At 49.2% G+C, this 529,628-nt stretch overlaps 4 protein-coding genes and 5 non-coding genes across 15 annotated transcripts; 6 read left to right on the top strand and 3 right to left on the bottom strand.

Annotated features, from left to right (window-relative positions):
• The first annotated feature begins 7,562 nt into the window (after positions 1 to 7,562).
• On the top strand, positions 7,563 to 7,700 carry LOC119926341. Its single transcript, XR_005450227.1, has one exon. It is a non-coding gene; the product is annotated as a small nucleolar RNA SNORA7 (small nucleolar RNA).
• A 27,061-nt stretch (positions 7,701 to 34,761) lies between these two features.
• On the top strand, positions 34,762 to 34,899 carry LOC119926009. Its single transcript, XR_005449928.1, has one exon. It is a non-coding gene; the product is annotated as a small nucleolar RNA SNORA7 (small nucleolar RNA).
• Positions 34,900 to 51,655: 16,756 nt separating this feature from the next.
• LOC119925781 (prosaposin) lies at positions 51,656 to 93,237 on the top strand. Of its 3 annotated transcripts, none has more exons than XM_038744223.1 (15): positions 51,656 to 51,758; positions 71,642 to 71,775; positions 77,042 to 77,116; positions 77,602 to 77,724; positions 79,731 to 79,934; positions 81,328 to 81,471; positions 82,544 to 82,600; positions 85,339 to 85,344; positions 87,666 to 87,797; positions 89,063 to 89,158; positions 89,376 to 89,559; positions 89,718 to 89,890; positions 90,712 to 90,792; positions 91,143 to 91,250; positions 93,054 to 93,237. In XM_038744223.1, exons 1-15 carry the CDS (start codon positions 51,716 to 51,718, stop codon positions 93,087 to 93,089), a joined length of 1,596 nt encoding a protein of 531 aa, XP_038600151.1. In that variant the 5' UTR covers positions 51,656 to 51,715; the 3' UTR covers positions 93,090 to 93,237. The 3 variants fall into 3 exon arrangements, with proteins under 3 accessions (XP_038600151.1, XP_038600150.1, XP_038600153.1); XM_038744222.1 differs by having other exon boundaries at positions 85,336 to 85,344; XM_038744225.1 differs by lacking the exon at positions 85,339 to 85,344.
• Positions 93,238 to 94,762: 1,525 nt separating this feature from the next.
• Positions 94,763 to 519,906, bottom strand: CDH23 (cadherin related 23). Of its 5 annotated transcripts, XM_038744221.1 has the most exons (68): positions 519,756 to 519,906; positions 488,596 to 488,667; positions 476,057 to 476,134; positions 416,454 to 416,596; positions 414,214 to 414,261; positions 413,958 to 414,050; positions 348,573 to 348,767; positions 344,966 to 345,094; positions 332,359 to 332,437; positions 307,392 to 307,504; positions 305,756 to 305,944; positions 285,202 to 285,351; positions 282,899 to 283,057; positions 249,904 to 249,968; positions 247,685 to 247,922; positions 243,539 to 243,644; positions 241,701 to 241,828; positions 237,068 to 237,140; positions 233,908 to 234,024; positions 227,462 to 227,574; positions 223,563 to 223,670; positions 218,830 to 219,019; positions 216,107 to 216,252; positions 215,335 to 215,554; positions 213,958 to 214,110; positions 210,011 to 210,124; positions 208,026 to 208,174; positions 199,669 to 199,729; positions 198,620 to 198,768; positions 190,482 to 190,617; positions 188,523 to 188,911; positions 188,309 to 188,410; positions 183,636 to 183,788; positions 181,604 to 181,732; positions 180,252 to 180,380; positions 179,232 to 179,459; positions 139,744 to 139,965; positions 139,423 to 139,542; positions 138,690 to 138,870; positions 136,488 to 136,621; positions 134,613 to 134,822; positions 133,191 to 133,298; positions 132,198 to 132,300; positions 130,049 to 130,174; positions 128,368 to 128,571; positions 124,673 to 125,131; positions 123,703 to 123,819; positions 122,658 to 122,882; positions 121,581 to 121,750; positions 121,237 to 121,374; positions 120,342 to 120,461; positions 118,704 to 118,881; positions 117,442 to 117,653; positions 115,181 to 115,375; positions 112,229 to 112,342; positions 110,755 to 110,884; positions 109,193 to 109,450; positions 107,987 to 108,148; positions 106,193 to 106,449; positions 105,163 to 105,260; positions 104,885 to 105,005; positions 104,591 to 104,670; positions 104,207 to 104,247; positions 103,604 to 103,664; positions 99,104 to 99,233; positions 98,262 to 98,384; positions 98,019 to 98,123; positions 94,763 to 95,830 (listed from the first exon to the last, which is right to left on the bottom strand). In XM_038744221.1, exons 2-68 carry the CDS (start codon positions 488,660 to 488,662, stop codon positions 95,513 to 95,515), a joined length of 10,059 nt encoding a protein of 3,352 aa, XP_038600149.1. In that variant the 5' UTR covers positions 488,663 to 488,667; positions 519,756 to 519,906; the 3' UTR covers positions 94,763 to 95,512. The 5 variants fall into 5 exon arrangements, with proteins under 5 accessions (XP_038600149.1, XP_038600145.1, XP_038600147.1 ...); XM_038744217.1 differs by lacking the exons at positions 98,019 to 98,123; positions 124,673 to 125,131; positions 128,368 to 128,571; positions 130,049 to 130,174 and having other exon boundaries at positions 103,604 to 103,700; XM_038744218.1 differs by lacking the exons at positions 94,763 to 95,830; positions 98,019 to 98,123; positions 98,262 to 98,384; ... (34 more) ...; positions 188,523 to 188,911; positions 190,482 to 190,617 and having other exon boundaries at positions 198,680 to 198,768; positions 208,026 to 208,082.
• Positions 145,427 to 177,152, top strand: VSIR (V-set immunoregulatory receptor). Its single transcript, XM_038744226.1, has 8 exons — positions 145,427 to 145,457; positions 146,374 to 146,756; positions 164,868 to 165,311; positions 166,637 to 166,693; positions 171,909 to 172,016; positions 173,630 to 173,657; positions 174,294 to 174,481; positions 174,756 to 177,152. Exons 2-8 carry the CDS (start codon positions 146,675 to 146,677, stop codon positions 174,791 to 174,793), a joined length of 945 nt encoding a protein of 314 aa, XP_038600154.1. The 5' UTR covers positions 145,427 to 145,457; positions 146,374 to 146,674; the 3' UTR covers positions 174,794 to 177,152.
• C3H10orf105 (chromosome 3 C10orf105 homolog) lies at positions 200,941 to 206,472 on the top strand. The gene is made up of 2 exons (XM_038744227.1): positions 200,941 to 201,075; positions 205,496 to 206,472. The coding sequence occupies exon 2, from the start codon at positions 205,501 to 205,503 to the stop codon at positions 205,906 to 205,908; it is 408 nt and encodes a 135-aa protein (XP_038600155.1). The 5' UTR covers positions 200,941 to 201,075; positions 205,496 to 205,500; the 3' UTR covers positions 205,909 to 206,472.
• On the top strand, positions 273,742 to 273,879 carry LOC119926238. The gene has a single exon (XR_005450128.1). It is a non-coding gene; the product is annotated as a small nucleolar RNA SNORA7 (small nucleolar RNA).
• Positions 417,439 to 417,576, bottom strand: LOC119926155. The gene has a single exon (XR_005450057.1). It is a non-coding gene; the product is annotated as a small nucleolar RNA SNORA7 (small nucleolar RNA).
• A 1,718-nt stretch (positions 519,907 to 521,624) lies between the features above and the next one.
• Positions 521,625 to 521,757, bottom strand: LOC119926393. Its single transcript, XR_005450272.1, has one exon. It is a non-coding gene; the product is annotated as a small nucleolar RNA SNORA7 (small nucleolar RNA).
• Between the last annotated feature and the right edge of the window lie 7,871 nt (positions 521,758 to 529,628).

Genomic DNA, 529,628 nt, shown 5'->3' with positions numbered 1-529,628 from the left:
ATAGCACTGCCCCAAGCGCCTGGGAAAAGTACACTTCAGCAGTAAAGAGGGACAATCCGTGCCCACAACGAGTGCACAGTCTAGAGTGATAATCATTGGACACACACACACACACAGACACACACACACACGCCCTTTACAGGATCAAACGCACACATTCATTCATTCAGTCGTATTTATTGAACTCTTCCTGTGTGCGGAGCACTGTCCTAAGCGCCTGGGAAAGTACACTACAGCAATACAGAGCGACAATCCCTGCCCACAACGAGCTCACGGTCTAGAGGGATAATAATTGTGGGACAAAGACACACACACACACACACACACACACACACACACACACACACACACACACACACACACACACACACACCCTTTACAGGATCAAAGGCATGCGCACGCACACACCCTTTACAGGATCAAACACCCATATTCATTCATTTAATCGTATTTATTAAGCGCTACCAGTGTGCAGAGCACTGTACAAAGTACACAACAGAAATAAAGAATGACAATCCCTGCCCACAAGGAGCTCACAGTCTAGAGGGACAACAATTGTGGGGCACACACAGAGCTTTAAAGGATCAAAAGGGAAAAAGAGTAAAAGGTAAGAGAGACTCCTCCTCCTCCTCCTCCTCCTCCTCCTCTTCCTCCATCCTTCGTCCCCTGGCGGCCCCACACCGGCCCTGTGCAGCACAGCAGACTTTGCCTGTCTCTATATGTTGCCAACTTGTACTTCCCAAGCGCTTAGTACAGTGCTCTGCACACAGTAAGCACTCAATAAATACGATTGATTGATTGATTGATTGATTGCCAAGTTCCCGCGTTGGCCCCTGGGGGGCAGCCGTGAGGACCGGCGGTACAAGAGGCAGAGTCAGGATTAGAACCCGCGTCCTCTGACTCCCAAGCCCGCGCTCTTTCCACTAAGCCACGCTGCTTCTCTTATCTGCCGTGTGACCTCAGGCAAGTTGCTTAACTTCTCTGTGCCTCAGTTACCTCGCCTGTAAAATGGGGATTAAGACTGTGAGCCCCATGGGGGCCAACCTGATTACCTTGCATCTAACCCAGAGCTTAGAACAGTGCTTGGCACATCATAAGTGCTTAACAAATACCATTATTATTATCATTATTATTATTATTATTATTCTCTGGGCCTCAGTCACCTTATCTGGAAAATGGGAATTAAGACTGTGAGGACTACATGGGACATGGACCGTATCCAACCTGATTATTCATTCATTCATTCAATCATATTTATTGAGCGCTTACTGTGTGCAGAGCACTGTACTAAGCGCTTGGGAAGTACAAGTTTGCAACATATAGAGACGGTCCCTACCCAACAGCGGGCTCACAGTCTAGATTAATTGTATCTACCCCAGTGCTTAATGCAGTGCCAGGCACACGGTAAGTGCTTCACAAATACCATTAAAAAAACAAAAAGAGTTCTCAAGTCCCAACCTGTCCTCTGTCAGGGTTCCGGGTCTAATCTCGTCCAGCTGTACTCTCAAGAGCTTCCCTGACTCGTTGGCATTTCCCCCCTTCTGGCTCCTCAGTGCCAAAAAGATGAAGGGAAGCTTCCAGTGGAAGCCTGGGATCTTCTGGGCTCCCGGTTGGTTTGTTCTGATTATCCTTCTCCTCCAAGGGGTTAATGTGGGCCCTCTCATTTCAAAGGGGTAATGGACGGTCCCTATTTTCTCCGTGTTTTCTACCAATAATCACAGTAACAGTAATAATTCCTTATATTCAGGAGGTTTGTGTCCAGCATTAAAGCACTCTAGTCTTTCTAACCTGTGAACTTGTTATGGGCAGGGAACTCATCTGCTAATTCTGTTGTATTGAACTCTCCCAAGTGAAGCTGCGTGGCCTCCTGGAGAGAGCAGGGACCTGGAAATCAGAAGGACCTGGGTTTTAATCCCCCCTCCACCACTTGTCAGCTGTGTGACCTTGGGCAAGCCACTTCACTTCTCTGCGCTTCATCAGTTCCCTCATCTTTAAAATGGGGCTTAAGACTGTGAGCGCTATGTGGGACAGGGACTATGTCCTACCCAATTATCCTGTATCTACCTACCTCAGTGCTTAGAACACTGCCTGGCACATAGGAAATACTTTAACAAATACCACGATTATTATTATTATTATTATTATTATTAATTTTACAGTACTCTGCACATAGTAAGCACTCAGTGAATACTATTTAGGTGCAGCATGGCATAGTGGATAGAGCATGATCCTTGGAGTCAAAAGGTTGTGGGTTCTAATCCTAGCTCCACCACCCATCTGCTGTGTGGCCTTGGGTAAGCAATTACACTTCTCGGTGCCTCAGTTACCTCATCTGTAAAATGGGGATGAAGACTGTGAGCCCTATGTGGGACAGGGGCTGTGTTCAACCCGATTTGCTTGTCTCCACCCCAGTGCTTAGTACAGTGCCTGGCACAAAGTAAGCACTTAATGAATACCATAATTATTATGATTATTATTATTACCAATGATTGCTTGCTTGATTGATTGATTAGAAGACATTCATTCTCAGAGCAGAAAGGCATATAGGACTCAGTTGGATTAGATGGAGAACACCAAAAGGACTGACTTTTTAAAATGAAACAATTCCTGTGGTCGGAAGAAAGATAATAATAATAATAATGGCATTTGTTAAGAGCTTACTATGTGCCAAACACTGTTCTAAGTGCTGGAGATGATTTTATCTCTAGTTCACATACAGGAAAACAGACACAGAGAGAGGCAGGGTGTCAGGGGGTCAGGGGCAGACTTGCTTTATCCAACTCTAGGGATTTAGGAAGTCAATTGTCAGTTCTGGCAGACAGAAATTGAATTTTGGACTTTTTTGGACTTTGAGTAGTCTAAGAATGTCACTTTTAACAGTCAGAAGTCAGTGAAATGTAGAGGAAAAAACTTACTAGTATGCAAGAGACCTTGATTCTATTTTTGGTTCTGCCTCTGTCACGCTATGTAACCTTGGACTAGTCCCTTGACCTCTTTAAACCCAGGTTTCCAGTGGAAAAAGTAATCCCTTTTGCTTCCCAGTGTCACAATTACACTGGGAGAAGGGAGGAGCCCATGTTTCTTCATCATGTTTAAATGCTTTGAACCTCTGGAATAAAACTTCTGAGGTAGCCAAAGGATTATTAAGGTCCCTAGTTGAACCATAAAACACAAACTGAGTTGCCATTGAATAACGTTCCTTGGATGTTTTCCTACATATTTGAGTGTTGGTTGCTTTGGAGGGTCAAAAATAGCAGCCACTCTAGACCTCAAGATAGCTGATCTGAGTGCCTGGATTTCATCCCAGAGAATTTCTCATCTGTATTTCCGTGGTTCACAGAGCACCCCATCAAAGAAGTTCAGATCTATTTCTGCCGATTTTATAGTTGGAAAAACCGAGGCCTAGGTATGAGAGCAATTCTGCTGGACTCACAGAAGTTTATCTTCTCACTCAAACCTTTTCCTCTCCTACACTTTCCCATCACTGTAGACAATGTCACCATCCTCCTTGTCTCGCAGGTCTGTAACCTTGGCATGAGCTCATCTCTCACATTCAATCCACATTCTCATTCAGTCACCAAATTCTGTCCGCTCTACCTTCAAAACATTTCTAGAATTTGAAGCAAGGTGACCGAGTGGAAAGAGCCCGGGCTTGCCGCCGACCTCTCGTCCACGGCCTGCCTCTGTCCTGGAACACCCTCCCTCCTCATATCCAGCTGACAGTTACTCTCCCCTCCTTCAAAGCCTTACTGAAAACAGATCTCCTCCAAGAGGACTTCCCTAAGCCCTCTTTTCCTTTTCTTTGACCCCCTTTTGCATCACCCTGACTTGCTCCCTTTATTCAACCCCTCTCCCAGCCCTACAGCACATGTACATACCTGTAATTTATTTATTTATATTGATGTCTATCTTCCCCTGTAAACTCGCTGTAGGCAGGGAATGTGTCTGTTATACTGTTCCAAGTGCTTAGTACAGTGCTCTGCACACAGTAAGTGCTCAATAAATTTGAATGACTGACTGACTGGGAGTCAGAGGTCCTGTGTTCTAATCTCAACTCCACCACTTTTCATTCATTCAATCGTATTTATTGAGCGCTTACTGTGTGCAGAGCACTGTACTAAGCACTTGGGAAGTACAAGTTGGCAACATATAGAGACAGTCCCTACCCAACAGCAGGCTCACAGTCTAGAAGGGCTCACAGTCTAGAAGACTAGACTTCTAGAAGGGCTCACACTTGCCTGTTGTATGGCCTTGGGCAAGTCACTTAACTTCTCTGTGCCTCAGTTCCCACAGCTGCAAAATGGGTATTCAGTAACTGTTCTTCCTCTTACTTAAATTGTGAGCCCCATGTGGGACCTGATTAATTTTTATCTATCCCAGCACTTAGTACATTATTTGGCACATAGCAAACACTTCACAAATGGCACTGTTATTATTATTATTGTTGTTATTATTACCCTTTCCTCTTCATCGTATTTGTTACTATACTATACTGATCACTTATCGAAGGATTACCATGGCCTTGTGAGTAAAGCTCAGGCCTGCGAATCAGAAGGACCTGGGTTCTAATCCCAGCTCTGCCACTTGTCTGCTCTGTGAACTTGGGCAAGTCACTTCACTTCTCTGAGCCTTAGTTCCCTCATCTGTAAAGAGGGGATTAAGATGGAAGCCTTATGTTGGACAGGGACTGTGTCCAACCCAATTTGCTTGTATCCACCCCAGCGCTCAGCACATAGTAAGCCCTTAACAAAAGCCACAATTATCATTATTATCTCACCTTGACTACTGCTTCAACCTCCTTACTGACTTCTTGTCTCTCCCCTTCTCTGGTCCATAGTTCTGCTGCTGGAATTATTTTTCTAAAAAAAATTCAGCCTATGTCTCCTCACTCCTCAAAATCCTCCAATGGTTGCTCATCCCTCTGCACAACAAATAGAAATTCCTTACTGTCAGTTTTAAGGCACTGGACAGCTCTTCCCCTCCTATCTTATCTTCCTCCTCTCCCACTACAGTCCAGCCCACTCACTTGACTCCTCTAACCCCACAAGTCTCATTGTACCATGATCTCGTCTCTGTCGTCACCAACGCCTTGACAACATCCTCCTTCTGATGTGGAATTCCTTTTCTAACAGATCCTCACCTTCAAAGCCCTACTCAAGTTATATCCCCTCCAACAGGTCTTCCCTGATTACACCCTCATTTCTCCACTCTGTTCACCCTCCCCTCTGCATCACCTATGCATCTGGGTCTGAACACAGTAAGCGCTCAATAAATATGATTGAATGAATGAATGAACCTCTTAAACACCGTGATACTCTCCCCACTCCCAGCTCCATAGCAACTCTGTACATATCCATATGCTCTGCACATATCCACATGCTTTTCCATTTCCCCTATCTATAATTTATTTTTACATCTATCTCTCCCTCTAGACAGTAAATTCCTTGTGGGTAGGGATAGTGGGATAGTGTCTACCTACTCTATTGTATTATAGTCTCCTAAGCCTTTAGTACAGAGCTCTGCACACAGTAAGCACTGAATAAATACCATTGATTTATTGATTGATTAGTTCACCCACTGAGCCAGAACTTGAACATGCAGCCAGAAACCAAAGAGCGCCTCAGAACTGGTGCTTCTCTGCAGAGGTCACCTGGCCAAAAGCGCCAATTCTGTGCATCCAAAAAATGCCCCACATCTCTGTTTCCTCTTCCAGCTAGGCCTGAATCTGGCTTTGGGCTCTGAATGCCAGCGCCACATTTGGTTTTGAAGGTTAATGCCTGTTTTCCTGACAAAGTACCTGGGAGTTTCTGAAGTAAGAGAGGTGGTGGATGCCTCTCCCTTCCTGGGAAGAAGAAGAAAAGAAGGCAGCAAAGGATATCACTGTTCACACCCCCGCTCCACCTGGGTGTGCCCACACCCGAGGGTAGGCAGTGGAAGAGAAAGAATTGAAAAAATTGAATATGATCCTGACCGTATTGTATAAATCCATGTGGATTTTCCCAGATGGAGTTCAGAAGGGGACAGGATGCGGGGGAGGGTGTTTGTGTGTGTGTGGTGGGGGGGAGCAGACACGTGATTGAGGGGATATAACGTTCCTTGGGCACCAGTAAAGCAGGTAAGTATTCCCTGAAGCCAGGCTAGTCAAAAGTATTAGGAAAGGTGGTTCCATTTGCCAAGAATCAAGTCATAACTTGGTCCCCAGGAAGAATGCTAATTATCATTTACTTAGCTCTGAAAAGGAGAGGAAGTCAAAGTGCATAGTGCCAACTGTGTGGGGGGCAGGGACCCCGCCCAGAGGTTTCTGGCTATGAGTTGAACTCATTGTTTTTTTGTTTGTCTGTTTTTGTGGTATTTGTTAAGTGCTTCCTATGTGCCACACACTATACTAAGCATTGGTGTAGATACAAGGCAGGCACAGTCCATGTTCTAGATGTGGTTCCCAATCATAATCCCCATTTTACAGATGAGTAATTGAGGCCAGAGAAGTTAAGTGACTTGCCTGAGGTCACACAGCAGACAAGTGGCAGTGCTGGAATTAGAACCCAGTTCCTTCTGACTTCTAAGCTTGTACTATAATAATAATAATAATGATAATGGTATTTGTTAAGCGCTTACTATGTGCAAAGCACTGTTCTAATCGCTGGATTATCCATGCGCCTGAGTTGGGGGCAGGTGGACTTCAAAGAGCTAACAAGGTCTTTCTCCTCCCCACTCAGAAGCTCTCAAATCTGACTGAGATTTAGGGTGAGACCGGCTCAGAGGAAAGAAACAGTGGTTTCAACCCACAGCCAGAAACCTCCAGGGAGGCAGCCCCTTTCCCACCCAGAGCCCAGCCTGGCTGCCACCCCCTGTTTTTTTTTTTTCTAAAATGGCATTTGTTAAGCACTTACTGTGGATGAGGCATTGTACTAAGTGCTGGGGTAGATACAAGTTAGTCAGATTGGACATAGTCCCTGACCCACACGGGGCTCACAGTCTTAATCCCCATTTTACAGGTGGGCAACTGAGGCACAGAGAAGTGAAGTGATTTACCCCAATGAGAAAGCAGACAAATGATGAAGCTGGGATTACAGCCCAGCTTCCAGGCCCGTGCTCCATCCACTAGGCCACGCTGCTTGTTGCCTCCACACTTTCCATGAATGGTTGTCCCCTATGTTCCAGGGGAAAAATGGGAGTTGGAGGAGGAATGGGATGAAGCTGGGACTCATATCCTCCATTCCTGTCTGGTTCTCATCCTTCAGCTTCTCATCCTTCAGCACTGCCCTACTGTCACCACATCCTCAACAGCATTGATTGAGTGCCTTGGTGTCAAACACTGTGCTAAGCATCTACTGTGCAATACATTTTACTAGAGCATTCGCAGTGTGTAGAGATCTCTCCTAGCCATTGGGAACATACAATAGAGCTATAAGATGCCGGACACTGATCCTGTTCTCAAGGACTTTAATGGGGGAAACATGTGGACCTAGATTGCCAGGTGCACAATAGGCAAAGCAGTAAGAGTAGAGGTACTGGTAAAAATAAAAATAGGCAATTCAATAAACTTAACTACTGATCTCCCTCCCCTCTAAGGGTCGAACCTGGAGAGTTTCCAGTATTCTACCAGTCACAACTTTGGGAGGGAGAGTCAAGCAGAGGCATACCCATTCCATTCTTAGCTTGGGCAGTGGCTAGCAAGAGGAAGGCAATCTGCTACAAGTCAAAACTCATGACCTCTGACTCTAAAGCCTGTGCTCTTTCCACTGAGCCACGCTGCTTCTCTTGACACCTGACCACATGTTTTGTTCTGTCATCTGTCTCCCCCTTCTAGACTGTGAGCCCGTTGTTGGGTAGGGACCGTCTCTATATGTTGCCAACTTGTACTTCCCAAGCGCTTAGTACAGTGCTCTGCACACAGTAAGCACTCAATAAATACGATTGAGTGAATGAATGAATGAAAACTCACCTGTGCTGGGCAGCAGAGGCATGGGAGAAAGTCAAGGGCGGAGAATCAAGTTTACTGTGTCGAAGGAGGCAATAGTAAAGCACTTCCATATTTTTACCAAGAAAACTATAGATACACTACTGGAATGATTAGAGGTGGAGGTGGGCCTTTCTGGAAGAGATGTGTCCATGGTGTCCCTATGGTTCGGAGGCGACTCGACAGCATAAGATAAGCCAAAACAACACTGATCTCTCTCCCTTTCTACTGTCTTGCATTTCCTCTTGCCTTCAGGACACCTTTACTTGGATGTCCTGCTGCCACCTCAAACTGAAGATGTCAAAAACAGAACTCCTATCTTCCCATTCAAACCCTGTCCTTCCCCTGACTTTCTCATCCCAGTAGACAGCACCACTATCTTTCCTGTCCCACAAGCCCATAACCTTGGCATTATCCTTCACTACTCTCTATCGTTCAATCCACATATTCCACCTTTCACTGAATTCTGTCGCTTCAACCTCCACATAGCTAGAATCGGTCCTTTCCTCTCCATCTAAACTGCTACCACGTTAATCCAAGCACTTATCCTACCCAACCTTGATTACCATACCAGCCTCCTTGCTGACCTTCCTGCCTCCTGTCTCTCCTCACTCCAGTGGATAATTCACTCCGCTGCCGGGATCATTTTTCTACAAAAATGTTCAGTCCATGTTTCCCCACTCCTCAAGAACCTCCAGTGGTTGCCCATCCACCACTGCTTCAAACAGTGGCTTAAAAGCACTCAATCACCTTGTTCTCTCCTACCTTGCCTGGCTAATCTCCTACTACAATCCAGCCCTCACAATTTGCTGCTTAAGTGCCAACCTACTCACTGTACCTCAGTCTCATCTATCTTGCCACCAACATCTCACCCACATTCCTGCCTGTGGCCTGGAATGCCCTCCTTCTCTATATCTGACAGACAATTATTCTCCCCCGCTTTAAAACCTTATTGAAGTCACATCTTCTCCAAGAGGTCTTCCCTTTTCTTTTCTTTTTCTTACACTCCCTTTTGCTTTCTGTGTCACCCTGACTTGCTCCCTTTATTCATCCCCCTCTCCCAACCCCATAGCACTTATGTACATTATCCTTCTGTCACTCCCCACTCCAGTTCATACTTCACTCTGCTGCCCAGATCATTTTTCTACAAAAACGTTCAGAACATGTCACCCCTCTCCTCAAAAAACTCCAGTGGTTGCCCATCCACCTCTGCATCAAACAAAAACTCCTCACCATTGGCTTTAGAGCACTCCGCTACCTTGCCCCTCCTACCTCACCTCACTTCTCTCCTACAACACAGCCCACACACTTCGCTTCTCTAATGCTAACCTTCTCATTGTGCCTTGACCTCACCTGTCTTGCAGCTGACCTTAGCCCACATCCTGCTTCTGACCTGGAACGCCCTCCCTCCTCAAATCTGACGGACAATTACTCTCTCCCTGTTCAAAGCCCTATTGAAGGCACATCTCATCCAAGAGGCCTTTCCAGATTAAGTCCCACTTTTCCTCATCTCCCATTCCCTTCTGCGTCACCCTGACTTGCTCCCTTTGCTCTTCCCCCTCCCACCCCCATCATACTTATGTATACATCTGCTATTTCATTTATTTGTATTGATGTCTGTCTCCGCCACTCTAGACTGTAAGCCTGTTGGGGGCAGGGAATGTGACTGTTTACTGTTGTATTGTACTCTCTCAAGTGCTTAATACAGTGCTCTGCACATAGTAAGTGCTCAACAAATATGATTGAATGAATGAATAAATATGATTGAATGCACAAATAGCCATAATTTATTTTTTTTATATTAATGTTTGTCTCCCCCTCTAGACTATAAGCTTGCTGTAAGCAGGCAATATGTCCATTACGTTGTTATACTGTACTTTCCCAAGTGCTTAATATAAATTAATCAGGTTGGACATACTCCCTGTCCCACATAGATCTCATAGTCTTAGTACCTCTTTTACAGATGAGGTAATTGAGGCACAGAGAAGTGAAATGACTTGGCCAAGATCACCCAGCAGACAAGTGGAGGAGCTGGGATTAGAACCTATGTCCTGATTCCCAAGCCTGTGCTCTGCCCCCCACATTAGGCCACATATCTCACATACCCTATTTCTTAAGCACTAACTCAAGTAGTGTTTCTTCATGAACCCCTTTTCTTCCTCCTATCTAATTCATTTTAGCATGTTTTTCATCTCGAAGGCTGTATGTTCACTGTGGGCAGGGACTGTGTCTGTTTATTATCCTGGACTCTACCAAGTGCTTAGTACAGTGCTCTGCACACAGTAAATGTTCAATAAATATGATTGACTGACTGATTAAACTCCTTGAGGGCAGGGATTTCGTTGTACTCTCAAGTGCTTAGTACAATGCTCTGAACACAATAGGTGCTCAATAAATACTATTGATTGATAAACTGAGAGAATAGCAATGATGGTTAGGGTGGCTAATGGAGTAGCATGATCAGGAAAGTGAGAGTTAATCAGGGAATGTCTTCAGTATCTTTGTTTCTGTTATTTAATATTAATATTATTGAATATTTAATTCAATAGTCTGCAAATAATAGTCCTTCGACAAATCCTATTGTTATTGATGATAATGATGATGATGATGATAATGATAAGAAGGGGAAGGAGATCATGTCAGAGAGAAGATGTGGGCAGTGGTCACAGACAGGACAGTCATGATGGAGGTGCGCTAACAAATTATAATAATAATAATAGTAATGGCATTTATTAAGCACGTACTATGTGCAAAGCATAGCTCTAAGCGCTGGGGAGGTTACAAGGTGATCAGGTTGTCCCTCGTGGGGCTCACAATCTTAATCCCCATTTTACAGATGAGGTAACTGAGGCACAGAGCAGGAATTTGAACCCAGGACATCTGACTCCAAAGCCCATGCTCTTTCCACTGAGCCACACTGCTTCTCTGTCTCTAGTCTGTAAGGTGCAAAAAGTGCAAGCTGCGGTGTAGTGGGATAAAAGAGTGGATTGGCAAGAGGAAGACAGTCTACTCTTTGTTTCAGTCAATTAATCAATCAGTAGTATTTATTGAGCACTTACTGTGTGCAGAGAATGGTACTAAACACTTGGGAAAGTACAATACAATAGAGATGGTAGACGTGATTCCAGTCTACAGGGAGCTTACAGTCTACATCTGTTTCATGACTCTGCTGATTCTGTTGACTGTCTTTTGACTTCTGACCTGTCCAAACATGTCAATAAGTCAAGAAATTAATATCAGTTTCCAGGTGGGGGAACCCCATGTTTCCAGATTCCAGCTCTGTTTTTGCCAGTTCTTTCAGTCGATCAATTAATCATCTTTGTTGAGCACCTTCTGTGTACAGAGCAGTACCCTAAGTGCTTGGATGAATACAGTAGAGATGGAAAACACAATCCCTGCACGGAAGGAATTTGCAATCGAATGGGGGAGGATTTGCAATCTAATGGACACAAAGCAATGTATATGTAGGAAGATGATGGATATATGGACAGGTAAATTCACATGGCCTAGTGGATAGATTACTGGCCTGGGAGTCAGAAGAACCTGGATTCTAATCCTGGGTCCACCATTTACTTGGGCAAGTCACTTCACTTCTCTGGGCCTCAGTTATCTCATCTGTAAAATGGGGATTAAGACTGTGAGCTCCACGTGGGACGACTTGATTACCTTGTATCTACCCCAGTGCTTAGAACAGTGGCACATAGTAAGGGCTTAACAAATACCATAATTATTATAATTACTATTATTATTATTACCTGATTTGTGACCTTGGGAAAATCACTTAAGTTCTCTGTGCCTCAGTTCCCTCATCTGTAAAATGGAACTTTAAGCCCCATGTGGGATATGGACTGTGTCCAACCTGATTAGTTTGCGTCTACCCCAGTGCTTAGTACTACAGTACCTGGACCATAGTAAGCCTTTAGCAAATTCCATTAGAAAAAAGAGTATATAAATTGACGTGTCCAAAGTGCTATTGGTGGTTGGGAAAGTGCTGAGGTTGTAGTTGGGAGGAATACAAACTGAAAAAGAATGCTTCTGGAGGAGGTGTAATTTCAAGAAGACTTTGAAAATGGGAATGACTGTTTCCTGGTGGATTTGAAGTGGGAGGGAGTTTCAGATAAAAGAAGGGTGTGAGCCAGGGCCTGGAGGCTGGAGAGTTGAGGACAGTGCTCAGTGAGAAGATGAGTTTGAGTGGAACAGAGAGTGTGGGCTGTTTAGGTTGCAGAAAAGATGAGGGGGGTCACAGTTTGAGAGACAGATTTGGAAAACAGCTGCACATCAGTCAATCAGTTAATATTATTTATTGAGTGCTTACTCTGAGCAGAGCACTATACCAAGTGCTTGGGAGAGTTCAATAGAGTTAGAATTATTCAGTACAGTATTATATAGTAATATATACAGTAAAGAGTAGTCCAGTAGTAGTAGTAGAGTAGAAGTAGACAGGATTCCTGCCCTCAGAGAGTTTATAATGAAATGATAGTCAGAAAGCCAGTCAGTCAATTGCATTTATGGAGCACTTACTTTGTGCCCAGCACTGTAGTAATACAATGTAGAATATAATACAATGTAACAGACACATTCACGGCCTACAGTGAGCTTACAGTCTAATGGGGGAGAGCTCTAGCTGAAGACCAGGGAGCAGATGAGCTCCCTGAGGGATGAATGTAAAATGAGAAGAATAGAGGGCATCTGCAGTTAGGGGGTGAGAGGTCGGTTACTAGAGTCTTCCTAGTTAACTTGTCCCCCTACCCTCCTGCTAGGAAATGTCTCCTGAGAGAAGTGGCCAGTGGTCTTAAAGTAAATCAATGCCACTTCACCAAGCCAAGCTCAAGCACAGGCTGACAAAAAGTATTCCAAGGCAGACTGGTGAAATGTAAGAATGTATAAACTCCTGAGCAGGGCCATTCCTTGGGTTAAGAAATCTAGCCCAGGATTCTGTTTCCCCAAAGGGGCACTAGGATGCTTGAAGAAACTGTGCTAATAATAATGATTATTATTATGGTACTTGTTAAGTGCTTACTATGTGCCACAAGCTGTTCTAAGGGCTGGGGTAGATACAAGCAAATTGGGTTGGACCCAGTCCCTGTCCCGCATGGGGCTCACACTCTTAATCCACATTTTACAGATGAGGTAACTGAGGGCCTGAGAAGTGAAGTGACTTGCCGAAGGTCACACAGCGTATGGCAGAACTGAGATTGGAACCCACATCCTTCTCTGATCTGGTCTCCCTCCTGCTGGTCTCCCTCTTGCATTGCTCAAAGATGAAAGGCCATGGTGGAGGCCTGCAATGGCAGCTTTGCCCCAGGGTTCCACCTATTCATGCTCCCCGCTCTCCAGCTGGCAGATGCCCACCCTCCCCTTCCTGTGGCTGCGGATAAAAAACAGCATTGCACCCGCAGGCCGTAGTAGCTTCCTGGCAAGGGTGGTCAAGGCCGAGCTGGTCTTTGAGATGCCCCCACTGCTTCCATGCCCCCATCTTGGCAGCTTCAAGTGGCGGAGCTGCCGGAGGGGCAGCCCAAGAATGACTTCAGAAGGGAGGCAGGTTCCCTTGGCAACCCGGGCCTCAGGCTGTGCTGCAAAGAAGAGGAGAAAAAGGCATCTGAATCCAATTACGGGCTTGGAGACTTGGATACCTGTGTCTCAGTTCAAGCGGGTGAGGTGTCTGTAGCCTCACCCAGGACCCGCTGATGTATTTAGCAGACAGTTGCCATGAGAGAAACCCCTGTCCTGTTTGTGCCTGGGTGGCTTCTGCCAGAATCTTCTTCCTCCTGCTCCAGTTCAGCACATCACTGAGTTTCTGGCTCTCCGTCCTGGCGCAGCATCAGGCCTTTTCCCTTAAGGGTCGGCGGAGCCCTCCATGCCCCTTCTTTAGGGCTGGAGTGAACACTCCCAGGTCAAGACATCCTAGCGTGCTTGTTCCCCCCCCAACCCTACCCTTCAGGAGTTTGGGCAGCTCAACGCCAGCTCATCCCCTATCAGACTCCTGGAGGAAAAGGAAGTAATAATAATAATGTTGGTATTTATTAAGCATTTACTATGTGCTAAGCACTGTTCTAAGTGCTGGGGAAGATACAAGGTAATCAGGTTGTCCCACATAGGGCTTCCCCATTTTACAGATGGGGAAACTGAGGCACAGAGAAGTGAAGTGGCTTGCCCAAGGTCACACAGCAGACAAGTGGAGCAGCCGGAATTAGAACCCATGTCCTCCAACTCCCAAGCCTGTACTCCTGCCACTAAAGTATGCTGCTCCAAGACTTTGGCCCCTGTTCCAGCGCCTGTCCTCTCTCTCTCTCTTGCCTCCCTTCTTTGGGGCTATTTTGGGCTGAGCTTCCTGGTGCTCTCTGGGGTGCCTCTGGAGATATCTCTCTCTCTCTCTCTCTCTCTCTCTCTTTCTCTTTCTCGTTTCTACCTTGTATTCGGCTCAACTCAGTGTTCACAAGGAAAAGCCAGCCCTCGTGGTGCTGAGCTTTTCTCTTGCCAAAACCCTTTCTTGATCAACTTTCTGATTCCTCTGTGCCACAGAGGAGTCGTGTCCCATTTTACAGAAGGAAAAAACTGAGAAGTTAGTGACTTATCTAAACTTACATTGTGGTCCCCTCTAGACTGTAAGCTTGTATGGGTAGGGAATGGGTCTACTAACTCTGTTAACTAACTCTACTAACTCTGTTTTATTGTTGCTCCTAAGTGCTTAGTTCAGTGCTCTGCACACAGTAAGCACTCAATAAATATGACTGATTGATGGATTGATTGATTGCGAGAGTTAGAGTCAAGCAGTATCCTGTATTTTTTAAAATTTCTTACTTTTTTCTTACTTTTTTTGTTTTATGCCCTTTCTTTCTGGCCTGCTGTCTGGTTGTGGACAGGGATTGTGCCACTAATTCTGTTGTATTGTACTCTCCCAAGGGCTGTACTTCTCACGTAGTAAACACTCAATACATACCATTGATTGATTGTATATATAGCAGTTTGGGCTTATTTGTCTATTCTATTTGATCGTAAGCTCCTCAAGGGCAGAGGCTGTGTCTTTTACTTCTCTTACGTGTTTCCAAGGACTGAGTTCACAAAATGAGCTGAGTACATGGCTCTATGTATCGTAGACACCCAAGACAAACAGTAGATGCCCAGTGCACTGTTCCGAATACAATAGGTTACCAATACAGTGCTCTGTGCACAGTAGGCACTCAATAGTTGCTGATGTTAATGGCGGTGATGATGATGATGGTGATGATGTCTTTAAGTTAGTTTTGCAGCCCTCAAGGAAGAAAACTACTGACACAGATTTCCAGGAGCCTTGAACTCCTTTCACGCTTTTTCATTTCTTCATATCTAGCCCCTTAACTTCCATAAGTGACTGCCAGGCAGCCCATGAGGAGCCCTGAAGGCTGAGAAAGGAAGGAAATGCGGCCGGATGGAGTGTCTCCTGGTGAATTATAGTGGAAAAGCAGCCAACGGCCAAATTACAGACTGAGGTAGGCAAATGGTGATTGGGGGTGGGTAAAAATAACCTGTCCCAGACACGTTGACATGGGGCTCCTGAGCCCACCTAGATGGGGTAAGGGGAGTCCTTTTCCAATAGAGGGAAAGCTCTGACCTGGCCATCCCTGAGCCTCCCAGCAAAGCTTGAGGATTTGTTCTGGAAACTGACAGCACTCCTGAAGTTTCTGCTGCATCCATCTCAGGCTGAGGCTTTTTGGTTTGTGGTTCAGCTCCTTTGGCCCCTTGAGTATCTCAAACCTACTGTTGTCATAAACCACTCCCCAGATGTGCTTGGGACACTTGCTAGAAAAATGACAATGACATTTTGGGATCACTGACATATATACATGTAGCTGGCTAGATGGTATAGACCTCATAAACTGAAGAACTGCAAAGCAAAAACGTAATATGGCCGGGAGCTGCAGATGAAAAATCAATCCGTCAATGAAGTTTTTGCAAGGCACTGAACTAAGTCATTGGGAGAGTGTAATACAATGGAGTAGGGAAATATGATTCCTGCCCACAAGGATGTTGCAAGTTGGAAAAGAAATCCTTTAACCACAAAGTAAGCCAGGTCTTGTTGGGGAAAGGGGTCATGTTAGCATTAAGGTCATGGCAGGGCAAGAGACAGCCTGGACAGGGGCTAGGTGTGGGGCTGATAGGGGGTGTGGGGCTGCCACCCCTCTCCCTGGCCTTGGCCCATGTGGGCAGAGGACACTGCTGCTGCTGAAAAAACTGGAGCAACAGCCCCCTGCAGTCTGCCACCACTGCCACACCAGAATGACACATGATAAATCATTAGCCATACTGCAAGTGAAAAAGAACCACAAATTGGCCACCCTTTGTGTCGGCTGTAACTTGTAAATGAGAAACAAATTCCTGAATACTGTGAACAGTACTCTATTTTTAAAATTCTTGAGACTTTAAATCGTTACCTCCCTCCAATTTCTGAAGATGAGAGGGAGTAGAAGGTGGGAGGTGAAGGTGCGGGTAGAGAGAATGGATCTCCAAGAGCTGCGTAGGTCAGAACCATGGCATCCTCCTTGCCAACTGTTCCCGGTCCCTGAGGGCCATCCCTTACTGTTACCTGAAGGCTATTCTTTCCTGGTACTTGAGAGCCATCCCTTCCTGGTTCCTGAAGTCCATCTCTTCTGGGTCACTGAGGGCCAACCCTTTCTGTTAACTGAGGACCATCCCTTCATGGTACTCGAGGGTCATCTTTTCCTGGTACGTGATGGCCATCCATTCCTGGTTCCTGAAGGACCATTCTTTCACAGTACCTGAGGCCATCCATTCACAGTCCCTTAGGAGAATCTTTACTAGCCCCAGGGCCATCCCTTCCTTGTAGTTGAAGACCACCCCTTCCTGTACTGAGAGCCATCCCCTCCTGATACTCGAGAGCCCTACCTTCCTGATATTTGAGAGCCATCCATTCCTGAAGGGCATCTCTTCTGAGTCTCTGAGGACCATCCTTTCCTGGTACCTGAGTGCTATCCTTTCCCAGTTCCTGAGGGAGCAATGCAATTAGACTCATCTTCCTAGGAAGGGAACCTTCATTTTTCCTGGGACAGGTGATTGTGACAGTCCAAGCTGTTCCATACATAGAACAGGGGAAGTTTCTAGAATGGGGAAACTGCTCACTTCACAGTGGGAAAGTTCATTTGCACAGACTGTCAACCAATCACGTGGAACACATTCAATTATAGGGAGCATTTGGGCAACAGGGCAGTGGCTAGATAAAGGAAAAGAAACTTCATGAGTCACACACTGAGGGAAGTCTATGTCAAGTTTGCAATAGGGAAGAAAGCATGGAACTAGTGTTCCTTTAATGTAGAGCTAGTGGTCACTGAGAAGGCTGAGAGGAAGAGCCTGTAGCCCCCAAGCCCACAGAGGTGTTATTAAGGGACGTTTAGAAGTTTCAAGGTGGTGGTCATCTGGAGATGTTAGGAACTAGGAACACAGGAACCAGACAGGAAAAGGCTCCTTAGAAAGGGGGCCTTGGTTTTGCCTCCGACAGGTGATTGTGACAGTCCAAGCTGTTCTGTACGTAGAACAGGGGAAGTTTCCAGGAGTTCTAGAGTGGGGGCACTGCTCACTTTACAGAGGGAAAGTTCATTTGCATAGACAATGTACAATTACCATTATAGTTGAAATCCTTAAATAATGAAACGTTGGTTATCCGATAATAACCAACCTGACTTTCCCATCTCTGTTGACGGCACTACCATCCTTCCCGTCTCACAAGCCCGCAACCTTGGTGTCATCCTCGACTCCGCTCTCTCATTCACCCCTCACATCCAAGCCGTCACCAAAACCTGCCGGTCTCAGCTCCGCAACATTGCCAAGATCCGCCCTTTCCTCTCCATCCAAACCACTACCCTGCTAATTCAAGCTCTCATCCTATCCCGTCTGGACTACTGCACTAGCCTTCTCTCTGATCTCCCATCCTCGTGTCTCTCTCCACTTCAATCCATACTTCATGCTGCTGCCCGGATTATCTTTGTCCAGAAACGCTCTGGACATATTACTCCCCTCCTCAAAAACCTCCAATGGCTACCGATCAATCTGCGCATCAAGCAGAAACTCCTCACCCTGGGCTTCAAGGCTCTCCATCACCTCGCCCCCTCCTACCTCACCTCCCTTCTCTCCTTCTACAGCCCAGCCCGCACCCTCCGCTCCTCCACCACTAATCTCCTCACTGTACCTCGCTCTCGCCTGTCCCGCCATCGCCCCCCGGCCCACGTCATCCCCCGGGCCTGGAATGCCCTCCCTCTGCCCATCCGCCAAGCTAGCTCTCTTCCTCCCTTCAAGGCCCTGCTGAGAGCTCACCTCCTCCAGGAGGCCTTCCCAGACTGAGCCCCTTCTTTCCTCTCCCCCTCGTCCCCCTCTCCATCCTCCCGTCTTACCTCCTTCCCTTCCCCACAGCACCTGTATATATCTATATATGGTTGTACATATTTATTACTCTATTTATCTATTTATTTATTTATTTTACTTGTACATTTCTATCCTACTTATTTTATTTTGTTGGTATGTTTGGTTCTGTTCTCTGTCTCCCCCTTTTAGACTGTGAGCCCACTGTTGGGTAGGGACTGTCTCTATGTGATGCCAATTTGTACTTCCCAAGCGCTTAGTACAGTGCTCTGCACATAGTAAGCGCTCAATAAATACGATTGATTGATTGATTGATTGATAACCATAGAGGTGTCCGTGGGTCCCTGGGAATGGAAATTACTGTTTTTGGAGGTTTTCTATTGTAGGAGAAAGTGGGGCATCTAGCATCCTTGCAAATCTTAGCAGCCAGTCCTTAGGGTGCTGGTCTGGTTAGCCGAATCCCAGAAGCTTTCTCTGCCTTCTGGGAGTTTCAAATCTATGATTTGCAGGATGGTGGCCGCAAACTACTGGAGTCATCTTGAGGTAAACTGTCACAGATGCCAAGAAAATCCCTATCCCTAAAGAAATGTGGGCGTTAGGACTGCAGGGTTATCTCTATGCGTCCGACCCCAGAAAGTGCTCGTAAATGTCATAGTGATCTGCAGGTAGGTGGGAGGCACGCTTATTGCTACATATTAGCGGCAGGATTACCCTCTAAAATCGGCAGACAAAACCTGACTCAGGTTCTGGAGAGAGATGGAAGAAATGCCACTTGAAGCTCCAAATACAGTGCTTGGGGGTTGGCAGGAAACAGAATACTTTTTCTCTCTAGTGACTTGCATTCAGGGCACTGCCCAGAAACCAGGCCTTGCTTAGATAAGTGTCCTGGGAGCGTGGAAAGGAAAGATATTTCGCCCGGATTCCAGAAATTGGTCATGAGGAACTTGTGTTACAGCTGTCATGGTTACCTAGTCTGCCACTTGGTCATTATTTCCAAGGGATAATGGATGCCCCTGTAGGAAACTAAACTAGGTCCGGGTCCAGTCAGTCAGTCAGTCGTATTTATTGAGCGCTTATTGTGCATAGAGCACTGCACTAAGATTTTGGGAGAGTATCATATAATGATAAACAGGTGCATTCCCTGGCCACAATGAGCTTATAGACTAAAGGGGGAGACAGGCATTAATAGAAATAAAAAAATTACAGATATGTACATAAGTGCTGTGGGGATGGGCAGGGGGATGAATAAAGGGAGCAAGACATGGTGACACAGAAGGGAGTGGAAGAAGAAGAAAGGAGGGCTTAGTCAGGGAAAGATCCAGGTTTGGGTTGGTCAGCTCCCCCATGTCTTCTGTTTCTAAGACCTTCAATTACAGAAATTCAGAGCCAGACCTACCCTGGCCCTGCCCACCCTGGCCTGGCCCACCTTGGTCATTGCCCTGCTGCGTCCCATTAGCATAGTCACCCAGTGGTCCAGTCTAGAGCAGATCAAGTTGGGCCCCACCACTCCTGCTTTCCCTCCTGAGTGGATGCTGAGGGGACTTGGGTTGTTGATTTGGTCTCTGGTTGACTTTGAGAGCTTTTCTGAGAGCCTTCAACTGAGAGAACCAGCACTCCGGCCCCTTAGTTGGCCCCATTGGATCATCACTGGTGACATTACCTGAGAGTGGAGTCCTCCAGGCTTGAGCAGTGTAGTGTTAGTAGTTGTAAGATTTAGTAAATGCTTCCTGCGGGCAAGACCTGGTGTTAATTCATACACATGCCTCCATGATTTTGGTGTAACCAAGTTGGGAACACTCCACTCCTGCTCTCATTCATTCATTCATTCAACTGTATTTATTGAGCACTTACTGTGTTCAGGGCACTGTACTAAGCACTTGGGAGAGTACACTATAACAGTAATCAGACACGACTCATTCCCTGGTCACAGTGAGCTCAGAGTTTAGAGGGGGAGACAGACATTAATATAAATAAATAATTCATATACATGCTAATTCTTACACGTCTCCATGATCGTGGTGTAATCAGGTTAGGTCACACCTTTTCTATTCTCCTTCCTGAGTGGTGCCGAGTGGACTTTGGATATTGATTTGGTCCCCGGTTGACCTTGAGAGCTTTTCTGAGCGTCCCCACTGAGAAAGCCAGTGCTCTGGCCCTTTAATAGGGAGAAGCAGCGTGACCTACTGGAAAGACCATGGGCCTGGGAGTCAGAGGACATGGGTTCTAATTCTGGCTCCGCCACTAGTAAGCTGTGTGACTTTGGGCAAGTCACTTAACTCCTCTGTGCCTCAGTTAACTCATCTGTAAAATGGGGATTAGGACTGTGAGCCCCATGTGGGACTGTGTCTGATCCAATTACCTCATATCTACCCCAGCACTTAGAACAGTGCTTGACACATAGTAAGCACTTATAGAATACCACAATATTATTATTATTTTTACAGTTGGATCTGAACCGTTGACATTTCTGTGAGTAGAGTCCTCCGGGCTTTCAGCTTTTCTTATCTTGAGTGGGGTAGTGCTAATTCACACCCATGCCTTCATGGTCATGGTGTAATCTTGCAATTATATGTATGTCCTCATTTTAAGAGGCTTCTCCCAAGCAAACCTTCTAAGCATCCCTTACTCTCAATTCTCTTGCCTCCAAACCACTCCAGTGCTTTTTCCTGTGCATGGAACTCCCTACTTCTTCAAATCTGCCAAACTCATCCCTCCCCACCTAGAAAACCACCTTCTCCTCCTATTCTCTGCCTAATTCTGTTCATGTTACCCCATCAGCTTCCTGAGCCCTCACATGTATCTCTGCCTATTTATTTGTTCTTCATTTGATTGTTTCCCAATTTGATATTTTTTTTTTTACTGTTTTACCATTTCCTCTGCTATATTTGGCAAGTTGGGTCTGTTTGTCTTACCCATTAGAGTGTAAGCTCGAGAGCGGGGATCGTGTCTTTTATCATCATTCAATCATTCAGTGATATTTATTGAGTGTTTACTGTGTCCAACCACTGGACTAAGTGCTTGGGAAGGTACAACAGAATTAGCAAGCGTATTCCCTGCCTTATCGAGTTTACAGTCTAGAGGAGGACACATATTTTTTTTAATGGCATTTATTAAGAGCTTACTATGTGCAAAGCACTGTTCTGAGCGCTGGGGAGGATACAAGGTGATCAGGTTGTCCCATGGGGGGCTCACAGTCTTCATCCCCATTTTACAGATGAGGTAACTGAGGCACAGAGAAGTTAAGTGACTTGCCCAAAGTCACACAGCTGACAGTTGGCGGAGCTGGGATTTGAACCCATGACCTCTGACTCCAAAGCCCGTGCTCTTTCCACTGAGCCACGCTGCTTCTCAATTATTGAGTATAATTAATTGAGAATTAATTGAGAATTCAGATATTAATATGAATACATAATTTATAATATGTAATTTATAGATTTGTACATAAGAGCTGTGGGATTGGCAGGGGGCCAGGGGGGCAAATATAAAATGTCAAAAAGTCACAGATCTAAGTGAATAGATGACATGGAAGGGAGAGTGAGACCGGGAAAAGAAGGCTTATTTGGGGAAGGCCTCTTGGTGATGTCACTTTAATAGTGTTTTGAAGGTGGAGGAAGTGGTGGTTTGGTATATATGGAAGGGGAGAGAATTCCAGGCAGGGGGAAGATGTGGGAAAAGGGTCAGAGTTGAGATAGACAAGATCGGAGCACAGTGAGTAAGCTGGAGCTAGAGGAGCGGAGTATGCTAGGCTGTAGTAGGATAATAGGGAGGAGAGGTAGGATGGGGAGAGCTGATTTGCTTTAAAGTCCATGGTAAGGAGTTTTGGTTTGTTTCGGAGGTCGATGGGCAGCCATCTGAGATTCTTGAGGAATGAGTAGACATAGACTGAATGTTTTTGATGAAAAATGATCCGTGCAGCAGAAAGAAGTATGAACTGGAGTGGGGAGAGGCAGGAGACCTCTACTGAGGTAAATTCCCAAGTATCAGACTAGTTGGTATTCAGTCAGTGTTGATGATGATGAAGAGCTAAAAGCACTTTCCAACAGCTTTACAAGATAATAATAATAATAATAATAATATTGGTATTTGTTAAGCGCTTACTATGTGCCAAGCACTGTTCTAAGTGCTGGGGTAGATATAAGTTAATTGGGTTGTCACACGTGGGGCTCACAAACTTAATCCCCATTTTACAGATGAGGTAACTGAAGAACAGAGAAGTGAAGTGACTTGCCCAAAGTCACACAGCTGATAAGGTAAGCAGCCCACTGCATTTTTTGGACCAATGCATCCTCCTTCCCCCATTAAATTCAAAGATATTGACATCAGCGAGGCAGGCATGCTTTTCTGTTTGCTCAGCATGCACTGGTATTGCATTGGAGATGCAGAATGGCTGAGTGGATAGAGCTTGGGCCTGGGAGTCAAAAGGTCATGTGTTCCAATCCCAGCTCTGCCACATGTCTGCAGTATGACTTTGGGCAAGGCACTTCATTTCTCTGGGCCTCAGTTACCTCATCTGTAAAATGGGGATTAATAGTGTGAGCCCCATGTGGGACTGTGCCCTATCCAATTACCTCGTATCTATCCCAGCACTTAGAACAGTGCTTGACACATAGTAAGCACTTAAAAATACTGCAATTATTATTATTATTATTATTATTATTGTTGACCTCTATAACAGTGGAGTGATTGTTGGATGCTTATGTTCTCCTTCATCCTCAATACAGATGAAGGGAGGAGTCCAGGGCCACATAACACTGTCATCTCCACCGTTATTGGGAATCAGAAGCAAAGCTAGGACAGAATCCAGATCCCATTCCTGTAGACAGACCTGCTCCCTCTCATTGACCCAATGGTGCAAAAGGTTAAATTCTTTCTCCAGCAGGTCTTCACTGTGAGGAGCAAGTCACTTGCCACTGGTGGTATTTTTCTTCTGGGAGACTCAGTCAGAGACCATAAGTTCCTTCCCTAAGGAATTGTGTGGTCCCAGAGATTTCGACACAGGAACTTCGTGTTAGTACTTTACTCCTCATCAATCAGTGAATAAGTAGTATTTACTGTGTGCAGAGCACTATGCTAAACACGTGAGAGAGTACAACACAACAGAATTGGTAGACGTGATCCCTGCTGCCAAGGAGCTTACAGTCTACAGGGGTACTGGCGCTAAAACAAATTACTCTTGGTAGGGAAGGGGGGCTTACTTGAGTCAGCCTTGAGGCATTTGCCTGAAAGAGATCCTGACTGGGGAATCAGATTTAATTCCTCATGGTTGGGGCCTGAGGGGATGACAATGTTAAAGATATGTACATAAGTGCTGTGGGGTTGGGAGTGGGGCAAATATCAAATGTCCAAGTCACAGAAGTAAGTGCACAGAAAATCCAGAAGGGAGAGCGAGCTGGGGAAAAGAGAACTTATTTGGGGAAGGCATCTTTGAGATGTGACCTTAACAATATTTTGAAGGTGGAGAGAGTGGTGGTCTGGAAATGAACATGCAGGAGTTAGAGACCAACTGATGTTGATGCTTAGAGATCCCCACAGCATCCTAAATGCTGATCCTTCCCCTTTTGGAGAAACCTGGAACCAGCCCTTATTATTATTAATATAACATTATTATTAGTAGTAGTAATAATAATCTGTGGTATTTGTTAAGCACTTTACTGTGTGCCAGGCGCTGTACTAAGTGCTGGAGTGGATATACGCTAATCAGGTTGGACACAGTCCCTGTCCCACGTAGGGTTCGCAGTCTTAATCCCCACTTTACAGATGAGGAAACTGAAGTGCAGAGAAGTTAAGTGACTTGTCCAAGGTCACACTGCAGACAAGTGTCAGAGCCAGGATTAGTACCCACATCCTCTGACTCCCGGGCCTGTTGTAGCTGTTTCATCAGTGGAATCAATGGGTGTTTCATAAGATGGGAATGAGAAATGGAAAATAATTTCTGCTCCCATGCTAGAGTGTGTGACCCTATGGGGGTGTGTGAGAGAGACAGACAGACAGGGCGTGTCACAGAAGGGCGAATGAGCAAGACACTTATTTAGAGGTCCATGATGACTAAGGCTTCAATCACAGGCAACTGTCTTGGCTTTCTGAGAATTGGCTGCATTACCTCACTGATTTACTTCCCTTCTTCTCACATCTGGGTACCCTCGATGGGATCCTCTGCTCCTTGGGAAATGCGCCTCTGATAGGACCACCAGATGCCGGAGAGCTTTAAGGAGAAGACCGGCTGGCATCTGTGAGTTAGTGTGGGTGGCTTTATCCCCAGAAATAAAGATCTCCCTCGGGAGAAGGCTGCATGGGTGGCCACCCTGCCCTGGCACCCCTCCCTGGCATGACACTCAGAGCCCCTGGTTTGGTGAGGAAAGGAATTTCTGCAATGATCCCCTCCCTGGCTGTGGGTTGGTTCTCATCCATGAATGGGAACTCTAAGCTTTCCCAGGGTGTGGGCCCCCAGGATTTCAGTAAACTGAGTCCAGATTTGTCTAGATATTCTTTGCAAACAGTTCTTACAGGCATGGGATCCATACTCTATGTCACTCTCATCTGTCCCTTCTGTTTCGCCACCAACCCCTCAGCCCTGGAATTCCCTCTCCTTTCATATCTGACAGAACACCATTCTCCCACCTTTAAAGCTCTATTAAAATCATATCTCCTTCAAGAAGTCTTCCCTGACTAAACTCTTGTTTACTTACCCAATTTGCCCTCCCTCCCTCATCACCTATACATTTAGGTCTGTACCCCATAAGGAATTTAATATTCATTCATTTCACCCCAGCCCCACATCCCTTATGGGCATATGATAATAATGTCAACAATATTTGTGAAGCATCCCTTATGGGCATATGATAATAATACTAACAATATTTGTGAAGCACTTAGTATGTGCTAAGCACTGTACCAAGCACTGGGGTAGATTCAACATAGTCAGGTCCTACATGGGGTTCACAGTTCAAGTAGGACTGAGGTGTTGAAGCCCCATTTTGCAGGTGAGGGAACTGAGGCACAGAGAAGTTAACTTTATTCAATCAAATTTATTGAGTGCTTACTATGTGCAAAGCACTGTATTAAGCTCTTGGGAGAGTACAGTACAACAAAAACAGACATATTACTTGCCCACAACAAGCTTACAGTTTCGAGTGGTGGAAACAGACGTCAATACAAATAAACTACAGCTGTGTACATAAGTGCTGTGGGCCTGGGAGGGGGCGATGAATAAAGGGAGCAAGACATGGTGATGCAGAAGGGAGTGGGAGAAGAGGGAAGGGGGACCTTAGTCTGGGAAGACCTCTTGGAGAAAATGTGCCTTCAATAAGGCTTTGAAGGGGGGCAGAGTAATTGTCTGTCAGATTTGAAGAGGGAGGGCATTCCAGGCCAGAGGCAGGATGTGGGCTAGGGGTCTGTGGCCAGACAGGCAAGATCGAGGCACAGTGAGAAGATTAGCATTACAGTGACTTACCCAAGGTCACACAGCAGTTCCTTATGGGCAAGGAACACGTCTGCTAATTCTATTGTATTGTACTCTCCCAAGTACTTAGTACAGTGCTCTGCACATAGGAAGCTCTCAATAAATAATGATTGATTGATTGATTGGGATTAGAATGAGGTTACCTGACTCCCAGATCTGTGCTCTTTCCACTAGGCCATGCTGGTTCTGCATCGTTGCATCGCTACGTTCCTCTACTCTGCTGCTTCCCCTGTCTGTAATCAATCAATCAATGGTATTTATTGAACACAATGTGTGCAGACCACTGCATTAAGTGCTTGGGAGAGCCCAATATAATAGACATATCCTATTCAGGTTCAACATGTTCAACTTAATAGACATGTTCCACAACGTCTATCTCCCCCACTAGATGGTAAATTTCTTTCATTCAATCATATTTATGGGGCACTTACTGTGTGCAGAGCACTGTACTAAGCACTTGGGAGCGTACAATACAACAATAAACTGACACATTCCCTACCCACAACAAGATTACAGGGCAGGGATGTTTTTCTATCAACTCTGCTACATGGGTTCGAATCCCGGCTCCGCCACTTGTCAGCTGTGTGACTTTGGGCAAGTCACTTCACATCTCTGTGCCTCAGTTCCCTCATCTGTAAAATGGGGATTAAGACTGTGAGCCCCCCGTGGGACAACCTGATCACCGTGTAACCTCCCCAGCGCTTAGAACAGTGCTTTGCACATAGTAAGCACTTAATAAATGTCGTTATTATTATTATTACAGTAAGGGCTTTATAAATACCACTGATTGATTAGCAGGAGGGACTTTTAGGTCTGGAAGGGTAGCCTCTTCCTGGACTGAGTAATCAAGTATTAGCCTCTGCTGCTCTCCAGTGGACACTGGAAACAAACCTGGAAGTGTGAAAGCCAATTCGACCACATAGAGCGGAGGCATCCAACCTTCAGTAGCAGCAGACAAAGACGAGGTCTCTACTCTTAAGGTGCTTACTGAATAATGACGAGTAGGCACAAAGTTGATAAGCACACAATAAGAGTTGAAGTGCAATTAAATGGATAACATTCTCTTATATCTACCCCAAGTCCAAGTGCAGTGCTTAGCATCATCATCATCATCAATCGTATTTATTCAGCGCTTACTGTGTACCGAGCACTGTACTAAGCGCTTGGGAAGTACAAGTTGGCAACATATAGAGACGGTCCCTACCCAACAGTGGGCTCACAGTCTAGAAGAGGGAGACAGAACAAAACAAAACATATTAACAAAATAAAATAAATAGAATAGATATGTACAAGTAAAATAAATAAATAAATAGAGTAATAAATATGTACAAACATATATACATATATACAGGTGCTGTGGGGAAGGGAAGGAGGTAAGATGGGGGGGATGGAGAGGGGGCCGAGGGGAAGAGGAAGGAAGGGGCTCAGTCTGGGAAGACCTCCTGGAGGAGGTGAGCTCTCAGTAGGGCCTTGAAGGGAGGAAGAGAGCTAGCTTGGCGGATGGACAGAGGGAGGGCATTCCAGGCCAGGGGGATGATGTGGGCCGGGGGTCGATGGCGGGATAGGCAAGAACGAGGTACGGTGAGGAGATTAGCAGCAGAGGAGCGGAGGGTGCGGGGTGGGCTGGAGAAGGAGAGAAGGGAGGTGAGGTAGGAGGGGGCGAGGTGATGGACAGCCTTGAAGCCGAGGGTGAGGAGTTTCTGCCTGATGCGCAGATTGATTGGTAGCCACTGGAGATTTTTGAGGAGGGGAGTAATATGCCCAGAGCGTTTCTGGACAAAGATAATCCAGGCAGCAGCATGAAGTATGGATTGAAGTGGGGAGAGACACGAGGATGGGATATCAGAGAGAAGGCTGATGCAGTAGTCCAGACGGGGTAGGATGAGAGCTTGAATGAGCAGGGTAGCGGTATGGATGGAGAGGAAAGGGCGGATCTTGGCAATGCTGTGGAGCTGAGACCGGCAGGTTTTGGTGACGGCTTGGATGTGTGGGGTGAATGAGAGAGCGGAGTCGAGGATGACACTAAGTTTGCGGGCTTGTGAGACGGGAAGGATGGTAGTGCCGTCAACAGAGATGGGAAAGTCAGGGAGAGGGCAGGGTTTGGGAGGGAAGACAAGGAGTTCAGTCTTGGACATGTTGAGTTTTAGGTGGCGGGATTTTGTTTATTATTATGTTATTTAGCACATAATCGAGAAGCAGCGGGGCATGGTGGTTAGAGCAGGGCCTGAGAGTAAGAAGGTGATGGGTTCTAATCCCAGCTCCTCCACTTGTCTGCTGTGTGACCTTGGACAAGTCACTTCACTTCTCTGTGCTTCCGTTAACTCATCTGTAAAATGCGGATTGAGGCTGGGAGCCCCACGTGGGGTAGGGACTGCGTCCAACCCCATTTGCTTGTATCTACACCAGCGCTTAGTACAGTGATTGGCATATAGTAAGTGCTTAACAAATACCATTATTATTACTACTACTAATAATAGTAATAATAAGGAAAAACAGCATGGCCTAGTGGAGAAGCTTAGCCCTAGGAGTCAGAGAAACTGGATTCTAAGCTCTGCTTCTCCACGTGCCTGCTGTGTAACCTTGGGCAAGTCACTTACCTTCTCTGTGCCTCAGTTTCTTCATATGTAGAGAATTCAATACCTGTTTTTCCCTCCTACTTACACTGTGAGTACCATGTGGGACAGGGACTGTGTCTGCCCTTTTCCTCATCTCCCACTCCCTTCTGCATCTGACTTGCTCCCTTTGCTCTTCTCTCCCTCCCCGCCTCACAGCACTTATATATATATCCGTCATTTTATGTCTTTATGCTGATGACTGCTTATTTGTACTGATGTCTCTCTCCCCACCTCTAGACTGTGAGCTCATTGTGGGCAGGGATTGTCACTCTTTATTGCTGTATTGTACTTTCCCAAGTGCTTAGTACAGTGCTCTGCACATAGTAGCGCTCAATAAATGTGATTGAATGAATGAATGAATGAATCGTAAGCTCTTAGTAAATACTATTGAATGAATGAATGAAAGTGTTTAGTGGGTAGACTGAAGTGTAAAGATTTAGGGAATTAGGATGAGGAGATGAGAGATTAGTCAGGGAAGGCTCTCTGAAGGAGAGGTAATTTTGGTAAAGCTCTGCACATAGTAAGCGCTCAATAAATATGATTGATGATGATGATGATGGGAAGAGTGGTGGCCTGCCTGTGGGAGGGTGAAGAGTTCCAGGCGGGAGGGATGATTTGAGCAGGAGGCCTATGGTGAGGGAGATGAGGGTGAGGCATAGTGAATAGAGGAGCAAAGTGTGCAGGCTGGGTTGTAATGGGAAAGGGGCAAGGATAAGTAGGGGGAGAGAGTTGATTGAGTACTTTAAAGCAGAGGAGTTTCTGTCTGATGTGGAGATGGATGGGCAATCAATGGAGGTTTCTGAGGAGTAGGGAGCTGTTCAGAATAATGTTTTAGAAAGATGATGCAGGCAGCAGAGTGAAGTATGGACTGGACAGGAGAGAGGCTGGTGGCAGGGAGGTCAGCGAGGAGTCTGATGCAGTAGGCGACACGGGAGATGACAAGTGTTTGGACCAGCCTGGTGACAGTTCAGGTGAAGGGGCAGATTCTGCTGATGTTGTGAAGATGCTTCTCAATATTTATGGAAAGACCACAGCAATGTTCATTACTTTAACAACCAAATGGAACCTAGTCCCTGCCCTCAAGGGGTTAACATTTGCAGAAAGCCCAACACACAAACTGTACAACCCAGGGCCCATACAACCACTATAAATGCTGCACAACACCGGCAACATTGGGGTGGTCTCTTTCTACATGTAAAGTCTCAGATGTTGCTGTTTGAGGGAATATGCCATGGTCCAAAGTATAATGTTCTGAATGGATCATTAAACCTTTGTTAAGCCCCCCAGGTGTCTAGCACCTTCAGCATCAAGGCACCTGGAATCGTTCAATTAGGAGTTCTGGTCTCCTTTCATTTCCACTTCTGGAAACCTTCAGGATTGAAAGAGCTACCTCCCAAGCCAATTTTTTTTCCCTGTCCCATATAGAGTGCAGAGTCGTAATCTCCATTTTACAGATGAGGTAACTGAGGCACAGAGAAGTTAAGTGACTTGCCCAAGATCACACAGCAGACAAGTGGCGGAGCTGGGAGTAGGACCCAAGTCCTCTGAGTCCTAAACCCATGCTCTTTCCACCAGGCCAACCTGCTTCTCAAATTGTGCAAAGGCATTATAAAATCAAGACTTCACTCTGCCCACTAGATCTAGATATTACACAAGCTTTTCAAGATCAGGGGGTGTCTCAGCCCCACAGAGTCTATCTTGCCTTTCAGAAAATTAGAAGTGGTCTTAGGGTCAGAGAAGACTTCCTCTGTAGCAGTATGCATGCTTCAGTGGTTTGAGTTTCTGGATTCTTAGCAGGATTTCACTTCCCACTTCCTTGTTCACTTCCCTGCAAGTCCAGTGTTAGTTCCTCGATTTCTATTAGCTAGTTCTCTCTTTGTCCAGGAGCAGGGATGGCTCTGAGGAGAGGAAGCTGGGGACAAAGTCGCAAAAGGAGAAGCAGTATGTCTAGTGGGTAGAGCATGGGCCCAGGAGTCAGGAGGACCTGGGTACTAATCCTGACACCACCATATGTGTGCCGTGGGACCTTAGGTAAATTACTTAACTTCTCTGTGCCTCAGTTACCTCATCTAAAAAATGGGGTTAAAGACTGTGAGACCCATGTGGATTCACTCAATCATATTTATTGAGTGCTTACTGTGTGCAAAGCACTGTACTAAGCAGCATGGTTTAATGGAAAGAGCACGCGCTTGAGAGTCAGAGGATGTGGGTTCTAATTCCGGCTCCGCCACTTTTCTGCTGTGTGACCTCGGGTGAGTCGTTTCACTTCTCCGTGCCTCAGTTCCCTCATCTGGAAAATGGGGATTAAGATTGTGAGCCCCCACGTGGGACAATCTGATTACCTTGTATCTACCCCAGCGCTTAGGATAGTGCTTCGCACATAGCGCTTAGTAAATACCATCATTATTATTATTAATTTTAGTACAGTGCTTTGCACACAGTAAGCACTCAATAAATACGATTGAATGAATGAATGAATCAACTGTGAATTCCCGACCAGAACAAGCCCAGCCCCCTGCATATTCAACCTGAAGTCCTCATTGTGTTTCCGTGAACTCCTGGAGACAGAGGAAAGATAAGCCGGTAAACGGAGATGTAATAGACTGGAAGTTTTTACCAGTCAAACAGGATGCCCTAGGCACCCAAATCCTATGCTAGGCACTGGCATTCTTCCATGCCACATTTCTTGGAAACCCACCCTGCTTTGTGCAAATGATGTGATGATCTCTTTGGGAGCCAGCATGGTTGTCTGTTTTTTGTTTTTTTTTAATCTACAGAGTAGGTATCCGATTGGGAGCAAACCAGAAAATTAATCAATTAAACAGTGGCATTGAGTACTTATTGGGTGCCACTGTATTAAGCACAGGGCGAGCACAACAGAATTAGTAGATGCGGTCTCTTCCCTTAAGAAGTTTAGTAGTAGTAATAATATTTATTGAGCATTCACTTGGTGTGGTGCACTGTATTAGATGCTTGGGAAGTATAGAATACTGAAGTGGCAAGTTCCCAGCTCATAAGGAGCTTACATTCTAAGGAGGAAAATAAACATAACAATACTTGCAGTGAGAGGGCCAAAAATAAATAGATATTATAAACATTAGCGTCGAGACTGTGGGTCCCACATTGACCTTTTAACAAATTCCCGCACCCATAATGTCTGAGGCATCTTTGAAAACTTAGAACAGACAGTTTTCTTTTTAAATTGCTATGAATTAAAGGTCTGGCACAGGCACCTGCCTACATTTAATAATAATAATAATAATAACAATAATAATATTTTGTATGTTCCAAGCACTGTACTAAGCACTGGGGTAGATACAAGATAATCAGGTTAAGTCAGTCTAAGAGGGAGGGAGAACAGGTGTTGAATCTCCATTTTATATATGAGGAAAATCAAGCAGAGAAGTTAAATAACTTGCCCAGGGTCATTCAGCAGACAAGTGAAAGAATCTGGATTAGAACCCAAGTCCTTGGACTCCTAGGCCCTAGGTGCTTTCCACTAGGCCTTGTGGAACTAACTGATGAGGATGATGACAATGATGATGAAGTTGAAAGTAGGTGAATACCGAAGTGTGACATTAAAATGTGCATGTTTTGGAGAAACAAATGTGGGATGAAACAAAAAAAAGGTAGTTGTAACATTTCATTAATTCAATCTTATTTATTGAGCACTTACTGTGTGCAGGGAACTGTACTAAGCACTTGGGAAGTACAAGTCGGCAACATATGGAGATGGTCCCTACCCAACAACAGGCTCACAGTCTAGAAATAATGATGGTATTTATTAAGTGCTTACTATGTGCAAAACACTGTTCTAAGTGCTGGGGAGGATACAAGGTGATCAGGTTGTCCCATGCGGGGCTCACAGTCTTAATCCCCATTTTACAGATGAGGGAACCGATACACAGAGAAGTTAAGTGTCTTCCCCAAAGTCACACAGCTGACAATTGGCAGAGCTGGGATTTGAACCCATGACCTCTGACTCCCAAGTCCATGCTCTTTCCACTGAGCCACGCCCCTTCATGCTCTCATAATAATAATAATAGCTTTTGTTAAGCCCTTTCTATGTGCCAGGCACTGTACTAAACGCTGCTTAAAGGGACCATATCCCTCAGAGGTCTAAATGGGAGCAGAGGGTGGGACCTCTAGGGCTCTGAGGTTAAGGCCAAAAAAGGCAGGAAAGGAAAGTCTTTGGTCATAGCCGTTAGCTTTATCAGCTACTGCTGCTGTGGCTGCTGCTGCAATAGCAGAGCCCTGTGCTGGTTGATAGGGAACACACAGCTGAAATAAAAGGCACAGTCTCTACAAGGAGTGTGCCTGTTTATTATTGTATTATATGCTTCTAAGTGCTTAGTACGGTGCTCTTCATACAGTAAGCTCTCAACGAATACGACTGAATGAAGGCTGGCTATGTCAGGGAGGCAAGCGTATAAAATGGCAAGAAGTTAGTCAATCGTATTTATTGAGCATTTACTGTGTGCAGAGCATTGTACTAAGTGCTTAGGAGAGTACATGTCTGCTGCGTGACCTTGGGCAAGTCACTTAACTTTTTGGAGCCTCAGTTACCTCATCTGTAAAATGGGGATGATGACTGTGAGCCCCACGTGGGACAACCTGATCACCTTGTATCCCCCCAGCACTTAGAACAGTACTTTGCACATAGTAAGCACTTAACAAATACCATTATTATTATTATTATTATTACGATATAACAATAAACAAAGTTCCCCCTCCTCCCCATCCCCCCGCCTTACCTCCCTCCCCTCCCCGCAGCACCTGTATATATGTATATATGTTTGTACATATTTATTACTCTATTTTATTTGTACATATTTATTCTATTTATTTTATTTTGTTAATATGTTTTGTTTTGTTGACTGTCTCCTCCTTCTAGACTGTGAGCCTGCTGTTGGGTAGGGACCATCACTATAGGTTGCCAACTTGGACTTCCCAAGCGCTTAGTACAGTGCTCTGCACACAGTAAGCGCTCAATAAATATGATTGAATGACTGAATGAACAGACACTTTCTCTGCCCTCAATGAGCTTACAATCTAGAGGGGGATAGAGACACTGAGAAGCAGCGTAGCTTAGTGGATAGAGCATGGGCCTGGGAGTCAGAAGGACCTGGGTTCTAATTCTGGCTCCACCACATGTCTGCTGTGTGACCTTGGGCAAGTCACTTAAGTTCTCAGTTAAGTGCCTCAGTTATTTCATCTGTAAAAATTGAGGATTCAGAGTGTGAGCCCCTTGAGGGGCTGTGTCCAGTCTGATTGATTTGTATCTGTCCCAGAGCTTAGAACAGTGCTTGGCACATAGTAAGTGCTTAATGAGTACCATAATAATAATAATAATAGTTATTGTATAAATTACAGATATGTACATAAGTGCTGCAGGGCTGAGAGGAGGGATAAATAGCATGAGCAAGGCAGGATGATACAAAAGAGAGAGGGAGAAGAGGAAAGAAGTGAAAGAATAAGAGCATAATAATAATAATAATGGCATTTGTTAATCACTTACTAGGTGCAAAGCACTGTTTTAAGTGCTGGGGGGATACAAGGTGATCAGGTTGTCCCACGTGGGGCTCCCAGTCTTAATCCCCATTTTACAGGAGTAGTAACTGAGGCACAGAGAAGTTAAGTGACTTGCCCAAAGTCTCACAGCCGACAAGTGGCAGAGCTGGGATTAGAACCCATGACCTCGGACTCCCAAGCCCGGGCTCTTTCCACTGAGCCACGCTGCTTCTCAATGCAATAATAAAACCAAAATTGGGCAATTAAATAAATGATACTAAAGAGATAAGCACAAACCTGAGTATTAGGCATCTCTAGCAAGCAGAGACCTTTTAGGAAGGTTTTGAAAGTGGTAGGAGATGAGGTTTGGCCCATTTAGGGGAGAAGCAGTGTGGTCTGGTAGTTAGAGCATGGGGCTGGGAGTCAGAAGGATCTGGGTTTTAACCCCAGTTCTGCCTTCATGAGATTTCCCTGAGATTTCCCCAGGGCACAGCCCCCCAGAACAGTCAGTGCAGCTATGGGGCACTGACAGACAGTGACTGTGTTTGCTGTGTGACCTTGGGCAAGTCACTTAACTTTTTTAACTTTTCTGTGCTTGAGTTAGCTCCTCTGTAAAATGGAGGTTAAGACTGTGAGCCCCATGTGGGACGTGGACTATGTCCAACCTGATTCCCTTATATCTACCCCAGGGAACACTGCCTGGCACATAGTAAGTGGTTAACAAATACCGTAAAAAAGTGGTAGAGAAAGAGATATGACATGACAGGAAAATAAAGTAAGTGAAACAGCGAGATAAAGAGAGACCTCCCCCCTTCATATTCAACAGATCACCACTCTCCTCATTTTCAAAGCCCTACTAAAATCACCCCCTCTCAGGAACGCACCTGGAGAGTTCCCAGTACTCTACCAGTCTCGGCTATGGGAGGGAGAGTTAAGCAGAGGCATAACCATTCCATTCTTAGCTTGGACAGTGGCTAGTGAGTGGAAGGCAATCTGCTACTAGTCAAAACTCACATGCACTGCGCAGCAGCAGCACGGGAGAGAGTCAAGAGTGGAAACGCAAGTTGACTGTGTGGAAGAAGGCAATGGTAAATCGGTTCTGTAATTTTACCAAGAAAACTCTATGGAGACACTACCAGAGTGATTGCAGATGGAGGTAGGGTGTTCCGGGAGAGATGTGTCAATGGAGTCACTACGGGTCAGAAACGACTTGATAGCATAAGATGTGACTAAAATCAAGTCTCCTCCAAAAAGCCTTCCCTGACTAACCTCTCATTTCTCCATCCTGTTCGCTCTCCCATTGCATCACCTACACTTGAGCCTGAACCCTTTGAGCGCTTTGGAATTTACACCCATCATGAGATCCCCACTGCACTTACTGTGTATGTCTTTATACTTCGCCTCTTCTCCTAGCTGTAATTTATTTTAATGTCTGTCTCCTCTTCTAGACTGTGAGCTTCTTGTGGGCAGGGATCATATCTACCAACTGTATTTTACTCTCCCAAGCATTTAGTACAGTGCTCTGCACACAGTAAGTACTCAATAAATACCATAGATTGATTGACTGAAGAGACACAGAGAGAAAGACAAAAGACTCACTGAACACCCATCAACATGGAACAGCAGTAGAAAAAAAAAGCAAAGACAGAGGGGACTCCTCCCACTCCTCTGCCCAGTGCCTCTGTGGTTGCTTCTGCTTGTGGCTTAAACCTTCCCCAAACTGTTCTCTAGAAGTTTCTAGCATGTCCACTTTACATATAGTTCTGGCTCCATGAGACTCCCCCCAAGAAGCAGCTCCCCAAAACAGTCAGGACAGCTATGGCACTGATAAAGGCAGGGGAATGGAGGATTGCAGTAGCATTAGCTTTCTTCCAGTTATCTTCCAGTATACCCACTTCTCCTTTCTCAGGGCCATTGCCATTGCTGTGCCCACTTCTCCCATCTGAAGCAAGGCTTTAGGGTGTCCTGCTGACCATTTTTTGAGTGAAGCAGGGCAGGATTGGAGTGTGAAATGTTTGGCTGTTCCACCCAAACCAAGACATACGGTCACATTACTAACATTACATAATGGGAGTCCTTGTTTTGTGGACAGTTGGGAGCCAGTTAGAGGAATTGCATGTCAAGGAGGGAATGCAGTCATTGGAAAGTACCGTGAAAGAGCTGGGGGTGTCCAATGAATCAGCAGCATGAAGCAGGGAGTTCTGGGTGTTTGTGAATTAAGAGACTCTGGTCAGCCTGCTTTCGTGGGGTTTTGTGGAGGTTGCTGGGAAGGCTATGCAGTTAAGGCAACAATTAATCAATCAACCAATTATATTTATTCAGAGCACTGTACTAAGCACTTGGGAGGTTATAATTTGGTAGATGTATTCCCTGCCCAACACGAGCTCACGGCCTAGAAGGGGAAACAGATATTAATATAAATAAACTAAGGATAGGTACATAATTTCTGTGGGAGTGGTGGGGTGGAGGTGAATAAAAGGAGCAAATCAGGGCAATGCAGAAGGGAGTGGGAGAAAAGGAAATGAGAGCTTAGGTAGGAAGGCTTCTTGGAGGAGACGTGCCTTCATTAAGGCTTCAAAGGTAGGGAAAGAAATTGTCTTTCAGATATGAGGAGGGAGGGAGTCCCAAGCCAGTTGCAGATCGTGGGCGAGAGTAGGAGGAACAGTAAGTAGGTTGGTGTTAGAGGAGTAAAGCGTGCAGGTTGGGTTGTAGTAGGAGAGCAGTGAGGTAAAATAGGAAAGGATAGGAAAGGATAGGAAAGTAAAATAGGAACTCTCCTCCCTCCTCTCAAGTGCTACTCCGGCCACCTGTGCTTCTGACCCCATTCCCTCTCATCTTATGAAATCTCTCGCTCCATCCCTTCTCCCCTCCTTAACTACCATCTTCAACCGCTCACTCTCCACTGGTTCCTTCCCCTCTGCCTTCAAACATGCCCACGTCTCTCCCATCCTAAAAAAACCCTCTCTTGACCCCACCTCACCTTCTAGTTATCGTCCCATATCCCTCCTACCATTCCTTTCCAAACTCCTTGAACGAGTTGTCTACACGCGCTGCCTAGAATTCCTCAACAACAACTCTCTCCTCGACCCCCTCCAGTCTGGCTTCCGTCCCCTTCATTCCACGGAAACTGCCCTCTCAAAGGTCACCAATGACCTCCTGCTTGCCAAATCCAATGGCTCATATTCTGTCCTAATCCTCCTCGACCTCTCAGCTGCCTTTGACACTGTGGACCACCCCCTTCTCCTCAACACGCTATCTGACCTTGGCTTCACAGACTCCGTCCTCTCCTGGTTCTCCTCTTATCTCTCCAGTCGTTCTTTCTCAGTCTCTTTTGCAGGCTCCTCCTCCCCCTCCCATCCTCTTACTGTGGGGGTTCCCCAAGGTTCAGTGCTTGGTCCCCTTCTGTTCTCAATCTACACTCACTCCCTTGGTGACCTCATTCGCTCCCACGGCTTCAACTATCATCTCTACGCTGATGACACCCAGATCTACATCTCTGCCCCTGCTCTCTCCCCCTCCCTCCAGGCTCGCATCTCCTCCTGCCTTCAGGACATCTCCATCTGGATGTCCGCCCGCCACCTAAAGCTCAACATGTCGAAGACTGAGCTCCTTGTCTTCCCTCCCAAACCTTGTCCTCTCCCAGACTTTCCCATCTCTGTTGACGGCACTACCATCCTTCCCGTCTCACAAGCCCGCAACCCTGGTGTCATCCTCGACTCCGCTCTCTCATTCACCCCTCACATCCAAGCCGTCACCAAAACCTGCCGGTCTCAGCTCCGCAACATTGCCAAGATCCTCCCTTTCCTCTCCATCCAAACTGCTACCCTGCTCATTCAAGCTCTCATCCTATCCCGTCTGGACTACTGCACCAGCCTTCTCTCTGATCTCCCATCCTCGTGTCTCTCGCCACTTCACTCCATACTTCATGCTGCTGCCCAGATTATCTTTGTCCAGAAACGCTCTGGGCATATTACTCCCCTCCTCAAAAATCTCCAGTGGCTACCAATCAATCTGCGCATCAGGCAGAAACTCCTCACCCTGGGCTTCAAGGCTGTCCACCACCTCGCCCCCTCCTACCTCACCTCCCTTCTCTCCTTCTCCAGCCCAGCCCGCAACCTCCGCTCCTCCACCGCTAATCTCCTCACTGTACCTCGTTCTCGCCTGTCCCGCCGTCGACCCCCGGCCCACGTCATCCCCCGGGCCTGGAATGCCCTCCCTCTGCCCATCCGCCAAGCTAGCTCTCTTCCTCCCTTCAAGGCCCTGCTGAGAGCTCACCTCCTCCAGGAGGCCTTCCCAGACTGAGCCCCTTCTCTCCTCTCCCCCTCATCCCCCTCTCCATCCCCCCATCTTACTTCCTTCCCTTCCCCACAGCACCTGTATATATGTATATATGGTTGTACATATTTATTACTCTGTTTATTTATTTATTTTACTTGTACATTTCTATCCTACTTATTTTATTTTGTTGGTATGTTTGGTTCTGTTCTCTGTCTCCCCCTTTTAGACTGTGAGCCCACTGTTGGGTAGGGACTGTCTCTACGTGTTGCCAATTTGTACTTCCCAAGCGCTTAGTACAGTGCTCTGCACATAGTAAGTGCTCAATAAATACGATTGATTGATTGATTGATTGATTGAAAGGGTAAGGTGATTGAGTGCTTTAAAGCTGATGGTAAGGAGTTTCCGTTTGATGAGGAGGTGGATAGGCAACAACTGGAGGTTCTTGAGGAGTGGGGAAAAATAGTCTGAATGTTTTTATAGCATAATGATCTGGGTAACAATGAAGTGTGGACTGGAGTTGGGAGGGACAGGAGGCAGGAGATCAGCAAGGAGGCCGGTACAATAATCAAGGTGAATAGGATAAGTGCCTGGATTAATGTGATAGCAGTTTGGATGGAGACATGACATTCATTCATTCAATCATATTTATTGAGCGCTTACTGTGTGCAGAGCACAGTACTAAGCGCTTGGCATAATCATAGCATCTGGAATCATGGTCATGACCTGGCCCACGTGGGACAGGAAGTCAAAAGCTGAGACTGTCCCACCCATTCGAGAACATCTGGTCACTGTTTGCCCTTCGTGGTATTTGGTAAGTGCTTATTATGTGTCCAGCACTGTTCTAAGCATTGGGGTAGATTCAAGTTGATAAAGTCAGACACAGTCTCTGCCCCACATAGGGTTCACAGTCAAAGTAAGAGGATTGAATTCCCATTTTACAGATGAAGAAACTGAATCAAGAGAAGTTAAGTGACTTGCCCCAAGTCACACAGCAGACAAGTCACAGAGTTAGTATTAGAACACAGTTCCTTGGACTCCAACGCCTGTTCTCTTTCCACTAGGCTAAGCTGCGCCTCACTTTCCCACCGATCTCTTTCCCACTGATCTCCACCTATGTACAACAGTCACACTGATTTGTGGATATTTACCTCTGCCTTTTTTATGGTGTTTGTTAAGCGCTCATTGTGTGTCAAGCACTGTTCTAAGCACTGGGGTAGGTACAAAACAATCAAGTGGGACACAGTTTCTGTCCCACTTAGGGCTCCTAGTCTAAGTCAGAGGGAGGAGGATTTAATCCCCAATTTTGCAGATGAGGGAATTGAGGCACAGAGAAGTGAAATGACTTGCCCAAAGGTCACAAACAGACAAATGGCAGAGTGGGATCTGACTCCCACTCTGACTCCCAAGCCCATGCTCTTTCCATTAATAATAATAATAATAATGTCATTTATTAAGTGCTTACTATGTGCGAAACACTGTTCTAAGCACTGGGGAAGTTACAAGGTGATGAAGTTGTCCCACGGGGGCTCACAGTCTTTCTCCTCATTTTACAGATGAGGTAACTGAGGCACAGAGAAATTAAGTGACTTGCCCAAAGTCACACACCTGACAATTGGCAGAGCTGGGATTTGAACTCATGACCGCTGACTCCAAAGTCCATGCTCTTTCCACTGAGCCACACTACTTCTCATTAGGCCATGCTGCTTTGCCACTAAGGAATTGTGCTGTGTACTAGATGAAGGCATTACTGACAGGGAAGTTTATATGTGTATGTGTGAGAGAGAAAGTGTGAGAGAGAGAAAGAGAGAGAGAGAGAGTTTGAAAAGGCCAGTGCAGGGCTTTCTGTTCCCACCACACCTAGTTGGGTGCCCTTCTGGTCCTGCTTTAGGCTTTTGTTTCCATCTCACGATCCTCTTGAATTCTTCTCAAAAAGAGCCACAGGTCTCAGCTTTAGAGGCAACCTGTGTGGGGACATTTCATGTTCACCCAAAATAAAACAACCGTATTCACGACTTCTTTCAAAGGAAAAGCTAATTGCCTTTCCCATTTCTGAAGCTGTCAGCTTTCTCTTGCTTTCTTTGTTGAATATTTTTTGTTACTTGAAGGACTGAAGCGTGACAAGCAGTTTCCAGTGTGAATTTTAGAAGGTGGATTTTTTTCCTCCCAAGAAATTAAAAGAAGAAAAGAAAAGAAAAACAAAGCTTGCTGTAATTTGTTTATCAGCAGAGTTCCTTCAGAAGGTCAGAGATCAGACAAGACGAAAGGGCAAAGCCACTCCATTGTTGAAGCCAGGGGGTTGATGTGGGAGAGAGGCTTTGATTGTGCCAGAAATGACTCATTTTAAAAATTTCTGATTTTTCTGCAAACAATTCTGAAGTTATTTTTGTGTTTGGGGGCAACCAGCGTGACATCATGTGACACTTGCACAAGTTAAGAGGCTACAGCACCATGCTAATCTCAGCAAGATAGAACTGGGCGCTCCTGCTGAGTGGAAATTTCTTGAATCACATGACAGAAATGCATCTGGCTAGTAGTCAAAACTCCTCAAAGCCGTGCTTTTCAGTGATAGCTAGGGAATCTATCCAGCCATCATGGTATCCTTGGACTTATTGAGTGTTCTGGGAGAGCCATATTTAACTGTTGTTTTCCAGTCCAAACTAACCAGAATGGAGAAATGCAAGCCTGGGTAATCCTGGATTTGTTGAAACATCTGAGTAAATCTTGTTTACTGCTTCGGTGTAACCCTGACCTGTTTCAAATTGCTGGCTCATTGCACAACACTCTTGTATCTCAAAATCCTTGTTTGGGTTGGGATTTCAAGATAATAGCCCCAGGATCAATTCTTCCGACACCCTTTCTCCACCGGGAAGGGATGGGATGAAATTTGAACGAGTTCAGTCAATCAGTTAATGATATTACTGAGCACTTAATTGTGTGCAGAGTACTGTTCCAAGTGCTTGGGTGAGTACAATAGAGTTGGAAGATGGGATCCTTGCCCTCAAGGAGTTTACAATCTGTGTGCTCTGGGATTTGGGGAATGCACAGCCGAAATGAGAGACCTGGTCTCTGCCCTCAAGGAGCTTTCAAACTGATGGGGAGGCACCAGGGAATATGTTAGAGCAGGATTTACTGAGGATAAATTTACTGGGGGTGTTCCCTTTGTACACAGTAACACTTTCCTGTGAAGGTTTCTCTAGCTGAAAATGGAAGGCTGGAATGATGTGTGAGGCTGCAAAACCAGAAGATTTAAATGTTCCGCTCTGTTGAGTCTTGGTACTGTCATGTTAGGTTCACAACCAGGTCAAACACCTCTAATCTTTCAGGAAGAAAATTCTCCTCCTTCACTTAAACATATTAATTGTAGAATTTGTTAAGCGTTTACTAAGTGCCAATTTGCACTGTACCAAGTGCCCAGATAAGTACAACTTAAGTAGAAAGAATAAAGCCCTAATTCTACTTGAAATTCATAGTCTAAGAAGGAGGGAGAACAAATATTTAACCCCCATTTTCCAGATGTGAAAACTAACGCAGAGAGAAGTTGTGACCTGTCCAAAGTTGTAGAGCAGACAAGTGGTGGAGCCGGGATTAGAACCCAGGTCCCCTAACTCCTAGGCCCACACTCTTTCGTACTGTTTCCCACTAGGGATTGGCACAGGGAGGTTAGGGTGTGAGAGAGGACACGTAAGAGGGGATTAGGTTTTCAATTTCGTGTTGATCCTAGAGGGAGACGGGTGGTGTTCCTCCTCTGAAAAAAGTCTGTTGGAGATATTCCCTGACTCATTCTCCATCTCCGTGGTCACATTAGTCCATTAAACACTGCAAGGACTCATGAGTATATCTGTTTATTTATTCCATTCATTCATTGATGCATTTATTTTATTTATTGTTTACATTTGTTGTTGACACTTGTATGAATATTTTTACCCTTTTTCCTATTGTAAGTTTTCAATTTGTTTCTGGCTGTCTCCCCCATTATACTGAAATCCTCCGGAGGGAAGGGACTGTCTTCTATTTTTATTGTACGCTTCCAAGTGTCTAGTGAAGTGCTTAGTTCAGTGCTATGCACACAAGACATGCTCAATAAATATTGATGGTGATGATGAAGTTAGCAGAGCCAGATATCATAGTAAAGTCTTGGAAGAGAGGAGTCTCCCTGCTCCACCTAACTAAAACTAGGGGTCATTTCTGCCCTCTCCCAGTTTCTGGTCTTTAACTGGGGTATTTTAATCTCCCTTTCCTTTTTGGACAAATAGTGGGGGAGTAATTCAAATAGACAAATTAAAAACTGCTTTGGTAAGAAGAATCTGAGGAAGGCCAAGCCCCTCACATTTGCTTGGTCAAGTAATAATTATGGTAGTTACCATAATTATGGTATTTATCATAATTATGGTATTTATTAAGCCTTACTCTGTGCTCCCTCAATTTGCTGCTGGCTGGTAAAACATTCATTAGGTCTTTGGCCTTGGGCCTCCCAGGATTTAATGGCTTTGCTGTAGTAAGTGGAATCTCCAGGGATGGGGCTGCCAGGGGAAAAGGTTCTTGCACAATAATTGGTGTCCACTGCAATCCTCCAAGGAAAATATTGGTTTAAAAAATGCATTTATTGAGTGGCACTTTCTGCTCCCAGGAGGGGAGATGTCAGTTCTTAAAAGGAACTTAGGATTTGAGCAAGATCTATTGGAAGTTACAGAAGTGGTTCATTATGAACTGGCCCTGAACCCACAGGCTCTTTCAAAGAAACCACATTTTGTATTAACAGGATTAACTGAACACCTACTCTGTGCAGAGAATTGTTCTAGTAATTTGGGAAATTTACAAAAGAAGTACTCGATCCTTACCCTCAAGTTGTTTACTGTTTGATGGAGGAGTCAATATTGTATCAACCTCGGTGCTTAGTAAAGTGCTTGGCAAGTGGCACAAAGTAAGCACTTAACCACAATTATCTTATCGATGACCATTTTTTATGGTGTTTGTTAAATGCTTATGGGTGCCAGGCATTGTCCTAAGCCCTGGGGTAGATGCAAGATAATCAGGATGGACACAGTCTCTGTCCCACACAGAGCTCACAGGCTTAGTCCCCATTTTACAGATGAGGTAACGATGGCACAGAGAAGTTAAGTGACTTACCCAAGGTCACACAGCAGACAAGTGGTGGAACTGGGATTAGAACCCAGGACTGTGCTCTTTCCATTAGGCCACTCTGCTTTTTATAGTTAATATGAGAAAACAAATGACACAAGGGAGTAAATAAATAGATAAATAAATGAGTGAGGGAGTGGCTGGTGATGATATAATCTGAAAGGTGGGGTGATTAAACAGGTATTCCTTCTGGAGGAAGTGATTGTTTTTAAGAGGACCTGGTGGTAGATTCAGTTTTGATTCAAAATTAAAGAAACACTGAGAAAAAAACCCTCCTTTTTAATCCTGCATGGGGAAACTAAGTAATAATAATAATAATTAATAATACTTGTTAAGCGCTGCTGATCCTCTAGACTGTAAGCTCATTATGGGCAGGGAACATGTCTGCTAATTCTGTTTTATTGTACTCTCCCAAGTGCTTAGTACAGTGCTCTGCAAATAGTAAGTACTAAATAAATACTGTTCGTTGATTGGTTTCTACATGCCCAGCACTGTTCTCAGCACTGGGTTAGATACAAGGCAATCATGTCCAACACAGTCCCTGCCCTACACGGAGCTCACACTCTAAAAATGGGGATTGACTCCCCAATTTACAGGTGAGGAAACTGAGGCACAGGAAAGTTAAGTGACTTGCCAAGGTCACACAGCAGGCAGGTGGCAGAGCCGGGATTAGTACCCAGGTCCTCTAACTCCAAGGCCCTTGCTCTTTCCTTTAGGCCACGCTGTTCCTCCAGTGTTATGGAGGACAATGATTGTATCAGGCTGTAGCACAGTGACTCTTGGTATAATGCTGGACTGCCAATGAGTGCATGCTCCTCCTTGCAGGTCCCCCCGCCCCACCAGCATCATGGGAGTCAGAGGTCATGGGTTCTAATCCCGGCTCTGCCACTTGTCAGCTGTGTGACTTTGAGCAAGTCACTTAACTTCTCTGTGCCTGTTACCCCATCTGTAAAATGGGGATTAAGACTGTAAGCCGCACGTGGGACAACCTGATAACCTTGTATCTACCCCAGTGCTTAGAACAGTGCTTGGCGCATAGTAAGCACTTAACAAATACCATAATTATTATCATTATTATTATTATCACCCCCTCACCCAATTTAGCCCCCAACATTCCTTGCTAAAAAGGAGGGCAGTGTTCCCTAGATGAGAAAACTGGTGCAGAGAGTCTTAGTGAATCAAGAGCAGAAGTGAAACTAGAAGTCAGGCCGGTACTTCAATCCATCAATCAATCAATCAATCATATTTATTGAGCACTTATTGATGGGAGAGTACAATACAAGAGAGTCGGTACACGTGTTTGATCTACTTTGATCCACTGCCCTTGCCCTGGCCCTCCCTCTCATTTTCTTGATGTAAACTCCCATTCTGGAAGCCTATCTCTGCGGAAAGCTGTCATGTTTTTTGTCCAGCTTGGCTCTTGTCTCCATCATCACAGCTTCTCTAGGTCAAAGCTTCCCATCGTCTCCCAGCACTCCCAGATTGATTGAACCTGGCAGAAATCCAGAAACCCATGAGGGCTTTTGGTGGCAGAGCTTTGGGTAACATAATTAGATGCCCCAGTTGTGCCAGGAGGCTCCTGTTTTGCTGTAGTCTATTCCAGGCCACTGAGAAAAGTTCTGGAACCATCCCCGTCTCCTGCCCAAATAAAATCTGTTTTGAGGCCATTCTGGCTGCTGTAGGGCTAGTCCAACCAGCCAGACAAAATTTATCCTACCAATCCAGGGAACCTGGGACCGGCATACCTAACACTCATCTTCAATCAATCAATCATATTTATTTAGTGCTTACTGTGTGCAGAGCACTGTACTAAGAACTTGGGAGAGTAAAATACAACAGAATTGGTATCCACTTCCAGCTCAGCCACCTATGCAATAAAGTCTCCAGACTCCGATACTCAGACTATGGCATTTGGCACAATAATGTTTACTAAATGGATCACAAGTCCCAAATGCTTGAGGGATTTATGTAGTCCATTCTCTTGAAAATTCACACTCAACAGTACCCTATTTGAGGGGAAAATGATAGGGACATCCTAAATTTGAGACAGAGGTTAAGGATATAAGATCTGGTGATCCGTTGAGGTGGTTCGATGTGAATGATTGCATTTCCCCTCTCAGCTTTGCCAAACCACTGGCTTCTCCCTTTCAGAGACCACTGAAAAAAAATCACCTCCTCTTGAATCTCTATTTCCTTGTCAGTCATGCCATGATTTATTTATTTGTTTATGTCATTTATTTATATTCACTCGGGCTTAGATTCATCGATCTATGCCAACTGTCTCTCCTATAGATTGTAAGTGCCTTGAGGGCAAGGATCATATCTTTTAGTTCTTTTGTGTGCTTCCCAAACACTTAGCACAGTTCTTCTCCAAACAGGAATGCCATCAAGATTGTTATTCTGTCTTCTCAGGACAGAATAGCTTTGCTTCTTAAAGGAAAGTAGGAGATTGGAACTGGAACAGTGCCAAGCACTTAGTACTGTGCTAAGCGTTTAGTAAAGTGCTATGCACACAGTAAGTGCTCAATAAATATGACTGACTGAATGAATGAAAGGAAGTAAAGGGTCTGTAGGGAAGAGGAAAGTGAGGTGAAGCTTTGAGCTCATTATGGGCAGGGAATGTGTCTTCTAATACTGTTGTATTGTTCTCTCCCAAGCATTTAGTTCAGTGCCCTGCAGATAGCACTCAATAATTACCACGGATTGATTGATTGAAAGCATTGTAACAAGAAAAATAAACCTACTTGTTACTAAGAAGCCTCTCTCTAAGAAGGGGTCTGCTCCTCAGCGACCTCTCTTTTGATAAAAATAAGAGAAAGAGGAGGTTGCAGAAAAGATGAAAGATTGTTGAGGTCCTTCTGCTGAACCAGGTCTGTGAGGAAAGAGTTGTAGGAGGTGAAACTAGAATTAAAACTCTCACTTAAGATGACCCAATGGCTTTCTCCAATGGCTTTGTCTGTAGACTTGGAGGGAGACATCCTTTTCTGTAGCATATTTCGTGTGCGAGAAAAGTAGAAAAATGAGGTAGCAAAGAAGAAATTAATGGGAAACTTTAATGAAACTTTGAGTGCAAGCACCCAACCTCCTGAATAATGTTGGTATTGGTGTGTTAGTGTCCAACCCCCCTCGAGAGGCCAGTGTTTTCATGTGTCACTGCAATGCTGCAGAAAACCCTGGGTGGAAAAGACCAGGAGGACCAAACTGCTTGTTCTAGGCCCTGGGTTTCTGCCTAGTAACAGTTGGGCTGTTTATGCTTTTTCGTGTGTACTTCAGAAGAGCCCTATTTACATTTTCAGGGTGAAATGGTGCATTTACCATTTCCCCCAACCCAGCAGAGAGAAGGCCTTAGTATTCTGGCAACCCTGCTTGGATTATTTTAAACCCACTGTGGGCAAGGGAAGTGTCTACCAACTCTGTTGTATTGTTCTCTCCCAAGACCTTAACACAGTAATCTGCACGCAGTAAGCCCTCAATCAATACCATCGATTACTTTCAACCGCCCATGTTTTGTACAGGGACTTGTGGTTGATGACCATTTCATAGTTAACAGAAGAAAGCAAAATACTGGTTTAAAAAACCCACTAAGTAAACTGTACTTTGGAACACAGGCCTGGGAGTCAGGAGGACATGGGTTCTAATCCCAGCTCTACCACTTGTCTGCTGTGTGACCTTGGGCAAGACACTTCACTTCTCTGTGCCTCAGTTACCTCAGCTGTAAAATGGGGATTAAAACTGTGAGCTATTTGTAGGGCAGGAACTGTGCCCAACCTGATGAGCATGGTGTAGTGGATATAGCATGGGGCTGGGAGTCGGAAAGCCATGGATTCCAGTCCTGGCTCTGCCACTTGTCTGTTGAGTGACCTTGGGCAAGTCATTTCACTTCTCTGTGCCTCAATTTTCTTATCTGTAAAATAGGATTGAGACTGTGAGCCTCCCCATGGGACGGGGACTATGTCCAACCTGATTTGCTTCTCAGCTGTTGGTAGGCACGTTCCCTGCCCACGGGGAGCTTATTAGACCCCTTTGAGCAGAATCTGGCTGGTGGCAGTTGAGAACCAGTGAGATCCTCAAGTAAACTCGGCCTTTCCCAAACGTCCTAATCCTCTCGGCGTCTTGTGGGATTTAGTCCAAGGCACTTGGGCTTTCCAGACCTTTGTCTTCAGGTATTTAGGGACCCTGTTGCTATTCCCAAATAAGAATGCTCCCCCTCCATTTCCCCCGGGAAGGTGGAGTTTTGTACGTCAACAACCCTTTGGCCTTTGGCACCTGTTTATATGTATATATGTTTGTGCATATTTATTACTCTATTTATTTATGTATTTATTTATTTATTTTACTTGTACATATCTATTCTATTTATTTTATTTTGTTAGTATGTTTGGTTTTGTTCTCTGTCTCCCCCTTTTAGACTGTGAGCCCACTGTTGGGTAGGGACTGTCTCTATATGTTGCCAACTTGTACTGCCCAAGCACTTAGTACAGTGCTGTGCACACAGTAAGCGCTCAATAAATATGATTGATTGATTGATTGATTGATTTGCTTGTATCCACCCCAGCGCTTAGTACAGTGCCTGGCACACAGTAAGCACTTAACAAATACCATAATCATTGGTATTATCTACCTCCTTGCTTAAAATAGAGCATGACACATAGCACATAAGCACTTAACAAATACCTTTACTGTTATTACTTTCCTGCAAATCAGAGGATATGGGTTTTAATCCCGGCTCTGCCACTCGTCAGCTGTGTGACCTTGGGCAAGCCATTTAACTTTGCTGTGCTTCAGTTACCTCATCTGTAAAACGGGGAATAAGACTGTGAGCCCCACGTGGGACAACCTGATTACCTTGTACCTACCCCAACACTTAGAACAGTGCTTGGCACATAGTAAGTGCTTACCAAATACCATAATTATTATTAACAGCCTCTCACCTTTCCCTAGTACCCCTAGTCAGCCTGAAATCTGTCTATCCCTCCCACCTTCAAAATACGGCTTCCTCAACCGAACTTTCCCCTTCCTCTCCCTCTCTTGTCCTTTTTTCCCCTTCCTTCATCCCCTCTCTCTAACTTCACCTCCTCACTATTGGCTTCAAAGCTCTCCAACTCCTTGCCCCCTCCTACCTCACTTCCCTTCTCTCCTTCTCCAGCCCAGCCCAAACACTCTGCTCCTGTGCCACTAACCTCCTCACTGTGCCTCGATCTCGCCTGCCCCGCCGTCGACCCCCGGCCCACGTCCTACCTCTGGCCTGGAATGCCCTCCCTCCTCACATCCGCCAAACTAGCTCTCTCCCTTCCTTCAAAGCCCTACTGAAAGTTCACCTCCTCCAGGAGGCCCTCCCAGACTGAGACCCCCTTTTCCTCTGCTCCTCCACCCTCTGCCCTACCCCCTTCCCCACCCCACAGCACTTGGGTATATTTGTATGTATTTCTCCATTTTATTAATGTGTATATATCTATAATTATATTTATCTATTTTGATGGTATAGACACCTGTCTACTTGTTTTGTTTTATTGTCTGTCTCCCCCTTCTAGACTGTGAGTCCGTTGTTGGGTAGGGACTGTCTCCGTTGCTGAGTTGTACTTCCCAAGAGCTTAGTATAGTACTCTGCACACAGTAAGCACTCAATAAGAGCACAGGCTTTGGAGTCAGAGGTCATAGGCAGCATGGCTCAGTGGAAAGAGCACAGGCTTGGGAGTCAGAGGTCATGGGTTCAAATTCCGGCTCAGCCACTTGTCAGCTGTGTGACTTTGGGCAAGTCACTTCACTTCTCTGTGCCTCAGTTACCTCATCTGTAAAATGGGGATTAAGACTGTGAGTCCCCCATGGGACAACTTGATCACACTGTAACCTCCCTAGTGCTTAGAATAGTGCTTCATAAATAGTAAGTGCTTCATAAATGAGAAGCAGTATGGTGCAGTGGAAAGGGCACGGGCTTTGGAGTCAGAGGTCATGGAATCAAATCCCGACTCTGCCAATTGTCAGCTTTGTGACTTTGGGCAAGTCACTTCAATTCTCTGTGCCTCAGTTACCTCATCTGGGAAATGGGGATTAAGACTGTGGCCCCCCGTGGGACAACCTGATCACCTTGTAACCTCCCCAGTGCTTAGAACAGTGCTTGGCACATAGTAAGTGCTTAATAAATGAGAAGCAGCGTGGCTCAGTGGAAAGAGCACGGGCTTTGGAATCAGAGGCCATGGATTCAAATCTAGACTCCACCAATTGTCAGCTGTGTGACTTTGGGCAAGTCACTTCACTTCTCTATGCCTGTTACCTCAACTGTAAAATGGGGATTAAGACTGTGAGCCTCCCGTGGGACAACCTGATCACCTCGTAACCTCCCCAGTGCTTAGAACAGTGCTTTGCACATAGTAAGCACTTAATAAATGCTATTATTATTAATAAATGCCATCATTATTATTATTAATAATAAATATGAATGACTGAGCCCAGACTGAGCCCCCTTTCCTCTCCCCTCCCCCTCCCCCCAACCCTACATTCTTCCCCTCCCCATAGCACCTGTATAGATGTTTGTACAGATTTATTACTCTGCTTATTTTACTTGTACATATTTACTATTCTATTAATTTTGTTAATGATGTGCATCTAGCTTTACTTCTATTTATTCTGATGCCTTGACACCTGTCCACATGCTTTGTTTTGTCGTCCGTCTCCCCCTTCTAGCCTGGGAGCCTGCTGTTGGGTAGGGACCGTCTCTCTATGTGGCCAACCTGTCCTTCCCAAGCACTTATTTATTTTACTTGTACATATTTACTATTCTATTTTGTTAATGATGTGCATCTAGCTTTACTTCTATTTATTCCGACGCCTTAACACTGGTCCACATGTTTTGTTTTGTCGTCCATCTCCTCCTTCTAGACTGTGAGCCTGCTGTTGGGTAGGGACCATCTCCCTATGTGGCCAACTTGTCCTTCCCAAGCGCTTAGTACAGTGCTCTGCCCACAGTAAGTGCTCGATCAATACGATTGAATGATTGAATGACTGACTGACTGAATGACTGAATGACTGACTGACTAAATGAATGACTGACTGACTGACTGACTGAATGGATGACTGACTGACTGACTGAATGAATGGCTGAATAATAATAATAATAATAATAGTAATAATAATAATAATGGCATTTGTTAAGCGCTTACTATGACTGACTGACTGAATGACTGACTGAATGAATGAATGACTGGCTGACTGAATGACTGACTGATTGACTGATTGATTGACTGATTGACTGATTGACTGACTGGACTTTTAGACTGTGAGCCCACTGTTGGGTAGGGACTGTCTCTATATGTTGCCAATTTGTACTTCCCAAGCGCTTAGCACAGTGCTCTGCACATAGTAAGCGCTCAATAAATACGATTGATGATGATGATGATGATGATGACTGACTGACTGAATGAATGCCTGAATGGCTGACGGACAGAATGACTGATTGACTGACTGACTGACTGAATGAATGAATGGCTGACTGACAGAATGACTGATTGACTGACTGACTGGACTGAATGACTGACTGAATGACGATGACTGAATGACTGATTGATTGATTGGCTGATTGACCGACTGAATGACTGATTGAATGAATGAATGACTGATTAACTGACTGACTGAATGGACTGACTGACTGACAGAATGACTGATTGACTGACTGACTGGACTGAATGACTGACTGAATGACGATGAATGAATGACTGATTGATTGATTGGCTGATTGACCGACTGAATGACTGACTGAATGAATGAATGACTGACTGAATGGACTGACTGACAGAATGACTGATTGACTGACTGACTGGACTGAATGACTGGCTGAATGACGATGAATGAATGACTGATTGATTGATTGGCTGATTGACCGACTGAATGACTGACTGAATGAATGAATGACTGATTAACTGACTGACTGAATGGACTGACTGACTGACAGAATGACTGATTGACTGACTGACTGACTGGACTGAATGACGATGAATGAATGACTGATTGATTGATTGACTGATTGACCGACTGAATGACTGACTGAATGAATGAATGACTGATTAACTGACTGACTGAATGGACTGACAGAATGACTGATTGACTGACTGAATGGACTGAATGACTGATTGACTGACTGAATGGACTGAATGAATGACTGAATGACTGAATGAACCTCTCCCCCTCCCAGGCCCAGCTCCGTATTCTCCTCAGGTAGGCCGGCCGCGCAGGCGCCGTGGGCAGAGCTGAGTCAGGGTCAGGCGGGAGATGCGGGGGGAGCGGGGCGTCTATGCAATGGGGAAGGACGAGAGACGCCTGCGCAGTGTCGGGGCCCGGGGCGGGCCGCGTTTATAGCGGCGGCCGATCAGCTGACGCGCCGCATTGCAGGCGGCGGAGTCAGTGGGCGCCATGCGGGCTGTCGTGGTGCTGGTGTCCTGCCTTTTGGGCGCGGGTAAGCTGGGGCCGGCCGGCCGGACGGACGGCTTCGGCCTGTTGTTGCCCGCCCTTCTGTTCTCCTGCCTCCGGGAAGGCGGCCGAGGGGAGCAGCCGCCGCCCCGTCTTCCCTCACCCCGGACCCTTTGTTGATTTGGTGGGCGGCCGAGCGGCCCACGCGCATGCGCCGGGGACCCGGCCCCCTCCCCCCCCCCAGGGCCCGCGCTGAGGGAAGGGAGGCAGGAAGGGACGGACCGCCGAGCGGTCACCGGGGCTCGCTAGGAACCGTCAGGGGTTGTGGGTTCTAATCCCGCCCCCGACACTGGTCTGTCTGCTGTGCGACTGGGGGCAAGTCACTTCACTGCTCTGGGCCTCAGTTGCCCGGGAGTCAGGGGTCGTGGGTTCTAATCCCACCTCTGCCACTGGTCTGTCTGCTGTGTGACTTGGGGCAAGTCACTTCACTTCTCTGGGCCTCAGTTGCTCGGGAGGCAGGGGTCGTGGGTTCTAATCCCGCCCCCGCCACTGGTCTGCTGACTTGGGGAGAGTCACTTCTCTGGGCCTCAGCCGCTCGGAGTCAGGGGTCGTGGGTTCCAATCCCACCTCCTCCACTGGTCTGTCTGCCGTGTGACTGGGGGCAAATCACTTCACTTCTCTGGGCCTCAGTTGCTCGGGAGGCAGGGGTCGTGGGTTCTAATGCCGCCACTGGCCTGCTGTGTGATTTGGGGCAAGTCACTTCACTACTCTGGGCCTCAGTTGCTCTGGAAGCGGGGGTTGTGGGTTCTAATCCCGCCACTGGTCTGCTGTGTGACTTGGGGCAAGTCACTTATCTGGGCCTCAGTTGCTCGGAATCAGGGGTCGTGGGTTCTAATTCCACCTCCGCCACTGGCCTGTCTGCTGTGTGACTGGGGGCAAGTCACTTCGCTTCTCTGGGCCTCAGTTGCTCGGAGTCAGGGGTCGTCGGTTCTAATCCCGCCACTGGTCTGTCTGCTGTGTGATTTGGGGCAAGTCACTTCACTTCTCTGGGCCTCAATTGCTCGGGAGGCAGGGGTCGTGGGTTCTAATCCCGCCACTGGCCTGCTGTGGGACTTGGGGCAAGTCACTTCACTTCTCTGGGCCTCAGTTGCTCGGGAGGCAGGGGTCGTGGGTTCTAATCCCGCCACTGGCCTGCTGTGGGACTTGGGGCAAGTCACTTCACTTCTCTGGGCCTCAGTTGCTCGGAGTCGGGGGTCGTGGGTTCTAATCCCACCTCCACCACTGGTCTGTGCTGTGTGACTTGGGGCAAGTCACTTCTCTGGGCCTCAGTTGCTCGGAGTCAGGGGTCGTGGGTTCTAATCCCGCCCCCGCCACTGGTCTATCTGCTGTGTGACTAGGGGCAAGTCACTTCACTTCTCTGGGCCTCAGTTGCTCGGGAGGCAGGGGTCGTGGGTTCTAATCCCGCCACTGGCCTGCTGTGTGACTTGGGGCAAGTCACTTCACTTCTCTGGGCCTCAGTTGCTCAGGAGGCAGGGGTCGTGGATTCTGAGAAGAAGCGTGGCTCGGCTTTGGAGTCAGAGGTCATGGGTTCGAATCCTGCCTCCGCCACATGTCTGCTGTGTGACATTGGGCAAGTCACTTCACTTCTCTGAGCCTCAGTTACGTCCTCTGTAAAATGGTGATTAAGACTGTGAGCCCCGCGTGGGACAACCTGATCACCTTGTATCCCCCCAGTGCTTAGAACAGTGCTTTGCACATAGTAAGCGCTTAACAAATGCCATCATTATTATTATTATTCATTCCACCTTCGCCACTGGTCTGCTGTGTGACTTGGGGCAAGTCACTTCACTTCTCTGTGCTTTAGTTACCTCATCTGTAAATTGGGGATAAAGACTGTGAGCCCCAAGTGGGACAACCTGATTACCTTGTACCTACCCCAGCGCTTAGAACAGTGCTCTGCACATAGTAAGCGCTTAACAAATGCCATTATTATTATTATTATTAATCCTGCCTCCACCACTGGTCCGCTGTGTGACTTGGGGCAAGTCACTTCACGTCTCTGTGCTTCAGTTACCTCATCTGTAAATTGGGGATAAAGACTGTGAGCCCCAAGTGGGACAACCTGATTACCTTGTACCTACCCCAGCGCTTAGAACAGTGCTTGGCACATAGTAATAATAATGATGGCATTTGTTAAGTGCTTGCCATGTGCAAAGCACTGTTCTAAGCGCTGGGGGGATGCAAGGTGATCAGGTTGTCCCACGTGGGACTGTCTTAATCCCCATTTTACAGATGAGGTAACTGAGGCCCAGAGAAATTAAGTGACTTGCCCAAAGTCACACAGCTGAAAAGTGGCGGAGCTGGGATTAGAACCCATGACCTCTGACTCCCAAGCCCGTGATCTTTCCACTGAGCCACGAGCGCATAACAAATACCATAATTATTCACAGACTGAGCCCCCCTTTTCCTCTGCTCCTTCTTCCCTCCCCATCGCCCCCTCCCTCCCTCTGCCCTACCGCCTTCCCCTCCCCACAGCACTAGTGTATATTTGTACATATTTATTACTCTATTCACTTTATCAATGATGTGTAATAGCTATAATTCTTTTTATTCTGATAGTATTGACACCTGTCTACTTGTTTTGTTCTCTGTCTCCCCCTTCTAGACTGTGAGCCCCGTTGTTGGGTAGGGATTGTCTCTGTTGCCGAATTGCACTTTCCAAGCGCTTAGTCCAGTGCTCTGCACACAGTAAGTGCTCGAATACAATTGAATAAATGAATATAATCACCTCAGGCAAGTGACCTTCATAAGCCACCAGGATCCACTTCGCTTGGGTGGGCTTAATGTCTGCACCGAGCTGCCCCTCACCTTTTTTTTTTTTGGTCAACACTGCGCCACATGACCAGCTTGGGAAACCGGATAATGTCCGGAACCCCGGAGTTCTGCAAACCAAAGGTTCTGGTTTGGAGCCCGGCCTGGTCCTATGACTCCCCACTTCCTTAAGAGTCTCCTAGGAAAGGACAGTGCACTGCCCTTGGGAGAACTAAAACATGGTGATTCGGGCGCTTTCACTTCTAAGGCCTGGGCTGGTTCGAGATGATCGTGCTCAGCATCAACTCTTTCTTTTTCAAAATCTTAGCGCTGAATTGCAAGATTTGAGGGGTTTGGGCAATCACCATTTTCTCAGTTTGTGTTAAACACAGTACGTGACTCATCTCCTGGTACTCTATATGGAAAGCCATATATTTTTTTCTGCATTTTTGGTCCAAGTTGTGGTTGAAAAAGATCCCCTCATCCATAGGGATACAGTGTTAATGACATGAGTTATGAAAAGAACATATTTATTACTGTATTTTATTACTCGTGTATATAGCTGTAATTATATCTACTCTGATGATATCGACACCTGCCTACTTGTTTTGTTGTCTGTCTCCCCCATCTATATTGTGAACCTGTTGGGTCGGGACCGTTTCTATATGTTGCCGATTTGTAGTTCCCAAGCGCTTAGTACAGTGCTCTGCACACAGTAAGCGCTCAATAAGTACCACTGAATGAGTAAATAAGTGGAGATCAGTAAATGCTGTTAAGGAGCACCCTTGCATTAAGGGCCTGAATACCATGTCCTTGTGGATAGAGCACAGGCTTGGAAGTCAGAGGGACCTGAGTTCTAATTCTACCTTTGCCACATATGCCGTGTGACCTTGGGCAAATAGCTTCACTTATCTGTGCCTGTTATCTCATCTGTAAAATGGGGATTAAAGCTGTCCCCATGTGGGACAAGTGATTAGCTTGTATCTACCCCACCATACTAAGTGCTTAGTAAATGCCACAAAAAAAATTGCCTGAACTACCTGAGGATCATTTGGAAACACCACTAGGTTTTTAACTGCCATTTTAATGTTGAGCATGCTGCTTTTCTTTTCTTTCTTTCTTTCTTTTTTTTTTTTTTTTAAGTGATCCATTCCAGAGAGATTGGATGCTGGGAGCTTAGTAGAAGGAGCACAGGTTTGAGTCTGGAGGTCGGGATCTATTCTCCGCTCTGCCATGGGCCTGGCCTGTGACCATGGGCAAGTCACTTAACTTCTCCGGTCCTCAATTTCCTCACCTGTATAATGGAGGTGTAATATCTGCCTCTCCCTTCTTCACAGTGATGTGGTAAGGATAGAATGAGGTCATCGATATGAAAACACTTTGGAAAAATAAAAGTGCTGTACAAAACTCAAGGTGCTGTTATTATTAATAATAACATGAAGCAGTGGTGCTAAATACTTGAAAATTTTGGGCAAAATAATTGCTATCCTATGTCCAAGTCTGACCTCTGTGTAGCTTTGTGTAATATCCCTTCTCATTTCATGATTCATGCCATTAGCCCTGTATCCCTATGGATGAGGGGATCTTTTTCAATCACAACTGGGACCAAAAATATAGAAAAGTAAATGGTTTTCCATATAGTGTACTAGTGAATGAGTCAGTGGTGCCTGAGCTTTGTGTATATGCAGTCGGCTTTTCTTTGTCTCAGCAGGCAGAAGGTGCCTGGTGGATATATATATATATATATATATATATATATATATAAACATCAAATTTAATTTACTAAATATTCTTTCTACTTCTGTAAGCTCGTTTTGGGCAGGGACCATGTCTAACAACTCTGTTGCATTGTACCTTCAGAAGTGCACAGTATAGTGCTCTACACAAGTGCTCAAATACTGATGATGATGATAAAGCCATTTTTATATTCCTCGAAACTATGTATCGGCTCTGTTTTTTTGCAGTCACCTCAGAAGTCTTGAGAATTAACCAGCTCTAAGGAAAAATGTTTATAGATAATTGCAGCAAGGTGTTTAGGTAGGTGACAACCCAATGCTATCTACTAGTAGGTAAGGCAAAACTATCTTCAGTCAGAGAAAGGACATTTTCAACCCAAGTGATTTACATTGAGGAAGAAATATAGGGACTCATTTTCAATAAAATTAAAATTCCAATAAAATGATAGCAAGACCACCTAATTAAATAGCAACTAGATCTCCTAGGAAAAGGTTTTCTTACTCCGGCAGAGGTCTTCAACTTGTTTTATGCAGATCTTGAGGGCTAATGATCTACTCACCCTGTCCAAGAATGAGACTCCTCGTAAACTTATTAACTAGGCAGACTTAGTTGTAGGTCCTAGTTGTGTATCACTTTATATTAAGGTTCACAACATCTGGGGTGTGAGCATGCTGTTTTACCCTTTGTAGGACTAGGGTACTTGGTTTAGGGGTATGTGGTACATCCAACCCTAAATGCATAGCTATTTGAGGTGATGTCATCTTTAGATGGCAGAGAAACCAGAATTTAATGCTACGGATGTCACTTGTTTCTTGAGCGGTAATTTGCATTTGATTTTAGCACTCCCGAGACTTAACACAAAATGTATTTGCTAGGTTGCAGATTGATCTGGGGCAGCTGGAGTGGTGACTCCAGCGTGTGCTGAAGACTCCTCATGAGAGAAAGTGCCTGTGCAGGGCTGCCTGTTCCCTGAACAGTAAAATAGGGATTAAATACCTGTTCTCCCTTCTTCTTAGACTGTGAGCCCCATGTAGGACAGGGACCGTGCACGACCTAACTACTTTGTATCTGCCACAGCACTTAGAACAGTGCTTGACACACAGTAAGTGCTTAATAACTGCAATAATAATAATAGGCTGTCTATTTCAGTTAAGGTCTTTGGAGTGACCAGCTCTCCTTTGGTCAAGACTGATAGGTTCCAACCTTTCATGGCCCAGGGGTTTGTTTGTAAAATGCTATCCAGAGTTCCACTCAAAAGGATTCTGGGGGTTGGACCTCAGCTGATCCAGAGCAAATGTCTGTCTTTGGAACTGCTTCTTACATGCATTAGGATACAACTAGGCAGCCTTTTAGCATTTGGTAAGCTCTAAAGTCATTACGGACAGGGAACATGTCTACCAACTCTGTTTATATTGTACTCTCCCAAGTGCATAGTACAGCTCTCTGTACACAGTAAGCGCTCCATAAATAGCGTTTATTGATTGGTAGCATTCTAGGCCAATTGTGTTTTTCTTCAGGGCTGTCCTCTAGCTCTGCCTTAGGAAATTGGAGTGCTTAGCACACTCTAGAATTTGTAGAATCAGGCACTCTACTGAGAACTTACTGTGGGCAGAACCCTGTACTAAGTGCTTGGGGAGAGTACTATACAACAGAGTTGGTAGACGCGTTCCCTGTCTAAAATGAGCTTACAGTCTAAAGGGGGAGACAGGCATTTTTATAAGTAAAGGACATGTACCTAAGTGCTGTGGAGCTGAGGAAGGACTGAATAAAGGGTGCAAAGTCAAGTGCTAAGATGATGCCGAAGGGAGTGGGGTGCTAAGATGATGCCGAAGGGACTGGGAGACTAGGAAATCAGAAGTGAAGATGTTTCTTGAAACTTTTTCTTTTTTTTCCCCAGCTATTCTTTGTAAAATTAGAAATGTGCGTGAAACCTACATTATTCATTACTTCATTATTCTTAATTCCCCAGAGAAGAATCTGACTAGGTGTGCAGACTTTTCTGCCTAGGCAATTGAGAGCACCGAGTCCAGTCCAAACTCTCATTTTCTTTTGGAAGCTGTAAGCTTTCAGCCGAGATGAACTTTTGAAATCTTTTCACTCGGCTCTCCCCGCTTCCCCCTCTCTCTAACAGTTCCAGGAACTGAAACTTGTTTAGCTGGACTGGCTTTCCACAGAGTGAATTGCTTTGGGGCTAACTTTCAAGGGGGAAGTCCCCTGAAGCAGAGAGGGGCAGTGTTTGATATGACTCTTTCAAGCAATGTTTGATTTGGTAAACCAAAAAAGCATCATGGTTCCCTGCTGCCTTGTCCTGAAGAAGGTTCTCCTGTCTTGGAGCGAGGTGGGTGGAAACCAGGACCACGTAATCTGGAGCACTACATCCCCGGGGCTCTGGGTTTCCTTGGTGAGTAGGGAAAGGAGGAGGAAATGCTCCATCTGGGTGTCCCCTCCCTAGACTGGCATTGCTGGGCAAGAGCCACCCACTGGAGCAGAGCAGGAAGAAGCAAACTAACCAAGTTTTGGGGAACCCTGAGAAGATTTGATGGCCTAGAACCAGTGTGTCTCTGGTGGAACAGTGGGATGCTAAGACCATTCCCTCCCAGCAGTTTCCTACTGCTGAGGTGATGGGGTTGGATTTTACCATTGTCTTTTCCCTGTTGTCAGTTTCTCATCTTTTAGACTGCACCTCGATCTGTGTCAGGTATTATGTCTGAATCAAGACCATTCCCTCCCAGCAGTTTCCTACTGCTGAGGTGATGGGGTTGGATTTTACCATTGTCTTTTCCCTGTTGTCAGTTTCTCATCTTTTAGACTGCACCTCGATCTGTGTCAGGTATTATGTCTGAATCTTACTGTCCTCGTACTTCTCTCCGGTGTCTGGTATGGCCATTCCTACCAAGACTGTGAAACCCATTGTCAGGTAGGGATTGTCTCTGTCTCCTACCGTATTGTACTTTCCAAGCGCTTAGTACAGAACTCTGCATACAGTAAGTGCTCAATAAATATGATTGAATGAATATCAATCAATCAACAGTATTAATGGAACGCTTACTGTGTCGAGAACTTTATTAAGTGATTGGTAGACTTGCCTCCCCCTTCTAGACTGTGAGCCCACTGTTGGGTAGGGACCATCTAAATATGTGGCCAACTTGTACTTCCCAAGCGCTTAGTATAGTGCTCTGCAAACAGCACTCAATAAATACGATTGAATGAATGTACAATAGAGTTGGTAGACTATTGTACATATTTACTGTTCTATTTATTTTATTTTGTTAATATGTTTTGTTGTCTGTCTCCCCCTTCTAGACTGTGAGCCCGCTGTTGGGTAGGGAACATCCCTATACGTTGCCAACTTGTACTTCCCAAGTGCTTAGTACAGTGCTCTGCACACAGTAAGTGCTCAATAAATACAATTGAATGAATGACCTGATCCTTGCCCACAGGGAGTTTACAGTTTAGAAATGAGACTGTAATAGAAGAGTAGGAGAATAGAATAATTGTTATTTCCTCCCATGTGTCTAGTACAGCCCTTTGTGCGCAATAAGCACTCAAATACAATTGAATGAATAGAAGACCTTGCCCCCACGCAGTCGTGAACTGGCCGTAACATGATGGCTCTCCTACAACTAGGTAGTGAGGCTGAGTTGAAAGATCATTGGCCTGAGAGTCAGGAGGCCTGGGTCCTGTCACTGTCCCACCCTACTTTGTGACCTTTGACGAGTCATTTCATTTCTCTTTGCTTCAGCATGGTTTAGCGGATAGAGCACAAGCCTGGGAGTTGGAAGGACCTGGGTCTGCCACATGTCTGCTGTGTGATCTTGGGCAAGTCACTTGGCTTCTCTGTGCCTGTTACCTCACCTGTAAAATGGGGATAAGAGTGTACACCCCATGTGGGACAGGGATTGTGTCCAACCTGATTAACTTGTGTCTACCCCAGTATTTAGAACAGAGCTTGGCACATAGTAAGCTCTAAACAAGTACCATAATCGTAGTAATTATTATCATTATTATCTGTAAAAATAGGGATAAAAGTGCCCCCCAGAACTTATGTACCCATCCTGATACTCTGCTGCTTCTCCTATATATAATTTGAATGTTTTTCCCCACTAGATTGTAAGATCCTTAAGGGCAGAAATTGTCTACCCACTCTGTTGCATTTTACTCCTCCAAGTGCATAGTACAGTGTTTTGTGCACAGTAAATGCTCAATATATACCTTTTGGTTTTAGTAATCATGTGCAGTGATGGTGTTAGGCAGCAAAATAAGGGTGAATGTGAAGCAAAACAGAAGAAGCTTTATCTCGATCCCCTGTAGACTGTAAGCTTGTTTTGGGCACGCAATATCTACCAACTCTGATATATTGTTGTATTGAACTCTACCAAGTGCTTAGTACAGTACTCTACACATGGTAAGCACTCAAAAAATACAATTGATTGAACCCTGCAGCTTCTTGAGGTGAAATTGTACTCTGTTACCACAAAAAAGAAACTCTACAAAAATTTAGGATGACTAAAACCTTTTAAGGAATGGCTTCAACACTCTGGTTCCTTCTTGGTTTCTGTGCCAGGTGAAGTGGCATCATTCCAGGAAGTCGTTGTTGAAATCCATTTCTCACACACAAGGTAAATCTGGGTGTACTTTGTGTGAAATACTCCAAGCCTCAATCTTTCAGCAGTGGTTTTTACATATTACTCATGTATTGGACTTGATTTTTCCTGTGGTCTTGGAAACAACAGGTTTCTCAAGAACCATTTCAGTCCACAGATGTGACATTTACTTACTTGCTTATACCAATCCATAATGGTTTGGAAGGAGGTTGTGTGATACTGTGTTTAGTAGTTGATGTCCCTGTCAGTGGAGCTGGTTTATTTGAAACAATGGTAGTACAGGGAATTGGGGGAAGCAGCAAGGCTTAGTGGAAAAAGCGCAGACCTGGGAAAGGATCTGAGTTCTAATCCAGGCCCTGCCACTTGTCTGTGCTATGTGATCTTGGACAAGTCAATTTCTCTGTGCCTGTTGCCCCATCTGTAAAATGGGGTTTAAATCTCACTTCTTCCTACTTAAAGTGTGAGCCCCCTGTGGGATCGGGACTAATTTCAACATGATGATATTGTAATCTACCCCAGCACCTAGCACAGTGAATAGCACATAAGTGCTTAACAAGTAGCATTGTCCGATCATATCATGCTTCCATAATTGATTTGGCTTTACCCACTCATAAAGGAAGGACCCAGTATAATCAAGATTAGGTGGGATAAAATTATTTGGGTAACCAAAAGAAACTGGGCAATTTCTGAAGCAATTTTGGTTATCTTTTTTTTTTTAAATGGTATTTGTTAAGCTCTTATCTTAAAATGTGCTTACAATACACTGTATTGTATCTACTTGGGGTAGATAGACGATAATAAGATTGGGCAAAGTCCATGCCCCACGTGGGGCTCACAATGTTAATCCCCATTTTACAGATGAGGTAACAGAGCCCAGAGAAGTTGTGATTTAAGGTCACACAGCAGACAGGAGGCGGAGCTGGGATTAGAACCCAGGTCCTCTGACTCCCAGTCCCATGCTTTCCATTAGATCATGCTGTTTCTTTGCTGAATTTAGGACTTATTGTTTCTCCACGCAGTCCCAACTATCCAGAAAAGTTTTTTCTCCTGCCCCCAGTGTCCTCCCCCGACCTCTACCTTGCTTTTGGGTTCCCATGTGTTGTTCTTGCCCTTTTTCAGGAAGTACCACTCTGTTTTTGGAGGACAAGAAAACTAACCCAACAGACCAACCATCTTAAAGCTTTCTTCCTCGGGGGTGGGTGTTGGGCTGTAATGAGCAGGTTCATTATTTATTTTTATTTTTCGGAGGCCGGTAGTGCAACTCCCGCTTGAGCCTATTAAGTAATCCAGGCCAGCAGAGGAGTATTGCTGGGAAACCGGTTTGCCTCCTCTTCCTCTTGCTCTCCCTCCATCCTGTCATCACCCAAATCTGATAAGGTGTCTGCTACCCTGAGCCAGTTCTGTTTCTTCCTGGGATTGCCACTTACAACTTCCTGGTTTGTGAGAGAGAAGGCTTGATTTTTCTCTGTCCAGAGTTTTCATCAATCTGATAAAAATGGATGTCACCTGATGTTTTACAAAGGAGCTTTGTTCTTGCCACTAGAAAATTCCTTTTTTGGGAGAAATATGGGGCACTAGTGTCTGAGATAGGGAACTAGAGCAAATATTGGAATGCCACTTGTTTATGACTTTGGGCTGTGTAAGGTATAATCAGAATGAATAAAGGCATTTTTTGTGCTTTTTAAATGGTTTGTCTCTTCAACTCTTTTCATCTTTAATAAACTGACTTCTTCCCCTTTGTGGATTTTTTTTTCTTTAAGTTCTTGCAATAGGAAAGATATTCCCTACCCAAGCGCCAACAACCTCTTTCTGCTGTGAGATTGGTGCATGCCAGAGTGGGAATGAAGGAAATGGGGCTTTGCAAATGCCTGATTGGTGTTTCATTTCTAACAACTTCTCCCTTCCACTCCCATCCTCCATCCTAAACTACATTGGACTGATCCTGAGACTTAGGAAGATATTTTTGAAGGTTGGATAGGAGCTGTGGTCTTTAAAGTGAATCAGCTTGTTTGGGTTTGAAGCAGGGACTGAAGCATGCATTGCTTCTATGCCTTTGCAATGTTCTTCATAAAATTTTGCCAGAAAAAAGTTCTTTGTGCCCTGATCAATCAGTCAATAGTATTTATTGAGCACTTACTCTGTGCAGGAAACTGAGACCCAGAGAGGATGAGGGTCTTTCCTGAGATTACCCAGCAGGTTATTGAGGAGCTAGCCAGGACTGGAATCCAGATCCCCTGGCATCCAGCCTCATGCTTTGCACTTGAATCTGTGATCTTTGGACATTATTTATTATTATTATTATATTAAGCTCTTACTTCGTGCCACCGTCTAACACAGGGTCTGTAAACTCCCCCTAGACTCAGAAAAGTCTAGAAAGCCAGAAGGTCATGGGTCCTAATCCCAGCTCCACCACTTGACTATATGGCCTTGGGCAAGTCACTTCATGTCTCTGTGCCTGTTACCTCTTCTATAAAATGGGGATTGAGACTGTGAGCCCCACATGGGACATGGACTATGTCCACGCTGACTTGCTTGTATCCAACCCCATGCTTAGAACAGTGCCTGACATGTAATAAGCACTCAACAAATACCGTTATTATTATTATTATTATTAGCTCTTGTGGGTAGGGGACATGACTACCAACTCTGTTATACTATACTGTCCCAAGCACTTAATACAAGCCCTCAATAAATATTGATTGATACTTAGTAAGCATTTTGATAGACAAGTAGAATCAGAAATCTACAGTGACAGTTGTAGCTTGGGAAGACATAATGCCATTTCCAGATCTTAGGCCAATTTTAAGAAAATAAATGACCTGCCTTTGCCAAAGTTTAATCTGCTTTTAAAGAAACAACTTTCACGTGAGGTGTCATTTATAGAGTTTGTGGATAAGCAAAGTTTTTGCATTTCAGAGTCTGGTCAGGATGCCAAGTCCTTGTGACTGAAGTCCTTGTTTCAGGTGAAGTAGTGCTTGAAACATTTTACCAGGAGTGCCTTGTTTTCTGAGAACCATGTTCTCTCATTAATAAATTGTTATTGCTTGTTGAACTTGCTGATTTTTGGAAAGGGGGGGTGAACCTGACACCTTTCTTTGGGAGCCACCTTTCCTTTCCTTGGCCTATTAGCTAGAATTTGTTTGTGTTCGGATGTGTTTGCTGGGGGATGGTTTCAGAGTTCTTCATTGTAAAATGGTACTAGAGATGTGAGAATCCACTTGAAAGAAAATATGCTTGAGGAAGAAAAGAATGTACCTCACTTTTTTGCAGAATTTGGTTGCCTGGTCTGGATTTATTCAGGGGAGGAACCTTTGCTTTGCTTCCCCAAAGCTTGTGTGTAAACCTTTGTCAGTTCCCTGACTCGCAGTTAATCAATTCTAGAGTTCATGTGTATCTTGCATAACACTGTCTGTAGACCCATTCTTTTTTTAGCAGACTTTACAGGTTATTTCTGAAACATCCCACTTGTTGATTCAGTGTACCTGTAAAGACAGCCTAAGAGATCAGGCCTAATAGTGGGTCAGAGATTCTGCATCTTCACTTTGTAAACTCCCCAGCGCTTAGAACAGTGCTTTGCACATAGTAAGCGCTTAATAAATGCCATTATTATTATTATTATTATATTTTTTAAACTTGGCCCTGAGCTGGTGTAAAAGTAGGAGATGTTATTGAGGGAGTGAGGATCTAGGAATAATCAGATTTAATTCCTAAGAATATATCGGTGACTCTGAGCCAGATCCAAGATTTAGTTTTTTTTTTTGAAACCTTGTCATTTTAAGCTCAAAATTAAGCAAATAGTAATTTGTGTGTGTGTATCTATATATGTACATATATAGATACACGCACACATTTTCCCTTATGTATCTTTTCAGTTACAGAAATGTGCTAGAAAAATGTGTTGATTTGCTTCCAGCTGGGCAAGACCTGCTGATAAATTCTCCTATCTCTCTGACCATTCCTCCTTGGCCTCTCAACCCCTAAATATGGGAGTACCTCAAGGCTCAGTTCTGGGACACCTTATGTTCTAATTCTACACCCACCCCCTTGAAGAACTCATTCACTGCCCGTGGCTCCAACTACCATCTCTACACCGATGCTTTTCCAAGTTTTACTTTTTTCCAACTGTGACCTCTCTCCTCTTCAGTCTCACATTTCCTCCTGTCTTCAGGACATCTCTACTTGGATGTCCCATCCACAACTCAAGCTAAACATGTCCAGAACAGAACTCCACATCTTCCAGTCCAAACCTTGTCTTTCCCATGTTTTTCCCATCACTGTAGACGACACCATTATGATCCCTGTCTCAAACCTGTAACCTTGGCATTATCCTTGACTCATCTCTCTCATTCAATCTGTCACAAAGTCCTCTCAATTCTACTTTCACAACATCACTAAAAACCACCCTTTTCTCTCTAAACTGCTACTATGCTGATCCAAACCACTTATCCTCTTCCCACCTTGACTATTGCATTTTGAGAGCAAATCACTGGTTCTAGAAAACAGGGAATCTTGGTAGCTCTCACTCTGCCATGTTTAATGTTTCGTCTCCTCCTCCTTCTCTAGACTGTCAGCTCATCCCCTAGACTGTAAGCTTGTTGTGGGCAGGGAATATGTCTGTTTATTGTTATATTTTACTCCCCCAAGCACCAAGTACAGTGCTCGACACATTAAGCGCTTTATAAATATGATTGACTGACTTACCTCCTTGCCTTTTGTCTCTCCGCACTCTAGTCAATACTTCTCTCCAGTGCTTAGATAATTTTCTCCAAAAAAGTTCAGTCCATATTTTCTCAAAACCTACAGTCTTTACCCATCCACCTCCTCATCAAACAGAAACTCTTTACCATTGGCTTTAAAGCACTCAATCAGGTTGCCCCCATTCCTCTGTTACTTTGCTGGTTTCCTACTTACAACCCAGTCCAATCACTTCACTCCTCTAGCACCATCCTTCCTCCTCATATATGACAGATGTTCACTTTCCCCACCTTCAAAGCATTATTAAAATCACATCTTCAGGAGGCCTTCTGATTAAGCCCTCTATTTTCCTACTCCCTTTCCCTTCTATATCACTTATGCACCTTATGCTCTGTACCCTTTTACCACTTGATATTCACCTCACCCTCAGTCCCTCAGCACTTATGTACACACTTGTAATTTAATTATATTAATGTCTATATCCCCAGTAGACTCTAAGCTCCTTGTGGGCAGGGAATTCTGCCAATCATATTGTACTCTCCTAAGTGCTTAGTATAGTCCTCTGTGCACAATAAGAGCTCAAATACCAATGATTGATTGTCATATACATTAAATCTTAGATATAGCCAAGAGGCACAATATACTATAAATATGTTTAGAGTGTATTGTCTTTCCAGGGGAAATAGAAGTTTTCAATGGGAGTTAATATTAGTTTAAAATCAAATTCAGTGAACCTTGCCTTGAACATACAGTAACCCCTTAAAATATAATTGACCACTGCAGACTTATGCTTGCTCTGTTTCTCATAAAAGGGTTTTCTGGAGTGATCATAGGTGTGTAACTCAGTACAGATGAAAGTAAATCAAGCTGATAGTCTTTTTTAGTGACATGAAAGGAAATAATAACATGCAGAGCTGACCTGTTTTTCAACTAATTGATAGTCATAAGAATGATTTACAGTGTTTAATGTATTCAGATCTAGTGCTGCCAGTTGGAACACCCAACCCAGTTCACCTATATCGTGGGAGTAGCAGTCTTGCAGAGTCCAGCGTTAAGGAAAATCTCATTGTAGTACTCACCGCAGAGTTGATGCTACACACACAACTGTTTCTCCCAGCTCCATATTGACACGAAAGAGAATTCCGTGAGTCTGCTGACATATCATATCCAAAATGCGTACTGAAAATGTGTTGTGGTAGAACTCAGTGCAATAGGAAGCTCACAACTGGGGATATTTCTATGAAAGTGCTTGACTTCTAGTGTGACATCCTCAGGCAGATTCGGAGCAAGAAATATCATGCAATTATCATCCTGTTTCTTATCACTTGCCCTAAAAGATTCCAATCTGGTCTACTAACAAGTGGGAGCTACCAAACTTGTAACTGGGTGTCTTGAGTTTCTCTCAAAGTGGGCTGGGCTTGGTCTTGATGCTGTTTGTTGAGTAGCAGGAAGGTTTGGAGGAGTTTCAACTGGGTGATGATTGGGCTGGGCTGAAAGACACCCATGTTTGGGGAGCAGGGGAAAAATCTCATGAAGTCCTCCAGCCTCCTCCCCAAGCTCTTTTGGGTCTTCTGTCACCACTGTGACACAGATTTACCTTTTTCCTCCCCCGCTGCTCTTCCCAACCCTTGATGGGGACCATAGACCATTATGTATTTAAAGTGTTATGGTGACCCAGTAAATCCATTATTAATATCTGTGTTTCTCAGTTAGTGAAATGGGAACCATAACTTGCTGAATTGAGATGAACAAATATTCCATCCAACCTTGTGTTCCAGAACTGGAAGAAACTCTTCAAGATCAGTTCTGCCTCCAGACTGGATAACAAGCCCTATGGTTCCCAGACAATCTCTCGTCAGAGGATTGACTAGCTAGGACCAGTCCTTTCTTAGCTTTCCAGCTTAGATGAGATTCAGGATATTTCCCAAGTGCTTCTGCACACTGTAAGCGCTCAGTGAAGACCATTAATGATTTTAGGTCAGTGAAGTGTTTTTTAGGGCTTAACTGAGGAAGAATAAGTTCTCGCTGTCCAGGAGGTGTTACTAATGCTGTAAGTGAAAGAGCACTCAACCCCATCAGTATTGGTAACCAAATTAGTTTTTGTTCCCTCAGATATTGAAAATGAAGCTATGGTAAAATATATTTCCACTTCTCCTTTTTGTCACCTCAGTGGCTCTCACAAGGCAGGTGGGCGGTTGTGGTATTGGTTGCTCATTTTGCTTTGAAGGAGAACCCTTTATGTTTGGGTAGGTTAGCTTTCCTAAGTCTCTAAAATTAATCTCTGGTAAGAGCTCTTCCTAAATGGCAAAACATTACTGCCTTCAGAGCCCTCACCTAGGGCTGGCATTAGCTGTCAGGAGTCTCTTCACAGATACAGGTAGAGGTGGGGAAAAAATGGGGGAAAAAAGAGAGAGTTGAGTGCTCAAGGAGCATCCTAGTATGTGAAATGCTAGTCTATCAACCAATTGTGTTTATTGAGCCCTTACTGTATAGCGAGCATTGTACTAAGCTCTTGTGAAAGTATAATATACCAGAGTTGGTAGATGCATTTCCTGCCCATAATGAGCTTTCAGTCAAGAGATGTTGTGGAAACAAACCTGGGCTTGAATTCTCCCGTAATTCTAAGTACTCTTGCTCGGTAGTTGAAGGAATGAGAGCAGCTAGAGGAAAAGAGTGGGACAGTTGACAGGCATCTATGTATACCACAAGATTTGTAGAATGGGACTCCAGTCCTCTAAATGCAGAATGGAAAACATCATGAAAATTGACCTCTTAAAGAACAAAAAACAAAACCCAAAATGATACTTTTGGGTTTGGAATTGTGCTCCTATGCTGACTTTGCTTAGCAGGTTGGGAACAAATGGTGTGTACCTTGTCTGAACCTCTGTAGGTAGAGCAGGTCAATAAATAGTATTTGAGCACTTAACTGTTTGTTTGCAGAGCACAATACTAAGTAGTTGGGAGAGTTTAGTACGATAGTAGATATGATCCCTACCCCCAAGGAGCTTAGAATCTAGCTGGTGAAAGAGAACTGCCAAATGGAGTCTGAATAACTTCTGCAATTGTCATGTGAGCCCAGTTTTTGTGGATGTTCTGCTTATTGGGACACCTATGATTCATCATCATCTGTTCCCAAAAGGATTTTTTTTTAATTGTTCTTTTAAATTATTTTTTGTCAGGGAAAGTTGGGGCTGTGAGGCATTCAGATACCCGACACCCTTTGTTGACCTTTAAGAAACAGACACAAGTCACGTGTGTTACGAAAGTTATTGCAACTTAACTTCAAGATGTCATCCGGAACCACTTGCAGAAGACTGAAAAACTTAGAGCGTTTTTCTTCGGGTCGGGGAGAACCCATGAATCACCCCCACTTTGCTCCTTGTAGACTTGGTGTACCCCCTTTCAGGTCTCTAGGAATGCGGGTGCCATTTGGTGGCAGGGCCTGAGGTGAGAGAGAGGCTTTGGTGGAAGATAAAGTTAATGGAGAGAAGCAGATTGAGGGCTCTGTGTCAGGAGGAATCAGGCATTGCCAACTCTATACTTTTCATCTCTGAAGCACGGTGATGGTTTAAACCAAGACCGTACCAAGGCAGGGCCAGAAGTCCTGAAGGAGGTGGATCAGGAAATCCATTCCAGATTTGGTCGCACCCATAGCACACGTTTTCGTGCTTGTAACCTCATTCTTTGGGTAAGATCTGTATCCTCCCCCAGAAGGTCAGGTTGTAATATCTTGTGACTATAACATAACTGCGCATATTTGTGCCTGTTCTCTGCATAGGTTGAAGGGATCTAATCACAGGTAATCTGGACTGTTACATGATGAATGGCATGTTCTGACCTAGTGGACCTTCCCTCTCATCTGATTAGGAACTGAACTGAGAAATTCTGTGTCTGGGGAGCTGTGCTGGAGCTAGAGAAAGGGAAACTTTAAAAAATGAGAATGTGCCTGTTGCAAAAGGGCCTCCTTCCCTTCTGCTCCCCTTTCTGTAATGCTGGCACACCTACCTGCTTCTGATGGTAGGTGCTTTCACATGGGGGAAGAAGCTTAGCACATCCCTACTGAGAGCTCACGTCCTCCAGGAGGCCTTCCCAGACTGAACCTCCTCCTTCCTCTCCCCCTCCCCCATCCCCCCCGCCTTACCTCCTTCCCCTCCCCACAGTACCTGTATATATGTTTGTACGTATTTATTACTCTATTTTATTTGTACGTATTCTATTTTATTTTGTTAATATGTTTTGTTGTCTGTCTCCCCCTTCTAGACTGTGAGCCCACTGTTGGGTAGGGACCGTCTCTATATGTTGCCAACTTGTACTTCCCAAGCGCTTAGTACAGTGCTCTGCACACAGTAAGCACTCAATAAGTACGATTGAATGAATGAATCCCTGCCCCTCTTGTGGCCTCATGGCATGGATATCTGTGCCTCAGTTCCCTCATCTGTAAAATGGGGGTTAAGACTGTGAGCCCCATGTTGGACATGGACTGTGTCCATGCTTTATTTACTTGTATCTACCCCAGTGCTTAGTACAGTGTGGCACATAGTGCTTAACAAATACCACTATTATTATTATTCTTATATGTTGCATTGTGATGTAAACTATCCCTTCTTTTGGGACAAAATGACAGGAACTTGTTGACTTTTCTCTGGAAGTTACATTAGGTAATGAATTTGCAGTGGCTCATCCCATGCTCCTGCTTCTGGAGGGTAGGAGCCTTTTATTATCATTATTATTATTAACAATTATATTATTATATATTATATAATGTAATAATAATTGTCGTGGTATTTGTTGAGTGCATACTTATGTGCCAGACATTGTACTAAGCACTGGGGTGGATAGAAGCAAATCGGGTGGACACAGTCCCTGTCCCATATGGGGCTCACGGTCTCAGTCCCCATTTTACAGCTGAGGTAACTGAGGCCCAGAGAAATGAAGTGACTTGCCCAGGGTTACACAGCCGACAAGTGGCGGAGCCGTATTAGAACCCATGACCTTCTGACTCACAGGCCCATGCTCTATCCCCCATATCATGCTGCTTTTCTTAGAAGCAGTGACATCAGTTCGTTTTCCTAAGAGTGTTTTTGGATCTTCTCTCTGGGGACTTAAAGGGTTAGTAAGAGCCCTGCCTCAGTGGTGACTGCAGGGCCCAGTCTGAGCAGAATAAGGGGTTTGGTCTAAACATTTAATAAAAGTTTTATTGGCATCACAAGGCTGACATACAAAGGGATGCAGTGTCTCTACCTGGCCTAGGTAGGTTCTGTGGGATGAGTTACTCACCATTTAAATATTCTTGCTCCAAGCTGGAGCAGTAAGGTAAGACATAATAAAGAAGCATCAACTTTTTACTTGCTTCCTTCCCCTATCACTTGCCTAGTCACCTGAAGGCTTGAACTGGAATTGAAATATCTCCATCAAACAGGTGTCCAGCCTGTCCTTCACACTTAGGGGGTGTGGGGAAATTATACACTGGGCTCAGCCTGGTTTGTGGTTTTGATAATAATGATAAAAATAGTAATTATGGTATTTGCTAAGCGTTTACTCTGTGGCAGGCCCGGTTCTAAACGCTGGGGTTGATACAAGCAAATCAGGTTGGACACAGCCCCTGTTCCACATAGGGCTCACACTCATAATCTCCATTTTACAGATGAGGGAACTGAGGCCCAGAGAAGTGAAGTGACTTGCCCAAAGTCACGCAGACAAGTGGCAGAGCCAGGATTAGAACCCATGACCTTCGGACTCCCAGGCCCGCGGTCTATCCACTATGTCATACTGCCTCTTTTGTGGTGGTTGAGCTCTGTACAATCTGAGATTTGGATTGGTTTGGTGAGGCAGACTAGATTGTTGAAGTCCCAGGTCAGTTACAAAAAAGTAACTGGAGACAAGAGCCTTGAGTGGAAATCTTCAGTAGTACACATTCGCAGTGTGGAAATGCACAACAAATGGAAAAGCACTTGCTTGGTATAGTAAGGGAGGTGCTTTTAGCTGGGGAATGACCGTGGCTTGTCCCTTAGATGTAGAGTTGGGCGCTCTGGCTTGGTGGGAGAAATTGCGGGATCTTTGATGGTGTGGTTTTTCGCTTCAGTTTTAGCCACCTCCCTTTTCCGCCAAGAAGAATGTGCCAAGGGTTCTGGGGTTTGGTGCCAGAACTTGAAGACTGCATCTCAGTGTGGGGCCGTGAAACACTGCCAGCAGACCGTCTGGAACAAGCCAACCGTGGTGAGTGTGCGGTAACTTTGCCTGGGTTGCTTTGGGGTTACCCTAGCACCTTGTGGACTACTTCTCCACAAGGCTATTTAGCACTTCTTAGCTCTTGATGTAACCAAGAGAGTTAAACTGCTTCCCACCTTATGTACATCAAGTGAGTGTCCTGTTGCCATCTTGTACAAGTAAACTGACCAGTGGGAAGCAAATCTGGTGGTCATCTTCATCTGAGGGAAAACCTACCAAAAACCCAATGGACCAGGGCATTGTATAAGTTAGGATTTCTATCCAAACTGCTACCACATTAATCCAAGCACTTATCCTCTCCTACCTTCGATTACTGCATCAGTCTCTTAGCTGAACTCCCTGCCTCTTGTTTCTCTCCACTCCAGCTCATACTTCACTCTGCTGCCCAGATCATTTTTGTACAAAAACGTTCAGCTCTTGTTTCCCCACTCCTCAAGAATTCCAGTGGTTGTCCATCCACCTCCACATCAGACAGAACCTGTTTACTGTCGGCTTTAAAGCACTGTCACCTTGCTCCCTCCTACCTCACTTTGCTGCTTTCCTACTATAACCCAGTCCACACACTTTGCTCCTCTAATCCCAACCTACTTATTGTACCTCGATTTCATCTGTCTCGCTGCCAACCATTCGCCCACATCTTGCTTCTGACCTGGCATGCCGTCCCTCTTCATTTCTGACAGACTATCACTTTTGCCTCCCTCCCCGCCCCCCCTTCAGAGCCTTATTAAAAGCACATCTCCTCCATGAGGCCTTACCCAACTAAGCCCTCATTTTCTCTTCTCCCACTGCCTTCTCTGTCACCCTTTATTTACCCCTCCCTCCACCCCTCTGCCCTTATGTACATATTTGTGATTTATTTTATATTAATGTCTGTCTCCCCCTCTAGACTGTAAGGTTGTTGTTGACAGGGAATGTGTCTACCAACTCTGAATTCTCACAAGTGTTTAGTGCAGTGCTCTGCACACAGTAAGTGATCAATAAATACGATTGGGCAGGGAATGTATCCATCAACTGTATCCTAGTAGAGTGTTCTGTACACAATAAGCGCTCAATAAAATTCCATTGATTGATTTCAACTCAGCTCAACTCACCCTGACTCTTCTTTAGCCCAAGTCTGATGGAGAAGGACATTTAAGGATCCAGACCCATTCTGAAACCAGTAAAGACTGTGAGCTCATTGTGGGCAGGGAATGTGTCTGCTAACTGTTGTATTGTACTCTCCCAACTGCCTGGTACAGTGTTCTGCACATAGTAAGTGATTAATAAATACCATTGGTTGATCATAAAGATTCACTTATTGTGGGACCAGTTGGAAAAGGGTGGGGAATTCTCTGGGGTGGATGGGTATCATCATCATCACCAACAGTACCAGATTAGAAGCATGGGCCATGCAGCATGGCTTTGTGGATAGAGCACAGACCTGAGAGTCAGAAATTCATGGGTTCTAATCCTGCCAGGCTCCACCACTTGTCTGCTACGTGACCTTGGACGTCTCTTCACTTCTCTGGGCCTGTTACTTCATCTGTAAAATGGGAATTAAGACCATAAGCCCTGTGTGGGACAGGGACTGTGTCCAATCTGACTACCTTATATCTACACCAGTGCTTAGAACAGTGCTTGGCACATAGTAAGTGCTTAACCAGAGTTATTATTATAACAGAAGTAAAAGATAAGATTCCTGTCCTCAAGGAGTTAAGTCTAATGGGGAAATAAGTGAAGACAAATGATCTATTCTCACTTTTACCTGTCCTCTATTTGGCAAGCCCAAGTGAGTCAATTAGCAGGTAAATACCAAAGTGTGGAGGTGGCTGATAAAGAAGTATGATCAGGTAGTACCTCTTGGAGGAGGTGACACTAAGGAAGGCTTTTGAAGGAAGGGAAGGATCATGGTTTGGTGAATTGGAGAAGGGGAGGGAATTCCATGTAGGAGGAAAGGCTGAGCAGTGGGGTGGACAGGCAACTCCGCATCCAGGGACTCATCATTATAAATGGAGGGAGCAGTAGCAAAGCAATCCAATCCATCAATCAACTGTACTTACTGAGCACTTGGTGCAGAGCAAAGAGACCAAATGGTAGTGGCTCCAGGGGGAGAACAGTGGCTTCGATGTAGGGAATGTGTCTATTTATTGTCGTTGTACTCTCCCAAGTGCTTAGTACAATGCTGTGCACTTAGTAAGTTCTCAATAAATTCGATTGAATGAATTCCTTCTGCCGGTAATCCAGTAGCATCACCTGGATTTAAGGACCCAGCTGATCTCATTTACATTTTTTTTTTCCCCAGGAGTCAGAAAACTTGAGTTCTAATCCTGGCCCTGCCACTCATCTGCTTTTTGACTTTGGGCAAGTCACTTGACTTCTGTTGCCTCTGTTATCTGTAAAATGGGGACTCAAAACCTGTTCTCCCGCCTAATCAGATTGTGACCCCCATGTGGGACCCGATTATCTTGCATCTACCTCAGTGCTTATCATTATTATTATTAATAATAATAATGTATGTAAGTGCCTGCTATGTACCAGGCACTGTACTAAGTGCTGGGGTGGATCCAAGCAAATCAGGTTGGACATAGTCCCTGTTCCACATAGGGTTCACAGTCTTAATCCCCATTTTACAGATGAGATAACTGAGAGAAGTGAAATGACTTGCCGGAGGTCAGCCAGCAGGCAAGTGGCAGAGCTGGGATTAGAACCCATGAACCCAAGCACCTGTGTACTTGACACATAGTAAGTGCTTGTCAAATTCCACAATTATCATTGGAAAATGGCAAGCGAGGAACAACTAGGTGCACTCGGAAGAAGTGAAGAGCACGCACGGCGTTGTAGCAGGAGAAGAGGGGTGAGCGGGCGGCTCTGCAGCTGGTCCAAGTTTTTACTGCTTAGTGACCGAGCACATCTACTGAGACGCAGCCTGCACGGCCACTACATGTTGGAGTTAAGGCATCGCAGGCTATTGTGCCACAAGCCAGCTCTGTGAGCCTCACATAGTGCAGTAGATAGAATTGACTTCCTAACCTTGGCAGTCAACCTTTCCCCCCCATTTATGGAGGTAGCTTGCCAACTTAATGGTTCATTAAATGACTACACAGAAGAGGAGTTCTGTAGTGAGTGATTCAGAAACAAAGCTCTCCCAAGTCACATTCTCTTCTTACTCAATTCTGCTTTCTCTTTCAACACTCAGACTGGGTCAAATGAAGAACTGGGATCTGAGTCGGCTTTTCTTTCTTTCGCCTTCCTCCCCCAGCCAGGGCAAGTGGAAGGGGAACCCATTCTTGGCCCCTATTCCCAAGCAGCTCTTACTGTGAGGTGGAATAGGTGGGGATGGAAGTGGGGGAGATTCGCTATGTCCCTGAGCATGGTGACTTCCAATCATTTCTAGAAAAAGCCTCCAGGTCCACGTGGAAACAGTCGTCGGAGAGGGAGCTGGGATGGAGTTGGGTAGTCTCTCCACTTACCCCCTCTCTCTTCCCCAGCACAGTACAGCCATGCCCAAGCAGCCAGGCTTGTGTGGGGTCTCAGAGACTTGGGATTGAGGCCTGGTTGTTGGGAGTAGTGGGCTTCTGGGACCTGTAGCTCCATCAGCCCACCAGTACAACACAAGTACAAAAGCTACACTCGTGTACACAAAGGCCCTCTTCCTTCAGGGCAGGCCCAGGAAATGGAACTGAGGAAGAGAAAGTAATCATGCCATCGAGGTGAGGGCCGGCTTGGGGTGGTAGGGAATGAAATGGTAGTGTTAGTATATATAGATGATGATGGTATTTGTTAAGGGCTTACTATGTGCCAGACACTGTTCTAAGTGCTGGCGAAGATACAAGCTCATCGGGTTGGACACAGTCCATGTCCCACATGGGGCTCACAGCATTAATCCTCATTTTACAGATGAGGTGACTGAGGCACAGGGAAGTGACTTGCCCAACGTTACGCATCCGACAAGTAGCGGAACTGGGATTAGAATCCACGTCCTTCTGACTCCTAGACCTATGCTCTGTCCAGTAGGCCTTGCTGAGCACCTACTTGGTACAAGGCATTGGACTAGGCACTTTGGAAATACAGAATAAAGAAGTGACAAGTCTTCTACCTATAAGGACTTCTACACTGCTGGGGGAGACAGACATAAGATATTTACAAGCTGAGTTATCAAAATAAATAACTGAGTGTACAAGTGAATAAACCAATATAAACCCTTTCTTAGCATTTCATTTATACATTCATTTATTGAGCACTTTGTGCACAGCACTGTCCTAAGTACTTGATAAGGAGCAATACAACAATAAACAGTGACATTCCCTGCCCACAATGAGCTTACAGTCCAGAGATGGGGAGGTGGACATCAATACAAATAAAATTGCAGAATGTACAGAAGTGTACACATATACAGATAAGTACATAAGTGCTTTTTGAGGTGGGGGGGGGGAGAGCAAAAGCAGCAAATCAGGGTGATGCAGAAGGGAGTGGGAGATGAGGAAAAGTGGGACTTAGTCTGGGAAAGCCTCTTGGAAGAGGTGTGCCTTCAGTAAGGCTTTGAAGCAGCAGGCAGTAATCACCTGTCGGATTTGAAGAGGGAGAGTGTTCCAGGCCAGAGGCCGGACGTGGTCTAGAGGTCGGCGGTGAGACAGGTGAGATGGAGGCACAGTGAGAAGGTTAGCACTAGAAGAGCTAAGTGTGTGAGCTGGGTTGTAGATGGAGAGAAGCGAGGTTAGGTAGGAGTGGGCAAGGTGATGGAGTGCTTTAAAGCCAATGGTGAGGAGTTTTTGTTTGATACAGAGGTGGATAGGCCACCACTGGAGATTTTTGAGGAGAGTGGTGACATGACCTGAATGTTTTTGTAGAAAAATGATCTGGGCAGTAAAGTGACGTAAGGACTGGAGTGGGAAAGAGAGGAGGCTGGGTGGTTGGCAAGGAAGCTGATGCAGTAATCCAGGTGGGATAAGGTGAATGATTGTATTAATGTGGTAGCAGTTCAGATGGAGAGGAAAGGGTGGATTTCAGTGATGTTGTGAAGGTGGGACCAACAGGATTTGGTGGTGGATTGAATATGTGGGTTGAATGACAGAGAAGAGTCAAGGATAACGTCAAGGTTAAGGGCTTGTGAGACAGGAAGGATGGTGGTACCATCTGTAGTGATGGGAAAGTCAGGGGGAGGACAGGGTTTGAGTTGAAGTATGGCTTCCTAAGGACATGGAGGCTGCTAAATGTAAAAAGTGGGACTTGAGAGAGATTAGCCCTACACTAACATCTTGTTGTCTTTATCTTTCAGAAATCCCTCCCATGTGACTTGTGTAAGGAAGTTATTACAGTGGTTGGAGACCTCCTAAAAGATGGCCATACAGAGGTTAGTGTTTGTGTGTGTGTGTATACATGAGAGAGAGAGAGAGAGAGAGAGAGAGAGACACTGCCTTCCTGCCTGAAAGGATGTGATTGAGGATAGCCGCTTCTTTCATCCATGCCAACAATGAAGTGATTTTAGGGAAAGTCATAATTTATGCAACTCCTTTGCTGCTCTGGCCTGTGTCTCCTTTCTTTCAGTAACATAACGGGGACCAGTAAATAGGACTTTAGGCTTGTCTGAAGCCCCTAATTCTGCTACCTTCCAGAGTGACACTTAAATCTTCAGGGAGGCAAGACTTGCCAGGCCCATATCCTCCCTTTCCAGGTCGCAGGGCTTGGCAGAGATGTATCCCCTACGCTTCCCTACCCCTCCTTCCCCAATCCCCCTTCCACACTCCCCTTGCTAGCCTGTTACAAGCTAGAATTGGAATATTGCCCAGCTTCGATTGCCCTGGTGAACCTCATCCTATGTGAACTCTGCTGTCCTAGAATGATATCCGTGACTACCTGGAGAAGACCTGTGCATGGCTTCCAGACCCCAGATCGTCCGAGTGCAAGGAAATGGTGGACTCCTACCTACCAGTCATCCTGGATATGATCAAAGCGGAGGTGGTGAGTTAGTGGGGAAACTGAGGACTTGGGTCAGGAACGTGAATGGCTGACCCCCTTGGGGTACCCTCCTCAAACTGCTCTTGAACTGTGTGGAAGGCTGTGATTAGACCAGAGTCTGGACTCTGACCAAAAATATGCTGAAGTTGGCACACGTGAGTTTTTTTAATGGTATTTGTTGTATCAGACACTGTTCTAAGCACTGGGGCCAGGTACAAGTTAAGTGTCTTGTCCAGGGTCGTACAGCAAGCAGTCGGCAGAGCCGGGATTCGAACCCAGGTCCTCTGACTCCCAGCCCCGTGCCCTTTCACTAGGCCACACTGCTTCCCGTTGTATTTCTGTGTATTCTAGTAGTAGCAGTTCAGGCTAGTTCTAGCGTGATCTCACACAACTTCTAGCACAGCAGAAAGCACTTCTTCTTTGACATATTTGGTTTCAGAACTAAGATTCGTATGGGAAAGTTACGAGTAAAGCTCCTGGGGATAAAATGATTGGAACTAAAGAAAATGTGGATTAGGACAAGCCTTCACTACCTCCTGCCTTCTCAAATGAAGGTTCTTGCTAAAGACTGTGCTTCCTTTTGCCTCAGTGGCTGGCACCACAGATTACTTACATGGCTCGAAAGTTGTTCTCCTGACACTTAACCCTAAATATTAGTGGAGAGCCAGTTGCTGAGTAAAAGCAAAACTACGGATGGGAGGAAGGGTGAGTGACAGAGATGTGGAGGAGCAGATGTTTGAGGGCAGGATGGATAGTCAGGTGTGGAGGTTCCAGAGAGACCAGGGCAGATTTGGGCCCTCCTTGAATATTCATAATGATATAATACTCTGAATTTGTAGAGGGCTTTGATTTTTGTTTTTCTTTTTGCTTTTTTTCCAAGGTGATCTTTCTTGGCCTTTGCAGTGTCCTTCTGGGGTTGAAATGGTTATTCCCATTTTTCAGATGAAGAAACTGAAGCATAAAGTATTTAAGGGACTTATTGAAGTCAGGCAGCACGTAGCTGGTAGAGTCATGGCCTGGAGCCCAGTTCACCTGTACTCGGTCGATTGGACCGCGCTACCATGGCGTAGTGGATAGAGCTGGGGCCTGGGAGTTAGAAGGTCACGGGTTCTAATCCCTGCTCTGCCACTTGTCTGTTGTGTGACCTTGGGCAAGTCATTTTACTTCTCTGGGCCTCAATTACCTCACCTGTAAAATGGAGTTTGAGACTGTGAGCCCCACGTGGGACAGGGACTGTGTTCAACCCTATTTGCTTGTGTCCACCCGGCACTTACTACAGTGCCTGGCACATAGTAAGTGCTCAAGAAATACCATAGTTATTATTATTACGTGCTGGGTCAGGGTGTCAAACTTGCACTGGATTCCTCAGGCAAACTGCCCTGGAGTGGCCTGGCATGCCCAGAGACCTTTAGCCTCTTGGGAGTCTTTCCAGACTGGATGAAGCGTTCCCCACCACCTTTTATTATGGTATTTGTTAAGTGCTCTGTGCCAGGCACTGTACTAAGTGTTGGGGGGAAATGCAAGATAACCAGGTTGGACACAGTCCGTGCCCCACGTGGGGCTCAGTCTTAATCCCTATTTTAGAGATGAGGTAACTGAGACACAGAGAAGTGAACTGACTTGCCCAAGGTCACACAGCAGACACGTGGCAGAGCTGGGATTAGATCCCGGGTCCTTCTGACTCCTAGGCCAGTGCTCTAGCCACTGGGCGACACTGCTTCAGGGGTGGCTCAGGCCAGGATTTGGATTGAAATCAGACTGGCTTCCGAGGCCGGGGTGTGGGTTTAAGGACTATGGCAAGGGGCAATCCACACTTGTTGACTGCCGGTCATTCCGTAGTGGTGAGTACAGGAAACCACTTACAAAGCCTGGGGTGACGGTCCTTAACCAGTGGTCCTAGTGGCTCGTGACCAGTAGTGATTTTTACATGCCCCCTTCTGTGAAGAGATGCTTCCTTGAAGAGGAACCAGGGTAGCCACCTTAATTCAGTACTTTCTTCCCCCCCGCAGAGTCGACCTGGAGAGGTGTGCTCTGCTCTCAGCCTGTGTCAGTCCCTCCAGAAGCAGCTGGCCACCCAGGAGCAGCAGAAGCAGCTGGACTCGAACCAGATTTCCGAAGCGAACCTGCCCGAGATGGTGGCTCCATTCATGGCCAACGTGCCCCTCCTCCTCTACCCTCAGGACAAGTCTGAGCAGCCCCAGGAGGAAGCCAAGGTACGAGGGGGAACTGGTCTTTGTCGGGGAACTCGACAAGCAGCGTGGCTCAGTGGAAAGAGCACGGGCTTTGAAGTCAGAGGTCATGGGTTAGAATCCCGACTCTGCCACATGTCTGCTGTGTGACCTTGGGCAAGTCACTTCTCTGAGCCTCAGTTACGTCATCTGTGAAATGGGGATTGATTGTGAGTGACTGTGAGCCCCACGTGGGACAACTTGATCACCTTGTATCCCCCCCAGCGCTTAGAACAGTGCTTTGCACATAGTAAGCGCTTAACAAATGCCATCATCATTATTGTTGTTATTAATTCTTCCTGGGCCTGACTGATGGAAAGGCACGCAGGGCTTGAGCTGGGAGTCATCTCAGCCCAGACCCAGAAATGCGGGGGCAGGCTGCTCCTGTGCAGCTGGCAAGTAGCTCATGGGCATGGAAGCAGCCTTAAGGGGTAGCCGTGCCCCCACAGTGCTTTGTGCATGTTTCCCCTTCCCCTTTACCTGGAAAATTGGTTGCTTCCAAGTGAGGTAAGTGAGTAATTTGTACTTCCCAAGCGCTTAGTACAGTGCTCTGCACATAGTAAGCGCTCAATAAATACGATTGATGATGAGGAGTGGGCAGATGTGGGCTCCACACTCCTAGTGCTTGGCTTGGGCAGGGCTCTAGGAGACGGGAAGCCTTCAGGGTCACAATATAGGGAGTGTGTCTACCAACTCCCTTAAATTGACCTCTCCCAAATGCCTAGTACAGTGCTTTGCACATAGTAAGCACTCAGTAAATACGATTCATAAACACAAGCTTAGGAAGCAGGGTCTCCTAGTGGAAACACCATGGGCCGGAGAGTCAGTGAACCTGGGTCCTAATCCTGACTCTGCCCCTTGCCTGTTGCGTGAATTTGGGTGAGTCACTTAACTTCTCTAGGCCTCAATTTCCTCATCTGTAAAATGGGGAGTCAATACCCGTTCTCCCTCTCCCTTAGACTCTGAGCCTCAGGTGGGGCAGGGACTGTGCCTGACCTGATTATCCTGTATCTACTTCAGTATTTGAGACGTAGTAAGCATTTAACAATATCCCTATCATCGTTATGATTATTATCGTGGCTTACGACATAGTTCAGCCTTCCGAGAGGTGTTCAGCGTCTGTTTTTAGAGTAGTAGAGCTCGCAACGTGGGGTGGTGCTGCAGTAGATACCCGTTTGGAACCAGTCTTCTACTTTCTCCCCTTGGTCACGTGGCACAGTCCTGCTTCTGAGGTGAGGCCCATCGGCTTTAAACCTACTGGTCATTGTAGCGGGACTGGCTAGGCACTTGGGGAGGCAAGGCCCACTACCTATCAACAGGGCTGGGCTCTTTCTGTCCTGTCTCTAATACTCCAGTCTGTCCCCCTTCCTTTCTGCAGGCTGGTGGGGACGTGTGCAAAGACTGTATCCAGCTGGTGGCTGACGTCCAGGATGCCATGAAAACTAACTCCTCCTTCGTTGAATCTCTGGTTGCCCATGCCAAGGAGCAGTGTGACCGCCTTGGGCCTGGCATAGCTGACATGGTAATTGGTAATCCTGCCCTTAGCCGGCAGTCTGAGGGAACACTCTGTTAGAATAGGCCCGGGACCTTTGAAGGGAGCAGAGAGGCGGAAAATAGTGCTAATTTCCCCCTTTCCACCTACCCCACACCTTTCCTTACCCTCCTCCCCAGGGAAAACTGGCTTGTATGCCGTAGGATGGAGACCTCAATCCCATTTTACACAATTAAGTAATAGCTTTGAAGTTAGAACACTCCCATCTCTTTTTGCCTGCCTTTCCCTGCCTCCTCCCCATCCCCAATTCAAGGGGACCAAGGTAGATAGAAGAGTCAGCAAGGAACTTTTGAAAAAGAGGAAGCAATTCAGGGGAAGGGGTCCAGCCGTATGTGCCAGTTTCTTATTTTGAGTGCAAGGGTGGAAGGGGAGTGGCAGCGATTTTAGGAGAGATGAAGACTGAGAGTGGACAGGCTTCCAAGCATTGATATGCCAGGAAGCCTCCATTTGGGGGTCTTTTCAGCCTTGATTTGGAAACTCGGGTCTTGTCAGATCTGGGTTGAGTGGGCATGGAGGTATATTAGCTCAAGAAGCTGTGGGGTTGATCTCTCCATCTCTCCTGTGGAGTGGCCATGTGTGGCTCTAACAAGGGTGACTGGGAGAGAAATATTCCCAAAGTCCCAGGGACGCTGCTGGCCTGCAGAGCTGCATCAGTGGCTATTGAGGGACCAGCTTAGCTAAAAGACCCCAGGTTGGCCCACATACTAGGTCATCAGCCAGGCCAGTATTGCTCTTTATGGGTGAATGGGGACTGAAAGTCTGTGTGCAAATGGGCACTTGCAAATCTGCGACAATCCCACTTCCCAGTTACTGTAACAAGTCAGTTAGTTGTATTTATTGAGCGCTTACTGTGTGCGGAGCACTGTTCTAAGCGCTTGGGAGAATCTACGCAGTACAACAGACACATCCCCTGTCCACAACAAGGTTGCAGTCTAGAGGGGTCTATAGACTGTAGAACAAGAAATTGAGATTTCCCACCTGAACAGGGCCGTGCTCCTTTCTTGCCAGACTCACTAATGACTGTCGGCTTCTCTCTCCACAGTGCAAGAACTACATCAATCAGTACTCTGACTTGGTTGTCCAGATGGTATTGCACATGGTAAGTGGCAGGGGGAAACCCTTTCAGATTCTCTCTTTACTCCCTGAGGTTCGGTCTTCTTCCCAGAGGTTGTTTGTCTTCGGTGTCGGGAATGAATTGTAATGTCTCCGATTCCCCGAGACATTGAAAATTACTTTGCAGGGCACCATGCGATGGGCTTGAGTCCATTAACCAATTCTTGCCATAAGCCTTCCCACCTAAATTTGCTTTCTCCCAGCTTTCTGAGGTGTTGATGAAGCCCTGGGGTCTATAGGGCAGGATTTGACCAGCCTCTGGAAAGAAAAGGGGGGTGTGTGTATGGGCCTAGGTGATGTGACAGTTGAATTGCAGCTCTGGGACTCCTGCACGTGACTCGACTCCCATTCAGAAGGCGACGGTGGCTTGCTTGTGTATTGGCTTGGGGGTGTGGGAGGGTGGTGGGAATGACCTAACCTCGAATTGCTGGCTTTGTAGTCTAATTTGGCCCAGGACTCATTCCAACTCTCCCAGACTCCGTGTTCCAGCAGTGCGGTTTGTGTTGATAAGAACCTCAACGGGGCCAGTAGTGGAAGCAAGCGTGACCTAGTGGAAAGTGTCCAAGCCCGGGAGTCAGAGGACCTGGGTTCTAATCCTAGCTATGTCACTGGTCTGTTGTGTGATCTAGGGCCAGTCACCTAACTTCTTTTATGCCTCACTTTTCTCATCTGGGAATTAAATCATATTCCCTCCTATTTAAGACTCTGAGCCCCATGTGAGACAGAGACTGTCCAGCCTGATTATCTTGTGTCTACTCCAGCACTTAGAACAGTACTTATAATAATAATAATAGTAAGATTTATTAAGCGCTTACTATGTGCAGAGCACTGTTCAAAGCGTTGGGGAATTTACAAGGTGATCACCTTATCCCAAGTGGGGCTCACAGTCTTCATCCCCATTTTACAGATGAGGGAACTGAGGCCCAGAGAAGCTAAGTGACTTGCCCAAAGTCACACAGCTGACGAGTGGTGGAGCCGGGATTTGAACCCATGTCCTCTGACTCCAAAGCCCGTGCTCTTTCCACTGAGCCACGCTGCTTCTCTGTGTGTACTTGACTCACAGTAAGCATTTAAGAAGTACCGCCATAATTATTAATTACGTGGGTCACAGCAATGGGTGTCTCCCGTATCCTGTTTCAGAGGAGCCTGGTGGTAGTTGCCCTTCAGGGTCTCCAATCTCATGGTTCGAGATCCACTCCCTCCTCGCCTTCTGTGCATTAGTAAGAGGCTTAACACCAGTGTGACTTCCACACACTTTTCATCTCCCGCTCATGAAGGTGGGAGCCCGGCTGTGGGTATGTGGAAGAGGGACCTTGTCTTCCGTCTGGCTGTCCTCTCGTTCTTCTCTGCTGTTAATACACCGTGACAGGTGGAGGGCCAGACATCTTAGGGGGTTTGGAGGAGAGCCCAAAGAGGCTGTGGTGTTTGCAGAATCCCACCGCTCGGCAGTGAATTCATCCACTCAAACTTCCTGATACTAGTAGTAATCTCTCCCTTCTAGACTGTGAGACCGCTGGTGGGTAGGGACTGACTCTATATGTCGCCAACTTGTACTTCCCAAGCGCTTAGTACAGTGCTCTGCACACAGTAAGCGTTCAATAAATAAGATTGAATGAATGAAGGAGTAGGATTTATTAAATGTCAACCATCTGCAGAGCGCTGTACTAAGTGCTGGGAGAGAATACGCAGGGGGCGATTAAACTTGGTCCCTGTCCCTCGTGGGGCTCATGTTCTAAAAGTTTAAGGAGGGAGAAGGGATTGGAGACATTATCAGGACTGAGCTGTGTTAAAGTACAGCACAAATAGACAAAATAGATACTACTTAAAGTTTTGCCTTCTCCTCATCCCCTCTCCTTCCTCTGCCAATCAGTGAGTCATATTTGTGTGTGCAGGGCATTGTACTAAAAGCTTGGCAGTGTTCAATATAACGGAGCTGGCAGACACGTTCCCTGCCCACAGCATATTTACAGCAGGAGCAGTTGCTGTTGCAGTGAGCACTGTGCACTACAATTTACAACTGGATTTGAAGGGAGAAGCAGCATGGCTTAGTGAATAGAGCACGACCTTGGGAGTCAGAAGGACCTAGGTTCTAATCTCAGTAGCACCACTTGTCTGCTCTGTGACTTGGAACAAGTCACTTCACTTCTCTGTGCCTCAGTTCCCTCATCTGTAAAATGGGGGTTAAGACTGTGAGCCCCATGTGGGACGTGGACTGTGTCCATCCTGCTTTACTTGTATCTACCCCAGCGCTTAGTACAGTGTCTGGTACATAGTAAGCGCTTAACAATTACCACAATTATTATTCATTATTAAGATGTGGGTAGGACTTGTCATAGGGGTGGGGGTGCCCCAACTATAATGTAGCTTTTGGTGCTAAGGCCAGCAATGAAATTTCAACACATTTTTCCCTCCCCAACCTCCCCACCCCACAGTTAGAACGTAAGCTCCTTGTGAGCAGAGAAAGTATTTTTGTGTCTTGTGCTTAGTACAGTGCATTGCACCTTGTGGGTTCTTATTATATGCCATTGCTTTCAGATACCCTTGTTCTCATGGCAGTCCAAATTGGGAACCAGTGGGAGGTGTGTGGTGGGATTTTTTTTTTAACTTCTGTGTGACATCCATATATGTGGTTAACTGCTTGATTATTTTTCTGATTCTTAACTGCTGTGTCCTTTGCTTTCTCTTATTTCACCTCCGATTCCCTGTTTTTGTTCTCAACAGCAGGATCAGGTATGTGATGAGAAATTTGCCTGTGATGGTGCACTGCTTCTGTTTCTAGTCGGCTCCTCCCTCACCCACAACCCCCTTTTGACAAGAGCTGTAGTCTGTCCTGTGCTAATCTAGCGGTTATGGTGCGTCTGGCTCTGACAGATACAAGGAGGGACCGGAAGGGAAGGAAGTCCCGCTTTGGGACTTGTGGAGAGGCAAGGAGCTTCTGCTGGAGGTGGCTCCAGTCATCCTCCATGGGAGATCTGAGCTCAGGGGGTGGGAAAATGAAGCCAATCCAGTGCCTGTCCTGAAAGGGCAGTCCTCATCGAAAACCCCAAGTGACAGACGGACCCACTGGATGCCACTGCTGTTCCTTAAAAACGTAAAATGGAGACCTTGTGTCTGTCACGGTTGAAGTGAGAATGTTGCATGTCTCTAGTGCTGCTGTGTTGCTTGAAATGCTTCGCTGCATGAACAAGCCTAGTCTAACTAAGGAAGAAAGACCCCCCACCCCGCTGGAGCCAGGAGCTAGGAACCCTCTCTGAGATATGGTTTCTGCCTCCTGTGGTTGCTGGGAAGATCTAAAGGATGATGGAGACCATCCTTTAGAGACTATGGAACCAGTGACTTGCTTTGGCCCTTCTGTCCATGCCCCCTCAACATACCCCTGGGGTTGACTTCCAAGGATGTCTGGGTGGTTCTTCTGACAACTGCCACTTAGAAACTCTTGGACCCCCCTTCTATCATTACTAAAACAAGCAGTGGGCCACTGATTGTTAAGTGCCACTAGTCAATTGGCCTCTTGACCTGTGGTGGCAACTTTGAGTGACAGCCAGTCTTTTAGGGTAAATCCCCATCTGTTCATTGTAGGATTCACCATGGGAAGTGGGGCACAAACCTCCTGAGTCTCCCTTGCAGCTGTTATCCGAGAAGCTTGCTGTCCCTCCTGATTCTCCCCCTAATCCTCTCATTCTTGCAGGAGCTGTGTAAACTAGGCTTTGGGCAAAGGTGGTCGACTAGTTACTAAGTAGTCTCTAAAGTTTGTCTGTGTACATTTTGGGAATGTGGTTCCTCTCTAGCGATCCCGGACTCTTCTTCTGTCTCTTGTTCCCTTTGGCTGTTGGATGTGGTCTGTGGGGGAATTTATCCAAGATGAGGTAGTGGTGGGGAAATAACTCATTTCTTTAGGTGCCAGTTCACTAGCCGGCTGCCCTGTAGTGTCCTGATCTCAATCTTCCTCCAGCTGACCGAGTTGCCAACCAAACTCAGCCTGGTTCTCCTGGACTCCCGCAGAGCGGCATTAGAAGAGAGGCCTTAGCGGAACTTTGGAGCTGAAGTGGTTGCCCTGGCTTGGCTAGTCAGGCTGTGGTTGAGAGAGAACTTCTTCTTCTCCCTGCAGGCTCCAAATACCTGCCTGGGGGAGTTCCCTTGAGAGGTCCTTCCTTCCCTGAGAAGACTTCCTTCAGGCCAAACCATTGAATATCCTGCTAAATCCAACAGTTCCCTAGCAGTGAACTACTTAGGTAGCAGAGCAATTTAGACAGGAGGGTAGTTTCTAGAGTGGTCCCCCCTGAGCTGTTGGAATTTTTGATGGTGCCAGAAGGGGCATGAGAGGGGAAAACTGGGTCTCTTGGAGGAGGGGTGGGCAGAGGGGAGAGAGAATCCCCTCTTGCAGCGATTTGTATGTGTGTTTGTGTATGTTTTGGGAGGGGGGAAAACCTCCCTTCATAAAAGCCCACGTTTGGCAACATTTGGACTGTGGATGAAACCTCTTGCAACTTGAGGGAACTAGATGGGCAGCTCTGTGTAACAGGAAGGAGGGTGATTGCCTAAAACTAAACATTGAAACCCAAGTCCTGTCTCTCTCCAAAAAACACATCCCACCACTCTCCCTCTCGATCACCGACCAGTCCAGATTGGGGTCAATCTCCTGTGCCTCCTCTTCACTGGGACAGAGGAGGCAGCTGCTCAGACTGCTGTGTTTCCCTTCCGTGCTCTGAGCGGGCACCTCCTCGAAGGGCTGATGGCCGGTTTGTTTGATGATTAGTTTGATTACCCCTTGATGGGTTGGGCATTTAGTTTTGGTGGTCTGTGTTGGAGTGATTGCAGTCGCACAGTTCTAAAGTGGTTGTAGAAAATCACACAATCAAGGGCCCAGACCCTTGGGTTATAGGCTACAATTTGCCTCCCTGCATCTCCTGCTGGCAGGAACCTGGCTCCCACTCCTAGACACTCCCTTTTCCCACTTCTCCCTTAGGGGAGGTGGTGGTGGGCCCGGTCATGGGGGCTGGCATTGGGCTGGCAGGCTCCAGATGGTGACTGACGGGTGTGTTTCTCCTTAGCAACCCAAGGACATCTGTGGAATGGCTGGATTTTGCAGCTCCTCGCATCAGATGCCCCTCCAAGCTCTGACACCAGCCAAAGTGGCTGCAGTTGACGTGATCCCTGCACTGGAGCTGGTGGCCCCCATCACGGTAAGCTGAGATACCCGCTCCCTGTACTTGCGGAGGGAAAAGGGAGAGAGGAGGAGAGGAAAGCCTTTTTTCCTTCTGAACAGTGATGGCCCTGAGGAAAACTCCTCTCTCTGCACTTCCGACCCTCTGGCTGATTCCCGTCAAGGTGCCCAGAGGGCTCCCAGCTGCATTTCTCCAGCCGATCCCTGCGGCCAAATTCATCCAATCAAATTTATTGAGCACTTACTGTGTGCAGAGCAGTGTACTAAGAGCTTAGTACTGTACTAATCAGCGCAGGGAAAAGAGTGCCTGTAGTGGGCATGGCACTTGGGTTTGCCCTGACCAAAATCACAAGTAGCTTGGGAGGCCTGGTCCCAAGCTGGGGAACTTGTCCACTTAAATAGGTCCTATTGGGTACGGTTTGGCTTTAACTGGGGCTCAGTTAAAATGGGTCACTCTGGCTGTGACTAGAACGAGGAGTAGGGTCTGAGCTGCCAGGGAGCTGCGAGGCCCTCGTGGTACCCTGGAGGCTGCCTGGTTTGTCCTTGTTTTACATCCGTTGATCTCTGGAGCTTGGGTTCTGCCTTCCCGCGTGAATGTCCTACATTCCGGTGGCTCCTCCAAACTGAAATTTGATCTTCTGTCAGATCATGCAAACTGGGTGGCCTTCATTAAATCCTTACGTTGTTTAAGCTGTGGCAAGCTCTGACCCCATAACTTCCCCATGGCTGTCAGTTTGTGATGCCGTTTTTTTTAATATTTTTCCCTTCTGTGTAAAGCACCAGCGGGGTCTGAGTGCCGGCTGGGGTGGGGGCATGCTGTGGCTGCTTCTGCTGTGAGACTGGGAATCTCTGTGTTCTTGCTTCCTGGCTCACATCATGGCCACAGTACCTCTGGGGGCTTTGAAGGGGCCACTAGTCCTCATGCGATGGAGGAAATACCCAGGGGGCCAGGGACTGGAGTACTCAGGGACTCACTGTGGCCTAGTGGAAAGAGCGTGTGCTTTGGGAGTTCAAGCATCTGGGTTCTCATCCCAGCACCTCCACTTTCTGGTCACTTAACTTCTCTGGGCCTCACTCAGTTTCCTCATCTTTAAAATAGGGATTAAATCCTCCTTCTTCAATTTAGATTGTGGGCCCCATGAGGGCAAGGACTATGTCCGACTTAGTTATCCCAAGTTTACTTCAGCACTTAATGAAGTGCTTGGCACATAGTACCGTAATAATAACTTCCACAGAGGAACTCTGTGGCGGGAAGGTCACCGTGGCTCTCTGCTTTCTCCACAGAGCAAGGGGGCGCAGGTGAAAAGCGGCCCTACCTGCGAGTTGTGTGAGTATGTGATCAAAGAGATCACCAAGCTCCTGGAAGACAACAAGACGGAGGTAGGGAGGACTCTTATGACCCGCCACCATCCCCTCCACTCCATCGCCCCTCCACTCCATCGCCATGGGAACACCAGTGCTGCCTGTCCCAAGTCATGCCATAGAGCTCTGCTCCTCCTCCTTCCTTCCTGCACTCTTTGTCTTAAATTGTTTCGCTCTCTGTCCTCCAGGGACACCGGCCCATAACCCTCTATCCCCTCTCTGTGTGTGGCTGCAGGAGAACGTGATCCACGCGGTGGAGAAAGTCTGCTCCATTCTGCCCGCATCCATGGCGCAGGAGTGCCAAGACTTGGTGGAGGCCTACGGCAAGTCCATCGTGGAGCTGCTCCTGGAAGAGGCCAGCCCCCAAGTGGTGTGCAGCTTGCTCGGCCTGTGTGCCGGCCGCAGGCCCGCCCGGACAGGTGGGGACGAGGTGGCGCCCGGACCTGGGGGCTGGCTAGGGGGTGGGCTGCTTCAGAGACTTCGGGCTGAGGGGCCGAAGGGGCTGGCCGGCTCCCGGGAGGTGTGGGACCTGTGCATTCTGAAGGTCTCCAATGTTGTTTTAACCTGTCTCCCATAGTGCACTTGGCTGAACTCAAGGTTGGGAAGCCGAAGGTTGGTGGATTCTGTGATGTCTGCAAAAAACTGGTTGGCTATTTGGACCACAACCTGGAGCAGAACAAAACGAAGAAGGAGATCCTAGACGGGCTCGAGAAAGGCTGCAGCTTCCTGCCAGATCCTTACCAGAAGCAGGTACGCTGGAGGCCCAACTTGATTGTGGTATTTTTTGAGCACTTACTGGGTGCAGAACACTGTACAGGTGACTTGGGAGTGTACAATACAACACAGTCAGTAGACACATTTCTTGCCCACAATACCATCTTCTTTTCCTCCCCTCCCACCCCATCCTACCCTGCGACCCCTCCCATCTCCTCTTGTCACAGTGTCAGGTAAGGAAAATTGAGTCCTCTCTCAACCTGTGGCATCTGGGTCTCTGGAGCTGCTTTTCCTCAGCAGCTTTGGAGCCAACACCAGCTCCCTCCCTGAGATGGGACGATCCGGGCCAGACGCCCGAGTCTCGGGTTCCTGGTTAGACTTCATTGGGCAGCAGTGACTCAGGGAAGGACAGGCCTTAGGCATTCTTGGACCTGGGTTCTAAGCCCCGCACCTCCACTTGCTGGTCACTTAACTTCTCTGGGCCTCAGTTTCCTCATCTGTAAAATGCGGATTAAATCCTACTCCTTCCTATTTGGATTGTGAGCCCCAAGTGGGCAAAGACTATGTCTGTTGGGCCTAGTCTCTTGCGCCAGCCCTTTTTCCCTCCCCGTGGATGGTGGTGCCAGTGGCTTTCTGAAGTGCTCTGGGGAGGAGAGTTCTCCAGCCCTGTTCCCTGTGCAGGCAAAGCCAAGAGTGGCTCGGCACTACCTGAGTCTGCGCTGGGCACCTGCGGGACAGCGAGGGCCTGCAGGTTCTGGAGAACCCGACCCCGACACGCGAGACACTGAGCCGCCTGCCCACTGTAGTGCCAGACCTGTCCTCCCCCAGACCTAAATGTGTCCTTGTCCTGTTTCCAGTGCGATGAGTTTGTGGATGAGTATGAACCAGTGCTGATCGAAATCCTGGTCGAGATGATGGACCCCGACTTCGTGTGTCTGGTGAGTCCTGCAGGGTGGGGTCGGGCTCATGGCTGTGGCCACTGGCTCTGGGCATGCTAGTGGCTGTGGCTAGCTGGGCCCTACCTACCCTGGCCTAGGTGTTCTGAAATAGGCAATATTGGGCCAACCCTAGTAGTGTGTGAAGTATCACAAGGGTGAACGTCGGCCTGCCCCAATCTCACCTTCCAGGCTTCCCTCCCGCTGAAGTTTTTGGGGGGCCGCCAGTAAACCATCCTTCTGGGGAGCTCCCTGCTGGGGTGGAAGGGGAGCCTCGTCCCGGGAGGGAGGGAGCGGGGTTGCTGCCTGGTCCAGACTAATTGCTGCCTTCACTGCCCTCTCTCGCCACCCAGAAAATTGGAGCATGTCCCTCAGCTCACCGACCTCTCTTGGGAACAGAGGAGTGCGTCTGGGGCCCGAGCTACTGGTGCAAGAACATGGAGACGGCTGCCCAGTGCAATGTAAGTAGCCAGAGCTCCCCTCTTCCACTGCCCAGGGGACCTGCCAGGTCTAGCTTGCCCCCAGAGCCAGCTCCCAGGCACCAGCTGGAACTTACCCCGTGTTGGCGAAGGTGGTGGCACTTCCTCATCCAAAACCTCTGCTTCTGCTTTCATCCTGTTGTTTCCCCTTCCACTGTGGCAGGGAGGCCCTTGCCCAAGTCTCTCCATCTTGCACAAGGCAGTGGGGTGAAGATGCCCCCGCCGCCTTGCATGAGCCTCGTGATTCCGGAACAAACTACATCCTAGTTTTGATTTGGAGGGGTGAGCCTTAGGTCTCGGGGCCTCCAAGCCGGTCTCTGAGCCAGCTCTAGCAGCCCTGTTGTGCCTTTAGGAAGTGGGTGAGACCAGACTAGGTGCGAGGCTGGTGGTGACCATCTCCAGAGGCGGGCTTGGACTTGCCTGCCCTGGCTCCTTGCCACTCAAGAATCTTTACTTTGAAACTTGGTAAAAGGCCCAGTGCTCACAAAGTGGCACGTTGGGACAGACCAGAGGGCTTTATGCCAAGTCCTTGGGTGCCACCCCCAAACTGGGATCCCATTGGCCGGTCCCAGCTCGGTGGCGTCTGGGGCCTAGGCAGGTCCCGGGGGCTGTTTGCATCTACCATCTGCTCAACCGCGGGGCTCAGGCGAAGGGCAGAGGAGGCAGAGGGTCATGCAACCTTGCATCTCGTGCCAGGGCGGAGGCAGACAGGTGCCCTCCTGAACTGGGCAAACCTCCTCTTGCCTAACAGTTGCTTGCCTTAAACTTCCCTCCCTATTCCGGGCCGTGATGAAAGGCAGGGCTCGACCGCAGAGGAGGGCTTGAGAAGCAGCCGGGCCTTGTGGATAGAGCACAGGGCTGGTAGTCAGAAGGACCTGGGTTCTAATCCCAGCTCTGCCATTTGTCTGCTGTGTGGCTTGGGGCAATTCACTGAATTTATGCCTCATCTGTAAAATGGGAATTAGGACTTGGAACCCTGTGTGTCCAACCTGATTAATTTGTATCTACCCAGGGCTAAGTTCGGTGCCTGGCACATAATAATAATAATGGTATTTGTTAAGCGCTTACTATGTGCCAAGCACTATTCTAAGAGCTGATGGTAAGCGATTAAGTGCCATAAAAAAAAAATCATGGAATGATGTACCATGTGAAGGCTCCAGGGCACCCCCTTCACCCTCCTCAGTCCCTCCTCAAGTCCCCAGATTGTTTGCCAGTCCTAAGGGAAGTACTCACAGCCTGGCCAAGGAGATCCTGACTCCTTGTTCCAGACACACAAGGTGGAGATTGTTTCCTGGGGTGGGGAACAGAGTGTTTCCCTCAAACCATTGAACCCAGACCCCTTCTTTTTATTGCCCTTCTGGCCTTCAGGGGCATGGGGACGTCTCTGCGCCTCTGACTTGGCTGCGGAGAACAGGTGGGAAATAGCACCTGTAGCCGGCACTGGATGAGAGCAGGCAGCCCCAGTGTTACCCGGGCCCAGGGCTTGGCCTTAGCTGCCTCAGTACTGGGGGACTGCCTCATGGGGTTTCACCCTCGTCCCGTTTGGCAGACAAACTTTCTCAGCTAGTGGCTCCTAACTCTGATTTTTGCCAAGCCTCCTTCTCCCTGAGTCACTGGTGCAGTGTGGGAGTGTTTGTGGACAACTGGCCCACAGTGGCTTCCTGAGATTCGGTAACAGGGTCTGGGTGGGTATGGGGTTTGTTGGTGGGGGGTAGGTGGGTGAGTCTCCAGCATTATTCCCTCCCCCTCCCCTCCAAACCGTTTAAACATTCTCTTTTCTCCTAGGCCGTTGAACACTGCAAACGTCACGTTTGGAACTAGAAGAAAACCTGGGTTCCTCCTCTCCCCTGTCCACTCCCTTCCTTCCCCGAATCCTTGGAGAAAGTGCAACATCTTTTGTGAACTGGGGCTGGATCACCCTTCTCAATCTTAAGTTTTGTCTTTTTAAACAGATCTCCCCCCTGCTGTATCTTGATTTTGACTGTAGCGACGCCCTCAGCCTTGGGAAGTCTGGTCTGCCGTGCTGAGCCCGAACTACTTGGGAATGTGCTCCAGTGGCTTGTGCTCTAAGGCATTGTGCATTGGGACTGCTGACCCGGGGTGGGGGGGTGGCCAGGGGCTGCCGGTGGGGGGAAAGGGCTGAGTTCAGTGGAAACGCACAGAGGGGAGGACTGTGTCCCCCAGGAGCAGAGGAAACCGTTTGTCCCGCCTCGCCCTGTCTTCAGTTGGCCTTCCTGCTCTCCTCTCCACTCTGCTCCCCTCCCCTTTTCCTCCCGCTGCTTTAGTGGAAGGCAGAGAGCAGCACGGCAGCCCTGCACTAGCCAGAGTCCGAAGTAGGTGTGTTTGTGTGTGTCCCTCTCTCTCTCTCTCTCTCTGGGGGGGGGGAAACCCCACTGAATAACCGTTTCACCAGAGGCTGTTCCGAGCCCATCCCTGGGGCCCTGACAATCTCTACAACTACTGAGTTAGAGCTTTACCTAGGCCCTGGGGAGGTGCGGGGGCAAAATGGTGAGCTGGGGTAGAGGGGCAGACAGGGGTGGGGTTACAGCAGTGTGGGGAGAGCGCAGCAACCTCAGTGATTCTCCCCCCCGGCATGGGCTTGCAGAAATCATAATCCCCCTCGTCCCGCCTCCTTCCGCCACAGCCACGTGGTAGCTCTGGGCTGTAGCTGATGGGGCTGGGGCAGCCGCAACTCGTGGCTGGGCCCCCTCCCCCCCCACCCCCCCAACTTAATGGTTGCTCAGTCTCTGGGGCAGATGTGAGTCCTTGTGACTGAGCCACTTCGTGGCACTGGGTGCGTGTGGGTTGCTGAAGGCCCATCTGGTAGGTTTCCCCCAGGGCCAGGATCGCAGGTGGGGTCTCACCCCCTTTCCCCCTCCCACCTTGCCCGGCAATGGCTTCTGCTACACCTCAGTTTGGCAGGGAGGGAAACGTGCAGCCGCTCTTACACCGACTAAATGTTGACTGATTTTTTTTGGTTGTTTTTTGCACTAAAGCTTCTGTAATTAATAAAACTTCCTGAAACCAGGCCTGTTGCTGTTGGGGTTTCAGTGGCATTCTGGGGTGCGGGGGACAACTGGGCTCTTTCCTCAAGGGCGTGGGCTCGAGGCTCCGCCGCCTAAACCAGACACCTGGAGAGAGCTGAAGGTAGCCAGTGGCCCTGTCCTTCCACCCTTAGGAAAAGCGGGTGGGGAGGGCAGGGCCATGCGGGGGAAGCTGGGAGGAGCAGCAGTGCCAACCCTGCCCTGGCCAGGAAAAAGTAGAGAGAAGGTGGAGGAGTGGGCTGCAGAGCAGCTGCTTGGGGTTGGATGGATGGGGGAGTTTTCCTCTTTCGCTCTTTCACTCTCTTCTCTCCCCCACCCCCGGAGTCCCATGAAAAAGCATCATCTAATGAGTCGGATTTGTTTGTGGTCAGCCCACTTCTCCCCCATGCTCTGCCCCTCCCATTGCGGCACAGCCCCAGTTGATACACATACATACGCCACACGGGTCACTTAACCAAGTCCATAAAGTGTATTTCGGTTCCTCAGCTCTCCAGCAGACCGTTCCCAAAACTCTCAACAATGACTACGCAAAAGGAAAAAAGTGACACACACAAACACTCTACGTTCAAAACCCTGGGAACGTGGGTCTGTCGGCCCGTCGCTGGGTGGTCGGGCCCGAGGGGGGAAGCCAGTGCGATGGAGGGAGGGTCTGGTCTGGCGGGAGCACCCCCTCTCCCCCCCTCCCGGGTGGGAGCTGTTTCTGTGCGTCGATGCGGTGGAACTACACCGCCGGCTGGGGTGTGCAACAACGGGGAAGGAAAGGCAGCGGCGGGGGGGTGAGGAAGTCCACCTCCCCAGGGCCCAGGTGCCAGGGCTGCCCTGGCTAGCTCTCTCGGTCCCTGGGCCTGCTCGGCCCAAGCAGTTGGCTCCCTGAGAATCGATGGGGAGCAGGGGCAGGGGTGGGGCCCGGGCTCAGCCTTAGACGTGAACATTCTCCTCCTGTTTTTCTTAAAAAAATAACAAATCTCATGGATGGAAGGGTCGGGTGCTGGATGAGTGCCTGGTGGAGCGGAGTCTGGCGCAGCTGGTGCCAGGGCCCGGAAGGGCAGCGCCCGACCCTTCGGCCTCCACGTGAAGCCACTGACCGGGAGGGCGCCGGGCCCTGTGCCTTCGGACCCGGGGGGCTGCCCGGCGGCGGCGGCGGCGACTGTGTGCGGGCGGGCCCTCGCCTCCCCCGGGCCCCACCGGTGCCCCTTGTAGTCATAGCTCCGTGATCTCCAGCGGGCTCTCGGCGATGACCTCCCGCAGCTTGTGCAGCGGCGTGGACTTGGCTGACTCGGTGCGGGTGCCGCGCTCTCCGTAGGCCCCCGGGGCGTCGGCGCTCAGCGTCTCCAGCGAGCGGCCCAGGGCCTTCTGGTCATCCTCGGGGAGGCTGTTGAGGTCGGCGGCCAGCAAGGTGCCCGTGCTGCCGTGCACCACGTGGATGCCGTCCGGCCCCTTCAGCTCCACCGGCTGCTTGTGGCGGAAACGCAGGCTCCCGGGGCTGGGGCTGCACCGGCCCTCCTCGTCCTGCACCAACTGGAACGAAGCATCCAGACCTGCGGCGTGGCGGCGGCCAGGGTGGGGGCAAACCAACGCCGAGGGGCCGGGGACCCCCTGGCAAGACCGGCACAGCCCCTTCTCCTCTTGGAGACCCGCTGCCCACTCTCCATCCCAGAATCCCATCAACCCAAACCCAGTGTAAAGAAAGGAGACGGGCTGCTTTCCCACTTCCCATTCATTTGTATTATCTCCTCTTCTAGACCTTAAGCTTGTGAGCTGGGGATGTGACTACCGGCACCTGTATTGTACCCTCTCAAGCTCTGAATTCAGTAGTCTGCACATAAGTGCTCAATAAATACCATCGATGGACTCTCTCCGCCTGCATCCTTTCGGGCCCCAGGGGCACGACCACCTTTCAGTTTAATGCAGCCTGTATATATGTTTGTACATATTTATTACTCTATTTTATTTGTACATATCTATTCTATTTATTTTATTTTGTTAGTATGTTTGGTTTTGTTCTCTGTCTCCCCCTTTTAGACTGTGAGCCCACTGGTGGGTAGGGACTGTCTCTATATATTGCCAATTTGTACTTCCCAAGCGCTTAGTACAGTGCTCTGCACATAGTAAGCACTCAATTAATACGATTGATGATGATGATGATGATGCAGCCCTGATTTTACCATTCATTCAATTGTATTTACTGAGTGCTTACTGTGTGCAGAGCACTGTGCTAAGCACTTGGGAAGTACCTGCTCCCTTGAGCCTTTTCAGTCCTCCAGGCCCAGTTGATCCTGTGGGAAGCACTTAGCACGGTGCTGTGCACACAGCGCTCAATAAATACAACTGAGCAAATGAATGGGTCTGCGCTGGGGGAGAAGCTCCCCGGTCCCACCTTAGCCAGAGGTTGGAGGAGAAAGGAGAGGTCCAGTGGCACAATCCCCACTCTTCCCCCCCAAAATTTGAGAAGTGGCCTGGCTTAGTGGAAAGAGCATGGGCTTGGGAATCAGAGGTCATGTGTTCTAATCCCAGCTCAACCACTTGTCAGCTGTGTGACTTTGGGCAAGTCACAGCTTCTCTGGGCCTCAGTGACCTCATCTGTAAAATGGGGATTAATACTGTGAGCCCCACGTGGGATAACCTGATTACCTTGTATCTACCCCAGCACTTAGAACAGTGCTTGGCACATAGGCTGGTGTTGCGTAGGGACCGTCTCTATATGTTGCCAACTTGTACTTCCCAAGTGCTTAGTACAGTGCTCTGATCACAGTAAGCACTCAATAAATACAATTGAATGAATAGTAACCGCTTAACTAAAAAAAAAAAAATCGAGCCAAGTGGCCTGGACTGCTGGTGCTGCTATGTTTTGTTTTGTGGTCTGTCTCCCCCTTCCAGACTGTGAGCCCGTTGTTGGGTAGGGACTGTCTCTATATTCATTCATTTAATTGTATTTATTGAGCGCTTACTGTGTGCAGAGCACTGTACTAAGTGCTTGGGAAGTACAAGTTGGCACCATATAGAGACAGTCCCTACCCAACAACAGGCTCATAGGCTAGAACGGGGAGACGGAGAACAAAACAAAACATATTAACAAAATAAAAGAAATAGAATATGTACAAGTAAAATAGAGTAATAAATACGTACAAACATATATGCATATATACAGGTGCTGTGGGGAAAGGGAGGAGGTAAGGGTGGGGTGCCGAGCAGCGTGGCTCAGTGGAAAGAGCCCGGGCTTTGGAGTCAGAGATCATGGGTTCGAATTCTGGCTCCACCACAAGTCTGCTGTGTGACCTTGGGCAAGTCACTTAACTTCTCTGTGCCTCAGTTACCTCATCCGTAAAAATGGGGATTAAGACTGGTGAGCCCCACGTGGGACAACTTGATCACATTGTATCCCCCCCAGCGCTTAGAACAGTGCTTTGCACATAGTAAGCGCTTAACAAATGCCATCGTTATTATCATTATTACTTCACAAGCGCTTAGTACAGTGCACACAGTAAGCGCTCAATAAATACGACTGAATAAATGAGTGAATGCCCATTTCAGGTAAAAGGGCGGGAGCGAGCGCGGCGCGCACACAAACACAGCACAGCACCCCCTGGCGGCGGGGCACGGCACTACACCCCCTGGCGGCGGGGCGCGGCACTGCACCCCCAAGCGGCGGTGCGCGGCACAGCACCCCCTAGCGGCGGGGCACGGCACCCCCCCCCCCCCATGCTACCTCTGCGACCGAGGACCGGTTGGAGGTGGCTTTTTGCACCATTCGTTGGGCAAATAGCCTTTTGAGGCGCAAGTAGTCCTCCAGGACCACCTTCAGCAGCGTGCCCTGGGGGAGGGAGGCCGTCAGCCGGCACTGCCGCCCCCCGCGGGGGATGAAACCCCCCGGGCTTCTCGGGGGGGGGGGTGGTGTCTGGGCCCTGGCGTGGGTCCCGCGGGGGATGGGGGGTCGGGGGGCCTCCCTCACCTTGATGGGTCCCTCGCGGATGATGTGTCCCAGCTTGGCGATGTTGTCGTACTCCTGGATGGCGGCTTTCAGGTAGCGGTCCTCCTCGGGCTTGGCGGCCGACGGCTCCCGCCCGAACGTGCCCTGCGCCCCACGCACACGCTAGGCCCCGCTCCGCCCTCCTCCCCCTCCTCCTCCTCCCCCCTCCCTTCACCCCCCCCTCCCCGCCCCTCCCACCCCTCTCTTGCTCCTCCCCTCCCCTCCCAGGCCTCCCTTCCCCTCCCCTTCTCTCCGCCCTCCCGTCCCCCCAGGGCCCTCTCCCCCTCCCCCTCCCCTCCCCTCCTCCCCTTCCCTCCCCTTCCCCCTCCTGCCCCTTCTCTCTTCCCCTCACAACCATCTCCTTACACCCTTCCCCTCCCACCCCTCCCCTGCTCCTTCTCCCCTCCCCTGCTCCTTCTCCCCTCCCCTCCCCTCCCACCCCGCCCCTGCTCCTTCTTCCCTCCCCTCCCACCCCGCCCCTGCTCCTTCTTCCCTCCCCTCCCACCCCGCCCCTGCTCCTTCTTCCCTCCCCTCCCACCCCGCCCCTGCTCCTTCTTCCCTCCCCTCCCACCCCGCCTCTGCTCCTTCTTCCCTCCCCTCCCACCCGTCTCTTGCTCCTCCTGCTCCTTCTCCTCTCCCCTCCCACCCCTCTCCTGCTCCTCCCCTCCCCCCCTCCCCTGCTCCTTCTCCCCTCCCCTCCCACCCCTCTCTTGCTCCTCCCCTCCCCTCCCCTCCCCCCAGGGCCCTCTCCCCCCTCCCCTCCGTCCTCCGGGGGGTCGTTGGGGACGGTGGGGGTGGTGGGGGGCTGTTCGGGGGTGGCTCACATGCGTGCGTGCGGGGCAGTTCCAGAGGTCGGTGATGTCGCTGAGGCTGTCAGGGAGGCCGTCCTCCTGCTCCGCCTGCGCCGCCAGCTCCGCGTGCCGGCAGAACGGGTCCAGCCACACCGGGTTGGCCCTGAGGGACACCGGGCCCCGAGGGCCGGGGGCCAGACTGCCTCACCAAACCCCTGCCCCTGCCCCTGCCCCTCCTCCTCCTCCTCCTCCTCCCAGCCCCCTGCCTCCCTCTGTCACTCCTGCCCCTCTCACTGAGCCCCCTCCTTCCTCCCCCTCCCTATCAATCAATCAATCAATCAATCAATCGTATCTATTGAGCGCTTACTGTGTGCAGAGCACTGTACTAAGCGCTTGGGAAGTACAAGTTGGCAACATATAGAGACGGTCCCTACCCAACAGTGGGCTCACAGTCTATCCCCCCTGCCTTACCTCCTTCCCCTCCCCACAGCACCTGTATATATGTTTGTACATATTTATTACTCTTTTATTTGTACATGTGTATTCTAATTATTATTTTTTGTTATGTTTTGTTTTGTTCTCTGTCTCCCCCTTCTAGACTGTGAACCCACTGTTGGATAGGGACCGTCTCTATATGTTGCCAACTTGTACTTCCCAAGCACTTAGTACAGTGCTCTGCACACAGTAAGCGCTCAATAAATACGACTGACTGAATGAATGCTCTTCCCCTCCCTACCCCCTTCACCCTGTCAGCCCTACCTCTGCCCCTTTCCTGCCAACTCTACCGCTTGCTCGTTCACTCGTTCAGTCATATTTATTGAGCGATGACTGTGTGCAGAGCACTGTACTAAATGCTTGGGAAGTACGAGCGCAAGGGAAGTACAAGTACAAGCTGCTTCTCAAGCCCATGAGAAGCAGCGTGGCTCAGTGGGAAGAGCCTGGGCTTGGGAGTCAGAGGTCATGGGTTCAAATCCCAGCTCTGCCAATTGTCAGCTGTGTGACTTGGGGCAAGTCACTTCACTTCTCTGGGCCTCAGTTCCCTCATCTGGAAAATGGGGATTAAGACTGTGAGCCCCCCGTGGGACAACCTGATCACCTTGTATCCCCCAAGCACTTAGAACAGTGCTTTGCACGCAGTAAGCGCTTAATAAATGCCATCATCATCATTATTATTATTACAAATCAGCAACATATAGAAACGGTCCCTACCCAACAACAGGCTCACAGTCCATCCGTGGCATTTAGTAATAATACAAATAATATTGGGGTATTCATTAAGCACTTACTATGTGCCAGACACTGTATTAAGCGCTGGGGTGGATGCAAGCAAATCGGGTTGGACGCATTCCCTGTTCCATGTGGGCCTCATAGCCTCAATCCCCCTTTTACAGGTGAGGTAACCGAGCCATTCATTCATTCATTCAATCAATCAATCAATCAATCAATCATTCATTCAATCATTTATTCAATCATGTTTATTGAGTGCATACTATGTGCAGAGCACTGTACTAAGCACTTGGGAAGTACAAGTCGGCAACATATAGAGACGGTCCCTACTCAACAACAGGCTCACAGTCTAGAAGACACAAAGTGCCAAGTACTGAAGGCACGTCTCCTCCAAGAGGCCTTCCCAGACTAAGCCTCACTTTCCCTTATCTCTCACTCCCTTCTACCTCACCCTGACTCTCCCCCCTGTTTCCGCCCCATGGCACTTATGTGTATAAAATAAAATTTTTATCTGTAATTTTGTTTATATTGATGCCTGTTCACTTGTATTGATGTCTGTCTCCCCCCCTCTAGACTGTGAGCTTATTGTGGGTAGGGATAATCTCTATTGCTGTACTGTACTTTCCTGAGCACTTAGTACATCACTCTGCACACAGTAAGCACTCAAGAAATACAATTGAATAAATGAATGAATGAATGAACGCAGCCCTGCCTCCCTTTCCCGTACTACTCCTTCTTCCTGTCACTTTCAGTCCTTGGCCTCTGCTCAGGGGCCATGTCTCTTACTGTGTGCCAGACACTTCAAAGCCCTCCTGAGAGCTCACCTCCTCCACGAGGCCTTCCCAGACTGAGCCCCCTTTTTCCTCTCCTCCGCCCCATCCCCCCCACCCTACCTCCTTCCCCTCCCCATAGCACTTGTATATATGTTTGTACAGATTTATTACTCTATTTATTTTACTTGTACATATTTACTATTCTATTTATTTTCTTAATGATGTGCATATAGGTATAATTCTATTTTTTTCTGACGATTTTGACCCCTGTCTACATGTTTTGTTGTCCGTCTCCCCCTTCTAGACTGTGAGCCCATTGTTGGGTAGGGACTGTCTCTATATGTTGCCGACTTGTACTTCCCAAGCACTTAGTACAGTGCTCTGCACACAGTAAGCGCACAATAAATACTACTGACTGACTGAATGAATAGGCACTGTGGTAGATACAGGAGAATGGGTTGGACACAGTCCCCATCCACACATAAGGCTCATAGTCTTGATCCCGTTTTATAGATGGGGTAATTGTGGCACAGACAAGTTAGGTGACTTGCCCAGGGTCACACGGCACACAGGTGGCGGAGTGGGATTAGAGCTTGGGTCCTTCAAACTCCCAGGCCCATTCTCTATCCGCTTGTCCACCTACTAAATACTCAGTAAATTCCACTGATTGATTCAGCCTGCATAATCCTATCACCAAATCCTGTCTGTTCTTCCGTTTTCCTCTCCCCTCCCCATCCCCCCGCCCTACCTCCTTCCCCTCCCCACAGCACCTGCATATATGTTTGTACAGATTTATTATTCTATTTGTTTTACTTGTACATATTTACTATTCTATTTATTTTGTCAATGATGTGCATCTAGCTTTACTTCTGTTTATTCTAATGACTTTTTAAGGGTATTTGTTCAGCGCTTACTATGTGCAAAGCACTGTTCTAAGCACTGGGGGAGGTACAGGGTGATCAGGTTGTCCCACGGGAGGCTCACAGTCTTAATCCCCGTTTTACAGATGAGGGAACTGAGGCACAGAGAAGTTGTGACTTGCCCAAAGTCGCACAGCTGACAATTGGCGGAGCAGGGATTTGAACCCGTGACCTCTGACTCCAAAGCCCGTGCTCTTTCCACTGAGCCACGCTGCTTCTCTTGACACCTGACCACCTGTTTTGTTCTGTTGTCTGTCTCCCCCTTCTAGACTGTGAGCTCGTTGTTGGGTAAGGACCATCTCTATATTTTGCCAACTTGTACTTCCCAAGCGCTTAGTACAGTGCTCTGCACACAGTAAGTGCTCAATAAATACGATTGAATGAATGAATGAATGAATGAATAACACCTGTGAGCCCGTTGTTGGGTAGGGATTGTCTCTATTCATGGCTGAATTGTGCTTTCCAAGTGCTTAGGACAGTGCTCTGCACACAGTAAGCGCTCAATAAGTACGATTGAATGAGTGAATGAATTTCACCCCCTTCCACGCCTGCTTCTCCACCCTCACCTCCTAACTCAGAGGCAAGAGAAGGTCTTTCCTAGGAGCCCCTGACCGCCTGATGTGCCATGGGTCATAGGCCATGTTGGCCACAAGAGAGAGCCCCTACCCGCTGTAGTCTGGCCAAGGCTAAGGAGGCAGGGAGGTCCAGAGAGGCCAGAGGAGACCGGGGGTGGTCGAGGGAGGCCAGAGGAGGCTGGGAGAGGTCAAGGGAGGCCAGAGAAAGTTGAGAGAGGCCAGAGGAGGTTGAGGGAGCTCAAGGGAGGCCAGAGGAGGTCAAGAGAGGCCAGAGGAGGCTGGGGGAGGTCGAGAGAGGCCAGAAGAGGCTGGGGGAGATTGAGGGAGGCCAGAGGAGGCTGGGAGAGGTCGAGGGAGGCCAGAAAAGGTTGAGAGAGGCCAGAGGAGGTTGAGACAGGTCAAGGGAGGCCAGAGGAGGCTGGGGGAGGTCGAGAGAGGCCAGAAGAGGCTGGGGGAAGTTGAGAGAGGCCAGAGGAGGTCGGGGGGAGTCTAGAGAGGACTGAGGATACCAGGGGAGATTGAGGGAGGCCAGAGGAGGCTGGGAGAGGTCAAGGGAGGCCAGAGAAGGTTGAGAGAGGATAGAGGAGGTTAAGGGAGGTCAAGGAAGGCCAGAGGAGGTCAATAGAGCCAGAGGAGGCCGGGGGAGGTCAAAGGAGGCCAGAGGAGGTCAAGAGAGGCCAGAGGAGTCCAGAGGAGGTCAAAGGAGGCCAGAGGAGCTTGAGGGAGGTTGGGGGAGATCAAGTGAGGCAGGAGAAGCCTCCCCCTTCCCCAGCCATCAACTTGTAACCCCCCCAGGAAGCAAGGAAGTGTACAGATTTCCCATTGTGTCTTCTCACACAGGGCTGGGCCCCTAATCTTTACCTCTGCCGCCTGTCCCCTGTGCATCACATGCAGAGCTCAGTGAATATTAGTATTGGCAATTGATTGAATGAGGACAGTCTCTCCTCAGCCCCCTTCTTTCTTCCCACCCTGATCCCCCACCTCCATCGGCCTCTCAGGCTGAGCCCCACCCTTCCCCCTCGCCATGCCGCTGCTCACCCGTCGAAGGAGTACTTGTTGGTGTTGGGCATGTCCGTGATGTCCATGAAGCCACGGTTCCCTGCCGAGGAGTGGCACCCGCTGACCAGGGGTGTGTCTGTGTGGTTGTATGCACGCGTGCGCGCGCGTGCGTGCGTATGTGTGTGGAATGAAGGGAGTGGGACTCCGGGCAGAGGTGCCCTGGCAGTGCCCCTGCTCCCAGACTGGATCATCCTCTCCCTGCTTGTTGCCAGGCACAATTGTGCCACTTTCCCCCAACCACTGGAGTCTGATGGACCTGAACCCTGATTTCCCAGCCTTCCTTCCCCCTGCTGCCCCACCTCCAGACTCCCCCACCATGCTGCTTCCATCTCTCTCAGTGCTTAGAACAGTGCGTGGCACATACTAAGGGTTTAACAACAAGCATTATTATCTCTTACTCGCCCATCGTGCTGTCCCCCACCTCATGACCTTTTCATTGTGCTGCTCCATCTCCCACTCCCCCTGCCCTGCTGTCCTCTTCCTCTCCTGCCCACCCATCTCTGGCTCCCCTCACCCTGTTGCACCCATCTTCCACCCTGCAGTTGGCACCGACCTCCCCCGACCCCCAGTAGGAGCACTCACCTGTGGATCCTGCCACGATGGCTTTGAGTTTCCTCTTGTGTCTGAGGGAGAGGCCAAGGGGGAGTGGATGGGTAGGGGGTGGATGAGGAGAGCAGGAAGCCCCCTCTCCTTTCTCCAAGATTCCAAGCAGTGCCTCTGGGCACGCCCCCTCCCCTGCCCAGTCCTCACCCCCTGCCCCAGATCGTGCTCCCGTCCCTCGTCCCAACTTCTGCTCCTCCTTGACTCATGTCTTCACACCCCGTTGATGCCCTCACCCCTGCCCCAGTCTGCACCCGCTCCTCGGCCCTTCTGCCTATGCCCACTCCCTGACCATCCTGACCCAGGAGCCCGGAAGCCCGGAGCCATGGGGGCCCACGGGGTGCTGGGAGGGCCCAGGACACTCACACTGTCCGGTAGTACCAGTTCATGGCGATGAAGAGCACAGCTGTGAGGAGCAGGAGGAGGGCCAAGAGAATAATCGCCATCTGCAGGGCACGCACCACTCAGACCCCTGCCCTGGCCCCTCAGAGGACACCAGGGCCCAACACATACCCACTCTGCCCATCCCGGCTCGACTGTGGAGGAGGACGTGGGGACCAGGCTTCTAGGTGGGGCCGGGCCAGGCCAGACCAGGCCAAGAAGGTAGGGTTTTGGCTGGGCCAGGCCAGAAACTAGGGGTTGGGTGGGGGGCAGCCATGCCTGCAGAGCTGACAGGTCTTCAGGGGCCCGGGAGGAAGTGGCCGGCTGCACGTCCAGGACGTTGTAGTTCCGGAAGAGGTTCCGCAACTGCTCCTTGTTCTCGTCTATCATCCGGATCACCCTGCAGGGGAGCGGGAGGTCAGCGGGGGCCAGTAGGGGGTTCTTTGGGGGGCTTAGGGGGCCTCGTGGGCAGGTCTGGTGGGGCATACCCTGGGGGGAGCTGATTCCGGGGGCTCCCCCCCACCCCAAGGCATCCCCTCTCGGGCTCCGCAGCTCACCGCTCCACATCCAGAATCCTGTTGGTATCCCGGTTCACCACGTGGATCAGCAGCTCCGTCTGGGCGAAGTTTACACGGCCCTTCTTGTCCACGTGGAACTGGCCAGGTGGCATCGGAGGGTGGTGAGGCCCGGGGTGGAGGGGAGGGGGCCCAGCCAGCACCAGCCTCGTCCGGACCCTCACCCAGGCTTCTCATGCCCCACTCCCCCACCCCCTCTACCAGGGCACCCTCCTGGTTCTGCACATGCTTAGTCACTAGGGCAGGTAGGGCTGAGTCTTCTCTGGGAAGGGCCCAGCATCCCGGGACCTGGGTCCTCTCATCCCAAGAGGCCCCATTCAGTCAGGGCAAGGGGGTGGGAAGTACAGGGTATTTTTTAATGGTATTTGTTAATCTCTTAATATGTGCCAGACACTACTAAACCCTCAGGTAGATATAAGCTGATCAGGTTGGACAGAGTCCATGTAATGATGGTATTTGTTAAGCGCTTACTATGTGTCATAGTGCATGTACCAGGCACTGTTCTAAGCACTGGGGTAGATACAAGGTGATCAGCTTGGACGCAGTCCCTATTGCACATGGGGCTCACAGACTTAATCCCCATTTTACAGATGAAGTTACTGAGGACCAGAGAAGTGAAATGATTTGTCCCAGGTCACACAGCAGACAAGCGGAGGAGCTGGGATTAGAACCCTTGACCTCCTAACTCCCAAGCCCATGCTCTATCCCCTCCACCATGCAGCTTCTCATGTCCCACATGGGGCTCAGAGTCTTAATCCCCATTTTACAGGTGATGTAATTGAGGCACAGAGAAGTTAAGTGATTTGCCTCAGCTCACATAGCAGAACCCAGGTCCTTCTGACACCCAGACCCGTGCTCTATCCACTAGGCCACGCTGCTTCCCAGTTCTCCGCCCTCACCCACATCAGCCCTGGCCCTCCTCTCCTCGACTCTCCTGCCCTTACAGACTCCCCCTGGGTCCCCTCCCCACCACCGTTCTTCACCCCTCAGCCCCAGGCCCCAGATCTGACACCTGGACGTCATCGGTGTTGACGATGGCCCCGGTGATGTTGGACAGCAGACGGACAAACTCCTCCTGGAACTGGCGCACTCGGTCTGGGATCTCGTTGATGATGATCTTGACCCTCTGGTCCTCCCGCAGGATGTAGATGCCGATCACGGCCGTGTCGTTGTGTCCGGCCAGGTCCACCGCCAACACGTCCACCACAAAGTAGCCGGGCCCATAGGCGGTGAAAAGGTCGAAGGTCCGCAGGACCCCATCCAGGTGCCCTGGGTGGGGAGGGGGCTGCTGCTCAGGGCCGGCCGCCCTACCCCCCGGGAAAGGCTCGGGGTGCAGCAGGAGTTTCGGGTCGGTTGCCCTGGCCAGCCAGCAGATGCCCTTTAGTTCAGCTCCTCGCTGGGCAGAATGCTGCCTCCATCCCCCTCAAGCCCAGTCTCTGCCCACAGCTCTGCTGGTTGTCCAACATCTCTGTGGGGCTACAGGGGCAGGGGAAGACAAGCCCAGCTCCCTGCCCCATGCCAGCCCCTCGGATGCCCCTCCAAAAGAGAGAATGCCAGGGGCAGCAATCTGTACCACGGACAGGCCTTCTACTCCCTGTAAGCCACTGAACTCCATGGGAACTCTTCCGGAGGGCAGGAGAAGGAAGGGGAGGGGACAGGAGAGGTGGCAGGAAAGGGCAGGGAATTGCGGACAAGGAATGTGTCTGTTTATCATTGTATTGTACTCTCCCAATGGCTTAGTACAGTGCTCTGCACACAGTGAGCATAAGCACTCAATCAGTACGATTGAATGAATGAATGAATGGGAGGGAACGGGAGAGATGGCAGGGGAGGGGAGGGGAGGGATGAGAGGGGAAGGAGAGTAGAGGAGGGAGAGGAGGGTCTCCAGCCCTTTATGAGCTACTTACTCCGTAGGGGTAAGGCCAAGATCCCCAGGAAATGCTTTGGCAAGGAAGGGTACCCTGGCGGGGGCATTATTTTTCTATAGAAACCTTCAGGGCAAGTGATTCCCCTCCTCAAAATTCTCCAGTGGTTGCCCTTCCACCTCCATATCAAACAAAAACTCCTCACCATTGCCTTTAAAGCACTCCATCACCTTGCCCCCACCTACCTCACCTCCCTCCTCTCCTTCTACAACCCAATCCCCACACTTCATCCCTCTGGTGCAAACCTTCTCACTGCGCTGACCCCTGGCCCACGCCCTACATCTGACCTGGAATGCCCTCCCTCCTTAAATCCTCCAAACAATCACTCTCTCCTCTGAACCCAAAGCCTTACATCTCCTCCAAGAGGCCTTCCCAGACTAACCCCCACTTTTCCTCATCTCCCACTCCCTTCCTCAACACCCTGACTCGCTTCCTTTGCCTTGTTCCTCCTCTTCACCCCACAGCACTAATATATAGGTCTATAATTTTATCTACTTATATTGATGTCTGTGTACTTGAATTGATGTCTGTCTTCCCTGCCTCTAGACTGTGAGCTCGTTGGGGGCAGGGATTGTCTCTCTTTGTTACTTTATTGTATCTTCCCAAGCTCTTAGTACAGTGTTCTGCACACAGTAAACGCTCAATAAATATGACTGAATGAATTCCAGTAAAAGCAGGCAGACCCAGGTGGATTCGGAGGGGATTCTAGGGGGCCAGAGAGGGTCCAGGGCAGCATAGGCTGCTCTGGGGAAGACTCAGAGCCTCACTTGCCCCCTCCCCGTTACAGCGCGGCCAATGAGCCACTGCCAGGCATCAGCGGACAAGGGGAAGTGTGTGTGCCAAGGTGCCCAGGATCGCGGCCCCCCCGGTCTCCCTCCTACCCAAGGTGAAGACGTGGGCCACCTCGGCCGAGTCGTTGGAGTGCTGGCGGATGTAGCGGATGGCCAGGATGCTGTACAGCACCAGGCTGTTGTTGCCGACGTCGCCATCCAGGGCCAGAACCTGGACCAGTTCCGAGCCCACTTTGGCATCAGTGCTCACACCTGCCCGGGGTGGTGGAGTGAGGATCCATTAGGGGAGGACGAGGACGTCAAGAGCCTCTTTTCACCCCCAAACCCCACTCTCCCCAGCTCGGACCCGTCCCCCCAGGGAGCAGCGTGGCTTAGTGGAAAGAGAACGGGCTTGGGAGTCAGAGGTTGTGGGTTCTAATCCCGAATCCACCACTTGACAGCTGTGTGACTTTGGGTGAGTCACTTAACTTCTCTGGGCCTCAGTTACCTCATCTGTAAAATGGGGATTAAGACTGTGCGCCCCACGTGGGACAACCTGATTACTTTGTATCTACCCCAGCACTTAGAACAGTGCTTGGCTCATAGTAACGTGCTTAACAAATACCATCATTATTATTATCTTCTAGACCGTGAGCCTGTTGTTGGGCAGGGACCGTCTCTATAGGTTGCCGATTTGTACTTTCCAAGCTCTTAGTCCAGTGCTCTGCACACAGTAAGCGCTCAATAAATACAACGTGGCTCAGTGGAAGGAGCAGGGGGTCTGGAGTCAGAGGCCATGGGTTCAAATCCTGTCTTGGCCACTTGTCATCTGTGTGACTTTGGGCAAGTCAGTTAACTTTTCTGTGCCTCAGTTACCTCATCTGTAAAATGGGGATTAAGACTGTGAGCCCCCCTGTGGGACAACCTGATCACCTTGTAACCTCCCCAGCACTTAGAACAGTGCTTTGCACATATTAAGCGCTTAATAAATGCCATCATAATAATAAAATACGATTGAATGAATGAAAAGCACGGGTTTGGGAGTCAGAGGAGGTGGGTTCTAATCCCGACTCCGCCACTTGTCTTCTACGGGACCTTGGGCAAGCCACTTCACTTCTCTGTGACTCAGTGAGCTCATCTGTAAAATGGGGATGAAGACTGTGAGCCTCACGTGGGCCCACCTGATTACCTTGTGTCGACCCCAGTGCTAGAACAGTGCTCGGCACATAGTAAGGGCTTAATAAATACTATTGTTATTATTGTTATTTGTTGAGTCGTGGGCCCTTGCCCCATACCCCGGAGCCCACTCCTACTCACCGGCGGTATACTCGGCCTTGGTGAAGCGCGGGGGCTGGTCGTTGATGTCCTCCAGGGCTATGCGGACCTCCTGCAGGGTCAGGTCGGTGGTGGGGTCCAGCAGCAGGTGGGTCCGGGGTCCCCGGGGGGGCGTCCAGCTGCGGTTGCTCGAGGCCTTGACGATGATGGAGAAGAGGGGCTCCCGCTCCCGGTCCAAATCCCGCAACACCTTGAGCTGCCCCGCCCAGCTCAGATGGAAATTTTTCTCCCTGTTTCCGGCTGCCGTGGGGACCGGGGACATGATGAGGAGAGGTATGGGAGATAATAATAATGATGATGGTATTTGTTAAGCGCTTACTATGTGCCAAGCACTGTTCTAAGCACTGGGGTAGATACAAGGTCATCAGGTTGTCCCACGTGGGGCTCACAGTCTTAATCCCCATTAGACGGGCTTGGAAATCAGAAGGTCATAATAATAATAATAATATAATACTAATGGGATTTGTTAAGCGGTTACTACGTGCCAAGCACTGTTCTAAGCGCTGGGATAGATACAAGGTAATCAGGTTGTCCCAGGTGGGGCTCACAGTCTTAATCCCCATTTTATAGATGAGGTAACTGAGGCACAGAGAAGTTAAGTGGCTTGCCCGAGGTCACACAGCTGATAAGTGGGGGAGCCGGGTTTAGAACCCATGACCTCTGACTCCGCAGACCGGGCTCTTTCCACTTAGCCACGCTGCTCCTCTATGGGTTTTAATCCCGGCTCTGCTACTTGTCTGCTGTGTGGCCTTGGGCAAGTCACTTTGCTTCTCTGGGCCTCGGTTACCTCATCTGTAAAATGGGGATTTAGACCGTGAGCCCCACGAGGGACAGGAACTGTGTCTAATTTGGTTTGCTTGTATCCTCCCCAGCGTTTAGTACAGTGTCTGGCTCACAGTAAGCGCTTAACAAATACCAGAATTACTATTAATCCCCATTTTACAGATGAGGGAACTGAGGCAAAGAGAAGTTAAGCGGCTTGCCCAAGGTCACACAGCAGATAAGTGGCAGAGTCGGGATAGTGGGAAAGAGTCGGGCGTCAGGGTAAGAAGGGGTGGGGTCGTAATGAGAAAGGGGCTGGGGTGGTGGTGAGAAGGAGCAGGGGAATGGAGAGAAGGGATGGGTCACTGTGAGAAGGAGGTTGATGATGAGAAGCGGTAGGGTCATGATGAGAAGAGATGAGGTCACGGTGAGAAGGAATGGGGTTGTGGTGAGAAGGGTGGAGGGGTAATAATAATTATGGTATTTGTTAAGTGCTTACAATGTGCCAAGGACTGTTCTAAGTGCTGGATGGAGAGAAGGATGGGTCATAGTGAGAAGGGGCGGGGGATGGTGAAAAGGGGTGGGGTCATGGTGAGACGGTGTGAGGGGGTAGAGTGAGAAGGGGTGGGCGTGGCGGGCATGGAGAGATGGGTGTGTGAGGGGGATAGTGAGAAGGGGCGAGGGGGTCTCAGAGGGTCCCTGAGGCTGGAGGGGGACCCCGGGGGCTTCAGTGGGCTTTGGCCCGAGCATCCCACCCCAAGCCGATCCGACCACTCACTCACCTGCGATGAAATAGTAGACGATAGCATTGGGGCCCTCGTCGGCGTCCACGGCGCCCGTCACGTTGCCCACCACGGTGCCCGGCTGGGAATGCTCGGCCACGGACAGGAGCTGGTACTGGGGGCTGCCCCTCTGGGGACAGAGAGAGCCAGCCCATCCGGAGAGGGGAGGGGGCCGCTCTGGCTCACAGTCAGCCGCTCCCCTCCCCCGACAGACCCTCACCCCGACCTTGGGTTAAACCCCAAACGCCACCCCCATTACATCAGGCTTAGAACAGTGCTTGGCACATAGTAAGTGCTTAACAAAATGCCATAATTATTACTGAGGCTCCTTGTGGGCAGAAAAAATGTGTTTACCAACTCTGTTGCATTGTACTCTCCCAAGCACTTAGAACAGTGCTCTTGAAATGCTTGTATCCACCCCAGCGCTTAGTAAAGTGTCTGGCACATTGTAAGCACTTAGCAAATACCAAAATAATATTGATAATACATAGTAAATGCTCAATAAATACTATTATTGATGGAATAAGTGTTTCTTAACCCTTTTCCTGTGCATTGTGGACTTGACGACATGACATTTAGCGGGTGGGTTGCAGCTCCCACCTCCTCCTGCTGGAAAGAAGCCCAGCTTTCGCCCAGGTAACTGACCCCAGGGTCCGGCTTCCAGGTCCAGCTTCCTCAGTTCCACCCAGCTCCCACCACCCTTCCCTCCTCCATACCCTCCTCCGCTCCCCACCCCCGAAATATAAGTCCCCTATGGGCTGTGGCTGGCCACCAGGTGCTGGCCATCAGGGATCACTGCTCCTCGGCCTCCTGGGAGAGTTGCAAGCAGCAGAAAGGAAGGCAGGGGAAGAGATGGGAGGGATCTAGAGAGAGAAGTTAAGCGACTTGCCCCAGGTCACGCAAGGGTACAAAACTGCTCAGTGGCTGGAGCTGCCTGTTTGTGCCGCTGACTTTCAATCAATCAATCAGTGGTATTTATTGAGCACTTACTCTGGGCAGAGCACAGTACTAAGCAATTGGGAGAGTATAATGTAATAGAATTAGTGGACATGTTCCTTGCCCATAGTGAGTATACAGTCTAGAGACACTTTCAACTGAGAGTACTGTGTGTGTGTGTGGGGGGGGGGGGTGTGCATGTGGGTGTGGGATAGTGACGAGGCAGAGAAAGGAGAAGAGTGTAGGGGCCATCTTAAATTCAAAGTCAACTTGGCTTCTAATCAATTTAGACTTTACAGCAACTGCTTTATTTCCTTTAGACTCAACTGCCTGGTTTCTTTTAGTGCCCGGGAGTATTCCCAAGGGTAGGGGGCAAAAAACATGAAGAATTGCAGGAGTGTCTCTCTCCTGGGTGGGTGGTGAGATCTGAACAGCTGGCATGACTCGGGGTGGAGAGCCCCTCCCCACTCCCCCGACTCCTCTGCCACCTGACCCAGCCCACTCCTTCCCGACCGACAGTAGCTGATGGGGGCCTCACCGGGGGTCTCAGGAACACTGGCTCGTTGTCATCAATGTCATCCAGAGCTACCTGCAGGGGCTGCATTGTCTCATAGGGGACCGGCTGGCCCAGGTCATTAGCCACCAGAATCAGCTGGCAGAGAAGCAGAGGTGAGAATGAAGGACCAGGATCACCAGGCTGAGCTGAGGGCCGATGATGAGGCCTGGGGCTTGGTGTATGGGGCAGATAGAAGAACTAAAGGACATTATCGTCCTTGCCCTCAAGGAGCTTAAAGTCTAATGGGGAGAGAAGACATAATCTATCAGTAGTTTATTGACTATTTATGTGTGCAGAAAACTATCCTAACCACTTAGGAAGGTACAATAGCGCTAGAAGACACAACACCTGCCCACAAATAGCTTAAAATATAATGGGGGAGACACACAATATCATTTCTAGAGAAAAGGAAGAAAAGAATGTAAAGATGGACATGTAAATGAGTAAGTGCTTGAAGTGTATACAGGTGTTACAGGTGGCTGAGGATTTGACTGGGGGAGAAGAAAAATTAATCAGGGGAGGTCTCCTGGAAGAGATGGAATTTCAGGAGGGCTCTGCAGATGGGAAGAGCAGTTATCTACCAGATGTGAAGGGGGAGGGATTTTGATGGGAGAATAGTGAGAGCCATGGGAGGAAAACAGGAGAGTAGAGAATGAGGCACTGAGTGTTTAACTAGAGAGGGATGAAGAGTGAGAGCTGGGGTGTAGTGGGAGAAGAGAGTGGGTAAGTAAGAGGGAAAGAGCTGTTTGAATGCTTCAAAGCTGGTGGTGCAGTTTGGCTTGATGCAGCGAGGACTGGGTAACTGGAAAGCAGAGTGAAGTAGGGACTGGAGAGGAAAGTGTATGGAGGCAGAAAGGCCACTGAGGAAGTTGATACAGTCATCTAACTGGGATTGGATGAGTGCATGGATCAGGGTGGTGGCATTTTGCATGGAGGAGAAGGGGTGGACCTGGGAAATGTGCAGAAAAAAACTGATTAAGGGACAGACTGAATGTCAGAGTTGAAAAAGAACAAGGAGTCAAGGATAATAACTAGGTCATGAGTTATTTTACCGTTTATTGTGATGGGGAAGTTGGGCAGAGGAGAAGATTTGTGAGGGAAGATGGGTTCAATTTTAAGCATATTGAGTTTAAGAGGCTGTTGGGACATCGCTGTGGAGATTTCGTGGAAGACAAAATGTGAGCTTGCAGAGCAGGAGAGAGGCCAGGACTAACGCGGTAGATTTGGGAGTCAACCACAGAGAGGTGGGATTTGGAACTGTGAGAGCTGATGAGCTCCTTGAAGGGGAGGGAATCCAGAACCAGCCATAGCAGTGACAGGGAAAGGTCTACATTATAAACACAAGGGGATCGGTTCATCCGTAATAAGTCGGTAAACAGACATACCTACACATGAGTGCAGAGGTGACTGATGAGATGGAAGGGGTGGGACTTAATCAGAGAAGGCCTCCTGGAAGAGGCATTTTTGAAGGAGGCCAAAGGCCCTACTACAGCCTTCACAGAGGCGGCTGCCAGCTGCCCGGCTCCAAGGACCAGCCAAAGGAGGAATTGAGTTGAGAAGAAGGAAAGTCCAGATTGGGTCTAGGGGATGGGCTGTGTCTCTTTGTGTTTCTCTGTTCCACCCTCTGACCTGCAGCCCTTCCTGGATCCAGCTGTGGCCTACTCCTCCACCCTCTCCCACATTCAGCTCAGGTCCTCACTGAGAAACAGGGTGGCCTAATGGATAGAGCATGGATCTGGGAGTCAGAAGGTTCTGGGTTCTAGTGTCGACTAAACCACTTGTCTGCTGTGTGACCTTGGGAAAAGTCATTTCACTTCTCTGGGCCTCAGTTACCTCATCTGTAAAATGGGGGTTAAGACTGTGAGCCCCATGTGGGGCAGGGACTGTGTCCAACCTGATTACCTTGTAACTACCCCAGTACTTATGACAGTGCTTGGCACATTGTAAGCACTTAACAAATACTATAATTATTATTATTATTATAAAGAACCTCAGTTACACACACCCCTGCTCTCCTCCCTTTCTTGCACCGCCCCTTCCCCTTGGTTCTGCCCCCAAAACCTCAGCCCTCACCCTCGATCCTCAGCTCTTGGTATCCCACCCTCCATCCCTACCCATTACCCTTGATTTCTGCCCACCCCTTCTGCCCACCTTCCTTTCTTCTTTCTTCTTACAGTATTCATTGAGTGCTTTCTGGGCTCCAGGCACCATAATAAACTCTGGGGTAGTTGCAAGCTAATCAGGTTGGACACAATCCCTGACACGGGACTCACAGTTTTAATCCTATTTTACAGATGAGGTAACTGAGGCCCAGAGAAGTGCAGTGACTTGTCCAAGGTCACACAGCAGACAAGTGGCAGAGCAGGGATTAGAACCCAGGTCCTTCTGATTCCCAGGTCTGTGCTCTATCCACTAGGCCATGCTACTTCCCCTTTTCCACGAGAAGCAGCGTGGCTCAGTGGAAAGAGCCCGGGCTTTGGAGTCAGAGGTCATGGGTTCAAATCCCAGCTCCACCAATTGTCAGCTGTGTGACCTTGGGCAAGTCACTTAACTTCTCTGGGCCTCAGTTCCCTCATCTGTAAAATGGGGATGAAGACTGTGAGCCCCCCGGGGGACAACCTGATCACCTTGTAACCTCCCCAGAGCTTAGAACAGTGCTTTGCACATAGTAAGCGCTTAATAAATGCCATTATCATCATCATTTGCCATCACTCTCTTCTTCCCACCCTCTGCCCCCTGCCCTATGCCCTCCACTATCTTTCCCCCAAGTCTTGGTCCCCAGCCTCTGCCCATTCACCCTCTAGCTTCACCCTTTGCCTCCTCCCTTGTCCCCTATCATTTACCCCCCACCCTCTGCTCCCTATCCTTTATGCTGGACTTTAGTCCTCACTTTCTTCCCCCCTGCCCGCCCTCTACCCTTAGTCCCTGGCTTACACTGTACATGGCCTGCTTCTCGCGGTCGAGGCGCTGAGCCGTCTGGATGAGGCCGCTGATGGGGTCGATGGAGAAGTATTCCCAGTCCTTGTTTCCGGCGCCTGTCTTGAGGAAGCTGTAGCGGACAGCCCCGTTGAGCCCCTCATCCTTGTCAGTGGCGTAGACCTCGTACACGCTGGAGCGCAGGGGGATCTCCTGCAGGAGACAAGGACCAAAGGGCCAGATGGGGCTCGCTCAGACCCCAAAACCCTGAACTCCAGGACTCACAGAGCCTCACATCCCAGGCATCACCTACCACTATCTCCCCGAGACTCTGGCAGCTCCCCAAGCCAGGGGGACCCGGGTCCCTGAAGGACTCACGGGGACAGAAATGGTGGCACACAGACCTGATGATTCCCTTCTCCCTACTCATTCCCAAATGCCCTGAGAGCTGCCCTTGCCTCCCCTCCAAACCTAACCACAACCCTGACCAACTGGGACCTTTCCCTGGGCCTGTGGACTTGGAATCCCCGGAACCATGCAATTCCCTAGGGAATTGCAGGGGGATGCCAAGAATGGCCAGAAATGCATCCGTGTTTCAGGAATTTTTCTGCATCGTTGGCCACCACAACTCTCTGCAAGAGTAGAAGAGGTAGGGGAAAGAGGGCAGCCAGTACCAATCCACAGATAATGGTAAAAAGGGGATACTGGGTGGGCTGTGAAAGGAGGCGGCCCCAGGAAGATCCTGTGCCTGGAGGAAAGATGATTCTGGGGAAAGGAACCTAGAAGAGTCACTGGACGCTTATTGTGGGCAGGGAGTACTGCTACTACTTCTGTTGTGTTGTGCTCTCCCAAGCACTTAGTACAGTGCTCTGTACACACAGTAAGTGCTCAATAAGTGCCACTGATTGATTGATAGCTATTGAGGAGCTTTGGCAAAGGAAAAGGACACAGGAAGGAAAGCTTGCTGAAGGCAAGTGCTTCAAAAACTACCTGCCTCGGATAATCCAAATTGCAGGTAATCCCTATTATAAGGTATCAAGAGGCAGCATGGTCTGGAGGAAAGAGCACCGGACTGGGAGTTAGGAGACCCAGGTTCCAGTCCTGGCTCTAGCACTTTTCTGCTGTGTGACCTGGGCAAGCCATTTAACCTCTTTGTGCCTTAGATTCCTCACCTGTAAAAAGGAGATAAAATGTCTGTTTTCCCTCTCTCTTTGATTGTGCCCCTTGTATCTACGCCAATGCTTTAGCACATAGTAAGTGCTTGACAGATGCCACCATCACCATTACTGGATGTTGACTGGAGCTGCCCAATGCCCCCACATGACAAAACTGGAGGATTCATCATCCCTAAAGGATCCTTTGGAAATTTCTTCCCTGCTCCTCACTCAAGAGGCACGGACAACTTTGGGGTCAGGAGCAGGAAACCTGGGTCAGGGGTTCAGCCAGTGAAGGGAGGGTGCCTGGGAGGGATGGCGGGTGAGTGGAGGCAGGTGGTGAAACGGGGCAAGAGAGGGCAGGGATTGGTGGGGCTGGGGAGGGGGGGTAAGAATGGAGGGAGGGATGGGCTGTGAGGGTGGTGGCAGGAAGTGAGGGAGGAAACAGCAGGTGATGATGATGAGGGTGGGTAGGGAGGGATGGGCGATGAGAGTGGCGGGTGAAGAGTGGCAGGTGGTGAGGGTGGAGATTGGCAGGATAAGCAGCCTTGGCTTAGAGGAAAGAGCACAGGTTTGGGAGTCAGAGGTTGTGGGTTCTAGTCCCGGCTCTGCCACTTAGCTGTGTGACTTTGGGCAAGTCACTTAACTTCTCTGGACCTCAGTTACCTCATCTGTAAAATGGGGATTAAGACTGCGAGCCCCCCGTGGGACAACCTGATCACCTTGTAACATCCCCAGTGCTTAGAACAGTGCTTGGCACATAGTAAGTGCTTAATAAACGCTATCATCATTATTATTATTATTATTACCCCAGTGCTTAGAACAGTGCTTGGCACATAGTAAGCACTTAACAAATACCATCATTATTATTATCTTCTAGACTGTGAGCCCACTGTTGGGTAGGCACCATCTCTATATGTTGCAAATTTGTACTTTCCAAGCCCTTAGTACAGTGCTCTGCACACAGTAAGCTCAATAAATTCGATTGGTGATGATGATGAATTGGCAGGGTGGAGAGGGGTGGGTGGTGGAGGAGGGGAGAGGTAGTGAGGGTGGGAGTTGGGATGGGAGGGTGGCGAGGGCAGGGGTGAGGGTTGGTGAGGACGGACATGAGGCATTGATTACCTCCTTGACATGGAGGATGGTGCCGTTGGGGGGGCGGACAAAGACGGGCCGGTTGTCGTTGACGTCGACCACCTCGACCAGCAGCATGGAGGTACCCCAGAGCGGGGGCTGCCCTCGGTCCGTTGCCACCACCGTCAGATTGAACCTCTCGTACGACTGCAGGGGCCGCCGGGTGGTCACCAGCCCCGAGTCCTGGTGGATCTGGAAGGCCTCTGGGAAGTGGGGAGGTGACCCGGCACTGGCTGGAACCGGCCCCAGCCCCAGTACTCTAGCCTCCCCTGGCACCCCCTGAGCCTTGCCATCTTTCTGGTTCCCTGCGTCCTGTAACCTGGACTTCATGGATCCCTGGGAAATAGAATGACCAGGGCACGCCAGGTGGGAGGGTCTGGATGGGGTTGGCTGCGTGGATTGGGGGCTCAGGAGGGAAGAGGCTGCACCCTGCTTTTTGTCTGCTGCTCTCCATGGGTCCTACTTTACAGTGCAGCCCTGATAAGTCCCTCCCTCCCTTCCTCCTTTCCTCCCTTCTTCCCTTCCTTCCTTCCTTCCTTCCTTCCTTCCTTCCTTCCTTCCTTCCTTCCTTCCTTCCTTCCTTCCTTCCTTCCTTCCTTCCTTCCTTCCTTCCTTCCTTCCTTCCTCCCTCCCTCCCTCCCTTCCTCCCTTCCTTCCTCCCTTCCTCCCTTCCTTCCTCCCTCCCTTCCCCCAGTCCTTGGCCAGGGAGGCTGCTGTCCCATTCTCAACTCCTCTTGTCAGGATCTGGTACCCTAGCCCCTGGAACTGGCATCTCCCACTGGCCCTAGCCCTGGCTGACTTTCCCTAACCATTGGAAAAGGCATTTTCCCCAGCCCCTGGCCCAACCTACTCTCCCTGGCATCTGCCTTGGCCGACTCTCCCTGGCCCCTGCCCTGGCCGACTCTCTCTGGCCCCTGGTACAGGTCTCGCCCCCTGGCACCTGCACTAGCTGACCCTCCCTGGCCTCTGATACAAGCATCTCCACCAGCCTCTAGCCTGACCAACTCCCCGTGGCCCCTGCCTGGACCAACTCTCTCTGGCCTCTGGTACAGGCATCTCCCCCCGGCCCCACCCTAGCCAACTCTCCCTGGCCTCTGGCATGGGGCATGTCCCCCTGTCCCTGAAGGCAGGCATGGGGTGGGGTGCACTTCTTCCTTTCCACCTGGGGGTCCCCCAGAGCTGAAGGTGAACACAGGGGTCCCGATCCTCCACAGGGAAACATCGCCACTTTCGGCCCGGCTGCGGCCACATACCCACGCCGGGTCCATCCATGGTGTAGACCACCTCTCCGTTGTCACCCTCGTCCTGGTCGGTGGCCACCATGCTGATGACAGATGTGCCTTCGGGCTCATTCTCATAGACGCTGGTGCTGAACTGGCCCCTGGAGAATTGGGGCCGGCAGTCATTGACGTCCAGCACTGTGATCACCACCTGCCAGGAGAAGAGGGCCGGGGGTCAGGGATTACTAGTAATAATGATGGCATTTGTTAAGCGCTTACTATGTGCAAAACACTGTTCTAAGCGCTGGGTGGATACAAGGTGATCAGGTTGTCCCACGTGGGGCTCACAGTCTTAACCCCCATTTTACAGATGAGGTAATTGAGGCTCAGAGAAGTGAAGTGACTTGCCCAAGGTCACACAGCAGACATGTGGTGGAGCCGGGATTAGAACCCATGACCTCTAGTTCCCAAGCCCGTGCTCTTTCCACTGAGCGACGCTGCTTCTCTAAGTCAGGGCTAGGAGTCAGGGCTATTAGTCAGGGCTAGGAGGAAGCAGTGGTAAGGGCTGGGAGAAAACAGTTCAAAGAGCTTTTTTAAATGGTATTTGTTAAGCATTAACTATGTGCCAGGCGCTGCACTAAGTCCTGGGGTAAATACAAGCTAATCAGGTTGGACACAGTCCTTGTCCAACATGGGCTCATCGTCTGAATCTCCATGTTATAGAAGAGGTAACAGATTAAGATAAATTCATAGACTTGCCCCAGGTCACACAGTAGACAATTGGCAGAGCTGGGATCAGAACCCAGGTCCTCTAACTCCCAGGCCCTGGTTCTTTCCATTAGGCCATGCTGCTTTTATCTGCAAACTACCTGCAGCTTGTGTCTGCCTGGATCACAAGGACCTTCTCCATCCTGGGTACTGGGGCCCAAAGGGCAGGAGAGGAAATGGGGCTCCAGGATCTGGAATGGGTTCCTGGTTCAACCCAGCCCCAGCTATTCCCTTAACCTCCATTAACAGCTGCCTGTGAGCGCCTCTTTTCCAGTGATGGAGTCTCGGCTCCTGCTCCCAGGAAGCACTAGGTTCACTGTCTAGCCCCTGGAGAAACCCTATATAGTTCCCCGGAAGTGCTCAGTACAATGTTCTGCACAGAACAGGAGCCCAAGACAGTAATAACAATAATAATAATAATAATAATAATAATAGTATTTGTTAAGCACTTACTATGTGCCAAGCACTGTTCTAAGTGCTGGGGGGGATACAAGGTAAATCAGGTTGTCCCATGTGGGGGCTCTCTGTACCTAGAAGGCATTCAGTAATCAATCAATCGATGGTATTTATTGAGTGCTTACTATATCCAGAGCACTGTACTTAGCATTTGGGAGAGTACAATATAACCCAGTGATGAGACTGCTACTCTTCCAGGTCCTTTCCTCCCTCCTTGCAGTGGCTATGTCTGTCCTCTCTGCACTGCCCTCAGCAGCATGGCTCAGCGGGGACCCTTCTTTTTCTCCAGGGACTCTCCGCTTCCCTGTGACCTCACCCACTATCCCTGCTCCCTCCAATCTGGGGGCCGTTGCTCTTCCCACTTCCCACTAAGGCTTCTGGGCAGTACCCCATACCTCCAAGTGTGCTCAGCCCAGCAGTCTGGCAGCCCGGCCCTTGAGCTCTCACCTGCACCGAGTTCTCCCGGCGGTTACTGGATACATCTCCAGGGTTGTCTCTGGCCACAGCTGTGAGGATGTAGTGGTCCTTCTTCTCCCGGTCCAAGGCGGACAGCACAAAGATGTCTCCCTGGGAGGGCAGAAGGAGCCAGGCCTGCCCTCTGGATCTCCCACTACCCACTGGTTCCTCTAGCCAGAGGGCCCTGGGCCTGGAGCCAGGCCTTCTACCTGGTCTTCTGCTGGCCCAGCAGTTTCCACCTGACTCCAGGGCTGGAAGTGATGGAGTTGATTCCAACTGGGGAATCACCCGCTTCTCCAGTGCCAGGGAAAACTGGACAGGATCCCTTGGTGGCAGAACTGGGTGGAGGGAAGAGGCTGGGGCTCTCTGTCCCTTGCCCTCCAATTCCCCTTTGAGCACACACGTGGAAAGGGGGAAGGAATTGGGAATTTTCACTTCCCCCGGCAAAAGCTCATTGAGGATCTTTGAAGGGTAAACACTGAGGCAGTGGCTCACCTCCACCTGCTCTGAGGAGTTTCTACTGCAAGAGGAGGGATTCAGGGTTTATTTAAGCACTTCCATTGGGGGAGCCCTGGGTTCTGCATTAGGGGATGATCTCTTCATATTTGGAGATTTTTATTAATAATAATAATGATGATATAATAGTAAAGGTATTTGTTGAGCGCTTACTATGTGCCAAGCACTGTTCTAAGCACTGGGGAAGATATGACCTAATCGGGTTGGACACAGTCCCTGTCCCACGTGGGGCTCGCACTCTTAATCGTGAGAACCAGACCCATCAGCCTGGAGGCAGGGGGATGGACAACCTGATCTTAGAAGTCCCAGGACAAGCTAAGGTCGGGGTCACCCTCAGCCACAGTCACTCCTCCCCCAGGGGCCCTCTTACCGTGGAAGGATCGATCCCAAACTTGCCTTCTCCATCCCCCAGGCTATACTGGATGAGGGCGAAGGGGCCTGAGTCAGCATCCGTGGCTGTGACTGTCAAAAGGACCGTGCCCAGGGGCACATCCTCCAAGACAGGTATCTGGGTGCGGGAGATGGGACGGAACAAGGAAAACAGGCTTGACATCAGTGGGAAGAGCTGGCTGGAGGAGCTGAAATCTCTGCTGGCCCTCTAGGCCTGTTGACTTGTGGCTGGTTGTGGGTCCTCCAGGATGGGGAAGCCGACCTGGGGATGGGGGGTACCAGTCGCTCTCTCAGGCCGCCTCCCGGCCCCGCAGCTCCACCCACCTGGTAGGCCGCCTGTCTGAAGATGGGGTTGTTGTCGTTGACGTCCACTATCTCCAGGTACACGGGGATCTCGGCCGCTCTGGGTGGAGAGCCATTGTCCGAAGCTCGGACCGTGAAGTTGAGCCACTGCACCTCCTCATAGTCCACCGTCCGATTGGCGATGACCTTTCCTGGGGGGTAGGGAGGAGTTCACATTGACATGTTGGCACTGCCTGCTGACTCACAGCGGGGGTAGGGGAAAAAGCACAAGTACAGATGTGCCCCTGTCCCAGCTGAGCCAGACTGTCTTGGCCCTGCCGTGCCCTGGTCCCTGCTCCTGTCCCAATGCCTGACCCTGCCTCTGCCCTATCCTGCTCTGCCCCTGCCCTCACTGGCTGGAAACTTTATAGCTGTGAGGAGGATGGTGCTGGAACAGAAGGCAACTGGGTCTCCAGCGCCCTTAGGGGCAGTTACACCCTAGTGCTCTGTCTCAGTCACATGCCCGTCTGTGCCCCTACCTCAGGGCTGTAAGCAGTAATAATAATAATAATTGTGATATTTGTTAATCACTTACACTGAACTAGCACTGGGGTGGATACAAGCAAATGGGGTTGGATGAAGTTTCTGTCCCACATGGGGCTCACAATCTCAATCCCCCTTTTACAGATGAGGTAACTGAGACACAGAGAAATGAAGTGATTTGCCCAAGGTCACACAGCAGACAAGTGTTGGAGCCCTTATTAGAACCCACATTCTTCTGACTCCCAGGCTCGTGCTTTATGGCTCTATGTAGGGAGATAGCACGAGCTCATCAAGAGTACCGCCACAAGGGAGGGGGGCAATTGGACAAATTGGCCAAAACCACCACTGGGGAGGGGATGGGATCCAGATCCAAGGATGGCCGACAAGTACAGTCAAATCATGTGGTCCTAATGGAGGTATCATCCCCATCTGGCTGCCACTGCCCTACTGAACAATCTGGATTTCCAGGGACCAGGAAGGGGCTGTCCCATGGCTCCATCAGAAGTGAGTGTCACTGCAGTCAGAGGGCTTGTTGTGGGGAAGGGGGCTGTGGTGTTCTCTCTCAAACTGGCCTACCTGCAGAATCGTCCTCAAGCTGGGCATATCCTGGGGGCACCAGGTTCAGCAGCGCATAGGTGATCTGTCCGTTGGCCCCCTTGTCGGGGTCCACAGCGGCCACTGAGATGAGGGTGGTGCCCGGCGTCGCCCCTTCCAGCACCCGCTCCATGAAGTAGGTGATCCCAAAGGGCCGGAACTGGGGTGTGTTGTCGTTGACGTCCAGGATGTTGACGGTTAGCTTGGCTGGGGTGGGTAGGGCCGGACGGGGAAGGGATGGAGCCGGGTTGAGCAAGGGAAAGAAGAGCCGGAGAGGGCAGAGCCAAAGAAGAAGGCAAAGTCATGGGGCGGGGCGGAGCAGTGGAACGCGACAGGCCTCATCCATCGAAGGGACTCCCGGCCAGGTCCTGCTTGGGATCGACTCGGATGGAGGGGAAATCTAGCTCTCATAGGGCCCCTTTCCCTCACCATCAATCGATCAATGGTATTTATTGAACACTGACTGTGTGCAGAGCACTGTACTAAGCTCCTGGGAGGAGACAATACAATAGAGTTGGTTGTAAGCTCATTAGGTGCAGGGAACACGTCTACTAATTCTGTAATATTGTACTCTCCCAAGTGCTTTAGAAAAGCACTCTGCACCCAGTAAATGCTCAGTAAATACTATTGATTGATAAATACCATTTGTTGAGAGACATATTCCCTGCCCACAATGAGTTTACAGTCTAGAGGAAAAGTCTAATCCAGATCCCTCTGACTGTAGTGTAAAACCATTAATTTCCTCTCACCCCAAACAATACCTCTCCACATTCTCTAGGACAGGTGTAGCAGTCATCCCTCGGATTTATGGTGTTTTTATTCACTGCACCACAGGGCCCAGCCATTCCTCTAGGCCAGGTGTTGAGTCCTGGGCACGTGGGTTCTGGATGATGACTCCAGCGAGGTTAATCCCTCCAGTACCGCCTCCCCCTCCCACCTCTGTCGGCCCATGCCCTATGCCCTGTGGTCCCCGGGGTGATGCCCAGGGCAGTTCTTGGCAGTGGGAGGACGGGGGTGGGACCCTTACCATTGGGCACGCTGACAGCACGCTCAGGAAGGTCACTGGCACCATCAAGCACCGAGATGGTGACCTCATAGGTGGCGACCAGCTCTCGGTTCAAGGGGGACTTCACCAGCACGGACCCTGGCAACCCCAAAAGTTTCACTTAGTGCATCGCCCAACCTCAGACCCCCAGCAAGTCAGGAAGGGGGAGAAGGAAGACCCCGACTCCCTAAACTAAACTCTCACTCCTGACTTCCTTCCCTTGCCCACCCCGGTGACCATCCCTCTGCCTGTTTGACCTAAGGACTGGTGCCCCTAATTCCAGGGGCCAAATGGTCCTTCCCTCTCCAATCCTAGGGTGAGGCAGGGCAGGTAAAGGGCTGGGACCTTTTTGGTCTCAACCCAAAAGTGACCCACCGGGCTCCCCCGGTGGTTCTGTGGTCACTTACCCAGAGGCTTCCTCCTCCTCCTCCTCCTCCTCCTTCTCCTCCTCCTCCTCCTCCCTCCTCCTTTGCCCGCTTCCCATCTCCAGGCTGGGCCTGGCTGGGGGGGTGGGCATCGGGGAAAGGGAGTGGGTCCGTTCAGTCTGCAAAGGTCGTGCCCCAGCTGCTCTGACAGGGAGTCAGGCTAGGTGCTCGGGGTAGGGGAGAGGAAGTGGCATGGAGGGCACGGTGGATGTGGATGTGAGACAGTGGGTGGGGTGGGCAAAGAGACGAGGCGAGAATGATAGAAAAACAGAGCTCAAACCTGCGGGCCTGAAAGCCGGAGGGAAGAGAAGAGGGTTGAAATCAGTTAGTCTAGAGTGCAGCCAGGGCCGGGGAGAGGGAGAGAGAGAAAGCAACAAAGAGAGCCCAAGGCAAGCTAGGGAGAAAGAGCAGTAGGGAGAGAGGAGAGAAAGAGAAAGCAAGAAAAAGGAGGTGCAGGGAGAGAGACTGTGAGAAAGAGACAGCATACTAGTGAGAGAAGACCCCCCCACCCGCCCCAGGCCACATACCTGTTTCCGCATTCACGGCAAATGCCTGGTCCTGTTCGGTCACCAGGTGATCCGTGTCGTCCTTTGCCACGATGCTGACGATGTGATACTCCAGCCGGGGGTTGAGGTCACGGTCGATGGCGGGTACCTCGGCGATGATGGTGCCCGGTGAGACGGACTCGGGCACGCTCACGGTCTGGACAGGGTCGAGGAACTCGGGCCGAGAGTCATTGACATCGTCAATGAGGATGGTGACCACCGCGGTGCCCGAGAGCGGGCTCGTCCCCCGGTCCGCTGCCACCACCGTCAGCCGGTAGGCATCCTGTTCCTCCCGGTCGATGGTGGCATTGCCCACCCGCACCAGGCCGGTGATTGGGTGAATTAGAAAGCGGTCCTGGGCCCCACTCTCTATCCGATAGCTCAGCTGCCCATTGGGTCCGCTGTCCTTGTCGCTGGCAGTCACCTGGAGGACAGAAAATCCTGCAGGGATGAGATGGGGACAGGGATGCCATCTACATTTGGATGGACCCTGTGGGAGAGGGATCACTAGAGGTTGCGAGAAGGACAGCTTGGGGTGGGAGAGGGTAAGTTTGGAATGAAGAGGGGGGGAAGTGAGGGGTAATGGGTGGACCATTCCTGTCCCTCCAAGTGTCCCAAGGTCTGGGCTGTGCAGATCATTCATTCATTCATTCATTCAATCGTATTTATTGAGTGCTTACTGTGTGCAGAGCACTTACTAAGCACTTGGGAAGTACAAGTTGGCAACATATAGAGATGGTCCCTACCCAACAGTGGGCTCACAGTCTAGAAGGGGGAGACAGACAACACAATGAAACATATTAACAAAATAAAATAAATAGAATAGTAAAGATGTACAAGTAAAATAGAGTAATAAATATGTACAAACATATATACAGGTGCTGTGGGGAGGGAAAGGAGGTAAGGCAGGAGGGATGGGGAGGGGGGAGGGGGAGAGGAAGGAGGGGGCTCAGTCAGGGAAGGCCTCCTGGAGGAGGTGAGCTCTCAGTAGGGCTTTGAAGGGAGGAAGAGAGCTAGCTTGGCGGATGTGCAGAGGGAGGGCATTCCAGGCCAGGGGGAGGACGTGGGCCGGGGGTCGACGGCGGGATGGGCAAGAACGAGGCACAGTGAGGAGGTTAGTGGCAGAGGAGCGGAGGGTGCGGGCTGGGCTGTAGAAGGAAAGAAGGGAGGTGAGGTAGGAGTGGACGAGGTGATGGAGACTGTGAGCCCACTGTTGGGTAGGGTGTCTCTATATGTTGCCAACTTGTACTTCCCAAGCGCTTAGTACAGTGTTCTGCACACAGTAAGCACTCAATAAATACGATTGAATGAATGAATGAATGGAGAGCTTTGAAGCTGAGAGTGAGGACTTTTTGCCTGATGCGTAGGTTGACTGGTAGCCACTGGAGATTTTTGAGGAGGGGAGTAACATGCCTAGAGCGTTTCTGCACAAAGATGATCCGGGCAGCAGCGTGAAGTGTAGATTGAAGTGGGGTGAGACAGGAGGATGGGAGATCAGAGAGGAGGCTGATGCAGTAATCCAGTCGGGATAGGATGAGAGATTGAACCAGCAGGGTAGCAGTTTGGATGGAGAGGAAAGGATGGATCTTGTCAATGTTGCGGAGGTGAGACCGGCAGGTTTTAGTGACGGATTGGATGTGAGGGGTGAACGAGAGAGCGGAGTCGAGGATGACACCAAGGTTGTGGGCTTGTGAGACGGGAAGGATGGTAGTGCCATCAACAGTGATGGGAAAGTCAGGGAGAGGGCAGGGTTTGGGAGGGAAGATAAAGAGTTCAGTCTTGGACATATTGAGTTTTAGATGGCGGGCAGACATCCAGATGGAGATGTCTTGAAGGCAGTAGGAGACACGAGCCTGAAGAGAGGGAGAGAGAGCAGGGGCAGAGATGTAGATTTGGGTATCATCAGCGTAGAGATGAAAGTTGAAGCCGTGGCAGCGAATGAGTTCACCAAGAGAGTGAGTGTAGATAGAGAACAGAGGGGGACCAAGAACTAACCCTTGAGGAACCCCTACAGTAAGGAGATGGGAGGGGGAGGAGGAGCCCAAAAAAGAGACTGCGAATGAACGGCCGGAGAGATAAGAGTGAGTGATTTCCACAGTGGCTACCAATCAATCTGCGCATCAGGCAGAAACTCCTCACCCTCGGCTTCAAGGCTCTCCATCATCTCGCCCCCTCCTACCTCACCTCTCTTCTCTCCTTCTCCAGCCCAGCCCGCACCCTCCGCTCCTCCGCCGCTAATCTCCTCACTGTACCTCGTTCTCGCCTGTCCCACCATCGACCCCCGGCCCACGTCATCCCCCGGGCCCGGAATGCCCTCCCTCTGCCCATCCGCCAAGCTAGCTCTCTTCCTCCCTTCAAGGCCCTGCTGAGAGCTCACCTCCTCCAGGAGGCCTTCCCAGACTGAGACCCTTCCTTCCTCTCCCCCTCGTCCCCCTCTCCATCCCCCCATCTTACCTCCTTGCCTTCCCCACAGCACCTGTATATATGTATATATGTTTGTACATATTTATTACTCTATTTATTTATTTTACTTGTACATATCTATTCTATTTATTTTATTTTGTTAGTATGTTTGGTTTTGTTCTCTGTCTCCCCCTTTTAGACTGTGAGCCCACTGTTGGGTAGGGACTATCTCTAGATGTTGCCAATTTGTACTTCCCAAGCGCTTAGTACAGTGCTTTGCACATAGTAAGCGCTCAATAAATACGATTGATGATGATGATAAGAGGAGAACCAGGAGAGGACAGAGTCTGTGAGGCCAAGGTTGGATAGCGTGTTGAGGAGAAGGGGGTGGTCCACAGTGTCGAAGGCAGCTGAGAGGTCGAGGAGGATTAGGATAGAGTAGGAGCAGTTGGATTTGGCAAGCATGAGGTCATTGGTGACCTTTGAGAGGGCAGTTTCCGTGGAATGTAGGGGATGGAAGCCAGATTGGAGGGGGTCGAGGAGATCATGGGCCGGCCATTCAGTCAGTGTGACCAGGAGCTCAGTAGGTGTTTGATCAATATCGTCAATTGAGTGATTGGTCTTGGGCTAGTACTCCTGTAATGCTAGTCAGTTAATCATATTACTGAGCACTTACTATATGCAGAGCACTGTACTAAGTGCTGTGGAAAGTACAATACAACAATAAACACACATATTGCTTGTTCACCATGAGCTTACAGTCCAGGGGGAGACAGACATTAATATAAATAAATTACAGCTATGCATGCAAGTACTGTGGGGCTGAGAGGGGGGATGAATAAAAGGAAGAAAGTCAGGGAGCCGCAGAAGGGAGAGGGAGAAAAGGAAATGAGGGCATAGTCAGGGAAGGCCTCATGGAGGAGATGTGCTTTTGATAAGGCTTTTATGGTGGGAAGTCATTGTCTGCTGGATATGAGGAAGGAGGGCATCCAGGTCAGAGTCAGGGTGTAGGTGAAAGGTTGGTGGTGAGATAGACAAGATATAGGTACAGTGAGAAGGTTAGCATTAGAGGAGCGAAGTGTGTGGGCTGAATTGAAGTAGGAGAGTAGCAAGGTGAGGTAGGAGCGGGCAAGGTGATTGAGTCCTTTAAAGCCAATACTAGGCTCTTAACTCCCCCTGAGCTGTTTGGCAAAACCCCCTGGGTTCTGCCCCCTTTGCACTCCCACCCCTTACCCTCTCCCGGGCTCCCCCACCCACCCAGGAAGTCCCCGGACCTGGTGGGCTGTTCTCCGGCATCCGGACAGTCAGTGCCGCAGGGGAGAAGATGGGCTGATTGTCGTTGTCATCCAGGATGGAGACGTGGAGCTCGGCAGTGCCATTGAGTAGCCCCACATCCTCTGCCAGCAGCAGCAGCTCCAGGTGTGGCGGGGTGAAAGCTTCCCGATCCAAGTCAGTGTCTGGGCGCACTACCACTATGCCTGGCCAGGGCCGCGGAGCCAGGGGAGGCCAAGGGAGAGAGGCAAGCACATGCATGGACAGTGTTGGGATGATGGAGACGGGCAAAGTGTGTGTGTGTGTGTGTGTGTGTGTGTGTGTGTGTGTGTGTGTGTGTGTGTGTGTGTGTATGGGGGAGTGGGGATAGAGGGAAATGGAGGGAAGAGTGGGGAGGCAGGAAAGGAGGAAGAGGAGAGAAAGGAGGGAGAGGTAAGCAGGAACATTATCCACACTGAAAACTGCTGTTTCCTCTTCTCTGGCACTTCCAGGAGCTGAGCCCTATCAGAGTCAGGACCACTCTTTAAAGGGACAGAGTTCAGTTCTCAGACCTGTGAGGGGAGAGAGCTTGGTGCCTCTCCCATTGTCTCCTCCATTATACTGGAGTTCCGTGAGGGCAGAGACTAATTTCACTTTTCTTGTATGTCCCCAAGTGCCCCCGTCCAGTTCTCTGCACACAGTAGGTGCCCAGGTTACACTGATGATGGATGAAGTTTCTACCAACGGGAATAATGGATAGGCTACTGTCCTGAGACCCCAGTGTCCAGACCCTAACCAGAGGAACCGATTTTAGTGTGGCTAATGTGTGGTGCATATAATAATAATAATATTAACAATAATTGTGGTATTTGTTAAGTGTTTACTACGTGCCAGGTACTAAGCGCTGTACTCTCTCCCCTGACAATCATGTTCCTAGTGGGCAACGGCCCAAGCCAGTAGGCGAGCAGTGGGGGGCAGGGGGAATATGCACATTGTGAAACACTTTTATGGTCTTTGCTCACATTAGCCAGCTACAGGCAGAATCAGGACTAGAATCCAGGTCTCTCACTTTCCAATCAATCAATCAGTAGTATGTATTGAGCACTTACTGTGTGCAGAGCACTGTACCAAGTGCTTGGGAGAGTACAATAAAACAGAGTTGGTAGACATGTCCCCGCTCACAAAGAGCTTACAGTCCAAAGCAGCACTCTTCCCCCCACGGGCATCGATGGACTGGTGTCCCCTGGCAACGATACAGAGGCGATGGACTCTGGAGGGGCTCTCGGGCTGAGGAAACAAACTCCTCCTGAAGATCTATCCAGTTTCTCTCCTCTGCCTGTCCAGGCCCAGCCAACTCTGCACCAAACCCCCACAGGATATAAAGGGACTGGGTGACTGGGTGACTCTGCTCAGAGCCCCCACTCAAATCTCAGGGCCCTGGAGCATTCCCAAGGCATTAGTCCCAAGATGCAATGGATTCAGCTCTCAGCTCCAGGAAAGCAGTCAGGGGGAAGGGGTCGGGCTCTTTCTCTTCCCCTAGAATCTAGCCCACTGTCCAGGAGCATTGGACATAGACTCTGCGGGGTGAGGAGGGTTTGTGTGTGTGTGTGTGTGTGTGTGTGTGTGTGTGTGTGTGTGTGTGTGTGTGCACGCATGCACACGCGTGCACGTGTTGGGAGGGCAGGGGGCATTTTGGGGGCTCACCAGTGCTGCGGCTTATGTCGAAGAGATGACTTTGCTCTCCTAGAAGTGTGTAAGTCACCACGGCATTGATGCCCAGATCTTTGTCGAAGGCCTGGATTGGCCCATTCAGAACCACGAGAGGGGTTCCTGCACCAGACAGAAGAGGAGTGGATTGTCTCTGGGTGAAGGGACTTCCTCCCGTCCTCCCCCCTCCCCTAACCCGGCACCCCTTCCCAACCCTGGGTGACTGACAACAATGGCTGACAGCAATGAATGTGGAGGACAGAGAGGATAGGGTCCCAGGTGGGACCCTGAGGGTTGAGGACGGGAGAAGGAGCAGGGCCAGATGGAGCAGCCTTGGCAGACTGAACCCAGGAGCCTCTGGGTAGTGGCCTCAAGCCCTGCTGGGGGAAAGAACAAAACAGAATCATGAGCAAGCCCATCCAGGGACCGGCTGGGGGCCCAAGGCAGACTTGCCAACAGGGGACATGCACATACGTGGGCTACCTAAGTATGTGTGTGCATGTGTGACTGAGGAAGCATAACACAAACCCGGGTTCAACAGATCTTTTTTGGTGTTTGCATTTCCACAGGATGACACTTGTGTATGAAATCCCAGATATTGTAGTTCTCACTGTCCCTTGCTCTCCATTCTCCCATCTCCCACCCATTGCAGGCACCTTCTCCCTATGTGGTATAGCCTCCCTACGGCTTCACCAAACCTTTTTTCTCTCCCTCTCTTCCAAGTTCTCCTAAACAGCCACTTCCTCCAGAAGGCTTTGCCTGACTAATCTTCTCCCATTCCCCTCATCCAAGAGCAGATCACGGTCATCCCACGACTATTATGGGATGAGCCCCTCAGCAGGCATGTATTTATCAACTCTTGTTTGGTAGTCCATCATGTTTATCATTTGCCACTGAGGGTAGGGCTTTTTATTTCCATGGACTGTCTCCAAAGAGCCTAGGCCAAGGTTCTGCTTACAGTAGGTGGCCTGCACCCTCTTCTAGGCTGGGCAGGGAATGTGACCACTCATTCTGTTGTATTGTAGTCTCCCAAGCACTTAGTACAGTGCTTGGCACATAGTAACTCTCAATGAATACCATCGATTGATTGCTTGATTTTCTGCACACAGGTTTCCCAGGACAGCCTAGAGGAGGCAGAAACTTGAAGAAGGCATACAGGAGGCTGCTGGTTGCTCTCAGGGTTCCCCTTGCCCTAACACATACCGCTGGGCCAGCTCCAATCCTCCCTCCATCAATCTCGGATCCAAACCAAATCTCCAGCACAAAAGCCACCACAAGAACCACTCCAGGTGCAGTCATCCCAAAGCCCTTCTCCAAAACTTGACACTGGGGGCTGAAACCCAGAACTGGCCTCTCATAATAATAGTAATAATAGTAATGATAATGGTATTTGTTAAGCACTTACTATGTGCCAGACTCTGTTCTAAGCGCTGGGGTGGATACAAGAAAATCGAGCGCTTAGTACAGTGCTCTGCACACAGTAAGTGCTCAATAAATATGATTGATTGATTGAGTTGGAAGGTCCCTGTCCCATGTGAGGCTCACAGTCTCAACCCCCATTTTACAGATGAGGTAACTGAGGCCCAGAGAAGTGATGTAACTTGCCCAAGGTCACACAGCAGAGAAGTGACAGATCTGGGATTAGAACCTCTGACCTTCTGACTCCCAGGCCGTCCTCTATCCACTAGCCTCCCATCAGGAGGCCTCTTCATCTCAGACCAGTTCATATCCGAGAATCCCAGGCACAGGGGACAAACCCTTCCAACCTGAAGGAGGGTGGTGCTTGGGAATCAGAGGAGGAGGGTAGAAAGAGATATCCTCTGAATCTCCCTTCTTGGGAGCATGTCGAGGATGAATGGGGCTGACTGTCTGCCAGCTCGACTGAAAGAACCATCTCTCTAGAGATCCTGCCTCATCAGATGAGGAGGGGCAGCTAATAACCCTGCTCAGGTCCTCCAAGGAGTGACCTCTGCTCAGGTCCTCTCCTTCATCTCTGGGGGTCAATGCCCAGTGCCCCCCAGGGAGGTGAGCTGAGAGGTTAGTTCCCTTCAGAGAAAGATGATCTCCACCCCCCAGCGCACACCCCCAGGGAATAGACTGCTAGCTCAAGGAGACTCCCAGAGACTTGTTTTCCACAGGGATTCACCTGCAGGGGAGTTCTCCATGATCTCCGCCTCGTAGGAGTCTTGGGTGAACAGCGGATGATTATCATTCTCATCAGCAATTAGGACCACCAGCAAGTCAAAATCCTGCAGGGTGAGAGCACAAGAGAAGAGCTGGCAGGTGGGAGATGGGGGAATGGATCAAGGGGGGAATCTGTGTTGGGAACCCAGGTGAGTGAGCCAGAGAGAAGGCGTGATGGTCTTTTTAAAAAAGTCAGAAAACCCTTCTGTAAGCCATTCTAAGCATTGGCACCAATGACCACCAGAGTGTCTGGGGAGGGCAGAGGGAGCAGAGAGGAGTAGAGAGAAAGGGCAGTAGCAGGAACTTATACTGAATTCTTATTGCTGTAGGGGCCTGCCGCCCCTTCTTAGCTTCTGTGATCCTTATGGACCCTAAGTGATTTTTCTGAAATTACCCCAGTGCTTGGTGTATTGCTTTGCACATTCCAAGGGCTTAATAAATACCAGAAAAAAATCACAAGGACAGTGGTAATGGTCCGAGAATATATTTCTGAGGGCAGGGGCTGCAGACCTCACCCTGCTCAGCACCACGGAGAGCTCCAAGGGGGCTCCGCAGGCAGGGGGTGTGGAAAGCTAATAATAGTAATAATTGTGGTATTTATTAAGCGCTTACTATGTGCCAGGCACTGCTCTAAGCGTTGGGGGGAGATACAAGATAATCGGGTTGGACACAGTCGCTGTCCCACATAGGGCTCACAGTCTTAACCCCCATTTTACAGATAAGGAAACTGAGGCACAGAGAAATTAAGTGACTTGTCTGAAGTCACACAGCAGACAAGTGGCGGAGCCAGGATTACAATCCAGGTCCTCTAACTCCCAGGCCCGTGCTTTTCCCACTAGAGCCATGCCGCTTCCTGACCTTCTTTTCTTCCAACCTAGTCTGTCCCCGGCTGCCCATCTCAGTCCTTCGTCCTCCCCCTGGACCCCAGGGTGTCGCTGGCACCATTGGCACGCACCCTCCGGGCGATGCGTGGGTTCTCGGGGTTGTCCTTGACGGAGACGGTTAGTTTGTATTCTGGGATCCTCTCCCTGTCCAGTGGGCGGTTCACAGAGACAACACCTGTCTGGGAAGAGGACAGACCGGGAGAGGAAGGGGCTTTAGAGAAGGGGAAGAGGCTCCCAGTCCCTGGGACCCATACACCCTGAAGAACTTGTTGGGTCATGCAGTGAATGAAGCTCTTCTTTTTCCAAGGTGGAGGCTGACTCTGAGGTTTGGGGTGGCTGAGATCAAGTGAGCAGTGTCAGCAGGAGGGAGCAGTTTGAGCCCTAAGTGACAAACTATTATTACTATTATTATTATCAGGAATAATAATAATAATAATAATAATCATGGTTTTTGTTAAGCACTTACTATATGCCAGTACTAAGTGCTGGGGTGGGCACAAGCAAATTAGGTTGGACAGAGTCCCTGTCCCACATGGGGCTCACAGTCCCAATCCCCATTTTACAGATGAGGTAACTGAGGCATAGAGAAGTTAAGAAACTTGCTCAAAGTCTCACAACAGAAAAATGGAAGAGCTGGGATTAGAACCCAGGTTCATCTGACTCCCAAGCATTTTGTGAATGAGGGAACTGAAGCACAGAAAAGTTAAGTGACTTGCCCAGATTTACAGAGCAGGCAAGTGGCAGAGCTGGGATTAGAACCGAGGTCCTCTGATTCCAAGGCCCATGCTCGTTTTTATGGTATTTCTTAAGCCTCCATAGCTTCCCACTAGGAGGCCTCTTCATCTCAGAACAGTTCACACCCATGAATCCCAGAGAAAAAGTGAGAAAAACAAAAACTTCCATCCTGAAGGAGGGTGGGGCTTGGGGTTAGGAGGAGGTGCGTGGGAAGAGGCTGTCTCTGAACCTCTCTTATTCCTGGAGGCAGATGGAGGTTGAATGGGGCTGGCTGCCTGTCAGCTCAACCAAAAGTACCATCTCCTCAGAGATCCTGCTTCATCGCAGAAGGATTGGTACTTGGGATACAGCATTGTCTGAGGCTTTGTTTTACTGTGTCTGGCCTAGTAGAAGGAGCACAGGCTCTTTATGAATAATAATAATAATAACAATAATAATTAATAATAATATTTGTTAAATGCTTACTATGTGCCAAGCACTGTTCTAAGTGCTGGGGTAGATGCAACCTAATCAGGTGAGTGAGTCTCACATGGGGCTCATGGTCTTTAATCCCCATTTTACAGATGAGATAACTGAGGCACAGAGAAGTGAAGTGATTTGCCCAACGTCACTCAGCAGACAAGTGGCTGAGCCGGAATAAGAACCCATAACCTCTGACTCCCAGGACTGTGCTTTATCCAGTAAGCCTCGATGGATGGTGGGAGGCAGGCTCGGTCCCTCAGCCACTGGGGGTGGGAGGGGCGGCAGGCAGGGCTTACCGTGGCATTGATGAGGAAGGCACGGTCCCTGTTGCCGGCTGTCAGGTTGAAGGTCAGGAGGGCATTGCGGCCACTGTCGGCATCGCTGGCACGGATTTGGGCCACAAAACTGGAAACGGGGCTATTCTCGCTGATGGTGACATTGAGGGGCAGGTTCAGCAGCACCGGGTCATTGTCATTGATGTCCAAGACCCTCACGCCCACCAGGATCTGGGGGCAGGGGGCAGGGGTGGGGGTGAGGAGAGGGGGGAGGAAAGGACAGAGGGAAAAGAAGAACAAAGAAAAGGGTAGGGGTGGGAGTTGTCTCTGTGCGGAGACACCAATACATTAGTGCTTCTAGGCCAGCAGGACATCTGGGAACTCGGAATGAGACTCGCTAGTGGGCAAGGCAACCCAGAACCTCAGACCCGATGCTGAATTCGAAGGCAAATCCCTTAGAGGCAGACAGCAGGCAGCCATTATGGTGGAGGAATGATTCATAAATGGTAAAGATTGGCAATAACCATGAACGGCACAGTGATAGCCATCTACCAGTTGCCAGAGATTCACTCATCTGGGAACACAGCAACTGGGAAGTGTAGCTAATTACATTAGCTCTTGCTTTATGTAAGCAGCAGGAGGATTCCTGACATTTATGTTTATTTACTTAATTTATGTTTGTTTATCTGATTAAGTTGATGATGTGGTCAGGTAACTTTAGTTTCAGGAAGTTGTTTGGTTTCCTCATTGACAGTGCCTATATAGCTACACTACACAAAGCGGCATATGGACTAACAGGAACCCAAAGGAAGTTTAAAAATTCACAGTCCTTACTGCTTTCATTTTTATGCTCCTTTTTATAGTTTCTTTTCTCACCTGGTTTGCTATCAATGGTCTCGCTCTCGTCTTTCTAACACACTGCACACTGGCTATCTCAAACAGCTGTTGGTAGGTGACAGCTATCTGTCAATCAGTGGGGCTCTGGTGCCCAGAGAAATGGATCTGGGGATGGAAATGGCTGTATCCCTGCCAATGGTTTGGACATCTCCACACCCTGAATGCCCAAGCTTCTGGGACACGTGGTCGGTGCTTGAGAGGAGGTGGAGTTATTGGAGGGGACCCTTCCCGGTATGAACCTCAGAGAAGGCACTAGAAATGGCAAGAGAGAGGAGGCCAGAGATCAAAGGACAAAACTTAAAGAAAAATACTGGGAAATGTCATTTAGGGGTCATCTCTGTGGTCTGCACAGCTTGATGGTGGCAGTGGGACACTTGGAGGAACCATGTGATAGCTGCCCTCCTGGCCACCTATCCTTATCCATCCACCTAACACAACTAATTATTCCCTGCACATTCCCAGTTTTCTCCCAGGTAACCTGTATCGGATGGCCTGTTCATGTATTGATCCAATCAGACCTGAAGATATCCCCCGCCTGCACAGATTCCTGTGGCAGAAGATCGGGGATATCGTGGGCCCCATCAGTTAATCAATCAGTGGTATCTATTGAGCACTTGCTGGGTGCAGAGGGCTGTACTAAGTGCTCAGGAGAGTTGGTAGACAAATTCCCTCCCCACCTACATTGAGCTTACAGTCTGGAGGGGGAGATAGACATTGATATGAATAATAATAATAATTATTATTATGGTACATGTTAAGTGCTTACTATGTGCCAAGCACTGTTCTAAGCACTGGGGAAAATACAAGTTTTTATTGAACGATCAGTCATATTAATTGAGCACTTACTGTGTGCAGAACACTGTATTAAGCGCTCGGAAGAGTACAACAGAGTTTTAGACATGCTCCCGGCCCACAATGAGTTTACAGTCTAGAGGGGGTGACAGACATTAATAGAAATAAATGTATTCTGTTGATCTCCCTACCTTACCCAGAACTCACCGTGGAGCTGAGGGCGGGGGTGCCCCTATCCCGGGCGCAGATGGTGAGGTTGTAGAAAGCAATGTTCTCCCGGTCCAGCTCAACATCCTTACGGACTCGCAGCTCCCCCTCCACTGGAGAGATCACAAACTCCCCTGGGCCCCACATTGGGCAAGAACAAAGGATTTCAAGAAGGAGGGAAGGACTTGTAAGTAACCACCGGTCCAGCCTCCCCTCCCTCTCCACTAATGGAAAGTCGGTGATAAAGGTCAAGTCATGGCGATGGGGGAGGTGGAGAGGGAGGAGTGGGGTCCCTGAGTTCCCCCTCCCTCCTGAAATGTCCTTTCAATTCTGAAGGAAATGAATAATGGGGGACTCTGATATTAATAATAATTATGGTACTCGTAAAGCACTTACTATGTGCCAAGCACCGTTCTAAGCACGGTGGTAGATACAAGTCACTCAGGTTGTACACAGTCTCTCTCCCACATGGATCTCACACTCATATTCCCATTTTACAGATGAGGTAACTGAGGCATAGAGAAGTAAAGTGACTTGCCCAAAGTCACAGAGCAGACTTGTGATTAGAACTCAGGTCCCTCTGACTCTCAGGCCTGTGCTGTAGCCACTAGGCCACACTGCTTCTCAGCTGATAGGGCCATGGACTCGCATACTTATTGAGAAGAGGCTCTGGTCTGGAATAGCAGGACACCCAGTAAGGCCTTAGATGAATCGATCCTTCTCAGGATGGACCTAACCACCTCTTCCTCTTCCTTCTTTCCTGAAAATCCCCATTACACCTTACATTCCCAAAGGTCTGGGGCACTACCCTCTTTGGTGCCTTGGATGTGGAGTTGGGAAGGGCAGGGCCAGTGATTGCATCCCTCTTCTATCTGGGGACTTGTGCTTCCTTTGTGAGACAAGGCAAGCAAGAAACTTGGTATTTCTCTAGAACTCTGGGTCCTCTACAGACAGGACTTCTTCACCCTCCCACCAGGGGGGGAGGATCCTACTACCTGTTTTACAGTAAAGGAAACTGGAGACCCGAGAGGGGAAGTAACTTTCCTAATGAAACTCAGCAGGTCTTAGTCTGAGCTGAAAACAGGCTCTCTGGAACTCTGAGTCCTCTACAGACAGGACTTCTTCACCATCCCACCAGCCCTAAGATGTGGGGGAAGATCCTATTACCTGTTTTACAGTAAGGGAAACTGGGGACCAGAGAGGGGAAGTAATGAAACTCAGCAGGTCTAGGTTTGAGCTGAAAACAGGCTCTGGGCTGATTAGTTTAGTAGTCTGTACCCATGCTCCTCTTTTACACTTCACCCCGTGCATCTTGCCCTCCTTCTTTCAAAACAAGAAGTTCAAATCTGCCTTGGCAGGCAATTGGGATTTCCCAAAAGCTTCACTCAGCTCCCTAGTCCTTCCACATCCCATCCTCCTGGCTTTAACATGCAATAGGAGGCCATAAAGTTTCCTTTGTGGGAAGGATGCTTCCTGTAGTGTTCTATGGTTTTTCTCTAGTACCACCCCCTGCCTGACCTCACAACCACTCCGCTTAAGCAGGCTCCACTGTTCCCAAGCTCTCTGCTTAGAGAGGCTGCCCTCTGACCTAGCCCAGAGAGGAGGAAGGACTTGCCCAAGGTCACCCAGTCAGTCACTGGAGGCACCAAGACCCATGTCCCCAGATTTCTGGTGCCCCAAGGGGCAATAATGATAATTAATAATAATGGTAGTTAGACACTTATTATGTGTCAAGCCCTGTTCTAACTCCTGGGGTAGATACACAATAACGAGGTCCCAATAACAAGTCTAAGAAGGAGGGAGAACAGGTATTAAATCCCCATTCTGCAGATGAGGTAACTGAGGCACAGAGAAGTTAAATGACTTGCCCAAGGTCACATGGCAGACAAGTGACAGAGCTGGAATTACAATCTAGGTCGTCTGACTCCTAAGCCTGTGCTCTTTCCACTAGGCCATGCTGCTTCCCCCTCCTCCTTGACCAAATCCTCCCCTGTGATTAGCGGTGCTCCAGTTGATGTCACCAGGTGGTTGACTGACATCCAATGCCCCCAAGCTTTTCTTCTAGGAGGGGTCCCAAGGAGCAGGGTCCACACTCTGGAAGCATCTGCCTTCTCCCTTTTCCCGTGGGTGAGGCCTCGCAGGTGTCTCATTGGCCATGGACCCTTCGCCACTAGAAACATCCCGGTCCCCGGCCCCACTCACCCAGAGGGTCCCCGCCCACAATGCTGTATTCCACCTGCCCGTTGGGCCCTGAATCGCCGTCCACAGCCAGGAAGGTCCACACCCTGGGGCCGGGCTGCCCTTCGGTGATGTCAAAAGGCCCCTCGTAGGCTTGGGGAAAGGTGGGCCGGTTGTCGTTGATGTCGTTCAGGTTCACCAGCACCTGCGGAGGATCCAATCACAGCTCAGCCTCGGCGGCCCTGGGGGATGTTGCGGGGGCTGGGGCTGACTGGGGTGCTGAGGGGTGCTGGGGAGCAGGGGCTGTGCCCTGACAAGGTGGGGCTCACATAAACCCAGTGGGGGGTCTCTTGGCTGGGGAGCCAGTACTTTGGCCAGTCTTGTTGTGCCCACTCCCCTCGGGGCCAGTTTGGAATGGGTTTAGCCAGGGAGGGCATGGAGGCTGCTCCCATTCATACAGTAGGGCTTGGCTTGGGGACCTTCTAGGCCCCTGCCACTAGGGCCCACTGGTCAGAGACCCAAATCCCTTTCTCTTGCCCGATGGGAGGGTGGCAGCAGCAGCAGGAATGGGACCCCCTCCACCCAGGATTTTGGCTTAACCCCAGTGATCCAGCTCTTCCATCTTGTCCTTTCCCCAGGCCTGGGCAGGCACCTCTCCACTTCTGGTCTGTAGCCCCCACCCTCTCCCGCGGGCCTCCAGGCAGTCAGCGCCAGGAGAGGCAGCCCCGGCCCCTGGCTCTTGGCAGGCAGCACACACCGTGGCAGTGGAGGTGAGACGGCGGGAGAGGACTGGGCACTGGTCAGTGGCGGTGACGAGTAGTGTGTACCGCCCGTGGCTGATTTCATAGTCCAATTCCTTCATGGTGCTGATCAGGCCCTGTGGGAAGATACACCCACACACAAACATCCACACATCCACACACGCACCAAACTGGCACTCACCCTTACCTCTGCCCCCATCCCCCCCCCAACACACACACACACACACACACACACACACACATACAGGACTCCGGATTTGGTGGAGGTGGTCGGCAGGGTGGGCAGGGGCATCGGGGGGGGGGGTGGGGGCACTGACCGTGATGCTGTCTATATAGAAGGTGTTGATGATGTTGCCCTGGGTGATGGCGTAGATGACTGAGCCATTGGGGCCTTCATCCCAGTCCAGAGCCCGGACGGTGATGAGGCTGGCATTGAGGGTGTCCGGACCCTCATCCAAGGACACCTCGTAGTGCTGCTGCTGGAACACGGGCGCATTGTCGTTCTCATCCAGGATGGTCACGTACACTGGCGTGGTGGCCTGTGGGGGACAAGAGCCGGCCCAGGAGGGCCGGTAGGTGCCGTTAAGTGGAGGCTGCCCGGAAGGCCAACTGGGGCCTCTGAGTCCACCTGGAAGTTTTTCAGGACTGGGCTAGACCAACGTGCCCCAGCAGGGGTGCAAAAAGATCAGAGGCTGGGGAGAATGCACCATGAAGGCAGGGAACCAACAATGGACACAGGGTAAAAGACCCCCATCTACAAGAAATGACCTCTATAGAGCAAAACTGTTTGTTTACTTTTTTCCTGGTACTTGTCAACCCCTTACTTGGTATGCTGTACCAAGTGCTAGGGTAGATACAAGATAGAAGAAATAGCATGGCCTAGTGGATAGAATATGGGCCTCGCAGTCAGAAGGACCTGGGTTCTAATCCTGACTCCTCCACTTGTCTGCTGTGTGACCTTAGGCAAGTGGCTTAACTTCATGAGCCCCATGTGGAACATGGTCTGAGTCAGTCTATCATATTTACTAAGCGCTTATTGTGTGCCGAGGATTGTCCAACCTGATTAGCTTGTATCTACCTCAGTGCTCAGTATAGTGCCTAGCACATAATAAGCACTTAACAAATACCATAAGAAAAAGATAATCTGGTTGGACACAGTTCTTGTCCCACATGGAGCTCATAGTCTAAGTAGGAGAGAGTACAACTTAGTCCCCATTTTACAGATGAGGAAATGGAGGCACAGTCCCGGTTTGGCCTCTGGACTGCTATGTGGCCTTGGGCAAATCACTTAACTATTCTGTCCCTCAGTTTCTTCATCTGTAAAATGGGGAGGATACCCACTCTCCTTCCCCCTTAGATTGGAGGCCCCATGTGGGCCAGGGACTGTGTCTTATATCTACCCAGTGTTTAGCACAGAGTATGTTCTTAACAAACACCACAGTTACATTATTACTGAGTTTACTAGCTGCAGAGCTCTGTAGCAGGTGAAAGACCCAATCCCTGTCCTTGAGGAGTTTACAATCTAATAGGGTTGACAGATAATCAATCAGTCACTGGTATTTATTGAATTCCTACTGGGTGCTGACCACTGTACTGACCACTTGAGAGAGTGAGTTAGTATAAGTTACCTAGGGGCAGGGAACAAGCCACTTCTATTTTTCTGTATTTCCTAGGTGCTAGTTCAGTGAGTTACATCAAATGGGTGCTCAACAAATATTACTACACTACAAAAGGAGAAGATCAGATTCCTGTTCATGAGGAACTTACAGTATATTTGGGGAAACAGACATTAAGTAATTTACAGAGAAGAGAAAACAGTGTTCAAATAGTTGAGTATGCAAAACGACATGCACTAAAGTACAATAGTAAGTTGTAGAAGCAGCACGGGCTTAGGTGGCTAGAGCATGGGCCTGGGAATCAGCAGAACCTAGCTTCTAACCTTGGTTCCCTCCCTTGTTTGCTGTGTGACCTTGAGCAAGTCACTTCACCTCTCAGTGCCTCAGTTACCTCATTTTTAAAATGGATATTAAGTCAGGGAGCCCAATATGGGACAGTGACTGTGCCCAACCTGATTAATTATATTTACCTCAGCTCTTAATATATAGCACCTAGCACATAGCAAGTGTTAAATGAATGCCATAAAAAAGTAATAATAATAATAGCATTTATTAAGTACTTACTATGTGCAAAGCACTTTTCTAAGTGCTGGGGAGGTTACAACATGATGAGGTTGTCCCATGGGGGCTCACAGTCTTCATCCCCATTTTACAGATGAGGGAACTGAAGCCCAGAGAAGTTCAGTGACTTGCCCAAAGTCACACAGCTAAGTGGCAGAGGTGGGATTTGAACCCATGACCTCTGACTCCAAAGCCTGTGCTCTTTCCACTGAGCCACGCTGCTTCTCTAGTAGTGAATGCAAAAGTGCTGAGGGGATAAGTAGGGAGAATATGGCCTCAATGAATTGGAAAAAGCTTCCTGGAGGAGGTGGGATTTCAGAAGGGTTTTGAAGACAGAGAGAACTGTGGTTTGGTAGATTCTAAGGGGAAGAGACGGTGCAGTTAGGAGGAAGGATGCGAATAAGGGACCATTGGTATGAGAGTTGAGAATGAAGTATGGAAAAGAGAGGCTGGGAAGAATGGAGAGTGTGTGCTGGGAAATAGCAGGGCAGAAGTGGGCAAGTAAGAGGGAGAGAGCTGTCAGGATAAAGCCAGTGTCAGAAGTTCCTGCTTGAAGAGAAAATGAATGGGTAACCACTGAAGGTTTTTGAGAAGGGGAGAGATGGGTGTGGAATTATGTTTTAGCAAGATGATCTGAGCAGGAGTGAAGTGAATACAAAGTGCTGAACATACCATGGGTACGAGTGAGAGAATAGATATCCATAATAATCTCAAGGGAAGAAATAAATCAACACAAATAAACAAAAAAGATGGCATGCTTGGGAAGAGGAGGCATTCAAGGAAGACATCCTGAAGAAGGTGGATTTTTTGGGAGAGCTGAGAGGAGAAGGCTGAGAAGCAGCGTGACCTCATGGATAGAATAGAGCATGGGCCTGGAAGTCAGAAGGACCCGGGTTCAAATCCCAGCTCCTTCATTTCTCTGCTGTGTGACCTTAGGCAAGTCACTTAACTTATCTGGGCCTCGGTTACATCATCTGTAAAATGGGGATTAAGACTTTGAGCCCCACGTGGGTCATGAACTATGTCCAATCTGAGTAATTTATATCCACTCCAGCACTTAGTAGAGTGCCTGGCACATAGTAAGCATCCAAGAATTACCACCAAAAAACAAAATAAAAGAGAGGGTTTTCCAGGTCAGCCTAAAAGGCTTTCATTGCTCTTCATTTGCCTGCCTCGCTGGGTAAGGAGGAAGTTTGACATCAGATATAGTACATTTCAAGGACAGGACTGATCTTAGGGGTCTTTCCCTTCCCTGCCATCAGGACCCTCTCCTCCTGGGAGGCCTGGCCAGCTCAGAGGCCCCTTCAGCCCTACTTGGCAATTTGCCAATCCACCCAGATGCTCCAGGTCAATATAGGGGCAGTCCCTGCTGTCACTTACCATGACAGGTGAGTTTTAGCTGATGGAGCCAGTAGTTTTTGGGTGGCTGGGAATTTGGCCCAGCTTCCTCTATCCTGCACCCCTACACCTCATATTTCTTGCTCTGGTGTGGGCATCAGTGGAACCTGAGTCTACCAGGTCATGCCCAGCTCTTGCTCTGGTGGACTCAGATCACTTCTCTTGCCTGCCAATAACCTGGGGAGGTGGGCAGAGGCAGGTCAGTAAGGGGAGAGGAAGGAGGGAGAGAGCAGGTGGCCAGGTCAGACAGGGCTGTGCTCTGAAAGAGGGTGGGATGGCTAGAAGGCTTGGCCCAGGGAGGCAGAAAAAGTGAGAGCGAGGCTCAGTAAGGGGTGAGCCCCTCCACCTCTATGGCTCCAGCAGTGACCAGTAAAGATGGTTCATCACCAGGACCCTTGGGGGCTACCCTGCTCCAGGTTCTCTGGAGGGTCAATCCTGATGGAGGCAGGGCCTCTGCCCTAGTCTTCCCCCAGGCCTGGGGGCTCAGAACCCATTACTGCCCAGGCCTGGCATGCTGCTCCTTCAGGTGCCCTGGAATTGAGCAACAGTCACATGATTTCTCAGAGGCTTGGGCAATCTTCCACCCTGCCCCCCGACTGTACCCATGCTTCCCAGCAGTGCTGTATCTTCATCCTGTGGTGCAATCCCAGGATGCTCTGTGACCTGGCCCTCCTCCTCCCCTCCTCATACCTCGGCTTCCCGCAGCTGGTCCAGCCTGGTTTGGGACCCCTCTCTTCACTTCCCAGCTTCACTACCTGGGGCTGAATAGGTTACACTGAGCCCCCTTCCTTTCTGCCTCACCATGGGTAGACAACTCAGAAGCAGCAGTGCTTGTCACCTTCCCTCCTCATGTTGCCCCTCTGCAAACAAGCACAACAGGCTCTCCAGCTGGGGGGACATTGGGCGGCCATGACCTCATCTAGTGGTCCTGGCTGGGGACACCAGGAAGACTCTCCCTGGCTCATTGTAGGCAGGGAATGTGTGTGCTTATTGTTACATCGTACTCTCCCAAGTGCTTAATACAGAGCTCTGCACACAGTAAGCGCTCAATAAATATGACTGACTGACTCACTGCTACACAGCTGTGGCCCACACATTCCAGTCCAGGGCCTTGTCCAGACTCATGGGATGCCACACAGGCTGGAAAACTCTTTATCCGAGAACAGGCCTCAATTCAGTCCTGGTTTTCCCATTCAACCGCAGAGTTAGGAGGGAGAGGGAGTCCCAGTTTCCAGCATTCAGGGAAATAGGGATTGGAGGTGGCCAATTGGCATTTATTAAAGCACGTACTATATGCCAGGCACTGTACTGAGTGCTGGGATAGATGCAAGCTAATCAGATTAGACACACTCCACATGGGGCTCATAGGCTTAATCCTTATTTTACAGATGAGGTCACACAGCAGACAAGCGGGGAGTTGGGTTTAGAACCCAGATCCTTCTGACTTATGGGCCCAAGCTCTATCTAGTACGCCAAACTGCTTCTTTCTGGTTCCCAGAAGCTCCAAGATCACCAATCCTAGCTGAACAAATCCCTCTGGGGCTCCATCTGGGCCCAATGTTAAAGCTACTTCCCTCACGTGGTGGCCACTGGAGACTCTGGTGTAGGCCAGCCCCAAAGGAACAGGTGCCTGTTACCTGCACACCGAGGTACACTGCTAAGTGATGCACCCCCAGAGTTATATTAATCAGGGCCTTGTATGGAAATCTGCAGATCCCTGAACTTTAATCTGGGAGGCCCCCGGCTCTGCCTTCACTTGCTCCAGTCAGTCATTTGTATTTATTGAGTGCTTACTGTGTGCAGAGCGCTGTACTAAGCACTTGGGAGGGTACAATGTAAAAATAAACAAATTCCCCACCCACAGTGGGCTTATAGTCTAGAGGGAGAGACAGACATTAATATAAATACATAAATATAGATATACAGAAGCAGCATGGTGTAGTGGATAGAGCACAGGCCTACAAGTCAGAAGGTGATGGGTTCAAATCGCAGCTCTGCCACTCATCTGCTGCATGACCTTGGGCAAATCACTTCACTTCTCGGTGCCTCAGGGACCTCATCCATAAAATGTGGATTGAGGCTGTAAGCCCCACCTGGAACAGGGACTGTGTTCAACCTAAGTTGCTTGTATCCACCCCAGCGCTTAGAAGAGTGTCTGGAACATAATAAGCACTTAACAAATACCATAACTATTATTATTATCAAGTTCTGTGGGTCTGGGAGGAGGGATGAATACAGGGAACAAATCAGGGCGACTCAGAAGGGAGTGGGAAAAGAGGAAGGGACAACTTAGTCAGAGAAGTCCTCTTGGAGGAGATGTGGCTTTAATAAGGCTTTGAAGAGGGGAAGAATAATTGTCTGTCAGATATGAAGAGGGCATTTGGGATGGGTTATTGTGGGAGAGTAGTGAGGTGAGATAGGAGGGAACAAGGTGACTGAGTGCTTTAAAGCCAATGGTGAGGAGTTTCTGTTTGATGCAGAGGTGGATGGGCAACCACTGGAATTTCTTGAGGAGGGGGGAATCATGGCATGAATGTTTTTGTAGAAAAATGATCCAGGCAGCAGAGTGAAGTATAGATTGGAGTAGGGAGAGACAGGAGGCAGGGAGGTCAGCAAGGAGGCTGATACAGTAATTAAGGTGGGAGAGAATAAGCGATTGGATTAAAGTGGTAGCAGTTTGGATGGAGAGGAAAGGGCAGATTTTAGCGATGTTGCGAAGGTCAAACGGGCAGGGTTAAGTGATGGATTGGATACGTGGGTTGAATGAGAGAGGAGTCAAGGATAATGCCAAGGTTATGGGCTTGTTAGACAGATGAATTGTGGTCCCGTCTACAGTGATGGAAAAGTCTGGGGGAGGACAAGTTTCACGTGGGAAGATGAGAAGTTCTGTTTTAGACATGTTAATTTCGAGGTGACCACAGAACATCCACGTTGAGATGTCTTGAAGGCAGGAGGAATGTGAAGCTGCAGAGAGGGAGAGAGATCAGGGCTGGAGATGTGGATTTGGGAATCAACCGCGTTAGAGGAAGTAGTTGAAGCCATGGGAGTGAATGAACTCTCCAAGGGAGTGGGTGTAGATGGAGAATAGAAAGGGATCCAGAACTGAACCTTGAGGGACCCCCACAGGTAGGGAATGGGGGGTGGAGGAAGAGTCCACCAAAGAGACTGAGAATGAGCTGCCAGAAAGATAGGAGAGGTAGGAGAGGAGAGTGCCAGTGAAGCCGAGGTTCAGAAGGGGATGTGGCGTCTCTCTCTCTCTCTCTCTCTCTCTCTCTCTGTGTGTCTCTCTGTCTTTGTCTCCGTCTGTGTCTCTCTCCCCGGACTGTAAGCCACTCGGGGCTCCGGCTTTACACTTTTCTCTCTGCTCCCTAGCGGTGTCGCTGTAATCTCTCCAGCCGCGGCTGGTCCGGAGGCTTCAGTCTCTCGGCAAGGCAGTCTGCCCACAAGCCCTCGCCGTGTCGAGTGCCCGCTGACTCTCCGCTCCGCCCCAGCTCCAGAAAATCCTCTCCAAGCTCCAGAATCCGGGCGCCAAGATCCAAGTTCCTGGCTCCGGGCGCCGTGCCCCGGGATACGCCCTGCTCCAGGCTCCGCTCTCTGAGCTTCGGGGTCCGGAGTCCCCGGCTTTCCCTCCTGCTGGGGCACCGGCTGGGCCCGGTCTCCTGAGTCCTCTGAGATGGGTGTCCGCCCCGCGGGGGGCGGGCGGCGCTGCCGGACCCTGTTCCTGCTGCTGGCTCTCAGCTGGGCCTCCTTCCCAGGTAGGTTCCTCCTGGTACTCGCCTTTTTTGGAGGGGCCTCTTTTGGAGGTGCCCTGCTCGCGTTGGACCGGGGTGGGAAGGGGATTGGGGGCTGGGGTCCCCTCCACTCCCCTCCCGGGGTCGCCCAAGAGAGGTGGCTCTTGCAGAGGTAGATGTCCCTAGCTCTGCTGGGACCGGAGGAAGACCGGGAGAGAGGGAGGGGGAGACTGCTGTTGCTTTTCAAAGTTTCCCTGCTCTGATTTGGGGCTGGGGCCTCCTTTCCCAGGGTCGCCCAGGAGAGGTGGCTCTTGCAGAGGTAGATGTCCCTGGCTCTGCTGGGACAGGAGGAAGACAGGGAAAGAGGGAGGGAGAAGACTGCTGTTGCTTTTCAAAGTTTCCCTGCTCTGGTCCAGACCTCTCATCTTCGGGTCCTGTCCATCCTGAGGAAGATGGGGGGCGGCCTCTCTCCCCGAGTAGAGTGGGGTAGGGGGTGCCCAAAGGCAGAGAAGCAGGAGGGGGGAAGGGACCCCAGAGGGAAGGGAGGGAGATCCCTCACTTTGTTTCAGGTGGGCGAACTCAGGGACCGTGGGGAGGGCTTGTTCGGACGCGCTGCATTTCTCCCCACCTATCGGAGAGAGGGGATGTGGGAACCGCGGGTGGGTGGGCGGGGCAGGGAGGGCACGCGTGCCAACGGTGCCGTTGGGAGGACAGGATTAGGAAATTGGCACTGAAATTAACCTGGAGGAGGTGGGATTTTTGAGGGTGGGGAAGGCCTTTGCAGGAGAACAAGAATAACTCTTATAATAATGATGGTATTTGTTATGCGCTTACTATGTGACAAGCACTGTTTTAAGCGCTGGGGTAGATACAAGGTAATCAGGTTTTCCCACGTGGGGCTCACAGTCTTAATCCCCATTTTACCGATGAGGTCACTGAGGCATAGAGAAGTTAAGCAGCTTGCCCAAGGTCACACAGTGGACAAGTGGCGGAGCGGGATTAGAACCCTTGTCCTCTGACTCCCCAGCCCGTGCTCTGGCCGCTAAACCGCGCTGCTTTATAAATAATAAATAATGATGGCATTTGTTAAGCGCTTACTAAGTGCAAAGTACTGTTCTAAGCGCGGGGGAAGGTACAAGGTGATCAGGTTGTCCCACGTGGGGCTCACAGTCCTAATCCCAATTTTACAGATGAGGGAACTGAGGCCCAGAGAAGTTAAGTGACTTGCCCAAAGTTGCGCAGCTAAGTGGCAGAGCTGGGATTCGAACCCATGACCTCTATTCGATGAGTTTACTACGTGCCAATCACTGTTCATTCAATCGTATTCATTTGATCGTATTTACTGAGCGCATACTATATGCAGAGCATTGTACTAAGCTCTTGGAAAGTACAATAAAGCAATAGAGACAATCCATACGTACAACGGGTTTACAGTCTAGAGAGCGCTGGGGGAGTTGCAAGGTAATCAAGTTGTCCCACGGGGGTCTCATAGTCTTAATCCCCATTTTACAGATGAGGTAATTGAGGCACAGTGAAGTTAAGTGACTTGCCCAAAGTCACACAGCTGACAATTGATGGAGTTGGGATTTGAACTCATGACCTCTGACTCCAAAGCCCTTGCTCTTTCCACTGAACCACGCTGCTTCTCCAAAAATATGACAATCTCAGATGTCAACCATTAGCCATTAATAATGATGGGATTTATTAAGTGCTTACTATGTGCAAAGCACTGTTCTAAGCGCTGGGGAGGTTACAAAGTGATCAGGTTGTCCCACAGGGGGCTCACAGGCTTAATCCCCATTTTACAGATGAGGTAACTGAGGCACAGAGAAGTTAAGTGACTTGTCCAATGTCACACAGCTGACATTTGGCAGTCAGGATTTGAACCCATGACCTCTGACTCCAAAGCCCGTGCTCTTTCCACCGAGCTAAGGTGACTCATGCGATGGGTTCTGACGGGGCTCCTGGGGCGGGGCCGAGGCCGGCCCGGCTTCTTTTGTGTTTAAAAGGACCACTCTCCCGTTTCTGTTTAAGTGGCTTCTCCACCCACTCCTTGAGATGTCAGGAAATGTCTCTGCCTCACAAGCAGCTGGGCTCTTGCCTCGGGCTGGAGGAGGTTGTAGACTAATATCCTGCAGAAGAGGGGGCAGAGTCCCACCTTTCTCTGCTAGAGGCTGAGGGGCCTCCCTCCCTGTGCCCTCATCCTAGCGGGGACCCTGGGGGAAGAGAGGAAATGAATGAGAGAGAGAGAGAGAGAGAGAGAGAGAGAGAGAGAGAGAGAGAGAGAGAGAGAAAGAGAGAGAGAGAGAGAGAGAGAGAGGAGAGAAGAGAGCGAGCTGAATGAACAGCACCTCACCCAGCTCTGGAAGAGGAAGTGATGGGGAAGGAGTTCCTGCTTTATCGAGGCCCAGAGAGCCCCCGGATAGGGGAAGGTGAGAAGGGAGCTGCAGGGCTAGGAGGGTGAATTGAGATAGCCAGGGCTCAGACGTGAAGACCCTGGAGGCGGGGGCCACACTGGCATCCCTGTCTCATTCCTTGTGAGGAAGCCTGTCTTCTAGACTGTAAGTTCGTTGTGGGCAGGGAAAGTGTCTACCAACTTTGTATTGTACTCTGCTAAGTGCTTAGTACAGTGCTCTGCACACAGGAAGCACTCAAAAAATACCATTGATTGGCTGACCGGGCTGTACTTTGCAGAGAGCAGGGGCTGAGAAGTATTACCGCTACCGTTCCCTGCCTGGGGGGGAACCATAGGATGGGAGGGGTCCTAATGGGGGCAGAAGGTGTGGAAACAGTGTGAGGAGAAGCAATTAAGTATGGTACCTGTTAAATGCTTACTCTGTGTCAAACACTGTTCTAAACATTGAGATGGAAACAAGATAATCGAATTGGACAGAGTCCCTGTCCCACAGTCTCACAGTCTAAGTAGGAAGGTGCAGGATTGAATCCGCATTTTACAGGTAAGGAAACTGAGGCATAGAGAAGCAAAGTGACTTGTCCAAGGTGACACGGCTGACCAGTTGGGGAGCCGGGATTAGAACGCAAGTCCTCTGACTCTCAGGCCCGTGTTCTTTTCACTTGGCCACACTTCTTTTGAGTAGGGAGCTGGGGACCTGGATCCTGAAGTCTTTGGGGATGGAGGGGACCGCCCCGCAACCTGACGGGAGCTCATCCTTCCCTCCAGGAGGTCCTCTCACTGAGCCCCTCCTGTCTCTGAAGCCCTTTCTAGCTACCAACAACTTGCCCAGATTCCCTCCTGCCTCCTCCCTCCAGCTTTAGGGGCTAATCCCAGCCAGGAAAATAGAGCTGGGGAAAAGCCATTTAATTGAATATGGGGCACGGGGGAGGCATGGCATTGAGCGCCATACCCTGCCCTAGACCGTCCGCCACCTGCAGGGTATCCAGCACTGGAAGAGAGTTGGTCCCTTGGAAGTCTCTCGGCCTCCAGGAGCCTTTCCCCTGCCCAGCAGACTCCACCTCTACATTCTCCTTGCCCCCCTCCACCTCCTCTCACCTCCAGGAATAAATCAAACAGATACTCCATCCAGATGAGAGGGTGTGCCTTGCACTGCCTGCTTGGGACCTGGTGGTGAGAGGGCACCTGGTGGGAAGGGAAAGGAGTCCCCTTCTTATCTGGCCTGAGGTATGGAAACAGGTCACTGCTGCAGATGGCAGACACTAGCAGGGTGTTATCATGCTGCCTGCCCCAAGGGCCTCTGGAAAGAAAAGCAGTCAGAGGAGAGGATGCCAATGTCCCTGGGTTGGGACCCTGTGTCACACATTCAAGGCTGGGCACACTCAGGGCGGGGGCTCACCCACACTGAACCAGTGGGTTTGGACTGGGCTCAATCTAACACACTCTTCCCTCTCTGCAGCCACCATCTCCAAACCCACTGCTCAGCTATGTTGTGGGGTGAGGGGCACGGAGACCAGATACCCAGTTCAGAATTCCTCTGGGCACAGCTAGCATTTCTTCCACTGCTTAAGGGGGCCAAGCTCCCTTGTAGGTGTTGCCCTGCCACATTATCACCTTCCCCTAAAACTGGGGATTTAGTTGGACCAAACTCCAAATTTGACCATGAGTGACGGGCTCAGGTTCAGGAGGGCCAGGGCTGGATCGGACTGACCTTTCCAAAACTTGACCTGGGAGGTCAGTCTTCTACTGTGGCCTCCCCCTTGTGTGCCAAGCAGCATGCTAAAAACTGGGGTAGATGCAAATTAATATATTAATTTCATTATTTATATTAATGTCTGTCTCCCCCTCTAGACTTTAAGCTTGTTGTGGACAGGGAATGTCTACCAAGTCTGTTATATTGAACTCTCCCAAGCACTTAGTACAGTGCTCTGCCCACAGTAAGTGCTCAATAAATATGATTGGTTGAGTGATTAATTGATAATCAGGTTGAACAAAGTTCCTGTGCCATGGGGCTCAAAGTCTAAGGGAAAGGGAAAACAGGTTATGGAATCCCTATTTTACAGATGGGGAAAACATGGTAGGAGAAGTTTAGTGATTTGCCCAAGGTCACACAAGCCAGCAAGTGGCAGAACCAGGTCTCCCAGTTCCATGTGGGTTTCACTAGGCACACTGCTTCCCTTATGATGAGGATTTTGCCCGGAAGGAGTGGGTAGTTGCAGGGCGGAGGCTGAGTCCACACTGGGTGCACAAGTGGCTTTTTGCGATTGTTCCAGCAGCTCCCTGGGGCAGTGGCTGCAGAGGCAGGTGGAAATACCATGTGTGTGCAGCGTTGCCAAAACCAGAAGGGAATTGCTGGCTGTGGACATGGAGAGGGCTGGACTTGGCCATCAGTGGTGGTCAGACCCAAGGTGCTATGGACAGAGGAAGACTAGATTTGGCCATCCTTGGAGGCCAGGCCTGAGGTGCTGTGGACACAGGGAGGGCTGGATTTGGTCATCCCTGAGGGCTAGGCCCAAGGCACCATGGACAAGGGGAGGGCTGCACTTGGCCATCCTTGGGGGCTGAGCCTCCAAGGACACAGAGAGGACTGGTCTCAGCTACGGGTTGGAGTTGGGCCCAAGGTGGACTAGTTGACCTGCCCTGGAGAGATGATAGTGTAGGGGAGCAATGTGGGGACTGGTATGGCCACATCATTTGTGGGTATAAGAGGCATAGGCCAGATGTGCAGTGCTTGGAGATTTGTATGTCCTGCACATTTGCTAGTTCCCCTTTCTCCAGTCCAATCCCTGGATAGAAAGGAGGAAGGAGATGTCCGGACACCCAGACCAGGGGCTTCCGACACTGAAGCCCCTGGTCAGTCATCCACTAAGCATCCACAGTGCTAGGAGAAGGAGTTTGGACTAGCAGAAAGAGGATGGTTCTGGGAGTCAGAGGACCTGGGTTCTAATCCCGGGTCCGTCACTTGTCTGCTCTGAGACCCTGAGCAAGTCATTTAACTTCTCTGTACCTCAGTTAACTCATCTGTAAAATGGGGATTAAAGTTGTGAGCCCCATGTGGGTCATGGATTTTGTCCAATCTATCTTGTATCTACCCCAGGGCTTAGTAAAGTATCTGGTACAAAGTATGTGTTTAACAAATATCATAAGAAAATAGGGGGAAGAGAGGCCTAAGACATGGATTTTCTCTCCCTCTGGTGTTCCCATTCTGAGATTGGCATGATCTGAGCTGGCAGTGCCATGGGTGGCAGCCAAGAGGATTCTGGGTCTTTGACGCCTTGCTTGTCTGCTCACTTTGGGACTTTCTTCTCCAGCCTCCACTCCACACCATTTCCAAATCCCCAGGCCACTGAGAAGCCCTCAGGGTGACCACATCCCCACATCTCCGCCCCTGACTTGCCACATCTCCTCTTACACCATCTGGCAGCATCCCTTTTGGGCTGGAGTTACCTAACTGTTTATTTGCACAAGGCCTCAGCTGTGGGTTTGGATGAGGTGTTAAGAAACTTGAGGTAATGGAGAGGTGGAAAACACCAAATCCCACCATTGGGGGTGGAGGTCAGTACCGTATCCCACTACTCCGGAGGTTGAGGGGGGTAGGTCTGTCTCTGTGAGGAAGCTTCCCACACAATCTCCAGCAACTCTCATGGCAGGCCAGGGAAGAGGCGGTCCTGATGGAGGGCAGGCAGGGCTGGGCCCGACGGACTCCTTAGGCCTCTTCTCCCAAGCCCCAAGGCCTGACTATGGCTTGGGCCCCACAAGGCATTAGAAGGGGAAGGCGTCCAGGACCCAGGAAGAACAGAAAGCAGGTCAGGCTTAACAAATACCATTATTATTATTATTATTGTTGTTGTTATTTTTCTCTTTTTGCCTCAGTTTCTTCATCTGTAAATTGGGGATTTAATTCATGTTTTCCTTTCTACTTAGACTGTGAGCTCCAAATGTCTAACTTGATGATCTTGGATTTACACCAATGCTTAGTATAGTGCTTGGCACATAGTAAGTGCTTCACAAACACCACAGTGATGATGATTCTTATTGGGTTCTCAGGGGATCCCAGCTGTAGTGGTGTACCAATAGATGAGCTGTTCCCTAGGGCTCCCAAAGTGTCAGTGGCCTCAAGTGGAGGGTCAGGTCAAGTTTCCAGATAAAGGCCATACTAGGTATTGGCTTGTCTTTCCCTACCCAGCACTCAGGTACAGGAAGATACGAGTGGTTCTATTTGAAAAGCAGATTCTGGTTGGCTTTGCTTCATCTCCACTGAGGACAGATGAGGAAAGTGGACAAAACTGCAGCAAGAGAGAGGTTGATTAGATAGATGGAGGAACTTCCTACAGCGAAGGCGATCAGGAGCATCGGAACCGGCCACATCGGGGGATTGTGGAATCAACCCTCTTGATTGGCTGAGAATCAGTTGGGTGTGAGGCAGAGGCCTGGATAGGATGACCTCCATCTGAAGTGTGGGGCTTTTTGCCCTGCCCTGTGGTGTGGGTGGGAGGAGGTTGAAAGTGCCAGGTGTTTCTCACCTCTCCTAGTTTCCTGGGAAGCAGCATGGTGAAGTGGATGAAGCAAGGGCCTGCGAGTCAGAAGATCATGGGTTCTAATCCTGGCTCTACCACTTGTCTGCTGGGTGACTTTGGGCAAGTCAGTTCTCTTCTCTGGGCCTCAAGTTACCTCATCTATAAAACAGGGATTGAGACTGTGAGCCCCATGTGGGACAGGGACTGTGTCCAACCTGTTTTGCTTGAATCCATCTAGCACTTAGTACAGTGCCTGGCACATAGTAAGCGCTTAACAAATACCATAATTATTATTATTACTATCCCTGGGTACCAGGCCAGGCTCCCATCAGGACCCAAGCATCCGAATACTGGAACCATCGCTGGCAGCAACCCTGTCCCTGGATTTGGGGCCAGAGAACCAGAGAGCCGGACAGATCTCTCCCACGACAGCCATGGCTGGGCCCGGGGGTGTCGCTGTTCTGAGTCCAGGCCAGACGGGAATGGCTTAGCCAGGATCATGAACTTGAGTCCATGGAAGAAGTCTCTGCCAGGGGCCCGGATGCCAAACACTGATCCAGCCCTGAAGAGGGGAATGGGCACTCAAGATGACGATGATGATGATGGCAATTGTTAAGTGCTTACTATGTGCAAAGCACTGTTCTAAGCACTGGGGAGGATATAAGGTGATCAGGTTGTCCTATTTGGGGCTCACAGTCTTAATCCCCATTTTACAGATGAGGTAACTGAGGCACAGAGAAGTTAAGTGACTTGCCCAAAGTCACACAGCTGACAAGCAGCAGAGCTGGGATTAGAACCCATGACCTCTGACTCCAAAGTCTGTGCTCTTTCCACTGAGCCACGCTGCTTCTCTGGGCCCTGGGATGGGCTGTCCCCTCCAGAAACAGGATGTGCCTGAGAGGTTGGTGGTCATGGAAGGGAGAAGGGTGTTTAATGGTGCTGGATGAAGGAAGGTCCTTCAAAACCAGCCTCAAGCCCCCTATGTCCCCCCCGCCCCCTACACTAGGCAATCGGGAGCCCATTAGTCAGAGCTCCCACCAATCCTCACCTTGCTTCTCCTGGGCTGGACTGGACCTCACCTGCCAGCATGGCTGGGCAGAAGCGGAAATTGAACCCCGGCCCCAGGGATTGGGGCAGAGAGGCTCTTGAGAGAAGACCCCCTTCTGGACTCATCAGCCACTCCCTCAGAGTACGGAGCTCCGGGGACCCCAGGACTCATGGCAAGGGAGAGGGAGCCTGAGGAGAGCCGAGGGGTGAGAGGGCCAGAGGGCAAGACCTTCACCCAGGCATCTCTTGAGGGAGAAGACTCAATTAAGAAATCCCACGGACCCTTTTCCAAGGTGTTGGAAGTGCGGCTTCCTCCAATACAGCCTGGGCTTCCCTTTCCCCAGCTCCTCCTGGGCCCCCAATGTGAATGGGTTACTTCCTCCCGGAGGGGATATCAATAAACACATCTGAGATTCCCTTTGTCCTCCGCCTTGCATAAGCTGGTTGGCCCTCCTGCTGCTGCCCAGGGGACAGCCCTGGCTGAGACCCCCGCCTCAGCCAGCCGGGATCAGCAAAAGTGGACACTAGCAATGTTCTGGACTAGCAGAGTCAGGGACAACAGCTCCAGGGACAAATCACCTTCTCTCTCTCTGGCTGTGGCTCTGGCTCCGGGCAGCAACCCGGATTTCTTTGATCGGGGGCATCAGCGTCCCCTTGATCCCTAAACAGATTGAATACTGGATTAGGGTTTGGAAAATTAGGTTTCCCAGACCTGCCCCTGAATCACTCCATGACCTTTGGCTTATCGCTGGGCCTCCATATCCCTATCTTGCAGCCCGGTGAGGATGGGTGGTGGGAGGATCTGATGCCATTGTAACCCATTGGACATCGAAATGGTTGAGTGGGAGACATGGTGGAATCTCCCCTTGGAAGGTTCTTGTCAAGACAGGGTTGTCCTCAAAGTGGGATCTTCTGGAATGGTCTGGCCTGGGCTGTCAGGACAAATGTCAATCTAATACAGATGCCCCAAGAACCCAGCCTTGGACTGTTCCATGGGCTTTTTGAAGCCTCTCTCTCTGCTCCCTGCAGCTCCTAATAATAATAAGAATAATAATGGTATTTTGTAAGTGCTTACTTTATGCCAGGCACTGCACTAAGTGCTGGGATGGATACAAGCAAATCGAGGTGGACACAGTCCCTGTCCTTTGTGGGGTTCGTAGTTTCCAACCCCATTTTACAGATGAGGTAACTGAAGCACGGAGAAGTGAAATGACTTACCCAAAGTCACACAGCTGACAAGTGGCAAAGCTGGGATTAGAACCCATGACTTTCTGACTCCCAAGCTCATGCTCTATCCATTATCCCATGCTGGATGGAGGAGGCAGTGACAGCACTTGCACCCAGGCCAATTGGCGTGGAGGGTTCCACTTCATTCCCATTGCACAGAGCAGAACACTGAGGCCCAGGGCAAGCATGTGTTTCACCAAGTTAGGAAGAAACAATGGGGCTTGGCCCCAGAACTGAAACCAAAACCAAAAGGTTTCCTTAGTTACTCTAGTAGAAGTTGTTGTTGTAGTAGTAGTAGTAATTGTAGTATTTGTTGTGCTCCTACTGGGTCTAATGCACTTTACTAAAAATAGGGAAAATATAACAGATGCAAAGGAACACCCCATTATAATTAAGGTATTTGTTAAGTGCTTCCTAAATGCCATGCACTGGGGTAGACACAAGATAATCAGGTTGGACAGAATCCCAATCCCAACATGGGATTCACAGTCTTAGTGGGAGGGAGAACAGGATTTGAATCTCCATTTTACAGATGATACTGAGGCACAGATAAATTAAGGGACTTGCCCTAGGTTAAACAGCAGGCAAGTTCCCCACTATTCTGTAATTCCCATTCATTGAGGGCAGGGAATGTGTCTGTTTATTGTTCTATTGTACTGTCTTGAGCACTTAGTACAGTGCTCTGCACACAGTAAGTGCCCAATAAGTATGATTTACTCACTGACTGACAGATAAGTGGCAGAGGCAGGATTTAAAACCCAGGTCCTCTGATTCCCAGGTCCTCGCTCTACCCACTAGGCTATGCTGCTTCTTTTATACAGCTGACTTGCAGATAAGGTCAAGAAAGCCATCAGCCTGTTTGCCTGTTAAATGTTCACCCATAAGAAAGCTGATGGGGCCCAGAACAGACCTTCTGGTAGAGACATAATTAACATGGCCAGGCTGGAGAGGCTACCAGTTGGGTGGGTAGCACTCGCAGGGAATTGGTGGGCCTGGTCCTTTTTGGCTAGCAGGTGTTGGCTAACACTCCTCAGAACAGGCTGGAGAGCGGCCAACCTTGGGCCTGGCTTCTCAGCGTGGGGTGCTCTTCCTGCTGACATGATTTTCCTCTCCCCAGTCCAGTGCAGAGGCTGTTGCAGTGATGCAACAGACTCATCTGGGATCTCCCCAGTGAGCCCATTTCTCGGCAACATCAGAATGGGGACCAGGGGAGGAGACAGGAGGAGCACTGATGCCGGAGTTCAGGTCATGAGGCCCCGCTTGGTCCCCTCCCTCTGCCTGTAGAAGAAGGGATGGGAGGGTTGGGGGAGGAAAGGGTCCCCGACCTCTCGCTCTGCACCTCAAAACTTGATCAGAAGATGGGTGGGGCAATTAATGGAACTCCACGAGCCAGATCCAGCTTGTGTCGACTGCTACAGGGTCCGGGAACCAGACAAAACTTAGAACACTTACTTGCTGTCTTGAACCTGTGGGTCTCTGGCCCTTTAACTACCCACTGGTACTTTTTGGGGTCTCCCAGTCCAAGGCCACAGCTTTAGGCACCTGCTTCTCCCTGGAGCTTCCGGGGACAGGTGGAGAGAAGAGAGCTGAGACTCCCCTGGCACCTCCTCCCTCCCCACCCATTACCTGCTCGCTGATAACACCGACCTGACCTTCCTCTCTTGGGGGTTTCGAGAAAGTGAATTTGTCCAGGGAACCTTTTGGGGTGCACCATTGCCGACAGCCACCACCCTGAGGTCTACGGCCTCTGAGGCCCCCAGATTACCTTTGCTATCCTGAATTGTTCTCCTGGCTCCTGTCTTCCACCAGCTGAATGTATCTCTCTCTCTCTCTCTCTCTCTTCCTCTCTCCCTCCCCTCTATCTCCTCTCTCTCCCCTCTCTCTCACCAAGAGAGAACCTCGAGCTGGGCCCTCCCATAGCTCAGATAATGCACCGAGGCCAGGTGCTGAGGGAAATGCTGTGCTGGCAGTGCCCAGCTGCAGACAATAGAAAATACATCCACAAGGCTCTAATCTCACACCCATCCAGGTGACCTTGCCCCACGACGGGTCTGCATCTCTACCCCTGCCTGCTCCATCCTCCTCCCTGGGCTCTGGGGCTGGGTGGGCTGGCTGAGGGTTTGCTGCTCCCTTGGGTGATTTGAGGAGGGGCTCGCTGGCTGGCCGTGGGAGTGGTAAAAAACAGGATGTTTCTGTCGCTCAGAGCCCCTCGGGTGCCCCGCCCACGGAGGCATGCCCCCACCCCCCTCCCCACAACACTGGTTTGTCTTTCGAGGCCCCGAAAAAGCCCCTTCAGCCTCCCCAGATTCAATCCCAGGGTTTTATTCTCCTTTCTCTGAAAAGGGAAGAAGGCTGTTTGGGTGCTTTGCTTGAGGTGGAGGGGAGGTGGAGAAGGGGACATGCAATGACAGGATCAGGGGTCAGTCAGCCTCCAATCCACCCCCCAAGTTGGCTGCCCAGAATGCAGTTTCCTGCAGCCCCTCCCTTGGTTACCCTCCGTCCTGACTCTGCTCTTGGCTCTGCTGACTTTCCAGTGGGAGAAGAGGGAAGGTTTGGGCGGGATTCCTCCCAAGGTCGTGGCCCTACTATCCGGTCCCACCCTCTTTGGGGCATCTGGGTCCAGCTCTCTCATCTGGCTTTCAGTCCCTCCTCCTCCTCCTCCTCCCCTGCCCCGTCCCACCATCTCCCTGCTGGCTTCTCCCTGTTGTAATTTGCGGGAAACAGGGGTGGAGGGTTTCCTGCAGGCCATTAGGGCCGGGTCCTTCCATGAACACTTTAGAGAAAGAGGAGGAGAAGGAGGGGGAAATCAATCAGTCATTCAAGATATGTTTCCCACATCCTCAAAAAATTCCAGTGGTTGTCCATCCACCCTCTGCATCAAACTAAAACTCCTTACCATTGGCTTCAAAGCACACTCAATCCTCTTGCCCCTTCTTACCTCACCTCGCTACTCTCCTACTACAACCCATCCTGCACACTTCTCTCCTCTAATGCAAACTTTCTCACTATGCCTCCATCTAGCGTATCTCACCACTTGACCCCTTGCCCACATCCTGCCTCTGGTCTGGAATGCCCTCCCTCCTCGAATGCAACAGCTAATTCTTCTCTCTACCTTTAAAGCCTTACTGAAGGCCCATCTCCTCCGAGAGGCCTTACCTGACTAAACCCCCCTTTCCTCTTCTCCCTCTCCCTTCTGCATCACCCTGACTTGCTCCCTTTGTTCTTACCTGCGCCCAGCCCCACAACACTTATGTACATATCTGTAATTTATTTATTTATATTAACGTTTGTCTCTACCCCCTTAGACTGTAAGCTCATTGTGGGCAGGGAATATGTCTCTTTATTATTGTATTATACCCTCCCAGGAACTTAGTAGGGCGCTCTGCACACAGTAAGCGCTCAGTAAATACAATTGAATGAATGAATGGTACTTATTGAACACTTACTATGTGCAGAGCCCTGTACTAAGTGTTTGAGAGAGAGAATATAACAGAGTAAGCAGGCATGTTCCCTGCCCACACGAACCTACAGTCTAGAGAATGACGTTACAGTCTAGAGATATAGGCCCATTGTTGGAAAAATCACCACTCTCCTGGGCCTTGGAGGGACCCCCACTCCAGGGTGGGCCCCAGCTCCCAGCAGTAAGGATGAGCGATGGAACTTAGTACAGTACTTTGCACACTGTAAGTGCTCAATAAATATGATTGAATGAGTGAATGAACTGGATGAGAGGGAGAGGCTAGCTGGGTCTCCTCTTGGTGAAGTTTCAGGTACTTGGGGCAGTCAGTGGTCAGACCCTTCCTTCCCCTCCTGCTCCTCCTCCCCAAATCCCCACAGCCAGTGCTATGCTTTGTATGTCGTCCCTATCTCCAGTCATGGGTTTTCTCGAGCCCCAGGCTCCGGGCAGGTATTGGCACCAAGCTGCCATTGCAGGTTTCTGGTTACCCGGCCTTTGTGAGCTGACAGGACCGCTCCAGCAGGGAAGAGGGCTTCATTCCATGAAACACCATAGGATGCAAGCTCATTGTGGCCAGGAAATGTGTCTAACAATTCTGTTCTATTGTTATACTATACTCTCCCAAGCAGTTAGTACAGTCCTCTAATACAGTAAGCACTCAGTAAATATGATTATTTGATTGATTAGGGTGGGGGCCTGAAGGAGATGAGGAAAATCAAAGTGAGATTTGTGAGAAGCAGCGTGGTTGAGAAGCAGCGTGGTTCAGTGGAAAGAGCACGGGCTTTGAAGTCAGAGGTCATGGGTTCGAGTCCCGACTCTGCCACATATCTGCTGTGTGACCTTGGGCAAGTCACTTAACTTCTCTGAGCCTCAGTTACCCCATCTGTAAAATGGGGGTTAAGACTGTGAACCCCACGTGGGACAACTTGATCACCTTGTATCCCCCCAGCGCTTAGAACAGTGCTTTGCACATAGTAAGCGCTTAACAAATGCCAGTATTATTATTATTATTATTATTATTATTATTGTGACTAGAGCCCCGCATAGTCTGGGGAGGTCAGCCTGAGCCCCAGCCCCAGTTGCAGTGTCATTTGGGTGGGGTCTGAATAGATCAAGCGAGAACCCCATCTTGCTGGCCCCCGCCTTTCAGTTTGGGCTTGCTGCCGGCCAGAGGACTGCAGCTCTCAGCCCATAGTGTCCTGGCCTAGGAGATCTCAAGCACTGGTTGGACCCCAAGCTCAAATCCTCTTCCAACCCAGAGTGTCCGGACGTCTGACCACAAAGGCTTTTTTCCAGGCTTGCTGCCCTCCGGCCCCAGGCAGGTGCCAGTTGGTCAAGGTGGGATGCTGTGGACTCCGTACCTGGACTAAGGCATCAAAGGCTGCTGGGAGCTGCCCGTCTTGAGAGCTAGAATTGGTGGCCGGCCCTGGCTCTCTGCAGTGGACAGGAGGTGGCAGTGCCGCCCCGGGCAGTGCTGGAGGTCACACTGACCTCATTCATTCATTCAATCGTATTTATTGAGCGCTTACTGTGTGCAGAGCACTGTACTAAGTGCTTGGGAAGTACAAGTTGGCAACATATAGAGACGGTCCCCACCCAACAGTGGGCTCACAGTCTTCTAGACTGTAGGGAGCAGGTAGTGTCCTCTGACAGAGTAATGGCAACCCCAGCTGCCGAGGAGGATGTTGACTGGTGGGGGGCCCAATGCCCACACAGAGCCTGGCAGATTAGCAGGCTGGCCCAAGAGGGACTTGGCCCCCAGGTCTCTGATGATCGGACTGCCCCAAAGCAAGCATTTTAGGGCTGAACGCTGCCCTGGCTTTTAGTTTCCCCAAGAAGGAATGTTCCTTTAGAGAAGTAGCATGGCCTAGTGGATAGAGCACAGACCTGGGAGAAGGACCTGGGTTCGAATCCCAGATCCCCCACTTGTCTGCCGTGGACCTTGGGGAAGTCACTTCACTTCTCTGGGCCTCAGTTACCTCATCTCTAGAATGGGGATTCAATCATTCATTCAGTTGTATTTATTGAGTGCTTACTGTGTGCAGAGCACTGTACTAAGCGCTTGGGAAGTACAAGTTGGCAACATCTAGAGATGGTCCTTACCCAACAGTGGGTTCACAGGCTAGAAGGGGGAGACAGACAACAAAACAGACCATATTTACAAAATAAAATAAATAGAATAAATAGTCTTCTAGACTGTGAGCCCATTGTTGGGCAGGCACTGTCTCTCTATGTTGCCAACTTGTACTTCCCAAGCGCTTAGTACAGTGCTCTGCACACAGTAAGTGCTCAATAAATACGATTTAATGAATAAATATGTACAAGTAAAATAAATAGAGTAATAAATATGTACAAACATATATACATACATATAGGTGCTGTGGGGAGGGGAAGGGTGAGAGCAGCGTGGCTTAGTGGAAAGAGCCCGGGCTTTGGAGTCAGAGGTCATGGGTTCAAATCCCAGCTCTGCCAAGTGTCAGCTGTGTGACTTTGGGCAAGTCACTTTACTTCTCTGGGCCTCAGTTACCTCATCTGTAAAATGGGAATTAAAACTTTGAGCCCCCCATGGGACAACCTGATCACCTTGTAACCTTTCCAGTGCTTAGAACAGTGCTTTGCACATAGTAAGCGCTTAATAAATGCCATTATTATTATTATTAAGGCGGGGGGGATGGGGAGGGGGAGGAAGAGGAGAGGAAGGTGGGGGGGCACCTAGTCTGGATTCAGACTGGAGGCCCCATGTGGGAAAGGAACTGGGTCTAACCTGATTAATTTATATCTACCCCTGTGCTTGGTACAGTGCCTGGCACATAATAAGCACTTTAAAAAATACAATTAAAAAAAAAAGATGAGACAGTAAGCTGCTGCCATGGCCCAGAGGAAGACAGGTCCACCCAACTGGGCAGGATTTAGCTTATGGGCACCGCCTGGTGGACCATCCCCGGCTGAGAGAGTCCACAGTCCTGTGGCCAGAGGCTGGGGGCAAATCCTTAGTGAGAATCCTGCCTGGCCTTTGATCACTACATCAGAATGAGTTTGATTCTTCCAGAGCCAGAGGGAATCATGATCCTGGTTACAGGGACCAAACCAGTATTGCCATCAGTAATTTTGACTGTGCTGTTGACTGTGTCTACCCACTGGATGCCTAATGTGTGCTGGGCACTGTACTGGGCAACTATTGTGTGTCGAGCACTGTAATGGCAAGCTACTTTTTGTGGACCACTGTTGAACTGGGTACCTACAGTGTGCTGAGCACTGTGCTAGGAACCTAGTGTGTGCTGACCACTGAACTGGGCACTTACTGTATGCTGAGCACTGTACTACTACTGCTATTACTGCTGCTACTACTGCTACTACTACTACTACTAATAATTATAATACTTACAGCATTTGTTAAGCGCTTTTTATGTGCCAGCACTGTTCTAAGCACTGGAGTAGATACAAGGTGATTAGGTTGGAAACAGTCCCTGTCCCACTTGGGGTTCCCAATCTCAATCCCCATTTTACAGATAAAGTAACTGAGGCACAGAGAAGTGAAGTGACTTGCCCAGGGTCATACAGCAGACAAGCAGCAGAGCCAGAATTAGAACCCATGACTTTCTGACTCCCCCAGGCTGTGCTCTATCTACTAGGCCATGCTTCTTCTCAGTGTTGAGGCCTGAACTGGGCACCTACTATGAGATGAGCACTAGTGTGTGCCAACCACTGAACAGGGCATCTACTGTATGCTGAGCACTGTACTAGAGGCCTAGTGTGTGCCGAGCACTGAACTGGGCATCTACTGTGTGCTGAGCACTCTACTGGGTACCTAGTGAATACTCAGCAATTCAATGATCGTTGATCCTCACGGAGCAAAGTACTGAATAAAGGCTTACTGCATGCAGAGCACTGTACTAGACAACTAGGGAACACACAAAAGAAATAAAAGACACGATCCATGCCTGCAAAGGATTTACAATCTAATGGAGTAGATGGTAAACATAAATAGACCAATGTACTATAGTTCTACAGTTGGGAGTGAGGACATATATTGGATGCTAGTAAATAGTAGTAAAACAATCTACCAAATCTGCTATTTTCTACTCTCCCAAGCACTTAGTACAGTGCTTCACACTCAGTTCGTGCTCAGTAGATTCTTCATTCATTCAATCAATCATATTTACTGAGCACTTACTGTGTGAAGAGCACTGTACTAAGCACTTGGGAAGTGCAAGTTAGCAACATATAGAGACGGTCCCTACCCAACAACGAGCTCACAGTCTAGAAGGGGGAGACAGACAAAGAAGCAAAACATATAGACAACTGACTGATTAATAATAGTATTCATTAAGCACTTACAGTGCTGTACTACGTGCCGGAGACTGTATTAAGTGCTGGGTGCTAGATAAATCAATATTTAAAGAATAAACAAATTCATGAATCCTAGAGAAGCTGATGAGAGAGAGAGCGTGCCTGGGAGGATGGGGGGATTAATCAAGGAGCACCACCTGGAGGAGGTGACTTCGAAAGGGGACCAGGACATGTTTTGGCAGGGCTAAGAGCTGGGGTGGATACATGCAGAGAAAGGTGTGATGGGTGAGTCCAGTCCAGTTAGGAGGTGTGCTGGGTGACGAACCTCTCTCCCTGCCTCAGTTTCCATGTCTGCTCAGTTTCTTCATTTTGACCATTCTGATTGAAAATATTTTTTATGCCAGTCTCCTGTAATAGAGTATAAGCTCCTTGTGGTCAGGGGGCTAATCACTTGGTTATTCTGTACTTCCCAAGCATCTAGCTCAGTGCACCCTACCAAAGAGGTGCTCCTTAAATGCTGCTGCTGCTACCACTACTACTGCTACCACGTCTAGTACAGAGGTCTTGGCTAACTCTATGTGTACATATCTGTAATTCATTTACTTATATTAAAGTCTGTCTCCCTCTCTAGACTGTAAACTCATTGTGGACAGAAAATGTGTTTGTTACATTGTTATATTGCACACTGAACAGCTTAGAAGCAGGGTGGATAGAGCATGGGCCTGCATGGATAGAGCATGGATCACCTTGTAACTTCCCCGGTGCTTAGAACAGTGCTTTGCACATAGTAAGTGCTTAATAAAAATACCATTATTATTATTATTATTATTATAGAGCAGTGTGGATAGAGCGTGGGCCTGGGAGTCAGAAGGACCTGGGTTCTACCATGTCTGCTGTGTGATTTTGGGCAAGTAACTTAACTTCTCTGGGCCTCAGTTACCTCATCTGTGAAATGGGGATTAAGCCTGTAAGTCTCATGTTGGACAGGAACTGTGTCCAACCTGATTAGCTTGTATCTACACCAGTGCTTAGAACAGTGCTTGGCACATAGTAAGCACTTAACAAGTACCATTATTATTATTATACTACTGCCCCAAGCGCTGAGTACATATCTCTGCACACAGTAAGTGCTCAATAAATACAATCTGACTAACTGACCGACTGGGCTCTTTGTCTCTGGACAGGCCATCTGGAGGCTTTCAAGGTCAGCTCTCTGTACTCGCTCTACGTCTGTCCGGAAGGGCAGAACGTCACCCTAACCTGCAGGATCTCTGGACCCTTCTCCGACTGGCACGACCAGATCTACAAGAAGTGGTCCTGGAGCCCCCGTGAGGACCAGAACTGCTCGGGGAGGCGGCCCATCCGCAATCTCACGGACCACGACCTGCACTCCCACCAGGGAGCCGGTCACCACCGGGCCAATGGCAGCGTGGGGCCCGGCCCCCACAGGGAACGCGCCCAGCGCCACGGAGTGGAGACCAACTCGGACCACCATGGGACTTTCTGGATCACCTTGGTGAACCTGACCCAGCAGGATGGTGGCATTTACTGCTGCTTCGTGGCGGATATTAATCACCATCATGTGAAGCAGCGGTCCCACGGCCTCATGGAGCTGCAGGTGCAGAAAGGTGAGAGCCTGGGGTCTGGTGAGGGGGCGGGACCTAGGAGAAGGGGACTCTGAAGGGCCTGTAGGACCGTGACCTGTACCAACTAACGGAAGGTGTGACTAGGGCTTAAATCACGGATATCCAGAAAATGGCTCTGCTATTTGTCTGTAGTGTGACCTTGGCCAAGTTGCTTCACTTCTTTGTGGTCCAGTTACCTCATCTGTAAAATGGGGATTGAGATTGTGAGCCCCATGTGGGACATGGGCTGTGTCCAAACTGATTTGCTCATATCAACCATAGCACTTAATATAGGGGCTGGCACATAATAGTAACAATAATAATGATTGTGGTATTTGTTAAGAGCTTACTGTGTGCCAGGCATTGTACTAAGCTCTGGGGTAGATACAAGCAAATCAGGTTGTACAGTGTCCCTGTCCCGCATGGGGCTCACAGTCTTAATCCCCATTTTACAGATGCGGTAACTGAGGCACCGAGAAGTGACTTGCCCAAGGCAACACAGCAGACAAGTGGCAGAGCCGACATTAGAACCCAGGATCTTCTGACTCCCAGGCTCATGCTTTATCCACTATGCCATAAGCTTAACAAATACCATTATTATTATTATTATTATTAATAACTGAATCATTGGGGCCCATCTGATCATCTCATATCTACCCCCATGCTTAGCACATAATAAGTGTCAGCTCCTCAAGGGAAGGGATCACATCTACTAACTCTACTGTATTGTACTTACCCAAGCGCTAAGTACAATTCTCTGCACACAGTAAGCGTGCAATAAGCACCATCGATAGGTCGATTGAAATGTCATAATAATTACAATAATAACGAAAGAAGCCTAAAAATATTCTTTCCCCTGAATCTTCTCAATATTACTGGCCAAAAAATAGTTTCATCTGAAATATGGGATAATTGAGTCTAGTATTTTCTGGGTCTGAAATATCTAGTCACCTAGAAAAGTGCACATATTGTTAGGGTTTATGATAGGGCCCCATGAGATAGTTGAGGATCAGGAGTGTGCAGGACTCAGGTGCGCGTGTGTGTCCATGCATGAGAATGGGCATGAGTGGATATGTATATGAGCGGGTGAAGCACTAATGTGGGTGAACATCGAAGTGAACGGGTGGGTGCGCGTGTGTGAATATTTACAGGACCTGTATGTTTTTTTAAAAAAATGATATTTGTTAGGTGCTTACTATGTATCAGGCACTGTACTAGGCACTGGGGTAGATACAAGCTAATCAAGTTGGACACAGTCCATGTCTCACATGGGGCTCACAAGGGATGGGGATTTTCTTAACTCAGTTTGTTGTCTTCTCATCCCTCAGGCCAAATGTCACAGTCCAAGTGCACGCTGCACCTGCCCTCCAATGTTGATGGTGAAAGTAAGAACTTCTCTGCATCCTCCCATCCTCTATCTCTTACTCCCTATTGCCACTCCTCTTCCTTTCAGGCCTCCATCTCCCCCCACACCCCATGGGCATTGGGTGGGCACAGACATCCTCTGCCTTCTAGAGCCTTCAGTCAGAACCGGAGACAAGCTGGAGCAATTGGCCCAGGAACACATGGTGGCAGGGCTGAGATGGTCTGTTGGCTTGGAAGACCTCAAGTTCCCTGCCATTAGGGCTGGGTTGGGGATGGGGCTGGGTGGTGGGTAGGACTGGTATGGCCAAAGCCACAGGCGCTGAATCCGTAGAGACAATTCCTACTTTGGCTCACATGCTTTGCCCTGCTGCTGCCTGGGTGATCTCTGGCTCTGGGAGCTCTCCTGTCTGACAATGATTTGGAAAAATCCATCAATGGTCATTCTGAGGGCCCTGCTGCCCATCTGGGTGGTGCCCTTCTAACTGCTGGGCTGGGAGTGGGCAGGGCCAGTCCAAAGAGGGTGGGACCTAAGACACTTCCCTCAGGCCAAATGGGCCTAAAGACAGCCAAGTGGCCCCATTTAAGAGCAGGAGGCAGGGGCCCTTAAGATGGCTTGGGTAAAAAGATCAATGGGTCCATTTCTCCAAGCACAGCCTACTGTCCCCTGAGGGTGTGATGGGTGGTGGCCGCTCTCCCTGAAGCATTGTATTTGGCCCCCAAACAACCCCCAAACTGTATTTGGCAGCTTCCTCCTTCCTCCTGCTGAAACTCACGGGCAGGCCGGACTAAGAAGCCCTGGGGTGGAGGTGACATTTACACTGAAATGCTCTTTTTGTTCTGATTTCATCTCTGACTGAGCTGGGGTTTGGGGGAGATGAGACCATGAAGCCTTGGGCACTGAAGTGTTAAGGGTGGGAAATTGGCCAGGGCTAGTGCCTTCCCCAGAGGCTGCCACAAAGGAGAACAAGTGGGCATTCAGCGTGTGGAACAGGGGAATTCAGGAGATGGGCACTGAACAGGCTAACTTCTCTCACCCTTTCCTTCTACCTCCTCTTGGCCTTCCAGCCAGATTAACCCTGAATCAACCACTGAGCAATGAGCAAATTGGGAATTGGAATGCTGTTTCTGGCCCCTCCAGCTCTCCTTAGTTTGAGGACCCTTCAGGGATACTCTTGGGTGGGGGCTGCCAATTTTTAAGAGGTGCTGGGAGAGGCCAAGTAAGCCAAGCAGCCTCCTTTTGGGGTGATTCTTGCCCAGGCCCTAGATGGACCACTGTGACCAGAAGCAGTGACTCCTGGAATCACTGTTGGGTACTGTCGGATTTGCCAGAGTTTCTCTGTTCCCTTCAGTTTTAACATTCACATGACTTATGATCTGAAAGTTAGTCCTAGAGATTAGAAGTTGGGTCCTAGATCTTTTGGAGGGTAGGAGCAACAGACATTCCAAGAATACAGAGGAGACCAGTGAGAAGCCAGCTGGTTTTCTTCTACAGTTCTTTCTAAAAAACTGTGGATAAGAGCACTTAGAGTATTTTGGATCTTGGGAAATAACCCAGTAGCTGCAGGAACAGGCCCGAACCAGTGCATGAATCGTAACAAAAATGAGTATAGTTTCATTATCTCAGTTCATCCTAAAGATATCCCTGCGAGGTAGAGAATGGTAGGTATTATCATCCCCATTTTACAGATGAGGAAGCTGAGGCCTCGAGAGGTTAAGTGACTTACAAGGAATTGCCCAGTCAGCGAGTGGCAGAGTTAGGACTAGATGCTTAGGCCCAGGAAATGGAGGGGTGTTGAAACACCCACTCATGGCAGAATGTGGAGGACTGAGCAGGTTATTCCTGAGTCTGAACTGTGAAAGCAGAAGCTCTGAAGGCCTGAAGTCTGACAGATTTTCCTTTGACAGACGTCCGCCAGGACGTCTGCTTCAAAAGCATCAAGATCCCAGCCATTTCATCTGCACTGTCAAACAGTCAATCGTATTTGTTGAGTGCTTACTGTACCCAGAGCACTGTATTAAGTGCTTGGGAGAGTACAGTATAACAGACACATTCCCTGCCCACAGCTAGCTTACACTGGTCCGGCCTTCTCCTGCTCACTCTTTCCTTGGAGCTCTTCCAGTTGGAAGCCTTCCCAGAAGTGGAGGGATGGACTGGATGATCTGTGGAAGTCACGTGTCCTCCCCAGTGCTCAGTATAGTGCCTTGCCCATTGCAACCTCTAACAGTGGCTCAGTAACCATGTGGATTGGTTTCAGGGCCTTTGGAATCTGTTTCTCCCATTTGGTGGGGAGAGCCTTGGAATTCAGGGGATTGGGATTGGGACTCTGGCCTTGGTGTTGCCGGTGGGTAAGGTAAAGGGAACGATTATTTACATATACTCATGCATGCCCCCTCACAGCGAGTTGGGGTGAGGGTTCGTGAGGAAGCTTTAACAAGAAAGGACCTGGAGGATACTGTAGCTATCATTCCTACAGGGTTATTGAGCCTTGTGGGTGACTGAGAGGTCAAGTCTTATATTCACTCCCAAATTCTAGTACTGGCTGCCACTTTGTTTCTTTAAGAGAATGACATTGAGAGGAGATTTCTGTTTCTGCTTACAGGGCATTTACACCTTTCCTTGGTCATCTGTCTGATAGTCCATCCCTTTTTTTATTCTGCCAAGTTTTTCTTTATACCTAAATTGAATCTGTCCTGTTAGCCCATTTCCACTGAAGTATAGTTATGACAATAACACCATGTTAAATAAATCTAGTGATTTTCCTGTTCCAAACCACTTTCCCATTAGTGATCAAATTTTATCCTTATAACACCTCTGTGAGGTATGGTGGTGGGTGGAGAAGCCAAAATTAACTTGTATCTACCCCAGTGCTTAGAACAGTGCTTGACGCATCGTAAGCACTTAAGAAATACCAAAATAATAATAACAATCTCCATTTACGGAGGAGGAAACTGAGGCCCTGAGAGGTTAAGTGTCTTACCCAAGATAACACAGGGGGACAATAGCCAAGCCAGGACTAGCTGACCCTACTCCTTCCCCTACATGATCTTTTCTTCATGGAAATGGAGGACAGCTGGTCACTGGCCTACTCAGAAGAGCCTCTCATAATAACAGTAATAAGAATTTGTTATTTGTTAAGCGCTTACTATGTGCCAGGCACTGTACTAAGCGCTGAGGTGGATACAAGGTGGATTCTAGACTGTGAGCCCGCTGTTGGGTAGGGACCGTCTCTATATGTTGCCAACTTGTACTTCCCAAGTGCTTAGTACAGTGCTCTGCACACAGTAAGCGCTCAATAAATACGAGTAAATGACTACAAGCAAATTGGGTTGTACAGTCACATGGGGCTGACAGTCCTAATCCCCATTTTACAGAAGAGGTAACGGAGGCACAGAGAAGTTAAGTAATAATAATAATGATGGCATTTATTAAGCGCTTACTATGTGCAAAGCACTGTTCTAAGAGCTGGGGAGGTTACAAGGTGATCAGGTTGTCCCTCTGCCCACAGTCATAGGGCAGACAAGCGGCAGAGTCGAGATTAGAATCTAGGTCTTTCTTACTCCCAGACTCATATACTCTATCCACTAGGCCACTCTGCTGTCTGTCATAGACTTAGAGAGAGTAGAGCAGAGTGCCCCTCTGTTTTCTCTTCTTAGGGAAGAAGAACCCCTTCAGATTCCAGTTTCTGCCCCTGCCCTCCTTCTCCCTGTCCTCCAGATGCTCCCAGTTCCTTCCTGCCTCTGGGGTCATGAAACCAGATTTGAGCTGGTTCCAAGGTCTCCAGAAGCCCTAGGCTGGGTCTGCCCAGTTGACCTGTGTGTTCTAATCCTGAAATTGCAAATCCTTTGGCCTTTGTCCCTGCAGTCGCCTGCTGACTTGGAAAGAGAGAGGCTCAAAGCCCCTCCTGGCACACTCCTTAGGGGCATCAGGAAGGTCCTGAAACAATAGGCTGCTGACCGGACACCAGCCCCTTCCGTCCGGCGCTGCTGCCTCAATGAGCTGGCGCAGCTCCCAGCAACTCCCAGTAGGCCCCGTTGCCGGTCTGTCAGTCCTGGCCTCCTGCCCCACTGGATGTCCCCTGGGGACGATGATCAGATCACCTCATTCCCCACCCTCCATCCCCCAGGTTGGCTCGCTTTTCCTTGGGGATCAGGGGAGAATCCTAAAGGGACAGGAAGCTCAGGGCTTGCCTGGAGAGGCGGCCAGCCACTCATCCTTCCACTCGGTAAAAGCCGCCCACCAAAGGTCTTCCAACGAGAGTGGAAGACCTTGCAAAAATCCCCTGCACTTTGGGCCGAGATTCCCTCCAATTCCTTCACCATCTTCCTGAGCTCCTTTAAACCTCAGCCTCACAACCCCACACACATGTGGTCAAGACTCCCTGGGTGGAGGGGTGGGTGGGAGGCAGTTATCCCCATGGGTCTCCAGTTCACAAGCCAGCCATACCTAGGACCTTGGCCAGGGAAACAGGCCTTATTCTTTAGGCCCCTGGGCTGCAGTCCACTGATTGCAGCCTCAGGGCGGGACCCTGACACAGCAGGAGAGAATTTGTCTGGGGTGTTGTGTTGCTAACATCTGGAGTCAGCAAGCTGTAGTGTCCCGGGGTTTAAAATTAGACAGTGAGTTCTGGAGAGTAGAAATACAGCGTGACCTCATGGGCTCAGTTAGGCTTCTACATTCTGCTCAAGCCCAGGCTTCCGTACTGAGAGACTTTCCCCAGGTCACTGACCCTGAGTTGTGGGGGCCGGGTTGGGGCATCCATTAAGAGGTAAGAAAGGGTCTCTAAAAAGAGAAGGGGGAGAGATTCCCTCTCCTCCCCCACCGCCTCTTTTGGGAGCCTCAAGGGCTCTCATCAAAAGTATGGCCTCAGAGAGTTTCGAGTGTTTTAGAGCTTGGAGCACAAGTTACGACTCAGAGAGAGGAAGTAACTTGCCCAGGGTCACATGGGCTAGCAGTGGCCAAACTGGAATTAGAATTTAGCTCTTTTTAGTTACTTTGCCTGCAGACTCAGCACTGTCTCCCAGAGTAGGGACCAACCGGCATCTGGGCAGGCACCCTGGCGGGGGTGTTGAAGTTCTCTTTTCTTTGTGAGGATAACTCTTCCCCCTCTTGGATGGTGGCCCTCTTGCCCTTCAAGCCTTAGTTTCCCTAGAGAAGTGAATTTGAATTGAAGCAGAACTGGTCATCACCCAGCCTGCTCATAGGCCTCACCTTGGCTACCTTTCTTCCCTTTTCAGACATCACGGCTGCGGCTCTGGCCACTGGGGCCTGCATCGTGGGAATCCTCTGCCTGCCCCTCATCCTGCTTCTTGTCTACAAGCAGCGGCAGGCCATTTCCAACAGGCGTACGTATCTCTGGTGTCCTCATTCCTGCCCCCTCCCCCCCTCCCAACCAGGTCCTCCCTCCTCCCCAGGTCTCAGTTGTCCTCTCTCATGGTTCTCATGGGGCAGGAGTTATCCCCTCAGTTTTCCTCCTTGGAAATCAGATGGGAGAGAAAAACTGGGGAAACTGAGGCAAAGAGCTGGGGAAGGAAGCCCTGGAACTCTCCCAACCTCTTCTACCTCCTAGCTGTTCCCTTGCAATTCCCCAGAAAGGCTGACAGTACAAGAATCAGCCACACGTGACTTCCACCACTCAGACAGTGTGGTTCCCAGACTCTCCCCGACCCAGGTCATTTCAATCTACTGTCTGATTGTTTTTGGCCTGTATGTGCAATCAGTGCTAAGGGTCCCTCTATTGCCAAAGGGTTGCATCCTCAAGAGAGAAGAATTGGCGCTGATAGGATACTGTTTCAGGGAAAACGTGGATTTGCATCTCACCCCCTCCAAAAGTTCCCTGTTGGCCCCATATTTGTAGGTTAAAATACTGTGAAGCCAAAGCAACCATCTGGAACCTCCCCCATCTCCCCGCTAAACCCACACATTAACGATTGAACCCCCTCACCCTCATGGGCCAGCTCTTGTCTCCCCCACAGTATCCCTTGCCCTGCAGCTGTTGAACCCCACAGGCACAAGCCCACATGTCTCTGCCTTCTTTTTATGCTTTGATTCACTCTTTCCCTGAAACCACTGTAATGAGTGATGCTGTTAAAAAGAATATCATCCACACAGAATCAGCTCCAGAGGCAACAGTTTAGGCAAAAGTTCGCTGTAGCTGTTGATTCCCGGGAGCTTGGAACAGGATGGCGGGGGTGGGAGTGAGTTATTATGGGGGCTGAAGTGGACACGGCAGCCTCTGTCCTCCTCCTGCCAGCTGACATCATCTGAAAGCCATTGCAAACTATGTGGAAGTTCCTATTTCTTGGGGTCTTGCTTTGGAATAACAAGAAGTGAAGGGGACAGAACCGGGGGTGGGAGGGGGCAAAGAGGGGAAGGAGTGAGGTGGAGCTGAGCTGGGGCCTGAGAGAGATGAGGAGCATATGGCTTCTGGGGGCTTGGTAGCCCAGCGAGAGTGTATGTCCAGCTAGCCAGCTGACAGCAACCAGCGCTGCCCTTGCCTTGGCCAGGCTTCCCCCCATTCAGAAAGTCTTTGGCTGCGGGAAGAAAATACAGAGGGCCTAGTCCTATCAGAACCAGTTCCCTGGCTCCATCTGCTACTTGTTTTCCAGATGAATAGGTAGTTTCCGTTCCCTTTACTCCAAACCACAGTGACCAGAACAGGGAACTATGACTTTGGAAAACAAAACAAACTCATCAGCACGGAAAGGAAGAGGGGTGGGGGTACGGGAGGAGGTTGGGGGGGGAGGGGCGGAGACCAGACTAACCCTTAGTGTCCCACAGTCCTACACGCACCTGCTTTCTGGTTGGGAGCAGGGGCCCAGATGTTTGGCTGGAGAGAGTTTTCCCTTGCACACCCCAGGCAAGGGGATCCAGCTAGGATGAGGGTCTGCTGGGCTGCTGGGGCTACTTCTCTCCAGCCCCCTGGCTGGGTTAGGACTGACCCTTTGCTTTCCCACAGGTGCTCACGAGCTGGTGAGAATGGAGAGGTAAGGAAACCCCTCTTCCTTGCTCTCTACAGCTGGGTCCAGCCTGCTCCTGGGCTCAACCCCAGCTTTCTCAGAGCCACCTCCTCCTCTCCTCCTTCTCTTTCTCCCTTTCCTCCTCCTCCTCCTTCGCCTCCCTCTGCTCACTGGCTTGGAGTTGGGTTGGCCCTGGTCCATGTGATGTTGAGTTGAGTGGAGTTCCCCATGCATATGTTGATTTCACCTAATTGTGGCTGGAGTAGGTCTTCTTGTCCCTGATCCTAATGTCCTGTCTAGACTTCTTCCACACCCCGGACCTACTGGGCTCCTCTTGCTCCCAGGCTAGTCTAGTGCAGGAAAGGGGCTATGATGCGGGAGTGGCTGGGCCAGGGGTATGGAGGCCTTGGAAGTGAATGTGGGCCCCAGGGCAGGGGCAGGGGTAAGAATGCAGCTCTGCCACATACTCTGTGTAGCCTGGCCTGGCACAATTGGGGCATACTGCTGGGAGGGGAGGATTCTGGGCTAGGGGAGGGAAAGAGGCTGAAAGCCAGGAGAGTGCTGGGTTTTGGGGTGAGCTGGGTCAGGGCGAGGCTGGTGTGGGGTTCCTGGGAAAGGTGGGCAGGCCAGGCAAAAAGGGTCACCCTTTTGGTTCTCTGACAGTAATACCCAAGGCATCGAGAACCCCGTCTTTGATGCTGGGCCCCCTGGACCCGCCGAGTCCAGACCCATGCCCTTGGTGAACAGCTTGGCCCGACGACAGCAGTCCGAGTCAGGGCGGCACCTCCTCTCAGAGCCTAACACTCCGCTCTCACCCCTGGGCCCAGGCGATGTCTTCTTCCCATCCCTAGGTAAGTGCCCATTGCCTGGAAGGTGAGGCTTGGAAGGTGGCTGAAGTCCTTCCCCTGCTAAGGGGACTCCCCTGCCTCTCTGGCCTGGATTTCCCACCTTTGGCAAGTTAGAGGATGATTAAGATGGGCGGGCCTGCAAAGCATCATCCCCATGCTCTGCCATTGGCTGGGCTGGCCAAGATAACAAGGGGAGGTGGCCTGGAGGGTGGGAGGTGGGCCAGGGTGGAGGGCAAGGAGAGAGCCCTCCTTAATTCTTCTTGCCTTTCTTGTCCAGAGCCCGTCCCGGATTCCCCAAGTTCTGTGACTGCATAGCCTGCCTGCCTGGGGGATGAGATGCTTTTGGAAGACCTGGCTGTGGAGGAGCCTCACACCAGCACCGTAGCAGGAAGGCCTCTGTGAATGCAAGCCTCAGACACTTCGTGCCTTGCTCGGGCCTCTTCCCTTCCAAAGGGCTCAGAAGTTGGGAAATCTCTCTCTCCAGAGTCCTCAACTCCTTGTCCTCTGGCCAGGGACTGTGACTTCTACTAGAGGAACAAACAGTCCAACGGGGTTCGGCCAGGACTCTGGGTTCTTTCTGCTCTGTCAGCACACATGTCTCCAGGCCTCTGCTCTGCTTCCATCATCTCCCTTGCCCGGATCGGCCCACAGATTGTGTGCCTCAGGGAGGTCCGATGTGGAGCCCTAGAGGCAATGGGGTGCTCGCCTTTTCCACTTGGGGAGTCCTGGATCTGTGTGAGGGCAGAGGGGTATATTCAGGTCCCTGGGCCAGGGCCTCTTCCAGGGCTCAGGAGAGGGAGGGTCCTCAAGGAACGGGTGTCTGTCTCACAGAGGAACCACACCAGTTTATGGGCACATGCCTCAGGACACCACCCCAACTGCTTTCAGACCGTGGGTGGCTGCCCATAGGTCTCCAGCACCCTGGTTTCCCACAGGCCCCTGGTGGTCCTGACCACCCCTGTTGGGTAAAGTGGCCTGTGTGTTGTGGGCAGCCAGGAGCCTGTGGCCAAACTACAGAGTTTGTACTTCCCTACATTGTCCCTGCTTTTTTTGTTGTTTCCTTCCACACTGAGGGTTCCTCCCTGCCTCAACTCCCTTTGCTACACTCTCTCCCCAATTCCCCCCATTTCCTTCCCTTCCCCCACTTCCTGGAATGTTCCTTCTGGGAGGACTGGGTTGAAACGGCAATCCTGACCTGAAATATGGAATAATGATGGTCTCGCTCAGTCTGCCCTGGGCCTGCCTCCTGCAGGACTGAGGAAAGGGAGGCCCCACCACACCCCAGCCCCCAAATCTGCCTGGGGCAGTGGAAATGGCCCCCTGCTCTGATGGGGACACCAGCCTGACTCTTCTCCCTCTGTGTTGCCAGCCCTGGAGGTGCCTGGCAACTAGAGAACCTAGAAGCCAAGGGAGATGGAGCAGCCTACCTCTGGACCCCATGATGTTGCCATCCCAAGGGGAAAGACTTGGCCAATTTCCCAATAAAACCAGAAGCAGTGGCAGGAGCTGGTGGTTTGGGGTCCCTAATGCATGGCAGGCAATGGAAACACCCAGGCCTACTAGTGTCCAACTTCACAACCCCGAAGCCTCATTGCCCCCTTGGTTCTGCCCAATGGTTCTAGGAATCTACCAGGTCCAAGAGCCCTAAAGTTGCAGCTGCATCTTCTGTTCTTTGGCTAGGAAGCACTGAACAGCCAGAGGAGGTAGGCAGGGGAGAATTAGGCAGCCTGGGTCTACGAAGGACACCTTGTTTCAGTTGGAATCTCCTGCTGTCTTGGGCTCCAGCCTGGGTTTGGCTGGAGGAAGGGCTTGTTGCCCTCTCAGCTCTGGACTTGGGGCCTCAATGCTGGCTGCCCAGGGGCACTTCCTTGAGGGGGTAATGAGGATCACTTCCTGAGCTAGACTTCCTGAGGCCCCTGTGGGTTCGGTAGAGATCACACCTTGCTTCACCCTCCCCAAGAGCTCCTCTCTGTAGCCAGAGAGTCCTGTTGAAACAGGAAGTGTCTAGGGAGTGGCTCCCAGTAGTGTTATGGACCAATTTGCTCCTTATATAAATTGTATATCATTTGAATCACAGATTACATCTCATCCTGGCAGCATGGAGAGTGAGCGTGCCCAGATCTGGGGAATGGGGAGTAAGCATGCCCAGCTCTGGGGAAAGAGGGTGAACATACTCAGCTCTGGGGAATGGGGAGTGAGTATGCACAATTCTGAGGAGTGGGAAGTAAGCATGCCCACTTCTGGGGAGAGGAAGTGAACAAGCTCAGCTCTGAGGAGTACAGAGTGAGCATGCTCAGCTCCCCATTGCCCATCTCTGGGAAGTGGGGAGTGAGCATGCCCAGCTCTGGCGGAAGGTGGTGAACATGCTGCTCTGGGGAGTGAGCTTGCCCACCTCTGGGGAGTGGGGAGTGAGCATGCCCAGCTCTGGCAGAAGGTAGGGAACATGCTCAGCTGCAGGTAGAGGGGGTGAGCAGGCTCAAGTCTGCTAGAGAGGTGGAAGACCTGGCCAGCCTTCCCAACACTGGAAGAAGAAGTCATGGCCAGGAATGGTGAGGAGGAAGATGAAGCACCATGTAAATACAGGGGCGGAGCACACTCTGGATTCTGCTGCTGCTGCTGCTGCTGCTTTAAAAACCAGCCCAGACTTGTGATTTAAATAAAGATATTCCACCTAGTCGGAAAGCTCTATTCCCTGGTCAGCAGGCCCGTGTGGGAGGAGCATGTGGCTGGAGATGGGAAGAGTCCTTCCTGGGGCCCATTCAGGGGTTGATTAGCGAGTATTGGGGTTCACTCTGGGCCTTTTCTGGGCCCACCAAGCCTGCTTGGAGCCTGATCCAGCTAGGTGGGCTGGGTGCATTGGCCCCTAGAAACACCCGGGCTGGAGACCCCGGATGAGTGCCTCAGGGGCCCCAAGCGGGAAGGAGCTGAATTTCTCTGAAGTTAGGCCACCTGCCCCCAATTACAGCAAGTGGAGCATCTCTGAGCATCTCTGTGGTGAGAGACAGAGAGCAGGCTCTGTAGCCACAGCAGCTTCTACCCTGACATGGCCACAGGACTGCAGCGAGGGGCCAGGGCAGGGGAGCGGGAGAGTGCAGCACACTTCCTTCACTCAGCCTTTTCTAGGTGCAGCTTCTCTCTCTTCTTTTTTCCTCTTTTTTTCTACTGTGACTGTGGTTTCCTGTTTTTAAATGTATCCAGCTCAGCCCATCTCCATCCCTCACTGGTCACCTGGCCATTGGTCATGGCGATGTGACGGGGCGGGAGTCAACCCTCTGAGGTCTGGCAGTCCAACAGGTCAGAGCCGGATGGGGCCACTTGGCACTAGGCCATAGGTGGGCACTGCTCATGCCACCATCTGGGCCGTATGAGAGGCCCTGGTTTCCTCAGTGAAAGGAGCTGGGCAGCTGTGAGGGGAGGTGGCGCAGCGGAGGATTCTGGGGTGAGGCTGGAGGTCTGGCTTGATTGGCTGTCGACATGATAGTTGGGCAGGGACTGAAAGGATAGATTCAAGGAAAGGGAGGCCACGTGTGCATGCATGTGCATATGCATGTATTTGTGCATGAGTGAGTGTCCTGGGAACAAGAGTTTTGCACTTGGGCACCTGACCGACTGCAGGAAGACACAGCCCCGGCCTTTCCCTCACTTCTTGCTAGAGCACTACCTAGTTACCCAAGCCCAATTTTTAAAAACCTCTAGGCAATTCCATAAGCTTTTGGGTGACTCGTCTCTATCTGACAGGAAATTCTTTCCCAAATTCATTCATTCATTCAATTGTACTTATTGAGCGCTTACTGTGTGCAGAGCACTGTACTAAGCACTTGGGAAGTACAAGTTGGCAACATATAGAGATGGTCCCTACCCAACAACGGGCTAATCTAATCGTCTGTGCAGCCAAATAGCCTGTTTCTTCTTAACTGAAATAGGGGAAATGACAGTCCCTCTACCCTCTAGAAATCAGGCTTACCCTCAGACTTCTCTTTCAGCTGCTCCGTTAGCCTTTTCTCACAAGTTAAACTTCCCACAGCTTGGTCTGAGCTCTCTGATTTCCACCCCTCTCTCTTAAACTGTGCTGCCCAGCATCAAACCATAGGCTGGAATGGGAGAGAGTGGAAATCCCGCAACACAGGACTCCTAGACGACTGCTGAGGGGGACGGGGGGAATGAGGGGAGGCAGCAGGAGTCTTGGGCCGCACATTATTGCAGAGACCCCCGTCTGCCCTCAGCAGGCTAATGATCTGATAGAGAATCTGTCCAGAGCTGGAGGGTTTGTCACCAGGAAATATTTACTGAGGATACTGACCTAATAATAACAATAATAGTAATTGTGATATTTGTGCCAAGCACTATACTAAGCTCTGGGGTGGATACAAGGAAATTAGGTTGGACACAGCCCCTGTCACATACGGGTTCACAGTCTCAATCTCCATTTTATAGATGAGGGAATGACAGTGCAGAGAGTTTAAATGACTTGCCCAAGGTCAAACAGCAGACACGTGGCGGGGCCAGAATTTGAACCCAGGTCCTTCTGGCTCCCAGGCCCGGACTCTACTACTACTCCACTACTGACCACACACCTCAGAACCCTGGCAGGGGACCGAGGGCAACAAATGGCTGGCTAGCCCAGACCGAGCCGGGTCCACGCTTCCACCTACCTCACTGTCTGCCCCTATGGCAGCTCTCCAGCAGAACTTCTCTTCCAGATACCGCTGGCTCTTCCCCACACCCTCCCGCTCTCCTCCCTCTGTGCACTCACCGACAGGGCTGGGGTGCCTTCGTCTTCCACTGTGACCACCAGGTGGTAGAAGCTCTGGCGTTCGCGGTCTGGAGGGGAGGGCCGGGTAGCGATCTCCCCTGTGACCCGGTCTATGCGGAAGGTCATGTCCTCATTCCCCTGAGTTATGTAGTAGGACAGGAGGCTGTTGAGCCCAATGTCTCGGTCGCTGGCTCTAACCTGGACCACAGCAGTGCCCCCGCCCACATTCTGTAGGAGGCATGGAGGGAGGAGGGAGAGATGGAGAGAGAGACACATCAGTGCTGCGGTTAGGTGCTATCTCAGGTTGGTAATGGGCTGGCTTTTCCCAAATTCTCCCACTGACAGATAATTTTGCCTCTTCCCACTCAGGTTCCCACCTAGTTGGAGCCCTGGAGAATCAGGAATCTGGGCATCCTGAGCCTGATTCCAAGGGAGACTGGGACCCAGATCAGCAGATGTTGGCAATAAATTAGAATAGTTACTTCCCAACTCCAGCTTTCTCAGGGAATGGGGCTGGTCTCTAGCAGGAGATCCATCCCTTGGTGCCCCTCGGGAACTGAGGTGGGATGGGGGCTGGGAAGACCACCTCAATCAATCGCTGGTATTTATTGAGTACTTACAATGTGCAGAGCACTGTACTAAAAACTTGGAAGTGTACAATATAATAGAATTAGCAGACACATTCCCTGACCACAATGAGTTTACAGCCTTCACTCAGAGATGCCCCTGCCTCTAGTTCCAGAGGCTTGGCAGTGACAGCACAACTGGAAGCTCTGGTCTTGGGGGCACTGTCCCCACTTCCAGTAAAGCTCTCCCACTGGCTGGTTGGCTCCCCGTTACTCCCCATTCTGGCTCCCATGATAGGGCTGAGGTAGGTGCTGGCATTCACCCCTTAGGCTGCCCAGGTATATACCCAGGCTTTATCCTGGCTCTCCAGTGAGCAGGGAAAAATGGAGCCTCTCTGTGCTGCTGCTGCCCTCCAGAGTGTTGTGACCTGGGCAGTGGAGAGTGGGGTCTCACCTCATTTACTGTGACGTTGTAACCAAAGGGACTTTCAATGACTGGGGGGTTGTCATTGACATCCAGGATGGTCACCCGCAAAATGTGGTCCTTTCTCCGAGGTGGGGAGCCACAGTCAGAAGCCTGGACCTATGGAAGAGGGAAGCAATGGGATTAGGACTGGTGGTGGGGCTGGGGGTGATGGAAGAAAGGGTTCATGGCTTTGGGATCCAAGAAACCTCGAGCTTTTCCATCATCTTCCTTTAGGATGGAGGTATAGAGCACATTTGCCTGTTCCATTGGTTGGAGTAGAGCAACAGTGGCCAGCATGGGGCAGCTGGTCTGGACATACTCACCTGTCTGGACAGCTCCCTGCATCCCCTCAAGAATAAAAGAGGCCTGATTTGATGTCAGGGGGACACTGGCCACAGCAGCCCATCACTGGGAGCACAGCTTTCCTGGGTAATGACCATCTCCCTACCCTCCTCACTCTGCGATCTGGGCCATGTGACTTGGGCCATCCAGGAAGAAACTCTCTGATGGCTGGAGTCATTGTCTGGCAGGCAAGCACCTCTTTTAAGGCCAGCAACTGCTTGGCTTAGGTTGGGGAGACAGAAGTGGAGGCAAGGGAAGAGCCGATTCTAAAAGTTCCTACTCCCCGGTGACCCCTGCAACCTGTCTGAGCCAGCCTCCCAGCCTCCCATCCCACCAGCCTCCCAACCTCCTAACCTGGCTCATTCCAGGGCTCCAACACAGCCTGAGAGTTTCCATTCAGGGCTGAGAAGACCCCAAACGGTGGCTTTCTGGCCTGTTTGCTCTTAGAGGCCTGCCACGTTCCAGCCTTCATCAATCATTGGTTTTTATGGAGCATTTACTATGTGCAGAGCATAGTACTAAGCACTTGGGTGAGTACAATACGTCAGAGTTGATAGGCTCATTCCCTGCCCTCAAGGAGCTTACAGTCTAAAGGGGTAAATATTAATATAAATAAATTACAGATCTGTAAGCAAAATGAGAAGCAGCATGGTGCAGTGGATAAAGCATGAGTCTGGGAGTTAGAAGGTCATGGGTTCTAATCCTGACTCCTCCACTTGTCTGCTGTGTGACAAGTTCTCTTTGCCTCAGTTACCTCATCTGTATAAAATGGGGATTAAGTGTGTGAGACCAATCTGGGACAGGACCTGTGTCCAACCTGATTAAACTGTAGCTACCTCAGTGCTTAGAACACTGCTTGGCACATAGTAGGCACTTAACAAGTACCATTATTCTCATTATTATTATATGTACATAAACCCTTATCTCCCCACTGAAATCCCTGCTCCCTTTTTGTCCCTTTGTTCCCAGTGGAAAGGTATCACTTCTGCCCCATTCACCTTGAGAATATAGCGATCCAGGCTTTCTCGGTCCAGGGCCTTGACCACAAATACCTCTCCATAGGTGCCGTTGGTGGTGACGATCTCAAAGACCTGGCCAATGTTTCCTGAGGCCAAGGAAAATATCACCTGGAAGAAGAGGAAACCGGGTCACAGGGGAGGGCTGGGGAGGGAGTAGGAGCTCAGTGGGAGCACAGGAGGGGAGGTTTGGATAGGGAGACCATGACAATGTGCCCTTCCATAGGTCTTTGAGCTGGCCTATTGTAGGACCACAGACCTTCTTAGAAAAGACCATTAACAAAATGGACTGTGGAAGAAGTTCAGTCGTGGCCTGGAATAGCAGTGTTGCCTAGTGGAAAGGCCTAGAGGACCTGGGTTCTAACCCTGGCTCTGTCAGTTGCCTGCTGTATGTCCTTGGACAAGTCACTTCGCTTCTCTGGGACTCAGTTTCCGCCTCTGTAAAATAGGGATTCAATAGTTGTTCTTTCTCCCGCAGAGTCCGTGATCCCTATGTAGGACAGGGACTGTGTCCGACTGATTATCTTGTATCTACCCTAGTGCTTAGTATAGTGCCTGGCATACAGGAAGCACTGAACGAATACCACAGTTATTTTTAAGAAGTCACTGTCCTGCTGATGGGAGAGAGGTGGACTCCCTGAAGGATCAGAGTCATCACTACTGACTGGTGAGCAGAGGTGGCACAGTGGATCAGATATGGAGGTAAAAGGTTTGGGACAATCTCAACTCTGGGTGGGCCAGCAATATGGTTAGGGCTTGCTGGATGATAGGGAGGGGAACCAGAGCTGAGGGTGGGGAAGGGGGCAGAGGGAGGGACCTGTTGGGAGAGGAGGTGACTGTTAGGAGGAGCTGGCCCAGGACTTGCAGTGGGCTTTGACAAAGGGAGCAACCTAGGATCTCTCATAGACAAGGCCTCCCTGCACAAGAAAGCGAGATCAGAGACTTCTGACTGTCCCCTGGCAGTTTTCAATGAAGCTCTTAAAAGCTGCTCTAGCTCTACACTGCCCCATCATATGCTCACAAAGCCAGAGAAGTCTCTCTGGGCTCTATCTGGCCTCTCCTGGGCTCAGAATGAAGTTGGATTGGGTGTAATCATGCCTGGAGGCAGAGGGATGGACTGGATGACCTCAGAAGATGCCTTCCAGCTCAAAGACTCCCAGAAATAACCCACCAACCATTGTGTTGGCAGCCAGCCATTTAATAGATGGAGAAACTGAGGTAAAAAGCTAGGAGGACTCCTATCTCTCCCGTGGACCTTGAGCGGCCCTCTTTCTTTCTGCTTCCAAACCCTGTCCCTCACCCAACCTATTCTTAATTCTCCAATGACCCTCTCTGATTCATGGATCAGCGTCTCAGATTGGGATTTTCACAGCTCAGGTGCCTTCTTTCTGCCCCAGGGAAGTTAAAGTTCAAGTCAGCAGCTAGGACTTGTAAGCCTTTTTTTACTGACATAGAAACTGGAGGAAAAAGAGGGGTTTTCTCTGTCCTCCTGGCCGAAGAGAGGTGGAAGAGGAGGAGGCAGCCCTCAAACCCAGAATATTGGACCCCTGTGCCTGCACTCTCTCTCTCATCTGTGATGTCCATTCTGGACTGTAATCATCATTATCATCAGTGGCATTTATTGAGCACTTACTATGTGCAGAGCACTGTACTAAGCACTTGGGAGAATACAACAGAGTTAGCCGACACGTTACCTGCCCACAATGAGTTTACAGTTTAGAAGGGGTGACAGACATTGATACAAATATAAAGCATAATTTATAATTTAAAGATATGTAGATAAGGGGTTGATGGAGGGGCAAATACCAAAGTCTCAAAGGTCACAGAACAAGCACCCAGATGAGGCAGAAGCAAGAGGGACCTGGGAACAAAGGGCTTAATTGTGGAAGCCCTCTTGGAGAAGAAGTGACTGAGGAGAGTGGAGTTGGTATATATGGAATAGATCTGATGACCCCAGGGCTGGATTAAGGCCTGAGGAGGGGTCCTCCCTCCCCAGAGAGAGGCAGGGCAATACCTGCCCATTGCTTCCTGCGTCGGGGTCTTGGGCCTGGACCAGGGCCACCCGCTGGCCCAGGGCGACGTCCTCTGGCACGCTGACTGCAGAGTCCGATGTGACGTCAAACTGGGGGCTGTTGTCATTTTCATCCAGAACTGTGATGTAGACCTTTGTGTGAGGAAGAGGAGAGCCTCAATCCCAGGGGCGTTGGGCATGGAGGTGAATGGGGCTCTGCATTGTTGGTGGGGGTCCCAGCTGGGACCCAGGGCTTCCGGGAGGTGGCCTGGAGCAGCATCGGGGTTGAGCTCAGCCAGTGATTTTTCTAGGCTGAGCTAGGGACAACTGGAGGAGCCAGGGTTGGGGGAAGGGGCTGGGAGGCAGGTGTTTGGTGAAAAGGAGCAAAAGTCTTCCCCATTGGTCATCACCTATTCATTACCTCTTTTGTTGTGGTGGGCCTGCTGCAACCCTGAGCTTGAGCAGGTTGGGGAGGAGGTTTGCTGTTTGCAAACTGCTGTTTGCCCTGACAGACCTCCCCTGGGACCCCCACCCCTACCTCCCCTGACAGACCCAAGAGAAGCCTGGAGCTCTGCTCTCTGCAGTCCCTTCAGGCTCTTGTCACCTGGGGCTGTTTCAGAGGCCCAACTCTGTGTCTTCCAGCCACAAAACTTGGGGCACTGGCTCTGTGGGTATCAGATGGGCTGAGGAAACTTGCCTTAGCCCCTTCGGAATGACACTGAACCCACAGACAACGGAAACCACGTTCTGTGGGGAGGGAGGGGGTAGGGTCCTGATGTGGGGGGAGGGACAGTAAGCAGGATGCAGTGGGGGAGTTACCGGCAGGCTTTGAAGAGCTAACATGTTAGAAGCTCTCCGAAGCTCTCAAGTCCGATTAGAGACTCATGGCAAGTGATGCCGGCAGTCCAGCCCATCATCTTGGGGCTCCATCACCCGCAGTGTGTTAGCTAGCTGCCTGAGCCGCCTCCCACGGAACCCACCACTCTCAACTCTGCCCTTTTTAGATGGCACAGATTCGCCTGTGCTCTGCATCCTCCTGGACTCTTCTTCATTCATTCATTCATATTTATTGAGCACTTACCGTGTGCAAAGTACTGTACTAAGCACTTCTGCAATCAGCTGTGAGATCATTTCACTTTTCAACTGTCATGTCTGTCCTCTCTCTGCCTGTATCCCTCTTTCTCCCTTTTGTAGCTACTTGTTGGAGAATCTATGCTCCTAAGCACCTTGGGGAGTGCTCCTGAGCAGCCAGGGGGGAGTTCTTTGCTGAAGAACCTAGAGTGCTCTGGTCACAGGATCTGGGGTGTGGGCTCTCCTTGATGTAGCTGGTGCCTCGGCTTAGAAGCGCTCACAAATGCCTGTGAGCAGCAGCAACCACTTTTGGGGCTAGTGGGCCACCAATCGCCGGGAGACACTCCCTGCACTTGTGCAAGCCTGCAGAAGTGCAGCCGCACCCTGCTGTATTTTATCAGACACTGAGTGTGGTTGGGGGAGGGGAACGCTTCCTGGCTTCCACCCAAGCTGGTAGTGGGAGGGCGCTGCAAACTGTGAACAGGGAGTCCTTGCTCTGTGCCCCAAGGGACCCCTGCCCTAGCTGGCTCCCACTCCCCTACCCACTTCAGGCCTAAGCCAGGAACCCCGGGGGAGGAGGGGAGACAGATGTTATTCAGATGGTGGTGGCTGGGCTGTACCCACCAGGCCCTGGGAAGGGAAGTGGGTGGAGAGCGCGGTTGCGGCGGAAATGGAGGGCCGGGGGTGAGGGTGGAGAGAGAGGGTTGGCAGGTGTAGGTGTCACTGAGGAAGCGCTGTCACCTTTAATGTGGCACAGTCCTGCTTGGCAGAAAGAGAGCAAGGGGGAAGGGATCAGGTCACCTGACATGCAGGGTATTTTACTCTGCTTTTCTTATGCTCAGTGATTGCATGGGCCCGTCCTCCACCTTCACTGCAGACACAGAGCAGACTATACTGCAGCAGGAGGTAGGCAGGGCAGACTTTGGGAGTCATTGAAGCTTCCCGCTGGACGGGACCTCCAAAGTTCATTTGAGTCAGCACCCTGCCACTTCCAGACTTGTCTTCCCTTCAGCACCCTGTTTCCAGGCAAACTCCAGTTTACCCATGGAGAGTTAAGGTGGTTAAGTCACTCAAGGACTTAAGAACAGGACCCTTCCCCCCCGCCCCCCCCATCTCCTGGAGGCAGGGGAAGGCTGTAATGACCCCTGGAAGTTATCTTCCAGCTGAGAATTTTAGATTAGGGAGTCAGCAGCCAGAGCGGGGTGGCAGTGGGGGAACAGGCTGGGGAGTGCAGTGTCGCCACTTCCTCTCCTTGAGCCAACTCATGTCCCCTTGTCCCTGAAAGGCCTCATTCTGGGAATGGGAATGGGGCTTTCTCCAAGAGAGCTGGCTGTGATGGTGCAGGATCGGAGGGATACAGTGTTTGCCCCTAAGGGCTTCATGGGAACTTCTCCCTGAACCCATTGGGATGAAGAAAATAGAGAGGAACTTCCCCCTTGTATGTCCAACTTTCCTTTCCTAGACCTAGCCCATCTGCCTGCCCCCTTGCTGGACTGAGGCCTTGTCCCTTGGACCTCTAGACAAGTGTACAGACCCACTGTCATAGCGAAAACGAAGGGGGACCAACTGTGTGGGAACAGGGGTAGAGTGGGATGGCAGCATTGTGCCTCTACTCACCTTCTGCAGGAGGGCAGCCAGAGAAAGAAAGACAGAAAACAGACTGTTATTGGTTTGGTTTGCTCCTTCCACACAGGAAAGACTACACCTGCAGGAAAGAGTTGTCTACACCCAAAATCTCCAGTTTCTCTCCTTCAATTCTCTCCTTGACCCCTTCCAATCTGGCTTCTGCCCCCTTCACTCCACAGAAACTGCTCTCTCAAAGGTCACAAATGATCTTGTTGCCAAATGCAATAGCCTCTATTCCGTCATAATCCTCCTCGACCTCTCAGTTGTCGACTCTTTCCCTGGAAACATTATCCAAACTTGGCTTCACGCACAGTGTCTCCTGGTTCTCTTCCTATTTCTCTGGACACTCATTCTCAATCTCTTTCATGGGTTCCTCCTCTGCCTCCCACCTCCTAACTGTGGGAGTCCCTCAAGCTTCAGTTCTGTGTCCCTTTCTATTCCCCATCTACAACCACTCCCTTGGAGAACTCACCTGCTCCTATGGCTTCAGATATCATCTCTATGCAGATGATTCCCAAATCTGCATCTCCAGCCCTGATTTCTCTCCTTCTGTACAGTCTTGCATTTCCACCTGCATTCAGGACATCTCTACTTGGCTGTCCCATCATGGACACCTCAAGCTTAGCATATCCAAAGCAAAACTTATCTTCCCACCCAAACCTTGTCCTTCCTCTGACTTTTCTTTCACTGTAGACAACACTACCAGCCTCCCTCTCTTACAAGTCCATAAGCTTGACATTATCTTCAACTCATATCTCTCATTCAACCCATGTATTCAATCTGTCACTAAATCCTGTCAGTTCGACCTTCGTAACATCGCTAAAATCCCCTTTCCTTTCCATCTAAACTACTACCATGTTAATTCAAGCACTTATCATACTATGATTACTCCCTACTCCAATCCATACTTAACTCTGCAGTCCAGATCATTTTTCTTACAGAAATATTCAGTCCGTGTTTCCCCACACCTCAAGAACCTCCAGTGGTTGCCCATCCACCTTTGCATCCAACAGAAAAACCTTACCATTGGTTTTAAAGCACTCAATCACCTTACCCCCTCCTACCTTACTTCCCTGATTTACTACTATAACTCAGCCTCCACACTTTGCTCCTCTAGTGCCAACCTACTCACTGTACCTCAATCTCATCTATCTTACCATCGACCTCTCGCCCACATCCCTGCCTCTGGCCTGGAATGCCCTCCCTCTTCATAATCTAACAGACTATCACTCTACCCACCTTCAAAGTTTTACTGAGGTGCATCCCCTCCAAAAGGCCTTTCTTCCTTGACTAGATCCTCATTTCCTCTTCTCCCACACCCTTCGGCGTAGCCCTTGCACTTGAATTTGCACCTTTTATTCATCCTTCCCTCAGGCTCACAGCATTTAGATACATATTCATAATTTATGTATTAATATTAATGTTGGCCTCCCCCTCCAGACTGTAAGCTCCTTGTGGACAGGGAAGGTGTCTACCAACTCTGTTACCTTGTACTCTCCTACCTGCTTAATACAGTGCTCTGCACACAATAAGCACTCAATACAATGATGGGCTGAAAGGTAGGGGCAGGGACTGGGGAGGGGCTGCTTCAGCTCCAGCGGCTGCCTCCAGACCCCACTGCTCTGCTCTTCTCCAGACAAGATGGAGAGGCCAGAGTCAACCATCAGCCATCCTGCTGGTGGCAGGGCATATCTGAGGACAGATCCTGAGATCTGTGGGATGGGGTTGGCTGGGAGAAAGCCTGGTGGTCGCTACTCCTACATAGAGGGACACACCAGCCTAGAGAAGATCCTCCCAGTGCTCTCTTTGGGGCTCGCGTTGCTCTCCCTCGGGGTCTATCGGTTATCCCAGACTTGTCCTGGGCCTATGGAAGGCCCACAAGGCTCTCTCTGTGCCCCCTGTCCTGTGCTCAGGGTAATGGGGCAAAGATGACCAGCTCCAGGATAGGTCCTCTGCTACCCAGCTCCAGGACCACTCACCACTGTGGAGTCGACCTTGGGGCCGCCGTCATCTGCCACCACTGTCAGCACATGGAAGTCCCCTTTCTCCCGGTCCACTGGGCCCTGGACGGTGATCACGCCCTGTGACGGAGGCCCAGGGGGATGGCGGTGAGGATCGGGGCCCTATACCAGCCGGACCCTCCCGGGGCAGCTTCGCCAGCCTCCTCCCGCCTCACCCGGGCCCGTGACATACGGTGACCCCGTCGATCTTGAAGAGGGCCCGGGCCTGGGCATTGGTGTTGGGGTCGAACTTGTAGGTGATCTGATTGAGGTTGTCGATGGAGTGGGCCTGCACCCGCAGCACCTCCGAGCCCCAGGCCAGGTTCTCAGGAATGGCCGCCTCGTAGGAGGAGTTGGAGAACTGCACGGCCTCATCCAGCTCATTCAGCAGGCTGACGTAGACACTGCAGAAGCCCTGGTGGTTGGGGGGCGCCTGGTCTGTGGCCGAGATGTTCATCAAGTAGCTGGTCTTGGTCTCGTAGTCCAGGTAGTCGATGGTGGTGATGAGTCCCGTGCTCTCGTCAATCTCAAATTTCCCTTCCGAGCCAGACAGGATGCGGTAGCTCACCAGACCGGCATTCCCTGGGGGGCACAGCACAGGCTCCCTGGGATGGTCCCCACCTCGACTGACTCGGGGACTCAGTGGACCCATCCCAGTATGCATCCCTGCTCGTGTCTGGAGCCCGTCTCGGAGCCGGTCGTAGTTGGTGAGATCTCCGCTGCGGAGCCCTTCGTACTCAGCTGGCTTCCCTTGTGGTTGTCACACTCTAGTGGTAGGTGTGAGGCACTCCCTGTGTAATGCCCCAGGGGGAGGTCTGACCAACCTCTGGGGTCTGCCCATCTGCCAAGAAGCTTGGGGGAATCCTCCATCCAAAGGGAGAGGGGGAGTTCTCTACCAGGCCCATGGGTAGGTGAATTTCCCTGCATACTCCATCTCCCTCTGTTTCCTGACACCCCAGAAGAGCAGGCCTGTCCTGGCCCAGCTCCACAAGAGTGTGGGTTTGGGCTGACATGGCGGGATGGAGACAGGGTGAGTGTGACATGGTGATTCCTCCAAACTTGGTGAAGCCGTGTGTCCTAGTGGAAAGAGCACAAGCCTGGAAGTCAGAGGAACTGGATTCTAAACCCCAACTCTGCCGATCGTTTCTGTGTGTCCTTGGGAAAGTCACTTAACTTCTCTGTGCTTCTGTTCTCCTGTTCTCCCTCCTATTTAGACTGTGAACTCCATGCGGGATAGGGGCTGTGTCCAACCTAATTAACTTGTATTTAGCCCAGCATGTAGAACAATGTTTGACACATAGTAAGCACTTAGCTAATACCATAAAAAAGCCCCTACCTCCCCAACAGGTGACCTGAAGGGCGTGGATTCAGCCCAAACTCAAGGGGACACTTGGTCCCTCCTTTGGTGGTGAGTGCCCAGAATTTGGTCCCAGAATGGGCAGCATGAGGAAGTCTGGGAGGGGCTTGGATTGACTCATCGGACAGAAATAGTTAACATGAAAAGCCTGGGGTGTTAGAGGGAGAGGTCGGGGTGCTGGAAGGCTCCGGAAATGTTGAGAAAGATTAACGGACCAGGGGCTTGTGGTGGGGTAATAGAGGGGAAATTTGGATGATTGAGGGATGATAAAGGGATGTTGGATGGTCAATCTTGAGCCAGGAAGCCATGCCCAAGAGGACATCCAGTACACGCTACCTCCTAGCATCCCGGTGCCACTGTGGAGACAACTCTGTCTTCTGGTCTGGATGGTCCATGGGGCTGACCAGGAAAAGCAGGGAGCCTGGTCTCAAGTGCTTACCAGCGCTGAGTAGCAATTGAGTCCGGGTGAATAGGAGAGAATGGCTGAGGACCCCTAGGAGGTGGCTCAGTTTTAGAACTAGCTGGGAGTTTGGGCTCATTTTACGGGGATGCTGAGCCTGGGCACCTTACAGCAATCCAAACTCTCATTCAACCCTAGGCTTGCCCAAATTCCCGGATTCGGGCTGGGAGGGAATGAGTATGCCCCACTCCAGAGCCCAGCCTGGCCTGGACTATCCTGGCACCCTGCAGCCAATCTGTGGGCAGAAATCAGTAGCTGCAGGCTTCAGTGACCCAGCAGGGGTTGCAGCCCATGGATGAGGAGGAGGGTATCCTAGTTTCCCACTGGGGTCTCACCCATGTCCCTGTCTGTCGCCCTGACGACAGTGACTGATGTCCCAATGCCGGCCGTCTCCCGGAGCCCCAGGCGGCTGTACTGCTGCTGGGTGAACACCGGGACTTCATCGTTGACGTCCTCCACGTAGACGATCACCTGTGAGGAGAAGGTCCCGTGGGGTGAGAGGGGCCCAAGCCCCCCTACTCTGGAGAGCAGGGCCGGGCTGGGGGGGCAGCTGATAGAAGGAGGGGCTGCAGCCTCGTCTGACCTTCCCGCTCCATTTGTGTGGGATTTTCCCATACAATCCTGTGAGTAGGTTAGGAAGGTGGGGCCAGGGTAAAGGTGGATAATCTAGGGACACTGAGTCACAGGAAGAGCTAAGGTCTAAAACCAGGACTCCAGTTCCAGCTCCACTAACCTTCCAACCAAGTCCAGTCCTGTCGCCCCTTGTGTGATTAACTGAGCCCAGGGCCAACCATACCTCTCCTCTGGCCAATCCAGTCCAGCTGGAGTGGAGGACAGATGGAGAGCGTGTCTGAGATACCCTTCACCCCAGTGACCATGAGGCCCTAGGACCCCTCAGCCCTCCCCTACTGAGGCCCAGCATCTCAGTATCCTCTCCAGACAAGGGTATGCACCTCCCGGTACCCCCACAATCAATCAATCAATCAATCAATCGTATTTATTGAGCGCTTACTATGTGCAGAGCACTGTACTAAGCGCTTGGGAAGTACAAATTGGCATCACATAGAGACAGTCCCTACCCGATAGTGGGCTCACAGTCTAAAAGGGGGAGACAGAGAACAGAACCAAACATACCAACAAAATAAAATAAGTAGGATAGAAATGTACAAGTAAAATAAATAAATAAATAAATAAACAGAGTAATAAATATGTACAACCATATATACATATATACAGGTGCTGTGGGGAGGGGAAGGCGGTAAGGCGGGGGGATGGAGGGGGGTCTCACAAGACAAGTGAGACCCAGTGAATAGATCTTGCTGTGTGGTCACAGGCAAGTTACTTAACTTCTCTGTTGCTCAGTTCCCTCATCTGTATAATGGGGAAAAGATACATACTCTCCCTCCCTCTTAGACTATGAGCTCTGTATGGGACAGAAACTGTGTAGAGAGCAGTGGAAAGAGCACAGGCCTGGGGGTTGGAGGACTTGGGTTCTAATACTGGCTCTGCCGATTGCCTGCTTTATGACCTTGGGCAAGTCACTCAAACTTCTCTGTGCCTCAGTTTCTTCAACTTCAAAATTGGTATTCAATACCTGTTTTCCTTCCTACTTAAACTGTGAGCCCCATTTTGGACAGGAACTGTGTTCAATCTAATTAAATTATATCTACCACAGTGCTTGACACATAGTAAGCACTTAGATACTATAATAATCATAATTGATTATTTTGTATCTACCCCAGTGCTTAGCATAATGCTTGGCACATCTTAACCACTTGATATGCCATCACTATTACCTATTACTCAATACTATTGATTGAGCATTTACTGTGTGCACAGCACTATACTAGGTGCTTGGGAGATCAGAAAGTAGAGGTAATAAACATGAACCCTGTCCTCAAGGAGCTTACAGTGTTTATGGGGAGACAGTCATTTAGTGTACTACAGATAGGGGGAAAAAATAGAGCGAAAAAGCTGGTCGTGGGCAGGTTACCTGTAGGTTCCGTGTCTAACAGCTCTATTGCACTGTATTCTCTCAAGTGCTTAGTATAGTGTTCTGCACATGATAAGTGCTCAGTGCTTACTCTGTGCCAAGCACTGTTCTAAGTGTTGGGGTAGATACAAGTTAATCAGGCTGGACACAGTCCCTGTCCCACAGTGGGGCTCACACTCTTACTTCACCATTTTAAAGGTAAGGGAACTGAGGCCCAGAGAAGTGAAGTGACTTGCCTAAGGTCACTCAGCATATAAATGTGGAGCCAGGATTAGAACCCAGGTCCTTTTTACTCCCAGGCCCGTGCTCTATCCACGAAGCCTTGCTGCTGCAGTGGGGGTGGGGAGAGTACCTGTGCTTAGTGAGTGAGGACTCAATTGCATAGGTGATGCAGTAGAGAGGGAAATAAGGTGGGGAAATTAGTTGGGGAAGATGTCCTGGACAATTAATCAGTGGCATTCATTAAGCGCTAACTCTGTGCAGAGCACTATACTAAGGACTTGGGCACAGTACAGTGGGATGAGGTGATTTTAGTAGGGCTCTGAAGGTGGAGAAAGTGGTAGTCTACAGGTGAGAAGGGGGAGGGAGCAGGAGGGAGAGGGGAGCAAGAAGAAGGTGATAGAGTTGCTGAGAGTAGGTTGGTGTTAGAGGAGCAGAGTGTTTGGGCTGGGTTGTAGTCGGAGAGGAGCGAGGGGAAGTTGTGAGGTTGAGAGAGCTGATTTAAGCCGCCTTAAGGTGGGTGGCCAGGAGTTTCTGTTTGATGGGGAGAGGGATGGGCTACCACTGGAGGTTTGGGAGGAGTGGGGAGACAACGTTTTAGAAAAAAAAAAAAACCATCCAGGCAGCACAGTGAAGTCCGGACTGGAGACGGGATAGGCTGAGAAGGGAGCTTCCTGCCCTCAAGGAGCTTCCAAGCGAAAGCAGCTCCTTGTTAATCATAACATCTTCTCTGGCCAAGGTGAGTAACAGTTTGGCCTAGGTGAATGGTGAAGAATGCGGCCATTTATTTGAACTGCTGGAAGCCTTCCCCCTTCTCTCCCCAATCTCCTTCCTGTTGCCGGGTGAGGTGCATTTAGGGAGTGTATTTGCAAGTCTGTTTACAATAGTAATCTCCCTTTGCGGATGTGTGGTGAGGAGGCTCCCTGTGTTGCATTCCCTTGCCTGAGGCTAATGCTGTGTCATCACAAGAACTTTCACAACACACAAACAGCCACTCTATGCAAAACTAACAGGGCAGAACCGGGACCCAGCTGCTCAGCTGGCAGAAATCTTCTGCTTTTTGCTTTACAAATAACTTTGCTGGGGGAGAAATTTACATGGACGAATTTCAGGAGCTACCCAAAATAGAAATAGGGGTGTCAACTAGCCACACCTCATATATTGCCCCATCTTCTCCCTCAACATCCCTGTCTCCAGCCAGGTCTGAAAAAGGAGGAGATGGGGGACTGAAAAAGAGAGGAACGAAGTCCAGAGCCTTCTTCCTCTGGCTTTGCCACCTCTCCCCAGCTTTTAATGAATTTCACCATCACACGCATTTCACCATCACCATCAGCATTAGCACTGTGTATAATGTTTGATGTTGATGGTATTTGTTAAGCGCTTAGTATGTGCCAAACACTGTTCTAAACGCTGGGGTAGATACACATACTGAGAAGCAGCATGGCTCAGTGGAAAGAGCCCAGGCTTGGGAGCCAGAGGTTGTGGGTTCTAATCCTGGCTCTGCCATTTGTCAGCTGTGTGACTTTGGGCAAGTCACTTAACTTCTCTGGGCCTCAGTTACCTCATCTGTAAAATGGAGATGAAGACTGTGAGCCTCACATGGGACAACCTGATCACCTTGTATCCCCCCAGTGCTTAGAACAGTGCTTTGCATATTAAGCGCTTAGTACAGTGCTCTGCACACAGTAAGCGCTCAATAAATATGATTGAATGACTCCTGGGCTCACAATCACATATGTAGTAGAAAAGGTACTGAATCCCCATTTTACAGTTGAGGAAATTGAGCAGCAAAGTTAAGTGACTTGCCCAAGGTCACTCAGCAGGCAAGTGGCAGAGCTGGGGTTACAACACAGGTCCTTTGAGTCTCAGACCTGTGCTTCCATCCACCAGGCCACACCCCTTCTTGATGTGAAGGGGAACATGAGGCCAATGGTGATTTAAGGAGGGGTGTGATTCGTTCTGAAAGAGCCCCACGTGAGACAGGGACTGTGTCCCACTTGATGACCTTGTATCTACTCCACTGTACTCTTATTTGGTCCTAGCAGCAGAGGGTAGGATAGGCTGGAGGTGGGGAGATCTGGGAATGGAGAAGGTCCATTCTTGGGTAGGGATTGTCTCTGTTGCCAAATTGTACTTTCCAAGTGCTTAGTACCGTGCTCTGAACACAGTAAGCACTCAATAAATACGATTGAATGAATGAATGAGAAGAATGGGTAGGTGACATTGGCTATACTAGTGAGGGTGACTGGGAAGGGGCTGATCCCTGAGGAAGAACTACTGATACTTAGGGATAGACTGAGTAAGGGAGGTGAAAGGCAGAGATAATAATAATAATTGTACTTGCGGTATTTGTTAAGTACTGACTATGTGCCAGGAACTGTACTAAGTGCTGGGGTGGGTACGAGCAAATCAGGTTGGACACAGTCTTTGTCCCACATGGGGCTCAGAATCTTAATCCCCATTTTACAGATGAGGTAACTGAGGCCCAGAGAAGTGAAGTGACTTGCTCAAGGTCACACAGCAGACAAGTGGTGAAGTCAGGATTAGAACCCATGACCTTCTGACTTCCAGGCCTGTGCTTTATCCACTAAGCCATGCTGCGGAGCTGACCTGGACAGGGAGGCTGGTGGTTGTAGGTGGGTGGTAAGAGCAACAGTGTGGGGAAAGTTAGGAAAACAACAGAGTTTAGGAAGCAAGAGGAGCACAGTGCTCTGTATACAGTCACCACTCAATAAATGCCACTGATGGACTGAGTTGACTCTGCTCCACATTAGGTGCACAAAGGACATCCGGGCAGAGAGGTCCCTGAGCTAGGAGGAGAAACGAGACTTAATTATTTGGGATTTAAAGGACACCAATATGCATCATGGAGGAGTGGGAGTTCTTGCAAAGCACAAGCCACTGTGTAACAGAAATACCAGTACATCTGTAGGTTATGCAATCTGTCGGGTTTTGGTTTTGGTTTTAACAGGAACGGAGTAAAAATCTGGGGGCAAAAGTGCTGAGCAGAATGTCAGCTTGTTCCTGGCTCCTGCTTTGTGTGCATATCATGTGGGTGTATGTTTGTCTCAATTTGCATAGGAAAGCAAGTGCATAGGTGTCCATGTACCTTTGTGTGTGGAGGTGAGGTGAGCAGGGGCACGTGAGCTGCCCTCTGGGCTTAGGCCTGCTGTAGTTGGCAGGCTTTCGGAGTACTGGTTGTTGGAAAACCACTAGAAAAACACACTCTATAGAGTGCAGGGTTGGGACTGCTCTTCAGAACTGGCTCCGGGCTTACCTCTCAGGGGGCAAACTAACAGAAGGCCCTGAACAGGACCACCACCCAGCCTGACAGTGGCCCAGGAGAAGGCTCTGGGAGCCCATTCTGAGCCCCTTTTTCTCCTGTTGCTGCGGCCTGGCGGGGATGATAGCCTTAAGGGTGCCTCTATGAATAGACTTAACCATGAAGCAGTGTAGTCTGATGAAAGGAATAAGGGCCTAGGAGTCAGAGAACCTGGTTTCTTCCCAGCCCTGCCACCTGTCTGCTGTGTGATCTTCCCAGAGAAGCAGCGAGGCTCAGTGGAAAGAGCACGGGCTTGGGAGCTAGAGCTCATGGGTTCTAATCCCAGCTCTGCCACATGTCTGCTGTGTGACCTTGGGCAAATCACTTAACTTCTCTGAGCCTCAGTTACCTCATCTGTAAAATGGGGATTAAGACTGTGAGCCCCACCTGGGACAACCTGATCACCTTGTATCCCCCCCCCCCCAGCTCTTAAAACAGTGCTCTGCACATAGTAAGTGCTTAACAAATGCCATCATCATTATTATTATTATTTCCTGCACCTCAGGTAGCTCATCTCTAAAGCGGGGATTAATACTGAGAGCCCCATGTGGGATAGGGTCTGTTTCCAAACAGATTAGCTTGTGTCTACCCCCAGTGCTTAATACAGTGCCTGGCACAGGGTAAGCACTTAACAAATGTCATTAAAAAATAAAAATCCCCAAAACACCAGATTGATGACAAAGGGCTGAGTCACCACCCTCGCTCCGAACTCTGGCCGCCCCCACAACTTTCCGTTGATCCTGGTCCTTGGTTCTGGGTCACTTTTTCCAGCTCTGTGAAAGGATGTGCCCCACGGCCTCCTGTCCCCACTCTTTGCACACTCAGCTGTGGCTCAAAGTTTCCCCGAGGAGTTTGGTTTAGGCTGAGGTGTGGGGGGATTAGAAGGGGAGAGAGGCACTGAAGAATCCAGTGCAGTGCTCTCCAGGCATCCAGGTCCCACCCACTTCCTCTGGGCCTTTCTCGGGGACGCAATGGACTTCAGAGAAGGAGGTGGGGGAGAAAAGGGAGGAGGAGGAAGGGAGAGAAATAAGGAGAAACCAGTGGTCACTTGGTCAGGTGCTTCCTGCTTTTGAGGTGCAGATAGAGTCATGTAAGTGGTAGCAAGGGATGCATGGGAGGAGGCAGCTCATGTGTATTTGTAGTGCAGGGGTGGATTTGGGGCAGGGCTTCAAGGGGGCTGAAATCCCATCCTGGCCTCCAGTGGGGGCATAGAAAGCTCCCATCCAGGCTGGTGGCTGGGTGGCTGTTGGCAGGGGGGAAAGAAGCTTCTGGCCCAGCCTCATTGCATGCTGTTAAGGGGACTGGTTCAGAAGTGGAGCCACCATCTTGGCAATTCCACTGCCTTCCATCCCCCATTGGCTCCAGGTTTTGGAGTGCTGTCCAAAATGCTGTGGGGGGAAATGGTGGCTCCTATGCTTACATGGACTCTCCTCTTCTAATTGTGCCTGGCCATGCATCCTCTGCTCATGGGTGAGCACCCTTGGGACTTTGGTGGCCCATCATAGGAAAATCCAAAATTGTGGCTCCCAGGAGGAAGAAGTTGAGCTCAGAGAAGGAGAGGCTTGGTATGCACTACGGAGAGGGGACAGGATGCTGCGTGTGAGTAGAGACGTGTAAAGGGTAGAGGAGAAAAGGTATTTACCGCTATATCAAGAAAAGGTATTCACCTCTCTATCAAAGTAGCTTGCTGTGGGCAGCAAACATGACTACCAGCTCATAGTGTACTCTCCCAAGCACTTAGTACATTTCTCTGTACACAGTAAGTGCTCAATAAATATGACTGATTGACTGAATGACCTGCCTAAATCCTCTCTGATCACCATTTATTCATTCATTCAATCAATCGTATTTATTAAGCACTTACTGTGTGCAGAACACTGTACTAAGTGCTTGCAAAGTACAATTCAGCAATAAAGAGAGACAATCTCTGCCCACACTGGGTTTACAGTCTAGAAGGGGGGGAGACAGACATCAAAACAAGTAAACAGGCATCAATATAAATAAATAGAATTATAGAAATATACACATCAAAACAAGTAAACAGGCATCAATAGAAATAGGGAGAATTATAGATATGTGCATATATACACAAGTGCTGTGGGGTGGGAGAGGTGGGGAGAGCAAAGGGAGTGAGTCGGGGTAACACAGACGGGAGGGGGAGCTGAAGAAAAGGGGGTCTTAGTCTGGGAAGGTCTCTTGGAGGAGGTGAGCCTTCTGTAGGGCTATGAAAGGGGGGAGTGTGATTTTTGGCAGATTTGAGGAGGGAGGACTTGGGCCAGGGATTGGCAGAGGAACAGGAGAGCTCAAGACCCAGTGAGAAGGTTAGCACCAGAGAAGTGGAGTGTGCAACCCGGGCTGCAGAAGCAGAGAAGGGAGGTTAGGTAAGATGGGGAAAGGTGATGGAGAGTTTGGAAACCAATAGTGAGGAGTTTTTGTTTGATACGGAGGTTGATAGGCAACCACTGAAGGGTTTTGTTTGAGCTTAACAAATACCATAAAAAATGGTTTTGAGGAACATATAGAGCCTGGACCTCAGGGGGCAAGGAAGCTGGAAAGACTTGACCCTCAGCAGGAGGAAGAGGAAGGTCCCTAACCCAGGGAGGGTAACAACTGAACCTGGGTCAGAGACTTGTTGGTTTTTTTTTTATATATATAGCTCAGAGACTTCCTAGAGGAGAGTAGGCTGGCATGTTTGGGATCTTCTTTTCAATGCTGTGTTCAGATCAGTTCCATTCTGCCCAGACTGGTTCCTCGCTTTCATTCTTTGCCCTCAACTGTCAATGGGGAAATTGAGGCCCAGAGAGAGAAGACAGTGGCCTTTTGGGGGGGGGGGGGGGGACTTTAGGAGTGCCAGTGTCTTAGGATTCATGTCCCTCACCCTTCCACCTTCCCCAGAATCCACCGGGTCCCTGGTTTTGGGGGTGTTGGGAGGAACTTACCCTGACCGAGCTCCTCATTGGACCCTGGTCCCGGTTGTAGGCCTCAACTTCCAGCACATGGGAAGAATTGCGCTCCCGGTCCAGGGGCCGAGGCCCCCGCATGAGCAGCCCGTTGCTGAGATGGATCCGGAACTGGCTGTGGCTGTTACCTGGTGGGGAGCAGACTTTGGCCAAATAGAGCCTGGACCCCACAGGTCTAGGGAGCTGTGGGGGCCTGACAGCAGGAGGGCGAGGAAAGGTGGGCTAAGGACAGGAGCCATCAACAGGGGCCTCTCCCTCTAAGCTACTGTTTGTGCCTTTGGGGTGCACCCTGGTGACTGGGATGATCCCAGCTTCCCACCCTCCCCCCACCCTCCCGCCAGCCCTCCCATTTCAGGGTCTTTCAGGCAGCCTTGGGGCATTCTGGTTCCCCCCAGGAGATGTGGGCAGGGAATGTGTCTACCAGTTCGGTTATATTGTATTCTCCCAAGCGCTTAGTACTAAGGTACAGTGCTCTACACACAGTAAGTGCTCAATAAATATGATTGATTGATGGTAACAAGAAGGGGAGGGTGGCAGGGTCAGGATGCCCCTTGGACACAAAGGGGCTGCCAAATCTAAAAATAAATGCCTATTCCCAATGGGGTTTCAGAGATAGGGTGCCCCCTCCCTGTCCACTGATCCTGGGAAGCCTATTGTAGCTTTGCAGGGGAGGGCGAGGGGTCTTCAAGGCAGTTCAAGACCCTAGGAACCTTGGATGTCATAGTTTCTTTGAAAGGACCCCCATCCTTGCCTGGACCATGAAGGACCTAGAATGAATTTGGGAAGCAGCTTTGCACTAGCTTGCTAAACATTGGGCTTCTAGCTGGACTGCAGACGGGGAAGAATTGGGATGAAAATGGAAAATTGTCTGTCTGTCTCCAGCTGAGTCCTGGTGCCAGCAGGCCCTTTCCTGGGGAGTGGTGGCCAACTGATGGGTGGAGTAGGCCCCAGAAGAGTGGACCCCAGGCCTGAGGCAGGAGCTGGTCTGAGGCCCCACCCCCACCCAGGGGAGGCCGGGCCAGACTCACCGCTGATGATGCGATACCACACTCGCCCATACTCGCCCTCATCGGCATCAGTGGCTTTCAGCTGGGATGGGAGAGAGGACAACCGTGTTCATTTCCGAGGCTCTGGGAGGGGGACAACTCCCGTTTGCCCCATCCCACCCCTGTCACCTTCCAATTCTTGTCCTCTTTCCTCCACCTCCTGCCAACCCGGAGAAAGCATAAGCCCGAGAGTATAGAGGAGGGCTGGGACAAGAAGTCCATCAATCCAGATTGAGGCATGCAGGGATGAGGGCATGGCTAATGAGTGGTGACGGCTTTCCAGGATCTGGGGGGAGGGGTAGGGGGGACAGGGAGGGGCGGGTGGAGGACAGCTGGGGCACGGGCAGTTCTCAGTTGAAGGAAAATCCTGTGAGGGCCAACCTCGGGGGCTGGGAGGTGACAAAGTCTCGTTGTAGACAGGGAATGTATCTACAAGATGTTCTATACTGTACCTCCCAAGTGCTTACAGTGTTCTGCACAGAGTAAGAGCTCAATAAATACCAGTGATTGATTGATTGATTAATTGATTGAAGTCCTCCAAACTATTTGTCTGGCTGTCTGCTGGCTGGCTCAGTGGGGTAGAGAGCAGAGGAAGGGGGCAGGAGTACAGGGAAATGGGGGATGAGTTGTGGGGAGTGAGGAAGACCAGACAGCAACAAAAGGTGGCAGACTGCTAGGAGTGGGGGTTGGGGAGGCATTTCCATAAGGCTCCTTCATCACCCCTCCTCCCGCCCCCGTAGTAACCTGCAGGTTGGCACTCGGTGAATAGAACCAGGGAGACCGCACCATTCCAACTTTGGGCTGGGGACGACGCGGCATTCATTCAGCGGAGCCCTGTGAAACTCCCCTGCTCCCTTTCCCCCAAGCCCTACTCAAAACCCACACACGTTCGGGGGCCAAAACACACACAGGCCCAGAGCTAGGGTCCAAGGGCTTTCAGGAGGGACAGGGGAACTCAGATGGCTCAGCCTGCCCTCCCATTCTAGCTGTCATCTCTGTCCTTTACTAATGAGTACCTCCTCCCTCCTACAAAGGGGCGATCAAACCCTAAGACTAAGGGATGGCAGCGGGGGGAGAGTAGGATGGGGGAAATGGACATGGAGAGGACTGGCCCTCCCTCCTCTCTCCTCTGACCCTTTCTTCCTCCTCTCACCCTCCTCCCTCCTTCTCCGACCCTCCTTCCTCCTTCCCTCCCTTCCTTCTTCCAATCCTCCCGGTCGCCCCGCCTCAAGATGTGCTCCGATGAAAGCTGAGCCCAGGAGGGAGAACGGAGGGCAGTAGAGCTGGAGGGGCTTCTCCCAAAGAGGGAAGTTGACCGCAGAGGAGAGGCTGGCTGGCCATCGCTGGGGACTGATGGAATTTTGCTCTCTGGGGCTGGTGGCATTTAAGGTCAGTGCACAAAGACCTTTCTGAAGCAGATAACTCCTGGCCCCAAGCTTCCTGGTGGGGACGGGACGGGGGTCTAGGGCAGGGGTGTAAGAACAGAGGCACCAGAGCCTCTCTGGAGGGGTGGGTAGGTGGGAATACTGTCCTCAGGTCTTTGGACCCTTGAACACCTCCCGTTGTGTCGAGGGAGAAATATATCAGAGAAGTCCTGTTCACAAAGCGAGTCAATATTAGAGCCATGACTAAAACCCAGGAGTCCAGGACCCTAGAATTGTCTCTCCCTTTGCATGGATCACCCATTCGTCCTCCTGCATATATTGAATTGTTCAGAACATTGCTCCCGAGTGCTTAGTATCGTGCTCTGCACACAATCAGAGCTCAATAAACATGATTAAGTTTCTGTTGGTACACAGCTACTGCTACAACTGCTGCAGCTCTACCTTTCCCAGTTGGCTGCCATGTGCTGTGTTGTGGTTCTCCCCCACAAAAGTCTGGGAGGTGGGTTGGCATTCATTTCCCAGTTTCCAGATGGAGGAAATTGAGTCACTGAGAGATTTCTCCCCAAGTCACTCAGTGGCAGAGAACTCTGTTTTCCAGGCTAACTGTTCCCCTGGGATAAACCCACTCCCTTCCCCTCCCCCACGCCCTCTCCCTTGCCAAAACAGGCCTGGTTAAAAATCCCCACCATGCTCAGCTTCTTGGAGTCCGTCCTGCGTTTCTCCTGAGCTGGCACAATGCAGTACACAGGACCTGCTGGTTGCTAAGGCTGCCAGCCGACTTCAGTCCCCACTGGCAGGGCCGCTTCACGTATGTGGCCCCCAGAAGCTGGGAAGACCTTGCTGTCCTCTATGACAACACCATGTTACATCCTGTACATCATCATAGGACGCTGCACATGCATGCAACATTCTGTATGATGTCATTGTATTACATTGTCTGAACAGGAAGTATTTTTTATGATGTTGTAGTTACCCTGGGGGAGCCTGGAGTATGGCATGATGACATCATGCAGAAGGCCGTTGCAACCCTTAGACCTCTAGTGTTCCTCTGGGGTCATCCCTATGTCCATCACTACATAGCCATTGCATTCCCCTCCCTGATCTCTGTTCACAAAGGTGCTGCCCTCAACGGGTGAGGGATTTTCCATTTTTAACTACTACTGCTCCTACTCCCTCTGACATTGTAAGCCCCCCAGGCTGACCCAGGCCTTGCCACTCCACTGACCATAAGCCCTGAGTGGGGGGGGCTTACTTTCAGGAATCCAACCCTTCCCCAGTGGGTCCCGACCCCCAGGGAGGGACAGGGTTCAGTGCTTGCAACCCTGAACTTGGGGAATTTTGAAAACTGGTCACTCCATCTCTAAAGTTGAGTCCAGGAGGAGCAACGTGGCCTAGTGGATAGAGTACAGGCCCGGGAGTCGGAAGGATCTGGGTTCTAATCCCAACTCCGCCACTTGATTGCTGTGTAAACTTGGGCAAGTCACTTCACTTCTCTGTGCCTCAGTTACCTCATCTGTAAAACAGGGATTAAGACTGTGAGCCCCATGGGGGACATGAACTGTGTCCTACATGATTATCTTGTATCTATCCCAGTGCTTAAGTGCAGTGCCTGACACATAGTAAGAGCTTAACAAATACCACTGGGAAAAAAAGGGTGAAAGAGGCTTGCTCAAGGTTTTAGGGTGGAGGTGGCCCTTAGCAAGCTCAATGGAGCCAGGGTGAGCCTTGGGAGGGCTGGATAGCTCAGTGTCAGCTGTGTGGCCATCTGGGATCCTCTGTCACATTAACAAGGAGCTGCTGCCCCCCACAAGATGGGGAGAGGGCTTTTGGGTAAACCTAATCAGTCTTCTGAAGGCAGCAGTGGAACTAGATCAGCACCATGTCTCTAGTTACGTCTAGCTGTGAGAATGAAAAGCTGTTTATGATTTCCCGCCCCCACCAAGCTTGGCAATCCTCCATCTTCCATTCCCCGGACACCATCATCATTATGACCCTAATCATCATCATCATCATCATTGTCTACTGCGTTTGTCTCTGCAAACACAAGCAGCACTGGACTTCGGGGTCATTATTCTCCAACCCATCAGGGTGGATCCAGAGACAGAGGTACAGATGGGTTGACTGTCTTGCCTGTGGCCACACAACGAGTCAGAAGCTGGTCCTAGTGCCTCTGTGTACAAGCTTCCTGCCCAGGGCTCTGTCCCTGGGCTATTTGTGATGGGTGCTGGAGCCAAGCTGGCCCCTGACTGGCTATGTCAGTCAGTCAGTCAATTGTATTTATTGAGTGCTTACTGGGTGCAGAGCACTATATTAAGTGCTTAAGAAAGTACAATGCCATAATAAACAGACACATTTCCTGCCCACAATGAGCTTATAGTTTATGTAATCTGGGATGAGTTGCCTCAATTCCTTGGGTCCTTCTGAAGTGTGGGATTCTCACCAAGGTGGCTGTTGGGCAGACTGGAGTTGGGGGTGACCAGTCTGGGCAGTGCAGGGGCAGAGTGTTCAGAAAGCCACCTGCAAACCAGAAATGGGATTCCTGGCCATTTCCCTGGGCAGTTTTTCTGCCTAAGGAACCCGGAGGGGAAATAAAGCAGGACCAAAGTGGGACTTCTTCTTCCCTCCTTCCAGCCTCCACTTCCAACAGGGAAGGGGCCAGGTCTTGTGAGCAGACCAGACTGGTCTCAGGACTTAGGTAAGGGAAAGATCTGTCCCCACAAAGACCCCAGCCTTTTCCAGGCTCCCAGCTGGACAAGAGAATTTCCGTGGGGTCTGGAGTGGAAGAGGGAGGGAGAAGCAGCATGGCCTAGTAGATATAGCACGGACCTGGAAATCAAAAGTACTGGGTTCTAATCTCATCTCTGCCACTGGTCTGCTGTGTGACCTTGGGCAAGTCACTTCACTTCTCTGGGCCTCAGTTACTCATCTGTAAGGATTATGACTGTGAACCCCATGTGGGACAGGGATGGTGTCCAACCTGATTATCTTGTATCTACTCAGTGTTTATATTGTACTCTCCCAAGCGCTTAGTATAATAATAATAATAATAATAATGGCATTTGTTAAGCACTTACTATGTGCAAACCACTGTTCTATGTTCTGGGGAGGATACAAGATGATCAGTTTGTCCCACTTGGGGCTCCCAGTCTTAATCCCCATTTTACAGATGAGGGAATTGAGGCACAGAGAAGTCAAGTGACTTGCTCAAGGTCACACAGCTGACAAGAGGCGTATGGTAAGTGTTCAACAAATATGACTGACTGACATAATAACTGCTTAACAAATACTATTAAAACAAAAAATAAAAAGGGGGTGCTGCCCCTAGGCCTGCAAGGCAGTATGGTAGGGCAGGGAGCATGGCTGGGAGAAATGGGGAGGGGATTCTGGGTTCCCTTCCACTGTGAGAGGCCAGAGCCCACAGGGAAGGCAGGTGGACTCTGGAAACAGGGGTGCAGTACTTTAGCTAGTCCTTCATCCTCCAGAAATACAGTGAATTTGTTTTGATAACTCGTGGTAAAAATAGTGAGTTTAATCCTGTAGGGAGGGGAGGAAGAACATGCTGGGACCGGGGAGGAGGCCAGAAAGTTTCTCACTCCTGGGCAGGTCCATGCTGCTTCTCTCTGCTGGGAGATGCCCATTGTGTCCCTTGCAGCCAGAGGGAATTGGACCAACTACACGGAGGTGGTGAGAGAGAGAGAGAGAGAGAGAGAGAGAGAGAGAGAAAAAGAGAGAGAGAGAGAGAGAGAGAGAGTTTGTGTGTGTGTGTGTGTGTGTGTGTGTGTGTGTGTGTGTGTGTGTGTGTCGGGAGGCTTAGCCTTCCCACTAGCCACACATATGTCTCGGTCCAGTTCCTAGCTCGGCCACTGCTTTGTGGCTAGGCAACTTTAGCCAAGCCTCTGACCCTCTCAGGGCCTGTTTTTGAACCTGAAAGCCAGAGCTCTTTCCCTGCTCTGATGCTGCCCTCCAGCAAGGCCCTTTTAGAGCACGGCCACTCCAATATCTGCCACACCCTTGCAATTCCCTGGATTAGCCTTCCAGGAAAGACCCAGATGCTCTGCCCCTGAAAGTCAGTTTGTGCACCCGCCATTATTCAGGTGGGGAAACTGAGCCTCAAGGAAGAAATGGTGGAAGGATATCCTTGCCCACCATTGCAGTCCCCATCTCTACTGTAAGATCACTTTGGGCAGAGAATGTGTCTGTTATATTGTTATATTATACTCTCCTGAGTGTTTAGTATAGTGCTCGGCACAGAGTAAGTGCTCAATAAATACGATTGCCTGACAGTGGGCCATGCTGGGGAGGGATAGTGGGTAGGGGAGGGCTTCCTTTTCCCCCACTGCCCTTCCTGGCCTCTGGCCTGAACTGACAAGGGCTCTCTTCATCCTACCCGTGCATGTGTCCGTCCCTGTGTACGTATGTGGCAGGAGAGATGAGTGCCGAAGAAGTCTCCGTGAATGAGAGCTCACCAGCCCCTGGCATCCTTGCCTTCCTCACCGCTTCGGTGGCCGCCGACCCGGCCCCACCCAGCGTGGCCCCGGCCGGGGCAAAGCCTGATCCCACACCCATCATCATTGCCCTCGCCTGCATCTTCCTCCTACTGGCCACCTGCCTCCTCTTCATCACCCTGTGCAAGCCAGCGGCCCTGATCCCAGGCCCCTGTGGTCCCAGCGAGTGCATGCCCCATCACCCTGCCAGCCCCAGTGAACCCCGACTTCGTCTCTGGAAGCGCCTGGGCTCCCTGCGCCACCCCAGGCCGGGCTTCCATCGCAGCCAGCCTGGCTCCCGGTGCCCCCAGTCTGCCCCGACCTGGGTCTTCATGGAGTCCACCCAGATGTGAACCACAGGTCTGCCTTCTGGGGCTCCTCCATTTTAGAGGCTCCCTGAGGGGTTCCTGTGGGACGACCCCAAGGGGAAATGCCCCCATAACCTCTGTGAGCTCTAAAACCTAACCCAGACACCGGGAGGATCAGGAGTGGGAGGGTACTGCCCTTGGCCTAGAGACTTGACCACAAACAAGTACAGTTGAGCTCAAGGGCTCAGCCTTTGCCTCCTGAGGGGGGTGTAAGTAGGCAGCAGGGGCATCCTGTACAGGGAAGGAGATCCCTGTTGAAGCAGGCCCCTGTTGCCATGAGGCAGAGCTACAGTAGCCAAGCTGCTGGGTTCCAGCCCTCCTTCCACTCCCAGACCTCGGGAAGTCCCACAGGAGTCTGGGAGGGGAGGCTGAGGGTCCCCAGTACAGACCAAGTTTAAAGGACAAGAGTGGAATCCTGGGCTCCTGGCAAGGGCCCTCTGCTGAGGCACTCCTGGGTCCCCTTTGCTGATGCAAAAGTGTTCGAACAGTAAGAGAGGAGAGAGAGAATGGAAAGGGGAGCAGTGTGGCTTAGTGGATACAGCACAGTCCTGGGAGGCAGAAGGATCTTGGTTCTAAGCCCAGCTCTGCTACTTGTCTGCTGTGTGGCCTTGGTCAAGTCACTTTACTTCTCCGTGCCTCAGTTCCCTCATCCGTAAAATGGGGATTAAGACTGTGAGTCCCATATGGGACATGGACTGTGTCTGACCTGATTACCCTGTATCTACCCCAGTGCTTAGAACAGTACCTGGTACATAGTAAGCACTTAAATTCCATTAAAAATGTCAGGGGGCAGCTCCCTTCTTGTACCTTCCCAAGGAGGGTCAGGGTCTGGGGGAGAAGGAGAAAGGGGTTCCCAGACCCTTCTCCCTGTATTTTCACATAAACATTCCAGGTGGGAGGGTTTGTGGGGGGATTCTTCCCATGATACCTGTGGAGGTCTCAGGGATCTGAGGAGGCCAATGGGGCTGGCCTGTGCTCACGTGCTGACCCGGAGGGGACGGTCTGCGGGTAGTGGATGCATCACAGTCTTTGAAAGCAGGGAGTGGAGCAAAGCTCTGGGCCGCCCCTAGCACATAAATCTTATGCAGAATGGATATTGGGGCAGCCCAAACCTTTGCTCCGTCCACCTGCCATCCCTCCCCTGAGGCTCAGCTCCCTCCCTCCCTCCCTGGAGAAGGACAGGATCCTCTCTGATCATTCCAATTTCCCCCTCCCCATCTCCCTGATCCACTTCGGAGCCACTGTCCTGGAGATGGAGCTAGCTGGCTCTGCTTCCTCCAGAAGCAGAGTATTCCATCCAGGTGCAGTGCCGGGGGGGACCCCATGCCCCTTCGCTAGCTCAGGTGGGTGGGCTTGCAGCTTCTACCAGCCCCTCTCAGGTCAGCTGAGGGGGCTTTGCACGGCTGCCCTGGGGTTTGGGTCCCTGGCCCAGACCCACCCCAGGCTCAATACAATCATCCAGCCCCTGTTCTCTCCAATACCCCCAACTTCCCGGGCTGACGAACCCCAGGGCTGGCGGTGGGGGCAGCAGGTCCGGAAGAGGATGAAGAGCACCCCAGTGAGTCTGTGCTCACTCCCAGATGGCTCCACAGAGGGCTCCTTTCTTCGACCAGTGTTTACCCCCAGGAAAGCACAGGACCAGCACCTGTGAAAGTGGCTCTGTCTGGCAGATTGGCTCAGCCTCTCTGAAGCCCAGTCTCCTGGCCATGGAAAAGGTTACACTCCCATCCCCCTGCCCAGTCCTGCCACCCCCCCTCTAGGAGACATGGAAACTGGACGGTGGACCTGGCAGGCTGGACCAGCTGGAACAGCGTGCCAAAGGGAGGGGCGGGTCAGCAGCGAAAGGAGAGAAACTCTCCCTCTCTCTCTTTATCTCTGACTAACTGAGGCTGAGGCTGGGGTCTGTGCAGTTAACACATTATGGGTGGGCTGATCCAGACCCTGCCCCCATCTCAGACACCCCACCCTGTTTTCTCCATCCAAGCTTTGCCCTATGTCAGCCTAGCCAGAGGAGGGAAGGCTAATGAGGAGCAAGAAGGACAGACCCCCTGCTCCTGTTCCCAGAGCCCCAAATCCCCCCTCCTCCTCTCCCCATCACCTGCCTGCACGATGCTGCTGGCCTCCGGGATGTCCTCGGGAACACTGGCCTCGTAGCTGCTCTGCAGGAAGATGGGCCGGTTGTCGTTGACATCCAGCACCGTGACATACACTGTGGCCGTGCCCGTCCGCCGCTTCCCACTGGGGCCATTGTCTGCCAGAGACAGAGGCCCAGGTCCTGCTCAGCCTGCCTATCTGTGACGGGCCTCAGGGTGGGAGAACGGACACCGCCCCACCAGTTCTCCAGGGAAGCCTCTGACTGTAAGCTCCTAGAGGGGAGGATCTGTGCCCACTTCATGTACATGGGCACTGTTCAGCCAGGGGTCATGAACAGAGAGTTATGCCGGGTTGTTCACCCTCAGATAGCCCCACCCCAAGGAGACTGGGCGTGGGAGAGAGATGATCCCCACCTCAGGGGGATGGGCTGAAGAGAGCCCTGCATGGGTCAGGCTTGCGGCATTCCATCCATTCTGGCTGGTTCCATGGCCTAAGTGCCTCTGCCCAGCTAAGTTCAGGGCATGGGGAGCCCTGACAGAGCCTTGGGAAGGTCAGAATTCTGGGGTTGGACTCACTTCCAGTTCAGCCTTGATTCATTTCTGGGCTGACCTGACAGTGGGAATGGGTCGGCCCAGAGGATTCCAGGCCATGTAATCCATGCCTGGTGCTGCTGAGGGGGCAGATAGGGTCTTCCCAACCCTCCTCCTTATGGTTTTCTGGCCACTGGATTAGCACCCATCTCCATAAGGCACTCAATAAACACTGTTGTTACTGATACCACTGCCTGTCCTCCTGCTGTGTTTCCAATGCTCCCAAGTATCCCAGGTTCTGGTTTCTCCCCAGTTCAAGCCTCCAGGCCAACTGAATGGGCAACCCAAATGGGCAATCCAAGAGTGTCAACTTCGGTGAAGCAGAGAAGCTGCACTGGCAGAACTAGAGCTGCATTTCTGGGGCAGTTCCAGGAGGGACTCTGAGCCCGAGGCCCATGTCCAGTGGCAAAACTGGATCCAATCACTGGGTAAGGGGATTGAGGATGGAAGAGAGCAGGGGGTGTTTCTGTGGCCAGGATCCTCAGACCAGGCAGGTCAGGCCATGGGACTACCCTGGGGTTGGTGGGTGGGGGCCAAGGGGGAGGCCCAGAGGCTCCAGATATTCTTGAGCTTTCACCCATCCTAAAGCTTTGCCCACCATGTCTTTGTTGGGCTGGGATCCTGCAGGCCCATGCTGGCATCCTCTGTGTTTCCACTATATCTGCATGCATCCTGGCTGGCTGGGTCTGTTCCTGTCCTTTAGGAGCATCAGTCCTCTCCGACCCCTGAAAGTGCCCCTGAGCTGCAGGACTTCTGGAGGGAGTCTCCTGGACACAGTTTGTCATTGTCATAGCAGGACCACATTCCAGTATCTTCACCCTCACCATCTCAGGAGTAGACCCTGCTCCTAGGGCAGATGCTATTGTAAAGTGCTCTCATGAATAGCCTCGGCTCCTGGAATGGGTGCCTTTTTAAGATGCTCTCAGGAGAGTAACTGGGGGCTCAGAATCCATCTCTGCTCATTGTTGACAAGTCTTCATCAGCTTTTCAGCTGTCCCCCCAGCCCCCCGCCCTTGCTTGCACTTAACTTGGTGCTGTGGGCACACACAAGCTATGCGGGCACACTGGCTGGACAGCCCTGACTCTGCCTTGGGAGTGATCTCATCAGGCAAAGGATGCCAAGATTTTGGGAAACAAATGTGTCCCTGTGAGAACTCGGTAATGAAGGCTCCAGTGCCCTGGCACATAGCTTCTATCCCAATGCAAATGGGGACCAGGGAGCTAGGTAGGCAGAGATGGAGCCAGGCCTTCGGCTTCTGGAAGAGGGAGCTTCCTCAGGGCAGCGGAAAGTCTACGGAGAATGATTTACAGACCAAACTCCCTGGACATGTAAGTAGCAGGAACTCATCCCCTGAGGTGAGTCCACCCTTGCCCACCATGCCCCCGGGGAAAGACAAGCTCACCAATGGCTTCCAGGATCAGGGTGTAGGTGGCTGTGGTCTCCCGGTCCAGGCTGACCACCGTCCTGACCACGCCGTCACGGTAGCCGACACTGAATTTGCCATCCTGATTCCCTCCTGTGGGGAAAAGATGGTGTCAGTGGGGCCAGGGAGATCTGGGTCCTGGGAGAGTTGGGCCCAGGGAGAGCTGGGCCTTAAAAGAGCTGTGGCTGGGGAGAACTGGGCCTGGAGGATGGGAGGTGGACCCAGGGAGGGCTGGGGCTGGGGAGAGCTGGGGTTGGGGAGAGTTGGGCCCAAGGAGTGTTGGGACCAGGCTAAGCTGAGCCTTGGGAGAGCTGGATGTGGGGAAAACTGGGGCTGAGGAGAGCTGGGCACAGGAAGAGATGGGCCCAGGGAAAGCTGGGGCTGAGGAGTGCTGGAACCATGGAGAGCTGAGGCTGGGGAGAGACTGGCCCACAGAGAGCTGGGCCTGGGGAGAGCTGGGGCTGTGGAGAACTGGGGCTGGCGAGAGCAGGGGCTGGGAAGAGGGCTCTCTGAACTGAGGAATGAATGGGTGAAAGGATGATGGGGAATAGAGCTGGTGTGCGGCCAGGGGTGGTATGAGAGGGGTGAGCAGGAGAAGGTGCAGCGTGACTCAGTGGAAAGAACACGGGCTTTGGAGACAGCTCATGGGTTCAAATCCCGGCACCGCCAACTGTCAGCTGTGTGACTTTGGGCAAGTCACTTCACTTCTCTGGGCCTCAGTTACCTCATCTGTAAAATGGGGATTAAAACTGTGAGCCCCCCGTGGGACAACCCGATCACCTTGTAACCTCCCCGGCGCTTAGACCAGTGCTTTGCACATAGTAGGCGCTTAACAAACACCATCATTAATTAATTTAATGAAGGTGTACTGTCTTCTCCGAGTGCAAAAGGCCACAGGAGACTTTAAGTGTAGCAGAGCCAACGGAACAAGATGCTGCCTGCTGCCAAGGGCCCCGCTGCGTGAGTCAGTCCCACCCAGGGTCTGTTTGGTGGTCACGCGGTCATCAGGAGGGGTGGGACAGGATACGTCAGCCTGGCCAGCCAAAAGTCCGGTCCAAGTCCGGCCCCTAAACCCAACTGGGAGGAAGGGAGGGTCAGTGCACGGTGACAACCTGATCTCTGGGCAGCAGAGGGCGCCCCGACCCCGCGTTTGGAGGCGCTGGAAGCAAGTTGGGATGTTGGGGGGACAGAAGGAAGTGGGAGAAGGATGGGAGAAGGCATTCTTGGCCTTTCTCAGCACCCTTAAATCCTGATATATATATATATATATATATATATATATATATATATATATATATATATATATATATATATGAGAGCGAGAGAGAGAGAGAGAGAGAGAGAGAGAGAGAGAGAGAGAGAGAGAGAGGAGAGAGAGAGAGTGTGTGCTTTGGAGGATGCAGCACCCATTCATTCATTCATTCAATCGTATTTTTTGAGCGCTTACTGTGTGCACAGCACTGTGCTAAGCGCTTGGGAAGTATAAGTCGGCAACATATAGAGACAGTCCCTACCCAACAACGGGCTCATAGTCTAGAAGTCTAGCACCCACCCACTGCTGTCCTGCTGGTCACCCTGCCAGGGGAAAATCTGTCCTGTTCTTAAAGACCCTCCAGAGGAGATTGTACTGGCCATGGCCTAGTGGATAGAACCTGGGCCTGGGAGTCTGAAGGACCTGGTTTCTAATCCTGGCTCTGCCACCTGTCTGTTGTGTGATCTTGGGAAAGTCACTTAACTTCTCTGTGCCTCAGTTACCTCGTCTGTAAAATGGGACTGTGAGCCCTTTGGAGGAGGGGGACTGTGTCCAACCCGATTAGCTTGTATCTACCCCAGTGCTTAGTACAGTGTCTTGCACATAGTAAGTCCTTAACAAATGCCATTAAAAAACAAAAACAAAAAAACCAAGGGCCGAATCTTTTGGACCTTCCCTGTGACCAGGGAAATGGGTCTGACCTGCACCTGGCTGCTCTAACTGGCCCTGAGTGACTCCTGGTGGGAGTTACAGACACTGAACATAGCCCAACCCTCCAGGTTTCCCGGTTTCCATGAGTCCATCCACTCCGGCTTGAGGCACCCTCCCCCCCCCCCCCCCCCCCCCCCGGGTCCTTTGGCTCTCTGGGCCATGGGAGTCATGTGTTCTGAACGTCCACACCAGTGAACTGTGGCCACACTCCCAGGAGAGGGCAGAGATTCAGAAAACCCTCCAAGTGTGGCTCACAGCTCAAGCACATAAACAGAACCTGGGAGGCTTCCCAAGCTGACATTTGGAGTCCAAGGATGAGGACGACCTTTGGCCTGAGTAATCTTGGGATGACTTTGCTGGGAAACATTCCTCATGGGAGTGTGGAAGGCTGCAGTCCCAGGAACGACCACAAATGCTAATAATTGGAGTTGAGGGAAATCCTTGGCTTGGGAGGTAGTAGATAGCTGACCCCTTTGGGGAGGACAGTGGCAGACTGAGTTAAAGAACCCCAAGTGTGGAGAGAGTCCAAACCTCTCCAGGCTCACATCCTGTCCCTACTTTCCCCAACATTGGCCCTTCCCTTACTCTACCTCGTTTGTTCCATTAGGGCCTTAATCTGGTAGGGAAGAGAGTGCTTAGTACAGTGTTCTGCTTACTAAGTGCTCGATAAATACGATGGGATGAATGAATAAAGAAATGAGGAAAAACCTGTTTTCCTTTGACTCCTTCTTCTCAGTTTCACTTCAGTTTCCTTTGCCCCAATTCCCAGTTCTCTCCTGCACCCAGATCCCAAGGCTTCTGCCCACGCATGACTTCTTCAGGGTGGCAGCCAGTAGGGAACAAAGACCCAGTCCAGTCTGTGGGTTCTGACTGTTTGGATCTGGTTTGGCCAGCTAGGTTCAGGCCAGGTTCAGACACAACATACTTTTCGGATCAGCAGAGACTGTAGCTAAGAAACAGGTATGTTGCCTCCCAGGTTTGGTTTTCCCCAGAATTGGGGTTGTTCTGGGGGCTCCTAGGCTACAGGTCACAGCAATCCACTGGGATAACCAACATGCATATGGATAATAATAATAATAATTATGGTATCAGTTAAATGCTTACTATGTGCCAGGCACTGTTCTAAGTGCTGGGGTAGATATAAGATAGTCAGGTTAGACACAATCCCTGTCCCACATTCATTCTTTCATTCATTCATTCAATCACATTTTTTGAGTGCTTACTATGTGCAGAGCACTGTACTAAATGCTTGGAAAGTGCAATTCAGCAACAGAGACAATCCTTGCCCACAATGGGCTTACAGTATAGAAGGGGGGAGACAGACATAGGGCTCACAGTTTTAATCCCCATTTTACAGATGAGGGAACTGAGGCACAGAGAAGTGATCGACTTGTCCATGGTCACATAGTGGACAAGTGGTGGAGCTTGGATTAGAATTTTTTGACTCCCAAGCCCATGCTCTAACCACTAGACCATGCTGCTTCTCATATGGATGACAAACATGCAGGAAGAAGCACCTCCAACCCCCAGGAAGTGAGGCCTAGGCATACTTCCTGTCTCTCTTGGGTCCACTTCTGCTTCGACGTGGATGCATGCAGTCAGGACCAGGATCATGAGTGGCCCAGGTTTCACTCGAGAAGGCTGCCTGCAAGACTGGGATCCTTGCAGAGTTCTACCTGGACCACACTCACAGTCCAGGATGCTACACTTGAAAAACACTGGGTAACTCCCCTTACTTCCTGGCCAGGTCCAGAAATAACAAGCTTTAGGCCTGGAAGCCTGTGGGATGGTGGCTCAATTAATATATATTTTTCCCATCAGGCACCATTGGCTGTTGGGATCTGAAATCATCACAGTCTATACTCTGTGGGGGAAGCAACTGGGGAGGATGGGTGTTTGGAGGACGAAGGGGGGGTAGTGGGTGAGTAGAGGGAAGGGGCCATGCTTGGGGAGAGAAGAGAACCTGTGATAAAATAGCTGAGCTCGGCGTTCAGCCCCACATCATTGTCAGTGCAGTTGAGTCGTGCCACGCGAAAGTCTCGGGGTACATCCTCAGGCAGGGAGACATTATATATGGCCGGGAAAAAAGTAGGTGTCTCATCGTTCACGTCTAACACTGGGGAGAGAGAAGAAGCAAGGAAGGGTCAGTTCCTTCCTGGAATCAACACTGAGGCAGACGGACTCGCTACTAAGCAGTGGGAGAGCCAAACCCGAAACCCATAGCAAAGACAAACATCGGAACTCCCTGCAGAGAAGTTTGGCCCGTCTTCCTACGGGCAATGTTTGAGTGCTGTGTAAGCCAGGCCCTGGGAGTGGCATGTGTGTGATAGGTGTATTGTGTTACCCTAGCTAGAGAAGTCTCTAGGGGGCAGGGACTCTGTCAAGTGCCAGGACCCTCCTATCCCTCCAGTTTATATACAAGAGTGTGGAGGGGCAGGCTTATGCCACTCTCCAGCCTCCCATGTGTCTGCTTCTGCATGGCATTGCTGTTGCCTTTGACATTGCCATTCCAGGGTTCTGTCTTGGTACCGGGAGGCACCTGGTGCCATTTGCCTCTTACTGTCCCAGCCTCCACTGGGCTCCCTGGGGAACGTGGGATGGCAGCTCAGGCTCTGGAGTCGGAATTACAGTCACACTGCCAGCCCCCAAACTGGCATTCTCCCTGTCTGCTTCCCCAAGCCCTTCCTCAGGGTGGCCTAGGCACATTCTAGAAAGCACCCAGGTGGATGAGGTTGCCTAGTCAGTGTTCAACACCAGCAGCAAGGGTAAGATCTACTCTCTTCTGTGGAGTTTTTAAAGAGCTTTCTTTCCCTAATCTCCCTGTGGGCTTCCATCCTATCCCTAATCTCCCAGTGAGCTTCCATCCCATCCCTAATCTCCCAGTGGGCCTCCATCCCATCCCTAATCTCCCAGTGGGCCTCCCATCCCATTTCTAATTTCCCCAGTGCTTTTCCTACCCCAACATGGTGTGTGGTAATTTGGTGAAGAATGGGAGAGGACACCCAGATCGCAGCAAGGTGTGAAGTCCCCAGCAAATTCACAATCTGAGCTCGACACAACATCCCACAGCCTTTGGGATCCCACAAGAGCAACTTGTGCCCTCATAGGGAAATAGGCCTGGGGTGCAGAACACCCCCGGATTGGGTGTTGGTTGGGGGGTGTTTTCTAACATTACGCAGGACTCCGCTCCATGGCGCCTAGGCCCAAAATGATCCCAGAAGCCCTCCCAGGCCTGGCCCCATGGCCTTCTCCACTATCGGGAACTGGCCCTAGAGATGGGAATGACCCTGGTCAAGGGTCGGGGGGTCCAGACAGCCAGACCCAGACCCCTGCAGCTCACCGCGGACCGTGAGAGTGCTGGTGGAGGTCTTGGAGGGTGTGCCGGCATCACTGGCCACCACCCTGAGGAAGTACTCAGCAATGCGCTCCCGGTCCAGCACCACGGCAGACAGCACCAGGCCGCTGCTGCCATTGATGGAGAAGTCCATGCGGGGCATGCCCACCTGCATGCGATACGTCACCAGACCATTCAGACCCTCGTCCAGGTCCACGGCTACCACCTGAGGAGATGGGAAGGGGCCTCAGACTGAGAAAGCACAGCCAGTGAGCCCTGGTTGCCCCAGGCTGATGGAGCGGGCCAGGATTACAGGCATGAGGTGAGGTGCCCAGAATGAGACAGCTGTGGCATAGATCCAGCTGGAGGCACCGGAACCTGGAGTGAGATCATCAGGCCTCTGGGCTCTTTGGTCACTAGCCAGGTATAGGATTCCCAGAATGATGGAAAGTGTTTTCTCCTTCTGGGGGGTGAGCGAGAGGAGCACCGTGGGGCAAAATGTTAGGGCTAACCCCCGAGCCCAAGATCTGTCAGGGAGAAGGCTTTGGAAACAGCAACAAGCCCCTACTGGGGGTTGGACATATTTTGGGCTGCTTGAGGAAGCTATGGAGGGCCATACTCAAGGACCACTTGGTGCCACCCCCCCATCGCCAATCACTCCCCGCCCCTATTAGGATCCACCCAGGGTTGGGGCCAAGCCCCCTGGCAGGAGACAAAATAGAGCATTCTGACCCAGGGAAGGCAGAAGGAGGAGGGCTATGCCCTCAAGAAGACCCACCTGAAAGACAGAGGAACCAGCAGGAATGCCCTCGGGCACCTCAGCCACAGAGGGCAGGTTCTGAAAGGTGGGGTCATTGTCGTTCAGATCCAGGAGGTTCACAAAGACGGTGGCGCTGCTGGTCGCCCTCAGCGGGGGCCTCCCACCTGCCACAGGAAAGGCAAGGCTCCAGAGTGGGTGGAGGGGGCTGGAGGGACCAGAGGGCTGGGGGATGCAGGGGCAGGGGGGCTCTCTCTCTCTTTCTAAGTACTTCATCCATGACTCTTTCACCTATGCCTCTCTCTTTCCTTTTTTTTTGTTAATGCTGTTTGTTAAGCGCTTACTGCTTGCCAGGCACTGTACTAAGTGATGAAGGTAGAAACAAGCTAATCAGGTTGACACTGTCCATGTCCTACCTAGGGCTCAAAATCTTAATCCCCATTTTACAGTTGAGGGAACTGAAGCACAGAGAAGTAAAGTTACTTGGCCAAGGTCACAAAGCGGACAAGTGCAGAAGCTGGGATTAGAACCCAGGTCCTTCTGAATCCCAAGTCCTTGCTCTATCCACTAGGCAATGCTGCCTCCTCACTCATACTTTTCCTCAACCTACAGTTCCCTCCTCGACGTATTCCGAAAGACCACAGCTCTACCCACGTTCATTGCCTGCTAAAATCCCACCTCCCCAGCAAGACTTCACTGATAAAGGTCTGATGCTCTCCCAGTCACACCAACCTAATGCCCCCCTCTTATTAGTTACCCTTCCTCAGCAGCACTTGTGCACGAGCATAATCAATTGTACAGTCTGTTCTCTATTCTGTTAACCCCATTTGTAAATAGTTCTATGCCTGTCTCTCCTATTTCAGTGACCACTCCTTGTGAACCGACTTCTTGTGTCTCAGGTATCTATTGTACTTTTCCAACCACTTAGTAGAGTGCATTGTCTGGCATCCGATGGGCTCTAAATTAAATACCATTTACTATTACTACCACCAGTTCTACTACCACCAACTACTACTATTACAAGCACTACTACTACTACTACTACTACTAACATTACCACTACCACCACTATTAATACAATCACTACAACTACTACTAAAGTACTACTGCTACTACCACCAGCTATTGCTACTACTGCAAGTACTACTACTACTTCTACTACTACTACTACTACTACTACTACTACAAGTGCTACTATTTCTACTACTAATACTACCATTTTTACTACTACTACTACTACTATTACTAGTTCTACTCGCAGCATGGCTCAGTGGAATGAGCATGGGCTTGGAGGTCAGAGATCATGGGTTCTAATCCCGGCTCCGCCACTTGTCAGTTTTGTGACTTTGGGCAAGTTACTTAACTTCTCTGTGCCTCAGTTACCTCATCTGTAAAATGGGGATTAAGACTGTGAGCCCCATGTGGGACAACCTGATTACCTAGTATCCCCCCAGCACTTGACACATAGTAAGCACTTAACAAATGTCATTATTATTATTATTACTCCTCCCCTAACTCTTCATCCTGTTCCTCCTAGGCTTCTAGGTCTGAGGAGGGAAGGGAAATGAGTGCCCCAGCTGCCAGGATAATATGGATTCCAAACAAAAGGGTATCTCTGTATCCAGGCAGCTGGACAGAGAGGCCCCACAGACAACCCATACAATGCTGGCCGGGACACAAGTGACTTTCTCCCCATGTGACCTATTGGCCTTCTTCACCCACTATTTTCCAGTTTGTGGCCTCTGCTCCTCCCAAGACCACCTTCTAGCTGAACTTCTACCTCTGACTCCTGGCTCACACTGTTCCCCCAGGTCTGGAACTCCTTCCCCTACCAAATCTGCCAGACCACAGTCGTCTCCATCTTCAAGGCCCTCCTAAAATCCCACTTCCTCTAGGAAGCCTTCTCTGATGAGTTCACACTTCCAGTTGTGTCATCCCAACAATCAACTTCAGCACAGATGTTTTTTATTCCTGTTCTCAGCCATTAAGCACATAATAATAATAATGACATTTATTAAGTGCTTACTATGTGCAAAGCACTGTTCTAAGCGCTGGGGAGGTTACAAGGTGACCAGGTTATTCCACAGGGGGCTCACAGTCTTAATCCCCATTTTACAGATGAGGTAACAGAGACACAGAGAAGTGAAGTGACTTGCCCAAACTCACACAGCTGACAATTGGCAGAGCCGGAATTTGAACCCATGACCTCTGACTCCAAAGCCTGGGCTCTTTCCACTGAGCCACGCTGCATATTTGTTCAGCTATTTCATCCTGCCTGACTTGTACAGTTTCGTGCTTTGTCCTTGTTCTTCTGCCTGCTTCCCACTTTAGAATTCACACTTCACACTTACACTCAGGAATTCACACAATTCTGGCTTTGGAATTCACACTCCAGTCGTGTCATCCCAAGAACCAGCCTTAGGACAGATGCTTTTTATTCTTGTCCTCAGCCCTTAAGTACATCTGGATTTAGCTATTTCATCCTGTCAGAGTTGTACAACTTCCTGTTTTGTCCTTGCTCTTCTGCCTGCTCCCACTCTCTGAGCATCATATTTTGTCTGTCTCTCCTGTTAGACTGTGAGCTCCTGGAGGGCAGGGATTTTGTTTCTTGCTTCTGTTGCACTTGCCCAAGGGCTTAGTTTCTTGCACCAGCATTCAGCACGTGCTAGATAAATGCCAGCAATGAATTGATTGACTGACTGCCCAGAGCCAGGGGAGAGGGTGGGGAGGGGTGGACCACGTACAGTCAGTGACCGAGACTATGATCCGCCGCATGAGCTCAGCCTCCTGGGGGTTTGGGTTCTCGCGGTCCAGCACGACGCCTGTGGTGCGGATCTTTCCCGTAGTGCTGTTGAGGCTGTAGAACTTGTTGGGGGGTCGGATGCTGTAGACCAGGGTGCCATTCTCAGCCAGGTCTGGGTCCACTGCCACCACCTGCCCAACGAGGAGAAGGTCCTGTTGTTGACAAATGTGATCTCGACTGCCCTGCCTTCTCTGGCTTCCCATGTCCCCTGGACCTTGCTGGGTGGTTCCTGTCTCCCCTAGGGGAGAGGGGGATGCCAAGAAGAGGATTGTCTCTAAGGGTTCCCCCACTGCTCACAACCCCCATCCTAAGGAGGGAATGGGTATGCTCAACGTGGCCAGAGTCCTTGAGGCTGCTTCAGAGCAAGTGGATTGACTTAGTTTCCTGGATTGTGCCAAGGCTCTGAACTGTCAAGCTCAGAGGCACTGGAGCTCTGAGCTGCTAAATCCAGAGGTGCCTGGGCTCTGAACTGTATGGCCCAGAAGCACTGGAGGGATGGACTGCCAAAAGGTACCAGGGCTATGAACTATACAACCCAGAGGTGTTGACGGTGTGAACTCCAACTTCAACAAATCCCGGTACAAAATAAGCCCTGATGAGAGGGAAAAAATTAACTTAATTTAAGGAACCGGAGTCAAGCCCCATATGCTGTGCTCAGTCCACCTGAAATACACACTCCCCCCGCCCCTTTCTCTTTCTCTCTCCCCCACAAGTCCCCAAACATGCAAGAGTCAGAACTAGTAGTGAGATTCTTGGGTAACAGGAGGATGGCTGTAGTGAGATCCCTTTCCCCGCCTCTTCCCCACAGCCCCATCCAAAACTTGATTCCTCTCTTGGATAAGTAGTGGGAACCCTCCCTGGCCTGTTTCTGAAATTCAGGGATTTTCCAAGGCAAGTGGCTTTCCTGGAGCTGGAGGAACCCAGGTGGCCTGAGTCCTCCTCCTCAGTCCCCATCCCTCTTTTTATGGTATTTCTTATAAGCACTTACTATGTGCCAAGCACTGTTCTGAGATCTAGGGCAGATACAAACTAATCAAGTTGGACTATGTCCCACATGGGGCTCAATCCCTGTGGTATTGATTCCTTCAGGGGACACTGGACTCCCCCCAGCAGACTTTCTGCCCTTCCCTCTGCATTCTCACATCTTTCTGTGCCTCCCCCAGCAGAAATAAAATTCCAGCTCCTCATTCTGTCCCAAGGTCCCCTGTCCCCTGGCAGCCCTGGGCACCCTCTCTGGCCGCCCGCTCAGTTTTGCAGTAGTGGCGGCAAAGAAGATCAATAGCTCTGGGGGGTGGGGGTGGTCTGCACAGTTCCTCAAGGCCAAACCAGGAGATTTCCATTCCTCCTGCCACCCCAGGGCAGGGGCCAGCCAAAGTCGACCCCTCTGTCTTCTTTGACAAGGGGGTTTGGGGCTCTGGCAGCAGAAATCCATTTCCCTCCCTTTGCCTAATCCCCTGCAGAGCTGTCGCTGGGGTTGCTGGAGCAGAACAGATGGATGGTTTGGCTAACCCCGCTCTCATCGTCCCATCGTCCCCTCCAGTGGGGGGGCCATGGAGGGGGACTGGAGGAGGACAGGAAGCTGGAGGTGAAAGCTACTCCCCTAGTTTGAAAGGGATACTACTGTCTGGCTAGTCCCCGTGGAGCACTCTGACAGGCTGATGGCCCAGGGGGAGTAGGGGAGTTGGAATCCCTGGTTCCAGACCCGGATTTGCCTTAGATTGGCTGGGCGACCTGGAGCAAAATAGCTGCTCTCTCTGGGCCTGTTTCCAGAGCTGTGAAAGAGTGTCAGCCCTCTTTGCACCCCCATGGGGAGAATGCAGGAGATCAAGGGGGCAGAAGGAGTGGCTCCTCCTAGCCCATGGTTGGTCATTCAAGGATAATAATAATGATGGCATTTATTAAGCGCTTACTATGTGCAAAGCACTATTCTAAGCCCTGGGGAGGATACAAGGTGATCAGGCTGTCCCACGGAGGGCTCACAGTCTTAATCCCCATTTTACTGATGAGGGAACTGAAGAACAGAGAAGTTAAGTGACTTGCCCAAAGTCACACAGCTGACAATTGGCAGAGCTGGGATTTGAACCCATGACCTCTGACTCCAAAGCCCATGCTCTTTCCACTGAGCCATACTGCTTCTCCAATGGCCAAGATTAATCAATCTGGGGTCTCAGCACTGGAGGAGGAATAAGGATTCAGACCTAATCAATCAATCGTATTTATTGAGCGCTTACTGTGTGCAGAGCACTGTACTTAGCGCTTGGGAATTACAAGATGGCAACATATAGAGACAGTCCCTACCCAACAGTGGGCTCACAGTCTAAAAGAAATCTTCTCATGTTTTCCAGCCATGGCGGTCCCATTCACGGGAGACCGTGGTCAGACTCTGAGTGGAGACACTTGGATTGGTGGTCTTGGGGAAAGAGCCCGTGTCTGAGTCAGTGCGGCTGGGTTGTCTGGTTCACCTCTGCTTTTGGCCTGCTGTGTGGCTTTGGGTAAGACATTTTCCCTCTCTGCACCTCATTTTCCTCCCCTGTAAGTTGGGGATCCATCATTTGGGCCTGTGCTCTTTCCCAAGCCCAGCCCAGACCTCCTGGGCTGATGGCTTGAGCCCAGCCCAGCCCTCCTGGGGCAGTGGCCTGAGCCCAGCTTGGACCCCTGGAGCTGTGGTCTGATCCTGGGACCGCAGAAAGTGACTTCCCCCTCCTTCCCACCCTGTGTACTTTTCCCTATGGGACAATTTTGTGGATTCTTACCACTTTCCTCTCATTTATTTCCCTTTTCAGTCCCGTCATTTTTCTCCCATCCTGACGGAGAATAATTCTCTCCCTCTCCCCTCTCCTTTATTTTGCTGGAGGGTTCTGAAAGGCTCTAAATCAATGCCGCACCAAGAGGTCCTTGAAGGAGGTTGCTGGGGAGGGGAGGGACAGATAGCCCCAAACCTCACTCACCAGGCACTTGCATGTAGACACTTGCACCCATGCACACACACACACACTTATATGCACATGCCCCTGGGGAGCACACACACATACACCTCCAGGACGGGTCCTTTTTACCAAGGGCAGGTTTTTGTGAGGCTGAGGCTGCTTTTGTCACCACTGCCCTGGGCTTGTACAAACAGCTGAGGTCCTGGACCCTGCAGTTGGATTCAGCCCATTTTACCCCAGGTTGGTCAGGAGTGGCAGCACCAGAAATGCCAGGAGGGTCATGCTCTCGGTGCACACCTAGCCTGCCCAAGTAACTTCACACTTAGTGCCACTCAAACTGGCCTGGACCAGGAAAGGAGGTCTTGGGGGCAGGTGTGCCTGAGGATTCTGGGGCACCATGCAATATGGGAATACCAGTGCCTAAAGAAAAATGCATGTGGTTACGGAGGGCAGAAGCTGGAGTCCTGAGCTGCCATTCAATCATTCATTCAATCATATTTATTGAGCATTTACTGTGTGCAGAGCACTGTACTAAGTGCTTGGGAAGTACAATTTGGCAACGTGTAGAGATGGTCCCTACCCAACAGCGGGCTTACAGTCTAGAAGGGGGAGACAGACAACAAAACAAAACATATCAACAAAATAAAATAAATAGAATAAATATGTACAAATAAAATAGAGTAATAAATACGTGCAAACATATCTACATATATACAAGTGCTGTGGGGAGGGGAAGGAGGTAAGGCGGGGGGATGGGGAGGGGGAGAGGGGGGAGAGGAAGGAGGGGGCTCAGTCTGGGAAGGCCACCAGACTTAAGCAACCCAAGGGTGGAAGAGGATAAGGGTAAAGGCAGAGAAGCAGCGTGGCTCAGTGGAAAGAGTGTGGGCTTGGGAGTCAGAGGTTGTGGGTTCTAATCCTGACTCCGCCACTTGTCAGCTATGTGATCTTGGGCAAGTCACTTACCTTCTCTATGCCTCAGTTACCTCATCTGTAAAATGGGGATTAAGACTGTGAGCCCCACGGGGGACAACCTAATGACCTTGTATCTCACCCAGCTCTTAGGAAGTGCTTGGCACATAGTAAGCACTTAATAAATACCACCATTATTATTATTATTATTATTATTATTATTCAGCTCTCTGGTCACCCCCTACCCCCACCCCATAATTAAGCACATGTCCCTTAATGAGTAAAAACATGTGGGCGATTACCTCTCCTAGATGTTAAAGATGTTCGCTGGTCTGGAGGCAGGGGTGGGACCAGATGACCTCTTGAGGACCCTCCCACCCTTGGAGTCTAAGAATCTATGTTGAAGCAACAGTGGGGCTTCAGAGTCCACTTATATGGTGGATGGATTTTTTTCCATTACAGATTTGGGGTCCATTCTAGTAAGGGGAGAAGGATCCTGGACTGGGCAAGTGAGACAAGGGGCAACCAGGGAGCGATATCAAGGTCTCTTGATACGGCTGGCAGAGGGGACCAGGAGTGGCTTTATTAGTTGGAGGCATTCGGGGGTCGAGGGTTGTGGCCCTAGGGAATAGACCAAGCTGTTTCAGGGCAGGTTGGAAGGGGCAGAGTCAGGGCTGCATGGGCATCCCAAAAGAGAGAGTTGGCCCTGGCAGACCTGGTACTCTGTCACTGTAATCATCATTCTGGAGGATCTTGGTGCCCATTCTGGGCCCTCCACAGCCTGCTGGGTGGGAGAGAAAGAAACCAGTGAGCATCAGCCTGCCCGGGGTTCCCCTACCGTGGTGACGTCAGAGTCTGGGGGAGTCATCTCCACCAGGTTGATGTAGTAGGGAGCATCCTTCCACGTGGGGTAGTTGTCATTGATGTCCAGCAGGGTGATGTTCACCTGGAAAGTCACGAGGAGTGTGAATAATAATAATAATTATGGGATTTGTTAAGCACTTGCTGTGTGCCAGGCACTGTAATAAGTGCTGGGGAGGATACAAACAAATCAGGCTGGACACAGTCCTTGTCCCACATGGGGCTCACACTCTTAATCCCCATTTTACAGATGAGAGAACTGAGGCCCAGAGAAGTGAAGTGACTTTTCCAAGGTCACATAGGCAGAGTCAGGATTAGAACCCATGACCTTCTGACTCCCAGGTCCATGCTCTATCCACTAGGCCATGCTGCTTCTAAGCGACCCATCTCCAAGTCTTCTTCTCTAAGAAACAAAGGGAGGAGAAGTTCCCAAGGACTGGCAGCACAGTGCCAGTGTCTGACCAATCCAGTAGCCAGCTCTCAATCAGCCTGCCTTGGTGCTGGGCCAGTGCCCAAGGGTGGGACGTGTGCTGGGCAGAGACACACCCTTCACTAGACTGCAAGGTCACTGTGGGCAGGGAATGTGTCTGCTATATTATTATATTGTACTCTCCCAAGAGCGTAGTACAGTGCTCTGCATGCACACAGTAAGTGCTCAATAAATATGATTGATTGATTGATTAAACCAGGGGGAAAGGAGGTTTTAGCCCCAGGTGTTCCTTGGCCCAGTCACACTGAGGCTGGAGTGTGTGCGTTGGGAGTTCTGAGCCCATTGTTGGGCAGGGATTGTCTCTATCTGTTGCCAAATTGTACTTTCCAAGTGCTTAGTACAGTGCTCTGCACACAGTAAATGCTCAATAAATATGAATGAATGAATGAATAACGCAAAGTACATGCTCGGCTCCCTGACACATGGTCTACTGGGGAACAGGGACCCCTGAGGAAAGCAGGTTATCTCCCCACTCCCAAGCCTCAGAGATCTCTGGGCAGTTGTCCCAGCAGCTCCCATGGTATCTGTGGCCCCAACTATGCCACTCGGCTCTTCTGAGATGAGCAGCGTGTGAATGTGGAATGGAGGGAGCCTGTTGCCGCTCCTTCCCAGGAGATCTTTGTGGACAGGACAGGGCCCTGCCCCTGGGAGAGAGGCAGTCCAATTCCCAGATATGTGAATGCTTGGAATGACATCAAGGAGTTCCCTCCCACCAGGATGGCCCAGTGAGAAGCAGTGTGACCTAATGGAAAGAGCACTGGCCTAGGAGTCACAGGACCTGAGTACTAATCCTGACTCTGCAGCATGACTACTGTGTGACCTGGGAAACTCACTTAGTTCCTCTGAACCTCAACTTCCACCTCTGTAAAATGGGGATTAAATATCTGTTCCCCCTCCCCCTTAGCCTGTGAGACCCTTGTGGTACAGGGACTGTGACTGACCTGATTATCTTGCACCTATCCCTGTGCTAAGTGCAGTGCTTGGTACATAAGTAAGCATTTAACAAGTACTATTATATGGGATCCTACAGTGCTTTCCTCATTTCAAGGGAACAGATTAGGTGCAGTTTGGGTAACTTTGTGGGAAGGTATGAGCAGCAGCAATTGCAGCAGCAGCCATGGTAGGAGTGGTGATGGTGGTGGTGGCAATGGCAGTGGCAGCAGTGATGGCCAGCCAGGTCTCAAAGGTGGGTGGTCCGGCATCACTTGAGTGGGGAGGGTGGGCAGAAGGAGAAGGACCAGGAGCTCCCAAAGGCCCTTGGAGAGCCCAGTCTGAGCTGCAGAGCAATTTCCTCCAACTCTCGCTGCCCTAGTGAATTATTTATGGGCCTCAAACTTCTATTAGCTCAGAGCTTTGGGGCATACGGTTTAAACTTATCGAGCAGGACATCAGCTGGACTTTCTGTTCACCATGTCTCTGTCCTGCAGGGTCCCTTCTTCAACCATCCTGCTGTGGAGGAAGGGGAAGAAGTGGGAGGTGAAGGCATTGGAGGTGGGTGTGTGGGGATGAGGTGTGGGGTTGAGAACTTGTTGCAGGGGAAGAGAAAGCTGGGAAGGTCAAGGAGCCAGCCAGTGAGCCACCAGCCAGCCACCGGCCAGGCACCAGTTATGAGCCCTGTGTGACCTGGCATAGCAATGGATCTGAGAGGTGTGGGCTAGAGAGGGAGTGATTCATGGTGGCAAGGGTGGAGGAAAGTGTGAGGTGAGAAAAAAAGTCAGAGACCCAGACAGGCAGAGGGTCACTGTGGGTGGAGAAGGAGGCTGACATCACAGGTTTGGGAACCAGAAGCTATTTTTTCCCAGTCTGTGTCTAACCTGTGTCTAACAGAGAAGCAGTGTGGCTTAGTGGAAAGAGCACGGGCTTGGGAGTCACAGGACATGGGTTCTAATCCCAGTTCCGCCACTAATCAACTGTGTGACTTTGGGCAATTCACTTGACTTCTCTGTGCTTTAGTTACCTCATCTGTAAAATGGGGATTAAGATTGTGAATCCTACATGGGATAACTTGATTACCTTGTATCTATCCCAGCACTTAGAACAGTGCTTGGCACATAGTAAGTGATTAACAAATGCCATAATAATAGTAATGATTATTATTTATTAACTTGATTATCTTGAATCTGCCATAGTGCTTAGTACAGTGCCTGGTACATACTAATTGCTAAACCAATACCATTTAAGAGAAGAGAGGTTCTCAGGCAACCACAGAGCTGTGGGACAGGTCAGGGTGAGGGTAGAAAATTGAGCTGGAAAAGGAGAAAAGGTCGAGTATGTGGATAGCAGGGGTTTGGGGGACAGTATTTCTGTTCACACTCGGCTAATCAGTTGGCTGCTGTTTCCCTGGGGAAAGGGCCAAGCCCAGGTGGAAGGATGGGAGAACGGGAGCTTGGGTGGGAACTGGCCGAGGGAGAGGGATGGGCAGAGACGGATGAGGAGAGAGCATTTCCAAACAAGAGAATTTGAACCCTGCTGTGACACCCATCCAGACTCCCCTGGTGAGGCTGACACTTTCTCCAGACCAATCCCCACAAGGACCCTATCTGACACTGTCAGCACTGGGAAGATGGGGTGAAGTGTGGGACTGGGCGGTCTGAGCTGCTGATTGCCATGGCAGCCTCTCTCCAGGCGGGCTGGCATTAACAACATAACAGCTCTCTTCGGCGTCGCAGGGCACTTCTGTTCGGGCAAATGGACCTTAGGGGTCACACTCCATTGTCCGCCACAATCAGGGTGAAGTTGCAATTAGGGAATGGAGGAAGGGGAAGCCAGGGGCGCACCTCCAATCCTCCTTGGGCTCTGGGGGGAAGGCAGGAGGGAGGGAGAAGAGGGTGAGAGGGATGGCATCTGGGGATGCTGCAGTCTGGGAGTCTGGTTTGAGCTCCATCTGAGTTAATCTGTCCATGCTTGCCTCGGCTCCAGGATTTGGTCTTCTCTTCTGTGAAATGGGGATGACCCCAGGGTCCCAGGCTGGACAGACTCGGACTTATATCTGGTCAGACCTTAGGGCTGCAGGACACTGAATAGGGGTGGGGTCTGCCACCTGACTTACAATTTTTGGCCCTTCACCTGGTCCTGAGGTGGAAGAGGGCCCTGCGATTTCCTTGGTGTCAGACCCCAGCTCTACCAGCGAACAGTTCCTCATTCTGCCAAGGAGCGCCCTGCCCAGAGGGGCAAACTTGCATCCAAATCCTGCACCCAGTAAAACCAGTACCTTGCCAACCAGACACCCCTACTCCAATGCCTGGGAATGAGCTCTGGGTTGGATCCCCATGGGTCTCTTTCACCTTTTGGGTCCTGGGGTGCTCCTTTTGGTTGGCCTGAGTCATGCCCAGGCCTGGCAATCCATAGGTCTGATAGCCCTATGGGGAGGGAAGGGAATGACTCACAGTGGCAATGCCAGTTTTCTGGTTGTGGCCCACGCCTCCATCCACAGCCCGCACAATGAGAATGTACTCTGACTTGGCTTCGCGATCCAGTAGGGAGGTGGTAGTGATTTCTCCTGTGGGAGAGAGTAGAGGAGCAAGAGTTGGAGGTCAGAAGAGCATCCCTGGGGCCTGGGTAGGGGTGGGGAGATGGGGATTTGTTGACAAGCATTGGGAGGGACTGAGCTCTCCAGCCCCTGTGACCAGCAGGTCCGCCAACACAACACTGGGGAAAGCCAGGAGGTGGATCGCAGGGCTCATGGACCCCGCTGTCTTCCTTCCCACTGTGATCTCCCCATTTCCCAGAACTCACTAGCAGCCCTGGCCTGGCACAGGAGAGCAAAGCCAGAACCACAGCAATGGCAATTCCCGGCCAGGGTGGGCAACTTGGGTAATTTGTAGGGCGAGGGACAAATTAATCTCCAAGAAGTTTTTAAGTATGAACATGTTGGGATGATGGATTGCTCCTCCTGTCTGGGAAATTACATTCAATTAGGCCCACCTGGACAGGATGACATGTCTCCAGCTCTCCACAGGGAAGCGCCTCATCCTCGGGGGCCTCATGCCAGGGGACAGATAGTGGGGCAGTTACAACACCCTGAGGTCACTTGTATCTCGAGGGCTGGGATTGGGCTGCTGTTCTGGGAGCCACCCAGAGTAATGACCGAGTCCGGCTCTCACTCTCAAGCCATCCCAAGCCAGACCACCCTTCCAACCCAGCCCTGCCTCTTGGAACCCCTTGCAGTCTCCACTTGTCGGTTCTCACAGCTTCCCTGAGAAGGAGGGGGAACAAATGATCATTCCTCCTCCTGGTTTTTTGTTTTTTTAAATGGTATTATTTAAGTGTTTACTATGTGCCCATCATTGTACTAAGTCCTGGGGAAGATACAAGCTAATCAGGTTGGACACAGTCCCTGTCCCACATGGTTCTCATAGTTATAAACCCCTTTTTACAGATGAGATGACTGTCACAGAGAGTTAAGTGATTTGCCCAAGGTCACATAGCAGACAAGTGGCAAAGTTGGGATTAGAACTGAGGTCCTCCGACTCCCAGGCCTGCGTTCTTTCCACTAGGTCATGCTGCTCAGAGCCAGCCACCAAGTGGAAAAGAGGGTACAGGACCTGTTAGACAGGAGGCCTGATTCCTGGTCTTGACACCGTCACTTGTCTGCTGTATGTTCTTGGACCCGTCACTTTACTTCTCTGTGTCTCAATTTCCTCCTCTGTAAAATGGAGATTAAATACCTATTTCCCCTTCCCTGCACACTGTGAGCCCCAAGTGAAACAGGAACTATGCCTGATTTGGTTGTATTGAATTTACTCCAGTGACTAGTACAGTGCTCAGCGCGTAGAAAGAACTTTATAACTGCCATTATTATTATTGTTATTATTATTAATAAGAAATTACAGCCATGGACATAGGTCATGCCCATGTGCCCAGGGCTGATGAAAATCAGGCAGGTGGGCCAAAAGATATTTATCATACATCCGCTTTCCACCTTTGTTTTCATTTTTGTTTGCTGTTCCCTGCAGGGGCATGGAGGGGTGACTAGTTGAAGGTAACTTAAAAGCAGCTTGGCCTAGTGGATAGAGAATGGGCCTGGGAGTTAGAAGGACCTGGGTTCTAATCCCAGCTCCACCACTTTGTTTGCTGTGTGACCTTGGGCAAGTCAGTTAAGTTCTCGGTGCTTCAGTTATCTCATTTGTGAAACTGGGATTAAGACTGTGAATCCTATATGGGACAGGAAATGTGTCCAACCCTATTTTGTATCTATTCATTCAGTCAACCATATTTATTAAGTGCTTACTATGTGCAGAGCACTGTATTAAGCACTTGGGAGAGTACAATATAACAATAACATTAAACAGACACATTTCCTACCTATGACAAGTTTATGCACTTAGCACACTGCCTGTCACATAATAAGCACTTAACAATATCATTAAAAAAGTGAACTATTTTCTCCAAAGAACTTTGGTGGAATGATTTTGGGGGCCAACAGGAAAGGATGGAGTCCTGGAGCTCTGGAGGGCTACCAGCAGTATAGAGAGAGGGAGCACCAACTTTTTGGGAATGGAGAGTCTGTGGTGTGGGGAGAAGGACTCCCTGGAGCAGGTCTCAGGGATCTGGGGGCCACTGACAGCCAACTCATAGCCACTGGGAAAGGATTATGGCTGCATAAATCCCTCCTGCACAGTCTGCCTTGGGCATACCTGCAGGGAGGGGGGCAGTGCAAGATAGGTAGGTTTTCTTAACCTGTCCAAAACAGAGCTCCTCATCTTTCCACATCCATAATTTATTTTGATGCCTGTCTCCTGCCATAGGCTGTAAGCTTCTTGTTCTCAGGGAATGAGCCTACCAACTTTATTATATTGTACTCTTCCAAGCATTTAGTCCAGTGTTCTGCACACAATAAGCACTCATTAAATGTCACTGATTAATTGATTCCCACTCAAACCCTGACCTCCTTGGGACTTTCCCATAACTTCAGAAAACCCCACCATCTTCCCTGTCTCAGAAACCCGTAACCTTGCCATTAAACTTAACTCATCTCTCTCATTCAACCCGTAGAGCCTCACAATATCTGTGGGAACTAAGGAGATGGGGGTATTATAAGTCCCTTCATTTTACAAGTGAGGAAACTGAGGCCCAGGGAGATTACATGGCTTACCAGTGTCACATGGCAGGTCTGTGGCAGAGCAGACACCAGAACCAAGGTTTCCTGACTTTTAGATAAAAAGAATAATAATACTGGTGGTATCTGTGAAGTGCTTACTCTGTCTGTCACCAAATCCTGTTGGTTTTACATTCAAAGCATATCTAGAACCCACACTTTCCTCTCCATCCAAACTGCTACCATGCTGGTCCAAGCACATATCAAATCCTACTTTGACTACAGCATCCGCCTCCTTACTGACCTCCCTGCCTCCTGTCTTTCCCCTTTCCAATCCATACTGCACTCTGCTGCCTGGATCATTTTTCTAAAACTTGTTCAGTCCATGACACCCAACTCTACAAAAACCTTCAGGGGTTGCCCAAACATCTCTGCAAAATACACAGACTTCTTGCCATCAGCTTTAAGGCACTTAATCAGCTGTCCCTTTCCTACCTTACCTGGCTGATTTCCTATACAGTACAGTCCACACACTTCACTCTTCCAGTGCTAACTTACTCTGCCTCAGTCTTGTCTTTCTCACCACCAAACCTTTGCCCACATCCTCCCTCTGGCCCATAACTCCCTCCCGCTTCATAGCCAAAAGACAACCACTATCCCCATTTTAAAGCCTTACTAAAATCACATCCTCTCCACGAGGTCTCCCCTAAGCCCTCAGTTCCCCAATTTGCCCTCTCTTTTCTGAGTCACCTATGCACTTGGGTCTATACCCTTTGAACGCTTTTGCTTTGCTATTCATCCCATCCCCAGACCCAAAACACTTAGAGGAAATGGCAGGGTATAAGGATTTGTACCTATCTGTAATGTATTTTAGTGTCTGTCTCTCCATATAATAATAATAATAATAATAATGTTGGTATTTGTTAAGCGCTTACTATGTACCAGGCACTGTTCTAAGTGCTGGGATAGATACAAGATAATCAGACTGTCTCACGTGGGGCTAACAGCCTATATCCCCTTTCTTTTACTGTTGAGGTAACTGAGGCACAGAGAAGTTAAGTGACTTGGCCTAGGTCACACAGCTAACAAGTGGTGGAGCCAGGAATAGAACCCACAACCTCTGACTTCCAAGGCTGGGTTCTTTCCTAAGCCATGCTGCTTCTCCACTGTGAGATCCTTTGGTTTGGGATAATGTCTACCAACTCTAATGTATCTCAGCAGGTATGGTGATTTGCACACAGTAAGCTCTCAATAAAGTGCAGTGATTGGTTGATTGATTGATTTTCAAACCAAGATGACTGAGGTACTTGGTGCCTGGCGTTCAGCCATATTAGACATTGAGGGCAATGCCATCCTGGGCTGAGTGGCCGCTTCTCCAAAGCATCAGACTCATGTTGGGAGAATAGTCGGGTGGACTAGTCCCCTGGCCTTATCCAGGGGGAATAGCAGCATGGCCTAGTGGAAAGAGCTTGGGCCTGGAAGTCAGAGGACATGGGTTCTAATCCCAGCTCTGCTGCATATTAGCCATGTGTTTGGGCAAGTCACTTAATTTCTCTGTGTCTCAGTTACCTCACCTGGAAAATGGGGAGTAAGACTGTGAGCCCATGTGGGACAGGGACTGTGTCAGACCCGATTACCTTGTATCTACCCCAGAGCTTAAAACAACGTTTGGCATGTAGTAAGCGCTTAACAAATACCACAATTATTATTATTATTATTATTATTATTATTATTATTATTATTATCACCCCAAAGCCCCCTTACTCTCCAACCATACCCACCTCCTCCAAGGCCAGCACAAGCATTGCAGGCAGTATACCTGCTCAGCCTCCTAAGAACCACAGCCAGAGGGGGCAGAAAAGAGAGATGTAGTGGATCAATTTGAGAGTGCCCTCTCAAAGGTCACCAATGACCTCCTGCTTGCCAAATCCAATGGCTCATACTCTATCCTAATCCTCCTCGACCTCTCAGCTGCCTTTGACACTGTGGACCACCCCCTTCTCCTCAACACGCTATCCGACCTTGGCTTCACAGACTCCATCCTCTCCTGGTTCTCCTCTTATCTCTCCGGTGGTTCATTCTCAGTCTCTTTTGCAGGCTCCTCCTCCCCCTCCCATCCCCTTACTGTGGGGGTTCCCCACGGTTCAGTGCTTGGTCCCCTTCTGTTCTCGATCTACACTCACTCCCTTGGTGACCTCATTCGCTCCCACGGCTTCAACTATTATCTCTACACTGATGACACCCAGATCTACCTCTCTGCCCCTGCTCTCTCCCCCTCTCTCCAGGCTCGCATCTCCTCCTGCCTTCAGGACATCTCCATCTGGATGTCTGCCCGCCACCTAAAACTCAACATGTCCAAGACTGAACTCCTTGTCTTCCCTCCCAAACCCTGCCCTCTCCCTGACTTTCCCATCTCTGTTGACGGCACTACCATCCTTCCCATCTCACAAGCCTGCAACCTTGGTGTCATCCTCGACTCCGCTCTCTCATTCACCCCTCACGTCCAAGCCGTCACCAAAACCTGCCGGTCTCAGCTCCGCAACATTGCCAAGATCTGCCCTTTCCTCTCCATCCAAACCGCTACCCTGCTCGTTCAAGCTCTCATCCTATCCCGTCTGGACTACTGTATCAGCCTTCTCTCTGATCTCCCATCCTCATGTCTCTCCCCACTTCAATCCATACTTCATGCTGCTGCCTGGACTGTCTTTGTCCAGAAATGCTCTGGGCATGTTACTCCCCTCCTCAAAAATCTCCAGTGGCTACCAATCAATCTGCGCATCAGGCAGAAACTCCTCACCCTCGGCTTCAAGGCTCTCCATCACCTCATCCCCTCCTACCTCACCTCCCTTCTCTTCTTCTCCAGCCCAGCCCGCACCCTCCGCTCCTCTGCCGCTAATCTCCTCATCGTGCCTCTTTCTCGCCTGTCCCACCATCGAACCCCGGCCCACATCATCCCCTGGGCCTGGAATGCCCTCCCTCTGCCCATCCGCCAAGCTAGCTCTCTTCCTCCCTTCAAGGCCCTACTGAGAGCTCACCTCCTCCAGGAGGCCTTCCCAGACTGAGCCCCTTACTTCGTCTCCCCCTCATCCCCCTCTCCATCCCCCTCATCTTACCTCCTTCCCTTCCCCACAGCACCTGTATATATGTTTGTACATATTTATTATTCTATTTATTTATTTATTTTACTTGTACATATCTGTTCTATTCATTTTATTTTGTTAGTATGTTTGGTTTTGTTCTCTGTCTCCCCCTTATAGACTGTGAGCCCACGGACTGTATATGTTGCCAACTTGTACTTCCCAAGTGCTTAGTACAGTGCTCTGCACACAGTAAGCGCTCAATAAATACGATTGATTGATTGATTGATTGATCAATTGTCTCATTAGGCCAGCAGCCTGATTTCCCTCTCCCAGCTTGATTTTTTTCTCCTTCTTATCAGGTGAGTTAGTGTTTCTGGGCTTATTTTCTGGCTGATTTTTCCAGTGCCTCCAAAAGTGCTTTATTGGATGATCTTTGGATCTTTCTGGAGCCCCTCCAGCCCTGGCTTTTCCATCACAGGCCTGAAGTGCCCCCTCACCTTTGAGAAGATGACCTTGGTGGCCGCTGAGGTGGGGGGAGGGGGAAACTTGAGGACCTTGAGGGGAATGAGAAGAGGTGGAAGGGAGCTGACCCTGTAGAGCAGAGTGGAGGGAGAGGGCTGGGGGTTTGTGGGGGTCGGACAGCGGTTGGAAGAAAAGAGAGGGGAGAGGGGCAGGAGGTTGGAGGGAGGAAAAAGGTTGGAGAGAGAAGTAGTACCTGAGCGGGCGTTGATGCGAAACTGAGAGGAGCCTTCCAAGGAGTAGATGATGGATTCCTGGCCGTATTCTCTGGACCGGTCCAGATCTGTTGCATTTAGGAACAGCACCGTGGCCCCTTAGAAAAAAGAAAAGGGAAGAGTTATCTGTTCACTGTGCTGCCAGGCCAGTCTCAGGGTCTCTGGGAGAAGGGAATTCCACACCCCAGGAAGAGACAAGGCAGCTAAAGGAGCTACCACCCACTCTCACCCTCCGCTCCCCTACCTCAACCCTCCTCTCCCAGGAGTCCGGCACTCTATTCCCTTCCTCCACTCACGTCCCCTACTCCCCCTTACTCCTCTTACCCCCTCCCCAGACCACATTCCTCACATTTGTGTGACCAGAAGGAAGGGAAGAGAGAGAGAGTTGAAGCAGCCCTGTCTCCTCAGGATTGGGAAATGTAGGGCAGGAGGGCAGAGGTACGGGGAGGAAGGGGATAGTTTGGTTTTCCAAGGGCCGGGACATCACCAACGGGACACTGACTGGCAGGTAGCTTATGATAGCTCTGCTCCTCACATGCTCCTTGGGAGATCTGACCCTGATCAAATCCTTACCCAGAAAGAATTTAATTTAGATAGGGATTTAAGTAGTACAGGGAAGACTGATCTGGTGCAGAGCTGGGGCCAGTGGGAGCAGGGTGGGGTGGGGTGAGCTTTAACAGTGAGGCCTAATGGAAAGAGCAGGATCATCAGAGCACTTAGACTGAGTCCTATGTGGGACAGGGACCTGGTCCGACCTGATGATCTTGGATCTACCCTTGCACTTAGTACAGTGCTTGGCACAGAGTAAGCACTTCACAGATACCACCAGTATTATTATTCTTTTTATCTAAAAGTCAGGAAACCTTGGTTCTAGTGTCTGCTCTGCCACAGGCCTGCCATGTGACACTGGTAAGCCATGTAATCTCCCTGGGCCTCAGTTTCCTCACTTGTAAAATGAAGGGACTTATAATACCCCCATCTCCTTAGTTCCCACAGATATTGTGAGGCTAAAATGCTGATAAAATGACTTCTGTGATGGAAAAAGTACAAGAAAAATAAAAGCACTCTACAAATTCAAGATATTATTACCCAATTCATTTCTGCAGGTGCTGCTTGGGCAAGGGGATGGGGGAGAGGAGCAGCAGAAAACTGCTGTATTTCCGACTCTAGTATTTTGGTCCTCTAATTCCAGCCAGATGCTTGGGAACTGACATGCAGACCTGCCTTGCCTCTTGACCCCAGATGAGGGTGAGCCCAGGTTGGGCAGGATGGGCAGATGGTAGAAAAGTGGGCACTGGGGCTAGGCAACACTACTATCCTCCCTACTTCACAAGCCTGTAACCTTGGTGTTGTCCTTGACTCGTCTCTCTCATCCCACCCACCTTTTCAATCTGCCACCAAATCCTGTCGGTTCTACCTTCACAATTTTGCAAAAATTCCCCCTTTTCTCTCCATCCAAATGCTACCATGCTGATCCAAGCACTTATCCTATCCCATCTTGACTACTGCATTTGCCTCCTTGCTGACCTCCCAGCCTCCTGTCTCTCCTCACCCCAATCATACTTTACTCTGCTGTACGAATCATTTATCAACAAAAACATTCAATTCATGTCTCCACACTCCTCAAGAACCTCCAATAGCTGCTAATCCACCTCTGCATCAAACAGAAACTCCTTACCATTGGATTTGAAGCACTCAATCAGCTCGCCCCAGCCTACCTTACCTCACTAATCTCCCACTACAGCCCAGCTTGCACACTCCAACTCCTGTTGTGCCAGCTTATTCACTGTGCCCAGATCTTGTCTAGCTCACTGCTGACCTATTTCCCACATCTTCCATCTAGTCTGGAGCTCCTTCCTATCCACAAATGCCAGACTATTACTTTCTCCACCTGCAAATCATATAGCTTTATTCTATTTGTTCTGACGATTTTGACACCTGTCTACATATTTTGTTTTATTGTCTGTCTCCTCCTTCTATACTGTGAGCCCATTGTTGGGTAGGGGCAGTCTCTATATGTTGCCGATTTGTACTTTCCAAGAGCTTGGTACAGTGCTCTGCACACTGTAAGTGTTCAATAAATATGATTGAATGAATGAATGAATGAATCTCCTCCAAGAGGCCTTCCCTGATTAAGTCATCTTTCCTGGCTTGCTCTCCCTTCTGAGTTGTCTATGCACTTCAATCTGTGACCTTTAGACACTTAATATTCACCCCACCTCCAATCCCACTGCACTTGCACAGTGCACTTTAAATTATAAATAATAAATTACGTATTTATTCATATTAATGTCTGCTTCCACCTCTAGGCTGTAAGCTCATTAAGGGCAGGGAACGTGTCTGCTAATTCTGTTGTATTATACTCTCCCAAGAGCTTAGTACTATGTGCAGAGCACATAGTGCTCTCAATAAGTGCTAAGTGCTCAATAAATAAGATTGATAGATTGATAGTAGGGCATGAGCAGCTGAGCTACTCAACTCTCTTGGGCACCCAAGTTCCAAGGTGGAGGTGGCAACTGATATGAGTGCCATATTTCAAGGAAGCCTTGTAGGCTGGCTGAGCCCATTGGATACTCGGCCTTCGACTGTCACTAAGGGTTCCCCTTTCTGGAAAGAGTGGTGGGGCTAGCCCTGGGAGCCTCCTTGGAACTTTCTAGATGAACCGGCTCGGGCAGCATCATGCCAAGGCAGCCTGGTTGGAAGCCAGGTGGTGATACCCTGAGATGTCCAGTGATCTGCTCAGCTCTCCCTCTGCATACCACCCATGATTTTGGAGTTAAGTGACCCACAAGGCCCATAACACACTCCAGAGGCACCAGGTCCAAGAGGTCCACAGAGGATGATCACCTTCCGTGTTTCCAGATGTGGATGAAGCCCCCTTTCTGCCACACCTGGTGGGGAGGGCACCCATTCAGGATCTCAGACCTGACCCAAGAGTGTCCAAGCTGAAAAAAATCCCATATTAGGCCTCTATGCCCAATTAACTCTTTGAAGCCTGCCTCGCTCTCCCCAGCCCCATCTCACCCCTGTACTGCCGGGAAAAGGTGGTAGCCATGAGCCCATGGGCAGGATCCCCCTTGCCCTGTTGCCCAGTCCTCTCCTCCATCCCCCCTGACTCCCTCTTGCACTTAGTTTCCGCACCTGCCATGATGCTCTCCACCACCGTGATGACATAGGAGGGCTTGCTGAAGGTCGGTGGGTTGTCGTTTTCATCCTGCAGGAAAGCAGTGGGTTGGAAGACATCCTGAGATCTGGTGGGGGTGGGGAGAAGCAAGGAGCAGGGGCGGGGACGGGAATCAGAGGGGAAAGAGGGTGACCAGGAAGCCACTGTGGTGATAATAATAATAATGTTGGTATTTGTTAAGTGCTCACTATGTGCCAAGCCAATTGTCAGTAGGATTTATTGAGCACTGACTGTGTGCAGAGCACTGTACTAAGCACTTGGGAGAGTACCGTGGCTTAGTGGACAGAGCATGGGCTTTGGAGTCAGAGGTCATGGGTTTGAATCCTGCCTCTGCCACTTGTCAGCTGTGTGACTTTGGGTAAGTCACTTAGCTTCTCTGTGCCTCTGTTACCTCATCTGTAAAATGGGGACTAAATCTGTGAGCCCCACATGGGACAACCTGATAACCTGTATCTACCCCAGTGCTTTGCAAATACCATCATTATTAGTATTACATAACAGACACAGGAGGATACAGTAAGGGGGCGAGGAAAGTGAGGAAAGCGAGGAAAGTGAGGGAGCTCACTGTGGGCAGGGAATGTGTCTATCAACACTGCTGTATTGTACTTTTCCAAGCACAGTATTCTGCACATAGTAAACATTCAATAAATATCACTGATTGATGGATTGATGGCTTGAGAGTCTGACTGAGGCACTCAGTTACTCAACTGCTGACACTATGAGACCACTGGCTTCTCCCATCTTGACCCACCCCATCTTGACCCACCCCACAGGGTCCCAGGGAAAGGCTCCATTCCAGAAGACTTAGCATTCTGCTTGCTCTTAGAGGAGCAGCGTGGCTCAGTAGAAAGAGTCCGGGCTTGGGAGTCAGAGGTCATGGGTTCTAATCCCTACTCCGCCATTTGTCAGCTGTGTGACTTTGGGCAAGTGACTTCACTTCTCTGGGCCTCAGTTACCTCATCTGTAAAATGGGGATTAAGACTGTGAGCCCCACGTGGGACAACCTGATTACTGTTTTATCTCCCCCAGTGCTTAGAACAGTACTTGGCACATAGTAAGTGCTTAACAAATGCCATAATAATAATAATACTATTTGTTAAGCGCTTACTATGTGCGAAGCACTGTTCTCATCATCATCTTAGGGCTGTCTCTAACCCCCTCCCTCATACCCCCAACTCCCACAAAGGGTCAGGCTGTCTCTGACCACAGTAATGGCACCACTTTTCTCCAGGCTTGGGCAAAGAGAGACTAGAGGAACAGTTCATCATTCTCTCTTCCTTTAGAGAGTAAAGCCCCCTTGACCCTTCTGAAAAGCCTTCACCCTCGCACATGTGTGTATACCACCTACACATGCATACACATCCATACCCCTGCCTCACTGCACAAAACGGCTCCTAGAATGTCAGTGACAGAGAGCGAGGCAGAAACTTATTAGCAGTGATATTTCCCGGGATCCTGGCGCTGCACTTGCTATTAGTTCTAATTCAACGGCTGCCTCTACAAAAGCTTATTGTCCCCTAATGGGAAATCTACAAAGCGAGTTTGACTTCTTTATTAAAAACCAACAAGCAACGATGAAAAAAAATCACCTCAGCACTCTCTCTTTGTTCAGCTTCCCCTTTCCCCCTACTCTCCTTTTTCCGAAAGTGCCGCTGTGAAGCTACTTCATCATCTGATTTTTTTCAGTTGAGAGAAAATCCCCTTGGTGGAGAGAGCTGGGAAAGTGACAGCCACTTAAAAATCACCCGTGTACAAAATCAACCAGAAGCAGATGACCTTTTCAAGTGTGGTCTTTAGACACAAATGACTACACTGTCCAAAAAGACTACTGGGTTCCGCCAAGTCGCTGGCTGGTGGTCTGTTTGGTCCTCCCAGAGGGAGGTGGAACAGGAGGGAAGAGGGAGAGGCCACTGTCCGTTCAGTTTGGGGAGGGGGGCAGCAACCTGGTCTCCATGATCTGGAGTGGCAGGGACGGAAAGGGGTGATGACCCCTCATTTATCATGTCCCCCTGGCTCCTTGGCCACTTCCCTAGTTGGTGGCTCCTCCTCTAGCAGGTAGCCAGGGAAGGGGGAGTTTCTGCTGCTGCTGTCAATCTGCTGTCAGTATTGGTGAAAGTGAGATTTCTGGATTGTTTGCAGATTTTGATGATCGATGCCCTCCCTGTTGCCCAGGAAAACAGATAACGATTGTTGACTGAACTTCTGGGCTCTTTATCAGGCAGAAAAATAAAGGAAAGGAGCCTACCCTATCCTCAAAGTCACCTGCATCCAGGAATGGATCCTGCTTAGGGGTTGGTCTGTCTCCCCAATCCCTGGTCAGTGCTGCCTAGTCCCCTTCTTCTCCAGCTTTTACCGAGGCTGAAGCAGGGACTCCTGGCTCCTCTCTGCACTGCCCTGAGCCATGAGAGGGGAGTCAGTGTTTGCTGAGACCCAACCTCAAGAGATCCAACTCCACAGTACCTTGGGTTTCCAGTCAGCAGAAGAGAGGCTGTTGGCAAGCCAGTGTGGTTCGCTGTGGAAACCAGCGTGGATGGAAAGCAAAGATGCTTTGGGGCTTGAAATCTTCCCTGCACTCCTATGATATCCCGGTGTCTCTCCACTTGACAATCTGATCTAATTCCGCCACAGCTAATACTTCATTTTCTCCTCCTCCAAGAACGCAAACCACACACTCACACTCACACAAATATATACACACCTGCATGCACATGCCTGCAAGCCCACACACATGCAGGTGCACCCTCTGATCACAGACACACACACGCTCCAGCTCTGGGAAGAACCATGAGTCTTTCAGGGGGCACATTGAGGAGCTGGCACCACTTGAGCCAGATACAATCGAGTGGAAGGAATTGAACATGGGAAGATTTCTTAGGACATGGGGACAGATCCAGGAGCTGGTGGTCTCAGGTGTGACTAGTCCTGCTGGGTAGCTGGTAGGCATCTTTGGGTCTCAGCCCTGATAAATCATTAGAGAAGGGCAAGGAGAGTAGGCCAGTACTGCTTGGTTGAGGAGGAGGAGCACAACTGTGCTCCGGGAGCTTCCTGAGGTCCCTGTTCATTACTCCCTGCTGCCTTCAATGTGCTGGGTGGAACGGACAGCCAGGGACCAGAAGAAGTGAACTGGAAGTTATGTTTGGCACCTGTGTGACCTCACTGAGCCTCTTATTGGCCCGAGGGCAACAATGAGAATGCTCAGGATGAGAATCACTCCTGAGCATCCTGAGGGACAGGCTTTGGAGTCAGAGGTCATGGGTTCAAATCCTGGCTCCACCAATTGTCAGCTGTGTGACTTTGGGCAAGCCACTTAACTTCTCTGGGCCTCAGTTCCCTCATTTGTATAATGGGGATTAAGACTGTGAGCCCCCTGTGGGACAACCTGATCACCTTGTAACCTCCCCAGTGCTTAGAACAGTGCTTTACACATAGTAAGCGCTTAGTAAATTCCATTATTATTATTATTATTCTCTAGGTCCAGGGGATCTACAGCAATCAACAGACTGGAAAACAGCCCTTGGGATCCCGTGGCTCCCTGGGTGCCCCAGGACTGAGGCTGGGCTGAGGGCACAGGGCCTGCAGGGAACTTGGGGATTTAGGTGGAACAAACTGTTCTTGGGAGACAGGGAGCTGACTACAGCCACCCAGCATCTAATGCTATGCCCAGCCCCAGTGCCCAGTCCCCATTCCAGAAATGGATTTGGGGCAGGGTCAGGGGTGGGGGTATGAGTCCAGGCACTGGGTCTCTGCTGCTCACTTCACCCCTGACTTCCTGGAGAAGCCTTACTCTTCCCCTCCCTGGGCCTGTTTCTTTATTAGGAAATCAAAGCAGCGAGGCTTTTTGGGTTAGGGCACATGAGGAAATGCCAGTGCAGGGCTCAGAGCACCCTTCAAAACAGTGGCTCCACCTTGAGAGTCCTTCTTCCTCATCCTCAAGAGGCCAAGCCTTGGACTCTTTTCTGGATTGGCCTGGTCCTTGAGCAGCTCGGTTCTGGAGTGGCTCTGTTTCATATAGAGCCCACTCTAGAGCAGCCCCATTCTAGGGCTGCTATTTCCTGGACAGGCCAAGATAATAAACCCCAGGAGAGCCATGACCCCAATGAACTGAGGTGGCTTGGACAAAACAATTCCCCTTTAGTCTTTAATCTCAACACCTTCCTTTCACCTGAGCTGCTACAAAAAAAACAAAATGAACCAACTTTTAGCTCTGCTTTTTCTTGCTTCTTCAGCTGGCCCCTCTCTAGATCCCCATGCCTCCTGCCAAGGGCTACCAGTAGGCCAGTTTATGTCCAGGATCTAGTACAGTGCCTGGCACAAGGTAAGTGCTTAACAAATACCATTACTGTTATTATTATTATCCATGTTCTTGCAGCACTGAGGGCAAAGGGGATGGATCTAGGGATCTGGGCAACTTGCCTATGGACTCAACAGCTCCTGGTCTGGCTGAGAGCCAACTGGACTCCTGATCCAAAGCGGTAGTTGTGCAGACTAAGGGGAAGATTGGGGCTCTGACTGGGGACACTGAGGGGAAAGGGGTGATGGGGACCCAGGAAGTGAGATTGGGGTCAGGGGGCCAGGGGTCCTGGTACTTACAAACACCTCGATGGTGACGGGGACCGTGCTGTTAAGGGGCGGGATGCCAGCGTCCTTGGCCATGACTGTTAGGTACAGGAGCCCATTGGGAATCTGCTCGTAGTCCAGCGGGTGACTCACACTGATCACTGCAAAGGCAAGCGGCCCGGCAGGAACAAAACAACACTCTTATCCACTCATATCATGGGTTCAAATCCCGGCTCCATCAATTGTCAGCTGTGTGACTTTGGGCAAGTCACTTAATAATAATAATAATAATTATGATGATGGCATTTATTAAGCGCTTACTATGTGCAAAGCACTGTTCTAAGCACTGGGGAGGTTACAAGGTGATGAGGTTGTCCCATGGGGGGCTCACAATCTTCATCCCCATTTTACAGATGAGGTCACTGAGGCCCAGAGAAGTGAAGTGACTTGCCCAAAGTCACACAGCTGACAAATTGGCAGAGTCGGGATTTGAACCCATGACCTCTGACTCCAAAGCCCGGGCTCTTTCCACTGAGCCATGCTGCTTCTCGTGGACACTTAACTTCTCTGGGCCTCAGTTACCTCATCTGTAAAATGGGGATTAAGACTGTGGGACAACCTGATCACCTGGTAACCTCTCCAGTGCTTAGAACAGTGCTTTGCACATAGTGAGCACTTAATAAATGCCATCATTATTATCATTATTATCCACCAGGCCTGGACCCTGAGCCCTGGTTAACTCAGTCCCCTGAGTCTGAGGACTCTGATGGAGCAGACAGGGTAGGAGTCCAGGGTGCTGCCCAGTCTGTTCATGGGGCTGAGAGACCTCACCCACCTAAGGTCACCCAAATGGTCGAGAGTTGTCCCAGTAATGGAGGAGCAAGACCGCCAAATTCAGCCCCTTCCCTTCCTCCATCCTTCTCAGCAGCATGGCTCAGGGGAAAGAGCCCAGGCTTTGGAGTCAGAGGTCATGGGTTCAAATCCCAGCTCTGCCAATTGTCAGCTGTGTGACTTTGGGCATGTCACTTAACTTCTCTGGGCCTTAGATACCGCATCTGTAAAATGTGGATTTAGACTGTGAGCTCCCCATGGGACAACCTGATCACCTTGTAACCTCCCCAGTGCTTAGAACAGTGCTTCGCACATAGTAAGCACTTAATAAATTCCATTATTATTGTTAATAACTCTTGGATAAAAATAAACACAGATATTCAGAACACCAACCATCTGGCTGGTATTAAAATAGCAGGGCCTAGTGGAAAGAGCACGGGCCTTAGAGTCAGAGGACCTGCGTTTTACTCCCAGCTCTGCCACTTGTCTGCTGTGTGACCTTGGGCAAGTCACGTAACTTCCCTGGGCCTCAGTCCCCTCATCTGCAAAATGGAGATTCAATATATATTTCTCTCTTCTACTTAGACTTTGAGCCCCATGTGGGACCTGCTTATCTTGCATCTACCTCAGTGCTTAGTAAAGTGCTTGGCTCATAGTAAGCACTTAACAAATGCCACAGTTATTATTATTGCGTTTTCTTGAATGTATTAAGGACTGCAGGGGGATCAGGCCAGGATAGACCAAAAGGAATCTGGATGGATAAGGTCACTCCTCTCTGCCATCATGCAACTTCTGGAAAGACAGAAAGCTGGAATGGGTAGAGGGAAGGACCACCTGGATCTAAGGTGGGGCAATCCCCAACCTCACTTTCACCCTGCCTGCTAACCTGCAGGGCTGCTGGCTCGGCCACCTCTGCCGGCAGGAGGTCCAAGTCCTAAATCATGCTGTCCTCTATTCCTCTGCCCTGCCTCCTTTCACTGCCCCATCCCCTGGTGTTCCCTGGCCCAGCCCCTACCCGCCCACCCCTCCCCATCTCTCACCTCCATAGCCCTCGTAGACGTTAATGTTGAAGTAGCTGCCGAAAGCGGAGGCATTCACGATGCTGTATGTAATCTGGTTGTTGGGTGGGGAGTCTTCATCAGTGGCCTGGGAAGAGACAGGAAGGATGTTTATGGGCTTGAGGGAATACAGAGGCTGTGGCTGAGAGCCTGGGAAGTCCTTCAAGCCCTGCTCTGGGAGAGGAACAGGGAAGGGCTGGAGCCACTGGATGGAACCTCTTGTTGTTCAGGCCATGGGAGAACTTTCCCGGACCAGCCTCAGCTGGGTCAGGCACATCTCACTATTCTAGGCTTAGTAATTGTGCCATTTGTTAAGTGCTTTCTATATGCCAAGCCCTGGGTTAAGCACCAGGGTAGATTCAAGAGAATCAGATCAGACATAGTCCCTGGGCTTCTTGGCAGCCACTGTATAAGGCAGGAAGGACCCTTGTAACTCTCTTAGGTCACAGTCTTAGCAACTTTACATATATGCTCAGTTGGCTGGCTAACAGTGAGCAGTAGGAAGCCCCTTCTCAGAGCCCTCAGGATAGCTTTGGCTCTGAGCAACAGGTGTTAGGACATTTGGGAGAAGGAGTGCTAGCTCAATGAGATAAATCCTGCCACCAGTGCTGGAGATGCCCCTGGGAGGCTCCCATCATTGGGAGTTGCTGTCAGAGCTGATCCTTATCCTGTCAGCCCAGCAGTGTGGCCGGTGGGTTGGGGGAGGGGAGGGCCAGTCCAGGTGGCTAAGGACAGAGGAATTGCTGCATTTCAGCAGCAGCCTGCCTCCCAAGTCCACTCCTGAGCAAATACCCATTTCCCATGGGTCTTGGCCAACTTGAAGGAAGGTGAGCGGGAGTTAGCTCAAGAGAGTGAAAGGACAGAAACAGAGACCGCAACATCCCAGTCTGGTCCATCACCACCTACCAACTCCTAGAGTCATTTCCCCCAGTACCCCAGGTCTTTCCCCTTCCTCTCAGGCCATTTCCAGCAAGGCAGGGAGCACCAGGGCATTGTGGGGGATTTTCTGTCTCTGTGAAAGTGCCTGGTTCCTTGCAGCTGGACTTTCTTCAGGCCTCTGATCTGGGCTGATTGGCATGGATGCAGTAAACAAGCAAGACTGCACACAACAAAGGCACTCGTCTGGAGACCATGTATGTGGAGAGGGATACAAGGTAAGGGGAAGGAGGGAGTTGTGGAGAAAGAGGCCATGAAAGGCCAAGTTGCAGAGAGAACATCCATGACTTTTTAAGTCAGTGAGAGAGGACATTGAAGTTTGGAGAGTAATTTTTGAAGCCTCGGCTTCCCCGATGAAGCCTAAGGGCATGTGTTGAAACCAAATGAAGGAAACTCATCATACCCACCTGTGGGTGATAAAAGCATCAAATCTGGTTCCCCAGGAAGTTATGCAGCCTAAAGTATCAACGGGTTCCATATAGATGGGCTGGGTTACCAGAGGAAAAGTAAGGGGTGTGAAATGGTCCATCCTCAACCTTGAGGGTGGAGGTCCAGGAGGAAAATCCATGAATCACCTGGTCCTCCAAGTGTCCTGTTCCTGCTGCTAGGCACAAAGTCCTGAGCTGGAGGGCCCATTGGTGTGAGTCAGGAGGGTGTGGAGGAGGACCCAGTGATTTTGTAAGTCTGCTACGGCAGAAAGCCACTGCTCCCTCAATCAGGAAGGCACTTGCCTCCCATAGCCCAAACCGCTTTGAGTAGCTGAGGGCCAATGACCCCTGGGGACTCCTAACCAGAGGCCCTTCTGAGACAAAGAATGGAGCGGTTTCACCCACCAATCTTGTAAGTTTTTTGTAGGTGGGGAATGTGTCTGTTTATTGTTACATTGAGCTTTCCCAAGTGCTTAGTACAGTGTTCTGCACACAGTGTGCGTTCAATAAGCATGACTGACTGACTTCCTCCTCCTGTTCCTTTTCCTCCTCCTGTTCCTTTTCCTCCTCCTCCTCCTTCTTCTACTATTATTCCTCTTCCTTCCCCTACTCCTTTCAGTCCTTCTCTTCCTCCTCTCCCCTCTCCCAGCTCTCCTCCTGTTGCTGTCTATCACTCCCCTTGTTGGAACCCATTAGTCTCCTTCAAATCCTGCCGCCAGTGCTGGAGATGTCCCCAGGAGGCCACCATCACCGGGAGTTGCTGTCAGAGCTGATCCTTACCATGGCAGCCCAGTGGAATGACTAGTGGTTCGAGGAGGGGAGGGCCGGACTAGGTGGCCAAGGACAGAGGAATTGCTGCATTTCTGCAGCAGCCTGTTTCCCAAGTCTACTCCTGAACAAATACTCGTTTCCCATGGGCCCTGGCCAACTTGACGGAGGGTGAGCCAGAGTTAGCTCAAGAGGGTGAAAGGACAGAAACAGAGACCGCAACACAGCAATCTGGCCACGTTATGCTACGAAAACACCTCCTCTTTCTGATCTCCCCTCGGCTCTCTCTGCATGGCTGCTCTAAACCTGCACTTTGGGGTTGTTTCTTGTTTATCCAGGGACACCTGTGGTTTGAGCCACATTGGTGATGCCTGCACAGTGAGCTGGAAATAGAGATGGGTGCCAAAAGCCATACCCCCGGCCCATCCTGAGGTGCAGGATGTGGCCACCAGCAAAGGTAGTGGCTGTGTCTCATGGACCAGAGTCACATGATTCTGTCCCTGTCCAGAAGCTCTGTTAGGTCCATTGGGAACCCAGATGGGCAGTCGGCCTGGTTCAGGGTGGATCTGGTCTGTGATGGATTCTGCACACAGTAAGCGCTCAATAAATATGATTGATGATTCAGTGGGCTCTCCTTTGGAAAGATGCACTATGGTCACTTCTCTCACCCACCTTGTCTACCTTGGGTCCCGGGAAGTGAGCACTTTTGGAAATGGTCCCAGTCATCCCTGGAAGAACAGGCACTCCTGTCCTTGGCTTTGAATTCCTTGAGGCCAGAGGGCACAGTACAACCACGATGATCAAGTTCTCTCTGGGATTCAGTGCCACAGCTTTTAGGAAGATCAGATCAAGCCTAAAACCATTACTGGTTCAGACCCACAGTTCATCCAGCTCTGTGTTCTCTTTCCAACAGGGGTACTAGGACACTAACAGGAGCCGTGTTACTGGTTGTTCTGCAGCCCACTCATCCTCATGGTAAGGGTTGGACAACCCAACATCCCTCACCTTCCCCTTTACATTCTTAACTTTCCCTTTAGAAACCCCAAACGGACCGCTCACCCTGAGATTAATCCAAACCCTTCTTGGCACTGTTGACATTTTCTGCTGCACAGCTTCTGGGTTTAAGGTTTTTAAAAGGCAAAATAAAAGGGTGTGGGTTTCTGGGCTGACTGGTGGTGGAGGAGAAGGCAGGGAGAAGAAAGGAACAGGAAGAGATAAGGAGGTGGAAGACAAGATCAGGAGGGGCAAACTAAGGCCCCTTTGTCTTGAGAGCTTTGCCAGTATCAGTCCACTTAACTTCTTCTGTAAGCCACAGAGCTTGATTGGCTTATAGAAGGTGGGCCAGACTACTGTATATAGCCGAGATTGTCACCCACCCCAGAGGGTTTGGATGGACAGACGGGTATTGTGGCAAACAAAGAGGTCAGATCAAAGGGAGTCAGGGGTAATAAGGGACCTAGCAAAAAGCACTGGCAGCAAGATTAGGTGACAAGAGGGGGTCCCTGCTCAATTTCTCAGGGACTGAGGCATTTAGGAGTGATTTCCTTTCATCACCAGTATCCAGAGCTGTTGCTCTGTTGCTGCTGCTGTCCTCTGTTCCAGGGAATGTGGGCTTTGCTTCTAATGTGCTCTTCCAAACACTTAGTACATTCATCCTTTGGTATTGGTCAGGGGGTAGGGGGCCGGTTAAAGGCATGAATGCCCTCCAAGCCTGTTGGCAAAAGTTAACTCAACAATTCACATCCAAAAGGGATTTCCAGGGGAGTGGGATGGTCAGTCTGCCACTGGAAAGTTGGGGCTGTGATCCTTGAGAAGGCAGATATGGCTGGGGATGGAGGCGGGGTCTGCCACTGCCCCCTTGGCCATGAGAATGAATCCAGCCAATTGGGGTAAAGCAGAAGCATGAAGAACAAGCCAAGAAACTACTCATTCCATGCTCTTCACTCAGTAGGCACTCAGTCAATAGCACCAAGTGATTGATTGCCGGTCTCCTTACCCTGAGCCGCACCAGCTGAGTGATTGAGGGCTCGTTCTCCCGCAGGGCTCCCAGATAGGAGTCCTTCTGGAAGGTGGGCACATTGTCGTTGACATCCAGCACGTTGACCCGGACCCGACCGGTGGTCTCCTCACCTCCCCCGTCCCTGGCGATCACTGTCAGAGTGTAACGCTGGGTTGCCTCGAAGTCCAGCCGGGCAATCAGGATGATGACTCCTGTGTCCTTGTCCAGAGAAAACCTGTCCCCAGGAAAGATGGAGAGGTGGACCTCTCAGTTAAAAGGGCCTTGAAGGTTAGTTTGGGATTTAACAGCCCCTGCTCCTTTTTTATTGGCCCAGGCACTCCTCTAAGGGGATTTACTGGTAGTAAAATGAACAAAATCAGCATCTTTTTCCAGTTGCCTGATGCCACTTGTTACTCTACGTGGGTGAGAGTGAGGAGATTTTAGGCTTCTCCACGGCTGAGTTAAAGTTCCCCGCCCACCCAAGAGACTGGGTATTGGGAGGCTGGAAAACACAATACTAATACGAATAATAACTACAGTATTTGTTCAGTGCTTACTATGTGCCAAGCACTTTTCTAAGCACTGGGATAGATACAAGGCAATCAGGTTGTCCCACCTGGGGCTCACAGTCTTAAAATCCCCATTTTACAGATGAGGAAACTGAGGCACAGAGAAGTGAAGTGACTTGCCCAAGGTTACACAGCAGACAAGGGGTGGAGCCAGGATTAGAACTCATGTGCTCTGACTCACTAATCCATTCTCTTGCCCACTAAGCCACACTGCTTCCAACCATGGAAGGCTAGAGTGGCCAGGTAGAGGGAATCCTAAGCTAGGGGCAAAGACTTCTGGGTTCTCCAACCACCTGTCCCAGGTGACTGTGGCCAACTCCTTCCCTGATCAGAGTGGAGGGAAGTACACAAACAGCAAGGTTCCTATATCCTGTCTGCCTCAGCAGAGCAGCCATACCCTCACAGCTCTACCAACCTCTCAACTTCCCCACCCCAACCCCACTAGACAGCTGCCCAGTTCTTCTCCTCCAAATTTGTCTGTTGTCCTGGAGGAACTCTCAGACCCACTGGGAGCTGCTAATGTTCATAGGAGAGGCTGCTGCTGCTGGCCACATCAGTGTCAGCAGTTGCCATTTGTGGTTGCCACAGGACCAGGACCTCAGACCTAGCCTGTTACTAGATTTAGACATGGGAAGCAGGAAGCAAGTAAGCTTCAGGGTAGCACTGAGGGGTAGAGGCAGAGATGTGGGGAAGGGAAGGTCCAGGATTCAAGTAGCCGAGGAAAGCAGAGTGGCCTAGTGGGAAGAGCACAGGCGTGGGAGGCAGAGGAACTGGGTTCTAATCCTGATTACACCACTTGCCAGCTGTGTGACCTTGGGCAAATCACTTACCTTCTCTTGGCCTCAGTTTCCTTACAGGTCAACTGGAGATTAAATACCCATTTTCCCTCCTCTTTAGACTATGAGCCCCATGTGGAACTGGACTGTTCCTGACCTGATTAACTTGTATCTGCCCTAGAACAGTTCTTGGCACACAGTAAATGCTTCACTATTGCCTTAAAAAAATAAATCTGAGATTCTCAGGCAGAGAGAGTCCCTGGCCAGGTTGGGAGGTGATCCCGGTTGGTGAGGCAGAGGGGTCAAGGAAGTTGAATTGGAAAGCCAATGAAAAGTTTGTTCCATTTCTAGAATGAATCCTCCCAGAACCGTCTCTGATATTCAAATGGAGTGGGAGGAAGAAAGGGTCATGTTCACAAAAAACAACGTATTTATGAAAGCACCTGTTTCTCTAACTAATGTCATGTTATTCATTCTCATAGGGTTTTGTTAATTAAAGGGTCTGCCAGGATGACACACCAAACACGATTAAAAACATGTTTAAAAGCAAAAAAACATAATATTTACATAGTGGGAAATTATGTACAAATCTCATCCATTTGACAGTCAGTATTCATTGGCTTTTCGAGGGCCCCTCCCCATTTTCTTCCCTCTAAGTAAGTAGCAATCTTCAATTCCACAATTAAGTGCTCTTTTCTAGGTAGTCAACTACTGACTAATTTATTATTCCTGTCACACCTGCCCTGGGAGGTAACTGGGCAGCAGGAGTTGTTAAACACATCTGCCTCCCTTTCTGGAAACTGAGGACCAGATAGGAGGGGGAGAATGGGGTGAAGAGAAGGTAGGGCTTGGAAACTCTGATTGTGCTCACCTGTCTGGATCATCACTAAAGAAGTAGTTGACCTTCCCATAGCTTCCCACGTCATTGTCTGTGGCCTTTGAAATGAGAAAAAGAGGTCATCATCAGCATCATCAACAACGACAGTGATGAACACAGAACACTGTACCCAGTGCCTTTTGTAGGCAGAGCACTGTACTAGGTTCTTGGGGAAACAGTCAATATTTGTGGTCTTTGTTAAGCCCTTACTATGTGCCAAGCATTGTGTCAATCAATGTCCCTATTCCTCATTAGGCTCACAGTCTAAGTAGGATGGAGAACAGGTACTGAATCCCCATTTTACAGATGAGGAAATTAAGGTGCAGGGAAGTTAACCTATTTGTCCAAGGTCACACAGGAAGCCAGTAGCAGAGCCAGGATTCGAATCCAGGTCCTCTGACTCCTACGTCTGTGTTCTTTCCAGTAGTCCATGCTGCTTCTCAAAAGAAATATAATATGTAATCTCTGACCTTGAAACCCTAACAATCTAAAAGGGAATTCATAGGCCTGAATTGATAAAAAAAAGTTTAAAGAGCCTGGGAGTAGATAACAAAATGGATAAATAAACCAGCAACAAGAGCCAACTGGGATTGAGGTTGCTGGATCTGATTGGCTGCCCTGTTCTGGGCATGGGCAGGGCCAACACAGTACCTGGAAAACCAATTGCTGCATCTCCTCCTGACTGATTTGCCCCTTTCTTTGATTTGAGGAAAAAGGGCATTGTCAAGAACAGTAGGAAGGCTACCTGAAAGCTGGCAGATTTGGGAAGAAATCCATTGGAGTGGCCCATAGATTATGGAGCAGGACATTGGTGTGCAAATCCCATTCTGAGGGGCGTGGTCCTTCCAGAATCTGGGAGCTTTTCCTGAGGGATGTGTGTGTGTGTGTGTGTGTGTGTGCGCGCGCGCACACACACACGCACGTGTGCACGCGCGTATGCAGGAAAAGAGGCCGGGTAAGGGGGGCAGAGGAAAGGGGAGTTGGGGGTGCTCCTGGCTGTATCTTTACTCTGCCCATTTTCTTCCAACGGCTGAATGGAACCTATATAGGTGCACGTTCCTAGACACATTGGATGCATCTTTCCTGGAAAACCAGAAACTGCAGCAAGGACAGGGTTTGCTAACTCCACCAGGCTGATCCCTTCACCCATCCTGGTCTTCCCAACCCCAAACATCAATTTCCATCCTTCTGCCTGGCTCAGAGCACTGTAAAAGGTAATTGGGAACATAAGATAGAAGTAGAAGACACACAGCTCCCGTCTTCCAGAAATCTACAATCAAATGGACCAAACAGAAAAGCTCTTTGAGGCTGAAGGCAGGTCTCATTGGTGGCAAGGGTCACCTTCTTTGGCAAGAGAAAGATAACTGCAAAATGTAAAGGAAGGGGAGCTATAGCAGGATGGGAAGGGAAAGGGAGGAACGAAGGTGGGAGAGAAGGAAAAGTATGGAGAAGAAAGGAAGAAAAGAGAAGAGAGAAAGAGAGAAGAGAAAGACAGGAAAAGAGAAACAGAGAGAAGAGAACAGCAGAAGAGAGAGTGAGAGAAAGAGAGCAGAGAAGAGGGAGGAGAAAGGCCTCAAGCTTTTGACATTGTTCAGTACAGATGCTGCCTAGGCCCTGGGGTTGGCCTGGGGAAGTTAAGAGAATTGTTGGGCACATGGTGCTGCATCTTCCTGGAGAAAGGCACCTGGTACATAGCAGAGGAAGACTTGGAGGGTTTTAAAGCCCTTCCTGTAGTAAATACACAAAATACTAATGGCCAAAGAAAGAAAGAAAATTTCAAATGAAAGGAAAAGATTACCCCCACCACTACACATCTCGTGTGAGCAAGCCTCAGGGTTACACCGCCAACACACATATACTCATATGCACACAAAGCCACACACACACTACCCCCATACACCTCTCACCCACATTCACACACATACCTGCTGTCCTACCTTGTCAACACACACATACACACAACGCCCATTGTCTGTGACATCCACTGGGTGATAGGGGAGCTGGTAAATGCTGCAGAATCCTCAGGTTGGACTTAGCTTATGAGGGGTTTGTCCCCAAAATCTGATTTATGACCATTCTGGTTCCCCAGTGGAGGCAGGGGGGCTGGAAGCGTTGGTTGCAGGGAAGAGCTAGGATGGGGGACAATCTTCCAATATCATTCTGCAGCCTATAGAGAGATATAGGAGGGTGTACATGGAGAGAAAGGGCCCTAATGAAAGAAGAGGGGGCAGGGAGATGGGTATTCCAGGCTCCACAGGCGATGCTCTCCCTCCTTGGCCTGGGAGTTGGAGACTCCTGAGAAGACTCTGCAGTGGATGTTGTTCCTGGAAGTCTACTGCCTCAAGAAAGGGGCTCAATGGGTGTCAGTGACCAGGTCTGTCCTACCTGTTTCAGAGATCCCTGGGATGCCCAGAGAAGCAGTGTGGCTCAGTGGAAAAAGCACGGGCTTGGGAGTCAGAGGTCATGGGTTCTAAGCCCGGCTCCCCCACATGTCTGCTGTGTTACCTTGGGCAAGTCACTTCACTTCTCTGAGCCTCAGTTACCTCATCTGTAAAATGGAGATTAAGACTGTGAGCCCCTAGTGGGACAACGTGATCACCTTGTAGCCTCCCCAGAGCTTAGAACAGTACTTCGCACATAGTAAGTGTTTAACAAATGCCATTATTATTATTATTATTATTATTATTATGCAGAGTTCCATTAGCCTTGCTCAGCCTTGGCATTTGTCTGCCGATAGTCAGTGGGTTCTGTAGCTCAATGGGGGTCTACCACTTCGTGGGGACGATGGGGCTGGTTACCTGAGTTGCACCTTGGATGACCTGGGCATTACTTGGAGAAGGCCTGGCTGATCCTTGCCACCTCTGAGGAGCCCCCTTCTGCCACCACCCTACTCTGTCCCATCCCCTGGACTGGCATGCAGCTCCTTGCCGAGCCAGCTGGGAACATCCTTGGCCCTCAGCTCCAGCTCAGGGCAACGACAATGCTCTGGAATTGCCCAGCCTCTTCATGGTGGCTGAGGCCAACTGCTTCAATGCACCCAATGTCTCATGGAAATGACAAGACACTTTCTGACACCTTGATCTCACTTATCCTCACAGACCCCAGGAAGCAAGGGAGAGGCAGGTATTAGTGTCCCCACTTTATAGATGAGGAAGCTGAGGGTCAGAGGGGTTGTGCCTGGCCTATATGACAGAGCAGACCAGTAAAAGAGTTGGCACTAAGAAGCCTAAAAACTTCTAATGTAGCTTCCCAGTGCAGACAAATGCCAAGATCTGCTTAAGTGAAGGTATGCTTCCTCCCCTCGTGCACCTCCCTTTTGGGGAATGCCCCTCCTTGTCTAGGGGGCAAGGGCTGGCTACCAAATCCATGCTGGAAACAGCTGCTCCTTGTTTGGGACCTCCATTTTCCCAACTCAGAAAGAGAGAGGAGAATGATTCCCATCTCTACTCCACTTGACCAGAGCTTTTGGGAAAATGAGTGAGACCAGATCAGACCCAGGATCTTTTCTGCATTCACCTTTGGCAGTGAGTGCTCCTGGTAGATGAATGGGGACTACCCACCCCCATTTTCCAGACAGATAAACAGAGGCCTTGAAGACCACCTGGTGGGTTATTGGCTGGGCCAGGAGTCAACCTCCAGCTGTCCCCTCCCCATCTGGCATCTTGGATGCCTTTGCAGTTCCCCCCTGCACCTGAAACACCAAGGAACACACCCACAAAAAGTAAATGTCTCCTTTGACAGGATTTGGCCCATGGCTCGGGCCCAGCCAGGCGAAGAATGGGGAGCAGATTACAATGCAGTTACTTTGACCCATAAAAGGACTGTGTATGTAAAATTCTTGCGGGGCTCCCTGCCTGTCTAGTGGCTTGCTGCTCTCAGTGTCCCAATGGGAACACGCTGGGCAGGGATGAGAAGTGCAAGTGCTGCCATGTAAACCACCAGCACTAGAATCATTTCAACTCTGTTCTACTGGACTCTCCCCAGTGCGTAGAATAATAATGATAATAATAATAATAATAATAGCAAGTATTAAGCACTTACTACGTGCAAAGCACTGTTCTAAGCACTGGGGAGGTTACAAGGTGATCAGGTTGTTCCACAGAGGGCTCACAGTCTTCACCCCCATTTTACAGATGAGGGAATTGAGGCCCAGAGAAGTGAAGTGACTTGCCCAAAGTCACACAGCTGACAAGTGGCAGAGGTGGGATCTGAACCCATGACCTCTGACTCCAAAGCCTGTGCTCTTTCCACTGAGCCACGCTGCTTCTCTAGAACAGTGCACAGCACACATAGGCAGGCTCTCAGGAGGACTACAACAGAGGCAGCAGCATGTTACCTTGGGGGTGGGGGCCATTAGTCCCTGCTCCAAATGTCCAAACTGACAGGATGCCTCCAGGTGAGAGAGGGTCACTACTGTCCCAAGCTGAGCAATGCCATTGATATTCGGGCTGCCAATCAGTAGGGGAAGTGGGAGTTGGAAGCTCTTAGAGTTGCGGAGGTGTTATTTAATAACAACACTACTTCTACTTAATGAGCATTGCTGAAACAAGCTTCTCTGAGGACTTTCCAGGCATTTATCTTGTTAATTAGTCACTGCATCTACCCAAGCGTCCTCCTCTAAAAACCTCACTGTCTTGCTCTACTGAGGAGAAGGAGGAAAAGGAAGAGAAGGAAAAGGAGAAAATAGAGTCCCAGTGGGCTTGAGCTGCCCCAGTGTATACCCTATCATTGGCCCAGGGCCTGCTCAGTCTCCTGTCCTTTCCTGGGAGCAGTGAGAGAGTGGAGCTACTGAACTCCCTGTGATACTCAACCCTCATTACATTACACTTTGACTGTGTAATACTGGTCCTGGACATCCGGCCCTGACTTGGCCTTCTGGGAGATTGCCCAGCTCCCTGAGACAACTAGTCCAACTCTGCTACCAATACATCATCAGCTTCAATTTGCCAACAAGGGGTTGGCGGATCCTCAATTCCAAATCCCTCAACATTTTTACAAGGATAGAAGACATGTCTGGGCTTTCCCTGGCCTTGATCAGAGCACCTTTCTCTCTTCCATCAAATCGCTCCCAGCCCATCGCCCCCTACACTTGTCTCCCTTGATTTTGATTTCACAAGGAGGATTTGCCAGTCCCTTTGGCTTTTCTCCTTCTCCTGCTTCGTTACCACTTCATAACTCCCTAGCAAGTCTGGCAGGGGCTCTTCAGGCCAGAAAAAGGTGGTGCAATCCATCCCCCCACATTGGCTGGTCTGGAGAATCTCAGAGCGTCCATGGTTTCAGCCCGGCTGTTGACCCTTGCCCTAACCCTTGCCCTACATAACAGCAGTTGGCTGAAGGGCCCAGACAAGCATCTGTACCTATCAACAGGAAGTCGCCAACTCGGAGTTCCCAGAAGCAAACCCAAAGGGGACTGAACAGAAAGAAAGATTTTATTAAATTTACTGTGGCCAAACTGCCTTATTTCCTCTAGGCTTGCACAAATCAGATATGATTTCTTCCCGATGGGAAGCTTCCTCTGGGCCTGCGTGCCTTCACCAGTTGTGGATGACTACCACTGTTAGGTGAATGGGGCTACCTGCCCCCATTTTGCAGATGGAGAAATTTAAGCCCCAAAGACTCTCCAGTGAGTCAGAAGCAGACCAGGAATGTATTCCCAACTATCCCTTTGCCTGGGCCAAGTTACCTTCACAGGAAGCCATGCCAATCATCAGTCTCTACATCTGCCCTCTCCTGCCCATTCCTATCTGTACTCCTGCTCACTCCTGCCTGCCCTTGCCCACTCCTCCCTGCATCTGCCCATTTTCGCTTGCTCCTTCCTACTGCCTGCCCCTGTCTGTTCCTTTTTTTCCCCCAATGGAAAAACTCTTACTATGAGCCAAGCACTATTCTAAGTTCTGGGGTAAATGCAAGTTAATCAATTTGGACACAGTCCATGTCCCACATGGGGCTCACAGTCTTTATTCCTATTTTACAACTGAGGTAACTGAGGCACAGGGAAATTAAGTGACTTTCCCAAGGTCACACAGCAGACAAATGGCAGAGATGGTATTAGAGCCCAGGTCCTTCTGATTCCCAGGCCCGTGCTCTATTCCACTAGGCTACGCAGCTTCCCCCTTCCCGCCTGTATCCACTCACTTCTGCCTGCTCCTTCCTAGAAGCAGCCTGGCATAGTGGGTAAAGCATGGGCTTGGGAGACAGAAGGTCATGGATTCTAATCCCAGCTCTGCCATTTGTCTGCTGTGTGACCTTGGGCAAGTCACTTCACTTCTCTGGGCCTCAGTTACCTCATCTGGGAAATGGGGATTAAGACTGTGAGCCCCACGTGGGACAACCTGACTACTTTGTATCAACCCCAACACTTACAACAGTGCTCAATAAATACCATAAGTATTATTATTATTATTATTATTATTATTACTACTGCCCACCCCAGTCCACCCCTACCCACTCTTGTCTGCTCTTGCCTGCCCTTGCCCACTCCTGCCTACTCCTATCTGATCCTACCCGCTCCTACCTACTCTGCTTGGTCCTGTCCATTCCTTCCTGTCCATGTTTCTCCTTCCTGCTCCTGCCCACTCCGGCCTGCTCCCATATACTCTTCCCACCCCTGTCGGTGGAGTGCTGGGCTGGGCCCAGGATCAGTGGCTGCAAGGTAAGGACCGTCAGCGTCAGATGAAGTGATGATTTATCGGGCGTCTTGACGGCACTCCTGAATGCTGGCATTACCGGCAAAACTAATTCCCTCATTTGGGCCTTTATAATTGCATCCGTAAGTGCTTATTTCAGTGATGGACAATGCCGCGAGAAGTGTAATTTTCTTCTGCTGACAAAAAGGAAGAAAAAAAACCCCTCTCGCATCCAGGGGAAAAATGAAGGTTAAGGCAAGGTTAGCGCAGACCACGAGCTGGGAGGCGCAGGCCCCAGTTGGGTGTGCCATGCTTCATTCCAGGGGCTGGGGAGAGCTGAGAATTTCTGCGATGCAGAGGCTAACCAGGCCCCTAGGACAGAGAGAAGTCAGTCCGGGCCTTCCTTCCCGCAGCCCGGGCCTTTTTGCTGAGCCTGGTGGCCAGTTCTACAAGGTGTCCAGTCCCTTCTCAACCATAAACCTGGTGTGGGCAGGGATTGTCTCTCTTTATTGCTGAAGTGTACTTTCCAAGCGCTCAATAAATATGATTGAATGAATGAAGGAACCTGTCAGTCAGAGCCAAGAACAGCCCAGCACTGGACGGAACTCTTCCCCTAGACTGCCATGGCCTGGTCTCTCCCTAAGAGCCTAGGACAGACAGGGGCTCTCCTGGGCCATGTTGGACAGGCAGTCAGTCCACCTCTAGGGGATTGGATGGCACAGGGACTCAGAGGCCAGATGGCAGATGACATTCCATTCTTTCCTTGAGATGGCTCCCACAGGAGGTGAGAACACCATGACAGGAGTCAGATGCCAGAAAGAGCAAAGGGAAAATAGCACACAAACACGCACACACACACACACACACACACACACACACACACACACACACACACGCATGCGCACACACACGTGCATTTGCACACACATGTGTGGCAAAGTCAGTACATGGGTTAGTCAGTGGGTGCCAACCGAGCAATATCCCTTCTAGTAAGAACTGGGGAGAAAGCTGGAATGGTAAGAGTTTCTGGGAAAGCAGCAAGGGCTTTGGGGTTTCTCTCCCTGGGGTTATCAGTATGACCAGGTTCTCACAGATTCTCCTGGTGACCCCCATCTCCCCAACATGCCTCCAGCCTCCAAAACGTCCCCCAACCCAAACCCCCATGACCACCCCCAAAAATAGATTCCAGGCCTAGAAATGCCATCTTGACTCAGGGCTTGGGGTTCCTGCTGTGCTCTGGTTTCACCTAACCACCCGTCCTCTCAGATGTGAGACAGTTCTTCTTTTCCTCATGGTCATGGGCTGAGGGAGGAGATCAGGGTCAGTCCAAGAGCCATGGGGGCACCTGGCCAGAGCTTTCCAGATTCTTCTCACTCTCCCATCAATCAGTGAACTGGGAACATAGCTGCCCACCAACTCCTAAGGCTTCAGTCAGCCCCTGAGCCTGGCTTGGAGGCTGTACCGAGATTGTGCCGGTTCTCCAGGAAACAATATCCTGAATTCTTTTTCCACAAAATGTTCAGTCAGCATATTCCCTCTAGCCACCCCCAACCCTGAAATTCCCTGGCCTCTACCCTCTACAGAAATCCCTGTGTCAGCTCTCAAACATTGCCCTCTCACACTTTCCGGCTGTATCTGAATTATGTCTGAACTCAGCTTCCCCTCCTCTTCCATTGTTTACCTCCATTACTGTGCCTCTCCTCTCCATTACTGCTCCTCCTCATGAGCCCCATCCCTCTGGCCCAGAGGCCTCCTATCCTATGCCTGAGGCTTCCAGCACCCAGTCCTCCCAACACCAGGGCCAGGGCCTGAGCCACAGATGCCACAGTCACCAAAGCCACCGCTGCTACCACCACCCTGGGTCCTGAGCCAAAGTGTCAGTGGAAGCTGGGGAGCAGTTCTGCTTGCGTGCACAAATCTGCAGAAAAGAGCATGTCATACAATTTGTTCGGGAAACAATAGCAATGTTTGACACGTCATGAGGATTGATGGAGCAGAAATTTACATGGGAGAATGCATTTTTAAAGAGCTCTACTGAGTCCTGGTGCTTTGCTGTAATGGCTTCAACATTCATCATTTGCTGAGAGCCCCATGGAATAACTCCTTAAACTACTTGAGCTTAACTCCTCTCTTAGCCACTTTGAAGGGGGCCAGGGTGGCGGGTGGAGAAAGGTGCTGATCGGAGGAACCTACTGCCAAGCTGCGTTCAAGAGTACTCTTCTCCCTTTCTGGGACTCTTTCAGGCCAGAGGCTCCCGAGAGTCGCTCACATTGGATTAAAACTCCTGACCTTCAGTCCATCGGTCAGTCAATTGTATTTATTGAGTGCTTACTGAGTGCAGAGAACTGTACTAAGCACTTGGGAGAGTACAATATAACAAGACTCCGCCAGCTGCCTGGTGCCCATTATCTCTCTGCCCTCCTCTGCCTCGATAATCCTGTCACTACCAAGCAAAACCTCATTGCCACCCTTTGAGCGAACACCCGATTCCATTCACTCTCATGGGCCATTCCTCCTACTTGGATGCCCTCCCCGCTCCTCTACACCCAACTGCCTCCTTTCCCTCCTTCATATCTCCATTCTAAACCCATCTCCTAATAATAATACTACTACTAATAATTATGGTATTTGTTAAGCTCTTACTATGTACCAAGCACTGTTCTAAGCACTGGGGTAAATATTCATTCATTCAATCGTATTTATTGAGCACTTACTGTGTGCAGAGCACTGTACTAAGCACTTGGGAAGTACAAGTCGGCACCATATAGAAATGGTCTCTACCCAACAATGGGCTCACAGTCTAGAGGGTACAAGGTAATCAGGTTGGACACACTCCCTGTCTCACGTTGGGCTCTCAGTCATAATCACCATTTTACAGATGAGGTAACTGAGGCACAGAGAAGTGACTTACCCAAGGTCACACAGCCCCCAAGTTGGGGAGATGAGATTAAAACCCATGTCCTCAGACTCCCAAGCCCCTGCTCTTGCCACCAGACTATACCGCAAGCCTCTCTGGACTGATCCCTTCCATCTCTCTTCATTCCCATCACTCCTGCCTAAGGTTATAAAGCCCAAGTTATTGAGAGTCTATTGTGAGCAGAGCACTGAACTATGTGCTAGACATTAGGACAGTGGGATTAGAGGATATGATGCTTACAGTCTAGCAGGGCAAATTTAGCAGTCTGTAAATCACTGCCTGTATGCTTCTGAGATTGTGATTGTGAGCCTTTCAAAGGACAGGATCTTTGACTAATTCCCACTTGTATATTCTTTCCCAGCACTTAGTACTATGCTCTGCACACTGTAAGGACTTAATAAACACTATTACGATCCCTACTATTTTTGTGGCTCAATTTTGTTGTCCTTCTCTGTTAGTTGTCTACTTACTTGTGCAGTGATGTACATCCTGCTTTTGTCATTGGAGTTTTGAAAGGCCCTATTTGGCAGGGATCCAAATCTTGTCCTTTCTTTGAAACATTCACAATGTTTCTAGTGGAGAAGGAAGAGGATGGTGATGATGATGGGAAGATGATGATGGCGAGGACTAGGTGAACAAATCCCACACCAGCAGGGCAAGGGATAGATTTATGGATGAGTGGTCCAGATTGGGTCATCAGAGGAAAAGATTGGGGTGTTGGGGGTCATCATCAATCATCAATCGTATTTATTGAGTGCTTACTGTGTGCAGAGCACTGTACTAAGCGCTTGGGTCCACCCCACCCATGAGAATTGATGATCAGGATGGCAACTAGCCTCAGTTCCTCCAAGCATCTTGTGGGCCCTGACAGAGACAGAGCACCAGATAGGATGGACCATGGGTCCGATCCAGCAATGGCCTGTGGCGTGGCCTAATGTTCTTATGACAGGGATGGGGTTGGTGAGGAATGATGAAGAATAAAGATAAAATAAGTCTGAGCAGGAAAGAACTGGAGTATTAGGAGACCTTATCCTTTATCTCTCCCTCTCTATCAACACCAATGACTCCATTATGGCTCCTTCTTCCAGCCTCTAATTCATATCCCTCAACTGCTCCAGTCATACTCCTCTCTATTCCAGGGTATCTGAGCAGTTTATTCTCAGGAAGTGGGCGGAAGGGGACAGAAGAGGAGGAATAGGAGAAGCAAGAGAGTTGGAGAAATCTGGCCCTCCTGGATGGAACCTTATACAGTGCTCCGCACATATTAAATGCTTAATTAAAACCACTGATTGACTGACTGATTAGGGCTCTTTCAGCCGGCAGGGTGGAGTAAGGGGTGGGGGAAGCAGCTTGTCTAGGGGTGCTCAGCGAAGGGGCTTCCTGGCTGGTTATTACTGCGGGAGAGGTGTGTGCTGGACATTTTATCTCTCTGCTTTATTTCCTTGTGATTTTATTTAAAAACCAGGAAACAAAAATTGACGGGGAGCAAATTGCTCTGGCCAGCAGCTCTCTGCTTAAAGGAGTCCTAGCGGGAAAGCAATTATGCCATGTCAAAAGCCTGTCAGGGCGATGAAGTGACCAAACCCAGTTGTGATTGCTGGCTGCTGCTCCTGTTGCTGTTGCCACCACTGCCTGCGCTCCCTCCCACCCATCCACGGGATGGCCCACCTGCCCCATAACCCTCTGGCCCATTGGAGCTGCTCTGGAGGGCACTCCAGGGCAAGGGTTGGGTGGCAAGTCCGAGGGTGGGCACGGGAAGGTGCTATGTGCCAGAGGTGGGAGTGTGGCCATCCACCTGAGAGCAGAGGAGAGTGCTGGTCCAGAGGGATGCCAGGAGACATCTCAGCCATCGCCCATCCCTGGCACATCTGCTCATCTGCTTGAGGCAAACAAGTCTGAGTTGCCTGGATTGTGCACAGCTATTTTGTTCTTTAATTTAGAAAAGCCCCGGTGGTGGAATGTGGCCACCAGGGAAGGAGTGTGATTCTCTGGATATACACTGTACCAGAATGGGAGCACTGGCTTGCAGTGTGACTTGGGGCAAGTGGCTTCACCACCTACCTGTGCCTATGTTGCCCCACATCACCAAAAATGTCCCATTCCCCTAGATCTTTGCCTGGCCCTTCTCCACTGGAACACTAAGACATACATTTTCCCCTCTACCCCTCTGCCCTGTCATCCCTGAGTCTCCTCCTCTCCCCTCTGCCCCATCATCTCCAGTATCCATTCATTAAGAAATGCTGGGTTCATTGCTACCTTTCTCCTCATCCTTAAATCCTTCGAAGTCTTAGATAATCTAGAGGAACACCACCCATCTACTTCAGCTCAACCAAACTGGGCATAAACTGGAGAGGGTGCTGAGCAGAATGGCCAAAATGAGAAGCAGCATGGCCTAGTGGATAGAGCACAGTTGGAGCAGTCAGAAGGACATTCATTCATTCAATCATATTTATTGAGTGCTTACTGTGTGCAGAGCACTGTACTAAGCACTTGGAAAGTACAATTCATGGTCATGGGTTCAAATCCCAGCTCCGCCACTTGTCATCTGTGTGACTTTGGGCAAGTCACTTAACTTCTCTGTGCCTCAGTTACCTGTAAAATGGGGATTAAGACTGTGAGCCCCACGTGGGACAACCTGATCACCTTGTATCCTCCCCAGTGCTTAGAACAGCGCTTTGCACTTTAAGTGCTTACTATGTGCAAAGCACTGTTCTAAGCTCTGGGCTTAACAAATGTCATCATTATTATTATTATTATTGAATTCAGCAACATGGGTTCTAATCCCAGCTCTGCCACTTGTCTATTGTGTGACCTTGGGTACCTCACTTTACTTCTCTGGGCCTCAGTTACTTCATCTGTAAAATGAGGATTAAGACTGTGAGCCCTTTGTGGGACATGGACTATGTCTAACCTGATGATTTTGCATCTCCCCAAGCTCTTAGAACAGTGCCTGGCACATAGTAAGCAGTTAACAAAAACCATTAAAAATGCCCAAAGGAATGGAAATGAGGCCTGAGAAGAAAGTTCACACAATTAGGGTTGTTTCTCATTCCTGTATTTTATCACCTGGATAAACTGGAAGTGCTTCCATGTCGTCAACCAAATTCTCTTGTGTTTCCGTGAAACTCATTCCCTTTGGTGCTGTCGTTATGGACCAGGAGACATGTGATCAACATCCATAACTAGAACCCTTCAAAGGCCTTATGATAGGCAGCAACGCCAGTTTCTTTGATTCCTTCTCCTATGACCATTCTCCATCCTTTAGCCACTTGTCACTCTATTCTGGAACATTTCTGGTTCCTCTAGACCTAATCAAGGAACTGCAGCTAGAGCCAGGCCCAGCCCTCTAGTGCAGGGGAGGGGTGGAATGGCCACTGCAGTCAGTGGCAGCAGCGCAAGCCATCCAATTCCTTGTTGCTTTTTAAATAACAATATTACATGTCCCACCTACTCCAAGTAGGTTTCCCTCTTCCAACCCCAACACCCCAAGTTGTACAAACCCACCAGTCATTCCGAGAATTTATTTATGTATACCAATACTCAGCACCAGGGCACAGACCCAATCTTTAGTTTTTATCAATCAATCAATGATATTTATTGAGTGTTTACCATATGTGGAACACTGTACTAAGTGGCTGGAAAAGTATAATACAACAGAGTAGGTAGACATGATCCTGTTCTCAAGTAGCACGCTGGAGAAGCAGCGTGGCTTAGTGGAAGGAGCCCAGGCTTGGGAGTCAGAGGTCATGGGTTCTAATCCTGGCTTCACCACTTATCAGCTGTGTGACTTTGGGCAATTCACTTCATTTCTCTGTGCCTTAGTTACCTCATCTGTAAAATGGGGATGAAGACTGTGAGCCCCACGTGGGACAAACTGATTACCTTATATTTATCCCAGTGCTTAGAACAGTGCTTGGCACATAGTAAGCGCTTAACAAATATCATCATTATTATTCAGGGGGAAATGAGTGGGGAGCAATGAGGGGGAAGAGGGAGGGGAAGAAGAATGTCCAAAGTGAAGCATGAAGCTCGAGACCTTTGACAAAGTCAGGGAGAGGGAAAGAGAGGTAGCATGCTGGAGGAGCAGCATGACTTAGTGGAAAGAGCATGGGCTTTGGAGTCAGAGGTCATGGGTTCAAATCCCGGCTCTGCCAATTGTCAGCTCTGTGACTTTGGGCAAGTCACTTAACTCATCTGTAAAATGGGGATGAAGACTGTGAGCCCCACATTGGACAACCTGATCACCTTGTAACCTCCCCAGTGCTTAGAACAGTGCTGTGCACAAAGTAAGTGCTTAATAAATGTCATTATTAAGAAAAAGCAAGAGAATGAGGCAGAAGGAGATGAAGAGGAGGGGGAGGAAAAATGGCCAATCCAGGGCAAGCATATATAAGCATATACAACCTCTTGTCCTATTCCTCTGGCTGAGAAAGCCCTCCATCCACCCCACGGCACCCTCTGAGGATGGAGCCCCTCCCCAGCCTCAGCTGTTCAGGTCCAGAATCAATCAATCACAGTGCTTACTGTGTGCAGACCACTGTACTAAGTACTTAGGGAAGTACAGTACAATAGAGGTGGTAGACACTATCCTTGCCCAAAAAGCAAATTACAGACTAAAGGGGAAAACAGACATTAAAATAAATTACAGCTGTGGAAGTGGCAGATTGAAAGGCTATTAATCAATCAATGGTATTTATTGAGTGCTTACTGTGTTCAGAGCTCTCTACTAAGCGCTTGGGAGATATATGCATAAGTGCTATGGAGGGGTTTAGTATCTAAATGCTTAAAGGGTACAGACACAAATGTATAGGCAATGCAGAAGGAAGGGTGAATACGGGAGATGAGGGTTAGTCAGGGGAGGCCTCTGGAAGGAGATGGGATTTTTGTAAGGTTTTGAAGGTAGGGAGAGTGGTGCTTTGTCATATATTACCCATTGTTGGGTGGGGACCGTCTCTATATGTTGCCAACTTGTACTTTCCAAGTGCTTAGTACAGTGCTCTACACACAGTAAGTGCTCAATAAATACGATTGAATGAATGAATGAATATTAAAGGGGAAGGAGTTCCAGACCAGAGGGAGGAGGTGAATAAGGGGCCAGTGGTGAGACAGACAAGACTGAGTTACAGTGAGTAGATTGACATTAGAGAAGCAAAGTGTGCAACCTGACTTGTAGTGGTAGAGGAGTAAATTTAGGTAGGAGGGGGCAGCCCATCAAGTGCCCTTGAGTCAGTGGCATCTTGACTGTGCCTGGCTGGACCGCCAACTGCTCAACAGTCAGTCAGTCAGTCAGTCAGCCAGCCAATTGTATTTATTGAGTGCTTACTGTGCACAGAGCACTGTACTAAGCACTTGGGAAAGTACAATAGAATATAACAGACACGTTTCCTGTCCACAGCGAGTTTATAAGCTAGAGGGCAAGATGCCACCCGTGTCTAGGGGCACATCAGCGGGCAGCCCACAATACCCGCAGCCCTTATCATCACCGCTCCCCAAGGTGACACCACAGCAGTGAGGACCGGCGGCCTGGCTTAGAGGCTTCTCTTTGTGGCTGCTAATGGGGCTGGGCGCGAGCTTCCCGCTAATGAACTGTATTGATTTCCCAGTCTCTTGTTGTCCACCTAAATGGCAAGTGGCACATCCGGCAGATTAAATAACCAGCTGATTGCCTGGCTGACATCTCAATCATTCCTCTGCTAGGTGGCTAATGAATTTTACGGTCCCACCAAAATGGAAGAAATTAAGGTCAAAGTCCAGTGCAGGAAATATAAATCACCCCTGATCATAGAGATTCTCTCTGATGCTGATGGGTCACTGAGTCCTGATCCTTGCCCCTGCTTGCCCCTCTAGCAGGCAGGACCTGTTTGGCCTGGAACCAGAATCCAGATGTTAGTGAGGAATCAGGGTAGAATGGGAACAGTACATGGAGATGAGGGGAGGAATGGTGTCTAGGTTGTTCTTCCACCAGACAGTAGCTGTAGACTGTAAACTCCTTGTGGACAGGAATCATGTCTTTACCAATTCTACTGTATTATCCCAAGTGTTGTTTAGTTCTCAGAGCATAGTAAGTGCTCAATAAATATCACTGATTGATTATAACAGGTTGTCCTCTCACTACTGGTTATATGGGGCAAACAGGCCTCTCCCAATGTGGGAGTTGGGGGACAGATGAGCCCCAGATGCAAGGAAATTGAGGAAGCAGCGTGGCTTGGTGGTAAGAGCATGGGCTTGGGACTCAGAGGACATGGGTTCTAATTTCTGCTCAGCCACTTGTCTGCTCTGTGACCTTGGGCAAGCCACTTCTCTGTGCCTCAGTGACCTCATCTGTAAAATGGAGATTAACATTGTGAGCCCCATGGGGGACAACTTGATTACTTTGTATCTACCCCAGCGCTTATAACAGTGCTTGGCACATAGTAAGTTCTCAACAAATACCATAAAAAAAAGAAAGCCCAGATCCTCATCCTCTACTCTGGCCTGCTGCAAGTTGAGTGGGAAGGGTAAGTCACAGCCTGATGGACAGAAAGGTGGGGAAGCCCCAGGAAGAAGCAGTGGGGCTCTTCTCTGAACCCTACTGTGTTAACCTAAATCTCTCTGGCTGGAGTGGAAGGTCCTTCCCACTAGGATTCTCTGCTGGACTGTGAGCCAGTCTTCTAGACTGTGAGCCCGCTGTTGGGTAGGGACCGTCTCTATATGTTGCCAACTTGTACTTGCTATGCGCTTAGTACAGTGCTGTGCTCACAGTAAGCGTTCAATAAATACGATTTAATGAATGAATGAATGTTGTTTCCTGAGAAAGCCACCCTGTCCACGGGCTCCAACAGCCCGTGAGCCCTGTCAGCCTGTCATAGACAAGGTAGTCTAGGGAGCATGGTCTATGATAAATTCGAACCTGAGAGTTGCAGCAGGAACATGTTTTTAAAGAAAGAATTTTAGCCCAGTGAGCGGGACAGACTAACAAACTCCAAGTATGAAAATGCAACAGAATGGAAGAGGAAGCCTGTTCCAGGCAGCACAGAAGCAGGACAGAACCCATCAGATCCAGTAGTGGCATCGGCCACAGCTCAGCCAGTGCAGTGCACCCCACTGGGATGAGAGAGTTAGCCTGAGCTGCTGCTCCACGACACAATCTGCCCCTGGACCACCCTCCTTGCCACCTTGCGTCCACTCGACATCAGGTAGGAATCTTTTGGGATATCTGCACGGCTCAAACAGTGGTCGGACACTGTGCCTGCCATGTGCTTGATGGGAAGTGAAATAGTTATGTCAGACCCCTCTGGCGATTCTGCCAGAGGATCGGGTAATCCCTAGCTCTGATCCCTCCTGTTCTCCCTCTCCACATTAGGCCATCCATTGTAGCTTTTAAAGTTGTTTCCCCACTTCTCTGGGGACTCGCTGTGTCCTTGAATCTACCTTCTAGGCCTCCCCTTCCAGTTATTTTTTGACTTGTTTCACTACCTGGTGGGCCGATCCCTTTCCTGATTACAGTAGCCAGAGTGCCCAGCTGTAGAAATCTGTCAACATGTGCAGGGTGGGGAAAGGAAGGAGTGGACAGTGAACCCCCTCCCAGCCCATTTCCCAACAACCTAGTTGGCCCAGTTGGATCTTCCTGGTCCTGACTGCTTGGTAGTCCCAAGAGCTGCAGCTGGAGAAGGGACTGGCCCAAGCTGGTAGCAAGTTTGAGGAAAAGAAAAATCAGTGCAAGGAGGGGAGGTGATGAGGGGCTGTGGGGAGACCGTAAAAGTTGGGCAGATTCAGGGGTGATGGGGCCAGGGTGACATAGGAGAGCAAAGAGGAAGTGTAGACACTGTAGACAGTGGGAGTGGTGAGGAGGGAAGGTGGGAAAAGTTTAAAAAGAGGGTGGAGGATTGGAGGACAAGGTGGGAGAGGACAGGAAAGGGTTGGAGTAATCCGATCACCAGGAGAGTTTGCAGAGACTATTATACTCTCGCTGAAGGAGAAGTCAGTTACTCTCTTGTAGAATTGCAAGAATTGCTTGGAGAAACAGTGTTGCCTAATGGGTAGAGCACAGGCCTAGGAGTCAGAAGGATCTGGGTTCTAATTCCATTCTGCCACTTGTCTGCTGTGTGACCTTGGGCAAGTCACTTCACTTCTCTGCACCTTAGTTGCCTCATCTGTAAAATGGGGATTAGGACTGTGAGCCCCACAAGATACAGGAACTGTGTCCAACCCAATTTACTTGTATCCACCCTAGCGCTTAGTACAGGGTCTAGCACATAGTAAGCATTTTACAAATATCACAATTATTATTATTAAGTCCTTAATACTCTCCCCTGAATAACAATAATCCAATTAGTTCTTAAAAGTTTTACAAAGCTATTTCATATAAGCAACTTCATTTGGGCCATACAATGGCCCTTGTAGTGAAATATGGAAAGACAAGTATTATCATCCCCTTTTGACAACTGAGGAAACTGAGGTCCAGGGAGGGCATGTGACTTTTCTGAGGTCGCGCAACAGGCCTGCTGTGTCTACTGAATCTCAGACTCTGCTTTTATTTATTTATATTAATGTCTATCTCTCCCTCTGGACTGTAAGCTTGTTGTGGGCAGGGAATATGCCTACCAATTCTTATATATTGTACTCTCCCAAGTGCTTAGTATAATGCTCTACACTCAGTAAGTGCTCAATAAATATGATTGATTGATTGCTCTTTCTATTGAGCCATACTGCCTCCCAGAGAACACTTTGGAAAATCATGTTCAGGGTAGGCCTAACTGCAGTCCCTCTTTGGCGCAAACCAAGTCAAAGACTTTGTGAGATAAAGAACTCAAAACAGCTCATCAGATCTTCATTCTTCTCATTTACTCCATATCTTTAGCCCAGAAATGGCTAGTGTTCCATGGAGAGCCAGGGTCAGGGCTGAAAGTGACTGCTGTCCATGTCTCCAAGGATGTAGTCCTCCCCAGTATTGAGCTCCCTGGAGTCAGGAAGTTCTTCTTTTTGTCTCACTCAAATCTTTTCCAACTTTTGTGGATACCCATTTTCTCTGGTTTTGCCCTCAGGGGACAGGAAGAGCTACCTGGATTAGAGACCAGGCTAACCCCTCAACCACCCTGGGAAAGTTGGAGGTAACTCTCAGTTCCCCTCCAACCTTTTCTTCTCCAGATCAACATGCCCACTTCCTAATTTAACCTCCCACCCTTCACATACTTAGAACTTAGCACTTGGAAAGGTCCTGGCACATAGTAAGCACTTAACTATGAGAAGCATCATGGCTCAGTGGAAAGAGCACGGGCTTTGGAGTCAGAGGTCATGGGTTCAAATCCTGACTGCCAATTGTCAGCTGTGTGACTTTGGGCAAGTCACTTCACTTCTCTGTGCCTCAGTTACCTCATCTGTAAAATGGGGATTAAAACTGGAGCCCCCCGTGGGACAACCTGATCACCCTGTAACTTCCCCAGTGCTTAGAACAGTGCTTTGCACATAGTAAGCACTTAATAAATGCCATCATTAATATTATTATTAACAAATATAATTAACAACAATAACATACTTCCACTAGGGCTACCACTTCTGCTGTGGCTGTTACTTCTACTAGCAAGGACCCTGCTGCTGTAACCACTAGTTTGACTGAGCCACACTGTCCCTGCTGAGCTGCCACAAAGAACATTCACTGGGACCTCTCTTTTCTCCATTTCTTGTTAACGTAGATTGCTCCCTGGAATGCCAGCTGCTGAGGTTGTCTGCCCACCTGCTCCACCCATCCTGAAGTGTACCCTCACTCTGCTGGGTTGAGGAGCTGACTTGGGGGCACTGATTGGGTGGTGCTAGTGCTAGTGGGCAGAGGTCGGCTGCAGGCATGGGGACTCTGGAGTGTACCCTGGGCAAGGATGTGAAGCTTAGACTGTGAGCCCCGTGTGGGACAGGGACTATGTGGAACAATGCTCGACACTTAGTGAATGCTTAACAAATGCCATAAAAGCAGCATGACCTAGTGAGAAGCAGGGTGGCCTAGTGGAAAGAGCACAGGCCTGGGAAACAGAGGACCTGGCTTCTAATCCCAACTCTGCCATGTGTCTGCTGTGTGACCTTGAGCAAGTCACTTAGCTTTTCTGGGCTTCAGTTACCTTGTCTGTAAAATGGGGACTAAATTCATTCATTCATTCATTCATTCAGTCAGTCAGTTAGTCATATTTATTGAGCGTTTACTGTGTACAGGGCACTGGACTAAGTGCTTGGGAAGTACACGTCAGCAACATATAGAGATGGTCCCTACCCAACGATGGGCTCACAGTTTAGGAGGGGGAGACAAACAAAAGAAAACTTGTAGACAGGTGTCAAAACCATCAGAATAAATAGAATTATAGCTATATGCACATCATTAACAAAATAAATAGAATAGTACATATGTACAAGTAAAATAGAGTAATAAATCCATACAAATATATACAAGTGCTGTGGGGAGGGGAAGGAGGTAGGGCAGGGGGAATGGGGAGGAGGAGAGGAAAAAGGGGGCTCAGTCTGGGACAGCCTCCTGGAGGAGGTGAGCTCTCAGTAGGGCTTTGAAGGGAGGAAGAGAGGTAGGTTGGCGGATGTGTGGAGGAAGGGCATTCCAGGCCAGGGGAAGGTTGTGGGCTGGGAGTCGATGGTGGGACAGGAGAGAACAAGGCACAGTGAGGAGGTGAGCGGCAGAGGAGTGGAGGGTGTGGGATGGGCTATAGAAGGAGAGATGGGAGGTGAGGTAGGAGGGGGTGAGGTGATGGAGAGACTTGAAGCCGAGAGTGAGGAGTTTTTTCTTGATTCGTAGGTTGACAGGCAACCACTGGAGATTTTTGAGGAAGGGAGTGACATGCCCAGAGCGTTTCTGTACAAAGATAATCTGGGCAGTGGAGTGAAGTATAGACTGAAGCTGGAGGCTGATGCAGTAATCCAGTTGGGATAGGATGAGAGATTGAACCAGCAAAGTAGCGGTTTGGATGGAGAGGAAAGGGCAGATCTTGGCAATGTTGTGGAGGTGAGACTAGCAGGTTTTGGTGATGGATTGGTTGTGTGGGGTGAATGAGAGAACAGTTAGACTATGAGCCCCATGTGGGACACAGATTGTGTCCCAACACATTTACTTGTATTTTGCCCCAGTGCTTCGAATAGGGCATGGCATATAGTAACAGCTTAATGAGTACCATTATTATTATTATTCTAATTACTACCATAATTATTTTAAAAAGTGAGCTCCTCGCCATAAGCCTTGGCATTCTTCCTTATACTTAAGATGGCCCATTCCCCCTCTATGCAAGCCACTGGACTTTAGGGATGGTTATAATAATAATTGTGGGATTTGTTAAGCATTTACTCTGTGCTGAGCAAAATGCTGGGGTAGATACAATTTACACATATCCTGTTGCACAAACAAGTCACATAATTTTCAATGACAATAGGAAAAGAACTTCCCAACTTGTTTCTTCTCTGAACTGGCCCTTGCTCCTGTTCGTTTTTGTACCAGCTCTCCCCTAGCTCCCTCCCCTGGAAAAAGCAATCAGCTTATAGATCACTGAGTGGGTTGAAGCCTCTGTAAACACAAGGAAGGAAATTGGAGGGAAGGAGGGAGAAAGGGAAGGAGGTAGGGAGGAGGGAGGGAATGTGGGCTGGGCATCCTCTTCATCTTTTCTGTGGATGGGCCCCGGGGAAATGGCAGTCAGCCATGAGAGCCAGGTTAGGGTTAGGGTTAGGGTAGACCTGAGAAAGAACTTCTAGGAAACAAGAAGTTGCAGTGGCAGCAGCGGCAGATGTCAAACCTCCTCTGAGGACCTCGATCTAGGTCTTCAGAAAGAGTTAGGGAGCACCTTATCTGAAGGTAAGTGGTTGGACCGCATGACCTCTGCCCCCCACCCCCTTGCTCGAGATTCCTGGAACTCCACCAACAGGTGAGAGGAGCATCCACTTTGGATCTCCACCAATGGTGAACGGCATTTGTGCCTTTCCTGTTGGCCACATCCCACCCCGGTACCCTGCTCCCCATCTTTCCTCGAACTCCCTTGTCCCTTCCTTTTCTCCTTTCCCTCTGTCCCCCAAGTTGGTGTTGACTCTGATGGCTCCATCAGGATTTCAGGGTGGGGGAGTGGGGCACACCACCGGGAGGGTTGCAATCAGCATTGCTCTTTAGTGCAGCGCAGCCCGTTGTGATGCTCATTCCGTCCCATTTCAGTTTTACAGATTGATATTTAGATTAAAGAGATAAACACAGCCAAAGAGCACTGAGGCCTGACAGACAGAAGAGAGAACTTCAGACCCGTCAATCATTCTGCTACCCAGCAATTCCCCTCCTCCAACACAATGCCAGACTCCTTCCCCTTCCTCCTCTCCTTCCCCTCAAAGAGAATGGGAGCAGACATTTTCAAAGGGACACAGTGGAGGGAGGACAGCCCAAAGCCAAGAGAGGGAATCCATTGGCGTTTGGCTTTGATTACTTAACCATTTACCTTCCTAGTGTCTATCTCTCCCTTCCCTCCCTTTCCCTTCCCCTCCTCCTGCTGCAGATAAAGAATTCAATTTTCTTTGAAACGGTGAGGAAATTGGAAGAGATTTTGTTCTGTTTAAGCACAGCTGGAGTCTCAGGTCTCTAGAGATTTGAGAACAATGAGATCAATTAAGATGCCAATGGTGAGGGGAGTGGGAAAGGAGGGGGTGGGGAGGGTTGGGGAGGGGGGATGTCTGGAGAGGAGGGCTCTGGAGTTGGCTGGCTTGCTCTCTCCTGGTGGGCAGCCCCAAGTCTTGTTGGGAGGGGAAAGTGTTCACTGGAGTGGGGGTATCCTGGGTCTCTGAGCCTATAATTGGCCATCTCCCCTGCTGCCAGCTGCCACTCTGTGCCTGTCTAGAACAACTTGATAATTGATCTGAATTCTTTGGACCAAGAGACCACTTTCCCAAGGGAGGGGGCTGTAAGCCACACACCCCCACGCTCCATCTCATCTCTCATGATATCCACCTAATCAATCAATGGTATTTATTTATTGAATGCTTACAGTGCACAGAGCATTGTACTAAGGTTTTGGGACAGTATAATACAACAGAGCTGGCAGGCATGTTTCCTGCCCATAAGAAGCATTTTTGTAATGCCATTTGTTAAGCACTTACTATGTACCAGGCACTGTACTAAGTGCTGCGGCAGATACAAGATAATCAGGTTGGACACAGTCCATGTCCTTCTTGAGCCTCACAGTCTTAATCCCCATTTTATGCATGAGGTAACTGAGAGAAGTTAAGTGACTTGCCCAACATCACACAGCAGATAAGTGGCAGAACCGGGATTAGAAACCAGGTCCTCTGACTCCCAGGCCTGGGCTCTTTCCACTAGGGCACACTACTTCTCCTTACAGTCAAGAGGATTGTAATCAGTCAATCAATCAATGAGTAATATGGATTGAGCCCTTATTGTGTGTAGGGAGCTGTACTAAGTATTGGGGAGAGGGAGTGGGGTGGGGAATCTAAGTTCACTGAGGGCAAGAACTCGAGCACATAGGTGATACAGTAGGGAGGGCAATAGAAACTAGAAGCCACTTCATCTACCTGTCCCTGGGCCCCTTGATGACCAATAGTCATGATGATAGTAGCATTGATATCCTTGTGTGGGAAGGGATCCTCTCACCCAACATATTCAGACCACCCTGTTGAATTTGCCTCTCATAATCTCCTTGGGGCAATGGGTGGATGAAAAAATTCTTGAAAGGTAATAGGAAAACTGAGTCCCAGAGCATGTCAAGGACTTGTCCTGGGTCACACAAGATTGGTGTGGAAGCAGAATAGGGTCCAGAACTCCTGGTTCTGAAAGGTTCCTACTCATAGCTCTCCAACCTCACTGGTCAGGCAGCAGAGTTTACTGATGGCTCCCGAAAGGAGCTACTTTATTATGGTATTTGTTAATCAATTAATCAATCTATGGTATTTATTGAGTATTGTACTAAGCACTTGGGAGAGTACAATGCAACAATTAGCAGGGACATTCACTGCTCACAATGAGCTAACTCTCTATAGGGAAGCACTTATTATGTGCTAGGCATTCAATGGGGTAGATACAAGATAATAAAGTTGGGCACAGTCCCTGTTCAACATTAGGCTCCTAGCCTGAATCCCCAGTTTACATATGAGGTAACTGAGGCAAAGCAAAGTTAAGTGACTTGCCCTAGGTCACACAGAAGGGTCATGGAGGACACAGGATTAGAACCCAGAACCCAGGTCCTCTGAGTCCCAGACCATGCTTTATCCACTAGGCAACACTGTTTTATGGACAGCCAACCGGCTAGTTGGCAAATTCCTATCATCCAATTACTTCCTCCCCTCTCAGGATCGCACCTGGAGAGTTTCCAGCACTCTACCAGTCCCTGCTATGAGAGGGAGAGTCAATCAGAAGCATACCCATTCCATTACTAGATTGGCCAGTGGCTAGCGAGTGGAAGGCAATCTGCTACAAGTCAAAACTCAACTATGCTGGACAGTAATGGCATAGGAGAAGGTCGACAGTGGAGACTCAGGACTGCGCAGAAGAAAGCAATAGTAAACCACTTCCACATTTTTACCAAGAAAACTCTATGGATACATTACCAGAATGATTGCAGATGGAGGAGGGGCGTTCTGGGAGAGATATGTCCGTGGAGTTGCTATGGGTCAGAGATGACTCGACAGCATGACAGCATAAGACAAGACAATCCGATTACATGCCCCATCATTTGTAGTTCCTGGTGCCTTAGGCAGGTACATCTTTCTCATGTACCCAGGCCTAAGGACTCAGGGTGAAGACAGCTGGAGGGATCAGGGACAGCAGGGGCTAACTGGGGAAGGGCTGAACTCCTCTGGTCAGCCTATCCCAAGCCTCAGTGGTGAGCTGAATTCATTCATTCATTCAATTAAATCACATTTGTTGATCATTTATTGTGTACAGATCACTGTACTAAGCACTTGGGAGAGTACAACAACAACAAGCTGACACATTCCCTGCCCACAGTGAGCTTACAGTCTAGAATCCCATCCATCCTGCAGTGGGGCAGCACAGCAAGAGGGTTCTTAGGTAGACTCCTAGAGACCAACTTTAGGGGAGTGGGAGGAAAGGCAAACACAGGCTGGGCAATGTCCCAAATATCACCATCTCAGAAGGTCAGCAGCAGGAGAGGACAAGCTGGATGTGCCCCAAGGCCTCCAAGACAGGACCAGCATGACCAAGCCTTGGCCCAAGAATGGACTCATTCAGCATGGAGAGGGAGGGGGAGGCTGCAGCTGGAAGGATTTAGACCAAGCTTTGGATTCCCAGAAACCAGGAGGAGCTGAGAGAGATAGGAAGAGACAGAAAGACCGACATAGATGAGGGGAGGGAGACATGAGGAGAAAGAGAGCGAGAGATAATAATAATAATAATGATTATGGTATTTGTTAAGCACTTACTATGTACCAGGCACTGTACTAAGCTCTGGGGTGGTACAGTGCCTGGCACATAGTAAGCACATAGCAAATACCATTATTATTATTATTATTATTATTACTACAAGCAAATCAGGTTGGACACAGTCCCTTGTCTCACGTGTGGATCACCCACTCAAACCCATTTTACAGATGAGGTAATTGAGTCCCAGAGAAGCTAAGTGACTTGCCCAAGGTCACACAGCAGGCAAGTGGCAGAGCTGGGATTAGAACCCATGACCTTCTGACTTCCAGGCCGATGCTCTATCCACTGTGTCATGCTGCTTCCAGAGGGATGAGGAGAAGGAGAGAGAGAGATGAGGAGAAAGAGAGAGGGAGGCAGCGGTGAGGAGGTTGACAGCTGACGGAGGAGATGATTTGCATTTTAAATATGGGGTATGGATGTCTGCTGCTCTCCAGACCATGCAAAATGTTCACGTTGAGAGAGAGAGAGAGAGAGAGAGAGAGAGAGATTGGGGAGACAGGTCAAGGTATATCAATCTTTCTATGTTTCTCCCTCTCTTATATATTATCTATCTAGAAAGCAAAAGAACAACAAAGTCAGCCTCAGAATCGATCCCCTTGTCCCTAGAGAGAGGACAGGATGACCAGGTGGATGGAGTGGAAGTTGAGGACAGGGGGAGTCTGTGGGGTGAAGCTCAGACCCTGCTGCCTATAGCAAGGGGGATCTGCCCATAGCAGAGAGCAATGACCAAAGACCAAACCTTCTCCCTGCTTCCTTGCCCAGTGCCAGCCACCACGCTTCCTGAAGCCCTGAGCAAAGGTAGCATTTTAGCAGTTAAGTGGGATGCTGGGACTAGCCAGGGACTCCAGTAGAGAAAAAGAAAGTACCGAAGCAACAGCAGAGAAATTGGAGAGACCTTGGGGGTTCAGACTCAGGTTCCCAGTTCCAGTCTCAGGGCCCACGAGTTCCAGAATGGCCCCCCAATGCCCCAACCCACCTTCCTCTTGGGACCCAGAATTCCCGGCTATTCTCCCTGGGGACCTGGTAGCGTGATGGCTGCTGTTGGCATTTCCTCACGTGGGTGGGGGCAGGGGGGAGACAGTGATGGATGGCACTAGAGGGCAGCCACTGAGCTGTCTCCCATCTCCCTCTATCACCTACAGATTTCCCTTTCAACCAAGTCTCGGATGGGTTTTTTTAATGGTATTTGTTAAGTGCTTACTATGTGTCAAACACCGCTCTAGGTGCTGGGGTAGATACAAGTTAATTAGGTTGGACACAGGCCATGTCCCACATGGCTCACAGTCTAAGTAGAAGGGAGAAAAGGAGAATAATAATAATGATAATAATAATAATGGTATTTGTTAATTGCTTACTCTTTGCCAAGCTCTGTACTAAGCACTGGGGTGGAGACAAGCAAATTATTATTATTATGCTCTTTATTAAACTCTTACTATGTGCCAAGTACTGCTGTAAGAACTGGGGTAGTTACAAGGTAATCCGGTTGTCCCACGTGGGGCTCACAGTCTTAATTCCCATTTTACAGATGGAGTAACTGAGGCACAGATAAGTTAAGTGACTTACCCAAGGCCACACAGCAGACAAGTGGCCAAGCAGGATTAGAACCCACATCCTCTGACTCCCATGCCCGTGTACTTGCTGCTTCTGTTTCGGGTTGGTCACAGTCCCTGTCCCATGTGGGGCTTACAGTCTCAATGCCATTTTACAGATGAAGTAACTGAGGCCCAGAGAAGTGAAGTGACTTGCCCAAGGTCACACAGCAGACAAGTGGCAGAGCTGGGATTAGAACCCCATGGCCTTCTGACTCCAGGGCCCATGCTCTATCCACTACACAACGTTGCTTCTCTGAGGCACAGAGAAGTTAAGTGACTTATCAAAGGTCACACATCATGAAATTGTCGGTCAGAATTAGAACCCAGATCCACTGACTCCTAGGCCCGGTCTTTCGACTAGGCCATGCCACTTCTCCAGGGCATGCTCCCTCCTACACAGAATATGAGCTCCATGTGGAGCCTACTTGTCTTATATCTATCCCAGTGCTTAGTACAGTTCTTGGCATATAGTAAATGCCAAACAAATATCAGTGTTTGCTTTTTCCCTGACCTCTCACCACCACACTGGGTCCCTGTTTGGGATCTACAAACTTCAGGTTGGTTGATGTTATCCAGTCCATTCCCCTGCCTCCAGGCATGGTCCTTCCCTCTCCCATCCCTCCTCTACCCATAACTCCCTCCTTCCTCTCCCCCTCCTCTCCCTCTCCATCCCCCCAGCCTTACCTCCTTCCCTTCCCCACAGCACCTGTATATATGTATATATGTTTGTACGTATTTATTACTCTATTTATTTATTTATTTTACTTGTACATATTTATTCTATTTATTTTATTTTGTTAATATGTTTTGTTTTGTTCTCTGTCTCTCCCTTCTAGACTGTGAGCCCACTGTTGGGGACCATCTCTAGAGGGACCATCTCTATATGTTGCCAACTTGTACTTCCCAAGTGCTTAGTACAGTGCTCTGCACACAGTAAGTGCTCAATAAATACGATTGATTGAATGAATGAATGAATGAATGAATGACTGGGTCATTCCCTCCTTTCCTGCATTAACACCAGTCCCATGTTAATAGAAGGGGGCCATGGGGTGGGAGGGGCCAATCTTGGCAGGGCTCAGGTTAGTGAAAAGGACCTTCAGTCCCGCTTTCTGGTAGATAGTGAAATGTTTTCTTTTTTTAATATATTTTTTTTTTCTGAAACAACTGGCCATGAAACCTTCTAATAACATCACGGAAAAGGTCAGGGAGAAGGAATTTCACACTCCATGAGCTTGCGGCTATAACTTCATCCCCTCCAGCGACAAGAGAGACAGAGAGGCTGGGCAGTGCCCTAAATCACCCATTCCCTCTGCCGCTCCGGTGGGCTAAGATGAGCTCCTGGCTCCTTCACTTCACTTTCTCCTTCCTGGAGAGGGAGAGGGCAGGCAAGGGGTTGACCTATAGAAGCCTGTAGGAGCCTGTAGTAGCCCAGGCGGAGAGGCCTGCAGCCTTGGAGTCACAGAACCACCAGGAAATGTGAGGATGGTGACAGTGGTGTCAGGGATGCTGGGGACTCCGGGAAAAGGGCACAGCTCACCTCAGGGAAACAGCATCCAACCCAGGAAGAGATGGCAGTAAGTGGGGAGGAGGGATGGAGGGAGAGAGGGAGGAAAGGAAGGAGGGAGAACAGAAGGAGAAGGAGGCTTTGGCTTTAAACTAAACCCAGGCAACATCAATACCTTGAATCCTTAGGTCTTCCACTGGGCTCTCCCCAAATCCTCTGCCCTCCTGCCCCCCATTTTAGATTTCCGGTCTCTTCCACCTGAGGATCTCCAAGCTCCATAATAGGTTGGTTCCATTGTTCCGAATAAGAAATCAAGGTAGGACGGGGAAGTGCTCTACTCTCAGGGTACCCACCCTCTGAAGGGCAATGCTGGGTGTTAAGCCTTAGGTCCCTCCTTACCAGGGCTGGGGTTCAAACCCTGTGGCTATGGCAGGCATCCATGTTGGCAAACTCCTGAGCACCCACTCAGGGGTCTAGAAGGGGATCTGCTCCTACACCTTCTCCACAATAAGACAAGAAGTTCTGGGGTAGAGCAGGGAAACCACCATGCACATTTACAAATGTATGCACGCACACACATACACATCTCTCTCTCTTTCCCCCTCTCTTCCTCCCTCTCTCTCTCTTGTTTCCTCACTCTTTAAGAAGGCAGCCGGGGAGGGTTGAATCTGGAGGGCTGAGTCGGGGCTGCCTTCTCCCTAGGCAGAGGAAACAGGATGGGGAGTTGGGCTCTTGCTGACCTTCCTAACAGAGGGCTCCCTCCCTATTGCTGGGCCAGCCCTTGGGAGTCTCCCAGCCAGACAGGGAAGCAGTGGCCTAGCAGAAAGGGAATGAGCTTAGGAGTCAGAGGACCTGAGTTCTAATTCCAGCTCCACCACTTACCTGCAGTGTGACTTTGGGCAAGTCACTTAACTTCTCTGCCTCAGTTACCTCACCTGAAAAATGGGGATTCAATACCTGTGATCCCTACCACTTAGACTGTGAGCCCCATGTAGAGCCTGATTATCTTGTATTTATCCCAGTGCTTAGTACAGTGCTTGGCACATAGTTAGTGCTGAGCAAATATCACAATAATGCCTATTTAGATGTTTATTTTTTTTTAGTATTTGTTAAGCACTTACTATGTGCCAGACACTGTACTAAGTACTAGAGTGGAGACAAGCTAATCAGAGTGGACACAGTCCATGTCCCAGACTTAATCCCCATTTTACACATGAGGGAATTGAGGCACGTAAATGTTAAGTGACTTGCCCATGATCACACAGCAGACAGGTGGCAGAACTGGGAGTTTGGGCCGTTGGGGATTTTGGCTAGTGGCTGGAGGAGTCTAGGGCCCCCAGACTATTAGGGGCTGACTGCATAGAGGTTTCCAGAGTCCCTGGACTGGATCAGAGCCTTCAGGAACCCACCCCAAACTCAGCTGAAACTCGAGGTGGCTTCAGCCCACCCCAGCCTCTGGCAAGGATGTCCCCACTATAGCCATCCTGGTCCAGATCTCTCCAGGACCTCTGTGGCCTAGAGTGAGTACTCCAAGTTCCTCCCACCTCCTCGGTCTCCCTCAAACCACCATGGAGTCTGAAGATGCTGGGGAGCCCACCCAGCAACCAGCCTCCTTGCAAACTGACCTGCTTCTCTAAGCGTTCCTTATCTGCAGCAGCAGGAACTGGTGGGGTTAGGAGAGGGGTAGAAAAGGAAGAAGGGAGGACAGGAGAAGGAGACTTTGGCTTTAAACTAAATCCAGGCAACATCAATACCTTGACCTAGGTCTTCCACTGGGCTATCCCCAAATCCTCTGCCCTCTTGCGCCCCACTGTCTGGCACCCAATCAGTCCCATACAGCTTCAAGACAGGAGAACAAAAACTCTAATCATCCCTCTACAGTCTGGGGCCCCTGACCTTCTCACCCCTGTTCCAGCAGAAAGGTCAATGTCAAATCAAAGTTTCCACTTCCTCCCAGAGATGCTAAAATCTGGAGGGGAAATATGTCCCTCCAACTCCTCCCTGAATTCTCCGGCTCCCACTGAGTGTAATTTATTTTAATATCTGTCTCTCCCTGTAGACTTGTAAGCTCCTTGTGGGCAGGAACTGTGTCTACCAACTATATTGTGTTGTACTCTTCCAAGTGCTCTGCACACAGTAAGCACTGAAGAAATACCACTGATTGATAGATTGATCGAGTGGGCCATCGCCCTTTTCAATCTTTGCTCTTTGTACAGCAATGTCCCTGTCCTATGATCATGTCCAGGGATTTTAGAGGATCCAAGTTTTGGTGACCTATACAAAGCAGCATGGCTTAGTGGAAAGCATGGGCTTGGGAGTCAAAGGTCATGGATTTGAGGATCTGCCACTTATCAGCTGTGTGACTTTGGGTAAGTCACTTAACTTCTTTGTGCCTCAGTTACCTCATCTGTAAAATGGGGATTAAGACTGTGAGCCCTACATGTGACAATCTGATTACCTTGTATCTACCCCAGTGCTTAGAACAGTGCTTGTCACACAGTAAGTGCTGAACAAATACCATCATTATCACCCTCTCCTACAGACCTATAGGCTCCCAGGACCAGGCATGGAGGATTCCTAGATTGACCAGCTCTCCCTCCTCTTTCTCTCTCCCCTCTAATAACCTCTGGAAGCTTCCCCACGTTGGCCTTGGGAAATCAGAGAGTTAGGGGTAAATCCTTGGAAACTGAAGGGAAAGGATCCAGGGAAAGGGAAGGGAAAAAGAAAGAAACAGGGGGAAAGACTTTTTCTCCTGAAACTGAAGCTCTGGGAGTAAGTGGACTTTCAAGGGTGGGTTGGAAAGGGATTGCGCAAATTGAAAGGCTCCAAGAGACCTCCTGAGAGCCAGAGACCTGAGGAGAGGCAACAGGCCCTGATGACCAGGACCTGAAGGACTCCCAAGGGTCTGCCTGTCTTTTCTTTCCTTTGCAAGAAAAGGAACAGGGGTGGAGGCAGGGCAGGCTCAGTTGGCATCCAGGGTGGCCTGGGCAGCCGCTGATTGACTTCCAGCCCCAGAAGGAAGATGGGGGACCCAGGGACTGGTGATTGCCACAGCTTTGTTGTTTTGAGGCTGATGGGTGGACGAGCGAAACATCTGTTTGAAATATTAATAACTGTCAGATGGGAAGCGCTTGCGGGCTCAATACCATTTCCCACCATCTGTCTGGAGAGTAAACACAGTTTGTACCATGGGCTCGGGTGGGGGGCTGGCAGTGTTTTCCTTCCTCAGCTCTAAATCGGGGGGACAGGGTGCCTGTGCCCTTGGATGGGCACAGCAGGAGAGCCAGCACCAAGGAGATGGGCTCGGAGTACTCAACCTGGGTGGGAAAGACACAATTTTTGGTGCGGGTATACAGACTTCTCGGGGAACCCTGATCTTTTTGGGATCCCTCCTTGGTGACTCCTGACCTCAGCATGGTCCACCTTACCATGGGAGCCTGGGTTGGGGCTGCCATCCTTGGCCATCATCCTTGCCAACACTGTTGTCATCATCACCATCCTCCCCATTCATTCATTCAATCATTTAATCATATTTATTGAGCGCTTATTGGGTGCAGAGCACTGTCCTAAGTGCTTGGAAAGTAAAATTCGGCAACAGAGACAATCCCTACCCAACAATGGGATCACGATACAAAAGTCTCACATTCCCCAACCCACCATGCCACAACCTTGGCATTACCCTAGACTCCGCTCTCTCTTGCAGCCCACATGTTCATCCTGTCACCAAATGCTTTTCGTTCTTTCTTCACATCATATCCAGAATCTACCCCATCTCCATCCAAACTGCCACCACATTGATCCAAGCACTGGTCGTAACCCACCTCGACTAGTGCATTGCCTCCTTGCTGACCTACCTGCCTCCTCTCTATCCCAACTCCAGTCCATGCTTCACTCCGCTGCCTGGATCATTTTTCTACAAAATCGTTCAGGCCATGTTTCCCCCCTCTTCAAGAAACTCCAGTGGTTGCTCATCCACTTCTGCATTCAACAGAAACTCCTTACCATTGGATTTAAGGCACTCAGTCAGTTCTTTCCCTCCTGTCTTTCCCTGCTCCTCTCCCACTACTCCCCAGCCTGCATACTTTTCTCCTCTCATACCTTCTCGCTTTGCCTCATTCTCATTTCTCTCTCTCAGTTGATCCCTTACCCACATTCACATCCAGCCAATGTACTACTCGCCCCATCCTTGAAGCCCTTCTGAGTGCACATCTTCAGAAGGCCTTCCTGATTAATCCATTATATTCTTACCCTATTTCCCCCAACTTCTGCTACTTCATATTTCCACCTCAGCATTTTTGAGGCAACTATGCAACTGGGTATTCAACTTTCAGGCTCCCATAGCATTTATGTTCAGATCTTTATACTCTGTTGCTGCCCTCTACCTGTAAATTATTTTCACTTCTGTCTCCCCTTGAGGGCAAGGATTGTGACTTATTACTCTACTGAACTCTTCCAAGCACTTCACTGTCACTCTGGGCTCATCCCTTCAGCAGTGGGCCCTGTTGAGAGGGATGGGCACTACCTTAACACACGGCCCACTGCTGAGTGATTGGGGTGGGGCAGGAGCAGTTGGGAAGGTGAGGCAGGCTGATTTAATTCCCCTGGGCTAGGCCAGGTGAGAGCCAGCAGCATTACTGTATGCTCTGATCATGGTAGGGTGGTCAATCAATATCAATGAATCAATCATATCTATTGAGCACTTACTGTGTGCAGAGCACTATACTAAACACTTGGAAAAATACAACTTAACAGAGTTGATAGAGATGCTTCCTGCCCGTAATGAACTTACAGTCTAGAGGATGAGCTTAAAGTTTAGAGGATTGATACTACTGATCAATCGATTAGCTGATTGATTGGAACCATATATGCGAAGGTCCTGAGGGTATCTTAAGGTCCAGCAGCCCCACAGTGGGACAGTGGGAGAGGGGATGCAGGGGCTGGGATGGCACGCTGACTTACCAGGACCCTTAGGACTGTGGTCCCCACGGTGACATTCTCAAAGAGGCTGACATTGTAGAGCGGCTGGCTGAAGATGGGGCGGTTGTCATTCTCATTGATGAGGGTGATCTTGACCCGGGCGAAGCCCACGTGGTCAGGCACACTCTCGTTGGCAAAAAGCTGAGCGGTAAGAGAAAGTTGGAAGGCAGGGTTGGGAATCTGGACTCCCAGAGGCAGGATGAGAAAACTTTCCCGTGGCACACCCCTCCCTTTGGACAGGGCTCTGGGCCTTCCCCACACTCCTGCCCCACCACACTCTCCCCTCTTTCCTTGGGGCACTTTCTCCTCCTCTTCCCCCATCAAGCCCTGAGCCTGCTCTCTGACTGGCCTCACCCAGCCAACCTCTGCTCATCTCCAAAGCTTTGTCACTTAGCAAAGGAGGGCTGGGGGGTTTCTTCCCCTAAAACTCCATGGGCCTGGCTTTACCCTCACTGCCAACATAGCTGAGAAGCAGCATGGCCTAGTGGGTAGAGTATAGCCCTGGGAGTCAGAAAGACCTGTGTTCTAATCTCAGCTTTGCCACTTCTCCGCTGCGTGACCTTGGGCAAATCACTTTTTACTTCTCTGTGCCTCAGTTTATCTCATCTGTAAAATGGGGATTGAGACTGGTAGGCCCATGTGGGAGAGGGACTAGGTTCAACACTATTTCCTTGTATCCACACCAGCATTTATTCATTCAATCATATGTACTGAGTGCTTAGTGTGTGCAGAGCACTATACTAAGCGCTTGAGAAGTACAAATCGGAAATATTTAGAGATGGTCCCTATCCAACAATGGGCTCACAGTCTAGAAAGGGGAGACAGACAACAAAACGAATCAGTTTTATTACAGTGCCTGGCACTTAGCAAGCATTTATTATTATTGTTATTATTATTAGTTGAGATCCTCTTGGGGGAGCCAGAATGCGGGATGGGATGGCGGCTGGGAAAGTGGTTGTGCTTACTGCACTGGGCTGAAGCCACTGAATACCATGATGCTGGGGCCAACTGAGCCTGAAAAACATGCCCAGTCTGTCTCCCCCTTCTAGACTGTGAGCCCTTTGTTGGGTAGGGATTGTCTCTATATGTTGCCAACTTGTACTTCCCAAGTGCTTAGTATAGTGCTCTGCACACTGTAAGTGCTCAATAAGTATGATTGAATGAATGAATGAATGAATGAATGAATACTTCACTGTCACCAGGACTCACTGTTTCAGTAGCCTTCCAGTGGCCCCAGTTTGGGGGGTCAGGTGTTGCCAAACATAGGGGTGAGAGCAATTGGGGGACCCAGTGGACTGATTTCATTCTTCCAGGCCAGGACAGGGGTAGGCCAGCACCGCTTTCAGCAGGTGGTGAATTTGTTATTCTAAACTTTAAGGCAAGCTGGGGCATCCATGCAGAGTACCCTCTCTTGCTTGCCCTACTGAGCCCTGCTCTGTATGGCGGCCCTGGCTGTTCCTCTATGTTCCTTGAGCAGCCACTGCTGGACCTCCGGCTCTGCCAGGCTTTGTTGCAAAGCAGCAGTGTGGTGCTGCTGAGCAAGTAGGATTGTGGTTCTGGGCAGGACTCATGCTGGAGTGGGACAGTGAGGTGCCGGCCTGGCAGACACTGGGCCCCAATCAGGCTACTTGCCTGGCAGGTGCATTTAAACCCAGGTTTTACATTTTGAAAACCTTTCTCAGTCCCTGAGGGAGGTAGAATAGAAGGAGAGGGGAAGGGATTACGGAGAAATATGTGCTTGATCCAAGGATCCTGTAACAGACTCTATTTTGGAAGGGGGAGAGGAAAATCACGATTTCATTTTCTTTCCACATTTTGAGGTGGTGGCTCGTGGGGTCTGAGACTGGGAGTTCAGGAAATGGGGAGCTGCTCTGCCCTCCCTGAGTGACCTTACTGACCATCTCTAACACTCTGCCCGGTGGGTCCCACGTGCTCCCCTGGCCGGGATCTGGCTGCAGATCTGCCCACTGGTCTACCCGCTACTCTGCCCATGGCACTGCCCAAGACTTTGCCCTCAGCTCTGCCTGCAGCTCAGCCCAATTTCCCAGGATCCCTCCAACACTGCCAGCCAGAAGCCCTCTTCACCAGAGCCTAGGGCCAGAATCCTCGGGTCTGTCCTGCTCAGCCAAGCTCATTCTACCCATCCCACTGAGACACCCGGGACCACTGCTCCCCACTCCCTAGGGACCCGAATTCACTCCCAGAGTGTCGGGGTCTCCACTCAGACAAGGCCGAGAGGAAACTGGAGAGGGAGGTTTGGGCAGGGAGGAGGTGGGGATACTCACAGAAAAGTCATAGCGGGAGATGGTCTCATAGTCTAGCGGCACAGCCACGCGCACCCGGATGTCGGCCTTCCCCTGGATGGAGGTGGGGGAGATGATGAAGTGGCTGGAGTTGTTGCCCACCAGGTAGACCTCGAACATGCTGTTCAGACCCTGCAGGGACAGACACCAAAATCACACAATCCCATTAGGGGCCACGCTGAGGCTCAGAGGAGGAGATCATATGAGGGTCACAGCAGCTGGACTGGAAAAGCCGATGAGGGAGGAAAGGTGGGTTTGGGGGTGAGGGGTGGGAGAGTGACAACTAGGGTACACCTCAATCATGGGAAAGGCAGCCTACAAGGAGAGAGAATAGCCACAAGAAGACAAACATCAACTAGTGGAAAGAGCATGGGATTGGGAATCAGAGGACCTGGGTTCTAATCCCAGATCTGCTAATGTCTGCTGTGTGACCTTGGGCAAGTCACTTAATTTATCTGTACCTTAGGTACCTCATCTCTGAGTCCTATGTTGGACAGAACTGCATCTGACCTGATTGTCTTGTATCTACCCAAGCATTTACCTGGCACATAGAAAGTGTTCAACAAATACCTAAAAAAAAGAGAGAGGAACCAGGCAGGGATCCAGAAAAATATCCATATCCATATCTATATCCTTTTATAGATGAGTCTGTAGCCAGACACAGTCTGCTTCTCTCAGCCTTGAACTGGGAGAAGAGGTCTGGAGGGTAGATCATACCTAGACAGGAAAACAGAGTTTGTCTGGACATCTTCTAGACTATGAGCCCATTGTTGGGTAGGGACCATCTCTATATGTTGCCAACTTGTACTTCCCAAGTGCTTAGTATAATGCTCTGCACACAGTAAGCGCTCAATAAATACGATTGAATGAATGAATGAATGAATGAATCTTCCCCTCTAGATTGTGAGCTCACTGTTGGCAGGGAATATGTCTATTTATTATTATACTGTACTCTCCCAAGATCTTAATATAGTGCTTCGTATACAGTAAGCACTCAGTGAATACGATTGAACGAATGAATGAATAAGTTATGTCTATGGGAACCAGAGAACCTTGGCACTGCCTCCCCCTGACTTGGGCTAGACCATGGGCCTTGTAGTGCCAGAGTTGAGTGAAGGAAGGGTGTGGATATAGCTCAACTGGCCTTCTCCACTTTCCCAGTGCCAGCCTTAAATGCTGGGTTGGGTGGGAAGCCTGGCAGTGCCATCTCTGAGCTCGGTGGGTAGTGAAACAGCTCTGTTCATCAGCTTGCATAGCTCAAGGATCCAAATGTATAATCCAGCACCTTTCATGAAATGTTCATCATGCAATGGACTTAGTCTGCTGGTCTCCCTCTTGGCCAATGGGGGAACTGAGGCCATTGATGGGGCTCAGCCCAGGACTCCACCCAGGGCAGTTACACCCCTGCCATCTAGCACCTGCCTACCTGCCTTCAGAGCAAGCCCTGCCAGGCCTCCTCCTTCCTCCGTCTCTCAGAGAGAGCTCTGCCATGGATGGAATGGCAGAAAGAGTAGCATCTGACCTCCATGGTCCATGCCCAGCTCAGGATTTCTGAACATCATTTCCTATGCTTCCTGGGGAGCCTCTTCCTGTCATTGGGGTGGGGAGAGATTGAGACACTTCATGGCAAGCCTCCCTGACACCTTCCTGTGCTGTGACCCAGGCCAGGCCATGATGGCAAAGCACTGGAAATCCACTAGAGCTATTTTCAATTTTCCCAGGTGGCGGGCTCTCCCCTGGGGAAGGAGGGGATCAATTAAATGCCCGAAGGGACACTAATAGCTAAAGGCATCTGAGCATGACAACTCCCAGCCAGTGTCCCAGAAGACAGTCGCCCAACTTCTCTCCCCACAAACTAACCTTCCCTTGTGGAAGGAGAAGACAGCTGAGGAAACCTGCCAGGCCTGCTGGAGGGTCTCCCCAGCTCAGCAGGAAGCTGCAAGCAGGGAGGAGAGAAGCAGAGAGCTCGTCCACCCAAAGATTTCCTGAACACCCAGTGGCCTGTCTTTGGACAGGATGGTTCAAAGCCAACTCCCTGACTGAGACCCCTTCCCACCTTATATCTTCCCTCCTTCCCCAAATTTCCCATGAGCTGTCTGTTCCTGTCTTGTCTTTCAGGGGCAGGGAGGGGAGAGAAAGAGAGATTGAGAGACCTGGACTCCTTCCCACCTTTCATCCCCCCTCTCTAAATTTCCCATGAGCTGTCTGTTTCAGGCTTTTCTTTCAGGGATAGGGAGGGGATAGAAAGAGAGACTGAGACCCAGTGAGCCCCATGTGGAACAGCCTGAGTCTGTTGGGGATATAATGGATTTACCTCAGTGTTTTGGACAGTGCTTGGCATGTAGTAAGTGCTTACCATGATGTTGTTGATGATGATAGTGATGATGACAATGAGAGAGAGAAAGAGAGCACACAAGTGAAGAAAAACCAAGAGGGAGCCAGTGAAAATCATGGAAGGAGACAGAGAGGAGCCAGTTTCTGAATGACCCTGCCCCCGTCTTCTTCATTAATATCACAGCAAGGAAGAAGCAGGTGCAGAAGGCAATCCAACATCACCAGAGTGGATGCGCAGAGCCCTGATCTGAGTGCCTAGTGTGTGCAGAGCCTTGTCCTAAACCCTGACTGTGTGCAGAGCCCTGTCCTTAACCCCTACTGTGTGCAGAGAGCCCTGAACTGTGTGCCTAGTGTGTGCAGAACCCTGTCCTTACTCCTGACTCTGCAGAGCCCTGAACTGAGTGCTTAGTGTGTGCAGAACACCACTATCCTTAACCCTGACAATATGCAGAATCCTGAACGTGAGTGCCTAGCGTATGCAGGGCCCTGCCTTTAACTCCAACTGTGTGCAGAGGCGTGAACTCAGTGCCTAGTGTGTGCTGAGCCCTATTTTTAACCCCAACATTCATTCATTCATTCATTCAATTGTATTTATTGAGCACTTACTATGTGCAGAGCACTGTACTAAGCGCTTGGGAAGTACAAGTTGGCAACATACACCTACTGTGTGCAGACTCCTTGTCTGAACAGTGCCCTGGATTAGGTGCAGATGCTTGGCAACAGATGAAAGGGAACAACCTCATAATCCCCCAGAATAACCTCCCTGCCAATGAGTACCCTCTCACCCTACAGTTCAGCCTGGAATGACGGCTGTGACCCCTCTTCCCCATTCACCCTTTTTGCCGCCCATCTCCAGCCTCCAAACCTGCTTAAGCCCTCTTCTCCCCAAAGCAGCGCAAACCTGGTTGTCCTCCTCCATGGGGTTACTCTTGTTGGGACGGTGAGGCATGGTGGTTAGGATATCTCATTTAGCCCCACAGGGCAGAGCCACAGGAAGAAGAAGGGGTTGAAAAATCAGAGTCCCAGGAAGGTTAAGCAATCTGTCCAAGATCACACAGCAAAGTGAGAATGGCTGCACCCCATCTTCCCAGTGCATTCTCTTATATATTGGACTCCAATAATGATAATAATGGCATTTGTTAAGTGCTTACTATGTGCAAAGCACTGTTCTAAGCTCTGGGGAGGATACAAGGTGATCAGGTTGTTCCACGTGGAGTTTACAGTCTTAATCCCCACTTTACAGATGAGGGAACTGAGGCACAGAGAAGTTAAGTGACTTGCCCAAAGTCACACAGCTGACAATTGGCGGAGCTGGGATTAGTACCCATGACCTCTGACTCCCAAGCCCGTGCTCTATCCACTGAGCCACGCTGGTTCTCTAATAATAATGATAAAAATAACAATAACAACAAATAATAATAATAATAAATGAGAATAACATAATGATAATAATTATGGTGCTTACTATGAGCCAAGTACTGTCCTAAGCACTCGGGTAGATACAAGTTAGTCAGGTTGGACACAGTTCCTGTCCCACATAGGGCTCACACTCTTAATCCCCATTTTACAGATGAGGTAACTGAGGACCAGAGAAGTGAAATGATTTGCTCAAGGTCACACAGCAGACATGTGGCAGAGCTGGGATTAGAATCCCTGACCTTCTGACTCCCAGGCTGTGCTCTATCCACTAAGCCATGCTGCTTAGAGGGAGGGCCTTAGGGGCCCCATTCCAATTTGGAGCCTATTCCGGGGGCTGTTGGTGATTGCCATGTGCATAATGGGGAGGTGCTGGACTGGCCCCTGGATCTGATGTGGGGCTATTTTGTCAGGAAGGGAGATAAAGAGGAACTTCAAAAGGAGCCCCAGCATGTGTGGAAAGGAGCCGGGTGGATTAAATTTCCATCCAGCCAGGAGAGCGGATGGGGCTGTTGATATCTGCCATCCCTAATTACCAGCACTCCAGTATCTCTATCTCACCATGGGAGGCTTGGGACCGGGTAGTCTGCACTGGGCCCTGCGGGAAGACCCGTTGCCGCTCTGCCAGCTTTGTCTTCATTCATTTATTTATATAGAATCAACTCAAATGAAACGGCCCCCGCTCCACCCGATCCCTTCTCCCCACCCTGTGGTCCTGTCCCCGGCTGGCTCTCCTCTGCCTGACCATCTGGAGAGGACGGATCTCAGACTCTGACAGGGCATACTCACCATTCACCCTCTGCTATGAGGGCCTGCCTGCCCCTCGGTTCAATCCCTGCCCAGATCCAGACCCGCAGTGGCCGAGAGTGAGGCCCCCCTTCTCTTCCCACACCCACCCCACCCCGGGCTCCCTCCCTGATCACGGAGGGCAGAACTAGCCCAGGCAGCTTGGGAGGAATCTCAGTTCCCTGCTGGACTGGGCAGCTGATTGGAGTCCACAAGCTGCACCTGCCCGAATGCACAGAGGAAACGGAGGCTGGGCCTGGTGGACACTTCTCCTATCCTGCTGCTCTGCCCTGCTCTGCATAGTGGATAAAACACAGGACTGGGAGCCACAAGGACCTGAGTCTGCTGTGCACCCTTAGGCAAGTCACTTCACTTCTCTATGCCCCAGTTACTTCAGCGGGGATTAATTCTGTGAGCTCCATGTGGGACAGGGACTGCATCCAACCTGATAACTTTATATCTATCCCAGCACTTAGAACAGTGCTTGGCACACAGTTGCACTTAACAAATACTATCACTATTACCCTATCCTGCCTTTGCCCACATCTCCCAGGCTAGTCGGCACTATGGCCCTCTCCATCCCACAGCTCTCACAGTCCCACACTTGGACTGAGCATGTCTCTCCATGCTTCAATCCAGTATCCCCCTCTGGACACCGGCCCAGTCCTCATCTGACAGTTTCTATTCAACCCAAACTGGGGGCCAGTCCAAAAGCAGGGAGTGTATGGGCAGGAGCTTGGATGGGGGCAGGCCAGAAGCTTTAAGGGGCAGGCCATGGGTCACCCTCTATTAACAGAGTGAGGCAGAGGTCCTGCCCTTGAGGACGGGCAGGTTGTACACTGCCTATTGGGGGTCTGGACCTGGATAAATGGTGCCAAGACACTTTGCTTGTGAGGTTTCAAATTGCTGAGCAGCCAGCAGACTCCTGGACAAATTTGGGACAGTCTGGTAAGAGTAACATCCTCGTGGAACTGAGGCTTCCATGACCCCTCCACTACCTTACAAAAAACAAACATCTCCAACTGCCTTTCCATAGATTCATGCTGTTGGCTCTAGGAGATGGTTAGCCCTCAGTGGGAAAAAGTGGCTCAGAGAGGGTTGGAGGCTTCCCCAAAGCCACACAGCCCATCCAAGCTGGGCCTAGGGAGCAGGGCAAGTCTTGCTCATTACCCCTCTGCACTAAGTGCTGAGTCTCAGTCCTCCCCTTCCCCCCACACTTACACCTCATAACCAAATTGGTACAGCCAGGGAAATGGCCCAGACCCTCTCCACCCTTGTTCAGGAGAGAGATAACAGAGAGGGTGGAGGGACTAGAAGGGTCATTGAGGAGCTGGGGAGAGAACAGAGGAAGCCCAAGAAAAGACCCAAACTGTCAGAGGGGGCCAAGGATCAGGGGATTCGAAGGAAGGGTTGGCAAGGAGACCTAGCCAGTCAAACCCAGCTCATCAGCAAGGAAATCCAGGGTCCCAAGATGGCAGCTGGGATCTGGCTCATGCAGACCACCCTGCCCTTGGCTGGACCCTTCCCCTTAGGCACCTATCTGAAAGTCCCATAGTGGAGGGGAGGTAGTGTCGAGGGAAAAAGATGGGCTGCTGCCATCACCTTGTCCCATGGGGAGTCTCCTCTCGAACCTCCCATCCATCTTCCAGCAGGGTGAAGAAAATCAAACTCCAGACAATGCAAGTAGTCTGTATCTCCCCATCCTCTGCTCCACTTAATTGCAGCCCAATCAGGCATGCTGAGTGACCATGGTGAGGGAGGGGGAAGGGGAGGCCTCTGCTCTCACTCTCTCCCAGCCTGTTGTCTCTGCCAGCACCCTCTCTCTCCTGTTCTCTCTCCCAGTCTGCTCTCTCTTTTGCTCCTAGCCTGCTCTCTCGTCCCACGCTCTCTCCTGACCTGCTCTCTCCTGTCCCATTTTCTCTCTGGACCCACTCTTTCTCCCAACCTGTTCTCTCCTGCTTTATCTCCTGGCCTGCTCACTCACACACACAGACACACACACTCTCTCTCTCTCTCTCCCCTGGCCTGCTTTCTATTCCACTGCTCCTAAGCGCTCTCTATCCACTCTTTCCTGCAGCTCCTGGCCTACTCTGTCTTCTAGCCTGCTCTCTCTCCCATCCCACTCTCTCCTCCATCTGGTCTTTTTCCTTCTCTCTCCACTCTCTCTCACACTTCCTAGCCCACTGTCTTTCTTGCTCCCCCTCCCAGCTTGCTCTCTCCTCTGCACTCACCTCAGCAAGAGGCTTCTGAAAAAGCCAATGAATGAGGAACTTGGATCTAACCCCTGTTATCACTTAATATTCACACCACCCTCAGCCCCCCAGCATTTCTGTATGTATCTGTCATTTATTTATATTATTGCCTATCTCTCCCTCTAGACTGTAAGTATATTATCAGCAGAGAACTCTTGTTTTGTACCCTTCCAAGCACTTAATAGGATGTTCTGCATACAACAAGTGCTCAGTGTATACCCTTGATTGATGCAGAATCTGGCCTGCTCAGGGCTGGGGCAACAGACTTCAGCTGAGCCTCATACTGAGCACGAATGCTGGTAGCAGGACCACTTCTGGGAGCCTGAAAGGACATTCCCAATTAGGTGTCCAGCAGCCACTTGCCCATCCCCCATGCTCAGCCAGCATCTCTGGGGAGTCTAGCTGGGAAAAGTGGATTTTCCAGCCTCCCTGGATCATGACCTCCCAGTGCTCCCACACCTCTCAACAACACTTCTCAGAGTTACCCTCTGCTCTTACATCCTCCCTTCTCCCTTCCATCCTTGCTCCTCCCCCAGCCTCTCCTGCCTGCCTCTTCTCTTCCCCCTCCTCGCCGTTTCCCCCAGGTTATCTGCTGAATTCCACACACGCATCCACAGACGGGATCAATCTGAGGCTGCCTTGCCTTCAGCTTATCTCTGCTCCAAATGATTGATTTTCCCTCTTTAAGAGTAATTTGCTGGTGAATTCCATGTATTGCAAAAACCCCTGTGAAACCTAATTCAATCCGATTGGCAGTTAGCTCTTTTGGGAACGAATACTGGAGAGCCGTCAATTTTAGAGCATGTATGCGTGTATTATATTTCTAACGTGAACTGGATAGAGAATGGAGCCAGGCTGGACAGATATGAAGGGAGTGGACGAGATGAACATGGAATTGTTGTTCGCCCAGGCCCAGCACTTCAAGGTCAGTCAGCATCTACTGGTGATTGGAAGTAGCAGACTCCAGGCAAATGAAAAGAAAGAGCAAATGATAAAAAGGAGAATCCATTCCCCCCTGGAGCTGGGCAGAACAAACTATCCGCAGTTTTAAGAGGAGTTTGGATCAAGTCATGGGTGAGTGGTTTATAATGCGTTCTTGAGGTGGAAAATGATATTTATTGAACACTTGCTGTGGGCAGAGCACTGGACTGAACATTGGGTAGAGTGCGATGGAATGATTGATTGATTGACTGATGGAAAGTTAGGGGTGCTGGGTGGTCCACCCCAAACCATGAAGTGCACGTTCAGAAGACTGCCATCATTATAATAATGGCACTTAATTAAGCACTTATGCTGTACTTAGTGCTGGGGTAGATAAGAAATTTTCAGGTTAGACACAGCCCTAGATCCTGGAGGAGGAAACTGAGGCACAGAGCGGGTAAGTGACTTGTCCAATGAGAACCTGCAGGCAAGGGACAGAGTAGGACTAGAATCCAGATCTTCTGACTTCCAGTCCCATGGACTTTCAGTCCCATGCTTGGTCCTCTAGACCACACTGCCACCCCATCATTCCTCCCAGTGGTCAGCAGACCTAGTCAGAGGCAGGGCTCTGGGTTCTGACCAATGAAACACGGCTGTTCATGACCTCTGCGTCAGCCTCCTCTCTGATCTCTGATCCTCCTGTCTCTCCCCACTTCAGTCTATACTTTACTCTGCTGCCCGGATTATCTTTGTACAGAAAAGCTCTGGGCATGTTACTCCCGTCCTCAAAAATCTCCAATGGCTGCCTGTCAACCTACGAATCAAGCAGAAGCACTTCACTCTCAGCTTCAAGGCTCTCCATCACCTTGCCCCCTCCTACCTCACTCCCTTCTCTCCTTCTCCAGCCCAGCCCGCACTCTCCACTCCTCTGTCACTAACCTCCTCACTGTGCCTTGTTCTCGCCTGTCCCACTGTCGACCCCCAGCCAATGTCCTTCCCCTGGCCTGGAATGCCCTCCCTCCACACATCCGCCAAGGTATCTCTCTTCCTCCTTTCAAAGCTCTACTGAGAGCACACCTCCTCCAGGAGGCCTTCCCAGACTGAGCCCCCTTTTTCCTCTCCTCCTCCCCATCCCCCCTTGCCCTACCTCCTTCCCCTCCCCACAGCACCTGTATATATTTGTGCAGATTTATTACTCTATTTTACTTGTACATACTTACTATTCTATTTATTTTGTTGATGATGTGCATATTGCTATAATACTATTTGTTTTGACGATTTTGACACCTGTCTATATGTTTTGTTTTGTTGTCTGTCTCCCCCTTCTAGACTGTGAGCCCGTTGTTGGGTAGGGACCGTCTCTATATGTTGTCGACTTGTACTTCCCAAGCACTTAGTACAGTGCTCTGTACACAGTAAGCGCTCAATAAATATGATTGAATGAATGAATGGCCTGTGGTATTTACATGACCCAGATCCTCACGGGCATGGGCCTGACAGTCCAACCAGGACTTCCATGACCCTGAGCCCTTCAGAAGCTTATTTGTACACGTTTGCTAGCGGCTGGAACCAAGAAGAACAGGGACTGGATCACTGAAGGCTCTTGGCTTCCCTCTTTGCAGCAGACCAAAAGTGGGACTGGAAGCAAGTTGGTGTATCGGGTCTGGTCTGGGCTGCAATAGGCCCTGCTAGTGGAGATGCAGAAGGGCGATTTGGAACCAAAGAAGCACGGTCCTCCTACCGCTCAATCCTTGGCTCTCTGCCAGGTGAAAACGATTTCCCTGCTCCCACTGAGACAGAAAAATGAACAGCAGAGCAAAGGGATAGAAATGCCTCATGGAGATCAGGAGAGGAGGAAGGGGGGCTAGCAGGCTGAGACTCACTGCTTTTCATTCAGCTAGAAGCAGCATGGTCTACTGGAAAGAGCATGAGCCGCTGTATCAGGAGACCTGGGTTCTAGTCTCTGCTCTGCCACTTGTCTGCTGTGGGAATTTGGGCAAGTCACTTAACTTCTCTCAGTTCCTTCAAATGTAAAATAGGGGTTAAGACTGTGAGCATCATATGGGACATGGAATGTGTCCAAACTGATTAACTTATATCTACTCCAGCGCTTAGTACAGCACCAAGCACGTAGGAAGTGCTTATCAAATACCATTACAAACAAGCCAGGACCTTCCTCCTGAGGATTTCACATCTCCTTAGGAGGTGGGTTTATCTAGCCTCAGATCCCCAAGGTAGCAGGGAGCTGGGACAGCTGAAGAGTTGACAAAAGCTTGGCCAAAGGCCAAGAGAGCCCAGAGAATAGGACCCTGTTTCTGGCCCTGCCTCTGACTGGCTGTGTAGCCTCAGGTAGTTTGCACACCCTCTCTAGGCCATATTAGGTCTCACTTTAAAATAGAAGTGGAAGGGAATGAATGGTTCAAACTACATAGGGCTGATACAGTGATACAGTCTTCTAGACTGTGAGCCCACCTTCTAGACTGTGAGCCCACTGTTGGGTAGGGACCGTCTCTATATGTTGCCAACTTGTACTTCCCAAGAGCTTAGTACAGTGCTCTGTACACAGTAAGCGCTCAATAAATACGATTGATTGATTGATTGATGGAAACAGTCAGAGAAGCTAGTAAATCTGACTAAATAAACCAATCAGTGGTATCTATTGCATGCTTACTGTGTGCAGAGCACTGTACTAAAGACTCCCAGAGGGACTGGAGCCCTTTGGTGGAGAGGAGCAGTGTGGCCTAGTGAGGAGCAGCATAGCTTAGCAGGTAGAACACAGGCCAGGGAGTCAGAATGACCTGGGTTTTAGGCCCGGCTCTGCCACTTGTCTGCTGTGTGACTGTGGGCAAGTCACTTAACTTCTCTGTGCCTCAGTTACCTCATCTGTAAAATGGGAATTAAGACTGTAAACCCTATGTGGGACAAACACTGTGTCCAACCTGATTATCTTGCATCTACCCCAGCGCTTAGTACATTGCTTGGCACATGGTAAGTGCTTAACAAATACAGTGCTTAACAAATACCATTTAAAATAAAAAGCCTGAGAAGGGAGGGATTGGAGAATCAAGAATCAAGAAGATGTGGGCAGGGCAAACACCGATTTGATATTCACCAGATCCCACACACCTAAAGATGTGGGGGTCACCCACTGAAGCTTTAAGGTGAAAAACTAACAAATGAAACATACCTTCACCCAGTAGATGTGAGTGTATAGAATTATTTCGGAAACACTCAGCAGGTTCAAGCAGGGTAGCTGTGTTCATGGTTATACGGAAAGCCAGGAATGTGGAAAGGTTAGGGATGTTAGATGCTCTGCCCTCAACTAAGGGTGGGTAGGCCAGGCTTCTTCTGACATTCTGGGACCTCTGGCCTAGATAGGGCCCTTGCCTGGTAGGACTATGGGTTTGGCCGCAGAAGGCCTGGGTTGGGGTCTGATGTTCTTGGGAGGAGAGCTGCATGGCCTAGTGGAAAGAGCCCGGGCCAGGGAGCCAGAGGACCTGGGTTCTAATCCCAGCTCTGCCACTTGTCTGTTTGTGACCTTGGGCAAGTCACTTCATTTCTCTGTGCCTGAGTTCCCTCATCTGTAAAATGGAGATTAAGACAGTGAGCCCCACGTGGACATGGACTGCATCCAACCTGATCGGCTTGTTTCTGCCCTAGGAATTAGTGCAGTGCTTGGCACATAGTAAGCACTTAATGGATACCATTAAAGAGCGAGGTTATTTGGAGTAAAATGTGATGAGGAGGTAAAGGGTGGGTGAGCAGCAGAACGCTGCAGAATGTCTTTGAGTTTTTGACTCCAAAAGATTTGCATTAAAAAAATGATTTTGCCTGCCTTCTTGCCTTCCTTCCCTGCTTCCTGCATTCATTTGTTCATTTATTCTTCCATCCATTCACTGTGATGTCAAATTCCTCCCACTTCCTGCTTCTTTGCCCTCACATCCTGGCCTGGCTGGTGAAAGTCAGGGTTGGCCACTGTGTGGTCAGCCCTGGGGCTCTCCTGAGTGGCAGGGAGGGTTAGGATTGTGGGAAGGTAAGGAGATTTGGGGGCACGGGTACAGGCAGAAGAGAAGATGTATATCCCACACCCTCCCTCTCCTCCAAGCAGCGCCAGCTCCTTAGGGGTGAGAGGGAAATTGCCACCTTGGAATTGGCAAGGTAGTGATTTTATCTCCACAGTTTCTAACCAGAATAGGCAGGGACAGGTGGATGGGAGCTGGAAGTGAAGCCAGGATGAAGGCTTCTTGACTGGGCCTCTGCCAGTAGCGGTAGCAATGGCAGTGACCACAAGGGCAGTAGTAGTGTTCTGTGTTGATCCCCTCCTGAATACAAGGCACTATTTTACTAAGTTCTTGGGGAAGCATAACAGGTGTTCAAGATGTATTCTCTGCCCACAAGAAGGGGGAGGCAGACATAAAACTACTTACAAAATGTGGAAAGAAAATTAATAAATTCTACTGTATGCTTAGTACAGTGCTCTGTTCATAGTAAGTGCTCAGTAAATGTCACTGATGATGATAAATTAAACAGTCAATCGTATATCTATATATACACAAGTGTTGAGAATGGATGTGAATCTTTAAGAGTTAGAGGTAGCTTTTGTGTGGATTCAACTTGGGGTGTTAGGAATGGGTCAGGGGAGCTTGTTGGGGGAGATGGGATTTTAGGAATACTGAAAGTGGGAAGGCTTATGACTTTATTGATGTCTGTCTCCCTGCTGCCTTTAGAGTGTGAGCTCATCGTGAGCAGGGAATGTCACTGTTTATTGCTGTACTGTACTTTCCCAAGCACTTAGTACATTGTTCTGCACACAGTAAGAGCTTAATACAATTGAATGAATGAATGAATGAATGATAGCATGGTGCAGTGAATACAGCATGGGCCTGGAGGTCAGAAGATCATGGGTTCTGATCCTGGCTCTTCCACTTAATAATAATAATAATAACAATAATAATAGTAACAATTATGGAACTTGTTGAGTGCTTACTTTGTGCCAAGCACTGTTCTAAGCACTGGGGTAGATACAAGTTAATTAGGTTGGACACAGTCATTCTTCCACATGGGGCTCACATTCTTAATTCCAATTTTGCAGATGAGGGAACTGAGGCCCAGAGAAGTTAAGTGACTTGCCCAAGGTCACACAGCAGACATGAGGCAGAACCAGGATTAGAATCCAGGACCTTCTGATTTTCAAGCACATGCTCTATTTACTAAGCCATGCTGCTTCTCACTTGTTGCTTGCCACTTGTAAGTGTGACCTTGGTTGGACAAGTCACTTCACTTCTCTGTGACTCAGTTACCTGATCTGTAAAATGGGGATTGAGACTGAGAACCCCACATGGGATAGGGACTGTGTCCAACACAATTTCCTTACACCCACCCTGGTGCTTAGTACAGTGCCTGGCAAATAGCAAATGCTTAACAAATATTATGATTATTTGATACAATTGTTGGGGGAATAGCATGGGGCTGGAGTCGAGAGAGATGGACTGGAGATGAGAAAGAGGATAGTGGGGTTTAATTATGAGGTGAGTTTGTGAGGAAGGAAGGAATGCCTACTTTGTGTATGGCCCTAGACTGGGCACTACTGTGTGCAAAACACTGCATTGAGTGTCTAAAGAGTTGAGGGTCAACCATCGAGCAGTGGGTGGCCTTGGAAGTGGGCACCTCTTCCTGAGGCAATGGTCTGCCTTTTTTCTAGACTGTAAGCTCACTATGGGCAAGGAAAGTATTGATTAATTTTATTGTATTGTACTTTCCCAAGTCCTTAATAGAGTGCTCTGCACATAGTAATTGCTCAATAAATATGACTGACTGACAGACTGAATGAATAAATACCATTGATCGATCTCTGAGCAGGCTGGGGCCAAGCAAGCCAGAAACCCTTCTGAGAATCAGTTAAGAAATTCAGCACTGTGAGAAGCAGCATGGTTTAATGGATAGATCACGTGCCTGGAAATCAGAGGACCTGAGTTCTAGTCCCTGCTCCACCACTTGTCTACTGTGTGACCTTGGGCAAGGCACTTCACTTCTCTGGGCCTCAGTTACCTGATCTGGAAAATGGGGATTAAGACTGTGAGCCCCACATGGGACATGGACTGTGTCCAACCTGATTAACTTGTATCTACTCCAACACTTAGAACAGTATCTGGCACATAATAAGTGCTTAACAAATACCATCCAAAAAATTCATTCATCCTGCATCTCCCTGAGGGGATGAGTAATGGTAGGGGGATGGGGTGGGTGCACAGATTCAGATGGGCTTTGGGATGACTCAGCCAGTGGCAGGGAGTGGAGGCAGTCATGGGTTATGTGCTGGGGGCCTCGGGGGAAGGGGAGAGCACTGGATGAAGGCCTGGAGTGTTGGCTCATAAGGCCTGTGCAGCTTAACATACCCATTAACGATCTGGAGCATGACATCTGGAGCATGTTAATTATGTTTCCAGACAAGGTTAAATTAAGAGGTGTTTTAAACACAAGTGAGGCCACAGAATAATCTCTGGGGATTTGGGGAGTTCAGGGAGACAGGCAGTAAGAACAAAAGCCTACACAACCCCCAATAAAATAATAATAATAATACATGATAATAGTCAAAGACATCTGTGGAAACATGAATGTGAAAAGCTGTTGGTGGGATTCTCACAGTTTCCTCCTCAGCTGTCCCAGAGATGGAGCCTGTTTGTAAGACAAGGTGGCTGCAGCAGGTATTTCTTCCAGTTGGAAACTGCAGGCAAATAGTCCCTTGCCTTCTAGTCCAGTCTTGGGGACTGGTGAAGAATGGGATGCTGGGAGAGGATGGGCTGGTGAGAATGTTCTGTGGCCTGTATTTGCAAGGCTGGGCTAAACAGATTCCCTGGTGGGTGCCAGTTTATGAGTTCTAATCTTGATTCTTGGGTTCTCGGAGCCCCCCTCAGATCCCTTCCTCTTCTCATTCCTGGGATGCTGTGAGGGGTGGGGAATACACAGGATCCTGGTGTCCCGGCCTCGCCGATGCTTTGGGACCAGAGTTGTGATCTGCAAGACCTAGGAGTGATCAAGGATGTAGGGAAGTGAAGATAGGCCAGAGGCCCCGTGATCTGAGGTGAGATGATGAGTTCTTTGGATGCTCAGGAAAGAAACCCACACAGCCTGGCCCTGCTCAGCCCCTGCTGCTGGGGAAAAGAGCCTAGAGAAGAGGAACTAGAGGTAGGGTCACTCTGCGGACAGATTGAGCTGAGGGTAAAAATGCCGGTAGACCCCGTGACATGAACACTGGATGGCTGCATATCGGCACTGAGTGACAGAAAGGGTAGGGATGCATGTGGAATGGAAGATGAGATTGGAGGATAAAAATAAAGGCCAGAATTGCTCCTTTGAATTCTCAGGTGTAAGAAAGGAATAAAAAACCAAGAAAATAGCATTTCTGAATTTGTCTTTTTATCCTCCTCCAATTCTCGCCCTTTCTTTTTGTAGTGGGTGATTCTCCTGCGGAAGCCTGGTGAGTGTATCTCTGTTCTCACTGTGCCCCACAAACAAATGAATTGTGTCATCCCGGCCATGAGGTGAGGTGGCACGCAAATGGCTTTTGCCAGATGTGTCCCTGTTCACCTCTGAGGCAGAAGAGGCTCCTTCCCTCTCAGTCCCCACCCCGGCCCCCAACACTGCCTCCTGACCTCTTTGCCCCAAATCCAATCCTCCCTCCTGGAACGCCTGAGCCTGCTGGAGAGGGAGTGACCCTTCGGTGGACACCCCCACTCTCAGGATGGATCCCACCCCTGTCTATTGCACATCGAAGACATATATTTCCCAGGCAGAAATGAAGCCCTAGAGGTCATCAGGTCCATTCCCAGGCATTGAAGTGGGAGTGTTCCAATTTAATTTTCCAAGACACTTGGAGGAGGAAATTCTCCAGTCTCTCCTCGGGACCCATTCTAGGACATTATTATTATAACAATCATAATAATTAACTGTATTATTACAATTGTGGTTGTTAAGCAATTACTATGTGCCTAATTGTGAACTAAGCACAGGATAGAAACAAGATAATCAGTTCAAACACACTTTCTGTCCCACATGGGCCTCCCATATGGGTGGGAGATCAGATATTGAATCCCTACTTTACAAATGAGGAACCTGAGGCACAGAGAAGATCAGTGACTTGGCCAAGGTCACACAGCAGGCAAGTGGCAAAGCTGGGATTAAATCTAGGTTGTCTGACTCCCAGTTCTGTGCTCTCACTGTCACTATGTGGTTCCCCACGACTAACACAAGCCTCTCCTGCTGCAGCACAAGTCCATGGCTTCTTGCTCTGCTCACTGTATATTAATGACACAGGGTGAGAATGCAGGCAAGCAGTTACAGTGACCTTGTGTCTCTCCACATGAATACATCCAATGCATTTGGGGTGCCTCAGAACAAGAAAGGGGAAGCGGTGACCTAATGCCTTAGCCATTAGGTTAACAAATACACACACTTACACACACACCTGCATGTGCACAGCAGTGACCCTTGGTTTTGCTGCAGGGGCCAGCGGGGAGGCAGAATTGTGTGTGTGTGTGTGTGTGTGTGTGTGTGTGTGTGTGTGTGTGTGTGTGTGTGTGTGTGTGTGTGTTGTGCATTTGTGCTAGGTGCCCTGTCAAAAGGGAGTCCTAGGTTGTAGGGTTCAGAGAAGCAGATCAATGTAGCAGGAGTGCCACAGCAGGATCAAAAGCTCCATGGCCTCCCTCGAAGCGTTAGTTAGAGAGCTGATGACCCTTCCCCTGGGGTACCCCCCAATCCTATGTGCAGGACTAAAGGAAATGGGCTGACGCTGCCTCGGAAGAAAGGTGGAGTAGGAGGCTCCCTCAAGCTGGTTCAGCCATTCCCACTAGATAGAATTATGGAATAGGGACACAGATCCCTGGAAATGAAGGTCTGGAGTACCAAACCGGAGCCCCGAAGGCAGGAGCCCCTGGAGTTAGGGGAAAACGTACCACACATCTCGAGAATAGGGCCCATGTTTCCAGGTGGCGGGTCCTGTCTTGGGATTGCTCCCTTCAAAGCCTTTTGAAGACATGTCTCCTCCAAGAGGCCTTCCCTGATTAGGCTCTCCTTTCCTCTTCTCCCACTCCCTTCTTTATCACCCTGACTTGCTTCTTTTATTCATCCTCCCTTCCAGCCCCACAACACTTATGTACATATCTGTAATCTATTTATATTAATGTCTGTTTCCCCCCTCCAGACTGTAAACTCATTGTGGGCATGGAATGTGTCTACTTGTTATTATATTGTACGCTCCCAAGCGCTTAGTACATTGCTCTGCACACAGTAAGCTCTCAATAAATACGACTGACTGACTGTCCATTTGTTTGCCATCTGCCCCAGTTATAAATGGGCTGTCAGTCTCTCCCACTATCCCTGGAGGCATTTCTTTTACAGATCTCAGCCAAAGGAAGGCATTTCTGTTTTACAGATCTTAGCTGAAGGAAGGAATTGCTCCCGGTTCAGTAGGCTGTGGTCCGATGAGCAGATTAAGTGATCCAGGAGTTAGTGCCAATGGACAAACTGAAAGGTTTGCACATGCCACGCTGGGCCAGCCCAAGATCAATCCAGATCAGGGTCCAGTCTCTTGACAATAGCACTGGGTCACTTGGAGGAATCAGGTGATGATGATGGTGGGTGTTTAAGAGAGCAGACTGTAAGCTTGTTGTGGAAGCTGTTAATATTGTCATATTTTACTCTCCCACTGTACTCTTAGTGCAGTGCTCTACACACAGTAAGTGCTCAATAAATACTATTTTCTGACTGCCTGATTGAGTTAAGGCATAAGCCAATGCTCCCAAAGTTATCCTGCTCCATCGCTTACTTTCTCTCTCTCCAGGGCTAACTTTCTCTCCAGTATAGGCTACTTGTCTGTGAATTGATCCAAACTCTCTTGAAGCTGCTGATGTTTCTGGAGGACACAGCTCCTCGGCGAAGTGAATCTCATGTGCTCACCCCTGACTGAGCGAAGGAACAACCCTCTCCCCTCCTCCATCTGGAAAAAAGTGTACTTCAAGGAGAGGCAAAGCAGTCAAAAATGCATTAGTTCCACTTCCAGTTTCTTGCTGGGCCTAACACTGCCAATTTCTTTCAAGTCCTGGCCTGGGAGCCAATTTCCCAGCCGGGTTTACCACCTACTCATGGCCTCGCTTGACTGTAGCCCTGCTGTTCTGATTCTCAAGACTGCTGGGGGGACGAGGCCCTCCCAGCCAAGCTACAACCTCACCTCACCTGCTCCCGAGACAACCCCTAGGTCCTTTTCCCTCTGTCCCTGGTTGGACTGGCTAGTAGAGCGTTCTGCATCCTTGAGGCTGGGCACTATCTCCTGTTACCTTGTTTTGAGAGATCCACATAGGGCTCCTGTCCTACTTCCTGCCCCGCCTCCCATGCTGGCTCCATCCTGTACCCCCCTGGTGAAAGGTGCCCAGAATGGAGCACCAAAACAACATTTAGAAGGACTCAGTAAACTTCAACAGGTTCCATGGAAAAGACTCACCAGTTTCTAAGGAAGTGATGAAGCAGACAGAGTGTTCACATCTCACCTTAGCAGCTCAGTTGCCACAGAGCTTGGTCTCTGGATGTCAGTTGATGGACTGTGAAATTCCCCCTGGGGCCTGTTTCCCACTGGGTGAAGATGTAGTTCTATTTAGGGGCCGGCTAGGGAACTGGCAGGCCTGTCTTATGTACCCATCTCCATTACATGTGCAGACGATCTCATGGCCCTGGCCAACTTTGGGAACTGTCCTGGCCTTTCCCTGCCCTCACTACCCCATTCAGATCCCACTGCTGACCTTTACCCATCACCTCCACCATCCATTGCTACCCCTCTGGGAGGGCATATGCCTCAGAGGCCTGGGCATCCAAATATGGTCCTGCAGGAGGTGTGGTCAGGATTGAGCACCTGCTTCCCATGGCAGATCCTGGCTGGGGTTTGACTCTTCCCAGCCCAGTGGTCCTGGACTATTCTCTCAGCCCATATGACAGAGAACAACCTTTTCTGCCATTGGCTGGGTCCAGACAGCTATCCTGCTAGACCTGGTATAGTAAGTAGCCCCAAGAGATCTCCTTCCAGGCCCAACTTGGCATTTGGGCACTTTGGGAGACAGCAGGCAGGAGGCACAGGCTCAGACCCTCCTGGCTAGCTGGCAGGCAGTCAATCCCTCATTACCAGAAGCAGGGACAGGAACATACAGCATGGGTGCAGGCTCTGAGGGTATTGCATCATAACGGCTGTGGCAATAACCACCCCAAGGATCACCAACGGAAATGAGCAGCCTCCCAATTAAAGGGATCATTGGGAGGCTAGACTGTGAGCTCCCTGTGGTCATGGAATGTGTCTATCAACTTTAACTGTACACTCCCAATTGCTAAGCATAGTGCTCTGCATGCAATAATTGTTAAATCAGTCAATCAATCAGTGGTATTTACTGAGTATTAACTGTGGGCACAGAACTATACTAAATGTTTGGGAGAGTATGGTACAACAGATTTGGTAGGCATGTTCCATGCACACGAGCTTACATTATAGGGGTTCAGTAAATACCATTCAATCGATGGTATTTATTGAGTGCTTACTGTTGATCGATTGATAGAACACAGTGACCAGTCCAGACCCTCTGATGAGTGTTGGACCAAAGCCTCGGCCCTCAGCAGAGCTGGCCCCTGCCAGTCAAGAGTTTGGTAAGGGTGAAGGGCTTGGAAGGAGAACAGAGGCTGAAGAACATTGCTCAGAACCAGACATTCACTTGCTTGGAATGAGTCCATCCTAAGTGGAAGCTCTGGGATGGATTCATTGACTACTTGAGGCACCTTTAGGCAGCGGTGGGTTCAATGACCTCTTGAAATCCCTTTCTTCCACAACCAAGACAGGAAAGGGATTTGGGCATGAGGGCAGCAGTTAGAGCAAGGGAGTAAGCCTGGCACAATTTGTAGGAATCCAGCAGGAGTAATTGAAAAGAGTCTCCTCGGGGCCAGAAGCTTAATGGAATTCTTAGTGGAATAGTCAGGCCCAGATATCATAAATAGAAGTCTCGTTAACTGGTACAGTGAAAGAACCAGGGAAGCTGCAGGCAAAGGGCAGAGAGGAGGAGGAAAAGCAGGAGGAGGAGGAGAAGGAAGAAGAGACAAGGAGGAAGAGGAGGAGGAAGAGATGAGGAGGAGGAGGAGGAGGAGGATCTAGAGAAGGAGGAAGAGGAAGAGGAGAAAAAGAAGGAAGAGGATATGGTCAGGTGAAATGTCTTTTAAAGCACAGGTTCTGCCTTCTCCCAGGGCTACGTGGAAGAGGAAGGAGAGAAAAAATGAAGGTGAGAGAGAAAAGAGTAGAACAGTGAGTGTGGGATCAGAGTTATTAGGAATCTACCTTTGTGATCCATAGCGGGTTACTAACCTTGGGTGGAAATTGGAACCTCAGAGAAGTTAAGAGACTTGCCCAAGGGCACACAGTGAACCAGGGGCCAAGGAACTAGTAGGGACCAAGAAGTTTGGAAATGATTGTTAGAGGAGGGTGGGGTGGTGGGTGTGTGTGTGTGTGTGTGTGTGTGTGTGTGTGTGTGTGTGTGTGTGTGTGTGTGTGTGTGTGTGTGTGTAGTGAGCAGGGAATGTGTCTACCAACTCTGTTGTATTGTACTCACCCAAATGTTTAGTATAGTGTTCTGCACACTGTAAGCACTCAAAAATGCCATTAATGTTATGTGTGCATGTATGGGTGTATGCTCATGTGTGGTATATGAGTGTATGAGTGATCTGTGTATGCATATATTTGTGTGTATATATCTGTGTGTGGTACAAGAATGGGTAGATGTGTGTAGGCATATGTCCCCAACACTCACCTCATCCTTGTCCTGTACCTGGATGAAGAGGGGCAACGCAAAGCCCACCTGTGCCAGCTCCGGGATGGCCACACTGTACTCCGAGCTGTTAAATTCGGGGGCGTTGTCGTTGATGTCGATGACAAGGATGTTGAAGGAGGTGGTGACGGAGGCATCGGTTGGGCTGCGATCTTCATAGAGCTCCGTGGCCTGGGTGAGGAGTGGGAGGAATCGTTAGGCTGGGCTAGCTAGGGAGTGGGGCTGGGGAAAATGGGAAGCCTATGACATTTCAAAGACTTGGCAAAATGAGACCCTGTCAGTCCTAGGACAGCAAATCTTGACCAGAGAGCCAAATGGGGATGGGGAAGAGGGCACCTGTACTCCTGGCCTTTTGCCTTCCAGGGCTCCTGGCAGGAGGAATGAGGAAAGACCTTGTCTCAGTGATGACCAAGTGGCTGAGGGTTGGGCAGGGGCCCTCCCCAGGGTGGGGAAGGAGAGGAAGGAGGGTGTAGAACCCCTTGCCCTAAGGAAATCCTCCACACTCCATTCATTCATTCATTGTCAGTCAATTGTATTTATTGAATGCTTACTACATGCAGAGCACTGTACTAAATACTTGGAAGAGTACAATGCATTAATAAATGGACACATTTCCTGCCCACAATGAGTTTACAGTCTAGACTCTCCCACTCAGGTGGAAGACAGCAGAATGAGTGGGGCAGCTCCGGGTGACAATGGTTTTTTGAGAAGCAGCGTGGCCTAATGGATAGAGCATGGGCCTGAGAGTCAGAAAGTCATGGGTTCTAATCTTGGCTCTGCCACTTGTCTGCTGTGTGACGTTGGGCAAGTCACTTCACTTTTCTGAATCTTGGTTACCTCATCTGTAAAATGGGGATTGAAACTGTGAGCCCCATGTGGGATAATGACTGTGTCCAACCTGATTTGCTTGTATCCACCCCATTTCTAAGTAGAGTGCCTGGAACATAGTAAAGTGCTTCACAAATGCCACAATTGTTATCGTTATTATTTTTTATCAGTTGCAGGAGGTTCCGCAGAATGACCCTGGCCAAAGGCCAGGAGGAGTCATTATGGGCCCCTTTTAACTCTCTTGCCAGCAGAGGGCCCGTCTGGCTCTCCTCTCCTTACCACCAATCAATAGGCCTTCCAGCAGGGCTGGCCCTCTTCCCATGGTCCTGGTGGAGTCTATGCTCCAAAATGGGTTTCCCAGCCAGTGGCTGGGACAGTATGAGTCTGCATTAAGGGTGTTGCTCAAAGCAGGAAGCAGCTGGAGAACTTCACTGGGGCTTCACCACCCTTCCTCTGCTGGGACATCTGGGAGCACCATTCATGTTCAGTCAGCCAGCAGGGCATCATCATCCCCACCCAATTCCTGTTTTTGTCAGGGGCAGCCTCGGGGGATGGGGGGTTGTGGGATGGTGGCAGAGCCTGGAACCAAGGCCCTGGATTCCCATGGTGGGCATGTAGGTTCCACTTTTGAGGGTCCTGTAGTGTGGGCATGGGAGACTCCCCTGGGCTTATTCTCTTCCTCCTGGAGGAGCTGCCAGTCTGGTGGGTGTGCATTGGGGTGGGCTGGTCTCTTCAGAGCTGGAATGATGTTTGACCCTTCCCAGTCTGCCCACTCAACAAGAGGTCTCACCTTAACTGTCAGGAAGAAGCCGTGGGTGTAGAAGGGATTTTCCCGGTCCAGCAGCCCATTCAAGGTCAGGGCCCCACTGATGTAGTCCAGGGCAAAGATGCTGTTGGTGTTCCCTGGAATGGAAACCACATAAGCTGGGAGAGGCACCAAGCAGTGCATAGAGATGCTGATCTTCCGGGCATAAGGGTCAGGCTTTCCTTTAGGGGGTTCGGGCCCCGGACCGCCCACTCTTTGTTCCAAGCCACCACCAGCAGAGTTAGAAGGTGTTGAGTTCTAAACCCCGCTCCACCACTTGTCTGTTGTGTGACCTTGGGCAAGTCACTTCACTTCTTTGTGCCTCAGTTACCTCACCAGTTACCTCATCTTAAAAATAGGGATTGAGACAGTGAGCCCCACATGAGAAAGGGACTGTGTCCAATCCTATTTGCCTGTATCCACACCAGTGCTTAGAACAGTACCTGATACACAGTAAGCACTTAACAAATACCACAGTTATTTTTATTATTCAGTTTCTCAATTGAGAAGCAGTCCGCACCCACCGGCCTCCCTCCCTGCAGACATCCTGCTGCAGCCTGGCAGGAGGAGCAGGCAGGAGTCAGAGGACAAAGGTAAGCTATCCTTTACAGCCCAGAAACTGGCAAGACTGGCATGACCAAGAAGGCTGGGGACTGCTCAACTGGACAACACGTCTTTGATCCCTCTGATTGGCCCACCAACCCCTGGAGTTTGCAGATGCCTGACCACCAGGTGCCCATCTAGGGGCTCATGGTCAACCCTAGGCACCCTCCTCCCCCAACTAGCCAGCCAAGAGTGACGGTGCCAGTGGTCACTGTACCAGCTGTGCCCTGCGTGTTCCAGGGTTGGCATTCCCTTGACTTCTCTAGCCCATCTCCTCTTTGATGGATTTTTGGGGAGGAAGGAATCAACAGAGTTAGTAGATATGTTCCCTGTCCAGAAGGTGCTTATGGTCTAGACAGACATTAAATTAAATCACTGATATGTGCATAAATGCTGGGGGGGCTGAGGTTAGGATGAATGTCAAGTGATTAAAGGGTACAGATTCAAGTGCATAGGCAGCACCGAAGGGAGAGGGAGAAGGGGAGAAAAGGACATAATCGGGGAAAGCCTCTTGGAGGAAGTATGATTTCTTTATAAGGCTTTGAAGGTGGGGAGACTGGTGGTCTGTTGTATATGGGGGTGGGGAAGTTCCAGAGCAGAGGGAGGATAGGGACAAAGGCTTGGTGGCGAGATAGATGAAATATAGGTACAGTGAGAAGGTAGTTGTTAGAAGAGCAAAGCGTGTGGGCTGGGTTGTAGTAAGGAATCAGTGAGGTAAGACAGGAGAGGGTGAGTTGCTTGAGTGCTTTAAAACCGATGCTAAGGATTTTCTATTTGACGGAGAGGTGAATGGAAAACCACTGGAGGTTCTTGAGGAGTGGGAAAACATGGACTGAATTTTTTTTAGAAAAATGATCTAGGCAGCGGAGTGAAATATGGACTGGAGTGGAGAGCTAGGAGGCAGAGAGGTCAGCAAGGAGGTGGGATAGGATATGTACTTGGATCAGAGAAGTAGCTGTTTAGATGGAGAGGAAAGGGTGGAGTCTAGTGATATCGTGAAGGAAGACCTTAGTGGATTTGTTAACAGACTGAATACGTGAGTTAAATGTGAGAGATGAGTTGAGGAAATGCGAAGGTTAAAAGGCTTGTGAGGCAGGGATGATGTTGGTATTGGCTACGGTGATGGGAAAGGAAGGAGAAGGACAGAGTTTGGGTGGGAAGATGAGCTCTGTTTCAGACATGTTTAGTTTGAGGTGTCCATGGACCATCCAAATAGAGATGCCCTAAAGGCAGGAGGAAATGTGTGGCTGCTGAAAAAGAGAGAAGTCATAGCTGGAGAGGCAGATATTGAGAATATATAGAGAATATAGAGATGGTAGTTGAAACTGTGGGAGCGTATGAGTTCTCCGAAGACGTGGGCATAGATGGAGAATTGAAGGGGACCCAGAACTGAGCCTTGAAGGACTACCACAGTTAGAGAGTGAGAGGAGGAGGAGGGGCCTGCCAAAGACACTGAGAGTGAGCAGTAGATAGAGTCCAGGCCTGGGAGTCTAATCCCAGCTCCGCCACTTGTGTACTGTGTGATCTTGGGCAAGTCACTTCACTTCTCTGTACCTCAGTTACCTCATCTGTAAAATGGGGATTAAGACTGTAAGCCCCATGTGGGGCAAGGACTGTGTTCAACCTGATTAACTTGTATCTATTCCAGCACTTAGAACAGTGCTTGAACACATAGTAAGCATTTTAAAAATACTATCATTATTAAATACCATCTGTTAGAGAGACAGGAGGAGAATGGGAGGGGATACCACATTTGGGCAGGGGGCCATGTGGCAAGGGTCCTTCTTCAAAACAAACCCACTTCATCCGTCTAGCTGCCTAGGAGGAGCCTTCCAACCCAGTGACTCAGGTTCCTCAGCCTCCAGGGCAGCTGAAGTCTACTCCCAGCTTTGCCACCTGTCTGCTGTATGACCTTGGGCAAGTCACTTTACTTCTCTGTGCCTCAGTTACCTGTAAAATGGGGATTAGGATTGTGAGCCCAATGTGGAACGGGGACTGTATCAGTTCCAGTTACCTTGCATCGACCCTAGCACTTAGTACAGTACCTGGCACATAGTAAGTGCCTAACAAATACCATGATTATTATTATTATTATTATTATTATTATTATTTTTGCCTGCTCTGGAGAGCCCCTGTCATCCTCCCTTGACAGCCCTTCTCTCCCCAGGGAGATAGGGCCTCATGCCCTTTGGGTCTTCCTCAGTGAGTGGCTGTTGGGCTGAGGGCATTCACCTCCTTGTGCTCACCTCCCTTCCCACCATAGGGTGGGCCCTGTGCTTCCAGTGGAGAGTCCAGATGATATCCCTGTTTCCCTCCTTCCCTCTCTGGAAACAAATACCACGGCCCACCACCAGACCTACCATCCAATACTCCCCAGACCCCTTGGGGCTCTCAAGTGTCAATGGCCAGAGGCAAGGCAAACCAGAGGGGGAACGGGGACTGCGGCCCATCCTGCTACCGCCACTCAGCTGTTCATCAGCCATCCAACAGCAGAAGGGAGGCGTTAGACATCGGACCACCCCTCCGCCTGGGATATCTGAGACACCTGATGCAGGTTTGCGGGGAGGCCCAGGAGAGAAGGCCCCTAGCAGGGGGCGCATGTGGTATTTGGAAGAGAATGGGATGTCGTCTGCCAGAGTCATTCTACTCTGGCTCTAAGGATTCTGGGAGCCGCTGGCCTGCTGCCACTGTTATTGCCTCCTGCACAGACAAGAGGGAGGGAAACTCCCATTTCTTAGTCTGCTCAATTCTGAGTCCACGTCTGAAGCACTAAACTTCTCTCCAGTGTTTTGCACAGTGTCCCAAATGTTGCGAGAAGCAGCATGAGAAACAGCTTATCCTAATGGGAAGAATACAGAATCAGGAGTCAAGAGACCTAGATTCTAATTCTGACTCCATTGCTTGCCTGCTGTGCGACCTTGGCATGTCACTTAATTTCTCTGTGTCTGTTACCACATCTATAAAATGGTGATTAAGATATGGACTGTGTCCAACCTCATTATTTTGTATTTTACCCCAGAACTTCATACAGTGCCTGGCACACAGTAAACGCTTAGCAAATACCATTTTGAAAAAAGCCACGATTTTCAGCTGTGGCTTGCAGAACGGATGGCCCAGTTGCTACCTCTAGTGTTTCTTAGTCAGGCCATCCTGTGCCTCAAGAATGCAGGTAAGATACCATGAACTATCTGCCCACTTCCTGCCCTCTCAGATTCCCTCTCCCTCGCCCTCTCCAAGTTTCCACCACTTTGCCTCTTTGTGGAAAAACATAGATCTCTAAAAATAACTTCTCTCTGCCTCTGCCTTCTTCATCCCTGCTCTGTCCCAGCCTCTCTCTGCCTGTCACTCACCCTCCCACCCCATCAGCCCCTCTCTCTCTATAAAATCTCCTCCACCCTTTGTTCTCTTGTTATCTCTCTGTCAGCTTCTTGACCCAGTAAAAAGTCCCAGCCTGGGTTAAGTGCAGTTTAGCGAGGGGCTGACTGTGCAGGCTGCAGCCCAGGCTGATGGCTTTCAATTGGTTTGTCTGCTCCACTGGACTAACAGCAATTATGCTCTCGCCTTCTCTCTCTCTCTTCCCCTCTGTGTCTAAAAAGGCAGAAAGGGCCCAATCCCAGCTCCCTCTGGCTCTCAGCTTGAGGGGTGGGCTCTTCTCTTTTCAGGGTTTTATGGGTGAAGGGGGGAAGCCCGGCAGGGATCCGAAACAGAATTGGCAGAGCAGGGGAGCAGAGTTGGGAGTCTGCAGTGGACACCCTGGGTGCCCCCCCTGCCAGTTGCTAGATGACCTAGAGATGAAGCAGCTTTGACACCTAGTGACCACAAAGTGGGCCACAGCCACAGGTCAAATTATTGGAGTTACTCTGCCTCTTGGTTTTCTCTGTTCCTTGGCCCTCTGGACCACTTGGGCCCAATTTCCAGGTAGTTTCTCCTCCGGCCCCTCCCAGACACCTGGGCCTTGCCCTCTCACAAAGCCAGGCCTAGTTGCCCTGGGCCACGGGGCACCCACTCATTGCATTAAATCTTCCAGGCCTCTAAAGTACCCATGAGTGTCCCTATACCTGTTGCTGGCCAGAAAGAGTTAGTGTACCGGGTTCCATTTCTCTGGCAAGATCAGGCCCATTAAATAGTGATGTTCAAGTAGGCTATAAAACCACCTCACCCCTCCTGGGGACATTAACATGACTCTGCTGTAGGCCTAACACCGTTGGCACACTCTGCTAAAGGGGATCTGTATGTCATTTAGCTCACCATATATTTCTGCCAATGTATAATTAAGTCTGTAAGGCGTTTTGAGGAATGGGTTTGGTGAAAGAGGCTCTATAAATTAAAGATTGTTATTTAGCTTCGGGCCAACAAAAGGGATCAGCTTTCTGGGTCGTGCCCAAGCTGGGCTGGATCCAGTAACTCCATGGCCAATGGGCAGCTGCTGACTTGGGTTTGTTTCCACAGTGTCTTTCCTCTGGGGATGACAGGCAGGTGCCCATCAGGATCAATCCAACCCCCTCCAATCCTTCCACCTGAGGACCCCTCGGCTGTGGGAGGAGGGTCTGGGTGACAGCTTTGAGATCATCAGTGACAAGGCATTGAGGGGCTTCAGCCTATCAAACCCAAGAATCACCACTGGTGTACAGGAAGCAGAGTCACCCGGAATTCACCAATCATAACAATATGGCCACTGACTGCAGATACGCTAATCGTATGCTGTGGCCAGAGCTGCATTTTGAGCTGAATCAGAGGTTCCTGAACAGATTTCACCCACGCCTGGAGGGAAGGACTGGCCTAGGGGTTGAGATGCCTTCCACGACTGGTTCATTCATTCAATTGTATTCATTGAGCGCTTACTTGGCACATCTTGCCCTATGAAACGTTATTTGGGCATAATCATTTCAAGGTGATTTGACAAACAGGTGGTTTAAAATGGCTAGTGATAGATCGACTCTTATACCAGCTCTATAGTAGTGTCATCTCCCAAGTACGCAGTCCAGTGCTTTGCATTCAGTAAGAGATCAATAGCATAGTGGATAGACCATGGAACTGGGAGTCAGAAGGTCATGGGTGCTAATCCCAGCTTTGACACTTGTCTTCTGTGTGACCTTGGGCAAGTCATTTAATTTTTCTGTGCCTCAGTTTCCTTATCTGTAAAATAGGGATTAAGATTGTGAGCCACATGTGGGACCTGGACTATGTTCAACCTATCTCGTATCTACGCCAGCACTTTTTTATGGCTTTTATTAAGTGCTTACTATGTGCAAAGCACTGTTCTAAGCACTGGTGAAGTTACAAGGTGATCAGGTTGTCCCACCGGGGGCTCACACTTTACAGATGAGGGAACTGAGGCACAGATAAGTGAAGTGACCTGCCCAAAGTCACACAGCTGGCAATTGGTGGAGCCAGGATTTGAACCCATGACCTCTGATTCCAAAGCCATGCTCTTTCTCTTTCCACTGAGCCACACTGCTTCTCAGATACTTATTACAGTATCTGGTACATAGTAAGTTCTTAACAAATGCCATCATTAATTAATTAATTGATTGATAGATTAAGTTATGAGGACAGCAATAGTCTGAAGCCTGGGCAATCCCTAGACCTGGAGCACTGTGGTCGCTTCCAGGCCCAATGGGGCCGCATGCAGGGGGCGGGCATCAGCCCAGCATAAGATTGCATCACAAGACTGGCAGGGGGACGCAGCACTATGTAGGACCATAGTTCAACCCCTTTGTTTCGGTATTGGTAGAATTGAAAGGATGTCCAGACAAATTCATAAGGCAACCAAACACCTCTTATGCAAAGCACAACTCTGGATGGACTGACTAAAATCAGTATAGATCAGAGAAAGAAACAGAAGATAGAGATATGTAGGTAAGTGCTGGGGTTGGGAAGATTGTGAGTGCATAATGGCTTAGGTGTTTTGGAAGCGTTGAAGTGGCAGTTGGGAGAGGATGAATGATGGGGAGAAGAAAGATTCATTGGGGATGATCTCCTAGAGAACCTGTGATCTCAGAAGGGCTTTGACAATGGGGAGGGAAGTTCCAAGGAGAAGGTAGAGTGTGATCAAGAGGTCAGTTGCAGAATGAGAATGAGAACAAGAATGAGGTAGTGGGTGATTGAGCTTGAGAGGGATAAAGAGTGCAAGCTGGGATGTAATGTGAGAAGGGAGTGGGTAAATAGGAAGGAGAGAGCTGTTTGAGTGCCTTAATTCCAGCGGTCAGACTTTACTTTGAGGGCCTCAATCTTGTCCCCCCTCTACTCCCACCCTTAAAAGGACCTCTGCTGACCAGGAAGCTGAAGAAGGCTAATCTCAGGGCTGGGGCTTGTGCTCTGCATTCTTGAGGGACATTCCTTTCCAGCCTGATTTCTTTTAGACCTCACCTAATTCTTTTTAGCTATTCAGCCATGAACATGGACTCAATTTCAGTTTTCAACAGGGACTGAGTGAACCCAGAGGTTTTTATCATCATGGGTTACTTGAGGGAAAGTAGGGGCGGGGTGGCTCACTCCAAGCCACGAGGGCAGATGGACGTCCAAAAGGGCTGTTATCACCTGGTTCCTCCCTATGCCCTGCTGCCACTGTCCAACACAGAACAGTGGACTAGGTGGAAAATAGGCCTGGCCCAAGAACGGTCTTGTCTGTGTGGACTGATGTTCTACAGGAACTGGTACCCCAGCCCTATGCCTGTTCTGCTCATATTAGTCAATCAGTGATATTTATTGAGCACTTACTAGGGAAGTAGTGTGTTCTGGTGGAAAAAGTATGGGCCCAGAAGCCAGAGTCTAATTCCGGCTCCCACCATGTACCTGCTATGTGACCTTGGATGAGTGACTTAATTTCTCTGTGCCTCAATTCTCTCATCCGCAAAATGAAGATTCAATACCTGCTCTCCTTCTTAGATTGTAAGCCTCATGAGGGACAAGATGATCTTATAGCTACCCATCCAGTCAGTCAAACATATTTATTGAGCGCTTACTCTGTGCAGAGCACTGTACTAAGAACTTGGGAGAATACAGTGCCCGGCACATAGTAAGCTCTTAACAAATGCCATCATTATTATTACAATATAGTAATATAACAGACACATTCCCTGCCCATAACAAGCTTACAGGCTAACTTACTCAAGGGCCTGGTATGGTACTTGGCATAACAAGTGTTTAACAAACACCACAATTATTATTATTACTGTGTGCCAAACATTGAACTAATTGCTTGGGAGAAGACAATACAATTAAGTTGGTAGACTAGGTCTCTGCCCACAAGGAACTTACATGTTCTCACTTTAGAAACTTCAGCTAGAGCTTTGGGAAGAGACACAACTCTGTGTCAGGGGAGGTCATAAAACCCCACCTATAAGTTCTCCAAAGTACAGTACCACTGTCTCTGTCCCGTGTGTATTATAACTCACCAGAGTCGTGGCAGTCCTGAAAGGATGTGTGATCACCGTGATTTACGATCCCTGATAAAGCCATCTCAAACCTCTCATAAGCATCATTTTATTTTTAATGATCTAAAAGGCCTTGTCTCTGGGGAAAGAGGTGTTGGGCTGGGGGGCGGGGGGGGACTGGGGTGGAGTGGGGAGGACAAGGATATTTAAGAAAACAAATAGGACAGTGATGAGAGGTTGGAGGGAAGCAGAGGGAAGACCTGACAGGGTTGGGCTGCCTCCCCTTCCCACCCCTCCCCAACCCCTATCCCATCCTTCTGTCCTCAAGGGAAGGGAAAAGACGGAGCCCCTGGGGAAGGAAGAGGCTGGGAAGGGGGAAGGATTGAAAGAGAAGGAAAGTGGAGGGGTGAGCTACCTTGGGGGGCAGAAATGGGCAATGCCACTCATACATGCTAACCTCAAACCAGGTTCTACACTCTGGTGGTTACAGGGCTCTTTGAAAAGAAGCATGGCCTAGTGGAATGAGCATGGGCCTGAGAATCAGAGGACCTGGGGTCTAATTCCAACTCTGCTGCTTGTCTGCTGTTTGACTTAGGGCAGGTCACTTAATGTCTCTGGTCCTCAGTTTCTTCATCTGTAAAATAGGGAAGAAATACCTATTCTTCCTCCCCCTTACACTGAGAGTCCCATGCTGGACAAGGACGGTGACTGACCTGATCTTGTATCTACTCCTGTGCTTAGTACAGTACTTGGAACAGAGAAAGTGCTTAACAAGTGCAAACAAATACTGTTTTGCTCTCCTGGGGAAGCAGTGGAAGTCAGAGGATCCCAGCTCCACCATTTGTCTGTTCTGTGACCTTGGGTGAGTCACTTAACTTCTCTATGCCTTGGTACCTCATCTGTAAAATGGGCATTCAGAACGTGAACCCACTGTAGGGACTGTGTCCAATCTGATTAGCTTGGATCTATCCCAACACTTAGTACAGTGCCTGGCACATAGTTAGCACTTAACAGATACCATTAAAAAAAAAAAGGAAACGGGTGGTGGAAACCTAGTGGAAAGAGCATGGGAGTCTGGGAGTCAGAGGACATGGGTTCTAATCCTGTTCTGCCACATGTCTTCTGTGTGACCTTGAGCAAATCACTTAAATTTTCTATGCCTCAATTACCTCGTCTGTAAAATGGGGATTAAGACTGAGCTCTATATGGAACAGGGACTGTGTCCAACCTAATTACTTTATAGCTACCCCAGTGCTTAATACAGCACTTGGCACATAGTATGTGCTTAACAAAGACCACAATCATTGTAATTATTACTATAATTATTATTATTATTATTATCGATAACATCCTCCACCTCTCCCCTCACCTGGCTTCCATCTGGCAAAGCTGAGAGTTGGCATACCCCACAGAACTTCTGTCCGATGTCAATGTCCCACTAGCCCTTCCCCCAGAGCCCTAGCCTCCCCCTTCCAGCCTCAGGGTGCCACCAAACTCCGGAGAGGATGACTTTCACGAGACGGAGAAGGGGAGCCCATCGTGCCGGCGTGGCAGATAATCTATGAATTGGAATGTGCTCCGTCAGGGCTCCTCTACACTGAGATAGATGCGGTTGGACGTGGTTCAGAGAGTCAGCAACAGACACAGTTATCATCATATAAATAGTCCATCAGTTGCTCTGACCACCTCACTGGTTTTCACCTTGAGGCTTGCCCCAGGGAGACATGGAGACTAAGGACCCAGGGGAGCCTCAGGCCCCCCAGAAGCACTCGGAGAGTTCCTCAGCTTTCCCCCCCACCAGCAATTAAGGCTGCTGTCCCCGTCTCCAAGAATAGGGATGGCAAACTGACTGTCCCACTGTTTGAAGGCACCGAGGCAGGGGGATGCTGGTGCATGGGGAGATTCCTGGGATTTTGGATCTCCAGGAAAATGCTTTCCATTCTCTTGGGTCTGGGATGCACATCTCTCTCACTCTGTAGAGCCCTGGCTTCCCCGAATCCCCCTAGGCCAACTCCCGAGCTGTGTCCTTCATCTCCCTCTTTCTCTCCGCTCTAATGATCTCACTGAGTACTGCTGTTCCTGGGCCCTTCTGATCCAGCTACTTTTGGATTGCTCAACTCAACACTGAAGAAACACAGATCCATGACCTGGCCATTGTAGCCTAGTGGAAAGACCACGGGCCTGGGAGTCATAGAGCAGGCACATAATCTGGGTTCTGCCAGTTCCCTGCTGTGTGATCTTGGGCAAGTCACTTAACTTATCTGGGCCTCAGTATTCTCATCTATAAAATGGGGATTTGATACCTGCTCTCTCTCCTCTTGAGACTGTGATCCCCACGTGGGACAGGGGCTAGATCTGATCTGATTACACTGTAACTACTCCAGTGCCTAAATCCCACAGTTTTTTAATTATTATTATTAGTGACATCCCTGGCCAGGTGTCCCCCCAGGATCATTCTCAGAGGAGTTGGTGGAGCTGAGGCTGGTCTCCCAGGTCAATCAAATTCCACCTGAGAGGGGGCAAAGTGCCAACATCCTGACTGGCCAAGGGGGTGAGTTTACACCCCAAGGAAACCAAGTCGCGGGCCTCGGCCAGAAGCTGGGGCCATTTCATCCTTTTTGGGACCAATCATCCGAGCCCATTGGGACCTGCCTCCTGGTTACAGTTCTGAGAATGGTGGGTTCCAGTGAGAGCTGCCTGGAGTGTCAGGGCCCAGAGGAGCTGAGCCATTACAGGCTGAGCAGGGTAGCCAGAGTGATTGGACCGTGTCTCTCAAGAGGGCAGTGCTGGCCAGCCACATTTGCTTTCTCCTGGCCTCAGGTTTGTGGCATCTGGCCAGCGAAGGACTGTCAACAGAGACCATCAATAGACTGGTCCTCCCAATACCCAGCTTCTCAGCCCTCACAAACTCCTGCCTGCAGCATTCCCCTTCCACCCAAACACCCACAAACACCAAGCCAAAATGAGGCAGAGAGGAGAAGGAGAGTATATTCTGTTTCTTCTATTTCTTTATGACTGCTGACAGTCCTCCTTTCCTCACCATCTGGTTGCCCTCCTGCAGTTACTCGCGGCCCTAGGGGCTGGGAGTCCACTCTCTGCCTGTTACCTCACAGAAAACACTATTCACAGCCTAAGAAGCAAGGTTCAAACTGCTGTTAAGGGGATCACAGGAGCCAGATGTTGTGGGGACAGGCCAGGTAGGTGAGGTAAACAGTCGCGTCAGTCAGTCAGTTGTATTTATTGAGTGCTTACTGTTCTAAGCATTTAGGAGAGTACAAGATAACAATATAACAGACTCATTCCCTGCCCACAACGACCTGAACTGGGACTGGGATGAGGATCCAGCATGGTTTAGTGGATAGAGCACAGGCCTGGGAGTAAGAGGACATGGGTTCTAATTCTGGCTCTGTCACATGTCTGCTCAGTGACCTTGAGCAAATCACTTAACTTCTCTGTGCCTCAATTACCTCATCTGTAAATTGGGGATCAAGACTGTGAGTCCCATGTGGGACAGAGACTGTGTCCAAACTGATTGATTACCTTGTATCTTCCCCCTTGTGGGACATGGAATATGTATGTATCTACCCCAGCACTTAGTATAGTGCCTGGCACATAGTAAGCGCTTAACCAATACCATTAAAAAATTGTGTGGGGGAAGATGCCCTTCTCTGTGGATGGGGCTTCACTGGCCCTTGGCAGGGCTCTGAAACCCCCCATCTCTCACTACGTCTGCCAGACCCCTTGCAGCATTGTCCTGGGCCAACTTGGGCAGTAGGAACCGGCCTGGAGATTAGAAGAGGAGGTCGTTTGATTCCAGTCCCACAGTATGTCTACCTGAATGCCCATAACTTTTGAACCTCTGCCTAAAAGAGCCACTTCCTCCTGGGCACAAAGCCAGCTTTGCTGATCCTGACCCCCCATTGCCTGCACCTCCTAACGCCTCCCTGTCTTCCAATTTTCAAATCAACCTCGTCCAATCTGGTTGTGCTTAGTGGAAAGAGCACAGGCCTGGAAGTCAAAGGCTGTGGGTTCTAATCCTGCCTCTGTCCCTGGTCTGCTCTATTACCTTGGGCAAGTCACTTAACTTCTCTGTGCCTTGGTTCCCTCATCTGCAAACTGGGGATTCAATACCTGTTCTCCCTTTAACTTAGACTGTGAGCCCATGGGAACCCTGATTATTGTGTCTATCCCAGCAGTAGGTATAGTGCTTGATGCATTGTAAGTACTTAAAAAATACCAACATTGTTATTATTATTCACTCCATGGAAACAAACTGCCCCCTCAAAGGTCAACAATGATCACCTTCTTTCCAATTCCAATGGCCTCTACTCCATCCTAATCCTCCTTGACTTCTCAGCTGCCTCTGACACTGTGAACCACCCCTTTATCCTGAAAATATTATGTAACCTCGACTTCACTTACAATGCCATCTCCTGGTTCTCCTAGCTTTCTGGCTGTTTATCCTCAGTCTCTTTCACAGGCTCCTACTCTACCTTCCATCCCCTAGCTGGGGGAGTTCCTCAATGTTCAGTTCTAGGTTCCCTTCTAGTCTCCATCTACACCCACTCCCTTGGAGAACTCATTCAATCCCACAGCTTCAACTACCACCTCTATGCAGATAATTTCCAAATCTACATCTCCAACTCTGATCTTACTCCTTCTCTGGAGTCTCTTATTTCCTCCTGCCTTCAGGACACCTCTACAGGATGTCCTGCCAACACCTTAAACTTAACATACCCAAACAGAACTCTTCATCTTCCCTCCCAAACCCTGTCCTTCCTCTGACTTTTCCATCACTGTAGAGAGCACCATCATCCTCTCTGTTTCACAAGCCCATAATTTTGGCATTGTCCTTGACTCATCACTCTCATTCAAACCATATATTCAATCTGTCCCTAAATCTTGTCATCTCCACCTTCACAACATTGCTAAAATCCACCCTATCCTCTCCATCCAAACTGCTAAGCACTTATCCTATCTCTCCTTGATTACTGCAACAGCCTGCTTGCTGACCTCCCTGCTCCTCTCTCTCTCCACTTGGGTCCATACTTCACTCTTCTGCCAGGATCATTTTTCTAAAAAAGAAATAGAGTCCACATTTCCCCACTCCTCAAGAACTTCCAGTGGCTGCCCATCCACCTCCACATCAAACAGAAACTCCTTTCCATTGACTTTAAAGCAATCACCTCACCCCCTTCTATCTTAACCTGCTGATTTTCTACTATAACACTATATGTTCATTTTGCTCTTCTAACACCTACCTACTCACTGTACCTCTATCTCATCTTTCTAGCCATACCCATGTCCTACCTCTGGTCTGGAACTCCCTCCCATGTCATAACTAACAGACCACCACTCTCCCTATCTTTATTAAAATCACATCTCCTCCAAGAGGACTTCCCTGATTAAGCCATCATTTCTCCTACTCCCTTTCCCTTCTGTATCACCCTTGCACTTGGATTTGTATTCTTTACTCACCCCACCCTTAGCCTCACAGCACTTAGGTACATATCCATAACTTATTTTAATGTCTGCCTTCCCTGCTAGGCTATAGGCTCTTTGGGGTTAGAGAACATGCCTACCAATTATGTTGTATTGTACTCTCCTAAGCATTTAGTATAGTACATTACAGTACTCTGCACTCTGCTCAATAAATTTGATTGAATGATTTATAATTGATTGAATTATGGCTCCAGTGACCAGGAGGGAAGCAGCCATTGCCTGGGATGGGCCTCGGGGTGACTGAGCCCAGACCCAAGGGCAGGGGCCCAAGTCAGCAGTGACAAGGATGGGGCATTGTCCAGACCTTTCTGCCCTGTGGATGCAGTGAACTCCAGATCTTCCATTCCACTACCTGCTTCTCTGGGTGCCCTGTTCTCTGCACCACCTCTGGCTCTCAAGGATCTTTCTTCCTGGCCCACCTTCCCTTCCCCTGCTGAGCCACTCTTCCTCCTCCTCCTCCTCCTCTGCCTCCTCTTCCTCCTCCTCCTCTGGTGTGGGTGTAGGGAGAGGGGGTTTGCCACAGGAAGGGGCTTCAGAGAAGGAGGCCATGCCTGCAGGAGCTCAGAGCCAGGTAGACAGATTGTTTTTTTCTGCCATGACTCTGGGCAGGAGAGAGATGAGGGATGAGATGTGCCAGCCCAGCAGCAGGTGAGGGGAGCTTGTGTGGAATAATAATGGGCCCCAACTGGGGTACCCAGTGATTTCCCAAGGGCTGGGCTGGGGCTGCCAGACTCACCCAAACTGTTGGGTTGTGCCCTCTGCCCCACTGACACCCCCACCTGGCCCACCTCTCCCTGTAGTATGGATGCCAGGCATAGGGGCTCTCCTCTTCTGGCCCTCTGAACCCCCTGACCCAAAGAGGAAGACCTCCATAACCTCCTTCTGAAGACACCCCCTCCCTTGACCCCAATTTGTTCCCTTGGCCCAGCCCAGAAACAAATTTGGTCCCAGGGGAAATCCATCTGTCTCCTCTATCCAACTCCTGCCTCCCCAGAGCACCTCAGTTAAGCCCAGGACCATTACACAGGCAGGGTATACTCCTCCCTCTCTGCCCCCGACCTCTGCCAGCACCACCATGCCTGCGAAATGAGAGACAGCGAGGTGGAATCTCCAGCACAGTGGCTATCTCTATAAATCTGCCCAAACAGGAGCCGACAGTGACTTGGCAGGATTAATGATCTGTCCTTCAAACATAGCCCTGACCTCTGCAGCCGGCCACGGCTGGACACGGCTGGCCCGTGCTGCAGGAGCCTGAGGCGGAGAGGATAGTCTGGGGTCAGCCGCTTGGACTAAAAAGGGGGCAGAAGAGGGGCTGGCTTTCCAGCATGGCTCTGCCAGTTTGGTCCCAGAGGCCCAAGGGGTGTGGGCCAACTATTGTGCCCCCAACCTGCACCATCGTTCCTGGCAACTTGTCCCTTACGAGCCCCCTGGAGGGCGGGATGGTTAATCTGTATCCCTTGCATGCCCGGCCCCTCTCAGTACCTCTTCTGTCCCTGGGCACCTCTGCCAATCTGGCTGGGCACCAGCTATGGTGGCAGGGGCCTAGGGGGACAGCACAAGGAGCAAAGTTCCAGGTGGCAGTGCTAACCTGGGTTCCCTCCCTCTTCTTCCAGAGGGGACGTGAGCATGGGCTGTTTCTCCAGGCAGCCTGGTCAGGGAGGGCTGCCCACAGCAATGCTCAGCCTGCCTTCTGTGGTGGGCATGGGCACGGGCACAGCAGGGTTGCAGGGAACTTCAGCTCCTTTCCCTTCCATGATCCTCCTAGGGGAAAGCCCCTTCCCCCTACAAATCCCTAACCCCCACATGACTTTCCCTGTGCCCACCCTGATGTGCAAAGTGGAAGTAGGTACTTGTTTCTCCCACTAGACCATAAGCTCATCTAGTGGGCAGGGAACGTATCTACCAAATCTATTATACTGTACTCTCTCAAGCATTTAAGACAGTGCTCTGCACACAGTAAGCACTCAGTGAATATGACTTATTGACTGATCGGAGGGCAAGACTGCTGTTGCTCCGAGGAATTGGGAGTGGAGGCCTGAGTCAGGGCACAGAGGCTGGAGTGGATGGCACAGAGGCACAGGGTCTCTCTTCCCCAGGACTCAGGCCAGCTCTCAGGGCTCACAATCTTCTGGCTAACAGTATGGCAGAGGAGACAAAGTGCATCTTCTGGGTCTCGATAAGTAGGAAATGATTTGTTCTCAACTGAAGATAGGAGAGGGGGAGAAGGGAAGAGAGAGGGTGAGGGGATGGAGGAGGGAAGAAAAGGAGGGAGGGGATGAGAAAGAGGAAATGGAGGAGGAAGAGATGATGGTTTCTTTTCCTGTTCCACCTCTCCTGCCCTGTGTGACCTTCATAGCTTCTCTGCCTTAATTTCCCCTTCTGGCAATGATGGCGTGTAGCCAACAAGACTCAGACCCCAACATCCAAAAGGCACTTGTTTCTCAAGTCCTTCCAAGTTCCTCTGATGGATCCTGATGACATCGCAGGGTGACAGGGGGAGTCATTTCCTGATGACCCGGCCACACAGGGAACACAGCCTCTGTCTTGTAACCCAGCCCAACTCCCCTACCCTGCCCTTCCTCCACAATTCTCTGAACTCCTTGAAAGGGTCAGGTGCTGGAGCATGTCAAGGAATTAGTTTCTGTGGGGTGTGCTCCCACATCCCCTGGAGACGCCTATCCTGGACTAAAACCAGTCTCACCCACCTTGGGCCTTGAGGCCAAAGCTGCTAATACTTGGCAAAGGAAATAGTAATCGTGAGGCCTGGGCTCTTTAAGGCCTGAGGTAATATTCCTGGCAAGGCAGCTTGTAGATGACTTCAAGGGGATTCAGGAGAGAGATTCAAGAGCCAGGGAATAACCCATTTAAGGCCAAAGTCACTTTTAATTAAGAGTTCAAAGTAAATCTCTGATTCTAGCTTTCCTTGGAAGAGGGACATAGAGTGCGCCCATGCACACACATTCACACACACACACACACACACACACACACACATTCCTCTTTCCCCTGAGGAGGCCCCATTCACAACTGGACATGAAGCAGAAAGGGTCACTGACACCCCACAAATCTGTCAATGGGCTGTGAATCTCTCCCCAAACAGATGGCTCAGTCCTCTGGGTAACGGCCTGGAACAAATAGCTCCCCTCTGCGAGTACACTCCCCGTGGTGTTGCTCAGTCATTTACTACTCTAGTACATAGGTCCCTGATCCCCAAACGTCATCTGAGGCAACCTCCTGCCTCTGAACAGTCTCGAACCATCCCATCCTAACCAGTCCCAGGTGGATCAGCATTCTTCAAGGTTGCCTTATATTGTACTCTTCCAAGTACTTAGTGCAGTGATCTGCACACAGTAAGTGCTCAATAAATACAATCAATTGATCGATTCATATGCAAAAGACCACCACTCTCCACCTTCAAAGCCTTATTTTTTTATGGTATTTGTTAAGTGTTTACATGTTCCGAGCACTGTTCTAAGCACTGGGGTAGATACAAGGTAATCAAGTTGCCCCACGTGGGTCTCACAGTCTTCATCCCCATTTTCCAGATGAGCTAACTGAGACACAGAGAAGTGACTTGCCCAAGGTCACACAGCAGAGAGTGGCGGAGCCGGGATTAGAACCCATGTCCTCTGACTCCCAAGCCCGTGCTCTTTCCATAACCCATGCTACTTCTACAAAAGTACATCTCGTCCAAGAGGTCTTCCCCTAATACCTCATTTTCCCTTACTCCTTCTACCTTCTGTGTAGCCTACGCACTTGCATCTGTTTCCTTTAAGCACTTGGTATTTATTCACCACACCCCCAACCACAAAGCAGGTGTGTATTCATAGTCTTTAAAGTCTGTAAGCTCCTTGGGGACAGGGAACATGTCTACCAGTTCTGTTGAATTGTATTCTCCCTAGTGCTTAGTAGAGTGCTCTGCAGACAGTAAGCACTCAATAAATGCCATTGATTGATTGATCAGCATAACAAGGAGGAGCTTGAAACGTCTATCGGTTCCCTATGGCCTTGCTCTATCCCTCTTTCTTTCTCTCTTGATCGAAAAGGTCTTCTTTTCCCATAACCTACCCTTTTTTTACAGAACTTTCTCTTCAGCCCATAGGGGGAACTTGAAAGTTGCAGGTCACCCTCCCCTTTAAAATAAACCTTCCAGGCTTTGGGGGCCAACAATCTTTTCTCTGGGCTAAGTGACCTGCACATATTGGGTACATTTGAAGGTGGCTGCCTATTGATTCTGTCCCAAGTTGGCCACTGCTGGCAGGAACTCCCAAAATGCTTTGGTCCAGCCAGAGAGTGTCTGACTGGAATGGAAGTTAGGTGACTTGGGAATAAATTCAACCTGGGTCACCATGTTTGTTCAGTTCAATCAATGTCTATGGATATCTGGATAGTTCAATCTGTGGCTGAAATATGAGTTTCTGGAATATTGGCCAAATATTTGCTGTAGGGAAGTGAGTTAATTGACTTGAAGAGAATAGTTTTTTCCAAAGAGGGGGCTGGGAGTTTGTGAGGCAAGCCAGTCTGAGCCAGAGTGGGGCCATCAGGTATCACAGGTAGCCTTCCCCGCTCTGCCTCATCCTCTCCATTACCCTGAGCCAGGAAAGAAAGACGTGTGGGAGAAGGCTCCTGATTGGGTATGATTTCAGTCTTAATATCTTTGTAACCATATTGCAAGAGGTGAGGCCTAAGACTTATGCTTAATCTTTCTCTTTTATTGCTTTTCTCTTGTTTGGTTTAACCTTGTCCTAGTACCCAGCTATATAAATAAAAACTTCTATTTCAGATTAACTCCTGCTGGAGTCTGGTTTGAAGGCATGTTCCAAAGCCTGGTGAGCCGTCAGCCCACTTGACAGGAGACGGGAATTGCAACAGCTCGAATCAGACTCGGAGTGTTCAAAGAGCTCAGCCGACATTAACTAATTAATCCTTCCCCACCCACTACTGGCTCCTGGGGACAGAATTAAGCTTGGCCATCCCTTTCTCCTCCCTCTCCACCACCCAGATTCTGTGGTCCGGGAAAACCGAGGTTAAGGAATTTGTGGACTTAGCCGAAGTCAAAGAATGGAACCCAGAAGTCCCTAACTCCATGCCTGGTCGCTGAACTTGGGGCTGACCCTGAGCAGGAGAAGGAATAGTGGCTCTGTGATTGTAGCAAGATTATCAAAGCCCAGGAGGAAAGGTGTGAATCGAATCCCAGGTCACAAAGCAAGCTGGGCTGGGTGAATAAGTCTGGGAGCCCAACTTCCTGCCCAGGAGCTTCTCCATCCATAAACCTGAAAGAAATTATGATGCCTGGGCCTACAAGAAACATGGATGAATGGCAGAATGTATCTGTTTATTTTATTGTACTCTCCCAAGCACTTTGTACAGTGCTCTGCACACAGTGAGCACTCAAATAAATACAATGAATGAATGAATGGGTGACTAAGTCCTGGCAGTAGCTGAAGGGAGCGAGACTGAGCATTAGGATGGTGCCCGGGGAAGGTTGGAAGCCCTCCTGAGGCACCAGAAGCTGATTGCTGGGTCCAAGGCTCCTTGTCAGTCTCCCACCTGCCAGTCCCTTTGACAGGCACCACTTCCTAGGTCACTAAAACCTGGCCAGCAAAAATAGTTGGCCTGTCCAGCCACTGTGTGGCCCATGAGGGCCCAAGCCAATTGTAGGCCATCAATCTCTGGGAGCTAAGGGGACCAGGGTGTGTGGATCCCGGGCAGCATGTACCAAGAGGCTCCTGGGCACTGGTTAAAATCGAGTGTCTGCTGGATTTCTGAGACATTCTGTATTTCATCCCTTTTCATCTTGCTGAGTGGAGGAGAGCGAATGCAAAGCAGTTTAGTCACTTGTGGCTTTGATGTGTTCTGCACGATTGCCTCCAGCCGATAGCTGCCCCCTAATGGGCTGCACCTAGAGGCAGCGATTAAGTTATTGGCATATGCAATGGTGTGTTTGTGTAAGTCTGACTGTGATTGTCGATTCATCTCTCTCTCTCTCTCTCTCTCTCTCTCACACACTCACACACACACACACACACACACACACACAAGCCCCCACCCTCCCACCTCTTTCCCTAATATACTGGATTTGTTTTTAAGAAATCTAGGCACTGGAACAGCATTAGAAGGAGCATCCAGAGGGGAGGACACATTTTGACCTGTTCCCTTTGGGCTAGTGGCCAAGGTCAGCTGGGCCTGAGACAGCTATAGATTGTCTTGGCTGTTGGGCTGTGATCTGGTCTTAGGTGGGGCTGTGGAGAAGACACTGACGAATGTGGGCCAGCTGTTCTTACTCCTGTCACATCTGCCCATATTTTACACTTTAGGGCTGCTGCCAAGAGAACTGATGGACAAAGGGAAAACCTGCCCTCCTACAGAAGCCAACAATAGCCTCAGCCACCAGGGAGGAGCCACCAGGAAAGATTTCCCAAGGGTCTGAGGTCACTTGGTACAAGAGAGAGAACTCAAGAATGCGTTGAGTCATTTTACCCATTTTGTAGAAGGGGGAAATGAAGCTCAGCAAGGGCCTGGGACCTGCCCAAGATCCCAGAGGGCCTGCAGCAGAGCCAGAGTGGGGTGTTCAGCTGCTGTCTGCCTGTTCATGGGACTCGCCCTTCGGCCACCTTGTCTCCAGGTGTTCTGGGAAGGATGAGTGTGGCCTAGTGAATAGAGCCTGGGCCTTGGAGTCAGAAATACCTGGTTTCTAATCCCAGCTCCACCACTTGTCTGCTGTGTGACCTTGGGCAAGTCACTTCGCTTCTCTGGGCCTCAGTTACTTCATCTGTAAAATGGGGATTAAGACTGATCCCCACATGGGACCATGGACTGTGTTCTACCTAATTAGCTTGTATCTACTCCGGCATTTAGTACAGTGCTTAACAAATTATTTTAAAAAAGGCTGATGATGGCGGTGTTTGGGTGGCTTGGAGCTGGGGCCCATAAAATTTCCCAGCCCCGGTTGATATTTCCAGCTCCTATCTGTGCTTCCCAAGAGTGCATGAAGGAATAATGGGCATTCAGCTATAACTCACTTGGGTAAATTTTGGAGCTGTCTCTTTGTACTTGACAAACCCGAAGAATGTTAGTAAGGAGAAGAACTGTGGGTTTGAGAACAGAAATTCATTTGGCTCCTGGATCAATTTCAGCCTGGTGAGGGTGCTGAATAGAATAGCCAGACAATACTCCAGGGCAGAATAGGGGTTACTATGTGGGTTACTGGGGCTGGGCTAGGGGCTGACCCGGCCCCCTGGCCCCCAGCCAACAGTAGCCAACAGTTAGCGTCAGAGTCACCCTAGCAAACCAGCTTCCACAGGGCAGGTGGTGAAGCTATGGAATGAACCAGAGAGGTTTCAGTTCACTTGTCTCCACCATTTGTAGACCATGTGACCTAGGGCAAGTCACTTAACTTTTCTGTGCTCCAATTCCCTCATCTGCAAAATGGGGATTCAATACCTGTTCGCCCTCCTACTTAGACTGAGAGCTCCATGTGGGACCTGATTATCTTGTATCTACCCCCCTACTTCGTAAAGTGTGTGATATGAGCTTAAAACATACCACAATGATTATTATTATATTTTATTAGTTTGCTAGTTCACTCTCCCACCCTGCTTGGTGTTGCCGGTGCCCACTGGATCCTTTACTGCTTGGACCAAGGGGTCGGTAACCCCTTGACTCTCATTCCACCACAAGGATCTTGCTTCCACATGGGTGAATGGCTTGTCTGGGAGCCCTGGATAATTGGTAAGTCAGGCAGTCAATCGTATTTAATAATTATAATAATAATAATAATGATGGCATTTATTAAGCACTTACTATGTGCAAAGCACTGTTCTAAGTGCTGGATAATAATGGCATTTGTTAAGCGCTTACTGTGTGCAAAGCACTTTTCTAAGCACTGGGGAGGATACAAGATGATCAGGTTGTCCCACGTGGGGCTCACAGTCAATCCCCGTTTTATAGGTGAAGTACCTGAGGCACCGAGAAGTTAAGTGACTTGCCCAAAGTCACACAGCTGACAAGTAAACAGTTCCAGAATTTGAACTCATGACCTCTGACTCCCAAGCCCATGCTCTTTCCACTGATCCATGCTGCTTCTCTAATTGAGCTCTTACTGTGTGCAGAGCACTGTACTATGCACTTGGGAAAGTACCATACAACACTATTAACAAACACATTCCCTGCTTCAACGAGCTAAAAGTCCACTGCTTAGAATGGTTCTTGGCATATAGTAAGCACTTAACAAATACCATAATTATTATTGTTAGAAGGAGAGACAGACATTAATATAAATGAATTACAGATATGTATATAAGTTCCGTGGTGTTGGGAGGGAGGATGAATAAAGGAAGTAAGGAAGGGTAACACAGAAGGGAGTTGAAGAAAAGGAAAATAGGGCTTAGTCAAGGAAGGTACTAGGGTGGAGCCTAAGGGCCAGGGATAAAGTATCAAGTATCATCAGCAGCAGCAGTAGCAACACTCCCCCTGACCCCAATCCTTGCATCATCACCAATGCCATGACTGTCAGCTTTAGAGGGTGCCCACGGTGTGTCTGGCACAATCCTGAGCTGATGAGAGACATGCTGTCTCTCCTGAGCTCAGTTAAGTTTCCTATCAACCAAACGAATCTTGACGTTGAAACGAGAGTTGCACATGCATCCATATTGGGTTTAAGCTCATGGTGGGCAGGGAACTTGTCTATCAACTCTGGTGTATTATATTCTCCCAAGCACTTAGTAATAATAATATTAATAATAATTTTGGCATTTGTTAAGTGTGTACTATGTGCAAAGCACTGTTCTAAGCGCTGGGGAGGATACAAGGTGATCAGGTTGTCCCATGTGGGGCTCACAATCTTAATCCCTATTTTACAGATGAGGTAACTGAGGCACAGGGAAATTAAGTGACTTGCCCAAAGTCACACAGCTGACAATTGGCAGAGCTGGGATTTGAACCCATGACCTCTGACTCCCAAGCCCATGATCTTTCCACTGAGCCATGCTGCTTCTCTACTCCTTCTCTAGTACAGTGCTGTGCACATACTAAGCACTCAGTAAGTGCAGTGATGATCAAGTGGTCAGAAAAAGGTCATATTTGGAGTTCTGACATTTAGCAGCTATTAGCCTGAATAATCATAATAATAGTGGTATTTGTTGAGTGCTTACTGTGTGTCATATACTGTACTAAGTGCTTGAGTAGGTGAAAGATAATCAGGTTGGACATGGTCCCTATCCTCATTGGACTCTCAGTTTAAGGAAGCAGGACAGGTGTTCTCTCTGGTGCTTCTACACTAACTAAGTGAAGTGGTTCAAAATTCACTGCTAGTGAATCTTATGCTGTCCACCCACCCTGGGAGTTGGGCTTTCAGATCAGGGATGACCTGGAGCAAGGAGGGGACAGTTTCTTCTCCCTATCAGCCAGTCAAGACAAAGTTTCCAGTCTTGCTCTGTTCTGCTGCTAACCGAACCATTCAATCATTCAATTGTAGTTATTGAGCCCGCAATGTGTACAGAGCACTTGGGAGAGTACAGTATAACAATAGACAATTTCCCTGTCCACAGTGAGCTTACAGTCTAGAGAGAATCCTCCTTCCCCCTATTCCAGGACTTCCCAACCCCTGAGTCCCGGAGACTGCAGGGAGGTCACAGGGCCGGTGAGATGGGTTGTCCAGTTGGGCTGTCTGGGTCACTCCAACAGAGGATAAAACAGAACTTTCCATCTGAGAGGGCTTTTCTAACACTGATGGTGTGATAGCTGTGCCAGACACCACAGTTCTTTGGTCCCAAGTGTTTGCAGACTTCCCCAAAGCTATGGACCAAATAAGTAGCAAGGCCCAGTGAATAGAGCAAGGGCCTGGGAGTTAGAAGGACCTGCATTCTAATCTTGGCTCTGCCACTTGTCTGCTGTGTAACCTTGGGCAAGTCGCTTCACTTCTCTGTGCCTCAGTTACCTCATTTGTAAAATGGGGATTAAGACTGTGAGCCCCATGTGGGACAGGGACTGTGTCCAGCCTGACTGGCTCATATCTACCCCAGTGTTTAGAAAAGTGCTTGGCACATGGTAAGCTCTTAACAAAAACCATCATTAATTAATTAATTGGATTCCAGCTGCCTTTTCACTGCTCCACTTGCCTTTATGCCATGGCTCCCAAAGACAAAGAAGGAATTCCTCTGCCTCAGACCTCAAAGAGCCCCCGGCTCTAGCCCTTAAGCCACACTGATGGTCAGTACCAAAGCAGGGGCACGTGTCCAGTGGCAGACACTGGTAGGGAAATGGAGACATGGCCTGGGCCTTTGTTCAGCCAGAGGCAGGACAAGGCTGGAGCCTGGTAGGGCTGCATGGGTATTCTACTTAATGCCCTTACCAGCCTCATATCCCCACAACAGTCACTGAGTGAAGTGAGTCAAGATTCACCACTAGTGAATCTTATGCTGTCCAGCATCCCTGGGAACCAGGCCTTCAACTCAGGGCTTTCAGCCCAGGCATGACTTGGAGCATGGAGGGAAAAGAACTGGAATTTACCCCAACATTCAGCCAGGAACAGCCATTTATACCCATTTCCTACCTGCAACTCCACCGTGGGTACCCACCAGTTGGCCTGAATAAAGCACAGGCATTGCAGGCCTCTGCTAGCACGGTGGGCAGGGGACCACTTAAAAACCCATGTCCACTCCTCCTGCTTTGCCTGACCCGCTGTCAATCAATCAATCGTATTTATTGAGCGCTTACTGTGTGCAGAGCACTGTACTAAGCGCTTGAGCTTGAGCTGTCCTCCCCTCAGGATAGAGGGGTACAGGCTGGGCCAGGCCAAGGCTGGGGGGAGATGGGGTGGAAAAAGGAGCAAATAGTTGACGGGAGGGAAGAAGGGGCTCAAGATAGGCCCAGTGTGGTCCTGGCTATTACTTATCCAAGGTATCATGCTATGGTAGCAACAGCTGCTCATTCACTCATTCAACTTGACACCACACCTGCCTAACCTGGCTCACACCTGCTACACCTGGCACACAACTAACTCACACCTGCCCAAATATGGCCCACACCTGATCCAAATCCATACGCTAGTACCAATTATCCACTGTGATCTGCAACCTTGCTGTACAAACCCACAGAGTGGCCTGGAAAAACTGCAGGCATACACATCTCTACATTATTGACAAAATCAAGGCCAACCACACTAGTCCTGCTCCAGTAGGCTCTCCAGATCCAATCACTGCCCACAAAGAGGAAACACCTATCTCAACTGGAAACCACTGGTCCCCAAACTGTCTGATTCTAGCTTTCCAGCAGGCTCCAGAAAACAGATCACACCTGCCCCATTTCCAAGAATCCTTTGGGCTGGTGACTGCCATGTTGGCTTTCCTCAGCCAGCCTACTCAGGCAATAGCTAGAAAATTGAATCATTCCATCTTCCCCCACTCCCTGCTCCTGCCCCAACTCCTTTACCACCCCCCCACCCCGCACCCCCACGATCCCTCTGGCTTTACCTGAGACAATGGTGTATCCAATACCCCTGGGCCGGCCTTTGTCCTGGTCAATTGCCGTGATCATACGCACTGTGGTCCCCTGAGAGAAAGAGAGAGGATGAGAGTGTTGCCATTTTAGCTTCTGGACTTTCTGGAGTTTGTGTTCTCCAGAGCCTGCTGCCTTTGCCTCATTGAAATTCTCCAGCCCAGCCCAGCTAACCCCTGCACCTCCACCTTCCCCACTGCATTGCCAAGATCCCAACCAGATCCCAGTGGGGCATATTCAGTTTAAAAGATGAAACCCTGGGTTGGGAGCACCAAGACCCTGGAAGACCCAGGTCCCTGTGAGGTCTTAGCTAGGACAATCTCCCTCCCCAGGTTTCTGGTTCCCCCCAACAGCACAAGAGTGATATCAAGGGGCATGGCCTACCCAGAGGAAGAACAACCTCCCATTGATGGATAGGGACCATCTCTATATGTTACCAACTTGTACTTCCCAAGTGCTTAGGATAGTGCTCTGCACACAGTAAGCGCTCAATAAATATGAATGAATGAACCTACACCTTTCTCTGAGAAGGGGTCATGGCAAACAGAAGATTGTTGTTCACCAAAGCCCATAGCATCAGGACTGAAGTATTCCCCACAGCTGGAAGGTGGTAAATTCCAAACATACATTCCTTCATTCAGGGGATGATGACCTTATGGAGTTCATTCTTCCAACAGAAAATCAGTCAAGTAATCAATAATATTGTTTATGCTCCTACTGTATTCAGAGAATTGTATTATGTGCCTAGGAAAGAGTAATAGGTTTAGTAGACATAAGTTCTGCCCTTGAGGAATTTACAGTACTGTGGGGAGTCAGCAGAATAATTAAAAGAGAGGAGAAAGAGGGATAGTGGATTTGTTGGTGAGTAAGGACTTAATTAACAAGTGCATAGTTGGAGGGTAAAACCAGGGGAGAGGAGAATTAAAATGGGGGAAGACCTCCAGGAGTAGGAAGTGAGATTTCAGAAGGTCTTTGAAGATGGAGACAGTTGTGTTCTGTTCTAGGTGGGTGGAAGAGTGTGAGCAAGGGGCTGGAGGTAGGAAAAATGGGAACAAGGCACATTGAGTGGGTTAGCTTGAGAGGAATGAGGAGGGTGAGCTGGGGTAGAGTGGGAGAGGAGAGTAGGTAAGTAGTGGGAGAGAGCAGATTGAGTGCCTAAAAGTCAATGCTTAGGAATTTCCACTTGATGCTGATTGGAATGGGAAATTGCTGTAGGCTTTGGAGGACCCTGAAATGATCTTAGCAGCAGAGTGAATATGAATTGGAGGCCAGGAGAACTATGAGGAGGTTAATTCATTAGTTGCCTTGGGATATGATTGGTACCTGGATGAGCCTCCTGGTTGTTTGAAAGGAGAGGAAGGGGCGAATCCTCGAAGTGTTATTGAGGAATAACTGACCTGATTTAGTGATAGACTGAATATGGACATTGAAAGTGAGAACAGAGTCAAAAATAATTCCAGTGTCGTGGACTTCAGAGACAGAAAGGATGGTGGATGTCAATTCTGATGGGAAAGTTAAATAGAAGGGAAGAAGTACAAGAGAAGATGAGGCAGTCACTTTTAGATACATTGGGCTTTGAAGTGTTGGTAGGACATCCATGTAGAGAAGATCGGGAGACAAGAGGAAATGCAAGATTTTAGTAGAGGTCAGGGCTAGTGAGGTAGTTTTGGGGGTCATCCTCATTGGGGTAATTGAAGCCGTGGGAGTTGATGAGCCCTCCAAAGTAGTGGTAGTAAAGTGACAAATGAAGGGGACCCAAAATGGAGCCCTGTGGGACAACCACAGTTAGAGGAAGAGAAGAAGAGGAACAGTGGATGAAAGAGACCAAAGTGCAGTCAGAAACGTAAAACCTCTGTGGCAGTAAAACCAGGGCTAGGTAATGTTTCCAAGAGAAGTGAGTTGTCCACAGTGGCAAAAGCTGATGAGAGTTTAAGGAGGATTAGGCTAGAGGACATTAGATTTGGTGAGGAGGAGGTCATAGGTGATCTTAGAAAGTGCAGCCTCAATGGACTGAAGAGGGTGAAAACCAGATCACAGTGGATCAATGAGGGAGTAAGAGGAGTGGAAGTGGAGGCAATGGGTGTAAACAACCCATTAGAGGAGCTGGGACAGGAATGTGCTCAGAAAAATGGGGTGATAGCTGGAGGGTTCTGTGGGATTCTTAGTGGGATTTTTAGGATGGGGAGATGTGAGCATGCTTGAAGCAGAGGGGAAGAAGCCATTAGAATGTGCAATTGAAGAAGGCAGATAGGGAAGGAAAAAGGGTGGGAGAACATGATTTTAAACAGTAAGATGGAATGGGTCTAGAGGTACCAGTACCAGGATGGGGGAATCTATTGAGGTTGTGAAATAGAAGACTTGAGGCTGAGAAGAATGAGAAAATGGATATGGGGTGGGAGGGAGCTGGGGAAATTCATTCATTCAATCATATTTATTGAGCGCTTACTGTGTGCACAGCACTGTACTAAGCACTTGGGAAGTACAAGTTGGCAACATATAGAGATGGTCCCTACCCAACAGTGGGCTCACAGTCTAGAAGGGGCTCATAGTCTAGAAGGGAGAATTCTAAAATTTAGAAAGGTCACTCCTGGGAGTTTTGAATTTGTCAGTAAAGTAAATGGCAAGTGGATTAGGGATGAGAGAGCAGGGAGTTGGGGAAAATTGAGAGTTTGTCTCCCCCAGTATACTGTAAACCCCTTGAGGGCAGGAATCATGTCTACCACTGACTTGCACTGTACTCTCTGGAATGCTCAGTACGGTCCTCTATACATAGTTAGCACTAAATAAGTACCATTGATGAACTGATTGAATCAGAAGGGAGTTAAAAGTCTGGTATAATTGCTGGGGGCAGTGGGTGTCAGAGTCAGGGAGGAAGGAGTAGTAATGTTAGTGAGCTGAAGAGGGGACAGGGTTAGAGCAAATAAGTGGCCAAAGTCAGCCCAGTATTTGGATTTTTCACAAGTTCTAGACTGTGAGCTTTCTAGACTGTGAGCCTTCTAGACTGTGAGCCCGTTGTTGGGTAGGGACCATCTCTATATGTTGCCGACTTGTACTTCCCAAGCACTTAGTACAGTGCACTGCACACAGTAAGCGCTCAATAAATACGATTGAATGAATGAATGAATAAATCTTCAAATTATCAGAATTTCTGTTAGTTCAAGAGGGGTGTAGATCAATTCATGATTACCAGAGGGAAAACTAGGGAAGGAGAGCCAGGACGTTAGAGGTGCTGGATGGTCTGGCCCTAACCCTGTGAATGGATGAGCAGGAGGGCAACCCTCCCATAGTTCCTCCTAATAGTCGGTTGCCATGGAGACAGAGTCCTGGGCTGGCTGGACTATTGGTCTAACCCAAACACGGCACACATTTCATGAGCTAATGTTCTTATGTGAAGTGAGCTCCCTGGATGAAAGCCTGCATCAGTGTCCAATCCCATCAGCCACCAGCCAAGCCACAAAAAGGAGAGAACTGGCCCCAGGCCCAATGTGGCTGACTTAGTCACTCAATCACATTAATTGAGAGCGTACTGTACTGTACTAAGCACCTACTAGGTAATGAAACAACTTGGAGAAGCAGCACGGCTTAGTGGAGAGAGCAAGGGCTTGGGAGTCAGAGGTCGTGGGCTCTAATCCTGGCTCCGCCACTTGTCAGCTCTGTGACTTTGGGCAAGTCACTTAACTTTTCTGTGCCTCAGTTGTCTCATCTATAAAACGGCAATTAAGACTGCGAATGCCATGTGGGACAACCCGATTACCTGTTATCTACCCCAGTGCTTAGAACAGTGTGTGGCACATAGTAAGCGCTGAACAAATAAGATCATTATTATTACTCAGCTCAGAGGAAGCAAGGCCCAGTGGATAAAGCACGGGCTTGGGAGTCAGAAGAACCTGGGTTCTAGTCCCGGTTCTGCCACTTGTCTGCTGTGTGACCTTGGGAAAGTCACCTCACTTCTCTGGGTCTCATTCACCTCATCTGCAAAATGGGGATTAAGACTGTGAGCCCTATGTGGGACAGGGACTGTGTCCAACCTGATTAGCTTGTATCTAACCCAGCGCTTAGAACAGTGCTTAGCACATAGTAAGCACTTAAATACTATTATTGTTATTTTTTAGCACTATGTGGAGCAGTGGGGGTGAGGTGGGGAGTGGGGTTAGGGGAGAGGCAGGCACACACCTCAGGCTGTGCTCATTCCCTCCTCCACAGCAACCATTGTTCCCATCTGCTGCAGGAGTTGGTACTCCTCCCCATCCATCCAAGCCCAACCTTGTCCACCCCAAACGGTAATTAATGTAGTGTGAAAGCGTTTACGGCTCTAAGCTGTTCTGTTTGTGTTGGTTTATGGAGAGCAGGCAGAGGAGGCATTTGTTTCGCCCTGGGGGAAAATGTCAGCGGTGGCGTTTGCATGTGTAATGAGGAGGCCGCCAGCCCCGGCCTTGGCGGCCTGTCAATGTCAATGTCACCATCCATCAGTGAGAAGAAGGCTCGAGGTGGGAACTAGAGGGCTCTAGTCCCTCATGCAGCCCACTTTCTGCAGGGAAGATGCAGGGAGTGGGTACTCTCTCCTCTTGCCTCTCCTGCCTGCCTTGGCCAGGTGAGTCCTGAGGTCCTGAGAGAAGAAGAGCTACCTGCTGCTTAAAACCTACCTCTCCCTTTTCTCTGTCCCTCTACCTCCTCAGACATAAATGAAGAGTTAGACTAGGGAGAGGAACGGTGGCAGGGGAAGACCATTCCCCCACCACCACCCCACCATCCCAGAGAGGGGATCTTCACTTCAGAAAGTCACCTGCTTCTCCAGGACCACCCCCACCCCCGACCCCCAGGGGATGCTCTGCACAAGGTTAGTGCTCAATAAAATCACTGATTGATCTGCCTCTTTGCAGTTGCAGACAGAGTGGGGGAGAGGGGGGTAGGGGAGGGAGAAGTAACAGAGCCATGACAAAAAAAATCAAACCATCAATCATATTTTTTGAGCACCTATGTGCAGAGCATTGTACTAAATGCTTGGGCGGGTACAATAGAATGGAGTTGGTAGACAAGATCCCTGCCATCAAGGAGCTTAAGAATCCTAGAAACTTTAGATAGAAACAATTTCGAGTGGGGCACTGGTTCAATAGTGACAATCAAACTGGGCCTACAAGAAACCAAGCAGTGGGCTGAAAGGAAACCAGACAATGGGCCCAATGAAAATCAACCAGTAGGCTCAATAGAAGCAGGGCATTCTCTGCCTCTCCATTTTGATGTGGCTTTTCTCACAGGGATCTGGGTCTATGTCTGGGCAGAGACTTGTCTTCTCTAACCCTAGAGATGTATGGGAGCTCAGTATCCTGTGGGCTAACAGTGCTCAGCCTCTTGGCACCAGAGAAGCAGCAGGAAAGGGATCCTATTGTGACTGGCTGGGTGACCAAATTTTCAATGTCCATAGGAAGTTGTGATTCTCCACTCCTGAAGATCTTTAAAAAACACTCGTTTGCCCTGGGAGAAGTGCACAATACCCTGTCTGGAGGTGTAGAGAGGGACCAGATGGCCCAGGGAGGTCTCCTCAAGCAATCATATTTCTTGAGCACTTGCTACATGCAGTGCACACATTAAGCACTTGGGAAAGTACACTATAACAGAGCCGGTAATAATAATGATAATAATAATAATGATGGTATTTGTTAAGTGATTACTTTGTGCCAGGCACTGTCCTAAGTGCTGGGGTTGATACAGGGCAATTGGGTTGTCCCATGTGGGGCTCACAGTCTTAATCCCCATTTTACAGATAAGGGAACTGAGGCACAGAGAAGTTAAGTGATTTGCCCAAAGTCACACTGGTGACAAGTGGCAGAGCCTTGATTCAAACCCACGACCTCTGACTCCCAAACCCCTGCCCACGACATGTTCCCTCCCTACAACAAGTTTACAGTCTATAGGGAACTATAGAAGGACTTCCAGCACTAGCATTCTAGAATTCTGAGGCCCCCACACCCAAGATAGGATAGTTTAGGACTTGGTCTTTAGACCCTCTGGGTGGGGCAAAAATTAAGAGAGCTGATCTCCTACTACAAACCAACCTACTAACTTTGCTCCTCTAATGCTATTCGCTACTCACTGTTCCTTAATCTCCTCTTTCTAACCACCAAACCCTCTCCCACATCCTCCCCCTGGTCTGGAATTACTTCCCCTGTCATACCTAAAGGACTACTACTCTCCCCTCCATCAAAACCCTCCTATAATCACACCTCCATTTGCCCTCTCTTCTGCATTCCCTGGCTCTTGGGTCTGTAACCCTTAAGCATTTCGATTTTCACCGCACCTCCACAGCACTTATGTGTGTATCCATCAGTAATTTATTTTAATCAATCAATCAATCAATCAATTGTATTTATTGAATGCTTACTGTGTGAAGAGCACTGTACTTAGCGCTTGGGAGAGCACAATATAACAGAGTTGGTAGGCATGTTCCCTGCCCACAGTGAGCTGTCTTTCTCCTCCTCTAGTCTGCAAAATCCCTGTGGGCAGGAATTGCGTTTACCTACTCTATTTTATTGCACTCCCTCATGTGCTTAGTACAGTGCTCTGAACACATGTAAACACTCAATAAATACCATTGATTAATAGACTGATCGATTGATTGAGTTTCTGACTCTGGCTGCTTCCTCCAAGGAAAGCCAGGAGAGTGAAAGGCGAGAGCCAGAGCCAGCCATTTGAATCAGATCAGTGCTTGTGCAGAAGGAAGCTGCCACCCTCTCCTAGCAAAATCTAGGGTTTCCATTCTTTTGGGGCAAATAAATCCATTTTTAATAAAACACTGAGCTTTTAATACAGGCGGCCCTCTGATGGGCTGGAAATATTATAAGAAAGAATTAACTGGGTTCTCCAGGGAACAGGCTGAAATTGTTTCAGCTTCTAAATTATTACTCCTTCAATCTACTGCAATGGATTTCCCGGATGGGCATGGGAATGGAGTTGGGGTGAGGGCAGAGGGGAAGGCCCAAAACTGACCTAGGCCTGACATGGTAATGGGTGCTGAGTGGGCAATAAGTTCCATTAGGTCTCATTCCAAATCAATCGTATTTATTAAGCTCTTACTCTGTGCAGAGCACTGTATTAAGCATTTGGGAGAGTAAAATATAATAGAGTTGGTAGAAATATTCCTGACCACAATGAGCTCAGAGTCTAGAGGAGGAGACATATTAATAAAAAATAAATTACAAATGGGTATATAAGTGCTGTGGGGCTGAGGGAGGGGTGAATAATGGGAGCAAATCAGGGTGTCGCAGAGGGAGTGGGAAAAGAGGAAATGAGGGCTTAGTAAGGGAAGGCCTCTTGAAGATGTGCCTTCAATAAGGCTTTGAAATTGGAGAGAGTAATCGTCTGTTGGATATGAAGAGGGAGGGCGTTCCGGGCCAGAAACAGGACATGGGTGAGAAGTAGTCGGTGAGATAGACAAGATGGAGGTACATTGAGGAGGTTGGCATCAGAGGAGTGAAGTGTGTGGGCTGGATTGTAATAGGAGAACAGCAAGGTAAGGTAGTAGGAGGCAAGGTGATTGAGTGCTTTAAATTTGATGCAAAGAAGTTTCTGTTCGATGCAAAGGTGGATGGGCAACCACTGGAGTGTCTTGAGGACTGAAGTTTTGGTAGAAAAATGATTAGGGCAGCAGAATGAAGTTTGGACTGGAGTGAGGATACCAGAGAGGTCATCAAGAAGACTGACCTCCTGTCTCCAGAAGGGGTTTCGCTGGCCAGAACTGCAGTGGTGAAGGGGTGTGGGAGACAGGTCTCCCCTTTTCTCCTGCAGGAGTGAGAAGCTGGTAGAGAGGTTGGGTAGGATTTGGGAAACTAGGATGGATTCTTGCCTCCCATCCATCCCAGAGACTGGCCTTTCTCAGAGAATGCATCCATGTATTGATTGAGTGATAGATGATGTAGAGAAAGACATATCCCAGCATAGAATCCTAAAGAAGATGATGTGTATGTATGTGTGTGTATGTGTGTGCTTGTGTATGTACCTTGGTTTTGTATAGCATTTTTATTCCCAAAGTGCTCTCACATTAATTACTCTATTTTGGCCCACCCAACAACCCTGTAAAATAGGTAGAAAAAACAGGTTATCCCCAATTATAGATAAGGAAACTGAGGCACAGAGAGGTTAAGTGACTTGCCCACAGTCACAAAGCTGGCCGGTAGCCGAGCTCAAACTCGAACCTGGGTCTTCCAGCTTGAAGACTGGCTCTCTTCCACTCCACCATGCTGCCTCCCCTGAGGTATTATTTTAGAATGGAAACTACAAGAGACAAGTACTGTAGACTTTAACATACAGATACTGTGGGTGTCCAAACTGGTGCACGTTAAATAAATTTAGAAGAGGAGGAGGAAGAGAGTGAGGAGGAGGAGGACGATGACAAGAAGGGGGAAGAAGAGGAAGAAGAAGAGGAGGAGTTCTCATTGGCTTGGGGATAGGGTGCATACAGTGGAGAGAGTATGATTGGGAATATGCACAAGGAAGAATGGGGGTGCCCTTGTGGGGGCCATAGGGGTGCCAGGAGGAACGTGGCTGGTAGGATTGTTCATGACTGAACAGAAGTGAAGAGGATTCTGGGAAAGAATCCTCCTTTCTCAGAGCGGTGGGCTGCGGTGGGCTATGCTAGTGGTCCACAGACAAGGAGCAGCAAGGCAGTTGGAGATCTTCCCCTATCCTCTCAGGACAGCTGCAGGGGCCCTCTCCTCTCCCCACTCTCCCTGCACTGGGGCGGGGCAGGAGAGAAATGGTGGGAGAGGGAGGAAGTGGAAGTGGTGGGGAGGGCCCTCCTGGCTCCCATTATGTGATTAAAAACTTGAAAGGTGAACCACAGCCCTGGGCCTTGCGGGGAGGGGGGAGCCCCTTGGAGGGAAGAGGAGAAGAGGAGCTGGTGGGGGTGGGCAGGGGAGCTGGCGAGGGCTCCCAAGAGCTGCCACAGCAGATTCTGAGGCAGAAAATCCTATTTCTCACTCCTTAATTCCAGTCAATTCCAGTCAAAGGCCCGATAGGGATCGGCTGGCAGTAATTTGCTGCAGTTTATCCACTCCTTTCACCTCCTATCGGCCCTTCACTGACGGGCAGGCTGACATGCTGTTACTCGAGTGAGGAAATTAAAATTTGATGCAATAATCCCAAATAAGAAGGATTTTATTAGGTAATATATACACTTTAGATTAGGCATTCTCAGCCGATACATAGATAGAGAAACAGAGACACACTGGGAGCGGCAGATAAAAAGGGAGAGTGAGAGACAGAAGCGGAGGCTCTCTTTGGAACCTGGGGCTGGGGCTGGGATTGGGACCCTGGGTCCCACCTGGGTCAGGCATGGGAAAGGCCTAGATCTAATTCTGGGTGCGGCAGAGGAGGGTCCCCCAAATGGCTAAATTTCTGGTCACCAAACCGTCCTCCGAAAAGCCCCCCAAACTGGAACCACTTAGCCTGGAGAAGGAAAAGCTGGAGTGGGCTCAAGAAATCTCTCTAAATACAAAGGATGGTTATGGTTGCAGCTGGAAGGATTTGGGGTAGACTTGAGGAGGCCTTTCCTACCTGAGAGTACTGGGGTGAGTCTCAGAGAGGTAGGAAAATAGAAAAGATGGTCCATGGTAATGAGGGGATAGGTGGGCTGTGGGCTAAACAATTTTGTGTGTGTGTGTGTGTGTTTCTGTGTGTGTGTGTGCCCCCATTCCCCACTTGATGGGAAGCCTCACCCTACAGGTGTGTAGTTGCTTATCTCAGACCATAAGCTCATTATGGGCTGGAAAAGTGCCTGCTAATTCTGTTGTACTCTCCCAAGGGATTAATACAGTCCTCTGCACATAGTAAGCTCTCATTAAATACCATTGATTGATTTATTGATTGCTGGTAGAGGTTGGATGGCTGTGGAAGGTTACCCTATCCCAAGACAGGATTAGGACTGACGAAGCGGACAAAAACAGCAGCCGACTGTAAAGGAAAGTATCACGCCTGAGATGCTGGCCTGGGATCCCATCTGCAAAGATACAGCTCTGCCCCGCAGCAGAGCTCCTGACCACCTTTAAGCCCCATCCCACATTTTTCCTGTCCTGGCCAGTGCGGTGCCAAGTGCCATCCCAGGCAGGGCATCCCTGGCAGAAGCCACGGGCAGTTGCCACCCAGCTCTGATGTTCCAGGCCCATTAGAATCCTCACTGCCCCGCCGCCCAAGTGCTGTGAGGCACCAAATTGATTTTCTGCATGGCTGCATCCAGAAAAAAATGACTCTGGGAGTCTAGTTCTTGGCCCTCCTGAACTGTCATGGTCCTGGACTGGGCCATGCATGGGGGAGGAACAGAGGGGCTGAGTGTCTGTGAACATTTAGGAAGGGGCAAGGTAGCACCCGTTCCTCTTGGGGATCCAGACTCCAACTCTGAGGGCAGCCGCTGGGGGGCTGGGGAGAGGGTAGCACGACACTGGAACCCTAGGATTGGGGGCCAAATGAAGGGGCCTGGCAGATGAGCAGTGCCAGGCTTAGAGAGCAGGCCCAGGGGTTTCATAGGCAGTTGGCAAACCTGGTAGTGGGGAGTCCTGGCTTCTGAAGGCCTTTGAGAACAGCCGGAATGAACACGTTCTGCCTGGAGAGCTCCAGCAGAGAGAAAGGAAACACAGAGAGGGAGAAAGGGAGAGAACTAGGAGGAAGAATGCCCAGCAGGAGACCAATAGTGCATTTCTGACGATGCTTCAGCCCTGTTCCCAGGGTTCAGCAGAAGGACTCTTAAATGGAACCGCCTGGCATGAAAAGTGGACCTGGCCCAAGGGCCAGAGTCAATGGGGCCCAGGACAGACCAGCCAGACCTGCCTATCAGTAAGTCCCGGCAGCCCAAGTATGATCCTAAATGTAGGGATGCAAGGCATAAATGAGACTAGAAGGTATCCCCCAAGATCTGGCAGGAAGGGCCCCTTTTCAACAAATGGCTTCCCTAATTTTAGGGCAACCCTGGAAAAATGTTTCTTTCTGTATAAGCTCATTGTGGGCAGGGAACATGTCTACCGATTCTGTTATACTGTACTCTCCCAAGCTCTTAGTACAGTGGTCTGTATACATTAAGCACTCAATAAATTCAAATGATTGACAAGAATATCAGACCATATTTAACAACATCCTGGACCAGATCTTTGGTCCATTGAGTCCAGTGTTCTGTCCCCACAGTTGCACCAGGCTGTTTGGTGGAATTATCTGACAGGCACCATCTTGGACACATCCTCTGGGCTAAACTTGGAAATTCAAAACTCTAACTTTCTTCTCACATTGCTAACTTTCCTGGTAGTGTCCCAATGTAGACTGCTTGTCCATGATTCTACCCAAACCCTCTTTGGACCTGGTGAGATTTTGAGGGTTCAGCTTCCTATGGGAACAAATTCCATTCATTCACTGCCCACTGGGTGAGATGTGTTTCCTTTTGTGGATTTTGACTCTCCTCCTTCAAGATTCATCCTGGTGGTGAAGGTTCTGGCAAACAACAATCCCATATTTGCCCTACCTGCCCACTCTATGATTCCATAGTCTCTAATCATGTCCCTTCTCACATTTATCTCTCCAGACCGAAGATCCCTAACTCTAATCTTGTTCTAATGTGGATTCTGCTCCCCTGAGGGGCCAGGACCTCCACCCAGAAATGTCTTCCCTCATCAAGAAGCCCAACCCCCATTATGAGCCATTCAAAAAGGGTTGTCGACAAGGTGGGACAGGGATTATGGGGCCTCTATAAATATTGAGAATGTTGGGGTCATTGCTCTTTCCAGATTGGGGGGCAAGGAGATGAGGATAGGGTTACAATTAATGTTTTAAACTTACTTATCTGTTTGTGACTTCCCTTCTAGACTGTAAGCCCCCTGTGGGCAGGGATGGTCTTCAATTTCTGCTTTTAGATATTCTCAAGTGTCTAGTTTGGTGCAATACACAAGGTAGGTACTGAGCAAACAGTAATCATGATGACAATAATAATAACCATCTGACAAAGCAGCTGGGATGGTGGCCATCCCCCTCTCTTCTCTTCCAAGTACTGGACTTGCCAGATGTAACCGCCTACCCTCAATTCTCATCTCTCCCAAGTGCTTAGTACGGTGCCCTGCTCACAGTAAGCACTCAATAAATACCATTGCTTGATTTTCTGGCTGCCCTCTGTGCTGGTGGTGTGAGGTAGGAGCTGGACACAGTTCCCTGGACTTCCAAAACAATGTTGTCACCCTTAGACTTCCCTCCTGTTAGTAGCCTGGCCTCCATTTCCAGGGCTGTAACAGGCCTCTTTCCTAGGCACAATGAGCAGTCTATCATTGAGTTTGACTGAAGTAAATCTGGGTGGGTGTTGGTAGTTTCTCAATCCTTAATTTTCCTGCTCTCATTCATTCATTCATTCATTCATTCAATCATATTTATTGAGCGCTTACTGTGTGCAGAGCACTGTACTAAGCGCTTGGGAAGTACAAGTTGGCAACATATAGAGATGCTTCCCACCCAACAAACGGGCTCACAGTCTGCCCACAGCTGCCATCTGCCCAGGGAATGCCTGTTACCAGGCTGTGGCCTAGGACAGGCCTCATGGAGAGAATCCAGCAGGAGACTTACCGGGGGTGAGTGTTCATAGATGTTGGTGCTGTAGGGCAGGTTAATGAAGATAGGATCCATGTCCTGTATGTCTGTGATGGTGATTGCCAGGTTGGCCAGTGTGGACAAGGGCTTGTTCTTATCCTGATCCTTCAAAGCAAAGGAGAGAAAGAGAGTGAGTGACACCTTTATGCTCAGAACATCCCCTCCAGGAACATCAACGCCTCTGGAACAACGCCACCTCCTTCATTCTTCATACCTAACCCGTACCTGGACTTATGGGGAAATAAAGGGGAACAGCCCAGAGATGGGGGTGAGAGGTCTGAGGACAACATAATGATGATGATGATGGTGATGATGATGATGATGGTATATGTTAAGCGCTTACTATGTGTCAAGTGCTATTCTAAGAGCTGAAGTAGATACAAGCGAATTAGGTTGGACACAGTCCCTGTCCCACATAGGGTTCACAGTCTTAATCCCTATTTTACCGATGAGGTCAATGAGGCCCAGAGAAGTGAAATGACTTGCCTAAGGTCACACAACAGACAAGTGACAGAGCCAGGATTAGAACACAGGTCCTTCTGACTCCTAGGCCCTTGCTCTATCCACTAGACCACGCTGCTTCCCAAGTCAGGCCTGACACAAGTCGGGCCTGAAGACTATGTCCTGTTGGCCCACTTCCAATTCTCTGCCTGACCTTTGGGTGGATTCCTCGATTTCCTGATCCCACCTGGTGGAATGAGAAGTAGCATGGCTACATGGATAGAGCACAGGTCTGGGAATCAGAAGGACCTGGGTTCTAGACTGTAAAGCTCCCACTAGCCTATAAACTTGTTTATGGACAGAGAACCTGCCCACTAATTCTATTGTATTGTATTCTCCTGAGCGCTTAGTACAGTGCTTTGCGCATAGTAAGCACTCAATAAATGCCACTGATTGATCAAGTCTAATCCCGGCTCCGCCACTTGTCTGCTGTGTGACCTTGGGCAAGTCACTTAACTTCTCTGTGCCTCAGTTACCTCATCTGTAAAATGGAGGTTAAGACTGTGAGCCCCATGTGGGACAAGGACTATGTCCAACCAGATTAGCTCATATCTAACCCAGTATTTAGAACAGTGTCTGGCACGTACCATGAAAAAATAAACAAAAACAACAACAAAAAAGAGGGGCAGGGCCCTTTCAAGGCAGGACTGGAGCTAAAATCATGCCTAAAATCTAGCCCGGCAAAAACTTTGTTCTCTGGGGAAGAAAGCCACTGGGAACAACATGAAAGATTGAATCAAGCTTCCAATCTTGAGGTATCGAGTGCTAATTAACTTTCCCCACGGGACCAGTAGAGGGAGCACACAAGCCTGCTTCCTTCCATTTTTGAAAAGTCTGAAAAATGACATTTTGCAGAACTCAAGGGTTAGAAGGGTTGGAAGGGACATACACAAGTCACCCCTTCCATCACCTGGCCTCCGGATGGGCTGTGGAATGTCTAGGCCAGCATGTGATGAGGGATGTCCAGCTGGACCTCGAGCAGTGAGGATGAGCCAGATGGGATTCACTAACGGTTGAACGCTCCACCCCGACACCACCCCCTTACTGGCTAGGAGCTAACCAGGACTTGGGGAGGTAGAGGAATCCTCAACCCACTGGAGTAGCGGGAAAGAGAGAGAGAGGGTAGATAAAGAGAGAGAAGAGAATGAAAGAGTGGAGAAAGAAAGAAAAAGAGAATGAGAGTAGATAAAGAGAGTGAGTAGAGAAAGAGAGAAAGAAAGGGAAAGAAAGGGAGAGAAAGAGAGTAGAGAAAGAAAGAGAAAGTAAGGGCATTCCTGGAGGGGCGGTTCAGGCTGCAGCGCCCTCACTGAGGCATGATGGGAGCAGTGCAGGAGGCTGATCCGATGGCAGGGGACACACAACCACGTGGGAGTGACAAAGATTCTGGAGGCAAAGGGCGTCAGTCACTCCAGTTGCTATCAGGCAGACCATTTCCAGCTCGAGAGAGGCCTGATTGCCAGCAGATTCACGTTCATTTAAACTGTATTCACCGCCACAGCATGGGCGCAACCTTGCTCTTAGCCCGCAGAGGCCAGAGCTGCAGGCTTCTGACTCACAGCCTGGCTGCGGCAATCTGACGGCCCTCCCCAGCCCTGCCCAGCCCTGCCATCTGGACTGGGGTTTGGCTTTCCTCTGGAGCCATGTGGTGCGCACTGTACAGAGTGCACCCAAACCTGGGCGGCCCCAACTCTTCTTGACCTCGGGATCTTCCCTGCACTCCCCACTGCCGGTCCCTGGTCATCCCGGCCTGCCCCTCTCCTGTCTGGTCCAGCCAGTTTGTCATACCTCAGGCTATCAAAGGCGGGTACACTGGGCAGGGGGTGCTGATGGGAGGGAAGAGAGGGAGGGGGCTCAGTGAGACAGACTATAGTGGAATCACCCTGACTATATTTTCCCCGAGGCCCGAGACTCAGAAACAGAGGAGCGGAACGGCCAGCACTTTGCCCTTCAGGCCAGCTCCCTGTGACCATTCGGGCCTTGAAGTTCCATTCGAGTTTTTGTTTTTCTTAATGGTACTTTTTAAGCCCTTACTATGTGTTGGACACAGATTTAAGTGCTGGGTTAGGTACAAGTTAATTAGGTCAGACACAGTCCCTGTCCCCCATGGTGCTCACAGTCTAAGTAGGAGAGAATACATATATTAAATCCCCATTTTACAGTTGAGGAAACTGAGACACAGAGAAGTTAATGACTTGCACAAAGTTACACAGCAAACAACTGGTAGAGCTGGGATTGGAACCCACCCAAGTCCTCTGACTTCCAAGCCCGTGCTCTTTCCACTAGGCCATGTTGTTTCCCCAGTTCAGCAGCTCAAACAGAAGGAAAGAATGAAAGGGAATATGGGGTCTCTGCCTCCTGCTGAATCACTGCTCAACTATTTCCTGTTATATTGTCGCATTGTACTCTCCCGAACACTTAGCACAGTGCTCTTCACACAGCAAGCGCTCAATAAATATAACTGACTGACTCTGCAAAGAGCCTGGGGCTAAGCTGATGAGAGAGTTGAGCATGGCTGTTCTGGGAGCAAAAGCCCCTCCCCTCTTGAGCCCCCTAGTAAGCCAATTTCAGGAAAGTAACCACTTTGGCACCTCAGGAACAAAGAGAAGTGTGCACAGGATTGGTGGCACTCCCCCTTCTAGACTGTGAGCCCGTTGTTGGGTAGGGACTGTCTCTATATGTTGCCAACTTGTACTTCCCAAGTGCTTAGTCCAGTGCTCTACACACAGTAAGCGCTCAATAAATACAAATGAATGAATGAATGAATGGCACACCCATATTTCCAAAAGTGTCCTGGAAGCCTGGCAGAGCCCCTGGCAGTGCCAAGCCTGGGTGCAGGCGAGCCCCTGGAACAGTTTGAGGTGGAACCCTCCACTCACTCCTCAGTGCCTGGGCACTTGGTGAGCTGGGTCCAGATTCTGTTCCAGGTGCTGCAACTTCTGGTCTCCTACAACCGAAACCAATAGTCTCAGCTCTTTTGGCAGCCAGATGGGCTCCCGGGAGAAGAAGGGGAAGGGGGACGAATAATGAAAATGTGGGTCTTTGGAGGGAGTATCAGTGGTTACCCGGCCCCACCCAGACTCACCGTGGCATTGACCTGAAGTTGGTAGGCCTGTGTGACTTCATAGTCCAGCTCCCGGATCACAGTGACGATGCCCCGGCCGCTGTCGATGGCAAAGAAGTGGGAGGGTGGCTGGAAGGAATAGAGGACGCTGCCGCCTGCCCCCAGGTCGGGATCTGTGGCATTCACGATGAAGATGGGCGTCCCCACTGGGGTGTTCTGGGGGAGAAGATCAGGTGAGTCAGAGAGATGTAAATTGATGCATTCAATACCCCCCAATCCCCTCAGAGCAACTAAAGCCAGAACTGGGTCACTGAGGCTCAGGAAGGGGAGCAGGCAGGAGTTGTCAATGCAGGATCATTTCCAGTTTACCAGTGGATATAAACCCCAATTTCCTGGCTCATCAGATGTGCCCAAAAGTCTGATTCCTTGACTCTTGGGCATTTTCCCTTCCCTTCAGGAGTTCTGGCAGTGGAAAAGCCACTTGCTCCTTCTTTCCTACAAGAACTGCCTTGGGTTTGCCTTCTACTTCCCAGATAAAATTCACAGGAGGAATTCAAGGACATGAATCCTGTCACCACCCAGTCCTGTCCCACTGGTTGGGCCCTGCTTGGGGCAGCAGGGCTCTCCCAAGCACCCCAAGGCTTCAGGTCAGGAGTGATGGGGCCTGGGAGATGGTGGCGAGGGCACACAGAGAATCGACATTTTTCATGGGAGTGAAGGGGTGGGGAAGCAGGAGACGGGAGGTGGTGTTCGCCACTCTCCTCAGTACTGGCTTCTCTGCTCCTCTCAAGGACAGCCGCGCTGCCCGGTACAGGGCAGACCTGCTCGAGAACTGCCCATTGAGTATGGCATTTGCTTGATGATGTGGGAGGATCAGGAAATGGAGTGCTAGACAATAGATATTTAAACGTATTGTTCTTGGGATGTGTGCCTGGGAGTTTAGCACCTGCTATTTTCAGTCATCAAGAGTGAGGCAGTTTCGTGGAGAGAGTGAACAACGAGAATAGAGATTATCGATTCTGAATATAAGACTGTAGGTCTTTCGTCTTCCTCTCTTCTGGTTGGGAGGGGCAAGAAGCTGGGACAAGGTGACACATTTCAAATCCCAGTGACTCGGCCTCTGACTATAAAGTTGGCATTTCCCTGATCATGGAGTGAATAAAGCCATTTATCTGAACCCTGGTTAGCAGAACGGTCAATTAGTCAATCTGAGGCAATTTTTGCAAAATAGAAAAGAAAGAAGAGTCAGCTAGCGGAACTAAACTGGTCAACTACCTGCCCAAGATAGCCAAAATCTTTTCTTCAACGGGGAAGCAGCATGGTCTAGTGGGTAGAGCATGGACCTAGGAGTCAGAAGGACCTGGGTTCTAATCCCGACTCTCCCACTTGTCTGCTGGGTGACCGTGGGCAAGTCCTCCATGAGGGCTCACAGTCTTAATCCCCGTATTTTTTACAGATGAGGTAACTGAAGCACAGAGAAGTGGAGTGACTTGCTTAGGATCACACAGCGAGCGAGTGGTGGAGCTGGGATTAGATTCTATTTATTTTATTTTGTTAGTATGTTTCGTTTTGTTCTCTGTCTCCCCCTTTTAGACTGTGAGCCCACTGTTGGGTAGGGACTGTCTCTATATGTTGCCAACTTGTGCTTCCCAAGCGCTTAGTACAGTGCTCTGCACACAGTAAGCGCTCAATAAATATGATTGATGATGATGATGATCCCAGGTCCTTCTGACTCCCAGGCCCATGTTCTATCCACCAGGTAATGCTGCTTCTCTAAGGAGGCACAAAATTGAGTTGCCCTCTCTCCATCCACACAGCAACTGGAGATATGGTGTAGGAATTCATCACCTCTTGCCCCCTATTTGATTTTCCTCATGTGAATGGGGGAATGGTTATTATTATTATTATCATTATTATTATTATTATTATTATTATTAATGGTGAGAGTGAGAATTAAGACTCTGTGGGGCAGGAACTGTGTCCAACCTGATTAGCTTGTATCTAAGTGCTCAGTCTTAATTCCCATTTTACAGATAATGTAACAGAGGAACAGAGAGAGAAGCAGTGTGGCCTAGTGAAAATAGCATGGTCCTGGAGTCAGAGGATCTGGGTTTTAGTGGTGGCACCACCATGTACCTGTGGTGTGACCTTGGGCAGATCACTTAACTTCTCTGTGCCTCAGTTACCTCATCTGTAAAATGGGGATTAAGACTGTGAGTTCTGTAATGATGATGATGATGATAATAATAATAATAGTCCCTATCCCTATGTGGGATAGGGACTGTGTCGTCTATATTGTAAGCTCATTGTGGGCAGGTAATGTATCTGTTTATTATTGTATTGTACTCTCCCCAGCTCTTAGTACAGTGCTCTGCCCACAATAAGCACTCAATAAATATGATTGAATGAATGAATGAATGAATGAATCTAATTATCTTGTATCTACCCCAGTGGTTAGTATGGGGCCTGGCACATAGTAAGCACTTAACAAACATGATTATAATAATAATGATAATAATAATGTTATTTGTTAAGCGTTTACTATGTGCAAAGCACTGTTCTAAGCGCTGAGGGGATACAAGGTGATCAGGTTGTCCCAAGTGGGGCTCACAATCTTAATCCCCATTTTACAGATGAGATATGTGCATAAGTGTTTTGGGGCTGGAAGTGGAGATGAATAAAGGGAGTAAGTCAGGACAACACACTAGAATGACAGAAATGGAAAGGGGGGCTTAGTCAGGGAAGGCCTCTTGGAGGAGATCTGCCTTCAATAAAGATTTGAAGATGGGGAGATTCATTGTCTTTTGGCCTTGAGAAGAGAGGGCATTTCAGTCCAGGGGCAGAACGTGGGCGAGAGGTCGATGGTGAGATAGATGAGATCTAGGTACATGGAGAAGGTTAACATTAGAGGAGTGAAGTGTGTGGGCAGGGTTGTAGTAGGAGAGAAGCGAAGTGAGGTAGGAGCGGGCAAGGTGATTGAGTGCTTTAAAGCCAAAGGTGAGGAGCTAAACAAAGTGAAGTGACTTGCCCAAGGAAATACCACTGACAAGGGGCAGAGCAGGGATTAGAACCCAGATCCTCTGACTCCCACACCCATGCTCTTTTCACTAGGCCACGCTGCTTCTCAATGACAATGACAATCTGAACTCAAGTTCTGGGAAATCTCTCACTCATCTCTCATTCCTCATTTCTCCAGAGTAGGACCAGATCTGGACATTTCTCAATCAATTGCATTTATTTCTCCATCCTGGGAAAATTGTGGGCAATTGGTCCTGCAAGTTTAGGCCTGGAAAAATTGGGATGGGCAAATTCAGATTTCAGAATAGCATCAACCTCCTTTGAATAATAATTGTGGCATTTATTAAGCACTTACTAAGTACCAGGCACTGTACTAAGCGCTGGGGTGGATACCAGCAAATCGAGTTGGACACATTGGACACAGTTTATGTTCCACTTGGTGATTATAGACTCAATCCCAGTTTTACAGATGAGGGAACTTAGAGGCCCAGAGAAGTGAAGTGATTTGCCCAAGGTCACACAGCAGACAAGTGGTGGAGTCAGGATTAGAACCCATGACCTTCTGATTGGGGAAGCAGGATGGCTCCCTGGAAAGAGCCCGGGTTTAGGAGTCAGAGGTCATGGGTTCTAATCCCAGCTCCGCCGCATGTCAGCTGTGTGACTTTGGGCAAGTCACTCAACCTCTCTCTGCCTCAGTTACCCCATCTGTAAAATGGGGATTAAGACTGTGAGCCCCACATGGGACAACCTGATCACCCTATATCTTCCCCAGTGCTTAGAACAGTGCCTTGCACATAGTAAGCGCTTAACAAATGCCATCATCATTATTATTCCCAGGCCCAAGCTCTATTCACTACATCATGCTTCTTTTCCTTGTCCCCTCTGCCCTCAGCCAAATTGGGTCTAACTAGCACTTGGATCATCAAGCATGCCGACTCCTCCAGCATCAATGTACTCACTGTACTCACTGTATCTCGATCTTATCTATCTCACTGCTGACCCCTTGCCCACATCTTCCCTCTAGCCTGAAACTCCATCCCCCTTCACATATGCCACACCACAATTTTCCCCACCTTAAAATTAAAATCACATCTCCTCCAAGAGGCCTTTCCCAATTAAGTCTTCATTTTCCCTCCTTGCTCTCTCTTCTGCGTCACCCTTGAAGTTGGATTTGTACCCTTTATTCACCCTACCCTCAGCCCCTCAGCACTTGTGTACATATCCATAATTCATTTTAATGTCTGTCTCCCCCTCTAGACTGCAATCTCCTTGTGAACAGGGAACAGTCTACTAACTCTGTTATGTGTACGCTGCCGAGCATTTAGTAGAACAGCATGCCTAGTGGAAAGAGCATGGGCCTGGTAATCAGAGGACCTGGGTTCTAATCCTGACTCCACAATATACCTGCTGTGTGACCTCAGGTAAGTCATTTAACTCCTCTGTGCCTCTGTTTCACCACCTACAAAATAGGGATTCAATCCTCATTCTCCCTCCTACTTAGACTGTGAGCCCCATATGAGACCTGGTCACCTGATCATCTTATACCTATTATAGTTCTTGGCACATGGTAAGCCCTTGGACAGTTTTAGTTTACTTATTTTTCTGGATTTTAACATAATAATAATAATAGTCATGATGTCTGCTGTGTGACCTTGGACAAGTCACTTAACTTCTCTGAGCCTCAGTTACCTCATCTGTAAAATGGGGATTACGACTGTGAGCCCCACGTGGAACAACATGATCACCTTGTATCCCCCCAGCGCTTAGAACAGTGCTTTGCACATAGTAAGCACTTAACAAATGCCATCATCATTATTATGGTATTTGTTAAGCACTTGCTACGTGCCATTCACTGTACTAAGCACTGGAGTAGATACAAGGAAATTGGGTTGGAAATAGTCCCTGTCCCACGTGGGGCTAACAGTCTCAATCCCCATTTTACAAATGAGGTAGCTGAGGCACAGAGAAGTTATTTGCCCAAGGTCATACAGCAGACAAGTGGCGGAACTGGGACAAGAACCTAAGACCTTCTGACTCCCAGGACCATGGTTTCTCCACTACTCCATGCTGCTTCTCAATATGTGCCCCGCCATGGGCACCCCTCTCCAGAGGCAGTAGCCAGAGTCTACAAATACACACACACACATACACACACCCCAAACAGTCTCGCTCACTCACACACACACAATCCCAATCAAGCATGCTTGTTCTGGTTGACACTGAGGTGGCTCCTCAGAAGGCCTCCACCAACCTCTGCAAGGAGAGCGTCCCAGGTAAGTTTGAGTGGAAGGAAAGGCCACTGCCACTGTCCTGAGTTGCTTGGGGGCAAGAAGTTGCTCTCCCCCTTCCGCTGAAGATATCCCTCCAAGCGCATGAGGGCTGGGGCGGGTTTAGAGGACCCAACCTCCGAAGCAACCCCATTTCCTGCCCGGAGGCTTCCCCCTGCCTGTTTTCGATGTGCCACCCTACACATTTCAGATAAAAATAAATCTCTTCTGCTCCCCGGGTGACAGGAGAATCGACTCCTGGTAGTTCTGCCGCGTGAGTGGAGATCTTGTTCGTTAATAACAATGATGAATGGCCCCGCTTCACTCAGGCAGTGGGGACGTGTGGCACACACTGGGTTTCTATGAACGGGGCTTGGAAGGATGCAGCAGAGCGAAGAAATTGGAACAAACATTGGGGGAAAGAGAGAATGATAAAGAAGGGGCAGATGGGGAGGGAGAAAGGGAAGAATTGATGGGGGAAGAAGGAGAGGGAGAAAAAAGGACTAGGAAAAAAACTCAAGAAAGATGGAGAGACCGTTTAAGGGACAGAGAGAGAAGGAGCACAAGGTGAGAGACAGTGAAATGAGAGAAGAGACATAATGAAAGAGTCAGAAATGCAGTGGGAGAGACAGAGAGAAAGAAGGAGAGAAAAAGAGAGAGAAGTCAAGCGCACACATAATCTATTCTTTGGGGTGTAAAAGCCCCTATACATCCTTGACAAAATCCAGCAGAAATCCCTTACACTTTCAGTGGAGGTGCCATCTCTAAAGACTCTATTAATATTTATGAAATGCTTGCTAGATGCAGCCCCAGTCTCTAATATCTTATTATAAAGTCTGTTATAAAATGCATTAGTAATAAATTTCTGGCAGATGGAGATCTGACAAGGCACAGTCCCTTCCGGAGGCTGCTTAGCGGGCAGAGGCATGGTTACTGAGATGTTCCAGCAGGGAGGGTTTCGGGGAGGAAAAGCCTGGAACTGTGCCCATGTGGGGTGCTGGGGGGGAAGAGTGGGCTCTGCAATCACCAAGCAGGTGGAAACCCTCTAGGAAGGGTCCAGGGAATCGTGAGAAATTGGAAAACAGGATGCAGGACTTGGAATCAAGGGGAAGGGAAGGGAAAGGAAGTAGAAAAGCTGCGTGGCCTAGTGGATAGAACACCGTCATGGGAGTCATTAGGGCCTCGGTCCTAAATCCTGCTCCACCACCTACCCACTGTGTGACCTTAACTTCTCTGTGCCTCAGTTACCTCATCTGTAAAATGAGGATTGAGACTGTGAGCCTGATGAGGGACAGGGGCTGTGTTTAACCTGTTTAGCCTGTATCTACCATAGCGCTCAGTACATGCCTGGCAAATAGTAAGCACTTAACAAATACCATTAAAACAAGTGATTGAGGAGAAGAGATTGAAGGAGTAGGTGCACATGGAGAATAGAAAGGGACCCAGAATTGAGCCTCGAGGGGCACCAACAGTTGAGAGGTGGGAGGCTGAGAAGGAGCTGGAGAAAGGGATTGAAAAGGAGAGGTCAGAGAGACAAGAGGAGAACTGAGATAGGGCTGTGTTGGTGAAAACAAGAACAAGACCTAAAAGAGAACTTCCTGATTGTAGGAGTCCCTCTGACTCTGGGAGAGATACTGATCTGATAGGGCTGCTTTGGGTTGTGCAAATGCCTGGAGACAGGGGTATGAACTATCAATCAATGGTATTTATGAGGATTTACTGTGTGCAGGACACATGCAACCCTCAGGCTTGAGATTTCTCCGAAACCAGACAATGAGGAGGCAACAATCACTACGTTTGGAAAGAGGAAGTTGGGACTCCACACAGCATTCGGCCTTCCAGGGTCTGTGTTCTGGCTTTTATGCCTAATCTTGATCACTGGGACCCTGAGAGGGGTGGATCCTGCCTCAGATCCCTGAATCGTGGGCATGGTGGGGGGACAGGAAAGCAGACAGTTCTCCCTCCCAAAGGACAAGTCCTGAGGAGTGTGATAGTCTGCCTGTCAGTCCAATGATTTGTGAGACCTCCCCCTCCAAACAAATACACAAAATGCTAAGAAATATACTTCTCTATGCCTCAGTTACCTCATCTGTGAAATGGGGTTTTAGGCTGCAAGCCCCATGTGGAACAGGGACTGTGCTCAATGTAATTAGCTTGTATCTACCCCAGATCTTAGTACAGTACCTGACATATAGTAAGAGCTTAACAAATACCATAAATATGCATACAATACTTATAATATATATATAAATATAAAATTATATGTATATAAATATACATATAACGTTTCTATGTATTTGTGTATATACACACACACACGCAAACATATATATATTTCCAGATGAGTTAACTGAGGCACAAAGAAATGAAGTGACCTGTCAAAGGTCACACAGCAGACAACCGGCGGAGCTGGGTTAAAAACCAGATCCTTCTGACTCCTAGGTCTCTGCTCTATCTACTAAGCCATGCTGCTTCTCATTCCCTTCCAAGACTATTTCAAGAGTCTCAGTCCTAGGAGGTTGATGGCTGGGCACCACCACTCTTTACCCATCTCAAAATGGGAAGCTTTTTTGCTAAGAACTTCTGCAAAGCTACTTGAGCTCTTCTGAAAGCGGCTACTGAACCCTGGGCTCAAGGCTACTCTACTGGCATTACTGGGTGCGGAGTTTTGTACCAAGTGCCTGCTGGGTGCTGAGCACTAAACTGAGCACCTGCTATGTGCAGGGAACTGTGCTGAACTCCTATTGTTTGCAGAACACTGTAATAAGTGCTTATTGCATGTAGAGGACTGTGCTGAGCATCTGGTTTCTACAGAGCCTGTCCTGGTGATTTACTGAGTTTCAAGCACCGACCTGACCATTATCATGTGCAGGGCACTGTCTTAGGTGGTGCAGTTTTTGATGAAACATTACAATCAGCCCAAAAAGGAAATAATAACAATAATAATAATAATAATAATAATAATAATAATGGCATTTATTAAGCACTTACTATGTGCAAAGCACTATTCTAAGCACTGGGAAGGTTACATGGTGATCAGGTTGTCCCATGTGGGGCTCACAGTCTTCATCCCCCATTTTACAGATGAGGTAACTGAGGCACAGATAAGTTAAGTGACTTGCCCAAAGTCACACAGCTGATAAGTGGCGAAGCCAGGATTTGAACCCTTGACCTCTGACTCCAAAGCCCATGCTCTTTCCACTGAGCCACGCTGCTTCTCTAAAGTCTACTTTGAGCCTCCCCTTCACTCCACGTCCCAGCTCACACTCTGATGAAAGTTTGGGGAGAACAGGGGAAAAGCCAAACACTAGGAAGACAGAGGGAAGGGAGGGGCCCTGAGCCATATCAGCATAACCATGCCTATTCCCACCCCCTTTGACAAAATCTTTTTCAACGGTATTTGTTAAGTGCTTAGATGCAAGCTAATAATCAGATCAGACCAAGTCCATGTCCCATGTGGGGCTCACAGTCTAAATCCCCATTTTACAGATGAAGTAACTGGGACACAGAAAAATTAAATGACTTGCCCAAGATCGTACAGCAGGCAAGTGGTGGAACAGGTATTAGAACCCAGGGTCTTCTGATTCCCAGGCCCATGTTCTATCCACATTGCTTCTCCCACCGAGTCTCTGATGGAGGTAACACCAGGCACAAAAGGGGCTGGCAGAGGGCAGCTCACTCTTGCCCTCATCACACCTGCTCCTAACCTGAGCCACTCTGCCAGCCAGTTGACCACAGTCTGTTCTGCTGCTTACATGGCTTCCTTCCAAAGGGCTTTGAGGGGCAAGGGAGAAGGAGCGGGATGGCAACCTCACCCTCTGCTCTGACTCCCATCCTGGTAGACCCACCTGCTAGCTCAGGCTGTCTCCATCCTAGCTGTCTTGTTCCATAAGCCATCTGCTGGGATGGCTCGGCTTGATTCTGCCTCCAGGGGGATGGTCTAAATGACCCCTAGTGGTCCCTTCTGAGTTCAGGGAAAGTGAGCCCATCACCTGCTCTGGCAGGTGGTGCATACCACTCCTGGCAGGCAAGGTGGGCACTTTAAATAGTTTTGTAGAGTGCTGAGGACCCAGAAGGTGGTAGGTAAAAACAAAAATAAAAATAAAAAAAGATCAAATGTCAGAGTGAGTAGTGCCAGCCCCCGGCCTCACTCATGGGGAGGTGGTGAAGCGGAACTACATTAGAAAATAAATATGATAATCTTCCTGAAGCAGGTTATATTTTATGAATAGCACCTTCAGTTCACACCTGAGCATTAATAAGAAGAATAAATAAATCTTCCTTCTCTCCTCCACCTCCCATGTTGCCCCTCACCCTGAGGCTGGTAGTTGCTGGGGAGAGGGCAGGGCAGACTGTGGAGACAGAAGGAAATGGTTTCCTTCATGCTGGTCCCACTAAGGTTCAAGAGTAGCTCCTTGGAGACTCGTGGATGCTGTCAGAACAGATGAGGGGCCTCGAGATGAGCAGAACAGGAGGAGGTGCAAGAAACCACTACCCGGCCTCAGGTGAGCTGCAGAATGGAAGAGATCCCGGGTGCACACTGCAAATACTCAAGCCCTTGGGGCCACCCCAGAGTATCCTGAATAAAATCAAACATGGTGGCACCCAGGGCTCCTGGAGTTTACGTTTGTCAAAGAGATGAGTCAATCAATCAGTCAGTCAATCAAGGTACTTATTGAGTGCATGCTGTGTGCAGAGCACTGTACTAAGTCCTTGGGAGAACACAATACAGCTGGTAGATATGTTCCCTGATCACCAGGAGTTGACAGTTCAGTGAGGGGTAATGGGTAAGGTAGAGGTGTTCTGGCAGGGTTGGAAGTGTGGGGACGCTAATCTAATGGCAAGAATTCCCTCTGCCCCTCCAGCTGGAAGGTCTGAAGGGGAGGGATTAACTCCATAGAGATGAGGGATTGTTCCCAAGAGTTCACCCCCAGAGCTTTTCAATCAATAAATAGGATTTATTGAGTGCCCCCTTTCATTCATTCATTCATTCATTCATTCATTCAATCGTATTTATTGAGTGCTTACTGTGTGCAGACCACTGTACTAAGCGCTTGGGAAGTACAAGTTGGCAACATATAGAGATGGTCCCTACCCAATAGTGGGCTGACAGTCTAGAAGGGGGAGACAGAGAACAAAACAAAACATATTAACAAAATAAAATAAATAGAATAAATATGTACAAATAAAATAAATAAATAAATAGAGTAATAAATACGTACAAACATATATACATATATACAGGTGCTGTGGGGAGGGGAAGGAGGTAAGGTGGGGGGATGGAGAGGGGGAGGAGGGGGAGGGAAGGGGGAGTCCCTTAGAAAAGTCCCTTTCCAGTCCCTTAGAAAAGCAGTGTGGCTCAGTGGAAAGAGCACGGGCTTGGGAGTCAGTGGTCGTGGGTTCTAATACCGGCTCCACCACATGTCTGCTGTGTGACCTTGAGCAAGTCACTTAACTTCTCTGTGCCTCAGTTACCTCATCTGAAAAGTGGGGATTAAGACTGTGAGCCCCATGCGGGACAACCTGTTCACAGTGTATCCCCCCCAGTGCTTAGAACAGTGCTTTGCACATAGTAAGTGCTTAACAAATGCCATTATTATTATTATTCCTCTGCCCTCAGGGTCAGGAGGGGACCAGAGGTGGAATCTAGGCAGTGACTTTGTTAAAAGCTTACTAAGTGCCAAGCACTGTATTAAACTCTGGGGTAGATACAAGCTAAACAGGTTGGACTCAGTCCGTGCCCCACATGGGGCTCACAGTCTTAATCCCCATTTTACAGATGAGGTACCCGAGGCACATGAAAGTGAAGTGACTTGCCCAAGGTCACACAGCAGCCAAGTGGCAGAGCTAGGATTAGAACCCAGGAACTTCTGATTCCCAGGCACATGATCTATCCACTAGGTCACGTTGCTTCTCTATTCTGCGCCCCCCCCATCAGGTCCAGGCAGCTTCTGTGGGTTTTCCAGGCCCTCATGGGCCCCAGAGTTTGGGGCCCCTGGAGAACGAGTTGCCCTACCATCCCAGTCCCTAGTCTGGGCACAAGATGGGAGGGGATTGTGGCAAAACTCCCAATCCACTGCAGCACCAGGAGAAACTTCATCCTGCAAGATGGTGGTCTCCCTACCCAGAAGTGCTGGCCATCCCAATTGCCCCCACCTTCTCATAACTCTGCCCTGCTCAAAATGAAAATTGATATCTCTGCTGATCTGAAATTGTCCTTTTAAGGTAACGGTGTCCATCCCCCTGCTTCTAGGCAGGTGCATCCCTGACCCATGAGAGATAGACAGGAGTTCTGCCCCATCCTACCTCCTTCTCCTCCCCACAGCACCTGTATACATGTTTGTACAGATCTATTACTCTATTTATTTTACTTGTACATATTTACTATTCTATTTCTTTTGTAAATGATCATCATCATCATCATCAATTGTGTTTATTGAGCACTTACTGTGTGCAGAGCACTGTACTAAGCACTTGGGAAGTACAAGTTGGTAACATATAGAGACAGTCCCTACCGAGCAGTGGGCTCACAGTCTAAAAAATGATGTGCATTTAGCTTTAATTCTATTTGTTCTGATGACACCTGTCCACATGTTTTGTTTTGTTTGTCTCCCCCTTCTAGACCATAAGCCCGTTGTTGGGTAGGGACCATTTCTATATGTTGCCAACTTGTACTTCCCAAGCGCTTAGTACAGTGCTCTGCACACACTCAATAAATACGATTGAATGAATGAATGAATAGGGGGACGTTCTAGCCAACACCTTCTTTGGCCTCCAAACCTGTCAGTGCTTGTATCTCACCTGAACGCTCCCTGCTACAGTTCTGTAGCTCCAGCCCAGGTCCTTGAGCTCTGCTTCTGAGGAGAAGCATGGGTGGCTGCCATTGCCCGAACAATAATGCTCCCTGGCATGCAGATGGCTACCAAGTGCCTCCTTGGCCCCTGCTCCAGCAGGCCCAATTCCCTTCACTTCTTGACAGCTGGTCTTCTTAAACTCTTGCATCATTTTCTCTGCTTTCCTCTAGACAACCCTCTGCTCCACACGCCTGAGGTTCCCACACCTCCCTTAAACCAGGAAGCAATGACTTCCTGCTCCTGCCCAGGCAGATTCTGCAGGGAGATGCCAGCTCAACATGGGACTCGGGGACTGGGAGGCAGGGACCATGGTGCCCTGGATGGCCCTCCTCCTGTGGCACAGCTGGGCACGATCCAGACCAGAGGTGGAGGGAGAGGAGGGGCAGGACCCAGGTATGCTTGGCAGGCAGGGGCAAGTCAGAGAATGGTCTGAATCATTGCTATCAGCCTTTCCCTCTTATGACTGACTGGCTGATCAGCTGGCTACCTGTCTGTCTCTCTGGGAAGTAAGGCACTTGACACGGTGATGTGGGCCAGGCATGGAGAATGAGGCTGTCCAGGCCACGTGTTCTCCCTCTCCCCAGGAGAACAGAGTACAGAGCAGCCCTGCCAAGCGTGGGGAATCTAGTTCCTCAATGAACCCAGGGGCTATGAACATTATGGGGACAAAGCTCTGAGCCAGACTCTCCTTCCAAAGGGGCTGTCGGGTCCAGAACCAGCTTCAGAGGGCAAGTGGCGTGACCTAAAGGATAAAACACGGGCTTGGGAGTCAAAAAGATCTGGGTTCTATTCCTCGCTCCGCCACTTGTCTGCTGTGTAAACTTGGGCAAGTCATTTCACTTCTCTATCTCGGTTACCTCACCTGTAAAACGGGGATTAAGATTGTAAGCCCCATGTAGGACATGGACTGTGTCTACTCTGATTAGCTTGTAGTTACCCCAACGTTTAGTACAGAGTCTGTTATATAATAAGTGCTTAACAAATACCATTGAAAAAGCCAGATAAGTCTCAGGGTACTGTGTATTGGGGGGTGAGGGGGAGAGGGGAAGGGGAAGAGAGCTGATTGAGGGCCTTAAAAGCCGATGGCCAGGAACTTTTTCTTGATGTGGAAAGGAATGGGCCACCTTTGGAGGTTTTGGGGGATTGTGAGACATATTCCAAATGATGTTTTAGAAAAATGAGTTGGAAGCAGCTACCTCCAGGGCTTTAAAACACCTCCTGAAAGAGGCCATAGGGCCCCCACTGGAGGTCCCTCTTGTCTTTAATAATAATAATAATTTTGGTATTTATTAAGTGCTTACTCTGTGCCAGGCACGGTACTAAGTGCTAGAGTAGATGTAACTGAGGTAACTGAAGCCCAGAGAAGTGAACTAACTTGCCCAAGGTCACTCAGCAGACAAGTAGCGGTGCCTGAATTAAAACCCAGGTCCTTCTGACTCCCAGGTCTTTCTGAGCAGTAAGCTCTCCAGAGCCCCCAGTTCAGGACTAGTCACTTTACCTGGGGAACAGCTGCTGGCACCCCACATGACACAGCTGGATTTCCCCAGCTCCCCAGGAGGAGGAGCAAGAAGCAAGAGCTGAAGATGGATGACTGAACCCCCGAAAACCAGGCTCGGGGCACAGGTGCTCCTCCCAGTCTGCCCACCCCTAGTCCTCATCACTTCCCAACCACTAAGAAGCAGCATGGCTTAGTGGATAGAGCATGGGCCTGGGCATGGGTTCTAATCCCAGTTCCATCCCTTGTCTGCGTTGTGACCTTGGGCAAGTCACTTCACTTCTTTGTGCCTCAGTTCCCTCATCTGTAAGATGGGGATTAAGACTGTGAGCCCCCTGTGGGACAGGGACTGGATCTAACCTGATTATCTTGTATCTATCCCAGCACTTAGAACGGTGCCTGGCACATAGGAAGCACTTAATAAACACCATAATTATTATTACTATTGTCCTGCTGGCCCTTGACACCCTATGGTCCCTATAGCACCTCTTGGCTGGCACTGAGTCCTTGGCTTCCATCTCTCCTGGGTGCTACCGCGCAGTAGGTGGTGAGGTCCTCCGGGGAATTGCAAACAGCTTCCATGACGCATGGTGCTAATCCAATGAATTACAAATGAAACCCTAACGATAGGGACCATGGCAGACTTACCTCCGTTTGATATTAATTGGGTGACACTTTGTTTTAATGGTACATTAATTAATGCGGAATTTCAACGGAAGTCCGCCTGGCACTCACATTAATACAAATGAATTCATTACCGTTGGTGTTATTACAAGAAATGACAAATAAATCTGTAACAGTGGGACCCTTCAAATAATAATCACGAATCATTAGGTTCTGTGCTCGTTTGTACTGTAGCGAGCAAATATATGTGTATGAATTTGTGTGCCTTTCTCTGCTGACTGTGGGGGAGGGGGTTTCTTTCTCCCCACGGGACAGGTTGGACCCTTGAGAGCTGCTGACAAGATCAGCCTCTTGGTCTCCTTTAGTGGTTGACCAAAGCTTGGGAGCTTGACAAAGGCTCCCAAGCCTTTCTGCCCTTTCTCAAGGACCTCAGGAATCCCTGCAGCGTTATCCTTTTCCCACCTCCATCCCTTGTCTCCCTCACCAATGGCACAGAGAGCGGGACAAGCAGGAGGAATGTGGTTATCAGCTGGGCCCAGTCTGCTCTACCTGGAGGTGACAAGGGACCATGTGACTGCAGGACAGTGGGGAGGGAGGGGCCGGAGGGCGATGCTGAGTTTAGAGTGCGTTTTCTCCATTAAGTAGTTCTGATCGTGGACAGGGTCTGGAAGATTTGACAGCAGTCTTCAGTCCAGGCCTCCCCACAGACCCCAGAAATCATCGGCAAGTAGTGCCACCAGGAGAGAACAGGGTAGTGTCAGAGGAAGAGGTCTAAAGGGAGGAGTACCAGGATGTGCTCCCTTCTGTCGCAAATGCCTTATGAAACATAAGCTTGGATGCAGGGGAATGGACATGATGAACCCTAGAGGGTCCTGCAGTCCTAGATTTTCAATAATCTATTCTTTCCTTCCTTTTGGATAAATCAACTTCCCTCTTTTTGCCTCCCTCCCTTCCTCCCCCCCCCACCCTTCCCACTCCTTCATTTTTTTAGTGCCAAAAATCATTTCTGAAGTTGGGCAGTCCAACCCTTTCCCCTTGGGTCAAGGGTGACCGAGGTCTGCTGACCGGAGGTGGAAAGACCCTCTTTACTACTCTGCCCTGTCCCTAAGCATCATCCTTCAGTAAAAAACTCCCCATCCCTCCACAGCAGCTTTGAAGTTGGATGTGGCTGGCGCGCAGAGGAGAGACATCCACGATACTGAGGTCTGCCCCTTCTGCCCTCCCCCACTTCCCCGTTCACAGCAAGTACTGAATGAACCAATTCCTCATCCAAGATTGTTAACTGTACTAATTATTTTCGCTCTTGGAACTTCTTGAATAATTATTTACTGTCTATGTCTCGTGAGCAATCAATTACTGTGATGGCAAGCAAACAGGCAGACTGCCACTCTTCAGACCGGAACCCAGGGTGTCAGCAAAGCTTTAGCCCAGGCTGCTCTCTCTCTAGAGGCAACCCCTGCCCACCACCTCAGTCTCACCACAGACCTGGCCCCAGGGGATGGGGCAAAACTGGAAAAGCAAGTGGACCCCTGCTGGGCAGCAGGTACAGAGAGCCGTTGAGGCTCAGGTCAATGCTTATTCTGATAAATTCACGAAGAGCAGCATGTTCAAGAGCCAAAGCAACATTCACAAAATAACATGCCTGGGCCTGACTGCTTTCTACTTCTTGTGTGAAGTGGGGGCTCCTTCTAGTATTTGCTAATGGTTTCCTCTTCTGCCTAACATCCACAGCAGAACCCTAGGGTGGACCCACCCCTTCACCAGTAAGTTAATCAGTAAACCCATATTTATAGACCTCTTACTGAGTGAAGAGCCCTGTACTAAGTGTTTGGGAGACTACAATGCAACAATATAACAGACACATTTCCTACCCACAATGAGCTTACCGTCTAGACACTTCACCAGCCTCTGCAGGGGAGGACAGGGCTGTCCTTAGTTCTCAACTTGGTTCATCTTTTATTTCTCCCTACTTTCTGCCAACTGTTCCAGCCACTGCATGATTGGACCTTCCTCTGGTAGATTTCCTCATTTCCCCATCCCCACTCAGGGGTCCTGGGCTCTGCAGAACCTGACCGTGAGTGTCTGACCATCAGGCTCCATCCCGTCCCCCCTCCCCGCCACGGGAAGCCCACCCCCACCCAGCCAGCCTCCCACAGTCCCCCTCCACATCACCGCTCTCAGCCCGTTGCGAAGGCGACAGTGTGCAATTTGAGGAGCGTGGCTTTCGGGTAAACATGTATTTATTCAGGCGAGTGGCAGGCACCAGCAGGCTGCAGCTCCTCGTCCCTCAGGACTCCCTCCCCTTTCCCTGGGCCTCCTGCTGCCCCAGCACTCCTTTAAGAACGTCAGGGCAGGAGGCACTTAGAGCCTACTGCTGAGTTGGAATCTATTATGGTGGAGAAATGCACTTGTTCACTAGACTGCTGACAAGCAGTAGAAGGAACTGCCAGTTTCCTGATGTTGTTGTGTTTATTCTCCCTCTCCCCCCATTCCCCCTCTCTCTAACCCCCTCTCTCAGGGAAAAGAAAGGCGGGGAAAGGGCAGGGTGCAGCCATTCAGATCCTTGTACATCCCTGCCTTTTTTGACATAGACCCGCTGGGAAATACAGGCCCCACCTCCTTGGTGGTCCCTGGAGGAAAAGTTGGGAATTACACTAGGGGGCAAGATGAAGCCCATCGGGAGTGTGGTGCAATATCAGGAACTTAATTGAATTTCAGGAGTGATGTCACTCCCTTGTCACTCAAGGGAAGCTGCCTGTCTTGGTCCGTCCAGCCCAGTGGCATCTGCCAGCAGCACCAGAAAGCATGGAGGAACAGAGTACCTGTTGTGCCCTCCTGGACATTCATTATCATTGTTGGGGATGACATGGCAAGCACTCTTAATTTTTCTCTCTAGAACCTCAACTCTCTCTCTAAGAGTCTATCAAGATCCTCTCACCCACCGATCTATCTGAACTCTCACTGAACCTGCTCAAATTTTTGACTGAACAACTTCCAGTGGAAACAAATTCCACATTTGCCCCCTGCTGGGTTGGGGGGGGGGGAATAATTGTTTCCTTTTGAACCTACCACTTCGGAGTTTCAATGGGGGCCCTTTCGTCTTTGTAGATGGGTTCTGTTGAAGATCGATTCCATACTCGTCCCGTCCTTCCCTTCCCAGTTTATAGTAATCCTGTCCCCTCTCAGCCAGGGTAGTGTCAGATAGAAGAGTCCTAGGCCCTTCATTCCTTCCTCATCTGGAAGCTTCTCCATCCTCCTGATCATCTGGGTTGCCCTTCTCTGTGCTTCCCTGCCTCCATCCTGACTGGACGTTATTGGCCAGGACTGTGCCCAGGGTTCCAGATATGAGTGGGCACACCATGGCTTTGGGTTGGGGTAGGCCCCAATGGGATGCTGTATACTGGCTGGATGATGGTTGAGAAGGACAAGTTGGAAAAACAGCTTATTGACCATCAGTGGGAGGCAAAGGCAGGGGAGAAGAGGTGGCTGCTGACAAGGAGAGCATGGTAGGTTTACTGGTGGGTATTCACTAAATCTGGTGCCTGTGGTGATGCCCATGGGGTGATTCAACACCGTTACTGTAACTCCACTAGAGATCCAGCGTGGCTTAGTGGAAAGAGCATGGACTTGGGAATCAGAGGTCATGGGTTCTAATCCCGACTCCACCACTTGTCTGCTGTGTGACCTTGGGCAAGTCACTTAACTTCTCTGGGCCTCAGTTACCTCACCTGTAAAATGAGGATTAAGATTGTGAGTCCCACTTGGGACAACCTGCTTATGTTGTATCTACCCCAGCACTTAGAACAGTGCTTGGCACAGAAAAAATGCTTAACAAATACCATCATCATCATCATCATCATCATCCATGAGGCCAAGGCAGCAACCAGGCCCAGCAAACTCAGCCCTCTCCTGTGAGGTCAACTCCCCCCGGCCCCCAAACAGGGCCTTCAGATGGCACATGTTTTCTTGAATGGACACCAGCCCCCGAGGGGTTAATCCATCACCACACCTTCCATCTCCTACAGCCTCTGGATCTGAGCCCAGAGAAGGGTTGTGGGAAGGAACAAAACAGGAAGAGCAGTTGGGGGAGAGGAAAAATGGCAGGAGGGGTTCCACGCCCATTTGGGAACTCCCATTGACTGCTGATTGCCTGGTCAGCCCACCCCATCCTGGCCGCTAGCTCTGATGCCTCTCCTCCCTAATCCCTCCCCACTCTGCCTTTATCCCCCTGGAGATGACCTGAGGTGATTGGAACCCCCTCCTGCTTCAGCTGATTAGACCTGATTTCTCCAGCTCCTTCCCACCTCTGTCACTTTCTCCCTCTATTATTAAAGTTGTTTTCTGGCCACTCTTTCAATCGGCTGTGGGTGAAGTCCTTTTATTTGATGGAATATTTTTCCCCTCTTTCCCCTCTGCACTGCCTGCCTCTATGGCTGAGGGTTCAGTGTCTGCCAGAGTTCGGCAAAACCAGGAATATTAAACTTCTAACCCTAGCGTAAAAATAGCTGTAATAAAGCCGGGTGAATAATAAAAGGCTTCACCTAATGGAATTTTGATTAAAAGCCGCAGCGGCTTCCTCATTTCCCCATGAAGCAAAGGGACGGCCGCCCCTTTAGAGGGGAAGGTGGTTGAAGGGTTGGAAAATACAATCTGATCTTGCCTTTGATTTGCTCTGGGCTGTTTTGGATGTGGCTTTGTTTAACAAGGCCGATGCACTGGCCTGTCTCTGCTGGAGCCTGGAGAGTCACTTCTGTGGGGCCTAGATCTGCCCTTCACATTTGCTTTAACTTTGGGAAAATCGCTTTTTAAAACTAAACGTTGTACCTCCTGGAAACTCACCTCTCTTAGGTGCCTATGGAAAATAAAAAATCAGTCTGGTGGTAGCATAACCTGTGCTTGGGTTTTGACTAGACTGTAAGCTCCTTGTGGAAAGGATCTTGTCTACCAAATCTGTTATACTATACTCTCCCAAGCACTTAGTACCATGTTCTGCACACAGTAAGCACTCAATAAATACGACTGATTGAGCACTCAATAAATGTAATTGATTGATCGATTGGCTTTCCCAGGGCCTTGCTGTATGTCCTCTGGCAAGTCGCTTAACTTCTCTGAACCCCTGCCAGGAAGAACAAGAAAGTGAGCCTGGAGGGTTGAGCCTGGTCAAAATGAGTCCCAAGCCTACAGGGGTAGATGGGCTGACCCCAAGGCTCCAGGCAGCCCCCCCCCCTCATTTTCCCCTCTCTTGTCTGAGGGCTGCAAGCCAGGGACAAGCAAGCACTGTGACTCTGTCACAATCACATAAATGGGCTGCAGGAGCTCTCAGGAACAAATCTGGGCCCAGTCCCGGTCCAGTGTAGCATTCTACAGCTGGTACCAGGTTGAATGAGAGCTGAAGTGGGCTCTTGGTTAACAGCCTGGGCAGGATTTTGAGCACTTTAAGAATAATCATGATGGTGGTATTTATTAAGCTTTTTTAAAGGACTTTTACTAAATACTATGTACAGCTTAAGGGCTGTGAGAGTTACAAGATATTCAGATTGGACACAGTCTCTATCTTACACAGGGCTCACAGTCTAAGGAGGAAGGAGAACAGGTATCTTATCCCCATTTTACAGATGAGGAAACTGAGACCCAGAGTGGTTAAATGATTCACCCAATATCCCTCAGCAGGCAAGTGGAAGAGCTAAGATTAGAACCCTAGTCATTCAATCCATCACTGGTATTCATTGAGCGCTAAGTGCAGAGCACTATACTAAGCACTTGGGAAAGTATAATTCAACAGAGTTTATAGACACAATCCCTGCCGACAAGTAGCGTATGGTTTACAGGGGGAGACACATTATAATAAATTATGAATAGATGAAACAATAGCATTTAAGAATATTTTCACAAGAGGAAAGTTGCTAAAATGCTAGGTACTGATCAATGTTAAGGTGGTGGTTTCTTTGAAGCAGGATTCCACCTCCTTCCATTTTCCCACATGGGTCTCCCAGTGAGACTTCAGTGACCACCTGGTAGGCCCTGAAAGGGCCCCAACTTCCAAGAAGGTGAAAGTACGGACAGACCAAAGATTTAAAGGCAGCCAATGGGCATTTACATCCCTGGCCCCTGGCTAGGCAGAAGGGGGGCCTAGCAGGGGTCCCGGGACAGGAGAGGCTTGGTAAAAGAACAGAAAGCAAGAATGATAGTGGCTGCTGACATGTCACCTCCTAATAGAGCCACTTGGGGTGGAGGGCAGAAAGTGGGCTGGGATAGAGTATCTACAGGACCCCTTCAGGTTGGGTCCTTCCTGGACTCGAAGACTCTGGGACACTGTTTCTTTGTTATGCCCAGGGGCTGCTGGATCAGGTTGGGACACTGGGGAGACTAGACTATCTCAGTGTCATTTCACCAGGGAACGTGGAGCTCCTCAGCTGATGATCTGCTTCCACCAGACTGAACCCCTGTGCAGTGGAGCCCGCTGTTGGGTAGGGACCGTCTCTATATGTTGCCGACTTGTACTTCCCAAGCGCTTAGTACAGTGCTCTTCACACAGTAAGTGCTCAATAAATACGATTGAATGGATGAATGAATGAATGGAGCCAAACCCCTACTTACCCTTGAGAGAGTGGGGAGATGGAGGTCTCTGGGGGAGTATTAATAATTATAATAATAATAATAATAGCAAAAATAATGATGATGGCATTTGTTAAGTGCTTACCATGTGCCATGTACAGTGTGTTGTCATTGGGACACCTTTCCTCTGCCTGACCAGGACAGAGTGGCCTGAGATACCGCTCCCCCCCCCCCACCCCGGCTTTCTCTGCTACCTTCCATCCCACCTGCCTTTGAGGGCCCAGAGTAGCAAGGTCCCTTGAGAAGCTAGCATCTGCTGGCTGTGCCTTCTCCTTAGCTCATGGGGCACCGGACTGGAGTGCTGAGAGGGAGGGCATGAGGGAGGCAAGGGAAGCGATAGACGAGGCCCTGTGCTTTTCAATTTCACGGCGAGTGCCAGTGGCCCAGCCCCGGCTGGTCTTATCAGCCTCCTGGCTCCTATCTCTTCCAGCCGGGCCCAAGGCCTGGGTTCATGGGGCACAAGGGGGAGCTTTCCAGCCAGGCACACAACCTCTATTGCTCTCCTGTGGCCGGCAAGCTGGCTGCCAGAGATGAGGGAGAACCTGAGAATCTGGAGGGCCACAGGAAGAAGCCGTGGGGAGAGGATGCAGGGAAGACCCAGAGCGGAAACTATTCTACATGACCCTCACTGTCCTGCTCCCTGCCTTCTGGCAGGTAGACCTATGCTCCACCTACATGCCAGCCTAAAGAGGCCTGGAGGCCAGGTCTCCTATTACTAGGGCCTTCTCTGCCCCAACCACCAAGAATGACTTTCCTCCCCCAGACTCCTCCATTTCCTTCTCTGTTCCTCCTCTTGGCATGGGTCCTGTAGCTGGCAATAAAATCCATCTCTCTGCCCAGGGGCACCTATCCCAACAGAGATATGCTCCCCCTCTGTGACCTCCCCCCATCCCTCTCTGATCTCCTGCCCCTCTCTAACCCCCTGCTCTTCGATGGAGATCCTGCCCTTCTCTGACACCTTGTTCCTCTCTGCCCCCTTTCCCGCTCTAGCACCTTGCCCCTCTTTGATGTCTTCTCCCTCTCAACCTCCTGTCCTGTTCTGATCCCTGCCCCTCTCCGACACTCTGTTCCTTTCTGACACCTTGTTCAGGTTCTCTGACCCACTCTGGCCCCCTGCTCTTCTCTGCCCCTCTTCCCCTCTTTGACACCTTGTCCTTCTCTGACCCCCGTGCCTCTCTGCCCCTCTGCCCCTCTCTGACACCTTGTTTCTCTCTAACCTCCTGCTTCTCAATACCCCAACTTCCTCTCTGGCCTCCTTTTCCCCCCTGGAAAATGGACAGAGTAATTCCTTTATCCACATTCCCACCCTGTCTTATCAACCATTGTTTCTTGCTTTGGGGCCAGATCTTTACTGCCTCTGATCATCTCCCAAGAGGTCCCTTATTCTCCCCTTGATCATTTGGGAAAACTGAGCTGTAGGGCAGCTAAATGCACCTTCCCATTTCAAAGGAGGGTAGGGATCCAACCACTGTCCTCCCCAACACTGCCCCCCTGCTCCCCTCGGAGCCTCTCCGATTCGATGCCACCAGCAAGTCCCGACGTGTGGCTGTTCCAAAGGAATCCAGACTGGGAAGTGGCTGGGGAAAGGGGCAGGGACTCTCTCCTTCCTCTGCAAAGTTTCGGCTCCTTCCAACTTCTCCTGGCTGCCCAGGATCTGCCTCCCCTCTACCCCCACCCAGCCTTGAGTGTTTTGTCAATAAATGACTGGAGGTTTGGCAGGCGCAGAGGCTTGGGAGGAGAGGAATCAGAGCGGGTAATTGCTGCGTAAAAATGACAGCACAGCGATTTATCCAGACCAAACTGGGCTCTGGAATACCAAGCGGCTGTGGGCAGGGGCGGATCGATACCTCCCAAGAGGTGGGATTATTAGGGAGAAAAAGGAGTGAGAGAGAGACGGGGAGGGAGAGAGAGATCCATAAGTGGCTGATGATGACTGGCTATTTCCCTAGGGACCGTCAGCAGTGTGAGACTCTTCTGGCCCCCATGCTGGAGCAGGGGGTGCCTGTGAGGTCTGGGGTTGGGGATCGGGCCCTTCTCACCCCCCCCGCTCCTTGAGCTGACTCTCCCTGGTTCTCCTCCACCCTCAGGGTCCTCCTTCACCTCTGGGGTCTAGGGAAATATTTAGTGAAGGAGGACCTTATGATTAGGTGGAGGACCAGGGAATGGGAAGACTGCTCCTTAGGCCCTTGGCTCCAAGGCCTACCCCAGTCCTCCTGCCTGGACGCCACCCTGTGAGGCTGTCCTGCTGGCGACACTCAATCCATCCCTGCCCAGAGCTAGTAGAATAGACTGGCTGGCTGGCAGGAAAGCCTTTAGTCTTTCCCTAGTCTGGAGGAAGTAGGTTGAGCTCCTTCTCTATTTTTTACGGTATTCGTTAAGAACTTACTATGTAATGATAATTATGGTATTTGTTTTGCACTTACTATGTACCAGGCACTGTACTAAGCACTGGGGTGGATACAACTAAATTGGATTGGACTCAGTCCCTTGTCTCACATGGGGCTCACAGTCTCAATCCCCATTTTCCAGAAGAGGAAACTGAGACACAGAGAAGTTAAGTGACTTGCCCAAGGTCACACAGCAGACAAGAGGTGGAGCTGGGATTAGAATCCATGACTCCCGGGCCCATTCTCTATCCGCTATGCCATGCTGCTTATTTCTACACATTGGGGTAGATGCAACTTAATCAGGTTGGACCCAGTCCCTGTCCCATATGGGACTCATAGCCTAAATTGGAGGGAGGAGGATTTAAATCCCCATTTTACAGATGAGGTCCCTGAGGCACAGAATAGTAAAGTGACTTGCTCAAGGTCATACCACAAGCAATTGGAAGAGCTGGGATTAGAACCCAGGTCCTCTGACTCCTAGGCCCATGCTCTTTCATTCATTCATTCCTTCATTCATTCATTCCTTCAATCATATTTATTGAGCACTTACTATATGAAGAGAACTGTAGTAAGCACTTGGAAAGTACAATTCAGCAACAAATAGAGGCAAACCCTGCCCACAACGGGCTCACAGTCTAGAAGGGGGGAGGCAAGCATCCAAACAAGTAAACAAACATCAATAGCATCAGTATAAATAGAATTATAGATATATATACATCATTAATATAAATAAATAGAATTATAAATATGCTATATATACACAAGAGAGGAGGGGGTTAGAGCAAAGGGAGCAAGTAGGGACGATGGGGAGGGGAGGGGGAGTAGAGAAAAAAGGGGGCTTAGTCTGGGAAGGCTTCACGGAGGAGGTGAGCTTTCAGTAGGGCTTTGAAGAGGGTAAGTATGATTGTTTGGTGGATTGGAGGAGGGAGGGCATTCCAGGCCAGAGGTAGGACATGGGCCAGGGGTCAACAGCAGGACAGGTGAGAACAAACAGTGAGAAGGTTAGCACCAGAGGATCGGAGTGTGCGTGCTGGGATGTAGAAGGAGAGAAGGGAGGTGAGGTAAGAAGGGGCAAGGTGATGGATAGCTTTGAAGCCAATAGGGAGGAGTTTTTGCTTGATACGGAGGTTGATAGACAAGAAATGGAGATTTTTGAGGAAGGGGGTGACATGCCCAGAACATTTCTGTAGAAAGATACTCCAGGCAGCAGAGTGAAGTATAGACTGAAGTGGGGAGAGACAGGAGGTTGGGAGATCAGAAAGGATGCTGATGCAATAATCCAGTCAGGATAGGAAGAGTGATTGAATTAATGTGGTAGCGGTTTGGATGGAGAGGGAAGGGTGGATATTGGCAATGTTGTGAAGGTGAGACCGGCAGGTTTGGGTGATGGATTGGATATGTGGGATGAATAAGAGAGTGGAGTCAAGGATGACACCAAGGTTGAGGGCCTGTGAGACGGGAAGGATAGTAGTGCCATCCACAGTGACGGGAAAGTCAGGGATAGGACAGGGTATGGGAGGGAAGATAAGGAGCTCAGTCTTGGACATGTTGAGTTTTAGGTTGCGGGAGGACATCCAGGTGGAGATGTCCTGAAGGCAGGAGGAGATGCGAGCATGGAGGGAGGGAGAGAGAACAGGAGAGGAGATGTAGATTTGGGTATCATCCACATAAAGATGATAGTTGAAGCTGTGGGAGTGAGTGAGTTCACCAACGGAGTGATTATAGATGGAGACCAAGAACTGAGGAACCCCTACAGTTAGGGGATGGGAGGAGGAGGAGGAGCCCATGAAGGAGACTGAGACTGAATGGCCAGAGAGATGAGAGGAGAACCAAGGGAGGACAGAGTCATGAAGCCAAGTTTGGATAACGTGCAGAGGAGAAGGAGATGGTCAGCAGTGTCAAAGGCAGCTGAGAGTTTGAGGAGGATTAGGATAGAGTAGGAGCCGTAGGATTTGGCAAGAAAGAGGGCATTGGTGACCTCTAGTCATCACTAGGTCACCACTTTCCACTAGGCCATGCTGCTTCTCACCCAGGAGATCCCTGTACAGGGGCCCTGGAGACTGCAGCACTAAGAGAGAGACAGGTAGGACAGTCAAGGCAGAGAGGAAGAAAGGAAAAAGAGATGGAATGGCTGCCTCAAGTGAGTTCCCTGAGAACCATGAAGATGGGTTCAGTGACAACTTGCCTGGAGACAGGGGGCTGAATGACCTCAGCACAAGAATGCAACACGGAAATAGGAGAATCATGTGCTCATAGCTCCTGCTAAGGGGAATCTGACCAGGACACTGGATTCCCAACTCAGCCCTGACAGCCGAGAGAAAGAGACAGAGAAAGATGAGGCAGAAAAGAGAGAGACAAGGAGGAGAGAGGGTGCGAAAGTGCTTAGAACAGTGCTTTGCACATAGTAAGTGCTTAATAAATGCCATCATTATTATTATTAGAAAGGAAAGAGGAGTGGCCAGACAGACCGGAAGACAGAGAAGGCAAAATCATTTCCACGGGCAATCCTTAAACTTCCTAAAAGGGATGGCTGCCTTTGTGAAGCAGCATGGTGTAGTGGCTACAGCATGGGCCATGAGAGCTTGAGAAGCTGCATGGCTCAATGAAAAGAGCCCGGGCTTTGGAGTCAGAGGTCATGGGTTCAAACTGTCAGCTGTGTGACTTTGGGCAAGTCACTTCACTTCTCTGTGCCTCAGATCCCTCATCTGTAAAATGGAGATTAAAACTGTGAGCCCCCTGTGGGACAACCTGATCACCTCGTAACCTCCCCAGCACTTAGAACAGTGCTTTGCACATAGTAAGCGCTTAACAAATACCATTATTATTATTATTATTATGGGCCTGAGAATCAGAAGGTCATGGGTTCTAATCCCAGCTCTGCCAACTTGTCTGTTGTGTGATCTTGGGCAAGTCACTTAATTTCTCTCAGTGCCTCACTTGCCTCATCTGTAAAATGGGGATTGAAATTGTGACAGGGGACAGGGGACTGTGTCCAGCCCTATTTGCTTGTATCCATCCCAGCACTTAGTACAGTGCCTGGCACATAGTAAGCACTTAACAAATACCATAATTAATTAATTAATTAATGTGTGGGACTGCCCTCAGGAGACAGTGGGCTCATACTGGGATTTGAGAAACAGCTTGGCTTATTAGAAAGAGCACAAGCCTGGCAGTCAGAAAACCTGCATTCTCATCCCAGCACTATCACTTACCTGCTGTGTGACCTTGGGCAAGTCACTTCACTTCTCTGGGCTTCAGTTCCCTCATCTGAAAAATGGGGATTCAATACCAGCCCTCCCTCTTACTTAGTCTGTTAGCCTCATGTGGGACCTGATTATCCTGTATATCCCAGCGCTTATTATAGTGCTTGGCACAAAATGAGCACTTAACAAATACCACAATTAAAAGAGCTGGTCCAGCTCTAGTTTTGCATCATTTAATCCATCAGACCTGATGTGTGCCTAGCAAATGAAGAGCCGTATGCCTGCGGAGGAGAGGGAGAAACAAGGAGAGATGTGGAGGGTTGACAATGGCCTGGCCCCTAACGACCTGAAGCAGCTTCTCTACAAGGTGCTCTTGTTTCTGCCACTTCCTCCTCCTGCAGCCTGCCGACCATGGCTGTGGCTTTGTTCCTGGGGCCCAGGAGTGGATGGGGAAGGGAGGATTAGTTCCTGAGACTCTCACTTCCTCCTCCCCCTCCCATCCCCTTACTGAAGGGGTTCCTCAAGGGTCTATACTATCCAAATCTACATCTCCTCCCCATTCTCTCTCCCTAGCTCCAGGCTTGTGTCTCCTTCTGCCTTCAGAACATCTCCACCTGGATGTCCACTCACCACCTAAAGCTCAACATTCACCGCTCTCTCATTCACCCCACACATACAATCCATCACCAAAACCTGCCAGTCTCACCTTCACAGCATCACCAAGGTCCTCCCTTTCCTCTCCACCCAAACCACTACCTCGTTGGTTCAATCTCTCATTCTATCCCGACTGGATTACTGCATTGGCCTCCTCTCTGATCTCCCATCCTCCTGTCTCTCCCCACTTCAGTCTATACTTCACTCTGCTGCCCAGATTATCTTTCTACAGAAACGCTCTGGGCATGTCACTCCCCTCCTCAAAAATTTCCAGTGGTTGCCTATCAACCTTCATATGAAGCAAAAACTTCCCACTATTGGCTTCAAAACTCTCCATCACCTCGCCCCCTCCTACCTCACCTCCCTTCTCCCCTTCTACAGTCCAACTGGCACGCTCCACTCCTCTGCTGCTAACCTCCTCACTATGCCTTGTTTTCACCTGTCCTGCTGTCCACCCCTAGCCCACATCCTACCTCTGGCCTGGAATGCCCTCCCTCTACTCAACCGCCAAACTAGCTCTCTTCCTTCCTTCAAAGCCCTACTGAGAGCTCACCTCCTCCAGGTGGCCTTCCCAGGCTAAGCCCCCACTTTTCCTCTGCTCCTCCTCCCCTCCCCATCGCCCCGACTCCCTCCCTCTGCTCTACCCCCTTCCCCTCCCCACAGCACTTGTGTATATTTGTACATATTTATTACTGTATTTTATTAATGATGTATATATAGCTATAATTCTATTTATCTATTCTGATGGTATTGACACCCGACTACTTGTTTTGCTTTGTTGTTTGTCTCCCCCTTCTAGACTGTTAGATATGTATAGAATACATATCTATTCTATTTATTTTATTTTGTTAGTATGTTTGGTTTTGTTCTCTGTCTCCCCCTTTTAGACTGTGAGCCCACTGTTGGGTAGGGACTGTCTCTATATGTTGCCAATTTGTACTTCCCAAGCGCTTAGTACAGTGCTCTGCACACAGTAAGCGCTCAATAAATGCGATTGATGATGATGATGATGTGAGCCCGTTGTTGGGTAGGGGCTGTCACTATATGTTGCCGATATGTACTTTCCAAGCACTTAGTACATACAGTGCTCTGCACACAGTAAGTGCTCAGTAAATTTGATTGAATGAACTTAGCAGCGACTGTTCCAGCATCCTAGAGTCCAAATTCCAGTTGTAGGAAAGGGGCAGGACTGGATGGACACACACACACACACACACACACACACACACACACACACACACACTTCCCCTGCTAGAGGGAATTGTGCCCTGAAGCACACCTAACCCTGGGTTAGTCACCAAGGATCTCAAAGGACTTCATCAGTTCACACTCATCCAACCTTTGGGAGAACCAGAGAAGGGCAGAGGCTCCTCCCAGGTCACACAGCACGATGACAGTCCAGGATGGAGCCCCAAACAGAACTTGGTCACCTGGACGCCTGGGCTCCTGGGGCTGAGAGAAAAGCCCCTTTTCCAACCATGGAAATATTCTCCCTACACAGCAGAAGATTACTGCTCTTAACGGATAACCCCAATGAGTGTTGAGGAGGGTGAGAACAGTGGCCTGCCCCTAGCTGGTGGCTTGCAGCTGAACTCCTCCGAGAGCCACCCAGGTCCCTTCCTCAACTTGCTCTGCTTCTGCGGGTAGCGAGGTGGTGAGCTGCTCTGGCTGGGAGGCTGAGGCTGCCCCGAGAGACCCCACATCCTTCTCCACTGTGCTTGGAGATCTGTGGATGAGCCCACCTGGGCCCTCACAGTTGATACTTCCTCAGCTGCTCATTCCAAAGCAGCAGTCAGAGAAAGACCAAGAGAGCCTGAGATTGGAGAGACCTGAAAAGTTCACTCCCCAGTGACAGAGATAGGTTTGTTGAGATGCCTTGGTCACACTTCAGTACTGAAAGGAACATGTACTTGTACATATACACTTGTATACCTAGCCCTAATTTCTTTATTTTAGTGTCTGTCACCCCTTCTAAATAATAACAATAATAATGGTATTTGTTAAGCACTTACTATCTGCCAAGCACTATTCTAAGTGCTGGGGTGGATACAGGGTAATCAGGTTGTCCCAGGTGGGGCTCACAGTTTTAATCCCCATTTTACAGATGAGGTAACTGAGGCACAGAGAAGCTAAGTGACTTGCCCAAGGTCACACAGCAGACAAGTGGAGGAGTCAGGATTAAAGCCCACATCCTCTGACTCCCAAGCCTGTGGTCTTTCCACTAAGTCATGCTGCTTCTCTAACTATAAGCACATTGTGGGCAGGGGACGTGTTTACCAATTGTATCATACTCCCCCAAGTGCTTAGTGCAGTGGTCTGCCCACAGTAAGCATTCAATAAATACCAGTGATTGAGTGACTGATTGATCATAAAGACACCAGTAGAGTGGTCCCACAGACCATCACCATCTGCATTGTGCAGATCCCAATGACACCCAAAGTGACCTCCCAAGTCTGATTGTTCCCTCCTGTGCCTCATTTTTTGGTGGGGGAGGGGACCGAAGCTGCTTTCTGCCAGCAAATGGAAATTCAAATAGGATTCCTTCCCTCCTGATCTGTCAGGCCTTGAGACAGCCTGTGTCCCAGGCACTCTGTCGTATTTATTACTCCTAATGACTTTCTCGTTATGATTTGGCTCTGAAACATAAATGATGGTTGGGAGAGAAATCCCATTATTCTGACAACGTTATTCAATTAGAGTCATGCTGCTCTCGGGGATGCGGAGGGGTGGGGGTTCGGAGGTTGGGGCTTTATGCTGTTGGAGAGACGAGGTCTATGGGGCATCTGACTCTGGTTGGGGGGACTAAGGAGGTGGGGCAAAGCAACTCTTAACCTCAGGCACCCTCCTAATGCCCTGATTACCTCATGCCCCAAACTCATGGCAGGAAGCATGGTGTAGTTGATAGAGCATATGGAAATCAGAAGGTCATGGGTTCTAATCCAAGCTCTGTCACTTGTCTGCTATGACACCTTGGGCAATTCACTTTACTTTTCTACACCTCAGTTACCTCATCTATAAAATGGGGAATGAGACTGTGTGCCCCATGTGGGAAACACATGGGAAATGGAAATTCCAGACCAGAAAGCCCCATGTGAGGCCTCACTGTGCCTTGTTCTCACCTGTCCCGCCGTCGACCTCAGGCCCACATCCTCCCCCTGCCTGGAATGCCCTCCCTCCGCACATCCACCTAGCTAGCTCTCTTCCTCCCTTCAAAGCCCTACTGAGAGCTCACCTCCTTCAGGAGGCCTTCCCAGACTGAGCCCCCTCCTTCCTCTCCCCCTCCTCTCCCTCCCCATCCCCCCGCCTTACCTCCTTCCCCTCCCCACAGCACCTGTATATATGTATATATCTCTGTACATATTTGTTACTCTATTTTACCTGTACATAATTATTCTATTTCTTTTATTTTGTTAATATGTTTTGTTTTGTTGTCTGTCTTCCCCTTCTAGACTGTGAGCCCGCTGTTGGGTAGGGACCATCTCTATATGTTGCCAACTTGTACTTCCCAAGCACTTAGTCCAGTGCTCTGCACACAGTAAGCGCTGAATAAATACGATTGAATGAATGAATGAATGACAGAGACTGTGTCCAACCTGATTATCTTATATCTACCCCTGTGCTTAGTATGGTATTGAACACTTAGTAAGCACTTAACAAATACCACCCAGGTATGCAAGAAATGGGCACCTAAACCCATCTGTCAGTCAGCCAGTTAATCTACTGTATACAGAATATCACCACAAGCACTTGGAAGAGTTCAATAGAGTCAGTAGACACTATTCCTGCCTTTAAGGAACTTTCAGTCCATGGTGGGGGAGACAGACACTAAAATATATTTGAGGCAGGAGGTGACATAGCAAGGTGGAGGTTTCCTTGGCAGGGCACAGGGGAGATGGTGAGCTGGCTTAGAGAAGCAGCTTGGCTCAGTAGCAAGAGCCTGGGCTTTGGAGTCAGAGGTCATGGGTTCAAATGCTGGCTCTGCCAATTGTCAGCTGTGTGACTTTGGGCAAGTCACTTAATTTCTCTGTGCCACAGTTCCCTCATCTGTATAATGGGGATGAAGACTGTGAGCCCCCTGTGAGACAACCTGATCACCTTGTAACCTCCCCAGCGCTTAGAACAATGCTTTGCACATAGCAAGTGCTTAATAAATGCCATTACTATTATTACTATTCCCCTGGGCCCCAGTGCTGAGGAGAACCAGTGACATGCCCTTGCCAACTCAGCAGGCCTGCAGTGTGGTGGCCAGCACCCTTCGGCCAGGCAGGAGGAAGAGGAAGAGAAGGGTGAGGAAGAAGAAGAGGAGGGGCTTGAGTCTGGGTAGACTCGGATGCTGGCAGACAGCGGTGGACCCTTGAGGGGAGAGCAGCCCCACTTGGATGGCCTGATTCCAGAGGTTGAAGCAGAGTCAGGGCTGGGAGCTCGAAAGGGGAAAGGGAGATGAGATGGGGTAGTGAGCTGGCTGGCTGGAGACGAATGTCATACCGCCTGAGTGGGCTGGGGAGGAGGAAGATCTGTTTTGCCACCTTTCTCGGGGGCTACTCTGGCTCTAGGATCCCCCTTCCCCACTCTGAATATGAGCCAAGCGGTTCTCTAGCCAGCATGTCCAGGCCTGTTGCAGAGCAATGGGATCCTATGGAGAGAGAGTCTGCACCAGAGAGATAAGCCACTGCCTCCCCCCTCACCAACTCCCTCACCATGGGGGCCAGCAGGTGGGCAGGAAGCTGCTAGAATACATTGCAATAGGCCCCATTCAACTCAGCCTGGACCACAATTAATATCGAGCAGGTCACTGGGTAGCTCGAGGAGACTGGATGCAAAACTAGGAGGGGACTACGAGGGAGGGGGGCTTTCTGGTCTTCCTGCCCCTGTGGCCTCCTGACCCCCTCTCAGTGTCATGTCCCTCCCGCCGGCTTCCACTGTCCCGCTTCCCTCCAGCTACCCAGATCCTAGATATTCTCTGCCACTGGTTTGATAAAGGGATCTGCATGACCAGGCTGCCCCTCAAAGGCATGGGACAGATAGAGGTCATAGTCCTTTGTGTGTGGGTTCTGTCCAGACTTGCTTGGGACCTAGGGAGCAGTGTGTGGGTGTGGAGGGGGGAGTATTGGCAGCTGCATTGGTGGGCATGGGGTAGTTGGGAGAGGGACCAAGACAGGTGCGGGAGGAATGCCATGCTCACTTTCACCCTCAAACCAGTGAAGGGCAGATGGTGCCAGAGGGGGATGTTCACCAGCCAATACAGACTGCTGAATCTGGGACTCTCCTTCCTTCCTTCATTCAGTTGTATTTTTTGAGAGCTTATTGTGTGCAGAGGACTGTATTAAGAACTTTGGAAAGTACAATACAGCAATCAATCGCTGCCCACAACGAGCTCACTGTCTAGACTGGGGGAGACCGACATCAATACAAGTAAACAGACAACAGTGTAAATAAATAAAATTACAGGTAGATATATATTGTATGGGAACTGTTCTTTTCCCCCTCCCCGAACTCCTCTCTGCCCCAAATAGGGCCCTGATCTCCCACAACCCTTTGGCTGCCCTGTTGGGCTCTGCTCTGGGGGCTCCAGCTCAGTGAGTGGGGTGGGGTGAGGGGCAAGGATCAGCTGGAGGCAGGCTTGGTAGCTTCCTTAGCCCTGCATGCCCCCCCTCGCTCTCTCCCCAATCCAGCCTCCTCCTCCTTCATCAGGATTCCCGGGCTGGCGGTGTGCGAGCTTCAATCACTCCTATCGCACCAGCCGCAGGAAGAGAATGGCTTTCAGCTCAATTACCCTTCACATTCCAATTCCATAACGCTCCGGTGAGGCTTTTTAACCAAAAACAAAAAACCCCATGTCTGTGGCAGCCCGACCTCAAGCCCGACCGTGCAGAATGGACTGGCCTTTCCGGCTCCTCAGGTCCATCAGACCCCACCTGGCCCACCGATGTCCAGTGCAGATTGGGGGCAGGGGGAGGGAGACGTGTAGGGGCTTGCTTTCAATGGGGAGCATGGTGTCTGGGGTCTGATATTAACCTACTGCCCTGGGTTCTGCCCCAGGTTACTGCCCTATACCTTGACTGCTCTCATTCTGGGCCTCAGGTTCCCCATACATAGACGATGGGGAAGGGAGGAATTAAAGGCTGAAATGCTTTGAGATCCAGGGGTGTCAAGGGAGAAGCCCAGGGGCCATAGCAACTGGGATGTGAGATGGGGGAGCAGGGAGAGAGAGAGAGAAAGAGACCACGCCAGTCAGTCAGTCAATCATATTTACTGAGCGCTTACTTTGTGCTCTGCACTTTGTACTAAGCACTAGCAAGAATACGATATAACAATCAATCAATCAATCAATCGTATTTATTGAGCGCTTACTATGTGCAGAGCACTGTACTAAGCGCTTGGGAAGTACAAATTGGCATCACATAGAGACAGTCCCTACCCAACAGTGGGCTCACAGTCTAAAAGGGGGAGACAGAGAACAGAACCAAACATACCAACAAAATAAAATAAGTAGGATAGAAATGTACAAGTAAAATAAATAAATAGAGTAATAAATATGTACAACCATATATACATATATACAGGTGCTGTGGGGAAGGGAAGGAGGTAAGACGGGGGGATGGAGAGGGGGACGAGGGGGAGAGGAAAGAAGGGGCTCAGTCTGGGAAGGCCTCCTGGAGGAGGTGAGCTCTCAGCAGGGCCTTGAAGGGAGGAAGAGAGCTAGCTTGGCGGATGGGCAGAGGGAGGGCATTCCAGGCCCGGGGGATGACGTGGGCCGGGGGTCGATGGCGGGACAGGCGAGAGCGAGGTACAGTGAGGAGATTAGTGGTGGAGGAGTGGAGGGTGCGGGCTGGGCAGTAGAAGGAGAGAAGGGAGGTGAGGTAAGAGGGGGCGAGGTGATGGACAGCCTTGAAGCCCAGGGTGAGGAGTTTCTGCCTGATGCACAGATTGATCGGTAGCCATTGGAGGTTTTTGAGGAGGGGAGTAATATGTCCAGAGCGTTTCTGGACAAAGATAATCCGGGCAGCAGCATGAAGTATGGATTGAAGTGGAGAGAGACACGAGGATGGGAGATCTGAGAGAAGGCTAGTGCAGTAGTCCAGACGGGATAGGATGAGAGCTTGAATTAGCAGGGTAGCGGTTTGGATGGAGAGGAAAGGGCGGATCTTGGCAATGTTGCGGAGCTGAGACCGGCAGGTTTTGGTGACGGCTTGGATGTGAGGGGTGAATGAGAGAGCGGAGTCGAGGATGACACCAAGGTTGCGGGCTTGTGAGACGGGAAGGATGGTAGTGCCGTCAACAATAACAATAACAATAGAGAAGCAGCATGGCTCACTGGAAAGAGCACGGGCTTTGGAGTCAGATGTCATGGGTTTGAATCCCAGCTCTGCCACGTGTCTGCTGTATGACCTTGGGCAAGTCACTTAACTTCTCTGAGCCTCAGTTATCTCATCTGTAAAATGGGGATTAAGACTTTGAGCCCTGCGTGGGACAACCTGATCACCTTGTATCCCCCCCAGTGCTTAGAACAGTGCTTTGCACATAGTAAGCACCTAATAAATGCCATTATTATTATTATTATTATTATTATTATTATTATTATTATATAACAGACACATTCCCTGTCCACAACTGTTCTAACGATTTTGACACCTGTCTACATGTTTTGTTGTCTGTCTCCCCCTTCTAGACTGTGAGCCCGTTGTTGGGTAGGGACCGTCTCCATCTGTTGCTGACTTGTACTTCCCAAGATCTTAGTACAGTGCTCTTCACACAGTAAGTGCTCAATAAATACAACTGAATGAATGAATGAACTCCAAGAAAAAAACACCTCAGCCAAATCAGACCAACTCTGGAGCCTCAGATCCCAACCTCCCTTCCTGCTGACATGGCCACGCTGAGTCCCCTGCCTGGTTCTGCCAATGCTCCTGCAGTGGGTGAGCCTGGAGGCCTTCGGGCCCAGGACTCTGACATTCTGATTCTAGGAGTGGGGAGAGGAGGAAATAATAGACCCGGGCTCTAGGACTGAGTGCTGGTGACAGACAAGCCTCTGGGAAGCCCTATTCTGCCACCTCCACTGCCATCTCCTCTGCCGCCTTCGCAACCTCCAAGTGGGACTGTGCCCGAGCTATCACTGTCAGGAGTCATTGCCAGCCCTCATGCTCCCTGCGATGTGATGAAGTGGCCTACACTCTCCAGAACAAATCAATCCATCAATTTCTGGTATTTATTGAGTGCTTACTGTGTGCAGAGTACTGTACTAAGCACTTGGGAGAGTATTTGTAGACACTTTGCCCATATTGAGCTCACCATCTAGAGGGGAAGACAGACATTAACATAAATAAATAAATCATGAATATGGACATAAGTGCTCTAGGGCTGAAGGAGGGGTGAAGAGCAAATACAAGTACAAGGGTGATGCAGAAGGGAGTGGAAGAAGAAATGATGGCTTAATCAGGGAAGGCCTCTTGGAGGAGATGTGCCTTCAATAAGGCTTTGAAAATGGGGAGAGTGACTTTCTGTCAGGTATGAGAGGGAGGTTGTTCCAAGCTAGAGGCAGGTTGAGGATGAGAGGCTGGCGGTGAGATAGATGATACTGAGGAACAGTGAGTAGGTTGGTGTTAGAGAAGTGAAAGTGTGTAGACTGGGTTGTAGCAGAAGAGCAGAGAGATGAGATAAGAGGGGGAAAGGGGATTGAGTGTTTTAAATCCAATAGTAAGGAGTTTCTGTTTGATGCAGAGGTGCATGGACAATCACTGGAGGTCCTTGAGGGGTGGAAAAACATGGACTAAATGTTTTTGTAGAAAAATGATCTGGGCAGCTGATTGACTCAACCAGGCTTGAATATGACAGCTTCCCATGAGAGGGCTGGCAGACACGAAGGTGGGGCCTGGTAGCACGCATGCGTGTGTATGTGTGTGTGTGTGTGTGCGCGCGCACATGCGCACGTGTGTTTGTGTGTGTGCACGCACATGTATGAGTGTTGTCGGTGGGTCCACCTGCTTGGGAGTGCTTGGGCTGCCCAAAGCCAGGGGAGGATGCCTGCTCCAGGTAGGGGCAGGGCATGGGCAAGGCAGAGCAGGGCAGAGAGCAACCCTATCCGCCTCTTTGCCCCCCCGGGCTGCCAAGGGCCCTAGAAGCCTGGCTCCCCATCCTTGCCCAGCATAAGCATGTGCATTATAGGGGAACGTAGACAAGTGCATTGCCCCTGCTCCCCAGGATTCGACAAGTTGTTAGAGATTTGGAAAAGTCCAGTGAGGCAGTCATTTTACAAAGGTGCCTGAGCTGTTGACTCAGAAGTAATAATCAAGGCTTAAGTTTGTAAGACACTTCTCTTTTTCTAAAGTCACAAGGTTTATTTGACACTCAACGAGATCAGGTCACCCAGCAACCAGACCAGAGGCAGAGCTGGGGCTCAAACCCAAGTCTGCAGACTCCCAGACCCAGGCTCTTTCCTCCTCTAGATTGTAAGCTCAGTGTGGGCAGGGAATGTGTCTACTAACTCTGTTATTCTGTACCCTGGACCCTGCTTCATTGGCAGGCCCTTTGGTTTCCTGGGGGCAGGAATAATAATAATAACAAGCATTTGTTGAGATCTTATTATGTGCCAGACACTGTACTAAACTATGGGGAACATACAAGTAAATGGGGTTGGACAATGTCCCTGTCCCACAAAGGGCTCACAGTCTTAATCCCCATTTAATAGATGAGGGAACTGAGGCACAGGTAAATTAAGTGATTTGCCCAAGGTCACACAACAGACAAGTGGTGGAGCTGGGATTAGAACCCAGGTCCTCTGACACCCAGGCCCATGCTCTATCCACTAGTCCAGGCACACTGTTTCTCAAAGAAGAAGGCTTGGGCTTGTTTGGAAGGCCATGGAGCATGACTCCTGGAGCAGGTTGGCCCCATGAGGCCTCTTCTGGCACTGAGGTCCAGAAAGCCCCAGAAAGCGCTGAAAAAGCCTGCAAAGAGGAAGCTGCCATCGGCTGAGCAGAAGGAGTGGGTCAGCTGTGGAGGGAGACTGGGAGAGGAAAGGGAAAGGGGATGGCAGAGAAAGTAAATGGGTCTGATCCATTCATTGCACATTAGTACAAATGCACTGCATGGAGCAGGAGGGATTTTCAGGGAAGGGAATAACAGGCGCTGCTGCAGAGGGCACGCTCCCGTGCTAGGCAGGGTCTAGGATGAGGGCCCATTTCTTGGCCCAATCAATTAATCAATTGTATTTATTCAGCACTTACTGTGTACAGAGCACTGTATTAAGTGCTTTGGAGAGTGCTATATAACAGTTCCCTGCTCATAACGAACTTACAGTCTAGAGGAAAGCGAACCCCATGTGTTGGATCCTTCCCCATCAGCGGCCTACTGTGGGGAGGATTTAAACACAGTTATTGCCCGCTGGGGATTTCTAAGCCAAGAGCCAAGAGCCTCTTCCTGCACCCGTGCCTAGTGGCTGGATGGCCTGGGAGAACAGGGCCCCGGTGACCAGAGGACCGGGCTAAGAGCCAGGATCTCTGGGTCCCATTTGAGACCTGGCCCCAGGCTCCCTCTGAAACCAGGAATGAGACTTTCTACTTCCTGAGTATCAATCTCCCTTTCTGCAGGATGGGGCTGAAGACACCAGCTCCTTCTGTTCCTCCAGGATCGGGGGGCAGGGCATGATGATGATGATGGCATTTGTTAAGTGCTTACGTGCAAAGCACCGTTCTAAGTGCTGGGGAGGATACAAGGTGATCAGGTTGTACCAGGTGGGGCTCACAGTCTTAATCCCATTTTACAGTCGAGGTAACTGAGGCCCAGAGAAGTTAAGTGGCTTGCCCAAAGTCATACAGCTGACAATTGGTGGAGTCGGGCTTTGAACCCATGACCTCTGACTCCCAAGCCCGGGCTCTTTCCACTGAGCCATGCTGCTTCTCTAGGGCACGGGGGGGTTCACCTGCCCAGCAGGCTTCTGTCTGAGGTAGCAAGTTTCCAATACCAAAGGTCAGCTGCAGCCCCAGGCTCGGGAAGGGGAGAGAGGGGGAAGAAGCAGCCTGGCATAGAGGAAAGAGAACAGACCCGGGAGTCAGAGAACCTGGGTTCTAATCCCAGCTTTGCCAATTGCTTGCTGTGTGACCCTGGGCAAGTCACTTAACTTCTCTGTGCCTCAGTTCTCCTTTTCTCCCTCCTACTTAGATTGTGAGCCTCATGCAGGACAGAGGCTATGCCCAACCCAACTGACTTATACCAATCTCAGCACTTAAAACAGCGTTCAACACGTAGTAAGCCCTTAAAAGGTACCATAAAACAAAGACAAAAGAGAAGCAGAGTGGCAAGCATCCCTGCAGCAGCCGGTGGAACGAGTTTGAGCAGTGGATGGAAAGGTGTAAGTTCCTTGTGGGCAGAGATGGCATCTTCCAGCTCTATTGTATTGTACTTTTCCAAGCATCTAGTACAGTGCTGTGCACAGTCAGAGCTCAATAAATACCATTGGTTGATTGACTGATTCAGCAAGGAGGAACGATGTGGGATAGCAGTCCTCAGCTCCTCCCCTTCCCAGTTCTGTCAGTGGCTGGTTTGTGTCCTGGGGTCTGGAGATTTTCCCTCTGAGAACTGGCTCCGAATTGAGGGATACTATAGGACTCACCTGCCTGCCTCACACCCCAACCCACAGAGGGCAACAAGGGAAGCAGTGTAGTCTATTGGAAAGAACACTGGCCTGGGAGGCAGAGGAACTGGGTTCTAATCATGACTTTATCAATCACTCTGCCAATTCCTTACTGTGTGACCTTGGGCAAGTCACTTCTCTGTGCCTTGGTTTCCTCAACAGTAAAATAGGGACCTGTCCTCCCCCTAATAATAATAATGGTATTTGTTAAGTGCTTACTATGTGCAAAGCACTGTTTTAAGCACTGGGGAGGTTGCAAGGTGATCAGTTTGTCCTACGTGGGGCTCACAGTCTTAATCCCCATTCTACAGTTGAGGTAACTGAGGCCCAGAGAAGTTAAGTGACTTGCCCAAAGTCACACAGCTGACAACTGGCAGAGGCAGGATTTGAACCCATGACCTCTGACTCCAAAGCCCGTGCTCTTTCCACTGAGCCACGCTGCTCCCCCTGCTTAGATGGTGAGCCCTATGTGGGACGGGACAGTGTCTGACCTAATTCACTTGTACCTACATTAGTGCTTCGAATGATATTAGACACATAGTAAGTCCTTAACAAATACCATTAAAAAATCCTTTTTCTTATGGGAGACCCACCAGTGTTCCACACCCTGACTTTCAGGAAGTTCTAACTCACATCTAACTGAAATCCTTCAAGCTACAATGTGAGCCTTTCTTAGTGGGAAGAGCACAACGCTAAGAGTCAGAAGGCCTGGGTTCAAGCTCTGGCTCCACCATTGACCTATTGTGTGAACTTGAGCAGGTGTCTTCACCTCTCTGGGCCTCAGTTTCCTCAGGGATTAGGTCTGAGCTCCTAACCTAGTATTGACTCCAATTAATCAATGGCATTTGTTGAGTGCCTACTGTGTGCAGAGTACTGTACTAAATGGTTGGGAGAGCCCAGTACAGCATCTAGCTCATAGTAACCACTTAGTAAATGTCCTAACTATTCTCATTTCATTGCACAGACATTCCTTGAGGGCTGCTCTCGGCACAGGTCCTCAATATCCCAACTCTCCAGAGGGCCACAGAATAGCACCCAGCCTTGACTCTCATTTAGCTCTAGACTGACTCTAAGTTTGTTGTAGACATGGAACATGTCTACCAACTCTGTTATATTGTACTTTCCCAAGTGCTTAGTACAGTGCTCTGCATATAGTAAGCCCTCAACAAATACCACCAGTGATGATGATGATAATTAAGGTGGGGAGAGGAGTTCTTTGGCTCATTGTGAGTAGTGCTACCACCCTAATCTTCCCCTGCTCCACACATCCCCTTCGGTCTCTCCCACCCTCTGGTGATTGCCTGAAGCTCACTCCCCCCTGGAAGGCAATGGGGAATTTCAATTTCCGGGGCCTGCCTTTCATTCCTTTTCCGCCCGGGCCGACATCTATCCCGCTCAGCCTGAGAGGGACTTCGTGGAAATGACTGTAATCTCCAGCACACTTTAGGCATTACTTCCACACCATTTAGGGTTTTCCGCCCCAGTAGCTGCTGCTGCTGCTGCTGCATTTCCCTCCAGCCTGCTCCCCAACTTGCTGTTTTTAAAGGGCTGACAGCCCTGGTGGGGGCAGGTGTGCTTTCAGAGAGGGTGAAAGGGAAAGCAGGGTTTCCCCCTCTAGGCTGTAAGCTCACTGTGGGAAGTGAATTCATCTTCTTATTGTTACATCGTACTCTCCCAAGCACTTAGTACAGTGCTTTGCATATAGTAATCCCTCAATAAATATGATTGAGTGAAATGAATGAACAAATGAAAGCAGAGTTCTGGGGGTAGTTCCCACCCACCTCTCCCAGCCATTCCCCTTAACACTCCTCCAAAAACAAGCTGGGTATATCTTTAAAGACCTTAGAGCTGCCTGGACATCTGTTTGCAGAACACCCAGGAGCAGGGGCATTGTCAGGATGGATGTGTTTGCCCACAGCTGTTGGGGGCGATGGGTGGGGAAGAGTCAGCCTGGAATGGGGTGTCCTCCGCACACCCTCTTTCCTGTCCTTCCTTCCCAGACTCGTGCTGGCTCCTTCCACCATGGGGAGGGCCCTGAGAGTATCTGTTCCTGGGGCTGGTCTCCCCACCCTGCTAGGCTTGGTTGGGGAAGGGCAGGGGCCATCCTATAACCTCCACGGCCCCACACCAGCAGCAATGTGCACCCGCCTGCTCCAGAGCAGGGAACTTCAGCATCGACATGGATTAGTGGATGGAACATGGGCCTGAGAGTTCGTATAGCTAGGTTCTAATCCCAGTTCTGCCACATGGCTATTGTATGACCTTGGGCAAATCACTTCTCTGTGCCTCAATTACCTCATCTGTAAAACTGGGATAAGAGTGTGAACCCCATGTGGGATAGGGACTGTGTCCAACCTGAGCAACTTGTATCTACCCCAGGGCTTAGAACAGTGCTTGGCACATAGCACTTTAAAAGTACCATAATTGTTATTGTTAGCATTATTCCTCCACCTGAGCTGCTGGGCAACGAGAAAGCTTCTATGCTCACCTGGTCCAGCCCTCTATCTCAGAACAGGACTACACCGTGACCAGGCCAAACTGATCAAAGGGCTCTTAGGACATCCTTGGATAGAGGTTTTGACTGCTCTCTCAATCCCTCATCCAGCAAGAGCGAAGGGCAGAGGGTGGGTCAGGGTTAATTAGGAGGAGTCCTGGGCTTTGCCCCCAGCCTCGCAAATCCCTTCACCTCTCTGCGCCTCAGTTTCCTCATCAGTAAAACAGGGATACTAATCCCGACCTCTCTCCACCTTGCAGGACGTTGTGAAGATAAAATGAGAAAAGCAGTGGTGAAAGCTCTTTGGAAAAATTGAAAAAACTCAATATCTTCTTTGAGAGTGAGGATTATCAACCTCATTTCCCAAAGCGCACAACTATCTCGGGGGGCAATGGACTAAAGCCAGGTACTAGGGCTAGCAGCTGAGGGCGGGCCAGAGACTGGCATTAGTACAGTGCTCTTCACACAGGAAGGCCCAGTAATTATGATTGATTGATTAAGTAGATGTCACAATGGGGTCACAGGGGTGTTACATTTATTCACTCATTCAATCATATTTATTGAGCGCTTACTGTGTGCAAGGCACTGTACTAAGCACTTGGGAAGTACAAGTTGGCAACATATAGGGACGGTCCCTATCCAACAACGGGCTCACAGTCTAGAAGGGGGAGACGGACAACAAAACAAAACATGTGGACAGGTGTCAAGTCATCAGAACAAATAGAATTAAAGCTAAATAATAATAATAATAATAATGGCATTTGTTAAGCGCTTACTATGGGTAAAGCACTGTTCTAAGCGCTGGGGGGGATACAAGGTGATCAGTTTGTCCCACGTGGGGCTCACGTGTTCATCCCCATTTTACAGATGAGGTAACTGAGGCTCCGAGAAGTTAAGTGACTTGCCCAAGGTCACACAGCAGACATATGGGGGAGCTGGGATTCAAACCCATGACCTCCGACTCCAAAGCCCGGGCTCTTTCCACTGAGCCACACTGCTTCTCTAAATACACATCATTAACAAAATAAATAGAATAGTAAATATGTACAAGTAAAATAGAGTAATAAATATGTACAAACATGTAAACAGGTGCTGTGGGGAGGGGAAGGAGGTAGGGTGGAGGGGGGTGGGGAGGAGGAGAGAAAAAGGGAACGGGGAGCTCTCCAGTCTAGAATCAGTGCCTGAAGAGATACTTCGGTGAAGGAACGGAAACTGGTCCTGCAGGGTAGTGAAGGTGTGAGAGAGAAAAGGGAGAGGGATAGGAGCAAAAGAGGGAAATCATGAACAGCCTGTCCAGAGAGGTTGGTGACCAGTCCTGGGTGAGGAGCCTGCAGGAAGGCAGGGGAGCAGAAAAGTCGAGGGGGATACCAACTCAGGCTGTGTGTGTCTGTATCCCTCCACCACACTCCTTCCCTCCCCCTAGGCCCCTTAAAAGTCACCTCCTCCCGGGGGGCATTCCCTGATTAACTCCCTACCCTTACTGTCATGTCATTTCTTCAGCCACTGCCATTTCAGGTGTTTCCACTCCTTTATTTGTTATTCATTTATTCATTTGGGTCTGCAATTTCTATTGGTTTTCTTAGTCTTATCTGCTGTAGTTTTAAACTAGCTATGTCTGATTTCTCCCCCATTAAACTGTGTGAGCTCTTTGGGGGCACCTTTATTTCCTCTGGATTCATTTCTAGTGTCAAGGACAAGACTCCACTCATGGTGGCTGCTCAGCTCAGGGCTCTGATTCAGTAAAGTCTTTGGCTGTTCAGTCTGCCTTTCCCATAGCTGCCCATCCAACACTGGATCAAACTCCTCACCATTAACTTCAAGGCACTCAATCAGCTCTCCCTGTCCTACTTCTCCTCGCTAATCTCCTACTACACCCTGGCCCGTACACTTCACTCCCCTATAGCCAACAAACTCTCTGTATCTCTACCTCTCTATTTTGTCACCATTCCCTTGTCCTCATACTCCCTCTGACCTGAAATTCCCTCTCTCCCTGACAGATCACCACTCTCTCCACTTCAAAGCCCATCTAAAATTACATCTCCTCCAAGAGGTCTTCCTTGATTAAGCCCTCACTCACTTCCCTCCCCCCTCAGCAACTCTCCCTCCTTCTTATGTCACCTGTGGCCTTGGGTCTGTACCCCTTAAACATTTTGATGCTCACCCCCCCACCCCCCTTCACCCCAGGCTGTAAACTCCTCATGGGCTGGGATCATTGTCTACCATTAAGTACTCTCCCAAGTACTTAGTACAGTGATATGCACACAATAAGTGCTCAGTAGAGATCATTGACTGATTGCCCACAGTAGGAGCTATTTGGTGAAGGAAAGATTTAATATTGAGGAAGACCAGTTTTAGGGAAACTTGCTCCCCAAGGTAACAGTAAGACTGTATATAAACAGTGATGGGCCTTTGAGACAATCCTGAGATAGCCGTGCTGGTGCCAGTGAAGGATGGACTAGATCCCCTGCTGCCATAATAATAATAATAATAATAATAATAATAATAATAATAATAATAGAGAGCTGTCCACCTATTAGCTGGCCTGTGCCTTGCCACCAGTCATGCACTGTTAGACTGTAAGTTCTTTGTGAGCAGGGAATATGTCTACTTATTGTTATATTGTACTTTCCCAAGTGCTTAGTATAGTGCTCTGTACACAATGAGTGCTTAGTAAATACAATCGACAGACTGACTGCACAATGGCAAAAGAAAACTAATTTGAATGGTCATGCCAAGTGCATATAACATGCCAGTACAAACTAATTCTCATTCTATATCCCAGCCTGCACACTCTGCTCCTCTCGTGCTAACCTTCTCACTATGACTCGTTCTCGCCTGTCCCACAGTCGACCCCTGGCCCATGTCCTACCTCTGGCCTCAAATCTGCCAAACAATCAAACTTCCCCCCTTCAAAGCCCTACTGAAGGCTCACCTCCTCAACTAGAAGGCCTTCCCCGACTAAGCCCCCCTTTTCCTCTGCTCCTCTCCCCTCCCCTCCCCATCACCCTGACTCACTCCCTTTGCTTTACCCCCTTCCCCGCCCCATGGCACTTGTGAATATATGTACATATTTATTATTCCATTTATTTATATTAACGATGTGTATATATCTATAGTTCTATTTATTTATATTGATGATATTGAGCCTTCTTTACATGTTTTGATGTCTGTCTCCCCTCTTCCAGACTGTGAGCCCATTGTGGGCAGGGATTGTCTCTGTTGCTGAATTGTACTTTCCAAGAGCTTAGTACAGTGTTCTGCACACAGTAAGTGTTCAATAAATATGATTGAATGAATAATTCAACTCAGTGGGTAGTTTGAGTGGAGAAGGAAGTGACAAAACATCACTTCATCTTCAGGGTGGTACTCACTGCAGGTGATAAAATGTGAGCTCTGGGGATGGGATAGTACTGGGGAGGGACAGTGCTTTTGTCCCCACTCTCTCTCTCTTTCTTTCACACACATGCTGGGCTATGGGTGTCAGGGTCTTGGGTCACTTGTCCTTTGAGTCTTTGGGGAGAGAGAGGTGCTCTGCCCTGGGACAAGGGTCTTCAGGGGACAGGGATCATATCTAGGAACTCTGCTGTATGGTACTCTCCCAAGTCTTTGGTACAGTGCTCTGCAGACAGCAAGTGTTCAATAAATACCATAGATTGATGCAGCCAATGAACTCAGTTCTATTCACACAACAGGTGTAGTTTGCTTGCTCATGTGGGGAACAGAGTCATGTGGGGTCTTCGACCAACAGCAAACTGCAGTAAGATACTGAATACTAAGGCATCCACTAAAGTGACCTTCAGGCAGTAGGTGCTCAGTATAGTGTTCTTCACACAGTTCATGTCCAGTGTGTCTGTTATATTGTATACACATCCAAGTGCTAAGTACAGTGCTCTGTACACAGTAAGCACTCAATAAATATGATTGACTGAACATGGAAAGAATAGGGGCCTGGGAGTCAGGAGACCTGGGCACTAGCGCTTAAAACAGTGCTTTGCACATAGTAAGTGCTTAATAAATGCCATCATCATCATCATCATCATCATCATTATTCCCAGCTGTTGTGTGACCTAGATCAATTTCCTTATCTCCTCACTGTCTCCATTTCTTCATCTTAAAATGGGGATTAAATATCTTTTCTCCTTCTCCTTTAGCTTGGGAGCCCAATGTGGGACAGGGGCTGTGTCCTATCTAGTTATATTGTATCTACTACAGTCCTTAGTTCTGCTCTTGGCACTTAGTAAGTGCCTAACAAATGCCACAATTATTATTATCATTATTACACCACACTAAACTCTACTCTGAACTAATACTTTTCAGGGTCTTGGTAGTCTTTGATATCGTGGACCATCCTCTTTTCCTGGAAACACTATCTAACCATGGTTTCTCTGACAATGCTCTCTCCTGGTTCTCCTCCTACCTCTCTGGTCTCTCTTTTTGTCAGCTCTTCCCAGCCTCTTATGAGAGTCCCTCAGTGCATAGTTCTGGGTCCCCTCCAATTTTCAATCTATAGTCCCTCCCTTGAAGAACCCACAAAGGTTCAGCTACCATCTCCATGTGGTTGATTCCTAAAGATACATCACTTGCCCCAACCTTTTTCCTTCTTTGCAATCATACATTTCCTCCTGTCTCTACATGGATATCCTGCCAGCACCTCAAGATGAGCATGTTGTAAACTAAACTCCTTCCCTCCCAAATCCTCTCCTCCTCATAATTTTCCCTTCACCAATGACACCGTCATCATCCTCTCTCTCAAAGCCACAATCTTCTCTCATTCAACCACGTTATTAGGTCAGTCTCCAAATCCTGCTGGTTTCTTCTTCACAAAATTTCCACAATTTGCCCTACCTCTCCATCCAGCACTTAGTACACTGCCTGGCACATAGTAAGTGCTTAACTAATGCCATTATTATTATTATTATTATCCAAACAACCACCATGCTAATCCAAGTACTGGTCATATCCCATCTTGACTATTTCATCAGCCTATTTGCAGGCCTTCCTACCTCCAGTCTATACTTCTGTTGCCTGGATCCTTTTTCTAAAACATAATTTTAAACATATCTTCCCCTCTCCTCTAAATCCCCCAGTGCTTGCCCATTTCTCTCGGCATTTCATTCATTTAATCAACTGCACTTATTGAGTACTTACTGTGTGCAGAGCACTGTACTAAGCACGTGGGAAAGCACAATACAACAATAGACACATTCACTGCCCACAGTGAGGTTACAGTCTAGAAGTGGGAAGATAGAAATTAATATAAATAAATGAATTAAAGGTATGTACATAAGTGCTGGGGTGCTAAGAGAGGAGAAGAACAAAGGTCAGGATGAAACAGAAGGGAGTGGGAAAAGAGGAAAGGGGGGTTTAATCAGGGAAGGTCTCTTGGAGGAGGCTTTGAAGTGGGGGGAAGGTAACTGTCTGTTAGATTTGAGATGGGAGGGCATTCCAGGCCAGAGGCAGGATGTGGGCCAGGGGTTGGCGGTGAGATAGTTGAGATAGAGGCACAGTAAGAAGGTTAGCATTAGAGGAGTGAAGTGTGAGGGCTGGATTGTAGTAGGAGAGTAGTGAGGTGAGGTGGTGGGGGCAAGGTGATTGAAGGCTTTTAAGCCAATGGTGAGGAGTTTTTGTTTGATGTGGAAGTGGTTGGGCAACCACTGGAATTTTTTGAGGAGTGGGGAACATGTCCTGAACATTTGTGTATAAAAATGTTCTGGGCAGCAGGGTGAAGTATGGAGTGGAGTGAGGAGAGACGGAAAGCTGGGAGGTCAGCAGGAGGCTGTTTCAGTAATCCAGGCAGGATAGAATGAGTGACTGTATCAACATGGTAGCAGTTCTGGTGGAGGGGAAAGGTGGGTTTTAGTGATGTTGTGAAGCTGGGACCAACAGGATTTAGTGATGGATTGAATATGTGGGTTGAATGAGCAGGAAAATTCAAGGATAACCCCAAGGTTATGGGCTTGTGAGACAGGAAGGATGGTGGTGCTTCTAGACTGTGAGCCCACTATTGAGTAGGGACTGTCTCTATATGTTGCCAACTTGTACTTCTCAAGCGCTTAGTACAGTGCTCTGCACACAGTAAGCGCTCAATAAATATGATTGAATGAATGAATGAAGGGTGCTGTCTACAGTGATAGGAAAGTGATAATAGGAGGACAGTATTTGTTTGGAAGATTAGATGAGCAACCAACAGAAACTCTGCCTCAATTTCCTCTCCTCCAATTCTATTTTTGACCCTCTCCAATCTGTCCCCTTCACTCCAAAGAAGCTGCCTCTCTCAAAGGTCATCAATGCCCTCCTTCTTGCCAAATCCAATGGCCTCTACTACATCTTAATCCTCAACCTCTCAGCAGCCTTCAACTTGGTGGACCACCCTCTTCTTCTTGAAACATTATTTAACCTTGACTTCACTGACACTGTTCTTTTCTGGTTCTCCTCCTACCTCTCCGGCCTCTCCTTCTCATTTCTTTCACAGATTCCACCTCTGCCTCCCAATCTCTCTCTGCAGGAGTCCTTCAAGGCTCAATTCTTGGTCCCCTTCTATTCTCCCCACTCCCTTGAAGAACTCAGTCACTCCTATGACTTGAAATACCATCTCTACGAAGGTGATTCCCAAATCTATCTTTCCAACCCTGACCTTTCTCCTCCTTCTCTGCCATTTCCTATTACCTTCTGCCTTCAGGACACCTCTACCTGGATATCTTGCTGATATCTCAAACTTAATATGTCCAAACTCCTCATTTTTCCATCCAAACTTTTCCTCCCCAGTCTTTCCCATCACCATAGGCGACACCACTATCCTCTGGGTCTCCCCAGCCCATTACCTTGGTTTGTGCCTCAATTCATCTCTCTCATTCAAAGCACATATTCATTCTGTCACCAAATCCTCTCAGATCTACCCTCACAACTCCACTAAAATCCATCTTTTCCTTTCCATCCAAACTGCTACTACATTGATCCAAGCACTTATCCTATCTCGTCTTTACTACTGCATCAGCCTCCTCGCTGACCTCCCTGCCTCCTGTCTTTTCCAACTCTAGTCCATACTTCACTCTGGTGCCCAGATCATTTTTCTAAAAAATGTTTAGTCTACCTCTCCCCACTCCTCAAGAACCTCCAGTGGTTGCTCCATTCACCTAAGCAACAAACAGAAACTTCTTACCATCAGCTTTAAAGCACTCAATCAGCTCTTCCCCATCTACTTTACCTTGATAATTTTCTTCTATAATCCAGAACACATGCTTCACACCCCTAACATCAATTTACTTAATGTACCTCAATCTCATCCATCTTATCTACGTCCTCCCTTCATATATGAAAGACCATTCTCCCCACCTTCAAAGCCTTCTAAAGTCACATTTCCTCCAAGAGGCCTTCCCTGACTTAGTCCTCATTTCTCCTAAACCTTCTCCCTTCTCCAATGTACCCTTGAAGCACTTGATTTTAACCCAACGCTCAACCCCATTATTTAAGTGCATATCCATAATTATTATTATTATTTTAATGTCTGCCTCCCTCTCTGAACTGTACGATCTATATGGGCAGGGAACTTGTTTACCAAACTCTGTTGTGGTGAATTCTCCCAAGCACTTAGTACAGTGCTCTGCACACAGCAAGCACTACATAAATACCATTGTTTGATTCATCAGTTTTAAGGCACTCTGTCAACTCTCTCCCCGGTACTTAATCAATCGATTGTATTTAGTGTGTGCTTACTGTGTGCAGAGCACTGTAATAACAATAATAATGATGATGGTACTTGTTACATGCTTACCACGTGCCATGCACTGTTCTAAGCACTAGGGTAGATACAAGGTAATCAGGTTGTCCCATGTGGGGCTCACAGTCTTGATCTTCGTTTTACAGATGAGGAAACTGAGACCCAGAGAAGTGAAGTGACTTGCCCAAGGTCACAAAGCAGACAAGTGTTAGAGCTGGGATTAGAACCCATGACCTTCTGACTCCCAGGCCCGTGTTCTTGTCACTAGGCCAACAGAGTGGGTAAAGTGCTTGGGAGAGAACAATAAAACGGTGCTGGTAGACATGTTCCCAGCCTGCGCAGATCTTACAGTCTACTTATCTTTGCTCCTCTCTCACCTCAACCCAACCTGCACACTTCTCTCCCCTAAAGCCAAACCACTTGCTGGGCCTTGTTCTCATCTCTGCCACCAAACTCTTGTTCACGCCCTCCCTCCTGCCCAGAATGCCTTCCCTTTTCATAGTTGACACACCACCGACTCACCATCTTCAAAGCCCTTCTGCAATCACATCTCCTCCAGGAGGCCTTTCCTGACATTTCTCATCTCCTCACTTTACTTCCCTTCCTTACTGCCACCTCAACATTCCACATGACCTGAGCACTTGAATCTTCACTACCTAAGCATGTGTGTACTCAGCCCTTCCCCTCCCAGAAACAGTCCCTTGCACATATCTTTACACTCTTTAGTTTCCCCCATCTATAAGTTATACTAGTGTCTGCTTCTCTTGCCTGATGGACGGAAAGCTCCTTGAGGGTAGGGACCAGGTTTACTATGGTTCTGAGTGCTTAGTGCAGTGCTCTGTCCTGAGTGAATGCTCAATAAATACCTCTGATTGATTGATTTCAAATAATAGTTGACTAGTCCAAAGCTCTGCACATTGACGGCTATGATACCATTCTCTGCACACAATAGGCACCAATGGTAGAGACACCTACATCATCCTCTACACACAATAGACACCAAGTTCATACAATAGGGGCTCTGCCCAACTTAGGTGCCTATACCATCCACTGTACACAATAAATGCCCAGTATACACCATAGGCGTTCTGCCCATCGTAGGAGTCCATACCATCCTCTGCACACAATAGGAGCCCAGTGCACACAATAGGTACTCTGCCCATCATAGGCACCTATACTATTCTCTGTACAAAATAGATGTCTAGTACACACAATAGGCACTCTGCCCATCTCATCCATCTCAGCTGGACATCTCAGCCAGAGCTCAGGTCACCCTCCAGCCCTGACATGGGCACCCAGGGAGCTGCAAAGAAAAGCAGGGAAACAAAGGCCAGACAATCAGTCTAGTCAGATGGTCAGATGGACGGACCACCTTAACAGCTGGGTGGGGGAAGGAAGAAGGGGAAGGGGGTAGACAGCTTCACCTGGGGACATTGACTGAACCTAGTTATTCCACCTCCCCTGAACCCTCTCAGGGACATCATCTTCTGATCCCATTCTGTTTGAATAGGCGGACAGCATTCTCCAATTAAGGTTATTAAGTGGGGCAGAGCTCGCCCTCCGTGGCTTCTACCCATTTGGCCTGTACAGTTGCAAAGTAATTAAAGGTTGTTAAGGAATCACAAAAATGATTATAATTCTGTAAACTGAAAGCTTTCTTCCTTTATTCCTTCTCCCACCCTGCTGGAAAATAAGAAGGGCCAGCCTTTCTGAACACACATCAAAACAAGACTATTGTGTGCAAGGTTCCAGTGTCAACCGGGGAACTGGCAGCCTGTCTCCCCGCTATTTTGCCAACAGATTAACCTATCAGGGTGAAAGTGAGGGCTGGGTGCAAACACTCCCAGCCCTTCCCCCATACATTTATGGAAAAAATATAAATAAAAGCAGGTAGACAACGATAAATCAGACCCAACAAATCGTGGAATCAAAGTGCCAGTGGGATGGTGGTGATGATTGCTGAGGAGTTCAGGCCCGTGTTGCCCAGAGATTTGATGCCAAGATCACCTGTGTCCAACTGGGCTGGGAGAGGGGGATGACAGTTGACAAGGATCCTCCCTGAGGGGACGTCTTCATTTTACAGATGGGGAAACTGAGGTACAGGGAAGGTCCTTCCTTCACAACATTTCCCTGATCTGTCCCTTTCTCTCTACCCTAAACTGTTCCCAGCCAAGCCCAAGCCCCTAGCACATCTCACTTTTAAGGCACGAGCCTGGAATTCAGAAGGACCTCGGTTCTAATCCCACTTCTTCCACATGTCCCTTGTGTGACCTTGGGCAAGTCACTTCAGTTCTTTGTTCCTCAGTTACCTTATCTGTAAAATAGGGATAAGAGTGTGAGCCCTATGTGAGACAGGGACTGTGTCCAACTTGATTAACTTGTATTGTCCCCAGTGCTTAGAACAGTGCTTGGCACATAGTAAGGGCTTAACAAGTATCATTATTATTATTATTATTAGGATACTGCTGCTCTGTCCCTGGGCCAACCTGCCTCTAGAGCACTGGGAGCCAGAGTCAGTGGGGCAGGACGTCCCATGTTCTTGGAAGTCAACCACTCTCCCCGACGTTAAAGCCTCATTGAAGACACATCTCCTCCAAGAGGTCTTCCCAGACTATGCCCCACTTTTCATCTCACACTCCCTTCTGTGACTTCCTGACTTGTTCCCTTTGCTCTTCCCCCCTCTCCCAGCCCCATGGCACTTATGTATATATCTGTAATTTTATTTATTTGTATTAATGCCTGCCTCCCTCCATTGGCTCTGATCTTGCTGTGGACAGGGGATGTCACTGTTTATTGTCACACTGCAGTTTCCCAAGCACTTAGTACAGTGCTCAGCACACAGTAAGTGCTCAATAAATACGATTGAATTAATGAATGAAAGTTAATCTCTGGTGTGCCCCTCTGGATCAGTCGCCAGCACTCTGCTTTCCAAGAAACTCCTGACCCTCATCCTTCCCACTGTCCAGCTGGCCAGGCTTGCCCCTGACTGTCTGTGTGTCAATCCCTCTTTGGCTGTCTTCTGTACTGGGAATGATTTCCAGCTTCTAGAGGCCAGCCATTCACATCTGCAGAGGCCAGGTCTATTTGCTTTGCCTGGCCAACCCTCCCCCATCCTCCCAGGCCTTGAAAACAGGGTCTGGGGCTAGTTCCCCCAGATATTCAGCCCTGCCAGGGACAGACAGGCTTGCGCTCAGACCACAGGGAAGAGCAGCAGGAAGTGGGGTGGGGGGCCAAAAGGGCTGGGGCAGGGATGGATCCATCTCTTTCTGTTTCTCTTAAAGCTTGGGCAACCCCCAGCCCAGGGACAGGAAGGGGCAATGGTTCCTGGAGCCATAGCAGCCTGGCAGCTCAGCACTGAGGGATGCCACCTGAGTGACGAAAGGTCAGGGGGCCAAGGTGGGGCTTAAGGATGCCTGCCTGGCTCCTTGACTAGCTTCTCTTGGGGAATCTGCCCACGTCTATCAGCTTCCAGGCTGTGAATGCCCCTTGGGGGCCAGAGCCCTATCCTTGGCATCTCAGGGGGGAAATGAGCCAAACCCAAATGCCTAAGCATCATCATCATCATCATCAATCGTATTTATTGAGCGCTTACTATGTGCAGAGCACTGTACTAAGTGCTTGGGAAGTACAAATTGGCAACATATAGAGACAGTCCCTACCCAACAGTGGGCTCACAGTCTAAAAGGGGGAGACAGAGAACAAAACCAAACATACTAACAAAATAAAATAAATAGGATAGATATGTACAAGTAAAATAAATAAATAAATAAATAGAGTAATAAATATGTACAAACATATATACATATATACAGGTGCTGTGGGGAAGGGAAGGAGGTAAGATGGGGGGATGGAGAGGGGGACGAGGGGGAGAGGAAGGAAGGGGCTCAGTCTGGGAAGACCTCCTGGAGGAGGTGAGCTCTCAGCAGGGCCTTGAAGGGAGGAAGAGAGCTAGCTTGGCGGATGGGCAGAGGGAGGGCATTCCGGGCCCGGGGGATGACGTGGGCCAGGGGTCGATGGCGGGACAGGCAAGAACGAGGTACGGTGAGGAGATTAGCGGCGGAGGAGCGGAGGGTGCGGGCTGGGCTGTAGAAGGAGAGAAGGGAGGTGAGGTAGGAGGGGGCAAGGTGATGGAGAGCCTTGAAGCCCAGGGTGAGGAGTTTCTGCCTGATGCGCAGATTGATTGGTAGCCACTGGAGATTTTTGAGGAGGGGAGTAATATGCCCAGAGCATTTCTGGACAAAGATAATCCGGGCAGCAGCATGAAGTATGGATTAAAGTGGAGAGAGACACGAGGATGGGAGATCAGAGAGAAGGCTGGTGCAGTAGTCCAGACGGGATAGGATGAGAGCTTGAATGAGCAGGGTAGCAGTTTGGATGGAGAGGAAAGGGCATCAAGCATCAAGCATCTCTCTAGACTGTGAGCCCATCATGGGCAGGGATTGTTTCTTTATTGCTCTATTGTACCTTCCAAGTGCTTAGTACAGTGCTCTGCACACAGTAAGTGCTTAATAAATATGATTGAATGAATGAATGAACCCAAATTCCACTTCAAGGGGGCAGTTAGAGGAGAAGAGGAGACAAGGACCCAAGTCCCAAGCCATGATCTGGGAGTAGGGGACATAGGGACTCAGCTGCTAGGCTCTATTGGGGCTCACAAACTCCACTGGGGCAGGGAGGAGGGAAGAGCACTTAGTACAGTGTTCTGGCCACAGGAAGTATTCAAACAATGCTACTGATTTATTATTATTATTATTATTATTATTATTATATTTGTTAAGTGCTTACTATGTGCCAAGCACTGTTCTAAACGCTGGGGTAGATACAAGGAGATACAAGGTAATCAGGTTGTCCCACATGGGACTCACAGTCTTAATCCCCATTTTACAGATGAGGTAACTGAGGCCCAGAGAAGTGAAGTGACTTGCCCAAAGTCACACAGCTGACAACTGGCAGAGCCAGGATTAGAACCCACAACCTCTGACTCCCAAGCCTGTGCTCTTTCCACTAAACCATGCTGCTTGGCTTTGATTGACAGGAGGACTGAAGGGCCTCTTGGGCATAAGGGAGGAGACCCTTAAAAAGCAGGGTGGGGGACAGAGAAAGGAAGGTAGGGAGGAAGGAAAGAAGGAATGGGAGGGGGGGAAATCTCAGGGAACAGGTGGGTACCAGGCTTGACTGCTGACAGCTCCACGATGTGAAGGCAACGTCTTTCCTATCAGGGCTCTTATCTCCTTCCATTTAAAGGTTCTTTATTTAAAGGGGGAAAATAATAAAAGGTGTCCTGGTGTGTGTAAGAGAATTGCTAATGTGACTGAGCTAGGACTCTGTCCTCCTCTTGGCTGTTTCGTATTCACAGCGGCAGGTCCTGCCATCACTGCAATAGAATTCTATAGGCCCCCTAAGACTCCTGGCCGAGATCGGCTGGAAAACCAGTGTAATTAAGAGCGTTATTACCATTAAAACAAAATAATAATTTTAATTACATCTGGGTTCCCGCTTTGCTGTCCTCTCTCTCGCCCTCTCACTGCCCTCTTTCCTTGTTCAGTCTGAGTTGTAATAGGGTGGCTGTCCTTGCCCAAGAAGGGAGAAAATAGGAAAATGAACAAGTGACAACGGGGGAGGGGGACTAGGGTGTTCCTGTCCTAGATGTCTCTGCCTTCATCCTATCTTGTCCCTGTCTGATTTAGCTTGAATACCACCACCTCCTCTTCCTCCTCCTCCTACCACTCAAGTTGTAAATATTTTGATATTTGTCTCTCCTGCTAGAATGTAAGCACCTTATGGACAGAGTAAGGGTCACTTCATTAGTATGGACTTCTCAAGTGCCTAGTGCAGAACAGAGCACCAAGTAGGTGCTCAATAAATACTACTACTACTACTAATAAAGACAGCAATAATAATAATAATCCTAGTATTTAAGGGCTTACTGTGTGTCAAGAACTGTAATAAGTGCTAGGGCAGGTAATCAGGTAATCCCCCTTTTAGACTGTGAGCCCACTGTTGGGTAGGGACTGTCTCTATGTGATGCCAATTTGTACTTCCCAAGCGCTTAGTACAGTGCTCTGCACATAGTAAGCGCTCAATAAATACGATTGATTGATTGATTGATTGATTGATTGATTAATCAGGTCCCAAATGGAGCTCACAGTCGAAGTAGGAGGAAGAACAGATATTGAATCCCTATTTTACAGATAAGGGAACTGAACTACAGAGAAGTAAAGGTACTTGTCCAAGGTCACACAACAGACAAATGGTGGAGCTGGGATTAGAAGCCAGGTCCTGTGACTCCCAGGCCTGTGCTCTCACTACTAGGCCATACTACTACTGTTGCTGCTACTATTACTCCTACTCCTACTAATATAGTTATTTTATTATGATATTCATTAAGGGCTTCTTCTGTGACAAATACTACGCTAAACACTGGGGTATGGTACACTAGACTATAAACTCCTTACACTTGACTGTAAGCTCCTTGGGATCATGTCTACCAACTCTCCCAAGTACTTAGTGTAGTGCTCCGTATACTGAAAATGCTCAATAAATCCAGTGACTGATGGGGTAAAGAAGCAGCATGACTTAACAGAAAGAGGACAGGCCTGGGAATCAGAGGACCTGGGTTTTAAACCTGGCTCCATCACTTGTCTGCTGTATGATTTTGGGCAAGTCACTTACCTTTGCTGTGCCTCAGTTTCTTCATGTGTAAAATGGGGATTCAATTATACTCCCTCCTACTTAGACTGTGGACAGGGATTATGTCCAAACTGATTATCTTGTATCTACCCAGTGTGGCTTAGTGGAAAGAGCCTGGGCTTGGGAGTCAGAGGTCATGGGTTCTAACCCCAGCTCTGCCACTTGTCAGCTGTGAGACTTTGGGCAAGTCACTTAACTTCTCTGTGCCTCAGTTACCTCATCTGTAAAACAGGGACTAAGACAGTGAGCCCCACATGGGACAACCTGATTACCTTGTATCTACCCCAGTGCTTAGAACAGTGCTTGGCACATAGTAAGCACTTAACAAATACCATAATTATTATTATTATTATTGTTACCCCAGGACTTAATAAAGTGTTTTATAAACAGTAAGCATGTAACAAATACCACCATCATTATTAACACCAATTTCTAGATTCCTTGTTGTGTCCACAAGCCTGACTGTATACATAAGTAGATCGTGTTACATGTGTGTAGGTGTGATGGGCTGGAGACCCAGGAGCTAGGAATGGCTGGGTCCTGACTTTTTCAGTGACTAAATGCTTTTCACATGAAGGTCGGGGACACTGGGACATCACCTTCCTTCTCTCTGCCTCAGCTGCCTCAACTAGAATAAATCTCTGAAGAGGTCAGTTGGTCCAATCTCCAACCTTTGGAGGTGAATGATTAAATTAAATGAGAAGCAGAGTGGTCTAGTGGATACAGCACAGACCTGGGTGTCAGAGAATCTGGGGTCTAATCCTAGCTCTGTCACTTGTTGTCTGTGTGACCTTGGGCAATTTATTTAATCACTCTGTGCCTCAGATTCCTCAACTGTAAAATGGGGATTAACTGCTACTTGTCCACTGTGTGACCTTGGACAAGCCACTTAACTTCTCTGTGCCTCAGTTACCTCATCTGTAAAATGGGGATTAAGACTGTGAGCCCTTTATGGGACAACCTGATTGCTTTGTATCTATCCCAGTGCTTAGAACAGAGCTTGGCACATAGTAAGCACTTAACAAATACCATTATTATTATTATTATTATTACCAGTTCTCCCTCGTACTTAGACTGTTAGCTCCATGTGGGACAAGGACTGTGTCCAACTCGATTAACTTGTATCAACCCTCGTGCTTGGAACAGCACTCGATACAGAGTAAGTGCTTTAACAAATAGGATTAAAATAAAATCAACTCAATCAGACAGCGATTCATTCTCTTCGTGACAATCCCCTGGGATGGACGATCCATAACCTGCTCGGGTAGCCCACCCCACTAACTCCTCTCCAACCTGACAAAGTCAAGATATTTTTCCTTATGTCCAATCAACTTGTTATTTTTCCTGCCCCGGCTGAAGATCCAGACCAGGGTCTAGTGATAACAGAGGCCATTCCCCAGGTGATCAAGTCACTGTTCTGGATTGAGGGAGGGAGAAGGGAGTTGAGGCAAACTTTAAGCCCACATCACCCATCCCGGGGGCTGAGGTGGGGAGAGGGATAGAGGGAGTTCCCCGGGGAAGAGTCCTGGACCTTCGTTATCTGACTGGAGTGGAGTGTCCCAGATTTATTCATCTCTCTCCCCCCATATCAAAAGGCAGATAGAGATGCAGCGTGGCCTGGTGGAAAGAGAACAGGCTTGGGAGTCAGAGGACGTGGGTTCTAATCCCAGCTCTGCCACTTGTCAGCTGTGTGACCTGGGGCAAGCCACTTCACTTCTCTGTGCCTCAGTGACCCCATTTGAAAAACAGGGATGAAGACTGTGAGCCCCACGTGGGACAACCTGATTACCTTATATCTACCCCAGCTCATAGAACAGTGCTTGAAACATAGTAAAGTGATTAGCAAATACCATAATTATTGATTATTGTTAATTGTTAGTTGTGGCAGGGGCTTCTGGCCATCCTCAGAGCCCTGTGCTGTAAATCAATGTGGCTGTCAAACAGTTTCTTCTCCTGGCACGTGAGTGGAGCTGACACCTTGGAGTCTCATGCACCAGCTGGTAGCTCCTGGCCTCCACGCCACAACTCCACAACCAGTTTATGAATCATTCAGCATGTCAGAAGCTGGGGTGGGGAAGGGGGAAGGAAGAGGAAGGAGCGGAGTAGTAATAATGATAATAATAATTATGATACTAGTTAAGCGCTTATTATGTGCCAAGCACTGTTCTAGGCTCTAGGATGGATACAAGTTAATCAGGTTGGACACAGTCCCAGTCCCACTTGTGGCTCACACTCTTAATTTCCATTTTACAGATGAGGTAACTGAGGCACAGAGAAGTGAAGTGGCTTGCCTAAGGTCACACAGCAGACAAGTGCAGAGCTGGGATTGGAACTCAGGTCCTATGGACTCCCAGGCCTTTACTCTATCCACTAAGCCATGCTGCTTCCCCAGTGAGGAAGGGGAAGGGGCAGGGGACTCCCATGGATCCTTGGTTTTACTCATTATCTGAGAGATGGTCCCTGTGGGAAGGACTCACCAACAGACTGACCAGATATGGAAAGCTTTCCTTAGCCCTTCCCTGCCTAGTTAAGCTCCCAATCTTCCATGTAGTGGGGGCTGGGAAGTATTTTGTTGGCTGGTAAGCCTGCTAGGTGTTTGGAACATACCTGCAAGGACGTGGTAATACTCCCCTCAATGGGAACCACATGTTTCCCTACCCTTCTCCAAGTCCTTTCCTCATTTAAGATTCAGGCAGGCAACCGGACTCCATCCTCCTAGACTGGCAGAGCTCTCTCCATTAGTCCATGTGGCCTCTTCCTGACCAGAGATCCGGAGCCAGAGTTGCAAAATGCTCATTGTGAGGGCAGGGCAAAAAGGGGGCAGGGACTTTAGGGAGGCTAGAGAGAGGTGAGTAGACTTTGATGACGATTCAGTGAGTTTTAAAGACCCAATTAGGGGTTCTTTTCTAAAGAGTCATTAGAGATTGGGAGCAAATGGGACTGGGAGTCCAGCCAAAATAGTTTTAGGAGTGGCACAAGGACTTTGCCCACAGCTAGAAACCTACTGGGGAGGGGGAGTACAACCCAGCCCACACACTTCGCTTCCCTAATGTCAACTTTCTCACTGTTCTTCAAACTCGTCACTCCCACCGCTGGCCTCTCACCCACATTCTGCCTTTTTTGTTGGATGCCTTCTCTCCTTATATTCGACAGACATTTACTCTCCCCGCCTTCAAAGTCTCCTCCATGAGGCCTTCCCTGACTATGGCCTCCTTTCCTCTTTTCCCACACCCTTCTGTGTTTCCCTAACTTACTCCCTTTACTCATTCCCCTGCCCAAACAGCACTTTTTTTTTAATGGCATTTATTTAGCGCTTACTATGTGCACAGCACTGTTCTAAGCGCTGGGGAGGTTACAAGGTGATCAGGTTTTCCCATGGGGAGCTCACAGTCTTAATCCCCATTTAACTGATGAGGTAACTGAGGCACAGAGAAGTTAAGTGACTTGCCCAAAGTCACACAGCTGACAATTGGTGGAGCTGGGATTTGAACCCATGACCTCTGACTCCAAAGCCCGTGCTCTTTCCACTAAGCCATGCTGCTTCTCTAATGCACATATCATATGCGCATTATGTGCGTTATCATATCTAATGCACTTAAGTACATACCCATAATTTATTTCTTTATATTAATGTCTGCCTCCCCCTCTAGACTGTGAGCTCACTGTGGGATGGGAATGTATCTCTTCATTGTTGGATTGTACTCTTCCAAATGCTTAGTACAGTGTTCGGCACACAGTAAGACTGTGAGCCTCAAATGGGACAGGGACTCTGTTCAACCTGATTTGCTTCTATCCACCCCAGCGATTGGTACAGTGCCTGGTAACTAGTAAGCACTTAGCAAATACCACAATTATTATTATTCAATAAATACGATTGGCTGACTGACCCCCAAAGAGCTGGCTCCTCTGCCTAGCATCCAAGAAGATGCCCAATGCTTCAAAGCAGTATGCTCATGTCCATCTCACGCTCACTGCATTCTGGTCTTTTTGCCCAGAAATATTACAAAAGGGAGCCCCCATTTCTCCCAAGCACTTAGTACGGTGCTCTGCACAAAATAAGTGCTCAATAAATAGGATTAAATGAATGAATGAATCAGCTGGACAAGCATGGCTCAGTGAAAAGAGCACGGGCTTCAGAGGTCATGGGTTCAAATCCCAGCTCCACCAATTGTCAGCTGTGTGACTTTGGACAAGTCACTTCACTTCTCTGAGCCTTAGTTACCTCATCTGTAAAATGGGGATTAAGAGTGTGAGCCCCCCGTGGGACAACCTGATCACCTTGTAACCTCCCCAGTGCTTAGAACTGTGCTTTGCACATAGTAAGCGCTTAATAAATGTCATTATTTGGAGAAGCAGTGTGGGTCAGTGGAAAGAGCCCAGGCTTTGGAGTCAGAGGTCATGGGTTCAAATCCCAGCTTTGCCAACTGTCAGCTGTGTGACTTTGGGCAAGTCACTTCATTTCTCTGGGCCTCAGTTACCTCATCTGGAAAATGGGGATTAAAACTGTGAGCCCCCAGTGGGACAACCTGATCACCTTGTAACCTCCCCAACACTTAGAACAGTGCTTTGCACATAGTAAGTGCTTAACAAATGCCATTATTATTATTATTATAGTAAGCGCTTAACAAACACCATTATTATTATTACTATTATTAATAGAAATCGCCCACCAGCTGCTGGACCTGAGCCCCACCCAGCTTCTGCTCAGCCATTCCTCGCTCAGCCCTTTCTCAATGCTGATGACTGCCAATGTTGCTGAGCCTAAGGAGGGGCCCAGGGGGCTGTTGGGAGAGTGTGGTGGAGAGGAGAGTTCCTTGAAGGTCAGTATGGCAGGCTCACCAGCACCTAACTAATGGACTACAGCAATACTGCTGGGTCCAGACACAGGCAAACACGTTTTAGCAAATTGGAAAGCCATAAAAGTCTATTACAGCAAATCAAACAGCAGTCAGCATGACAGCCATTAGCCTGAAATGAATACACGGGAACTTAATGAGGTCTGTCGAGGCTGGCTTGGTGAATTAAGTTGCCAATTCTAGCAGGATTTCCCCTTTCTTTACGGACTTGAAAGCATCCATGCTGCCTCGTTAGGAGTTCGACAAGTGAATTGCAGGGCCTTTTGCCCTAATAAAATGGATAATTACATGTAGAACAGCTTAGCAAGGTGAGCGTTTGTTCGTCAGGGGAGGGTGTTAGGAAGGGAACTCACCCGTACCTTGGGTGGCTCCCAGTAGACAGTGACCCAGAGATCAGACTGCTGGGCTGAGGCCATAGCCCACAACTGCGTGGCTCCCAGCAGCCAGTCACCTGGAGATCAGGCCCCTGGGCTGAGGCTGTAACCGGGCCATAACCCACACTTACACGGTTCCTGGTAGCCTGTGATTAGGAGATCCGGCTGCTGGGCTGAAGCCATAACCCACACCTGTGTGGCTACCAGCAGCCAGTGACCCAAAGATCAGGCTGCTGGGCTGAGATGGTATGTGCATCTCCAAGCAGCCCACATACTTATAATAATAATAATAGTATTTGTTAAGCACTTACTATGTGCCAGGCATTGTATTAAACTCTGTGGTTGAATACAAGCAAATCAGGTTGGACACAGTCCCTATCCCATTTGGGGCTCACAGTCTCGATCCCCATTTTACAGATGAGGTAACTGAGGTACAGAGAATTGAAGTGACTTGCCCAAGGTTCACACAGCAGACAGGTGGTGGAGCAGGGATTAGAACCCCTGAGCTTCTGACTCCCAGGACCGTGCTTTATTCACTTAGCCATTCTGCTTCTCACTATGCCATGCTACTTCCCTCACCAATGTGGCTTCCAGCAGTTAGTGACCCAGAGATCAGGCCACCGGTACGAGGCTGTAACGCACACCTGTGTGACTCCAAGTAGTCAGGAACCCAGAGATCAGGCCACTGGGCTGAAACAGTAACCCACACTTGCATGGCTCCAAGCAACCAGTGACCCAGAAATCAGACCAGTGGCATGAGGCCGTAACCCACACTCACGTTGCTCCTAGCAGCCAGTGACCAAGCGATCTGGCCACTGGGCTGAGGCTGTGGCAGAGCGTAACCTCTGTCTTGGCCTCTGTCTAGGTCAGCTTGCATGACCAAGGCCCCAGTCTGGGGCATCTCCTCCTCTGCATCAGATTCTGTGAGAATCTTTTCATGAGGCTGGGGGTGGTGGGGTGGGTGGTGGTGGGGGAAGGTGAGAGGGACATCCCAGGGAGAGCTGGAAGGAACTGAAGAGAGGATGATGACCAGTTTAGCCACTGGAGACCCTGCCTGGATGGGGTTGTTTACCTTCTTCTTTCTGCCTTGTTTGCCTGCCTTGTTTACCTGCCTTGTTTACCTGCTGAGCCTTGAGGGACTAAAAATTTATGGGTTGTAGGTTCAAATGCCAGCTATGTAACTGATGTGCTGGGTGTCCCAGGACCCTGACACACCAGAGCCCGTCGCCCCCCAACCCCCAAACCCAGGACCCCCGCTTCTCTGTGGGAAAGGAGTGCAGTGGAAAGGTCAAGAAAATAAATTTACAAAACAAGATCAGAAAGGGATCTCCCAAAATCTGAGCTGTTGGAGGAAGAAAACTCATAGAAGAAATGACCCCCTGACTTGTTTTATCTTAGGCAGCTCTTCCAAAGAGAAGCCTCATGGCTCTAGGGCTCAAATCCAGAGTTCAGCTACACAGCATGCTGGGGGCAGGCCTGGCCTAGTTAGGCCAAGAGCACAACCCCTCTGAAGGTTATCTTGAACCCTACCTCAGTCCTGACTTCCCCATGACCATCAATCATCCCAACCCAACACTCACCCCTTTCCTAGGACCAAGCAGGGTGAAGAGTGATAGCCAGCCAGAGAACCTAGAGCCCCACTGATCCCCACTCCTGGGCCTTTTCTAACCCCTTTCTTCCAAGTGGCCTCTTCAACAACAGAGGGGGAGGGCAGAAGGCAGCACGACAAACAGTCCAACAAAGGTCCAGAGGGCTCAGATGCCTGGCCCAAGGCAGCCCAACACAATAAGAAAAGGGCCAGTTCTTGGACTCAGCCCTCCTGTGGGCCACGTTTGGGCCCCAGCAGCTGGGCAGGGACTGAGTCACACACATCAGCAGCTCCTGCTGTTCCCAGACATGTGGGTTTAGGAGACAAAGTAACTGAGTGGCAGAGAACTATCCTTCTGGCTCACAAACTTGGGAAGGAGAGAGCAGACCCCCTGTCACATCCCCAACCCACCCTCCTCTGCCCCCAACCCTTGTAACCCACCCTTCGTCAAGGCCTCCACAGGAAGGGCCTCTGCTGGGCCGAGGGACAGCCATGCCGCCAGGATGCCAGCTAAGCAAAGGGTTTGTGGCTCATTAACTCAGATCGGTGCCCTTGGTTAAAGGCCCTGGGGTGGGGCCTGCAGGCTCGTGCGTAGAGCCCCTTAATTAAATTAGCGTGACTTCCAAACAACAGATGAGGGTTCCGAGCACCAAGTCGCAGTCCTAGTGCATACTGGGAGGCTGGAGGGGGGTGAAGAAGTAGGATGTAAACACGGGTCCAGTGTCAGAGCTGGACACCTATGGCATCATGGGGAATGAGGGCGAATTGGCCATGCCCTTTCAATCAGTGGTATTTATTGAGCCCTTACTGGGAGCAGAGCACTGTACTAAGTGTTTGGGAGAGTATAATACAACAGAGTTGGTAGACACATTTCCTGCCCTTTTTCACAAAGCTCTTCCACTCAGCCTGCACACCAACCCGCCATCTCCTCTCAGTTTGGGCAGGTCAGAGAGGGGCTGACAGAACAGAGCACAGACACAAAACAAGGACAAGCAAGCAATATGGGGCAGAGAGAGACAGCTGGGTCTTTCCAGTTGAAAGTTGCTGGGAGAGCATCCTCATCATCCACAGCACTGAACTGGACACCTACTTGGTGCAGGGCACTGCAGTAGATGCTGGTGTTGAAACATACAATAATAATAATGGTCGTGTTTGTTGAGTACTTACTATATGCCAAGTCCTGTACTGAACACTGGGGTAGATAAGAGTTATTCAGGTTGGACACAGTCTCTTTCCTACATGGGACTCACAGTCTAATATACAATAGAATTAAAAGACACTGCCCCTCAACGTGTTTATAATCTAATTGTGGAAACAAAAAAAGTTACAGAGTATACATTGACAGAGTAAGAGCATAGGAAATAATAGTAATTATCATAATAATAGTAATAGTACTTGCTAAATCCTTAATATTTACCAAGGATTATACTAAACCCTGGGGTAGATCTAAAATAATCCGGTAGGACACATAGGGCCAGTAAAATCATCCTGGACAATTAAGTAGTAAATAAGCAAACTGATAAATGCACACGTGATAAGGTGGTTGCTGGGAAGAGGTGGCAAGGAAACTGAAGAGATCAATCGGGGAATTATTCCTGGAAGTGATGACTTTCTAGGAGGGGAGGGAGCTGGTTTGTCAGAATGCACTGGGAGGGACCTTCATTAAAAAGAAAAATCCCCCATGCAGTGCATCAGAAATGGGCAAAGGCTGAAGGAAGTGCCCTTAGGAGGTTATTTTAGGAAGGGCAAAGAGTGTGGGCTGCGATATGGTGTGAGAAGAAAGTGGATAGGTAGGAGAGGGGAAGCCGGCAGGAAAACTGAAAACCAGTGAACCATGGTCAAGAAATTGTCTGATGCCCATTGACCTGGGAAAGGGGTCACAACCACCTCAGGGGATCAAGTCAGTGGGGAATCCCTTCCTACAGTCAATCAACCAATCAGTAGTATTTACAGGGTGCCCACTATGTTCCAAACTCTGCACTAAGCCTTTGAGAGATCCACCAGAAGCAAGACACAATCTTGGTCCAGTTACCTTTCAGCAAGGCCATTTTCACTTTATCTCACTGTTCTACTTCACATCATCCCTGGAAAGAGGGGGCTCCATAAGATCGTGATAAGACTTAGCCTAGGACCTGCCCATTCTTGGGAAGAAGGGTAGTCCTGCCACCCTAGAGATCAGCTGTAGTCTTCCTTGGCCCCCACAACAGTGGCCCTGAGGGGACGTCACGGGGGAAGGAGACAGGTGGGTGAGAGCAGCAGGGCTCTCTCTGCTCCTCGGCAGCTTTGAAATCCCATGATGAGAAAGCAGAGGGAAGGCAGGGCTGTGTCGGGGTGCGGACTGGGGAAGGCCGGGGCTCTGACTGGAATTTCCCTCCATTTGTTCTGCTGTCGCTGCAGGCTCCAGCGTCTCAGGCCGCCTGGGAGAGGGGCCGAGCGAGATCAAAGCCCCGCCACCGTCGGGAGCCGGCAGGCAGCTTATTAACAAGCCATTTGTAATGTAATAATTTGTACTTCTCAATTACCAGAGTCGGCTTGATTTCACATCCTTGCACTCAGGCCAGCACACACATAGGCAAAGACTCACAGGCACGTATCCCGGGCCCGGGCGCACATGTGTGACGGTCGCGTCAGGCCTGGAGAGGCCTGCTGTGGCTGGTGGGATGGAGCTAATCTCCCCAAAGGGCAGAGGCCGAGAAACTGAGACAGGTGGCTTACCCCCCCCCAGCCTTATCACTGGGCAATCCCCTGTCTCTGCTCCAGCCTGATGCCCACATTCCCCATCACTGGGATAACCTGAGTGGCACACCAGGAGAGACCGGCTGATGCCCCCTTTACAGGGTGTGACTTTCCTGTTGCTTTGGCCACTGCACAGGCTGCCTCTGGCCAGGTTGTTTCAGGGTTCCAGCCCCTCCCTGCACCCCCTTCTAACAGGGGCTCCTACCTCAGGGATGCGCACGCTGTAGGGCTGGTTGTGGAAGTGGGGTGCGTTGTCATTCACATCCCCAACCTGGATGTTCACCTTCCTGGTGATCACCTGGGGACACAAGAAAGGCAAGCCCTGAGGTCAGTGGGCAGAGAAAGACAAGAGCAGACCCTGCCCTGTCCTGGCACCGATGGCCTTGGCTGATGCCCCAAATCCGGTCCCTCTTGCCCCTGAACAGCGATCCCTCCTCCCACCCCCTCCCCACGACACTCACCCCCTGGCTGTCGCTGACGGAAAACTCCACGGTGAACTCTGACTTGGTCTGCAAAGGGAAGAGGTGAGAGAGACTGAGTTGGAGGTGGCCTGTAGGGTCAGAGGTGGCCTGTGGGCTCGGGGTGAGTCCAGACTACTCGTTGCCCCGGGGTCTGGACAACACTCGGTCGGGCGCTGGGGCTTCCCAGACACAAGCACGGTTCCTTCGGGGCAATAGGGGTCTGCCAGGGGATAGCAGGCTACTGATCCAGAACTGAGAGAAAATCTCTAGGCAGTCTTTTGGAGATCCTGGCCCAGGGAGAGGGGATGAGGCTGAGCCCAGGGCCTGCTGAGGCTATGAGAAGCAGCATAGCATAGAGGATAGAGCACGGGCCTGGAAGTTGGAAGATCAAGGGTTCTAATCCTGGCGCTATCATTTGTCTGCTGTGTGACCTTGGGCAAGTCACTAATCTTCTCTGTGCCTCAGTTACCTCATCTGTAAAATGGGGATTGAGACTGTGAGCCCCATGAGGGACAGGGACTGTACTGTGTTCAACCTGATTTGCTTGCATCTACCCCAGCACTTAATTCAGTGCCTGGCATTATTATTATTATCATTATTATTATTATCGTTATTATTATTATTATTATTATTAATCCACCCACCAAGAGCCTGGTGACCTTCCCTGACTAAGCCCTCCTTTCCTTTTCTCCCACTCCTTCCTGCGTCACTCTGACTTGCTCCCTTTATTCGTCCCATCTGTTCCAGCCCCACAGCACATATGTACGTATCTGTAATTTTATTTACTTATATTAATGTCTGTCTCCCCCTCTAGACCGTAAGCTAGTTGTGGGCAGAATACAAGTCTAGTTATTGTTAAACTGTACTCTCCCAAGCACTTAGTACAGTGCTCTGCACACAGTATATGCTCAATAAATACAACTGACTCCACTGGCCAACTGCTATCCTTCTGGATCCCATTCAGAAGCTGAGGTCCAAGGACACTTGTTGGGGAAGCCCCACATTCCCCCTTGGCTCCCATGCACTGGATCAGAGCTGAGATGGGGGTAGGCTCTGTCCCCAGGCCTCAGTGTGTCCTGGGGCTTGGCCAGAATGGCAGGCTACTTGCAGGCTTGGCAAGCCCCCTGCAGGGGTATGGCAGAGGGCAGAACTGTGCCTGGGAAGCCAGTCGGGACTTCATGTCCTGGAGGGGACTCCCACCATGGCACTGCTCTCCCCTCATGCCGCCCGGTCCAGCCTCCGAGAAGAGGAAGAGGAGTCAAGAGCTGGTGCCCAGAATGAGGAGAGGCCCCTGCCGTACCCCGCTGCTGGCCTCCCTCCTCACCAGATCAGAACTGGCGCTGGAGACACACTGCCCCTTTTATAATAATAATAATAATTGTAGTATTAGATATTTACTATGTGCCAGGTACTGTACTAAGCTCTGGGGCGGATACAAGCAAATTGGGTTGGACACAGTCCTTATCCCCCGTGGGCCTCACAGTCTCAATCCCTATTTTACAGATGAGGTAACTGAGGCACAGGGAAGTGAAGTGACTTGCCAAAGGTCACACAGCAGACAAGTGGTGGAGCCAAGATTAAAACCCATGACCTTCTGACTTCCAGGCTTGTGCTCTACTCACTGCGCCAGAAGGGCCTTTTGCTCCTCCTGCCCCACTGTAGCTCCCAGAGGGCTTGGGGCCCAGCTGCTCCTGGAGAGCCCCAGGAACAGGGGTGCAGATTTGAGGGAGGCAGAGAATATCACCAGACAGGGTCAGACAGGAAGCAGGGGAACGACCAAACACATAAGAGGGTGGGCCACCTCTCACCCTCTCACTCCGCCATGATGTGCCTCTTTTCTGAGGTCCAGAGGGAGTTGTCTGTCCCTCTGCCCTCTCCCTCCTCTATACTGTGCCTCCTTTGGGGGCCAAGGGGTGTCTGTCACCCTTCCACCTTTGCCCTCTGCCATAGCATGGTGCTTCGGGGGTGTCAGAAAGAGGTGGCCGCCCCTTCCACCTTCTCCCTCCTCTGTAACTGTGGCTCCTCTGGGGGTCAGGGAGAAGTGGCCATGCCACCCATCCTTGCCCTCCTCAATAATATGGCTCCTCTGGGGGTCAAATGGAGGCGGCCACCCCACCCACCCTTGCCCTCCTCAATAACGTGGCTTCTCTGGGGGCCAGAGAATGGCAGTTGCCCCACCCACTCACTCCCTTCTATAGAATGCATCTACTCTGGAGGTGGGGGCAGGCATGGGCCTCTACCTCTCGGTCCAGGGGCTGGCGGAGCCACACGATGCCCGTCTGGCTCTCCACTGCGAAGAACCTGGAAGCCTCCTCCCCCGACACGCCGAACACCAGTGGGTCACCGTCCATGTCGTGGGCCAGCAGCTGGGTCACGGATGAGCCTGAAGATGTGAGAAAAGAGGGGGCGGTGGAGGGTGGAAGGAGATGAAGTGAGGGAGCTCAGGTCTTTGCCAAAGCCTCCAGCAACTCCCCCATTCCACCTTGCCATTCCTGTTCATTCGCTACTGTCCCCCTCCTATCCATGCTTCTCTCAGCACCCTCATTCCCCCACATCACATCACACCCCGCCATCTCCTTCCCCACTTTCAAATCATAGTTTAAGGTCCACTCCCTCCAAGACCATCATAAAGGACTGATCCCCTCAAAGGTGCTCAGAAAATTCTTCTTGATGTCTTTTCTTAATCTGATAATTGCAATATATATTAAGCACTTACTATGTGCTAAACTTTGGAGTAAATTCAAAATAATCAGATCAGATACAATCTCTGTCCCACAGGGGACTGACAAAGTGAGAGGGAGGAAGGGAGAGCAGGCTTTTTAATCTCCATTTTTGAGATGAGGAACCTGCGGCCCAGGGAAGTTAAGTGGATTGTCGACAGTGACAGAACAGGCCAGTGGCAGAGCTGGGAGTAGAATCCAGATCATCCTAACTGCTGGGTCCTGGGCTCTTTCCACTGGATCCCACTGCCTCTCAACATCTCAATAAGTAACTTGTTAATGTTGTATTATGCTGTCAAGTTGTGTCTGAACCACAGAGATGCCATGGACTCATCTCTCCCAGAACACCCCACCTCCATCTGTGATGGTTCTAGTAGCATATCCATAGAGTTTTCTTGGTAAAAATACAAAAGCGGTTTACCATTGCCTCCTTCCTTGCAGTAAACCTGAGTCTCGGCCCTCGACTCTCTCCCATGTCGCTGCTGCCCAGCACAGGGGAGTTTTGACTTGTAGCAGATTGCCTTCCACTTGCTAGCCACTGGCCAAGCTAGGAATGGAATGGGTATGCCTCTGCTTGATTCTCCCTCCCGTAGTTGAGACTGGTAAAGTACTGGAAACTCTCCAGATGTGACATTGAGAGGTGCAATAAATAACTACCATCATCTTTATCATCATCATCTTCATCATCAATGGTATTTACTGAGCACTTCCTGTGCACAGAGCACTGTACTAGGCACTTGAAAGCATACACCTACACTAGAATTGGTAGGCAAGTCCCTTGCCCACAGCGAGCTTACAGTCTAGAGGGGGAGACAGACATTAACATAAGTAAATAATTTATAATATATAAATTATAGATACGTGCATCCTAGATGCTGTCCCTAGAGGGTCCCTTGGAAAAGTGGCCATGCCAATGAAGAGCCAATGAAGAGTGTTGAAATACCACTTCACCTCTCTAGGACTCTGTTTTGTCCAGATGAAGGATATAGAGACTGCTGCCAAGCCCCCTTCTGCCTCCCCGAGGCATGTTGTCAGGGACTGGGGGGTGGGAGGGGAAGGAGGGGATGCTGGAATAGTTGGGACAGTACATTGAGTTCCTGGCAGCAGTATAAATTTGAGCTGTTTATAATACCATTAATGGGTCACCCTGTGACAGATCTTGAACCAGTCCCAGGGTGAGACATGCTTCTCTACTCCTTAAGGTGGCAGCAGGTATGCTTGGGGAGGAGAGGAAATACATTGCAGAGAGAAGGCCTGGGTAAGTTTCCTCAAGTAATGCCAACACTCCCCTCCCTCTAGACTGTAAGTTCATCACAGGCAGGGAACATGTCTGTTAATTCTATTATATTGTACTCTCCCAAGCACTTAGTACAGTGCTCTGCACATAGTAAGCGCTCAGTAAATCCGATTGAATGACTGAATGAATGATTGATGTTGAGAAAGCAAGCACTAAGCTTCTGTCGCCTCAGAGGAGAGGAGAGTGAAGATCCCAGGGAAGGTGGCACCGATGGATTGCATCCTATTACATGATAATTACAATAATGATGATGGTATTTATTAAGTGCTTACTATGTGCCAAGCACTGTTCTAAACCCTGGGGTAGATACAAGGTAATCAGGCTGTCCCACGTGGGGCTCACACTTTTAATCCCCATTTTGTAGATGAGGTAACTGAGGTACAGAGAAGTTAAGTGACTTGCCCAAGGTCACATAGCAGATGTGGCGGAACCAGGATTAGAACCCATGTCCTCTGACTACCAAGCCTGGGCTCTTTCCACTAAGGGGAAACTGAGACACAGAGACAGTCTGAAGAAAGACATCATGTGAAAGGCCATCTGAAATCTTGCACCCAGGGGCGGGGGAGTCCTCCCCAATTGGCACTTCCCACTTAGTTGCCCTATAGGCTGGAGGAGTGGGTGGAGAGCTGTGGGGTTCTTCGTGCTGGTATGCCAAGAGTTTCTCCCACCTGGGCGAGCCTGTGTTCTCTCCCTGTAGCACTAAGCCTCTCTGAGCTCTCACGCCTAAACCCTGGATCGGGCTGGTGTGAGCCGAATGGATTTGAGGTTGCCACCAGTCATCATCCATCCTGTAATCTCTGTACTATCAGCCAACCACTCTCCTTGCCCCACCCCCACCACCCGCAGCTCAAAATGGTCCCATTCTGATTTCTGGTAGCAGTTGTTCACTCCCGACTCAGGTCAACTTTGTCTCCCTGGTAATTCTAGTGACCTTTCTAAGTGCATTAATTATAGGGGCAGTTTGCACATTAGATTTAAGAGGAGAGGTGCTGGAATTAGCCAGCCGGCTCCAACCCCACCTGCCTGGAGCAAGGTTTGACTTCCTGCAGATGCCTGGCGGATGCTTGGGTACTGAAGCCGGCACCCTGGAGCTCGAGTGCTCTGGGCCACTCCCTTCTGGCCCTCCCCTCACAGCCAGACCACTTTCTAGTCCTGTTCAATGGAAGGACTGCACCTCACAACCACAGAACCAGCCACTGTTCAGGGCTGGACCAGTTCCAGCCTCCAGGGCACTGGGCCTTGCTGGAAGATAGGGTATTTGTGTTCTAGACCCCGCTCTGGTCTAGCGAGGCCCTAGGCAAGCTGCTTAGCCTCTCCGGGCCTCAATTCCCTCTCTGTAAAATCGGGAAAGTCCAAGGAAAATGTGGAAGAGGCAGACCAGCAGCTAGACAGATAGAAAGCATAACAATGATAACGGAAGAGCTGCTAGCAAGGTTATGGATTGTGGCAGAAGATAGGACGTTCTGGAGAAGATATGCCATAAAATCTCTATGAATTGAAAATAACTCGATGGCATTTGATAATAATAAAATGGGGCTAATGTCTCTGGCCCCTCCCTGCTTGCTGGCTGTAGGGAGACACAGAGTGACCCAGGGTGTCAATTCAAGAGACCATTCTTATTTCTGCTAGGTGGCTTCCAAAATCAGATACAGTCTGGACACTACGTTGGGGCCCCTCTGCCTTAATGGTGGGTCATCTTAAGCAACGTGAACATGAAACGGCATGGTCTGCATGAAAGAACACAGGCCTAGGAGTCAGAAGACCTGTGCTCTAGTCCCAGTTCTGTTACTTGCTTGCTATGTGACCTTGGCCATGTCACTCAATGTTTTCTCTTATGTAAAAATGGGGATAAGATACCTACTCCTTCTTAGACTGTGAACCCCAAGTGGGATAGGCACTGAGTTAAATCTTCTTATCTTGTATCTACTCCAAGGCTTAGTACAGTGTTGACACAGAGTAAATGTGTAACAAATGCCATTATTATTTTAGTATGCATTGTAAATTGTTTATAACAAGACCAGCCCTCCCACAGCACAAGTCTGTCACTGCCAATGTAGACCCTGCCTTCCTCCTTTGTCCAGCGCATCATTCCTACCCCAGCGCCTTCTTAGACTAGAGCCTTGCTCTTGAGTTTCATTCTAGATACCCCACCTGGACACCTTCCTGGCATAGAGCCCCCTCAAGATACCCCCATACCAAAGCCTTCTCAGCCTAAGTCATCATTTTCTCTTCTTCCGCTCTCTTCTGCATCACCTTTGCATTTGGATTTGCTCTTTTTTATGATATCTGTTAAGCATTTACTAAGTGCCAGACACTGTACAAAGAACTGAGGTAGATACAAGTTAATCAGGTTGGGTACAGCCCCTGTCCCACATACGGCTCACAGTCTTAATCCCAATTTTACAGATGATGTAACTAAGGTATAAAGATGTGAAGTGACTTGTCCAAGGTCATACAGCAGACAGTGATGGAGTCAGGGTTAGAACCCAAGACCTTATTACACTCAAACCTGTACTCTATCCACTATACTGCATTGCTTCTCTTCTATCCCTGTATTTACCCCTCCCTCAGTCCCACAGCACTTTGTATGTATCTGTAATTTATTTATTCATATTAATTTCTGCCTCCCCCTCTAGACTGTAAACTCACTGTGGGCAGGGAATGTGTCTGCCATTTCTGTTATATTGTTATATTGTACTCTCCCAAATGCTTAGTAAAGTGCTCTGCATACAGTAAGCATTCAATAAATCCAGCGCTTAGAACAGTGCTTTGCACATAGTAAGCGCTTAACAAATGCCATATTATTATTATTATTATTATTATTATAATAAATATGATTGATTGATTGACTATAGCCTCATTTTAGATGCCCATGTAACACCATAGCATTCAAACCCATAGTAGAGCTCATCCCTCCTCCCAGGGGCTTTCTGCTGTGGTGGAACACCAAGCTGGGGCCATTAATAAAAAGTAGCATGGTCTAGTGGAAAGAGCATGGGCTTGGGAGTCAGAAGACCTGGGTTCTAGTTCCAGCTTTGCCACTTGTCTGCTGTATTGCCTAGGGAAAGTCACTTAACTGCTCTGCACCTCATTTACCTCACCTGTAAAATGGAGAGTAAGACTGTGAGCTCCACGTGGGACATGGCCCCTGTTCAGTCTGATTGTTTTGTATCTACCCCAGTGCTTTAAATACAGTGCCTGGCACATAGCAAGAGCTTAACAAATATCATATTAAAAAAGGAATGTGGAGAAAACTATTTAAGTGGCTATGGTGTTTTACTGAACTATCCAATTGGTGGTTGGGGGAGGAAGGAAGGTAGGGAGAGGATCATCTAAAATCCAGAATCATCTTGACTTTGGAGCAATTTTTTATACACTGCTTCTGACCTAGTCCCTGTAAAAGGGTCCTTGTCCACTTTCAGCCAAGATGCCCTGTCTACATGAGGGAAGATATTCTTCCACTCTGCTCTGATTGGTCAGATCCCCGTCAGTACACTGGCTCCATTTTCAGTCAACCAGGCTGTGTTGAACCTGGGAAGAGTTCAGAATACCACCACAAATATGATGGCAGGAATCCTCAGTTCTTCTCTAGATTCCCAGAGGACCCAAGAGGATGAGAGCAGACATGAAAACCCAAGAGACCAAGGAAGGCCACAAAGAGGAACCTCATCCTGATAGGGTGATAGAAAAACAGGGATGGATTTTTGAGGAGAGGGTGGGAAGTCTCCATCCTAGACATTTTTGAAGAAAAGAACAGTCTGCCCTGGTTTGATTCATTCAATTGTATTTAGTGAGCATTTACTGTATGCAAAGCATTGTACTAAGTGCTTGGGACTGTACAATACAACAACAAACAGACACATTCCCTGAGGCAGGGGGCTGGACTAGACGACCTCTGACAGTCTCTGGAAATCTTTGGTGACATTACAAGTCCTACATGGTATCTGAATGGCATCCACCCCAGTAATCCCTCCAGATTTAATCTGAAGCAGCATGGTTTAGTGGAAACAGCACGGACTTGGGAGTCAGAGGTCGTGGGTTCTAATCCCTACTCCACCACTTATCAGCTTTGCGACTTTGAACAAGTCACTTAACTTCTCTGTGCCTCAGTTAGCTCATCTATAAAATGGGGATTAGGACTGTGACAACCCGATTACCTTGTATCTACCCCAGTGCTTAAAACAGTGCTTGACACATAGTAAGCGCTTAACAAGCACTGTCATTATTATTGTTATAATCCTGCGTGGAGCCAGAAGTAGTAGTATTCACCATGGTAGTAATGGTTTTAGTAGTAGTAGTAGCAGTAATAGTAATATAACTGATATTTACTTAGCACCTCTCAGCAATCTTTTTTAGCTGGCTGAGCAGTGGAGAGAAAACAGCAACCAGACTTGATGGAGAGGCTGGGGATAGGGAGTCAATGGATAATAATAATAATAATAATTGTGGTATTCATTAAGTGCTGTACTGTACTAAACACTGGAGTAGATATAGGCAAACTGGGTTGGATACGGTCCCTGTCCCATATGTCCCACAGTCTTAATCCCCATTTTAAAGATGAGAGAACTGAGGCATAGACAAATTAAGCGATTTGCCTAAGGTTACACAACAGACAACTGGCTGAGCCAGGTTTAGAACTCAGGTCCACATGCCTCCCAGGCCTGTGCTCTATCCATTAGGACATGCTGCTTCTCCTGGGAAATCCTAATGTAATGAAGAATGTGTGAAATTCAACAAAGATATGCTTAAGGAGGCTGCGTGGTCAGAGGTGATTAAAGTGGGAGAAGTTATGGGATGCAGTAGGGGTGACAACCTTACATATGTAAAGGTTCAAACCCTACCGCTGAGCCACAGAAACAAGTATGGAGGCTCTAGGGAGCAAGAGAAGCTGCTGGAAACTCTAGTCACAGTTTTCAATGACTTTCAGCCTCTTGGAATTGACAGGGAGACACTAGGGTAATTGCCCAGATTGATGTGGGTTCCTGGGCCAGTGATAATCATAATAATAACTGCAGGATTTATTCAGGGTCGAGCACTGTACTAAGTGCTGGGTTGTATACAATACAATCAGGTCGGGCGTAGTCCCTGTCCCACAAGAGGCTTAGGCAGGGTGACCTAGTGGAAGGAGCACTGCACTGGGAATCAGGAGACCTGAGTCCTAACCCCAGCTCTGCCCCTGGGCCACTGGGTGTCCTTAAGTAAATCACTTATTCTCTATGTGCCTCAGTTTTCTCATCTATAAAGATAAGACGGCTGCTCTCCCTATCTCATGAATTGTGGGATGACCTTGTATGGACCCCAGCCAGCACTTAGTACACTGTAAATGCTCAATAAACACCATATCTAAGGAACTCAAGTAACAGTGGGGGTGCCCTGTTCTAGAGCCAAAATCAGAGTTGTGCTTTGGGTTTCCTCTGCAGCTGGCCTGGCGGACACATGGGCCATGGTAAGCTGCATCTGTTCCAGCTGCCCCTGGGATCTCTTCTCCTGGGCCTGGGCCTGAGCTAGGCCTCTGCTGGGGACTGGGGGTTGGGGGCTAGGGGCTGGGGGTTGGGGCTACTGTCCAGGGTGGATTCCCTGGCCTAAAACTCAGCAGAGCAGAAAAGGCAATTGTGCCTCCTCCAGCCCAGAGGATGGAGCAGCACTCCAGGCAGAGCTAGGCAAAGGGTAATCTCTGCTGCTTCTTTTTCCTGTTGCATCCCAGAGAAATACAGAGAGAGAGAGACTTTTACTTTCCTGTCTTTCCCTAATCTTGGACCTCTGTTCCAACCCCCTACAGAAACCCCACCCACCAACACTGCATCTGCAAGAAATGAATAAAGTGCCAAGTTCAGTTCTTTTTGTTTAATTTGACAAAAAATGTGTTAGGCTGCTAATAACTTTACCAGGAATCTATTAGTAATTTGCATTTTTTTGAGGCTTCAGCCTTCAGACCCACAGGGTGAGTCACGGATATGATTCAGACACACTGTGCTACTGTCTCTGCTCCAGCAGGGCACTAGCATGCCTTCTCCCAGGTTGGGGGCAGGAAACAGTGGGCCCAGTACTGGAGGGGGAAAGGGGGAAAGGGGGACAGGGGAAAAGGGGAAGAGAGAGAAAGAGAAAGAGAGAGAGAGAGAGAGAGAGAAAGAGAGAGAGAGAGAGAGGGAGAGAGACAGAGAGAGAGACAGAGAGACAGAGAAACAGAGAGACACTGAAGACATCACTGGATGAACTGAATATTCCAATCCCAGCTTTGCTACATGCCTGCTGTGTTACCTTGTGTAAATCACTTAACTTCTTTGTGTCTGTTACCTCATCTATAAAATGGGGACTCAATACCTGTTCTTTTTCCTTCTTAGATTGTAAGCCCTATGTGGGTTAGGGTCTGTGCTTGACCTGATTATCTTGTATCTTCCCCAGCACTTAAAACAGTGCTTGACACACAGTAAGTAAGCCCTTAACAAATACAATGATTTTTATCATAAATAGTATCATTATTATTATGAATAAATCCCAAAGGGTTAGGGCAGACAACTCTGTCTTCCGAAATGGGATTGAGGAGACCAAGCTCCAGCTTAAGGCCTGACCCATCAGCAGAGTTATCCAGTGCTTTGCAACATGAGGCACCCAATCCAGTGTCCTACACACAGAGGGAGCTCAGTCCTGTGCTCTGTAGGCATTGTGGTAGACAATGGGCAGTGTTCTCTGCATGCAGTAGGTAGCCAGTTCCAAGCTCTTCATGCAGCAGGCCCTTGGACAATACTGTTAGGTTTATGTGCCTTCTTCTGACAGACAATTACTCTCCCTGCTTTCAAAGCCTTAATGAAGGCACATCTCCTCCAAAAGGCCTTCCCTGACTATACTCTCCTTTTCTCTTCTTCCACTTACTTCTGCATTGCTCTTACTTGCTCCCTTTATTCATCCCCCTCCCTGCCCCACAGCACTTATGTACATATATGTGATTTATTTTATTTATATTAATTTTGGTCTCTCCCTCTAGACTGTAACCTCCTTGTGGGCATGGAATGTGTCTGCTTTATTATGTTGTATTCTCCCAAGTGTTTAGTACAGTGCTGTGCACATAGTAAGTACTCAATAAATATGATTGACGGACTGACTGACTTTTCAATGGCCCAACCTTCCAGAGATCTTGGCTCAGAGAAGAGACCAGTGAGTTTCCCTCCCGACACAGTTGGGGCAAGTGAAGTAGTGGTTATCAGATGGAGTAACAGAGATAATAGTAGGGTATTTTTCCCCCTTCTGAAACTTTTCAATTCATTGAACAGTTCAATTAGCTTCACAAAGGAACTGTGGAAAGACAATGGCAAATGGAACTTGATGTTATCATTAAAATAAACAGAGCACCACGGACTTTACAGTATCTGGAGAAGATTACCCAAATACACACAGGTGACACTCTCAATCATGCTCTTTCCTGAGCATAGGAGACCAGGTCTGACAGCCAACCTCTCAGACTGGTTCCTCTGCCCGCAACTCCCCTGCACCCCAACTCAGGTCACTAATCCCGCGTAAATTCAGACAGACTGTGGTGAAACCACCCAACAGCCCAGCCCAGGCCAGAGAGTGGCACATCAGAATGTGGCACAGATGTCCATCTGGCCAGGCGTGCCCTTCCCCATCCTTTCCACCATGATCAGTGCCCCTGTTCTGGGGTCCTACATTCCTTGAGGGCCCTGTTGTCTTCCTACACCTCTGACCCTTCCCCAGGCCTGTATCCATCTCTGGGGAGGAACTGGGAAATAATAACATTAATAACAATAATGGTATTTGTTAAGCATAGTAATTTGCCAGGCACAGGGCTAAGCACTGGAGGCAGATACAAGGTAATTGGGTTAGACACAATCCCTGTCCCGTATATGACTCCCAGTCTTAATACCCATTTTACAAATGAGATAACTGAGACACAGAGAAATGAAGTGACTTGCCCAATGTCACACAGCAAACAAGGGGCAGAGCTGGGTTTAGAAGTCAGGTCCTTCTGGTTCCCAGGCCTGTGCTCTATCTGCTAGGCCATGCTGCTTCCCAGTAAATATTGTGGCAGCAGCAATTCAAACCCACTCCTGCACTGAAAAGGATAATGATAATAAGTCTTAATCTAGATCCTTGAACCACTCGGCCACACTATGAGGTGCTGAAACTGTGGCTTTGGTGGCCAGGCTGTGGTCTCAATGGGTGACCCTCCCACTTCCCCGGTATGCATCTCACACGCGCACACAAAGATATCATTAGTCCTCTGTATTTGAACACAGCATCAATGATAGTCAAGTTTTCTAAATATGTATGTGGGGTGGGTTGGTGTGGAGACTGACAGTCCCGGTTGAGCTGTGCATACTCAAAGAGAGTACCCAACAGATGTGCAGATTGTCTAAACCACGTCTGATCAGATTACCGGCATCCCTGACTCCCCTATCTTATCTTCCTTCACTCAACTGAAGGGTTTAATTTAAGGTAAGATTATAAGACACCGTTTCTGATTGGCTATCCGCGACATGAGCCTTGCTTTTTGATTGGTCCTTGCCTACAGGTTTGGAAACTTTATTATAACTTTATTTCCAATGGAGAGAATGTGGATCCTTCTTCATCCCCAGCTCCATCGTCCCTGGTGCAGGGGGTGTTTGGAGCCACCCCTACCGCAAAGAGCTGTGGAGGCAGAGAGAGGGAGGTGGAAGGGAGGCCAGAGGAGTAGAAGCCAGACTCACCAGTCCTGAGGAATTTATTTTTCATCTATTTTTAAATAAAAACAGTAGAGGTAGTCCCCCTGGCCAGTCATATCCACAAACTGGGGAGGTCCAGCACCAGGGGATTTGGTTTTATTTAGGGAAGCAGTAATAATAACAATAATAATAATAATAATGGTATTTGTTAAGCACTTACTATGTGCCAAGCACTGTTCTAAGCTCTGAGATAGGTTTAAGTTAATCAGGGTGGACACTTAATTCTTAATTCTCATTTTACAGATGAGGTAACCGAGGCCCAGAGAAGTGAAGTGACTTGCTTAAGGTCACACAGCAGACATGTGGCAGAAATGGTATTGGAATCCAGGTCTTTCTGACGCCCAGGCCAGAGCTCTATCCAGTAAGCCATGTCTCTGTCTCTCTCCCCTGCGGCCGCACCCCCAAAAGTAGCAGTGGTGGGGGGGGGGGGCGGGGGGGGCAGGAGCGACAGCTCTCCGTGACCAGCCGGGAAAGTTCCAGCTCTGGCGCCCCATGCTGGGGTACCCGCACCCCCCTGCCCCCCCACCCCTTGCCTCCGGGGTTAGCTTCAGGCTCACCCATACACACTTTGGTTTTGGAGAAAACCCTGTTTGCTCCCGTGGTCATCCTGTGTTCCTTCCTCTCTAGCTTCATGGAAAGTCCCAACTTCCTCTTCCCCAGCCCCTCCCCTGGGCGACCTAGTAATTCAATAAGGGAGAGAGATTGTCCCAAAGACATATGTGATCACTGCCTGATATATCATCTTGAATGATTTTGCCTGAATAAAGTACCATGGTGAAAAATGCACTGCCCTATCGAGGAACCCTCAGAGATTGTCTCTTGTGCTGTGGTGTTTGTTCTTTGCAGTGTCAGGAGCTGTTTTCACTTTTGCCTCCTTTTCTCACCATCCTCTACTCTAGGAGCTTCTGCACAATAATAGCTGCTCCTTTTCTGATTGCAGAGTGACTCACTGGTCTGCCTGATGCAGTTGTCTCCCAGCTTTCAGCTTTGATCAATCAATCAATCAGTGGTATTTTTTGAGCATTTACCATGTGCAGAGCACTGTACTAGAGAAGCAGCGTGGCTTAGTGGAAAGACCACAGGCTTGAAAGGCAGAGGTCATGGGTTCTAATCCTGCTTCACCACTTATCAGCTGTGTGACTTTGGGCAAGTCACTTAACTTCTCTATGCCTCAGTTTCCTCATCTGTAAAATGGGGATTAAGACTGTGAGCCACACGTGGGACAACCTGATTACCTTGTATCTCTCCCAGTGCTTAGAACAGTGCTTGGTATATTGTAAGTGCTTAACAAATGCCGTCGTTGTTATTATCATTACTAAGTTCTTGGGAGAGTACAGTACAACAGAGTTGGGAGACATGTTCCCTGCTCAGAACGAATTTACACCTAGATATCATGTTGCCTGAAGCTGCCTTTTCCTCTACCCTCTTCCTTTAGTTTTCTCACTTCAACTCACCATCTTGCAACTGCTAGGGGTGTTCTACAGATGCTAGTCTCCTCACACACCCTCCACAGTGAAGTTGTGGAGAGTTTTAATGCTAAAACAATTAGACTCACTTTGTTCCAGGACTTTGCTGTCTGGGATCCCACCTTGTCATTTGATGTTGAGCACAACCCTCAAGTGTCTGTAACAGAATTGCCCAAGGATTAATAATAACTGCGGTAATAATAATAATGATGGCATTTATTAAGCCCTTACTATGCGCAAAGCACTGTTCCAAGTGCTGGGGAGGTTACAAGGTGATCAGGTTGTCCCACGTGGGGCTCACAGTCTTAATCCCCATTTTACAGATGAGGTAACTGAGGCACAGAGAAGTTAAGTGACTTGCCCAAAGTCACACAGCTGACAATTGGCAGAGCAGGGATTTGAACCCATGACCTCTGACTACAAAGCCTGGGCTCTTTCCAGTGAGCCACGCTGCTTCTCTTACTAAGTGTCAAGCACTTTTCAAAGAGCTGGGGAAGATACAAGATAATCAGGTCAGACACAGTCCCTGTACCACAGGTGGTTCACGATCTAAGTAGGAGGGAGAATGAGTATTTAATTCCCATTTTATAGAAGAGGCAGTTGAGGCACAGAGAAATTAAGTGACTTGCCCAAGGTCACATATAGACACTTAGCAAAAGCGAGAATAAGAACCTAGGTCCTCTGAATCCCAGGCCCGTGCTCTTTCCATTAGGCCATGCTGCTCCTCAGATGTCATACATGAGGTGGATCCAAGTCTCACAACCATGGAGAGGATTGGACAACCCTGTAGGCCTTCAGTTTTGTCCTAAGTCTGCTGCCATCGTGCTCTCTTCTGACAATCACATGAAGGATATTCTGCCCTTGCTTATTCTATTTCCTACTTCCTTTTCCATCACTGCATCATTGCACAGGGTGTTGCTTAGGTAGCAGAATTCTGTGATGGCATTTGGTTTCTTGTTTCAGTGAAGGTCTTGGGCTGCATCAAGTAGGGTTAGACTATAAGCTTGTTGTGAGCAGGAAACATGTCTACCACCTCTATAATATTGTATTTTCCTGAGTGCTTAGTATATTGCTCTGCACACATCCTCCAAACTAGCTCTCTTCCTCCCTTCAAAGCACAACTGAGAGCTCACCTCCTCCAGGAGGCCTTCCCAAACTGAGCCCTCTGTTTCCTCTCCTCCTCCCCATCCCCCCACTCTACCCCCTTCCCCTCCCCACAACACTTGTATATATTTGTACAGATTTATTACTCTATTTTACTTGTACATATTTACTACCCTATTTATTTTGTTAATGATAATGCATATAGCTGTAATTCTATTTATTCTGATGGTTTTGACACCTGTCTACATGTTTTGTTTTGTTGTCTGTCTCCCCCTTCTAGACTGTGAGCCCATTCTTGGGTAGGGACCGTCTCTATATGTTGCCGACTTGCACTTCCCAAGCACTTAGTACAGTGCTCTGCACATAGTAAACGCTCAATAAATACGATTGAATGAATGCACACAGTAAGCATTCAATAAATACTACTGATTGATTGATTGACAGATGCGTCACACCCAGTTCTTCTACCATGTGTGCATGTACTATGAGTTTTAGATACAGTACTGGTAAGGTATTAGGAAACGTTCTTTTGACAATGTGCATCTATTTGGATAGGATACAGTTGACAGGCTGGAAGAAATAGTTATGTGTGTGTACACAGAGCTTGTCAAGATACCTTTTTATGGTACTTGCTAAGCCCTTAGTATGTGTCAAACACTGTTCTAAGCTTTGGGATAAATGCAAGTTAATTAGGTCGGACACAGTCCCTCTCCCACAAGGGGGTTCACAGTCTAAGTAGGAAGGAGAAAAGGTATTTAATCCCCATTTCTCAGTTGAGAAAACTGAGGTGCAGAGAAGTGAAGTGACTTGTCCAACATCACACAGCAGCCGAGTGGCAGAGCCGGGACTAGAACCCACATCCTCTGACTCCCAGGCCCTTCCTCTTTCTACTAATTCATGCTGCTTCTCTATGCTTTTATAAGGTCTATGAACACGGTTTAGAGGTCTTGGAGCTCCTGCCTGTACTTGGCTTGCATCTGATATGCTGTGAAGACCATATTCACTGTGCCACGCAGTGGTCTGAAGCCACACTGCGATTCTAGGAACAGGCAGTTCGTGATATTATTCCATATCTGGTCCAGAAGGAATCTTGCCAGCAATGAACATTGGTGAGGTGGCACAATGCCACCGTCTCTTTCCTTTCTTCTCTGGAACATGGTGATACTGGGGGCATCGTGGTCATCAAGTCTGAAGGCATTTCTGCAGCATTCCTTATGTTGATGAAAAGTTTGTGTAAGCTATGTGTGTCCTGACGTGCTTGGAGGTCAATCAATGAATCAATCAACCAATGGTGCATATGGTGTGCAGGGCACTGTAAGCTCTTGGGAGAGTACAATACAACAGAGTTGGTAGAAACATTCCCCACACCCACAAGGACCTTATACTCAAGAGGAGATCTCAGCAGGTGTGACTTCAGATCCAGATGCTCTGCAATTTTTCATGGTTCTGACTGCCTTGGGGAATCCCTCATTTATGGGGACAAAGGTCAGTCTATTTTTTTGATGGTACTTGTTAAGTGCTTACTATGTGCCAGGCTCTGTACTAAGCGCTGAGGTAGATCCAAGCTAATAAGGTTGGATATAGTCCATTTCCCATATGGGGCTTATAGTCTTAATCCCCATTTTACAGATGAGGTAACATCTGAGAAGTTAAGCGACTTGCCCAAGGTTACATAGCAGGCAAGCAACAGGGGCAGGGTTAGAACTCAGGTCCTCTGATTCCCTGGCCCATGCTCTTTCCACCAGGCCAAGCTACTTCTCCACAGCCATTTGTCTGGCCCAATGGGTGAAAGTTCAGCGATGTCTGCTGATGCTAGTGATCTTCCGTTCTGAGATTACAGGCTGTTTCCATCCTCCCTAATAGTCATCTCCCAGTGTATCTAACATTGGAAAGCAGCATGGCCTAGTGGAAAGAGCACAGGCCTGGGAGTTAGAAGAACCTGGGTTTTAATCCTGGCTCTGCTGTGTCACCTTGGGGAAGTCCCTTCACTTTTCTATACCTCAGTTACCTCATCTGTAAAATGGAGAGTAAGACTGTGAGCCCCATTTGGGACTTGGACTCTGTCCAGCCTGGTTAGCTTGCTTTTATCCCAGCAATTAGTACACTGATGGACAAATAGCAAGCATTTAACAAATACCATTAAAAAAAAAGCACAGGCTGAGAGTCAAAGGCTCTGGGTTCTAATCCCTCTCTGCCAATTATGTGCTGACTAGCCCTTGAACTAGTCACTTAACTTCTCTGTTCTTCTGATCCTTCAACTGCAAAATAGGGATTTGATATTTGATCTCCCTCCCATTTGGACTGTGAGCTTCATATGGAATCTGGTGATCTTGTTTCTACCCCAGCTCTTTGTACAGTGCATGGCACATAGTAAGGACTCAACATATAGCACAATTTTACTATTATTATTGTTACGCCTCCGAGCAAAAGGGGAATGGGTGACATGGAGAGATTAGTTTAGTGGAAAAATAAGCAGCACCTCTACTGCTGAAACAGCATAAATACACGTCTAGCTGGAGGTACAACAAACCTTTCCCCTGTTAACCATCAGGGTCTGAACAGTGCTTACTCTAAATGGCCAGGGGCCAGAGAAAGTGTCCGACTGTATTTTCCCATGGGCATAGTGTACAAGTGGTCAAGAGATTCTCTCTCAAAGGAACTTACTCCCACAGAGGCCATTCACTATAGACAGCATCAGCTTGAAACCAAAGCCCAACTCTGCTATACAGCAGGTACAGGGCCTTGTAGCATCTTTAGGGGTTTGGTTGCCTAGCCTGAGATTACTTCTGCTTCAGTAGCCCAACATCTGTTGCACATGTTCCTCAAACTGATTTGTGCATCACGGGCTGATTCGTGGGATTTCTAGACTGTAAGGTCTTTGTGGGCAGGGATCATGTCTAATAACTCTATTGTATTGTCCTCTAGACTGTAACCTTGCTTTTATGGCATTTGTTAAGTGTTTATTATGTGTCAGTCACTGTATTAAGTGCTGGAGTAGATACAAGCTAATCAAGTTGGACACAGTCCATGTCCCACATGGGGCTCACAGTCATAATCCCCATTTTACAGATGAGGTTATTGAGGCAAAGTGAAGGTAAGTGTTTTACCCAAGGACACACAGCAGACGGGTGGTGGAGCTGGGATTAGAACTTGGGTCCTTCAGATTCCCAGGTCTATGCTCTTTCCACTAGGTCATAATAATAATATTAATGATGGCATTTGTTAAGTGCTTACTATGTGCGAAGCACTGTACTAAACACTGGTAGGGGATTCAAGGTGATCAGGTTGTCCCACGGTGGGCTCACAGTCTTAATCCCCATTTTACAGATGAGCTAACTGAGGCCCAGAGAAGTTAAGTGACTTACCCAAAGTCACACAGCTGACAAAGTGGCAGTGCCGGGATTAGAACCAATGACCTCTGGCTCCCAAGCCCATTCTCTTTCCACTGAGCCACACTGCTTCACTGAGCCATGCTGCTTCAGGACATGCTTGTTGTGGGCAAGAAAAGTGTCCACTAACTCTGTTGTACTGTACTTTCACATGCACTTTGTACAGTGCTCTGCACACATTAAGCACTCAATAAATACCATTGATTGATTCTTTTCCAAATGCTTAGTACAGTGTCTTGCACCCAGTCAACTCTCAATAAATTAAAGAGGGTTGGTAGGGTGTTGTTGATGCAGCTCCATTTGGTCACCATCAGTAACTGTATGTCAGAGTTCACTTTCACCAAGCTGTTCTTGTAGGAGGAGACCAACCAGGTACCACTTCTTGATGGCAGCCTGGTACTAGGGGAAAAGTGCCCGTTAGTTCCCAGTGAAAATTCTGGCCTATTTCTTCAGGTAACCAAGGCCAAGATGCAGTTCTGGACTTCTTTTCAAAATTACCCAGGTCTTTCCCACAAAGCACGTGGCTGCAGCTTTGCCTCCAATTTGTATCATCTGTACCATCCTATATGTAGGTTTCTGGTCTAGAGTTGAAAAATGGGGTCTGGAGCTCTTAGGCTGTCTGAGGTCCACCTGGACCAATCACTGCAATCACTTCCTCCCCCTTCACATTTTAGATCCATTTTAGCTGCCCTGGATGCTCAAACTCAGAGTTCAATCCCAGCAGATTCTTTTTTTTTAATGCTATCTGTTAAGTGCTTATTACATGTCAAGCATTGTTCTAAGCGCTAGGGTATACACAAGGTAATTAGTAAGAATACAGTCCCTGTCCCACAAGAGGCTCACAGTCCACATCGGAGGGATAAAGATTTAATCCACCTTTTACAGATGAGGTAATTGAGGCACAGAGAAGTTAAGTGACTTGCCCAAGGTCACACAGTAGGAAAAGAGCAAAGCTCTCTCCACTAGGCTATGCTGTTTCTCCAACTACTCTAGACCAGGAGTGGATGATCTAGAGGGAAACTGGTCTGGGAACACTGGGACTGGACAAATCCAGAGAGCAAGGCATTTGGGGGTGTCGATCCTTTCTGAGAAAGAAGAACAGAAGCAGCACTCAAGTAAAATAAGGGCGAGAAAGACGTCACTGGAATTTGCCTTGACATCTTCTGGTAGATGTGACTGTCGTGCTAGAAAAACCCCTTCAGAAATCACTCTCTCTTGGAGGAAGCTTATAATTACCCATAATGAGCCCAGCACCATTTATTTTGCCCTAAAATTAATACATCACGTTTGGAACAATATCACACTAATTTATCACAAGATTTATGAAACTTGCACTTTTTCTAATGAGATTTATGCAAATACAGCTCATGCCACCGTTTGTGCCATAAAAAGTTTTGGTGAGAGAGCTAGGATCCAGACCGCGGGCAGCCAATTGTGTTCACTTTTGCCGACGCTGCCCTCTGCCCTCCCTTCCCTACCTGAAGACCAAAGGTCATGAACTCACTCATCAGCTATGGGCTGGATACAGATGGTGGATTTGGATCCCTGTGCCTCCAGGCCTGAAGCAGGAGGCCCATTTTTTTCTGTGCCTGCCGACCAAAATGCCCTTCAAAGTCAAGTGATGCTTTCCAGAAAGATTCTGGACTGGGAGATTGTAGCTCCATCTTCCTTGACCACATCCTAATATGTACTACCTGAAAAGGAATTTCCTCTCTTCCCACCCAGAGATATTGGAGAAAGTGCCATTCAGTGTGCTCAAGAAGCTTATCAGTAGCCAAGGAGGATTCTAAGTGACTCTAAGAAAGGGAGTTTCTCTCACTGCCCAAAGATGAACATGGTCTCATAAGTGTCAGTTGCCAGATAGGGGGAACAGGCCCACTCTGCCTGTGCAAGTATGGCACAATTCACAAGACGTACTATACCCTTTGACCTCCTCATGACCAGAATGTATATCTGGATGATGTGGGGAGAGAGGGGCTGGGGAGGAGGCTGGTGGGGGTGGTAGAGGCCAGTGAGCTGAAGGGCTAAAAGGATGCTGATATCGGGGCTTGCCAGAATTGAGAGACTGAAACATAGAGGAGCAATGCTTTGCAGAATTCAGTCAGTGTCCAGCCCGGGTGGAGGAAGTGGACCCCATCAGTATGCATGGGAGACCATGAGGCTTCAAGGCCTAGAAATCTCAGTAGTCCACATGGCCGGCTAGTGGAAGCCCTGAGCAGAAGTGGAAATACTCTTCCCCACTTTCAAAGCCTTATTTAAGGCATATCTCCTCCAAGAGGCCTTCCTTGACTAAGCCCTCTTCCTTTTCTTCAACTCCCTTCTAGGTACCCTGACTTGCTCCCTTTATTCATCTCCTTTCCCAGCCCCATAGCACTTATGTACATATCTGTAATTTTTTCATTTATATTAATGTCTGTGTCCCCCTCTAGACTATAAGCTCATTGTGGGCAGGGAATATATCTGTTATGCTATACTCTCCCTAGTCCTTAGTACAGTGCCCTGCACACAGTAAGAGCTCAATAAATATGACTGATTGACAACTGACTGACTGAATGCACTGCACCGGAACCCCAAGGCCCTGAGCAGAACAGGCGGGAGGGAAGAGAGGAAGAGGATGGTAGCTGTGGGGTAGGGGTAGAGGCCAGAACTGGGTCTTTGCCTGATCTCACCCTCAGGCACAGGGGCCATGGGGTCTCCTAGGAAGGGACACTGCCCTCGACTTGCCCAAAGTCTCCTGGGCCCTGCAGGGATAGGCTTGCTCAGCAGGTTGTGGCTCATGCCTGACTCCTAGTCCAGACCGGGCAGCCTGGCCTGATTCTGACATCCTGCTGACCAGCGCCCAACCCGCAGAGGCACAGGCCATACAGTCCTTGGCAAGTCTGGGAGAAGAGCTTGGCACCTTCGCCATCCATCCTGCGAGATCCTGATCAGGCCACCAGAGGAGGCTCCATCCCTGCTCCCTACAGTACTATCCCTGGGAACACCTTCTCCTTCTCCTTCCTTTCCTCTCTTGCCAGCTTCCTCAGCTCAGTCTGCAGCCAGGGGAGGTCAGCAGGAGGCCCCATTGATCTGATGAGCAATCTTGTACCTTGATCTTGTCTGTCATTATGCTGACCTCTCACCCACATCCTGCCTCTGACCTGGAACATTATTCCTCTTCATATCTTACAATCACTCGGTCCACTTTCAAAGCCTTATAAACAGTACATCTCCTCCAAGAGGTCTTCCCCGACTAAGCCATCATTTCCTCTTCTCCCACTCCTTTCTGTGTCATCTTTGCACTTGGGTTTGCAACTTTTATTCACCCCCTCTTAGCCCCACAACACTTATGTCCATATCCATAATTTATTTATGTTTTTATTAATGTCTGTCTCCCCTCTTTGGACTGTAAGCTCATTATGGATAGGGAATGTGTCTAACAAAACTCATATTATACTCTCCCAAGCGCTTAGTACAATGCACTACACAGTAAGCTCTCAGTGAATAGGATTGATTGGTTAACGGATTAATGCTAAGGGGAGACTCCTTAATACCGACTGCCCAGAAGATGGAAAGCACACAACTATCTTCTCTGCCAATGGCCTTTCTGCCCAGAGTCAAGGCAAATTCACTGACTCTCTTGATTATTACTTTCCGTTAGGAGGAGGGAATCATGGGGGATAGGGAAGAGGCAGAGGAAGAGGAGGAGAAGGAGGAGGAGGAGGAGGAATAGGAGGAAGGGGATAGGGAGGCTGGATTAGATGAATCCAGACATCTCCAGGTGAAAGAATAGGAACAGAGGACAACTGAGGCCATGGGATTTCCACAGGTTGACAGGACAGGACCAGTTTCTACAGGGTGAGGGGTGAGTGGAGCAGTACTGTTGGTAAGTTGGAGAGCTCATGGGGGTCATTCAGACCCAGCTAGCACCATGATGATGGAAACTTGGAGCCCTCTTTGGAACCACTTATGTCTTGCTGGAATCTTTACCTTGGCACTATTAATTTGGAATCCTCAAGTTCCCTTACCCGGGGGTCAGCCAGAACTGCCGCCCAGGTTGGAGTTGGCTTCTATTTGACTTGGTGAGACTCAAGCGGGGTGGTCCAGAAGTCCCCAAAAGGGCTTCAGATTCAGAGCCAGCAAGAGGGCGAGAGGCCCCAACCCCTGGCTCAAGTGCCAAAGGTGGCCAGAGTGCTGTTCTCCAGTTCCCCAGCTCCCCTGAACCTGCTGCTCACAAGAAGAGCTGAGCCCCTCAGAAAATGTGTTTTCATTTCCACTCCATCTCTGAGGGGTGCTCTGGGATGGCTGTCTTTCAGGTTGGTGGGGGTGAAGGCACTCTGCTGTCCAGGATTGTACTGAGGAAGTGTAGATGTGGCTGCTGAGCACCCAGCCTCTGAGAGATGATCTTGCAAACTCACCCAATGCACCCTGAACACACTGTGAATGCTCCCTGGGCTCTCCCTGAACACACTCTGAATATTTCCTGAACTCACCCTGTAAAACAACCCTGAACACATGCAGAACACTCCCTGAACATATTCTCTTCCTGCCACCAGACTGGAAAGGCTACTTCTAGGGTCTACCTGACCTAGCCCAACCCATCAGATCCCTTAGCCCAGTGGGGTCCCAGAACAGCTCCTGCCTGGGTCAACTGGACCCCCTTTAAATGCATAATGAGTTTAACACTGAGCCACCACTGGCTTCAGGGAGTAGCGGCTGTCCCTGAGGAAAGTGCAGAGGCCCAGGATGAAGACAACCATGTTGCTGGCCTCCCTCAGGTCCATGTGCCCAGCCCTCGCTTCCGAACCTACAGCTCCCATCGACAGCAGAGAGGAGCACTGCCAAATCCCCAAATAGGGTGGGAGGAGCCTATCCTTTCCCTCACTTCCTCAGCAGCTTGCACTAACTTTCAGCCATGGCCATAATTAGCATAAATTATGCAAATTGCCTTGCGGCCAGTAGCATAAGTGATCATAAAGAACATTAATAGGCAAAACAATGGGGCTGTGTGTGGGTGTGTATGTGTCACTGGGGACAGGGGAAGGGTACATTGGGGGAGCGAGCCAGAGAGAGACACAGGCAAGACATTGGGAAAGATGTATGTATTGCCTACCTTCTCAGGATTAGAGAAAGGCCTTGAGCTACCACTCCTAACTGCCAGCTTTGGGTCTCAATTCTGATCCTTTTCCCCAACACAGACACACACATGCACACATATTCTCTCTCTTTTGATCTCTTTCTTTCTTTCTCTCTCTCTCTCTTTCTCTTTCATATACCCCCTCTCTTCCTGCTCTAAAAACCCCAGCCCCAGATCCACTGTTCTGACCCCCTCAGAAAGCAGGGAGAAGGCAGCAGAGTGAATGGGTGGCTGACCTCTGATCAATTCCAGATGGTAAAGGGGTGAATGAGCAAACAGTGATCAATGAGCATAGTGTCCCTGTGCTGGCTGGGCCCCACCCCGGTGGGAGAAGGAAAGAGCTGTTGGGTGGGCCAAAGTTGAACTCAGTCAGGTTTGGACCAAGTTCTGACAGCTCTCTGAATCCTTGCACTTGCCGTTTGGATGGAGGGGCTGGGAGGGGTGTCGCTGTTTGCTTATGGGCAGTAGTTCCCTTAGGCTGCTGGGATTACCATCCCCAACACCTACAACAGCTCATACCCTGAAAAGGAGTCCTTAGAAATTTGGCCTGCTCTTCCTCCAACTTGGATTTCAAGCCCCATGTGGGACAGGGACTGCTTCCAACCTGAATATATTGGATTAACCCAGTGCTTAGTACAGTGCTTAGGACCTAGTAAACACATAACAAATGCCTTTTAAAATAATAAGAGGCCAGGAGGGATTTACGTCAGGGCTGGCTCATGGTACTGACATCCCAGACTGGGGCCAGGCTACAATTTCTGTCCTGAGAGGAGAACTATAAAGGAGCAGGGACCTTCTTGTCCACCTCTCTAGGCATTCCTCTCAGCACTGATAAGGGCCACCAAGCTGACAATCTTGAAAATGATCAGAAGCTTCCCTCTCAAGGCCACTGAGGCCTGTGGAAGAGTTGGTCCCCAGGGCCTCAACCCCCCATATCCTGAATGACTGTCAGAGGTCACTGCCTAGGGAAAAGTGGATTGGGACATTGGCCCAAGGTCCTGGGCCCTGAGGGCCCCACCTCACCCCTCCTGGTGACTGGAGCTCTGGTTCCTCCTACCATGTGGGGCAGTGAATGGAGGGAGTGGCTACATCCTTGTATTAATCCATCAACCAATCAGTAGTACTTGTTGAGCTCTTACAAGAACTAAGCAGTTGGGAGAGTAGAATGTAACAATATTACAGAGTTGGTGGAAATATTCCCTACCCACAGGGATCTCCTCATCTCCCTCTCTCACTGTTGACCCCACCAACCCCACATTCTGGATTCTTGCTCACCAGGCAGACGCACCTGGGGCTTAGGGGGCCTGGGCTGTGTGGAGCAAATGGAAAAGCCAGGGAGGTGGCGTAGCCAGTGACAGTGACTGGCCTCTGCAAATCTTATGCTACACACAGTTGGGAGAGGAGAAAGATTCAAGGATGGGACATCTACTCTGTAACTCCCCGCACCATCTCCACAGCCCTGGAATCCAGAGAGGAAAGATAAGCAGAATCCCAAGGGACTACTACCACCAGCCATACAGCAGCAATCGCAAAAAAGCACTGAAGAGCAGGGAGGAAACCAGGAATGCTGGAATCTGAGCCCAGGCCTTAGGACCAAACTCTGATGGCAGCTCACTCATGGCCAGAAAATTGTCCATCAGAGTCCCCACTGAGCACTTCCATCCCAGTGACACCCTCCTGGACAGGGACAACCCTGGGGCTAGCAGCTGTCTCAAAGAATCTTGGTGGGGAAGGGGAGGGGGAGGCGGAAACTGGCTCAACTGAGGGAGGTTGATCCCTCTGGAAAGGGAAGCCCTGAAGGAAAGAAGAGGACATCTTGGCCCCCAGTGATGCCATGCTCCTCATGTGCCTCAATAGACTGGGATGCATGACATCTTCCCAGATGACTATGAGCTGAATTGCTGAGTTCCAGCCTCAGTCCCTGAAGAACCAGGAGGCTACTGAGCTCAGTCAGAGCTCAGCCTTCCATTCCCTCTTCACTGCCTATTCTTCAGATGGATGGCTGTTGAGCAGCCCAGAGGCCCTTTCCTTTCAGAGACAGCCCCAATAGGGTTGATCTTCTTCTGACTTGCCACGACTCAGACCCTGATGGGAGTTGGGGGAGGTCAAAGGTGCTCTAACTCTTGGCGAAGGCCTTATTTTCTTCCTGGCTGGAAGCTCTGTCTGCCCACCAGACAAGGAGTAAGGGCAGTCTTGGGAGAAAGGCCAAGAGCTACCAGGTCCAGTGTGGAGTCTAAGGGATAGGTCTCGTTTCCAATGGGCTATCCATTCCTGCAGCTCAAAAGACCCTTCCTGCTCCCAGTGGGAATTCCTGACCAATTGATGGACAGCCTTGCTCCCTCCCCAAGAAGAGGAGGAGTAGGAAGAGAAAAGACTTGTCAGGTGGTGCTTGGGTACCTCAGCTTCTTCTGCTTATCTGCGTCCCTGCCACTGCACCACGGTAAATTGCTTGTTGATGAATGAGGCTATTTAGGAGCGAGTGATGCTGGCATTATGGTTATTAATGAGGGCAATGTGGAAAGACATTCAAGAGCGCCTTGGGTGTTCCAGCAGAAGGGGGCAGGGAAGGGACAGGGCATCGTGCCACCCTGATACTCCAGTGGGGTGTGCTCTGGAAAACCGGAGCTCTCACTGAACCCAACAGACTCAGTGAGAAAGCATGGGCTGAAAGACGGCTTGGACTTCTGCCCCCCCAAAACGTCATCTACCTGGTGCAGCCCCACCTTTCCCCAGGCTCCACTGCCCACAGCCTTTCCTCCCTGTCAATGCAACAGGGGAGAACCAGAGGTCTTCATCCCCAAAGATGGGAATGTGTGTGGGTGAGTGTGAAAAATGAGTGTGTGAGATCAATCAGATACTTACTGTCTGAGGGTGAGTGTGACTGTGTGCACAAATGTCAAGTGGTTGATTCCTTGTGCAAGTGTTCAACCTGATGATCTCGTATTTACCCCAGTGTAAGCTTAGTATGGTGCTTGGCACGTAGTAAGCACTTAACAGATATATAAGTACCATTGAGTCCTTTCCCCTTGGCAGCAGGCCAACTGGCAAAGAAAAGAGGAAGAAAGCAGGCTCTAGGGCAGCCTTGAGAGGCTGGATGTAAGAGGTGTTGAGTGGCAAGGAGCCCTTGGTTCCTGCCCCTTACCCAGTCAGAGTCTGCCCACTCACCATCTCTTCCTCTTCACTCACTAATGGCAGAACAGAAGGTTAATCTTCTTACCAGCTCCTCTGAGCCAGTGGCTTCTGCGATGGTCATGGATTACCAAGGTTCCTCAGGGAATAGTCCAGCACTGAAAGCTGCCCAGAACTAAAAATAACAGTGGGGAGGCAAGCAGATAAGGTGGCTGCTGATTTAGCCAAGATCTGCACCTCGAGTTGCGTGACTCTGCCTGCAGCGTTAGGGGCACAGCAAGCAGACCATCAAGGCCGATGTGAGCTGGGCCTCTTGTGTCCCCAAGGAAAACCTGGTGCCCAGGAAGGGGGAAGTGATGAGTGGTAAGGGCACATGCCTGGCCCACAAAGGTCAGGCTGGGGCAAAGACTAAGCCAAGCTTCCCTTACTGACTTAGTTTATTCAGCCACTTCTTGGAATCCAAAGTTGCAGGTCCAGGGACTACTTGGGTGAAAGGGGGTCTTGGGTGGCCTTCCTCCTCCTCACATCTGTATTCAAGCACCCCACAGAGAGAGCTGCCCCCCATCCTCAAACATTCCCTTGGACCATTCTGATTGGGGTCTGACTTGAAACACTGCCACCTAGACAGACAGCCACAAGCAGCTGGCTGGAGAACAAGGCCAGGAGAATGGGAATCCTGTGAGTAGGCTTGGTTTCCCCTGGACATCCACAGTGGAGAAAACCTCCTGACGTGGCAGTGTCCCTCTCCTCCCTCCCTTTCTCGCCTCCTCTTAGTTCTCATCAGGAAAGTTTTGCTGGAGGCCCTTCTCACCCTCAGCTTGGTTTGGACTCCCCAGTCTGGTGGCAACTTGCCTGGAAGCATTGAACTTCAAAGACCAGAGCTGCTGAAGAGCAGAAAGGAGGGCAGGGGCAGCAGCTGATGCCTGGTGCAGAGAAGGAGGATCTAAATGCCAGCTGTGGCCTCGGTGTCATCATTCCCAGCTCGGGCTCTGGTTCCATTTGCGGGCACAGGCTGTTCTGCCTCTGAATCCTCCCCCCCCCACCCCCCCCCACCCGTTTGTCCCCTACCCCCTACCACTCTCTTGGCAGGGACACGTCTCTCTGTACTCCTCAGCACCAGGGGGGTGCTCAGTCAACACACTGCCAGCTAAAGGGCTGGCATGCCTGTTGCCCAGCCCTGTGGCAGGAAGAGGAGGGGGAAGAGGAGGAGGAGCAGGAGGCTGTGCTGCTAATTCCCTGCCCTGTGCTTCCCAAGCACTTGAAAGGTGTTGCTTGCCCACAGCTTCCTGGAAAGCCAATAAATACGATTGATTATAGCCACCATCAGGGAGATGACAGGGAGAGGGGGTTGGGCATGCTGGGCTCCATCAGGAAGAGCTGGAGCAGAGGCTGGGCCTGTAGGGCCAGGGGACTATTCCTCAATCCCCCTGGAGGGCAGCTTGGCCTCTGAAAGAGGCCTGACCCCAGACCACCACCCAGCCTTCCTCCAGAATATTCTCCTTGTGCTCCCACTGCCTAGGCATCTGGAAGCTCCATAACCATCTCTTGGCTCTTTCTCATGCTCCGGGGAAGGTTTAGGGGCTTCAGAGCAGGGGGCAAAAGGCTAGTTGGAACTTCATTTTTTTAAATGGTATTTGTTAAGCATTTACTTTGTGCCAGGCACTGTACTAAGTGATTCAATTTGTACAAAGTCCTTGTCCACATGAGGCTCAACAGCTTTAATCCCCATTCTACAAATGAAGTAACTGAAGCACAGTGGATAATAATAATTATTATTATTATGGTACTTGTTAAGCACTTACTATGTGCCAAGCACTGTTCTAAGTGCTGGGGTAGATATAAGGTAATCAGGTTGGACACAGTTCCTGTCCCATATGGGGTTCACACTCTTAATCCCATTTTACAGATGAGGTAATTGAGACACAGAGAAGTGACATGATTTACCCAAGTCACAGAGCATTCATTCACTCAATCGTATTTGAGCACTTACTGTGTGCAAAGCACTGTACTAAGTGCTTAGCACTGTAACACAGCAGACAAGGGGGGATTTGGTATTAGAAACCAGGTCCTTCTGACTCCCATGCCCTTGCTGTATCCACTAGGCAATGCACTTCTCTAACTTTGAGCTCTGGGTTCAAATCCTTACTCTGTGTTACCTAGGATATTGGTTCTAAAAAGCTTAAGGTGCAGAAACACTTTATCTTGATTACAAAACATATCTGGGCCCTGCAGCAGTGTGACTTAATGGAAAGAGCACGAGCTTTGGAGTCCGAGGTCATGAGTTCTAATCTCTGCTCTGCCACTTGTCAGCTGTGTGACTTTGGCAAGTCAATTAACTTCTCTGTGCCTCAGTTACCTCACCTGTAAAATGGGGATTAAGACTGTGAGCCCCACATGGGGCAACCTGATAACTTTATATCTACCCCAGGGCTTAGAACAGTGCTTGGCTCATAGTAAGAGCTTAAGAAATACCATCATTACTATTATTATTCCCAGGCCACTCAAAACTCTGGGACTGAGGCCTATGGTTCTACACACACGTGTGTGAGCGCACACACACATGCGCGCGCGCACACACACACACACACACACACACACACTTTCTCTCACTCTCTCCCCCTGCCCCGCCCCCTCTCTCTACCATCTTCCCCCACCATTATGGAAGTGCCGGTATTCTCAGAGGTCTGGCCTGTATCCAGGGGCACATGTTCGTTGACATGGTGGTTTCCAAAGGCAGGGAGATGAGCTGGCTCATCGCAGAGTGCAACCTTTGCTGCTGAAGGCCCTGAGACCCGCTCACATTTCCTGGGCCTTTGGTCCCTTCTTGCTGGACTTTCAGCCCTGGGGGCATTCAGAAAGGATCCTGCTCAGTGCTATCCCTGGAGGCTGTTCCCCCAACCACTGCAGAGACTAAATGGGGCTTGGGGCAGATGAGAGATGGGTCCAGAGTGACTGCATGGAGGTTGAGGGGAGACAGTGTTTCCCCCCATCCCCCCAAACACTTGCAAGTGTGACCTTGGGGTTCTAAATTCAATGTGCCCTTGCTCCTTCTCTCCTCTTGCCATGGAGTAGGTAACATCAAAGTCAGGAGACCAGTACCCTCAGCCCCCACAGCTTGGGATCCTCCGGGCTCTGGAGAGGTTGCTTCAAGTGGGCGCTTCAAGTGCAGAGCAGTGGTGGAGATGGACAGAGCCCCTTCCCAGGGGTTTCTGGCCTTGGCCCAGCAGAAACCCCTTGGAGCTCGCCCTCAGAGCCCCATCCACCATTTTGACTTTCTGTGCCTCCACTAGTCCCACCCATGCTCTGATGTCCTAACGTGAAGGTTGTACTTCTCAAGTGCTTAGTACAGTGCTCTGCACACAGTAAGCGCTCAATAAATACGATTGAATGAATGAATGAATGAATGAAGGCTAACATTTGTGGCATCACATGCATCTTCTGCATCATCACGTGTGTCCTAACATGTCAAAATCTGAACTCCTAACTCCTTCCCCTAACTTTCCTATTTTGGTGAACATCACCATCTTCCCTGCCTCACAGGTCCGTAACCTTGGCATCATCCTTGACTCATCAATCTCCTTCAGCCTTCATATTTAATCAGTGACCAAATCCTGTCACTCTCCTTTCACAACATTTCCAGAATCCTCCCCTTCCTCTCCAAGCATTTTTTATATCCCATTCGGCTATTGCATCAGCCTCCTGGCTAACCTGCCTGTCTCTAGCCTCTCCCCTATCCAGTCCATACTTTGCTCTGCTGCAGGATAATTTTTCTTCAAAAAAAATATTTCTGCGCACGTCTCCCCACACCTCAAAAACCTCCAATGTCTGCCCATTTCTTTCCGCATCAGGCAGAAACTCACTCCTGACCTTCAACTTTAAGGCACTCAATCAGCTCCCTCTACTTGTTCTCACTCCTCTCCCAATTCAACTCAGCCCACACACTTTGCTCCTCTCAAGCCAACTTACTGTGGCTATTCTTTACTCTTACTGTCAACTTCTTCCTCATGCTCTCCCTCCTGACTAGAATTCCCTCCTGCTTCGTATCTGACAAATGACGGTTCTCCCATCTTCAAAACCCTTTCTAAAATGACAACTCCTCCAAGAGGTCTGCCCTGATTAACTCTCATTTACTCATTCCCTACTGCTGCTTCAGCCTTTCTGTGCCACCTATGTACTAGACACTTGGATAATGCCCCCAGTAGCACTTACGTCCAAATCTTTAAACTCTCTTGCTTACCTGATCTAAATTTTTATTTTAGTGCCTGTCTCCCCCAGCTCTCTCCAAGTCTTATCTTGAATCTCTCACAGTCAGCTTCTTGCAGATTCCTTCCTGCCTTCCTAGAAATCCTCACCCCTGATATCTGACATACCACCACACTCCCCATCTTCAAAGTTTTACTAAAATCACATTTCCTCCAGGAAGCATTCCCTGATTTCTCACTTCTCATCTCCCCACGACTTTCCCCCTCAAGCCCCACCCCGTGGCATCACCCATGCACTTTGTCTCACACCCTAAGCACTTGGGAACTCACTCCACCTCCAGAGCACTTATGTCTTGTCTTATGCTGTCGAGTCTTTCCAATCCATAGCGACTCCATGGACACATCTCTGCCAGAGCACCCCACCTCCACCCGAAATCATTCTGGTAGTGGATCTAGAGAGTTTCCTTGGTAAAAATATGGGAGTGGTTTACCATTCCCTCCTTCTGCGCAGTAAACTTGAGTCTCTGCCCTCGACTCTCTCCTATGCCACTGCTGTCCAGCACAGGTGAGTTTTGACTTGTTAGCAGACTGCCTGGAGCTTGCTAGCCACTGCCCAAGCTAGGAATGGAACAGGTATGCCTCTGCTTGACTCTCTTTCCCATAGCCGAGACTGGTAGAGTACTGGAAACTCTCCAGGTGCCATCTTGAGAGGGTAGCACTTATGTACCTGCCATTATACTTAGTTCATTTTGGGCAGGGAATGTGCCTGTTTATTGTTATATTATAGTCTCCAAAGCACTTAGTTCAGTGCTCTGCAGACAGTAAGTGCTCAATAAATATGATTGACTGACTGACTGAGTACCTGTAATATATTTTGCCTGTCTCCTCTACTAGAGTGGGTGGTCCTTGAGGGCAGGGATCATGTCTATTGATGCTATTGTACTCTCCCAAGTGCTTAAGTAAGCACTCAATAAGGAGCACTGATGGATGGTTTGGTGACCACCCTAGTGCTTGACCAGACAGGTGAGACTTTTTTTTCCACTGGCACCTCTGATGTCAAAGAGGTCTTGCAGTTGCTACAGTCTTTGGTAGAAACAGGGCTGTTTTGCACTTCTGCCTCATTTTGTTCAGATTATTCTTCAAGGAACCACTAGGGAGTGGGGAAGGGATAAGGTCATTGTTTAGGGAAATCCAAATGGCATCTCCGAGGAAAAGCATCCAGCTCTCTCTTCAGCCACCGGTGGCTAAGAATGTGCTATGGGACATGGAGTGTGACCCTCTGCTGAGGAGGAAGAGCCCAAAGGGGAATGAGCACCTGCTGTGCCCCTTGCCTTCCACCTTCCCATGCCAAGGAGCCATAGCAGAGGGAAGGACAAGGTCTATAGGTGATCGTCAAGGAAAAGCAGCATAGCCAAATGGATAGAGCACAGGCCTGGGAATCATTAGGATCTATGTTCTAAGCTCTGCTCCACCACTTGTCTGCTGTGTGATCTCAGGACTGTCACAACTTCTCTGTGCCTCAGTTACCTCATCTCTAAAATGGAGATTAAGACTGTGAGCCCCATGTGGGACATGGACCATATTCAACCTGATAACTTTGTATCCAGCACTTAGCAGAGTGCCTGGCATGTAGTAAGTGCTTAACAAATACCCTTAAAAAAAAAAAACGTGGTCTGGAATCTTAGGAGCTCCGGGTTCTGGGCCTATTCTGCTGCTGTTGTGCCGCATGCATATCTCCAGGCACGATGGGATTGGTGGGGGTCTTCTAGTAGTTCCAGTGTTTACTGACTCCCTCCTGAGTGCAATGGCCCCTACAACATACTTGGGGCAGCACAGCAGGCACACAATGCATGTTCTCAGCCCACGGGGAGCTTACCATCAACAGGGAAGACATGTCTAATAATAATAATTGTATTTGTTAAGCTCTTACTATGTGCCAGGCACTTACTAAGTGTTGGTCAGGAATACAAGCAAATTGGGTTGGACACAATCTCTGTCTCCATGGGACTCACAGACTAAGTCCCCATTTTACAGATAAGGTAACTCAGACAAAGAGAAGTGACTTGCCAAAGGTCACACAGCAGACAATTGGCAGAGTGTACCAACTTTGTTATATTGTACTCTCTCAAGTGCTTGGTACACTGCTCTGCATACAGAAAGCCCTCAATAAATACCATTGATTGATTGATCGGGATGACCTTTGGACTCTCAGATTTGGCCTGTTTACCAGCTGCTGTCCCTGTACTTGCCAGGCCTGGCCTCCCTGAAAGCTGTGCTTCCAATCACTGTACTAAATGCTTGAGAGAGTACAATACAACAGAATTAGCAGACATACGTTCCAGGCCCTCGGAGAACACGACTAGTCTGTCTGAAGGGAAGCAGAGTAGGGGGATTGGGAGGCAGGGTGGCCCAGGGGAAAATCATAATAATAATTATTATTATGGTATTTGTAAAGTGCCAGGTACTTTACTGAGCGCTGGGGTGGATGCAAGCAAATTGGGTTGGACACAGTCCCTGTCCTACGTAGGGCTTCTGATCTCAATCTCCATTTTACAGATGAGGTACATGAGGCAAAGGGAAGTGAAGTGATTTGCCCAAGGTCACACAGCAGACCAGTGACGGAGCCAAGATTAGAACCCATGTCCTTCTGACTCCCAAGCCTGCACTCTATCCACTAGGCCATGCTGGGAAAGAAGCACTGCAACTTGAAAGTCAGGAGATCTGGGCCCTAGCCCAGCACTTGTATCCATCCCAGCTCTAAGTACAGTGCCTGGCACATAGTAAGCACTTAAATACCATTAGTCCCAGCTCTGCCACCAGCCTCCTGTATGACCTGGGAAGAGTCATTTCATCTCTCTGAGCCACGGTTTCCTTGTCTGTAAAGTGGGGCTAAGAATGCTTGCCTCTCTCTGGGAAGATAAGATGAGCTGATTGCTGGGAACACACTCTGATAAAAATGAAAAAGTACTCCACATGTTCAGGGTGTTTTTTTATTCTAATTATCTGAGCGTGAAAACACAGGGATCCAGACAAAGCCACTTCAGCCCTCCGCCCTGGTGTCAACCAAGGGAGGGAACGAGATGAGTCTCTACCAGCCCACCCAGACTAAACCACTGATCTTCAAGCAGAAAAGAAATTTTCCCACTTCCACAGGGCACAATAGCCCCAAGTTATGAGATTCTTTTCCGAGAGTCGTGCCCTTCCTGTGGGCTCTCCTGGGCCAGCCTACCCCATCCAGTGCCAATCCCATGATTTCTCCCTAAAGTTACCCAGGGACTCTGACTCTGCAGTGCCTTTCCCTCACCCCGAGTGGCCCCTGTCTCCCTTCAGTGGTGGGCCTGCCCTTCCTGCTTCCCTCCCACCTCCCAGGGACAGGATCCGAGCCCTCGGCGGTGACGGATGAGGCCAGCGTGGTGGTGTAGTGTGTCTCGCCGGTGTACAGGATGACAGGCCTTGGGAATCGGGCATTAATACTGAAGATTAATAGGCAAATCTGTCACGGATGAAAGAGCTTTCCCCAAACTCAGCTCGGCCTGAAGGTCACTGTCCCTGGGTGAGAAGTGCAGAGAGTTGTCCTCACCGCCCCCTCCCCTGGGCTCCCTCAAGCTAACAGGAGGCCTGATGATAGGGATGGGGGAGAAAGGAGAGTGGAGAGGCCCTCTGCCCCTTTGCCATCCACCACCCCTCTGTTTGCAGACCACCGGGGTTGAGGATATGTTGAAATGAGAACCCTGAGCTAAGATAAGCCTGGGCAGAGCGCCAAGGGCTTAGTAGATACTTCGCACCCTGGACTTGCTCAGTGAATTCTTGGAGGGCACAAGAGGCCGGGCCGAGGCAAGCCCTTTCATTTTAGGGGAAAGGGAAGCCAGTCACCTGGGATTATTTAGCAAGTGATGTTGAAGAAAGAACACAGAAAAGCTCTGGGTTTGGGGGAAGAAAATGCCAGCCCGGAAAATCCCTCACAGACTGCAAAAATGCCCTTTTGCCAAAGGAATATGGGGTTCAAGACCTTCTCTTCCCCTCCCCACAAGAGAGACAGCACAGCTGCTCTGGGTTATCCATGCAGACACCCAGCAATGCACATCCTGCCTCTGGTCTGGAAAACACTCCCTCTTCATATTCAACAGACGATCACTCTCCCCACCTTCAAAGCCTTACTGAAGGAACACTTCCTCCAAGAGGCCCTCCCAGACTAAGCTCTCACGTCCTCGTCTCCCTCTCCCTTCTGAGTGGACCTTGCACTTGGATTTGCACCCTTAATTCACCCCTTCCTCAATCCCACAGCACTTATGTACGTATCCATAATTAATTTATATTAACATCTCTCTCCCTTCTAAACTGTAATCTTATTGTGAGCAGAGAACATGGCGACCAACTTTGTTATATTGTACTCTCCTAAGCGCTTAGTACAGTGCTCTGCACAAAGCAAGCATTCAATAATTGTGATTGATTGATTGTACCTAGAAGTATAGCCCCAAACCAGTCTCATCTCCTTGCCACAAGCCTCCTCAACTAATCCCACTTCTACTCGTAGATCAGCTCGCCCAAGCCCCACTCGGGCAGATCAATTGGCCATGGTCAGGACCCTCTGGACCAGACTGGCCTCACGATCCATCCCTGATGGATCAAAAGGGATGAAGTCATGTGAGAAATCGCTCCTCGTCCCAGGTGCCTCAGAGTAACAGGCTGAAGCACGAGAGTGTGGGGGGTAGAAACTGGAGATGGACTTTGCTTCCTGCTCTTTTCCCTAGCTTTCCCCTGCAGACAGAGGGCAGCCCAAAGAGCCATGGGAGGAACAATATGGGAACCATGTTGGGGCAGTGGGAGGGGAGGAGGCTGGCTCTGGGAACAAGCTGCTGCTGGCAGCTGGTGGCCCAGCGTAACGTGATGAAGGGGTGGGGGGTGGGGAAGGGGAGGAAAGCGAGGCAGAGCCTTGCCAGTTTCCTAAGTGCCGGAGCTCAGGCACGCGAGCAGCTCTGTTCCTGGATTATAGATGAGCTAAATTAGCTGTGACGCTCATTAGCAGTGGCTCCTAATTAGTGAAAATTAATATTGGCTTTGATAAAGATGTCGGCGCAGGCTCTCTGAGACAGAGGCATTATCGACCTTGTCAGTCCGTCTTTAACAAGTGCTTAAGTGGAGGGGCCGGTGGGACTGAGACACAGGGTCAGAGGGCAAACCTGTGCCGTCCCCTCACCACTTACACCTTTTTCCTGCCTGGAATCGCCTCCCTCCCCACCTTCTCTGCCATATTGGGTACTTTCCCTCCTAAAAGACACCTCCTCCAGAAGGCATGCCCTGATTAATCCCCCATCTGTCTGGCAGCCAGCTCATGTGTAAGTCTATTTATTCAATGGCTTGTTTTTGTTTTCATCATTTCAACCTAAGCTTTTACCCTTTTTCCTAACGCATACTAAGCCAAATGTCTGTTTGACTTTAAGCTTCTTGCAGACAGGCATTATGTTGGTTACTTCTGTGGTACTTTTTTCCAAACACGTAATCCAATGTCCTGCCCCCAGCAGGTACCTGGCAGGCCTTAGTCATTGCTAATAATCTTCCCAGACTCTCCAAGAGACAGGCCTCAGCCAAGTCAGGCATTCAGGACTGGTAGATGGCTACCTGATTCTGCCTTAGACTCAGGACACTTTCCTTCCCCTCTTTGTGCCTTGGTTCCCCCTACAGCATCCCAAGACACACCTGGTGCCACGGTGGCCTCCAGGGCTAGTTAGCTGCCCTTGGCACTTTGCCACGACCTAAAGCGGGGAGGGAGTAAGCAGTAAGGGCATGCTCACCCCAGCCCGCTCCCCAGGGCACTAAGGTCCCCAGTGTCCATGCCTCTGACAGATAATTGAGTGATAATTCAGGACTGGCAGTCCCAGTTGGCCTTGGGCCTTGCCTGTTGCTAGGCAACCTGCACAGGGGCCCTCTCCTGCCTGGGCTCTGGACCACCCTCTCCTGGCTGCTGTGGGAGCCCATGAAGAAGAAAAAGTTCACCCTCCCCCCCACACTCCCCTTCCCTCCGCTCCCCAACCAACTTCCCAGGCAAAGATGCCCAAGATGGGGTACCAAGGGGAAGTCACAGATACATCTATTTTTAATCCAAATAAAAGGAAAATATTTGCCACCACCGAGTTTATAAAAATAACAATGCATTATTCGTGCATTAATAACAATAAAGATGTCAAACTGTCAGATAAGAAGTTAATCTCATTCGGAGCACAATTAAAGATGCTATTATCCCACCACCTGGGACCACTTTGGCTTTTACAGCCCAGCAGGCAGAGCCTATAAAGAGGCAGCAAACAGTGGCTGGCCCACCCAAACCTCCCACAAAGACTTCACTGGCCCACCTGTCTGCTCCACTCAATTGCCCTGCTTCTGGGGTCTTCTGAAGTTCTCTGTCCACACGGTCCCCAGTAGGGCCAGCAAGGGCTAGGGTAGAGGCCCTGGGAATGCCTGCATATCCTGCAAAGAACATCATCCCAGTTGAGGAGGTGGCGGGAGGAGGCAGACACCATGGGGTTGACTGGATTTGTGAGGTCTTATGATTGAAGAATGATTAGGTGGAGAAAATCACCACCCCCAATGTCTGTAGAGGGCTGTGAACCTCAGATGAGCCTGGTAACAGTCCACATGTGCCCATTGTCCCTCTACACACTCAGTTACAGGGACAGGCATTAAGTCTGTGAGCTGGCTGTTTCATCAAGTGATGTCTCTACCTTCCTCTTGGAACAAAGTCGACTCTAGACTGTGAGCTCGTTATGGGCAGGAATGTGTACATTTGTTGTTATATTGTACTCCCCCAAGCACTTAGTAAGCACTCAATAACTATGGCTGACTGAATGACTGACTCCCAACATCCATCCAACTTTCCCCACTCCGGGGCTGAGGAAAGGCCAAGGTGATTTATTCAGGGCTCTTGCCACTTCCCTCCATTTGTGGTTCAACAAAGGGAGAGTGTTCTCCAAAATGATGCCGGTGGTCCACAAAGTCAGCCATGTGCTCAGAAGTCTAAGAAACAATATGCCTAGTGGATAGAGCACAGACCTGGGAGTCAGGAGGACCTGGGTTCTAATCCTAGCTCTGCCACTTGTCTGCTGTGTGACGTTGGGCAAGTAGCTTAAATTCTCAGTGCTCCAGTTACCTCATCTGTAAAATGGGATTAGAACTGTGAGCCCCATGTGGGTCATGGACTGTGTCCAGCCTGAATAGCTTGTATCTATTGCTTGACAAATCCAACGGCTCCTACTCTGTCCTAATCCTCCTCGACCTCTCAGCTGCCTTTGACACTGTGGACCACCCCCTTCTTCTCAACACGCTATCTGACCTTGGCTTCACAGACTCCGTCCTCTCCTGGTTCTCCTCTTACCACTCCGGTCGTTCTTTCTCAGTCTCTTTTGCAGGCTCCTCCTCCCCCTCTCATTCTCATTCTCTCACTGTGGGGGTTCCCCAAGGTTCAGTGCTTGGTCCCCTTCTGTTCTCGATCTACACGCACTCCCTTGGTGACCTCATTCGCTCCCACGGCTTCAACTATCATCTCTATGCTGATGACACCCAGATCTACATCTCTGCCCCTGCTCTCTCCCCCTCTCTCCAGGCTCGCATCTCCTCCTGCCTTCAGGACATCTCCATTTGGATGTCTGCCCGCCACCTAAAGCTCAACATGTCGAAGACTGAACTCCTTGTCTTCCCTCCCAAACCTTGCCCTCTCCCTGACTTTCCCATCTCTGTTGACGGCACTACCATCCTTCCCGTCTCACAAGCCCGCAACCTTGGTGTCATCCTCCACTCCACTCTCTCATTCACCCCTCACATCCAAGCCGTCACCAAAACCTGCCGGTCTCAGCTCCACAACATTGCCAAGATCCGCCCTTTCCTCTCCATCCCAACCGCTACCCTGCTCATTCAAGCTCTCATCCTATCCCGTCTGGACTACTGCATCAGCCTTCTCTCTGATCTCCCATCCTCGTGTCTCTCTCCACTTCAATCCATACTTCATGCTGCTGCCCGGATTATCTTTGTCCAGAAACGCTCTGGGCATATCACTCCCCTCCTCAAAAATCTCCAGTGGCTACCAATCAATCTGCGCATCAGGCAGAAACTCCTCACCCTGGGCTTCAAGGCTGTCCATCACCTCGCCCCCTCCTACCTCACCTCCCTTCTCTCCTTCTACAGCCCAGTCCGCACCCTCCGCTCCTCCACCGCTGATCTCCTCACTGTACCTCGGTCTCGCCTGTCCCGCCATCAACCCCCAGCCCACGTCATCCCCCGGGCCTGGAATGCCCTCCCTCTGCCCATCCGCCAAGCTAGCTCTCTTCCTCCCTTCAAGGCCCTACTGAGAGCTCACCTCCTCCAGGAGGCCTTCCCAGACTGAGCCCCTTCCATCCTCTCCCCCTCATCCCCCTCTCCATCCCCCCCATCTTACCTCCCTCCCTTCCCCACAGCACCTGTATATATGTATATATGTTTGTACATATTTTTTACTCTATTTATTTATTTATTTTATTTGTTTTATTATTCTATTCTATTTATTTTATTTTGTTAGTATGTTTGGTTTTGTTCACTGTCTCCCCCTTTTAGACTGTTAGCCCACTGTTGTGTAGGGACTGTCTCTATATGTTGCCAATTTGTACTTCCCAAGCACTTAGTACAGTGCTCTGCACATAGTAAGCGCTCAATAAATACGATTGATGATGATGATGATCTACCCCAAGGGTTAGTACAGTGCCTGACACTTCACAAATACCACAAAAACAGAAGTGACCAGGCCTACTGTTTTTACTGAGTGAAAAAATAGAAAGCCTAAATACTCCTGCACCCGACATCCATGCCAACCTAGGGTTCTCTTCTCACTCCTCTCATCCCCTCTCCCATCACCCCACAAAGAGAATCTATAGGCATTCTATGGAGGAAGAGGTGCTTTCTGTGTTTTATGAGGAGATCAATAATTAGGAAAGAGAGGGAGGAATGGGGACAGCTCTGGAGCTGTGATGCCATACATTCATTTGATTGACACAGGTTTGCTAACAAGTGTCTATACTCAGGACTCACCTTTGACATGGGGGACTTGAGATTTGGCTCTTACCCTGTATGAAAATACAGTATCTGAATAGATTATTTTCTCCCTGATCTGACCTTCTCAAAGCCATGAGCCGGCATCAAGGACAGAAGGGCTCCAGGTTGGGGTCCAGAGGATGGGTGTGTTAATGGACTGCAATCATCTACCGAGTGCAAAACACTTGGGAAATCATAATACAAACATCAGGAGCTAAGCATCATCCCCTGCCCCCAAGAAGTCTACACTCTGGTGGGGCACCCTTCTTTTGTGGAGAAAGGGACCACCAATTCCAGCCTGATTCCAAGGAATGTTTGGGACAAGGTTCCAAGTGGTTTGGGGTTATAAATAATAATAATAGTATGCACTGCGTAGATATAAGCAAATCGAGTTTGACACAGTCCATGTCCTGCATGGGGCTCACAGTCTTAATACCCATTTTACAGATGAGGTAACAGAGGCACAGAGAAATAAATTGACTTGTCCAAGGTCACACGGCAGACAAGTGGCAGACCTGGAATTAGAACCCATGACCTTCTGACTCCCAGACCCCTGCTCTATTCGTTCATTCATTCATTCAATCGTATTTATTGAGTGCTTATTGTGTGCAGAGCACTGTACTAAGTACTTGGGAAGTACAAGTTGGCAACATATTGAGATGGTCCCTACCCAATATGCTCTACACCGTACTGATTCTCAATAATAATGATCATAATAATAATTTTAAAAATTTGGTATTTAAGTGCTTATCATGTGCCAAGCACTCTACTAAGCACTAGTGTGGGCGCACGATAATCAGGTCGAACACTCATATTTCCCACCACGGGCTCTCAAGCTAAGTAGAAGGGAGAACAAGTATTGAATTTCCATTCTACGGTTGAGAAAACTGAGGCCCAGAGAAGTTGAGTGATTTGCCTGAGGTCTCACAGCAGGCAAGTGGCAGAGCTAGGATTCGATTTGTACTTCTCAAGCACTTAGTACAGTGCTCTGCACACAGTAAGCACTCAATAAATACGATTGATGATGATGATGATGATGATGATGATGAATGAATGACTCCCTAGCCCACACTGCCTCCCCAAGTTTCCGTGACTGATAAAGCAAAAGGTAGGGTAAGTGTTGAGACATAGCAAGAGTTGAGATCAGCTGAGATTGAGGATGATAACAATAATAATAATAATAACAACAGTATTCGTAAAGCATTTCCTATGTGCCAAGGACTGTATTAAGTTCTGGATGTGAGCTCTCGACATTTTTGGTGGGCAAGGGAGTCAGGATCAAGGGGCCTGCCACGTGGTAGGGAACAGAGAACAAGTGCAGGCAGCTTTGCCAAGTGGTAAGGGCATGAGTCTGAAATTCTGACAGCCTGGGTTCTAGGTCCATTTTTACTACAAGTCTCTTATGGGACCTTGGGAAAATCACTTAACTTCACTCAGCCTCAGGTTCCTCATCTGTAAAAGAGGGACCAGAACACTTCCCTACTCAGGGATGTTGGGAAGCACTGTGACCTAGTAGGAAGAGCACAAGGTAGGGAGTCAGGAGAACTGGGTTCTAATCCCCGCTCTGGCCCTTGACTGCTGTGTAACCTTGGGCAAGTCATATCACTTTTCTATGCCTCAATTTTCTCATCTCTAATACAGGGATTAAATCAACCAAATCTATTCTCCCTCCTACTTAGACTGTGAATTTCATATGGGAACGGGACTGTGTCCAAACTGATTGTATGGTATCTACTGTAATGCTTAGTACAGTGTTTAACACGTGACCTCTTCAAATGCCATAATTATTATTATTCTTGTGAGGATAAAATGAGTTCATGGACATGCAAGCATTTGGAAAAAAATTAAAGGGTCACATAAATTCAAGATATAACTAGTTACATGGATAATTTGTGTTTTGGGCCCGACACCACCACAAAGCACAACCCTTATACCCTTATATGTGTTGCAAAATATCCTCTTTCCTGGCAGTGGAGGGTGATCCTGTTTCTTTAAGACACCCACAGATATGTCCACTATCCCAGGCTGTAAAAACACACCTACAAAACCAACCACAGTCCTTTCAGGCCCATTGTTTTTCAGTCTCCCAAACCCAAAAGGTATAATAAATACCGGCCCTTCAGCATCCCATACTCCATAACCCAGCAAGATGCAGTCATACACCCCCAAGCTGCCTTTGCGATGGGGCTGAGATATACTGTGTCTGACTCTACGAGGTGTGAAACAAGCAGAGTGTGAAGCCAAGAGGAACTCATTCACTCTCTCTCTCTCTCTCTCTCTCTCTCACCCCCCACCCTCCCACCCCATGGCCAGGGGATGTTTTCCAAGTCTGCTGTCCACTGGCAGCCCATAGTAAGTGAGTGTGGGGGTGGAAGGATTCCCCTGCTTCTGATCCTCGGGTCAGGGGTGTAGTGGGGGTATGGCCAGAGGGTGGAGACTCTCTAGTGAGGAAAGTGGAGTGGCACTTCTGAAAGGTTTATCTTCTAGACAGTCTATTTCCTCCTCCCAGAGAGAAATTATGACTCTTCCAGCATGGAGTATTTCTTCTTTTCTTTTTTTTTTCTTCTTTTTTCCTTCCCCCTCTTTGGGCAGCAGCATTAATTTATGACTATTTTTCCAACTCTACTGCAGTAAGCGGGTAATAGCTTTTAGCCGATTTGCTTTCTCTCACCTGTCATTCACCACTAGGTACCTGACAGGACTGCAGACAATGTTCCAGACAATCACTGGAACTAGTTCCCCCTCCTCGGGGAGCAAGGAATTCAGAATAGCCATCAAGAGACTCATTTCAGTCCTCTGGGCCGAGGTTCCGAAGCTGGGGGTCTTTTGTCTTGACCCTGGGGCTGGGGGGGTTGTTGGGTAGGGACCGTCTCTATATGTTGCCGATTTGTACTTCCCAAGCGCTTAGTACAGTGTTCTGCACACAGTAAGCACTCAATAAATATGATTGAATGAATGGTTGCTGTCTCAGTCCCAGGAGTTGGGGAGGTGCAGCACTTGCCAGTCATTTCAGCACCCCAGGCCTTGGCCTCCTGGTCCCGACCTGCCTGCAGATAGGTGTTCTATACCGGGAGCACCAGCAGGCCCCCAACATGGGTCCAATTCTGGGTATGGGGGTGGGACAGACAGTCTCTGAAGGCTCACAGAGCAAAATCACCCAATTTTAGATCACCTCACCATGCTAAGAAGCTCTCTGGTCTGGAAGAAAATCAGGGCTGAACAAGGCTGGCAGTCCAGCTTCAACAGCTCTGGGGTGAAACTGTGGCTTCGCCCACAGCTGGAGACCTGGGTCAGGGTTGCCCTCTTTGCCCCCATAGAGTTGGGACTTCTGGGCCCCCAACGCACACCCAAGGAAGCAACTGGGTGTTGCACCAGTTGACCGTGGAAGTTCTGGAACAGGTGGTAGTAGCTGGAGTCAGAGTTCAGATCCTGAATGCCAAGACCCCAGATTCTGCTCTTGCAGGTGGCTGGCTGCTGTAGGGGTGTGGGAATTGGGAGCTGAGACCAAACCCAGAGATAGAAGCAACGACTTAGAGATCAGTGCAAATGCAGATACTCCCAAATCTTCACTCATTTATTTAGGGAAGCAGCATGGCATAGTGGCTAGAGCACGGGCTTGGAGTCAGGAGGTCATGGCTCTAATCCCAGCTCTGCCACTTGTCTGCTGTGGAAACTTGGGCAAATCACTTCACTTCTCTGTGCCTCAGTTACCTCATCTGTAAAATCAGGATGAGACTGTGAGATCCACTAGGGACAGGGACTTTGTCCAGTCTGATTTGCTTGTACCCATCCCAGCACTTAGTACAGTGCCTGGCACATAGAAAGCACTTAAATAGCATTATTATTATTATTATTATTATTATTATTATTATTCATTCAATTGTATTTATTGAGCGCTCACTGTTTGCAGAGCACTGTATTAAGCGCTTGGGAGAGTACATTATAACAATAAATGAACACATTCCCTGCTCACTGCTAGCTCTTCTGGGCCAGAGGCCAACACCCCAGTGTTGGGGGGGGGGAGGGGGTGCCGCCCCCAGGCCAGTAGTCATCCTGGCTTGGAGGCCAGATTCAGAGGTGGTCCCCATATGGTATCTGATCTCATGATCTTGTTTTTGTACCAGCACAGAGTAAGCTTAGCACAGAATAAGCATTTCTTGTTATGGCCAGGGAAGGTGTCCTCTAATTCTGTTGTATTGTACTCTCTCAAGTGCTTATTACAGTGCCCTGCACATAGTAAGTACTCAATCAATACCACTGATTTATTATTTAATAACATACCTATTATTATTAGGCACTCAATTCCAAGGATTTCCCCACACCCCAACAACTACTGGTCACAGCCTCTCCAGTTTCTGACTGGACCTGGGATGAGCAAGGCTGGGTGTCCCACACAATCAGTTCGGGATTGTGGTGGAGGGCAGTAACAATGGCTTTATTGATTCTCCTGCCTCTCGCAGCCAGAAAGCATGGAGCCACCACCTTCATGGAGGAGGCGGTACTTGAGTGGCTAGAAACAGCCAACTGTGAGAGAGGAGGCTGAGGACGAGATCGGCAACGAAACCGGCAGAAAGGCCAGTGAGGGTGAGGCAAACAGAACCTGGATGTGGGAGGAAAGGATACAGGGAGGCCTTGGCTCCCATGAAGAAGACCAGGGCTTGCCCCGGCCCTCTCTTCAGGGCCGGCAAATGGGCCACTCCCTGGAGAGGTGAGAGATATCACGGGGACTCCAGTGGCCCCAGGGATATCCTGACCTCAGCAGCACCCTCACTTTGAGAGGAGTTGTGGGAATTAGAGTCTCCAAGTCCCTGCTTGAAATCCTGCCCCCAAACCTCTCTGGGGTGCCCTGCTTCTCCCCACTACTGGACACCTCACCCCCACCCCACAGTCTCCAACTTGGTGTCTTTGCCTTTCCCCTCAGCCTATTTAAGCAAGGCTCCTGATACTTGGAGCAGAGAGGCCAGGAAGGGAGAGGAGAAAACGTTTTCCTCCACTTAACAGTCCGTAAATTGCTTCAGAGCCTTTAAATGAAGGCCGTCAGAACTAATTATATACACTGCCTCTACTAGCCACGCTGGGTAAACAGAAGAGTCCCAGAAGTGGACTGCACTTCCTCCGCCCAAACACACATCTTCTCCCTCTCCCCCACCTCTGCCCAGCTCACACCCACTCCTGGGTCTCCCCATGACCCACTCTCTTAATTAACAAATCCATTAGCACAGCTATTGATCCAGAAAAGGGAAAGGGACCCAGAGAGACTTTCTGAGCATGGGAAGATGAAGTGGGGAAAAGCTAAGATTGAGGAACCCTACAGGATCTAAGAGAGGCCCAAAGAGCTGGACAAAGACACCCAGCATCATCCTGGAGGGTGTCTAAGCATCACAGAGCTGATTCCTCTGCAGACAATTCCCAATAAGGTGAAGGGCCTAAACTCGGATCCAGAGGGAATGGATTAAGGGTTTTGCTTCACCTTTCTGAGTTTGAATTGCCACCTGGTGCGGAGGCAGTAGGAACAAGAACAAGCTTGGTCTAGTTGAAACAGGCCTTAGAGTTAGAGGACTCGGGTTCTAATCCCAGCTCTGCCATGAGCCTGATGATCATGATGATGATGGTATTTGTTAAGCGCTTATTATGTGCCAAGCACTGTTCTAGGAGTGGGGGGAGATACAAGGTAATCAGGTTGTCCCAAGTGGGGCTCACAGTCTTAATCCCCATTTTACAGATGAGGTAACAGGCACAGAGAAGTTAAGTGACTTGCCCAAAGTCATACAGCTGATAAGTGGCGGAGCCGGGGGTTAGAATCTATGACCTCTGACTCCCAAGCTCGTGCTCTTTCCACTAAGCCATAAGCACTTACTGTGTGCAGAGCACTGTATTAAGCTCTTGGGAAAGTAGTGATTTCCAAATCTACATCTCCAGCCCTGATCTCTCTTCTCTGTAGTCGCCCATTTCCTCCCGCCTTTGAAACACTTCTATTTGGATGTCCTGCTGACACCTCAGACTTAACATGTCCAAAACAGAACTCCTTAACTTCCCACATAACCCTTGTCCTCTCTTTGACTTTCCCATCACTGTAGAAAGCACCACCAACCTTTCTGTCTCACAAGTCCATAACATTGGTGCTATCCTTAATTCATCTCTCTCTTTCAACACATATATTCAATCTGCCACTAAATTCTGTCGCTTCAACCTTCACAGCATTGCTAAAATCCACCCTTTCTTCTCCATCCAAACTGCTGCCCAGTTAATCCAAGCACTTATTCCATCTTACCTTGATTACCGTATCAACCTCCTTCCTGACCTCCCTCCCTCCTGTCTCTCCCCACTCCAGTTCTGCAACCCACGTCACCTTTCTACAAAATCATTCAGTCCACATTTCCCCACTCCTCAAGAACCTCCCATGGTTTGCCCATCCACCTCTGCATCAAACAGAAACGCCTTACTATTGGGTTTAAAGCACTCAATTCCCTTGCCCCCTCCTACCTCACTTCATTCCTCTCCTAATAACTGTGGTATTTGTTAATAACTTCGTATGCCAGGCACTGTACTAAGTGCTGAGGTGAATACAAGCAAATAGGGATGGACAGTCCCTGTCCCAGATGGGGCCTATAGTCTCATTCCCCATTTTACAGATGAGGAAACTGAGGCACAGAGAAATAAAGTGACCTGCCCAAGGTCAGACAGCAGACAAGCCTGCTGTGTGACCTTGGGAAGTCACAACTTCTCTGATCTTCAGTTCCCTTATCTGCAAATTGGGTTTCAATACCTTTTCCTCCTCAGACTGTGAGCCACTTGTGGTACCTGATTATCTTGTATCTACCCAAGCACTTAGTACAGTGCCTGGCACATAGCATACACTTAAAAACCACAATGCTCATTATTATCATTTTCATCTTCTCCGGGTCAGTGTACGGATAAAAGAGGAAGCAACATCTTGCAAGCATATAGATTAATTCCAAAACTGGCATACAATCACAATATCAAACAATTCCTATAGTATAATAAGCTTTGGTGTCCTGCATCAGTCTTTTCCTTATTGAATGTTCAGAGTCGCCAGCTCCAGAGGAGGTTGACTGGGGTGGCCGGCCCCAAGAAATTTGGGGACAAAGCCATTAGCTCCACCTCCCCAGTTTGGGGGCAGGGTAGAACACTGGGGATAGCTTGTCCTTCCCCTTAGAACAGGCTGGGCTGACCAGAAGCTGGAGCGTCAATCAACATTTATCAATTACTGTGTGCAGCGCATTGTTGGGAGACATACTCCCTCCTTAAAAGAACTGTGGAAAGCCCAGTGTCCCTGGGGAAACTTGGACCTTCCTATCACTAAGAGAGGAGAGGTTTGCAGCAGCTTTGGGCCATCTTCCCTTGTATTTACTCCCACAACCACTCCCCCTGGGGTGCCTTCTTTCTCTCTCAGTCTCTCTCTGTCTTCTCTCTGCCTCTTGATGCTGCTTCTGGGACCCTTGCTGGCACTGGTCTGTAAGCTTGTTGTGGGCAGGGAATGAATCTGTTCATTGTTATACTGCACTCTCCCAAGCACTTAGAATAATGCTCTGCACGCAGTAAGTGCTCAATAAATACAATTGATTGACTGATTCTGGAAGCTCCACCCAGGAGAAGTCAAAGGGAAAAGCTGGCCCCTCTGGGAGAGCTTTCTGTCTTCCAAGCAGGGCCAAATTTGTTGGCGATCCTTTTCGTGGCTCAGTGGAAAGAGCATGGGCTTTGGAGTCAGATGTCATGGGTTCAAATCTCGGCTCCGCCACTTGTCAGCTGCCTGACTTTGGGCCAGTCCCTTCACTTCTCTGGGCCTCAGTTAGCTCATCTGTAAAATGGGGATTAAGACTGTGAGCCCCAAGGGGGACAAACTGATCACGTTGTAACCTCCCCAGAGCTTATAATAGTACTTGGCACATAGTAAGTGCTTAATAAATGCCATTATTATTATTATTCCCTAGCCACTCCTCCCTACTGGGATCTGTTTTAGGATTCTGCAGGTTCCCCATGCTGAGCAAATCTAGGCCCTTCATATGGCCTTCAGCTCCACAGGGATAGACCTCACTGAATGTCAGCCTCACGGCTGTGGGTCTGAAGGCAGAAGGATGGATTGGGACATTGGGAAAAACAAACTGGCAAGGGCAGTGTTCCGAATTCATTGAACAATGAATCTGGGAGACTAGCACTATCAATACCATGCTCCTTCCCAGGTTTAGCTGCTGTTCCTAGGACTCTCTCAGAGGCAGAACTGGACTGAAGTGGCATGTGGGCCCCAGGTGGGGGTATCCATGAGCAGGAATGGTGATGGGCAGTGGCCACTGGTCATTTGGTTGGTTCCCCCCTCAAGTTTCCAATTCGGTTGGGCAGGGAGCTGGCCCCTTGTGGCAGGAGGAGACATTCCAGAGCCAGGATCATCCTTAACCACAAAATGACTGTGGGGGAAACCAGCCAGCCACCATGGATCGAACAGTATCCTGGTTCGGGAAGACTAGGACCTCTAGTCTTCATGGTGTTTCCACGATAGGAACAGTGCTCGACATTCAACCAAGCTTCGTTCACCTCACTTGGAACACAGTTGAGCTCACAAGCGGTCAACTATTCTATCCCCATGCCTCCAGGAAAAAAAGTAACATTCCTAGGCCAACCCAAACATAGTGGAAACTATCATTTTTAGACTCTAAGAAATCCGTCATCCTCAGGAACCAAGGCTATTGCTTCAATAGCTGTTTCTGTCAGCAAGTTTTGTATTTAAACCATTCTTCTGTAGGAATCCTGGTACCTCAGGTAAAAGCAAAGGTGAAACACACACAGTGGGTATTCAAACATCCAACACTTAACCCCAGAAGAGGAAAAAATAAGGCTAAAAAAACACAAGTGGAGGGAGAAGGCTTTAGAAAAGCTGCCCAGAGGGCTTTTGAGTTCCCTCCTGGCTCCTGTTTCTGGGACCATTCCCCCTGTGAACTCTTCCTGTCCTATCTTCCTCCCCTGACCAGTCTCCCACCAAGCTTGAGGAGTGGACTGTTCTCTATTTCTCACAATCCTAACTTTCAAAGATAACTGGGCTGGTAGCTTTGTCCTGGACAAGGCCTGTCTCTATTTGAAAGTCTGACTCTTGGTGTCCTGGTCCTCTTGGAGTTCTTCCTTCAAGACAACAACCCCTCTCCCAATTGCTGCCCTCCAGGCTGGTTTGTCAGCTGCCAGGGTCTTCCAACAGTCCACAGCTCTGTCGCTGTTTGAGACCATGGTTCCCTGGCACCTTTCAGGGTGAGGTGGCCCCATCCCCTTACTATAGCACATTTGGTCATCTCCCATTCATGAGACAATAAATGATAATACCAACAAAAAGAAGTTAAATGCCTTATCTAGGGTCACACAGCAGACAAATGGCAGAGCCAGGATTAGAACCAGGTCCTTCTGACTCCTAGGCTCATGCTCTATCCACTGTACCACACTGCTCCTTGTGCTTACTATGTGTCTAGTGCTGTTCTAAGCCCTGGGGTAGATACAACATATCAGGTTGGACATAGCCCCTGCCCTACATAGGGCTCACAGTCTAAGTAGGAGGAAGGGGGATTTAAACTCCATTTTACAGATGAGGCAACTGAGGCACAGAGAAGTTAATTGACTTGCCCAAGTTCACACAGCCGACAAGTGACAAAGCCAAGATTAGCACTTAGGTCCTCTGACTCCCAGTCCTGTGCTCTTTTTACTAGGCTGTTTCACAAACACTGCACAAAGTGAAAACAACTTATATTGCCTCCAGCGAATGGGCCCCTCAGCTGCTGCAGGAAACCGTCCTCCCTCCCCACCCCTGTGAACAGTAACCCCTTCTGAGCTGCAGTAGATACTGGCACAGGTTCATCTTTCAGTCCCCAGACAGCTCTCACACACCAAAACCGCTTACTCGCTCAATCCACAACTTTTGCAAGCAATGTCCACAGATAACTGTGGTTTTGTCTGGGAAGTCTGTGTGTTTTACTGCCAGTATCTGGGGAAAGGGTACACATGTGCCACCACTCCCTACATACTCACACCTCCTCACAGAGCAGAGTACTCATCTCCTTTAAGTTCACCATGTGGCAGGGGCTTAGGTATCCTGTTGCCAAGGTGGTGAGAGAGGAGGGAGGGAAATTGATGAACTGGGCTCCACACCATGGGCTGAAGCCCTCCCTGGGCTGGTCACTATCCCTCAGATATCCACCATTTACTGAATGAACACCTCACCATCACTACTACCTATTCTCATGGTCCCTTCCAGAGTTTGAAAAGCCAAGATGCTTTGACTTTATTTGCTTCAGAACAGCTAAGTATGATATAAAAGAACCCAAGCAGTCCCTGACCCCCTCCTCAGGAAAGCACTCCAAAAATGGCATATTTCACTTCCCACCCCAAGTCCCTGCACCCTGGGCCATGGTCCGGCTGTGGCAGCTGGGGAAAATGAGAAGAAAGATGGATTGCAACCCAAGATGCCTTTGTTCATTCCTTAGGGAAGTGGCAGGTGGCTGAGCTCATAGTGACATCAGTGCAGGGACACTGGGGGCAGCTGGAGCTGGAACCTTTAGCCTCTCCAGATGACCAGGCCCCCTCCTGACTTTTCAAGCCAACCTGGAGTGAGCAAGGTGTCCAGTAGTTAGTAAAGCCCCATTCGGCATATACAAAATCTCATCTCCTCAGCTTTCATCCACCTGGCAGGGGAGTGCTCTGCTTCTGGCAGTGGAGTCTACCGGTTGCGGGAGGAATGGTCAGAAATCAAAAATCCTCCATCTGTGCACAGGTGGTACAGTACTGGCATAGTCCGGAGCTCCCCTCCCCTTCCCTGTTCCTCCCAGTTGGTTTGGGCTCTAGCTCCACCAGGCGAGCTATGAATCTGGCAGGGCTTGGAGAAGCCACAATCCCCAGCTTTCCGGGGCTCAGATGTGGGGCTGGATGGGAGCCAGGGGGTGATGGAAGCAAAGGAATCAAGGCATCCATACAGTCTTTCCTCCAGCCTATAGAGCTGGCACATTTACCCACTGCCCAGAAAGGACAACCAGGCCACTCTGACACTAGCCCCAAGCCTACAGAAGAAGTTGGGTAGTCCCTGTCTTCAGAGGCAGAGCCCACATCTTGCCAATCAGAGCCACACCCTCCCCGATGAGGGATTCTCGGGAGAGCCCATAAAGCACGCAACGACACAGAACAGGCTCAACACCCGATAATATCTCAATCTCGCTCATGGGCAGACGCGGGCATATTCATTTTGAATTAGCCTTTCAGCAGCCAAATCAATTCTGCTAAATGTTCTCCTGCCCACTCCCACACAGGCGTTCTGGAGAGGGCAGTGCCACTGCTGCTCCAGGCCAGGGCAGCTCCCCCAGGGGAAAGCAGAGCCAGGATGCTAGTGCCCACACTCTACCCCAATCTAGCCTGCATGGCTACTCTCCTCTTCCCCTCTGCTCCTGCTGGGACAAGGAGCTTGATGGAAACTCTGGAATCAACATGGACATGGCTCGTCCCCCCTCGCCCTTTCCACTGACTTGGCAGGAAGGTAGGGAAGGTGGAGAAGAGCTATTGGTGGCCTTAGGCAGAAGCCATACCACCAGTTCCCTGGATGACGAATCTCCCCAACAACAAACAACCTGCATGGTCCTCTCCTTAACCACCACCTTCTCTCTGTACCTCGAGCTCATCTATCCAATCACCGACCCTGGTCTATGTCCTCCCTCAGGCCTGGAACTCCCTCCTTCATATAATAATAATAATAATTTTGGTATTTGTTAAGCACTTAATATGTGCCAAGCACTGTTCTAAGCGCTGAGGGAGATAAAAGGTAATCAGGTTGTTCCACATGGGGCTCACAGTCTTCATCCCCATTTTCCAGATGAGGTAACTGAGGCACAGAGAAATTAAGTGACTTGCCCAAAGTCACTCAGCTGATAAGTGGTGGAGGCAAGATTCGAAACCATGCCCTCTAGACTGTGAGCCCACTGTTGGGTAGGGACCGTCTCTATATGTTGCCAACCTGTACTTCCCAAGTGCTTAGTACAGTGTTCTGCACACAGTAAGTGCTCAATAAATATGATTGAATGAATGAATGAATGCCCCCTGACTCCCAAGCCCGCACTCTTTCCACTGGGCCATGCTGCTTCTCTGACAGTCATATGACAGTCCACCACTCTCCCCACCTTCAAAATCCTTCTAATCCACATCTCTTCCAAGAGACCTTCCCAAATTAAGCCCTTCACTTCCTCCCTGATGATGATGATATTTGTTAAGCTTAACAAAGCTGTAATAATCACTTCTTGGGTACGCACAACATAATTTGGACACTGTCCCTGTTCTATAGGGAGCTCACAGTCTAAGGAAGAAGGAGAACAGTTACTGAATCTTTATTTTACAGGTGAGGAAACTAAAGCTCAGTGAAGTTAAGTGACTTGCTCAGGGTCATCCGGACAACAAGTGGCAGAGCCGAGATAAGAACCCAGTTCCTCTACCAGGCCCAGGTTCTTCCCGTTAGGCCATGCTACTTTCTATCTGCATTGGGGATAATCATCCACAAGAGTCCAGCAGTAGAGAGAGGTGAGAGAGGTTGGGGACATCACTGCCCAACCTGACAAGTCCCACAGTCTGCTCCCAGCCAGTCCACCAGGGGGCGCCTCCTTCTAGGGCAGGGCCCCCTCCCACTATCAGCCCTCCCCTCTACATTGACTATGAACTTGGCTGTTGACCCCATAAATAGTTCAATATTCCCCACAGCACAACTATTTTCCCACTTTGTAATTATTTTAAATGTCTGTTACCCCCTGTAGACCGTATGTTCCTTGTGTATCTACCAACTCTGTTGTATTGTACTTTCCCAAGCACCTAGTACAGTTCTCTGCACACAGTAAGTGTTCAATAAATAGCAATAATTGACTGATTGATAAGGGACAGAGAAGAGCGACCTGGATGGGGCAACTTCCTTCTGAGAATAGATGTTTGCAGACTGGGACCACAGCTGAAATTTGCCAAGTTTTTGAGAGGTGCAGGAAGGTGCTCTTAGTCCTACACCACCCAGTTGAGGGATGAGTAATAGATTTTAAACCAACAAAAATGAAACATCTTCACGCAGCAAGTGAGGAGCACAAGAAATTCATTCCCACAGGAACCAATCAATCAATAAGTTAATGGTATTTAGCGCTTACCGTGTGTAGAGCACTGAACTAAACACTCGACAGAGTACAGTGCAACAGAATTGGTAGCTACATCCCCTGCCCACAGTGAACTAGCAAGGGGGAAATTATCACCTGGTTCAAGAGGGATGAATTAGATACATCTGTGGGCAAATGGTCCATGATGGATCGCTAGAGGGAAAGCTGAAAAGGAGAAAGGTAGTGGTGTTAGATGGTCCAATGAAGATGGATGGTCATTGCCCAGTACTTGTAAGAATCCTGGTGCTCTGGTTGGAGACAGGATCTTGGGCTGGATTAATCACTGGATTGATTCAGGATGCACTTACATGCCTGCTAGTGCATATACTATTCTGTACCCAGTAGTTGCTCAGTCAGGGCTACTGACATTGGTCATGACGAAGCTGTAAAAGCTTCTTCTAGAGTCCAGAGGGCTGTCTATGCCTCTTGGACTCTTCTCAGGGGCTCCTACTGCAGAGAAAGAGAAGAGAGAGAGGAATGTCTTAGTCCATGGGGACCTGGGAACCCAGGAATGGAGGCAGGAAGAGATTCCAGAACATGTAACTTGAGTCCACGGCACCTGGTTTGATCACGCTCTAAACAATATTCCAGCTCCTTCATTGCCCCATCTCTGCCTCGTTCCTGCTCTGTCGTCTTGCCCAGAGGGGACCCACAGCTAAGGCCGCAGCGGAGAAGGGTAATTGCTGACCTCAGGTCCTGAAATAGCTCTGCCAACAACAGGCAGCATGATCAACGGGCGGCAGGTGACCTGCGTGAATGACTTCCCCTGTCTGGACATCAGTTTTCATGTCTCCAAAAAGAATGGAACCCTCAACACATGCCATCACCACCACTACCACTACACACACACAGACTCCAGGGAATCTCCCCCAAGTACTTTGTTCCTTGCAGCGGTACTTGCTCAATCAGTAAACACTAACAGTCATGGATGATCAGTTTGAAGGAGGAAGTAGAGTTGCTTTAGCAACTTCAATACCTGTGTGGACTACCTCACTCACTTAACTCCTTTAACACCAACCTATTCACTATGCACCCTTCTTGTCTTTTCCACTGTCGACTCCTGCTCACATTAAGATCACTGCTGCTCCAAATGTGACTTCCCTGCCTTCACCTCACCATATTTTCCCTCCCTACTGCATCACCTAGGCACTTGGTCCCAGTCCCTAAGCATTTAGGTAGTCACCCCATCACCCCCATTATTATGTATATGTCCCTGTTATTTGGAATCTTCCGATAACTGTTCTTTATTTTAGTGCCTGTCTCCCCTGCTGGAATGTAAATTTTTTGAGGGCAGAGATTGTGTCTATCTACTCTATTGTACTCTCCCAAGTGCTTACTCCAGTGCTCTGCATACAGAGTGCTTATTAAGTACCACTGATTGACTGATTGATTGACTGAATTATTGTCCATGTGGGGCTCAGCATTGATTACAGGACAATCTGCTGTTCTACTCAAACACAGCCCCCACCCTCCGCTTCTCTAATGCAAACCTACCCACTCTACCTCGATGTCATCTATCTCAGCAGTGACCTCTTGTCCACATCCTGCCTCTGCTCTGCAACACACCCTCTTTCTTCATATGTGACGGATGATCACTCTCCCCACCTTCAAAACCTTACTGAAGGCACATCTCCTCCAAGAGGCCTTTCTTAAGCCCTCATTTCTTCTCCCACTCCCTTCTACATCACCCTAGCACTTGGATTTGTTCCCTTTAGTCACCCCTCCCTCACCCCCCCAGGCTTGTGTACATATGCATATTTTTTTATATTATTGTCTGTCTCCCCCTCTAGACTGTAAGCTCATTGTGGGCATGGAATGTAGCTCTTAGAACAGTGCCTGGCATATAGTAAGCTCTTAATAAATACAATAATTATCATTATTATTACAAACTCTGTTATATTGTACTCTCCCAAGAATTTAGTGTGCTCTGTACACAGTAAGTGCTCAATAAACAAGATTGATTGATAGAACCCCTGACGGTTGCATGGAGCTGCATGATGGTTCATTCATTCATTCAATCATTCATTTAATGAGCACTTACTATGTGCAGAGCACTGTACTAAGTGCTTGGAAAGTACAATTCAGCAACAAATAGAGACATCCCCTACCCAACAATGGGCTTTCAGTCTAGATGGGGAGAGACAGACAAAAAAAATAAAGCAAAACAAGTAGCCAGACATCAATAGCACAAATATAAATAGAATTATAGAGATATACACATCATTAATAAAATAGAATAATAAATATGTGCATATATATACACAAGTGCTGTGGAACAGGGAGGGAGGTAGAGCAGAGGGAGGGAGTAGGAGTGATGGGGAGGGGAGGTGGAACAGAGGAAAAGGGGGACTCAGCCTGGGAAGGCCTCCTGGAGAAGGTGAGATTTCAGGTAGGGCTTTGAAGTGGGGAAGTGTGCTAGTTTGGTGGATGTGAGGAGGGAGGGCATTCCAGGCCAGAGGTAGGACCTGAGCCAGGGGTCGACTGCAGGCAGGTGAGAATGTGGCACAGTGAGGAGGTTAGACCAGAGGAGAGAAGTTGGGGGGGCTGGGCTGTAGGAGGAGAGAAGAGAGGAGAGGTGGGAAGGGGCAAGGTGATGGAGATCTTTGAAGCCAGTAGTAAGGAGTTTTTGCTTGATGTGAAGGTTGATTGGCAACCACTCGAGATTTTTGAGGAAGGGGATGACATTCCCAGAATGTTTCTGTAGAAAGATAATCTGGGCAGCAGAGTGAAGTATAGACTGAAGTGGCTAGCAAGGGGCTGGCTGCAGTTCCTCAGGGCCTCTCGCAGAGTTCACATGCACAAGATGGGAGGTGTCAGAAGTCCACTCCCAAACTCCCTGGGTGATTCACCCCCTTGCCTTGTTCCCAAGAGCAGGCTGTGCCCTTGAGGACAGCTGCCAGCTCAAACCCCCCTTCCTTGTAGCAAGAGTTGAAAAGAGGCAGGGCTGATAGTGCCTGTCAACTCTATCGTATTCTCCCATGGTCTTCGTACAGTGCTCCGCACAAAGTAACCGCTCAGTATACACCACTGATTGATTGATAGCCCCCCTGACATCGGTAGACATGGCCCCAGGAGCCCCGCTGTGCACAAGGAAATCACCACCCTTCACACTAGAATCGGGTGTGGGGAGGAGGCAAGGAAAGATCTCGTGGCATTTCTGTGCGCATTACTTTTACTAGCATGGGGATGCCAGGCAGGCAGTAGCTGAAGTTGGCATCCCCTCTTCTCAATCCCTCACACCACAATCTCTTAAAATTATGTTGTAATTCTGGGGTCTGGAGATGTCTATCTGTCCTGCAAAAGTGGTACTGGAGTCCGAAGAAAATCGTGGCCTATACCCTCTCCTACTGTCCTTAGTGAGAGTGGCATCCTCAGAGAGTCTGTGGGAAGGGATTGGTCAGCAGTGGTAACCTGGGAGAAGCAGGCTGTGGAGCTAAGCTGGGTGGGGGCAGGTGGGTAGGGGAATGGGACAGAGAGGAGGGGAGAAGGCCCAAGGGGATATGGAGAAGCCAGAATGGATAGAGACTTCCTGAAGCCACCAAGTCTCCATGCAGGCCAGCAACTGACCCTTTCTGGGATGGAACCACCACAGCTTTTCCTGATAGCCTGAATCTGAACACCATGACAGCCCGTTTTTTCCTTGTGTCTCACTCAGGAGCCTCCTGCTGCAGTGCAATACTGCTGCTTCCGTTAAGAAATCCTGCTCCACCTACCCAACAGCTTTCCTAGCCATCAGAGCCAAGAGGTTGCCTCTGCCTGTTCTGGGCCCTTCAAGATCCGGTTTCTCTCCCAGTTGCCACCAATTGCCTGAGGCCCCTTCTCCCTGTCCCCCTCAAATGTCCCAGAAGCCATCTCCTTTGCTGCTTGGCAGTGATCCCCAGCACAGGTAGGTGGTCTTCCTCCCGGGCTGGGCCTGCTGCTAGCCTCAGTCAAGTTGGGAGGCTCCTTTCAAATGGCTGCAGTGGACGAAGCGTGGGCAGGAATATAGCTGTAAGCTCCCAGCCTTGGCTATTGAGCAAGGAGAAATTTAGTCCGAGCAGCCTGGCACTTTTGGGGTGGGCTCTTCCAAATGAAGAGATGTGCTTGCCCTGCTTGGGACAACATGTGCTTCTGTGTATACATATGAGTGAAAGGAAGACTCCCCTCAACCCCCCACAACAAACACCCTCCTCCCCTCCTAATGCTTAGTTCAGTGGTACCGGGATTGAGCCATTTCCCAGAGGCATCGGCTCCCTCCCCCTGACCTGAATGTCTGTACATCTCACTTCGAATGGGGGAGATCACTGACAGGAGGGTGTGGGAGGGGGCAGCCCACCTGAAAATTACTCTCGCTGGGCCCAACTGCAGCAGATGGGCATTGATGCTGTTTGTGGAGAAATTAATCAGCTCAGACTGGCAGCAGTGCCAGCCGCTCCGTGGGCCCGATCCATCCTAATGAATCCCGTGCTCTCTGCCTTAATAGCTCCTGACAAGACTAATTTACTCATGTAAGTGATTAGAGTGGGCATTATTGCTATAATCTTGGCTTAAGGTGTCTTGGGGTGGGCAAGAGGTGGGGGGAGAAGGCAGGGCAGTGGAAAGACTGGGACGAGGGAGGAGCTTTCAGAGGCCAGACCTGGTGGCCGGGAGATGGTTCCCTGTGGTAGGCACTAGTGTCCTGGGAGAAAAGGTTACCATCGCCAGATACTGACACCTGGATTCTAATCTCAGCTCTGCCATTTGCCTCTGAGTGACCTTGGACAAGTCGCTTCATTTCTCTGTGCCTCATTTCCTCAACTCTGAAACAGGGATTCGATATCTGTTCTCCCTCTCCCTTAGACTGTGAGCTCTATGTGGGAGAGGGACTGTGTTCAACCTGATTATTTTGACTATCTCAGCACTTAATATAGTGCTTGGCACTTAGCAAATAGTCATTAGCATTATCATCATCCTCATCATCATTATCATCATTCCTGATCTCTCAGGCCTGATCTGAAGCACAGCCAACTTTGGATTCGGGCTAATCAATCAATGGTACTTACTGAGAAAGTTACGTATGCAGATCGATGTACTAAGTTCTTGGAAGGGAATAATTACAGTAGAACTGGTGGACATTTTCTCCAAATCTACATCTCTGCCCCTGCTCTCTCTACCTCCCTTCAGGCTCGTGTCTCCTCCTGTCTTCAGGACATCTCCATCTGGATGTCTGCCTGCCATCTAAAACTCAAAATATCCAAGACTGAACTCCTTATCTTCCCTCCCAAACCCTGCCCTCTCCCCGACTTTCCCATCACTTTAGACGGCACTACCATCCTTTCCATCTCACAAGCCTGCAACCTTGGTGTCATCCTCGACTCTGCTCTCTCGTTCACCCCCACATCCAATCTGTCACCAAAAACTGCCTGTCTCACCTCTGCAACATCACCAAGTTCGGCCCTTTCCTCTCCATCCAAACCACTACCCTGCTGGTTCAATCTATTATCCTATCCCGACTGGATTACTGCATCAACCTCCTCTCTGATCTCCCATCCTCCTGTCTCTCCCCACTTCAGTATATACTTCACACTGCTGCCCGGATCATCTTTGTGCAGAAACGCTCTGGGCATGTTACTCCCCTCCTCAAAAATCTCCAGTGGCTACCAATCAACCTACTCATCAGGCAAAAACTCCTCACTCTCAGCTTCAAGGCTCTCCATCACCTCTCCCCCTCCTACCTCACCTCCCTTATGTCCTTCTACAGCCCAGCCCGCACCCTCCGCTCCTCGGCCGCTAACCTCCTCACTGTGCCTCGTTCTCGCCTGTCCCGCCATCGACCCCCGGCCTACATCCTCCCCGTGGCCTGGAATGCCCTCCCTCCAAACATCCACCAAGGTAGCTCTCTTTCTCCCTTCAAAGCCCTACTGAGAGCTCACCTCCTCCAGGAGGCCTTACCAGACTGAGCCCCCTCCTTCCTCTCCCCCTCATCACCCCCACCCTACCTCCTTCCCCTCCCCACAGCACCTGTAGATATGTTTGTACAGATTTATTACTCTGTTTTACTTGTACATATTGTTTATTCTATTTATTTTATTTTGTTAATGATGTGCATCTAGCTTTACTTCTATTTATTCTGATGACTTGGCACCTGTTCACATGCTTCGTTTTGTTGTCTGTCTCCCCCTTCTAGACTGTGAGCCCGTTGTTGGGTAGGGACTGCCTCTATATGTTGCCAACTTGTACTTCCCAAGCGCTTAGTACAGTGCTCTGCACACAGTTAAGTGCTCAATAAATACGATTGAATGAATGAATGAAAAGGAGGTCCAGAACAGTTTTCCCAGGCTCTGGATTCAGAAGTAGCCTGTTTTAGGGTCCCTCAGAGGCCCAGGAAGGGGCCCTGTTACTCACTGAGATTTCCCCTGCACCCAGCAGCCCCCATACTCCACCATCTGACCCAGAGCTTCATGTCCCATGGTCTAGAAATCTCTGCACAAGGCCAGGAGGGCTGACTGGATGGCAGCACCACAACAGCCTGAAATGAGCCCACCTCTGCTGGGGTCAGGGTCCTGACCCCGTGGAAAGTGGCCACGACAGGGACAAGGAGTCCATTTTCCCAAAAGGTATATGAGGAGAAGAGCCAGCAAGCCAAGCACTGAGATTATCTGGGATCTCAGGTCCTGTCCATATCCTTCTCTGTGGCCTCAGGACGGCCCCAAGAAGCAGCCCTTCAATATTCTCAAGGAAAAGGATGCCACCAGAGGTGCTGTGCCTGGCTGGAACCCCAGGGAGGGTGGCAGCAATAGTGAGGGAGCCTGAGAATATACAAACTCACGGATGGGTTTTTTGCCAACCTGTGCATGCTAGGCATGCAACCAGAGGATAGTTGCATGGTCTTCATGATGAGCAGGATGTTTCACTCAGAAGCGGGACCCACCGAAACAGAAGCCTCCACTAGGGGCAGAAATGGAGATTAAGTGAGCAGCTGGGGGCTTACTAAAGAGCTGTCCATTGAAAACCAACTCTGGATGCTTCTGATGGTATTTACCCAGCTTTTCAATGGATTGAGTTGTCTGCTCTGAGCAGACGTGTGAAAGCAGCTTTCTTCACCACAGAACAAATCACACCCAGGCTAAGGGACAGATCCCCCAGTACAGCTTGGCAGAGGTTCATGTTGTGGTAGGGGGGATCAAGGTGGTCTCCTGGTTAAAAGACAATGCTGCACTCAACGGGGAGGCTGTCACTGAGCTTGGCATAGCAGAGAAAGCTCTGCTGTCTTGCATCACCCTGAATGAATGAGCCAGGAGTCAGGATCGTGGTTTTAGTTCGCCACGAATGAACAAGTGGAAAGAAGCAAATCAGGCAGGATAGAGAATGACGAATGATTGAACCTCCAAGCCATGATGAAATCCCCAAAAGGGCCCCAACAAAGGAGCAAAGGCCAGAGAAACGTTTTGACATCTCCCAACGGAGGTCAGAAATGATTCCACCCTGTAAAGTGTGGCAATGGAGGAGGGTGAAATTTATAATCGTGCTCTCATGTTCATCCTAGAACACAGGAAAGTTTGGGAGGGCCTGTGTTCTCAGGTGGGGCTCCCAGAGCCTCACCCCAGTCCATGTTCAATGCAAGAGAAAGCCTCTCTGGGTGGGTGGCTGAAAAAGCAGGCTGGGTTACCTGGAGGGCCACAGTCTAGCCTTAAGCGTTTAGTTTGGATCAAGAATTGTGCTAAGTACAAACAGATCAGACACAGTCTCTGACCCACAGGCAGCTGGGAGAACGGAGAACCCTCAGTAACCCACAGGAAGCCACGACCTTTTCCAGTGTGAATGATTGTCATGGGTGCTGGCAATAGGAAGCAAATTGGACCCTGCCTGTGTGTAAAGCAGTGTGACCTGGTGGATAGAGCCCGAGCCTGGAAGTCAGAGGATCTGGGTTCTAATCCTGACTTGACCACATGCCTGCTATGGGACCTTGGGCAAGTCACTTCACTTCTCTGTGCCTCAGTTTCCTCATTTGTAAAATTGGGATTAAGGACTGTCATCCCCATTTGGGACAGGGACTGCATCCAATCCAATCAACTTGTATCTACCCCAGCACTTAGTACTGTGGTTGGCACAGAGTAAGCACTTAACAAATGCCATAAAAAAGCAAACAAACAACAACCTCAGGTCAGGGAAACAGATACACAATTTAGAGTCATGAGTTGCTGCGGCCATTAATCCCAGAAGTAACACAAGTCAACACACACCATCGGAATGAGATTCTTTTTAATGCTCATTCTCTGCACCTCACCCCTCCATGTCCCTACCCTGTCCCAGCTTACTGGGGAGGAAAGGGAGTGATTCAGCACCTGTGTAGCCTCCAGTCAAAAGGGCACAAGAACCATCCTTTCCTAATCTGTCCCTGGAGGGGTCCCCAGTCCCAACTCTCAGTTAGAATTCTCCCACCACCGTTTCCTCTGGCCCTACAGGAACCTTCCTGAGGGAGAGCTGGGCAGCGGGCTGAAGGCCCAGGCTGGCAGGGCATGGGCACTTACCCACAGGTGTGTCCTCGTTGATCAGCAGGTAGGTGTCGAAAAAGTGGTTGATGAAAAATGGCAGCCGATTCATCTGACCTAGGAGGAGTCAAAGAGAACATACCAGTCACTTGTCCACCCTCAAGAATAGAAGGCCGGTCTGTGGCCGGGGGTGGGCTGGAAGAGATGGGGTCAGTTAGGGTGAAACTGGGGAAACAGGGCCAGCCCAGCTCTGCTACCAATTAAGTGGAACCCACAGCAGGCCATCCTCCTCCCTTCTCTTTTCACTCATCCATTCAATCATATTTATTGAGCGCTTACTCTGTACAAAGCACCGTTGTAGCATTTGGGAGGGTAAAATATAACAACATTCCTGCCCCCAGTCAGCTCACAGTCTAGAGGGGGAGACAGACATTACTATAAATAGTTAAATAAATAAATTACAGATATATACATACGTGCTGTGGGGATGGGAGGGAGGATGAATAAGGGAAGCGAGTCAGGGCGACGCAGAAGGGAGTGGGAGAAGGGGAAAAGGAGGGCTTAGTCAGGGAAGGCTTCCTTTAATAAAAGTACAGAAGTAGGGGAGAACAATTATCTGTCTGATAATTCTCTTCCTTGTAACTCAGTCTCCCCATTTGTAAGGTGGCTGCATAACAACACCAGACAGTGAGGGCACAGGAAGCAACACATTGCTAATGTAAAGAGCACAGACCTGCGAGTCAGGAGACCTCAGTTCTAATCCCAACTCTTGCCACGTGTCTACTGTGTGACCTTGAGCAACTCACTTTCCTTCTCTGTGACTCATTTTCCTCATATGCAAAATAGGAATTGAGTAATATTTCTCCCTCTTCCTTAGACTGTGAGCTCCATGTGGGGTAGGGGCTGTGTCTGACTGATTATCCTGTATAATAATGATGGCATTTATTAAGCGCTTACTGTGTGCAAAGCACTGTTCTAAGCACTGGGGAGGTTACAAGGTGATCAGGTTGTCCCACGGGGGGCTCACAGTCTTCATCCCCATTTTACAGATGAGGTAACTGAGGCACAGAGAAGTTAAGTGACTTGCCCAAAGTCACACAGCCGACAATTGGTGGAGCCGGAATTTGAACCCATGAGCTCTGACTCTAAAGTCTGTGCTCTTTCCACAGAGCCACACTGCTTCTCTATCCTGTATCTACCCCAACACAACACAGTAAGAACAATAGTTATGGTACTTGGTAAGTGCTCATTTGTGCTCATTGTAGACAAGAAACTTGTCAACTATTTGCAGGTTATGGCTTAGTCAGAGGAATGGAAATAAAAGTAATGATATTCTTACTCCCTCCTACTTAGACTGTGAGCCCCAAGTGTCCTTAATAAGTATCATAATTCATTAGTAATATGTTAAGTACTTACCATGTGTCAAGCATTATACTAAGTGCTGGGGCAGATACAACATAGTGAAACCAGACCAGTCTCTGTCCCACATGGAGTTCATAGTCTAAAGGGAAGGGAGAACAGGTATTGAGCACCTATTTTACAGATGAAGAAACTTAGGCTCAGAGAAGTGAAGCAGTGTGGCTCAGTGGAAAGAGCACAGGCTTTGGAGTCAGAGGTCAGGGGTTCAAATCCCGGGTCCACCAATAGTCAGCTGTGTGACTTTGGGCAAGTCACTTAACTTCTCTGGGCCTCAGTTACCTCATCTGTAAAATGGCGATTAAGACTGTGAGCCCCCCGTGGGACAACCTGATCACCTTGTAACCTCCCCAGCACTTAGAACAGTGCTTTGCACATAGTAAGTGCTTAATAAATGCCATTATTAAGTGAAGTGACTTACCCAAGGCCATACAGCAGACAAGTGGTGGAGCCAGATGGAGTGGTAGAGGACTGTCTGGCTCCCCGCCCCGTGCTCTTTCTGTTAGGCCATGAGTTCCCTGAATGATCTCTCCCCATCCTTTCAGTAGGATTGTTACTGACCATGGCCACTCGGCTTCTTTCTCAATAGTCTCTAAGCGGGGGTGAACCAGGAAAGGGGTAGAACCCCAACCCAGCCGTAGCACAAATCTCTGCCCAGCCCCCTGTTCCACCCAGTCCAGCACCTGGCTCTGCAGATTCATTTATGCAGCAAAGGACTGAGACAGGCAGGTGGGAGTCTTTCCCTTCCATTGCTAGCTAGCGGCCAGGGAAGGGGAGTCTGGAGGTATGGTTAGTATTAGTGACCGGGGAGATGGCAATTATAGTTTTTATGGCCTGATTGATACCTCGTATTCTCCCTACGGCTTGCTCCCTTCTGCTGCATCAGCTGAAACCCGAGCCAATCCAAACCACGGTGGGAATATTTGGGGTTTCCTCTGTCTTTCATTGTGTTTTCCCTTCTCAGGTCTGGATTTTTAGATGCCTGGGTTGTTTCATTCCTAGTCACTTACATTCTTATTCTTGGGCTACTAAACATTTAATCACCCAGAATCACTTTTAATAATAATAATAATGATGGCATTTACTAAGTGCTTACTACGTGCAAAGTACTGTTCTAAACACTGGAGGCTACAAGGTGATCAGGTTGTCCCACGGGTGGGGGGGTGTCACAGTCTTAATCCCCATTTTACAGATGAGGTAACTGAGGCACTGAGAAGTTAAGTGATTTGCTCAAAGTCACACAGCTGACAATTGGCAGATCCAGGATTTGAACCCATGACCTCTGACTCCAAAGCCTGGGCTCTTTCCACTGAGCCATGCTGCTTCTCTACCTGGCCGCTCCTGGGCACCAGGCACTATACTGGTCATTTTGAAATATCCAGCAGAAGAGACCCTCTCCCTGCCCTCCAGGAGCTTCCAATCTGTTAGGGGAGACCAGATGACCCAAACTGGCCCGGAGAGCAGCACCTCCTTCCTGCTGCCCTGGGGAAAGCAGCACGGCCTAGTGGATAGGGCACGGGTTAGGGAGTCAGAAGGACCTGGGTTTTAATCCCGACCCCATCACTTGTCTGCTGTGTGACCTTGGGCAAGTCCCTTCACATTTCTGGGCCTCAGTTACCTCATCTGTAAAATGGGGACTAAGCCTGGAAGCCCCATGTGGGACAGAGACTGTGTCCTACCTGATTAGCTTCTAGACTGTAAGCCTGCTGTGGGCAGAAATTGTCTCTCTATTGCTGAATTGTATTTCCCAAGTGCTTCGTACTGTGCTCTGCACAAAGTATGTGCTCAAGTAAATACAATTGAATGAATGAATTAGCTTGTATCTAATTAGTTTATATTAGCCTGACACACAGTAAGAGCTTAACAAATACAATAAAAAAAGAAAGTAGTCCTAGCCTCCTGTGTCCAATGGCCCTGCCCCAAGCCCTCCTAGGCAGGCAGAGAGATGGTACTGGACAGCCCAGCCCAGAGTGGCAGAGCAGATGGAGCAGACTCACAGTCTCCCAAAGAAACCTCTCCCCTTGACATCCCAGGGGAGAAAGGCTGAACTAGAGAACTTAATTTGTCTGTCAATCATATTTATTGAGCACTAACTGTGCACAGAGCACTGCACTAAGCACTTGGGAGAGTTGTCAAGTGCTGTCGAATTGTTTCCGACTCACAGCGACTCCATGGACACACTTTCTCCAAAACGTCTTATCTTCACCATCTGTAGTTCTTTCGGTGTGCCTATCCATATTGTTTTCTTGATTAAAAATATGGGGAGACTACAATAAAACAATATAAAGGACACAATCACTGCCCACAACGAGCTTACAGTCCAGAGGAGGAGACAGATATTAACATAAAAAAATTACACATATGTACATAAGTGCTGGGAAGAAGGATGCTCCAATTATTCAGACCACTCAGTGCTATGGGGGAGAGAGGTGTGGGCAAACATTGCCTTATTGCCACTGGCACCAACTGCAGCCAGGAAACCAGATATAAAGGGTTTGAAAAATCAATTTACTAGACTGGAAGTTCCTTGTAGGCAGGGATAATAACTACTAATTCTATTGTATTGAAACCTCCCAGTCATTTAGCCCAGTGTTCTGGTTACAGAAAACCACTGACTGATTGAATAGTGAAGGCCAAAGGCAATGGAAAGAGAGAGGGAGATAGGAAGAGGACCCTGAACAAGCCATCAGTTTGGCTTAAGGGGCCTGGCCTTCACAAAGTGCCAGTGATGGTATTTTGTTAAGCACTTACTATGTGTCAAGCATTGTTCTAAGCACTGGGATAGATAAAGCTAATTATGTTGGATTACTCAATCCCCATTTTACAAATGAGGAAACTGAGGCACAGAAAAGTTAAATGACTTGCCCAAAGTCAAACAGCAGACAAGTGGTTGAACCACATTAGAATCAGGTCCTTCTGACTCTCAGGCCCACTAGACACTGAGACCCTCTATGGCAGAAGCTCAGCTCCCTCCTTTCCATGAGGGAAAGAACTGCACACTCCCCCTCTAGACTGTGAGTTCAACCTGGGCAGGCAATGTGTATTCTACTCCCAAGCACTTAGTACAGAGCTCTGCACACAGTGAGCACTCAATAAATGTGATTGATGGGTTGCTTGAGGGTTGACACGTCTGGACCAGAGAAGCTGAGGTCATGGGTTGGACAGGGGAGGAGAAACAGGGTAACACCTGCTTCTGTTCAGGGACCACACAAAGCCAATCTTGGAGAACAGATGGCGAGGCAGCCAGGACACAGGATGGGGGAAGAGAGAGACATGGGCTTGTCCAGCCTGAGAAGAAGGACTAAAGGAGGAGGAAACTGGTTCCTGTCATGCCCAGAGGAGAGGTGAGTGTCTCAAATTGTAATTTAGAGACCCACGGCAGAGCCCTGACTTGGGTTGGACTATCAGGGCCTGGACCTGGATTTGGGTATGAAGTGGGCTCATGCAGCAGGAAATGAAAGGTCTTCTGCCACCACTCTCCAGAAGGATTGGCTGAATGTTCCAGAGATTGCCTCATCTCATCCCACTTTAACAATTGTCCATCTAGCCTCACTCTGTCCTGAGGGGAAGGGGACAATAATAATAATAATGGTATTTGGAAAGCACTTACTATGTGCAAGGCACTGCACTAAGGTCAATACAAGATAAAAAGTTTGGACCCAGTCCCTGTCCCACATAGGACTCAGTTTTATTCCCCATTTTACAGAGGAGGTAACAGTCACAGAGAAGTTGAGACTTGCCCAAGGTCACAGAGAAGACAACTGGTGAAGCCAGGAGTGGACGGAGTGGAGAGCACGGGCTTTGGAGTCAGAGGTCATGGGTTCGAATCCCAGCTCCACCAATTGTCAGCTGTGTGACTTTGGGCAAGACACTTAACTTCTCTGTGCTCCATCTGTATTACCTCATCTGTAAAATGGGGATTAAGATTGTGAGCCCCACACGGGACAACCTGATCACCTTGTATCCCCCAGTGCTTAGAACAGTGCTTTGCACATAGTAAGTGCTTAACAAATGCCATCATTATTATTATTAGGCCATGTTGTTTTTCAATGGGCAGGTGGCAGAGCAGGGGAGGCACCCGCAAACTGATCCCTCTGGCACAGAGGCAGCTATCTATAGTGAGACTCACATATATCTACGGGCATTGATCACCAAGTTGCAGGGTGGGCAATTTTTGCATGTGCAGAGCAATGTGCAGAGCAGAACTCCTCACTCTCGGCTTCAAGGCCCTCCATCACCTAGCCCCCTCCTACCTCACCTCCCTTCTTTCCTTCTACAGCCTAGCCTGCACCCTCCGCTCCTCGGCCGCTAACCTCCTCACTGTGCCTCGTTCTCGCCTGTCCCGCCATCGACCCCTGGCCCACATCCTCCCCCTGGTCTGGAATGCCCTCCCTCCACACATCAGTCAAGCTAGCTCTCTTCCTCCCTTCAAAGCCCTACTGAGAGCTCACCTCCTCAAGGAAGCCTTTCCAGACTGAGCCACCTCCTTCCTCTCCCCCTCCTCCCCCTCCCTTCCTCTTTCCCCTCCCCACAGCACCTATATATATGTATATATGTTTGTACATATTTATTACTCTATTTTACTTGTGCATATTTATTCTATTTATTTTATTTTGTTAAATATGTTTTGTTTTGTTGTCTGTCTCCCCCTTCTAGACTGTGAACCTGCTGTTGGGTAGGGACCGTTTCTATATGTTGCCAACTTGTACTTCCCAAGCACTTAGTACAGTGCTGTGCACACAGTAAGCGTTCAATAAATATGATTGAATGAATGAGCAGGGCTGGCGACTGAAAAATGCAGCCCAGAGGGGGTTTCTGGTCCCAGGGGTTGGGAGTGGGAGAGTTTCCCTGCAGCAGCTGAAGAGCCTGCTCTCTGGAGGCAATAGAAGTGTTCTCTCATGACTTGCAGGCAACAACGTGTGCTACGGTAAGGGGATGGAGGCAGCTCACCCTGAGGTCCCTTCCAATTCTTCAGGACCACTTTGGAGGACAGGAAAGATCAATAACATAATCATTGTTCACTCTCAAGCTCATTACCCAGCTGCTGGGAAATTCATTGTGCCATACGATCATAGACCAACGCTGCCAGATTGGAAGAGGGGTCTGAGTCAACTAAGCCGTGGGGAGAGTCCAGTGAGCTTACCCCTTAACTGGGTTTCATTACATTGTAAATTTATCCAGGTCAACCAGGGGCTTTCCTGATGCCTGCTGCACTCTATGGTTTAGTGAATAGAGCACAGGTCTAGGAGTCAGAAGGTTATGGGTTTTAACCCCAGCTCCACCACAGAGAAGCAGCGTGGCTCAGTGGAAAGAGCCCAAGCTTGGGAGTCAGAGGTCATGGGTTCTAATCCTGACTCCACCACTTGTCAGCTGTGTGACTTTGGGCAAGTCACTTCACTTCTCTGGGCCTCAGTTACCTCAACTGTAAAATGAGGATTAAGATTGTGAGCCCCAGATGGGACAACGTGATCACCTTGTATCCCCCCAGTGCTTTGAACAGTGCTTTGCACACAGAAAGTGCTTAACAAATACCATTATTATTATTATTATTATTGTCTGCTGGGTGACCTTGGGCAAGTCATTTCCTTCTCTGGACCTCAATTACCTCATTTGGAAAATGGGGATTGAGACTGTGAGCCTCATGTGGGACAGGGACTGCATCCAATCCAGTTTTTTTGTAACCACCCCAGCACTTAGTACAGTGCCTGGCACACAGTAAGTGCTTAACAAATACCACAATTATTATTACTACTACTGAGTGCTCAGTACAGTCAGGGAGTGGAAGGAAGCTTTGTTTCTTACTGGACTAGGGCAGGGCCAAGGGTTTGAAAGCTGCAGCCGCAGACCCCAGGTCAGGCCAGGAGTCATGTCCTGATAGTCAAGGAGGTGGGAACTGCAGGATGGTAGCAGCCTGACTTCCCCCTGGTCTCCTTCCCAGCAGCCTGACACCCCCACAGTTCCCATCCCAGAACAGCTCCCACATCCCACCTGGGTCCAAGCTGGCTCACTGCAGGAGCAGATTGCCCTGCTGCTGGCTGAAAGGCCAGCCCTGCAACACTGACAAATCTTCTCCTTGCCACAAATGCCGGGGAGGGATGGGCAGCCCAGCCCAGCCCCTGCCCTGCAGGCCATGGTCCTGGCATTGGGAAAAAAAACCCCAAAAAACAAAAACCCAAACCAACCCCAATTTACCAGGCCAAAAAAGCCTCCACTTCAATTAGCTCATCGTGGGCAGGAATGTGTCTGTTTGTTGTAATATTGTACTCTCCCACGCTTTTATTACAGTGATTTGCACACAATAAGTGCTTAATAAATACGATTGAATGAAAACAATTGGGGATCAGGCATTCATTATTCTTGTATCAGTTCTCTGTTCCACCTTCCCTCCATTCCTGAATACATTGTGCTGCACCCATCCCTGCCCAAGACCCCTTTAAATGAGTTTGGCTGTGCCTGCCTGCTTTTCAAGCCTCCTGGAAAGTGGAGGGGAGCTGGAGGAGGAGGGGAGATGGAGGGGAGATGGAGGGGAGCTGGGACCTCACCTGCCCCAGGAGGCCTTCCCAGACTAAGCCCCCTTTTTCCTCTCCTCCTCCCCATCACCCCCTGCCCTACCTCCTTCCCCTTCCCACAGCACCCGTATATATGTTTGTACAGATTTCTCTATTTATTTTATTTGTACATATTTACTATTCTATTTATTTTGTTAATGATGTGCATCTAGCTTTACTTCAATTTATTCTGATGACTTGACACCTGTCCACATGTTTTCTTTTGTTGTCTGTCTCCCCCTTCTAGACTGTGAGCCCATTGTTGGGTAGGGACGGTCTCTATATGTTGCCAACTTGTACTTCCCAAGTGCTTAGTACCATGTACTGCACACAGTAAGCACTCAATAAATACGATTGAATGAACGAATGGAGGAGGAGGAGAAGGAAAAGGGGGTGGGGGGAGGAAGGAGGGAGATGGATGGGATGAGTTGAGGGGTGCAAGAGGGGCAAGAGATGGGGGAGATCAGTTTGAACTGATACTTGCTGTGTGACTTTAGATAAGGTACTTCCTTTCTCTGAGCCTCAGATTTCTCATCTGCACAAAGGGGACATTCATTCATTCAATTGTATTTATTGAGCGCTTTGTGTGCAGAGCACTGTACTAAGCGTTTGGGACAGTACAACACAAAAATAAACAGTGACATTCCCTGGACATAAGGGAACCCACAGAGCCCCCAGCGGAGTGTGTTGGCAGGTAAGTATACCAAGGAGAATGGCTCTGGTCTAATCTTGGCATGCTCCTCAAGTAGACAGACATTGGGGGACAGAGGATGGAGAGGGCCTCGGGGGTGGGGAGAAGATGCAGTGGGAAGGTAAGGGGAAAGACTGCTTGCACCAACGGTGCCCATTTTTTAATTTGATTTTAAGGGCCTGTCACTAATGAGTCACCTGGAGCTCTCCACAGGCAGCTGAGCAGCAGCTCGCAGCCACCACCCTCCCCGTACTAAGCAGGACCTCAGGACAAGGGGGCATGCAGTCCAAAGCCCTTGGCATACTCTTCCCCTCTGAAGGCCGAGTGGCCTTGATCAGGCAGTGTGGATGTTTTATTTGGCCTTTGGCTTCTGATTTCTTATCTCGATGGCACAAGGATTGTCTTCTAGGAGCAAAAAGGCTGTGTCAGGTAACTAAGGGCCCCAGAGCTGTCTGGAAGCGTGCCCATGTGAATGGAAAGAGGAAAAGTGGGGGAGAAGGTGAAGGGGAGTGAAAGAGAAAGGAAGACAGGTAATGTTCTGGGAGTAGGAGAAGAGAGGGGTAAGTGGTGGCAGAGAAGCCACCTTAGAGGAAGCAGCGTGACTTAGTGGAAACAGCCCAGGCTTGGGAGTCAGAGTCTGTGGGTTCTAATTCTGACTCTGCCACTTGTCAGCTGTGTGACTTTGGGCAAGTCATTTAACTTCTCTGTGCCTCAGTTACCTCATCTGTAAAATGGGGACTTAGACTGTGAGCCCCACGTGGGACAATCTAACTTCCTTGTATCTACCTCAGCGTTTAGATCAGTGCTTGGCACATAGTAAGCACTAAACAAATACCAACATTATTATTAAGAGGTCACTGGGATTCAGCTTGGTGTCTAAGGGGCTCCTACTCTTCTGGGAGTCAGGGATGGCAGAATGGGAAGCTGAGGCACCTGGCCATACTAAACAGGCAAAGCAAGGTGGGTGGGGAACAAGGACAGTGCCCTAGCATTTTGACCAGAGTCTTGGGTGCAGCTGGGCTTAGCCCCGGCACTCCTCTCTATTTTTTCTAAGTGCTTTGTTAAGCACTTATATGCCAGTCACTGTACTAAGCACTTCTGTAGATAAAAATTAATCAGGTTGAACACAGGCCCTGTCCCACACAGGGCTCACAGTCTTTAATCCCCATTTTACAGATGAGGCAATAGGCACAGAGAAGTTAAGTGACTTGTCCAAGTCCATAAAGAAAACAAGTGGTGGAACTGGAATTAGAACCCAGGTCTTCTTACTCCCAGGCCCATGATCTTGCTCCTATGCCAGGCTCATCAGCCCCAATCCTGAGTTCATGAAGGATGTCCCAAAGGGCTACTGGGAAGGAAAAGCAACTCCCTAATTTCATCAGGGAATCGATCCAGCAGACCTGAATTTCAGCTGCAGCAGAGCATCTTGGGTTTGACATGATGATGGATCTCCAGCCCCTGAGGGACTCAAGATCTGAGCATCCTTAATCGGGTCACCCCTTCATATGGCAGCTGGTCTGCTCAGGGGCAGGGAAATGCACCACTTCTACTACTATTCTACTTCTTCTATCACTTCTCCTATTTGTTGAGCACCTATTATGTATAGGTTCCACCAGTTCCACCACTTGTTTTCTGTACGGACTTGGACAAGTCACTTAACTTCTCTGTGCCTATTGCCTCATCTGTAAAATGGAGATTAAAGACTGTGAGTCCTGTGTGGGACAGGACCTGTGTTCAACCTGATTAACTTTTATCTACAGAAGTGCTTAGTACAGTGCCTGGCATATAAGTGCTTAACAAAGCACTTAGAAAAAATAGAGAGGAGTGCCGGGGCTAAGCCCAGCTGCACCCAGGACTCTGGTCAAAATGTTAGGGCACCGTCCTTGTTCCCCATCCACCTTGCTTTGCCTGTTTAGTATGGCCAGGTGCCACTGTGCTGAATGCCAGGGTAGATGTAATATTTTCAGAACAGAATCCTTGTCCCACATGGAGCCTAGTGGATAAAACATAGGCCTGGGGATCAAAAGGACCTGGATTCTAACCACAGCTTCTTCTTTCCCTCCCTTATCAGCCCCAATACAGAGTTCATGTAGGCTGCTTCAAAGGGCTATTGGGGACAGATCAGCAACTGCCTAATTTCATCAAGGGATTCATCTGGCAAACTTGGATTTCTGCTGTAACAGAGCATCTTGGGTTTGACATAATGATGCAGCATACTTGTCTGCTGAGTGATTTTGGGCAAATCATTTAGCTTCTCTGTGCCTCAGTCCCCTCATCTGTAAAATGGGGATTGATACTGTGAACCCCATGTGGGACATGGACTGTGTCCAACCTGATTGGCCTGTATCTACCCTAGAGCTTAGTACAGTGCCTGGCACATAGTGCTTATTCATTCATTCAATCGTAATTTTTTAGCATTTACTGTGTGCAGAGCACTGTACTCTTGGGAAGTACAAATAGGCAACATACAGAGACGGTCCCTACTCAGCAACGGGCTCACCATCTAGCAAACACATCATTAATAGAATAAAAACATATTACAGAAGAGGCAACTGTATGCAAGGCACTGTACTAAGAGCTGGAGTATAAACAAGCTAATCCTGTTGGACCCAGTCCCTGTCCCACATGGGGCTCACAGTCTTAATCCCCATTTTACGGATGGAAATTCAGGCACAGAGAAATGACTTGCTCAAGATCACATAGCAGACAAATGGTGGAGCCAGGATTAAAACATGGTCCTTTTGACTCCCATGCTCTTTCCACTAGGCCAGGCTGTTTCTCATGACTTGCTCAAAGTCACTCATCAAAAAAGTGGCAGAGCTGAGTTTAGAACCGCGGTCTTCTGTTTCCCAGTTGTGTGCTGTAGTCATTAGGCACACTGCTTTCACTCATTCATTCAATCGTATTTATTGAGCACTTACTGTGTGCAGAACACTGTACTATGCACTTGAGAAGTACATGTTGGCAACATATAGAGACGGTCCCTACCCAACAGTGGGTTCACAGTCTAGAAGGGGGAGACAGACAGTAAAACATATTAACAAAATAAATAAAATAAAATAAATAGTATATGTACAAGTAAAATAGAGTAATAAATATGTACAAACATATATACATATATATAGGTGCTGTGGGGAGGGGAAGGAGGTAAGGTGGGGGGAGGGGGAGGGGGAGGAGGGGGTCAGTCTGGGGATGCTTCTTGGGATGGCAGTGAGCTCAGAGGCAGAGGGCTACCCTATGTTGGGCATGCCCCTCTCTTGGACGGCCACAGGCCCACAGTGCTCAACCCCATTGGAAGGGGGCAGGAACTGGAGGAGCTGAGCCCTCCGGGGTCCAGCTTGCTCCTCGGGAGCCAGGGCTGCTCCTCCCTGATGTGGCAGGGCTAGGGCCACGTACCGGGGTGGCCACAGTCTCAATCTAAGTGGGAGAACAGGCATCGAATCCCCATTCTTGCAGATGAGGGATCAGAGGCACAGGGAAAGTAAAATGACTTGCCCAAGGTCACATAGCAGGTGAGTGGCAGAGCCAGGATTAGAACCCAGGTCCTCTGACTCCCAGGCCTGTGCTCCTTCCAGTTGGCCACACTGCTTCTCAGCATGGATAACTACTGCTCCTCTGGACAAGAAGGATGCTGAGACCCAAAGAGGTCAACTGTCTTATTGGCCACACTGCTTCTCAGCATGGATAACTACTGCTTCTCTGAACAAGAAGGATGCTGAGATCCAAAGAGGTCAACTGTCTTACTCAGGGTCATTTAGCAATAGGAAGAAGATCCTGGTGAGTTGTTTTGAGACATTTTGAGCTTCTTCCCTCCTCCCTCCCAGATACCCCACTCCTATTGTCAGACCCGAACCCCTCCCAGGCCAACACTTTTGCCGTTCTCCAGAAACCCAGGGTGGCCCTGGCCGGGGCAAAAGACTTACCCCAGCAGCCAGTGATCATCATGAAAAGCCCGATGAAGAGGTGGTCAGTGGCCCTGTAACCCCACATGGTTCCTGAGGACAAAAGAAACAATGGGTGAGAATCCTCAAGGGGTGAAGGAGGTGTGGAGGAAATAACACATCAACAAATGTGGGACCCTCTAGTCCAAAGGAGTGGTCCCAGAGATGCTGGGGGAACCCCTCCCCCACCCCCACTCTCCAGCATCTGCTTCTTCCACTCTGCAGCCAAGATTTGACTGCCCTTACTGTACAGGGCAGAACAACAACACTAATAATAATAATGGTATTTGTTAAATGCTTACTATGTACCAGACACTGTACCAAGTTCTGGGGTGGTTACAACAATCTTGGTTAATCTTAATCGGGTTGGACACAATCCCTGTCCCACGTGGGGCTCACAGTTTCACTTCCTATTTTATAAATGAGGTAACTGAGGCACAGAGAAGTGAAGTGACTTGCCCAAGATCACACAACAGACAAGTGGCAGATCCAGGATTAGAACCCATGACTACCTGACTCCCAGGCCTGTGTTCTATCCACTAGATCGACATGGAGCCACCAAACAGATTTTTATAGGCTGAAAAACAAGAGGCAGATCCTTTCCCCCCTCCTCTAGATTGTAAGCTCTTTGGATTCAGGGAATGTGTCTACCAACTCTGTCATAGTGTATTTTTGCAGGTGCTTAGTACAGTGCTCTGTACACAGTAAGTGTTCAATAAATACCGTGGATTGATTTCCCCCAAGCCAGCAAGCAGGCTACATAGCTTAGAGACAGATTTTCAATGGCAGACTCACAAGCCAGCCCTTGAGGCTGACTTCTCCAGAGGGTGGGCCAGTCGGGAGGAAGTAATCTTTCAAGAGTATCGCTTGATTCAGTTAAAGCAATTGTACAAAGCTCAAGGGAGGAGGCAGGAGTCCTAAGCTTCCTCTGCTGGCTTGGGTGGTCCCCCTCTCTCAAGACCAATTCCCACTTATTAAAAGAAAGTTTTCATCCTGCTCCTGCTCTGCTTCACAGAGATGCTATATTGTCCTTTCCCTAAGGCTTTGTACAAGGCTCTGCACTCAGTGGTATTTATTTAGTGCTTACTGTGTGCAGATCACTGTATTAAGCTCTTGGAAAAGTACAATAGAATAGAGTTGTTAGACATATTTCCTGCCTGTAACAAGCTTACAGTCAAGAGAGGGAGACAGACATCAATATTAAAAAAAAAATCATTCATGCATATGTACACAAGTGCTGTGGGGTTGAGGACGGGATGAATATTAAATGTCCAAAGGATACGGATCCAAGTGCAGAGATGTAGCACAAGTGAGAGGGAGTTGGGAAAAAGAAGGTTTAATTAGGGAAGGCCTCTTGGACAAGATGTAATCTTAATAAAGCTTTGAGGATGGGGAGAGTGGTAGCCTTGCATACCTGGAGGGTGAGGGAGTTCCAAGCCAGGAGGATGATGTGGGAAAGGAGTTGGAGGTGAGAAACATGAGATCAGGGCACAGTAAGCAAGCTGGAACTACAGTAGCAAAGTGTACAGGCTGGGCTTTGGTGGGAGATCAGTGACGTGAGGTAGGAGGGGGCGAGCTGATCAAATGCTTTAAAGCCAATGGTAAGGAGTTTCTGTTTTATGCAGAGGTGGATGGGCAACTGCCAGAGGTCCTTGAAGAGGGAGAGACATGAACGTTTTGCTATGAAAAAAAATCTGGCAGCAGAGTGAAGTATGGACTGGAGTGGGAAGAGACTGGAGTCAGGGAGGTCAGTGAGGAAGCAGATGCAGGAATTAAGATATGCTTGGATCAGGGTAGTAGCAGTTTAGAAGGTAAGGAAAGGGTGGATTTTAGCACTGTTGTGAAGGTAAAACACAGGATTTGGTGACACTGAATATGTAGGTTAAATGAGAGAAATAACGACAACAACCAAACTGTGAGCTAGTGAGACAGGGAGGATAGTGATATTGTCTACAGTGATTGGAAAAACAGGGGTGGATGGGGTCATGGTGGGAATATAAGAAGTTGTAGTGCTCAAATAACACTGATGGATTGATTCATAAGAATCAGTCATATTTATCAAGCACTGAACTAAGAGATTACAATAGAATCAGCAGACATGATACCTGCCCTCTGGGATCTTACAGTCCTAGTGGTGGAGTGACACACTAAAATCATTTATAACCAGGAGGAAGAACATCAGACATCTGCTATGACCTTTAGTAGAGGTAACTTGAAAGCCTACAACATGTGTGGTAGTAATAATAATGTTGGCATTTGTTAAGCACTTACTATGTGCAAAGCACAGTGGTACAGATGCCGTCACTCTTGATGTCTACTCTCAAATAATGACCACATGAACACAAAGTAAAGGCAGGCCTCCATAAAGAAAGGGACCACCCAAACCTCACAAACTATACTTTGTCTTTAGTCATCTGGATCAGACTCTCCCATGAGCCTTTGTCCATTTCTCCAGAGATGTCCACTGCATCTGCCATTCAATTTCCCATGAAATAATAATGATGGCATTTATTAAGTGCTTACTATGTGCAAAGCACTGTTCTAAGCGCTGGGGAGGTTGCAAGGTGATCAGGTTGTCCCACGGGGGGTTCACAGTCTTAATCCCCATATTACAGATGAGGTAACTGAGGCACAGAGAAGTTAAGTGACATTCCCAAAGTCACACAGCTGACCATTTGCCAAGTCGGGATTTGAACCCATGACCTCTGACTCCAAAGCCCAGACTCTTTCCACTAAGCCACGCTGCTTCTCTAAAGGTTCTCCCTGGCGGCATGTGCCTCTGGGCACAGGAACTCTGGGAGAGAATGAGGGTGGCTCATTGCAAATCGTTACAATTATGGTGAAAGCAACTCAAGCATGTGTTCTGCTGGCTATCTTATGTGCCCTTCTCAATCATCAGTGTCAAACCAACTTCCACCCAACTGTAGTTCATGGACAAAGTGTGCTCTGCACATAGTAAGCACTCAATAAATACCATTGATTGATTGATTTTGCTGAACCTGGATGGAGGATGGAAGGAGAGTGAGAGCAAGTGGTGGAGCAGACTCACTATTCTTTTCTCAATCCATTTCTCCCCCTACAGACTGTAAGCACCTTGTGGGCAGGAATCATGCCTACCAACATTGTTGTATTGTATTTTACTGAGCACTTAGTACAATGTTCTGTATACAATAAGTGCTCAAATGCCATTGATTGATTAATTTCACTGCAGCAAAGTGAGTGAGGGGTCTTGGCCCCTTGGTCATTCTACAGGAAGGTGAAGCCACTCCTCTTTGTGACCCCACTGAGTCCCAGCCCCTCTTCTCAGAAGGTGAAACAAAGGTATGGAGAGGGGAGGGCTGGGCCACTTGGCCCAGGGTGTCAATGGGAAACCACTTGTCTGCTGTGTGAACTTGGGCAAACCACTACATTTCTCTGCCTCAGTTACTTCATCTATAAAATGGGGATTAAGACTGGGAGCCCCATGTGGAACAGGGACTGTGTTCAACCTGATTTGCTTGTATCTACCCCAAACACTTAGTACAGTGCCTCACACAAAGTAAATGCTTAACAATTGCCAACCCCTCCCCACTTGCCAACCCCTCCCCACCCCTGAAAAAAAACAAAAACAAAACCAGCCATTCAGATGACTGCTCCAGGTCTCCAAGTCCCTTTGCTGGTCCCCGGTGGAATTGATTGCCTCTTTCTAATGATCCAGCCTCACCAGGCCCTAGGACAAGTCTGGCCTCTCAACCCTCACAAAACCAGCTCACGAGGAGGCTCAACCTTTCTTTTTTTCATTCATTCATTTCTTCAATCATATTTATTGAGTACTTACTGTGTGCAGAGCACTGTGCTAAGCACTTGGGAGAGTACAATAAAACAGTAAACAGACACATTCCCTGCCCACAACAAGCTTAGAGTCTATAGGGGAAGACAGAAGTAATATAAATAAATGAATTACAGATATGTACCTATGTGCTGTGGGGCTGGGAGGGGAAATGAATGAAAGGAGCAAATCAGGATGATGCAGAAGGGAGTGGGAGAAGAGGAAAGGGGGGCTTAGTCAGGGAAGGCCTCTTGGAAGAGATATTTCACCCTGTCACACCCAAGACACTCCCTTTCAGAAGGTTCTACAAAGTTCAAGAGGGAGGGAGGAGAAATAAATTACATCAACTCAGTGCCAAAAATCTAAAAATCAATTTTTGAGGGTTGCTTTGTCCTCTAAGGAAGTCAAGTTGCCCAGCCTCCACCAGATCCTGCCTCATTGGTGGGCAGCTGCAGCAACCTTTACTCTGAGAAGCAAAGTGGCTTAGTGGAAAGAGCACGGGCTGGGGAGTCACAGGTCGTGGGTTCTAATCCTGGCTCTACCACTTGTCTGCTGTGTGGTCTTGGGTAAGCCATTTAACTTCTCTGTGCCTCAGTTTCCTAATCTGTAAAATGGGGATTAAGACTGTGAGCCCCACATGGGACACCCTTATAGCTTTATATCTACCCCAGTGCTTAGAACAGTGCTTGGCACATAGTAAACACTTAAATACCATCATTATTATTCCTTCAAAACCTCAAGAACCAGTGGCTGGCTCCAAAGTGAATCACTAGATTGTAAACTCCTTGAGGGCAGGGATAATAATAATAATGATGATGATGATGATGGTATTTGTTAAGCACTTACTATGTGCCAAGCACTATTCTAAGCACTGGGGGAGATACAAGTTGATCAGGTTGTCCCACGTGGGGCTCACAATCTTACTCCCCATTTTACAGTTGAAGTAACAGGCACAGAGAAGTGAAGTGACTTGCCCAAGGTCACACAGCTGACAAGTGGCAGAGCCGGGATTAGAACCCATGATCTCTGACTCCCAAGCCTGGGCTCTTTCCACTGAGCCATCTGCCAACTGTAGACATGATCCCAACAAGAAGCATCATGTTCTTGTCAGCTGTGTGACTTTGGGCAAGTCACTTAACTTCTCTGTGCCTCAGTTACCTCATCTGTAAAATGGGGATTAAGACTGTGAGACCCATGTGGGACAACCTGATCACCTTGTAACCTCCCCAGCGCTTAGAACAGTGCTTTGCATATAGTAAGCGCTTAATAAATGCCATCATTATTATTATGTTCTAGTGGATAGAGCATAGACCTGGCAGTCAAAAGGACTTGGGTTCTAATCCCAGCTCTGCCACTTTGCTGTGTGAACTTGGGCAAGTCACTTCACTTCTCTGGGACTCAGTTACCTCACCTGTAAAATGGGGATTAAGACTGTGAACCACATGTGGGACAGGGACTTTGTCCAACCTGTTGAACTTGTATCTATCCAGTGCCTGACCCATAGTAAATACTTAAATACCATTAAAAAAAATGACACCATGCACTCCCAAGCTCTGAGTACAGATTTCTGCACTTACTGGGTGCTCCTGAAATTTAATGGTTGTTTGGCACCTGCCCCTGAGTTGCCATGAGTGCCTCATCCCAAACAAGCTACAGGCTCCCCTCAGCTCAGCACCCCCAACCCCAAAAGTGGACAAGCACCTTTGCCTCTTGATGGGAGAAGAACAAAGGAGAGGGGCAACAGAGACACCATAACTGCTGCCCCACTTCAGAGAGGTGACAACCCAGGCTCCCAGCATCCCTCTCCCCAACCCCAATCTTCTGAGACAGATCCAATTGCAGCTCAGCCCTGAGGTTACCGGTACAGGCCAGGGGACAGGGGAATTTTCTGTCCCATCCTGAGCAGTCCCATCCATTTGGTCGATCCCAGGTTTATGCCGGGACTCCTTGAGTGCTCAGATCTGGTCTCTTGGGCATGGAGGTACCAGAGCACTATCTGGCCATGCATCTGCCACAAGGCATTCAGCTTGCAACCGGAATCTGCTTTTCAGGCACTGGGCAGGCTACCAGAGGCCAAGAGAGAACCGGTAACCAAGGGTATGGTTAGTAGCTCATCCTGTCTCCCTCTCAGGTTTCCAGCCAGGCCTTCCGGTTCAGGGATTCCTGACTTGGACCCAGAGTTGGCTGGCAGATGGCTATTCCGAGCTGGGATCCTCTCCTCCAGCAACCCCCACTGGTGACCCAAGGGCAACAGCTTGACTGCCCAGGCCCGGGAGGCACCTTTGAGCCACAGGCATCCCTGGGTCTGGATCAGAAGTCTTGTCCCCTGAAGTCAAGTCCCAGGACTTCTGTCTGCATATAAAATTCCCATCTCTCTCCTCGGCTCCCCCTCCTTCCACACCCAGGTGCTGAACTGCCTACTAACTTGGTGTCACTACATCAGTTCTTCTGAACCTGAGAAATCAAGGTGTTGCTAACTGACTTCAGCAAAATCCTTGCTAACTCAAAACTAAAGTAAAGCCAGAGACAAGGAGCTGTGCAGGGTGGGCCATTTGCTAATAGAATGTCTGAGCCCCAAATCTTGGGCCTCAGCTGGGTGACTGCAGTTTAGGGGCACCTCACCCACGGTATTGGCTGCATCTGTAGGATGCATCAGTGGGATAAATGGCCCCTGACTTCCAAGAGACACAGGTCAGCTTGGTCATAGAGTAATCACATGACAATGCAGACATAGTCTCTTGAAAGACCACCCTTGCAACGCTTGCGCTATGACCTGCTAACCCAACCTCCACAGTTCCTTATCAACGGAATCCCTTTGGACTAGCTATGTAACATCCTCCATCAGCCACCTTCTCTGCAGAATGGTCCTGGCCAGCACTCCAAAAGCTGTCCTTTAAGAGCGGCGGTGGGGCTTAGAGAGGATCTCTCATCCTGTCGGGGAGGGGAGCGGTTGAAAGAAGGACTTGAAACAGACGCTTATTCTTCTGTGCTATGCTTGTCCTTTTCTCTAGGCTAGCCCATAGAGCAAATAGCAGGGTCCTGTGCAAAGCGATCTCACTCATTGGGCCCATTCACAGTCTGGTGACTGACATAGTTATGGCATTTGTTAAGCGCTATGTGCCAGGCAGTGTACTAAGCACTGGGGTGGATATGAGCAAATTGGGTTGGACACACTCCCTGTCCCATGTGGGGCTCATAGCCTCAATCCCCATTTTACAGATGAGAAGTGATTTGCCCAAAGTCACACAGCAGACAAGTGGCAGATTGGGGATTAGAACTCATGACCTTCTGAGTCCCAGGCTGGTTCTCTATCCACTATGCCAAGCTGCTTCCCAGACACCATGAGGCCATGAACCATGCTATTTTGCCCACCACCCAGCCCTGTGGGAGGTGGTTCTGTTAGACACAGTCAGTGCTCAGCATTGAACCCAGGGCCCCCAGATCAAAGATGGATAAGAATGTGAAATTAAGGGACTATTCGACAAGACAACAGAACACAAACATTGCAACACAGCAGCATGGCCTAGTGGATACAGCACAGGCCTGCATGCCAGAAGGACATAGGTGCTAATCCCAGCTCTGTCATTTGTCATTCATTTATTTATTCATTCAATCGTAGTTAGAGAGCACTGTACCAAGCACTTATGAAAGTACAAAACAGCAATAAAGAGAGACACTCCCGGCCCACAGCAAGCTCACAGTCTAGAGGGGGGAATACAGACATCAATACAAGTAAACTGACATCAATATAAACAAAATTATAGATATATACATTAGTGCTGTGGGGTGGGGAGGGGGGAGAGCAAAGGGAGCAAGTCAGGGTGGTGCAGAAGGGAATAAGATGAGGAAACATGAGGTTTGGTTGGGGCTTAGTCTGCTGTGTGACCTCAGGAAAGTCACTTAACTTCTCTGTGGCTCAATTACCTCATCTGTAAAATGGGGATTAAGAGTATGAGCCCCATGTGGGACAGGGACTGTATCCAACCTGATTAACTTGTATCTACCCCAGTGCTTAGCACATAGTAAGCCCTTAACAGATATCATAATTACTATTATTCAATATAATTATTTATATTAAGTCCTGAACAAATACCATAATAAAACAAACAAAACCCAGCAATTAATCACTGAGAGTCTGGAGCAGCAGACAGAGAAGACTGCTTGATGAGAATTGGGAGAGGGCTTGCTCTCCAGGGGGAAGGTTTCCCAAAGACTGGGGTTCCAAGAGCATGGGAGAAGCCCGTCAAAGCCCAAGAGCACAAGCACATACTGTAGAAGGAAGCATAGACAGGTCAAACATTGGTCTTGTTGGCCTCTCCCATGCGCTTGGATGAGCTCTCCCCAGTTTGCTCACCACCTTGGAAAGCGGACCTAGAGGAAGGTAGAGTGGCACCCTCAGCTTCTTCAGCAATTATGAGCCCCAACATGGGAAGCATTGTAGCCTAGCAAATAGAGCAACTGGGTTCTAATCTCAGCTCCCCTACTTATCTGCTGTGGGACCTTGGGCAAGTCACTTAGCTTCTCTGTGCCTCAGTCACCTAATCTGTATAATGGGGATTAAGACTGCTAGCCCCCTGTGGGACATGGATTGTGTCTAACCTAATTAGCTTGTATTCTATCCCAGAGCTTAGTACAGTGCCTGGCAAAGGAGTAGCACTTAAATACCATTTTAAAAATATTGATTCTTAAAGAGCAGAATGGAATTCAGGAAGGGCAAGTGCAAAGTGAGACATTTGGGAACCTAGAACAAACTACAAATAGCAGCATTTGAGTTCCCCCTTGGGGATCATGGACACTGTTTCGAGCACTCCTGTTCTGAGAAGTGACACATTCCCTGTCCACAAGGAGAATACATTCTGGAAAGGGAAATGGTATGAAAATATTTACATTAAGATAGGGTCAGACAACAAAATCCAACCACTGGTGATGGTGAGAAGGGTCAGGAACAGGACAAGGATGAAGGGGAGTTTGCCCATGAAGAAGTAGGGGCCCATCTCAGAATGAAAAGGAGGCAGAGAGGCTCCAGGGGTTAGGGTGCACTATCAGGGGGTACTGTGAGGGAATGGGGAGCTTGGTGATTGGCAGGAAACAATAACAGGGATGGGGAGGGGAACATGAGAAGAGTGAAACTGTATGGCACAGTGCTCTCTGCACATAGTAAGAGCTCAACAAATACCACTGATCAATAAGACATAGTGGGGGCACAACATCATCAATATGAGGATCTGCTGCTACACTCTTCTCAATATTCCAAATGTTGAGAAGGCTTCTGAATCCCAGGAGGAGTGTATGGCTGAGGTAGGTGTTCCTGGTGATGTGAAATGACCTGGCTACTCAAAGAGCATGTCTCTGGAGTCTTGGTGATGAGGGCTGAGTGGGCATGAGGCCCCGTGGCTTCTGAATCCCTGGCTCTGGTCTGTGGCTGAGGTAGGTCTTCCTGGTGAAGTGGAGGGTTCTGGCCACTCAGAGTGTGTGTCTCTTGAGCCCAGTTGGACTGTGAGGACTGATTGGGCATGAGGTCCCATGGCTTCTGAATCCCTGGCTCTGTTCCGCGGGGTAGTGGGAAGGGGTGTGTCTGCAGTCCCTATGTAGCTTGACCACCCAGGAAGGATTGGTCAGAGGCAAGCTGTCCAAATCCCAGCTATAGAAATGAAAGACTTCCTTCACCAGTGGTGAACCCAAACACTAAAATTCACAGATGGAATTCAGTAAGACGTGTTTGCCACCCAGTGGGCCTCATGGCTAGAAAGATACAGACGTCCTGAAAGTGACACCAATCCACCCAAATGGACAACCAAGAGCACAGAATGGAGAAAGAGAGACTAGAAACAAGTCCATCAGTAGAAAGCCAGGTGGACCTTGCTGCCCACAAGTTCAATTTGAGGAAAGCAACTGTAAAGAAGCCAGCTTGGCCCTGGGCTGTTTTAACGGAAGCGTGACATGCAAGAATCAAGAAACGATCCTCTGGCTGCCTCCTGCATGGGAATACTGTGCTTAGGGAAGAACTGTGTTGTGCACTGTTTTTAGGAGGAGAACACTGTGGTCACCATTTCATTAGTGGCCACTGGCCACGAGGAAATTTGAGCTAGATACACACACACACACACACACACACACACACACACACACACACACACACACAAAAGTTAACAGAGAAGCCTCATGGTGGATAGAGAACAGGCCTGTGAGCCAGAAGGTCATGGGTTCTAATCCTGAATCCACCACTTGTCTGCTGTGTTACCTTGGTCAAGTCACTTCACTTGTCTGTGCCTCAGTTAGCTCACCTGTAAAATGGGAATTGAGATTGTGAGTCCCATGTGGGACAAGGACTGTGTCCACCCCAATTTTGCTTATAGCCACCCCAGCACTTAATACAGTGCCTGACACGTAGTATGTTTTTAATTATTATTATTATATTAACTCTACGTGTGTGAGTTCACATGCACATATAAAACTCAACAACAACATGGAACAACAGAATGTGCATCCCATCTTTAAGGAATTTGTACAATGACTTCAAAATAGAAATGGACCCCTGGCTTTGGAGGGATATTCCCTCACCCCAAGACTACCTGGCTTCTCTCCCCCACACTTTTCAGCTAACCAGTGCTCCAGGAAACCATCTCGCAGAGGTGGATTTCTCTGCCCATACACAACAGAGGTGCGGAAGGAGGAGTCACCTTCCCAGAAGGCGAGGGAGGAAGGCTGAGAATAAGGGCACAGCACAATCAGCTATTTCCCACATTGTCAGCTCACGTTCTGACTAGAGCAGGGGGGAAAAAAAAACCCTGAACACTATACATAAAGATAAGTGGACAGAATTCCCCTTTAAGTTTAATGATAAATCTCCTCGATATGGCTCATGACAGCCGCTTCCATTCCACATAATTGTCTGAAATGCCACTTGGATAGTGTCGACTCTCATTAATATTCCAGCCTGGCACGTGAGCTGGGGGAAGAAGGGTTTCCGAGGGGCCCAGTGAGAGGATGAGACGGTCAGGAAGCCACCGGATGCCCTGAATCACCGACTCACACCATTCCACCATTAAGGGATCCATTTGGGACCGTTCCTGGATTCCTCTGTCTCCTGTCACAGGGACCACCTCCTAATCTTAGAGCCACACATGGGAAAGGTCATCCCTGAGTCAGCCCAGGACTGTGGGTCTGAGAGCACCAAGAAGGCTGCCCCCTTAAACACTCTTCCTCATGGTTGGGGAAGGACCATCCAACTGGCTCACCTTTCTTCTCTAAGAGTCCCTAGCTGGTATGGGGAGATTGAGCCAAGGCAAGAGAGAGACTCCTTGCTCCCCTTCTATCTGCTTCTAGAGACTCAGTCAAGAAAGGCTACTCCATGCTCCCCCTTTGCCTCAGGGGCAAGGAGGAGCCAAAAAAACACTCTAAACCCCAGGCACCTTGGGCTGGGGCTGGAACTGTCCGGGGTTTTTCCTGATTCTCTCACATGAGAGCCTTTCGCAGCATGGCCTAGTGGATAGAGCACGGATCTGGGAGTCAGAAGGTCATTGGTTCTAATTCTGGCTCTGCCACTTGTCTGCTGGGATACCTTGGACAAGTCACTTCACTTGTCTGGGCCTCAGTTACCTCATCTGTAAAATGGGGATTGAGACTGTAAGCTTCACATGGGACATAGACTGCATCCAACCCAACTTGCTCATATCTACCCCAGTACTTAATACAGTGTCTGGCACTTAGTAAGTGCTTAACAAATGCCATCATTAATATTATCAATTATCTCCATGCCTCAGTTTTCTCATCTGTAAAATGATGATTCAACACTGTGAGCTCCACGCCCAATCCAGTTATCTTTTATTCATTCATTCAATCATATTTATTGAGTGCTTACTGTGTGCAGAGCACTGTACTAAGCGCTTGGGAAGTGCAAGTTGGCAACATATAGAGACGGTCCCTACCCAACAGAGGGTTCACAGTCTAGATGGGGGAGACAGAGAACAAAACATATTAACAAAATAAAATAAACAGAATAAATATGTACAAATAAAATAGAGTAATAAATACACTTGTTAAGCGCTTACTATGTGCAAAGCACTGTTCTAAGCACTGGGGGGGATACAATGTGATCAGATTGTCCCATGGGGGCCTCACAGTCAATCCCCATTTTACAGATGAGGTCACTGAGGCTCCGAGAAGTGAATAACTTGCCCAAGGTCCCCCAGCAGACATGTGGTGGAGCCGGGATTCGAACCCATGACCTCTTGACTCCAAAGCCCGGGCTCTTTTCATTGAGCCACGCTGCTTCTCTAGAATTGAAGTGACTTGCCCACAGTCACCCAGCCGACGAGGGGCAGGGCCGGGATTCAAACCCACGACCTGGCACTTAGCACATAGGATATGCTTAACAGGTACCACAGTTATTCATATCAATCCATGAGCCACCAGACTCAGGGAGTATTAGCAGTCCTGCTGCCCCTCCTACACTCTAACGCCATTGTTTCTTGGCCAGTCCATCAGCTGCACCTGGTTATCTGCCTCTCCACCTGACCCACACTCTCTCCCTGAAATTTCTGGGCAACCGCTTCAACCAGGCAGGTGCCAGGCATTACTCCAAGTTCTGGGCCTCAGTTCTCTCATCTGTAAAATGGGGATAAAGATCTGGAGCCCTATATGGGAAAGGGACTGTGTCCAATCCGATTATTTTATATCTACCCCAGTGCTTAGTACAGTCTGACATAATAAGTGCCTAACAAATACCATTAAAATATGTAGACCAGCTTCATGCAGACACCCCATAAAAATTTCCCTAAGCATGGTCACCCCCCTAATTCTTCCCTACTCTCCGCTCCTCCCCCGGAGTGGGAATCCTGTCCTACGATCGACCAGCACTGTCCGCTGCCCATTCGTAGACCTCCGTAGCTGGTCCCTTTGCCGATGAAGAGAGGCAAGAGTTTTTGCTCTGGATTGTAAGCTCATTGTGGGGAGGCATTGTGTCTATTATATTGTTACACTGTACTCTCCCAAGCACTTATTACAGTGCTCTGCACATGGTAAGTGCTCAATAAATAGGATTGACTTACTGATGGCTCCTCTGTGCAGGACAAGCAGGCTCACAGCACACCTACCTCTCTCAGCCAGGTATGTCTGCCTCAGCCCAACCTCCAGCTGCTTCACAGGGTCCCACACTCCGCTCCTCTTCCAGCAGCGCTGGCACATGGGGAATGGGAAACCACAGGCCAGAAACCTGGTCCTTCTTGCTTTCTAGACTGTAAACTTGTTGTGGGTGAGATAGCTGTTATGTTGTTATACCGCACTTTCCCAAGTGCCTAGTACAGAGCTCTGCACAACATAAGTGCTCAATAAATACAATTTATTGACTCACTGACTGTGGGGCATGAATGCAAACTGCCAGGAAGCAGGCACTCTATGACCCCTTTTTAAAAAAAAATGGTATTTAAGTGCTAACTATGTACCAGACACTGGTCTAATCACTGGGGTAGATTCAAGCTAATCAGGTTGGACACTGATCTGTCCCACATAGAGTTCACAGTCTTAATCCCCATTTTGCAGATGAGCTGAGGCACAGAGAAGTGAAGTAACTTGCCCAGAGTCACACAGCAGACAAATGGCAGAGTCAGGATTAGAACCCAGGCCCTTCCAACTTCTAGGCCTGTATTCAGGTCTAGGTCACAGTGTTTCTCAAATCCTGAAATAACAAGGAAAAACATTATCAAGATGCACTTTCTAATGAGGGGGACAAGGGCACAATGACTGTGCCTGCCCCGTTGCTTAACAGGAAGAGTCTGTAAAAACCCAAGATGGCTGCCACATCAAGGTGACTCCAGGAAGGTTCCCAGCTAAGACCTAGGATACTGAATCAGTCAATCACTGGATTTATTGAGCACTTTCTGTGTATAGAACATTGTATTAAGTGCTTGGGAGAATACAACAGAGTTCTCTACCCACAACAAACTTCCAGTCTAGTGCTACTGAAGACTCGACTTTTCATCTTCACACACCCCTCCTTATCTGTGCCTTCCCAGACTTGAGAAGAAAAGGGACTGGGTCACCTGCCTGCCATGGAGGATGAAGTTCAGATCTGGGGAAAGGGCTCCGCAGAGAGTTTCTCAAAGTCCACTGTCCCTATGGGGTTCCAGCCAAGTCTAGTTTCTGGCTGCTGCAGCAGCAGACATGTCTGCTGGGTAACCATGGGCAAGTCACTTCACTTCTCTGGGCCTCGCTTACCTCATCTGTAAATTTGGGATTGAGACTATGAGGTCCACATGGGACATGGACTGTGTCAACCAGATTTGCTTGTATCCACCCCAGAGCCTAGAACAGTGCCTGGCATATAGCGCTTAACAAATACCACTATATTATTCTTTATATAGCTCCAGTTGAGACAGGTTTCTTTCTGAGTTGAGTGGTCAAATCTACCTTCCCTCCGACCCCCGCCCCTCAGTTAGTTCCACTAATTCCTCTAGTTACGTTAGGGCTTATCATGGCCACAGCAGGGAGAAGGAAAGAATATTAGGCCTGTAGGTCTCGGGGGGCAGGGAATGTGTCTATTATATCATACTCTCCCAAGGGCTTAGTACAGTGCTCTGCACACAGTAAGTGCTCAATAAATATGATTAAATGAATGAATACGATTGCAGGACTGACAGTGTTAGCCTGATCAATACCCAGAAAGCATCCCGACCCATGCTTCTGTTAGTAAACCAAAGCAAGTACAGAGCAAGTGGTATAAGAGGGTCCTTCATTCCTGCCCAGAGTCTGGAGGAGGGACAAAATGACCTCTCAAGGATCATTCCAGTCTGAGAATTCTAAGATAAGCCCACATTTGCAGCTAAACCTTGTCACCCTGGCTTTCAGCAAGATTGGTTCCCTTTGACACTCCCACTTCTGGCCCCCCACAATCTCTCATATAAACATACACTCACACTTGCTCACCTTCACAACAAGACTAGCACTCAATCAATTATTTCTCTTCCACCTTCTTGGAGGTCAACATCTGCTTTCCAGCCCTCAACCGCCACCCCTGATCCTAACCTCCTTAAAAAATACAGGGGGTTGGGGGCTGGAGATGTGTCAAGAAAAGAATTTCACATCTGTATGAGCAATATACAAATCATAATTCCTAAAAATAACAAATTGCCGACCAGAGTAATCATAAGTAAATTGATATTGATAAATAAGCTTTTCTCCCACGCAGTAGGTGGTTTATTTTAATCTAATGAGTTTTGTATTTTCCCAGCTTTCAGATTATATGATGAAAGGCCATCTGCAATAGAATTACGGTGCTCTTTGAAATATTGTAATTTTATGGCTCATTTTGTCAAGACTTTGTGGAAAATGAGATTTGTTACCAGTGAGGAATTTTACTCTTCCTTTTCCTCTTTGCCCATCCCAGGCTTGTCCCTGTCCAAGCTCATACTGGCCCCAGCCCACCTGGTCCACAGAAATGGGCAGCAAGGGATTGAGGGAAAGGGAAGAAGCTGAAGTCTAGCCTGGCCCCACTTGGGTCACACTGGGTAGCTAGGAAAGCCAAGAAGTGGGACAAAGCAACAACTAGCCCAGCACAGAGAGCCCTGATCCTAGGACTTGTAGGAGGATTGACAATTGTGGCTTGGGCCAAATGCACATGTGTGACAAGTTCTAGACTCTAAACTTATTGTGGGCAGTGAATGTGTCTATTGTTATAATGTACTATCCCAAGCACTTAGTACAGTGCTTTGCACTCAGTAAAGGTCCAATAAATATGACTGAATTGAATTTAATCTTCAGGAGGAGAAAGACAGAGGCCCTAGCTAGAGGAGAGCCTAATCAAACTGGGGGAAAAAAAGAGATTTGCTCACATTTATTGAGTACTTTCTCTGTGCAAGACACTGTAAGGGCCTGGGAGAGTACAGTAGACTTGGTAGAACATGATCCCTGCACCCTCAAGAAGCTTGCAGTTTAACAGGGCAGACAGATATTACAATAAAATTACAATTAAGGAAGTAACAGAGTGTAAGGATAAGTTCTCTGCATGCTGGCCAGGGTGAGAATTTCTTTGGAAAACCTGGGCTTGAAATTTTCTGTCCTCTAGACTGTAAGCTTCTCATGGGCAGGAGTCATGTCTACCAAATCTACTGTAGTGTATTCTCCCAAATGCTTAGTACAGTGCTCTGCCCAAAGTAAGCACTAAAGAAATACCACTGATTGTCTGGAGGCACACAGCAAGCAATCCCATTTTATAGGTGAAGAAACTGAAGCCTAGAAAGGTCAACAACATGCTAAGTTCACACAGCAATGGTAGGGCTTGGCTAGAACTCGGGTCTTCAGACATCCATGCTCAGTGCTCTTTCCACTACACCACATTGCCTCCTAGGCTAAACAATGAGAGCAGCCCATTGTCTTAGAATAAAAGATTTTTAAGGACAGAGTGTGTGTGTGTGTGTGTGTGTGTGTGTGTGTGTGTGTGTGTGTGTGTGTGTGTGTAAAAAAGAGAATGTATGCATGTGTGTGAGACTGTGTGAGAGTACGTGTGCCTAAGAGAGAGTGTGGAACAGAGTGTAACAGTGTGTGTGTGAGAGCATGTGCAAACATGTGCGAGAGCGGGTGTAAGAGTGTGCATGTATTGTGTGTGAGAGAGTGTGTGCACGTGTGAGAGTGTGTGCGCATGTGAGAGCATGTGTGTGTGAGAGAGAGTGTGAGAGCGAACGCGAGAGCGAGCGAGAGCACGAGAGTCTGTGAAAGAGTGAAAGCATGTGAGAGACAGAGTGTGTATATGTAAATGAGACTGTGTGCATGTGAAAGAGAGTATATGTGAGAGTACCTGAGAGGGGAAAAAGGGGAGGGGAGAAGAGGGGGAAGTGGGAGGGGAGGAAGAAGTGAGGTGGCTAGGGAGAGGGGAAGAGGCCTTGCTGTTTTGCACAAAGCTTTCTTTCCCCTCTGAAGCAGCAGGTCCCTGCTACAATATCGGCTCAAGGCCCACTGGCTGTTCGAGTTAATGGAAACGATCCTTAGCCGGATCTGGTGACACGGCAGGCGAGCTGCAGCTAATCACTCAATGGCTGTTGCTCAGAAAGATGAGGAGATGGGAGGGGAAAGAGCAGAGGGGCTGCGGAGGGGAGCAAGGTGTTCCACAGATGACTCAAACCCACTCGTGAGAAGCCACCCTCCTGCAACTCCTGAAGGAAGGGCCGACGGGACCCAGGAGGGAAGATGGGGGACTGCAGAACCCGTCTGCTCTAGACAGCTTTTTGGCAACCCAGATGCGCCTGGCCCAGCTACACACAACTTGCGCTTCCTGCTCAGGTGGCCCAAGGAAACCAGCCTGCATTCCAATCCCAACCCTACCCTTACTTTGCTGTGTGTCTCTGGGCAATTCATCTAACCTCTCTGGGACCCAGAAGGGGCATTATCTCAGTTTCTCCCCCAGTCACTGAGAGCTCCCTTCCATTAGATTGAGGTGACCATCTCCTTGAGGAGGGGGAGGAAGAACTCCTGATCTTAACATACTATTACCTTGAATTTGTGAAGCACCCTTTTTTTAAAAAAACGTTTTACACAAGTTTACATTTTATCCTCCCAATGTCCCTGTAAGGTATTATTATTATTACTATTTATGGTATTTGTTAAGCTCTTACTATTTGACAGGCACTGCACTGAGCCCTGGGGTAGATACAAGCTAATCAGGTTGGACACAGTCCCTGTCCCACAAGGGACTCACAGTTTTAATCCCCATTTTACAGATTAGAGCCTGAGGTCCAGAGAAGTGAAGTGAGTTGCCCAAGGTCACACAGAATTAAAATTCCAGTCCTTCTGACTTCCCAGGCCTATGCACCATCTATTAGGCCATACTTCTTAGAATGGGGTAGTTATTATAATGCCCATTTTACAGATGAGTAGGCTGGAAACATAGAGGGATTGACTGAGACCACATAACAGGCTTGTGCCAGAGTTGGGTCTAGAACTCAAGCCTCCCAACGCCTACACCTGTGTTCATTCCAAGATCACACTGACTAGTCCATTGGAAGTTTTCCCCTAACAGTTAAAGGTCAGTTCCCACAATACCCTCCTAGTACCAGTCAAGAGCTGCTGCAATGTACCTGAAAACCATAAAAGTCAATCGATCAATGGTATTTACTGAGTGCTTACTGTGAGCAGAGCACTGTCCTATGAACTTGGGAGAATACAACAGAGTTGGTAGATGTATTCCCCACTTAAAGCCTCACATCAAAAACTTAAAAACTTTCCTAACAGTCACACAAGGTGTCCTTGCACATAGTTTCACCCACTGCTATTTGCTTGCTTCAAACTGAGCACATTGTAACCCAGCAGCCAACAAAGGGAAAATCCTTGTATGGCAACATTGTTGGGGAAGAGAAATCATCACGGGAGGCTGGAATAAAGTAGTGCTTAGTACAGTGCTCTGCACACAATAAGTGATCAATATAGACTATTGATTATTGAGTACTCACTGGATGCCATGCACCTTACCAAGTGCATGCCATGTTCCCTGCCCAAAGGGGTTTTAAACACTAATGGCGGGAGGCAGGTAGAAAAAGATTTTTGAACAGTGGACTCAGAATAATAATTGAATGCCCACATGTGCATAGATCTATATGGGTATAGATACATCTCCAAAATGTTTAATACAGTGTTCTGCACACTGTAAGCTGTGTGGCCCAATGGAAAGAAGGCAGACCTTGGGAGTCAGAAGCCCTGGGCTCTAATCCCAGCTCTGCCATTTACCTTCTGTGTGACCTTGGGCAAGTCGCAGTTTTCCTGTGCCCCAGTTTCCTCTTCTGTACAATGGGGATTTGCTACCTGTTCTCCCTCTCTCAGACTATAAGCCTCACATGGGACAAAGACTGTTTCTGATCTGATTGTACTGAATCTACCCAAGTGCTTAGTATAGTGCTTGACACATAGTAAGTGCTTAAATACAAATGTTATCAGTAATAAAGTGCTAAATAAATAACATTTATATATAATTACCAAGTGCTGAGGACAGGTATAAATAGATAAGTGCTAGAGGTAACTGTTGGGTTAGTAAAACTTGTGGGCCTGGGAATTACTCAGAGAAGACTAGCTGGAGGAGGTGGAATTTTAGGAAAGCTGAAGTTGGAAGGACTTGAGGTATGCTCTGTCCATGGAAAAAAAAGTTTTTGTATTTGAATGACCAGAAAGCTCAGTGTAAAGCACAAAACAGTAAAAGGTCATAGGAGAAGTCAGTCTCTGGTCATTGGGTGCCAATGGCGGGATCCTTTCCGTTGCTAACAGAAAGGGGAGGAGACATGCTGCTGAACCCCTAACGTAACGAGCATCTCTCTAGCTACCTAACATTTTATAATTAGGAGGCGAAGTGCAGGATTAAGTTTAGCGTCCATGGGGAACAAAGCGACAGATTGAGCCCCGGGCATACTTCCACCAGACTGGCAGATTCTGGGTGATTTCCGTTCCCTGTCTTCCTCCCCTCCCCCAACAATCTGGGCTCTAGCCCCACTGTGGCCAGGACTGCTGGACCATGCAGAGAACGCCACCGGGCAAGTCTGGAGCTGAAGAGCAGCCTCGCTGGCTCAATCTTCCCTGACGAAGCTCGCATTTTCTCTTCTCCCACTCCCTTCTGTGTCACCCTTGCTCTTGGATTTGCATCCTTTATTCACCCATCCCTCAGCCCCAGAGCAATTATGTTCATATCTATAATTTATTTCTATTAATGTCAGTCTCCTGCTCTAGACTGTAAACTCACTGTAGGCAGGGAATATGTCTACCAATTCTGTTATTCTGAACCCACCCAAGCATTTAATACAGTGCTCTGCACACAGTAAATAATCAATAAATATGATGGATCAATTTTACTTTAAAGTCTGCACAGTGGAACACATACTTCCCTCTGGACTCAGGAACGACCATCACTTTCGCGACTGGGGGTACCCAGACCTGATGGACAGTGATCGTGCCCTTCGAACCCAACCAGAGATGATAGCACTAGAGATCCGATTGGAGGAGCAGCTAGGTTTCACCCATGCAGTACCTGGAAGGATTAGGTGGCCCAGAGTGAGGTCACTGTGCGAGCTGGCCCTGTACTAGTGTTCATTCTTTCTGTTATATTGTACTCTCCCAAGCCCTTAGTATAGTGCTCCACATACAGTAAGTGCTCAATAAATATGATTGACTGACTGATGAGAAGAGCCTGATCAACCCCACGGCCTCAGTGTGGGGAGCCAGAGGCCTCAGACTTCTCCATGTCCAAGCAGAAAGCTGCCCAAAGCCCAGCCTCGGAAGGATACGGGTTGGAGAGAGAGGGCAGAAAACATTCACCAGACAGAGGCCTCCTCTCACATCACACCCAGCACAGCTATTGCCTGCTGCAAACTCCAGCAAGCGTCCATGCACACATTCATCTCAATCACCTTTTTATGGTATTTGTTAATGGCTCACTATGTGCCAGGCATTGAACTAAGTGCTGAAATAGATATTAGGCAATCAGGTTGGACACAGTCCATGTCCCACATGGGATTCCCAGTCTTAAAGCAGATTGGTCTACTGGTTAGAGCGTGGGCCTGAGAGTCACAAGAACCTAAGTTCTAATCCCAGCTTCACCACTTATCTGCTCTGTGGCCTTGGGCAAATCTTTCATTCTTGTGCCTCAGTTTCCTTATCTGTAAACTGGAGATTACGACTGCAAGCCCCATGCAGGACAGGGACTGTGTTCAAGCTGATTAACTTGTATCTACTCCAGTGTTAAGCACAGTGTTCGACTCACAGTAAATACTTAAAGAATACCATCATTATCATTATACAGATGAGGTAACAGGCACAGAAAATTTAAGTGACTTGTCCGAGATCATACCTGGGTTATTAAACTAAGCTCCTTTCAGGCAGTGAACATTTCTACCAACTCTGTAGTCTTGTATTCTCCCAACTGCTTAGTACAGTGCTCTGTGTGCAGTAAGGGCTCAATATCATTGAGTATTACAGTCTAAAATGCATCCTTTGACCTGAATTATCCAGATGTTAGGCAAATCTCCCCACATGTCCAGATAGTCACTCCTGGATCACCTGAAAATTTGCTGCCCATCGCCCAAACCCATCCTCCCATGTGGGACCCAAAGCTTAGCCAGGTGGGACTGAGGGTAGAGGAGGAGGAAGTGGAAGGGTGGCAACAGCGCTCATTCAAAGATCCTCTCAAAGGCCCCGGAGGGTTTGGGCAGGGGGTTCTGTGCCCTGACTGTCATGGCTCTTGCTCTGGCCTGGCCTCCCCAGGGAACATCCTCAGGGGTCAGTCTGGCAGACGTGGAGGTCTGACTGTGGGTAGGGCAGTCAGCACCAGTGCTCTGTGGAGCATCCAGGACTTCTGAATTATCAGAAGCAGCATGGCCTAGAGGATTAAGCAAAAGCATTGGAAGGTCATGGGTTCTAATCTTGGCTTCACCACCTGTATGCTGTGTGACCTTGGGCAAGTCACTTCACTTCTCTGTGCCTGTTTGTTCATCTGTAAAATGGGGATTGAGACTGTGAGCCCCATGTGGGACAGGTATTGTGCCCAACACTACTTACTTGTATCCAGCCCAGCACTTAGTTCAAATATCAAAATTATTATTAGTAGTAGTATTAATCCTGATTCTACCACCAGTCTGCTGTATGACCTTGGGCTAGTCACTTCACTTCTCTGGGCCTTAATTACCTCATCTGCAAAATGGGGATTAAGACTGTGAGTCTCGTATGGCACAGGGACTGTGCCCAACCTGATTAAGATGTGTCCTCCCCAGTGCTTAGTACAGTAAGCACACAGTAAGTGCTTAACAAATAACTTGGAAAAAAAATTGATAGGACCTGCCCTTCACCTACCTCCTGGCCTGAGTGGGGACAGTCCAGGAGCCCCCAAAGCTGGGTTAGAGGACACCCTGTATCCTCCTTCACCACGCTTCCTGCCGGAGTCAGAGCCAATACTGCCTCTGGCAAGTAGCCCAGATTATCTCTATCCTGCCACTTCTTGGACTCAAGCAGGGGATCATTCATTCATTCAGTCATATTTATTGAGTGCTTACTGTGTGCAGAGCACTGTACTAAGAGCTTGGGAAGTACAAGTTGGCAACATAGAGAGATGGTCCCTACCCAACAACGGGGATCAGCTCCACAGAAGTGATCACCATAGCTGTGAGTATGCTGAGCTCCTGGTTCCACTGATTCAAGCCTCCAACCAGCCCCAAGACCATATGAGCAGGGCAGAAAAGATCTTAACACAGGCCTGAGAGTCAGAAGGACCTGGGTTCTAATTCTAACTCTGCCACTTGTCTGCTGTGTGACCTTGGTCAAGTCACTTCACTTTTCTGGGCCTCAGTTATCTCTTCTGTAAAATGGGGATTAATACCGTGAGCCCCATGTGGGACATTGTGTCCAACCTGATTAACTTGTATCTACCCCAGCACTTAGAACGGTGCCTGACTTATAGTAAGCGCTTAACAAATGCTAGCGCCTAGAATGGCGCTTGACTTATAGTAAGTGCTTAACAAATGCTATCATTATTTTAATCAGCTTGGCCCTCTTTCCAGCTCACTCTTTCCCCTGAAATCCCACTCCCTTCTCTCCCCGCCAGAGACCTGAACAGGTATTACACATCACTGGCACTACCCGCCTCACACCAGCAAAGAAAAGCTACTTCCCAGGCCCACACCTGGATGGGGCCTCCAGGGGTCATCTGGTCCAGCCCCCTGCCCCCAAGGCCATTCAGGCTGGCTGGTTGTTTATTCTTTTCCTAAAGATCCCCGGGGATGGATGAACAAGCTCACGGCTCTTTGGAAATCTGTTCCAGGACCTCAGCTCCCACGGGTGCTGAAGCTCTCCCAGGATCCTCCTGCAATTCAAGTCCATTTCCCCAGCTCTATCCTCGGAGGACCCAGGGCAGGGAGGTAAATAAATGGGATGGAGTGGCATCTCAAGAAAGAGAAACAACAGCATAGCTAACACCTGCTGAGACACCTGATACTACGGAGCTGGAAGCCTCTCACAGACAGCACTGTCCCGGGTTAAGAAGCAGTGCCTATGAAAGAGTTTTTGGTTTCATTGTGCTGGGAAGGAGCCTAGAGTTAAGCTGACCAGCTGATCTCCCCTGGTCTGAAAACAGGTTGTATGCACAGACATATCCACCTTTACAAACACACATTCTTATTTTATTTTTCTACGCCATTTGTTAAGTACTTACTAGGTGCCAGACACTGCTCTAAGAACTAGGTATAGATGGAAGGTAACTGGGTCAGACACTATTTATGTCCCACATGGGTTCAGTCTAAATACCCTTTTTTATTTTATTTTTATATGGCATTTAAGCACTTACTATGTGCCAGGCACTGAACTAAGCACACAGTATAGATGCAGTATAATTGTGTTGGACACAGTTCATGTCCCACAATGGTTCACAGTCTTAATCACCATTTTATAGATGAGGAAACTGAGGCACAGAGCAGTTAAGTGACTTGCCCAATGTCACGTAGACAAGTGGCAGAACTCTTTCCACTAGGTCACACTGTTACATTTAAATCAAAAACAGAAAGCTTCTAAGTCACTGAAGTTTCAAGGACCCACCAGAGAAAATTATAAGAAAAAAAAGTCAAGAGAATTTGCAGATGCCACACCAAAGCACAATCCCTTATGACACCAGAACCCTTCAAAATGGCTCCCCTGGATGCAACAAGGTCACCTATTTAACAAGTTTCCACTGTATTATTCATGGATCACTCCTTTAGAGACTCTGCAGAGCTCCAATTTCCAGCAGATAGGCCACTGAGCAAAAGATAGAAGCAGCACAGCCTAGTGGCTAGAACACAGATCTGGGTGTCAGAAGAACCTGAGTTCTAATCCCATCTCCCCAAGTTTTCTGCTGTGTGACCTTGGGTAAGTCACTTCACTTTTCTATGCCTCAGTTACCTCATCTGTAAATTAGGAATTTAGACTAAGCCCCATGAGGCATGGACTATGTCCAATCTGATTATCTTGTATCAGTGCTTATCAGATTATCAGTGCTTAATACAGTACCTGGCACATAGTAAGTGCTTAACAAATACCATTTACAAAAACAGCCTGGAGCATATCGACTGACTGGTGTAGATTTAGGCTTTGGTCATCAAGTTTAAGGTGCCCCCTCTAACCACCGTCTTCTTGCCCAAGCTCCTCTCAGACTCCTCCTCCTCATGCGTTGGCAGCTGCCAAAGGGCATGAAGGACCAGAGTGTGGCAGGAGCAACAGGACAGAGGTGATCAAGACCTCAAACAGGTGGAAAAAACCCTATCTCCCCAACCCACCCCTGCGAGAACTGGGTAGATGAAATCCATGTTTGTGTTGGTGGCCCTTGCCAGCAGCCAGGCCCAGGTTACTCCAGTTGCCTCTTCCAGCTATGGATAATATAGAATGCACAAAGCTTTCTTTCACACAAGGCTGCAGGGATTTGAGTGGGGCAGACAGTCATCCCACACCTAGGAGAGTGTTCCTGATTTCACAGCTCAAATGTCTATTGCCCCCAGAAAGGTCTGCTGGGAAGGGCCCAGCCCCACTCCTCCTAGAAGCAGAGGGAGCTCAAGTCAAGGGTAGCAAAGAAGTCCAGCCACTCTGGGCCTTGAGGGACACTCCCACAGGCAGTGTCCAGCGGGCTTTCAGACTTCAACTCAACCTTTAGCACCCAAGAGTGGAAGTGCTTTGGAATTGGAGATGTGATGGTTTTGCTCCACCAAACAGCCCCATCCAACTGTGCTTTCCATCCCCCTTCTAGACTGTGAGCCCACTGTTGGGTAGGGACCGTCTCTATACATTGCCAACTTGTACTTCCCAAGCGCTTAGTACAGTGCTCTGCACACAGTAGGTGCTCAATAAATACGATTGATTGATCGAACAATGGTATTTATTGAGCACTTACTGTGCTCAATATTGAGCACTGTATGAAGCACTTGGGAGAGTGCAATACACTGAGTTGATTGATATGTTCCCACAATGAGCTTACAGTCTAGAGACTTTCCTTCAGACCAAAACGACCTCACTTTTCCTCCCCATTAAAGGAGGACGGAATTTAGTACAACCACAACATTCTTCTCTTCAAGGCAACCTTGTTTATTGCTTGAAAACCCCAAAGTACAATATGCAATAGGGAGATGGAATTAATTCTTATCCCTTCTCAGGAAGCAAGCATGGAGAAGGTGGAAAAAACACACACCAGAGATAAAGCTGCTTTACCAACAAAAAAAATTCACTTACACCCTGACAGCAGCTTGACTCGCTCTAAAGAAGAAATGCGGGGAACTGAGAGGTGAGTGCCTAGAGCGAATAGCTGCAAACATCCCCCAAACCAGTCATTAATAACAGTATGACTGTAAGCTCATTGTTAGCAGGAAACGTGTCTGCCAACTCTCTTGTACTGTACTCTCCCCAGAGCTTAGTACGGTGCTTAGTACACAATAATTGCTCAACAAATACAGTTGATTATGTCATTTATTGTATGCTAAGACCTAGGGAAGATACAAGGTTATGCAATCAGATCCAGTCTCTGTCCCACCTGGAACTCCATCAATAGTATTTACTGAGCACTTTCTATGTGGAAAGCATTGTTCTAAGTGCTTGGGATCGTACAAGTGTTGGCAGACATATTCCCTGCCCAAAAAGAGCTTACAGTCTATCTTATCTCCATTTCACGGATGAGAAAAAGGTAGCCCAGAGTAGGTAAACGACTTGCCCAATATCACACAGTAAGCTAACGGTGCTGTTGGGATTCAAACCTAAGTCTTCCCACTCCCTATACCATATTCTTTACACTTAGTGATGCTGTAAAGTGCTAGGTGAGGGGCAAGAGATCAATACCACTGACCAAAACCAACAGGGCCACAGCTGGCAGGGATTAGGGGACACTGGGGACAGGGAGGGTACAGAGAGTTCTGGGAGCTGGTGGGATGCAGCCTCAGGCTGGACAGCTCCCACAGGTGCTGGAAAAGGCCAGAGGAGCAAAGGCTTCCAGGCCTCTACAGTCTGCAGTTTGTGTTCATTCGTTCATGCTTACTGTGTGCAGAGCACTGTACTAAGCACAATATAATAATGAACAGTGACAATCCCTGCCCACAATGAGCTCACAGTCTGAGTGGGGCCGGGGGGGAGAAGACAAGCATGAATACAAATAAAATTACAGAAAAATGTGAAATGCTTCATGAATTTGTGTCATCTACGGTAATTGCTAAGCGCTTACTATGTGCCAAGCACTGTTCTAAGCTCTGGGGTAGATACAAGGTAATCAGGTTGTTCCGCATGGGGCTCACAGGATTAATCCCAATTTTACAGAGGAAGGAATTGAGGCCCAGAGAAGTTAAGTGGCTTGCCTAAGGTCACACAGCAGACAGGTGGTGGAGTGAGGATTAGAACCCGCATCCTCTGACTCCCAAACCCATGCTCTTTTCACTAAGCCACACTATAGCTTTGGACAGCAGTACCTATCCCCCCATCTCTCGGCTCTGTACCACTTGTTTATATTAAGCTCTGTAAGGTGGGAAACTTTTTTTTTAATGGTATTTGTTAAGCACTTACTATGTACCAGACACTTTACTAAACACATGGGTAGATACAAGCTAATAAGGTTGGACACAGTCCCTGTCCCACAAAGGGCTCATAATCTTAATTTCCATTGTATAGATGAGGTAAATGAGGATAGAGAAGAGGACTTCTCTTAACAGATGAGTTAAATGACTTGACCAAGGACACACAGTAGACACAAGGAGCCAGGATTAGAACTCAGGTCCTCCTGACTCCCAGGCCTGTGCTCTATCCACTAGGCCATGCTGCTTCTCCGTATAGGGGCAGACCAATGAATCGTGTTGCTGAACAGTCTGCTCCTTCAAGAGGAAAGTGGGAGAGACGCGTTTTTACAAGTTTTCCAAAAGGGGAGGAGAAGAAGAGGAAATGGGGAGAAAACAGTCTAGTTAAATTAATTTCCAGTTAAATTAAGCGGGGGGAGGGCTAAGGTTCATTCTCTTCAACTTCAAAAATGTTGCTACAGCCAGAATGATTCTCCACATTGGATAGGAAACACAACTCTTCCAAGAGGTCTTCCCTGATGAAGCACTCATTTTTCCTACTCCGTCTCCTTTCTGCATCACCTTGCACTTGAACCGGACCCTTTCAAAGTCCTTGATATTCACTCCACCCTCAGCACTTAGACATTAAAATAAATTATGGTTTTGTAGCTATCCCCCCCTTATAGATTGTAGTCTCCTGGTAGGCAAGGAACATGACTGTCAACTCTGATGTATTTCCCGACCACCTGGTACTGTGCTCCGCACAAGGAAAATGCTCAATAAATACCACTGATTGACAGAAGACTGCAGAGGACTCAGAATGCCTGGCTTTAGCAGACCTAGCAGCAATAAGAAAAGGTGAACACACCCACAAGGGCGCTACTGCTGCACTACAAAGCTTTTGGCTAGGAGGACTTAACCCCATTCTTTCCACTGGGCTTGTGCGGTTTCCTCATTCATTCAATCGTACCTATTGAGTGCTTACTGGGTGCAGAGCACTGTACTAAGTGCTTGGGAAGTACAAGTCGGCAACATATGGAGACGGCTCCTACCCAACAACGGGCTCACAGTCTAGAAGGGGAAGACAGGCAACAAAACATGTAGACAGGTGTCAAAATCATCAGAACAAATAGGATTAAAGCTATATGCACATCATTAACAAAATAGTAAATATGTACAAGTAAAATAGAGTAATAAATCCTCATCTTTGCATACATTCATAGCAAACAGGAGAGCAATAGTGGTGCACATGCATGCATGCCTGTACAAACACACACTTCAGACTGAGAACTTCCTCTCTCCCAACCTTTTCCCGTGTCAACTTTAACCCTCTCCCCAGGCTCCATGGGTCTGATATCTGCCCTCCCTCCCACATCCTGGCCTTGTCTTTCTTACCTGGGAAGACTGTAAGCTCACTGTGTGTAAGGGTCATGTCTTCTAACTCTGTCTAATCTCCCAAGTGCTTAGTACAGTGCTCTGTATACCGAACAATCAATACCTTTGATTTATTGAAGAAAACCCCAGCCAGTGGAAGATTAGATGGTGGAAACCTTTCCCAGTCTCCCACACTTTCCAACAGGCCAAAATGCCTAAGGAGACCAGCTAGCCACGCTGTTCCCAGAGCCGATTTGTCCCGTTCTTGCCAATTGGTTGCAGGCATCAGAGCCCCTTCCCTCTCCTCACCAGGAACTGGGATAATAATAATTATGGTATTTGTAAAGCGCTTACTACATGCCAGGTACTGTACTAGATCTTAGTCCTCCACTTAAGTAGGGAGTACTCTGAGTAGGGAGTGCAGGGCAGAAATGAGGACAAACAGGGTAAAGTTAGTTTAGCTCTGAGCCCCTTGGAGCAGGGGACTGCACCAGACCTCTGTAAATCCCCCCAAAAAACCTCAGCTATCCCGAGGGCATGATGGACTGTGCCGTTCAGGTGGTATGATGGACGCCACGGTGCCATCTCCTTTTGCAGAAGAGACGTTTCCCTCGTGAGACATTATTAATGGGCCGTTCCCCTTGCGGGAGAGGAAGGGAGGGAAAAGATAAATGAGAGCAAAGGAGACAGCCTTAATTTCTTCTCCTTCTGGGGAGACACTGGGCACATCGGTGGAGTCCCACTCCTTGGGCAGGGCCGGCCCTTTCTGTCTCCTCCCTCTGCTCACTGCCGCCGTTACCACCTCTGCAGCTCAGGTGCTAGCCTGGCCCCTTGGGGAGCCCGTGTGGCCCCCGGATTGCTGTATGCAACTGCCACAACTGGGAGGGACCTCCCCCACCCTGGAATCCCACAGGAAGTCAGGGGACAGCCTGCCGAGAAAAAGGTGGCACTGGGCACCAGGGGCGAATAGCGGCTCTACTTTGACTCTGACCCATCAGTCAATTGTATTTATTGAGTGCGTACTGTGTGCAGAGCGGAGTGGATAGAGCAAGGGCCTCGGAATCAGAAGGTCATGGGTCCTAATCCCAGCTCCACCACATGTCCACTGCAAGGCCTTGGGCAAGCCACTTCACTTCTCTGTGCCTCAGTTACCTCATCTGTCAAATGGGGATGAAGATTCTGTGCCCTGTGCAGGGCAGGGACTGTGTCCAACCCGATTTGCTTGAATAATAATAATAATGGTATTTGTTAAGCACTTACTATGTGCCAAGCAATCCACCCCAGCGCTTAGTACAGTGTCTAGCATATAGTAAGTGCATAATACTGTAATTACCCTCTGGCCTGGAATGCCCTCCCTCTGCACATCTGTCAATCTAGTTCTCTTCCTCCCTTCAAAGCCCTGAGAGCTCACCTCCTCCAGGTGGCCTTCCCAGACTGAGCCCCCTTTTTCCTCCCCCCATCCCACTTCCTTCCCCTCTCCACAGCACCTGTATATATGTTTGTACAGATGTATTACTCTATTTTACTTGTACATATTTACTATGCCCCCGTGGGACAACCTGATCACCTTGTAACCTCCCCAGTGCTTAGAACAGTGCTTTGTACATAGTAAGTGCTTAATAAATGCCATTATTATTATTATTATTTATTTCCTTAATGATGTGCATCTAGCTTTATTTCTACTTATTCTGATGACAACACCTATTCACATATTTTGTTTTGTTGTCTGTCTCCCCCTTCTAGACTGTGAGCCCGTTATTGGGTAGGGACCATCTGTATGTTGCCAACTTGTATTTCCCAAGCGCCTAGTACAGTGCTCTGCACACAGTAAGCGCTCAATAAATACGATTGAATGAATGAATAATTATTATTAGAGCACTGTATTAAGCGCTTGGGAGGATACAATAAAACAATACCTGTACTGGGCAGCCTATGCTCAGGGGAGCCTGGCCGTGGCCATCCTTGCAGATATAAGCCCACCGGAGCTGCCTCCGTCACGGAAAACCGTGCCCCACCCACGTGCCGGCTTGAAAGGCAAAGCCCTCGGGGTGAGAGCTAATGGGGCACGAGGGGATGGGCAGGACCGCACACGTGCCTGGAGGGTGAAATCCTGGCATAACGACGCACAGAAGCCGGCTCACGCTCGTTTCGCACTCACGCCCTTAGGACCTTCCCTTTCGGGACAGGGTCGACCCGAATCCCCAGCTTAATTCCCGCCCGCAGAGCTGGTTAAAAAAAAAGGTGCTTAGGAGTAACTGATGCTCCCGCCCGAGGGGAACTTCCTCCTCCACCCCTCAACTCCCCCACTTCCAATCCAGCTCCAATAAAAACCCACCCAGAGGATCCCAAACAGCCCAGTGGTTTGGTGGAGGTTGGAGGGGAGGCAGGCTGGTATTTCCCTGTATGTGGGTTTCCCCAGTGCAGGTTTGGGAAAGGGGGTATGCGAGGAGGTGGGCAACGTCAGGAGAGCCAGCAGTATTGACGCAGCTCAGCTTCACCTAACAGCAGATACTCACGGGCAGAAATGACATTCCCACGGTGACTATCGCCACGCGGAGCTGCGGGATGGCTAAATCTCACACCCAACGGGCTGACACTGCCCGGCGCGGCTGCTTTTGGGATCACGGGGGCAGGTTGAGGATAATAACACTAATAATAGTGTTTGTTAAGCACTTACGATGTGACGAGCACTGTACTAAGCGCTGGGGCGGACACAAGCAAAGGATGGGCGGGGAGGGGGTATTCCGTCCCCCTTCGACCCATTTCTGGCGGCACAATCTCTACCTCCCAGGAATGACTAGGTGGGACCCATGGAGGTCGTCCGGGGCTTTTCCAGCCGCTCCCGCCCCGATCTGGGAAGCACGGGAGTGGCGAGGACTCCCAAATCCCAGCACAACCAATTTGCCCCCGTCTCTCATTCTCCCTTAATAATAATTATAATAATAATCATGGTATTTGGTAAGCGCTTACTACGTACCAAGCGCTGTTCTAAGCGCTGAGCACTGTTCCCTCTACCAAGACCTCGCCACTTCAACCCCAAGACGTGGACTCCACGTGTGACGAGGCCCCCGGGACTCTGTATATTTACACGGGCCCACACCACGGGTGAGAAAAACGCGCCCCCAACACCCAACTGGGAAGGAGAAAGAGTTCCCGGGAGAGATGAGCAGGGGGAGGCGCGGAGAGAAAGTTACTCTAGGTGCCACTCTTTTTACTGCCCAGGACTGACCTCCACCCCCCCATGCCCATCAGCTCCGAGGAACAAGCAGGTTTAGGAGCGATTCCCCCTGGAGTGGGGGAATTAACTGGTGGGGAGAGGAGATGGAGATGTCTCCAGCTGATGGAAACGCTTCGGAACCTCCTACTCTCCTATCGGCCGGGGAGCACATCTAAGTTCATGCCCCGAAGTGGGTGAGGGAAAGGGAGGGAGGGGGAACCCCGCTTTTCCATACCTCCAATCTGGCGAGGGGATCCCCCTCCGGCTGGATCTTCCCCCTCCCGCGGGGAGCTTTGAGCTTCTTTTTTTTTTTTACCCCCCCGGATTCTCCTCCGGGGAAGGAAAGAAGGCTCATCCGTTGGGGGCTGGAGAGAGGGTCCAGCCTCCTTCCAGGGATCAGCTTTCCCCGGATTTTGGCCGGAGTCTTCAGCGCTCCCCCACGACTTGAGGCTTGAGTTCGAGGCTCCCCCTGGCCGGCTCAGAGCCCCGCAGCCAAAGCATCTCCACGCTCAGTCCTTGCCGCCGACAAGGCTGCACGAGTCCACGATCAACTTTCCCTCTCTTCCCCCACCTCCCCCCAAACCCCTCCTCCTCGAGGCTCCTCCTCCAGGAGGCTCTGGGGAGCGGGCCAAGCTGAGGCTCCCACGAGGGGGAGAAGGGGGTCGGAGGAGGAGGATCTCCTCGAGCCCCCCTGGTCGCCCACCGGAGCGCAGCTGAGAAGCCTTGGGCGAGACGCAGGCTCTTCGGCGTTCAGGCCATGAATATTTCAGTGCTAGTTAAACTGCCCTCAGCTGATGTCACGGGAGTTTTGCTGCTTTGGTAACTCTGCGAATCCCCTAGAGAGGAAACAGAAGCGCGAGGGGTTGAGGGAGAGAGCGAGCAAACAACATGAACGGAGCCAGGACCAGTTACCAGCGGAGAACAAGCTCCCAAATCCATCCCTTTCTTGGATTCCGCCGGAATAAGGAGTGGAAGGGAGGGAAGGGGATCGGACCCCTAAGGACAGAGAGGCAGAGCTGTGTCTTGACTCCCGTCTAGATTCTAAGCACGTTGTGGGAAAGGATTGTCTCTGTTTACTGCTGTATTGAACTTTCCAAGCGTTTAGTACAGTGCTCTATTCACAGTAAACGCTCAATCAACACGATTGAAAGAATGAACGTGTAGCTGTGCGGAAGGTGAGCTCGGTCTTTCTTTGGACTTTAAGCACCCTCTCTTTGCCCTGGGGGTTGGTGAGACGCAGGTAGCCACCTGTGGGACTCCCGGCAGTGGGGAGAGTGCTGCTGAGACTAGGCGGGAGGGGGAGAGCTGGGCTCATACCCCCCTCTCCTACTTTCCCCCTGACCCCAAAGAGACGCAAGCCTCCCCATACCCCAAATCCCTGCACATTCAACCTCAATTCTACAGGGCCACACCCTGCTGGCGTCTCTGGGCTTTGGGACCCCAGAACTGAACAGCTTAGTAGATAACGGGGTTTAGTGGCAGGAGCACGGGCTTGGGAGTCAGAGGATGTGGATTCTAATCCTGACTCCGCCACTTGTCTGCTTTGTGACCTTGGGCAAGCCACTTCACTTCTCTGGGCCTCAGCGACCACATCAGTTAAATGGGGATTAAGACTGTGAGCCCCACTTGGGACACCTGATTACCTTTTATCCACCCCAGTGCTTAGAATAGTTTTTGGCACATAGTAAGCACTTAAATACCATAATAATAATAATTATTATTATTATTATAATAATTTATATTATATTATATTTTATTATAAATAATAATAATAATAATTATTATTGCATCTGAGCCCCTCTACGGCCTGCCGGAGGGGACAAGCCAGTCCTCTGCAGCTCCACAGAGGTGATCACTAAGCTCCCATCCAGTGGGTTCCATCTTGTCTTATGCTGTTGAGTTGTCTCTGACCCATAGCGATGCCATGGACACATCTCTTCCAGAATGCCCCACCTCAATCTGCAATCGTTCTGGTACTGGATCCATAGAATTTTATTGGTAAAAATACAGAAGTGGTTTACCATTGCCTCCTTTCGTGCAGTAACTTGAGTCTCCACCCTCGACTCTCTCCTAAGCAGCTGCTGCCCAGCGCAGGGGAGTTTTGACTTGTAGCAGATTGTCTTCCACTCACTAGCCACTACCCAAACTAAGAATGGAAATGCCTCTGCTTGACTCTCCCTCCCATAGTCGAGACTGGTAGAGAAGTGGAAACTCTCCAGTTGTGACCCTAAGAGGCGAGTGGGTCCTGAGGAGGGAGGGAAAAAAGCAAAGGAACCCTGGTTTCTCCCACTGGCTCCAGATTTCTGAAATATTTCTTTATCTGTTGAAGCCATGGGGAGGTGGGCTTTTCCACGCCTGAGCATCGAGAGGGCTGGAGGTCATGTTGGGGCAAGTGTCCAGCCAGACCAGCCCCATCCTTGAGGAGAAATCTGAGGCAGACTTGATCTACAACTTGGGTGGGAGGGAGGGTTGTCCTGGCCATGATGGACACCTGCTTTGTATAGGGTGTCCCGGGGGTCTGGGTGCAGGCCCGAAGGGATGAGGCCAGGGTGGGCCTGATGGCTTGGGCCTGCCAACAATCCTGCCTCTGCCACAGCTTTGAGGTGTAGTGGGAGAAGCGTCGCTCCTTCAGGGTCCTGGCTGGGCCCTGGAGAAAGGTCAGCTTTCACTGTCTTCTCCACCCATTTCTCCCCCAGCACTTCTGGGTTCCAGAGCCCCTCTGCTTAGAGGCTCCCTCTCTTTAATCAGAGCCACCCTGAAACCAGCCTAGATTCTGCTTCAGAAACAGCCCCCTCCTCCTATTATCCTCCAATTCCCTCTTCTCCCCTTTCCTACCCATCCCCATTTTTTATTTCCTCCCTCCTTCTCTCTCTGCCCCCTCCCTTCTCTCTCTCTCTCTCTCTCTCTCTCTCTCTCTCTCTCTCTCTCTCTCAGTGTGGGCAGCCCCGCCTCTCTGAGGGATTCAGGCCCTGGGCTGACTTGGGGCTGTAGGTCCATATTGCATTGTACTTTTCAAGTGCTTATACAATGCTCTGCACACAGTAAGCACTCAACAAATACGAATTAATAAATGAAGGAAGACCTCCGAGGAGGGTCCACTGGGAGGCCCTTCCTTCAGCTTAGGAGAGGCAGCGTGGTCTTTCAGAGGAAGCCAGGCCCATGCCTCCCTCCCCACCCACAATCTGCTGCTCGTCCCCGCCTGCGCCCGCCTCTCTTCCTGCTCCCTTTCCCATCACTTATTTATGAAACGGTCCTGGGAAAATAAATGACAAAAAGTTAGAAGCTAATTAAAACTGGCACAGCCTGGCATGCACGGGTATGAATTATGCATCGCTATGAGATCGCAGCGCTTGGCATGAACTGGCACTTCGCCTTGCCAGGCGCCGGGGAGAGGCAGGCCTGCGGTTCCGGAGCAGCAGTCGCCCCACCCCTGGCTTTGTCCCCTGATGAGTAGTGCCCTGCCATCCTCCGCCCTGCCGCCCTCACTGTCCCCAGTGGGTAGCACTCTTGGCTTTGCCTTGGTGGACTGAGGAGTCTGGTGCCCTGTGGATCTGGTAAAGGTTGTGGGCCCTTCTCTGGGATGCAGTGGCGGGGTCGGACCCAGAACCAGGAACCCAAAACCAGCTTCTTCTGACTGCTTTAGGGCTTCCTTGGTGGCACCCATTAAAGGTGGTTGGGGATGCAACTGGCCCACAACTCCAGTCAGCCAACCTTTGCAGCACATGGAGAGGGAGGGAAAGAGAGAGGGGGAGAGAGAGGGGAAAAGGGAGAGAAGAGGAAGGGGAAGATGAAGAGTACGGGAAAGGAAGCGGGGTGGAGGAGAGGGAGAGGAGCGAGGAGAAGGAGGGAGGAAGAAAGAGGGAAGAAAGGGAAGGAGGGAGGAAAAGAGAAGAGAGGAGGGGTGAGGAGAGGAGGAGAGGAAGCAGGAGAGAGGAGGGAGGCAGAGAAGGGAGAGAGGGAAAGCAGGAGAGTGGAGAGAGGGAAAGCAGGAGAGTAGAGAGGGGGAAAGCAGGAGAGTAGAGAAAGGGAAAGCAGGAGAAGAGAGAGGGAAATCAGGAATAGAGAGAGGGAGAGTGGGAGAAAGGGGAGGGAGAGGAGGAGAAGAGAGGGAGAGTGGGAGAAAGAGGAGGGAGAGGAGAAGAAGAGAGGGAGAGCCGGTGAAGGGAGGGAGGGAGAGGAGGAGAAGAGAGAGAGAGCCAGGGAGGGGAGGGAGGAAGAGGAGGAAAAGGGGAAGAGGAGAGGATGGGGAAGAAAAGTAGAGGGGAGCAGGAGAGAGAAAGTTGGGGGGGAGGAGAGTGGAAAGAGAACAGGGAGGGGGAGTCAGAGGCGGGTGAAGGGGGGATGCGCTAATCGGATGCAGCAGAGGGTGCTGACAAATTTTATAAATAGCAGAGGAGCTGGCCTGGGGAGACTCTCCTGCTTCTGTACCCCCTCCTCTGCCATGTGGGATGCTCCCAGGTGTAATTAAGTGGAGGATCCATTCATCTGCCACCCTATAGGTGCCTCATGCTGCCTGCTTTGGGGAACGTCTACTACAAGCAGGTGTGGCTTCCTGGCCTGGCCCTAGGGTTTGCCTGGGTTCTAATTGAGAGCAAATCTTTGAAAGCCTCAGTGACAAACTGATCTCACCGGGGGGAGAACAGGAGATTTTTATGTCTGCCCCACACTGATGAATCCATCTATGCCAAAGCCTTCTGCCCCCGTAGTGCAGAGCCACTGCCAACCTGGATCAAGTGCCCCGGGAGCTCAACAGTTAAGAGTCTTGGTTTGTTCCATGAACCAGATGCAGAAGAGAGCACAGAAATTCCTTGATGCTGTGGGTCATTAATAATTGTGGTAATGGTTAAGCACTTACTATGTGCTAGGCACTGGGGTGGATACAGCAAATCAGGTTGGACACAGTCCCTATCCCACATGGGGCTCACAGTCCCAATCCCCATTTTACACATGCGGTAACTGAGCCCCAAAGAAGTGAAGAGACTTGCACAAGGTCAAAGAGTAGACAAGTGGCAGTCCTGGGACTAGAACCCATGACCTTCTGATTCCCAGGCCCTTGCTCTAGCCACTGCCCCATGCTGCAAGGTTGCCCACCAAGCCAGAGTGCCTTCCTTTGCCTTCCAGTGCCCGGGGCCTGGTTGCGAGTTGGTATCCTGGACCTTCATGAGTTAGTGCCAATCCCACCATGAACAACACCCTCCCCCCACCATGTTTAAACCTATTAGATTGCTTTGGCTGGGAGGCTCCCTCCAGGTCATCCCCCTACCTCGAGGCCAAATTGGCCCTGAGAGAGTGCTGTTGATAAAGCTGAAAGTTCCACAAGTTCAGGGAACCAGAAGCTCCTTTCCCCTGGAAGTTCTCAGTTTCCCCATCCACATGGGTCGGGGGGGAGGTTGGCTGCCAGGCTGTGGGGCAGCTAGCACGGCAAGGTAGGAAGGAAGGGTGATGGAGGATCAGGCTGAAGCCTGGTCAGTGCTGTGTTCTGCAGGGTGAGAGGAGGGGAGGGAAAAAAGAGCCAGGGGATCCACCAGGAGGGGGTAACTGTGGTAATAATAATTTTGGTATTTGGTATTTGTTAAGCACTTACTATGTGCCAGGCAATGCACTAGGTGATGGGGGTGGATACAAGCAAATCGGGTTGGAAACAGTCCCTGTCATTCATTCATTTATTCAATTGTATTTATTGAACACTTACTTTGTGCAGAGCACTGTACTAAGCGCTTGGGAAGTACAAATCGGCAACATATACAGTCCCTACCCAACAATGGGCTCACAGTCTACTCAGAATCTCAATCCCCATTTTACACATGAGGTAACAGGCACAGAGAAGTGAAGTGACTTGCTCAAGGCCACACAGCAGACAAGCGATGGGGGGGGATTAGAACCCATTACCTTCTGACTCCCAGGTTCATGCTCTAACCACTATACCATGCTGCTTCCAAGCTGGGGCACCGCTAGCCGGTACACATTCCCCAGTGCAGGGGACACTAGAGATCTGACTTCTGAAGTGCTTGGGTGGGCACCTAACAGATATACAGATTGGAGAAGAGTTGTATGTTCAAGGAGGAATGGCCATGTGTGCAGGGGATGTTGACAGGGCACGTGGGGAGGAAGCACAACACTGTGCCGGTGTGGGGGGGATGGCTAGGTGGGGTGTAGGACTCTGTATGGGGGGCAGGACTGTGTGAGCAGGGGGGTCAGGGCTCTATATGAAGGGGTTGCCAAGTCGTGTGTGTAAGGGTGGGCATGGCTGAGGGCTGGGGAGAAGGGGCCGTTTTCGTTGAAAAACAGCAGTCTTTGGTGCAAAAGAAGCTGGGTGTGTCTGAGATTGCGTACACGTGCGGGCATTTGAAGTGTCTTTGTGATTTGGGGGTGAGCGGAAAGCATCTGGCGGGACTAAACATTCTTGAGTCAAGGTAAAGCTCAAGGCCCGACCAAGGAAGCCAGAGTAAAAGGCGCCACCTGCTGGACATCCGAGCTAACTGGCCTCCCCTCCCAACTCTCCTTCCGAAGACCCCTGTTCCCCACTTGAGCCCCCTGGCACCGCCCTGTCCAACAGACCCGAGGGAAGAGCCGGGTGCCCTCAAGAGGGCCACGGTCTGAGGGAGGAGGAAGGGAACATGTACATGTTCCTGGGAAAAGGAAACTGTAGAAACGTGATTCCCTCTGAACTAGTTGTGAGCTCTAATTGTCACTCTTGATTGCGGTATTCTACTTTCCCAACCGCTTAACATAGTGCCCTGCACACAGTAGGCATGTGCAGAGCCTCTCCATCGCGCTAACATCATTAGCCCACAGCCTCGGGGGCTAATCAATCAATCAGTGGTATTTATTGAGTGCTTACTGTGTGCAGTGCGCTGTTCTAAATGCTTGAGAAAGCACAATACAACAGAGTTGGTAGATGTTACCCCTGCCTACATGGACCTTATAGTCAACAGGGGGAGACTGACGTTACAGAAGATTAGGGAGAGGGGAAATAGAGTATAAGAATATTTACACATATACTATGGAGCTGGAGTGAGTATCAAAGTGCTTAAGGGGTACACAGCCAAGTTCGTAGTTGATACAGAGGGGAGGGAGGATAGGGGAAATGAGGGTGAGGTCTGGGAAGACCTCTTGGAGGAGATGTGACTTTAGGAGGTCTTTGAGGGTGGGGAGAGTGGCGGTCTGTCCCACAGTTGTTTCTTCTGCTTCAGCACTCTTGGAGTGAAAACCCAGAATCCAGGCCAACTTCTGCCACTTCAAATTTTCCTTGTCCATTCTACCCCTGCCCTTCTATTCAGCAGCACTACTAACACCTCCTTCATAGACTCCTGCAGTCCTTTAAATCTCCCCTAAGTCCTGAGCTCCTCCACTTTCCTCCTTGCCAACCCTGGGTGACCTTGGCTACCTTGCTTATTGGCAAGATACAGGCCAACAGATGTGAATGTGAAGTTCTCCAAGGCCCTTCTTCACTTCTTCAACGCCTCCCTGCTCCAGCTTCCATCTATCCTCCTTTCTAACTGCCCCTGAATCAATCAATTGCATTTATAGAGCATTTATGGCATACAGAGCACAGTACTAAGCACTTGGAATACTACACTATAACAGAGTTGGTAGACATGTTCCCTGCCCACATCAAGCTTACAGTCTAAAGGGGTAGACAGGCATTAATATACATAAATGTATATATATATATATATTTATATATATATTCATTCAATTGTATTTATTGAGCACTTACTGTGTGTAGAGCACTGTACTAAGCACTTGGGAAGTACAAGTCGGCAACATATAGAGACAGTCCCTACCCAATGTCGGGCTCACAGTCTAGAAGGGGGAGACATACAACAAAACATGTAGACAGGTGTCAAAATCTTCAGAACAAATAGAATTAAAGTTATGTGCACATCATTAACAAAATAAATAGAATAGTAAATATGTACAAGTAAGATAGAGAAATAAATCTGTACAGATATATATATATATATATGTGCTGTGGAGGTGAGGGAGGGGTGACTGGATTCCTTATCCCCTAAAGGCCTTTGCTCCCATCCTCCTTCCCTTCTGATATCAAACAGATTCGGGGCTCTCTTATGCTACTAATAAATTGTGGTATTTGTTAAGCATTTACTTTTACTAAGTGCTGTACTAGGTACTGGGTAAGCACTTAGTACAGTGCTCTGCACATAGTAAGCGCTCAATAAATACGATTGATTGATAAATACGATTGATTGATTGATACTGGGGTAGTCAATCAATCAGCGGTATTTATTGAGCACTTCTGAGTACCAAGCACTGTATTAAGTGCTTCAGAAAATATAATAATAATAACGATGATGGTATTTGTTAAGCTTTTACTATGTGCCAAGCATTGTTCTAAGAGCTGGGGTATATACAAGATAATAAGGTTGTCCCATGTGGGGCTCACAATCTTAATCCCCATTTTACAGATGAGTTACCTGAAGCACAAAGAAGTTAGTTGATGACCAAAATCACACAGCTGATAAGTGGCAGAGCTGGGATTATAACCCATGAGCTCTGACTCCCAAACTCATGCTCTTTCCACTAAGCCACTCTGCTTATGACAGAGTTAGTAAAAAAGTTCTCTGTCCATGAGAAGCTTACAGTCTAGAGGGTTAGACAGACATTAATATAAATAAATTACAGATCTTTTCATAAATGATGAGCTTAATTGCCATCTCTGGTTATCAACGTCCAAATCTACTTCACTAGATTTGGAAGTAGATCTAGTGAAGCTCTGACTTCCCACAAAACTCGCACTTTCTCTTGCTGCCAGGCTACCTCCTCAGGGATGTCCCAGTGGACACCTTGAATTCAATATGGCTAAAACTGAATGCTCAGTCTTCCTTCAAAAATCACTTTTCCCTGATTTTCCCATCACCACTGACACCACCACCATCCTCTCTATTCCAGGCTCAAACAACCTTGATGTCATCTTGGGATCCTCTCTGCCTTTCATTTCCTAAATTGTGTATCTCTAAGTCCTCCCCATTTTCCTTCACATCATTTCTCAGATCTACCCCTTCCTTTCCATAATTACCACCATGACCCTAGTTCAATATCTTGTCATCTTGTGGTCTGAACAATCAGTAGTATCTATTGGCCACTTATTTTGTGCAGAGTATTGTACTAAGCACTTGGGAGAGAACAATAGAGTTGGTAGACATGATCACTACCCATAAAGTGTATATAATCTAATGGAAGACCTTGCAGCCCAATGATTATTTTGCATTTAACCCAGTGCCTAGTACCTTGATGCACACAATAAGCACTTAAAAAAACACAATTTTTATTGTTCCTCTTCATAAAACAACTTCTGATCAATGGCTTCAAAGTGCTCTTTATCCTTCAGGTGCTCCCTTCACCCATTACACTCCAGCTCGCACTCTTTGCTCCTCTCAAGTGAACGTTTTTTTACTGGAAATTGTTGTCAACTCACTCATCTGTGACCTATTACTCACTCTCAGAACTTCCTCCCCTTTCAGATAGCCAGTTGTCCTCCCATCCCTTGTCTAAAGCTTTCCTGAAACTCCAAAAACCCCAGCAGGCATTCCCAACCCAATCATTAACTCTGCTTGCATCATCCCCACTTATATGTATATCATTTTATTCATTCAATTTTCTGAACTTCTGTTGGAACTATAATAATAAGTGCTACTGTGTGTCAGGCACTGTTCTAAGCACTGGGGTGGATACAAGCTAATCAGGTTGGATGCGGTCCATATCCCACATGGGGCTCACAGTCAATCCCCATTTTAAAGATGAGGGGCTGAGGCACAGAGAAGTTAAATCAATCAATCAATCATATTTATTGAGCACTTACTGTGTGCAGAGCACTGTACTAAGCACTTGGGAAGTACAAGTTGGCAACATATAGAGACAGTCCCTATCAAACAGTGGGCTCACAGTCTAAAAGGGGGAGACAGAGAACAAAACCAAACATACTAACAAAATAAAAAAAAATAGAATAGATATGTACAAGTAAAATAAATAAATAAATAGAGTAATAAATATGTACAAACATATATACAGGTGCTGTGGGGAAGGGAAGGAGGTAAGATGGGGGGATGGAGAGGGGGACGAGGGGGAGAGGAAGGAAGGGGCTCAG

The sequence above is a fragment of the Tachyglossus aculeatus genome, chromosome 3 (assembly GCF_015852505.1).
Source record: "Tachyglossus aculeatus isolate mTacAcu1 chromosome 3, mTacAcu1.pri, whole genome shotgun sequence".
Lineage (NCBI taxonomy): Eukaryota > Metazoa > Chordata > Mammalia > Monotremata > Tachyglossidae > Tachyglossus > Tachyglossus aculeatus.
Note: the sequence above shows the minus strand (reverse complement) of the source record. Positions and strands in the feature narration are given on the sequence as shown.

What these genes read in the sequence shown, in the direction of transcription:
- VSIR (XM_038744226.1), top strand. Translation starts at nt 146,675, where the DNA reads ATGGGTGTCCGCCCCGCGGGGGGCGGGCGGCGCTGCCGGACCCTGTTC. An exon ending in GGAGCTGCAGGTGCAGAAAG is followed by an intron (nt 165,312 to 166,636) that starts GTGAGAGCCTGG and finishes CTCATCCCTCAG; the next exon opens with GCCAAATGTCACAGTCCAAG. An exon ending in GAGCTGGTGAGAATGGAGAG is followed by an intron (nt 173,658 to 174,293) that starts GTAAGGAAACCC and finishes GTTCTCTGACAG; the next exon opens with TAATACCCAAGGCATCGAGA.
- CDH23 (XM_038744221.1), bottom strand. Translation starts at nt 488,662, where the DNA reads ATGTGGGGTTACAGGGCCACTGACCACCTCTTCATCGGGCTTTTCATG. An exon ending in ACCCACGCATCGCCCGGAGG is followed by an intron (nt 132,301 to 133,190) that starts GTGCGTGCCAAT and finishes CTCACCCTGCAG; the next exon opens with GATTTTGACTTGCTGGTGGT. An exon ending in TTGGGATCGATCCTTCCACG is followed by an intron (nt 120,462 to 121,236) that starts GTAAGAGGGCCC and finishes CTGCCCTCCCAG; the next exon opens with GGAGACATCTTTGTGCTGTC.
- LOC119925781 (XM_038744222.1), top strand. Translation starts at nt 51,716, where the DNA reads ATGCGGGCTGTCGTGGTGCTGGTGTCCTGCCTTTTGGGCGCGG. An exon ending in AGCCCCAGGAGGAAGCCAAG is followed by an intron (nt 79,935 to 81,327) that starts GTACGAGGGGGA and finishes TCCTTTCTGCAG; the next exon opens with GCTGGTGGGGACGTGTGCAA. An exon ending in CAGATCCTTACCAGAAGCAG is followed by an intron (nt 89,891 to 90,711) that starts GTACGCTGGAGG and finishes TCCTGTTTCCAG; the next exon opens with TGCGATGAGTTTGTGGATGA.
- C3H10orf105 (XM_038744227.1), top strand. Translation starts at nt 205,501, where the DNA reads ATGAGTGCCGAAGAAGTCTCCGTGAATGAGAGCTCACCAGCCCCTGGC.